At 40.9% G+C, this 496,876-nt stretch overlaps 4 protein-coding genes across 5 annotated transcripts; 2 read left to right on the top strand and 2 right to left on the bottom strand.

Moving 5' to 3' along the window:
* Positions 1 to 11,339: 11,339 nt before the first annotated feature.
* Positions 11,340 to 262,539, top strand: STK3 (serine/threonine kinase 3). Of its 2 annotated transcripts, none has more exons than XM_024572314.4 (11): positions 11,340 to 11,473; positions 31,841 to 31,921; positions 40,351 to 40,479; positions 42,630 to 42,744; positions 72,613 to 72,777; positions 73,953 to 74,120; positions 140,406 to 140,543; positions 149,921 to 150,046; positions 175,269 to 175,461; positions 197,860 to 198,035; positions 261,177 to 262,539. In XM_024572314.4, exons 1-11 carry the CDS (start codon positions 11,448 to 11,450, stop codon positions 261,333 to 261,335), a joined length of 1,476 nt encoding a protein of 491 aa, XP_024428082.2. In that variant the 5' UTR covers positions 11,340 to 11,447; the 3' UTR covers positions 261,336 to 262,539. The 2 variants fall into 2 exon arrangements, with proteins under 2 accessions (XP_024428082.2, XP_045060817.2); XM_045204882.3 differs by lacking the exon at positions 11,340 to 11,473 and adding an exon at positions 11,685 to 11,834.
* A 25,999-nt stretch (positions 262,540 to 288,538) lies between these two features.
* KCNS2 (potassium voltage-gated channel modifier subfamily S member 2) lies at positions 288,539 to 292,327 on the bottom strand. Its single transcript, XM_024572483.2, has 2 exons — positions 292,013 to 292,327; positions 288,539 to 291,374 (listed from the first exon to the last, which is right to left on the bottom strand). The coding sequence occupies exon 2, from the start codon at positions 291,329 to 291,331 to the stop codon at positions 289,898 to 289,900; it is 1,434 nt and encodes a 477-aa protein (XP_024428251.1). The 5' UTR covers positions 291,332 to 291,374; positions 292,013 to 292,327; the 3' UTR covers positions 288,539 to 289,897.
* A 105,451-nt stretch (positions 292,328 to 397,778) lies between these two features.
* On the bottom strand, positions 397,779 to 398,284 carry LOC112315739 (large ribosomal subunit protein eL21-like). The gene has a single exon (XM_045181689.2). It carries the CDS (start codon positions 398,259 to 398,261, stop codon positions 397,779 to 397,781), a length of 483 nt encoding a protein of 160 aa, XP_045037624.2. The 5' UTR covers positions 398,262 to 398,284.
* Positions 398,285 to 406,135: 7,851 nt separating this feature from the next.
* Positions 406,136 to 478,260, top strand: NIPAL2 (NIPA like domain containing 2). Its single transcript, XM_053929442.1, has 11 exons — positions 406,136 to 406,270; positions 427,621 to 427,689; positions 428,755 to 428,926; positions 442,710 to 442,769; positions 453,058 to 453,179; positions 460,590 to 460,686; positions 467,756 to 467,891; positions 469,785 to 469,873; positions 473,826 to 473,889; positions 474,989 to 475,083; positions 476,670 to 478,260. The coding sequence occupies exons 1-11, from the start codon at positions 406,136 to 406,138 to the stop codon at positions 476,780 to 476,782; spliced, it is 1,152 nt and encodes a 383-aa protein (XP_053785417.1). The 3' UTR covers positions 476,783 to 478,260.
* The last annotated feature ends 18,616 nt before the right edge of the window (positions 478,261 to 496,876 follow it).

Consider the following 496,876-nt stretch of genomic DNA (forward strand, 5'->3'; position numbering starts at 1 on the left):
AAACTCTTAAGCAATGGGGATGTCTAGGAGGGCTATGGAGTAGCCACACAATCAAATCAAAAACTAAAGAATCAAGTCTCAGAAAGGACAAGAACCAGGACAAGTCCAGAACCCAGAAGGAACTAATCAACAATCTCAAGTCATTGCCTGGGATGCTCTGTTTTTGTCAGGTAAAAGCGAAGCGCTTCTGATTTACTCTGCTTATTGGAATGTGGGAAGGAGCATTTGCTAGCTTTCCTGGTGCCTGAGGCAGCAGTATTTTGACCCAGGCCTATACTGAACAAAATTACAACCAGAATCATAATGGGATCTTGCTAGCAGCCATGCACTGCCACTCTTCAGAACTGTGTGGGATACTTTCAGCCCCCTAGCTGGCTTCCCCTCACACATACGATGCCACAACAGCATCATATTTCCATTTCTAAACCAATTAATGCAAGAAGAATGGAATTACTTAGATTTGGTCTTAGTCTAAGTAAGATTCACCCTTGGGTGCTGGGGAAGAGTTCAGTCTCCTTGAGACACATGGTTGTCTTACAACTTCAAAATAATTTAAAAAAGGCATGTGGAACAAGTAAAAACAGCTGTTGGGTAGGCCACAAACAGAGGCCTTAATATCTGAAATTCCCCCACAGATATAGCATTGCCTTTGATTTACTATTTTAATAGGGAGAGGGAACTCCAGTGTCTTCCTACTATAATAATTAGAGAAAAAACTGGGAATTTCCTAGTTATTGAGAATATTCTATTCAACACAGGAACTGGAAAAAATGCACAGAAAGAATGGATTCACAGTTTGACTGGGTCAAACTTTATTTTACCTGACTCAGCTATGTCCTCGTTCTGATAGGGAGGTCTCAGTGGATTTCCGTGCCCCCAAAATTACTGTTAGCTCAGAGCAAGTGCTTAAAGGTTTCCAAAAAGCCTTAGTTATTTACCTCATTCCAGGGCACAGTTATCCTATTAAATGCCCTTTAAGAATATCTAGGCATAATAGTAAAAAATAAACATTTACTGTTATAATATGGTACCCAGTCTCCCCTTTAAACAAGATGCTGTGGCTCTGTGGATCCAGCTGTGGAAACCAGATGAGGAGACACGACTCTCTGTTGTCCTGATCCAGGTCAGACTTTTCCTCCTTACATCCAGGGTATTTTAGTCACACAAATCAAGCAGGACTGTTGTGAGAACCCTATGTTCAAATAGGCATAGCCAGAGATCTCTTAGAGTGAGATCATCCAATTGCCAGATTGGTGTTCCTGCCTATTATAATCACGCACAATTTGCCTTAGATGGCCGAGGGAGGCTTTCTCACCCCTGTGATCCCGAATTCTCCTTTCCTAACTGAAACTAGTGAATGCATTTTAATTGCAACATTTCCCACCAACAATTTCCAACATTCAGAAACTAGTAAAGCTTTTTTTTTTTTTTTTTAAAGATACTGGAATTTCCCTCAGCAGTTTGGGTCTCAAGGCCTTGAAGAAGGGATAGTCATTCCAGTCCTTCTTGGGGCAAGTTATGGGTATACAATCAGAACACTCACAATGGATCTCTTCCAGCATTCCTATCTCAAGGAGTCTTTATTTCCTTCCTGTACGTATGCCAAGGGATTTTTGGCATCTCCACTTCCTTTAATGAGGGCCAGTGTTGGGGCCTGATTTGCCTTATCCAACCCAGTTAAACACCCAACTGCTTCAGCCAGCACTTTGGATGTAGCACTTCTGGTAAGTGCATCCACATTGACAAATTCAGTTGGGTCTAAAATTATGTCCACTCTTCTTGGTTGAGTGCTTTCAAAATATAGCTCTACAAAAATGTCACCAATAGTTTCTTTAGTTAAAGTGGCAATTCCTGAAACCCGGGCAATGTAAAACCTTTCTCTTTGAAAAAGGAGAGTCCTGGCCAAGTACCTAAGGCCAATCTTACTGCCTCTTCGTGTCTTTATGTGCTTGCTACAACATGGAGAATTGAAGAACTAATTATACTTAAAATGCCGGGAATGCTGGGGACAAAATATGATAATAACATTCCCCCAAGCCCATTTTCTACTGGTTTTCAAGAGGGCTGAGAGTAGGAAGTATTGAAATCATTTGAGGATCCTTTGCAAAATGTACATAGTTACCCTTACCCTCAGGGACAAGTCAGAAGGTAGTAGAGTTAGGGAGGTCATACATATTTAAAAAACTCTCTAGATTTTTAAAAATACATATCCTCCCACACTCACAACTCATTGCCTCCCACACACCCATCTTGATCATGAATATAAGATAAAGGAAGGGATAAGGTTGCTGTTTATAGTTAATTATAAGGAGAGTGACTTTGTACATTGTAATAAATTGTCTTAATGTTTGCAGTTATTCTCTTCTCTATAAAGAATAGAGGAGGAAGTATAGTTTCCCTCCCCATTTCCTGAGTTGGCTCTGCCACTTGGGTCAATGAAAGATGAGAGGAAGTGGCAATGTGTTAGTTCTAAGCAGAAGCTTCAAGAAGCAGTGTAGATTTTTGCCAACGTGTTTGCTTTTTCCTCTACCAAGAGAATGGCACGTTCCTAATGGCGGCCATTCCTTCAGTCTGGTTCGCAGAATAAGACCCGGAGAACAGAGCTGCAACCATTGACAGATACCATGAACAATAAATAAATGCTTGATTTTGGAAACTGTAGAGATTTTGAGTTTTTACTGCAGCTAATCTGTCAAAGTACATAAAATGATTTTGTTGGAGGGGTAGGCACCTTGGAGGGTTTGGTTAGATAGTTAAAGTGACATCAAACTTGAGTTTAGGAGTTTGAATTAGAGAGAGCCAAATTTCTTTGTATAAGAAAGTGGGCAAACTTGTTCTATCTAGTAGAGGGGGCGTATGGCCGGGGAACTAAAATGCAGAAAGCAGAGGTTATGAAGCAGGAGACTAGAGATCCAAAAACTGTTCAAAGATTTTTAGGCCAGGTATATCTAATTTGAAATTTTATATATGTTTTCCATTTTATCTAAGTATACTACATATATATATATGCCATGTGTGGGTGCATTTTGGTGGAAATCTAAGAAAACAATTGAGTTCCACATTTGAGTTAACTGTCCAGAAGAGAAGGAGTTAAGAAGCAGCATGCGAAGTCCATCCATATGCTGATCCAATTGAGCAAAAGCAGGAACTGGAGGTTTGAGGAGACCATGGGAATGTAAGATATTATAAGGAGGGTTTTATTTCCACAAACCGAGTAGTGGGCATTTGAAACAATCTTCCCTAGATTTGAAGGTCTAGATTTGAAAGTCCTAAATAAATGTTAGTAGATCAATTCTAACTATACAGTAAAATAATAATCATACTTATGCCAGAAATTAAAAATGATTCAATATTAGGAAAGTTATAATGATATCTTAAGGATAATAAAAAACTCACTCAATGACCACTAAGTGATTGCTGAATGACATCTGATAAATACTAATTTCTTCAAGGAAAAAAAATCTCTTTAAAAGTACAGAAGAACACTTCTTTGCTGTGACTCAAAAATTTTTTTTCTTAACTGTCATCATTATACTTTTTGGTGAGAAGTTCTCTAATAACTTTCTTCTGGAAATTTTATTCAACATAAAAAGGGCAGTAAACAGAAATAAGAATTGTAAATGTTAGAAAGTGACATTATTAAGCAATAGAATTATTGCTTACTACTAATTGCCACTACACTTATTAATATTGTAGATAAAATGACTGAATACCTAGGAAATCCAGAAAGATTGTGAGTCACATTAACAAGATAGGCTTTCATAAATAAAATTGAAAATGATGTTCATACCATATTCCTTTTAGGGAACATTAATAATTTTAATTATGATGTCACTTCCCAAATTAATTTATAGGTTTATTTCCAGTTTGTTTTCTTATTTGTTGTCTTTTAAAAAATTGAGATATAATTGACATATAACATTACATTAGTTTCAGAGATGCAAATTAAAACCACAATGAGATATCACCTCACACCTGTCAGAATGGCTATCACCAATAAATCAAACAAGTGTTGGCAAAGATATGGAGAAAGGAGAATGCTCACGCACTGTTGGTGGGAAAGCAGATTGGTGCAGCCACTGTGGAAAGCAGTATGGAGTCATTTCAAAATATTAAAAATGGAACTGCCTTATGACCTAGCAATTCCACTTCTGGGAATTTATCCAAAGAAACCTGAAATACTAATTCGAAAAACATAAGCACCCCCATGTTCATTGCAGTGTTATTTCCAATAGCCAAGATTTGGAAGTAGCCCAAGTGTCCATCAATAGAAGAGTGGATAAAGCAACTATGGGATATTTACACAATGGAATACTACTTGGCTGGAAAAAAGAAGAAAATTTTACCCTTGTAGCAGCATGGGTGGACCCGGAGAACATTATGTTAAGTGAAATAAGCCACTCAGAGAAGGACAATTTCTGTATGATTTTACTCACACGTGCAATCTAACCAACAAACTGAACTAACAAGCAAAATACAGACAACTCACAGTTAGAGAACAGGCTGACAACTCTTGGTTTGGGGAGTGGAGGGACGGAGCAAAAGAGGAAAGAACTCATGAATACAGACAGCAATGTGATAATTGCGGGGGCAGGAGAAGGGGGTAGGTGGAAGTGGAAGAGTGTATTTGGGGGGTAAATGGTGATGCAAAAACATAATACGATAAAATCCAAAAAAAAAAAAATTAAAGTAAAGCTCTCAGCGCACAGCAAGTGTTCAATGTTGACGACGATGACAGTGGCGACAAGGATGGTGGTACTGACCATTCAGAAGAAATTTTCAAGCATAAATGGGACTTTTTGGGGAAAAGTGATTACTCTTCACTGTGACACTTTCAAAATATTTGGAGTGGGCTTGGAATTTCCTTTTCCATAAAGAATAAAAGCTTATGACGGACCCATGGTCCATGATAATACTGGAGATAACTATGATACCTACAATACTAAAACCCATATAAATCTGTTTATATTCTCCATCTATATGATTGTATGTGTTAGTGAATTCCAGTTATAAGACATTAGCATTTTCTTTTAGTAATATTAATATTGCCTCTGGTGGCTTGAAGGGACATCCTTTTCTGTTAATATATTTATATTTGTGGAGTAAATTTAAATTAACCCTATCCATTTTTGATGCTTGCCATGACTATAAGTTAAAACATATGAAGCTATTTATTTCCTCCTAGGCACCATGCCTAGAATTTGGTGCCCCCAGGTAAATGGTTGAACTTGGACAACTTGGACATGGCTGCATGCCCAAAGCTAGGCTTCTTCCAGCTGTGGAAAACTAAGCCTTACAGCCTAAATTTTTCTACAACTATATATTTTTTCTATTAAAATAACCACTCCCTAAACTTGGAATAAATATTAACTAGTTACTAATTACTATCTCTTAATTTTTGAAGACAGGTGAGAAACTTAACACAAGTTTAAGAATATACCCACCCCTGAAGGCCCTTTAGTGTCTCCCTGGGTGCTTTCAAGGGTATGAAAGCAAATCTAATTCTATTTTTGTGCATCACTAAATCTCTTCTTATTCCTAGAGTCTAAAGACATTTGGAATTTATATACCTTTCCCATTCTGATTCCAGCTTTCTCTGCTTACATATTGCCTCATTTTAGAACAAGCCTTTGGGTGCCACCTTCCCAAAGAAGCTTACAAGATATTTTCCTAAACAAAGGTAGAAACTGTTTTCTTTCTACCTCACTAAGTTCTGGGTTAAGCTTTGTGGCACAGTTATGCTTGTCTTTCATAGACTTCTTCATGTCTAAGAAGCTATACGTGTTTTAATCTTACTTTTAAAACTGATAAACATAAGTTGCTCTTTAAAAATTTTTATTTTTAAGTATATTTTATTGATTATGCTATTACAGTTGTCCCAATTTTTTCCTCCCCTTTATCTGCACTCTGCCCCACCCTCCAGCATCGACCCCCCCACCTTAGTTCATGTCCATGGGTTGTACATACACGTTTTTTGGCTTCTCAATTTCCCATACTATTCTCAACCTCCCCCTGTCTATTTTGTACCTACCAATTATGCTTCTTATTCCCTGGACTTTTTCCCCCCATTCTCCCCCTCCCCCTCCCCACTGATAGCCCTCCATGTGATCTCCATTTCTGTGATTCTGTCCCTGTTTTAGTTGTTGCTTAGGTTTTCTTTTTGTTTTTTAGGTTCAATTGTTGATAGTTATGAGTTTGTTGTCATTTTATTATTCATAGTTTTTAATCTTCTTCTATTTCTTAGATAAGTCCCTTTAACATTTCATATAATAAGGGCTTGGTGATGATGAACTCCTTGAACTTTACCTTATCTGGGAAGCATTTTATCTGCCCTTCCATTCTAAATGAAAGCTTTGCTGTATAGAGTAATCTAGGTTGTAGGTCCTTGCTTTTCATGACAACAAATACTTCCTTCCAGCCCCTTCTTGCCTGTAAGGTTTCTTTTGAGAAATCAGCTGATAGCCTAAGGGAACTCCTTTGTGGGTAACTGTCTCCTTTCTTCTTGCTGCTTTTAAGATTCTCTCCTTATCTTTACTCTTGGGTAACTTAATTATGATGTGCCTTGGTGTGTTCCTCCTTGGGTCCAATTTCTTTGGGACTCTCTGAGCTTTCTGGACTTCCTGGAAGTCTATTTCCTTTGCCAGACTGGGGAAGTTTTCCTTCATTATTTGTTCAAATAAGTTTTCAATTTCTTGCTCATCCTGTTCTCCTTCTGGAAGCCTTATGATTCGGATATTGGAACGTTTAAAGTTGTCCCAGAGGTTCCTAAGCCTCTCCTCATTTTTAAAAATTCTTGTTTCTTCATTCTGTTCTGGTTGGATGTTTATTTTTTCCTTTTGTTCTAAATTGTTGATTTGAGTCCTGGTTTCCTTCCCTTCACCGTTGGCTCCCAGTATAGTTTGCTTTATTTCACTTCGTGTAGCCTTCCTTTCTTCATTTTGTGACTGAGCTCAATCAGTTCCGTGAGCATCCTGATTACCAGTGTTTTGAACTCTGCATAAGATAGGTTGTCTATTTCCTCGTTGCTTAGCTCTTTTTCTGGGGTTTTGATCTGTTCTTTCATTTGGGCCATTTTTTTTTGTCTCGGTGCACCTGTTATGTTGTGAGGGGGCAGAGCCTTAGGTATTCACCAGGGTGGGGTAACCCTCTTTGCTGTATTGTGGCACTGTCTGTGGAGGAGGGGTCAGAGAGGGGAAAAAAAATGCCGCTCACTTACTCCGCTCTAGCCCCACTTCCTAACAAACTCTCCTGTGAGACTGGGAGTTTCTCCTGCCTTTGCAACCCCCACAGGACTTTACAGTCAGAGGTCTTGAGGCTTCAGTTTCCTGGTGGGCCAGCCCCTCCTACCCAATGTGGTCCGTCATCTTGGCACCAGTCCTGTCCACCTGCTGCCTGTCTCCGCCCTCCTGCTGGTCTGGATGGATGTTTCTTTAACTCCTTGTTTGTCGGAGTTCCATGCAGTTTGATATTCTGGAAATTCTGGTTGTTTATGGTTTTTAAATTGGTTGTTATCCTTCTTTTGGTTGTGTGAGGAAGTGAAGTGTTTGTACCTACCCCTCCATCTTGGCTGGGACTCTAAATTTTTTTTTTTAATTTTTATTGTTATTCAATTACAGTTGTATGCCTTTTCTCCCCATCCCTCCACCCCACCCCAGTAATTTTTTTTAATTTATTGATTTTAGAGAGAGAAGAAAGGACAGAAACACTGATTTGCTGTTCCACTTATTTGTGCATTCATCGGTTGATTCTTGTATGTGCCCTTCCCCGGGGATTGCACCCGCACTTGGCGTATGGGGAGGATATGCTAACCCATTCATTCACTCATTCAACAAACATTTATTCAGTGACTGTAATATTCTAGGTACTTAGGTTTAGCAGACATGATAGGCTGCTGCATAATAACAATCACTGCATTCTTTCTTAATAATAGGTCTTAACTTTGTCCTTCTCTCATGCTTCTCCTGGTCATAAACTTCAGGGAAGGCTGGTACCAGCCTTAGCTTCAAGCCCAGCTCTGTGGGGGTGAATTACAATTGGTCTAAACAGGGTTTTTTTGTGGTACCATTTCCTTTCTCAGAGGTGGTTCTGTGACATACTTCTGGCCAATGGAACATGAAGGATTGTCTGCAAAATGAATTTCAGAATAGGTTTCTCTGCCATCTTAAACAGTGTTATTTAGAAATAAATAACCTTCTTCTATTGCTGGACATCATCATGTCTCCATGTAATGCCTGGAACATCGATGGTCATTGATTGAGGGGAAGGAGACACCTGAGGAGACTCTGCTGTGCAACAAATCAGAGAATTAAACAAACCTACCAACACCACCTCTAGGCATCTTGTTTTAAAGATAATTTTGAATTGTTACCTGTGGTTAACTGAAACGTGAGACTTTCGAGATGACAAAGATGACAAAGATACTGTTCTTTTTCCCAAGAGGCTTACAGTTTGGTTAGGGAAACAAGTAAGGTAAAAGTTTAAGATTGCTATGATAGAAGAGGATAGTAGTCAAATTCACATGCAACGTAGTAGTTCCAGGCTAACTGGAAAATTAAGTAAGAGAAGAGAAATAGATCAAGAGAAAATGCTGTGTGAGGTCACCTCTTGAAAGGAAACACTTCAGAATTTCCCTGCAAATAAAAGTTGCATAGTGTAATATATTTGACCCATAGCTTTCTCTTTGTTCCAAACTCTTCCTGGTAATAGTAGAAATATTAACAGTTGTTAATTAGTATTATTTTTCAAATATAAAAATGAAAAAAAAATGTAGTGTCAGTAAACAGCAGCAACTAGCAACAACAACAAAAAAACCCAAACATTTTTTTAATCTTAATGTTTTTCTCCCCATAAAACATGGCGCTGTATGTATTCAGTTTAGCAATTGCACTTTTGTTCTTGAAAAGAAAATGGGTCCCAACTGCAGATTTCTCTCACATTTCTCTTAGAGCATGCCATCTTAAACAGTGTTATTTAGAAATAAATAACCTTCTTCTATTGCTGGACATCATCATGTCTCCATGTAATGCCTGGAACATCGATGGTCATTGATTGAGGGGAAGGAAACAGCTCTGGTGAGCTGTTTGCCAGTGAAACAAAAGTGATACTTAACCCCAATTCCAATTGGAACAGTTGGAAGCAGAAACAGATTACCCTACTTCGCAGTTAAGTGAAGCTGAGTGACCTTTATCTGAATCTCAAATTTTCCTACAGTTTGTATTTGTTCACGAATGCTGCTGCCTCTTACTGGAAGGCTGGATGATGATTCCCACACTTTCTCTTTTGGAATCTTCAGATGTTCCCCTAAAACAAATTAGAAGAGAGGCTTGAGACTTTTCTCTTCCCCGTGAATAATTTAAGAGGAAAACAATTCCTTTTATTTGGTAAGACATGGCATGCCAGGCACACTAGCCTTGGGACCTTAGCACTTAAGGTTCCCTTTGCCTCACAGTTCTCTTCCCTCATCACGCTTTCACCAAGGCCTCTGCTGGCGGCCCTGTATAAATTTCAGCCCTTCCCATCCACTTCATATTTCCTTTCCATATTTTATTTGTCTTCCTCACCAGTTTTCAGTTCCTAACATTACTGATTAGTTACTCATTATGCTTCCCCAATCAGAGTGTGAACTTCATGAGGGCACATATTTTTGTATATGTGTCTTACTTTCTTTACTGGTGAATACTCAGCACCCAGAACAGTGCTGGGCATACATAAGTGCTTGGTAAATATTTATTGACTAACTTACTTTGGGATAAGGCTTGGCTTTGGAGTTACAAAGGCTGGGTTAGAGCACAGATGTTTCTGTTTGGCCTAGGGTAACTCTCTTTACCCACTCGAACCTCAGTTGCTTTTAAAATATCTTTTTAATAGTGTTTATTTATTTTAGAGAGAGAAAGGAAGGGAGAGGAAGGGAGGGAGTGAGAGATAGATAGATATTTGTTGTTCCACTTATTTATACATTCATTGGTTGCTTCTCATATGTGCCCTGACCGAGGATCAAACCTACAACCTTGGTGAATTGGGATGATGCTTTAAACTTCAGTTTTCTCTTCTATAAAGATGCAATAATAGCCTAACAAGGCACTTTTAGGGGTTTAATGTAGGCCAAGTGTCTGATCTTATTGGAGTCATACAGCAATTAGCCCTCTTTCAAATTGAGGGGAGACCTTGGAGGTTTTTCTGATGTTTTCCCCCCTCCCGCACACCTTCTTTATGGGTATCTTAGTCAGGATTCAAATAGAAAACCCTTTTGAAGGTAGGGTCATCTGAGGAGGGTTGAGGTCTAGGGGACATAGGGAATGGAGACGGGATCCAGAGAATAGAGCAGCCACCATCCCTAGGCCCAAAGGGATGAGGGGAAGAAAGGAGAGCTGGGCCCTGAGCAACCTCACTGGAAGGAAACCAGGGGAATAAATAGCATGATCTTATACTCCTTTCTCCCCCAGATGGTCTCTTGCTGGGTCTCCCTATCAACAGCCCCAAGCTCATCAGAGGGCTGAGAGCTCAATGATATCAGCCTCCAGGGCAGAAAGCAGATGGAGAGTGAATCTTGGGCAGTAAAAGGAAGCTATTCAACCCAGTGCCCCTACTATGCATAAGGCATTTGCTATGCAACAGATAGAGAGAATAAAGGCATAGTTCAGGTCTCAACAGACTCTCAGTTGGTTTGGAATGTTAGTCAAATTAACAGAACTTACATACAGTGTGGTAAGGGTCATACAAATGCTGGCAATCAAAATCAAACAAGAATTTCCAGAAGTATCCCTGGCACTGTAGCTACAAATGTCAAATGGCTGGGGAAAACATAACCAATAATTATAAACAGAACTAGAGAGGGAAGCGTGGGCAATTAGTAGTACTTCAAACGCCTGCACAAGATGTTTGGGAGACATCCTTGGGAAATCCATTTAAATAAACCAAATCGGATTGGGGCAAAAAATGATAAAGGCAAGTGCGGAGCACCACCTTAAAGGAAAGTACCCCTCGCTAGCATAGGGAGGCTGTGGGTCCTGACTAGGCCTTGCCCCATCCCTCTTCCAGTCCCCATTTCTTTTTACCCTGTTCCCGCTCTATTGCCCACCTCTCCCTCGACCCCCCCCCCCCCCCCGCGACGCCGCCCACCCCACCCAGAGCCTGGCTCTGCCCACTGTGCCCAGACTGCGCCGGCTCCGCCCACCATCCCTGGACCGCAGCCGGCTCCGCCCACCCTACCCAGCGCCTGGCTCCGCCCACCCTTCCCGGACTGCGGCCGGCGGCCGAGGGGCGGGGCGGGCCGGGAGGAGCCTCACCCGGAGCGGGAGGGGGATCCGCCGTGGAGTTACGGGAAAGTTGTTCCGAGTTCCTGGAGTTTCCTTCGGTGGTTCCCCGGGCTTGACCGGCCGGCGCCCCGGATCCTTTCCTCCCTCCGCCCTCCGCCGCCCACCAGGTCCTTCCTTCTGCCCCCGGCCGCCATGGAGCAGCCGCCAGCACCCAAGAGGTAACGAACGCGGGGAGTGGGGTGCAGGAGGAGGCGGTGCCCGCGGCCGCTGGGCGGGGGCCGCTAGGCCTGGCCGGACGGTGACACCCTCTCCGACCGCGGGGCCCGGAGCCGGGCGCACCGGAGTTCGGGAGGCAAGTCCCAGCGCCGGCCCGCGTCCGTCGGTCGTGCTAGGGGGCTCGCAGGGAGGCGGAGCCTCGCCTGACCCCCGCCGGCCAGGCCGGGCACGCGTGCGAAGTCGGTGGGCAGCGCTGGACGCCCGGCGGCGGCACTCCTGGGACTGGCAGAGTTTTCCCTCGTGGCAAGTTCACGAAGCCAGGGAGACATAAAACTAGGAAATTATTGGGCTTCTCACAGTTGTGTAAGCTTTCTTATCAAATGTTTCTCATAATACTGCCTTTTTTTTTTTTGAGAGGGCGCATTGTTTACTTACAGTTAAAGGAATTAAATATTAATAGCTACACTGTCTGTGAAACTTATCGTGGCTATGCTGCACTGACAGGTGTTCCTCCCCAACCCCTCAAGTTCAAAAGTATTTATGGATGCAAGACAGAAGTCTTAAATTAGAACCCCTCTCCCATATAGGTTTTTTTTTAAGCATGTAAAAAACAGTGATGTTTTGGTATTTACTCTTAGTTCATATTTAATCTTCAGTATATTGAAAGTTTAAAAGTACACAGTGGATACATTTGAGCTAATATTTGAAATGATCTTAGGAAACTAAATCAAGGCTATCCATTGATTTAAGTTCATAATGTGCATCCCCCCCCCCAAGAGTGAACCAATCAACTAACTGATGTTGTATAAAATATATAACTTCAGTCTTAGTCTTAGTTTATCAAATAAGGGTACTAATTTCTCTCCCAGATAGTACTCTTATGAAGATTAAAGGGTTTGTGTTTTGATACCTAGAGATCTTTAGATGAAAGGTGGTGTATTCAAGAACATGAAATAATTTAAAAGGTAGAAACTTTGTGACCCATTGTGAATAGGGTGTTTAGACACGTGAGCCTTGAGGCTTGGAAACCATCTGTTCAGGTGTAGAAGGGGGATTGTGGGTGGGTTTCCAAAGGAGACTTCCTATCAAACAGCACTTGATAGATTCTTTTCTGGCGTTTTGTAAACTAACTGAATTCTAGTATTGATTTAGGCACCCAGTTTTAATATTGTAGAAAATTGGAAACATTTTTTTCCCTGTTTCGTTTTGGAAGGACTGTAAGGGGCACCTCTAAATGAGTACCATAAGTCCAAGTTGAACAACTCTGAAGTGGTAGCTCTCCCTACTGATTAGCTGTACTCCAAATTATCAGAGTTTTCTTATAGGTATAAGAGAATCCCTGCCCTTGTAGGGACATTAGAGAACCTGGAGGGGTCAGAGCTAGGTGTGGGTGGCATATATCACCATTTCATGGTGACTTACACTTTTTAAAATAGTGGTTGCCTGTTTAACAGACTTATTTTTAGGTCTCTTCAGAGAGACATGTTAATCCAGAAGGCATTTCTAAGGAACAAAAGATATGTGACAATCCTATATGTTTTAATATCTCTTAAGGTTTTTTTTCACAGCATTTTAATTTTCATAATACCATTTAATCCTTATAGCAACCCTACTGAGTAGGTTAGATTACAGGCATTACTACTGTGGCCGCTAGGAGTTTGTCCCATGGAAGGCTGTGAGAGGGGATAACTGATGGTGAGTTTTTGTTTTGTATCGTCTCTGTTAATCATTACCTTCTACTAATACAGCTACCACTTTTGAGGTCATACTGTTTGCCAGGAACTGTGTATATACCGGTACATTCCTTTATTAATTGTCTTAAGGAATTGGAATCTTGGTTCTGCAATTTACTATGCTAGGTGTAAATTTCACATCTGCATCTGTAAAATGCAGATTTGTGAGGTCATATGTGAAGCACTTAGCACAGTGCTCTATAATGTATACAGTAACGTTAGTTTATTTTTTCCTTATTAACTGGAACTCAGGGAGGTTAAATAACTTGGTCAAGTGGAGGAGGTGCCAGCAACCTGGGTCTGATTGGTTGCAAAGGTTGTGTACCCTCTCACTGTGTACAGTGAGTGATGCCTCTTTTTGAAACTCTTGTTTGCTTTCTTAGCATTCTGTGATGTGGTGGCCATTTCTTTCCAGAGTATTCTGGTTTCTTTTGCTTTTTTTTTTTTTTTCCTTAATTCCTGTAAAAATGCCACTTTGCTTTTGTCCCTTGAGTAGCACTTCCTTAGGGCTCAGACATTTTTACATACATGGTTGCATTTATGTTGCTGATGCTCAAGGCTGCATGACCAGCAGCTGCTGCTCTGTTAGCATTTTACATTTCTTCATGTATTGTAGATCCACTTTTTTATTATCTAGTTTGTCGTTAGAGTCTATCAACTTTTCCATCAAAAAGTCTATAGGTTCATTCCCACCCCGCCCCTTTTGATTCCCAATGCTACTACCCTATTGCAGGGTTTTATGGCCCTCACACAGCGGTGCCTTCCAACTGTGCACTGTCGTTCAGCGGTTTTCTAAAACCTTTACAGCGGAAGGGTTCAGTTGGGAGTAAGGCAAGGCAGCAGAACCTGGTTCCTAGCACCTGACCTCCTTCCGTTCCCCTTTTGCTGTCCTGCACAATCTCATTATGGGCCATGTTTGCTTTAGTTCTTCCTGCACGTGGCTTCTGATTTATTTTGCTAAAACAGCACTTCAGTCATGCTACTCCTTTGCTTTTGGTGGGGGGATGGGTTGGGGCACGCTAGTCAATTTAGTTCCCAGGGCTCCCATCACTTAATCTCAGCCTTAATCCCAGTTTTCTATTACTATTTCCCCAGAAGAATCTGTCCTGAAGTTTCCCTATTGTTCTCTATTTAGGTTGTAGACTGTGGGTACCCCCCAACTTTGCCTTTGGTCATGCTTTTCCTTTAGAAAAATTTGTATTACTTTTTGTTAGTAATCTATGTTTTAGTATTCCTTCATAAGGCCTGCTTCATAAAGTATCTTATTTGAGTACTTTCTAGCCTAAGATATTTGTCTGAATTCTTAATATGATACCACTTGAGTATGTATGCCAAGTATTCTTAATATGATACCACTTGAGTATGGTTATATTGTTTTGTTTTGTTTTTTAATAAAATTTTAGCTATCCCAAAGATAATGGGAACTGTTGGGTTGGCCGTATGTTTTCTATCTGTAAAGTAAAAGACACGTTTTTCATTTTCACCAATACCTTTATTGACTTGGACACTTGAAGTATGTTGGTTATTTCCTATGTGGTATAACATTGATTGTGCTCAATTCATGTCTGCCCAACCTTGAGCATCGTCCAATGCATGAATCTTTTTTTTTTTGCATTTCAGTTGCATTTTTACCTTTCTTGAAATAATAAAGCAAAATATGCCAAAAATGTTGCATATTTTCTTCCATTTTCAATATTAAAATGGCTGCCCCCAAATTCACCAATTTTGATAAGTTTTTTAAGAAAGGCACGCTGATACGACAGCTGTCACAAACAATCTAACAAAATTGTTTTGAATGAAGTTAAAGACAACTAAGTGCTACTGGAGCCATTTTATGGAAAAAAACTTTTGAAAAATTAACTTTTTGACCAACCCAATAATTTAATAAATGCTTGTGCATCACTCCCCAGAATCGGGAATAAAATATTACCAATACAGTTGAAACCCTTTAAGTATATCTGTTCTCAATTGCATTCCCTCACCATTCGCCAAAAGGTACTACTGTCCCAAATTGGTATTTGCTATTCCTATATGTATCTTTATACTTTGAGCATGTTGTTCCTACATATCTGACATAGCGTTAGACCTGGGTGTTGGGCCCAGCTTTGTCCTGACTTTGAAATTTGCTTCTTTGGGTGTTATTTTTCTCTGCTGGGAGCTGGAGGTTCCATTGTGCGTCCAGCCTGGAGAATCGGGGCTGTGTGATCTGTCATGTGAGGCCCTTTTACCCGCAGGTTATTGATTTGGTCTTCCCCATAAGGCTTGTGTTAGACAACAGATGTCACTCAAGTCCAGTACTTTGTGCTAGCGTGGCTTTTGGATTTCTTGGTTTTCTTAACAGAGGTCTTCAGACGTCCTTATTAAAATGAAGTCCCTCTGGGAAAGTAAATCCATGAAATGGCTATTAATTATTAGCATGTTATAGGTTGAGTTTATCACAGTCCTTTACAGGGGAATCTCTAGTTGAGGTAAAAAATGACCACAGAACAGGTAAATTTTGATAGGTAGAAAGGAAAATGGCCAAAACACGGGCTTTTCAGCAAGTAGAACATTCACAGAAAAGGAAGTGGATCTCCGCTAGACAGCTGGGCAGCAGTGAGAACTGGGTGCTGGAGGGTAGGTAGCTACACACAATACCTGTCAAAGAGAGGACAGGTTATCATTGCTGGAGAGATGTACTTTACCACATAGGCCTTGCTCCTCAGAATTCATGATTAGTAGTTGTTTAAAATTCATTGATTAAAGTATATTTAGAGGAAGAGTTGGTGTGGAACAGTGGAAAACACTGGAAGGGTAATAATAAGAGAGTAAGTTACTGAAGCTTCTCTGAAGACAAATGAGGAGAGTTCTTTGATTTAAGCTGCAGTTGGATATTGCGGTAAACTTTATTTTTTTAATAAGTGTGAAAAGGTAGTTGGGAGGAAGTAAAGATGAAGATTGAAATCAAACTGTTAGGATTACAAAGTGCATTCACAAAAATGAAGAGTGAAGGTAGGAAAACAGTCATTCAATGAGGGAAAGTGTTGCTCGGAATGAATGGGTTATCAGCCACAAGATACATTGTTATGGAATGAAAAAGCAGAGGTAAAGGGATGAAGACGTAGAAACGTAAAGTAGAAAGTGTTCATATTTTCCTCAGCACACACAGCCTACATCAGCCTGTAGCAGCAGTAGCCCTAACCTTAGAGAAGAGGGGTGGTCTTCATTTTAATGTCTGTATTCCTAACTCATGTAGCTTTGGAATGTTAGAAAGTGAAATTCTTGTGTGCTCGTTATCAGATTCTCAGAGTGGGGAGTTGTCTTTGAGAAGTGAACTCTAAGAACTCTTAAAAAGACAAAGGCACCAGCCTCAGGAGGAGGCCCTGGGGTAAGCTCCCCACTTTAGAAGCAGACGAGTGGAGGAGGTGTTCTAAGGAATCCAAGGGAAAAGAATTGATCCAGCTGGAAAGAGCACCTCTGTTTGCATTAACTGCTTGGTCCTTAAACCATGTGCTGCTCCCTTTGGCTTTTCTTGGTTAATTTGGGGTTTCACCAACTCCACTGGAGTTGATTTAGGCCCTGTAGATGGGAAGAGTCAGTTGGCTCTGTTAGAGAGAGGGAGTGGGACAGACAGTAAAATCTGGAGCAGTTCCTGGTGAGCAACTTCAGTTACATAATAAGACAGGAGATAAATTCCGTTTTCAGGCAACTCTAGGCAATGATTAGTTTACCCACTGTTCTTTAAGGGGCTCAGATTTGGCACATATTAGTACTGAAGAATTTGTTAGAAATATAAAGAAAAGATAAACATTTATTAAACACAGCTAGGTTGAAATTTGTTTTTCTGATGTAACCTAAACACTCATTCCAGAAATGTATATCAGTATAGCTTTAATAATACAGGGTTTGGATCGAGCACCTCTGTTTCGATTGTAAGGAGGAAAAGTGCTGAGAATTTAAATATTCTTGTTTCAAAAATATCTGTTGAACTAGAGGTACTGTCTCTTCAGGCTATCATATATTAATGACTTTCAAAAATTAAAAAAATGTTGATGATGAGACCCAGTGCAGATAAATATATAAATAAAACTAGAATAGAAGTTTCTTGAAATGTACTATGTGGGATGGTTTTTGGTATTTTACTGTTTTCTGTTCTATTTCATTGAAAAACTGCTGGTCATGATCTACCAAATTATTTCCATGATCTATCAATGGGTTGTGATTGCAATTTGAAAAAACACTGTTGTGTGTAGTAGAAACAGTCAGGAAACCAACTCATTTCCAACTCATCTGCTGCTTAAAATTAAAAGCTTGATGATGGCATTGGCAAAGGAATCCAGAGAGGTGTTACTGTAACAGCCTATACTTACACTAGAGATATTCTTTAAGATTCTAAAAGGGGAAGAGGTGAAGGGGACTGAGAAAACTATCATACAAAAAGCTGCTGTATTTTGAACACTGTATATGTCCCAATGAAAGTGTGGAAAAATGTAAAATGATTTTCTATGATGTGTGACCGAGTTTATGAAGGAAAAGTTTGTTAGGAGGCAAAAGTGCATTTGCCTCCTGGTGTGGAATGACCCCCACCCTGGAAACATCCAACTATAATTATGATGACCTCAATTTCTGACTCCTTACCAGCTCCACCCTCAACAATTACCAAATGTCTTTAGGTTTTTCTTCTAGAGAGGACATTTATACTATAGGATAGAAACTTTCTTTTTTATTTGTCTCAAGGTTCTTTTTTGTTGTAGTTTTATTTGAATTGTCTCATATGTTAGGATTATTCAAATCCTAAAAAGCTTTTATCTCTTAGAACAAAGATTCTATGTTTGAGATTTCTTTCTTTTTTTTTTTTTAAGATTTTATTTCTTTATTTTTACAGAGAGTGGAAGGCAAGGAGACAGAGAGGGAGAGAAACATCAATGTGTGAGAGATTGGTTGCCTCTCTCAGGCCCCCAACTGGGGACCTGGCCTGCAACCCAGGCATGTGCCCTGAATGGGAATCGAACCGGTGACCTTTCGGTTCACAGGTCGGCAGTCAATCCACTGAGCCACACCAGCCAGGACTTGAGATTTCTTATTACAACTTTTTTCTACATAGAGTCTCATGTTGAATAATAAAACTAACAAATATATAAACAGACATTTATGAATATTAAAAATAAGTTCAGTGTTTGCTTCCTAGCTGCAGATTAGCTTGAACTTCTTATAAGTACATCAAAGGATATATTTTGAAAGATGACTCTGTGGCAAAACAAAGTGAGAATTACAGAAAGGTGACAATATGATATCAGATATCTTTGTAAAGAAGTAAATGGAATAAATCTTTTCAGATATTTCAGATATCTTGTAAATCTACAGATATCTTGTAGATATCTTCAGATATCTACATGTAAATACAGTGTCTTGGTACACACACAGAGAATCACATGTATAAAATTGGGGAAATTGTTGAGCATATGGGATTCCAAGGATGAGGTAGTTTCCATATCCAGAATATAGAATGTTATTTATTCTCTGTCTAGATCATCTTTTCACTTGTAGGGTATTTGGTTTTCTGAACTCATGGGACCTAGAGTCCCGTAATTGAAAAGGAATGCAAGTTAAAATTGTTTTTGTAGTTTTGATGAACTTTTTATATATTTGAGGAAAGCGTAAATGAAAGATGGCAGGCGGCTAATCTCCCTGATTCTCCGTGGAACCACGTGATCTCTCTTGTCTGTGCCGGGTTGCCCCTCCCAGTTCTCCTGTTCCTTTCTAAAAACTGACTTCCTTTACTCACCAACTACTGTTCATGGAAGAAATCGACTGTCAGCCTTGAGTTCATTCATTTTGGTTATTTATTCATATATTCAGTAATTAATAATTAACTGCCTCTCAGGTGCCAGTGCTGGGAACACTGTTGAGTGAAACAGATGGGCTCTTTGCACTCATAAGAACGTACGCTCCAGTTGGGGCTTGAGCTATGAAGGATAGAGGTAGGATGTATCGATAGAGAAAAATTGTGAAACCTGCTTAATAGGATAGTTGGCAGGGGCTTCTCTGAAAGGATAATATTTCAGCTGTGACATGAGGTTGAGAAGTTATCTGTATGAGTAGCCAGAAAAGAGTATTCCAGGTAGAGGTAAAAGCTGTGAGAACACGGGGAGGTGGGAAAAAGTTTCATGTGTGGGAGGGATTGAAAGGAGGCCACTGTGGCTGGGTTGTGGAGTGGGAGAAAGTGGTTGGAGATGAGGTAGGAGAGATGGGCGGGGATGCAATGATGCAGGTCATGGAAAGGAGTTTGGATTTAAGTCAGAGTGCAGTGCACTGTTTTCAAAGAGTTTTAAGCAGAATTTTAAGCATTTTATGTTTTTAAAAGATTGTTCTGGTTGCTTTGGGTGGAATAGATGTAGAGGGTTAAGAATAAAAGCAGAGAAATAGGTGGGAGGCTCTGTAATGGTTCATGGTTAGAGATGGTAGAGTCAGTGGGAATGGACAGAGGTGGACATATTTAAGTTATATTTTGAAGTTAGAAATTAAGGACTTACTGATAGACTAGATGTGGGGAAAGAGCAAGAAAGAAAGAATCAATTCTGACTCCTCAGTTTTGGGTTTAGGCATCTTAGAGGATGGGGGAAGACTGGGAGAGGAACACATTCAGGTATCTATACACATTCTTAGAATTCCAGACTCACAGGAAAGTGAATCTGGTCCAAAATGTGATATTAGGTGGTTCTCTTAGAAGAGGGAATAGGTAGGGAGGAAATGATGAGCACTGACTTTTTTTACTTCTTGTTTTCGCTGCATTAGACTGGAGAATGGGAAACATACTAAGCCTTTGTTAGGTGTTGAAATGTTCACGTGTCCTTTTAACTGCTGTTAAAAGAAAATATTTTTATTGCAAAATAAAACATCAGTGAAAAACAGGAGGTATAGCTTGATGAAATACCGTAAGTAGGACACCTTTGTAATCACCAGTCAGGTTAAGAAATAGAACTTTGCCACCCTCCCTGGAGTCCCTAGAAGGCCCTCTGAGTTCTCCGTCCCATCAGTTACCATTATCCCGACTTTATAGTAGTAACCTAAATGTGCATTACTGGGCACTCTAGGTTAGTCTTGCTGATTACCAATAGGTTTTATTTGAGTTGTCACATGTAACGTTTAGGTTAGTGCCCTACCCCTTTTCTTGTTGAAGAGCCCAGGCTGTTTGAATTGTTTCCCACAGCCTGGATTTTCTTACTGCTTACTCAAGATGAAGTTCAGCGTGATCCTTTGTCCTCCGTATTTCTTGCAAACGGGTAGTGGATCCAGAGAATGGATCAAACTCAAGTTTAATCCCTCAGGCATTGTTATAGGTGGTGTTTGGCAGGACTGTGCAAGTCGCTTAGTGTCTAGTTGTCTCTCTTTTTAGTGATGTTAGTAGCTCTTAATGGTTAGTGCTTATTTTTGCCAGTTCATTGTTGCAAAATGGTGAATTCTAAATACAACATTTTATTTTTATTAGTTGGGCTGTTTTTATAAAGAATGACTTCCTTCATCTTGTTTGGTTACCTGGTGGTATAGTTTATAAAGGAGAAGACTGGATAAATGCTTGATTCTTTCCCTTTATTTATCCATTTTCAAGATAATCAGTTTTTCAAGACAATGAATCAGTTCCCCATTTTCCTTCAAAGGGGACCAGTTCTTTTTTTATAATGCCATTATGAGCTGTTGGATTTAAACACATTTGATGGATTTTAACCCATGGCAGATACTGTTGCTGAGACTCAAAGTGTCCAATCTTTGGGCAGTGGGAGTCTCTTGAGGAGACAGCACGGCTCTAGGGGCAGCGTCCTTGCTGTCCCCCGTGGTAAGACGGGCAGGGCTCCTCTGTCCCTTTTCTGTCCCAGGTCTGGAATCACCTAGCTCCCCAAGAAACCCTACTTTCTTTTAGTGAGGAATGGTATTTCAAGACCTTAACCTGGGCACTAATGTGGAGTTATTTTATTTTTCTTTTTAAAAGTATTTTTATTTTATTTTATTTTTTCCATCATCATTTATCCCTCCATACCCTCTTCCACCTCCACCTACCCCCACCTCCTGGTGTTATTTTTAAATGGCATTTTATTCATAGATAGGAGAACTGACTCATTTTTTCAAACTATAGAATATTTTATCAAAAAATGGGGTGGCATGGCAGTTTCTTTCCCTGGATGATATCTTCACATAAATTTGTGGTTCTAAGTTTGAGTCAGAAATTGGGCGTGTTTAAACATTCTGTGGTAGAGACAATTTAGCGTGGACTATCATCTTCATGTTCTTCCTATCTTACTCTGATTACCTTTACTGTTACCCTCATATCCAGCCCCACTTCTTTCTCACTGCTGAATGTTTCAGGTGACCTAGTTTCTTCTTTTCTTAAGTGAAAAGATACAGAAAATAAAAGAATCCAAAACAAATGATACCACTAGTGATAAGATCAGGTTTCAGGCCCTTTTTTTAAAAGGTAGAGCTCTTAGCCTGCCTTGTCTTGCATACATAAAGATACATCTGCGGCTCTGACTGGTGTGGCTCAGTGGGTCGGGCATCGTTTTGCAAACCGAAAGGATTCCCAGTCCGGCCACCTGCCTGGGTTGCGGGCCGGGTCCTTGGTTGGCGGCTCGGGAGAGGCAACCGGTTGATGTTTCTCTTGTACATTGATGTTTCTCTCCTTTTTCTCCCTGCCTTCCCCTCTCTGAAAAAATAAATAAATAAAATTTTTAAAAAATCTGTAGACAAATAAACAATTCAAGGGCAGCTTGAGGCTGCTTTATAAATTTAACCCTGACTACAATAGGATGAGTTGCAAAGTGAAGCACATCTATATTAAATGCCATATGTTAAACCTATTTAGTATTGATACTGGCCCCTCTTGTTAAGTTTTATTGTGCTTTAAATAATAAGTAAAATGAGACATCTGTCTCGGTGACGTAGTTGGTAATTTATATTTGTCAGTGTGTCACATAACTTTTCTTTCTCGAATTAGTTTTGGTGTACTTACTTACTGTATTAAAAGACATTAGGTTGCACCGCTAACTTTAGTTTGTCATTTGCGATGAAATAGCAACCGGTAACCATTTTCCAATGGTCATCTATTCAAACACGTCTAGTGATAAGTGAAATATTGGTCATAGAAAGGTGTTTGATAGAAATGATTGCTCTGAATCAAATTTGTGCTTTATGTAATTCCTAAGAATTATAAGAAACAAGTGTCAAATTGAGCAGTAGAATTCAAAAAAATTCCAGTGGAAATTAATGAACTCTTGAGAAGAAAATATTTTGGTGATTTTTCTTTTCCTGGTTGATCAAGGTTTTCATCTGTGCTCTTGATTCTCATTATGTACTTTCCAGATTTTTTGTCCATTTTTTTTTCTAGTGAAGAGAATTCAAATACCCCGATCTGAATACTTGATTAGTCAGCTTTAATTAACATTCGTAAAAACTCATGATGTGAAAAAGCCTGCCAAACTAGGGGTATGGTGAAGACTTTAAAGATGTTTAGCATCGTTGGGAAGTATGGTATAGCACGTAGTGGATTTTCTAAGTAAGTGAAGTAAACCACTTTAAGTAGTATACTTTTAAAACAGCTAGTTTTGATGGACATCATTCCAAAATGAAGACACTTGACCCGGTGTTCTAAGACTGATCATTTGCTTTCTTGATTTAATATTATTTTTTTATGAATTTTAGTTCATAAAAGCATAGAAACGGTTCAGAGGACTGTTCATAGTTTTAGTTCATAGAAACTGTCATGTGCTCTTTTGATGTGTTTGAAGCTTTGTTGCTGCGGGTAGCTGTTTTTTTCACCTAAATCTGTTCTTGTTTTTTATTCTTATGTGTCATTTCTCACTGTTACATCCTTCTCTAAGCTGCTACTTATCTTGGGAATAATTATCTGACCTGACAGTAGCTTTCCCTTTCCCAAAGTACACGCTCTTTGTGGCAGTTTTTGCTGACCAGAGGCCTTTTTCTCCTCGGGGCTCGTAGTACATTGTGAAATCATCTTTTGACTAAGAAGAACATTGTGCAGTGAGAGAGAATAAAATTCTTCCAAATTTTTTAAATTTCTAAAACTTAATATGAAAATAATAACAAGATTTTACCTTAAAAAGCCTATAGAATTCCTAAGTTAAAAAAAAATCTGTCATTTTGGAGCATTACTTAGATTTTGAGGAGCCATGGTATTACCAAAGCAAGTAGGGTTTCGGAGCGTATTTGTACCTGTACAAGTGCAGTAACGTTACTTCTGTTGTAGTTTGTTTTTATGGTAGTTTTAAAAGAATTTCTGTGTATGAAGTAGTTAGGCTATTTTTCTTGTAATGCTAGGGTTTTTTTTTTTTTATATTAGATACTGCTGGGCTTTTAACATTTTATTTTCATTTCTACAAGACCAAAACCAAACAGGTAAAAACAATCACAATTTAAAAAAGTAAGAATTATTTTCACAAGGCACCAAAATCATGAACTGTTTCTCCACTTTATAAAGAACCACGGAGAAATACTGAGCAATGGCTTCATGTGCGCTATTGCTGTGAAACCAAACTGCGCTGAGAAATCAGGCAAAATACGTCCATCTGTGCGAACAGCTGAACGCAGCCACTGTCTGCATACCCACCTCCCATCTCCGTGCATGAAAGCCTTGCGGGAGTCGAGAGTACAGACCTCACTGAATGATACAGATGTTGATATTGGCAGAGTTTAGACTTTCCTTGAAGTTACACTTTTATTCACTTCTTAAATGTATTCGTGTTTGGGGTTACTGCAATTTTAGTATTCTATGGATGAGAATGAGGAGTTGTGAGTATATAAAGTCAAAATCCTCATATTATCTTCAAAATTTGAAGTGTAGAGAAATAAATAAGGAAATCCAGTTTTTAACTGGACCTTTGTATGTAGTATCTTTGGCACAAGTCAGTAGATTTTTCTACATGGCAGGTGCATGAGTAGACTTTGGCAAGTTTCATATAGAAGTATCTTCTTTCATTTTTAATCAGTTAAAGATTCTTTTCCCTTTCTTAGTTCTCATATCTAGGTCTGGTGGTTGAATGTACATGAACTAGATCAAAAGGTATGAGACTTACAAGCCTTCGTATTTCTTATACAATTATTTTTAATTTTTATTTTAGAACATGAATATGTAGGAGCACTTTCAAATGTGCTGTTTTTACGTTATGTTTTTTGAAAAATTAGTTATTAAGAAAGTGAATGCAGTAACATATCTTCAAGGCAAGGGAGTACATTGCAGCATTTAACTTTGGATTAGGCTTATTTCATAAGAAATTAAAAGGAATCATATCAGTTTCCAGTTGAGGGTAAGTGAAAAGATTTTTAGAAAATAAAAATTAAAGACTACAAGGGTGAAGGAAGGAGAAAAATCTCAGTTTCTTTTCCTTTAAAGCTCTTTGCCAGGAAATTATAATTTTAGAGTACTTTTGGGCAAAGAGCCCAACCTGACAGGAAATGGTATGAAAGAGTAAAAACAAGACTTCCATTTACTTAAAAAAAAAAATCTTCTATCCATTGTAGAGTATTTTTAAGGCAGATTTTAGCTCATTCTAGAGCTAATAATTAGTTAAACCACCCTAAGTTTTGATACAGTTTCATAAAAGTAAATAAACTATGAGATCATCAAATTGTGTCTATTTTATTATTAAAATAGTGATACTTATTAGTGAAACTATTAAGAACCAGGACTTTAGAGTCAGTTGGACCCTGATTCTAACCTTAGCTCTGCCATTTACTGCCTGCAGTGGTGGGCAAGTTACTTAACTTTTCTAAGACCCAGTATACTCATTTGTAAAATGCAGGTGGTATTAGTACCCTCGCTTTGGGTTTCTTGAAGATTAAATGAAATAGTAATTGTAAAGCATTTGTTTCTGAAGACAGTTTCCGAAGTGTTTCAAAGATGTGTTTGGCATTGTCAATGTCATTTGGAGAAGCATGTAACTTTCCAGGGGGATAAAAGGACAACTTTCACTTGGATGAGTATGTTGTAGTGGAGTTTAAAAAAAAAAAAAAAAAGAATCCCTTTGATTGTTTTAGAGCTAAACATCTATTAAATATTTACAAAATGCCTGTCCTTTAAAAAGCAAGAGCAAACGGAAAAAATGATCTTTGAATTTTATTAGTTTGGAATAAAGTATACTTCCTGTTGTTGAAATAGAAAAGATGTTTGATTTTGTGGATTCAAGATCAGTTTCATCATTGTATATTTTAGAAAATGTTCATTACTGAAGGCTAACTTTGAGACTTTTTGTCATTGTTTAATAATAGAATGTTGAAGGACTAAAGGATGAAAACCTTTCATGTGTTTTAAAGATATATGACCTTTCTAACACTATTTAAGGTGAAACTGCTAGGGTGGAAGACCGGAACTTAATTTTAACAAGATATTACATCTAAGGTGAAGCATAGTGCTTAATTAGCACATAGCAATAACAATAGCATGACTTTTATAACAGTTATGCCATTAAATAGCTACTATTAGTAGCAATAAAGCTACTACTAATATGATCCCTAAAATATAGGGCCATTTGCCAGAAGAGAAAAAAGACACTGGAAATTACAGAACTGAAATGAGGTAGAAGGTTCTTTATGAAGAAGGAATCTCTGTTGTCAAAGCTAGTTTTTTCTCCTCTGCTGGCTTTGCACTCTGGCCAGGTCCTCTTGTCCATGATTGGTTTTCTAAGACATCTAGAAGGCATGTGCTAATTATTCTTGACTAGGGAGCTAGATCTAGCAGTGTGGAAAGTCTTCCTTTGTATCTCTCCTGAAAGTCTTTGGCCAAAACAACCAGCCCAAATAAAACATGAGCAAAGGACTGGCATAGACATTTCTCCAAAGAAGACATACAAATGGACAGTAAGCACGTGAAAAGATGCTCAGCATCACTGATCATGAGGGAAAGGCAAATCAGAACCACATGAAATACCATACATACTCTTTAGGACAGCTGTCCTAAAAACAAACAAACAAAAAACCTGTGAAAATAATAGGTGTTGTCTAGGGCATCTAACAATTGGATCCCTTGCACATTGCTGGTGGGAATGTAAACTAGTGCAGTCATTGTGGAAAACAGTGTGGCAATTCCTTAAAAAAATTGAACATACACTTACCACATGATCCAGCAATTCCATTTCTAGGAACATAACAAAAATAATTGAAGTCAGGGACTCCGATATTTGTACACCAGATTGTATTATCAGCATTATTCACAGTAGCTAAATGGTAGAAGCAGCCCAGGTGTTCACTGATGGATGAATGGATAAGCAAATGCGGTGTATGCGTATACATAGTGGTATATCATTCAGTCTTGAAAAGGAATTTAACAAGATCTCCTTTTTCAAGGCGTAATATTGTATGTATATGCCATATTTTGGATATCATTGATGCAACATTTGGGTTGCTTCTACTTGTGGCTCTTTTGAATAATGCTTTGATGGACATGGGTGCACAGATACCTCTGTGAGATGGCGCTTTGACTGCTTTAGTATCTACACTCAGAATTGAGAGTGCTGGATCATGTGATAATTCTATTTTTAATTTTAAAAAAGTTTAATTTCTTTTTTATTTGAGAGAGAGAGAAGAAAGAGAGAAACATTGTTGCTCCACTTATTTATGCATTCACTGGTTGATTCTTGTATGTGCTCTGACTGGGGATTGAACCCACAACCTTGGCATATGGGGACAGTGCTCTAACCAACTGAGCTGCTTATCCAAGGCTCTATTTTTAATTTTTGAGAAACCTCATATTTCCCATAATGGTGTACCATTTTTAACAACAATGCACAAAAGATCCAATTTCTCTACATTGTCATCAACACTTGTTATTTTCTGTGGGTTTTTTTTTTTTTTTTTGATAATGGACATCCTAAGGGGTTTGAGTTATCTCATTGTAGTTTCGATTTGTATTTCCCTAATTACTACTGACATTGAGCATCTTTTCATGTGCTTGTGGCTTATTTGTATTTCTTCTTGTGAGAATTGTCTGTTGAAGTCCTTTGCTCATTTTTAAATTGGGTTTCTTGATATTGAGTTGTAGAAGTTCCTTATTCTGGTTATTATCTTCTTATCATGTATAGAGAGTGGGGCAAAAGTAGGTTTACAGTTGTGAGTGTGCAAAACCCAGTGTTTATTCTTATATTATTATTTATTGATTATTAGTTTCCATACGAACAACTGTAAACCTACTTTTGCCTCACCCTATATGGTTTGCAAATTTTTTCTCTCATTTTGTAGATTGCCTTTTCACTCTGTTGATTGTTTCCTTCAATGCTCAGTTTTTTTTTAAAGATTTTATTTATTTATTTTTAGAGAGAGGGGAAGGAGGGAGGGAGAAAAAGAGAGAAAGAAACATCAGTGTCGAGAGATATATCGATTGGTTACCTCTTGCATGCCCCCAACGGGGGACCTGGCTTGCAACCCAGGCACATGCCCTGACTGGGAATCGAACCAGTGACTTTTCTGTTGCAGGCTGGCGCTCAATCCACTGAGCCACACCAGTCAGGGCAGAAGTTTAATGTAGTTCCATTTGTGTATTTTTGCTTTTGTTCCCTATGCTTTTGGTGTCATTTCCAAGAAATAATTTCCAAATCCAATGTCCTTTAAGCTTTTCCTTCTAGGGGCTCTATAGCTTTAGGTCTTATGTTTAGGTCTTTAATCCATTTGGAGTTAATTTTTTTGGTGTAACTACGGGTTCAGCTTCATTCTTCATGTAAATATCCAATTTTGGCAGCACCATTTGCTGTCTTTTTCCCATTGTGTAGTCTTGGCACCAATGTTGGATATCATTTGGTCATACATGCAAGGGTTTATATCTGGGCGCTTCTGTTCCATTGGTTTATGTATCTGTCTTTATACCAGTACCACAGCGTCTTGATTGCTGTTGATTTGTAGTATGTTTTGAAGTCAGGAATTGTGAGACCTCTAACTTTGTTCCTTTTATCCCAAGATTGTTTTGGCTCTTTGGAGTCCCTTGAGATTTCATATGATTTTGAGGATTTTTTTTCTATTTCTGCAAAAAAAAAAAGCGCTATTGGGAAGTTGATAGAGATTGCATTGAATCTGTACATTGTTTTGGGTAGTATAGGCATTTAAATAATATTAAGTCTTCTAACCAATCCATGAGCATAGACTGTCTTTCCATTGTATCTTCTTTTGTTTCTTTTTAAGCGATGTTTTGTAGTTTTAAGAAGCAAGAAGTCTACAGTCGTCCACGTTTTTGTTTTGATGTAATAGGTTTTTTTCCCATGACTGTTTAGTGTTCTCTCCTTACTGGCGTTCAACAATTTAATTACAATATATCTGTGTGTGTGTGTGTGTGTATTTACCTTTAGATTTGTTGAGTTTCCTGAATATGTAGATTTATTGTTTTCTTAAAATTTGGAAAATGTTTGGCCATTTTCTTTACATTTGTGAGTACATGGGACACATTCATAATTGTTTTTTATAAGACACAGGTGACCCTCAAACAACACGGGTTTGAACTGTGCGGGTCCACTTACATTCACATTTTTTTTTTTTCATTCTGTGTGTAACTGGACCCGCGCAGTTCAAACCCGTGTTGTTGAGGGGTCAGCTGTATCCTTGACAGGAAGTCGGGCATCTGCATGTGTGGAGGTCTGACTTATTTGAGGATTTTCATGAGTCAACTGTATTTTTCTCCATCACTGCCATTTCTATGTGTTTTTTAATTGACTAATTTTTCTCCTCTTTATGAGTGATAGTTCCTGATTTCAAATATGTTTGGTAATGTTTTTATTGAATTCTTGAAATTGGAAGTTTTACATTGTTGAGTGCTGGATACTGTTTTAGTTCAGAAGTTATAGACTACTTCTGGTAGGCAATTAGTTAAATTACCTTGTATATTGGCTCCTTATTTTTGAAGCTTGTGTTAAGCTCCTTTTGGGAGAATTGAAAGTAGCCTTTATGTTTTGGTAACATTGTCTCTTTTCTAAAATAAGGCCATTCTGGGATCACTACTGACTGGTCCTTATAAGAGTTCTTCCAGCTTTTGCTGGTGGGAAAGATCCTCGGCCTTATGTGATCTCTGGGAGTTGTTCTACTACAGCTCCCTGGTCATTGTTCTCCCTCAGGAAGTTGATTTTATTGGGCTTTGTAGAGTGTTTTGTTTTTTTTTTTTAAACATGCACAGATTGGCATTTAGCTAAAGAGTCAAGGGGATTCCCAGACGTCTTTCTCTGCATAGCCTTCTTCTTGTAGGTATTCTGTAATGCAAATTTTATTTTCCTTGGCTCCCCACAACCCCAACTTTGTTTCTTCAACTCAGCAGAACTGCTAGGCTCAGTTTGGGTTCCTCTTTCCCTGTGCTTCAGTTGGCACAAGCCTCTCCATCTAAAGCCTTGGGGATAGTGGTCCCCTTTTCTCAGGGATCTCAGTTCTGAAATGCCTGATATTTAATGTCTGAAAGTAGTTGTTTTCTGTATTTTGTTGAGTTTTCTAGTTGTTTACAGCAGACAGATAATTCTGGATCCTGTTACTTCCTTGTGGTCAGAGGTGGACTATCTGTAATTGACACCTTTAAATCTGTGTTTGGACTTTCAGTAGCTTTTGACATGGTCAAGCACAACCTTCTTGTCCTACGTGACCTTGTTTCTTAAATATCAATGGCTTCCTGGGATCTGTTTTCTTCTTGACCTTTATTTCTTCTTAGACATTTTCTTCATGATTTTGTCCCTTCTCATGTCTTCAGGCTCCATCTCTGTGTTGATGGCACCAAAAAGAGTATTTTCAACTCAGATCTCTTTTGGGATTCATAAATACATTTGCTTATGGGAAATCTACATTTGGGTAGTTGGCTTAAACCCACATATTTCCCTCCAAACTATTTTTTCTGGTGTTTGTTAGCTTGGTAAATGACATTACCATCTACTAATTTGCTTAATCTAAAGGCTTAAGAGACATACTCAACTCCTCTCCATCATCACTCCCTATTTAATGAAAACCACTTCCATATTGATTATGCATTTTTAATATGTTGAATTGCTTATTTTCCATCCGTTCTTACTGTCATTATATTTTATGCGACTATATATTGAATCAGCTCCTAACTAGTTTCCCTGTTCTGCTGTTGCTGAAACTTACACTGTTGCATATTCTTCCTCTGTTACCGGGGAAGTGATCTTTGTAAAATACAGCTCCTTAAGATGGTTCACAAGGCTTTTTAAATCTGACCTTGCTCACCGCTCCATTCTGGTTGTTTTTACTTAATTCATATTGAATTATTTTTGGTCATTCATATGTGAAGCTCCATTCGTACTGTGTTATGTTTGGTCTCTCAAGTAAACCATGCGTATTCTCTCTAATCTCTTTGCTTCTAGATACCTGCACATGCCATACTTGTGGATGATATTTTTTAAAGAAAAGAAAAAAAAGAAAACAAAAAACAAGAAGACATTTCTATATGGCAAATGGTCAAATAGACCATAAAACTAAAAAGTCATAAGTGAAGTTAAAATACAAGTGAAAAATATATCCAAACTAACAGAGACTGTTTTCTCTTGTATACAGATTTTTAAAAAAGAACAAAAACCCAGGAGAAAAATGGCAAAGAACACGAGTAGATGGTTTAGTTATATAATTATATTAGGAGATGCTCAGCCTCACTCATAATAGGAGAAATGCAAATTAAATCCACTCTGAGTTACAAGTTTTCACCTAACATATTGACTAAAATTCAAATATTTGGTTAAATACTCTGTTGGTTAAACTGTAAGAAAAGAGGCTTTCTCATATATTACTGGTAGGAGAATAAATTGGTACAAATCGCCTGGAGGCAATTTGCTACTATCAGTATACATGTATCTTATATAATGTGCAATTATAGTAGATAAAATATAATGTAACCAATAATTTCAATAATACAACAATAGTTATATATTATATTTAATTATACACAATATGTAATAGTTATAATAGTGTATATTGGCCACATATATGACATGTGTGACACACGTGACATTTATGACATATTAGTATATAGCTATAATAGTGTGTATAAGTCGTATATACATTGTTAGGTTTATATTATGACATGATTATACTTATATATACTTTTACATATATTTCTGTATTTGTGTGTTTTCATTTGATCTCACAGTTTTACTTCTGGGAATTTTATACTACAGATATACTAATACATATGTGACTTAATTTCTGTATGAGCTTATTCATCACAGTACTGTTTATAATAGCAAAAGGGAATCTAGATATTCATAAACAAGGAATTAGTAAGAGATGCTACATCTTTGCAATATAGTGGTATGTAGATGTAGGAAAAAATGAGGATGCTTTCTGTGTACTTATGTTATAGAGATCTTCAACATAAAGTTATGTATAGTTAAGTGAAAATAGCAAAGTGTATAACTGTGGATAAAAAAGAGTGTGTGAAAAATGCTGTGTATTAAAAAGGGGGAGAAATAAAAACATACTCATATTTGTATAAAGGTTTCACAAGGAGCTAGATAAAAGGGGATATTAGGTGTTTCTGGACAGAAGAAAAGGAAGGAGATTATTTACTGTGTACTTTTTTACATTTGAGTTTTGAACCACCTAAATATTGTCTCTTTAAAATAAAATAAAAAATTTTATTAGAAGTCTTAAAGAAATATTTTCTTTTTGTCTTTTTGTCACCAGTAAGCTAAAAAAGCTGAGTGAAGACAGTTTGACTAAGCAGCCTGAAGAAGTTTTTGATGTATTAGAGAAACTTGGGGAAGGGTAAGTACAGAAATTATGAAAGTAGCATTTAGATACTGACAGAACAATTATAAAGATACAATACTATATAATATTAATCTTTCACTAGGGTATATTTGCTTGAATTGAATAATAATTGTATAGAGGGAACATACCTCAACATAATAAAGGCCATATATGACAAGCCCACAGTTAATAGTGAAAAGCTGAAAGCTTTTCTTCTAAAATCAGGAATAAGACATGGATGTCCACTATGGCCAAGTTTGTTTAACGTAGTACTGGCAGTCCTAGCCAGAGCAATTCGGTAAGAAAAAGAAATAAAGCATCCAGATCAGAAAGGAAGAAGTAAAACTGTCTCTATTTGCAGATAACAGATTATTATATAGCGATTCCACCAAAAAACTATTAGAATTAATGAACAAATTTAGTAAGTTGAAGAATATAAATGTACAAAAACCAGTTGCATATTTACTTATTTATTTATTTTTTGATTTTAGAGAGAAGGGAAAGAGGGGGAGAAAGAGACAGAGAGAGAGCGGAAGAAATGTCGATGTGAGAGAAAATTCCATTGGTTGCCTTTCATAGGCACTCGACCAGGGACCAAACCTGCAACTCAGGCATGTGCCCTGACAGGGAATTGAACCAGCGACGTTTTTGATTTGTGGGATGACTCTCAACCAATTGTGCCACACTGGCTGGACAGTTGCATCTTTATAATAATAGACTATCAGAAAGAGAAATTAGGAAAACAATCCCATTTACAATTGCATCAAAAAGAATAAAATATCTAGGAATAAATTTAACCAAGATGGCAAAAAATCTGGACACTGACAACTGTAAGACGTTGATGAATAAAATTGAAGAAGACTCAAAAAACGGAAAGATACAGGGGGACCCCCCAAAAAACCCCAGAATTATCTTCTGGAGGGTGGGCCCCTTATTGTACAGGCTTTTCCCACATTGAGTGTTCTAGGAACCCATTTGTATCAGTGTACCAGCTAGCATTGTTGTGAGAGGCTGCATTCAGCATTAGTGAAATTTTTGAAGATTCTTTCAAAGTGTTTGCCCATTTCATGATGGGTGATTTACAAGCGAACCTGACCGCACTGTGCTGAGTGTTCAGCAGTTTTTAACCAAAAACAACATGACCCCCATGCCCCACCTTTCTTGTTCACTGGATCTCTCCCTGAGCAACTCTTTTTTGTTTCCCCAAATAAAAAAGTCCTCAAAGGGAAATATTTTGTTGATATGGAAGAGGTGAAACAAAAAACAGCAAAAGCACTAAAAGGCACCAAAATCGAAGAGTTCAAAATTATTTTGAGCAGTGGATAAAACGTCTTAATAGGTATATTGTATCAAAAGGAGAGTACTTTGAAGGTGACTGATATTTAAACATGTAAGAATAAATATACAATTTTTCATAAATAAATTCTGTGTTTTTATGAGTCCCCTCTTATATTCTGTGCACATGGATTGAGAGAATTAATATGTTAAAATGTCCATACTACTCAAAGCAATCTATAGATTCAGTGCAATCCCTATCAATATCCCAGTGGGATTTTTTTACAGAAATAGAACAAAGAATCCTAAAATTTATATGGAACTATAAAAGACCCCTAAAAGCCAAAGCAATCTTGAGAAAAAAAGAACCAAGTTGGAAGCATCACACTCTTTGGTTTCAAACTCTATTGTAAAGCTAGAGTAATCAAAATAGTGTGCTGTTGGTATTAAAACAGACACATTGAATAGAGAGCCCCAAAATAAACCAATGCTTATGTGGTCAGTTAATTTATGACAGAGGAAACAGGAATATACAACTGGGAAAGGGTAGTCTCTTCAATAAGTAGTGTTCAGAAAACTGCACAGCTACATGGGAAGGACTGATACTGGACCCCCATCTTACACCGTACACAAAAAAACCCCTCAAAATGGATTAAAGTCTTGAATGTAAGACCTGAAACCTGTAAACTCCTAGAGGAAAAGAGAGGTGGTAAGTAAGCTCTTTGACATCTGTCTTGGCAATGGGTTTTTGGATATGACATAAAAAATGAAGACAACAAAAGAAAAAATAAACAAGTGGGACTACATCAAACTAAGCAGCTCTGCAGAGCATAGGAAACCATCACTAAAATGAAAGGTCAGCATGTGGAATGGGATAAATATTTGTAAATCATATATCTGAGAAGGGGTTGTTATCCAAAGTACATAAAGAACTCATACAGCTCAATAGGAAAGACCAAACATTCCAATTAAAAAGTGGGTAGAGGAACTGAATAGACATTTTTCCAAAGATGACATAAAAATGGCCAAAAGGGAAATGCAAATCAAAAGCATAATGAGATATCACCTCATACTTGTTAGAATAGCTGTCATCAAAAAGACAAAAATATAAATAAATGTGATTACATCAACCTAAAAAGTTTTTGCACAGCAAGGGAAACATAAAACAAAACAAACCCAAAAACAACCCCCCCCAAAAAACGAAGAGACAATCTACTGAAGGGGAGAACATACTCACCCATGACGGTTATCTACATGAGCAAACTGGTAGGGTTGCTCCCAGCTGTTGGAGATGACACACTGGGACTGGAATTTTTGGTCTTACATCTATATCACTAAATGCCTTTCTTCCTGGAAAACTTGGAATCCATTGCTGAACATTTTCTTTAAGGTTTTACTGGTAGAAACTGACAAAAATCTTACATCATTTTTGGCGTGAATAGTAGGTGGTCTTCAGTTGGATTTTGTATTCATCCCCCTGGTTCCTGTGGAGATTTGAGTATAATTATAGAAGCAGTGAGTGATGGTTGTGGGGTGATATGAAGGAGAATCTATTGATACATTCCCTTGAAAAGTTACTGTTTCAGCTGAGGACATTATATAGAATCTTTAGGCATTGTAAGGCTAGTCTTCTCAGGCTGGGTGGTAGAGCTGCTTTTGATGTCAAGGGAGGCCTGCTAGGGTTTCGGAGATCAAGGTACTCAGATTAATAATAATCTACCTAAATGTCCTCAGACCAATTCTGTGGATACCTCTCTTTACAATTAAAAATCTGACATTATCATAATAGATCTGGTGATGGTGTGAATTCAGTTTGCAATGTAATTCAGCTCCCAGCAAGCTTAGACTTTGAGTTTTGTTTTCAGAAGTCTCATTACAGTGCCTGTAAGAATTCAGAAATTCTTGGACTTCTGGGCGAGATGACAGCATAGGTAAACATGGCTTGTATCTTTGCACAACCACATCAAAATTACAGCTGTAGAACAACCATCACTCAGAACTGTCAGAAATGGAGTTGAATGGAAATTTGACAACTATGGAATTAAAGAAACCACATCTATCCAGACTAGTAGAAGGGGCACAAATGCAGAACAGGCTGGTCCCACATCCACCTGTGGTGGATAAAAATTCGGGAGGGATATCTTCGGAGCAAGGAGTCCTAGCCCCATACCAGGCCATACAGTTCGGAATTTCAGTGCCAGGAAGGAAAGTCCCCATAACTTCTGGCTACTAAACGAGCAGGGATTGAGTTGGTAGAAGAAACTTCTGGAGTCCCAAACAGCACCTCTTAAAGAACCCACTCATGGACTTACTTAGATTCACTCCCTCTGGGCTCCAGTGCTGGGATAGCAGCTTGAAAGGCAGCAGTGGCATACAGGGAGGAACTTAATGTGTGACATCAAGGTGAGAGTTGGGGGACAGCTTTCTCCCAGCCAGAAAGGTGGGTGGAGGCCATTGTCCCTTTTCTGAATCCTCCCCCCAGCCCCCACATTGCCACAGAGCTGACAGGCAGGTGCCATATCTGAGACTCCATCAACCTGGCTAATACTGTACCCCCCCACCCCCTTGGAGATCCCCTGAGACTCTCTCCCAGTCCGTTTAAGAGACTCTGTCCCAACCCAATTTATGAGACTCCATCCTCCCAAACTTAGAGGCCCACCCATGCTGTTAACAGTGGCCTTTCCAAATGAATAGTTGGTCTTGGCTCATGCCTCACAACTTCCTATATACTCTCAAACAAGTAACAGCCTAGCCTCAGTGAGCCCCAAACCCTATACCTCTTGCTAAGTGTCCCCAGGCCCAGCCCTAGCAGCAGCCAGCCTAGATTGACAGCTTGGCTTCACCTGAGAATCTCCAAGTCCAGCACAAGCAACAGCCATCTCAAATTGCTTTATAGTTCACATAGGGTGGCCCTGGGCAGACAACAGGTGGGGGATGACCTTGGCCCTGCACCACCTGGGAAACCTAAGAGCCTGTGCACACAGTGGACAGCTGTAGACCATGTCAGAGCACCACCCATTCTGTCCCTGCACAGCTGATAATTCACGGAGAGCGGCAGTTGGTGGTCAGTGTTTATAGCCAGTCCTTGCAGCAGACTGGTCCTGGTAAATCCCTGCTATTGACCTTCCAACAGTAATCAAGGCTCAATTACAAGAGGATGGTGTACTCAGTCCATACGAAGGGCTCACCTTGAGTACACCACTTGGGTGATAGGGGAAGCTGTGTCACTGGACCCTACAGGACACCTACTACATTAGGCCACACTACCAAGACAGGTAGTCATAGCAGCTCTATGTAATACATAGAAACAAACACAAGGCAGCTGCCAAAACGAGGAGACAAAGAATCATGGCCCAAATGAACATATCAAACCTCCAGAAAAAGAACGGTGAAATGAAGATAAGCATTCTATCACATGCAGAGTTGAAAACACTGTTTATAAGGATGGTTAAAGAACTTAGTAAGGACCTCAAAAGCATAAAAAGATCCACTTAGAAATGAAGGATACACTAATTAAAATAAAGAACAATTTACAGGGAAACAACAGTAGAGTGGATGAAGCCTGGAATCAAGTCAATGATTTGGAATATAAGGAAAAAACCAATTGGAACAACAAGAAGAAAAAAGGATCCAAAAAAACAAGGATAGTGTAAGCAGCCTCTGGGACAACTTCAAGCATTCCAACATTCACATCATAGGTGTGCCAGAAGGAGAAGAGAAAGAGCAAGCAAGTGGAAATCTATTTGAAAGAATAATGAAAGAAAACCTTCCTAATTTGATGAAGGAAATAGACATGCAACTCCAGGAAGCAGAGTCTTAAACAAGATGGATTTAAAGAGGCCCACTCCAAAACATCATAATTAAAATGCCAAAGGTTAAAGATAGAGAATCTTAAAAGCAGCAAGAGAAGTTAGTTAGCTACAGGAGAATTCCCATAAGATTGTCAGCTGATTTCTCAAAAGAAATTTTGCAGGCTAGAGGGATTGGCAAGAAATATTCAAAGTCATGAAAAGCAGGGACCTACAGCCAAGATTGCTCTACCCAACAAAGCTGCTATTTAGAATCAAAGGACAGATAAAGAGCTTCCCATATAAGCGAAAACTAAAGGAGTTCATCATCACCAAACCATTATTATATGAAATGTTAAAGGGAGTTATTTAAGAAGATCAAAACTATGAACAATAAAATGGCAAAAATGCATATCTATCAACAATTGAATCTAAAAAACAAACTAAGCAAACAAGAACAGAGACAGAGTCATGGAAACGGAGAGCATCTTGATGGTTGCCAGATGGGAGGGAGGTGTGGAGGAATGGGTGTAGAGGTGAGGAGATTAAGAAATACAGATAGATAGTTACGGAAAGCTATGTGGATGTAAAGTACAGCATAGAAAATGGAGTAGCCCAGGAACTTACACACATGACCCATGGACATGAACAAAGGTATGGGTATTGCCTGAGGGAGTGGGGATGCTGGGTGGGAGGGGGCAAAGGGGGAAAAGGGAGAGAGAGAGGGAAATTCTTTTGGGACATTCAGAAGTTTTTTGGTTATCTCAGTCTTGAGCTGGGAATTTAAGCCCTGGGCTTATTATATATTTGTTATATAACTTTCACAGTGTAGGCCGGGTAGTCAACCCATTCTGTTGTCCTTGTACTCTTATTTTACCGTAGCATTCTGTTGATACAGGTAGTTGATCTTCTAAAATCTTGCCTAGACTCCCGGCACCCATGGGTAATAATTTAAGTAGTTGTTTTGCCATTGAATGCCATAGACTGTGCATTTTCTGTTTGTCTGTTGCATTATTAAAGTAATTACTATCTTCAATTCTAAGAAAGAACTTAATGCAAGATTCCCATTTTTAACATTCTTTCCCCTGGGACCACTTCCTGTACCAAAAACTATTGGTAGCTATGCTTGGTCAGGGAAAGAAAGGCTACTTTGTGTACTGTGGGTATAAAGAGTTTATTATAAAATTAGGAGCTCAAATGACTGGTGGTAGGGCCTTAGAAGCAAAGGTCATAGAATCTGCTGCTGAAGGTCAGAGAAGCCAATGCTGAGGATATCAGCCTGAAGTACTGAAGTAGGTGTTGCTCAAAAGCTCACTGGGGATCTTCTAGAATCCTTAAGAATCTTTGAGATGCTCCCACCAACTATCTCAGGACACAGTAGCAGTACGGTGGTTATCAAAAGCTCAGCAGGAATCCAGTGTCTCTCATATCTGCCATTGCACCTGCCACATCTGGAGAGTGATGGTTTCTCCTCAACCTTTTGCCATTTAGATTTCATGCATGTTCTCCGCATGGTCAAATCCTAACTGAGATCCATCTAGGGAAGGGAATTCTAATCAGTGTGGTTCCCAGCTTCACTTTATCAGTGACAAGACCTTAGAAGAGTTGTTTAATTTACAATAGACAATCTAGAATTTAATTCTGTGTTAGCTTTTGAGGATATATATAGTTTGTCTGGAAAAAATAGAGCCATTGTTAATATAGCAGGAACAGTTTGCACAATATCAGTGTAACTTGGCAGCCAAGGAGAGTGGACTGGAATGTGCATGTGTGTGAACAATGACTTCACTGTACTAGTCAGTGGGGGCGGTAGATGCTGTTGAGTGAGCATGTGTACTGTGTGGCTGTTACATTCAAAATGACTGAGTGAGTAGAACAATGAGTCTGCATCGAATTTTGTGTTAAGCTTGAACATTCCTCTGCAGAAACTATTCAGATGATTCAGAAGGCTGCAGCTGTGGGCAACTGGTGGTTGGCAGCTTCATCACAATAACATGGCCACTCACGCATCATATCTGGTGCAGTTTTTGATGAAACATCAAATCACCCAAGTGACTCAGTCCCCCTACAGCCCAGATTTGGCACTCTATGACTTCTGGCTTTTCCCAAAACTAAAATCACCTTTGAAAAGGAAGAGATTTCAGACTGTCAGTGAGCTGATGGTGACTGAGAGAACTGTGTGAGGTCCCAAGGTGCCTAATTTAAGGGGACTGAGGCATCATTGTCCTGTGGACACTGTTTCTTGTATCATCTGCAATAAATGTCTCTTTTTTTCATATTACATGCCTGGATACCTTCTGGACAGACCTCGTATACATACACACCCATGCATATACTTACATATATATGGCTTTTAAGGGGAGATTGTGTGTGTGTGTTTATAAATTAGGACTATAGCTCTGGCTGGTAGCTATGGTTGCATTGTGTAGCTCAGTGAATTGATCTTCGGTTTGCCAACCAAAAGGTCGCTGGTTCCATTCCTGGTCAGGGCACATGACTGAGTTGTGGGCCAGGTCCCCAGTTGAGGGCATGTGAGAGGCAACCATTTGATGTTTCTCTCCCTTTCTTTCTCGCTCCCTTCCCTGCTCTCTAAAAATAAAATAAATAACATCTTTTAAATTAGGACTATACACACACATATGTGACTTTGGGTAGTAAAGTAAAGTGACAGTAGTTTTTACCTTGTCTTCTAATTCATACCAAAGTATAAGTGGCTTCCCTCTCTCATTGTTTTTGTTTTTTAAAAAACACATAAATATTTAATTGGCAAAGTTTCAAGTGTTGTAATAGAGGTGGTTTTTGGGCAAATGGCCATAAGACCTTATTACTCATTTTATTTGCGTGTGAGTATGTGGTCTTCCTCTTGAGGTGATAGTGAAAGGAGCATTTGAGGCTACCTTGGATCTATGACTTAAGAGGGACCATATTCCCTGCTTCTCTAACTTTGGTGTCTTGTGGTCCCAGCTGGGGGTCTCAGTTGCCTTTAAGGAGTCTGAATAGACAAGGCATTTTAATATTTTGGGGATGATTTTGCTTAAGGTGAGATCAGCCCTTGCTCCTAACTTGACGTGTTGGCTGTTTTTATTCTGTATTTTATTCTTTTAATTTCAATTTTTATCTTCTTAATGCTATATTTGTTTGAGTTACCAAACTGTAAGTCTATTTCTTCTATTCATAAGAAAAATAACATCTTTATTAACTTGATTTTAATAGTTTTTAAGTCAATACTTAAAGCATTAAAGCTAAGGTGTATTTCACTTATTGTTTAATTTGATTTGTCACCATTAAATTGTGTTTTAAACTGGAAAAGACTACATGCAAAAACTCGTATACTCTTTAATAGTTATGATGTTTGAAAGAAAAAATAAATGTTTCTTTTAGGTCTTATGGAAGTGTATTTAAAGCCATACATAAGGAATCTGGTCAAGTTGTGGCAATTAAACAGGTACCTGTTGAGTCAGATCTTCAGGAAATAATCAAAGAAATTTCCATAATGCAGCAATGTGACAGGTATGAAGAGATTTTAGTTCTTTATTTGCCTTCATTTTGATGCATTTTGCTAATAATGTATAATAAAATGTTTTGTTTGGTTATCTTTTTAGTTTTCTGACTTCCCATTAGGACATACAACTTTTAAGCCAAAATCATGTTATGAAGCAATGTGTGGTGGTAGAAAATACTCAGTTTTCCCATTTTCAGGGCAAATTTATGGGTGAACATTATTTTTTTGATTTTAAGGGGTGGCCATTTAACAGTATTTTTTGTTTAACTTTTTGCTAATTAAAAGCAATTCTATGTACTGTGCCAGGCTCTAGGAATACCAAGACAACTAAGGTACTGTTTTTCCTTTTCAGGGGCTGGCTGGTAAGGTAGTTGAGAAGACAGATACAGATAAACAGCCGTAATAAGCTCAGTCACTATATGACTGGTGCTGGAGGTGATGTGAGAACAGGGAGGCAGGGCACCTACCTCAGCCGGGAGCCAGGAAGTCAGGAATGCTGAGGAAGAGTTCAGTTGGTAAAGAAATGGAGGGATGAGAGAGAGAGTAAAAGAATTACAGGTAGAGAGGTGGAAAATGGCTCACTGGTGTTCTGACAGGTTTGGAATTACTGGAGTGGCGAGCATGAGGTGGACTTGTGTGCACTGAGTTTGGATAGTAAATGGAGCTCATCAGGAAGGGACTTACTGGGCCCTACTAAGTAGCCCAGTTTTTATAAGGGCTGCAGAGTTTATAAACTAGGACTCTGTTTAGCCTATAGTTACTTAATCAAAGAGGGTCTTACTATTCTCTCTTTAGGAAAGGTCTAGAGATAGGGCTGATGTAGCAGCAACAATATAACAGCTCTCTTAGGGCTTTTTTTCCTTAAACTGTGCTCTTAGCATATGGCCTTTGTTCTCATGTTTATTATCGTGTGTTTATAAGTGGGCTGCTCCAGCTCCAGCCTTATTGTCTATATTCCAGGCAGGCGGGGAGAAGGGAAGAAGCAGGAAAGGGCTTTCCCAGAAGCCCCCCAGTTAATGTTTTATTTATCGGAGTTAACACATGGTGACAGAACTGGTGACGAGGGGAGTCTGGACACACGGTCACCCCTAATCAAATCAGTGCCCTATTAATAAGGGATCGACAGAAAACTCTCCCTTCCAACAGTTATATAAGATTCATATAAGCCCTTTAGCTCATGAAATGACTGAATAATCTTAGAGGAACTTTCTTGCTTGGGTTTGTTTAATTTTGCTTTCCTTTATTTTGTGTTATATGTTTAGATTATGTTACATATTTCCCTTTAAGGCTGTATAACTGGAAATTCAAGTGGTTATGAAAAACAATACATTCAAAATTCCTCAGTCCTCAGATCAAAAAATATAATTATAAAATTTCCCCAGACATTTCTATTAATTTGGTAACTGGGTAAGAATGCGGTTCCCACAATTTGATGTAGAAAAGGAAGATGGAGCATAACATAATGCCAGGCCCATCAGGGGCTTAACACTTGCATAATGCTATTTTTTGGGGGGTGGGTCACCTAAATATACATGTTTAATTCCTAATACCTCAGTTAAAAAAAAAAACTGGTCATTTTTCCCTTTGTCAGTCTTCCTAAAACAACGTGGCTATAAACACAGTTTATTCTGCTCTAAATCTCAGTTTAGAATAGTTTAAATTGTTAATAATTTTAATTGTCTGAATTTAAAGCAAAACATTATTTTTCTCCAGAATCATCAAAGGCCAAAATGAAAGAGAATTAAAAAAAATTTTGGCCCCATTGAAATATAAAGTATTTTAACATTGAGTGTTAATATTTGACTGAATGAAAATCCTTTAAAAGATTTATATTTAGAATGCTTCAGTGAAAGAAAAATATTTTCATTTGTTCCTTATGTTAAGTAGTAGTTCTTTACCAAAACAAAGCCTCAGTTTCTTGGCAATTATTGAAAACATTTGGGCCTCTGGTTTGTAAACCTGTTAAATTTTATCCATGACTTAAGTAGTTATACACGGTTGGTGAGCCCTACATACAGACAATTCGATGTGCAGTAGGAATTAGTCATTAAGTTTATTTATTGGGGCATTATGGAATGCTGAAATACCTTGTATTGGGATCAAGAAATCATTTTCTTTGGGAATAAGTACGTTTGATTGTTGGTGTGTGTGTCTGCAGCCCGTATGTTGTGAAGTACTATGGCAGTTACTTTAAGAACACAGACCTCTGGATTGTTATGGAGTACTGTGGAGCTGGCTCTGTCTCAGACATAATTCGGTTACGAAACAAGACAGTAAGTATTTAAAAATTTTTTTAATTTCATTTCTAAAGATTCATAATTAGAATCTGATTAGGTAGTATTTTGTTACAAGGAAAATACTAGTGTGAAAAAAGGAAACGTTTTAGAGTGTAAAGGGATCTAGTATGAGGTATGAGAATGAGCCACAAATCTTTGTATGGCTAATTTAGGAGTCATATGATTATTTAATTTATATATTGGGATACTTTTTGGTAAGTTATCAAAAAACTACCGTGGTATTCCTCTTTTACATTTTAAATCATTGTGTATGTTCTTTATTAATCGAGTTTAGTAAATTATGACTAGAATTTTATTTAAAATTCATAGTATTCATGACATTTCTGTAGTTTATATTATAATCTGTGGCTGATAAACAGTTGAAGTTTTTTGTTTCTAAATTTTAAAAATAATTGAAAAATAATTTTTTTATTATTTTCCCAAATATTATCAGGATATTTGAAAGTGATAGAGCTAGAATGCAACTTTGTAAAAATTTTTGTGAATTCAGCTCATTGAAAGGTATTATTAATAATAGCTTTTTATGGTTATATTTTAACCTTAAGTAAAAGAGCTATCTATTTACAAAATTGTTTCCTTTCGGCTAGCAGTGTGTCTAGTTTTCTTGGATAATTTTATAAGGACAAGAATGTCCTTTTTATCTGTGAATGACTAAGAATAATAATCAGTGAAATGATTTGTAATTCTGTAAAACAGTAACCCAATTACTATATGACATTATTGTATGTTGTCAGACATGTTTCAGTAAAATGCATTCAGAAAAATACTTAATTTAACTACTTGAGTCAATTTGTGGTTAACCAGAATCATTTTAAAGTTTGATTGGGGATGTAAGTTGTAAGTTTATTCTACTGATTTTTTTTCTGTTAGAGAAAATAAATAGAGTTTCTTTAAAAGGAAGTGAAACATAAGTATATAATCTCTGTTTTGACAGAATGGTTTAAGTGATTTGTGACGTTCTAGTTATATATTTGAGAATTTCCGTGGTGCTCACCTAGCGTTTATGTAAATCAGATGACTCTTGAGTAGCAGAACAGTGCTGTAATTGAACGGAATTATACTTCAGTTAGAGATGTGTTTTTAAAACTATTTTAGAGATAAACTCAGCACAATTGGTGTTTAAAATTACCAGGTAGAAATATGAAGTAAAAGCGTGTGAAATGGAAAATCTGTTGTTTTGATTTTAAATGTTAATGTTACCATTTTGAGTAGCTAGGAAGTATTTGATTCGAGTACTTTATTTCTTGTTGTTAATAATTACAAAGTTCTGTGAGATGAGTATGGATGGGATCCTTACTCTTTGGAATCTCATTCACCAGTCAGGAAAGGAAGATTTCAGTCCACGTGCACTGTTTCATAGAAGACAGGACCTCCTGAACCTGTTGGGGAGTCATGTGTTGGCAGTGGTCTAGTTGCTTTTCTCACAGAACAGTGATCCTTGGGCGTGGAAGGCTCTGATTCCCAGATGTGAAAAAGAACCCACAGCTGCATGAGATGGATCAGGAGCTGCAGGTTATTGTCTCTGGGTGTTGCCTTGATAACAGCTCCTGTGAAATCTCAAGATTATTTGTTGTACTATTTTGCCACCATTATTTATTTTCTAAAAGGAGTACCCTTGTTATGAAGGTTAGCAATATATGGATATGTATCATCCCACTAAAAAAATGCCTTGACATTGTAAATATTTGGTCATTTCATAGGAATCTGCACTGGAGTGGTAACCTTGATTGTCTGAACTTCAGAGTCATGGCTGTTACTGATTAGATGGCTTTCAACAACGTGACCAGTGAAAACAGTTGTCCTTGATCTATGAAAACTCACTCTGGTAGTTACTGTTTTATGGTCACAGAGCAATCGATCATTTCCTATGAGTATGGGAGCCTTTTTTTCTTTTTTAGGGTTTCTGTGCTTTTTTTTGTTATATAATTTATTGTTTCTTTTAATTCTATATACATTTTAAACAGCACAAGGCATTCTTATTGTTTAATATTGTCTGTGTTTATATTTACTTGTATAATCGTACTACGCTTTTTATTGCTCTTTATTCTTTTCTGCATTTCTCAGTTGCCTGAAGAACAATATCCTTTAGTGTTTTCTTATGTGTGGGTATGATCGTGATAAGATCTCAGATTTTTTTTATATGAAAATGTTATTTCACTTCATTTTTGAACAATATATTTGCTGGGTAAAGAACTCTAGGTTGGCAGTTTTCTTAAGGTGTTTGCTTTGTTTTGAGAGGAATGACTTGGAAAACCACTTTTCCAAGATAGGAAAAAACAATTTTGATTACGTTACATAGGGTTTTTGTTTTTTTTTAAAACTTGATAGAGCAATATTTATTTCCAGATTATTTACAGAAAAAGAAATATAAATCAGTATAAATCACCCTTACATAAGACGTTCAACCTGACTCAGAAAAAATAAAGCAAATTAAAAGATCATTTATAGTAAGTTTCACTGTGTTTAAAAAAACACTGAAGTTTGATCTTTTTAGCCTGAAGTACAGTATTGTTTATATCTTATCTTCCTTCTGTCTGTATAGTTTTATAACCTGTCCCTTACATCATGCACTTTAGATTCCAGCTTCACAATCCAAACTGCTTCCCAGAATTAAAAAATTGGGTTCATGTTTCAGTGTTTTTGTTAATGATATTGCCTCATCATCTCCCCCACCTTTGAGTCATTCTCCCCGCATCCCCTCCCAGTCTTTACGTTTAGTGAGTTTTCATCCATGAAGGACCAGCTCAAATTTCACCTCCTCTTCAAAATTCCTATTTTCCCAGGGAGTTTCATATCTATTTGGTAATTGGTTGATTAATTAATTAGGTAAATCTTTATTGTATCTCCATTCTTAAAGAACACGATAAATTTTAGCTGCTGTTATTATAATTTTTACTATTATTATTTTACATATTTTGACATCTAGGTAGACTGGGCATCTTTTCATATGTGAATTGGTTCTTTTATTTCCTTTTTATACCTATCTTTTGCCTTTTATTGTTGTTGGTGATAGTCTTTTTATTATCAGTTTGCAGGACTGCCTGACAGTTTGCTAATAGTTATGTGAACATTTCATATATTTTAAAAGTCATAAAACCAATCATCTGATTATCTGCATATTAAAGAAGGAGCTTTAGAATATATCTTTCAGAGGTTTTATGCCCTGATCTGTACTTTTGCTTTGGGAAATATCTAGGCAAAGACAAAGGCCTAGAGTTAAGTTTGGGCGTTAATTAAGCATATTCCAGTGATTGGGAGTGAGGCTTGGTATCAAAGGGTGGGTATTGGGTCTGTTTGAGTGCTGCCATTTAACATGGGGCAGCTCACAGAGTTGGCATTGGATCTGGGTAATGAGTGGTAATTGTGGTAATTAATGTTGGCAGTACTAGAGATAGAATGAAGGTGAAACTCTCCTGTATTCTGGCGGGTGATAAAAGTTTTGTGGGAGGCAGTTAGATGGGCATGAGCAGAACAAGGACAGTAGGCCAGGTACAGAAGGCCACCAGGCAGAAATCCCCAAGTACCTAGCACAATGGACAAAACTGGGAAAACAAGGACTCTACCCCCAAGGTGACCTTTCCTCCCCTGATGTTTCATATCACTGGTCATGCCTTTCTGATCTCCTGGACCCTTCTTCCCATGGCATGTTGCTAGTCATATGGGCTAGGACCCCCCACCCCCGCACCCCCTTTGGAAGGGGAATGAACTAGGGGGTCAGAGAAAAACCCTTAAGCATTAAGACCCTAGGACAGTGAGGTTCTGACCTGCATCAAATACATCTAGGCCTCAGTTGTGTTTTAGGTCCAGGCCCAGAAAGGCAAGTGACACCATGGCTGACATCAGGACCAGATGCATTGACTAATGCCCCCTGCCCTGGATCCAACCAATCAGTAGAGACCATGACCCTGGAAGGACACACCTGGAAAGCCGTTGACGAATATTCTATTGGGATCCTCCCCTGAGACCACCAGATAAATACCTTCAAGAGGAGGACCCAGTGCGGCTCCTTTTATGGAGCACACCCTCCACTTTCCCCACTCCCTTCCCCCAGGCCAGTTTTCCTTGCTGCTCTCTTTCTCCTAAGCTCCAAGGGCCCCTCTTTTGCCTTTGTAACTTGTTTCCTGGGCCCATTTCTTTCACAGCTCACTTCTACCTCTGTGATTTCCTAAATACTTTTTTTTTATAGTTTGAGTCTTGGCTTTGAATTCTTTCTTAGCGAGAACTCAAGTACTGAGGTTGCTGAACCAAGGTCTGACACCTGGTACTGTTTTGCAACAGGTTCTCTGAGTCCACTAACCGTTACATTGTGAGTAAAAATCACTAGGTAGTTAGTATTCCTTGACTCTCATTTATAAGTGTTAGGGGATCTATACATAAATATATGTGAGTTAAATTCCTCAGACTCACAAACACAGCTGAAGTCCTTGTATCATGTATATTTAGTAACTGACATTTTTTTTGCATTACTTTTTTCTTACCTTTTTATTTTATTGATTTTTAGAGAGAAAGAGAGAGAGTGAAACTTGAATTTGTTGTTCCACTTGCATGCATTCATCGGTTGATTCTTGCACATGCCCTGACCAGGGATTGAATCTACAATCTTGGCGTATTGGGATGACAGTCTACGGGACTACCCAGCCAAGGGCTTTTTTTTTTTTTTTAACATAATTTTAAACCATCTTTTAAGTGGTGGAACCTATGTGTAGGTAACCCTACTGTGGTATCCTGTAGTTGGAAATTACATTTAATTAGTCATCTTCTGGTATTCAGGAGGAGAAAAATTTCGGTTGCCTTCCCCTACTTTAAGCCACACAAGCATAGAAGTTTTTACGTATTCATCTTGGAAACATTCAAAGTGCCTGGAACAGCTACTGGCATCAAGCAAACCCTTGATAACAAGTGTTTGTTGAACTAAACCAGGATCGATTCCTTAACTGCTTATCCTGTGAATGTAAAACAACTCTACCCATTTAGTCAGTGTTATATTTTCGTAGGTAAGTTGTAATTTGCATGGCTACTACTATTTAGTATTAATAATGTAGGTTATTAGCAGATGTGGTTATATACCACAGAAAAGCTATAAAAAGTGTGCTTACTAGCAACATTGGCATGTGTGAAATAACAAAATCTGTTGCATTAGTTCCCTGATTTTTACAGAAGTTGTATACATATGTACATTTAATTTTTTGCTTATTTTTGTAAATGTATGACTCGATAACTTTAACAAAGGCCTCCTTTGACTGATGAAAGCGAAACCTGCCTTTTTGTTATTGTTAATGGGATTTAATATAAGCATTTTCTTTTTTTAGTTTTTTGAGTTTACAAAGAACAAAAGTCCTGATTTGTGGCACTAAATAAATAAAATATTTATAGGAATAATTTCAAAGCTTTTCTTGTGAAGAAATAGTTAAAAAGCCAATATATTTTAAAATAAATGCCATTAACATCTCTAAATATTTACGCATTTCAAGTATTATGTACTGCAAATCAGATATACACAACTCTGTGAAATGGAACCTTTTTAAAGATAGATTTTAATTTCGATTAGAGGTTTTCAAAGGGCTTTCAAAATGATCTTTGCATAATTGTAGTGTTACGCCTTGACATATGGAAGAAATAGAGTCTGTGTCTTAGGCGTTTATTATATACTTGAAAGTGTTCTAAGAAAATGCCTAAGGCATTCTCTTCCATTTTGGCCCATTTATTGATTGGAGTCCTTATTTTAATTCAACCTAGCAGAAGGGATTTTACTTTTGACCCCTCCACAAACTGGATCAAAATTAGTTTTGTGATTTGGGCAAGTCAGTTAACTGACAAGGACATCGGCTTCCTCATCTGTTAAGTAAGAATTAACGTTTGTATAGTGCTTTGCATTTTACTTGGCAGTTTTATTTACATTTTGGTTGAATGAAAGGCTCAAAACACAATTATTCATCTAGGCCCAGTGCTCTGCACTAGCGGTACAAATAACTCTGATAAATGTTGCTGCTGTTGCATTGCTTACTCATGAGCTGAGCTAAGGTAATATGCATGTAAGAAGCTCAATTCCATTCTGTTAATAGGGTTATTTAGGAGTAGAATAGGTGTCGTGTTTAGCCTGGAAGTTCAGAGAGAACTTTGCGAGCAAGAGAGAGAGAGAGAGAGAGGTAGCCCTTTAACAGATTCTCCGAAGAGGAGCTGCCACCTCTCGTTAGAATGGAAGCACTGCCATGGCAGGGATTTGTCTTCGCTGTTCACTGTTTTATCTCTGCCCCTAGGACGGTGCCTGGCAGGTAGGATTCTCAGTGAGTATTAGTTACAGGAAAGAATGAATGAATGAATGAATGAATGAATGAATGAATATGAATGAGTGAGCGAGTGAGTGAGTTAGAGAAGGGAGGGCAAAGGACATCTGGAAAGAGGAAGCAATGCTCTGCTAAATTTCCATCTATAAAAGTTCAACGACACACATTCTCTTAGGTCACCTAAAGGAGAATGTTCCAGCATCTGGTTAAAATGGATTTACTTTTCTCGCACTTAATCTTTTGCTCAAAATTATTGTCACATTTTAGTTTGCTGGGTCTATGTTGGGAGTATGATGTTACATAATTTTTTGTTTTTCCTGGAGTTTTTCTTGAGTTTTTTATGTTGAGTGAAGCAGCATATGAAACCTTTATCATTTTGCTAATGTTTTCTAACTTCTTACTCATTTTGTCTGTTTCCCGATATTTATGTGATTCTTCTTTAAGACATTCTTTGGAGCTTGTTTTCTCGTTCTAATGTGGACTCATTGCTTTTTAGGTCTGCTGTACAGCTAGCTGCATCCTTGGGATTTCTTTTCACTGGACTCCTGGGTTAGTGCCACTATTTTCTTGTGTATTTCCTTGGTTTTCACCCTTGTTTTGTGTTCTTTCTGAACTATCTTCTTCATGATAAGAGGTCAAGAATAAGAGGTCAACAATGAGTCCTTGCATACTGAAAATGTCTTTGTTTTGCTTTCACACTTGGTTAAATAGTTAACTTATGCAGACTTTTACATGGAAAATAAGTTCCTCTCAGAAAGAGCTTTGAGAGTTTTCCTCTGTTATCTTCTCCTATCCAGTGTTGCTCAAATTAGAGCTAATGCCTGTCAGAGTCTCCTCTGTTTATAGCTTTCCTTCCCCACCTCTGGAAGTTCTTAGACTTTTCTCTTTATCTTGATACTTTTGATGTTGCAGAAGGAACAAGATATGCCGAGGTGTATGTCCTTTTTATTAGTTATGCTCAGCACTGAGTAGTCCCTTTCAAATAAACATCTGTGTTTTTCTTCAGCTTTGGAAACATTTCTTTGATAATTTCCCCTCTATTTTCTTCATTGGATGGTGAATCTCCTCAATTTTATTCTATTTTTTATTTCTCCTAGATTTTTTTTTTAAACTTTGTCAGGTATGGTGGAGCTGGTTCCTTCTTTTTTTTTTCTGACTCTTACAACTGAACTTTTAATTTCCACAGTTATATTTTAATTTACCAGAGCTCTTTTGTTTTTGATTATTCCTTTTTCATAACATCTTTATGCTGGGACATGGATGCAAAAGCTTTTCTAATCACTGTGAGAGTAACAAGGTTAGGCAGAGTTGTTCTCTGTTTCCTGCATCATCTCTGTTTCCTCTGGGGTTATTATTTCACTGGTTCGATTTATCCTGGTCTTGCCCATGGCAGGACTGACTGGCTGGAAGGCTGCCTTGCTCTCCCTGGAAGCATTGGGACAATGCTTTTGATTGGCAGGTATAATGTTAGGATGAATGGATTGGGAGCTTAGCTTTTAGGAAGGAAAGGGCCCACAGAGGCAATTTGTTCAGTTTCTTGAGAGAGCGGCCAACTCCCCCCCTCCTGCCTTCTTTTTTTGGCCCGGGGATAAATGCCAGAACGCACATAAACTGCATGTGCAGGGATGGGGTAGGGGCAGAGTAGGAATGAGGAGCCAGTTCCTGTTCTCTTTTCTTCTATTTAGCCTCCTTGGAAAAAGCTAACCTCCTTTTCCATCTCCCTTCTTCTGCCTGCCCTCCCCACCCAACGGTTCTAACTTGGAGTCCCTCTGGAGTTCACTTGGTAATCACTCCTTTTGTGACACATGCCTCTTTGCCTGCTTGGCAGTGACTCCATAAAAATGCATCCACATTTATTATACTCTCTTGTGCTGATTTTTGTTATTAGTTTATTTTGTCAAAAATGTTCTCTGTCAGTTTAATGGAGTTTCAGGAGGAGGAAAGACAAATAACCTAGCAAATTAATTACAAATTCGGGTTGGTTTTTGAACCTGAATTAATGATATTCCCTCCCACCCCTTTCCTTACACATACTGTGTATACTTCCATACTCTTGGAAGAATGTAAATTAGTACAACTACTTTGAGGAGTAATTTGCTAATTTCCTATAGAGTTGAATGTATATGCGCCCTAGAACCCAGTGGTTTTCTTCTGTCTCTACCCAAGAGAAATCCTAGCTGTATTCAAGGACATTGTCACAACAGGAAATTAGAAGCAAATTTGAACGTTGATCAGCACTAGACCCTGTGCTCGGGGATCGCGACTGTTCTCTCGGTCTCCATGGTGTGCAGCTCTGCGCTGAAGGCACTCTCTAAGAGTAGTGTTCTGGTTGGATCCTTTTCGAGTGCTCAGTACCCAAGCTATACAGATGAGGCTGACATTAAAATACCAGATAAATTTTGTGTCTTAAAACTTACGTAAACATTCAGTTTGGTACCGAGGAGAAATTTGTACTATCTGCCTTTATCAGGATGAGACATAGTTCTGTGATATTGGCTGGGGGTGAGGTGAGGAAACAGAAAATAATGGAGAGGAAATTCCAGACTAAAGAGAGAGACTCCTAAGTTATATACAGGGTGGGGCAAAAGTAGGTTTACAGTTGTTCAGGTAGCAAGTTACACAGTAGTTAATGAATGATGATACCAGAATAAACTCTGTTTCACGTACTCATAACTGTAAACCTCCTTTCGTCCCACCCTGTTTATGTATTTTCCTGCAGGCTGGTGTTGGGCTTGTTATTTCATAATGGAAATAATTACGGAAGTCAAGTTATATTTAGTCATCACTCCTTTAGAATTGTGAATGACACATTAAGGCCATTCTGCTTGGTAAATTCTCACCTACAGAGATTCTTAACTCCAGTGACAGACATTTGGTAGATCCTTTAAGAACAGTTACTTACATGGCATTGGTATATGCCAGGTATTGTTCTAAATATGCTACATATATTATTGCATTTAATCCTCATATGAGGATTGAACATCCACATGACGTAAGAACTGGTATTAGCCCATTTTCCAGATAAGAAACTGAATTACAGATGAGTAAAGTAGATTAGAGGGAAAGAAAGGGTTGGCATTATAGCTAATTGCTGAACTTGAACTCAGAGCACAGTCTCTGGAGCCAGACCATCTGGTTTGAATCCCGGCTTTGTGACATATCAACTGTGAAATTGGGCAAGTTTCTTAACCTCTCTTGACTCATTTTCTTCATCTGTTAAATGGGATAAGAAGACTACCCTACTTCATCGAGCTGTTCTGAAGATTACATATATGTAAAGTGCTAGGAATAGTACCTGGCACATAAAAAGTGTATGTGTATTTGCTGTTGATATCGTCATTGTCATCCCACCATCCCACTTATGTGGATGGGAGTGTCTTTGCATCGTGAACATTTGGTGTCAGGTGTGTTCAAGTGGAATAATGCAAAGGACTGAGGGATCAAGGGCAGAATCCTAGCATGCACTGTTGGTACTTTGAGTTACCTTTGTTAATCAAAAGTATACACTGCATAAGTTAGAGCTCACATTTTTAGGTACAGTGAAAGTTTAATAGAATCAAGCAGTGGTTATGCAAAATATACTAGAATGTTTTATCTTAGTGCCTGTAGTATTAATGCCCTGTACATAATAGCCTTTTTAGTAAATGCTTGATTTGTTATATTTTAAAAATATGTGTTCTGCCTTGATCTTAATTATGTACTACTTCAAACAGATTTTTTTTCTTGGTGAGGGCATACTGATTTTTTTTATTGATTTAAGATTTATTTGGAACTTCAAAGTTTGATATTATTTCATTGTTAATAATAGACTTTTTTTTTTCTATATGTGGATTTCTATTCCATAAAGTGCTTTTTGGGGTTTACATTTGTGTCTGTGATATTGGACTAATTCATGTTTGACGTTCCTAATCACTTTGCTGCGTGTTCCCCCTTTGTGTAATGGATACTAGTTCATACAGGATTTACAACTCCGTATATATTGAGTGCTTCTTTGTTGTCTTCTGATCTCTTTTTCAGGAGTCTTTTCATGTGGGAAAGGATTGTAAAATGTCTGCCCACTGACCATTTTCACAGTAGAGTATCAGTTCTCTTTCTCTTCAGATCAAGGGATTATAAGCAGCGTGTATATATGTGTATTTACATATGGTGTAAGTAGTGAAAGCTTTCTTTTTGAATCAGTAGTTGTGGGACTTTGTGATAGATTATTAATCTTTTTTTTTCCTGGCCAGACATCTGCAATCCAGATTTCATGAAAGACAGCCTCTCTCTGCCCTTTTGTATACAATAATGGTTAAAATATTCTAGTTATGTTTCCTAATGTATGTACTTTGTGTTGAGCAGATTTGTGTTTTCCTGGAAGAATCCCGTAAATTTTTTATTGTTTAAAACCTTGGCTATTTTATATTCTCAAGCCTTTTTTGGGGGGTGGGATGAGATGGAGTGGTGAGGGGTGGGAGGGAGTTACTGAGTTGTTCTGCTGTTTTTCCCGGTGATTTTCTCGTGTTGAATCCCTGAGCCTCGTTCACGTCTTTTTCCCAAGTGAGGAGGAGTTAAGGGGGAGAAATTTTGGTCGGAAAGAAGTTGGAATCTGAGGCTTGGTAGATGTTCAGATAAAGTGTTACATGTAAGCTTATGTATTACTTTTGAGATTTAGGTATTTCAGAGATTGCTACATAACTCCTCAAGTTTCTCTAAACCATTGATCTTTAGCAAGGGGTTTTGGTCACCATCGTGTGTGATTATATCATGCATGTCATAAAAACTAATGAAAACTGAGGCATTGTAGGAGTTCTATAAAATGCGAAATCTAGATACAATATGAAGACAATCTGGAGTAAATATTTGTTAGTTGGGGGAGGCAGCAGTAGGAAAATGAAGGCGAGAAGGAGACTTTTAAGAAAAGTCTTTGTGCTTCTTTTAAAAGACCTACCCTACCCCCAATTACTGTACTCCTTTTCTTTGGGGGCAGAAAACAGAGATCAGCTGCAGAGAGCTCATGCTGTTAAATCTCTGGAGTAGCTAATAGCATTTCTAGAGTTGCTCTGTGGTTTGTGCTTTATACTTGTGCTTTATACAAACCTCTCTTCCAGGAAATTTTCCACTTTTTGGTAACAACTTCAAGTTTATTGCATCAGTTTCTACTCTTGGTTATATTGTACAGATAACCCAGCCTAAACTGGCTTAAGCCAAAAAGGAAATTGACTTGCTCGCATAGGAAAAGTCTGTGCAGGGCTAGTTTCATGCATGGTGAAACTAGCCCTCAATCCAGGGTGAAGTGAATTACTTGAATTCATCTCATTGTGCTGATACCTCTGGATTGATTCCCCTCACAGACAGACTCTTGCTTCATAGGTACTAGACGGCTGCCAGGTGGTACCTGGGTTATACCTTTCTAGTTGAAATCCAGCAGTCTTGTACCTCACTGCTTCAGAATGGGCCTTGTGCCGTTCTCTGAGCGAATTGTTGTGGTCGTTGGAACAGGATGTGGTAATTGGCTGAGACCTAGGTCATGTGTCTAGGATGGGTCTGATTTCTAGAGACACATGGTCCAAGGATGGGGAAGTAGTTGTTTCCTAAGGAGAAATCAGAATATGTTAGTGGGAGAAGGGCAAATGGATGTTAAAATGGCAAAAATATCTGATATTTCTATATGTTTACCACACCCCAAATCAAAACAATACATACCAGGAATTAATCACACTTATAAAAATCTCTAAAATAACTCCTGAAATGAATATTAAACATTAGAAGAGGTATGTAGTGACACGGGGAGTCAAAACTGTTGGGTCCTCGATCCTTCTGTTACACTAGCGGACAGGGAATTTGATGTTTCTCAAGGAACGTGTGTGCTGTGTAAGCAGCAATGTTTGCTGTGAGAATTCCCCCGGAAAGTCCACTCATCAGGATTGAAGGCCCGTGGTTCCCTCTAGACCAGGGTGGCCTGACCCTGGCATTAATTAGTTCTGGTGTCCGTGGCCCGTATTCTTAAAAGGATTTTCTAAGCCTGAGCAGGTTCAGTGCTACACTAGAATCTTAGGAGTGTGAGTCCTTTTGCGCAGAAAGTAATTCTTGCTCCTTATTTGGTGTCTCCCGTTGAGTGAGATCAAGTTCTAAGTATATTGCACACATGCCTCTTAAAGTTCCAACCCACAGTATTAACATGACCATGCACCGTAGGATTAGACCCTCAAGACTTTTCATGGCAATCTTATGCCACGTCTTAATCTCTGATTAAGTACATCACACACATCACGCTCCATTACATCTTTTCTAAATCTTTTGATTGGATTATAAACACTTTTCTTTATGATTTTTTTTCACATTACAACACAGTCCCTCCAATACCTTTCTCGTCTACCTTAACTAAGTAAATTAAGCTTACAAAGAGGTATTTCTTTGGCTTCCCTTATTGGTAACCTGCCCAGTCTTCAACTTAGTTGCTATTCTTCTTGGCACTTCTCCCGGTTCTATTTCTCTTTCGTCAGTCAGGCCCACCTTCATGCACTGTATTTTTATATTGTACATTCTTCTCCTGCAGACTGCTTGTCATTGCCAGATTTATGGTGAGCCCTGTGTCCCTGTCATAAACCTTGCCCTTGGCTCACCATGGCAGTGGTTACTTGGAGTGATGTGGTTTAGTGTAAAGACTCCTGAATGTGGAACCAGAAGACCAAGCATCAGTTCCTGGGTTGTTAACTTATTAGCTCTTTGACCTTGGGTACATTGTATAACTCCTCTAAATTTCAGATACATAACCCTCAAATGGACCTAGTATCCTATTACTGGCCTTACCTACCTCAGTGTTTTCTTGTGAGGAACAAAGATGGTGAGTGTCAAAAGCATTTTGTAACCTGTGAAGTTCTACACAAGTGTAAACTACTACTATTTTATTACTGTTAAGGCAGTAACTTTACAAAATGGTATTTAATTTTTTAATTACTAGTTATCTGCAGGAGGTATTTTGTGATATTTGTTGAAGTGGTGGATCTTCTTTAGGATTAGGAAAATATGTTAAAAAATCATTGTGTCCTAGCCAGTAGACGCTGTTTAATCTTAGGAAATCAAGAAATATGTGTAAGTTAATTTTCTAGAAATGGAAACTTAGCTCCTTAGGTGTGGCAAATCTCTACTTTTTAACAATTTTAGATGGAGATCTTTTAAAATTGTTTCACACAATTCTCTACACATTTAACCAGAATGTGTAAACTCCTTCTTCCTCTAATTATATAAATTAAGGAAAAAATTAAAGTAATAAGAGCACATTGTAAAAAATTACAAATGGTACAGAAAAGGAACGTGGTGTGTCCTCACTCATTCCTAAATTTTACTTCCTTGGGGTAATGCCAGGTAACAGTTTTCGGTGTGTTCTTTTCAGCACATGTGTATGCATATCATGTTTTATACCAGGGATTCATACTATATGTGGTCTTCTGCATTGGTCTTCTACATGTTGCCTTTAAAAAAAAAAACTTCTGATGTATCTTTCGCTATTTTCCCCTTACCAGTACATGTAGGTCTATGTGTGTATAACACAGTGTATTTTCTTCAGTACTTTTGGATAAAATGAGTTCCAACTTTTTAGTTTTCGTTTTTATAGTCAATGCAGAAAACCTTTTTGTTAAAAAAAAAAAATCCTTACCTGAGGATATTTTCATTGATTTTAGAGAGAGAGAGAAACATTGATCAGTTGCTTCCCGTACACACCTAACCAGGGACTGAACCTGCAACCTAGGTATGTGCCCTGACTGGGGATCAAACCCTCAGCCTTTTTGTGCAGGGGATGATGCTCCAACCAACTGAGCCACCTGGCCAGGGCAATGCAGAAACGTTTTGTACATACGCATCGGCACACTTGTGTTGTTCGGGCCATTGGATACATTGTGTGTGAGACATGGAATTCCTGGGTCAGAGGGCATGTCCATTTTTAATGACTTTTTTTTTTTTTTTGGTTGACGGGGTGCTACCTAAGCCATGTGTGATTTGTTTCCTCAGTGCTGGGGCAGTTTCAGTTTGAATTATGAAAAAAGTACGGATTTTGCCTTCAGTGCCTTTCTGCTTCACTACATGCTCTGACTCCTCTTCATCTTCCCTAATTTTGTCTAATTTTGCCTAAGATGTTTATTATTAATTCCACCACAGAAATCTTCATTGGGTTTTAGCTGCTACCACAGCTAGCTATTACTACTACTACAAATGATTTCACTATTAGGTCCTCCATACTGGTCTTCCTAATTCCGGTCTCTGTCTGAGTCTGCTGTCAGAGTTTTTTCTCTAAAAGATCAGGTATGATCATACCATCTTTCCCCTTAAGAATAGGTAGGTATATAAAGCAGAGCTCGGCCCTCGTCTACCTTCACATTTTGCGTTATTTTCCCGTACACGTCATATTCAAACACAAAGAACTATTCACTAGTACTAGACTTCACACATTTTTATGCCCATTGCCTTCACACATTCCTGGTATTTTCTTCCTTCGTTGGTCACCTGACAGACTTTGTTCATTCTTCAAGAGTCCACTGAAAAGTCACCTCCTCTGTGAAGGCTTCCTAGAGTGGGAAGAATTGTGTAATGAGATCATCAAGGCTGACGGGAACTACATCATGCAAGGCCTTGAGGGTTACATTAGATGGTTTGAATTTTATTTTAAGAATACTGGTTCTGATGCATAATCGCCTTTAGGAACTGCGTCCTGGAGTGGTCCTCTAGCTGATCCTGTTGTTGCAGGTATCACTGAGTGCCGTAACTTGTTCTGTGTCCCTTCCTTCCCACCTAATTCTGAGCACCATGAAGGAAAGGCAGTGTAACAGGCTTTCAGTGAATTCTTGTTAGTGCCTACCTTCCACAGTTGTGTTTGGGCATCGAGTGAAATGATACCTTTAATGTGGTTGGTGTAGTAGAAACTCAATAAATGTAAGCTGCTGTTGGTGTTACTGTCGTCACTGATAGGTAAATCCTGACTTGGGGCATACACGGGATGATTTCTTGAAAGAGGTAAGATTCAGGCCTTAAAAGACTATAAAGATCACATCAGTAAATTTATGTATTTATTTATTAAAGATTAAAAAATTATTTTTAGAGAGAGGGAAAGGGAGGCAGAAAGAGAGGGAGAGAAACATCAATGTGTGGTTGCCTCTCATTCGTCCCCTACTGGGGACTTGGTCCACAACCCAGGCATATGCCCTGACTGGGAATTGAACCAGTGACCCTTTGGTTCGCAGGCCAGTGGTAAATCCACTGAGCCACACCAGCCAGAGCTCACATCAGTAAATTTAATTAAATGGTTTTCAAAGACTTTATGAAAAGTCACTGTAAAAGTTACAACTTAAAATTTTATACTGAAATATCTATAGTTATCTGTGTATCTGTCTGTGGCAGTTGAAAGGGGGAACTGTGTCTCAAAATTTTTTGTTTCCTTAATATATAACAGGTACTAAATATAGAATCAATGCATTATTTTATATGCAAAAATAATATATCAAAAGCTAAATTTAGCTAAGATTGTCAAAGATTCATTTTTAGAAAGTAAAAAGTTTTTACATTTTATACAAACTTACAAAACCTCACTTTGTTTCTACTGACGCAAAAACATTTCGGCAGTATATGCATTTTAAGACAGCTTGTGCATGTGCCCTTGAGACAAGTTGGAGGGTGCATTTTTTATCCAAGCCATACACACAGTGACATATTGAATGTATCATATCATTAAACTAATCATATAAGTCTAGAAACAAAAGTAACCAGAGGACTAAAGCCTATCAAAACCATCTTTTTGTTTTTGTACAGTGAGATTCTTTTTAAATTTTCCAGTGAATTCATAGCAGTATTGAAACCAGATGTAGACTTCCGTCTTTTAATGTATTGTTAGCTCCATTATAAAAGTCTCATTTTCATCCCTGATTACTGAGTATTTCCTTCAGGGTTCATTATCTTTCTCCCACCCTCCTTCTTATATAGCGACAAAATGAAACCTGTACTGTGTGGAAGATAACCTACTTAAGTCCATAAATGAAGTACTTTGTTGGTAGAACTTTTCATTGGAAAGGATTCTGGACAGATATCATTAGAAGAAGTGTTAGCTGTGGTTTGAGAAAGCAGCTAGGAGGTTTTCATCTCAGAACTGAAATCTCATGTGACCACCTTCTGTGTAAAGTAGACCCTCTCTCCTGTGGGATTTTTTTCCCCCTTCTAGATGTTTTCAGTAAAAACTTGACCATTTTGAAGTGGTTGGATATGGGTCTATCTGAAATGATGAAAAGTCTTAATTATAGAAATAAGAAAGATACTACTTTAAATTTTATATAGTATTGAGAACCAGTAGTGCTCTCTGTTGCCAAGTAGAAATCAGGACACTTTTGGATGTTTGCTTATATGTAAGTGAATTTTTCAAAACATTTATTTTGTAAACAAAATTCCATTTAGGAAAATGACTGTCAGCTAACTAAACAAACTTTCCCTCCCTCCTTCCTTTCTTTAAAACAAAAAAGCCAACGTGTCTCTAATAGATAGGAAATAACATCCAGACCAAGGCTACCGTGTTGTGTCCAACACAAGTTCCTGTCTCCTTCCTTTCTCATCTGCATTAGTGATACAGGTGTTTTGAGAAACGTTGAAATAGGTATTGCTGTTATCCGAAGTTCATTTGATACCATTAGTGTTTCAAAGAGTCACGTAAACATTTACTTCTCCAAAATTTGATAAGGTTTACCTGCGTCTTGGCAGTTACAAGGCTGAAATTTGGCCCATCACTATTTACCATTTTTCATATTAAAATAAGAAAAGTGGGCCGTACTTGATTTGTGAGTACTGTTTCATAACTGTTTTATTAGTCTTTTTCGATTAATTATTTGAATTACCCTAATTCAGAATCTTTCCTTTTTCTGGACAGTGAACTACTTTTCTTATGCAAAACCTAATTAGGATGCCACTTACTCTTTCCTGAATTAATTGCTCTCAGCTGTGGTTCCATTTCATTTTGAAAGTGCTTTTCATAATAGTTTAGTAGAGATTTATTTTTAGATTCAATGTAGAACAGGTGCTCAATAAATGTTTCTTAGTTTTTCAGTGAATGAATGTTATCTAGAGCTTTTTGGAAAATAATTCTGCATTCTTAGATCATTTTTACACGTAGTTGATACTCTTCCTTTCTGCCACACATGTGCTATTAATATTCAGCAACGTTGTTACCCATATGGTATAGTTTTATAATTGATACCTCATTGTTTTAATTTGCTTTTCTTTGCTAATTAGTGTAGTTTAATATTTTCCATCTATGTTACCCAGCTCTATTTTTAGTTTTTTGAATTGTGTATTCATTTTTTGCCTATTTATTTATTGGTGTTTAATTATTTTCTGAGGATTTATGTGAACTCTTTACACTGTAAATAATGCTATACACTAAATACCTTACTATATTTGCTCTGAATATTTTTAAAGTTTTCTTAGTTTATAATTTTTAAGTAGACAGAGTTAATAAATCCTTATAATTCTTTGCATTTTTGATTAGAAACTATTCTTCCTGTCTACTGATTTGATACTTTAATTTTCTTCTATTTATATTTAAATATTTTTAAAAGGTTTATCATTGAAATATGTTTCTTTTAGTGGGATTAAACATCTGTTTTCAATAAAATACTCAGAAAACCACCTATAACATCCTTAGTTAAGGTTACTTCCTGGGCCAGGTGAGTCTGCTTACTTGCAGAGTTCATTAACAGGTACACTTGTTTTGTTTGGCTGGCACATGATTTAAAATAATGTAAATTTGAATGCTGCGATGAGGTAGACACCCTGCCTGACATTGTTCTCCTGCTTGTTGATGGCTGGTATGCACTTTTCCTGTTGTTAATCAGTGGTAGCTGTTCTGATTGACTGGGATGATGGCTGGTGACTGTCTCTATTGGACGTTGCCTTCACTGATGGTGACGTATTTTTGACTGTCACCCTTGGAACAAGCCTTGCAACTCCCTATTTTCTTTATTGAAACGCATTTATACATTTATGTTTGTGACATCTGGCAGATAGAGGTATGCGTTGTAGAGCCAGAGAACATGTAGGCTCTGCTGCGTAACGGTTGTATGACATCTGATACACCATTTAATTTCTCTGAATTTGTTCCCTCGTCCATAAAAAGGGATGATAATATGTCGCCGTTTACTTGAGTTGTTGTGAGAGTCACATAATGTACTCTTTATAATGGTAACTTACTATAAAGATTTGAGACATTATACCTCTGTGTTGTAGAAAATATTTCTTCGCTAGACTACTGTTGTTTAAATGATTTTTTGAGGGATAGGAACCTTTTATTTCATAACTGAAGTTAAAAAGCTTAAAGTGCAGATACCACATTTGAGCCTTACTATTCAAATGTATTGTTAAAATAGTACTCTAGCAAAATAATTTTAAATTAAGACATATCCAGGTATCAGTATGAATGTCTGGATATTGCATCATTTTTTGATTAGGGCAGGATATGAAGTGACGGGACTTTATAAATTTTACCTATTGGCTTCAGATATGCCCTCTCCAGCTTTAATAATTCAGGGCCACATACAGGCTCTGCCCTGGGGCATTCTTGTAAGTTGCATAAGGCCCGGGACTGCCGGTTTCTTCACCACGTGTACTCAGCAGAGTCTGTACGGGAGCGCTGGTGAGATGGAGGTATTTGTTGAAAGAATAGAAAGATGGTGTCCACACTAATGTGAATTCATTTAGCTGTTAAGTAAAGACTATGAGGATTTTTTGTTAATATATTATAGAATCACAGAGTTGGAATGAATCTTTGAAATCATCTAGCAAAGCCAGAGTTTATAAATCAGTATATCATCTCTGACAAATCTTCCTTTGGTCTTGCTGTGGATTTGTCCAGTGGCTCATGCTTTACAGCATTGGAATCGATATATCCGAGACCCTGAAATATAGTGGGTCTGTTTAATTCTGAAATTTCTCTAATGTAGCTTTGAAATACAGTGTAGAGTACTGGAGGTAAATCAAAGAGTTAATACAGGATTAATGACTTCTCGGTTGGAGAGAGTGGAATGTTAAGTCGATAAAATTTGAAGTTTAGGTAACTGAAAAGGTCAGCATTGAAGTGATTAAACACAATTTAATGGACTGGCGATGCCCCAAGTGCTTTAATCTTTACACCAGAAGTTGGGGATGGAGAGAGGAGAGAAAACCCGGGCATATACGACAGTATCACCAGCTTGCACCGTCTGTAGTGGTGCAGTGCCGTGGCCCGAAACCATACTGCTCCCTCTCTTTCCCTCTCCTTGATTGCAAACCGTTAATTTAGAAAGATTGGGAACATCACATGTGGTATCTTCTTTCATAACTACAAGTCAGTATCCTTTCATTCATTATTTATCAAGTGCTGACTGTACGCCAGGCTTAGTCCCAAGCATTGCTGATTGCAAGCATCGGTGAACAAAATGAAGATCCTTGCTCTTGTGATCCTTTCCTTAGTGCAGTGCTGTCCAGGAGAAACATAAAAGGAGTAGAAGCATGAAATAATATATACTATTATAAACATAATATATAATTTTAAATTTCCTACTAACCACCTTTAAAAACAATTAAATTCTTTTTATTTCCTAATAACAGTATTTTATTACTATGAATTACTTAGTTAAACGTGAACACATTTTAAATTATATATAAATATTGGAAAGTGTAATCAATATAATAAAATTATTAATGAGATTCTTACATTCTGCTTTTTGTACTAAGCCTTGAACTTTGTTGTATACCTTACATTTAGAACGTGTCTCAGTTTGGGCTGGTCATGTTTCAGATGCTCGGGGGCTACTCAGAGGGACAGTACCACTTGAGAGCACAGGGCTTGCTTTCTATGCACCATCAAGTCAGACCATCTGATAGAAGGTGGAGAATGAATTTTGAAAGTACCAGAATTTTCAAATAATTTAAACTCCACATCCATGAGCTTTTGTAAAGCCTTATATGTGCTGACCCTTGCCAGTCTCTCATATTGCATCTAGAGCCAGCGTCCTCCCGAGTCACTGAACTTCAGCCTTCTTTCTTGAGTGCGAATGTGGGAGGCTTTTTATTGAATTACAGTGTTTTTATTTTTTGTTTCCTTTGCATGGTATGTTATGTTTCCAGATAGCTGGTCATTTAGACCTCAGCAAAAATATCTCGGGGTTTTTTCAATTTCTAGTCTAAAGAGTCTTTTTCAATCATTCTCTATCAATAGTTCTTTATTTTATTGTACTCATAGCAATTGTCACTGACATTGAAACAAAATTTTTTAATGTTATTTATTTATTTTCCAGTTACAGTTGACATACCTTATATTAGTTTCAAGTATACAGCTCAGTGATTAGACATTTATATACCTTGTGAAGTGATCGCCCCAGTAAGTCTAATAAGTCCATCGGCACCATACACAGTTATTACAATATTACTATGTTGCCTATCTGTCCTTTACATCCCTGTGACTATTTCGTAGCTGCCAATTTGTGCTTCTTAATCCCTTCACCATTTTCACCCAGCACACCAACCCCCAGCTCCTCTGGCAACCATCAGAATGTTTTCTGTATCTATGGGTCTGTTTCTGTTTTGTTAGTTTGTATATTGTGTTCGTTAGATTCTGCATATAAGTGAAGTCATATGGTACTAGTCTTTCTCTGACTTTACTTATCACAATGCCCTCTAGGTCCACCCACGCTGTTGTAAATGGTAAGATTTTGTTCTTTTTTATGGCTGAGTAATATTTCATTGTATATATGTACCACATCTTCTTTATACATTCGCTTGTTGATGGGCACTCAGGCTGTTTTCGTATCTGGCCACTGTAAATTTGCTTCAGTGACCATAGGGATGCATATATCTTTTTGAATTAGTGTTTGAGGTTTCTTCGGAAAAACACCCAGGAGTAGAATTACTGGGTTCTTCTTTGACTGTTGTTACAGCCTTTGTTTTTCAGTCTATTTTGTCTGGTATAAGTATTGTTACCCCAGCCTTTTGTTTTGTTGTTTTCATTTTCATAAAATATCTTTTTCCATCCCTTTCACTCTGGGTGTCTTTTGATGTGAAGTGAGTCTCTTGTAGACAGCATTTATATGGGTCTTGTTTTCTTACCCATTCAGCTAGCATTTAACCCATTTGCATTTACAGTAATTGTTGATAGTTATGCATTTAATGCCATTTTACTCATATTTTTATTTTTTGTTCTTAAAGAAGATCCTTTAACATTTCTTGTAATACTGGTTTGGTAGTGATGAAGTCCTTTAGCTTTTTCTTGTCTGGGAAGCTCTTTATCTGTCCTCTGATTCTAAATGATAGCTTTGCTGGATAGAGTTATTTTGTAGATCCTTGCTTTTCATCACTTTGAATATTTCCTGCCAATCCCTTCTGGCCTGCAGTGTATTTGTGGAAAAATCAGGTGACAGTCTTATGGGAGCTCCTTTGTAGGTAACTAACTGCTTTTCTCTTACTACTTTTAGGATTCCATCTTTGTCTGTAACCTTTGCCATTTTAATTATGGTGTGTTTGGTGTGAGCCTCTTTGAATTCATCTTATTTGGGCCACTCAGTGTTTCCTGGATTTGTGTGTCTGTTTTCTTCACCAAGTTGTGAAAGTTTGCAGTTCTGATTTTTTCAAATAGGTTTTCAATTCCCTGCCCTGTCTCTTCTGCTTTTGGTATGCTGGATGTTGTCTCAGAGGCCCCTTAAACTGTCCTCATTTTTTTGATTCTTTTTTCTTTTTGCTGTTCTAATTGGGTGTTGCTGCTACATTATCTTCCAAATCACTGATTCAGTCCTCTTCTATATCAAGTCTACTGTCGATTTCTTCTAGAGTATTCTTCATTTCAGTTATTGGATTCTTAATTTCTTACTGGTCCTTTTTTGTGTTTTCTATCTCCATTTTTGTTACCTATATCTTTGTTGACATTCTCACTGAGTTGATGGGTTCTTCTACAAAGTTTGTTGAGCATTCTTATAACCATTGTTTTGATCTTTGCATCTGATAGATTGCTTATCTCCATTTTGTTTAGTTCTTTCTCTGGAGTTTTTATCTGTTCTTTCATATGTATTATTTCTTTGTTTCTTCAGCCTCCTTGTGTTTGTTTCTATGTAATAGGTAGAGCTGCTATGACTTCCTGTCTTTGTAGCATGGCCTAATGTAGTAGGTATCCTGTAGGGTTCAGGACAGCTGGCACAGCCTCTCCTCTTACCCAATCTGGGTATGGGTACTCGAGGTGAGCCCTTTGTTTGGGGCGAGTACACCCTGCTCTTGTAGCTGAGTCTTGATTGCTGTTGGCTGGTCAATGGGAAGGATTTACCCAGACCGATCAACTGAAAGGACTGGCTGTGACCATTGACCACCAACCTCCGCCCACCATGGAGAACCAGCTGTGTAGGATCCCACTCCACAGAACAGGACCTACTTCAGCAGGGCTCTGGAGCCCACTGAATCCGCCTCATGAGTGTGTTGCTTGTGGAGGTGGTTGGATGGTGGTGCTCCCATGTGGTCTGTAGCTGATCACTGGGTACACAGGCTTTGGGGTTTCCCAAATGGTGCTGGCCAGTGTCAGCCACTGCCTGTCTGTCTGGGGCCACTTGGCATAAGCTATAAAGCCATCTGAAGATGGCTGCTACTCATGCTGGGCTTGGAGGTGCCCAAGCAATGCCAGACTGTGAACCGTGATAAACTGTTGCTAGTTCCAGGCCTGGGGCCACTTAACAAGAGGTATTAGGAGGCCCTTGGCACCCTGAGGTTGGCTGTTGCTTTTTGAGAGGGTATAGAAAGATCCGAAGCATGAGCCAAGACAAGCCATTCATATGGAAAAGCCACTGTTTACAGCTTGTGGGTTACCCATAAGTTCGGTGGGGCAGAGCCTCAGGGATTACCAGGGTGAAGCAAAGAGCATGAGTCAGGTTCATGGAGGCTCAGATGTGGCACCTGCCTGCTGGCCTTGTGGCTCTGTTAGGGGAGGGTTCAGAAAAGGAACAATGGCCTCTGCCTGCAGTTCTGTTTGGGAGAAAGCTGTCCCCCAGCGCTTGCCCTGATGCCAGACACTTCAGTTCCTTCCTGGATGCTACTGGTGCCTTTCAAGCTATACTTGGTGCCAAAGCTCTGAGGAAGTGAGTCTGAGTAAGTCTGTGTGGGGGCTCTTTAAGAGGAACTGCTTGACACTCAAGAAGTTTCTTCCACTGACTCAATCCCTTCTGGTTTTTACAGCCAGAAGTTATGATGACTTATCTTCCTGGCATTGGAACCCTGGGCTGGGGCACCTGGTGTGATGCTGGGAACCCTCACTCCCGATATATACCTTTCTTTTTTATCTACCACATGTGGGTGTGGGACCAGCCTGTTCTGCATCTCCAGGTCTCTGCCTGTCCTAGCAGTTTGAATAGATGTGGTTTCTTTAATTCTGTAGTTGTTGGACTTCCATTCAATTTGATTTCTGGCTATTCTAAGTGATGGTTGTTTTACAGTTTAGTTGTAATTTTGATATAGTTGTGTGAGGAGGCGAGCCTTGTTTACCTGTGCTTCTATCTTGACTGGAAATCTGAGTTTGGCTCTTGAGTGTGTTGCTGTTGGACGTGGTTGGCTGGTGCTCCGGCATGGTCTAGAGTTGCCTGCTGGTTGTGCTGGCACTGGGGCCTCATGGGAGGTACAGGCCAAGGTCACTTCTGCCTCTGCCCTGCCCAGGGCCACCCAGCATGAGCTATAAAGTAATCTTCAGATGGTTGCCCCTTGTGTGCATCTTGGAGGTGCCTGGGAAAGGCCGTGCTTTGAACTGAGGCCAGCTGCCACTAGTGCCAGGCTTGGGTGAGGGGGTTGTTTAGCCAGAGGTGCATGGCACTCTGAGGCCAGATGCTGCTTGTTTGGGGTTTGTGGACCTTTGAGAAATTTTAAGAATGTTGATGGCGGGATAAGCCAAGACAGGCCATTTGTAAGGAAATGCCACTGGAAGTGTCTTGGATGGTCAAGCACGTTTGGTGGGTTGGGGTCTCTGGGAATCTCCAGGGTAATGCTAACATTGTTAGCCAGTTTGCCGGAGACTTAACTGCTGGCTCAGTATGGGGAGAGTTCAGCAAAGGGACAATTGCCTCTGCTAACACCTCTGTCTGGGATAAAGCTGTCCCACCAGCCCTCATCTTGAAGCCAGACAATTCAGTTCCTTTCATATGTCCCTGCTGCCTTCCCAGATGCTGCCTCAGTGCTGGAGCTCAGAGAGAATGTGTCTGAGAAAGTCCATGTGCCGGCCTTAGAAAGAGGCATGGCTGTGACTTAGCAGTCCTCTCTCTCACTCAGCCATGAAGTCTGCTGGCTTGCACAGCCAGTAGTTATGGGGACATCTCTTCCTGGCACTGGAACCCTGGGCTGGGGGCCTGGTGCGGGTCTGGGACCCCTCACTCTCATGTTGATCTCGGCGGCTGAAATATCCCTCTTGATTTTTAACCACCACATGTGGGTGTGGGACCAGCCTGATTGTGTCTCTGCCCCTCCTACCAGTCTCGATGTGGCTTCCTTTGTATATCCTTAGTTGTAGGACTTGTGTGTTTAGCTAGACTTCAGGCGGTTCTCAATGAAGGTTCTTAGTTTAGTTGTAATTTTGATGTGGTTGTGGGAGGATGTTAGTACCATGTTCTCCTGCCCCGGCATCCTAACCAGAAGCTGACATTTTCTTGTATTTAACTCTTTTCTATCAAATTTTCGTCAAATTATCCCTTCCCCTATTGAATATAAGCTCCATGAGAACAAGGACACTTCTTGTTTTATTCACTACTGTATCCCCTGCAACTGTTGATATTCTTGGAATGTGCTTGGTAAATGTTTGCTGGATGAGTAAATGGCATTCTGGATCAGTTATCTTGCAGTAGAGTGGATTTGTCAAGTAGGGTTCTCAGATTACCACTGGACAGTATATAACTGAGAAATGGTTTAGAATAGTCTTCGGATCATTTAATTTGGAAAGGTTTAGGGAAAGTTGGCACTTCAGAGGTTAACAGAAGGAGTTTCAGGTTGTTTCTTTCTTTCTTTCTTTGCTCCTTCTTTCCTTCCCTTCCTTCCTTCCTTCCTTCCTTCCTTCCCTCCCTCCCTCCCTTCCTTCCTTCCTTCCTTCCTTCCTTCCTTCCTTCTTTTTTGATGAAGAAAGCAAATTTATCCAAACTAACCCATTATTCAAGGTTACTCCATACAAATAGACATGTAAAATACATTTATGACATTATATATTGATGTCACATGCAAATATAAGCCAGCTTACAATTTGCTCAGGAATTTTAACATGGTTAGGGCATTTGAAAAATTGAGGTGAAATTCACATAACATAAAACTAACCATTTAAAAGTGAACAATTCAGTAGTATTAGTGTTTTCACCTTGTTGTGTAGCCATCACCTCTGTTTAGTTCCAAAATATTTTCATCACCCCATACCTTTTAAGCAGCTACTCCTAATTTTTGCACTTCTGGCCATCACCACTCTGCTGTGTTTTCTATGGACTTACCTATTCTGAGTATTTCATGTATTACATGCCTTTTTATATCTGGCTCCTTTCACTTAGCGTAATGTTTTTGAGGTTCATCCACATTGAAGCACATGTCAGTACTTTATTTCTTTTTTATGGCTGAATAGTATTCCACAGTATGTATGTATTATAATTTGTTTATCCATTCATTCGTTGATAGACATTTCAGTTATTTCAACCCTTTGGACATTGTGAATAGTACTGCTATGAACGTTCATGCAAATAGATTTGTTGTTATAGTTTTCAGTTCTTTTGAGTGTATACATAGCAATAGAATTGCTGGGTCATATGGTAATATTTTTTTAACTTTTTAAAAATGTTTTGAGGAACTAAATATTGTTTTCCACAGTGTTGCATGATTTTACATTCCCACCAGCAATGTATGAGAGTTCTAATTTCTTCACATCGTTGCTAACCCAGTTGTTTCTATTTTTTTTTTATCACAGCCATCCTAGTGGGTGTGAAGTGGTACATTGCTGTAGTTTTGACTTGCATTTCTTAATGACAAATGATGCTGATTCCTTTTCATGGGTGGCCATTTGTATATATTCTTTGGAGAAATGTCTATTCAAGTCCTTTGCCTATGTTTAAATTGGATTGTTTGGCTTTTTTTTGTTGAGGTAGAATAGGTCCTTATATACTCTATAGATATTAGACCCTTACCAGATATAATATTTTCAAACATTTTCTTCCATTCTGTAGGTAGTCATTTCACTTTCTTAATAGTATTCTTTAACACACAAAATTTTTTAATTTTGGGAGTTCTAGCCAAGATGGAGATGTAGGTAGAAACACTTTGCTTCCTCGCACAACAAAAAGAAGGATAACAACCAATTTAAAAACAATATACAACCAGAATTGCCAGAAAATCAAACTGCACGGAACTCTGAGAACCAAGGAGTTAAAGAAACATTCACCCAGACCAATAGGAGGGCTGGAGACAGGAAAGTCGGGCAGCCTAGTGGAGAGGACACACAGCAAGGTGGTGGACCTCGCAGGCGAGGCGGGGCTGACTGAATGGGAAACTGAAGGCTCAAAACTCGCTGTAAAATATTGCAGGAGGTTGTGACAGGGGGAGAAACTCCAGTCTCACAGGAGAGTACATTTGAAAGTGGGACTAGAGCAGAGCAAGCGAGCAGCATTGTTCCCTCACCAACCCCTCCCGCACAGCCAGCACCATAATGCAGCAAAGAGGGTTGCCCTGCCCTGGTGAATACCCAAGGCTCCGTCCCCTTACAACATAACAGGTGCACCGAGACAAAAAAATATGGCCTGAATGAAAGAACGGATAAAAACTCCAGAAACAGAGCTAAGCGATAAGGAGATAGACAACCTATCTGATACAGAGTTCAAAACACTGGTGGTAATCAGTATGCTCACAGAAATGATTTGAGTTTGGTTGCAAAATGAAGGAAGAAATGAAGGCTACCCAGAGTGAAATAAAGCAAAATATACAGGGAACCAACAGTGACTGGAAGGAAACCGGGACTCAAATCAATGGTTTGGAACAAAAGGAAGAAATAAACATCCAACTGGAACAGAATGAAGAAACAGGAATTCAAAAAAATGAGGAGAGGCTTAGGAACTTCTGGGACAACTTTAAACATTCCAACATCCGAACCATAGGGACAGAAGGAAAAGAGGAAGAGCAAGAAATTGAAAACTTACTTGAACAAATAATGAAGGAAAACTTCCCCAATCTGGCAAAGGAAAAAGACTTCCAGGAAGTCCAGGAAGCTCCGAGAGTCCCAAAGAAATTGGACCGAAGAAGAAATACACCAAGACACATCATAATTACATTGCCCAAGATTAAAGAAAGATAAGGAGAGAATCTTAAAAGCAGCACGAGAAAAGGAGATAGTTACCTAAAAAGGAGTTCCCATAAGGTTATCAGCTGATTTCTCAAAAGAAACCTTACAGGCAAGAAGGGGCTGGAAAGAAGTATTTGAAGTTGTGAAGGCAAGGACCTACATCCAAGATTGCTCTATCCAACAAAGCTATCATTTAGAATGGAAGGGCAGATAAAGTGCTTCCCAGATAAGGTCAAGTTAAAGGAGTTCATCATTACCAAGCATTATATGAAATGTTAAAGGGACTTATCTAAGAAAAAGAAGATCAAAAACTATGAACAGTAAAATGACAACGAACTCATAACTATCAACAACTGAACCTAAAAAACAAAAACAAAAACTAAGCAGACTAGAACAGGAAAAGAACCAGAGAAATGGAGATCACATGGAGGGTTTTCAGTGGGGAGGGGGAGGGGAAGAATGGGGGTGGTGGTACAGGGAATAAGAAACATAATTGGTAGTCATAAAATAGATGGGGAGAGGTTAAGAATAGTAAAGGAAAAGAGAAGCCAAAGAACTTATATGTACAACCCATGGATATTAATTAAGGGGGTGGGGTGAGATGCTGGAGAGTGGGTGGTGCAGGGCAGAGAGGGGATCAAGGGGAGAAAAAAATTAGGAAAACTGTAATAGTGTATAATCAATAAAATATACTTTAAATTTAAAAAAATTTGATGAAGTCCAATTTGTCAATTTTCACACTTGTTTCTTGTACTTTTGATGTCATAGCTAATGATCCATTGCCAAACTCAAGGTCATGAATATTTACCCTTATGTTTTATTCTAAGAATCTTGTGGTTTTAACTCATTTATGTCGTTGATTCATTTTGAGTACATTTTTATATGTGGTATGAGATAGGGGTCCTACCTCATTTTTTTTTTACATGTCAAATTTCAGTTGTTGCCCAAGTAGATGCATTAAGACATGAACTGCTGTGAAGCTGGGGGGGCAGTGGAACCTTCTTCCAGTATTTGTTTTCACATTCTACCTGGTCTTTATAGTTTTATCTTTTTAATTTCCTCGGTATCTTTTTATTTTTCCATTGTTGGGCATTTAAATTTTTTACTTCCTTTTTTCTCATGTGGAGCAGTGCCTTCTATCTTTATATAAATTGAGATTTTTTTCCCTCTTTCCTTAACTTATTTTTTAGGTTATATTTTGTGGTTGTGTTATAGTGAGAAGTAAGTTTTAATATTCTGAGACTTTGATATCACTTGATGTACTTAAAACCCCAGAAGAGGTTTTCAATAAAAATAGCATTATCAGCCCTGGCTGATGTGGCTCAGTGGATTGAATGCAGGCCTGCAAACCAAAGGATCACCAACCAGTTCTATTCCCAGTCAGGGCACATGCCTGGGTTGGAGGCCAGATCCCCAGTAGGGTGTGAATGAGAGGCAACCACACATTGCTGTCTCTCTCTCTTTCTCCCTCCCTTCCCCTCTCTCTAAAAATAAATAAATAAAATCTAAAAAAAAATAGCTTTAACAGGTTGCACTTGAACAAGATTTGTCAAGAAGGCTGTGTAGCATAGTGGTTAAGCATAGATTATGATCATATAGGAGTCACATCTTGGCTCACACGATTTGTGAAAAGAAGTTACTGAACTTCTTTGCAGTAACTTCCGATGGTTTTTTTCTTTCTTTCATTCTTCTAGTCTTTCTGTGATATTTTCGTTTTTCGGTTCTCATTATTAGGGTCAGAAATTCATGGCGTGGGTGGGTGAGGAGTGACCTGGCTGGGAGCAGGAGGAGTGTTCCTGGTGCTTCATGCAGAAGTCTGTGGGCAGTCCACCCTTTCTCCTTTCCTTTGTTGTATGTAAAACTGTTGATTTTGATTTTTACGGAGAATGGGAGGCACCACAGGGAACTGTCTGAATTTACTTTTTCGGGACAGATAACTGTGATATTGCTACCTCTTTGCTAAAAGATGTGGAAAACACTGATTTCTTAGGGCTCTGTTGTTTCTTGGGATATGTTATGTGCTTTAGGAATGATGTTTATAATTTTAAAGAAAGGAGAAATTTAATGATGAAAATTTTTTCATTAACAAAGTTGAAATGGCAATAAGTATGGGGGAAAAGAGGTTTTCAGTTTTTACCTTTTAGCCTCTTCCTAGAGGTTTGATGTTTGTTAGAAGTGCTTGTTATCATGCTCTCTTGTAAGAATTTATCTAATATGGTATACTTACCAAGTTTTAAAAATATTTATTTTCAGTTAACAGAAGATGAAATTGCAACTATTCTTAAATCTACTTTGAAGGGACTAGAGTATTTACACTTTATGAGAAAAATCCACAGAGATATAAAAGCTGGAAATATTCTTCTCAATACAGAAGGACATGCAAAATTGGCAGATTTTGGTGTGGCTGGTCAGTTAACAGTAAGTGTAATAATTTTGGAAATACTTTTGGCTTATATGTTCAGGTTTGATTATGATTAGTAACTTTTGGGGGTATGGAAAAACTGTATGAGGTCTGTCTGGAAAAACTCCATCCATTCTTAATATAACGAGAACAGTTTACATGACATTGATGTAACCTGGTAGCCAAGGAGAGTGGACAGGAATGCACTCGTGTGAACAAAGAAGACTTCACCGTAGTAGTCATTGGTATATACACCATTGAGAGATCATGTGTACTGCGTGGCTGTGGCATTCTAAATGACTGGGTAGAGCAATGAATCTGCATCAGATTTTGCATTAAGCTTGAACATTCCTCCATGGAAACTATTCAGATGATTCAGAACGCCACAGCTATGGGCCACTGGTGATTGGCAGCTTCGTCACGACAAACACCTGCTCATGTATCACGTCTCATGCAGAGCTTTTTGGCAAAACATCAAATCTCCCAGGTGACTCAGCGCCCTCCAGCTCGGATTTGGCACCCTGCAACTTCTGGCTTTTCACAAAACTAAAATCACCTTTGAAAGGGAAGAGATTTCAGACCATTGATGAGATTCAGGAAAATACACTGGGCCAACTGATGGCAATTGGGAGAACTGTGAGAGTTCCCAAGGTGCCTACTTTGATGGGGACTGAGGCACATAGTCCTATATTCAGTATTTCTTGTATCTTCTTCAATAAATGCCTCTGTTTTTCATATTACATGGCTGGATACCTTCTGGGCAGACCTAGTATAACTTCATTGTTCTTGGGTAGAAGGAGCCATAATTTGAGTATTAAGTATTACTTTTATTTACAATTTAAGGGACATTGAGTGAATATGAAAATGTTTACTGTCATTAAAATGCTTACATGTTTGAAAAGGAAAGCTACATTTGTTCATTTGTGTAGCTTTCACTGTTATAATGCTGTCTTTAATGACTGTCTTTCATGGCGGTGGTGGAAGTAAGTTATTTGTGGACTCTTGGTTGTTTTAGAATTCAGAATTCCTAAATATGTCATGCCTGACTAGTTGAAATTTTAGGAAAATAGTCAGTTTCATTGGTAACCGGTAGTAGTTGAGAGTTTCACATGTATAGTTTTAAGAATATGGTGGCGAACAGATTCCTTACTGTTTCTGTACTATTATTTATGTCAGTGTAATGCTTTTGCAGGACACAATGGCAAAACGCAACACTGTGATAGGAACTCCATTTTGGATGGCTCCTGAGGTAATTCAAGAAATCGGCTACAACTGTGTGGCCGACATCTGGTCCCTGGGCATTACTTCTATAGAGATGGCGGAAGGAAAACCTCCTTATGCTGATATTCATCCAATGAGGGTAAGAAAATGATGTTTTCCTAAAAATGTCAGTGTTGTAAATGTTGCAGCGTTGTAATGTCAGTGTGAGTAAATATAAAGTAAATTAAATAAGTTCATTTGAATTTAGGTTCTGTGCAAAAAATAGTAAAATTATCTTTCAAAGATCAAGTGACTGGTAACACTTTTCCCACCCCGCCCCCATCCTTAATTGTCAGCAGAGAAGTGAAGGCTATATTTCTCTCTACAATCAATGTTTTCCTACCCAAAAGATATACCTGTAAAAACTTCCCTTGCTTTTCAGTAGAAGAAAGGGTTTGTAAGGTCACTACATTCTTCAAGTCATTGTCTTCTCAGTGGGGCAGTAGAGGCGTTGGGAGGAAACAGTTCCTTTCTACTCACCCTGCAAATTCTGCCTTCCTGTGTTTTTGTTTCTTCCCTTTTTCTTCTCTTATCTGAGGTTAATATTTTAAAAATGTTAATTTATTATTTCTAATACTGCTATGAACTTGTAAACAAATTAATCTTCTTTAGTTAGTGCTTACTGAGAAAATGTAATGTCTTTAAAAAAGTTTTTTTTTATTGTTGACACTATTACAGATCCACTGTTTTCTCCCCTTTGACCCCCTCCACCCAGCCCTCACCACCTCTGCCCTCCTTCCCCACCCCAGCTTTCACCACATTATTATCTGTGTCCATAGCCTGTGCATATATGCATATGTATGTTCTCTGGCTACTCTCTTCCTGTCCCCTGCCCCCCCCCCCGCCAGACCTATCAGTCCATTCCATGTATTCATGCCTTTGGTTTTACTTTGGTTGAAAATGTACTGTGTTCTTTTTTCTGAACGTTGTTATATGCTCTGTAAACTCCTTTTCCATGATACTTTTTGAATTTAAAGTACTGTATATCTTGCATATTTAAGTCTAATTGTCTGTGCTGTAGGGTTTGTGATGATACAGTTGTTGTGTTTATTAGCATGTGAATCTCAATTCGTTACAGATATCTATATTTATCTTTGTAAACTTGTTGCCCTCTAGTGGCTGTAGTCACCTCGAGAAGAAGGGATATAGGGAAAAAGGAGAAGAAAAAGAGAGAAAAGTGTGTGTGCACATGTGTGTAAAGAAGAGAAGATGGTATTAGTGTGACTGGAGAAACTTGTGTCCAGTATAGTTGGGAGAAAAAATAATGCAGTATTTTAGAATATCTGAAGAAGACTATGTTGGAATTATTTCTGGTGTTACAATGTTGTTATGGATTGAGTTTCAGTAATAAAGGTAACAGTGCACTCTACCTAACATGTTAAAAAATCTGCTTGCCATTTTAAAGAGAATTCATTGAGTAATACAGTTGTATGTAATCTGTATTATTTTTCTTGTGCGTATGAATTTTTTGCCCAAGTGAAAATAAAAACATGAATTATTTGTTTGAAATAATATGAAAAATATATACAAGGTTGGCATAAAATCAGCAACACAAATTCTCATTTCTTATTAGATGATCTTATCTCATTAGTTATCTTGGGCACTTGTAGTCAGATGGCTTTTGGGTACTCTTCAAGCTAGGTGTATTTGAGTCTGAGCTAGAGACGTAAAGTTCGTTATCCAAGGCAACCTAGCTAAGTGCCAGAGCTGGGATTTAACCCAGTACTTAGATTACTACTGTCTGCTCCCACTTGTGTAAATCTTATTTTTCCATTCAAATACTGTGTTTTTTCAGACTATAAGCCACACTTTTCCCCCCAAATATGGGAGGAAAATGGGGGTGCGTCGTACAGTCCGAATGTAGCTTACCTGGCTTGCTATAGGATTTCTGCTTTAAAGGATGTTATTAAATATTTTACCACATTTTTTGCTTCAAAATTTTTTTTCCTGTTTTCCTCCTCTAAAGCCTCGGTGTGTCTTATGGTCTGAAAAATACGGTAGTCTCTCTAGCAGATAGCAAAGAATTATTTGTGGCCCCTACCTTCCAGGGCCTTAAAATATCACTTGACTACCCTTTGAGTACGCCTATTCTCCAGGCCCACTTGAGACCCATGCTTGCTTAGGAAGAATTAGGGACAAGAAGAGGTGCATCAGGCTTGGATTATTTTCAATGGAATTGCCCCGGCCTAAATAGCCACAAGTTAATACAGTGCTTTGTTACCAAGTAAGCTTTCTGAAAGATGTGTTTTGAGTGTTATAGCCTAAGGGTTGTAAAGAACTTAAGATGGTACTAAATTAGAAAATGAAAGTAATTATAATAAATTGGAACTTGGCAGTTAATTGAGAATGGGTCTTTTGAGAGTGTTACGGGTGAGGTCATTTGTTTTACATGCTTTTAGTTTACCGTCTTATCAGAAATTGGTACTTCAATCATTCCTGAGAGATAATAAGAGGTTTTTTTGAGTATAGATATTCAAGGAGGAATTTCCTAATAAAAAGAGCTGTTAAAAACATTGGATTTGTTTGATGGCAAGGGATGAACTGAATTTGTTAGTTTTGATATAACTCTCTCTTTCTTTAAACGAGAAACTTGCAGTGTATACAAACCAAACCTGTACTGTTGTGGATAGTAAAACTTATCTGTATAGTAAAGGACACCAATGAAATTCACATTAACACATGTAAAGCTTTCCAAACAGACAAATGAAAATGTGCTTATAAATTTAGATCCAGCTGTTAGATTAAAATTCTTGAGTAATGGCAAATGGAAGTAAATCCGCTCAAAACGTTAAGTGAAACAAATTTTATTAAAACTCAAGTTTATTTTAAAAAGTTAAATATGAAGTTACCGAATTAATTTTGTTAAGTTAAATAAATAAAATATTAAAGCAATTTAATTTTGAATTCAGTTAACCACATGCTTCTGTGGAGAGCAGTCTTCTCAGCCCTTTAGGAAATACAATTATAAAAAAATCAGGAAACGAGTGAAGGATCATTTTTCTGGGTATCGATCACTGTTCCCCTCCACCAAACCCAAGCGCCTTTTCTTAGACATCGCTGAGACCCTAATGAGTATTAACACAGCTTTGCTTTTGTTGTGTTTTGTTTCACACGCCTGTGTGTTTGGTTACCAGTTACTCAGCATAGTGACGGGTAAGAAACAAACTGAGTCAGACTGGGGACAGCAGGCAGAGGGACTGCTGAAATCTGACATCAATTAAAGGAAAGAAAAAAATCAAACTGAGAATTTTACTTTTGTACAATATGATACTGAATGGGTATTGCCTTTCAAAAATAAGTTGTACAAATATATATCTTAGGGAGATTTATGTCAAATGTGACTTGAGACCATTGGAGGTATTTTATTTATTTATCTATTTATTTATTTATTTATATTTGTTTGAGAAAAATAAACAACTTTATTACATGAGCTGAGATAGGAGGGAGGAGGATTTATTTACCTTTCTGGGCCTTGATTTTCCTGAGCTGGAACTCCCAGCTCCTTACCCTTCTAGCACATGACCATCAGCTCGGCCACATTGGCCTGGTCTTGAAGCAAGGCATGCAGCAAGCTTGCTCTGCTGAAATTGCTCCTCTAGAAGACGGCTTATTTTCCCTTTCATCATACTGTTTCTGAATTATCTTTGTTTTTGTTTAAGTCTCTTCCTCCTCAGGAGTCAGCTTGGCCCCCATTCATTCTTGCAGCCCGGAGCAATGCCTAGTGGGGCTCCTACTACTGTCTGTAGGCTGTGCTGTCAGTGAGCATGATGCAGTTCTTTACTAGGGTCTTGGTGAGGACCAGCGTGTGGTTGGGTGTGTTGTCGGCAGCATCAGTAATCCTTATTTTGCACGGACAACACTCTTGAGCCACAGGCCAAGCTGCCCACGTCCACCTCTTGCTACCAATCCACACGCACACGTGCAGGTTGTGTGTGTGGTGGGGCCTGGAGGCACTGAAATGGCAATTTTCTGGGAATTCAACTTACGTACAGCATGACAATTTCTGTTCAAGAGTAAATTTGAAGTTATTTTAGACTAAGAAATGTCTGTGTGTGTATGTGCATATATATCTCATACCACTTACGAAGAAAGGAACCCTGTAGATACTTGCAACACAGAAAAGGTATTTTTGATGAATGATGTTTTTGAAAATGTTAATTTTCTTTCTTGAACAATCTTTTCCTTAATCTTGGTATTTTTTTCTAACTAGCCTCTCACAACAGGCCCCCCTCCCCTTTTTGTTTGAGAAACGTAGTGAGGTAAATGCTCCCCTACGTGCAAGGCAGGAGAGACCTTAGACAAAAAAGTCGCTCTTTTTAGTGCATGTTGAAAAATAAAACACAGAATAGCTTTCTGCCATCACAAATCACATGGCATTACTCTTTTCATAACCAAGTATACTCCTAGCCCAACATGATTTCTTAAAAAAAGAAGACATACAAAAGTAGTTATATCCACAACTAAGGAGTTAAAAACTGAGTTACCCATTTTTTAATTAAAAGAAAATCCATGATCTCCTTCTTGTGCAATTATTAGTAAAATTTGATGGAGCAATTCCAGGAGACTGGGCTTGGGTCAGGGTGCGAGTTGAACCACACCCAGCACACCTGCACATCTCCCATCTCCCAATCCCTGCTGTATATGGCCCAGGAGACATCTGGGCCATTTCAGTGTGCGTGCATGGCCCTCGGAAGATTCCTAACAAGCATTCAATATGGGTCAGAATCTTTATTTTACTGGGGAATGAAGGAAGGAATATGGGTGCATTAAGTCACAGACTTCAACTTTGCTGGTGGGAATGTCCTGGATGAAGATCTCTCTCTTAAAGCTGGAGATAGCAAGGCCAGCCTTTTCCTGTGGTCCGACACCCCCTGTGGGGGTGCTGCACCAGATTCCCAAGATCCTGGGCCAGGAGCATGTGAGCAAACCACACTTCTGCCCCACCCAGCAGGGGTGCTTTCAGACTTTGCCTTCAGTACTCATGCTTACAGTATTGTCAGGGACTATAGCTTTTCATAGTTGTTTTTTTTTTTTTTCCTGTTGTTTCTGTTAAATTTTGGCTTGAATGACATGTTTCATGCTTATGAGGTCCACTTTTTGCTTTCTACTTTATACTTTTACTCCTCATGGTAATTTCCTGGGACTACTATAACAAATAGCACAAATTTGGCGGCTTAAAACAACAGAATTATATTCTCACAATTTGGGGGACCAGAAGTCCAACAATCAAGGTGTTTATAGGGCTGCACTCGCTGCAGAGGGTCTAAAGGAGAATCCATTTTTTGTCTCTCTCAACTTTTGGCGGCTGCCGGCATCCGTGGCGTGCTTGGATTGTAGCGGCATCACTTCCCTCTCTGCCTGCATCTTCATACTACCTTCTGTGCTGTGTGTGTGTGTCTTGTCTCCTTTTGTCTGTCTCAGATTTTCTTCTGCTTTTCTCTTAAAAGGGCATTTGGGTAATCCAGCACGATAGTCTTCTTTTAAGATCCTTAACTTAAATATATCTACAAAGATCCCTTTATTCCAAATGAGATCACATTCAGATGTTCTGGGGATTGGGATGTGGACATATTTTGGGGGGGAACATTGTTCAACTCAGTATACCCCCTATGATCTATTTTCTTCGCTTAAGTTACATATATTTTAAAATTAATAATGACCGATTTCAGGACATATCTCCTTGCTTTCTATTGTCATTTTTTATTGTGGTAAAATATACATAACATAAAAACTAGCATTTTAACCATTTTTAAATATATTGGGTTGGCCAAAATGTCCATCATATTTAAAATAAAAGACACATTTTTCATTTTCACCAATGACTTGTTGATTTGGATATTTTGAGTATGTTGGCTATCTCCTGTGTGGTATAATGGTGATTGTTCTCAATTAATATGTCTACTTGACTAAGACAATCTACAGATTCAGTGCAGTTCCTATTAAGATACCAGTGGCATATTTCACAGAACTAGAACAAATATTCTAAAATTTATATAGAACCACAAAAGGCCCTGAATAGCAGTAGCAATCTTGAGAGAGAAGAAAAAAGTAGGAGGAATCATGCTACCCAATATCAAACTATACTACAAGGCATAGTAATCAAAACAGCCTGGAAATGGCATAAAAAAAAACCCAGACATATAGATCAGTGGAACAGAGTAGAGAGCTGGAAAGAAACCCATGCCTTTATAGTCAATTAATATTTGACAAAGGAGGCAAAAACATATAATGGGCTAAGATAGTTTATTTAATATCTAGTGTTGGGAAAATCCGACAGATACATGAAAAAAAAGAAACTAGACCACTTTCTTACACTACACACAAGAATAAACTCAAAATGGATTACAGACTTAAGTGTTAGACTTGAAATCATAAAAATCCTAGAAGAAAACATAGTAAAATCTCAGACATTTCTTGTAGCAACATTTTTTCTGATATATCTTCTCAGGCAAAGAAAAAAAAATAAAAATAAGCAAACAGGACTACATCAAACTAAAAAGTTTTTTTCACAGCAAAGGAAACCATCAACTAAATGAAATGGGAGAACATACTCGCTGATACATCTAATAAGGGGTTAATATCCAAAATTTATAAAGAACTTTTAAAACTCAACAGCCAGCCCAAACAATCCATTTAAAAAATGGGCAAAAGACCTGAATAGACAGTTCACCAAATAGGACATACAGATGGCCAATAGTTACGTGAAAAGATGCTCAACATCACGAATCATCAGAGAAATGCAAATTAAAACCATAATGAGATGTCACCTCACACCTGTCAGAATGTGGTTCCGAAATGGCTATTGATGATAGCTGTTTTCTTCAAATGGCTATCACCAATAAATTAACAAACAGCAAGTGTTAATGAGGATGTGGTAAAAGTGGAGTCCTTGTGCACTGTGGGTGGGAGTGCAGACTGGTGCAGCCACTGTGGAAAGCAGTATGAGTTTCCTCAAAAAGTTAAAAATGAAACTGCCTTATGACCCAGCAATTCCACTTCTGGGAGTTTATCCAAAGAAACCTGAAACACTAACTTGAAAGAACATAAGCACCCCTATGTTGATTGCAGTGTTGTTTACAGTAGCCCAGATTGGGAAGCAGCTCAAGTGTCCTTCAGTAGATGAGTGGATAAAAGTACTATGGTACATTTATACAGTGGAATACTACTCAGCCATAAAAGAGAATATTTTACCATTTGCAACAGCATGGATGGACCTGGAGAACATTATATAAGTGAAATAAGCCAGTCAGAGAAAGACACGTACCATATGATTTCACCCATATGTGGATGTAATGAACAAAGTGAACTGACAAGCAAAATAGACTCCTAGATAGAGAGTGGGATGACAGCTCTGGGGGGAGGGTTAAAGGGGTAGAGGAGCAAAAAAGGAAGAGAGAAAGAACTTCTGAGCACAGAAAACTGTGGTGATTGCGGGAGGGAGGGGTTGGTGAGGTGGAAGAGGGTATGGGGGGATAAATAGTAATGGAAAAATACAATAAAAATTATGTAAAAAAAAAATTTTAATGACATCTTAGTAATGAGACCTAACACTCTTGAAACTTATGTGCCATGTAATTGTATGTATTTCTATGGTGGGACATAACTATGTTTCCATGACTATAAAATTTAATGACTAATATTAAAATATTTTTGAGTTAGTATTAATCTTAAAGTGGAAGAAATGCATATTCTGATGTGGAGGCAGGGAAGTCAAACTCTGGGTCAGTTGGAGAGTGTTTCTGCTGTCCTTCATTGGTTATTTTACGTCAGAGAAACTAATGTTGTTTAACTGTGGATGTTTGATTTTTCAGGGCAGGTACCCTGGGATTCTCTTCTGTATTCTTTTGCGTCTGTTCGTCTTTCCTTTATTTCTTTCTACAAGTATTTAGTGCACACTTGTCATGAGGCAGCTGGACTTTGAGGGCATAGCGGTAAGCACAGCAGATGTGTTTCCTGTTCTCTCGGAGCTTCAGGTCCAGTGGTAATTAGAACTCTAATGTTAGAATTATTTAGCTTTCCTTTTGTGTGGGTTTGTAGGGGGGATATGTGTTCAGTTTTTGGAATATAAGACCATACGCTGTTACAACATTTATTTAATTTTATGTATGTATGTTACAGATTATATAGGATCATATGGCTATAGGTGAGAATTTTATGACTTTTTCATTTCATATATCACTTTTTTTTCCCTTGAACTTCTCATTTTCCTTTTAAAAAATTTTTATTTATTTATTTCTAGAAAGAGGGAAAGGAAGGGAGAAAGAGAGGGAGAGAAACAACAATGTGTGGTTGCCTCTCACATGCCCCCTGGGGACCTGGCCCGCAACCCAGTCGTGTGTGTGTGTGTGTGTGTGTGTGTGTGTGTGGATTGGGAATTGAAGCAGCCACTCTTCAGTCCCCTGAGCCACACCAGCCAGGGCTTTTCTTCTTCTTCTTCCTGTTCCCGCCTTTACTTCTTTTGTTCCCTGTGCCCTGACTGCACGTGTACGTGAGCGCTTACATGCTCCCTTTACCACCTCTGCTTTTCTTTCCTTATGCTTTTGTTTCTTTTCATATTGCCTTTTTTCTTCCCCGTCTATCCCCTACATTTTCCTGCCTCATTATTTTAGGCGATAGTCTGATTCTAGTAATCACATTTTCAGATCACAAACAGCCAAGGATCCAGAGGAGTAGGGCAAATTGGATCATTGGAGAATTTCAGTACTGCTTCCAGAACATATGGTTTTTAACTCTATTTGAAAGTTAAAGAGTTTTTCTGCCCTGTGGTCCTAATACATGAGGGAGTACCAAGCATTCCAACCCCTAAATTGGGGGTTAAGGTTTATTACAGTGACAGTTTCAACATTTTTTGTCCAGTTGGAGTTACTATTTTTGAAGAGATGAACAAGGAAGGAGAACACAATGCGCAGATCTCCACTTCTCCTGGTTGAGCTTGCTGAGCTCACCCCGGAGGGTTTCGCAGGGAAGACACATTCCCACTGTTAATTTATATTCAAACCTGACAGTGGGTGTTGCCAAGTGCTCTGCAAACCTTGTTAGTTTGGTAACTATTGAGGAAACAATCGTCATTTTCCTACTGACGTACAAATTACATGGGTATATCATTAGTATTGGAGACATTTTTTATTAACTATTACAGTAAGAATCATTGAAAAAGAATTATATTGGAATCCATCTTTTTAAGATTTTAATGTGGGATACTGACAGAGGCAATATTTCTCTGTATTGGTGTGGGAGCACTTAAAGGAGAGAATTTAAACTGATTTAGTAATGACTGAAAGATGGCATTTCATTTCAGGCTTTTTTGACTGGGGTCGCAGTGGGAAATATATTTCACGTTGTGACCCACTCTGTGCGTGCGCACGTAGAGCAGAGGCTGTCTTTGCTGTCTGTGATCCATTCCGATTTCTGTCTTACCAGTCAGGTCTCACTCTCTCTCCTTTCATTCTGTTTCATCCTTTCCTTCCAAAATGTAGGTGGTTCAAATCTGTTAAATCGATTTCATGACCAGTATTAGTTTGTAACTTGCATTTGTAAAGGAAAAAAAAAATCACTGAGCCAGGCTTTGGAAGTCAAATTCTTCTAATCCATAATGCTTCCATTGATGCCATATAGTAGTAGTGTGACCTGGTGTTTGAGATTTTGAGTCCTGAAACAATTTTATTATCTATGAGTTAGTTTGAAAGCATTCTGTGTCCATTTCAGAGACTTATGTAAATGAGCAATATTTGTAAAATGCTAAATACCATAAAAATATTAGGTAGCATTATTAAGTTACTTTTCAAGTCTCACATTGAGACAGTATGTTCAAGTTCTTGCAAGAGGGTTCCTATTTATTAATATTTACTATCTTCACTTAAGGAGCTTTTGGCTGTGGAAAGGATCAGGCAGCTGCCTTAACATCGTTTCAGGTTGTCGAGCAGAGTTGAAGACATTGGCACTTGACACAGTACCCAGGGGAGTTTTCTGCCAACCAAGAGAGGTTGCTGAAAGCTTGTAAGCCCTTATGGCTGCTGAGATGACGTCTATAGCCTTTACTGAAAAAATATGGAAATAAGGAGCCCATGAGGACAGAGATACATATGGGCACTCTCTTTTCTAGCCTCAGGCCATCAGTGAATTTAGATGTTTTCTACTTCATTTTCACTATGCGCGAGCCCAGTGATGGAAACCGTGATTCACAGGAGAGTTGAATGAGCTTTCTCTGGGGCAGAGAATTCAGTGAGTGGAATCCCAGAAATTGTATTTAAATTTTGGTGTTTGTGCAGATGTGCATTTTTCTGGTGGTAGAATTCATAATTTTCATCAAATGAAAACAGGGATTCCTTGAAACAAGAGTTTCTTGACCCCAAAAGATTGAGAACTGTGGCTCTCAAAATCGATGACCCTCGAGAGTTTTAAGTCATATTGTATATTTAGAGTATAGTCTTGTTTATTCTTTACTTTATAACAGCATATCACTGTTCTGTGTTTTAAATATGTATATATATGTCATCTATATGATTCTCCCCCCCCATAGTCTTTTACTTCTAGCAAGGGGATAGTTTTAGGTTTGTCTAGTTACTGTCCAAAGTTTCTCATTCCACTGTTTTAAAAAAAGTCTTTCTCTGAATTCTCTTATCACTTCTTAACTTACTGTGTGTTATCATAGTTATTATGTGGTCTTATTTCCCCTAGTAGATCTAAGTTTTAAATGCAAGTGTGTTTAATTTCATCTTTGTGTGTCTAGTTGAACCTAGCAGAGTGACCTACACCTAAGAGCATCAATAAATATTTTTGTTCAGTATGTGCTCAATTACCTTTCCTATCTCAAAGATACTTCTTGAATGTTAATATAGTTTTTAAAAATTTTATTTATTGATATCAGAGAGAGAGAGGAAGGGAGGGCAGAGAGAGAGAGAGAAAGAGAGAGAGGGAGAGATTTGTTGTTCTACTTATTTATACATTCATTCAGTGATGTTTTTGTATGTGTCCTAACCGGGGATTGAACCCACAGCCTTGGCATATGGGGACGATGCTCTAACCAACTGAGCCACCCAGTCAAGGCTGGGGTGTTAATATTGAAATCTGGGAAGCTCACATTCTTCTTTCTTACAATAATAATTTTGTGTTTTTATCAGAGTAACAGTGAAATAAACTAAGAAATGAAAGTGAGTAAATGATAATTAAATACAACTTGAAAGGCCTGTCGTCACTTTTTGCTTGACTTTCAAACTTATACTAAGCACAGTTTGTTTATTTAAAACTTAAATTTAAAATTGATATAATTCATATACCTTTTTATGTACTTTAGATCCTGTTCCCTTGTTGAGGAAGATCAGAAAGACTAGTGTGAGCACCCTTATAGTGTTGGCTTCTGGATAGTAGCTTTGTTTGCTAATGTGGATATAATTGCTAAGCCTTGTTGAAGACTTATATTTTAAGAGCAATTGTATAGACTTAACTATATTGACCTCAGTTAAGTTTTGTTTTGTTTTTACACTAGCTATAGAAACTTTTTAGGCTAGAGACCTGAGCTGACATTTATTTTAGAGACATGTATCTGGGAGTATGTGTGTTAGGAGGTTGAGAGGTATCTGAGAACAGGCATTGACTCTGTAATTTCAAGTGTATAATACTGACAAATTTATACTGTTTTTAGAAGAAATGGTATCTACAGCAAAGGTGACTTTTGAAATTACAGCTGGACAGACATTTAAAAAAATGATGATAGATAAGACATACCTGACTTTAAAAAATTGTGTTTTAGTTAAATTCCTGCAGGGTAGAATTCTTTAGCCGTCTTAGCAAACTATATTAATCACAGATTAATGATTTGATTATGTTAACTTTGTTTTCAGTAAACTCTTACATAAATAGAATCATCTTTATTACATCTGGGATCATTTAAATAGCATAATTACAGTGTAGTTGTGCTGTGTAATGAAAGGTAAGGGATAAACGATCAGAGGTGACTATAAGCATTGCAGTAAGTGACTTATAAACTGAAGGTCACCATTTTAATTGGAAGGTTTGTGAATCTCTTAAACTCTGTAATCAAATGAATGATATCAAAGGAAGAAGTAATTTAACATAACAATTGTGGCTTACACTGAACATATGTTCCTGTTAATAAGTTGCATTATGGTGTTTAAGGAATTGTATGTAGTTAGTACATTTTGGTTCATTTGATACCCACAGTTTTTCTTAATTTTTATTAGTGAGTTGTTACAGTGGTTAACAAGGAATACACAGATTTAAGTTGCAATAGTTTTCCCAGGGTTATATGATCTAACTTCACAAGCTTCTTGGACATATGTAGATGCTTTTCTATTTTGCTGTAGTTATGACATACAATTGATATAGGCAAGCATGAAAGCTTGGGCAAATTTTCCCATTGCTTTTTCTGGATCTTGCTCAGGTTCTGTGGTATTTATGTAAAGCACAATTTTGTTACTTGGGAATGCATGTTGAAATTATCATGTGCACTATTTTGCTGTAGGCCTGTTGGCATTGCCACAAAGGTAATGCACTGCCAGTAGGCCATTTCCTTGTCGGCTGCATTTACAATTTAATAGAAATATTACATGACTTTTTAAACAAGTGTTTTGGCAGGGAGGAAATGGTAGATTCCATACAAACAAGCATAGCTTCCTTTCCTTAACCACACTCCAGCTACTCAAGAAATTGTACTTGATTTCAAGTTTGGAGGTTTTGGGGTAGAATGGGAAGTCAGGTTGAAATAAGAATGACATTGATATTTACTATAAAATAGTTATGTATTTTTAACTGCTGGGTTTTATTACATACAGTTTCAGTGAGTGACAACCAATATATTTCTGAATTAGAGCTGAAGTTATTTATATGTAGTTCACCTGACTGGGAATATCTGGTTTTGATTGGTTGAAAAGGTCAGGACCACCAGATAGGCTCAAAGATGATAGTATTGGTTTTTGTACATTTTTTAAAACTCGTTTGGCTTTGCTGTGTAAATTGGTCCTTCGTGACCTTTGCCTAAGCAGTACTTCTTTTATATCAACTATGATTGTATCCTGAGGACAAATCACTTTGGGAATTAAAGAATATGGAAAGAAAATATGTAGACTTGTTAGCCTTGACAGAAAATGTAATGAATTCCCAGTCTTCCCAAAAGATGGTCAGTGTGTTTTTGTTCTCTATTATATATTTCAAACTTTAAAAGGTCACGTTTGCAATTCTTTTAAACTTGGATGTTAGTCCATTCTATCCCACTCTTCTTACGTGATGTAGTTCTTTGGATCTTAAATCATTTGCAGTTTTGTATAAAATGCCGACTTCTTTAATTCTAAAGTACTTTATAGTTTTGGAAACTGTCAAAAAAAGCACTTTGCTTTTCAGTCTTCATTGCGGCCACATTCTATTGTACTTTCTAGTGTAGATCCCAGCTTTTTTCTGTAGGGAAAGAGAACAGTTTATATTTAGGCCTGTCCCTTTTTCTTATTGCTTCTGACTCCTTTGCCAGCTTACCTGGCAGCTGTAGTAAGTTATGCTGCTGTGGTGTGGTAGAGACTGGCATTGGGTGTGTTCTTATAGCCATCACAGCATTGGCTTTTGTTATTTTCCATGTTTTAGTTTGTTGGTAATGGACATATGGACATCATATGTTCCACAGAGTACTGTATGAAGCCAATTTGAACTGTTTCCATTTGCCTCAAGTCCAATCATGATATTTATTTTTCCATGGCACTTACCCAGATTATCCATACCTCCTGCTTAGCTTGTGTCACTGCCACCATGGACCGCATTTCTTCTGATTGCCTTCATTTTTTCACAGTATCCGATTGCCTAGTCCCTCTTTGCTTTCTTTGCACAGCCTTGATTGATGTTTATAAATTATCCCCAAGATCTCTTAGATAACACATACTCAGGTGCATAGTAGTATGATATTCAGCTTGTTTTTTGTTTATACACAAGGAAAGTTTTATATCCAGCTTCGTAGACTGGAAGTAAATATTTTAGTGGAAAACTTAGAAGAGTGTTGCTTACTTTTTAGTATCAACAATAGTAGCAGTGTGATCGATCTCCTAGAGTCCCTTTGATGTATAAAAGCAGGTCATAAGTTTTATTCCTAAATTTTGGAAGGAAGATCCTAGATGCTTCCTCCTTTTAGGCTTGAAAAAATATGACTGCATTATTGTTTACCACAATGTTTTAGCCCTTTGTTAAAGTCATTTTATGTATTGATTTTTGGAAGAGGAAAAATGAGTTGATTTTACTTCATGACATTCAGTGAGCCAAATACTACTGTGACTGGGCAGCTTTGGCCTTACACAGCAATGGGTATATTCATTCATTCAACAGCTATCACTGAGCGCCTACTGTGTATTAGGGGCTACTTCAGGTGCTGAGGATGCAGCAGTAAAAACAAAATCTTTTATTGAGCTTTTATTATAAAAAGGGAGAGAGCTAAATACCATGTTAGATAGTAGTAGGTCCTACAAAAGAAAGAATAAAAGTAGGAAAGCAAGATAGGAAATCTCAGGGGTGGGATGGAGTGGTTGACACATTGGAAGTGTCTATTCTCACTGAGAAGAATAGACACTTCTATAAAAACTTGAAGGAAATGTGGATACCTGGGTGCAGAATACACGTGATAGAGGCAATTGATAGCAATTTTGGTGGTCTTGAAGTTGGAGTATGCATGGCAACTCCTGGTGCAGATTATGGAGGCTTGGTACATACTTAGGCTTTTATTTTCAATGAGAAGAGAAGTCACTGAGGATTTCTGAGTAGCAAATTTACATGAGAATAGCCTGAAGAATTTTAAGGGTGGAATCAAATAAACCAGTATAGGAGACTTGTATAAACCAAGCAAGAAATGATGGTGACTTGGATGAGGATGTCAGAGTCAGTGAAACTAGTGAAAAGTAGTTGGTTTCTGGTATATTTTGAAAATGGATTAACAAGATTTGTTGATGGGTCAGGTACATGAGAACATTGTCAATGATGAAAAGTTAAATAGCTTTGGAAGATTGTTTTCTCCATTCTATCAAAACATGAGGCAGAAACTTGAATGGAATGTAGAGTTTATTCTCCCAGAAAGCCCAACTACAAATGTAATGTTTATTGTAGAAGGGAAGGAAGGTGTAAAGAAAGCAAAGTATAGAGAAGAAAATAAAAATCACTTGCACTTGTTCTATGTAGAGATTTACAGTTAATGCTTTATATGTGATACTCCTGTTTGCTTTGCATATATATATATATACACATTATATATATCTATCTATATACCTATATCTATCTACATATCTATATATCAATATATATACATATATATATATATAATAACCATGAGGACATACCATTTTTAACCAGAACTGGCATTATGGGATTATATTACTTTCTAATTTTCATTTAGTGCTATATCTTGATAATTTCCCTATATCCTTAAGTTTTGTGCGCCTTAAAATATTTTTTAAATTTCTTAAATTAAGTAATTTCATATGTATTTTGCTTTTATGATTAAGCTTTAAAATGAGTAGCTTTCTTTTGGCAAAAGGGAACAACTGAGGTAAAGAAACCATTGCTAGTCAATAATCCTAAAAAGTTTAAAAATGTCCTTGGTCTTAATTTCATACCAATAAATTACCTTTCATTAATTATCACAAATTATACTTTTAAAGAATAAAGAATATAAGTAATCTGACCTTTTTTAAAGTAATTTTTAAAGATCATTTATTTATAGACAGAAGGGTAGGGAGGTGGAGAGGGAGAGAAGCATCAATGTGTGGTTGCTTCTCATGCACCCCCAGCACCAGGGACCTGGCCCACAATCCAGGCATATGCCCTGACTGAGAATCGAACCTGCGACCCTTTTGTTCCCAGGCCGGCGCTCAATCTACTGAGCCATACTAGTCAGGGCATATTCTGACAACTTTTAAATTAAGATATAATATATAAGTTTTCTGTGGATTTTATATGTGTTTCTTTTCTACAAATGTTATTTTTATACAAAAATTTTAAAACTCTCTTCCAAAGAAAATTGTTTTTTGAGCCTAAAGAAACTGATACTTACACTGCAATTTATACATCCTATCTTTTACTTTGTATCAGTAAGCAGTCTTAACCAGCTGAATGATTGCATCAAGCCTAAATAATTAACCATATCAGAAAGCATGCAATTAATAACGAACAGATTGTTAGATACTTCCTTCAGCAGTACAGCCATTTACAAAAGAAAACATTCTAAATGTTTTTTTCATTTAAAATGTATTTCACCTGCCAAAAAATACAAATGTGGTTTTCTTAACCTTGAACATATATGCGTGTGTAGTAGGGAAGCATTCCGACAATTGCCAACTAATTAGTTTTGGGGGTAAGTGGAATTGTTCTCCAACTACCTGACTTCTTCTAGTATCTTTTGTACTGCTGGTATTATGCATTTATAAAATATTCTGCAAAGTTTCAAGAAGTTTTGAAAAGTTCCTAGGAGAGGGAGGAAAAAGATGAAGGACAGAATTATAGGCACATATATTTGGGATTTGGAGGAGGGAGGAAAAAGAGAGGCTAGAGAGTAAGGGAAAAATTAGGAGAATGTGGTATTTTAGGCAAAAAAAAAAAGATTTTTAGGAAGGAGGTGCTAGATGGCCTTATGTTAATGTTTATCTTCTTTTCTGCCTTTAAATTGGGTAGCATGAAGAGGTTATCAAATTGGAGGTCATGGTTAACTTTTAGGAGTGGAATTCACTTGAGTGGTGAAGCAGGAGGAATCAAGGAATGAATGGAAAGTAGAGAAGTGGAAGCAGCACCAGTAGACTCTGCTTGACAGCCAAGAAAAGGAGAGAAGTTGGGGGGAAAGTTTGAAGGGATCAAGGTTAAGGAAAGGTTTTAATAGGAAGGGAGGACTTAATATAATTTTAGGAAGAGATGAAGGATCTAGGGAGAGGATTTAAAGGTAGAAGGAGTGGAGCCAATAATGATAAGCAATGAAGCACGGCCTTAGTCGAGGTAGAAGGGAGTGTGATTGAGGGTCTAAGAGCAGTCATTAGTTATGGTGAAGATGGATTTAAAGTGCATTCTGTTTAGAACATGCTCACGCCTTGAACGTCACTTACTGCTGCAGAATCAAAGTAAAGCATTTTACATGGTGGCCAGATTTCAGCAGAGCCACTAGGCTGAAGGGCAGAATAACTTTTGCTAAGCAATGCTTGGTGGAGGAATGCCGGTTAGTTGTAGTGGTGGTTCAGTTGCTTAAAAAGTATTCCAAACCTCTGAGCAACTGTATTCTGATCTGCTCTAAAAATAAGTAATTCAGACTGAAACTAATTACTGAAAGATTTTACCAACTTTAAAAAAAACAGTTGGAAAATACGCGTAACATAAAATTCACCATTTTAACCATTTTTAAGTATACAGATCAGTGGCATATTCTTTCACATTGTTTTACAGCCATCACTACAGTCCATTTTTCAGAACTTTAAAGGTTTTTTCCCTTCTTAAAAAATGTAAAATATACATAATGAAATTTACCATTTTAGCTATTTTAAGTGACATTAAATATATTAACAATATTCTGCAGCCATAACCACTATTCACCTCCAGAATTTTTTTTATTTTTTCAAACTAAAACTCTACTTATTAAACAGAACTTTCCATTCATTGCTCCCTTTCATTACTCTCCAGCCCCAAGTAACCACCATTCTGCTTCTATGAATTTGACTGTTCCGTGCACCTCATAGAAGTGGGATCATTGAATAATGTCCTTTTGTGCCTGGCTTATTTCACTTACATAATGTCTTCAAGGATTATCCATATCATAGCATCTGTCAAATTTTTATTCCTTTTTAAGGCTGAATAATACTCCATTGTATATGTATTCCTCATTTTGTTTGTTCATTTATCTGTTGATGGGCTTCTGGGTTATTTCCACCTTTTGGCTATTGTAAATACTGAACATGGTGTACAATATCTGATATCCTGCTTTTATTTATTTATTGTGAAAGTATATTTTATTGATTACGCTATCACAGTTGTCTCAGTTTTTTTCTCCCCTTTCTCCCTGTTCTACCTGCACCATCCCCTGCCTCCCCTGCTTTAGTTCATGTCCATGGATCGTACATATAAGTTCTTTGGCTTCTCCATTTCCTATACTATTCTTAACCTCCGCTTGTCTATTATATGCCTTCCAATAATGCTTCTTATTCCTTGTACTTTTTCCCCCATTCTCCACCTCCCCCACCCTGCTGATAACCCTCCATGTGGTCTCCATTTCTGAGATTCTGTTCCTGTTCTACTTGTTTCTTTAGTTTGTTTTTGTTTTTTTAGGTTCAGTTGTTGATAGTTGTGAGTTTGTTGCCACCTTACTGTTCATAGTTTTTGATCTTCTTCTATTTCTTAGATAAGTCCTTTTAACATTTCACATAATACGGGCTTGGCGATGATGAACTCCTTTAACTTGACCTTATCTGGGAAGCACTTTATCTGCCCTTTCATTTTAAATTATAGTTTTGCTGGCTAGAGTAATCTTAGATGTAGGTCCTTGCTTTCATGACTTCAAATACTTCTTTCCAGCCCCTTCTTGTCTGCAAGGTCTCTTTTGAGAAATCAGCTGATAACCTTATGGGAACTCCTTAGTAGGTAACTGTCTCCTTTTTTCTTACTGCTTTTAGGATTCTCTCCTTATCTTTAATCTTGGGTAATGTAATTATGATGTGTCTTGGTGTGTTTCTTCTTGAGTTCAATTTCTTTGGGACTCTCTGAGCTTCCTGGACTTCCTGGAAATCCATTTCCTTTGCCAGATTGGGGAAGTTTTCCTTCATTATTTGTTCAAATAAGTTTTCAGTTTCTTGCTCTTCCTCTTTTCCTTCTGGTACCCCTATGATTCGGATATTGGAATGTTTAAAGTTGTCCTAGAGGTTCCCAAGCCTCTCCTCATTTTTTTTTTAATTCTTGTTTCTTCATTCTGTTCCAGTTGGATATTTATTTCTTCTTTTTGTTCCAAACCTTTAGTCCAAAAGTTTATTTCAGTAATTTAATTTCATATTAAAGTTATTAATGACAGTTTTATTTGTTGTTTATAAATGTTGATTTGAGTCCCGGTTTCCTTCCAGTCACTGTTGGTTCCCTGTATATTTTGCTTTATTTCACTCTGGGTAGCCTTCATTTCTTCCTTCATTTTGCAACCAAACTCAAACCATTTCTGTGAGCATCCTGATTACCAGTGTTTTGAACTCTGCATCAGATAGGTTGGCTATCTCCTCATCACTTAGTTTTCTTTTGGAGTTTTGATCTGTCCTTTCATTTTGGCCGTATTTCTTTGTCTTGGTGCATCTGTTATGTTGTAAGGGGGGTGGAGCCTTGGGTATTCACCAGGGCAGGGCAACCCTCTTTGCTGCGTTGTGGCACTCTATGTGGGGAGGGGTCAGAGAGGGAACAGTGTCACTTACTCCACTCTCTCCCCACTTTCTGTCACTTCCCTCGCCTCCTACAAGTGGATTGTGCCCTTTTGGTGCTGATTCCCAGGTGGGTGGGTTTGTGTACTTCTAGGACCCAATGGGCCTCTCCAACAGATTCTCTAGTGAGACTGAGAGTTTCTCCCGCCATGGCAACCCCTATAGCACTTCACAGCCAGCGGTTTTGAGTCTTTAGTTTCTTGCACTGAAATCCTGGGTTTCCCTGTCTGTCTCGCTCCCCAGTAGTTGTGCCGGCTTATCATTGTACAGATGCAGGACCACCCGCTCTGCCAGCCCCTGCCTCCCAGGGTCCTCCACCTTGCAGCACTTCCTCTCTGCCTGGCTGCTGGTATCTGCCCGGCTGCCCATCTATGCCTCTGCTACCAGTCTGGATGAATGTTTCTTTAACTCCTTGGTTGTTGAAGTTCCTTGCAGCTTGATTTTCTGGCAGTTCTGTTTTTTTGTTGTTGTTGTTTTGGGAGGTGAAGCGTTTCTACCTATACCTCCATGTTGGCCAGAACTCGTGATTTCCTGCTTTTAAATCTTTTGGATATATACTTAGAAGTGCAATTGCTAGATTATATGATAATTCTGTGGTTAATTTTTTGGGACCCACCATACTGTTTTCCCCCACTCACCCAACTCCATTGATATTCAACATACAGATCAGAGGGGCTATAGAGAATGCATAATATTGAAATTTAGATATTTATGGAGCTCATGAGATGCAAGAAAGTTGTATCTTTGTTTAGGGTGAATCACATTAAAATAGTTCTAGGAAGTTAGCTGACTTCTTAAAGATCTTCAGAGAAAAAGATAACATTTCAAAAATAATCTTTATACTTGTAAAGTTCTTTCTCATAGCACATGAAGTTGTTGATGTGTGATGTAGAATGTTTTATTTCCCACAAACCTTGTTCATTTGATCTATTTTTATATATAAAGCATTCAATGTGTATTTTTCTTTCATTGTTAAACATTTGGCTGTTTTAAAAGCTTGACCTAAACTCTGTACTTTTGAACCACTAAGAGGTTGCATGCATCATGCTCCAATTCTTGACTGATGTCAACATAATAAAATATTTAAAAGTTTATTTCAGTAATTTAATTTCATATTAAAGTTATTAATGACAGTTTTATTTGTTGTTTATAAATGTGTACTTAAAATATGGTTATCATTCCCAATAGGAACCTTTTATAACACATTTAATGGAAATTTATAAGATAAACATTAGACATGAGAAAGAAAACAAAAAGTCTGCTAATGGTAAAACAAGTATGTGAGGCCAAGAAATGGAAAATATTAACTATTCTCTTACTTTTGGAATATTTCATGGTTTTTCTTTTGAGATATTAGTTGAAAGTGCCACATAATTTCTTCTAGTAACTTTTTATTTGAGGTGTGAAGTCTTTTCAGATTTGACCTCTTGGCTGCTATAATGGATAGTTTGGGAGCTGACTGTGATCTCTTTACTTAGTGACATTTTCCCTAAAGTGTAGAATAAGAGTTTGAAATATGGAATAATTTTTTCTACTTATGTCTCTTTAAATCTTAAAACAGGAAATGAAGTAATGATCTCTGATATCTATAAATACAGCCTTATGATTTTATGCCTTTTCTTTCTTTGCTTTCCCTGGGTCTTGATTCCCATTTTGTCTTCTATAATGAAGAATTTTTCTAATTCATCACAAATTGAAACTTTTATTCACTTTGTAAATATATGTCTAATTCTTTTAGTAGTGCTTTACATACTACATTATTTTAATATTTGAGTATAACTATATTTATGATTTATGGGCTTAAATATACAAAATAGTTCTTTAGTTGTTATTTTATGTATATTTATTTAATAATTTAGTTCTTGCTCTGACTGGTGTGGCCCTGTTGGTTGGGCATTGACCTGCAAAGCAAAAGGTTGCTCATTTGACTCCTGGTCAGGGCACATGCCTGGGATGGGGGCCAGGCCCCTGCTTTGGGGCACACGAGAGGCAACCGATCAGTGTTTCTCTTGTGCATCGATGCTTCTCTCCCTCTTTTTCTCCCTACCTCCCCTTCTCTTAAAAATAAATAAATAAAATCTTTAAAAAAATTTAGTTCCTTTTTCCAGATAGTTAAATATATAATGAGTTAATGTATGTCAAAATTACATTTATAACACAGACAACATGGAACAATGAATATACTAAGTAATTTTTTAGTTGCCATTTTACATATGTATATCCTGTATAAGTATCTTTTTGAGGGGAAATGAGTTCCTGGTAGATGAATTACTTATTTTTATGATAAATGTAAATAATACAAATTATTAAAATGTATACTTAAAAGTAAACATGAAACTGTAAACCTTTGTATATCATTTGAATTTTTGGATGAATAAACAATATCCTGTGCATTTACTATTATTTTATAGTATGGATAATAATAATAGAAGAATAGACTTCTGGCCAAGATGGAGGCGTAGGTAGATGCACTTTGCCTCCTCACACAACCAAAAGAAGGACAACAAATTTAAAAACAAAAAATAACCAGAACTGCCAAAAAATCGAACTATATGGAAGTCTGACAACCAAGGAATTAAGGAAGAAACATTCATCCAGACCAGTTGGAGAGGTGGAGACGGGCAGCCGGGGCAGAGAGGACTTGCGGCAAAGCAGGGGCTGGAGGACAGACGGGTGAAGAGGCGCTATATTGATTATATAGCATAGTCAATAAAATATATTTTAAAAATAACAATTATAGCTGATTTTACTGAACCTTTTCTGTATGCTTGCCATTGTTCTAAATATTTTTGAGTGTCAATAAATTATTCTTTTTAATTTAAATTTACTGAGATGAAATTAATACAATTAACCATTCTAAAGTGAACATTTTGGTGGCATTTAATATATTTACAATATCATGTAACTGTTACCTCTGTCTAGTTCTAAAATATTCCCATCATTCCCAAATAAAGCTCAGTACTTGTTCAGCATTTTGTTCTTGTTCCTTCCTTTTGCCAGACTCTGACAGCCACCAGTCTGCATTCTGTCACTGTGTCCTTCCCTGTTCTGCATCTGTTCACTGTGGACTACATTTCCTATGGATGGAATCATGCAATATGTGGTCTTTTGTCACTGGCTTCTTTCACTTGGCCTTATGTTTTCAAAGTTCATCCATGTAGCATGTTTCAGTACTTTTTTTCTTTTTATGGTTGTGTTCTATGTATTTTGTGTGTACTAATTTATTTTAATCCTTACAACAACCCTATGAAGTAGGTGTTACTGCTATTATCTGGAGTTTATAGATAATAAAAGTAATGTATAGAGAGGTGGTATAACTAGTAACTGAAGAATCAGGATTAATTAGAATCTAGGCAGTGGACTCTAGGACCTGTCGTTTTAACCAAGATGTAATATAGTATTGTATTTATCCTTTTGTAAAGTAGTAAAGTAGATCCTAAGTATATGTTGAACTAGATTGGAAAGGGAGTTCTGTAATAAGGGAGAATTGGGAAAAATTTATGTGGTATAGCTTGGTGTCTGGGCAATGAGAAAGTTTAGAGGCCATTCATAAAATATGTAAGACCAAAATATTTATTAATTATAAGCATTATCATTTTGATACTTCGGGATTTTTGGAGCTAAATACCTCCCCAAATTTATAATGTCTTATTTTCTTTGAGAAACACAGCAAAGTGTGGTAGCTGTTTCTTGGAGATATGAAGCATTTCACAACAGTTGTATGGCTTTTCCTTATGTAAAATTTAAGCCTGCATCAAAAGTTCTCCAAGGTCACCCCTCCCTGCAATTAATAGCTTGATGATCGGAACATGCCAGAATTTGGCAGTTTCCTAGCATTCTGATCACTAACCCTGTTACCACCTAATTTCCCACTTCTTTTTTTTTGAGAAAAGTTAAATCATCTCAAATAATCCTTCGCTCTTAAATTATATGGGTGACTCTATTTGGAAATAGATAAAGCATCCTTTTGATTGCTTTGAACCCTTCAGGGAAATAAAGATTTCTGTTACAGACTTTTTCTCTTAACCGAACCTTGAGTACCAGAAGACAAAACAAAACACAAAGCTCTTTCTCTTCTCAATCTCCTAGAGCCAGCAGAGGAGATGGTGATGTTGTCCAAATAATTAGCTTGATGACATGTAGATGAGAGATTTTATGGAAAACAGATTTTTGAGCCATAATTTTATTATAATGCCAGATACATGATATTATAGAAAATGTTTCCCTCAGGGCAGTAAAGAATTTATAACCCCAAATCTCAGCGCTTATCTCAGATAAGTTTATCAATGAGTCCTTAAGCATTTTGTTGTACATAATATAAAAGATTTTATTTGCTATCTTTATACAAATAACCACATTGTTAATTTCCTTTTCATATGGACTGTTCATTGAATTTATGGCATTTTAATCTGTTTGTAATTATAATTAACAGCATCCACACTTTGCTTCTCCTAGAGGGAAGTGGGTTTTTTCCCTCAAATGGATTTAGACAGGTTCTAGGGGCAAAGTCTCTAGGTAAGGAGTTAGCCCTTCTGCTCACACAGGCTGTCCTCTGTTTTCATGCGTATGTTTCCGAACGTCCGTTGACCGAAATAAGAGAAGATTCTCAGCCTGGAGAACTTTATTATGTGTTGTTTGATTTCACTTGCTTGTCAATAATGTATTTCTAGTATTTTACACACGTTCTTTAATATGGACTCTTTCACATTTAAGCACACTGTTGACTGTATGGGATTTAATGAGCTGCTTCTTGAGCCTAAGGATCTGATGTTAAATCTAATGATTTCTCTGCACATCTAGACTGTTACTTTTTCACATGTGTCAGTATTTCTTTTCTATTCCTTTTTTTAATCTTCACTTGAGGATATGTATATTGATCTTTTAGGGGAGGGGGAGAGAGAGGTGAGAGACAGAGACGTAAGTGTGAGAGAAAAACATCAATTGGTTGCCTGCTGTATGCATCCCAACTGGGAACTGAACCCGCAACCTAGATATGTTCTCTGACCAGGGGTCGAACCTGCAACTTTTTGGTTATGGGATGATGCTCCAACCAATTAAGCCACCTGGCCAGGGCATCTATTCATTTTTTATACATTGATGTAAGTGCTAATTTTAAATATTTGTCAAGATGAAACCGTTGAAAAGGGTTGAAAAGTTATCTGTAAGTACAGTTATCAACTAGAGTTATAGATGATAGAATTTATAGTTGAAGGATGCTGGGAGCTAGAGCCTTCTCTGAATATCTCTCAATTTCATCAGTGGATTGTTTCTTCCTTCATGTGAAAGGCATCCAGAATCTCCTCTGCCTTCAGGTACCTTGGAAGGGCTAGGCCATTAGAACAGAACAGGAGAAAGGAAGTAAATGAAGGAAAGGAGGAGCAGGAGATTTGTTTGGCTTATGTGTCATAGGGAATGGTACTGTGTTGCCTTCAGTTGTTTAACATGCTACTTGACTCTTTTGTAGGCTCTGTATTTCCCTACTTATTCACTGATTTTGGGCATAGTTCCTTGACTGTCTATGTGAAGCACCCTAAGAAGACATGATAGAAATGTCTTTTGTTCTAAAATTTCCACTTTTAATTTTTGAAAGATTGCCACTTACTTGTAAAACAAATATTTTAGATGAATCTATTTCCCCTGCCTTTTTATTCTTTGAAAGGCTGTACAAAGAGTATTAGAATGTACAAAGGACAAGACTTCCTGCATTTGAGCCAACCAGATACACACATCTGAAACTTAGTGGGTTCGACATTAGGGGAAGCTTTCCTGGATCACAGGACTTGATTGTGTTGGTAAAACATATTCTGGTTCTAGCATTTCTGTGAAAGCAATTCAAAATTAGAATGCTAGGCCAATAAATCTTTTGTGCTTCTATGAGATAATGGAGAATGTAAGAAAAATAGAATTTCTAAAATTTGAAGAATGATATTTAAGTATTTATTGTTAGGTAACACATTGCTTAAGCCTTAAGAGATAAGTAAGCCATTAATGAGTTGAGGCTAATTTGTTTATAGTTAACTTGTTTGTTAATGAGCTCATTGATTTACAATAAGATATAGAATACTGGATACCTACTAGATAATCAAATGTTCAAGTCTTTTGATTTTAAGTCTGTTTATATGAAGCATAAGAAAAAGATTAATTTGGCACGTGTAATCAAGTAGCAGAAGCAGTTTGAAAGCTGGACACAATTGAAATATAATTGGAATTAAATGGAAAACATTTATTTCATATTGGTAAATGAGGTTTTAATTAAAGTAAAATTGGCTCATCTTTTTTTGACATTTCTTTGAGAAGGAAATTCAAAACACACTTCAGTTGATGGTTGGCTTTCTCTGACTTTGATTAATCACTTTCAAAGTAAGCCATAGACCAGTACAGTAATTTTATAATTATGCACAAGTGAGATTATTTGAAACTTTAACTAATGTAACCGTAAAGGAAGTTTTACATTGGTCAACTTTATGTAATGCTGTGTATTTTTCTTTTGTCATTCAAATACAAGTGCTAATCTGAAAAAAGATACTATTATTTTTGCAAATAAAATTTAATGGGAGAAAATTTTAAACTAGAAATATTAGTTTAAAAGGTATTTATTAATACTAAAAACTTAAACTTTTTTGGAAAACCAGCTGATGAAATCCTCAGTGTAGTTAAGCATTGGAAAGAATCCAACTAATGGAGTTGACTTTAAGTTATGATTCCACACTAATGAATGAACTTGTGTTTCCCCAGAGCACTGCTAAAAATAAAACTTTGAACTGTCTGAAAGATTTGAAACGACAATGGAATTTGATTATTTATGATCAGAATAAAAGAAATTTAATCTGTACAAGATGAAATGCCCCTACAAGATCAAAATTTTTTCAAGTTTAAAAACTGATTAACAGAGAAATTATTTTCTAATTAAATTAATAAAACTGCAGCGTGTGCATCTCATTTTACCTTTATGTCTAGAATCTTCATTGGTAACAAAGTTGTTAACTCTTTCTGAAAGACTGATAGTCTTATGAAGAACGTCAACCTATCTGCAGTATTACCTATCTGAAAACTTCTTTTAAGCTCATTTCTTAGAATAAAACTCTTAACAAAATAAAGTGTTTTATCTCTGATAATATAAAATAAGTAAGACAAGTTTAATAGTGCAATGTATTTCTTAAGAGGCACTTGCTTCATCTCTTTTAGGAATTAAAAAAAGTACTGTTTAATGGTAGAAGCCAAGTACTTATATTCTTTTCAATACTAAATACTAATATCAATAAAATAAAATTTATTGGATTTTTATAGTAGAAACTTCATTCAGTTCTTAAAAATAAAGCTTATACCACAGTTAGGTTTATGAGGAATGGATAAGGTTTTCATAATATTATTAATTACACAACTTTTTCCTTACATGTTGTGAATCTAAATTATTTTGTGCTTGATTTGTAATTTTAAAACTGCATAGATTCAAAACGAATTAAAATCTTTTTGAAAAGACTGTCAAAGTTTATACTTGTTCTGTTTCCTTATTTTGACATGCCTTTTATTATATATTCATTCCATTTTTTAAATGATGCTGAATATTTAATGAAAGAAAGTTTTTTTAAAAGGAAGTGTTGCCAATCAGTCTAAATTTGTTACAGTTAAAATTTGATGGTCTACAGACAATTTATAATCCTTTTCTTGTTATAAAATATTGTCAAATTTATAGTAGTATCAGTTAGAAAGTTTATGGAAACATTGTTTAAGGTGGTTTAAAATAGAACTAAATCTTTAATTTGAATTTGATGGCACCTGTTTTCATTTTGTTCCCCCGGCAACAACACTGGTACCTAAATTGCCCATAGACCACCCTGGTTTTTGAGAAGAATGAAATCATTCTGAGTTTTTTTTTTTTAATTTCATCCTTTTACTGACTAAATGTTTAAACAGAGTTATAAAACATCTGTCAAAGTTTGTGAACTCACTTTGGAGTAAAAGAGTTTAGGACACGGAATTGGAAGTTTTGCATAAAAATCTCCAAGTAATTTTAGTTTGTCTTTCTTAGTTATGCAAAAATTTTTATTAGAATTAGAAATTAGAAAAGTAACTGACAGCAACAAGAAAAAAAGTATGTAGACTTAGAAAGTCATCTCGGAAAACTAGCTTCCTGTCTTTCATTTACTGATAATTGAGGTTTTGCTTTTTTATTTTTAAAGGCAGCCTGATCTTTGTTTTCTGGAAGGGCCAGAGGAGTCAAGGTGTGTGAATAAAGTTACATTCTCAAGACTCCCGTGGGAGAGAGATAAAGCTGACACAAATTTTATCTTTTCTCATAGGGTCTGCGTTTTTTTTCCTGCTTCACCATTGATTCATGTGTTCAGGGCATTATGAAATGTCATTATTCTATCTCTTTTAGTTGTGGGTAATTTAGATGTACATGAAGTAAAATAAGTGGCTAATAATACTTAATTTTCCCTGTCCACAGATCAAACTTGAGTGTCTTGTAATAAGCACACTAAGCCACCCATGTTATATTAACATGGATTCTTTTGGCAATTTTCTTGATCAAGTGAGATTTTATTTGTGTTTTCCAAAGGAAAATGCATTGGGGAAAATGCTGGTTTACTTTGAAAGAATCAGGTGTGTAAGTCAGAGAATCTTTGTTTTACTTATATTTGACAGTCCTTTTTCATATAGGTTCTGTCTCCTGCCATGGAGATATGTATTGGAGGCTGAATCCCTAAACCTAACTTGTTTAGGTAGAGCTTTATATAGAACCAGCAAAGGTGCTAATATATTTGACATCTTTTCAAGGTATATTCTGCCATTCTTTTTTTTACTATAAGATTACTTTTCCTTATATGAATAATTTTTCTGTTTTTCTTAATGAGAAGCATGTGGCTGAGTAATCATCTCTCTCCCTAGTAATATTTTCTGTATTAGTAAGCTATTATAGAAAATGTACCTTGGATGAATCAGAGTTTCTCAGTATACTTTTTTTGACATTTACCAAAACCATTGTCAGGGTTAGGAGATTATTCTGGTGTAATAGAATGTTATTTGAATGAGGGATTCATTTTCATCCTGTGAAAACCAGTTATTAGGAGAAATTCACTTATTTACTCTGTTCATTCATTTTGAAGGGACTGGAAAAACTTGTGTTGACATTCCCTATACATCTTGATGCCTTATATAACCAATTCCTTCAGTGACATATAAATCCTGGTGGCATTTAAAAAATTTGGCTTCTTCATTGGGTAATAATATGATGAATTGGAAAGAACTGCCGTTGAAGTCAGACTTTCCTGTTTAGCTTTCTAATCTCTCTAAACTGTGTTCCATCTCTGTGACATAAGCAAGTAACAACCTCTTGGAGCCTCAATTTTATCATCTGTAAAAAAGCAAATGATAATACCTCTCAAGGGTGTGGTGAGAGTTATATGAGAAACCAGCTTAAAGTGCCTTGCACACTCATCCTTACACTCTCATTCTTTTGATGAATTTACCTACTTAGTAGGGAGTGCCCCAGCAAGAAAATACACATAGTTGCAAGAATGTTGCATTCTGGTAAGATCTTGGATAGGACTTGGGATCCATGTTTTGACTACTGTTTTTAGTTAAACTATTTAGTTTACCTGAACACTTTAAAGACAAATCCCCAAAGCCAGAGATTATTCTCTCTCACCTCTTCATCATTTATCCTTTTGGTGAAGTTTTTAGTCCTTTTCATCTCCATGGAAAGCATTTCTTATGCATAGTAATACAAAGTATTCTTTTTTAAAAAACGATTTTATTTATTTACTTTTAGAGAGAGGGGAAGGGAAGGAGAAAGAGAGGGAGTGAAACATCTGTGTGGTTGCCTCTCATGCTCCCCCTATTGGGGACCTGGCCTAAAACCCAGGCATGTACCCTCACTGGGAATCGAACCAGTGACCCTTTGGTTTGCAGGCCCATGCTCAATCCACTGAGCTACACCAGCTAGGGCAAGAAGGAAGTAACTTCTGAGGTATTCATGTATGCACCCAAACCAAATAAAGTTGGGCCTAGAGAAGTCAAGGCTTTGTTCTGAACAATGGAAGGACAATCTGTGCTTAACATGTGCAATATATATTTTCTGACCTTTTAATAGCAATGCTATTATTAACCTATATTCATGAAGAGTTTTCATAAATAATAAAATTTATGTCTTTCTAGCAGATAGTTCTATATAAATTATTTTCTTTAATCTTCACAATTAACCCTATGAGGTTGAATAGGTATTATGGTCACCATTGGACCAGTGAAGAAAGGGGAGGCAGACTGTTGTAGCATTGAATCAGTTCCACTGGAGTCCAGGATTGTGGTTAAGCACTGATCCTCTTTTTTGGGGGCGGTGGGTGTTATATTTTCATAGTACTTATTAAGAATGAGTCTATGGCAGAATATGAGTAAGGTCTTCAGTTAAATGAGAATCAGTAGAAAGCAGTGGGGATTGGTGTGGTGGTTATATTGCCAAATGTAGATTTGATGTGGACACTGGCCTGCAGTATCCACAGCGTTATGGATGAGACAAGACAAATTCACACGAACTACAGAAATCCTGTGGAGGAAAAGGGATGACACAGCCACTCTCTCAGTGAAAGAGAGGGCCGGCCCCCTTCCCTTTCCTGGACATACTTTTATTGCTTTTCTGGGCACATTACATTGAGGACGGTCCTCATTTACTATGCACAGGTTTGCTTTAGGTGGTTACCTTTTACAGAAAACAAAGGAGAGGATGTTTGCTAATTACATCAAAAAAGAAGGATATTTGCAAATGTAAAGGGAAAAGTGATTGCACTCATCCTTGGGAGGTTTAGCATAGCTATGTTTTAGGAAGTTACTTTAAAGATATATAGTAAAAAACGTTTGCTGCCTTAATTCAGGATGAGGGAGTTTTAGCAAAAGCAAGCCTCAAAGCAGCCTAGGTACAGTGCAGGCCTGATTCCCCATGGGAGAACCTGTCTGTGGGTGTGGGTCCTGTGTGCCAGACCTTGTTCCCCACTGGCCTTTCCAATTGGGGGCTGGGCTACATTCCCCATGCCACACAGAATGGTCTCCTGTAGAGGTTGATCTGAGCAGTGTGCTATCTTTTCCTTTGAAGAATGGTCTACTGGTAACTTTTGGGGACTTGGGCATTTCATAATAATTATAGTAATAATAATACCTAGGCATTTACTGAGTTTGTACTAGGTAGTAGGCACTATTTTCAGTGTGATGCATGAATCCTAGACCTTTCAACAATATTACAAGGGGAGGTACTGCTCTTAACCCTATTTTATATGCCAGGAAAAGTTGAACCTAAAGGAGAAAGTACTAAATACAATGGGATCTTTCCTCTACCTTAGAATACAACTTGAGATATAGCCCATTATACATTTTTAGGTCTGCTGGAAATTTTGTAGCTTCCAAGGCTTTTTAACACATTTGCAGGCTATTGATAATTGTGTTACCTAAGCTTTGCATTTCCACTTTTAAAATTTCAAGTTTTCACTTTTTCATCCATAGCATTAAAGAAATTCCTCTAATGTTTATATTATGAGATAAGCATTTTAGATATCTCTCTCTTTTCCCTTATAAAGTTCTACATATAAATCACAGGTCATATTTAACGTACTAATCGGTTTCCTGGGGATTCTGGATCAGAATTTGACAGAAACTCATTTTTCTAATTGTAAAAATTTGGGGTAGGTCTCCATATTATTGTCCCAGTTTCTTGTAATTGAAGAAATGTTTTGAAGAATGTGTTATAAAATGAAGAACTATTATACAAATACTGAATTATATCTTATACCTGAACTAAATGTTATATGTTTATTATACATCAATAAAAATTTAAAAATAAAACAAATATTGCAGACCAGTATAAATCTTTAAAAACTAAGAAAATAGTGATTATAAGAGATTATAAAGACTACATTATCTTATGTTTACTGCTTATAGAATTGGTAAAGATTAATGTTGGTATTTCAATTTCATTAGATTATTAGTTTGGTTATGGAAGGCAAAAATTGAAAGGCTTCTCCATAGATCTACTGATATACCACCTGTCTCATCCTGTGATGCATTTTTAAAACATTTATTAACCACCAACTCCATGCCAGGCACTATGCGTGTATGTGGTAGGGATGAAACACAGCAATGTAAATGATCCTTATGCTTAAATAGCTTAGTCTGTGGGAAGGATACATTGGCAAGCAAGTGTTTGTATTGTATTTTGATAAGTACGATGGTACTTATGTCTAGATAATGATAGAACTCAGCCTTATTGGGAGTAGGGCTGGGTGTAGGTGTAGATATTGAGTCCTTAAGAAAAAGAAGTCTTTGATGGAGTAGAGATGTGGTTATAGAACAAGATAAAGTTTTTCTAATTAGAGCAAGGAGGTTGTATAAGGGGAGACATAGAACATTCTGGGATCCTGAAGAACTCCTGGGGCAGTAGCATGGAGTGTGGGTGCCAGTGCAGCAGAGAAAAGTGGTGGCCCTGTCGTGAACCCTGGGAATTCTAGTTCATTTCCCCCGAAGACCACGGAGAGCCACTGAAGAAAGTGAAGCAGAATGATGGGATCTGAATTTTGGCTTGTTTTTTGTTTCTGTTTTGTTGTTTTGGTTATGTCACTAACGGCAGCAGTGGAAGAAATGGATTAGGAACAAAAATGAGGAAGACCCATTAGGAAGCTCCCAGTAATCCAGGTGAGAATTAATGGCAACCTCAATTAAAATATTAGCTGAGGTGATAGAAGGAAAGGGATTGAAGAGAGATAGAAGAGGTAACACGAACAAGATGAGGTTAGTGTTTTAAAACCACATTGAGCCAAACTGTCAGGTTAAAACTGTGTGTCTGTGACATGAAGAAGTATGTAGTTCATCCACCACAGGTTTGATTTGCAGCGTTTTCTTATCGAAGATGCCTCTATTATGTTTTCTTTACCTCTTCACTGTCTGCACACCAGATGGGAAATAGAAACCCTGACTTCTCAGACAGGCCCACTATTGACCTGTTGTGTTCTTCCTTTTGTGGGGGTGGGGAGCGGTTGTGATTTAAATTCACGGTAGAAGAGCTGTATAGAGTTACAGACAAAAAATAAATTTGTGCTGTCTTTTAGATTAGCTATATAGTTGCCTTTGCTCTTCTCTTCATTTCATTGTGCGTTTGAGGCATTTGTACTGTCCTTTCATTTCAGCCTGAAAGGCTCCCTTTAGTACGTCTTACAGTGCGGGTCTTCTAGCAGTGAATGCTCTCTGATTTTACTTACCTAAGCATGTCTTAAATTATTCTTCGTTTTTGAGGAGGGAGGGAAAGTCCTGAGCAGCAGTGGCTTTTTAGTGATAATGGGAAGGAAAAAACCTAAGGGTTGTCTTGGCTGACCATTCCTGGATGGCAAGTTGTTTATTGGGGACTCACTATATTGGTGAAGGGCTTTAAAGAAAAGACCCTCGTTTGGGACCCTAGAACTTCAAGGAGAGGAAGGGTAGATGAGTGTGGCTAAGGGACTAGTTCTAGGCTATAAATTTGGTCATACTTGTCAGAACTGATACAGGGAAAGCCACTGCCTCATACACGTTGTTCATCAGATATTAAAACCTTCTGGCCTTCTTAAAGTTGCAACACAACAAATGTGTTTTACCTGCAAGATTTCTTTGCCTGTAAGAAAAATTTTTGCTACAAATCTTTTATTTTTCACTCTCCATTATTTGAACAATTTAAATTATGGTAACTGAAAAACACGTAACACTAAATGTACCCTCTTAACCATTTTTAGTGTTAAGTATATTCACTTCGTTGTGCAGTGGATCTTCAGAACTTTTTTATCTTACGTAACTGGAACACTGCACCCATTAAGCAACTCCCCGCTTCTCCCATGCACCCCTGTTCTCAGTAACCACAATCCTAGTTTCTGTCTCTGTACATTTGAGTACTTTAGTAGCTCATGTAAGTGGCATCATACAGTCTTCTTCTTGTGACTGGCTGATGTCACTTAGCATAATGTCCTCCAGGTTCATCCATATTGTAACATACGGCAGGACTTCCTTTTCCAGGATGAATAATATTCCAGTGTATGTTCATACCACATTTTGTTTTCCCAGGCATCCTCTTCATTTATTTTTTAAGCATAGATTATGTTTCTGTTTCACCTATTAAGTTTTTTTATCTGTAGATTTTAGCTCATTTACAGACATAGACCATTTACCTGACTTGTTCTTTGGAAGTCATATTAATGGTTGTATTTTCTACTTGTTTTGCTGCTAAACAGCTAATTTATATAGCTATGTTAACTATATATGTAGAGATCTTTGAGTATTTTGTTATTTACCTAGACATTTAACATATTGGAAGTTTTAAAAGAACTTGGGACTTTACCAGTTAAATAATTATCAGTAATGAGGCTAATAAATTCTTTTCCAGTTGCAGGCAAACTCTGCACTGCACTGTTTTAAATTACATCACCTAACGCTGCCTCAAGGCTTATGACATCATAACTTTTCAGCTGCGCAATGCTTAATTTGTTATGAAAGTTAAAGAAAAGTTAACTAATTCCATCAAAATTGTGCTGCTGACATCTGTTTCTGATAAAATTTAGTAATGTGATAAGAATTAAAAGCATTGTGCGATCACTGGTTTCTGATTCCCATGATAGTCAACTGCCAATGCCTGTATTTCCTTTGTGAATCATTTATTGCATGTGAGGTGTTATTAAGTCCAAATGGAAAGGAGATGTGGTACTGAGGGACGCAGCAATAACTGAGTTTCTTTTTTCACACTAGCATTCTTAGATTATCTGTTAAATTTTTTAAAAAGGTTACATTTTCCTCCATGAATTTTGCAAAATAATTTAAACAATGAAAGAATTTTTAATATATTTAGTGCATACTTTTTCTAGAGCTACATAATATTTTAATCGACATAGGTTTTCAGTCCATTTTGTACTCTATATGATAAGCTGAGTTGTTTAAAGTTTCTTAAATTACTAGTATTGGAAGAGAGATATGGCCTTTGAGATCAAAATGTATTTGGAAGTAATGAAGGTATATATGAATGCTCAGGAAACCACACTCTGGTGTTGGAAAAGAAGAAAGCAGTTCAAAAGGGGGTGCTTGATTAGGGTAATGGAAAAAAAGAAGAGAGGTAGTAGGGAAGAATCAGAAAGAGTCAAGGAAGAAAGAAGAGTGAGGTAGTCAACAGAGAGTGAAGGTAGTTTTATTGAGAAAAGGAGAAGGGAATGGGAGCTTAGAGGGAATTAGGGTTCTTAAGTTCTTAGTAGTTGAGATGGTTGCCCTTGATCTCTGTGAACCAGGCATAGAGGTGTTTGATCAGGTATTTGAGGATTGCTTTAGATGGCTGTTGTTGCTGAGCAACGTTGTCACTAGTGCATCCCCTAGGGTTATCGCAAAAGTAACCCTCAGGTGCTAATTTGAGCAACACAGTTTTCAGTTAACCCCTAGGCAAGTCTGCTTGACTTGACTCAGATGTACTTGGCTCCAAAGCCCATTTTTTTCCCACTGCACAATGTATCTTCAATGGGGAAGCATTTTTCTGGATTTACCCTATATCCTACAGCTTTGCTGAATTCATTTATTACCAGTAGTAAGTTGATGTTCTTAGATAGAATACATACCATCTGTACAAATTCCTATTTTTATTTCTTTCCCTATATTTCTTACAATGTAACTTTAGGTAATATATTAATCCTCTTAAAGTTCACTTTCCTCATATTTAAAATGGGCATAATAGAGTTAATGGACTGACAGGTTGATTGGAAAAATTAAATGAGAGCTTATGTATAAAGGATTCAGTAAGGGGTTGGTACAGAGGGGTGGTATGCAGACATCCCAGTCTTATTTACATTTTCATCGAAAATGGTCTGTTTCTTCATTTTGTATATAATTCTAGAGTTTAGTTTTAGAAAGAAATCTTCCTTTTAATCAGATTAGCATACTTTCAGTACCTATTTTTTTAGCATTTAAATTCTGAATACATTTCTTGACCAGTAAGATGATATAACATTTTAATTAAAACATTTTTCTACAGATGTGAGGAATGTTGTTTCAGCCATATATTCTAAGGTTGAATCTAAATATGTAATGCAATTTATATTTTAGTACTAACTCCCTTATCTGGTTGTTTAGGACTAGATGCACGTTCAGACGAGGCCGGGGTGGTGTGGCCGTAGACTAGAAGTGCGTTCAGCACTAAGCGCAGCACCTGGCGCTTAGGGAACGCTGTACAAGGGCTGACTGCTGTTACCATTATCATCATAGCATCGTTCTCGAACATCTTGTATGTGTGCTTGTGTACATGTAAAACATAACACTTCTACGCTTCCATTGTTTTCTTTTCCTGCCTTACTGTTTTTCCTCTTTAGTTTTTAATAACTACTTTATGTCTTATTTATTCACTTATGTGCTTATTCATTTCCCTCAACTGGAGTATGCATTCTTTAAAGGCAGGGACTCCATTTTCTTTATGATGGATGTATGCCCAATGCCTAAAACAAGGCATATTATATATTGTAGTTTTTTTTCTAAATTAACGAATGAATAAATGACAACCAATATTCCATTCAACTCTCAGAGTAAAAGATACTTTTTCTATATTCAAAGATTCATAGAATATAACTCTAATTTAGTCCATTTGAGGAAAAATACTTGAACAAATTCTACCTAAACAGAAACCAAGACCTCAAGAGAAGGAACAGTGATAAGCAATGAACCTTTCAATGTATGTTGCCACATTCAAATGACTAATGGTAGAGTGACTGAAAGCATGCTAAGAATTCTTGAAATGGATAGGACGTAGTAATAGCCTTTAACCAAAAATAATTTATTCTGAATGAATTAAAATACCACTGGACATAGAGTTCATCAAACTGAAGTAAGAAAATTAGGTGGTTGTATCAATAGATGCTGAAAAAGCGTTTGATAAAATCCAACAGTTTTTCTAAGTACATGACAATAGTAAATATTTATATAGAAAACAAAGAAAAACAAACATTTAACAGTGAAATGTTAAAGCTATGTTTAATCACAAGTATGTTCTCTATTATCATTATTATTCAGTGTTCTAGCATATTCAGTAAGGTTAAATAATGGGAAACTCAGTATAATATTAGAAGAGAGCAAAACATATTTTGTTTTATTGTTATGATCATATACCCACAGGAGTCAGTAGCCTTTCTTGATGCTGATAATAATCTTAAAAAGAAAAATTGAAAAAACTAACCAACTTAAAGTTGTTTTAAATGTTAAATAATACTTATGAATGAATTCAATAATAGGAGCACAATTCTGTATGAAAAACATTATAAAACCATATTGAATGATGTTATACAGGAACCAAGAGAAAGGAAGAAGCATACTGGCTTTATGAAATACATTCCCAATTCATATGCTGATATGTTGCCATCTAAGAATGTGATTGATCCTTGAAGAACACGAGTTTGAATTGTGCGGGTCTGCTTATATGTGGATTCTTTTTCAGTAACTGCTATAAATGTAATTTCTTTTCCTTGTGATTTTTCTTAATAATATTTTGTTTTATTTAGCTTACTTTATTGTAAGAATACAGTATATAATACATACAATGTACAAAATATGAGTTACACATCTGTTTATATTTTTGGTAAGGTTTCTGGTCAACGGTAGGCTATTAGTAGTTAAGTTTTGGGGGAGTCAGAAGTTACAGGTGGATTTTTGACTGTGCAGGGTGCCGTACTTCATGTTGTTCAAGGGTCAGCTGTATATCATGATTCCTTTTTACATAAAATTAATAAAAAACATTTATTGTACTTCAAACCAAAATTCCATCAGGATTTATGTTGGAACTGGGTAGAATGATGTTAATGTTTGTTGACCAAGAAAATTAGAAAAAAAAAAAGTCTGGCCCCGGCCCAGGTAGCTCAGTTGGTTAGAGTGTTGTCCGCATATGTCGAGGTTGCGGGTTCTATCCTCAGTCAGGGCACATAAAGAAATAACCAATGAGTGCAAAAGTAAGTGGAACAATACATCAGACACACACAGTCTTAAAGTAGCTCACACATTGTGGCATTATGTGGCTACTTGCAAATATCCATTTGAATTTTTCTGCTAGATTTATTTTACCTTTATTATAGTTTAATATATAATTTTATGTTTAGCAAGAAAGTGCTTCTAATGTATTATATATGTCAATTAGCCTATAGCAGCTTTATACTCTTAATTCATTCCATGGCATCTGAAATATGCAGTTGTTTCTCTGACATTACATACTGCTTTAGGCTGAAAGTCCAGGTTTGACATATTTTTGCTAGGCAAAATATTTTTGTTTTGATATATTTTTGTTTATTCTAAAAATGTTTCAAACCTAATACAACCATGCTTTTAGGGTCACCTCAGTTTTGAAAGACTCTATAATGGGCAAGAGAATGGCCACCCTGCTAAGACATTAGTGGTGATTTCTTACTAGAAGTTAATATTTAAATCTTTGCATCTGGTTCTGTTGTTTAAATGAGACTGATTCAACAGAGCAAAACAAAAATTGAAATGTTTGAAATAATCTCAATACCTGTAATTGTCCATAAACAGTCCATTCTAATTTTATGAACTTTCAAATCTTCGGTACACCAAGAGTTGTACTAATAACTATTGTAATTGGTCTTTCTGGCTGTATGTTTAAATTTTTGAAATGGGACTTTAATATGAACATGCAGTAAATCTTAACCACAGAAGCACACACAGGTTTCAGTGTAAGGTAGAGCAGGAAAGAGACACATGTGAACAGACGTATGCCTCATCTTAGTACGTGGAGCCATACTTCCATAGAATTGCATTCAGTGTTTACAGAGAGAGAGCTGGCGATGAAAAACTGCTGTTCCTATGGCTTTCCTGTGTATTTTGATCTCTCAGTTATTTACTTTTTCTAAATGTGTAGGGATGCCATTAAAAGTTGCTGGTATCAGTTAATTATTTTATTGATACAATAAAAAATTATATAATGGCTGGGGAGGAGGCATGTCCTGTGCCTTCATGTACCTTAGGAGAGAAAGGTTATTGTTGAGAAAAAAGGTTTTTAAGTAATAGATTTGGATAGGAGATTCTTTGTTAAGTATAAATGACATGGATAGTTTAAAGCTTAAGTATGATTTAACATTGTAATTTCTATTACATTTAGAACACTTAATTCATGTGAATGTCTTATAATAAAATATTTGGTCGCAGAAGGTTTCTCTATAACACCAGGAATTCCATTTTTCTCAGAAGCTTTTCTAATGAGTTGGTAATATTAAAGAAAGACATTTATATAATGTGTGTTGGTATCTATTTAATATAAAGGATGCCATCAAAAAATCTTAATTTTAGTTCTTAATTTATGAGTGTCTCTCAAAAGATTTTGTTTATTAATAACAGTTTTTGGAAATGAGGGCTAATAGAGGTGTCTGAACAAGTTGAATTTTATTCACACTTTGACTTTTATACTCAAAGTTTTGGATTTCTCTATTTGTTAAACTTCTAAAAAGCAATGAATATAAATATAGAACTATACTTTGAAGAGGCCATAATTAAATTCTCTACCAGTGATAAAGTCTAACTCAGTTCTTCTTTAGGTTGTAATAATAAAGTCATTTAGTCAGTAAATAGTTATTGGGTGCCACGTACTGTTCTGTGGACATGGGATCTAGCGCTGAATAAAGCCAGATTTCCTGCTTTTATGGTATTTACCTTCTAGTTGGATTAGACACATAATAAATGAAACAAGTACAATATATAGTATTAGACAGTGACTAGTGCTTTGAAAAATGCTAATGGGGAATGTGAAGACCTGGCTGCACTTTTAAATATGATGGGGCAACCTTGTAAGATGGAGACATTTACGCAAAGGCCTGAGGGACACAACACATTGAGCCACGTGCATATCTGGGGTGAGGGAACAGAGTACAGTCTGTGAAATGGGGCGCCTGGGTCTTTGAGGTTTAAATAGGAGTCCAGTGTGGCTGGAATGCACTAAGGGACAGTAGTGGGAGATGAGGTAATTAAGGTAATAAAGTTCTTACAAAGACTTTAATATATGCTTATTTCTTCTTTAATTACGCTTTTTGAAATAAAGTCTGTCAAATAGCCATGTGCCTTCCATTGTAGACATACAAGAATATTGTGGAGTAGATTTAAACAATTTTGGGGGGATTCTTAGCCTGTTTTAGCCTGGTGAACTCTGCTGGCCTTATCCTGATGACTTCCTGAGACTCTGCTTCACCACAAAGTTCCTCAGGTCCTTTGAGAATGGAGGCTGGTCTTGTTGTACTCTGAGACTTCTGCTGAGTGGCTGTAGATCCAGCACTGATGCCAGGTTTGAATCTGTATCAACCTGGTGACCACCACTCACCCCCACCTGGTGACTCAAACTGCCTCATGAAACTCATGTACTGTCAGGGCCTTTTTTGTGGCTGAGTCTAATAGGCAGCTGGCAGCAGAGCTGGATCTCAGCGTGACTTAGGCCTTTTGCTGACTGACCCCAGGCTCAGAAGAGGCAACCATCAACTGTGGATTGTTTTGTAACTTCTAACAGGTAGTCTGGGGCCAGTCACAGGCAGTGTCTGACATTGACTTGCAGGAGATTCCCTCCCAAAATGTCCAGAACCAACACACCTAGTGGCTGACTTCAGTCCACATCAGAGCACAACCGAATCACTTTCACAAGTGGCATGCCCAAAGGGAGGTTTTGGAACATACCAGACCCTGCTGGGGTGAATTCCACTTTGTGGGGTCAGCCCGGGATCAGCAGCTCATAAGAGTTGGGAGTCAGACCTCACGGCCAGTCTTAGGCTCAACCCACCCACGGACAGGCCAACAGCAATTAAGACTCAACCATGACAGGAGGGCTCACATTACCCACACAAGGGACATTCCTGGATTACCTAGCTCAGATAAGGGAGATTGCACCACTGAGCCCCATAGGACACCTACTGTATGAGGCCACCTACCAAGACTGGGAGACATAACAGATATATCTGATACACAGAAATACAGAGAGATGGCCAAAAAGAGGAGACAGAGAAACATGTCCCAAATGAAAGAAAAAGAGAAATCCCCAGAAAAAGAACTAGATGTGATGGAGGCAAGCAATCTACCAAATATAAGAGTTCAAAACAATGATTATAAGGATGCTCAAGAAACTTACTGAGAACTTCGTCAGCATAAAAAAGGACATAGAAACCATAACAATGAGCCAGTCAGAAATGAATATAGTATCTAAAATGAAACATACATTAGAAGGAAGCAACAGTAGACTACACAAAGCAGAAATCGAATCAGCAATTTGGAAGACAGGGTTGCAGAAAACACCCAATTAGAGCAGCAAAAAGAAAAAAAAAAGAAAATGAGGATAGTTGAAGGGACCCCTGGGACAATATCTGCATCACAGGGGAACCAGAAGGAGAAGAGAGACAGCAAGGGATTGAGAATGTATCTGAAGAAACAATGACAGGAAACTTTCCTAACTGGATAAAGGAGAAAGACACACAAATCCATGAAGCACAGAGAGGCTTAAATGAGATGAACCCAAAGAGGCCCACACCAAGACACGTCATAGTTAAAATGGCAAAGGTTAAAGACAAAGACTCTTAAAAGCAGCTAGAGAAAGATAGTTGCCTACAAGGGAGCTCCTATAAGACTGTCAGCTGGTTTCTCAGTAGAAACACTTCAGGTTGGAAGGGTTTGGCATGAAATATTAAAAGTGATGAAAAGCAAGGACCTACAGACACCACTGCTCTACCCAGCAAGGCTATTGTTTAAAATTGAAGTAGAAATAAAGAGCTTCCTAGACAAGATAAAGCTAAAGGAGTTTATTACCACCAAACCAGTATTACACGCAATGTTACAGGGACTTAAAAAGAAAAAAAGAGGAACATAATTATAAAGAATAAAATGGTAATAAACACATACCTATCAATAATCACGTTAAATGTACATGACTTAAATGCTTCAATCAAAAGACATAGGGTATCTGAGTGGTTAAGAAAACAAGACTCATATATATGATTATTTATAGGAGACCCACCTCAGAATGAAAGACACAGATTGAAAGTAAAGGTATATAAAAAGATACTCCATGCAAATGGAAATGTACAAAAAGCTGGGGTAGTAATACTTACATCAGACAAAATAGACCTTAAAACAAGGGCTATAGTAAGAGATAAAGAAGGACATCACATAATGATAAAGGGATCGGTCCACTAGAGGATATAACTGTTGTATACTTTTATGCAATGAACATAGGAACACCTAAATTTATAAAGCAAATGTTGCTGCACATAAAGGGAGAGGTGACAGTAACGTAGCATAATAGGGGATTTTAACACCCCATTAACACCAGGGATGGATCTTCCAGACAGAAAATCAATAAGAAAGCAGTGGCCTTAAATGACACACTAGACCAGATGGATTTAACTAATAATTTCAGAGCATTTCATTTTAAAGCACCAGAATATGCATTTTTTTCCAAGTGCACATGGAATATTTCTGGGATAGACTACCTGTTAGGATATAAAACATGACTCAGGAAATTTAATAAGATTTATATCAAGCATCTTCTCTGACCATAGTGGCATGAAACTAGAAATCAATTACAAGGAAAAAAACAGAAAAACACACAAATGGGGGCTAAATAACATGTTACTGAACAATGAATGGGTTGGCAATGAGATCATGGAAGAAATCCGAGACACATGAAAATGAAATCACAATGTCAGAAAATTTATTGAACGTAGTTAAAGCAATCCTAAAAAGAAAATTTACAGCATTTCAAGCTCATCTCAAGAAACAAGAAAAACCTTGCACTGACTGGTGTGGCTCAGTTGATTGGGTGTCATCCCGCAAAGCAGGGGGCTGTCAGTTCGATTCCCAGTCAGGGCACGTGCCTGGGTTGTGGGTTCGGTCCCTGGTGGGGTTGTATGCAAGAGGCAACTGATCTGTGTTTTTCTCCCTGTCTTTCTCCCTTGCCCTCTCTCTAAAACTAAATAAATAAATAAAATCTTTAAAAAAAAACAAGAAAAATCTCAAATAAACAATCTAACCTTATACCTAAAGGAACTAGAAAAAGAACAAGAAACAAAGCCCAAAGTGAGTAGAAGGGAGGAGATAATGAAGATCAGAGTAGAAATAAACAAAATAGAATTTAAAAGAACAATGCAAAAGATCAGTGAAATCAAGAGCAGGTCCTCTGAAAGGATAAGTGAGGTTGAAAAACCTTTAATAGCACTCATCAAGATAAAAAGAAAGAGGACCCAATAATAAACTATCAGAAAGGGAAACTGAGGAAACAATCCTATTTACAGTTTCATAAAAAATAATAATACCTACGAGTAAATTTAAGCAAAGAAGTAAAAGACCTGTACTTGGAAAATTATAAGACACTGAGTAAAGAAAGTGAAGATACAAATGAAGCATATACTGTGTTCATGGATAGGAAGAATTTGTACAGTTAAAATGTCCATACTACCCGAAAAACCCTATAAATTTAATGCAATTCCTATTAAAATACCAGTGGCATTTTTCACAGAACTAAAACAAATAATCCAAAAATGTATATGTTATCACAAAAGACCCTGAATAGCCACATCAGTCTTGAGAAAGAAGATCAAAGTTGGAGGAGGTATGCTGTCTGCTATCAAACTATACTATAAGGCTATAGTAATCAAAATAGTATGGTACTGGCCTAAATACAGACATGTAGATTAATAGAACAGAATAAAGAGCCCAGAAGTAAACTTACATGGTCAATTAATATATGACAAAGGAGTCAAGAACCTACAATGTGGTAAGGACAGTCTATTCAATAAATGGTGTTGGGAAAGCTGGACAGATATGTACAAAAAATGAAACTAAACCATCCTCTTACACAATATATAAGAGTAAATTCAAAATGGATTAAAGACTTAAATGTAAGACATGAAACCATAAAACTCTTAGAAGAAAACATTGGCAGTAAAATCTTTGACATTTCTCTTAGCAATATTTTTTTCTGGTATAACTCCTAGGGCAAGGGAAACCAAAGAAAAAATAAACAGATGGGACTGCATCAAACTAAAAAGTTTTTGAACAGCAAAGGAAACCATCAACAAAATGAAAAGATGACCTACTGAATGGGAGAAGATATTCACCAATGATACATCCAACAAGGGGTTAAAATTTAAGATTTTTAAAGAACTTCTACGACTTAACACCAAACAAACAAACAACCCAATTAAAAAATGGAATACCTGAGTAGACACTTTTCCAAAGAAGACATACAGATGGCCAATGGACATATGAAAAGTTGCTTAAAGTCACTGATCATCAGAGAAATGCAAATTGAAACTACAGTGTGATACCACTTCACGCCTGACACAATGGTTGTCATAATAAGACAACAAACAACAAGTGCTGGTGAGGATGTGGTGAAAGGGGAACCCTCATGCACTGTTGGTGGGAATGCAGATTGATGCAGCTGCTATGGAAAACAGTATGGAGTGTCCTCAAAATATTAAACATGGATCTGCCTTATGACCCAGCAATTCCACTTCTGGGGATATGTCTCAAGAAACCCAGAACACTAATTTGAAAGAATATATGCACCCCTATGTTCATTCTAGTGCTATTTACAATAGCCAAGCTATGGAAGCTACCCAATTGCCCATCAGTCAACAAGTGGGTTAAAATAGTTGTGAGAGATATATATTCTATTTATATATATTTGTATTTATTTTTATTTATATATATTTTCTGTCTGGAAGAAATCAAGAGCCATTGTTAATATACTGGGAACAGTTTGTGTGACACTGGTGTAACCTGGCAGCCAAGGAGAGTGGACTGGAATGTGCATGTGTGAACAATGACGACTTCACTGTACTGGTCAATGAGGGTGGTAGACACAGCTGAGTGAGCATGTGTACTGTGTGACTATTGCGTTCAAAATGACTGAGTGAGTAGAACAATGAATTTGTATCCAGTTTTGCCTTCAGCTTGAACATTCTGCAGAAACTATTTGGATGATTCAGAAGGCCACAGCTATGGGCCACTGGTGATCGACAGCTTCATCACGACAATGCACCCACTCATGCTTCACGTCTCATGCAGAGTTTTTTTGTGAAACATCAAATCACCCAGGTCACTCAGCCCCCCTCCAGCCCAGAGTTGGCACCCTGCGACTTCTGGCTTTTCCCAAAACTAAAATCACCTTTGAAAGGGAAGAGATTTCAGGCCATCAGTGAGATTCAGGAAAATACAACAGGGCAGCTGATGGTGATTGGGAGAACTGTGTGAGGTCCCAAGGTGCCTGCTTTGAAGGGGACTGAGGCATCATTGCCCTATGTACAGTGTTTATTGTATCTCGTATCTTCTTCAATAAACATCTCTATTTTTCATGTTACATGGCTGGATAGCTTCTGGACAGACCTTGTATATAGAAGTATTACTCAGCCATTATCTGAAAAATAGGGGAATAAGAGTATCTACCTTCTGGAGATTTAAGCTTTGGAACTAATGTATGTAAAGGGTCTAGTGGTTTGTGTTTTGCTGGAAGCACATAATAAATTGTACCTAACATCTTCATGTGGATGTGATAAGATGGTATGGATTATAGAGGCCCACAGTTAATGTAAACATTTTACAGAGGCTGTTTCAGTTGTCATTCTGAGACAACCTTTTTCTTGGCAACTAACAACTGGCAAATGGAGGTGCTTGAATTTTCTTACTGTTCTCATTTACTATTGAAGATGCCAATGGGACATAGATTGTGAAGACCAGGTAAAGCAGCATTTTGATGAACTGGGGAAGAGACATCTTCCATAGGGTTGTAAAACTGTATGGTTTCCTGGGGGTTACTGTTCTCAAGGTGGAATTGCCTGTGTTTGGCTGGTGTAGGCGAGAGTATTGAAGTCTTTGTGGTGGGGCGCTCAGTACATCCGCACAGTGGTGTCTTTACGCCCATGGCGCTTCATGTTTGCCTTTGCTACCATTTACATTTTTGTATTTTAGCATTTTATGATAAATTTGTTGGGGGGTTGTTGTTGCTTCCATAATTAGATTGAATATTCTTTAAGGAAGGGACAATGTCCTCCTCTTTGTATTCTTGGTGTAGAGCCCAGGGATATTAAATTGGTACCACTAGTGTTAGCTCCACGGGGCAGGAAGTTTTTATTTCTCTCATTTACTAATGTACGTTAAATACTCTTAACAATGCTTGGCACATAGTACTTACTCAATAAATATTTGTTGAACAAATGAATCTTGTACTCAAGATACAACGTTTAATATTTAAGAATATTCGTCTGGTATTAGATTGGGTCGGATTTGGCAGAGTGGTCTAGAACTGAAGTTAGTAGGTGAGCTCCAACAGAGCTTGCAGTTGGCTGACATTCGGCTTTAGTGTGGCTCCAGGTTGGGAGGACAGGACCTTAGTTTGGATCTTTAGCTTAATAAACAGTGAAATGGTCAGAAGTCAGTAAGCGGGAGAGAAGAATGGACGTAAAGCCATAGATATTTTACAAACCCAGTAACCATCTATGATTAAGCAATATATAAACATTTTGTGTTAGTAGTCACTAGTAAGGGAAATCCTTCTGTGGGAAGTGGAGTGCTGGGAATTATAAACAACAAAGAAGTACGTAAAGAAGTTAGGAAATGTATTTGGAAAGTCATGAGACTAAATTTATAGTATTGTTCTTAAATATTTAAGATTGGCTAAAGTTTAATTTTCCTTTTTGTTTCATGTTTTTTTCAATGAGCTAGAAATATATTTTATGGTTAAACTTTATTAGAGCACATATGTTTTCTTTCTGAGAATAAAAGCTTGATAATTTGAATACTATGTTTATATAGGAATTTGTTAGGTATAGTATGTTTCTAGAGCAGGAAACATTAACAATTGACCCAGAATAATTAACTGAAGGGAATTATATTGGAATATTCCTTTCAAGGAAGTGTTTGGGGGTTTTTAATATGATACTTTAATAATAAATGCAGGTGGTAGATTATAATGTTATTTACTGGCAATAATGAAAATGTGGAAGATAATATTTTCATAGGAAGAATGGTATTATAAAATAGATTGAGAATAAATCTAATTTGTAGAAATGGATACTAGGACTCTTCATTAGTGTATCATTAAATACTACATTTGTTAATATTACGTATTTTTCACTAGATAATGGAACTACAAGGGAATACCTGCCTTGAAACCTTGCCCCACTGGGGATGTGAGTTCCTTTGCCCACTGTGCGAGGGGTGAAGAGGGGAAGCAGACAGACACAGAGACCGACCCAGCACTTTCACATCATTTTCACCGCAGTATACCGTTCTATTTTACTATTAGTTGTTGTTAATCTCTTACTGTGCCTCGTTTTGTAAACTGAACTTTATCCCACGTATGTATGGGAAAAACACAGTATGTATAGGTGACCCTTGGACGACACGGAAGTCAGGGGCGCCAACACCCTGCACAATCTAAAACCCATGTATAACTTTTTACTCCCCGAAAACTTTACTGTGGTTGCTCTTTGTTACGCATGGGAGATTGGTTCTAGGACTCCAGTGGATATAAGAAATCCACAGATGGTTAAGTCTCCTGTGTAAAAGGAGGCATTGTCTATGAATGCATACAGTCGGTCCTCCATATCCTTGGACTCCCAACCGAACTGAAAACAGTACAGCTATTCATTGGAAAAAATATGTACAGGTAGACCCGCGCCCTTCAGACCTGCACTGTTCAAGGGTCTGCTGGAGAGGGATACGAACTGTCTGAGGCCACAGGCATCTACTGGGGGTCTCGGAACTTATCTCCCATGGATAAGGAGGAACTCCTGTGCTACTTTAAACACAATTTCACACAACCAACATTTCATTATATATTATGTCCAACATTTTGGTAATAGAGCTTATTGATTTAATGAGTGAATACTCTCCTACAAATATTTGAAGGAAACTGACATTTTTTCCCTACCCATTCTGTGCTTCATGTTCAGCTATTTTGGCTATTTGATAAAGATTGAAATTTTCAATTGATGGTACAGCCATGTCTTGCCTACTGGTTTTCTAATCCGAAAAAGTCAGGCTGTTTTCACACTCAGAAATGACCACTTTCTCTCTGTCTTTGCTGGTATTGTTTTCCTCCCACTCTCTTGCTTCTTGATTGTCTTAATTTCTTGTTAATATGAATAGCCAAGTAGTAGATGCTACTACTACTGCTGCTAGTGCTGCACAGTAGTAGTGCTGCTGCTGCTGTGTTTGACCTACTACGTTCTTGCCTCAGCGCCAGTATTTAACCAGTGTCTCAAGCTTAGTTCATAATGGGCTGCATTATGAAATCTTTTCCTTACCTGTTGTGAATAGATTCAGGATGCAAACTATTGAGTTTCTAATTGTTCCCTTCAGAGGTCGAACATTTTTTAAATAAATGATTTAAGATAAAGAAAGCATGTTCTCAAACAGATGTAAAGAAGAAAGGAGGGATAGTAAGTATTATTGAAGGGCAGAATCAGGATATAGAAAATCTTGGAGGATGAAGTAATATGTTGAATCCAAGAAGATAAGATTAAACATTTATTAGGTTTGAATATTCTCCCACCCTTCTCCTAATAGAGGAGAATAGGCAGGGAGGTCAGGCCTGGGCAGTGACATGGATTAACATCTGTGATATAAAAAACATTTAGGAGTTTTGGTTCACAGTGAATACTGTGTGCAGAAACATTGATGTGATCTAGGTTAGCTTACAGACATATTGTTATTTTTTGTGGGGGTTATATGTAGGGTTGACTTACTGACACAAAGTGAGTGAATAAACATTGTAGACCTATTTTGTGTTTATGCTCCAGGCACTAAACTCGCATTCCTTTGGAATAGAAAGCACTCGTGTTGAAATTTTTGATAACATACTCTATTGTCAAGAGTTTAAAAAAAAGCTAGGAGCTTTGCAGACATGTTCTAGAATATAAATTCCGTTTTATGTAGTTCGTTACAAGGTATTTCTTTTCTCATGCTTTTCTTAGGATGGACTTCCCGATACTTCTTTATTGTACTCATTGGCTACCGCTTCATTAACCTGAACTCGGGGCCGTGCATGCCTCCTCTACCGACAGAGTGCCCATCATTTGGCTGAGCTCTTTCTTCCCTTGGGTGGGCTTGTCCCTCGCCTGGCATCCATAGGTCTGTGCCAGAGATAGTACTGCTATTTCTTCCTCCTTGACCACCAGCTGACCTCTGCAGAGAATATCAGCTTTGTTAAAGAAGCTTTATTGGGGGTATTATTTTATATATAGATACTAGCTGTTTCTACATTATTCTACATGTTGAATGTAATGTAGATAGTATCTAAAGTTGGACCCGCATCACTGAATACCATAGAAAGTAAAAAACACTCTTTAATCTATAGCTGTTGGCTACTTTTTAATATGAGATGGAGATAGTTCTACTTTTTCATTTTGTCTAAAGAAGTCACCTTACTCACTGAGTGCCTTCTGTCCCCACTCTGTCTCAGTACTGACTTGATTGATTGTGTCACCTGTGCAGTAGTTGGAACTGGATATAAGTACACAATTTCAGGACCTCCCTGCTTCCTCGTAGATCATTTGGCCGTATGTAAGTGATTTAACAGTCACGCAGTCAGGGTTTTCAGAGTAAATAATTTCCATCGCCGTCACTCTGTCTTCGTATTCCTGACCACTTGTAGGAACATAATATTCTTCAGATAACTTTATACAAGTTTAAAAAATCAGCTAAGAATAAATAAAATTTTAAAAATCAAGCTAATTTAAACATTTAGAGGCTTGTATTTTTGTAATAAGAGTGAGTGAATAGCTTTTAACTTAAAATGCCAACTGTTGATAAAGTGCCAGTGTAGCGAGGGATTAGCGTAGTCTCTGTAGGGGTGCGGTCTGATCTAAAATGAAGATTCTATGTTACGCCTTTCTAAAACTTTCTATTTTTGTAATCTTCACCTGAGGACATTTATTGATCTGAGAGACAGAGAGAGAGAGAGAGAGACAGAGAGAGAGAGAAAGAGAGAGAGAGAGACAGAGTGACAGAGAGAGAGAGACAGAGAGACAGAGAGAGAGAGAGAGAGAGACATCGACCAGGGATCGAACCCTCAAAGTAGGCCTGTGCCTCAACCTTTTGGTGTGGGGCACAGTGCTTTAACCGACCTGGCCAGGGCCATGAAGCTTTTTATTTTTTAACTAATATACATACATATTCGTGAGCAGAGTTTAAAAGGAATAGTAAACTGAATTTCTTTACATAATAGATTATAAGAAAACGTGGAGTGCTAACTCCTGATAAGGTATTAAAAATACTTTCTTCAGTTATAAATATTTCTTTCTATTACCCAGTCTCTCATGTGTCTAATTACGTAGTTGTTTAGGTTGATTTAAGATTACAAATATTGATGTTGAAAGTTCATAACCTTGGAGCATCTTTTTTGCATATGCGTGTTACTTATCAAGTTTTATTTACTCATTTATAACTGTGAAAAGTAAAAAACAATCGATTTTAAGAGTCACACATTTTTAGATTAGAGAGCGTGCAGATTCCATGTTAGCGGCTCCATTATAAAACATTTGAGTTGAAGGGGAAGAAGACCAGTGTCGTGCAGGAGCGCTGTCCTCACTTTCACCACAGAATGTACTTAAATCAGAATTTCCCAGCGTAGGAAGTCTTAAAGGAGTGAAGAATGTTAGTCTTTGATGTAGCGTGTGGTTGGTGTTAGCCAACGTGAAGTTCAGGCCCTTTTCTTCCCTTGCCTTCCCTTCCCTTGTCCCTCCCTTTTTCCCTTCCCTTCCCTTTCCTTTCCCTTTCCCTTCCCTTTCCTCCTTAATTGGCCCATGTTTAGTTTACTGAATGTCATCTGGACTCAGTAAAAAGCAAGTGACCTGCATTGAATTAGTGTAATTGTAATACAAACAGAATATCGCATAGTTTTGGTCTTATACAGGAAAGGAGAAAGTTGGAAAGGCTTTTCTGTTTGATAAATAGAAACTGAAGATACGGGGATCCAGACCTGGTTCATACTTGATTTTACCTTTCATGTCTCTTTGTAAGATCAGTATTTGGACTTTTAGGCATTTTCCTCTATAAAAAATAGTGGTTTCTCTTTGAAATTTGCTGTGAAAATTTTTTTTAATGTTACAAATGAAATATATTAAGTCATGGATCTAATTCCTCTTTCATCTTAGAAAGTTAGCGTTGTCCAAAAACTAAGTACGTTCCTGCAGCACTAGGACTGTCAGGAACTTGGCGTGTTGTTTTACCTTTATCGTGACTAATACTGCAAGGCCCTTTCAAATGCCAATTTATTGCCTTTTCCTAGTTTGTATCTGTTACATTGTGTTTCAGAGAGGTAATAGCTACATTTATCAGGGGAGCGAAGAACTAAAGAATTGTAATGTTATTTTAAATAATGTTTAACATTTTAACTATGTGACTTTGATCTTATAACTTAATCACTTAAATTGATTTTGAAAGTGTCATAAAATGGAGCTGTTTGGCATTCTGAAATTCATACCCTATATAACTTACACTGTTCTATCAGGAGACTGAAGGTAAAGAAAAATAGCTATAGACAGGTTAGGTCTTCCTCTTACAGTTCCAGAGACCTTTGTGCATTTTTGTCTTAAATATTTTGAAACGTTTGTGATTTTTTGTTTGTTTGTTAATAGTCTGTCTTCCTTACTAGATTGCCCATGTCAAGGGAGTAGGCACCGGGGCTTCCCTTTTTTATCTCGTATTCTTCAGTGCCCAACACAATGCCTGGCATATATTAGGCAATACTATTAGTTAAATAACGTAAAAATGAATAAGACAATTATTTATATTAGCATTTAATTAAAAAACCTGTTATCTAAACAACACTCAAGTACTGAGCTATCTAGTAAGTGCTGGTACAGTGTAATTGCCTGGCTCCTGGTGGAATCCTGGCTCTGTATTTGCTGGTTTTATCACTGACGGCAAACTTGACCTCTCTGTATCTCATTTTTTTCACATGTCACATGAGAATACTTATAGTTGTCCTCACGAGTTGTTATGAGGATTAAATGAAATAATTAATGTGAAGTCATTGGGAAATATCCCACAGATGTTGATTGATATTTTATCGTTATTGTTTTCCCTCTTACTCTTTTAGAGATACTTTGGAATCATGGAAGGACTGAGTAGCTTTATTAGAGAGTTATACTAGGGAAGGCTGCAAAGAATAGGCAATATTCTAAAAACACATGGCGAGGTGAGTGATTAGACCGTGGCTTTGGGCAGAGGGCTCTATCTGTAAGCCACGCCAAGGAGTTTGCACTTTATTTTGTAAGTTCAGGGGGAAAGTTGGTTTGAAGTAGGGGATGACATGCAGATTTACATTTGAGAAAGGCTGTTTTGCAAGCAGTAATGGAGGAAAGACACCGGAGGCAGATAGAGCTGGCACAGGACATATTTGTGATCTTAAAATATGTCAAAATATGTCAATTTTGTATTGTCTTTGAGTAAAATTGATATAAAAATCTAAGTAATTGTGCAGATAATGGTAATGGTCCTCATCATATTTATTATTAATAAGTGTAGACAGCACTCATTCTTGCCGTGTGCTGTGAGTTTTTAGATTTATCTTACGGAGTCACTGTAAGGCATTAGTCTTCAAGGGTGGTCCCTCGACCAGCAGCATCAGTATCTTCTGAGCACTTGTCAGAAATACAAATTCTTGGGCCTTATTTCATGCCTGTTGAATCCGAACTCTCTGGGTGAGGTTCAGCAATCTGCATTTTAACAAGCCCTCCAAGGAATTCTGATACATGGTGAAAGTTAAGAACCATTGTTATATGTATGTATTTATACAGGTAAGAAGACTGTGCTCCGTGCTGTTAAAGAGTAAGATGTCTTAATGACATACTGTTAATTATCTAGGTTTTCTTATTTAATATATCAAAAGTAGTTTAGCGAGTTTCTGATCAGTAAAGTCTAGTTTTCTCCTACTTCTAAAATCAGAAATATTTTCTGATAGAAAATATATTGTCTTTAGATAAATTTAGTGAACCGAAAGTATTCTATATTTTTCTGCAGAGAAGCAATATAGCTTGATGGTCAAGATTGTCAGCTTTGGAACTACACAATCTAGATTCATTTTCCAACTCTGTTCTTCATTTGCTGAATATTCAAGGGCAAGTTACTTAACCTCACTGTGCCTCTGTTTTCTGATATATAAAATGGAGTAATAATCTCTCACTGTGTTTTTGTGAGGATTAAAAGAAATAATTTTGTAAAGCTACTTAGTACTTGCCAAACAGAGTAGCTATAATACCAACAATTATTACTGTAATAATATGTAAATGCATCAAAAATTATATAACAAAAAATTTTAAGATCATGCTAAGACAGCCTGGGCACAGGATGTTTATCATTTAAAACAGTATTGGTTAAATGTGTGCCTATTATGTGCCTAAACTTTAGGGACTCATGCTCTCTATTTTGGTTTGTTCCTTCCCTTATCTTCCATCCTCTCCCCATTGCTTACTTCCTTTCTGTTACGGATCTTTACAGACTCAGGTTCTCTCAGTTAAAGAACTAAACAAACATTTCCTTTGGGCTCACAGTACTCTCGCAGGCCTGCCTCACAGCTTCCTTGCAGAGCCGTGGATGAAAAGACTAATGGATACTTGCTGCCTCAATTTCCTCACTTTTCTCCCTGAACAGACCTTGGCTGTTTCTGCTTCAGCACTCTACTAAAATTGTTCACAGTTTTATTCTATTTGGCATTGGAAACTATTTTCTTCTCCTCAAATCTCTTTCCTCATTTGATTTCTATATTTCTCCTGGCTTTCCTTTTATCTGTCTTGAGCTCTAGACTCATTTCTAGTTACCTACTTAGATAATTACCTTTTCCCTGCTGTCATTAGATACCTCAAATCCAGTATCTTCAAATCTGGTTTCACTGTTTTTTCATCAGACTTGTTTTACCTTTGTATTTTCTTGGTTAATGGCACCGCTCTCCAACCAGTTGCCACGTTGAAAATCTGGACAGCATCCTCCTTCTGTCCAATCTTTACCGTCAATCAATCATCAAGTCCTACTGATGCTGCCTCCTAAATTTCTTGCAGTTACTTTCCTTCCTGCCCAACTCCTCTGCCACTAAGCTAATTCAGTTTCTCATTCATCAGTTCCCCAACCATGTTACTTCCTTACTGTATCTCTCCAACATATCGTATCCCCTTCCTTCCATTTTACCTTTTTTTAATGTTTATTATTTATTTATTTATTTATTTATTTATCTCCTTATTTGAGACCTCGTAATTTTTTGTGTGGATTTCTACAGTCTCATACCTGTTGTGATAGTGTTCATTTCCATCCCCTTCCTTTTGAAAGTATCCTTCATAACACTGCTAGATTGATCATTTTAAAATGAAACACATAATACTACTTTCTTACTTAAAATCATCCAATTAAAAGCATTTTTGTCATTTGTCTCTAAGTTATGAACCAGATTTTTAAGGGTGTTTTGTAAAGCGTTGGCCTCTGCCCCTCTGTAGTCACGTACCACCCTCTTTCCTTTGGCCAAACGAGCACTTGCAGGAAGTTAGGTTCTTACCGCCGCCCTCTGCTCACTGGTACTTCTCTCTGCCTGCGTGTTCCCCCGTCTTTTCTGCACAGTCGAATCTGGCAACTTTTCCCCTGGGCTCCCTTAGCACCCTGTGCACCCCAAGATTATAAAATTGGTCACACTCTGTTACAGCTCACCTGACTTTTTACCAGATTATGAATTTACTGAGGCCAGCATGTGTGACCTCTGTCTTGTGTCGCCAGTGTCTAATACGATGCTCTGGGACATAGTAGGCGTAAAGTAACTGGTTGATGCATATATGGAAGTATATTGAGTACATAAATTTTACTTGCATTTTTAATAACTAGGAAGGTTGAGGTGGACATGTCTATACTGTGTATCACTAAATTTGGAAAAAGCCTGAAAGGAAGGAAGAGCTTTCGCTCCCTTTCACCAGTTAACGACTTGAGTGCTACCACGTGTTCAGCCTGGGTAAGACGTTGCAGAATGAAATCCAAAGAAATAAGAGGGAAGGGCCAGTGTTATAATTTTCTTTTTCTTTGACAAAATGTTTCTTTAAATAATCCATTTTATACTCATAATTCATCATGTTTTATTTTTAGTCCACTTCAGTTTTCAGGAAACAAAATAGAGATCCTTTAGGTTAACATCTAACATGCTAATGTTGAACCTTACTGAGCATAGCATGGCACCAGTCCAACTCAGTCTGTTAAAAATTTTCTTCTGGGTCAGATCTAAGTTGAGAAGAATGAAGTCACTTTAATGTGAACCCAGATTGTACTTCAGTCCTTCTCTCGAGTGATTTGCCAAATTCACAATTCCATTTGTATCTGGAATTGGGGAAGCTGCGTTTAATATGGATTTTTGCCAATGATAGCAAATCTTGGCAAGATAGTCTTGTTCTCTGTGCTTAATTATATAGTTTTATTATAAAGTTTTTCACATGTTTATTTGGAGGTGCCTTTCATATGTACTTTATTCTGATGGTAGTTAATCATTTTCTGTCAAGTCTTCCTTCTTTCTGAGGAGGCCAGCTTACATTTTTATACCCTACCATTAGCGATTCAGGCCTGCGTCTTTGCTAGGTTTATGAATTTTAAAGCTGTACAGGTATCTTGGGGGTCATTACATATAAATCTCTCCTTTTGGAAATTGAAAATCATAGTGAGGCTGAGAGAAACTGAATTTGTGTGTTATGTGGTAATTCATCCCACATTTATTCAGTGACTGCCCTGATAGCATTTTAGGCACTGGGATATAGCAGCGAATAAAATAAGGTTTTAACATTTTGGGTATTTATATTACAGTGAGGGAGAGAATAAATTGCACACAAAAACCTGAACTAATTGGGTGCTGAAAACTGGTATGCAAGAAAAATAAAGCAGGATATAACCTTTTATTGGAGGTGTTGTTTGCAAGTGTCTTCTCCCATTTGGTTGGTTGCCTTTTTGTTTTGTTGATGAAATACTGCCACATGCGATAACATGGATGGGTCTTGAGACTATCATGCTAAGCAAAATAAGTCAGATGGAAAACGCCAAGAGCCATGTGATTTCATTCATATGTGGCATATAAAACTGAAAACAAGTGAACAAATAAGACAAACGAACAAAAGCTCATAGACCCAAAGTATAGTGATAACTGTAGAGAAAGGGGAGAGGGGGCGGGTAGTAAAAGGCAAAAGGGGTCAACTATATGGTGACAGAAGGATTTGACTTTGGGTAGTAGACATACAATACAGTATACAGATAATGTATTATAGAATCGTACATTTGAAACCTATATAATTTTATTAACCAATGTTATCCCATACATTTATTTATTTATATTTTTTAAATTAAGATCCCTTGGAGAAAGGGTGTTTGTTTTGAATAGGCCACCCCTCTCCCCATGCCAGAGTTTTTGAACTCTTTTCTGCTCCACTCTTCAGGGAGCCTGCCGGTCAAGTATTCTCTCCGGTTTAATTTCCCGGTTCCAGAGATTCCATGTGCTAGATGTGAATATGGGAATACTGCTATAATAAAGATTGCCTGCATGGGGAAAAAATAACAAAATGACATTGTCGTCATCTCTGTTTTTTATAAAGTCTCTTAAGACTTGAGTCTAAGCCACACAGTCGTTTAGCGGTAGAGCTGGGGCATAATCTTTTTCTGTTTTCTTCCCCATCTTTTCTTTCTACATTCTGTATGCTTACATTCTTTTATTCAAAAAACATTTATTGAGAGCCTGCTATGTACTAATCATTGTGCCTAGAACTAAGGATACAAAAGATATTTGGAGCTCAAATCACTTGGACTTGGTGACTGCAATGACTGAGGTTTCCAGTTCCGGAGACTGTGTGGGTGGTAACAAAGGAGAGAGAGGGACTCCGGGAGGAGCAGGGTTGGAGAGAACAAGGAAATCTCTCCTTCTCCACAGGCTCTCATGTGGTCTTTGTGTTTTCCTAGAGGCTAAATTTCTTCAAAGAATAGCTCACACTCATTGCCTCTACTTTATTAATGTACATACACTTTCTTTTGAATTATTTAACTTTTTCTTCATATTTATCAGGGATCATTTATTGCCAAAATCAGTGTCCTTAATATCAGTCCTCATCTTACTCACCAGCCCTGGAAGGCAGGACCTTTTTTCTGTGTAGGGCCAGATAGTAAATATTTTAGTCTTTGCAAGTCACATGGCCTCTGTTGCAGCCACTCAACTGGGCCATTTAATGGAAACATTCAACTCCGCATCCATAGACGACGTATAAAAGAATGAACATAGCCATGTTCCAATAAAACTTTATTCTCCAAAACAGATGGCTGGCCAGATTTGGCACGTGAGCCAAAATTTTGCTGATTTCTGCCCTAAAGCATTTAATTTTTGTTTGGTGTGTATGTCGGGGGGGGAGTTTCTCTTCTTCATTGATACTTTTCCCCTTTTTCTCTTATTTAATGGCACCCCTCCCTATAGTCACTTCTTCATGTCGTTCTGTCCATGACTATTTTCTCTCTTTATATTAAGGCTTCTCTAAGGCTTTGAGGTTGCAGGCTCTCTTTCCCCAGTTCTCACAGGAAATAACTAAGGCTGAAGAATTCTATTGATAGAATACCCTCGACCTAGTAGACAGGTATGAGCTAATGTTTTCAGGGTCGTTTCCTTACATCATCATTCTGTCTTCAGTCTCCCACTTTTGCATGGCATCAGGCCAACACTTCTAAAAAAGTGCCATTCTTAGCTGCTTTGGGTGTGTTTTGCTGTGGTTCATTGTCTGCCTGAGAAAAGTTAGAGGAAGGATAGGCTTCTCCCTAAGGAGACGTACTTAAAAGGAGGTCTTTGTGGGAAAATGACTACAAATGCTTGTGTTTCTCCCTCAGAACCCTAAAAAGCAAATTTCCTTGCCCAAAATTATCCCCTTCCACTCTGCCTGAAATTTTGCAAAACACCTTGGGAGGTTTATGCATAGGTAAGAGAGTTATCATCCATCATTGCCTTAACATGAAATGACTTAATCAGGTTGCCCTTGTATTATTAAACTGAGATACACTCAACAGAAGTTTCGATGGGTGGAAGGGAGAGAAGAAAGATTAGGAAGGAGAGAGAAGCATGGAACTTGGGGCTTTTTCTGGGAGGGTAGCCCCAAACAGAGTTGGGGCTGTAGAGCTTGTGTAGCAAGGGGAACATTTTGGTGGTTGTTGCCAAGAGCTGGCTCTTGAATTAATGTTCATAGTTCCCTCCCTTCCTCTATTTATGAACTCTCAGTCTCTAAAAATAGTATATTTTCACACTAGCCCCAAAGTTATGGGGCTTTGGAAGTAAATACTGTGAGTCCATATCCCTTGCTTCATGTAGTGATTTTTGACCCTGACTATATCTTAGACTCATCTAGAGAATTTTAAAAAAATATGCCTAGGTTCCCTCCAGATCAGATTCTTTGGGCTAGGTCCAGGGGATTAGTAATTTTACAAGGTCCCTATGTGATTATGACCTAATATGTAGCCAGTGTTGAGAACCATTGGCTAAATATTTGGAATTGGTAGTTGCTTGTAAATTTCATTTTCTTAAAGTATATGGAGCCAGAAACTGATAATTTTTGGTAGGCTCTGGTGAGTTATTTATTGATGTATTTGGCTCTCATGTTTGACCCAGGCAGTAGATGAAAGCATTCTTTTCTCTAGGCAAGGCTGAGGGACAGATTTTTTTTTTTTCTGAAACTTACCATTTAATTCCTAAATTGTCAAACTGAATTCCTGAGATGTATTATTTCTTTCTGATCATAGACTTTCTACATGTTCAGTAGTGTCTTTTTTGTTCTTCACATATCCTTTGTTGATAATTAATTTTAGTTTTTTGTAACTGTGATTTGTATTGATTTATTAGGTAATATCTTCTTTGTTGTCGTTAAGTTGGTTTGTTCTGGGCATTGTGCTATTCTCAGCCCAGAGCCTCATACACTGTGCGACACTCTTGTTACCTTGGGACTAGCTTATTGTTTCATCCTGATTGAATCATGTGAGCCCTGTGCTGACCTGTGCCTGTTTAGCTTTAACCTAGTTCTTAGAATCAGTTTGGGTTCCTAGGCCTTTGTGTAAGCGGCTGCCTTAGTTTTGCGATCACCATTAGGTATGGCTGAGGATTGAGTGACATGTTTATAGTTGGTATTACCCTTTTACATTTTCTATGTTTTGATTATTTGATTTACTATCATATAGATTCTGTGATAACCCTGTCTTTGCACTTCGGTGGTAAATTGTGACATTATTTTGTCACTCTAGTCAGGGTGATTTTTATGCCAAATGGTAATTTTAAGGTTTCTTCAAGGAGCACACATTTGATGCCAAATTGCCTTATTTACAAACTAAGAGCTGCGTGCCCGGTGTGCTCATTGCTGTAGACGTCCCCTATCTTTAATGCATCTGCCGCTTCCAGTTTCTTTCCTCTCTCCCTCCCTCCCTCCCTCCCTCCCTCCCTTCTCTGGTGGAAATTGATTGCTTCTCATTGATTTCTCAGCTCTTTTGAGCCAGTTATGACTCATCCCTCTACTTTTCTGTTTCCAAAATTTTATTACTGTCCCATATATGCCACCATCCCTCTCTCTTTGGAGTTTAAGCCTTAAAAAAAATCTCACTGTCCTTTAGTAGGCTTTTTGGAATGGAATTGAGATTAATCAGTATGTTCATGTCACCATATTTAACTGGAAGAATTTATGTCAACGCTGTCAATATAAATTTAGATTTTACTGTTGCACAAGTAACTATGCTTAATGCTATGGGGGATACAAACCTGATAGACACTGTATCTTCAGGGAGTTTCCATGGTACCTGGGGCATTTAGAACGAGTTTATAACTAGTCAGAGTACAAGTTAAAATATGGAAGATGCTGAAGTTGAGATATATGGAGTGGTAATATTTGCCTTATATGATCTAGAACAGTGGTTCCCAACGTCAGCTGCACAATAGAATTACTTGGGAGACATAAAAAGTACTGTGCCTGGCCCCGGCCAGGTGGCTAAGTTGGTTGGAGCATCACCCTGTACACCAAAAAGTCGCAGGTTTGATTCCTGGCCAGGCACATATGCCTAGGTTGTGGGATTGATCCTCAGTCAAGGTACATATTTCTCTCTCCCTCTCTCTTTGAAATCAATAGACATATCCTTGGGTAAGGATTAAAAAAAAAATACTGTGCCTGGTCCTCACCTCAGATCAATTGAATCATAATCTTCTGTGGCTAGTTAAGTTCTGCAGGTTCTAAACTTCTTTTGAGATGACTTGATTAATTTTGAGTGGTTCCGTTCTTTAAGGGCCAGTAGGATGCTCTGGTCTTACCTTGTAATTTCCCTGCCCCATACCTGAAACAAGTCAGTTTCCTTCATAGTACCCATGGCATTTCAGACCTCGTCCCTTTGGCCATGCTACTCTATTTTCTATGCCTCCGTAACTCAATCATTCTTCAGGACTAAGCTCAAGTCTAATTTTTCTTTTGACATCATTTCCAGTTTTGCTGAGCCATAATGCCCATTGTTCATTTCTATTTTAGCACTTACACTATTTTATTGAAATGATCTGGTATGTGTTGTCCTATCCCATTGGGGTCTAAGCTTCTGAAGAAATTCTTTCAAAGGTATGGATACATTTTATGTGCTCAGAAAAGGTAGTTGAACTGCTCACACACAGGAATTCTAAATGGGGGGATCTGAGAGTGGAATGATAAAGTTCCTGAAGTGTTGGCTCATGTTCACTTTTGATTTCTTCCTGTTTCATGAATATTGTTGAATTGTCTTAAAGGGACATTAGATTTCAGTTTTGATAGATGGTTGATTTAACTGGATGCAAACAAAGGTATTGGGGTTTGAATTATGCTTGTGTGAGAGGTGGCTGTAGGGGCAGACTGGAATAGGCAGCAACTTAAATCATGCTTTTAAGTGAATTTTAAATGAAGCCTTTGTTCAATTAAAAATTACAATTTTTAAAAGTTGAATATATACTGGCTTTTATAATAATTTTTTTCCATCCTCACCTGAGGATATGTTTATTCATTTTAGAGAGATTGGAAGGGAGAGGGGCCGCGGGGAGAGAGAGATAGAATGTGAGAGAGAGACAGACACACAGATGTGAGAGAGAAGCATTGACAGATTGCCCCATTCACGCCATGACTGGTGATCTAAACCACAACCTAGGTATGGGCCCTGACTGGGGATTGAACCCACAACCTTTTGGTGGATGGGATGACGCTCCAACCAACTGAGCCACGTGGCCAGGGCCAGGCACAGTATTTTTTATGTCTCCCAAGTTATTCTAATGTGTCATTTTTATGGGAAGTAAATGTTCTATACTGTTATTTTCTAATTTTCACTAAGTATTTTACATGTATAATAAATAACCTATATAAAGTTCAGAACAGCCCTGTGAGGTAGGTACTATTATTATTCCCATTTTTCAAACGTGTAAAGAGGACATAGAATTAAAAATAGGTTAGATCGCTGCTCGTAATGGTGACACTATTATATTGTATCCAGTGTCATCCAGAGCCAGCTCAAACCTTTAGAGCCGGTTCTCTTCACTTAGTTCTGCCAGGGCACCAGCTGTACCCCATCCCTTAATTTGGTTCACAGGCGGGCACATTGGCCTTTATTGGCTTGATTAATGATTACCGAAGGTCCGGCAACTGGAGCTGGAGTGAATTGTGAGGTCATGCTTGCAGTACTTTAACCCTGTGCTTATATGTGGAAACTGCAGTCTAAAAGTAGGGTTCACTCTAGACTTTAGTGTTCTCTTCAAAAGCTCTATTTCAAATTTGCTTTTGAGGGAGTGGTGTTAGCGAAAGGCCAAGAAGCAGTTAGTAGGCCTTTTGACATCCTTCCCTCTCCTCCATGTCCATCTGCTTTCTAATTAACAATGTAATACTTGTCTAGCTAGTACTTAACGCCTAGATTGCTAGGCAGTTATAGGGCCAGAGTCTTTTAGACCCAAAAAGGAGCCTTAAAAATATCAAGTCCAACAACCTCACTTATGTGAAAAAACTGAGGCTGCACAGATCAGTTAGAGCGTGATGTGGAACTTCAGCCTATTATTCTGACCTGCGTCCAGTGTTGATTTATTCCCTTGTAGCGTTTGCTGTTATTTGTAGTAGTCTTTGAACAATATTATTATGATGCATTCTTTCCAGAAATTATGGATTTTTATTTGGCTTAGTAAAGCTTCCTACCTATTATGTTTGCTATCAGGGAACAGCTATATTTACAGTTTTTTAAAGTGCTTTCTCATCTTTTATCTCATTTATTTGTTAGGCAGATAACCTTTTGCTTGTATACCTGAGGGTCTTGAATAGTGGCATAGATTCCTTTGTTATTCCGGCATATTCATTGCTTCTGTACATTCACAAATCCAGTTACCTTAGCTTCAGACATGTGTTGACTCACTCCACCGAGATTATAAAGTTCAGGCATTGTAGTCTCCCAGCTTTCAGCTCTTTCCACATCTTCTGGGTGCTCCTGGAGTCTAAGGCATGAAATTCCAGGCATGAAGATAAAATTCCTTGTTTTGAGGCACTTACATTTCTTGGCTCCTTAAGACTACTTGTGATCAGGGAGGTTCTTTTTAAAACTTAATCAGAGGTTCAATATGTAGTTAAGCAACACATTGAGTAAAAACACACGCAAGGATAATCGCATCCTTTATTGTACTAACATTCTTCAATCAAAATGGAGTTAGAGATAAGATAAATTATATGGCTGTTATGTGTGTTCATGCCATTTGGTTGGTGGCAAGGAAGGGAGTGAATTGTTGGTCCAAGGCTAGCCACTGATTGCCAACACTTTCTACAGCAGAGGCGTGTTACCCAATCAGCTCGTACAGAAACCCGGAGGTTCTTCCCCAGAGGATCTCCTCCGATTTGTGATTAGGTTAAACTAGTTGAACAAAGTCAAACCTGTGACAAAATCTGTCAGTCTGTTACTGGTGATCTAACATAAAGAAATGGAAATAAAAGGTATAGTGGTTTTCCTGGAGACTTTAAAGTCTACGTTTTGTAGCTCATATATTAAGACGTATTTGTTTGAACTGCATGCAGTTTAGTGCTTGTTTGAGAGTAAGATGTGAGCATTTTAGGATCATTTTATGATAGTACTGGGTAAATAAGAGTTAGAGTTAAGCTTTTTATCCTTGGGTTTGTAATAGCTACTGCTGAGGTGAGCCTTATATGTTAAGATTATCTGAAGATAAGGCTGCAGCTCATTGTCTCAAAGTTCAAAGGAGAGTATTAGCTTCAAGGACATAAATCACTGAGTTGTTATCCATCATTTGTAACAGAAGTGCAGACCAACAACATTTATCTAGACAATCTAGTATCATTTACTGCAGTTTGAGGTCAGTCTATATAGCGGCTTATGTAGGTGCTTTGAACTGTTTGGCAAAGATGAGAGTTCAAATTTATTTTTATTCTTTAATTTGACATAGCAGGTGGTTTTGTATGCCTTTTCAAGCAGCCCACATTAACCCCTTTTCCCCCTTCTTAAAGCCAGATTAGGTTCTGCTTCAACTATGGAGCTGTATGAAGTTAATTAGGTTATTTATAGAAGAATTTTATTTTCTAGCACTCCACTGTTTGCTATTTGTGTTAGTCAGCCCCCCCCCCCCTCCGCCCACAAGCTGACCTAAAGTATCTTATTTTAAAGTCTGTAATAGTAGGGCTTACATAGTTAGATACTTAAGGGAGCCATCAGGGAGAACATACACCCTGGGTAAAATCAGTCTAATTCCAGCAGATATATTAGCTTGATGTTACCCAAACAAAATATATCCACAGACACCATTTGGCCTGTGGCCTATGAGTTTGCTGCTACTTTATTAGAACGTAGTTCTGAACACACAGGAAATACTTGATATATACTTGTCATTTGATAGATGCTTATTGTGTCATAAAACTGGCTTCACTGCTTTTGAAGGACTATCTCAGATGTAATAAGGTGTGTAGGAATGTTCTTTTCCATTAAAGGAGTGTCCCTTTTTGAAAGAAGATGCATACAGAATTAAAGAGATTAGCTCTTACCCTAGAATCAAAAGACTTGAATATTGAATCTTCTCTGCTTTGTTAGAATACCCCGAGAGCCTTTTGCACTGAGGGTGTCTTTTTTATTTCTTGGATTCTGAAGTAATCTTTGTTCTTCTTTTTCCACCCCTCTCAAACAAGGTTGGTAGGGTGTACTTTTGGTTCTTCCTTTGTAGTAGCTCACACCCAATTCTTTCCATTTCATTCCTGCAGATACTGTCTTTGTTGAATTCTTTATTATTCATCTCGGGACATCTACACTAGACCCTAACTACCTTCTCTGTTCCATACTTAGAGGATGTCTAAGCTTTTTTTTTTTTTTTTTTTTAAATCTACCTCTTGGGTATAGACAAACTCTGATTAACAGCAAAAAACCAAAAACAAACAGACACGTACACACATACTAGAAAAAAAAATAATAAAACCCTTTCAGTTGTGCACTTTCTTGCTGGCCAAACTGTGTGTCATCTATTCCCCTTAGATGTTAGCATTCCCTAGTCCCTCACAGGGCGACCAGCATGTTCTGTGCTCCTCCCAGCAGCCCTTTTCTATGCGCTCGCTCTTCCTCATGCTATTTCTTAGGGGAAATGACCTCTCTTCTTATGCCTTCTATCATTTCTTCTATTTTAGTACTATTCTTTAATTGTTTTACTGCTGTTCTTTGATTACCGGACTAGGTTAGGTAGCGACTGTATTTCCTGCTGCGTCTTTGAATTCTTAACATAGTGCCTAACACCACTTATTGAAAAGACTATGTTTTCTCTACTGAATAGTCTTTTTCTTACTCATATTTGATTGAATAATCTTCAACTATATTGACTGTCACAGTTGTGAGGGTAGTAAGTTTTAAGACGTTTCTTCTCACTGTTTTAAGGCATAAATCTTGCTTATGCTTTCTTCCCCACTTGGAAGTAAGAGAGAACCTGGGAAAACCTGTAAATTGAAAACAGAATCTTCATTTATGGTTTCTTAATCCTCTTAGTAGCTGTTTGTTTAGATTTAGTAACCTGCTTTGTACTTTACCTTCTTGCTTCTTGAAATATAGTATCAATAGATGCTTTAGAAAGCTTTGCTAATTTTTTAAATGAAGGCTGTCTTGTAGGTCTGAAATACTGGCTTTTTTAAAATGTCAGATTATTTCCTAATCAGTTTTTTATTTAGAGAATACTGAAAGCTTTTATTTATTAAATTTCTTTTTTTTATTGTTGTTCAAGTGTAGTTGTCTCCATTTCCCCCCCAACATTCCTCCCCACCCCCCACAACCCCCACCGAAATACTGTTTTTGAGTCACTTAGCCCCTCTGGGCTTTGATTTCTTTTCTGTTAAATGACAGGGTTGAGCCAAATGATCTGTCCTATGTCTTTACTGTGCAAATTCTCTGACTCTGAGGACTTACGAATTACTTTTGAACAATTAATACAAATCTAATGGAGAATAAAATAATTTTATTATATCAAAAGAATACATAAAAATTGGTATCTCCCAAAATATTATATTTTGTCTAAGTTTTGATGTTTTCTCTATACATGAACAGAAGTTTTAAACATAAGTATGGCTAGTTTCTTTCAATGATAAAAATTTTGTTTCTAAGTATTATTGTAGTTTGTATTACCATTTTAATTTTCTTTATGGATTAAGGAGAAGAGACGGACATAAGTTCATGTACATGAAATTTGCTTACACATGAAGAGAGAAGACCACTAAAAGCCGGGTGGAAAAAATGAGTGTAGAACACAGACACCTCTCTTAGAAAGTCAGAGATTCTCTGGGTTAGAAAGGGAGTTCTTACATGTTTCAGCCCTGAATACGTCTTTGCGAGGCCCATATTTGTAGGCTGCATGTGCACATATTAAAATTGCCAAAAAGCCATTTTTCCTCATCTCACATCTTGTTTCGATTGTGTCATTATATAAACTTACCTATTAAACTACAGTTAGTTTTAATATGGCTGCATTCATTTTACTTTGTAAAATTTTTGTCATTGCTATGTCTGCCTCTTATCTTTTTTGTAATATTATGTGGAAATGAAAATGATAATAGCTAGTATTTATTGAGTGTTTGATACATTTGGTTTAAATTTATTGTTTTCATATCTTTCATAACTTTTCAAAGAAAATGATGTTTTAGTGATGGTATTTTATCAGGGACTATTCTAGATACCCATGAGAAAAGTTAATTCGTTGCATACAGTGATTTGCTAAGAACATTAGGGATTAATTCTCATGGTTGAAAAAAGGGTGACTTGATAGCTAGGAGGACAGGGATGATGGAAACGTTTCAGAGCTTTCGAATTGTGAACTTTCTGGATGTAATATCATTAGTACTAAATTAGTAATACAAAGTTAAATCATTATTAATAAATCTAAATGGTGTATTAGCTTTAAAACGTTTTATTTGGAACCCTGACTCGTATTCAGAAAGAGAAAAAAATGTCTTGGCTCTATCAAATATTATTTCAAATAACAGCAGGAATTTTATTTGTATGTAAATATTCGGGATTGCAGAAGCAAATTGGACTGCTGCTAGCCATTCTGAGCAGCAGTCCTTTTATAAAACTGAAATAGGAACTATGTCTCACATGCAGTAGCAGGATTGGAGGGGGAATATATCTATTTAACTGGAGGGTGTCCTTAGTATGGTAAAAGGGTTAGAAATACAATTGTCTTTGGAGACTGATTAAAAATAATAGATAAAATAAAGAATGATGTGCTCAATGAGCTACAATTCAAATAGAGGAAATTTATGGGAAATGATTACATTAGTAGCAGATGGACTTGCTTCCTGAATGCAGTCTTACTGGAAATCCTAGAACCGCTTAAATTTGTTTTTCAGATTTGGAGTCTGATAGAAAGATAGATAAAGAGATTTGTTTATTTGGTGTGCTGTTGCGATTCTTACTCTGTCTTTTGGATATTTCACTTTTATTAGGCTATTTTTATGATTCCCACAAATCCACCACCAACATTCAGGAAGCCAGAACTCTGGTCTGATGATTTCACCGATTTTGTTAAAAAGTGCCTAGTGAAGAACCCTGAGCAGAGAGCTACTGCAACACAACTTTTACAGGTCAGTGCTTGTGCCTAAGGGAATGGTCTAAGGGAAGAACATTTTCTGTATATGTTTTAGCTTTCTGACATTAACTAGGGTTACTGTGAGTTTCCTTAACTGATTTCTAAAGGTATAAACCTCCCAGGAAGTCGGGTTGATACATAGACATCCATCCTCAGGCTCACACCCACCCCTCCATTCTTCTTCTGTATGTTCTTTGTGTCTCATTTTCTTCCTTTTCCAAGTTCAGCATTCTCTTTTCCCTTTTTTATGTTTTGGTGTTTTGTTATTTTGGTTGTTGTCAACTCTTTTCCCCTAAAGTTGTTTTAAAACAAAACTCCAAAGCATTCTCATTTCAGGAATGAACTCTTCCCTCTATTGTTACTATTTCTCGTATTTTTTTCTGGATGTATTATTCTTTGACTCAGCATTTCTTCTTTGGTTTTCTGCTCTACTTTAAGATGTGTAAATAGATTCCTGAGCTCTTTGAAAAGATTATATATTGTAAATATTGGTTACAAGATTACCTAGATGAAGAGTTTCGGTATCCCTGCTACGAATAGACTTTGTATCTAGAGTGTCAGGAAGTTTTCTAATCTGCTTAAAATTTAGAGCAAATCAAAATAACTTAATACTTCAGTACGTATTTCCAAGTCATCATTTTTCCAACAGAATTGGCTCAGACCTTTGAGCTAATAATAAACGTGTCTCACATCAACAGAACTTGGTATTTGGAAAAGAATTCTTTTTATTAAATGACAAAATGATTCAAAACATGGTGCTTAGAAAAAGTGATCTTTTTCCAAAGTACTATTTAAACAAAAGTGTTTGTTGAGGGGTATAAGAAATAGGCGCTTTAAGTATAATGCTTATTGCTGTGAAAATATAACTTAGTACTCATTCTCCATGGAAAGCAGTTTAGCATCGTCTATCTAAAATAAATTGTCAAATATTCTTTGACCCAGTAATTACACTTGTAGAAACTTACTCTACAGAAAAATTTAACTATGTGTGAAATAAAATAAGTATAAAAATATTCATAGGACATTTTAATGGCAAAAGATTGGAAACACCATAAATAACTGTCAACAAGGTGGAAACAAATTAAGGTCCATCAAGAGGAGTGATTGACAAAACACACACCCCTGTACTTACGTATATGCGTACATGCATATGCCAGTGCTTCCCAGGGAGTAGCTGTGCAAAAATAAGCAAGAGACTGGCCTTCAGAGAAGGTTACGAACTGGCTGAGAAACAGGAGTGGAATCAAAACTTACTTTTTGCTGAATGCTGTTTTTGAGCCTTCTGAGTTTCTTGTTATATGCAAATACTATCTTTCAAGAATTAATTAATTGAAACATTTATTTTGAAATATTGTCACCATGTCAAAGGAATTTTGAACACATAAATCAAAGGCCTATTGGTATTGTTATTGGATTGAATATCCAAATTATTCAACCCAAAAGAAGGCAAGAAAGGAGAGAAGGGATAAAAAAAACCCAAAAAGTGAGACGAATTGCATAAAATATGGTGAAAATAAATCCAAACATATCTGATAACTGATTTTTGGATACTTTAACCAGTGTTTGTTTCTAGTCTTTCTTCCGTAATCTTTTCTAATCTTTGTAAGAAAAGAAACTCTGCTGTTTTTAACTTAGAGTTTTTAGGATTGAGAAGCATCTTAGAAGTATTCTAGTATAACCCCCTAATTTTGTGGGTGAGGATACATAAGCCCACAAAGGTTACACGCCACTGAAGATCACACAGTGATTAAATCATTGTTCAGGTTTATTCCCTTTACCCCTAGTCCCAGTCTTCCTCATTTTTCTGCTCTGCTTTCTGCCCAGAAGCTGACCCGTATAGACATTTAACAAACTCTGTTATTCTGTGGCTTTGAGTTGGGTTTGGCCCAAGCATCCTTCTTTATGATATAAAGGGCAAACAGTGCTTCTGATTTTACATGTTACTCCCATATAGTGCTTATGAGCCAATATTTACTATCTTGCTTTTTAAGAAAAAAAATTGTTCTGTTGTTGATCATTCAAGGCCCTCTGTTACAATTTGGTGTTCTTGTCTGGCTTCATAATTGACCCCTTGCTACCTCCCATTTTTTTCTGTATAAATGCTGAAATACTAGACTTGTAAGTTTCTTATACAGACCATGCTTTTTCAGTCCTCCGTACCTTTCCTCACGCTGTCCCCCCTCTACCATGTTCACCAGGTCGAAGACTCCTCCTCACCAACAGGCTCCTTCTTACTCATTGTCTTTGTTTCTAATTCAGATAAGGTGCGCCTTCAGAAAGCCTCCCCTTCATCCCTGTTCACGCCAGTTGTTCCTGTGTGTTCCCATAAGCACCCTGGGCGTATCATTCACCATATTAGACAAAATATGTGTCATTCTCTGTCATTGTCCTGGATTGTAACTGATTCAAGGTTAGGGGGCTGTGCCTTTTGCAAGGGGACTGACTACTTTTGCATTCCTGGTATTCATTGCTTATAATACTTTGTGAATTGAATTCAAAATTTAGCACAACAAACTTCTGACTTAAAAAGACTTTTTTTAGATAGGATAGTTATCTTTACTCTCATTGGAGTCTCATTAGACTCATTACAGTCTTACTTTGCTGGACTCCTAGAAGCCAGTCTGTCTCTTAAAGGAGTTTTTATGTGTCTCATATGTTATGAGTTAAATTATAGATTAACTCTCACTGGACAATCTTACTACTAAGTTTTAGTGGACATATGTCTGTAGCCCACATGTACAGATTATACCATACTGACTGGTAGACCATGATAAATGCTAAGTTTTTTTAATAGTGGTTTATTTTCTATGACACAAGATAAATAATTGTGTAAGTTCAAAACAGTCGGACTGAAAAGATCCTTTGAGATTGTTCAGTTGAACTCTTAGTAGTTTTTAAAAGATGAGGAAATTGAAACCCCAGAGATATTAAAGGATCAGGTTCAAGTTTAGCCTAGTGGCAGTAGAGTTCCTGATCTGAAGGGGATCCTTATGCTGCTATGGACAGTTTAGAACCTGAAAGTCAGCTCCCGCCCAGGCTGCCCTCCTGTGAGAATGTTGGGTTGACTGAGATCTGCTGTTCTTTGGACTGACGCTGTGTGTGGCTCCAACAGGTGGTATCATGGGTTACTCTGTGAGCTCCCATAGGGTGTGACTTACTCTTCATTTTCCCAGTTCAAATGAGGAATGGAAACTTTATCTAACTTGTCATCCCTCTCATTTATCATATAATTGTCTTAAATACTTTCTTTTCATACACTGATATCCATATCAAATACTGTGATAGTATTTGCTTTAACCTTTAAACATTTGAGAAAACTAAAGAAACTAAGGAAAATCTATTGTATTTACCCTGTTTTGCTCTTTGTCTCGTTCTCCTAATGTTTCTCCTTTTATTACTTCTCTTTTGTTTAGAGGACTTCCTTATATTCTTTTAGGATAGGTCTGTGTAACAAATTCTCTTAATTTTCCTTCATCTGAGAATGTCTTTATTCCTCTTTATTCCTGAAGGATATTTTCACTGGCTATAGAATTCTTAGTTGGTAGTTCGTTTCTTTCAGCATTTAAATGTTGTGGGGCTTCCTCCTCGTATCCATGGTTTCTTAAGAGAAATCTATTGTCATCTGAATTGTTTTACCCCTTGTTCTTTTCAAGATTCTTTTGTCTTAATTTTCAGAAATTTAATTATGATGTGTCTCAGTATGGATTTCTTTAAATTTATTCCCTTTGGGATTTGTTCAGCTCCTTCAATCTGTAGGTTTATATCTCTTGCCAATTTGGGGCAAGTCTTCAGCCACTATTTTTTCAAACACTTTTTTCGCCCTACTCTCTTTCTCTTCTCTTTCTATGACTTTGTTGATGAAAATGTTAGATCTTTTGTTTTAGTTGTCTAAAACAAAACAACTAAAGTTGTCTGTTTAGTTGTCTTTAGTTAGAGAACCTGCAGGTGTCTGAGGTTCTGTTCATTTTTATTCCAGTCTGGTTTCTCTTTTGTGTATGTTGAGGACTTTCTGCTGTTCCGTACTCCAGTTCACTGATTCTTTCCTCTGTCCTCACTCTGCTCCTAAGCCCATTGATCATATTTTTAATTTTGGTGATTTTTTAGTTATAAAATCTTCATTTGTTTATTTTTCTACTTATTTTCTCTTTCTTTGTTCAGATGGTCTGATTTTTATTTGTTTACAAGCATGCTTGTAATTGCGCACTGAAACGTTTTTATGATGGCTGCTTTAAAATCTCTGTCAGATAATTCTGATATCTGTGTTATCTTGATGTTGGTGCCTACTTATTATCTCTCCCAGTTGAGAGTTTACTGCTTCTTGATATGGTGAGTGATTTGCATTTGAACCCTAGATATTTTCAGTATTATATTATGAGACTCTGGATCTAATTTAAATACACTGTTTTAACAGGCATCCTCTGACAATATTTCAGTGGGGAAAAGGGGCACTGCCAGGTAGCAGAAGTCCAGTCCCCAGCTTGTTCCCCTTTGACATGTATGGGAAGGAGGGGTTTCTTATTACGACTGGACAGGGGTGAGAGCTCAGGCGCTCAAGGCACCTTCAGTGGCACTACAGGGCCTTGGTATTGCTGGTGATGATGGACGTTCTGACTCTACTAGGTCTCCTCTCATTCCACTCTAGCTGGGAGGGGGTGGGGTTTCTTTATTACTGTCTGGTAGGGGTATAAGTTCAGGCTCCCACATAGTCTCTGCCTACACTCCCTGCTGGAGGAGGGAGGGGGCCTTTTATACTGCTGGTGGAGATGAATGTGTTAGCTCAACCCTTGGTCTTCTCTGGCACCGTCTCCATAGGATTGAATACCTTCCAGAGGGTGGAGATATAGATTCCCCACTCAGCCACTGCTGGCAGGGTTGGGGCCAGTGTGCTCTCTGTGGTGTTAGGCTGGCATAGGATGGTTCTCATCTAGAAGTTTTGTCTCATGAGCTGTCCCTTTCCTGATCTTTTTGGTCAAGAGACCAGGCTTTTGTAGGGCAGTTTTAGTTTGTGTCCTAGGTGTTTCTGGGTTGCTGGCTTCTCCAGTACCCAGTCTGGGATAAGTGAGATAAAAAGAAAACCCATTCACAGTGATGTCCTTCCTCAAGTCCCCCAGTCCCGAACCAGTTTGCTGCCGCCTTTCTATTTCTCAGAATCGTCCTATGTTTGTTTTATATATAATGTTCAGGGTTTTAGCTGCACTTTAACGGAGAGGTATAGGGAGAAGTATGACAACTCAGTCTGCTGGGAAGCGTTAAGTCTCTTTAGACTATTTCAAATTCTTGTTTTCTCTGAAGTTTTTTTTTAATAAATCATTAATTTGAACTCATCAATTTAGACAGTGATAATTTAGAACATGAACAAAATTTAAGGGGAACTGTTTCAGATTTTCAAAGAATAAATTATCAAGTGATCTTAATTTTTAAAATATATAATCAAAAGTGTGGTAAGTTGATTTGGGATTTTTTTATTTTTTTTTATTCGGGTGATTTCAGAATGCTCACTGTATTTTAGTTTAGATTTTACTGTAGATTCATTTAGAAATAGTGAAAATTCATTGCCTTTAAGAATTTGGTGTGTTAATCTTTTTATTATTGATATTCTTGTAAAAAAAACTCTTCATTTAATCACCTCTGTCTGACATAAATGTTACAAATGTAGATTTTAGTGTATTTGTTTTTTATTGCCATTCATACATGTTTAAGTTGTGTGTATTTATACCATCTTGTTGTTTCTTTTGTTTTTATGGCATTGGGTTAAATATAAACACTCTCCTATTTATTTTTAAACTTTAATTTTTTAATCTATCTGGAATATATTTTGGTATTTCTGTGGTAAATATCTAGTTTAATTTTTCCCCCTGTATTATCTCAACACCAGTTTTTATTTAATTAACTTTTCTTTCAATGATTGGAAATGCTATTTTATACTATGCCAGTTTATTTTGTGTATTATATTCTGTTTCTGGGCGTTATATTGTTTTATTGTTCTTTCTATTCCTATAATGGTGCCACATGCTTTGATAGGCATTAAACAAAAAGATGTAACTTTTGTGTATTGATTTTTCTGTTAATTCAGTTTGATTATATTAAATTTTTATCTTTTACCTATTTTCTCAGTGACTAGAAAAGGAATATTAATATTTTGTATGTTTTATTAGATCAACCTCTTGTGTCTCTATAGTTTCTCTTATATATCATAATGCTATACTAATATACCTAGTTTACAACTATATCTTTGTATTATATCCCTTATTAATATTAAATAACATTCTTCATTTACTTTTCTTTGCCTTCAGTCCTACTTTTTAAATTGTGCTATTCTTGGTATCTTTTTATGTTTGACTCAGATTTCATTGCTTGTCTTTGACTTTTACCCAGGTTCTGTTCAATATGCCTCTTGGGGAAACATGAGTTGGATTTATTTAAGTTTATCTCATGTAGAAAGCATGTAGTTGAATTTATCTTATGAACTAAGTGTCTTTTAGGAACTAAAATACTATTCAATAAGTGGAAATTCAACCCATTTATTTACATTTGTATACGCTAATAACATTTTAATCACAATTAACTTTTTTTTTTTTTGCCAACTTGTTTTCTCTGGTTTTGTTGTTCAATTTTTTATGCTGCTTTGCATTTTTTAATTTTATCACTTGCTATTTTAAAAATGACTTTAAAATACTCTTTAAGAATCTGCCAGTATGTCTGATAGTACTTCTCTCCTGACTATCAAGAATGCTCAAATAATATGGTCTTGCTCTTCAAGTAGCCTTTTAACTTTGTTAGCCAGTTCCTCTTTCTTGGCCAGATAAGATCTGTTTTGTCATGGTTATGTAGAGAAAAAAACACGACCGCAAATGAAATCAGACATTGAGAGTTTGAGACTAAGTACGGGAAGCTGTGTAGATTAATGGTAGCAAACACTGGGTAGTCAGTTCACAATTAATTGCATGAAAGCAAGTTTGCAGTAGAGTGGATGAGCCACATTTGTATTTCGGCATTTCTTACAGGTAAAACTGTGGCTTGGAGGATTGGCTCATAATTTTCCCTGAAAAGATAAAGTATAATACAACTTGAGATTCCTATGTTCTTTAAAAGAGGTATAATTCTATTGGTTCCCAGTATTTGCAATATTGGTCTTCTTCTCCTTTTCTTAATATGTAGTCACTAAATCCTTCTGAAGAGTACTTTCATCGGATTCACTTTTCTCGATTGTGGCAGCTGTTTTTTTTAAATCTAGGTTCTTAATAATTCATACCTTTATTATTACAGTTCCTCCTCACTCTATTTCATTTCTTTCTACATTCTACTGCAAGATTATGCTATCAAAGGCATTCTTTGCCTTATATTAATGTCTTGTTTGTGTAATTGAAGTGGCTCCCAGACAGAATCCAGGCATGTCATCCTAAACACGCATCCTTCTTGCCCCGCTGTTGCTTGCACTCATCTCTAAACTCACAGATCACCGTTTCTCTACATAGTGTTTCTGCCTTGGCATGGCACCTCTTTCTGCTGGGTTCCGACATACACTCCCCATCGTGGTGTGGTGGTTCATACTGTTCCTACTTTAAGTGCCCCCTAAAGTGGTCTATTCTTTGAGGCACCTGAGGTTACCTCGCCCCTTCTACCTTTATATCTTTATCATATAGGCTGGGCTAAACCATCATAAATGTAACTTATATGTCACATTGTAATTTTTTATATGTGTTTGTGTTTTATTCTTTATTCTAGATGAGTTCCTTAAGGGCAAAGAACATGTATGTCTTCGATTGTTTTTTTTTGGGGGGGGTGGCTATGCACCAATGTTTCTCAAAAATTATCAGTGTAGGACTGGAGTTTCTTCCTTGTTTTCCCACCATTCTCTAGGGCACTATCTTTGTCTGTTTTCCAGCTTAGTAGAAAGAGTAGAAGTCATGGAAGAATGCACATGCAGTGTTTTTGTTTTATTTTTAAAATTTCATTTATTTATTTAGAGAGAGGAAAAGGGAAGAATAATGAGAGAAACATTGTTGTGTGAGAGAAACATTGATCTATTGCCTTTCGCACACCCCCAACCGGGGACCTGGCCGAGAATGGAACCGGCAACCCCTTGGTTCACAGGCTAGTGCTCAAACCACGGAGCCACACCAACCAGGTCAACATTTAATGTTTTAAGGCCCAGATCAGGAAGTGGCACACAACACAAGACACTCTCATTTCATTCTATTCTGTTCTTTCCATTTCACCAACAGAACTTAGTCTCCTAGTCACAACCAGCTGAAAAGGAGACTAAGAAAGAATGTAGCTGGGCTGCTATATACATTGAGCCACAATTCTGTTCTGGTGGAACTAGGAGTCTCCACCGCAGCTATGTTAATAGAACGTAATTTATCTGGTGATTAATCTATAACTGTTACAAAAGAATTTATTGGTTCTTCCCTATTGATCCTATCCTTTCTGTAATCTGGTAAAATTCTCACTCATTCTTTTCCCAAATGTCTGGAATTTCTTCTTTGGCACTAAAACTTTTTTGTCTTTAAGAATATTTTTGTGTTCTTTATTAAAGTAACTCACCTTTTACCTGAGTCTGTCTACTGACATTTAATTATGAAAATTGCATCTTGAAGCTGTATTGCTGCCTCAAAATAAGGTTATCTATCCCAAATTATACTTTTAATCTTACCCTCTACTTCTCTCACACCCTTCCCTCAATAAACAAATCATCAGCAACCCAGGTCTGTTCTGGTGGTTTCCATTCTGTTTATCAGATTTGCAACAAACATATATTTCTGTTAGATCACAGTAAAATAAAAAAAGAAGTGAAAAATTATGTGCATCATAGAAATGAAGCAGTATTTATTTTCTGAAAAATTTTTATTGGCCATTTTTTATTTCTCTATTGGAAATGATTACACTTTCAAGACCTAATAAAATAGAAAATATGTAAAAGAAGTAACACAATATTTGCCCTTCTTTTTACCTCTGATTCTGGCTGTCAGCCTGTTAAGATTAATTAAAATCTGTAACTAGTACCAAATAACTATTTTTATATGTAATATAATCACCAATCTGGGTTTTTTTTTTTTAATTGTATCTTTTTCTTACCTAATCTACACTTCTTTGGACACATATCTTTAAGGTAGTTTTCATTAATTTATCTTTATTAACAGGATTGCATTTTTGTGTTTGTTTTTTAATGGTTTTTAAAAACAAGTGAGCCTAAAAGCAAACTCTTTATTGGTAAAGCAGCTGAAATATTCTCTATTCTTAACTTCTAGATAAAATAACAAATCATTAAAGCCTAAGATCCTGGTTTACATTTACATGTTGTCTTAATATGTTTTAGATACAATTTTAAAATATCTTTCAAAATTATACCGTTGAATTTTACTTTTTTAGCATCCTTTTATCAAGAATGCAAAACCTGTATCAATTTTAAGAGACCTGATTGCAGAAGCGATGGAGATCAAAGCGAAAAGACATGAAGAGCAGCAGCGAGAATTGGAAGAGGAGGAAGAAAACTCGGTTCGTAATTACCCTCAAAACATTGATTTTTTTCTGAGTTATTTTTCTATAATTTTAGGTTTTTTCCTTTAAATATGTCAGTAGCACTTACCATTTTATTGTACAAATGAGATATATTTTTTAACTAAATCTCAAAATATATTTTGTTTGCATTAAATGTTTGCTACTTTTTCTGATGTCTTAGTAATTAGTGATTAGTAGAATGTAGGGTTTGTACAGTGTCTGGGAGTACCACAGAGATGACGGGTTACTAGAGAAAGCAAGAGGGACATTTAAGGACCTGGTGTTCCATTTACTTTATACTGTTAAATAGTATACTTTAAAATGCATCAGTGCATTTTAATAGCAAAATAAAATAATTATATCTATCTCATTTTAGGGTGTTTGATGCTTTTGTTCTTCACTAACTTTTCTTCTTGTTTCAAATATTTTTCTGGTTAGAAAGATATAGAGACAAATACATCTTGGTATTCAGAGAGTCATAATATCTGAAAACAGATATTTTATTTTTTACTGATTGAAAACGTCTTTGATAATATCATCAATATTTATCCATAGAAGTGTTTTTTACTTACAGTTTTGTATACAAATAGTATTATTTTGCTAATTCACCATTAGTTTATCCAATTGAGATTTCATTTGAAATTCTTTTACCCTCTTCACCAATTGTTAAACCTTGTTGCTCGTGGCGGCCCATGCCAAAGACAAGTGTGGCTCTTTGCCAAACGGATTTACCGTCGTTTTCTGTGGGTGCTGCGCTACATTGCTTACTCATTTGGCAGTGACTGTGGACTGCCTGGTAGACAGATGCTTTAAGCTTATATTCTAGACATTAAGTTTTTACCAATGTCTACCCTCCACCCCCCCCCCCCCCGCCCCCGCAGTCAGCCCACCCCTCACTCCTTCAGTCAATCGCCTCTCCCTTGTCCATGTCCATGGGCCATTCATACATGTTCTTTGACTCATCCTTTCCCTTCTTTCTACCATTTCTCCCTCTCCTCCTCCCCTCTTACAGATGCCAGTCTGTTCCATGTTTCCATGTCTCTGGTTATATTATGCTCATTAGTTTATTTTGTTTATTAGATCCCAGTTATAAGTGAGATCATATCACGTTTGTATTTCATTGACTGGCTTATTTCACTTAGCATAATGCTCTCCAGTTCCATCCCTGCTGTCATAAAAGGTAGGAATTTCTTCTTTCTGATGCATAGTATTACATTGTGTAAAAGTGCCACAGTTTTTTAATCCACTCATCTCCTAATGGGCTCTCAGGCTGTTTCTGACACTCAACTATTGTAAATTGTGCAGCTCTGAACATTGGGGTGCATAAGTTCTTTTGAATTGGTGTTTCAGGATTCTTAGGATGTATTCCCAGCAGTGGAATCTCTAGGTCATAAGGCAGTTCCATTTTTAATTTTTTGAGGAAATTCCATACTGTTTTCCACAGTGGCTGCACCAGTCTGCATTCCCACCAGCAGTGCACTAGGGTTCCCTTTTCTCCACATCCTCTCCAACACTTGTTGTTTGTTGGCTTATTAATGATAGCCATCTGACAGGTATGAGGTGATATCTCATTTTGGCTTTAATTTGCATCTCTCTGGTGGCTAGTGATGTTGAGCATCTTTTTCATATGTCTCTGGACCCTCTGTATGCCCTCTTTTGTGAAGTGTCTATTCAAGCCCTTTGCCCATTTTTTAATTGGATTGTTTGTTTTCCTGGTATTGAGTCATATGAATTCTTTATATATTTTGGAGATTAAACCCTTGTCTGATATACTATTGGCAAATATGTTCTCCCATACAGTCAGTTCCCTTTTCATTTTGATGATGGTTTCTTTAGCCATGCAGAAACTTTTTAATTTGATGTGGTCCCATTTGTTTATTTTTTCCTTTATTTCCCTTGCCCGAGGAGATATATTGGCAAAAATATTGCTGTGTGGGATATCTGAATTTTACTGCCTATGTTTTCCGCCAGCACTTTTATGGTACCACGGCTTATACTTAAGTCTTTTATCCATGTAGAGTTTATTCTGGTGTGTGGTGTAAGGTGGTGGTCTAGTTTCATTTTTTTGCAGGTACCAGTCCAGTTCTCCCAACACCATTTATTGAAGAGGCTGTTTTTACTCCATTGTAATCTCGTGCTCCCTTTGTCAAATATTAATTGACCATAGAGCCAGGGGTTTATTTCTGGGCTCTCTGTTCTGTTCCATTGAGCTATGTGTCTGTTCTTACGGCAGTACCAGACTGTTTTGGTTACAGTGGCCTTATAGTATAATGTGATATCAGGTATTGTGATTCCCTCCAACTTTGTTCTTTTTTCTTAGGATTGCTGAGGCTACTTGGGGTATTTTTTGGTTTCATATATATTTTTGAAATATTTGTCCTAGATCTGTGTAATATGCCACTGGTATTTGAATAGGAATTGAATTGAATCTATAGATTGCTTTGAGTAAGTAGTTTTTGATTTCTCTCCAATTAGCAAAACTCATGAGGAAGCAAGATTAAAACTAGGATATTTACTTTTAAGTTTTCATGTTCTTTGTTAATATTTTATGCTCACTTTTCAGTCAAATATTTATCAGTACTTTTAAAAACAAATAACATTGGCTTCATCAGAGTTACGTAGTTGCTTACAAGGTTATGTTCTCGGTAAAGTCTGGCCGTTGTCCCTCTGTTGCTGGTGACTCATCTGCCTTTGCTTCACCAATGCTCGCTTATGAACGCTGAGCTAGCGAACTGCCTTTAGTTAGCTGTCAATGGACAGCTGATTACGTTTGGTTTGCTCTTATCTTTCTGTACTTAATTATACACTGGTTTCTGTTTCTCATGGATAGGGAACTACTGACTCTTCAAGAATTTACCAGTTTTTACTAGTTTTTGAGATCTTGCTATCAGTCACTTTGGTTACTTTCTGCTAACTTGGTGATATCTTTTTCACTGTTTGCTCCCCTTCAGTGGGCTCCAGCTGCATTGATCTTATTTCAGATTTTTAATGTTTTTTAACATACAAAAGACCTTTCTTTACTTAGGGCCTTTCTATGTGCTATTCCCTCTGCTTGAAACACTCTTTTTCCCGAGAATTCATTGATTGGGTTCTTCTTTTACTTTGGGCCTCAGCTTTCAATGTCATATATCCCCAAACTTAGCAGCTTAGAATAATCATGCATTTATTATTTCATGGTATCTGTAAATTATTATTTCAAGAGTGGCTCAGGGTCTCTCATGAGGTTGTAGTCTAAATGATGGTTGGGCCTGCGATCAGTCACCCTAAGGCTTGACAGGGACTAGAGTTCCAACACGCTCGCTCACACACACGGCTGTTGGCAGGCTGCCTCAGTTCCTTGCCACGTGGGAATCTCCATAGGGCTACAAAGGAATCTTCACAGCAAGGCCACGGCATCCCTCAGAGTGAGTGGCCAAGAAAGAAAACGAGGAGGACATCTCAGCGCCTTTTGTGACAGTCTTAGCAGTTGTACACTGTTACTTACACATTCTATTTGTTAAGAAAAGTTACTGGTCATGGGAAACGGTGGTATAGAGCTCTAAGAATTGGTGCCTTCATAGAAACACTGGAATCGAATAAAATATTTATAGCAATCAGGGAAGTGCTTAATGAAGAAATTTAGGCTGCTAAATTTTGGTAAGAGAGTGCTGTGGCATTTTTGCTTATGTGCCTGCCATCCCCTATTTTCTGGCTCAGCAGCAACCACTGGAACGGTGGCAGAGGTTGGGAGCAGGGGAGAGGAGTAAGAACCTTATCCCTGCCCTCCGCCCCCCAAAAAGTGCGTTTTGTGTTCTGAAAGATCCGGCAGCTCCCTCAGGGACCAGTGCAGAGGTTTGCCTTTTTTTTTTTTTTTGGTGCCTTTGAGCTGGAGCAGCTTCCTGGATGGAGTCTGTCAAAAACATCTAAATCTTCTAGAGCTGATAAATAAGTTTAACAACCTTGCAGATTATAAGGTCAACACACAAAAATCAGTTATGTTTTATATACCAGTAACGAACGATGCATACAGGAAATGAAGAAAACAATTCCATTTACAGTAGCATCCAAAAGAATGAAATATCTAAGAATAAATTTAGCAAAGGAAATAAAAGACTGGTACAGTAAAAAGAACAAAACATTGCTGAAAGCAATGAAAGAATACCTAAACCACTGGAAGGATATCCCATGTTTGTGGATTGAAGACTTAATATTGTTAAGAAGACAGTACTCCCAAAGCAACTCACAGAGTCATCCAGTCCCTATCAAAATTTCAGTGATCTTTTTTGCAAAATGGGAAGTCAGTCCTCTGTCAGGGGTATCCAACCTTTTGATGTCTCTGGGCCACACTGGAAGAAGAGTTGTCATGGGCCACACATTAAATACACAAACACTAATGAAAATTGATGAGCAAAAAAAAGATTTTAAGTAAATTTATAATTTGTGTCAGGCTGCATTTGTAGCCATCCTGGGCCGAGGGTTGGACACCCCTGCCTAATTCATTTGAAACAAAGGGCCCCAAATAACTAGAACAATATTGGAAAAGAAGAACAGAGTTGCAGGACTCGCTTCCTTGGATTTGATTTTGCGTGGAAGCTTTTTCATAACCGTAGCGTTCTTTGCTGTTGTTAGAGGCTGGGGATTTACAAAGTCATCGAGTCCTGATTCCTTTTGTGTTTAGTTTTACTATCTTAAGCTTTTCTCTCTCCTTTTGCATTTTATTATAAACACAAAGAAACTAGGCAGCCCCTGAAACACTCTGCCTAGAAATCTACTTAGCTAAGACTAACCAGTTCATTAGGTACATTATTTTTTTTACATCCAAATATTTTTGGAAATACACTTTAGTTCTGTGCAATTTTATTTTTGCTATTGCTTAATAATTCTCTCTCTCTCTCTCCCTCTCTCTCTGGAACTCCTTTTACTTGATTGGTGGACCTCTTAGATTTATCTTTCATGATCTTTTTTCTATTTCTTTTCCTTTGTTTTATTGTTCTTTCTTGGAGGTCTTCTCAAGTTTATCTTCTAACCTTTCTATATTTTTCATATAAAGTATTTAATTTCCAAGATCTCCTGCTCTCCCTCATTGTTAACATTATCACTTTCAGTTTTCTCTTGCTCCCTTCCTTCTCAGTTCCCTTTGTTATCATATGCTTTGATCTCTGACTGTTCACTTCCCGGGTCTTTGTCAGATATCTCGTGATTCTGTCTAAGCGAAGCACTAAAGTTGCCTACTGAAAACTCTTTGTTAAAGAGCAGAGCTAGTGGACTTGTGAACCTTTCTGTAAAAAGTGTCAGGAGTCACTGCTTTGGACCCTGAATTTGTTGCTTCTTGTGACTTCTCTCCTTGCAAGCTTACATCCTTTTGGGTTGTCTTCTCCCCTGTGCTTTTTGTCTTTATGAGTTCATTCCTTTTCTGTGCCTTTTTTTGGTAATTTTGAGAGGCTTTTGGGAGGAATAAGCATTTTAATGGAAACTCATGCCATTTCTTGGGTGTTCTAAGTTATAATTTTAAATACTGAGTTTTTAATGTAATGACATTTAATATATCTATAGATAAATTTGTAAAACTTCATAAATTATAAAACTTCATATATTAAAGGATTATGAAATCCTTGAATATCCATAAATTAGCACAATTAATAGAAAAACAATAGTCTGTTCAATTCTGGTTTATTCTGGATAATTTGTAAAACAAAGTGATCCAAGAAGGGAGGGGAAACTTCTAGAAGACAGCATTATAAGAAATCAAGGCAGCCTAAGGCCAGTCAGACCAAATTAGTAGTATAAGAATAGAAGTAAGTGGATATTGCTCTTTTTCTGAACTGCTGTCTTTTACAAAATAACTTCCTTTAGGTGGGGGAACAAAGGTGCAGTTTTGGACCCTCCAGCCTCCACCACAGGAGAACAGCTGTAGAATTGTGAGCCATTATCTGAGTAATTCTGTGCTTGCCGTAACATCCATATCTCTGAAATCAAGGTCGTTGCTTTGTAATCTCTCCTTATTTTCATGCATAATTCATTTGGCCCATGGAACTTGCTTTTTTTTTTTTTTAAGGGTGTTTCATTTGGCCAACACCTGGTACGTATGGTGCTGAAGACCGGCTATCTTTTAGGATATGACAGAAAATTTGGCTGACTATTTTTATATCCTAATTGTTTTCACTGAGATTTTTCCCCATTCTTTTTTTGGATTATTTCAAAGATGAATGTTTTTTTCAGCACGGTGGGAGATCTGCAAGTTTTACTTCCACTTTTATTTTTAGCTCAGCGGATCTGTATTCTCTGACAGGCTTCATAGTCATAGCTGTCTTTAGTCTCAACCCCAGATGGGCCCTTACCCAGTGACCGGGCTCCCTGATTTGTGAGCCTGACTTGTGAAGGCTGTTAGGGTTCACTGCTCTGGAGCCCGAATTTGCTTGCCAGTTACTGAGCCAGTTTGTCACCAGAACATTGAAAAATTTCATGAAGTTAAAATTTGAAATAATGTAAATTAAATTCTTTCCCTGATTTCAAAAATCTAGAGCTGTGAAATTCACCATATTGAGTTGCTGCATTATAAGAGCTGTGTATTTGATATCCAGTATTAATTCTTGAGCTCATTGTAAATGCTGCTTTTTTCATTTTGAGTGAGTGTAATTTTCAGAGAATTTGTGGGTTATACCAATATCAGCTTACAGATTTTCCAAATTTAATTTAATACTACATAGTTTAGCTTATTAAAGTTGGAGAAAAAATTGTGGCCTAAAATTAAATTGACATTTCCATCAACTCTTAATGTGACTTTTGAAAAGGAAACACTATATATGATAACCATTTCAAGATGCATTGTTTTTAAAAACTTTAGTGCTATACACCTGTGTCCTGGATAACTATTATAAACAAACCTCTTTAAATACATTTTTATTCAAGAAAGGTACAGGACGTGATTAGAAATAGTGCCTTATGAATCTAATTTTTATACCTATTGTAGAAAAAGCTTGTCTGATGAGAATGCATCCTGACAAACTAACATGTTTTGATAGGTGCCGAGGTAATTGTCCAGGTTTTAAAAATTAAACACATTAATTGCAAACAGAGATTTCTGCCTCAGGTTAATCCCAATATCAAGGTTTTTGTGTTAGTTTAAGCATTGCTAAACGTGACAAAAAATTTTTTTTGGCATTTCAGAGCATGTGATACAGATTTTGTGCTGAGATGAGTCAACTGTACTACACAGTAAGGAATAATTTGTTTTCTGGATATTACTGGAAGATATTCCCAAATTTTTAGTATGAGTCAATTAAGTAACCTAACTATATTTGTTCATATTTACTGTAAATACTTGAATTGCCTATAGAAAGTTCATTTTTTAAAGATTTTCTTCTAACAGAGTTGCTCTTTCTACTCAATACAACTTTGTTACAATTTTATTGTTAACAAGAAACATTCATAGTAGAGTGTAAAGCAAATTTGTGAATAATTTCTGCAATATACAACTTCTAAATATATAAATAAAGGATGCCTTTTTAAAAATTGGATATGCTTCAGGTCATCCTTTTTTTAAAAGTATGTACATATTGATATTTACTAAATACTTGCTAAATATTTTATTTTGAAAAGAGAGTCCAACAAATTTTCTGGTTAAATAATGGATTGCAGACTTCTGTTCTTTCAGCAACAAATTGTGTACATGAATCACTTAAAGTCTGTATACTTTAGTTACCTCTAGTGGAAAAATTACTCCTTGGGATTTGCGATATTTAATATAATATGTAGAACATTCCACAAATGGCTAGGTCATTTGAGCTCTCTCTTTGTACATTTGAACTACCTGGGTATTTCCAGAGGAAAAAAACAACAGTGTTTGGTTTTTACGGTGAGAAGTTTTTGATGCAGTTGATATAGGTGGAGGCCCAGGCATCAGAATTTTAAAAATCGCCCTTGCTGATTCTCATGTGGATGAAAACCAGTAACTGGGAGGTTCCAGCATCGGGCTTCATGACAAATACTTATTCTGAAATAAAAATTTATTTTTATTATTTTATTATTTGAATGTATTAAAAATTCAAATTAAAAAGTAAAGGATTTTTTTTTCAAATTAACGCATAAGTTTTTGAACAGTTTTAGATCTGCAGAATTGCAAACATCACGCAGAGCGTTCTCATGTACCCCGCGTCCAGTTCCCCCTCGCAGTGACGCCTTACGTTAGTAGGGTGCGTGTGTCACGATGCACGAATCGGCACCGACACAAACTGCAAACTAAAGTCCATTCCCTATCCAGATTTAGTGAGTTTGCCCCTAACGCTCTCCTTCTGTTTCGGGATCCACCCAGGATACCGTATTATGTTTAGTGATCGTGTCTCCTTAGGTTCCTTTTGATGACACCATTTCTCAGATTGTCCTTGTTTCTGACGTTCTTGAGAACTTTGAGGATGGCTGCCTAGGTTTTTGTAGAATGTCCCTCAATTGGGAATTGTTCGATTTGTTTTTCTTGTGAGGACACTGGGGTTATTGGTTTTGGGGAGGTAAAGAAAGGCTAGTCTTACTACATCAGGAGTACTAAAGAGAAACTTGCTTCTTCTACTCATGACACTTCTGACACCAAATGTGGGGGTTTTGGTTCTCCAAGTCTCTGTAGACACCAACTGATGGTCCTTCAACTTAATTCATTCTGAGGTCCTTCAACTTAATTCATTCTGACACTAACTGCTGGGAGTTAGCACAGACCCCACAGGCCCTCAAAATTGCCCCCTGTCTCAGACGCCCATCACAAGTCTGTGCCTCCTGTACTCACGACCAAGTGGCTGTAAATACGAGGTTCCCACACCCCCCTCAGACTCAGTAATCTTGTAGAATAGCTCACAGAACTCAGGAAAACACTGTATTTACTATTACTAGTTTACTATGAAGGTTATAACTCAGGAACAGCCAAGTGGAAGAGATGCATAGGACGAGGTACGGGCAAGGGGCATTTAGCTTCCACTTCCCCTCTGGGCATGCAGCCCTCCTAGTGTTTCGAGGTATGTCACCAACCTCGACGCTCTCTAAACTCCCTTTATAGTTTCTATGGCAGCCCCATTATATAGACATTGACTAAGTCATTAGCCATGGGTGACTACCTCAATCCCTAGCCCATCTCCTGTCCCTCAAAGTCACCAAGGTGAACCTAGAAGTTCCAGCCCCATAACTGCTCGGTTGGATCCTCTGGCAACCAGCCCCCTTCCTCCAGGTGTCACTTCAGGTATGACCGAAAGGGGCTTATTATGCGTAACAATAGATGCCCTTCCCACCCCTATCAGGAAATTATAAGGGTTTTAGAAGCTCTGTGCCAAGACTTGGAGAATAAAGAACAAATATATATATGTATATTTTAAACATGACTTACCACCATTGATGTTACTGTGATGAACTGGCTGAGGTAGTGTTGACAGGCTTGTTCACAATAAAAGTGCCTTTCCTCCTCACCACACTGTACTTTCTAGAAGGAATCACAATACATAGCCCACACGAAAGGAGTCAGGAGGTACACTTCCCCTCCTGTAGGGCCGAGTATCTACATACATTATTTGGTTCTGTACAGATTTATCTATTCTCGCCACTGAATCATTTATTCAGTCATATATATCTGTAATGACACATGGTTATTTAGTTTACACTTTGGGCCATAATCCAATACTACTTGATTTATTTTTGTTGCTCAAAATCTCCCAGCTTTAGCCGTTGAGAGTCTCTTAATTGGCATCTTTGTTCCTTTGACATACCTCTATCGTTGTTGGGTGTGTGTGTGTGTGTGTATCTTCTTATTCTCCGACACGGTAAGATACTCCGTGTTCATCTTGTATGTTTCCTGCCACAGTCCTAGCACCCTAGGAGCCCAGTTCCTTTCCTTAGACGATGGTATTAGAAGCTAAGATCTGTACTACACGCATGGTTGTTGTTGTGGGATGTTGTCACTCACAGACCCTCTCAGCAGACACAGAAATGAGATGTGTGTGTGCCACTTGTGTGTAACACATTTGTAACTATGCATATGTTTGTGCATGTGTCTGTGCCTTCATCTGTATCTATATTAAGCCAAACGTCAGTTCATACTGATGTCTCTGCCTCTGATTCATTACCACAGGGACCATTCTGTCTCCCCTTGCTTGTTTACAACTCCCCACCGCGATGGTGAGAAGCCTGGTTTACTAGATGTTTTGGTTGCTGTATACATGTGCAGTGGTTTCAGAATTGTTAACCCATATTCCCATGGGAAAAAACTTCAGTGTGTAAAGCACAGTGCTTATGCACAGTTCTTTCCGTTTTTAGTCTTTCAGACTCCATTCACTTCCAAGGTTAGCGCATTTTCTCCCCACCTCCTTCAATGAAGCTCTTCCATACGTTGGTAATACAGTTAGATTTGTGTGTGTGTGCCACATTCCACTTTGGAATCTCCTGACCTAAGTGATTGTTTAAAATATGCATACATTAAGGTTCACTCTTTATGCTGTAAAGTTCTGTGGGTTTTGACAAATGCGTGGTGTCACACACCCACCATTGCAGTATCAGACAGAATAGTTTCACCACCCTAAAAAATTACCGTGCTTCGCTTCCTCAACGCTCCCTCTGCCCCTGAACCCTTTTCAGTCACTCGTCTGTGTACCATCTATAGTTTCCCCTTTTCCATAATGTCATGTAATTGGAGTCGTCCATGGGTAGCCTTTTCAGACTGGCTTCTTTCACTCCGTAACGTGCATCTAAGTTTCATCCATATCTTTTTGTGGCTTATTAGCTCATTTTTTCCCACTGTTATTCCACTACATGGATGTACCACAGTTTAATTTATTCATCTACTGAAGGACATCTTGGTTACTTCTAGTTTGGGGCAATTATGAATAAAGTTCTATAAACCCTTGCATACCAGATGTTTTGTGGATATAAAAGTTTTCATATCAGTTGGGTAAATATCTAGGACCATCATTGGATCTTATGATATATTTAACTTTACGAAAAACTGCCAAACTCTCTTCTAGTATTATACCATTCTGCATTCACACCAGCAGTGAATGACAACTTACATTGCTAAGCATCTTCACTAGCAATGTATATTGTCGGGGTTTTTTGTTTGTTTGTTTTTGCATTTTAATTAAGTGTTTAATGGTATTTCATTGTTGGTTTGATTTGCAATTCCAAATGACAGAGATGTTGGACATCTTTTTTATGTGCTTATTTCCCATTTATATATATTTTCACAAGGTGTCTGTTCAGTGCTTTTCCACATTTTTAAATTCTTTTGCTGTTTACTTTTTATTACTGATTTGTAAGAGTTTTCTGTGCATTTGGACATGAGGCCTTTGTAAGGCATGTTTCGGAGGTGTTTTCTTTCAGTCAGTGGCCTGCCTTTCTGTCCCCTTCACGCAGCACCTTCTGCAGAGCAGCGGTTTGCAGTTCCAGTGTCTCCTCCCCACTTCTTTTTCCGTGGATCTGCTTTCAGTGTTTTATCTGTGAACTCACCACCAGCTCAAGGTTACATACACTGTATCCTATGTTTTATTCCAGAAATTTTCTAGGTTTGCCTTTATATTAAAGTCTACACTCTATTTTGAGTTAATTTTTGTAAAGGCTGTGAGATTTGTGTCTAGTCTATTCTGGGTTTTTTGTTTGTTTCTTTGGCATATGAATGTCCAGTTGTTCCAGGACCTTTTATTTAAAAGACTGTCCTTTCTCCACTGAGTTGCCTTTATGCCCTTTTCAAAGACTAGTTGACTGCATTTGCCCGGGTTCGTTTCCAGGTTCTCCGGTGTGTTCCACTGATAAATCACTGATACACGTGTCTGTGCTTTTTGGGCGACCACACTCTTGATTCCACTAGTTCATAGAAGTCTAACCCAGCATGCTGTGACTCTTCAAACCTTATTTTTCTCATTCAGCATTGTGTTTGTTCTAGGTATTTTGCCTTCCCGTATAAACTTTAGAGTCATTTTTTAAACATTTACCAGTTAGCTTGTTGGGGTTTTTACTGGGATCAGGTTGAATCTGTACATTAAGTTAGGAAGAAATGATGCTGAGTCTTCCAATCCATGAACATGGAATGTCTGTGTATGTAGAGCTGTGATGTCCTCCATTAGTGCACAGAGATTCTGTACATATTTTGTTAGACCTGAGTGTTTCTTTTTCTTTTAGTGATACTAAAAATGTCTGTTTTTTAAAATTCCAGATGCTAATTGTTTGTTGCTGGCACGTAGGAAGCAAATGATTTTTTTATATTGCCCTTGTGCCCTATCCCCTCACTCTCCACTCTTATTATTTCCAGGAGGTTTTCTGTAGATTCTTTGAACTTTTCTACAGACAGTCATCTGTGAATAAAGATAGTTTTATTTCTTTCCAATTTTTATAACTTTTATTTTTTTCTTGTTTTACTGCACTAACTGGACCTCAATTTTCTTTTAACTTCAGTGTTTCTGTATCCTCACTAAGTTTTTCTTTCTCCCTGTTTCAGAGGATACATATTTTTTCTAGTTATAAAAATTTGTATACAAGAAAAATAAGGCATGGCACTTACCTACAAAAAGATTGAAGTCTAGTGGGAAGGGTGCAGATTAACTGATACAAGATCAAATGCAGTGTGACAAGTCTGTGATGGAGATACCTAAAGAACAGGAATCATCTTATTGCCCCTGATTTTCCAACTTTTTCCTCCCTTCGAAGGCCCCTTCTCTACTTCCCTTTTCAGTCAGGCACGCTATCCCTTTCTTCTAGAGCCCTTCTCCTCAGCCTAAGACTAGTTATGTTTTGACCATTAAACAAAAAGGAAGAAAGTCAGAAACAATGTATTCCCACCCAGAGTTCAGAACCTTTGTTTCTTCACATCACCACGTTCTCTCTGCACTGATACTGTGGCTGAAACATTTTCCAGCCGTCCTCTTTCCAAGGCAGCTCTCTGAGTAAGATGAGGTCACATCAGAATGTGTTTAACTTGAGGGGCCCATGGGTCATCCACTTCATTTTGTGTAGCCGGCAGTTGGATATGCAAGTTTGGGTCCCAAGGCAGAACTCAGGCAATTAGGGAATCAGCAGGCTTTCTGCAGTTGATAGTGAAACCATACACAATGATGAGATGTGTCAGAAAGCGTTTAAAGAGAAACGTAGGTGGCTGCGTTTTCCTAGACTACTTCTTACTTCGCCCTCATTTGCCTGATTAACTCCTTATCCCTCAGGAGTCCTCTTAGCCACTGATTCCTCTGGGAAGGGAAACCTTCATGATGCTCCTCCAGGCTCCGGTTAGGCCAGTGCTCCTACCTGCTCCCACCACGGGCTCCTGTGTTTAGCTCTGTGAGAGTGTCGATCTCACTGTATTTCTCTGCTCCTAACTCCACCAGCATTTCTCAGGGACAAAGACTATCTTAGCACACTGCCTGGCACACAGTAAGTGTTTATTATATAAATATTTAATTGATATTTATTGAATCAGTGAATATATGTATAAAATTTCTTTACAATAGGTTTTACCTGATTTTACCTCTTATTTAGCAGAATGCGGTAAGAGTATCGTCAACATGGAATGTGTTTGCATTTAAAATAATAAGGCACATTATGGTACGTGGAGTATTTGGTTAGTGATGCTGACGTCAAACACGTGATGAATGTTTGGTCTGGGGGAGGAATTGCTTGTTTCTCACTCCTCTGCCCGGGGTTTCGTTGGTGTCAGGAGTTTCAATAGTGTGAGCTGCATGTTACAATTAATACTGTTATTTTATTGTGCCTCTAGCAGTCTCCTTCTGAACTGCATGTTTTGGAAGCTTACTTCTTAAAGTAATTTTATAATATTATCCTTTCTAGGTTTTTACAAGTAGTATTTCTTTTGCTAAGTACATAATAAAGTTTCTGCCTGCTATTAATAACTATCATGATGGAATAGAAAAGTAGTAAGAAAAAGAAAGGATAAAGAAAAGAAATTCTTTTCAAAAACAAATTAGCCCTTAGTTATATTTGTTCTAGGAACATAAGATTATAATTATAAATCTTTTCATATAAAATCACTTTAGAATGAAATGAAAAAGTAACGTGAATATTTGATACTTCCTCTTGTATGTTCCTGTCAGTTTTGTGGGACCAACAATTGACCTGCTATTCTGTGCGAGTCATTGGGGAGGTAACTGAATATGAACAGCATGCCCCTGGAAACATAAATGTTCCTTATTTAAAAACACGACTTATGACATGGCAGTGGTTATGGTATTTTAAAATATATCATTTTTTTAAGGTCAGTGTCCACTAGTATGTTTCTGCAAGGCATAATGTGTTAGTAAATGACCTGTTTTATGAACCTGTTTTATCTCCGGGAGGCTCAGATTTATTTGTTCTAGTCTTTTGTCTTTGGTGCCCTCCTGTGGATTTTTTATAAACTTCTTGCAGCACACAGTTTTTAAAGGTGTCACTTTTATTTTAAAATATTGGATTTTATATTTGGTTAATCTTTTGACATGCTTTTGGCTGCGAGAGAGAAAAGAAAAGTCATGGGTAAGGTTGCTTTGACTTTTGACTTACTGTATTGTACATCCGGGTGGTGCGCACGGGATGGAAGATAATCTTTTGTTTGGAAGCTTTTAACATAATGCCAAGAGCATGTGCAGTCTTGCCTCGTGGAGCCTCTGAAGTTCTGCCCACACACCTTCTCGCCTTTTTGGCCTGTTGTACTAATGAACGAGCCTTTTATGACTTTCAGAGATCCTGAAAGCTTTGATGTAACTTTCAGACATGCCCGTGAACATGCAAAAACTGAGGGTCTGTGAAGGCAGAAGTTTCTGTTTGTTGGGGACAGGTATGTCAAAGTCAGCAGCTGTGTAAGCTCCCCTGCTGCTTTTGCAGTGAGATAGAAGGACCACCTACTTGAAACGAGAAGAAAGTTCCTTCTTTGTACAGATTTTCAGATCCTGCAAACCTTAGTAATTTTTAATTGGTGGGTAATTTATTACTATTTTCAGCCTGTCAGACATTGAAGCAGTACTTACGAGCAGCTATTTGAAGGAGAATATTTTTGATGTTTTCTCAGCAGTTCTGAGTTCAGTTGGGTTGAATGTGGTACGGGGACCAGAGTTAACTCGTCGATGCTCCTGTGGGCCTTTCACTTGTAACACAGAGACAATGGGTACTGCAGGGTGTGTTGACGAGTGGGCAGTGGGGGAGACACCCTCCTTTACCTTCTGTGGGAGAAGAATAAAACTGGCCACGTCAACAGTTCCTCCGTTCTTTACAAGAGAGTATTTTTAGCTTAATGGCACAGAGGGCTCTTCCATGGTGTGAGGAAAACAAGCAAATGTACAATAGTACCCTTTGCTTTTTGCTTTTTTTATTTCAAGTAATAATTAAGATTTACTTATTGGCATGGGTTAGCATGTTAGCATAATTAGCAACCCTTAATTTGGTGATGCGCAGGGAGAAAAGTAAACAGTTCCCGACACAGTTTTCTCCAGTTTTATGCCCATTTCCTTAAAGTTGCATTGAATACGCTTTGTTGATTTCTTCTTTCACTTTTTCATCACAAATTAATAATTAGATTTCAATGCCTTTATTGTATGCTGAAGAAGCAAATTTCATTGTCATTTTTTGGTTATAAATAATTGGCATTATTTTCTTTTGTCTTCATCACTTCAAATTAGAATCTTTTATCATTTTCTATTTAGAGTCAGTTTGGCCTCTTTAGGGTCATAATATTGGAATTATCTTTGACTCATTACATTTGTCCAGCAAGTTCCTAGAATGTTTTGATTCTTCTTTCATGATTTCTTTCCGATTTGACTTGTCATTTCTGTTTCTGTAGGACCCTTTTTAGTATAGGCTTTAATTACCTCGAATCTGGATTTCCGTAATGCTCTGATGCCAGTCTTTCTGTCTCCAGTCGTCTTCTCTAATTCATCCTTCAGTTTCCACGGTACTTGTCACTCTTCTGCCAAGCAGTTTATGCTGCCTCCCGCTTTTTAAAGCTCTCTGTAAGGCCATCCCTTACTGCAGTCAAACTCACTGCTTCCCATTCTAGCCAGAATATTTCTACCTTGGTGCTTATTTTTTTAAATCTAGAACGCCACTGTCTATTGTTTCCTATTTGTCTCTTAGAAATCTTTATCTTAGAAAGATCCAGCTTTCTAAGGGGACTAACTTAATTCTAAGGAACAATGGAATCTTAATTCTGTTGTTTCTTGTTTCTGTCCTTTCTCAGTAGCTTGGTTGTTCATTGTTTATCTTTTGGATTGTGAGCTTAAGTTTAGCTGGGTTTTTGTCTCCGAGTGATGTGGGTTCTGGGTAACGGTCGAGTCCCTCTAGGGTGGATTTTTATTTGTTTCTACCAGGCACCAGGATGCTTCTATACTGGGACTGCATCAGGTTCATTCCTCAACACGGGGTTCCCCGGACTGTGTGAGTCGTGTTAGAAAGCCCAAACCCATGTCTGTCCATTCTAAAGGGGAGCACCCTTCATCTTCTCCTGTAGCTCAGGTGAGGCAGATACAGACGTTCAAGAGTCCCAACATTTTGTAGGGGTTTCAGTGCTACTTTGGAGAGAACCCCCAAATGTGTCTCTTGTTCCCCTTCATCCAGTAAAATGGATACCCCATTATCACATGCCTCTGAGGCAGCCCTAAGGTCACGTTTAGCTTATTTTCACTCTGTTCCCAGCTCTGCTCAGGGCCCTTACAGATTCCCATCTTATACTGAAAGCTCAGTCATGCATTTGCAGCATGTTTGTTATGTTATTGTTTGCTGCCCCTGCTGTCCCTGACTAGCATCTCTAAGAGGTTTTAAATCATCTAGACCACTGGAATATTGCAAATTTCTGTGTGATTGGTTCACTTATATATCTTACACATTCATTTTTCTCCTGAAAACTTCTGTTATGCTGTAGCAGACTCAGTAGAATTGTCTAGTTGAATCAGAGCCATTAAGATCAATGCTGTATACCAGCAATTTTCAATCTTTTTCAACTCGTGGCACACAGAAGCTAATCACTAGAATTCTGTGGCACACCAAAAAATACACATTTTGCCTGTCTGACCAAAAATTAGGTATAATCTTGATTGATTTACAAAGACAAAAATAATAATAGCAATTACCTATCCCTTTTGCTCCAAAGTGACTTTTTTTTAAAAAAAGTCAAGTGCCTGTGCTCGTGTACGCAATCTTCCGGTACCAAGAATTAAGCACCAGATACAGCGTTACTATACCACGTGACCAGTAAGACGCACCTCCGTTATACAGCCTTCGTATTTATGGTTCAAGGCGTCCACCCTGGACGGCTGTCGTCGTGCTGGCCACTGTCATTTATTTCTGTTTGACAGTCTAAGGGAAAAGAGGTCAGTGCCTCTGACTAAATAGTCAGGTATTGCATGTTTTAAAAATCCTTGTGGCACATTGGTTGAAAACTCACTGCTCTATGCTGATAATGTGTTGTTATCTGATTATATTAGCAATAAAGGTGTATTTAATATTATTTCAAGAAGAGAAATAAAGTAATTAGATTATTTCCAGTTAGAAAGATAATGATTTAAGGAATAGTTGAACAATCTCAAATGACAAACGCTTTCTAAAATGTTTGTGTAACTATCCTTAAAATTACACGAATAGTAGCTGCCAGTATTTTAAGGTAGTAGGAATTGCAAATGTAAAGATACCTAATACGAATCTCTGATTATTTCTAAGACTATCATATGCATAAATCTGTCTTAGCAATGGAGTAGGATTTCCTAATAATGTTTTCAAATATTTGTATTCCATGTGGATTTTATGATTCATAACCTGGATTATCATCAGTACTCTGTTTTGCATTCCTGGCAAATGATGACCACTGATTGAAAATGCTATTGTATTCCTTACTGGAATTGGCCGCTTTGTACAGTGGGAAGCATCTGTTCTGCAGGCCTTTTCTATAAAGTACCAACATGTTTTCCTTCTGCTCTTCCGTGAGGAGTAGCAGAGTACAATGAAGTATAGCTTTAAAAAACATTTTGAATTTCTGTTTTATTATAAAACTGTAAGAAGCATCAAATGAGATTTTAACAATAATGTAAAATATCAAGATTTTCAGAGTTAATGATTTTTAAAAGGTAAAAAGTGTTGCTGAAGAATTTTTAATAACATCACCAAACGAGTTCTCTAATTTCATACAAACTGGGTCTCATTCCACTTATACTTCATTAATTATTGTTTGGGTGCCATCCTCTCATTGGTGAATTGAGTGCTCACCACCTTTTTCATTGCCTTTTTTTTTTACTGTCAATTTGTAAATTAAATTAGCATCCTTTAGCAAAGTGACTACCCAAGTAAAATAATAAAGAGTAAAAATGATCCCTTCCAAACTTGATTCATTGTCTTTACAATTTTGTAGACAACCCAGCCCAATCGTGATCCAGAGGTACAGGCTTCATTATCCCTCTGTAGATTCAACTCTAACGTAGAATATAGAAGACTTAAAGTATTATTTCACACCAACCAGATGTTATGTTTCTTGTTAAGTTTAGTGGTCACAGCACTGAATCTCACAAGGATGAAAGACAATGACTCACACGTATAAAAATAGATTTAGTGCTTTGGGAATAAACTGGTTGTAACCACGATAAAATAAGATATTAAACCAGCAGTAGATTTTTAAAAAGAACAGATAGAAAACCAACTTCCCTCCCCCCTTCCTCCTCAGTGGGATCTGCTGGAAAGAAAGAATCCCATCATTTTTTAAAATTAACTCTTTGACCAAGTAGAAATCAGTTTATTTACATATGTCAGCTTCTTCATCTTTTAACTTAACAAAATGAAACATGCTCTAGCTAATCTGTAATATAAATTAAATTAGACTTGAGAAATGTTGTAAGTAATTTAAAAGCCTCATCCAATTGGAAGTTAGATCTTGGGCTTTAGAATTAGAATGACCAAATTAGAATCCCTGCTCCTCCACTTATTTGTTGTATGACCTTGGACAAAGTATTAAGCCCTTTTGAACTTCAGGTGTATCATTTGTACAGTGGGGATCATAATATCTCACAGGATTAATAAGAGGATAAAATGGGAATGGCCTGCAGTAAATCCTTAGCATTGTGCTTATACTCATGGTGATAACTATTTTTATCATTATTAGATGAAGGTTGAATTGTAATTATAGTTAATAGCATTATTTTCCTCCCAAACTTTCTTCAATTAGCCATTCTAAATTTTAAAATAAGTTGGTTTAAATAAAGTTCTACACTAGAACCTTGCATGACACTGTCCTTAGTTCTGTGCTTAGGCACCACCTCATAATGGGGGCTCTAACATTCATTTAATAGACGATGTCATCAGAACAAGGCTTGGAATGGATACCAGGAGTCTAAGTGCTAACAAGATGTGCTTACTGCCCATATAGGTTTTAGAGACTAACGGGAGATTTGGACAAGTCAGATGTATAGACAGTTACAGTGTTGTGTCATAATTAACGATCAGCATAAGCACAAGGTGCGATAGCAATATAAAAGTGTGACACCTAATTTGGTCTCTTGTTTCTGAACTGAGAAGGGGTGTCTAGTGTAGTTATATAGTACAAAGAACTTTTACTATAGAGCACCCTCCCAAATTTATGTGTATATGTTACATATCTAGTCTACTCATCCTTCAAGACCTAATTTAAGGTTAACCTTGTCTGTGAAGCTTTCTTCACTTTTTAAAGGCAGAGCCAGAGGCTCTACGCCTGCTACTCCATTATACTTGCCAACAATTTTCTTACAGCACTTAACAAAATACCTTATAATTTATTGTTCACATGTCAGTCAGTTTCTCTTAGACCTCAAACTCCTTAAAAAAAGCAAAATGAGCAAAACTGTTTCGAATTTGTCTTTGTATCTCAATGCCTGGTTCATTACTTAACTTATCTCAATGCCTGGTTCATGTAAATGTACAATAAGTGTTCACTAAATGAATTAATAAATGCAAATATAAATTGATTCATTCATTAAAGAAATTTTTGTCAAGTACCTACTATGTACCAGGTGTTCTAAGCATTGTGGATTCATCAGTGAAAAAGAAGTCTTCTGCTTTTATTAAGCTTACATTCTAGCAGTGGAGAAGGCCAGATGCAGGCTATAAAGAATACAGAAGGATAAAAGAATAATGGAGACTTCAGTTTTAGATTGGTGGTCAGGAAAAGCTTCACTAAGGAGGTGACATCTAAGGAGACACTTGATTTAAGAAAAGGATCAAGCTGATTGAAGAGTATTCCAGGCTGAGAGATTAGCCAATTTAAAAGCAAGGAGGAACATGCTTAGAATGCTCAAGAAATTGCAGAGGAGGCCAGCATGGCTGGGACTTGATGAGTGAGAAGGAATGTGATAGGAGATGGGATTGGCAGCTATTACTGGGCCAGATCACATTTGGCCATGATAAAGGCTTTGGATTTTATTCTAAGTGTGACTGGAGGCCAAGTGCAGGAGAGTAACACGATGTGATTTGTCTTTTGAAAGGATCAGTCTGCCTTATGTGTGGGAGACTAAAGGGAGGCAAGAGTTGGAAGCAGTGAAAACTGTTAGGAGGCTGTTTTAATAGGCCAAGTGAGAGAAGATAGTGGCTTTGACTAGCGTGGACCTAATAATTTGTACGGGACTCTGGGAATAGGAGCTGGTGACATAAGCTGTTAAAATTGTAAGCCTGAACCTCTAACTTAAGCATTCAAGTAGATCAAAATTTAAATGTAAGTGAGTGCATATGTTTAGTGAGATAATGGACTCTGAAATAAAGTAACTAGTTTCTCAGTCCCACTTGTACAGTTTTTGTTTGTTTTCCCAGCTCTACTTTTAAGTAGGTGTGTAACCTTGAGAAAGTCTCTTACTTTCTGTGGGCTTCAGTTTTTCTCAGGAAAAAAATGAGAATTTGAATTACTAAAGGTCGCTGATTTTATAATTCTGTAAAAAAGGAAATATATAACGAATGCTTACTGTATAATGGGTTACTGAATGAAACACATTTGTAGATTCAGAAGTGCTGGAAGGCATTCTTATCCATAAGGTAATTACATTTATAAAAGATTTTACAAAACAGTTACAATATAAGATCATAAAATTAAATGCAAAAGTGTGTAATGCAGATTATAAACTCTACAAAAGTTTGAAAAAGAGGACAATTAATAAAAACTGAATTAGCCATGAAGGTAATATATAAGGTCTGTCTGCAAAAAGTCCAACCATTGTTAATACAATGAGAACAGTTTGTGCGACATCAGTGTAACCTGGCAGCCAAGGAGAGTGGACTAGAACGCACATGCTTGAACAATGATCACTTTGCTGTAATTGTCGGTGGGGGCAGTAGATGACATTGAGTGAGCATGTGTACTGTGTGGTCGTTGCATTCAAAATGACTGAGCAAATAGAGCAACAGATCTGCATCAAATTTTATGACTGTTCCTCTATGGAAACTATTTGGATGATTCAGAAGGCCGCAGCTATGGGCAACTGGTGATTGGCAGCTTCATCAAAACAATGTGCCTGCTCATACTTCACATCTTGTACAGAGTTTTTTAGTGAAACATCAAATTACCCAGGTCCTACAGCCCAGATTTGGTGCTCTGCAGCTTTTGGCTTTTCCCAAAACTAAAATAACCTTTGAAAGGGAAGAGATTTGAGACTGTTGATGAGATTCAGGAAAATACGATGGGGCAGCTGATGGCGATTGGGAGAACTGTGTGAGGTCCCAAGGTGCCTACTTTGAAGGGGACTGAGGAGTCACTGTCCTATGTACGATATTTCCTGTATCTTGTATCTTCTTCAATAAATGTCTCTTTTTCATATTACTGGCTGGATACTTTCTGGACAGGCTTTGTATACTTGATCTGGGACTAGGTATGATTTAGTTAAAACAAATTTAGAGGAAAGAGCATTCTGGGTAGAGAAAAAGACATGAGCAAAGAGCAGGACTTAAGGAACATAGCATGATGTGGGTTTTTTGTAGCTAGAGACAAAGATAAAGTCAGCCTGACTACATGGCACGGTATGTGAACAATGGGTAAATAGGGTTTGCTAGATAAAATAACATAGAGGTCAATAAAATCTAGTCAGAAGTGTTAAACTTTTAATCCAGGGAGGTGTGTGCTTGCCTCTCACACACACCCCCAGCTGGGGACCTGGCCTACAACCCAGGCATGTGCCTTCACTGGGAATCGAACCCACGACCATTTGGTTCACAGGCCGGAACTCAATCCAAGGGGCCACACCAGCCAGGGCAAGAACTGGGAGTATTAAAGATTCTTCAGTAGAAGGACATATTATGATACACATAGTTTTCCAGAAAGATTGGTATAATATGTGTACTTTGAAGTAGGCATGAAACCACCATGTTCCTAGTCGTATGCAGGCATTTTGCGTACCTTTTCTCACTTAATTGTGGAAACACCAATGAAAGAAACTAAAGTTCAGAGGGTTTAAATAGATTGCCTGGAAAGTATTATGCATAGTAAGTGATTGGAGCTAGGATTTGAACTAAAACCTGTCTGATTCTTATTCTAGAAGGTCAAGGTGGGAGAGACTCTTCCAGGAAGCTTTAGCAGCAGTAAGCCAGGTATGAGGTAATAAGGAGTTTACTCAGTAGCAATGGGAATGGAAGAGAAGTGATGGAACTGAGAAAGATTTTTTTAAAGATGGATTTGTTGACTACATATAGGAAATAAAAGAGAATAAACCTAAGAAGACATTGAACATTTTCTCTCAGCTAGTGGAGATTACTGTTCTTTGTGGTGGTGGTGGTTAGGGATGGAGACAGACAGGAGGGTTTAAAGGGATGGGAAAAATGATATCTAATTTGGGAATGTTGGGTTTTAAACATCATTAAGTATTTAAATAGTAAACTCAGGAATATTCCAGGATTTGGGAGTCCTCAACATATTAGTCAAAGGCATAAGAATGAAGAAGTCTTCTTTCTAAAAGAGAGAAGCTCGTGAAAGAAGAGCAGAAGGCTTCAAGATGTAATGCTGGATTTATCATGTAAGATTAAGAAGAGCACTATCAAACAACTGAGAGCAACGTGGAAGTTCCTATGATCCGTATTTGTGTTTTGACCTCTGTCACACTAGGAATAGATATAAATGAATTTCAGTTCCCAATCAAACTTCTCAAAATAGTGTACTGTTTGGTCTCAAACATTTGTTAGTTTATCATTTTGTCCCATTCTAGTTTATCTTTTGGTGAACATTCTAAAGACCAGCTTGTGTTCATATTTATATTACTGACTTGATTCTTCTGTGAATTTGCACGGAAAAGCTAAAGGCTAGGATATGACAAGAGAAGTGGGAGCAGAAAAAGAAAAACAGATAAATGGGGTTTCATCAAAATTAAAAACTTTTGTGTATGAAAGGAACTATCAAAGAATGAAAAGAAACCCATAAAGTGGGGAGAAATACTTACAAGATTAATATCCAGACTATCAAATGAACTCCTACAACTCAGCAGTGACGAAAAACAACCTATATCAAAGGTGGGCAAAGGACTTGAATAGATAATTCTCTGTACAAGAAGGTGTAGAACATCACTTGTCATTAGGGGAATGCACATAACCCATGTATCCACCTGGATGGCCATTATTTAAAAAACGGACTATAATAAGTGTTAGCAAGGATGTGAAGAAATAGGGACACTGTGCACTGCTGGTGGAAGTGTCAAGTGGTGTAGCCTTGTGGAAAGCAATTGGGCAATTCCTCAAAAAATTAAAAATAGAATAATCATATGGCACAGAATTGCAAGTCTAGGTATAGACCCCAAAGAATTGAAAGCAGGGACTCAAAATAGATACTTGTACACCAGTGTTCAAAACAGCATTATTTATAATGACAATTTATAATAACAGATTATTTACAATAACTAAAAGGTGTAAACAACCTAATATTCATCAAAAAATGAGTGGACACACAAAACGTGGTATAAATATATACAGTGGACTGTTATTCAGTCTTGAAAAGGGAAAGGTGCTGGTACAGGCTACAACACGGGTGAGCCTTGAAAACATTGTGCTAAGTGAGATAAGCCAGACACAAAAGGCCGTGTGTTCTGTGATTCTTAGAGAATCATGTAGGTACCTAAAATAGGAAATTCACAGTGAGAGACAGTAGAATAGAGTTACCAGGTATTGGGGCAAGGGAGGACTGAGGCGTTATTTTCCAAAGGGTGCAGTTTCTGTTTGGGGTGATGGAATAGTTCTGGGTGCGTCGGAATGGGGGTGGGTGATGGCTGCACAACACTGTGAATGTGCTCAGTGTCACAGAACTATATCCTGAAAAGTTATTAAAATGTTAGATTGTATGTTATGTATATTTATCACATTTTTTAATAAAAGCTAATGGCCTTTGTGTAAGGTTATCTTATGGCTGTTATAATAGTGTCAACACGTGGTAACTTTAATGTGCTTTCTTTTATTTGTTTATTTTCACATATATTCTTTGTTTTGTATTTGTTGATAATTTATCTTAATCCTTATTTTAAAAATAGCTAGCAGCCTTCTATTTCTGTTGCTTTAACTTTAATTATCTAAAGTTTTAGGCTATTTGGGATAACTTTGGCTCTTATGATAACATTTGTATGTGTATCCTTATATTAAAACTAGTGATAATAGTAGTATTTTTTGTTATTAAAGTATAATAAAAATACATAATACGAGGGGGGACCCAGAAAATCTGAAATTATCTTCTGGAGGACAGACCCCCTGTAGTACAAGCTTCCCCCACTAGGTGAGTGTTCTAGGAAACCATCTGTATCAGTGGTGGTGTTGTGAGAGGCTGCGTTCCCCTTCGGTGAATATAGTGTTTGAAGACTCTTTCAACGTGTTTACCCATTGTATGATGGGTGATTTACAAGCACACCTGCCCACACCCTGCTGAGTGTTCAGCAGTTTTTGAGCAAAAACAGCGTGACCCCCATGCCTCACCCTCCCTATTCACCCAATCTCTCCCCAAGCGACTATTTTTTATTTGTTTCCCTGGATGAAAAAAGTGCTCAAAGGAAAACATTTTGCCAATGAGGAAGAGGTGAAACAAAAAATGGCAGCAGCACTAAAAGGCATTAAAATCAACCAGTTCAAAAACTGTTTTAAGCAGTGGAAAAAATGTCTTGATAGGTGCATTGCATGAAATGGAGTACTTGGAAGGTGCCTGAAGTTTAAACATGTAAGAATAAATACACAATTTTTTTAATAAATAAGTTCTGGGGTTTTGGGGGCCCCCCTCATATGTTAAGAGTTAAGAAATCCAGCCGTCTTAGAAAAGTCTCCCTTCATTGCACTGCTTTGCTTGCAGGACGAAGATGAACTGGATTCCCACACCATGGTGAAGACTAGCTCGGAAAGCGTGGGCACGATGCGGGCCACGAGCACGATGAGCGAAGGGGCCCAGACCATGATTGAGCATAATAGCACGATGTTAGAGTCTGACTTGGGGACCATGGTGATAAACAGTGAGGATGAAGAAGAAGAGGATGGAACTATGAAAAGTATGTGGCTTGTTCCCACTGAATATTAACTTTCTATTTTGAAACTATACTTCTATAGAAACCAGGATAGTTCTGCATTACTTTTTATAGCCAGCTGTGGAAATTTTTGTTTCTTTGCTTTGTTTAACAGTAAAAAGAATACAGCACAAATAAATTAAAAAATTTTTTAATATAGCAGAAAGCAGCACATCTCTAACTTAGGGTTATGGAACTTTTTTTGATGAAGGATACTAACCCATAACTTAATTTAATTTGTAGAGTATTTTATAGACAAAAAGATAGTATTTCTAACATTTACTTTTCTAATAAAAAAAAGTGAACCTAAAGTTCTGTTCCAGTAAGTAGAGCAGAATATTATTTCATGTTGTCTAAATTATCAGTTATACCACAGCAGCACAGGGGTGCAAGTGAGAGACAATAAGGGCTGTGGTGGGACAAAAAGAAACATTAGAAATAAGGATCAAGAGACAGGGATACTCATGCATAAAATTCATGTTAGTGCATATTTACTACTGCCTGTCATGTGTGAGGCACAGGGCCAGGGCTGCTGCAGGGGCCAAAATGACAATTAAGACATTGTCTCTGATGTCCGTTGCTTACAGGGGGATGGAGATAGTCTCACAGACTAGTGCATGTATATATAAATATATATATATATATATGTCTTTCTGAGATTGCAGTTAACAATGTCAGACATTGTGATTTCAGTTATAGGCAAAAACAGATGAATTACCTCTTCATGCCTGCTGACCTTTCGCTTCCCTCACCACTCTAGTCATGCGTGGTTAACGTCAAAGTCCAAGCGCTAGGCAGTTTTCTGCTGCACAGGACTGCTTCTCAGTGGCGCAGAAGCATAATGCATGACTTTAGCATTGGAGAGCCTAGAGAGTTACCAGTTTGCTGGTATTGGAAAATGAATATAGGTAGGAATTTCTTCTCTGACATTTCTGGAGTTTTTTGTTTCTTTGTGTTTTGTTTTTTGTTTGTTTTTTGGGTTTTGGGTTTTGTTTTCTTTTTTCTTTTTTTTTTTTGGACTATCTCTTTCTTCTTTCTACTCGTCCTGTTAGACTGCTTGATACATCTTACCTCCGTAGTATTAAGTCATTTGGCTCACTGCTGTCGCGTTCTTCACATTTCCTAGCTTATAGCCCATTATGGTTGTATGTTTTTGAAAGGGAAGGTCGTGAAACACAAAATGCAGACAGATTGCCTAATAGTTAACCCCAGGGAGGTGGGAGGTAATGGATTTTTCTATATCCCACAACTGGTGTGTCTTCTGAGACTTTGCTCTGGAAAACAGACTAACACTTGGATTTCCTGATTTCCAGCTAGGCTCCTGACTAGGATAGGCTTTCTGCCTCCCTAACATACTTACCCACTTGCATTGGATGGTCCTGTGGCCTCCAAAGCCAGCCATATAGATAAGAAGACCCTGTCATAAGACAGATCATTTTTCTACAAGCTGATATAATTCTTTTAGTCAAACTTTATGACTCTTAGCAGACTGTTTAGGTCATTGAGTGCTTGCTCGTATCTCTAGTGAGCTTCTGAGCTCCCTAAGAAACTACATAAACAGCTTTCCCATGTAATCATATAGTTGAGCATCAGTGTGTGAACTGTGGTTTTAAAAATGAGTCTTGCCCTGGCTGGTGTGGCTCAATGGATTGAGTGCCAACCTGCAAACCAAAAGGTCTCTGGTTCGATTCCCAGTCAGGGCACGTGCCTGGGTTGTGGGCCAGGTCCCCCGTAGGGGGCACTTAAGAGGCAACCACATATTGATGTTTCTCTCCTTCTCTCCCTCCCTTCCCCTAAAATTAAAAAAAAAAAAAAGAGTCTTTATGGAATCTAATTCATGTTAGAAGCTTATATTTCAAGGAAGAGATATGTGATGACAATTCATCAGACATTAAACTTATATCACTGATTTGCACATATTTTGTGTAGGTACTTCTAGCTTTCACAGCCACAGAAATCATTCACTATGTGTTATAATTTTCTGTTCTAAGTATGAAATTTTTCAAAATCATACTATTGAAATTTTATTTCAATATGTCAATATGGTTATATGATCATATTATCAAGATTTTATTAAAAGTCCATATTTAAGTTGATCAGATAAGTGGTTTATGTAGTCAGAGTTGTTTTATGTGCTTCTGCGAGGTTCAAATCCCATGAGCCAACTTTGCACATATTTCAAGTTTCTGCAATTTCGACATCAGTCTGTAATATTCCCCCAAATCAGGTCAAATGATGTTAATTAACCCCCAGGGATTTTTATTCTGTAGTATAGCAATAGTAGAAAATGCGAGGAAGTTACTGAGGCTGGACTTACTTTTCCTTAAACCCCATAATTACTTTTTGTTTTTCCTTGTGATCTAAATCTTCTTTAAAACTTCCCAGATTAGGTGGTATGAGCTCTCAGGTTATGTAACATCAGTCTAAGCCTCATGTGTCTTTAGTGATTTTGTTCCCTAAAAACATTATACCAATATATTCTTAATTTTAAAAAATATCTAGAATATTATATTGTGTGCTGAGGGTTCTGATTTCCATCACAGTTTCAAAGGCATTGCCTGATTCAATGTTCTTGTCCGTATAAGTTGTTTTCATAGTCTTTTATACTGTTTTCCATGAAGGTAGAAACTACAAACCTATTTTCCTTCTGAAATGTGTTAATTTGACTCTAGGAAACAAAATTATTTTTAAAAATCTTTTGAAGGAAAATGGAGAAAAGTGACAAATTTTTTAAAAATTTGATCTGCTTAAAAAACAATGGCATGGGCCCTGAGGGCATGTCCCAAGAACTCTCCAGTCTGTTTTCAGCAATGGTAGCGGTACTTTTTCCCTCGGCCTTCCATTCTTTCCATTCACATCTCTCTTGGGCTCCTCATTATCCATCTGTGGCCAGAGTTCATTCAGCGGGCTAGCCAAGATCTTTCACAGTCTGGCAACAGCAAATACTGATACACTTGGATCTCTGCTTTATCCAGATTGGTGTATGTCAGTTGGAATCATGAATGGTTGACAGTGGGTATAAGAAGGTTGGTGGTTATTAAGTAAATCAACATTTAAGAGTTTTTCTCCTGAAAGGAAGTAGATTAGGACCAGGTCAAGGGATCCGGTGTCATCGAATTGATGAGGCAGTAGAAATTGTTTCTTTGTGGTTGTCTCTGGCGGAGCAGTTGTTTCAGCAAAGAGAAGACTGGAGCCTTTTACCTTGTTCAGATCAGATCTGCTCAGCACTGTCTCTATGGTACATTTTTCCAGTCTTGCGGAGCTGCAGCTGGTCTGGTAGCTCTCATTGTTCTGAGAGGGACTGTCTTCTGTTGGTTTCAGATGAGCCAAACTCTCCAGTCAGGTTAGAAGCTGTGTTTCTTGGCTTTAGCTACTCTTTTATATCCTCACCTCCTTTTCCCTATTGGCCTTCTTTTCTCCCTGTCCTGGCAAAATACGACTGTGGATCAATTTGTTTGTCCATCTGCTCTGCATCTTCGCTGTGGCTGCTGAGTGCTGATGAGACAGTCTCTCACATGTGCAGATGAGGACCACCAGTTCGTGTCTGTCAGACCCATTGGGGCCGCCAGAACTTCCTGCAGGCCTGTGCTTCTCTGCTCAGCAACTTCTCATTCTACAAAGTGGCTACTCTAAACCTCTGCTCAATCTCTTCCCGCCACCTCTCCTCTCAGTTTCAGTAGACGGCCTTGCTTCCTGCTTCCAGGAAAAGAATTAAATGTTATGAGAGAATTAGAGAAGCTGTGTAGGTGTTTGAAATATGGAATTTGGAGTAAAACAGCAAAATTAGAATCATTCTTAACTTCTGTCTCTTCCCTCACCCCCAGTGAATTAACATCGTGTCTCATGCTTCCTAATTGATGCCCTGCCTCCAATCTTGGTCTCCTACCCTCCACATGGACCTCATCATCTCTCTCTTTGCTTTCGGCCCTCCAGTGACTCCCCGTTGCTCTTAGTGTGGAGCCCAACATGGAATAAAAGGCAGTATATTCTCTGGTCTCTGCTTACCTTTCTCTTCTCAGGTCTCACTATTCCTTCTTCTAGCTCCTCAGCTCTTGAAGTACTCATCCTTACCTTTGGGCTTTTATACTGCCTAAACCTCTCTGTTTTGCACTGCCCAGCACCTCCCTCTGTTTGGATTCCTGCTTCCTGAGCTAATTTATATTTATCTTCTCAGGTTCAGTTAAGAGGTTTGCTTCCTCTACTGACCCGGGGTTAGGGGTGGGTACCAATTCCAAGGCAACCATCTCACTTCAAGCTTTTGTTCTGAATAGCAGTTGTCACACTCTATTATAATTGCCTATTTCTGTGAGATTATATGTTTATTCCCCACTGTATTCTCAGTGCTTAGTACATCTATTTTCAACTGGTGTGCCACAGAATTTATTTTCATTATAAATGACACATTTTCTGGCTCTGTTCTCTGTCTAAAAAACAACCTCCCTGGCAGGGCTCAGGACATTGCAGCCACTTGGACATGTGGCCAGGGCTCTTTCCCTTTCCCAGGTCTGAGCCCACGGAGGGCCCAGTGGTTGGCTGGGTGGGCCCCCCACCCCTCCACTGGACGGGTTCTATCAAGATTTCATGAACTAAAAGAGGAAGTTCTGACTTTTTTGGCAACTCAGCACTCTGAGTTAGCTGATTTTCTCGGTGATAAGCTTTGGTTCAATAAGGTTGCATTTCTTGCTGATTTCTTCCAATCTTTGAACACACTTAATAAAAGTATTCAAGGAGATCATGAAAATATTCTTACTTGCACCTACAAAATTACCACTTTCAAAGAAAAACTAATGCTTTGGGAAAGAATACTCAAAAGAGAAAATGTAGTAGAAATGTTGGAGCTAACAAAAAGGTGCAAACTGGATGGAAATTTAATTTTACAAACTTTAAGATTACTTGGGAGAAAGATTGAAAAACATTTTCCCTCACCTGACATATCAACCTTGGATTGTATAAGAGATCTGTTTGTCTTACCTGCATACAAATTGGCAAAATTAAAGATTACAGAAGGGGACAAGTTAACAGAGATAAGAAATGACCAGGGACTAAAACTTAAACATTCAGCAACAGATACTACTTCATTTTGGTTATCTCTTAAAAGTGAATTTGCCAGTATCACAACAAAGAGCAATAGAAGCATTGCTTCCTTTCTCCACGTCATATTTGTGTGAATCAAGCATTTCCACAATGAATAATGCTAACAACAAAAACAGATCGTGGCTGGAAACTCTGGAAGAAGAAGATTTAAGACTATGCCTGTCCAAAATTTGACCTCACACAAAAGACATCCTAAAACAATGTCAAGCTCAGATATCTCATTAAATATTAAATGCAAGTAAATTAGAGGAAAATAATAAATAAAAATGGTCTTAAATAATTTTGAGTATTTTTATTATAAAGTACCAGAATAAACTGTTCCAAAAATATTTTTTAAAGTCACTTTGATTTTGTAAGTCAAAATTATACCTACTTTTTTGTCAGATTGGCAAAACATATGTTTTTTGGTGTGCCGCAGATTCTTAGCAATTAGTTTATGTGTGCCATGAGATGAAAAAGGTTGAAAATCGCTGGCTTAACACACAGTACCTAGCACAGTAATAAGAGTTTATTAAATGTTTTCTGAACAAATGATGCGGTGTAATGTAAATGGCATGAGATTAAAAGTCAGGCCACTTTTAACTGTGTTGCTTAATCTTTTCTGAGCTTTAGTGGTGTATATTTGTCTGCAAACCTAAGTGTGGATTAATTTAAGTAAATTCATAAAGCACCTAGCAGAGTGCTTTAAATACAATAGGTAATCAGTAAAGATTACTCTTTCCCTGCATACTCTCTCAGTTTATCCTTCAACAACTTAGAAAGCTGGAGCATCTGGAGAGCCCAGCCCTGCTTCCCACACAGCGAGGGAGGCCTGGTCTTCCTGGGACTGGAGATGCTGAGCCATTGAACAGCTCTGTTCTTTTCCTTCCCAAAGCAAACTCTTGCTCCAACCTTTTCCTTCCTTTTCCAAGACCTGGCTTCATCTCTCTTTATTCAGTAGGATAGCCATAGGGGATTCGGTAGAGAATAACCATCTCCAAAGTGAACAGAGTAGCACAAGCATAAATGTGAGTGATTTGAATGGCAAGGTGAAGAAACAGTAAGGGAGCAGTCAGCTGATCTGATATCTCTTTACTAGGAGTATGATCAATAATGTATATTGTGAGAAGTTGCAGGTGAGAGAACTATTATATGTGAAATTTGATATCTCTGAGAAAATGGGGAAAGTATCATGGAAGCATGAAAGAGTAAATTTTAGAAGATGGCGGCAACATAGGTGGGAGCGGAGTCCACTTCCCCTCAACGCCAGGGAAATACCTAGCTGATCTGAGGAGCAGAGCGAACAGCCAACAGTATTCCAGCATATACGAAGATCAGAGACCAAAGATAGAGGACACTGAAAGATCTGACGGTGAGACAACAAAACCTGGAGTGCTGAAAAGACTAGAGTTAGACCGTGTTAAACACATAAACGTCAGCTCAAGACCAGTGAGCACAGGAGAGTAAGGAGACAGCACCACCGAATCCCATTGGCATTCTACCATAGAAGTTCATATCATAAATCCAGGGAGTCAGAACAAAGCAATTTAAGACGCAGAGGCCAACAAGAAGAGCCTCACAAACAATGGGAAGACAAAGAAACAATTCCCAAATGAAAGGAAAGGAGGAAGTCTCAGAAAGAATACTAACCGAAAAAGAGGCAAGTCAACTATCAGATACTGAGTTCAAAGCAATGGTCATCAGGAAACTCACTGAGCTCTCTGAGCTCAAAGAGAACTACCAGAAACTACAAGGAAACTACAATGAACTCACTGCAAACTATATCAACATGAAAAAGGAAATAGAAAATATCAACAAGAGCCAAGAGGAAATGAAGAATACAATTTCTGAATTGAAGAACACAGTAGAAGGAATTAAAAGCAGACTTGACGAAGCAGAGGATCGGATCAGCGAGCTGGAGGACAAAGTAGAAAAAAACACCCAGAAGGAGCAAGAAAAGGAAAAGAGGCTCAGAAAGAATGAAGAGGCAATAAGGGAAATGCAGGACAACATGAAACGTAACAATATCCGTATAATAGGAATACCAGAAGGAGAAGAAGAAGAGCAAGGGATAGAAAACCTGTTTGAAAAAGTAATGATGGAAAATTTCCCTAATCTGAGAAGAGAAAAAGTCACCCAAATCCAGGAATCACAGAGAGTCCCAAACAAGAGGAACCCAAAGAGACCCACTGCAAGACACATCATAATTAAAATGGCAAATTTCCAAGACAAAGAGAGGATCTTAAAGGCAGCAAGGGAGAAAAAGGAAGTAACATACAAGGGAGCCCCAATAAGGTTAGCAACTGACTTCTCAATGGAAACGCTCCAAGCCAGAAGAGAATGGCAAAAAATATTCCAAGTACTGAGAACCAGAGGCCTGCAACCAAGACTACTTTACCCAGCAAGGCTCTCAATCAAGATAGAAGACCAAATAAAGAGTTTCCCAGACAAAAGAAGTCTAAAAGAATACAGCTCCACCAAACCAGCTCTGCAAGAGATGCTAAAGGGACTGCTTTAAGGAAAGGAAGGAAAAGAGAAAGACAGAGGAACACAGGTAGGAAATAATGGCAATGAATAACTACCTATCGATAATAACCTTAAACGTAAATGGATTAAATGCTCCAATCAAAAGACATAGAACAGCTGAATGGATAAGAAAACATGACCCACACATATGCTGCCTACAAGAAACCCATCTCAGGACAAAAGACTTACACAGACTGAAAGTGAAGGGCTGGAAACAAATCTTCCAAGCAAATGGACAGGAAAAAAAAGCAGGGGTAGCAATACTCATATCTGACAAAATAGACTTCCAAAGAAGGGCCATAAAGAGAGACCCAGAAGGTCACTTCATAATACTCAAAGGAAGAATCCACCAAGAAGACATAAACATTGTAAATATATATGCACCCAACATAGGAGCACCCAAATACATAAAGAAAATCTTGGAGGATTTCAAGAAAGATATTGACAGCAACACAATTATAGTAGGGGATTTTAACACCCCACTATCAAAAATGGACAGGTCTTCCAAACAAAAAATCAACAAAGATATTGTGTCACTTAACAATACCTTAGAGGAAATGGACTTAACTGATATATACAGAGCTTTTCATCCCAAAGAAGCAAAATACACGTTCTTTTCAAGTGTCCATGGAACTTTTTCAAAGATAGACCACATGATAGGACACAAAGCAAGCCTCAACAAATTCAAGAAAATTGAAATCATATCAAGCATCTTCTCTGACCACAAGGGTCTGAAACTAGAAACCAATGCCAAGGGTAAAAACCCAAAACACTCAAAAGCATGGAGACTGAATAGCATGCTATTAAACAATGAATGGGTCAAGAATGAGATTAGGGAAGAAATCAAAAACTTCCTGGAAACAAATGAAAACGAACTGACAACAACCCAAAACCTATGGGACACAGCAAAGGCAGTCCTGAGAGGGAAGTTCATAGCAATACAGGCCTACCTTAAGAAGTTAGAAACAGTTCAAACAAACAACCTAACCCTACGCCTACAAGAACTGGAGGAACAACAACAAAGACAGCCCAGAGCAAGCAGAAGGAAGGAAATAACCAAGATCAGAGCAGAACTAAATGACATAGAGACTAAAAGCACAATTGTAAGGATCAATGAATCCAGGAGCTGGTTCTTTGAAAAGATAAACAAAATCGACAAGCCTTTAAGTAGGCTCATCAAGAAAAAAAGAGAGAGGATCCAAATAAACAGAATTAGAAATGAAAGTGGAGAGATTACAACTGATACCACAGAAATACAAAGGATCGTAAGAAATTACTATGAAGACCTGTATGCTAAGAAATTTGAAAACCTAGATGAAATGGACACATTTCTAGAAAAATATAATCTTCCAAAACTGAATGAAGAAGAAGCAGAAAACCTGAACAGACCAATATCAGCAAAGGAAATTGAAGCAGTCATCAAGAAACTCCCATCACACAAAAGCCCTGGACCAGATGGTTTCACAGGAGATTTCTACAAAGCATTTAAGGAAGAACTAACCCCTATCCTTCACAGACTATTCGAAAAAATCCAAACTGATGGAAGACTCCCAAACTCTTTTTATGAAGCCAGCATCATCCTAATCCCAAAACCAGATAAAGACACAACGAAGAAAGAAAACTTCAGGCCAATATCGCTGATGAACATAGACGCTAAAATTCTCAACAAAATATTAGCAAACCGCATCCAGCAATATATTAAAAAGATCATCCACCATGACCAAGTGGGATTCATCCCAGGGATGCAAGGATGGTACAATATTCGCAAATCAATAAACATAATACATCACATCAACAACAGCAAAGACAAAAATCACATGATCATATCAATAGATGCGGAAAAAGCATTTGATAAGATACAGCACCCATTTCTGATAAAAACACTCAGCAAAGTGGGAATAAAGGGAGCAGTCCTCAACATAATTAAGGCCATATATGAGAGACCTACAGCCAACATCACACTCAATGGACAAAAACTTAGAGCTTTCCCACTAAGATCAGGAACTAGACAAGGATGCCCTCTCTCACCACTCCTATTCAACATAGTATTGGAAGTCCTAGCCACAGCAATCAGACAAGAAAAAGCAATAAAAGGCATCCAAATTGGAAAGGAGGAAATGAAACTGTCACTGTTTGCAGACGACATGATAGTGTACATGGAAAACCCTATAGACTCCACTCAAAAACTACTCGACCTAATAAATGAATTTGGCAAAACAGCTGGATACAGAGTCAATACCCAGAAATCAAAGGCATTCCTGTACACCAACAACGAAACTGCAGAAACAGAAATCAGGAAAAAAATCCCATTCGATATAGCAACAAGAAAAATAAAGTACCTAGGAATAAACCTAACCAAGGAGGTAAAAGACCTGTACTCAGAAAACTACACAACACTGAAGAAAGAAATTAAGGAAGATACAAACAAATGGAAGCATGTACCATGTTCATGGATTGGAAGAATCAACATTATCAAAATGGCCATACTACCCAAAGCAATTTATAGATTCAATGCAATCCCTATTAGAGTACCCATGACATATTTCACAGATATAGAACAAACATTGCAGAAATTCATATGGAACCATAAACGACCTCGAATAGCTGCAGCAATTTTGAGAAAGAAGAACAAAGCAGGAGGGATCACAATACCTGATATCAAACTGTATTACAAGGCCACTGTAATCAAAACAGCCTGGTACTGGCATAAAAACAGGCACATAGACCAATGGAACAGAATAGAGAGCCCAGAAATAAACTCAAGTCTATACGATCAATTAATATTTGACAAAGGAGGCAGGAGCATAAAATGGAGCAAAAACAGCCTCTTCAACAGATGGTGTTGGGAGATCTGGACAGCTACGTGCAAAAAAATGAAACTCGATCACCAACTTACGCCATACACGAAAATAAACTCAAGATGGATAAAAGACTTAAATATAAGCCGTAACACCATAAAAGTCCTTGAGGAAAACATTGGCAGGAAAATCTCAGACATTCCACGCAGCAACATCCTCACAGACACATCCCCTAAAGCAAGGGACATAAAGGAAAGAATAAACAAATGGGACCTCATCAAAATAAAAAGTTTCTGCATGGCTAAAGAAAACAGCACCAAATTACAAAGAGTACCAACAGTATGGGAAAACATATTTGCCAACGATACCTCAGACAAGGGCCTGATCTCCAAAATATATAAAGAACTCACTCGACTCCACTCCAGGAAGACAAACAACCCAATTAAAAAATGGGCAAAGGACTTGAACAGACACTTCTCCAAGGAAGACATACAGAGGGCCCAGAGACATATGAAAAGATGCTCAGCATCACTAGCCATCAGAGAGATGCAAATTAAAACCACAATGAGGTATCATCTCACACCAGTCAGAATGGCCAACATAAACAAATCCACAAACAAATGTTGGAGAGGATGCGGAGAAAAGGGAACCCTTGTGCACTGTTGGTGGGAATGCAGACTGGTGAGGCCACTGTGGAAAACAATATGGAATTTCCTCAGAAAACTAAAAATGGAACTGCCCTTTGACCCAGTAATTCCGCTGCTGGGATTATACCCTAAGAACACTGAAACACCAATCCAAAAGAATCTGTGCACCCAAATGTTCATAGCAGCACAATTTACAATAGCCAAGTACTGGAAGCAACCGAAGTGCCCATCAGCAAACGAGTGGATCCAAAAACTATGGTATATTTACACAATGGAATTCTACGCAGCAGAGAGAAAGAAGGAGCTTATACCCTTTGCAACAGCATGGATGAAACTGGAGAGCATTATGCTAAGTGAAATAAGCCAGGAAGTGAGGGACAAGTACCATATGATCTCACCTTTAACTGGAACATAAGCAATAGAAGAAAAAAGCAAACAAAATATAACCAGAGACATTGAAGTTAAGAACAATCTAACAATAGCCAGGGCGGGGGTGGGGGGTGGGGGCGGGGATAGTGGGAAGAGGGTATTATAGGAACTACTATAAAGGACACATGGACAAAACCAAGGGGGAGGGTGGAGAGGGGGGAGGGAGGTGGGTTCACCTGGGGTGGGGTAGAGGGATGGGGAGAAAAGGCATACAACTGTAATTGCATAACAATAAAAAAAAAAAAAAAAAAAAAAAAAAAAGAAAGAGTAAATTTTATTTTACTTTTTTTTTTTTTTAGACAAGAGAAGAAAGGTGAATTTTTTTATAACTGTCAGTAATTGAGGGTCTAGTATGGGCCAAACGTTGTGCTCAGGGATTCCCATACATTATTTCTTGACTCGTCACAAGGACTCTGCAAAGTAGGATTGTCACTACCATTTTCCGCTAAGGAAACTGAGACTGGGGAATGATAAATGACTTGTTGAAGATTTCACAGCAAGTGGTGGAACCAGAACATCTGTGAGTTCTTTAGGAAAGGAGACCTGGATCATTATAAGTCAGCTTAGGTTAGTGGGAACAAATCATATCAGAATAATGCAATTTCCTTTTCTTGACAGCATCGCTGAACATCTAGAGTAGAGAAAATGCAGGGTTTGAGTTTTGTGTCTTAGGATTTTGGAAAAGCATTTGACAAGGCCTTTGATGGTATCCTTGTGGACACTCTGTAGTATGACCTAGTTGATAGTTCTGAGCGTTGAACGGTTATATCCAAATGGGCTTGTGTCAGTCAGAGATTATTGGAGGAAACAGAAACTACTCTAGGTATTTGCAGTATATAGAGATTTAAGTTAGAAATGCAGATATCAGTAAAATCAATGGAAAGGTTGGAGGAGAGGGCTGTGTAAGCTAGGCCTCCTGAATGACTCCCCTAACACCCCCAAAGTGAGCCTAAGTGCAACTACTTAGGGCTGCAGTCAGGAGGATAGTGACTCCAGGGCCCTGTTGAGCTCAGTGATCCAGACTGATCTCAATCCCTCTTGCTGTGCAGGGATTAGGAAGCTACCACTGCCAGGCACCCACCCCGTAGCACCTGTGAGGCTGGCAACTGGATTCTGGAATGCTGCTGTTAAAAAAAAAAAAAAAAAAAAAAAAAAAAAAAAAAAAAAACAGAAAACTCCATGTCTCTTTAACTGTGCTTGGCAGAAGGAAATGACTGAGGAAGCAGCCTTGTGGCCTCCGCCTCCTTTCTTGCTTTCCTGGTTGTGGAGAAGTGCACTTATCCAGGATGAGGTGCAAGGCGTTCTGGGAAATGCAGGGTTGAGCTTCCCAGCCTCTACGAAAAGAAGGCTCACCAGAGACAGTGGCACAGGGTTAAGAAGTAATAACTTGTCGTCAACAGCAGAGTTCTCATTGTGTACTATAGGGCTTAGGCCTCAGCTCTGGCTAGTTCAACATTTTTTATAGAAACCTGATGAAGCTATAGAATGAAAGTCCATTAGAATTGCAAATGACATGAAGTGGAGCAAAATAAAGATACCCTGTGAGATAGAATTGGGATCTTAAGAGATATCCACAGGCTGGAGCGGTAGACTTGATTTATAAGGAAAACCCCAGTTCTGGGTTCATGGAACTCGCCTCACAAATGTACATCACAGCAACAGCCCCTTGGAGATGATGGTTCTGTGATCAGAGAAGGGCTTTGCATCTCTATTTAAAAAAATAATTCAAAAACAAAACAAAAATCTCTACAAGTACTTCTGAAGTGGAGCTAGGACTGATAACCACTTTTTAGGACAGGGAAATACGCAGCTCTATTCTGTGCCTAGAATGAACCTGGAGTATTTAGAAAGGACAGAGAGACAGTGGAGCATATTTAGCGGAGAGTGAGCTGGCTGGTGAAGTAGGTGGAGACCGTGTGGCATTAAGAAGAGTGTAGGAATAACTGGTCATGTTTAAGTTTCATGATGTTTATTTATGTTTACTTTTCATAACTGTGTTTTCCATTGATTAATATTGGGTTAAATAATTTAAACTGAATACATATTTATAAAGTTTCTTCTTTGCATATGCCTATAACACAGTGATTTAAAAAATATATATCAGTTTGTTGTTTTGTTTTAGACAGTACATATAAGCAGTTTCACTTAATTATAAGAGAAGGCAAATGAAGATCTGCTTTAGATTTTTAGGAGTTTATCCTGGAAGTAGACTCTAGATTGATTTAAAGGGTTTAGGAGAGATAAGCAAGGAGGGAGGACAAACCATTAGATACCCCTGCTCCCTAGTTCATCTGATGTCCCTGGACAAATAAGTATAGGACCATTTGCTCTGAGGAACAAAACCTTTCATGTTCTATTCTGTGATAGTCTCTCCCAGCTCTGCGTCAGATCCTTTTCCTTCTTCTTTCTCCCAAAGTCTGTTTCAGAAAAGGATCGACATACAGATGTAAAATGCTTAATAATGTTTAACGTTCATGAAATATTTACAATTTTTTCAAAAATTATAAAACTTTGAGATAAAGGAGTAAATCAGTAAGGACAGAACTTGAAATGCCAAGAAACAACCAGGATAGCCGAGTATGTAGGGAGAATCACTTTCCTGTTTCTGCAGAGACCTTACCACTGTTTCATGAGACCCTGTTGTGTGTCTTTGATTGGTAATGTTAATCTTGCCCATCACGTAACAGTAAAGGTGAGAACAGTATGTAAAGTACAGGCCCCACTTGCAGCTGGGTGCAAATACCCCCGCAGTATTACTGCGTAATTAGAAACCCTTCATTTTCTCTACAGAGGTGCTAATCGGTGGCTACAGTGGTTTGGAGTCACTTGTGGGTACTGAATCTGGTCTGGCCTTCTGCATTCCCTTGGTCTGTGGAATGTTTAATGATGTGACGCAGCTTGGGTCTGTTAGTGTAGGTTATTTTGGTCTTAGGGTACCTGTTTTACTAGCACAGAGCACAGACGAGTATGTAAGTATTAGTCTTCCTTGTACAAGTGAAATTTGACTTTCTTGTGAAGGCCTCTGAAGAAAGGGTTACCACAGACACACAGTGGCCATTACAGCGCTCATTACTCACACAGGAAATCATTCCTTTTATTTAACTAAAATCCCTGGGCTTCAATTTGTGTTTCCTTTTATTCTGCCCTCAGTGGAGATGGAAAACAGCTGGTCACTATTTTCTGTGCGAGAACCCTTCAGATGTACTTGGATACTTACTAAATTATATCCTTGGACTTTTCCTGGCTGCACAATTTCAATCCCTTTAACCTTTGTATAGGTATTATTTTCTAAGCTTTTAATCTTTTTTATGAGTAGCCTCTGGATCTTCTCCATGTTGTCTCCATCCTCTTTTGTTTTAAAATACAGTGTGTTGAAGTTAAGAAAAAGCTGATGTCAGTAGCTTCTGTATTAACATTCGGTTTTTTTATATATATTCATTACCCTCTTGGCAACAAATTAAAGGACAAATTTCCAAGATCATTAATTAGGTGGATCACCCACATCTTAAAATATTTTTAGAAGAATAAATTAGGTAATATTCATAAATCCCCTTGATGTCTAAATAAATTATGCTAAAATTATTATTGTTATTTCATTCCCTACACTTGACTGTCTTGGTCATAGTCATGCTAAGATATTAAAAATTAAACAAATTATATTTTGTTAAAGTATTTTAAAAATTCCTTTATACGTTTGCATTTCTGTGAAGACTTTTCACCTGTGTAGAAGACCTGCCGAGGAGGAACGGCTACAGCTGTGGGCGGACAGCCGTATTCTCTGAAGGCATATTCACACAAGTTAGTCTTCCTTGTGTATTTGGGGGAATGTGTGAAGGAAGGGGAAAACAATTTTTTTCTTTAAAATTTCATATGCACAAAGAATTGCACGGTGATTATTTTGTACTTTATTGCTTGCTAATGGGCTCTTAGTTCTCCATCAAGTGGTTGAAAGAATTGGGGATAAAATTGACAAATGAGGTAATTTTGAGCATTAAATTTATTATTAAAATAAAAAATATATTTTATAAGCTAGAGTCAGAATTTAGCTGCAGCTGGAGAAATTGATGTCAATATTTTTGTGATTATTCTTTCTCTATTTAAAGAAAAAAAATTTGCTATAGCAACCACAATCACATATGACAGTAGTTGCTGTCATCTTGAGATTTCTGGCTTCACTCTCCTGTTGAAGGGCCTACTATTTCTTTTTTTAAAAAATAAATTGTAAGTCAGAAACATCCTTCTGCATTCTGCCCCCGTGAATGCGCATCTGTCTCCCTGGAGACCTGACTGCAGGCTGTGAGCATGTGTTTATTGATGCTGTGTAGTTAGATGTTATCGGGCATTCACTGCCACCCACTCCCATTACCTTTGAAAACCAATGTAACCTGTATTCCTCCTTAGAAACTTTTACAGAAAGGGTGCTTTTTTAATTCTTTGTGAGTAAGAAAGATATACTCAAAATTTTAATTACTGTTTTAGATTAAACATTGGAAAATATTTGGAGGTACAAGCCACATACATTTGAATAAAAAATTATGTGCCAGCATATCTTGCTCTAAAGTCATCTGAAAAGAAAAATCTAATGACTGCCTTCTTTTATTCAAGTTGATTGTTATACTTTTGTTGTTTTAAATAACCAGATGTTTATTTCTAACCTAGGAATGGGTCATTTTGCAAGTTTTGAGTGTAGAACCCAACAGGCATTTTGCCGTAGATTCCTAGGTCAGCTTATATAAGACCCTTACAACTATAAGCATCTGAAATGTAGTGATAATTAAACCACTATCTAACAGTGCGGTTCAGATTTCAGATTGGGGTGTTCCTGTAGTGAAATCGAAGATAGCTGCTCCTACCTATTCCTACACCTTCCACTTGTGAGTAAAAAAAATGTGTAAGATAGGGACTGAATTTAGCTATATATACCAGAAAATCCAAATAACAGTGATTAAACAAAATAGGATTAATTTCTTTTCTCGTTTAATAAGAAATCCAGCAGCAGAGTGTCCTGCATGGGTAGTGATTTCATGTCATTAGGGAGAGATCCTCTCTTTGACATCATCTTTACAGTATTATTTTTATTTGTCATCCTGCTTGCAGAATAATTCCTAGATCTTTAGCCATTAAATCTGCATTCCAGGCAAGAGGAAAGAGCAAGAAGAAGCAGATGGTATCTATATCAAGGAAATAGAGCTTTTCTAGAAACCCTCATTTTTCGAGTTATTGGCCAGAATTGTGTTACATGGCCACTCCTCCCTATAATGGAAACATCTTGTCACCTCAAGGGAGGGAGAGCAGCTTTTCACAGTGAGACACTGGAACATACTAATGGTGGCTTACGTGCCCTGGGCCACTCATGAGTGTGGTAGGGTTGGGAACAGCACAGGACTATTGAAGATGCAAGAGTCGATTCCTGGAATGAAATTCGCACTAATTTCCTCTTTTTAAAAAGTCAATCCAGGATTGGTTTGCCTCTTCCCTTTCTATTGCCACTGCTTATTTCCAATTAGACTTTTATATCTCTGACTCATTGCAGAAAAGAGTACTTATCTGTTTTTCAGCCTTTCCTTACACTTTTTGTTGTGAGGATTTTTATAAAAGATTAAAGTTTTCCCCACTTTATTCTCTGTAGTAGAAAAGCAACTTTTGAGATTTTGTTTTTCTCCTCCTTTTCTATGTATGTTGCTGCTCTTGAAATGTGGGCTATGTTACAGTTGCTGCTTTATAAATGTTAATTTCCATTTACTCAAACACAGATGTCTGAATTAAGAGTCACTGGTAAATCAAAATACCACTGACTATTTTGTTATAGCACCAGGGTTTTGGTAAAGTTTCAGGGTGAAGAGTTCAACACCCCCTAGTTGAGAAAACAAGGAATATAACTAGTCTCTGTAATGAAGCCAGTGCTGACTGGAGGGAAGAGTAATACAAAATAGAAAAGGGAGAAGTTAGAGAACAGTATAGGAAATGGAGAAGCCAAAGACCTTATATGCATGACCCTGGACATGAACTAAGTGGGGGAATGCTGGGAAGTAGTGGGGTTACTGGGCATAGGGGGATAAAGGGGAGAAAAAAATGGGATAACTGTAATAGCATAATCAATAAAATATACTTAAGAAAAAAAAAAAAGAGTAGTTCAGGCCTGGCCTGGTGAGGGTGCTTAGGGGAAGGAAGATATGGGGAGAGGCAGTGGTCAGGGAGTGCTATTTTCTTCAGTGGATTAGTAGTGCCATAATGTGGGGTTACTTTTTTTAAAGATTTTATTTCTGTATTTTTAGACAGGAGAAGGGAGGGAGAAAGAGAAAGAGGGAGAGAAGCATCAATGTGTGGTTGTCTCTCAAGCGCCCCCTGCTGGGGACCTGGCCTGCAACCCAGGCTTGTGCCCTGATTGGTAAATGAACCAGTGACCCTTTGTTTCACAGGCCAGCACTCAATCCACTGAGCCACACCAGCCAGGGCTGTTTTTACCAAAGTACCTACATAAGCTAAATTCATTTGTTTTTTAATGCCATATAGAAACTTGCTTCAATAAAACCTTTTCTATACATTTGTCAAATGCAGTTGATAATGGTGAAATTCATGGGTTTTATTTGCAGTAGTGATTTCCCAAAGAAACTCTCCTCTCTGATCCTTATTTTACTACATAAAAATTGAGGACCTTTGCTGTACTGAATGTTAAGATTTTTAGATATCTTTTTGAATGTGACCCATCGTAAGACTAGCTGTTTAAAATGAGAATTCACAACACAAATAAGTATACAGTCCTAATTACAGAATTATTCATCTCTTTAAAAAAAAAAAAGAATATTGAACAAAGACTTCCATTATGGGATTATCTGACCCCACCACGTGATTTGATATGCTCAAGTTAAAGAAAATTTGTTGAGTGATCTACACTTGTAACATTTTATTATTTATTTTCATAAAAAGGTCAGAGGTGGAAAGCAATTGAGGTTAAATTCCTGGACTCTGTTATGGAATAAAAGATTGCCATAGGAACTGAATTTCAGTTCTGATGATAAAAATCTCTTGTAACAATGAAGCCCAGGAACAAATCAAGGGTTCTTAAAATCTGTTGAAAATGTTAATGGAATGTATGTGTCCAGTCCAGATGTCAGTAGTGCAGCCCTGTCAAATTAACCAGTTCCTTTTTCTTTTAAACAACTGGAGATTTTAGGGAAGAAAGTTGAAGATTAAAGACCAGAAACACAGAATCTTTATATAACATTTATTGATCATTAAAACATTATACTTTTCTCCTATATATTTTACTCATTTATAATATTATTAGTAAAGTCTGGTCTGATAGGGAATCTAAAGGCAGCTTTGGCTGGTATCTTGTTAAACTCCCTAAGGAGTTTTTTTTTTTCTCGAGCTTTGTATGTGGGCCACGAGAGAGTTCTGAGTGCTGAAGGTTTACTATGAGTACTGCGGTTTTATTCTATCCTAATTTAGATGGAATGTCGAGTATCTTTTCAGTGGGTGTCATTTGGGTCCCAGATGTTTTGTCATGCTTATTTTTAAATCTCCTAAAGCCTGAGCAGCTCTAATTGAAGAACAAGTCTTCAGATAAACAGCTTTTTTTTTTTTTTTTTTGCTGTTTTTCCACTAATACGTGCATATTCTGAATATCAGATTCCTTCTGACTCTACTGGGACAGAACATTTTAAAATTGTAGTAGTCATATGATTTTTTTAAATTTATTATGCCAATACACAGTTGCTAGTAATGAAATACTAGTAGCCTCTGCTAATTCAAAAGTAATGATGTTGAAAAACCACATACCATCTTAAGGGCTCCTCCTCATGGCCATCGATGGTGAACATCTGGGTGTAGTCAGAACCACTCATTGACAGTCATAGTTGCTTGTGAAATGCTTTGAGTAAAGTATTTGGGTTCCTGTGTTAGGGAACTTACAATATAACCAAAAGTAAAGATAAACACATAAAAAACACATGGATTGAAAAGATAAATATATTACTTTTACTAATATTCATGTTTACTTACACTGTACCATAATGATTTACTTTATTATAAATTAGGCTCAACCATCAAAACACCCATAAGAAAATGAAAAAGTCCTCTGTGTTGGTATTAAAAAATAAGATCACTTGCACACTAGGGTTTGCACGTGTATAGAGAAAAACTGAGGATAGTTAACTTAAAAACACGATCAGCAGCATCTTGGAGAGAGATTTGTACGCCTGTATTCATAGCGGCATCATTCACAGTGGCCAAAAGATGGAGGTAATTCTAAGGTCCATTGACAGATGAATGGATAAACAAATGTGATATATACATACAATGGAATATTATTTTGCTTAAGAAGGAAGGGAATTCTGACACATGACACAACATCCTTGAGGACATCAAGCTAAGTGAAATGAGCCAGTCATAAAAAAGACAAATATTGTAATGATTCCACTTGTATGAGATATCTAGGGTAATCTAATTCATAGATACTCTGGGACTGGCGGGGGTGGGGAGAATGGGACGGGTTGTTGGTTAATGGGTATAGAATTTCAGTCTTGCGAGATGGAGGTTGGCTGCACAACAGTCTCCATCTGGTAGTTGCACAATGCGCATACACTTAACACTACTGAACTGTCCCTTTAAAAGTGGCCAGGATGATCAGTTTTATGTTATGTGTATTTTACCATAGTTTTTTTAAAAACGCATAATGAGAAGTCAATAAAAACTTTGTTTTGTTCGGGAAAATTATGTCATGTTAAGGTAATGTACTGAAAATTTTAAATGAATAAATACTGGCATTGCCAATCTCTTACTATCTTTACCTGATCAAACTCATCTGAATTCCCAAACCACCAAATAATGCACACTGAGATCTCAAAGCTGGGGAAAGGAAAGGGGAGTAGGGTACTTACCTAACAACTCCCAACCCCTCCCTTTTAATAAAGAATTCCGTACTTGCTGACTCACTATTTAGAGCAGGGATCAATCAATTCACTTTCACTTCATAGTCCTAAAGGGTAAAAATAGTTTTTCTTAGCATCATATTCATTTGACTGAAATTACTTTATGAGCCAACAATGTTACTTAGGTGTCATAATGGTAACTTGTTTTAAGTTGTGCTAGTACTCTTGCAAATGCATTCTACATAGGCCAGAGCACTCTTAGCAGTATTTACACCTGATACTAGAGGATCATGGAGCAGCTGGAATGTGTCCATAGGCAAGTAAGCAAGGTGATGATGAATCTGAAAAACATGTCCTGTGGAAAGGAACTAGGGATGTTTCACCAGAAAAACAGACAACTGAGACAGGAGCCATTAACTGTGTCTTCAGATATGTGATGTACTGGTATATAAAAGAAGAATTTACTTGGAACATGAGTATAAATTATAGAAGGCCAAATTTCAGGTTCACATTTCAAAATACTTTTTGTACCTTAGAGTTGCCCAACACGCTTCCTTGTGGGGCGGCGTCCTTCCCACCACGGGAACTGGTGAAGAAGAAGGAAGGGTAGCTTACTGTCTGAGAACTGTGTAGGAATGTCTTTGTGGTAGGGACTGGGATGTTCTTTTGGAATTCTAGGGCTTTACAGAATCCAGCTTGAAAACCACTAATCAAGACCATACTGTCTAGGTTTAAAAATCTAGTTATTCCACTTTAATCATTCACTGTAGAAATGAGGAGCCATTGAAAGGCCCTAAGGAGAGGAATGGCATGGTTTGATTTGCATTAGAAAGGTCACTGTGCTATCAGTATGAAACTAAAATCAAAACTGGATGAAGCAGCCAGACCAGCTTGGAGGTTGCGACAGTGGCCTGGACAAGAAATGATTAGAAGTTAAACTCTGAGGGTAGCAATGGTGAATAGAGAAAAAAGGGCTAGGTTTAAACAACTGCATTGCAAAGTAGAATTAAAAAGACCCGATGATCAATGTGGTATGATGGGAAGAGAGGAATCTGGGTTATTTCTCAGCTTTATCACTTTGGGGATAGAGTAAATAATGTTGACTTTATTAGATTAGCAGTGAGCGTGAAGGGAAAGACCTTGAATTTAGCTTTAGAGCTGGAAAGTCTGAGGTAGCTAACTCACCTCAGATCCAGTAGTCTAATAGTAAGCAGTAGGAGGTCAGGTATAGAACTCAGAAGCAAGATCTGGGCTGGAGAAATAGAGCTGGAAGTCACAGGTGCAAATATTGTGACAGGTGAAACCATGGGAGTCCGCGGGGAGAAGAAATGGCGATCACATGGAGGGTTATCAGTGGGGAGCGGGGGGTGGAGAATGGGGGGAAAGGTACAGGTAATTAGAGGCATAATTGGTAGGCACACAATAGACAGGGGGAGGTTAGGAATAGTTTAGGAAATGGAGAAGCCAAAGAACTTACATGTACAACCCATGGACATGAACTAAGATGGTGGTGGGGGAGAATTTTGGAGGGAAGAGGAATGCAGGGTGGAGGAGGATAAAAGGGAGAAAAAAATGAAAAAAAGAAAGACTAAGAGGAAGTGAAGAGATAAAGGAGGAACCTGGATAAGTCCTCATAACCTTTTATGACTGATAGTGGTGCACAATGACAAGAACAACTCAGGCCTATCTGTTCAAAATAAAACAGGCTTTAAAAATGGGCTTTCTCTGGCAGATTTCAAATACATCTTAAATAAAATTGTGATAAAGATCTGCCAGAATCCTAAAATGTTTCTACAACCTAAGAATATTGCAGATCTCTGCCTAAGCATTTGAATTTTTATTTGGCCTGGATATATTTGTTTTTCATTCTTCTCTTATTTTATTTTACTTTGTTCTTCATTAAATTGACTATGCTGGCCTCAAATCTAACCAGTGAAAATTTATTATACAGTTCAATAAAAAATTACACTTCAATAAAAATCGTACTTCTTGAAATGTGAGAACTTAGGCCCTCCTCTTGTTCTTTGTTTACCGAAGGAAATGCAACATCCCCACAAGTTCAAAGACCATCTTTCATGGACTACTTTGATAAACAGGACTTCAAGAACAAGAGTCATGAAAACTGTAACCAGAACGTGCACGAACCCTTCCCTATGTCCAAAAATGTTTTTCCTGATAACTGGAAAGTTCCTCAAGATGGAGACTTCGACTTTGTAAGTACATTTGAATTCTCTCGTTTGTATTTCCTCCTTTATTTTATAGTTAGGTTGAGCAGCACAGTCTCGCGTCTATATAAAACCATAGACTGTATTTTGATGTTCAGTATAGAGTCATAAATGTGAGTAGGGGAGTGGTGCAGCTGTAGTTTTCCTGTAGAAATGAACTTGCAGAGAAATGTAAGTAATTGATTATAGTTAAATAAATCATAGCCCACATTTAGAGAAATACTTAGGACTCTTTCAAATTAAAATGACAACCATTTCAAAAGATGTTTTTAATAATGCAAATATGAGACACTTCTAACAGTAAATTAAATTCTTTGTCCAAACCAATGATACAAAGACATTTATGACATAGACTTGGAGACATTTGCCTCAACTTTAAAAGTTAACTCAATTTGTTTCTACTTCAGTAAGCATTAATTCCAGTTGGTTTGTCGGAAATCATTATCCTATTTTCTATCTAGGAAGCATATAAAACTATACCTTAATACCCCTTTTATTACATTTTCTCTTCATTCCTTCTGTCCTGCTCCTTTATATTTCTTTTAAAGAATGCATATAATACAAATAAACAATTCTAAATCAACTACTTACACACTAGAGAGAATAAATTCTCAAAATGAATTTTGTTGTTGTTGTTATTTGTTTTTTGTTGTTTTTAGCCAGAGGGAAGGGAGGGAGAAAGAGAGGGAGAGAAACATCAGTGTGTGGCTGCCTTTCGTGCACCTCCCACCAGGGACCTGGCCTGCAACCCAGGCATGTGCCCTGACTGGGAATCAAACTGGTGACCCTTTGGTTTGCAGGCCGGTGCTCAATCCCCTGAGCCACACCAGCCAAGGACAAAATGAATTTTTTAATGCAGTAGGAATTTTTATGGAGTAGATTTTTGCTTTAGCATGTTTTAAATAGTATGTTACTTTTGGATATTATTTTGTAGGATTATTTTTTCCACTTGAACTATAATGCTTCATAGCTATATTTATTAATAAATACATTTATTTGTAAACAAATAAAAATTTTAAGCAATTTTAAACTAGTTTGCTCAATCAACATGCCTCTAAATGTTTGGGGATTATAAATATTTTTAACGTTAAATGCTTTCTTCCTAAATATTGTGATTATGTAAGTTTTTTAAATAATCAGATAATATAGTTTCAGAAGTCTGTCCTCAATGAATTTAGTACTAATTGCTAGCAAATATTAGCAATAGCACAGGTTAGCTTGAAAACATTAACTATAATATTTACTTACTGTATTTTCAATTTTCAAGTTACAAATAAGAAAATAAAATCTTTATTTCTATAGTTCTTGTAAAATTTTAAGCTATCTACTTGTTAAAAAATTATAAATTATTTAGAATGCTGACATTCAGGCTTTAAATCATTCATGAACATGATGAATTATGTAGAGTGTTTAGCATCAAAGTAACTGTCTTGTGTGAGTCAGAATAAATCTTAATAACCTCTGGGAAACAGTTTGAAAGAGCCTACAAAGTAATGAATAAATTATCATAGTTAAGAAATATTAAATACAATTATTTAATTGTTTCAGCTGGTTTTTGCTACCACCCCCCAAACTTACTGGCTTAAAATAACAGCTTTTATTTGCTCACACTTTTGTGGGTAAGCAGTGTGACTTGGTTTCGCTGAGCAGTCCTTTTGCTGGTCTCACCTGGTGTGTCGCAAGTGGCTGTGGTCATCTCCCAGCTTACCTGGAGCTGAATGATCTAAAATTGCCTCACTCTGGTGCCTGGCAGTTGTGCCAACAGTTAGCTAGGCCATGTGATCCCATCAGGTAAGCCTGTGGTTTTTAGGTGGCGACAGTAACCTGCTAAAAGGTTGACAGCAGAAGGTGTAAGTCCTGGTGAGACCTCCTTAGGATCTGCATGTGTCCATTTATAATAGCATCAAAAAGAATGAACACTTAGGAAAATCTTAACTAAGGAGGTGAAAGACTTGTACACTGAAAACTATAAAACATTGCTGAAAGAAATTAAAAACACCAAAACATGGAAGGACACCTCATGTTCATGGATTGGAAAACAATATTATTAAAATGTCAGTATTCTCCAAAGCAATCTATAGATTTAATATAATTTCCGTAAAAATCCTGATGACCTTTTTTTTTTTGCAGAAATAGAAAAATCCATCCTAAAGCTCATATGGAATTTCAACAGACTCGAATAGTCAAATAATTTTGAAAAGGAGAAACAAAGTTGGAAGTCTCCTACTTCTTGATTTCAAAACTTACTACAAAGCTACAGTAATCAAAACAAAAAACTACAGTAATCAAAACACACAGTTTTATAGACCAATGGATTAGAATAGAAAACCCAGAAATAAACATACAGAGCCCATGATTTTTGACAGTAGTACCAAGACCATTCAATGGGGAAAGGATTTACTTGTCAACAAATGGTGCTGGGAAAACTGGATATCCGTGTGCAAAAGAATAATGTTTGGCCTTTACCTTCCACCATATCCAAAAAGTAACTGAAAATGAATCATAGAGCTATACCTAAGAACTAAAACTGTAGAACTCCTAGAAAAAAACATAGAGGAAAAGCTTCATGCTATTGGATTTGATGGTGATTTCTTGGGTATGATACCAGAAGCACAGGCCACCAAAGAAGTAATAGATAAATTGAACTACACCAAAATTAAAGCTTTTGTATATCAAGCGACACTATTAACAGAGTGAAAAGGCAACCCTTTTTCACTGCGAGAAGTGGGAGTGAAACATTTGCGAATTGTATATCTGATAAGGAATTAACATCTAGGATGTACAGGATGGGGCAAAAGTAGGTTTACAGTTCTTCATTTGGAAAATAATATGGTAATTTGTAAATAATAATATAAGAATAGACTGTGTTTCGCGTACTCACAACTGTGAATCACTTTTGCTCCACCGTATATAAAACACTTCCACAACTTAACAACAAAAAACCTATTTAAAAAAATGTATAACTATTTCTCCAAAGAAGATACGCAAATGGATATATATTTCTGCAAAGAAAATAAACAAAAAAGATGCTTAATATCACTTACCATTAGGGAAATGCAACTCAAAACCATGAGATACCACTTCACACCCATTAAGATGACCATTATATAAACACACATACACAGAGGGGGGGAAGGGGGAGAGACAATAACAAGTGTTGATGAGGATTTGGAGAAATTGGAAGCCTTCCTTTTAACACTGTAGATGGGAATGTAAAATGGTTTAGCTATTGGGTAAACAGTATGGCATTCCTTCAAAAAATTAAGCTGAATTACAAATATGGCAGCTCGCTGCAGCTCCCAGTTGGACACGTGCCTATGAGGGTAACAGCTGGTACTTTACACTGGACTGTTAATTACTAGTATTAAACAACATTTTAATAATATTGTTTTCCAATCCATGAACATGAGATGTCCTTCCATGTGTTCCAGCAATTCCACTTCTGGGCATATACACAAAACAAGTAAAAGCAGGGACTCAAACAGAAATTTGTACATCCATGTTCATAGCAACACCATTCACAGTAATCCAAAGTGTCCATTGATGAATGGACTAACAAAATGTTGTATATACATACAATGGAATATTATTCAGCCTAAAAAGGAAGGAAATTCTGACACATGCCAATGATATGGATGAACCTAGCAGATATTATGCCAGGTGAAATAGTCACAAAAGGACAAATGCTGTGTGATTCTACTTACATGAAGTACGTAGAGTAGTCAGATTCACAGGGATAGAAAATAGAATGGAAGTTGCCAGGGGCCGGGATAGAGAGGGGATGGGGAGTTACTGTGTAGTGGGTACAGAGTTTCAGTTTCACAAGATGAAAGAAGTTCCAGGAATGGATGGTCGTGATTGTGGCACAGCAGTATGAATGCACTCAATGCCGCTGAACTGTGCACTTAAAAATGGTTACAATGGTGGATTTTAACTTAAGTATATTTTACCACAATAAAAAAATAAGATGGGGGGAAAAAGAATATGCATAGTGTCACTTCGGCCATATTTTCTTGGTCAAAATCCATCACAAGGCCAGTCAAGTTTCGAGAGTTTGGAGTCCTTCTAACTGAAAATTTCAAAACTTGTTAGAAAACATACTAATTAACAAATGCTCTGCTTTTTGCTTTAGACTGTGGTAGGCACTACGGAATATATACACAAACACACTTATAATATCTATCAAGTCAAGAGGGCAAGGTATAAATTAAGTAGTAAGCTGTAATCCAGAACAATAATTCTGATGTCATGTGGTTTCGCATAAGAAGGGGACTCCGTAAGGCTGGAGTGGTTAATGACGTCACACTATTGTGAGGGGGGCTTTGTCTGGGCACTGAAGGATTGATAGCAGAAGGAAGGAGTGCGTGCACTACCAAGAACGGTGCATGGGATTAAGAAGCCTAGACAGGAAACCACAAGTTGTATTGGGTGGCAATGAAATGGAGTTCGTTTAGAACCGTCAAGGAAAAGACGTGGAAAGGGTCAGTGGTGCAGGCCCTCAGGGCAAGATGGTGGCGTGTGAGTTTTATTTCATAGTAGAAAGCCACTGCAGATTTTCAAGTTGGAGAGTGACATGATGAAGTGTGTAAGATATTCATCTCAGTGGCAGCAGGCACGATTTGATTGATAGGGAAAGACTGGAGATAGGAGAAACCTGTTATGTGAAATAGACTTGACTTAATAATGGTTTGACTTTCGATTTTCAGCTTTAGATGATGTGAAAATGATACCGTTCACATTCAGTATAAACCATACTTTGAATTTGGAATTTTGATCTTTTCCTGGGCTAGTGATATGCAGCGGGTCCTCTCTCACAATGCTGGACAGTGGCAGTGAGCTACAGCTCCCAGTTGGACACGTGCTTATGAGGGTAACGGCTGGTACTTTACACTGGACTGTGTTACTGTGTCTTTTGGATATTGTGTTCTGAGCATGTTTAAGATAGGCCAGGCTAAGCGATGCTGTTCAGGTAGGTTAGGTGTGTTAAATGCATATGCATATTGACTTGATATTTTCACTTATGATGGGTTTATTGGGACGTAATTCCATTGCAAGTCAAGGAGCAGCTGTAGTAATAAAATGGAGAGAAGAAACAAAACCGGGGGTAGATGTCGGATGCACTACAAAGGTTAATCAACAGAAATAGCTGCCTTACTAGATTACAGAGTGCTATTTTGGTTAAGGTGAGAAACAAAATAATAGAAAGTGAAAGGAAAAAAAAAAAGAAATACAGTAGGAAAAAGACGTCAAGAGATCCTGTGACTGGACCCATGTTTGCAGGATTATTTCTTTTCTGACTCATACAGGGCATGGAGCCTTCAGAGGGAGAAGAGGGAATGGACTAGAGCCGTTCTTCCTTCCCCAGCATTTTTACTACACCTGTCAACGGGAACTGCCCAACCCTCTCATCACTTTGTGGAAAGTGGAGAATGTTTGCAATAGCTCCTGAGGATACTGTAAATGGGAATAAATGGGAGATAAATAAAGGAAGGAGTGCCAGATGAATAAAGAATTACTAGAAGCAGTAGTGAGTGTGGTAAAATACAAAGAAAAGTGTGTAGGAGGAGCTTAAAAGAGGGTAGCAAAAGGGTGGGGCAAAGTGCGAAGAGGTGGCTGGAATACTTTGCTTACAAAGTAAGGAAATGCAGCAAAAGCAAAGACGGATTTCCACTTAAGACACTAGCCAGTAATAATAAGGGAAGTCTGGTCTCACTCATTCCATCATACATTAGATGTATAGTGTTCAAAAAATTGAATCACCAAAGTAAACAGTGTACTAAGGTTTATGGGTTTATCTTCCTTCTATGTGATGTATTCAGGGCTACCTTCCAAAACAACTGAGATTTATGTGGTTCCTATGTCTAGTAAATAAAAGTTGCTTAAAATAACCCTAAGTTGTTCTGACCATATTCCAAGATGTAGAAATCTTATGCTTCTGCACTGAGGAAAATAGGTCCTAAGAAAGAAAACTGAAAGAGAACACTTCATTGTCTTTTGTCATATTCAGAGCAGGTTCCAAAAGGACCGAACTTACTCAGAGGCACCTGCTCGACAGATGTGCAGAGTAGGAAACATTCTTTATCTTAAAGCCTCTCTGCACCGTAATGTGTGTGTTTTCTTTTAACACGTGTCCTTTGGATTTTCTCTGAACTCTTGCTTCATATTATGTTCCTGCATGAAATTAGGTAATAGGAGAGTTAATTTATGTTTACCAGTTTGGGGGTGTTGTAAAGATAGGAGAAAATGTATTTGGGCTAATCGGATCAATTATTTGAACGCTACTAAGAAAGTTCTGCTTCGGGTGTGCCTGTGGGGATTTATAAAACAAATATAAAAGGCAAATCTGTTTATTATAGCACGAGTCTAATGTTTCAGTTTTTGTCAGAATTATTTCCAAACAGCCTTCGCCTCCAGATTGGTTAGTGTTAAATAGAGAGTGTGTCGATCATGTTCCCCAGTATCTATTCTTAAATAGATATATTTCGGGTAACATAAAGATTTTGGAAAAAGAACAGAAACTTTTAAAAAGCCATCTGTTACCCCACTATATTCGTTCCAAATTAAAAATAAAAGAAATCAGATTGACAATAATTACTAGTATAAGAGGAATTCAGTAAATTAGCCATTGTTTGTTTTTAACTCAAACTAAATTGTAAGTTAATGTTTCTTCATTACTATGATTCTTAAATATTTATTTAATTGGCAGCATTCTTTTGAGCGAGGGGACACAGTTCTCCGGGGCAGCACTGGATAAAAAGTCTCGATCATTGTGTCGGAAGGAAGAAGTCCTCTCCTCCAAGTGTGAATTTGTCTTGGACTTTTCTAATGTTTTTTACAATCTTACCTCTGATTCCTGGATTGGCAAGTCAGTATGGTTATAGGGAAACCAAAACCAAAAACAACAACCACCAAATCCTCACTGTTACAGAAAGCAGTAAATCCAGAAAAAGTACCAGCCCTGCTGCTGGAGCCACGGTGGGCAGTTTAGGAATTGTCCCTAGTTCTGGAGAAATGTTTTCTCAGGACCTTTCCACCCTCCTAGAGCAGCCAGCAGTTGTGCAGGGTAATAAAGGGGAGACAGTGGTGGAGCACAAGGGCCCCCCAAAACACTGCAGCCACGCCAGCCCTTTGGAAAGCCCTCGGCAACTCAGGCTCTGTGGAAAGCCTTCAGAGAAAAACATACGCCTGCAGCCTCGGTGAGTGTTTACCAGTGTAGCTGTGTGCTGTCGACTGCATTATTTACTTAAATACAATTCTGTTTTATGCTTTGCAAAGACATGTCGGTTAGAAGCTTCGGTTAGCGTTCTCCTTAGTCAAAGAACTTCTTGTTCTCTTCAGCCCCCCACTGTGTGAGCTGAAGAAACCACTTCATTGAGTGAAGTATTTAAGCATATTGTCATCAATTAGCTTTGCATTAATTAAATGATTATTGTCAAGTATTTCCAGATGTTTGCGAGAGTGATAACAAAGTATTAAAAGATAACTGGAGATAGTTCAGGTTTATTTCTTCTGGGGTAAAAGAGAAATAAACGCAGCATCCCGAGTGCTTTAGTGGATGGCCCCCGCTGAGAGTCTATGATTGCAGGTGTACATGGGGCACGAACTTGAGTATATGTGGCACATTGTGCTTTCACAACTCACTCTTTCCTTGTAGAGCCAACAGGAAATTAAAATTAATGAGAAGCCTGCACTTTGAAATCCTTGCAGAATTCTCGACTATTTCAGTCCTTTGCCAGCTCACGAAATCTGTCCTGGCAGCCGCATGGAACAGATGGTGTGGCGCTGCACGGTCGCGTCATGTGGTTGTCTCGGTCCGCGCAGTCTCTGGGAGATTCTGACCATCAGTCTAGGGAGGCATTCAAGACAGTCATAACCTTTGTTTCGAAAGGAGGGTGACTTCTTCAACGTACTTATCTACAAGAAGGAAGAAAACATTAAAAGTTAATTAGTCACTGGGCAACTAAACTGGATTTAATTGGTTCTGCAGTAGTTAAACACAAAAACTGTAGTGTCTCTGAACTGCTACACTGTTTTTCCCCCTCGGTGTCATTTAGTCCATTTGGCCACTGAGGTAGAATGAGCGTTTTGCTTTCTTCTTCCTAAATGTACTGTTTGTCTTCCATAATTTCAGAAATTTTTACTTGCATCATCTACTGAAACGTTAAGCTACTTCTGCTTATTTAGGTAATTAATGCCTTAAGTTAAAATGCACTCTATCATCATTTCCTTTCCAAGTTAAAGGAAGGCCTGTACTTACTGCATTAATTAAGAGAAAGCACAGGTGCTGTGTGTGGTGTCTTGTCACCATGTTGGAATTTATCAAGATATTTAAAGCACATGGCGAAAAGAAAAATGGCTTACCTAAAAGAGTTCTAAAAAGCATAAACTTCGCTCATACTAATTTCTTTTAAAAATACCATTAATACAAAGCAACAAAATGCCATTTATTTAGAAGGTTGTTTGGAAAAATTGGTGACTTTAAAACAAAGACACTGCGCCGCAAGCCTATGTTATGACTAATGCTGGTGTCTGAGGGGGTTACTTTGACTGTGTGGACTCTGCGTTCATAACCTCATTTTGAACGTTCAGTCAGTGATCAACGGGGGTTACATCAAAAGCAGTAGTAAGAACCAAGAGTGGACTCCAGGATCAAAGAGTGGCCAATGTAATTTATTACCTTTTGCTGTTAGACTGATGCCCCAAGGCGTTTGCTTTCTTAAATAAACCATTCGATTTCTAGTACGCTGTTAGGATTGATTGAGGTTAGTGGTAATGTATATGCAAGTTATGTTGGTAATAGTTCTTTTTTACTTTAACTGTCACAAATGAATGTTTTTAATCTGAAGTTATTTTTGTACTTTCAAACTTAGTTCAGGTTTTCAGAGTATACACAGTGGAGCAGTGTCAGAACCCTGCCCATAACTAACTTCCATCCCACTTCCTGACCTGTCTTTCAGTATGAAGTACCTAGTTCTCTGGGGCCTGTTAGATTTGTTGGCCTGGTTAAAAACTGCCTCTGACACCTTTCTCTCCCGTCCTGACATTAGAGTGGCAACTTTTTCCGGATACCACTCACTCGTTAAAACAGAAAGCTTTCATTAGGTTGGATTCATCATGTTGGAAGACTTTCCCATAAATAATGTCTTTATTTTAATCCAAAAAAAAAGCACCAAACTAGTTTTGGTTTGTAGTTTTGTCCACCAGTAGCAGAAAATACCTTCTTTCCAGGAGTACAGACCGATATAGTAAGGAGATATGCAAAAGGATATAAACTAATGCTTAGTAATAGGTAAAAGAATTGTGGAGAATAGATAATTTATTTCAAAGATACATTTTCATGGCTCTTAACAAAGGAACTATTTTTCTTTCTTTGTGAATTAAGGAGTGGTGCACCTTTAATTTGATAGTATACTGTTGCACGTAAAGCTATTGTTAATTATTAAGGTGTCTTAGAAAAGGCTCAGCAGCCTGGGTTAGAGTATCAGGTTGCAGTCTGTAGTCCTTCAGTTTAGTTTTTAACTGTCTATCATAATGTGAGAATGAAGGTGAAGCTACATAATAGCTAAGGATGCGAATATCCAAGCATCGAAAAGGCTAATAACCAGCTGTACTCCTTTACTAAGTGGTCAAATGAAAGGAGTGGTCAGTTGTGGATTGTCATTGCTAGGGGAAAATCTAAAACAGATAGTCATTTTAGTGATTATATTCTTTAGTAAAAAGAAACTTACTGTCTTTAACTCATCAGAACTTCATTGATGGTACAAAATGTCTGAAATTGCCTTACTTTTGATTTTAAACATTTCGTCATCTTGCCTTGACTGCGCACTGAAAGGCTTCCCTTGGCAGGCCTGTATAAGGCACAGTAGAGACAAGAAGCAGATACGTTCCCCCTTGATTTGCAGAAATCAGCGAGTTGTAGCTAATGCCCGCAAACAAATCGTTTTCCCATTTTCCTTTTTTATAGAATTATAGGTATAATCTTCTAGAGAATATTCTTTAAATGGCGCAGTCACAGAAATTACTAGTACGCAACCCTCAGCAGTCCAGCAGTCATCATTTAACAGCACCTTTTTAGATACACTGTTGTTGTCATTTTCTTTGGATTTAGTCAACCGGGAGCTCCTTTTTGTGTTTTACATCAGTTGCCCTCACCTATAAGAATTTTTTCTTGCTCTACAGTCACCCATTTTTTTCCCTCTTGACTCTGCATTAGAACGATCAAGCCCCCATTTGTTTTGGTCCTATGCCATGACTCGTGATGGGCAGCTGCATTAAGTTTAAAACTTCAGCATGTTTTTCCAACTAGCCATTTCTTAAAGGTATGTGCATTTTTGTCTGCAGGTATAATTTTACTGCTCAGAATTTTTCTTTCGTTTTACTTCTGGCTAATAAACTAAATATTGGTTAAAAAAAAAAAACAGTAGCTACTTACATTTTGAGAGCTTACTATGTGCTCAGTACATCTCAAAGCACTCTTTTGACAAAGATCCTTTGATGATCATATTATTATCCCACAGCACCCCTCCTTCTTTTTCACTACTGAGGAAACTAAAGTACAGAAAGATTAAGTTTGGTGGTCAAAGTCTCCTAGCTTCTAGGTGGCAGAGCAAAATTTGAACCTAGGAAATGGAACTTCAGAGTTTGCCCTGTAATTTAACAATTTATTATACTGTTACTAAGCCTTTAGTGAAGAGGATAGTTTGAGTCATAAGATAAAGCTGTAAATCAAGAGAAAGAGGAGACAGGTAAATCGTGGCACAGAACCCAAACTGGAACCATTAGAATAAAGTAGGGGGTTCAGACATGGGCCAGGCAGAGATGCAGGGTCAAGGCGAGTTGGCGTAGCCCACACGGAAGGCTTTTCTGCACACTTCCCCAGAGAATAGGTCCTAAGGGAGATAATACCCACTGAACAGAGTAATATTGATTATGAACCAAGAGTGAGCTAGTTTGTGAAGGCCCTAATTGCCAAGCTGAGGCTTCTAGCACATATTTAGCCTTCATCCTGTGGTCAGCGGATAGCTCGCACAGCATTTTTATCAGGAAAGTAGCTTATCAGACTTTTTTTTAGTGTCGAGGGGAAGCATAGACAGGAATTAGAGAGAATGGAGACCTCGGAGGACTGGACTAAAGACTATTGAAATTATCAGAGTTGATAAGGCAAAGATCGTGGAATTAGAGAAGAGAGGCTACATTTAAGAAATCATGTAGATTATATTAGCTATAGTAACCAGTTGTGTACAGGGGATTAGGGTGAAGAAGTTTCCTGATATAGAGGATTCGATTGATAGTGTTGCCATTGGGTAAGATGCAAAATAGAAAAGGAGGGGAGAACAAGTTTTGGAGGTTAGGTGTGGAGGGGGGAAGCTAGTGAGTCTGTTGTGGATGTATTAAGTTTGTAGTGTCTGTGGGACATATAAACCTACTAAGTAATTGAAAACATAGGATGAAGCAATGAAATTGGGAATATTTGGCTTGACAAGGATACATGAGATCACCCAGAGAGAGAGACAGGGAATTCCAAATTTAAGGTGGACAGAGCAGCTGTGGACGGAGGAGACTGGCTTTATCTAGCTGTGGACACCAGTTGAATCAAGCTTCAGCAGGCAAGTAGCAGCTGTCAATTGAGAATTTTCTATGGGTGACATTTTGGTTTTTTAAAAATTGGATGTGTATCGGATATGTAAGTATGTAAGCACTGTTTAAACCATTACAACTCTTTGGGGGTAAACCTCAAAGCTTGCCTCCAAACCCATTTTGAACCATGCAGTCTCTAAACTCCCTTTTCTGTCCCTTAACTATGCCTTTGGATAAATGCCACAACGTTCTGGCCAATTTTGCTTAGTAAAAGTCTGACTAGTTTAAAATCTGAATCTCAACTTTGACTTAAATCTCACCTGATTATCCCCTACCCTACATCTCAGGGCAGGCCACCTATGTGGTGTAAGGTGGTCGGTGAGCTTTCCGCTCTCCTGGGTGTAGCTCTTGGAAAGATGGGGACGGGGAGTGGGCCGGGGTGAGGGGTAGGTTAGAGGAGAAACAGCGGAGACAGAGCTCATCATTTGAATCTGGTCATCGGAAGACAGTGTATCCTACTCTGGCACAATCTGATTCCAACTGCTGCAGAATGTCTTGGCTGATGTGATTCTCATGTAGACAGTATGTGTGGTTTTCTGTGACAGTTAATCTTATCCTGGCTTCCTTTCTCTCTGAACCCCTCTTTAGAAATGGGCAGCTCATCTCCTTTCTCCTCCAACAATTTAAACCCCTCTCTAGATGGGCCACTGGATACACTTGGCCATCACCTTGCCTTCTTCCTTTAATCTGTGTTTCCTTACATGGAGCCATGGGAATCAGTGATGTTCTATTTGTAGGGTCTCAGGGAATGAGTGGGTAGGTGGGGGAATGTGAGAGGTATTTCCCATTCTCTCCTTCCCAGGTGTATTATTTCTATGGCCCATTTATGTCTGCTGGTACAGGCTGCTCCATCAAGCCTCCCATCTACAGAAATAGTTTTCCCCCCTTACACACTTCCAGGGGCATATGTTATGTCTCGTAAGAACATTCTCACCAGGCTATAAATTCTTTTCCCGTGGCAGCACCACACAAGTTTGCAGGTCCCCTGTTTAGTACTCAGTCAGCTGGGAGTGAAGGGCCATTTTCCCCTTCTTGCAGGGACCCACAATGTCCATGATGGAATATCTTGGTGCTTCCCAGCTTGGCTTGAGTGAGGAAACGCTCATAAACGGCGCACCTGGGCTCCTGATTCACCCGTCTCCCGACTGGGAGTCGTGCAGCTCCTTCTGCAATCCCTTAGTAAACTGAGGGGCAGTGGTTTGGCTCCATTTGGCCCATGGCTGTCTGCAATGTAGGGGTGCTTGTGCATCTTTGTCTTTTCTGTCAGCCGTAGTCTTCTGTTCAGGGGCAGCCAGAAACTCCCAGTCAGCATTCTTTTACAGAACAAACATTACTGATTTGATAGTGCATTTTAGAGCATTTCATGTTTCTATCTATAGAAATATTTTAGTTCCTTCGTCATTTATCCAGGGAACACTATTTTATGTCCTTGCTACATGCCATGCTCTTATAATCCCATACATGCCGTGCATCCAGAGAAGCCCCCAGACTGCATATGAACACTTAATTATTTTACTCGTACATAAACTGACCAGACCCACTGATCTGAAAAATCTGACTGTTGTAGAATCAGTGGCTCAAAAATAACAACATGAAACTGGAAATGTGAAATTTTAACTGAGGTTATGTTTGACGACACAGCAACGTCTGGCCAATATTCAGAAGTCATACTATCTCTGATTATAGGATTGCTGGCGGCCTCAGGTACGTGGGGCCATGAATCATGTGGACCAGACTGATTAATTCTCATCGATCATTTACTTGAAGATTTAGTGTTAAGTTTCTTTGAGAGGAATTTAAATAAGGAAACCTCAAGTCATCTTTTACCAACGTTTGCTATGAGGTCTTTAGCTTTATGCAGGTAAAATATTACGTGAGTACCATCCACACATGACGCGTGTGTATTTAGCTCTAGTTCATGCCATCTAGAGTTCTGTGAGACTTCAAAGATCATACTTACCTTTTGTCGCCAAGGTAATATTAACATTTCACAATTTGTCAGTTTATTCCACAAAAGGGAGTCTGAACGTTTAACAGTGAAAACGAACAGAATTCATATGAAGGAGCTTAGAAAAAATTAGGCCAAACAACATCATCTCCATTTATGGTTATTATTCTGAAAGATTAAACAAATCACATCCATTTTAAAAGCTATAGGCTATTTAAAAATAGATACATAGGTTTTTTTAAATTAAAATTTCTCTTTCGTAATGCTTAAACATTTCACGTGTTTCAGTTTTGCTTTAACAGTGTAATTAATGCATATTGTCTAAGTTAAATGCATATTCCTCTAAAGTCACCTTCATTGTATAACTGAGGGAAAACTTGTTTTATATTAATATTTAAAATAAGTATCAACCAAATAAAACCAGCCTTTAATGGCAGGGGAAGTACTTTTAAAACAATCGAACTTTTCTAATCGGGTTCTTTATCTGTGTTTAGATAGATAATATATCCCAGGGGAAAGTGGGTTGTATTTACACACCCATACACCTCCTGAATTCATTGTCATGATAAATTCTAAAAAGAAATGGTAACTGTATAAGATGAGGCATTCAAGAAACATACCAGTTCCTACTTTTACTCAATTTCATATTAATGTACTTAACAATATATATGGCTTTTTGTATTCACAGTAGTGTCAATTAGCTTTTCTTTAAGAGAAAACATTCTAAAATACTTAAGCATGACTCTGTATTTATATTGTGTTTTATTTTTAGAATAGAAAGAAATTTCATTTATGTTTTTTGCATCTCTAATAAACAAATAATCACAGGCATATATAAAATATGTTATAGCTACTTTGTATTTTTAAAATTAAGTGTCTTTCATTGTGAGACAGAAATGTTAAATTATTAGATATTACATTTGAAGTGATTCAAACAACACATGCAAATAAGCAGTTTCCTTAGATTTTATTCATTTATTTAATATTTAATTATTTAATTATTTATTTATTTAAAGATTTTATTTATTTCTAGAGAGAGAGGAAGAGAAGGAGAAAGAGAGGGAGAGAAACACTAATGTGTAGTTGCCTCTCATGCACCTCCCACTGGGGACCTGGCCCGCAACCCAGGCACGTGCCCCAACTGAGAATTGAACCAGTGACCCTTGGGTTCACAGGCTGGCTCTCAATCCACTGAGCCACACCAGCCAGGGCTAATTATTTATTTATTTAGTATAAATTTATTTTTAATATTTCCATTTTAATTATTTTATAGAGTAACATACCAACAATTAAACCTTGTTTCTAGTTTTTCATGTTTCACTTATTCAGCAGAAGCATTTTAAGTACTCTCTGTGTGCCTTTTTACCTCCATTTAGAAACTGAATTTTACTCAAGGGAACCGTTTGTAAAACATCCCTGTATCTGCTCTCCTCACCTCACTCAGGATGAAGGGCATCCTGTTTAATCTATAATGTGGCTGTTAGGCTTTAGGTTCTAACACAGTCACCTGGTTTGCCACCTGTCAGATCAGATGCTTGCAGACTGAAGCAACATTTCCCCACCCCCAACTGCCAGCAACTGTATCAAACTTAACAAAGAATTAATTACTTGGAATTAATTTGATGTATTTACCTTTAGTCTGTTTTCTTGTTTGTTCAACTTTGAATTCTGATTGTAAAAACTGGATTTAAATACTTTGTACTAGTTTATAATTATCATTGAAAGCATCTATGAATAGTCTAAGAATTAGTAAGGATTTATTTACAGTTAAAAAAATCCTTCAATGTTATGGGGGCTAAAAAAAGAAGAAGGAGAGGAAGAAGAAGAAGGAAAGTCTTCAGGGAGCATGGGCTGTTTGGTCTAGTAAAAATTCTGTAATTATTTGCAAAACTAGTAAATTGGAAGGAAGTCATGATGTATTTGCCTTTCTGTGACTGGCTTATTTTGGCTTATTTGATAGAATATGGAAAACTGACTAATTTTAATATGTAGGATTACTTGATATTGACAAACTTTACTACAATTGTGTTAGACTATTTGTTAGTCATAGCATTTCTCATATTATGTTTGTTTTATTCCCCAGTATGTACTTAAATTTATTGTGAATTTAAAGTTTGAAAGTCTTAAATCTATGATAAACTCTAGGCTTAGGTTACGGGATTGTTTATTTTATGCCCTTTTTGCTAAAAGAGCTATTTAATTACTAGGTAAGACTCTTTCAGATAAAATTTTAAAGTATGTCAAAGTAATTTGCCTCAATAAAATAATTCCATTAAGACTTTTTCATTAAATTTACCAACCTATTGCCAATCTGCATGTAGTCATCTAGAACACAAGATTCAGAGTAGCTTAATAAACAGCCTAAATATTTTAAATGCCATGAATTAGATTTTTAAATGAATATACATTTTATATACACACACACCCCTAACCTCAATTTGAAAATATAGTCCCAAATTATATGTGTCATTTAAAAAGGTTTAAAACTAAAATAAAATTTATATTGATGTGCCAACCTTAAGAGTGCTTAGGAAAACCGTAGAAAACAGCCTAAGAAATTGCTATTGAATCCTGTCTAAACATATTTTGTCCAAGTGAAGGGAAGGAAAGGTATTTTGTTCCTATAATTATTTTGCTTTTCTCCAAGTTCCCTTTCATCATAGGCTGAATCTCAGGTTAGATTGTTAAACAAACTTCTAAGATTAAAAAAAGTCTAAGGTAGGTGATTAGGAAAAGACTTGATTGGGCAAATTTGGGATGGGTTTTGGAAAGCTTTTTATTTTTTTAGACCGATTTCCCTGAGCTTTTGTTTACTCATTTTATAAAGCATGTAAGAATACATCATTAGTTTTTTTACTTGAGCTTTACTAATTCTTTTGCATTTTAAAAGAGACCAAGACCATATGGTGAAAATATTTATTGGAAAGCTTTTTAGAATATGTGTACCACTAATTTTTCTTACTTTAATTCCTGTAAAATTGTGATAGTAATTCTTAGCCTTAAGTTGAGGATTTTATTTTAAATTCATTTTCTCATAATATTTTTTCCTAAATGGTCTTGTTCTTAATATCTAAAACTATCAGCCACAACTATTTTTTTAAATTTTATAACAATTTTATTGAGCTGTAATTCACATACTGTAACTATAGTCCACCCTCTGTATATGTGATTTCCAAGTGCCAGGTTGAGGGCTCGATCAATTGAACTGTGGTTAATTGAAAAGATTTTCATGTAAATGGAGCCTCACAGTTAAAAATACAGACGTATGGAATTAGTGTCTATATTTCTAAGCAATGAAAAGCTTCCAAGGATATGGAACTACTTGGCCGTGTTTTGTCTTCGTTTTTTGGTAGGTGGTAGTGCTGATGACCTTTTTACCATTGTTCATTCATTCATAAATATCACAATGACTTTTGTAGAACTTGACGTCTTGATTCTAAATTTTATATGGAATTGCAAGGGATCAAGAATAGCCAAAAATGACTAATATGTGCCTGGTATTGTTCTAGATGCTATTTATAAATCAATAAATACACCAGTCAAAAATCTCTACTCTCACAGAGCTTACATTCTAATGGAGGAAACAGTCAATAACCACGATGAGTTCGTAAATTATAGAGGATGATAGAAGACAGATAAGCCAGATAAGGAGATGAGGCCGGTGTTGGGGGGGTGTGTATGTAATTTTGAACAGAATCGTTGGGGAAGGCTTCATGAGAAAGTGACATTTGAGTAAAGACTTGAAAGAGGTAAAGGACCAAGCAGGGAGTGAGCCACAGGAATATTTGGAAGAAGAACATTTGAAGTAGGGTGACCAGCCATTGCAAAGACTCTGGAATAAAAGCCTCCTATGGTGTGTCAGGGAACAGCAAAGTGACACACTTGTTTGGGGAAGCTGAATGAATGAAGGCCATATCCTAAGAAGATAAAAATCGGAGAACAGGGTGGGGAAGTGGGAGTGGTGGGCCAATGGTAGGGCCTTGAAGGAATTGTGAGGTTTGGGCATTTATTCTAAGAGAAGTATTTGATTGATAACTGGCTGACTTTAAAGAGTTTCCTCTGGCCACATTTGAGAATCAATCTAGTGGAACAGGAGTAGAAGCAGGGAGACTAGTTAGAAGGCTGTTAACAATCATCCACGCAGATAGCACTGGAAGTAGAATAATTGGTCAGATTCTACATGTAAAGTGTAGCCACCCTAGCCCAACATTCCCCAAAGTCTCAACCTGTTACAGCATCAACTCAAAGTTAAGAATCTCATCTAAATATTATCAGCTCATACATCCAAAATCTCATCATCTAGATCTAGTATCTCCATTGTGTAACTATTAAGTGAGAAAACAAGGTATTTACCTGAGGCAGTCACTGGCAAGCAGTGCCCGCAGCATTGTGGCTGAGACGAGACAAATTCACACGGACTGCCAAGTCCTGTGGAGGAAAAGGGATGGCATGGCCACTCTCTCATGGGGAGAGCACGCCAACCCTTGCCTTAACAGGCTTTTATTGGCTTAATTTGCATAGGAATACAGGGCGTATATGGAAAGCTCATCAATCATTGTCAGGCAGTAATAATCAAATGGAGAACATTCAAAAAACTCTGAGGGCTTATTCTGAGTCAGGGTCAGATAGCTAAAGGACCATAAAACTTTGGGGAAACACTCATTTCATGCTTGACCCTTGCCATTTAAATTGAGGGTATTAGCAAAGCAGGTTTCACAGGATTTTATGCCTTCTTTTTCAGGCCTGATTGCCCTGGGGAAACCTGCCCTTTCCAGCACAGGGCCACACCCACCTCCAGCATTGTTTCAGGCTTAAGTCAGGCAGGGGAAGTAAGGCAGCCAAGAGATTAGGAGACTTCTTGCAGACAGAATGAGGACTCAGGCCATGTCAAAACCAAGGGGCGAGGGTCCATCACCCTCTTTCTCCATATCCCAAGACCTTCCCTGAGGGCCCCCTTCGTGACTGTGCCTGTCTTAGATTGTCCCTCCCTTGAGGAATCTTACCCATCATTGGCTAAACGGTCATGCACTGGAGGCCAGGCAGGGTGAAGTAAAGTGGGCAGAGGTGCTGCTCCTGCCAGGGAGATAAGCTTTGTCTCCTTAGTGGCTTAAGGTCTCAAGGTCTCTCACTCAGCCTTAGCCATGGGGGGTTACAGCTTCTGAAACCAGGCAGGGTGGTTCCCAACATCTACCCCCAAAATACAATAGTGGGACAGGTATAGTATAATCGTTAGAGATACAACAAAATGGAGAAAATGGATGAAAGAAAGGAGCCGGTCACTGGTGCCAAGTGATTTTGAAATCTAGTACTGAAAATTCCATTAGTTTCTCTGGTTTGAGGCTCTGCCATCTGGGTTGAATACTCCATCCTTTGAGTCACCCTTTTCTTCTTGAAGGGTAACCCATATTTGTAGCTAAGTAGTAGATTTTGGGAGTCTGCAGCATTCCTTTATTTTATCCTATCCTTGTCCCCTTCAGTCTGAGTAGGCAGTGCTTGTGCTCATATAGCATTCTCGAAAACCCATGGGTCTCCTGCTATGGCACAGGGATCTACACCATTAGACAAGAAGGTTCTCCACAGATCTGTCCCAGACCATCCTTTCTCTCTATTCATGGCCTGTATGTTGAGATAGTTGAGGAGATCCATGTCACACACCTTATCTCTTTAGCAATAGCCAAACGTCCAGCCACATGCCCTTGACTTTCTTGCCAGAATATGCGTCCCTAATGTGCATCTCCTAATTTGAGCATCTTTTGAAATCTGCATAGGCGGAGAATTTCCCAAATCATCAAGTACTGGGTTTTTTGTTTTGTTTTGTTTTCTGCTTAGATTTTTGTTCAGTTCTTCCCACCAGTCTCTTTCTTCTTACAATTTATTATAAGCTGCAAAAGGAATCCAGAGTGTACCTTCAATACTTTGCTTGGAAATTTCCTCAGCTGAATAATATCACTTACAAGGTCTGCTCTCCACATAACTGCAGGACACAATTCAGCTAAATTTTCTGCCACTATATAACAAGAATCATCTTTCCTCCAGCTTCCAATAAAATGTTCCTCGTCTCTTCCCAGTGGTCCAGATGATGATGAAGAAAAATTACAGTAACATGAGATGATGATTTATTTTATGAACCAAATCTCTTGAAGGGCAGGGCCATGTCATGCTTTGTGTGGTACCTACCCCGGTGAGGGTTTCCACCTCTCCCATTTATCACTCACAGTGGAGATACCATGTGACTCTAGAATGGAACATAAGTACTCTTGGGTTGGCCAAAGAGTCTGTTTAGTTTTTTCCATAAAAGACACATTTTTCATTTTCACCAATAGCTTCATTGATTTGGATATTTTGAGTATGTCAGCCATCTGCCATTACTGACTTCTAGTGGGTAGAGGCCAGGGGTGCTGCTAAACATCTTCCAGTGCATAAGACAGCCCCACAGCAAAGAATTATTTGGCCACAATGTCAGTAGTACCAAGAAACTTTGCAAACCACTTCTGACACATTAGTCAGTCACAGCACATTCTCCGTACACTGTACAAATCTTTCTGCATCTCAGGTGCATTTTTACCTTTCTTGAAATAATAAAGCATAGTGTGCCAAGAATGTTGCGTGTTTTCCTCCATCTTGAATATTAAAATGGCTACACAAAAATTCGCCAATTTTGATGTGTTTTTTAATGCATGCTGATATGATAGCTGTCACAATACAACCTAACACAATTGTTTCAAATGAAGTTAAAGTCAACTAAACACTACTAGAGCCATTATATTTTTAAAAAATCAATGAACTTTTTGGCCAACCCAATAGTTTCTGGGATCTCTTCTCATTTGCGGCTAATTTAGAGTTCACCTCTTCTCTCCCTGCCCAAGCCACACTAGAACATGATAACAGGCATTTTCTCTGCCCCAGACTCACACAAGATCTTCACACAGGATTATGAAAGAAAAAGATTTGGGAGATTTTTTTTTCATAGATTTTAGAAAACACCATTCTAAGCTATAGCTCTCCCTAATTGCTTGCCTTCCTACGCTACGCCTTAGCTCTATGACTGACTGTCCCTTCTCGTCTTTTTGCATACTTCTAGGCTTACTCTCCTGGGAGTCCTCTTTTAGTTCTCCAGTTCTCTCTTCCCTGCAATCACACCTAGTTTGTCATTTCACGGAGCTGAAACTACCTCATGACAGTCTTGTGGCCTCTCTTATTCAACAACTACTTTTCTTTGTAGTTGCTGCTACCATTTTCTCTGTGGGCATTTTGAATATTCAGTTGTTGTGATTTGTTTCATAGACTTTCACATCACCTTTTGCTGCTTTCCGAGAAACACATTTTAGTCATTTAATATTCTAAGCATTGTGTGTGTTTAACAGCTTTATTGAGATCTAATTCACAATTCACTCATTTAAAGTGTATAATTCAATGACATTTAGTATATTCACAGAGTTGGACATCCATCACCACAATTTCAGGGCACTTTCATTTACCCTATAAAGAAACCAGCACCCCTAGCCATCCATAGCTGCCCTCCCCACACGTAGGCAATCACTAACTTTACTTTCAATCTTCTAAATCTACAGATTTGCCTGTTCTGGACATCTCGTCTACATGGAAATGTGATAGGAGGATTTTTGCGTCTGGTGTCTTTTAGTTAGCGTGTTTTCAAGGTCCATCCACGTCATAGCGTGTATCAGACCTTCATTCTTGTTTATAGCTGAATAATACTCTGTTTTACAAATCTGCAGCATTTTGTTAATCCATTTATCAATTGATGGGCAGTTAGATAGCTTCTGCCTTTTAGTTATGAATAATACTCCTGTTAAAGATTTTGTACAAGTTTTCGAATAGACACATGGTTTCGTTTCTCTTGGGAATATAACTAGGAATGGAATTGCTGAATCATATGGTAGTGGTAGGTTTAACCGTTTGAAGAACCATCAGACTGTTTGCCAAAGTGGCTGCACCATTTTACATCCCCACCATCGGTGTGTGATGATTCCAGTTTATCCACATCCTCCTTCACACTTGTTCTTATCTATACAGGTGGGGCAAAAGTAGGTTTTAGGGAAAAATTAACTCAAAATAGATCAGAGACCTGAATGTAACAGCCAAAACTGTAAGGCTCTTAGAAGTAAACATAAGTGTAAATCTTCATGACCTTGGATGAGGCAGTAGTTTCTTAGATGTGATACCAAAAGCACAAGCAGAACAACAATAACGAAACAAAACCCAGACCAATGAAAAAACTGGACTTTATCAAAATTAGAAGCTTTTTTACTTCAGAGGACCCCATAACAACAGTGAAAAGACAACCACAGAATGGAAGAAAATACCTGCAAACCATATATCTAATATGCAACTTGATGTAGAATATGTAAATAAATCATATGTATAACTCAATAAAAATACTAAGAACCCAATTAAAAGTTTGGCAGAGGATCTGAGGAGGTAATTTCTCCAAAGAATATATGCAAATGGGAAATAAGCAAGTGAAAAGATAATCATTAGCCATTGGAGAAATACAGACAAAGATCGTACTGAGATACCACTTGACATCCACTAGGGTGACGGTAATAAAAAATACAGGGCGGGGGGTGTGCAAAAGTAGGTTTATAGTTGTGCGTATGAAAAATAATACAGTAGTTGACAAACAGTAGTACAAGAACAAACTCTGTGTTCCCCATGCTCACAACTGTGAGTGTACTCCTGCCGCACCCTGTGTACACCTATTCTCCTGCCAGTGCCACGCTACCGTCCTGATTACTGTAGCTCTGTAGTAAGTTTTAAAATCAGGAAGTGTGGTCTGTCCTTCAACTTTGTTGTTCTTTTCCAAGATTGTTTTGGCTTTTTTTAATTTTGCTAAAAAAATAACATTTGCCGTCCTAACCACTGGTGATGTACGGAGCAGTAGTGTTAAGCACATTTGGTCGCTGTGCAGCCAACCTCTGGAACTCTTTCCTCCTGCAAAACTGAAACTCTACACCCACTGAACAACTTTCATTGCTCACTCCTCCTAGCTCCCAGTCACCACGAGTCTACTTTCCGCTTCTGTGAATTTAACTTCTTTAGATACCTTTTATAAGTGCAGCTACTTTGGAAAACAGCTTGACACTTCCTCAATCATACAGTATTTGTCTGTTTGTGACTGGTTTATTTCACTTAGCATAATGTCCTCAGGGGTCATCGATGTTGTAGCTTGTGACAGGATGTCCTTCCTTTCTAAAGCTGAGTAATTTTCCATTGTATGTTTTGGCTTTTTTGAATTTCTTGAATTTAGGCTTACCTTGTCAGTTTTTGCAAAGAAGTCAGCTGAGATTTAGTAAAGATTGAATCTCTAGATTCTGTAGATCAATTTGGGGAGGTATTTACATGTTACATGTTAACAGTATCTACATGTTAACAATATTAAGTCTTCCAGCCTATGAACATGGGATGTCTTCTTTAATTTCTTTTAGCAATGTTTTGTACTTTTCATAGTATAAGTTTTATACTACTTTTGTTAAATTTGTTCCCAAATATTTTATTCTTTTTGATGTTATTATAAGTGGAATTGTTTTTCTTTATTTCATTTTTGGTTTTCTCATTGCTACCATGTGGAAACAAAATTGATGGTGTATATTGATCTTGTATTCTGCAGACCTTTGAACTCATTCATTAGTTGTAGTAGTTTTTTTGTGGATTCCTTAGGATTTTCTACATACAAGATCATGTCGTTCACAAATAGAGATTGTTTTACGATAATGTGTTTAAATTAATTCAACAAACATGTGTGGAGGACTTGGCTCTGTGTCAGGCACTGTGCCCCATGTCGGGAGTACAGAAATAAAAACCATGGACTCTGCTTTCGTGAAGCTTTGCCGTCTAGTTAGGGGGCAGATCTTTAAGCCAGCAGCACAAGTGAGCATCATAAATTCTGCGATTGGGAGATGTGTAAGGTACTATGTATGGTAGCACAGAGGAGAAGGGCCACTACTCTGGGGGGAGTTGGGAAAAGTTCCACACGTGAGTTTTCACAGAGTTTGGACTACTTTCTAGATAAGTAGCCACAGTTATGTTAACTTGTCGTTTCAAGGCCACAATGATCTTGGATACTTAAAAATCATTGTGTAGTGCTTTAGCTTTAAGTTTTTTAGGTCTATGGAAATTTAAGCAGATTTTGCATTAATAGTGAAACAACAATTCAAGTTTTCAAAGTACTAGTATATACAGATGTTTGATTTTGTAGTAAATCTGTTGCTATAAAAGCGTATGATCACATTTGGAAAATTGCTATTGCATGTCTTGGCAGTTTGTTGAGAACTGAAAACTTTAAAACTAACTGGTGTTTTGATAGATTAAGTTCAAGGCCACCTTTTGTTTAAATGATGTTTTGTTTTCTGTAATTAGACCATGCTAGGTGAATTAAGTATGTAATTAAGAACAGAAGGTTTGGCTAATTCTCAGTAAATGAGTACAAAATACAGGGTCATTATCCATCTCCAGTGAGACTCCAGATGAGCAGAGCACATGGAACTATTTAGAAAACGTTTTGCATGGTCAGAGCTGCTCGAGGTTGCTGTCCATGGCTTTTAAATTAAAGTATTCACAGACTTTCAAAAAAAGGTACCTGTGCTCATCTAAATGGAAAACCAAAAAAGATAAGAATCTAATCTTCTAACCCAAATAAAATGGTAAACTGTACTCCTTCTGCTTCAAAAGTGAACGTTTATTATGTTGCTTGGCATACTGAGTTCACAATTAAAACTGTTGATAACTTTTGAGAGTTCTGAGTCTCCGTTGTTTTCATGTCCGCACACCCTGGAGATGTGCAAGGAAAACATCTCTGGTTCAATCTATTTCCTCATAGCTTAGTCACCGTGGAGCCATGGGATGGGAAGTCTGGGAAGACTTTTAGTTAGAATGGTTTTTCTTTTTGTGATTCAGGAATGTGGTGCTTTTAGAAAACAGGTGTTTCATTTTGTGGTTTGATTTATGGAGAAAACTAGAATCGGTTACTGGAAGCACTGAGCTTAAACTTCTCTTGGAAATCCCTTCACAATGTGGCTCCTGGTGCCTCTCCAGCTCTCCGCTCACAGTTCTCCCGGCTCCAGCATCACCGCCCCGTCAGGACTGCGTGCTCAGCACTGTATCCTAGCAGCATGGGTGGTTGGGCTAATAATAGTTGCTCAAACAATATTTGTTCAGTGAAATAGTTGCTAGGTAAATGCTACAGATCTATAATTTAAATTAGATTGAAATCAAAAGTAATACATGTATTAAAAATCTGATCTCTGCCTAGACACTGTACTAGGCAATGGTAAAACAAAAATAATAAGTAGCCTCTTATTCTTTATTCTGAAATAGTTCAAAATTAATTTAAAAGCCTTTCTGGGCATATGTTGTTAGAAAAATTTTTTTAAGTTAGGAGAATAGTTGATCTGAGATATAAGACCTATTTTTAATTTCCTAATCTAAGCTGGTTAGGTAGTTAAGATGCCCATGCAAACAATTATAATGCGATAAGGTCATTGTATAATGGAAGAATCTTCAAAACTGCAATTGAGAATGTACACAGACCACCAGAGTCTGTCTGATAAAGGGGATGCTGATTAAAAAGTTAACATTTAAACAGATGCCTAGAAATGGGTAAGAATGTACCAAGCAGACAAGTGAGAAGATAATGTTATAGTGTGAATCAGGCGTGGGGTAACATGTTCGGTGTTGCTGGAGACTAACGTTAAGTTGGGAAGTGGTGGGAATAAGGAAGGAGAGGGGCAGGTAGATTTGTGCCATACAGACAAGTTGAGAGTTTAGCTGGGTAACTGAGAGCCACTGAAAAAGTACAATAAACTGATCTGTAGAAACTAGATTGCAAGGGATTGCTATTAGAGGTAGAGCCATCCTTAAGGAGACTCTTGGAGTGTGACATAGTCCAAGTGAGAGATGAATGAAGGTACTGGAATGGATGGAAAGGAACAGTTTGAGAGAATCTCTAGTCCTTCATGATTAGATCTGGGAGGAGAGGGAAGAATCTCAGATGATTTCCAGATGTTTTACTTGAACAACTAGGTGAGTGATGCTTCCATTCGCTGCATTAAGGAATAGTGACTTAAAGGGGAACGTGATGACTTAGCCCTGGACATACAACTAACTATTAAGAAATACCTGGTTTTTTTTAAGACATATCCAGAAAGGGAGCGCCACAGAAACATCTCTCTGGACTAGAGATTTGGAATTTTTTTGGTCATTTTTTAACCGGTGTAATAGAAGTCACGAATATAGAGGGAGAATAATAATAGACGGACTGAGATATGTCCCTGTGGAGACAGAAGAAGGAACGTGACATCTTAGATATTGAGGATGGCAGCTTTTCAAGAAAGAGAAGGTAAATGTGTAAAAAGCTTCTGCAAAATTAAATCCTGAGAGTTAAAAACTGGAGATTGGGGTTGACATTTAGAAGGTCAGTATTGCTTTTAAGTGAAGCAGCCTCAGGGAGACGGTGAGGCCTACAGCCAGATTGCTTCAGGCTGAGGAGTGTGAATCAAGGGAAGGAAGTCGACATCCTTCTAGGAGTGGCTTGTCAGAAGGACAGCTGTGAGGTGATACAGGGGAATAAAAAGTTAAGGAAACTTTTTACTTTGTTTTAGCTCTAGATTTGAAAAACTTGAGGATTTTTACATGCTGAAAAGGAAGCACTAATGGCAGGAGTTTGAACGTTGAGTAAAGATAATCAGTGGAATGAAGTCCCCAAGGAAAGAGGGTCGATGAGTCCCAGAGCATTGGTGGAGAAACCAAGTCTAGATGGGAAGGAAGAGAAGTGTTATTCTGGGTCAGAGCAGTTGGGGAGGAAGGGTGGGTGCTAGCCTGGCGATGGGGAGAGGACGGCACCTAAAGGTTACTGCCCTTCCCATTTATGCATCTTCTTGCCAAAGATGTAGCGATTTCAAACCCAAGACCTACTATTATAGGTCTTCCTGATTTCCCTATCCACAAAATCCATTCCACTTCCACCAAAGAAACAAAACACTATTTTTAGGATCCCTTCCCTTAACCACCACACTGAATGTTGTGTTCCCTTTCTCAAAACTAATTCCTCTGTAAATTATTATTATCTTCTATCTATTTACACTTGGTTTTTAGGCCTTTCTCCAATTTCACACCTCTTTTAGATTAACTTAGTTCACTGTGTTCTTTTTCATTCCAACTTAACAGAATTCAATATAGTTCTAACAAACTCGTGACAGCCAGAAATATATAATTTACCTAAAACTCTTTATGAATCCTGCTTTTATAAAACGATCCTTGTGGAATGAATCAGAAATTGCAGTTTGATTCATTTTTGATGGAGCAAGATATTTTATTTTTGCTTGTTGCTTTTTTACTTTTCTTCTCTGCCACTCCTATACTGTCTTCTAATTTTCAGTATTGGAAAATTTGGAATTATTCATTTGCACTATTTAATAATCATTAGTGTGTTTTATCAAGCTTTTTGGAGAAGAAACTTTATAAAACTTCAGTGATAACAAATGAATACTGTGATTTCACCGAAGTCATGACGTAGTCTTTTAGTATAATCTTTCTGTCTTAGCCAATAATTTGATTTTTTTCCCCTTCTGTTAGCAGTTTCATTTTAGAAATTTTTATTGCAGGGATGCATTTGAGTGCTCCCTTTTATGTTTTGTCAAAACTTAACAAGAGGTCAATTGAGCCTTAACTTTGCATGTGTATTAAAAGTAGCTTTTATCTAAAAGATGAGTAATAATAGCTAAGTATAAGTAACATCTGTAATAGGATTTCTTTCTGTAGTTTTTAATTACTTTATTAACTGTGCAAAAAAGAGAGCTTTATGTGTCATTTTTAGCCTTCCTATATTAATACTATTCTCATGGGTTTTGAGATGGTGTTCTGGTCTGTGAACCCATCCTTTGGTATGGTAGCTTTACTTCTAGTTTGTGAACCTCCTAAACGAGTTTTCCAAAATTGTTCCTATACTTGTTAAAGAATTAAAAATGCAGTAAAAATGGTTTTGTACATATTGCTATTTTTTAATTTTTATTTTTTATTGTTGTTCAAGTACAGTTGTCTCCATTTCTCCACCCACCCTCACCCTCAGTCCTACCCCACCATTGCTTTGTCCGTGGGTCCTTCATACATGTTCCTTGATGACCTTTCCCCTGCCTTCCCCTGTTACCCCCTCCCCACCCTCCCCTCTGGTTACTGTCAGTTTGTTCTTTATTTCAATGTCTCTGGTTATATTTTGGTTGCTCACTTGTTTTGTTCATTAGGTTCCACTTATAGGTGAGATCAATCATATGGTCTTTGTCTTTGTATTGCTATTTTTAAGTCTTTAAAAGATGAGAAAGCAGATCATTGGTTTTCGTTTTTAGTAAGTGTAAGAAATGGTCTTGAGAGCATTTATTATAATTTTTACAATAATATTTTGAATATGCTACCACCAGTGCCACCCCCATAAATTTAATAAATAAATAAGTAAAGGAAAATAAATAAACTACTGAATTACAGAATAATAGATTGGCTATTATTTTGTTTTGGTAAAAAAACAAACAGAGAAGAAACCTACACACACACAGACACACACTCTCTTGTGTTTGTTTTATTACGTGAGCGAGACAAAAGCTGTGAAAAGGGTACAGCAGGCCATCATCGGTGACTGCTTTATGGAAAACATAAAGAAAAAATAAAACTCTTATCCCTTTTCTGAACTACTGTATAGATCAATAATTTCCAAACCCACCTCTATCTGAATCATCCAGTTAGATTTGTTAAAAATCAGATCCCTGGCTCTGAAATCGAATCTCCAGCAGTGATAGGAATGTTATACTAGAGGTTCTCAAACCTGGTGGATCAGAATCACCTCTAAAGCTTTGAAAACGTCTAGATTCCTTTCTGCATGAACAGGGAATTTGGAGTTTGTAAATGGTTCATGGAACTTGCCGTCAGTTTTTTAAAAAGTTCCCATGCGATTCCAGTGATCCACCAGGTTGGAGAACCACCCATTAACTGCTTTATTTTCTCTTTGCAAGACACTGTGCGGGGTGTTACAGTTTTTTGAAAGATTATTAAAACACAGCATTTGCCTTCTAGGAATTTATAATCTAATTAGAGGGTAGTGGGGAATATTAAAAAGGGTGGAAAAACTGACACATAGCAGCAGTTACAGTGAGCAAAAGAGAAAAATGGCCTAAGATAAAAAGTTTAGAAAATAAAAGGTGAGAATGTCAGCCATTACCCCTATTAACTAGGACTTCTAGCTAATGAAGTAAGACAAAAAAAATGAAGTCAAGTATAAGTAATGCAAAAGAAGTGAGAAATACCATTGTTATTTGAAGTTGAAATATTACTGCCTACCTAGAAAACCCAAGATAATCAACTAACATTTATGAAAATGTTAGTTGAACATTTTTAAAGCATACAATTGAACACTATTAAAAGCATACCAGTAACGTGGTCATTTACAAAATAAATTTAAAAATCAGTGTTTCCTCTATATCAGCACCAGCACAGAAATGTGTTTTTAAAGACCCTATTTATAACAACACAAATACAAAATAAGATCCACAGCCATACTTAAGAAATTTGCCTAATGAAGTGAATTATAGAACTTATGCGAACTATAGAACTAACTATACAAAATAAACTATAGAACCTAACTAAAGAACATCAAAACAATTTAATAAATAGAAAAACACTGCATATTTGTGGATGGAAAGAATTAATGGTTTAAAGTCAGACATCCCCCCACTTGCTTTCTGTCATTTAATAAAATTCCAATAAACATTTTATTTGTATTTGTGTCTTTTTGCTATACCTGACAATACATATCTGAAGTTCACTTGGAGGAATAAACCAAACAGACTTCTGAAAAAAAAAAAAAGTAACGTGAATTACTTTTATGAGCAGGTATTAACAATTTCCAAAATGACAATAATCAAAGGGTGATACTAATTTTTAAAAATCAATATAAAATAAAAGTGGAATTTGTAATGGGAAAAGAGATACTTAATGTGTTGAATCTGGTATAGATACAATTAGCTAAATGTGGGGGGAAATACCATATGGATTAGAGATCAACTGAAAGTAAAAAAGCAATAGGAGAAATTAGTGGGATATGTGTACCATCTTGGTGTGGGGGAAGGCATTTCAAATGTATGGCAGTAAAGGCAGGAACCACTTTTTTACAGTTTCATTTGACTACATAAAGATTTGAAGTTTTTGCACAACAACAAAATTAACTAAATTGAAAGGTAAATAAATTGGGAAGAAGTATTTATAATATGTTATCCACACCCTTAATATAAAAAGAGCTTTCTTCCCAGGTAATGCGAAGATAAACTCCTAATATTGGGCTGAGAAGGAGCAGAGCACATGTGAATTTAAACTTTCAGAAGAGCAATTTGGTCATATGTCTCAGAAACGTTAGAATGTTTTTAAGTCCTTTACCTACTTGTAGAAATGTAATCTAAGGAAGTAAATATGTGCAAAAGATAATTTTAAGGGTACTCTTTAGAGCATTGTTTAAATAAAATTGAAAACAATTTATATGTCTAGAGACCCGCTCCTTGAAACTCACCATTCCTAGGGTGCTGCTCTCATTTCATGGCTGAAGGCAGAGGCATCTCCATCCCAGGCAGCAGGATGGAGGAAAGGATGAAAGAGGGTGTGCCCCAGCCATCTTTCGAGGAAGGTGCCCAGAAGCTGCCATATGGAAACTGCCCAGTACGTAGTGTCATGGCTACACCTAGCTGCAAGAGAGACCAGAAAATGTTGTCTGTATTCTGAATGGCCATGTGCCCAGCTGACAGTGTCATTTCTATGGAGGAAAGATAGACGAGGTTTTGGCAGACAGCTACCAGTCCACCACACTGCCTACTTCTCGTCTGCATTTGCATCTTCCATTTCTTAGTGTGGCCCTCATTTGGAGAGCACTGATTCATCCTGTCTCTGCTTCCACAAACTGTGTGTCCAATGTGTAGATCATCTAGGTGAGTTTTAACTCTTTTTCTCATATCCAGGAGCTCTGTGTCTACCTTTAGTCAGTCACTAAATTCCCTGTCAGTATGTCATTCCTTGAGACATGATGCGTTTTTCCTACCCAAATATGGGAAATTAGTTGCAGTGCCTAGCAGATGAGGTTATTGCCACTAAACATTACCAGCTGGTTTGTAACATTTGGAAGTAGGAAAAGAATCAACTCTAATTCTTCTGTTCTTCCTTTCCACTCCCTCCCACCCTACCCGAGTAACTAGGAAACACTGTCAGCTTTGTACTGCATTGTTTAGGAAAACTTCAGAACATAGAAAAGTCATCCTTATACCATTTTCTGTCTTTTAATGCATTTAAGACACAGTACAATTTATGAGCGGTATATGAATTCCACTGTTGACAGTCTTTCTAGTTTTTTTTTAAAGCATGTTTGTGCCTTATAGGATAGGGAAGTGTTTTTTCCGTATTTTATCTCAGAAACACTGCAGTTATCTAGCTTGTCTTTAATATTTCACAGCTGTCACTCTTTGTCTCGTCTGTGCCAGAGAAAGAGAGAATTTGGGGGGGAGGGGAGCACACACTCATCTTTTTCAGTTTTGTAACTTTTCCCTCAAATGATTCAGTGCTAGCTTACTTGTACATAAAGAAACTCTAGTATTTCAATAATTATCCCCAAAGTTGTACCAATTCTTCATCGTAGCTGTTAGCTGTTGCATTCTGTGGAAGGCATGGAGAACAAAACTGTCCCATTCTCCAAACGAGCACACACATTGTATAAATTCAGGGACTTTGGGGGTTCAAACCCAGCTCTACCTATTTCCCTTGCAGGACAATTGGTCCACACCAAAAGGTCCTTGATACTGAAATCCTGCTTTTCTGCAAGATTTAAACCCCAACCCACTGATCTTACCCCATTACCTGCTAGGCCACCAAGGTGAGAATGGTTATTATTGGCAGTACAGCCAGAACACAGTTATTGGACCGGTGAAATATGCTAGTATTTTTATTAATCCTATAAATCAAAAGTATAAATAAACAGTATTGGCTCTTTGAGCCCAGGAATGTTTTCTAAGCATGGCTGTTTTTGACAGGACCTAATATTAAAGACCTTTGGTCTTGGGTCTACTAATCACCTTATTCCAGTGTCTGTCCCCCAACTACAGTGGTGTACTGAAGCCTGAATAATGAATGGAGTGGACATGTGAGGACTGTCTTCGTATATGTGAATGATGGTCATATGGCCACAGGATTTTCTGTGGGCTGTGTAACTCCGGAGGGGCCACTGGTTAGAAATAAAGGCAAATTTAAACTAAATGTTAGAGGAGGCATTTTACAGCAAATGAGACTTTCTTCAGAAATGGACTGGGATGTGTTGTGAATGTTTTTTCCATCACAAAATGTTCAGACTGAGTATTTTGAAGGAGACAGTAAACTAGTAGGAAGTACTGCACTTGCAGCTTGGAGATACCAGCTCTAATTTTAGTTCTGCTTATGTGCTTGAGTTAGCTGTGAGTCGCTGGGCTTTCCTCTCCTAGTGAATTAAATGAAGGAGTTGGGCTGAATCACCTCAGCCTCGTTGCCTTTTAGGTGAGTGGCTTTTATGTTGTATGTCCTCATTAGTGTTTGTCAAATGAATATCATAGCACAGTCCCCTCTGTCCTAATGCCAGTGCCACATCCTTCGTCTTCCCAGTCTTCCCCTGCTTTACGCTGTGTAGAATTTTATCTGTACCTCTCATGGAATGTGTCACTTTCTACTCTGTAGTGAACTTACTGATGAGATTCTCGGTGGCAAGATCTGTACCGTGTTCACTGTTGTATCCCCCACTGTACCTTACACAGAGTGTTCAGTTAATGTTCGTTGAGTAAGTTAGAAAAAACTACCCGATACAGGAAAGAATGGAGGACAAATCTTTGCAGCCATGTTTTTCTCTTTCTCTGGAAAGGTTACCTTGATTCACAGTAGACAAATGCATGCAAACAGTCTAAACAAAAGTGTATGTATCTGTGGCTTGAAGTTAAATTACCCCTTGTTTAGACGGGGCGTTGACAGTAGCCACCTCCACTCAGCTTCACCTGGAAAAAAGCAAACTGCTGATGTGCCACCTGGAACTCGTTAGATTCTTTTATTTGTGTTTTGCTCCCTTGACAGCGTATCACACTGGGAATCTAAGTAGTATCTGGCTTTCTTTCAGATATTGTTTCCTGAAAAGTTACTTTGCCTAAAATTCATTCATATTCCTCCTTTCTTCCTTTCTCTTTCCTCCCTTTGCCCCACCTTTTTTCTGCCACTTTCTCCTGACTTCCACCCTCTAAAATGCAAATAACGCAGTGTCCTAGGAGTTGTGTAATACAATAGACACTGTAAAGTGGAGAACGTGGTAATTCAAGGTGAAAATAAAACAGCGCAAAGTTGTAAGTAGCTGGGTTCAGACATCACTGCTGTGAAATCTTCCTCGAATCCCTTAACCGTTTTTGACACAATCTTTAACCCCTTTACACAGTTTGTTTTCTTTGTATTCCTCTGTTTGATCTTACTTCTAGTACACTATATTATTGTACCTTTAGTTTACATACGTTTCCCCAAACAGATAGGGGCTACATTTTATTCTTCTTTGTATTGTTACATGTTGTTGAATAAATAAGTGTGTGGGTATGATTTATCTACTCAGCTTCCTGTGTTTCCCTTACAGTTTTTTTTACATGGGTAGCTGCATTATTCCTTCTTCATAGTTGAAGGACCTATAGCTTAAAGAAGTTCGCCTTGCCTACTGCCAGAAAACAAATAGGCGAAGGAGCCAGAATCACATCCAGGGCTTTTTGGATCCCAAGTTCTTTACCCTTTTCATTCTACCTCCAACATGTGTCTTCCCATTTCCACTGCTACAGTCCTTAATCAACAATTTATTCCCTCTTTCTTAGAGCTCTTCTGTAGTCCCCCATTCAGTCTACCTGTTCGTGTCTTCCTTTTCATTCCTGCTCATACATCCTTATCTGATCATATCATGTCCTTTGAGAAATCTTTGATGGCTCCTCACTTCCTGCAGGACAAAACCAGAACCGTGTGGTATGTAACTCCTCCGCTTGATAATCGGCCCCCATTACGTCTCCAGCCTATTTCCCACTCGTGCTTTCACGGTGCGCCCTGAACTCTAGCCTCATCCTGCCACTTCACTCTCATCTAGGTGGCCATGGCAGCACCCGGCTTCTGTGGGGCACCCTCCGGTCCTGGTTTGCTAGTTGATATTCCACCTGGCTTAACCCTATCCCTTCCATTAAATGTTGTCTGATTTCCCCTTGGAATTAATCTCTTTCTCTGTGTGCCGCTTTTGTATTGTACTTATCTGTGACTATATAGGTCCCTATGATAACATGGGAACCCTTTGAGAGTAAGGACTGTGTCTTCAGCTCACCATTTTCATGAGCTTTGTACAATAATTTGTTTATAAAAATACTCCATAAGACTGGATGAGTCTGGCTTCTAGGGCAACGGTCATGGTTCTGTGTAAAATTCAAATTGACTAGTTGAATGTGGGTTGTCTCGGGCCTGCCATTAAAGCATTGGACTTGTACATAAAATTCTTCTATGTAAATCAAATGACTAAGCTTGATTTTGCCAAGAATACCAGAAAAGACTAGACTTATTTTGTTCTGCAGTATTCTGTATGCTATGGTATATTGTTTGTGTATGTGAGTTTATACACATATATGTATTTATATATGCAGATATGAAGAAAAGGTCTTAAATTTTTTAATTTCATATTTTCCATTGTGTGAAGTGTTTTTAGATTAGTCCTTGTTAATTACACCAGTGAAAATCTAGTTCCAGTACTGTTTTCTTTATATTTATGTTTTAAAAAAAGCAAACAATATAATATGGTGAAATAGTTCATTCACATGGAAGCACGTATATTGGTATAAAAAGCTCATAATCGTACATCTTTACATTCTGAGCCTGATGTGGGCCGTTCACTCTTTACCCAGCTGTTTCTACCCTGTAAGGCTAATCTGCAGGCTCCCTGCCATCTGTACCAGCAGCACCTGCAGCTGCTTTCGCTTCGCTCTAGCAGTCCCCGTGCCCAGCTTAGCGCCACACCTGAAACGAGCGGACGTCCGGTAAAGGTTTGTGGAATGAATAAGTATGGGTTTGTATGTACAGATACACAAGGCTGTTTATGGAATCCTCTCCCTCGTGAAATAGAAACAGGTTGCAGGACAGAAAAATGCTTCTATTTTTATAAAAACGTGTGTGTGCGTGTGTGTTGGGAGAAGGTATGCGACAAATCGGTGTTCCGTGGCGAGTGGTTTGTCTGGGAATGGAGAGGCAGAAGTGGACTTCCACTAGCACGTTTTTGTATTGGGACTTTTTGAAATGTTTATTAAATGTGCACTATTTTGTAATTTTAAACAAAAAATAACATCAATATTTTAGTGCTTCTGCTCAAAGTGCTAATGATACTTTAGTAACCACCTAAAACTATTTTTAAAGCTGAAGTTTGGCATTTACCCCACACCCTCAATTTTTGTAGAAAAGAAATTCTTTTCTTTGTTTAAACGTTTCCTGGGTTTTTTTGAAAAATTGTAGCATTTGGAATACAGTGGACTATGTTAGATCTGTAAGCCGTGGCGGCACGTGTGTTGGGAAACTGAATCTTTTCATTGGTCTGTTCATGTTCAAGGCCGTATCAGTAGAGGCGGCTTTCCACAGGTAGTAAGAAACTGACAAATTTTCACTGACCAGAATCTTAGTCTTTTGGGAGCTGCCTCACACCCTGTTTTCAAACCCCTGAGTTCTCTTGGATAATTTAATTCCATGCCACCGAGCAGCTGGTCTTGATAATGGCAAACTCTTTCTTCTGAGCCCAGGCCCGAATGAAAGTGCCAGTCAAAGCCACCCAATTAACCACAACCTTAGTTAAGTTGGTTATCCCACCCCTTACTTCCTTAATCCTTTTTATGAACCTGGAAAATGGTCTTACTAAGACAAGGTTTGTTGATGCTTCAGAGTCTTGGTTATTTTAAGGTTCCTAAATTTTTTTCACATGTTCCAGCTGCCAGACAGATTGTACATCAGTTTCCTGCAGCATTTGGCAGGCCTGTGTCTGCACCGCCTGAAAAACAATTTGAATTTATTGATTTTGAAATTTGTGATTGCTTTCTAAAGTTTTCTTTCCTGATCTAAATTTACTTGGGGGGAAAAAAATCTCCCCAACAGAACACATTGGTCTATTTTTGTGCCAAGACTTACAGGGAAATATTTTATATGATTAATATTGTGTGGCTAATCTGGTGTAAAAAATCAATTTTATCCATTTTAACTTCTGAGAGCATGACCGTCCTGTGTGAACTATTTAAAGAGCCTGTGACTTCACTAATCCAAATTTAAGTGTTTGTTATTATATGTATTATATTAATGATGTCAATTAATATTGAGCTACAATTTTTTTAAGAATTGAATTGTATTTCATCAGCAGATTCATAGTTTTTTCATTCCAGAGCAGCATCCTAACCTTGCCTTGGCAAACTGAAATTAGTAGACCCTGGACTTGACTAAGAGAAACACACAGCTCACGGTAGCAGGTCTGGACTCAGTCAGAATGCTTCCTCCTTATCTGTCTATTCCTTTAAACTCATTTGTCCTCGAAGATTGGTGTTCTCTCTTACTAATAGCCAGAAGAGAAATAACATAATATGATAACTTCATTCCATCTAATTCAAACCTTTTAATAAAACATTGGACCCATTTGTTACTTGGTGAGGACATCATCCTGAAAGCTTTAAGGTAAACACTCTGGAGAATCGAGAAACAGCCATTTGCAATGCGGTAGGATACTCCATTATCCTTCGAGTTACAGCACCTCACAAATAGCATAACTTCCCCCCAGGGGGTAATTGACTCACCATGGGGGTCTGGCTCCCTTGTCTCGTTAAATCTTCTAGAATTGCTGAGAGGTGGCTAGCGATTATTCTTCTCTCTGTGTGACATCTGTGCAGTTAGGCACCAGGCAGTCAGAGGTCGTGCACAGAGTCTCTCAGGGGCACTGTGTGAATACTGGTCACCGAGTGAGCAAAGGTTGAGACCTAACTCCTGAGGGCCGTCTCAGAAGGGGATGCAGTGACCGAGGTGCCAGAGAAGTCCTCCCCCATTACAGGCATCGCCAGCCCTGCCCTCATTTAGAAGTTGCTATGTTTTATATATATACTTCATGTTTATCTTTAAATAATTTCTTCACAGGATTCATAAAAACACCTGTCTCTTTATTTGTCATCCTTATTTTAAATCTAATGAAGGCCATTTTAAAAGAGCTGTGTAAAATTGTTTTGAGAACATTTAGTTTTGACCTTAATTGCTTTAAGGATTCAAACTCTCTGAATTGATTTGTATTGAGGGAGCAATAATGTTTTAGAAGTATATAACTGAGCTGTAAGACTGCTGTGTTATTTTATCTGCAAGCTTCACCCGTCAAAAATCCACCTGCAGGGTATTTTCTTTTAGAGCGCCTTGGAAAGGTGAATGCTGTAGATGGAGTGACACTGTGCATGTTTACGTTCAGTTTAAAGTGTCAAGATGGGGCAGGCAGGAAGAACCTTGACTTTGAATTCCTTCGTGACCTTTTAAGTTCATCTTTGATGCCAGTTCAAGGGAAGTGTGAGGAATGTGTGGAACTAACTTCAATTGAATAAATATTACACTTCAGTGACTTCAATTTTTTTTTTTTTTAGTAAGGAAGGACAAGATAACAGCTACAGGAGAAACATGATTATAAAATTTATTTCATTATTTAAAAAAATACAAATGTATTCAGGCCAACAGTTCTTCCAGATGATGATCCCTTACTTACATAAGCCGACAGAGACTGGGTACTTAGACTCAGTAACTGATGACAAGTATTCATTTACTCCCTACCCTTACGTGTTTTCCTGCCCTTGAAAAAGGGAGAGGGGAGTTAAAGGACACTTTTTGTGTATTTTCCCTCATAGTGGGTTATACTTGGCAACAACCAACCAATGGATCTCCTGATTGTTCTCTCCGCTTCCATTCTTACCTCCCTATACTCTGTCCTTCTGTCTGGAGCCAGGCTGACTCACTGTAAATATAGATCAAACTCTGTCACTCTCCTACTCAAAACACACCAGGACCTCTCCAACACAGAATAAAGCCTGAGGTCTTTAGTATGGTCTGTTGGGACCATTCATGCTCTGGCACCCAGCCGTCCCTCTGACCTCATCTCCTACCACTCTTTTTGCTCACTTAGCTTCAGCTCTGCTGTCCTCCTTGTTGATCTTTAGGTCAAGTCAAGTTCACCCCTTTTCTGCAGGCAGCGCTTTTCCTGACACTGTCAGGAATGCTCTCCTCACAGATATCCCCTCCCTCCTTCAGGTCACTTTCCAGTCACTCCATCCTTACCCTACTTTGTTTTGATCAGCACCTACTGCTCCCCAACAAGAGATTATATACTATTGCTTATGGTCTCTCTTTGCCGGAATGGGGGCTAGGACTCTCTTAGTTTATCCGCTACTGCATCTGTCACCTAGGTTTTCAAGAATAGCTGTTGAATGAATGATAAGTCACTATCCTGGATATTTAAGAACTTGATTAGACTCCCACACTTGATGATCTCAAGATAGACATTTTAATATAACTTCTGACTTTTTAAAATCCATGTGGCTTTTCTAGCAGTGGTTGATGTATGTCAAAATCATGTCAGGTTCTTTTTCAGAATATATAGCTGGTGCCCTGACATCTCCCTCCTCTAAAAAGAATATATCAAAATATGGAGGAAAGAGAAGGAAGAGTATTTTGGATAAATCTCTTCCAGCTAATTTTCTTTCAACTTTTATTCATTATGGAAAGTTTTTAGAAGCTGCAAAATAGTGCAATAAACACACATTTACCACCTAGTTTCAACAAATATTAACTTTTTGCCATGTTTGCCCTAACTTTGCATGTGTATATATTTTTTGCAGCCAATTATGATGCAAAAGCATAACCTGAATCTTTCTCCCAGATTGAGAATCTCTGACTTAGCAGGTTGTGCAGGTGGGGAGACGGTCGTGAAGAGCATGCCGAGGTTGGGTTTATTTCTTGGTGGTCTCCGCAGTAACTGCGTATGCTGGTCAGGATTCTTCTAGAGAGACGTTGTCATCTAGAGCAGGGGTATCCAACTCATTTTCACCAGGGGCCACATCAGCCTCACGGTTGCCTTCAAAGGGCCGAATGTAAGTTTAGGTCTGTATAAATGTAACTACTCCTTAACTAGAGGCAAGGAGCTTGGCACTGCTGCCGGGTAGAAACAAGGTGCCAGGCCGGATTCAGCCTGCGGTCCTTGTGTTTGCCACCTGTGATCTAGATTATCAGATACTTATAAATTTATCACCATGGTACATTTGCAGAAGCTTTTTGTTTGTTCTTGGTGAGTGTTCCTGTCTTTTTTCCTAAAAATTATATTGTTTTCTAGACAGGTGGTACGCGCCTCCACCAGTATTAGTGTAGCCACTCCAGCCTTCTGGCGTTTACTGTGTGCATGCTGTATCTTTTTACATCCATTTGTCTTAACCCGTCTGTGCCTTCTTATTTAGAGTGAAGTACGCTTCCCATCCCCCAGCCCTCCAGAACATTTAAAGTGTTCTTCCACTTGTCTTCTGGTCTCCATATTTTCTAAGGAGAAGTCTATGATGATACAAGGTGGGATATATTATGTAATGTCATTTTTCTCTGTCTACTTTTAAGTTTTTTTCTTTATTTTTGGTTTTCAGCAAACCTAGGCATAGGTTTTTGTGACTGATGCTAGTTTAATCCTCCTTAGGTACTTGCTAAGCTTTTTGAAGCTGTAAATTTTTACAAGGTTTGGTAATATATTCGGTTATTATTTCTTCAGATTCCTTCCCCCACCCCATTTTCTCATTGTCCACCTTTTGGGACTCCAAATATAGTATTCCTATAAGACCTTTTAGCATTGTTCCAAAGGTCTCTGGAGCTCTGTTAATTATTTTCAATCTTTTCCCTCTCCTCCTTAGATTGGATAGTTTTTGTTGATCTTTTCCAATAGTGCTTTAGTCATCTCCATTCTGCTTTTAAGCATGGCCAGTGAACTTATTCAGATACTTAACTTTTCAGTTTTAAAATTTCCACCTGATTTTTTTGTTATATTTCCTATATCTCTGCTGAGATTTCCCATTTTTTCATTCATTATGAGCTTATTTCCCCTCCCCTCACTGAGAGTGATTATAGCTGCTTTAAAGTCCTGTCGGTTTCTCTGTGTGGGTCGTGTCAAAGCTGGTCTATGTGGAGTGTGTTTTACTTTGAGCCGGGATCACATTTTCCTGATTCTTGATACGTCAAGTAGTGTTTGGATTACATCCCAGTATTGTACATGTCTATTGTGGAGGGGGAAAATGTGTTTTTGTTTACCCTTCAGAGCCTGCAGTAGTTGGTTTTATATTTTGCCCACAGTTTGAGGCTGTTATCTGTGAGGGAGTTGTCTGTTAGGAGCGTACTCTGACATACCAAAAGCTGAACTCCCGATATCCCTTTTAATCCTTCCACGGCCTCTCAAGTTTCCTGCAAACTGCATGCCTCCACTGCCACCCAGAAAGAAATTCTTTTATGTCTTCACCCAAGTGGGTGCAATCAGAGCTGCCAAGGGTAAAACAGTGAGTGACAAAGATGAAATTTGTCATCCTCCTAACTGGCATCCTTCTTTCTGCGTTCTCCCCGTTGCTACCCTGAGACGTGTGCTCTGTTGTCACCAGAGCTGAAAGGATTTAGCAGCAAGTACTATGGCCACCTCAGGAGGAGCACATGGGGGAGGAAAATCCCAGAACAAGATGACGACAGGAGCTGGGAAGTAGAAGGTGTGAGAGCAGAGGGAGGAAGGCCCTGCTGGTGGCAGTGGGCACAGGTGTGGGCATGCGTGTGAGCTGAGAAGGAAAGGGAGCTAGGAGGGCAAGAGCCAGCGGGGATGACCTTTGCACTTGGCTGTTAGTGTCTGTGGCCTCGTGTAATCCTCAGAACAACCCTGTGAAATGAGTTATGATATTTCGTGTTATTTGAGAGGTCAGAAACTGAAAGAACTCAGATGATTTTCTCTTAAGTCACACAATTTAATAAATGACTAGTCAAGAAATAAAATATTCTTTTGCTTTTCAAAGGTTAGTTTTAGTCATCTGAAGTCTTTGGAAACTTCAGGGAGTGGTTTGAGTCTTTCTGGGTTCTGCCAGCTGGAAAGGTGGGCCATGGCCCTTTCCTGTTTCAGCTCTTTACTCTCTGATCAGAAGGCAAGCTTGGTCGGCCTTCAGCTTAGTTTAGCTATGGGAAGGCCTCCCGCTTCTCAGTGCCCCACCCCTGCCCCCACCCCAATCTCAGTCTGCTTCTTAATAGGCTTTGTAAGCCGGAGCCTTAAGTAAGTTTGAGTGCTCTTCAGAAGACACATGGGGACCACCTTGTCAGTGAGAGGCAGAGGTTGGACTCTTCCTTTTGAATGTCTCTTACTTCTCACCTCCAGTGCCCTTGTCCTTGTGCCCACTCCCAACTTCCTGCGACACTGAGTAATGTTCAGAGAAAGTGGAGGATCATGTTACCAATCGCCACTAGCTTCTTTCACATAAGCTCATTCCACTCTTCCACTCAGCTTCAAATAGGAGGAAGAGAGACAAAACAAAACTTTAAGAATCTTGTAAACAGAAGATTCAATAATACCTCCCCACCTTATGTCAAATTCGAAACAATGTTCATTGTTCCCCTAGTACTTCTGCTTTGTGCTGTCCCCAAGTGCAACCATATAAGTGGTGCTGATTGAATTAACTCACATTAACTCACTCTGCCCCATAGCTCAAGGGTCTGAATTCAGGTCCTTTTCTGTCTTTAATGTTTTCTTCACTCTCTGTGCCTGAGACACTCAGAGTAGACCACTGGCTGTCAGCCAGAGATGGTTTTTCTCTCCAAGGACCACTTTGTGATGTCGGGAGACATTTTTCGTTCTCACAGCTGGGAACAGTGACGGGTATCCAGTGAGCAGAAGCCAGGGCTGCTGTTAAACCTTCTACAATGTACAGGACAGCCACCCATCACGAAGAACTTCCAACCCAAAATGTCATTGTCAAGGTTGAGAAACCCTGGAACAGACTCCTAGAGCCTTTTCTCTGTGTCCTTTCCCTTCCTTGTCCCTTCTTTCATTAGGGCCACTCCCCTGGGTGTAATCATTTTGCTTGGGTAGCCATTGCAACTTGATACCCCCGAATTTCAGTTTTCCCAAGCCTGTCCAGCGAGCTGCAAGTGTAGTTCTTCCTGGTGGAGAGCAGAGATGGGAAATAGCTGAATGAGCTGCTCATGGACTCCTGGGGAGGAACCAATGAGAGGAATTTGTAAAGAGCAGGAGTACGGGAACCCTCCGCCCTCGGTCCTGGGCATTGAGGGTGGGCCTGGGCTGCTAGGGAGCTGGGGCGAAGACATGTCTGTTGAAGGATGTGCATGTATGTGGTGATTGGGGAAGTCATCGACAGTGATAAAATTGAAAGATGTTGAGGGAATTTGGAAAATTTGGGGGTCAATTGAATAAAAATAATCTTGGCTGTGGTTATTTTTGAAATGAAATCAATTTTGAATAATTATCATTTGACTCATAATCTATTATTCATGTCATTAAAAATGCCACATTGATGAGGGTTGAGGGTGAGTTTTGTTTTATTGCAACACTGAAATCTGTTCATGGGATTTTGCACTTGCCAGGAACGTGATTGTCAGTTCCCAACTTGGGAAGAAGGCAGGCAGCACTGCTCTCACCGGGGTCAGTTGTTTTCCCCTTTTCTGTTGGATGAAAATCCTAGTTACAAGGGGGCCACACAACTAGAATATTTGCCCCTAAGACTGCTGATAAATAGGTAGTGTAGCTCAGTTACAATGACCTCTTGTCACTGCCCTCTGCAATTGTGATTAGTCCCGATACTCAACCTTGACCTTTCATCCCCTAACCAATGTAATCCCACATCTGCCCAGTATTGGAGTTAGTGGGGCAGAAAAGCTGCCTGCCCTGGACTACCGTGCTCCCAAGTCCTCAGGGCTGCTAGAAAATCAGGGCAGGGTTCTCCCCTTCCCCCGTATTTCTAGTTTTGACAAGTTATCTGGAAAAAAAACAGAGGGCATTAATTATGTTCAGTACACATGAGAGATACAACTTTTCTCCCTCAATGCTTTTAATAAAAACTTTTGACTTACATTAAGTACATGTTGGAATAATTGTCAAATTTTGATGTTTTCTCTGCCTAATACATCTGCCTTTGCCTTGACGTGTAGCTAATGTACAGACAGTCGTTATAGTCTTGGATGATTCCCTTTAAAGTGAGCTAGAACATCGCGCTCCTCTGTTCACCATATCTAATCATGACCAGACGTCATGGCTAATTCAGTCAGCACCACTATATGGTGCCACCTGGGGACGGCACAAAGCGGAAGAAGTCCTAGGGGAACAACGAACGTTGGTTCGAATTTGACATAAGGTGGGGAGGCATTATTGAATCTGCTGTTTACAAGATTCTTAAAGTTTTGTGTTGTCTCTCTTCTTCCTACTTGATGCTGATTTTTATCATAGTGTTGATGTCTGGTGATGTTTTAAAAGGCTTCCTTAAGAGATTTGTCTTTTTTTTATTTTTCAATATTTCAAGTGCATGGTGTTTCTTCTCAGACCTCATTTTTGTTATGTTACATGGAGTCTGTTCTTTAACAAATGGTATTTAATCTTATTGTGGAATAACGTTTCTGATAATTTGATTTTTTGCTTTCCAAAAAATAGCAGCCTTCAGAACAATCTGGTAAAAGATCTATTGCTGTCAGCTCTAATAACTGCTTTCATTGTGCTTGAGAAGTGAAAGGCTTTTGAGGGAAGCTAAGATAGCCGCCTCTGCCATCAGTCTCTTCCCCCACATTTCTCTCTACAAGTGAGTGTTCTGCATTCTGCCCCCTCTTCTGGCCCGTGTTCATGATGCTTTTGGCCAGCGTGATACTAACACCTAAGCACAGCCTTTCGGGCACATGGGCCAGAGTCAGTCAACGCTCTGGCCTCTGCCTAACAATAAGATGTCACCCATTGGGACTGAGGTCCTTAATACAGCTTGAGAATTGAGTTAATTGATACCTTAATTAGGACATTTTTGCTCATCAAATGTGGATATAACAGATGATCTCTGATTTCAGGAAATTTTATCACAGTAATATCTTTAATGATTAATGTTAAGTTTTTTAAGTACACCATAGTGATGATAAACACCAATAAATTAGTAAACAGAATCTTCCATGGTGGTTTTTGAAATGTAAGATGGCTCTTATTATTAATGTATTATTGATGGTTCACAGACTGGGTGATGATGAGCCATGTTTTGTTAATATCTAATATTAGCAGATATTACTAAAATAGTCATATCTACTCTTTTGTCCTTGATAGACAGCTCTTTAAAAAAAAAATTACACACTGATTTGTAAGAATTCAAGCTTGACAGTGTCTGGCCAAGACAAAATTCCACCTCAAAATTAAACAGAATCAAGATGAACTATAGACCCCGAATAAGCATTAGAGATTTTCAAGGCTAGGCGGGAGTAGCTGTTAGACCGCGGATATACGCTTACGCTGATTTCTGTCTATTCAACAAGCAGTTGTTAGGCACTTGTGAAATGCTGTGATCTGAAGAATAAGAAGGACTAGTGGACAAAGTATAAAGTGCAGCTTGAGGGGTCAAGTAAGACATAAACGAAAAAGAATTTATTGACTTCAATGACCCAACGAGAGCAGTTTGGAGAGCATGGGAGAGGGGGAGCTCCGAAGCAGAATGGAGCGAGTTGAAGTGTGATGACCGGTTTAGAAAGTAGAGACTGTTTTCACCACACCTAACCAACGAGTCTGACTTTCAGGAAGAGAAGAGAATGAAAATGTGACAGCCAGAGGGGTAGGTGGAAGTGAAGGCAGGGTTATTTTCCTTGGTTTGTTTGCTTAAGCTACGAGATACTTAAAAGTATTTCAGTGTTGATGCTAAAGGCTAAATCAGAGGGTTTGAAGGTGTGTAAGAGAAGGTAGATCCCGTGTTCTGTAGTTGGGTTTCTGAGACCACTCAGGGCAATCTGGGGCTAGGTGCGGGGAGGGGGGGGGAGGGGTCCTCCAGAGCAGCGGGTGTGGAAGGTGGGTGCCACAGGAACGTTTCTAAAGGGCAGTGCTTTGTATTCAGAAAGAAATCGAGGCTTTGCCTTGAAATTAAAATTACAAGCTATTTTCTTTTAAACGAAAGTAATGGCTTACTTTCTAAGTACTTTTGCAATGTTCTTGATCTCTCATGTGAAGGTTATTGTGCCTCTCAGTTATCTCTTAGGGGTTATAAAAAGTAACAAATTTTTGAAGGCATTTTACAAAATTAAAGAATAACCTCATACCTGTTATTCTGTTTCTATGGCTCTTCACTTTCTCACTTTTATTTCCTTCTGTGGAAGTTTGCCTGTTCAGCAGCAGTAATTACTATTGAATTATTTGTTGTAGGTAATGCAGAAATAAAGTGAAACCAAATTATCTAGAATAAGTAAAATTTTATTTTGCCTTATGAAAATTCTCATTTTTATTTTCTGTGTAACAGGGTAAAGATTATATTATGTAGTGTACATTCAATCATTTGGGACAGCTTAGATTTTGACGAAATTGTGCTACTTAAGGAAGTTACTTAATCATTCTAAACCTCATTAATCTTATCTGTAAAGTAAGAATAATGCCTATTTACAGAATTATCTGTCTCATTTCACAGAATTATTATGAGTTCCATCTGATACAATGTATATAAACACGCTTTATCAATTATAAAGTATTTTATATTATGACTTAAAAAATATTAGATCTCAGGCTCTTGTGGCCAATTATATACTCCCCGTCTGGCTATAAGGTGTATATGAAGAAATATTCTAAGAAATAAACACTCAGCTGGCATAGGGTTTTAGTTAACTTCTGAGCATCATTAACCTGCAAGTCTCTATGTTGATCTAAGTCCAATTGAAAATATTTAAGAAATCCTTCCTTTTCTGAGAATAAATTATTATGGCTGATAAACTATGTACCTCTACTTACAATGTTTAGAAGTGTCAACTCTGAAATTAGATTGCCTTGGGTTCAAATCCTGGTCACACCTTTTAGTAGCTCAATGTCTTGGGTAAGTTTAAACTCTTAGTACCTCTGAAAATTTAAGCTCTGAAAAATTGTGTTACTAATAGTACTATTTCATAGGACTATTTCCCATTAAATGAGGTGACAGTATAGTGCCAGCCAGTGCTAAGCACTTAAAACATGTCAGTTATTATGTGCATAACATTTGCAACAATGTGAGTACAGTATAAAAGAATAGTGCATGTGAAGTACTTCTTCAAAGAATTAAATTTTAAATAGCTAAGTACTGACTAGATCTTTTCATTTAAGTAGCTTCACCCATGGGATTTTAAACACATGCAGAGGAGCATTTTCTTTCTTTGAATCATTTTATAGCTTACTTTTTGGGGTGTCAAATTTATACCTAGCCGTAGCCCAGCACTCCTAGTAGTGACTCCTCCCTTGACTAAAAAAGGTTTTGAAATAACTGTACTCCTTTTTTTTTTTTTTTAAGGAAAGCAGGTTATGTGCTCTTAAAGGGAAGAAAATATGTGGTACCAAACATGGCCACCAGAGGGTGCTGGATAGCCAATGACCCTGCCTTCACTTTGAGGCAAAGATTTCTTGCGGGTGCGAGAGGAGTTCAGGAGCGCCACTAATCCCATTGGTGGAGCCCAGGGGCCTCCTGTTTTCAGTGCCCAATACCATGGATCTGACAGCGGCCCATCTCCTTACTTCTCAGGGACCAGTTTCCCTCCTTTATAAACCTTTAGACTCCTGAAGCCAACAAAGCATTTCCTTTAACCCCCTGCCCTTTCCAGAAGAGGCCTGCCCATTTAGAAGTCACTTCGGTTACAATTCAGTGCCTTTGGGATTAACTTTATTTCATCCTATTGCTTCCACTTTGGCTGCTGTCCCTCAGGTTTTCTGTAAGTTAATTTCTTAATGAGATTTAAGAGACTTCGTAACACAGTTACCAATTATTCAACATTTGGTCACTCTGAAAGGTTAAAAACCCACCACTTCTTAAGAATCAATAAATGAAAGTTTTGAATAGTACTCAGAGCAGAGAGTTGACAGAAAATGGGGAAACTTCCACTGCTGTCAACCTAGCAAAACCACCCTCTTTAAGATTAGGTGGTATAATTCAGGATGGCTCCCGTTAAAGGCTAGTGAAAAACAAAGTTTCCGTAATTGTCTTCTCTCCCTTCCTTTGTAGCATGGCCTAGCACAGCTGGCTGTTCTGATGGTCAAGTGGCCTGTGAGGGTGAAGGGGGTGTACCTATAGGGCCTCACACTTTGTTGGGGTGAGAGAGGGCGGGAACACATCTGGGAGCAGCTGGGGTGACTAGAAGAGATGTATGGGTTGGCAGCGGCAGAGCTGGGGTGGACCTGGCAGTCATGCCCGTTGGGTACAAGAACGAAGACCGATAGCAGGAAGAAGTGTGTTCAGATGGATGGTCCTGACCGAAAGTAGGCTGGATGTCATGGGAACCCGGAAATGGGCAGTGTTGTGTGGGCCAGCTTGCAGTATATGAGTCAGTGTGGAGGTAATTTCTTTGCATGCAGTAGTTTTCAAAATTACTTTATCCTTTGCGGTATTGCATCTTTACTTTGAATCTAATTAGGCAAAGGAAATTTCTCTCACAATATTCTTGCTTAAGAATGCTTTGGAGAATTCCAGCATCTGTCGGCACCAGGTACTACTAGTCATAGGTCTGTTTGGTCATTTATTCAGGATTGGGAGTTACATGCCATTGTATGTTAGTATAAAATAATCTCAGAGTGGAGGTGGGGGAGGGAGGTGGGTTCAGCTGGGGTGGGGTAGAGGGATGGGGAGAAAAGGCATACAACTATAATTAAATAACAATAAAAATTTTTTTAAAAAAAGAGAAAGAGAAAGCAGAAGAGAAGATATATGCCCCCCATTTTCTCATCCTTCTTGTTGCTGTGGGAGACAATTTACCATAATTATGTCCAGTGAAATATAAAGAGAAATCTGATAGAAAAAATAATAATAATCTCAGAGGAATTATCCAGTGGATGGCTACTCTGAGTAGCAGCATGTGTCGGTTACTTGCTAACACTGTCTTAGGGGAAGCTCCTCGAGAGCACATTGAATTCAACAGCCACATAGCATTTTTGTTACTTTTCCACAGGAGGTAAACCAACAATATGTCTTTCATTTAGTCAGTAATTAAAGATGCATTTTTCTTTTTAATCTTATTAAAATCAGGCTTTTTATAGGCTGAGCTGAAATTTCATCCCCAAAAAATAAAATGTAAAGATTTACCAGCAGAACTATTTCACATTAATGTATATTATTCAAACTAGAGCTCAAATTCTGATCCCTAAGTTTCCACTAGTGACCACAGTCTCCTGCTTCCCAGCAGATGCAAAGTGAGACTGGCTACTCTTTGTCAGTTGTCCCCGCCCCGTTCTCTGCCTCTGCTCCGTGTCCACACTGGCAGTGAAGCCACTCAGAAAGCAGGCGTTTGGCTCAAGGGAGGATCAAGCCAAAAGTCATATTGCCCCTGAGAGAGATGGCAGCTTGGGCAGCTCAGCGCTGAAAAATTCTGGGAATATTTGAGAATGCACTCATTTAACAAGGCAATATTTTAGATACAATTTTGATGCCTTGTTCCCTATTAAATTAATTGACACCAAAAACAGTTTTTAAAAATTCACTTTGGTGTCATTCTTGGACTTTTAAAAAGGTCATTTACTTACCATAGTCATCTAAGTGTGACAATTTCAGTTTGTAATAAATTTTTACTTTTAGGCTCTTTGGTTTGCAAATAACACTAGCACATTTCTCATCTTTGCTTTCAGGGATTTATACAGCATGTAGGTCGTTTGGTCTATGATAATACGACCCACAAACAGTATTGCCTTCTTCTTAACCCAGAAAGCCTGAGCCATTTATATTTGAAAGTTGAGGCCTCCTCCACAAGACATCAGGTTAATAATTAGCCAGATTTTTATTCACTTAGTCTCATTTTCTATTGATTTTACCTTAGATTAATAGCATTTATGAATATATTTTAAAACAATTTCTAATGAAAGGACAAGGGCAGAAGCTGTCAGCTTCAGTTTTACTCAGTTGATGCTTTTGGTTTTGAGTTTCCCCAAGACCGACTGTTATTAAAGGGGAGGGTGCCTCCTGCCCTCCCTTTTTCCCTCCTGCCCTCCCTTTTTCCCTCCTGCCCTCCCTTTTTCTCTCCTGCCCTCCCTTTTTCCCTCCTGCCCTCCCTTTTTCCCTCCTGCCCTCACTTTTTCTCTCCTGCCCTCCCTTTTTCTCTCCTGCCCTCCCTTTTTCCCTCCTAGCCTTTTTAATTCCTGAGCCTCTTCATGGGCTTTTCAATGATTTTGTACATTTGTCTGTTAATATCTAGGAAATTAAAAATGCTGTTGCAGCCACAACTGAGGCCATTCTAAAGTTAATGAGGATGTTAAAATGTTTGCTTTTGGGTAAATTTCATTTTCTAAGACTCACGAGGCAAGTAAGGATGAAGAACTTTGATCAAAATTTATTATTGCTCTTTAAGTTGTTAAAGAACACTTGCTATATTTTGAGTTCATATTATTTTATAAATAGCTCCCATGGTTCTTCTTCTGTGGTGTTTTGAAAGAACTCCAGAATTAGATCCTTCAAACCTAAAGTATTAGGCACCCTATTTATTTGTAGTTGTTGCTTCACAAAAAAAATATGTATTATAATCTGAGTTTCATGACTTTTGGCTTTCAGCTGACTTCTATTTTATTTCAAAACTTTTTATAGATTAGGCAAAGTAAATTTTGCATTTTTTATGAAATCTAAATTGTGACTCGTTTGTGTGATAATCACAATTTAAATTGTCAGAATAAATACTGTGATATTGCCGCAGTAGGCAGTTGTATAAGTGGCTGTACTCGGTGATATTAGGAAGAAATATGCACTCCCAGAGCACTTCATTCTGGGCCTCTTTACCGAAGGAGTGAACTGTGATGTCTATTATCATTTTAAAGAGTGTTTTGACAGAAGCCATTTTTTAAAAAAAGAATGAATAGAGATTAAAATCAGTGTTTTATCAGGAATGCAGAATAAACATGTAGTGGAGCATGGGGCTGTTCTGTAGTGAAACCCATGAAGTATCCTGGATAATACCCTGATTTTCCCAGATACTCTTCTTTGTTTTTCTACTTCAGTTGCAAATGCACTTGCTTGATAACACACACACACACACACACACACACACACACACACACGTGCACATGCGCATCTTTTCTTTAGAGTTCACAGATACACAGCAGGGTGTCGAAAGGGACCTTTCCTGTTGTGCACCCAGGCACTAGCGTCCAGCTGGAAACAGCAGGTGCTGAGTGCCCTGGATTCTAAACAGAGCCACCAACCTTTGAAGCTAGATTCCTCCTTCTAGGGTTTCCTGAGAGCCCCGCTACTTTTCATCCATTCAGTGAATATTTATTAGGTACCTGCTATGTTGCAGGCAGTGTCTGGGAATGGGGGATGCATCAGTTTACAAAAGTTCCTGTCCTGATAGAATTCACTGTGTAATGGTCTAGTGGAAGGGGAATAAAGTAGTTAGCTCCTTGCTTAAATTAAAATCAGAAAGGGGAGGGAGTGGGCTTCCGGAGAGCCATTCACAGAGATTGGTGCCCCGTCCTGGGAGACTGGCCTCTCGGGTCCCAGCCAGCTGCTGGCCCAGCTGGTTGAACCTGCAAACACATTGACGCGCCCCTAGAACAGAGCTCAGTGAGTAAGTTCCTGGAAGTCTGGAGGATATATTAACAGACATAGAAGATTTCTCCTTCTCTTCTAAAGAGCTCTGTAGGTAGAGACTTCTACAGGTAGAAGCAAGGTCTGCAGGATAATAACTAAGGACCATGGCGTAGGACCGGTGTGCTAACGAAGAAGAGGCAGGGACTTCTCCTGTGCCTTGGGTCCTCGTGGACCTGGAGAGTGTGGAGAAGAACCTGTGCGATCTCTGGCTCTGAAACTGGAGATCAGAAGTCATAGGCTGCCGACAGGACTTCCAGGCCAGAGAAGACAATACCCCCAACCTGGGTTGCTGCCCTGCTCCATGAGGAGTGAGCATTAGGATGAAACCCACTACCACTGCGGGAAGTCCACACACATACACACACACCCCCTTCTGCACACAGACCTCTAGTAATCAACCAGGGAAGACCACCAGCAAGACAGGGAAACCTGCCTGCACTAACAAGTAACGATTTACATCAAGAGTCCTGTCTCCTTCCCAGCTCCCAACAGCAGAGGAGCTAGACCTTGAGAAGATTTGGGAGAAGGTTCTGTACACACGTCACCCCTTCCCACCGTGAGTCTCTTGGTCTGTCTGTGCAGGACAAGATCTATGAGGGGGAATGCCCCAAAATGAGAATTTATTTATAAAAAATTGTCTCTTTAATCTGACATCTTTAAACTTCAGTCACCTTCAAAGTACTATTTGATGCAATATACCTATCAAGACATTTTTTCCACTGCTCAGAACAGTTTTTGAACTTGTCAACTTTGAGGCCTTTTAGTGCCTCTACCATTTTTTGTCTCACCTCTTTCACATTGGCAAAATGTTTCCCTTTGAGGACTTTTCTCACCCCGAGAAACAAAAAGAAAGTCACCTGGGGAGAGATCCAGTGAACAGGGAGGGTGGGGCATGGGGGTCATGCTGGTTTTGGTCAAAAAAGTACTGAACACTCACTCAGCATAGTGTGGACATATGCCCGTAAATCATCCATCATGCAATGGGGCAAACACATTAAAGGGTCTTCAAAAGAATTCACTGAAGCCAAATACGGCCTCTCACAACAACACCAGCTAGTGCACTGATACAGATGGGTTCCTAGAGCACTCACCTAGCAGTGGAAGCCAGCACTACAAGGGGCTCACCCACCAGAAGATAATTTCAGCATTTTTTGTGTCCCCCTCATATATTTAGTATGAAATTGAAGTTTGTAATTGATCTGGACTTTTACTAACTAACAGTGATGAGAAATCAGTGAGATCTGCCTAAGATTCCTTAAGGGGTATATCAAGGAAATTGGCATAGCACAGTTGGAAAACTGATTGGAGCAAAAAATGAAACTTCTTAAAGTTTATATAATAATTACACAGAGCTTTGAGTGCCCAATAAGCCAATTACAAATATGTTTGGAGGACTTGTTTTTTTTTAATGTTTATGATCTTCCGTAACTAATCATGTACAAGTCCTCACTTAATTGTATCAATAGGTTCTTAGAAACTGCAACTTTAAGCAAAGCTACAAAACCAATTTTACTATAGGCTAATTGATATAACTGAGAGTTAAGTTTCTACAACAATTCTGGTCACAAAACATCACCAAACTTCTAAATAGAGACCCCAAGTGTTTCTAATATTAAACATCAAAATAAATGTGAGCTCTACATACATTTAAGAAAGATTAATAAAAACCGGAGAATTTTTTCCATCCCACTTACTCCAGTTCAGATTCATGGGTGGCTGGAGTCTCTTCCTGCAGCTCAGGGCACTGGGGGAACCAGCCTAGGGCAGGACCCCCCACCCCCAATCCCAGAGCCAGTCGCAGACACACCCGCCGTCACTCAGACCGCTGCAGTGTGGGCGCTGGCCCACCTCACGTGCGCATGCGCGCGTGCGGGGGGGGGGGGGGGGGGGACCGCACAGAGAGTGGGCCTGGCCAGCTGAAAACCTTACATACACATTTATGATACGTATTTACAAAATAGTGATCATTTCTGATAATTACCTTATACAGTGAAACCTGAATTCCTCACTGCAAATTCCTTATAAAATGTGCTCTTAAAAGCGGCATTAAATCTTAAAAGCTGCCTGGAATCGATTTTTTTCCCCCTGATCAATGTTATAACAAAAGGACATTGATTGAAATGTTTTCCGAGGACCTGCTGTAGTTAATCTTTATTTTAATCTATTTATTTATTTTTGCTGTAGTTAATTTTTAAAGAAACAGTATGTAAACTTCAGCAGTTACCACTGAATTTGTTAATCCCTCATTTATGTTCTTATCAATGTTTTAAGTTACTCAAACAGTGTTCAAATTAGCAGAAATAAAATATCAGTCAAAACTAATATAACTTCTTCATCTGCCTCTTAATAGATCTGGAGAGATTTAGTTACTAGTTGGTTTCAAGTTACTTAGAATTTTAGAGCTGTTTACAATATAGCAGAGCTATGCATGAATTAACTTTTTCCTGATATTTTTAGCAGGCAAAACTGCTTACTAGAAACTGAAAAGCATGAGAGGAACAAGTGTTCGTCTGCCATTGAGGAATACAATAAAATTTCCCCATTTCTTCTTCACGCGGGTGGCTCAGATTTCTGCGGGACGAGATCCTTGCAGTAACGCATCAGCCTGTATGTGGCTCCCCTGCTAGAGCTGAGCACAGCAGCAACGTGGCCAGGGGCGGTCTGAGTGGGCCCAGGCCCAGTCTCACTTGTGTGGTCGAGGGGACATGACTTGTTGCTTTTGTCTCCGCATAGCTCTTTTTATTGATAAGATTATGGCATCTGTTTCAAAGCACTGTGTAGAAATGTGTTGATTTTGCAAGAGAGCTGATTAAATTGAAAAGATATACTTATTTCATAAGGCCAATTATAACTAAAAGGTTAATTAATATCTTATAAGTAATATACTTCATTAGGTACAAACTGGGAGGAAAGGTGGGATTTTTTTAAAGCAATGGTTCTCTTTTTTTAATCTATTAAAAAGAGAATCTGTTAAAAAAAAAAAAAACCTTTCGTGTGATAATTGGGTTTTGAAGTGCTTTTATAGTTCTTGGGAGGCCCAAGAAACAGCCTGCAGTGTTCTGCAGTCCAAGCCTAGGTTCCTGGGTTTGATGTCGCCTCCGAGCACCTCCCGCTCTGTGACCCAGCACAGGCCACGTGGTCTCTCTAAGCGTCCTCACCTGTAAAATGGGGTCGGTGACGTGCGACTGCTAGGATCTAGGATGGTGTGTAACTCGCTGTAAATGATCCATAATTGGCGCTTTTCCCTTCTTCCGTTGGTATCTCTAAGAACTGTTTTTTCCCCTGTGTTTGGGAGTGGAAACAGAATCTAAAGGTCGTAAACGTACTGCAGATGCTCTGAGGCTAAAAAAGCCAAACAGGTGCTCCGTGGCTGTTCCCAGTTACGCTCCCAGGATCGTCACAGCGAGCCCGTCAGAAAGCAGGGCCCCTCGGTGCAGGACAGGTTCACACGTGGACATGGCTCCATGTCGATAGGTCAATAGTGCCTCTTTGGGGAGGAAGGCTGCGCAGGTAGACTTATTGCTAATGCCACTTCTAAGAGCACATTCTATAAGGAATTTGCAGTGAGGAATTCAGCTTTTACTGTATACAGTAACTATCAGAAATGATCACTATTTTGTAAATACGTCTCATGAATGTGTATGAAGGTTTTCACAGTAGTTTCAGCCGACTTGAGAGCTCTTTTGTTGTATCATTCTCAGTGACACTGATGAAATCAGGAAATGCCTTAACATGTTCTATTTATTTTACTTTAGTATGTATGTATGTATTTATTTGCTTTACTGCCTATTGTTCCTGTTGCCCAGTCTTTTCTGCAGACGGCCCCTTACCTACTTCTATACATCTGAACCCATCCGTGGGCCTGACTGGATTTTTGCTAGGACTTGGTTGCATTTCCCACTCTCATCGTTAGTAGAGTGTGGCAACCTCCAAGGACAGTCTTTTGTAAAACCAAACCAGATTCTGTTCAGCACAGTAAAAATATGAGCTAAAATGGAATATTTAGAGGGGGGAAAGGTATGTTGCTCCAGGCCACATACAACTCAAAACAGTCTGAGGCATGCACGGGTACATCTTACAAAACGCTATAGGCAATGCAGCATCAAAATTGCCATAGAAAATTATTGTTGTTAGCCATTCTGTTGAGATTTCATATTGTTCGAATTGCTAGCAGATGGGAAAATAGATGAGTCAGGATACAGTATTAGCAATACATATTTTTTTAATCATAGGCCACTAATAAGGTCTGTAGCATCTGTGAGAGTTATTTAAACAGTTGCTAAGAAGAGTTTGTTTTCCCAGTAAACACGGCAAACCTTGTACGGGATTTTCTTGATTGACTGTTCGACTGTGTTAACATTACCATGTAAGACCATTTGCTTCACTGTGGGGGGGGGGGGGGGTGTCTTGTTTTCCCTGACAGACTGATTATACTAGCAACCTGAGACCCATTAAAAGTCTTGAAATGGTATCAGGTATATGCATAAAAACACTCTTATGTAATTGGGACTATTTTTGACAAAACACAGTATTATAAAAATCAAAGTGTTTTCCCCTAGAGCTCTTAAGATGGAAAATTATTTGAGAGAGTGACTGTTACCACTTGAATGTGATGTTTTAGGTTTTTATAGTAGACAGGATTCACAGACTTGAAGAAACTTCTAATTTTACTGACAACTCTTCCTGATCAGTAACAAGCAGCCTTTCAATACTCAGAAAGTTGAGAAATAATTCTAATTGTTAAAAATTTGAACTGTCAGAATTATTAGTGAGTTGATTTAGTCTTATTTTTATCTTTCCATGTCGTTGAATTGTGCTCCTTTTTTAATGCAAGAACCAGGAGGTTATTAACTTGCATATCTTTTACTTGGGTTTTTAAGAGATGCTGAGAAACGTAATATTTTTAGGTACTGATTTGTAATGTTACTTCCCGGATGAAATGTGATCATCCAGGGCCATCATTAACCAAATGAGCTGATTATTCAGGCTGTCGGTCATGATCCCAACTGTACTAATTTTCAAACAAAGTGTTGACTCCTATTGAAAGTAGTTTTCACTCTTTCACTTAACTTACAAACATCTAGTTATTATGCCATCTAATTGTTATTGTTAAGAGTTCAAGGGTTTTAGTTAAAATCTTTCACTTGTTTTAAACAAACTTTTTATTGGAGCTAGGAGATCCTAATCTACCAGTTGGCCCAAAGTTCAGAGAAGATGGCAGGTCTGCCTTGTGCTGAGCTTCGGCAACTTATTCCTTTTTAGAAGGCTGCTCTAGAAAATGTCACGTGTGAGGTGTTTCATTCCCTGTGGCCTTTACTGCTGAATGCTTACAAACCCGTCAGCTCAGGGTGAAGACCCTGGGACTGTCTCAGCAGCTCACCCGCCATATCAGAGTTGGGCCCTGCCCCGTGTGGCTCAGTGGGATGAGCATCATCCCACAAAGCAAAAGGTCACCTGTTTCCCACTCAGGACACATGCCTGGGTTGCAGGTTTGGTCCCCGGTCGGGGCACACACAAGAGGAAGCCGATCAGTGTTTCTCTCTCACAACTATATTTCTCTCCCTCTCTCTAAAAATAAATTAATTAAATCTTTAAAAAAAAATCAAACATGGTATAATGAAAAGCATCGACCCAGAGGACAGGTCGCGTCCCTGCCATTAGGCAGGAGTGTAACTGAGCAAGCCAGCTCCGTTCCCTCACCTGAAGTAAGGGAGTTGGAGCAGATCATCTCTGAGGGTCTCTTGTCGTGAGATTCTTAAAGTTGAACTAATAAACCAACTTTATATCTTATGCTTCTGTTAACTGATTTGGTAATCCCAGGTAATCTCAAATCATTTTAATACTCCCACATCTGGAAATGTAGCTCTCAGGTTGTGATTCAGTTTACCTGCTGTCAGTTTAAACTCTTTATGGAGTTGATTTTAGTATCTACCTTTACTAATACGTATTTCCCCCTCGTATTTGTCATTTCAAATATCTAAGAAAAGCAAAAGTTGTTGTGAATAGAGAAAAATGCCTCACGAGGTAAAACAATACCATTCTGAAACTCACTTCTTTTTCTTTTACTCTGTCTTTGAAGAAGTTGTGGGTCCTGCTTCTATCTTTTCATTCGAGCTCTTCCTCTTACTGCCTGTCAGCTCGTTCATTCACTTGCTCGAGTTACGTGTCCTTAGTGTTTATAAAGACCATCAAACAACAGCATTTCCTGGTGACTTAAGAACCATTGTTAGTTGTGCAAGTTCTAGTTTCTCATTAAACTCAACACTAAACTAAATTGTGGGACTAAATGGTAATTGGAAAAAATACAATAAAGGTTAAATTTAAAAAATACTAAATTGTATTAAGTAAAATTAGCTTAAAACATAAGATCTTTTTCCAGATGAGTTATTTTTGTACCTTTTTTTTTTTCATTTACAATGAAAACCACAAGGTATGTGTATTCTAAATCTTCTCTTCACTGACTTGACTTGGCGAATTCTAAGCTCTGGCAAAGGTAGATCTAGGACTGGATAGGTCAGCTCTGGCCTGCTGCGCCTTATTCTGGAATTAGTCAACTGCCACGGAGCAGTGTTCACACAGGCACATTGTGTTCCCTGGATTGCGGGGAGGTGGCTCCTAAGCAGCATTTCTGTACTTAAAAAAAACATAAATTCAAGTTAATTTACCTCAAGCTCTGTTGATGCACACACACAACAACTCTGAAGTAATCTCCCTTCCTCCTTATAAAGATGTCTGGGAAGCCTGATCACAGCAAAGGGGACTTTTCTCACAGTAATAATTGATACTTATTCGGGAAGCTCAGCTTTTTCCTTCTGCTATTATCCTTATTGTCCCTCGAAATTACTATAATGTGGATTAGCATTTTAAAGGGCAACAGTGGATTGTATGATCATAGAAGGCCAGTTAATCATTACGAGTCTCCATACAATTTTATCTGGCCTGTGAGTCTTTTTACTACTAAGGCATACTGAGCAGTACTGTTTCCCAAAAGATCAGAAAGGCTGCTTCTGCCACATTTTCCTCCCCAAACCATCTTCATGCCTGTGGGAGGCTTGATAGCTATAGAAACAGGGAGCTAAATATATGTTATTAGGGCTTAATTAGAAGTCAAACCCCAGCGAGAAGTTCATGTATAAATCATACCCACTGTATAAAAGTGAAGAATTCTGCCACTGTATGTCACTTTTTCCTCTTTTTTCTTTTGGCCTAGATAACACCACAACCTAGAATTATTTAGAAACATGTTGATATTTGTTTCACTAACAAAATGAGAATAACCTCTGACCACAAATGCTAAAAGTTTTGGGATTATTTTCTCTTAGAAACCACAGACAGAGCATAAGATCAGGGAGAAAACCTTTTCCTGGACAGTCTTACCATCACCCAGGGCTTCTGTTTTATCCTAAATGCGGATGATTCATTCCCTTAGTCTGTGTCTTTAGCCTCACTCTCTGCCTGAGCTCCAAATCCGCAATTACAACCCATATCTGATGTCTCCACCTTGAGGCCTTGCTTCTGTCTCAAACTAAACAAGACTAAAATCAATGTCATTAGCTGCCCTACCTTCTTAATGCTATCAATCCACCCCATCATCCAAGTTTGAAGCAGGAATCATTTTTAACCCTCCCTTCTTCCCGAACCTTCATAATCAGTCAACAAAAGCCCTCCCGATTCTACTTTTGAGTCCCAAATCCCTCTCTTCTTCTCAGTCTTTCACTTCCATTTGCCTAATTCAAGCCTTGTCTTCTCCCTGCACTGGCGAAGTGGCCTGCTGACAGGTCTTCCTTCTCCATTTGCCCCATGGCAGTCTGTGTTTACACCTGCTATTGGAGACATTTTTCTAAAGCTCATTCATAAATGATCTTGTCACCATTTGTGCTCAGATGTATCTCGCATTTCTTTTTTGTTGACAGAAAGTTTGCAGCAACATGCTGAAGGCCCTTAGCAATGGGACCCCTCCCTTTCTGCCTCCTCCTCTGCCCCCGGACCCTCGCACACTGCAGCAGTCAGCCGACATCTGCAAAGAGGCCGGGCGTTTGTGTGCCTTGCACTTCTCTGCTCATGCCGTTTCCCTTCTCCCTGCCCGCTTTCCCGTCTTCTCAGCCTATTCATCCTTCCGTAAACTAGCAGTTCATGGACCTGTCTTGCCAGCTAGATTGCAAGCTCTCTGTGTGAGGTAGAATGTTTTATTCATCTCCGTATCTACAGTGCTTGGTCCACAGAAAATATCAATGAATATTTTAATACATGAGTCACCTGAAGCTCTCTGACAGCCCAGCTGAAAACATAGCTATAAATGCAGCCTACGTGGAAGTCAGATTTCCGGCAACCCAGCCTTACACAGCCATAAACCTGAAATTGGATTACAAAAACAACAACACTAGCTTTAGTGCTTAAAGCCACACTCTGCCTTTCCTACACAGCCCCAGGTTTTCACTCAAGAGTCTGTTTATTCCTATTCGGTGTAATGCCTTTGAAGACTGTTTAATAGTTTTCCTGGTTCCCAACAGATTAACAAATCTGAAGTAGAGAGAGGATGTATGCCCAGTGATGGCCTTGAAAAGGAGCTGAGAGATCTCCCCCAAATGAAAATAAAAAGCCAAAAGTGAAAGAGAAGATTATTAGATGACTCATACTAGTAATACTGCTAACAGTCACCGTCATCAAGGAAAGGCTGTCTCGGTCCTGTGTCCCCTGCTTCAGAAGGCAGTGTAATCTGTAAGACACCTTTATAAAGAGTTCCTGTTCAAAGTGGTTGAGGAAAGCTTTGTCACTCGAAGAACTAAGATTTAGGTACTTCATGGGTTTACGTATGGGGAAGCACCTAACTCCCCGATACTGCCAGGTGCGGCAGTTCTCCAACACCTCAGGCCTGTGTTTTGCAAGTTTTACATATTGAAAATACAAGTCTTAGGGGTAAGACTCCTTCCCCTGAATTCAGTTTATGAACTATTGGCAGTTTGCCGCAGTAAAGGTAGTGTAAGATATTTACAAGAATATCTTAACACAAAAATGTTTAAGTAACGATAATTGTTTGCTTAGCATGATGTTATGTCTCCTAATCTTCGAGTAACCCATTCCTCTGAGTCATTTATTCTGTATTCCTATATATCTACCCACCTTCATGTCATGATATTTAGCAGTGTAGTTGAGTACTTTCAGTTGTATGTGTACAATCTCTAAAGTTTAAATATTTTTTTGGCCATGGCTGGTGTGGCTCAGTGGACTGACTGAGCCCCGGCCTGTGAACTGAAGGGTCACCGGTTCGATTCCCAGTCAGGGCACATGCCTGGGTTGCAGGCCAGGTCCCCAGCAGGGGGCGTGCGAGAGGCAACCACACATTGATGTTTCTCTCCCTCTCTTTCTCCCTCCCTGCCCCTCTTTAAAAATAAATAAAATCTTGAAAGTAAATATTTTTTGGAAAATCTGGAGTAGAGACATGAAACTCTTGCATAAAAATCAATAATAAAATAATACATGACTCTAGAATCCAGTGGTAACTTTTTGTATAATATAGGTATTGTCTGAAACATGCATGTGATGCAGGGAAATGTGGCCACGTGTGGTCTTTGTTGGCCCTTCAACTCGCCGTCACCTGGTCTCGCCATTCAGATAGTTTCCGGGTTCCCTGTTGGCATATTGTCTGCCCACGGGGATTGGAACAGTGCCGACCATGTGATTAATACCTGACTTAAAAATTAATGAAGACAGTCTGTAACACCATACGTTATATGTAAATATCTAATAGTATGATAGAGTAAGCTCGTCTGTTAGGGGATGTATGACTAAAAAATACGGCACGTTTTACACAGAGCAGAACTTCTCAGACCCCAAAGCGCACGGTGCCGCCCGGAGAGTCGTTGCCCTGGAGCCCCTTTCCCACCGCACCGCCAGTCCTGTATTGTTGGAACTGCTCCTTTGCGTTTCCTTCAGAGTGTAACTCATTCTTGTCGATACCTTCAGTGGTGACGCATGGATTTTATTTTTGGAAACAACAGTTTCTTAGGGCCAGGGATAGTGAATAAAGTGGAGGATCAAGCTGAAAAACGCTGTTTTGGGTTGAAATTGACACATGATTGTAAAGGAACGACAGAGTTTTCTGGCGTGGCTCATAAAATAACCAAAGAGTTATCTTCTTAACACAAAAAATAAGGTGCAAGTTTTACCATTTTAAAACCAGGTCTGGGTTACTCTCACATAATCGTCCTGCTCCGGAGCTGGTGGAGGCTTCCAGAAGTGCTGTCCCTGCTTTGTCTGTGTCCAGGGCCCCGCCTGCCCGAGCCTGCTGATGTCCTTGGCCCCTCTCCTCAATGTGCAGGGCGTCCTTGGGGCCCTGCTCACCCTCCTGTTCAAGGGCCAGCACAGTCCCTGCTCGCTAAAGAGAATCTTCTCTCCACTGAACTTATAGTGAGGCTCCTTTCTCTTTGTTGGCAATCTGTTTAAAAAGTAAAAATGGTTGCTCTCCCCAGGAAAGTGTGTACATGAATGTGCAGAATTCTGCACGTGAGAAGTCTGTTCCTGGACTTGAGTTCAGAACCTCTCGCTGTAATTTGTACCACACACGATAGGGTTTAATTTTATAGGATCTTACATCAACCCCTAAATGTTTATAGTTGCTAATCTCCGCCTTCCTTTCCAACTAATTTATAGGTTCCCTAAGGCAAGGAAGTAGCTTGATACTAACTTGCTTCCCTTACAGTACCTACCAAGATGCTGAGTATGCAATAGCGTTCTGTAAATCATTATGGTTTAACAGGGTTTTTTAAGCCACCTGCCTGTCTCCATTGCTTTGAGTCAGTTTCTGAAAGAAGCAGAGTTTTAGATATTTTTTTAATGTTAGTAGGATAAAAGCACAAGTATTCAGTTATATATCTCAGGACATCCCTTATAAACCCTGAGATAATCTCATATTTTACTGTTTTGACAAATAAATAAATTTCAAGATGCCATAGATCCTGATATAGAACAGATTTTTACCTACCACATAACATGTCACATTTATGTTCTCTCCACTGTTACACAGGAAACCAATGAAACATGTGCTAGTGTTGTCCCCAGAAGCCATTGTAATCAAACTAAATCATTATCACCAAACTATACCGTTTAGCTCAGCGATTTTCAATCATCGCACCGCAAGGGGCGCGCTGTTGTGCCGCAAGAACGTTTAATGCACGTGGTGCCCTGAGAGGACCCTGACCTCTCTTCCCTTAGGTTACCAAGTTAAAAAATGACAACAGCCAATGTAACAATAGCCATCCAGTTGAATGAATCAAAACTATACCTATCTTTTTTTGTCAGATCAGCAAAAAGTGTATTTTGGGGTGTGCCACAGAAGTTAAGTAATTAGTTTATGTGCCATGAGATGAAAATGATTGGAAGTCATTGATTTAGTCAAACTGTAATATTACTGTCAAACTGAAATGTGTACATTGAAAATCTGACAGGCTCTTCATTTTCAAATTGGCTACGCCAGTGTCAGAATTTACATTACACTTAGCAGGTTTGGGATACTTCAAATTATAAATTAAAAGCCCTATTTTCTGAAACTGTTTGGGGTAAAATTATTCTGAGTAATTTAGTTTTCTGATTAACTTTCAGAATGCTTAATATTTAAGTACTTGGGTGATCTCTGCAGGTATTCATGTTTATCTAAATACTTCGTAGCTGGGGAGGAAGTGAGAAATTAGAAAGCGCACATGAAGTCTGTCCAGAAGGTATCCAGCCACGTAATAAGAAAAATAGAGGCATTTATTGAAGAAGATACAAGAAATGTTGTACATAGGACAATGACACCTCAGTCCCCTTCAAAGTAGGCACCTTGGGACCTCACACAGTTCTCCCAATCGCCATCAGCTGCCCCATCATATTTTCCTGAATCTCATTGATGGTCTAAAATCTTTCCCCTTTCAAAGATATTTTTAGTTTTGGGAAGAGCCAGAAGTCACAAGGTGCCAAATCTGGGCTTCAGGAGGGCTGTGTCACCTGGGTGATTTGATGTTTCTCCAAACTCTGCACGAGATGTGATGCATGAACGGACATGTTATTGTGACGAAGCTGCCAATCACCAGTTGCCCATAGCTGCAGCCTTCTGAATCATCCGAATAGTTTCTGCAGAGGAATGTTCAAGCTTAACACAAAATGTGATGCAGATTTGTTGATCTGCTCGCTCAGTCATTTTGAATGTGACATCCACACAGTACACATGCCCGCTCAACGACATCTACCACCCCCGCTGACTAGTACAGTGAGGTCATCATTGTTCACACATGCGAATTCCAGCCCACCCTCCTTGGCTGCCAGGCTACATCGATGTCGTGCAGACCATCCCCATTATATTAACACCAGTTGAACTTTTTCCTGACAGAACTCGCATATGTATCCAGAGCATAACCTGAAAGTCTGTTGGCAAAAGTGGATTTGTCTTTCTGCCTTTTTAAAAAACATATATTTTACCAGCTTATTTTTCTCATTTGCTCTTTTCTAATTTTGTTGCAAATTACTTGATGTTCCTGGAAGATGTGGCTTCTTAGTTCTTCATGGAAGGATTCCTATTTTAATTGTTGAACTATATTTCAAAGATAATGTGACAAGTTTCCTGAAATAGTTATGCTAAAACTTACCAGATTTTAACCTCCTGTAGATAATTTCACTATATTAATATCTTCATTTTTTTCCTATATCCAGTTGAAAAATCTAAGTTTAGAAGAACTACAGATGCGGTTAAAAGCTCTGGACCCCATGATGGAACGAGAAATAGAAGAGCTTCGTCAAAGGTACACTGCAAAGAGGCAGCCTATTCTGGACGCAATGGATGCGAAGAAAAGAAGGCAGCAAAACTTTTGAGTCTAATTTCTTCCCTGTTTGTTTCTGTAACTATTCTGGAGACCAAGAAACCACTACGAATTGAAGAAATAGTATGTTTTTCTGTCTTTAATCCCTAGGATTTGTGCTCTACAGCTAGGCAGTAGTCAAAAAGTGATTAGTACATACCCAGGTAAATTCCCAAAAGGGGCAAGTTACAAGTGTTTCCATTATGTTTTCATGTTTAAATGTTGAAAACAACAGACACGTATTCTTCTCTATAACTGTCAGCTGAGTACCAGCACCGTAACTGTGTGATAAAATGAAGGCTGTGTTCAGAGATCTTCAAAATCCAAAGCTGTTGTTTAGTTGTACAGCACCGAAGGGCTTTATGTTACAATATTCCTTATTCTTCTCTAGTAGCCTATTTATTATATCCCATTTGGTAAACTTATTTATTTATGCCATTTCACTTTGTTTTGTTTTTTTAAGAACAAGATCAGGATAGCTTTGGTGAAGGTAGGGATACATTAATAGATAATAATGTTAAACCAAATTATACTTTAAGCAGAGAGCTGTGGGGTACATTCCTTGATTTCCAGGACAGTTTTTCAATAGAAGCAAAGCAATAATAGTAGTACCACATGGGCCAGGCATTTTTTATACTGAAGCATTAATTCCATTTTTACCTCCTGAAATTTTAACTTTTTAATTCTTGACATTTGGTACAAATAGAACTATATATATTTAGACAGAGCTATACTGTTTAATACCAAAGAAATCAATGGAACCCTTGCACACACACACAAAAAAAGATGTGGTAAATATTTTAAAAGAAATAAATCCTTAAGACAAATGTAATTTCTTAATATTGTTTTATGTTTCATATGTAGGTCTTATAACTAAACTGTGTGAAACTCTAATAAGCTCATCAAATTTATTTCTGTGAAAATGTGCTCAATTGTCACAGAACATTTTTGTTGATTTCTTTTATTTCCTGGGAATTGGTAAACATCATGTGCCTGCTAGTAACAAAATAGCAAAGACATTTGCATTGAACTGTGCAAGCCTTAGGAACTGAAAAAGAAAAGATTAAAATCATCGTAAACTCATCTCCAAGCTGAATCAACATTGGTGTGATTGAACTGGGACCAGTCGTTGTCTGAGCTACATCTGGCCATCCTGACAGTGTTTGTCCTTTTGTGTAAATCATAAAGACAAATAAATTTTACTGTGACACCCAGCACGCTTCCTCTCTATGTTTGTTTGTTTTTTAACTCATCACCTGGATTGTCTTTTCCAGGTAAAGAAGGTATATTATTAATCAGGACAGGCAAGATTATGCAGAGGTAACCACCCTGAATCCTCAGTGGTTTAACAGAACGGTATTTCTCCCTTGTGCTCCATGCCCACCCCAGGCTGGCAAGGTGCCCTGCTCCTGTCACTCACACCCAGGGTCACTGCTGGCAGAACCTCTGCCATCTGCGAAATTGGTGGTCACCACAGCCAGGGAAGGAGCGCTGGCAAATCTCACACTGGCTCCAGCCAGCAGTGACACATCGGGTCATCCACAGCCGGTATTCAGAACTAGTCATGTGGCCACTCGTCATTTCCAGGGAGCAGGGACATGCAGCCTCACCGTGTGCTTGGGGGCAAGACAAGGGAAATGCTGAGGGGCTCACTAATGACAGCCTCAGAAGGTACTTCATCTCTGGAAAGTGTCTGCTTTTTAAAGTGGCATTTGGGTCCCCGGTAATGCCTTGGAGTAACATTTCCCTCTGCTCGGTTGAATCCTTAAAATAATAAATTGTATGTATAATTGGATATAAATGATAAGATTTTGAAAATACTGGTAACTAGTGAAAATGTTATAAACTTTTAAGAATGAAGACTGAATTTACAGATATGCTTCAGCTACATCTGTCTTGGAATCCGTTTGGGACAGTCTGAGGAGTTAGTCAACTCAAACACCCTCCCTTGTTTTCCCTGTCTTAGTAGTTTTTCTTTTCAGTAACCTGTCTAATGCCTTGCTTAATTTGATGGAATCAAATGACCGATTTGCTATCATCTGAGTAAAACCACCTACATGAAATGACAAGAAACCTATGAAGATGATTTCTCTCCGGTTTGCTAAGTTAGAAAGTGTATGCAAATGAAGTCAATGCAGCCTGTGAACTACTCTTACTAAATGAGTCTCAATAGGAGCCCTCCTTTAATATGAAATATCAGATGTTCCCATCGCATTGCCATTTTTATGTAAATAGACCTCATGCCTTATTGTTATATTTTTTAAACACACAATACACATAAGAGAATTAAAAACAATGGGCATTGTTTCATTTTAGAGCCTTTAGGAAGCTTCAGAACATTTTAGAATAAAATCTGTTTTAAAATTTTCCTACCTTCTCACTCTCTGCTAAGAAAAACCACTAAGAAAAAACCAAGAATTTAAGTTATAAAGAACCAAAAGCCATGAAAAACCTTTGAGTCTAGGTGAGACTTGATTAATCATGATGCTTAGGAAAGAGAGTTTTCAAGTTATTTTATTGAGTTTAAGAAGAAGTCTCTTCAAGAAGGGAGAACTCACAGCACCACGGATGCAGCCCTGCAGCCCGGAGCTCACCGTGCGGCTTGGCCTGGAGAGGGGAGAAATCGGGTTGTTGCTGGTACCCCCCATCAGCCAGGAGGAGCAGAGAGATTTAGTGAGCATTCCTATGGGAGTGGGCAGTGCAAGCTGCAGCTGAGCCCAGTGACCGGGAAAGGGACGACGCACAAAGGTACGACCACAGTTGTCTGGCAATCAGCATTCCAGACAGAGAGACAAAGCCGTGGAGCCTGACTGCTTCCCTTAACTTCCCAGAGCCCACCACCACTAACTTCATGGGTTGCAGAGCACAAGCACATTATCTGCAAACCTGAGAACCGGTACTATAGAAACACCTTCTCCCTGAGCAAAGGGCACACTCTGCGATTAATCCCAGGGTCAGGTGGAGGTGCAGAGGGCACACCATGGAGGTCTGCGGGGCGGGCAAAGCAACAAAGGAGGCAGCAGGTTTCCCCAGCTCACCCCACTCCCACACATTAAGGCTGCACTACCGACAGCGTCTGGCTGCAGGGGACAGCACTGGGATTTCACCGATTTGGAGCCCCATTGCCCACTGCATTCCCCTGAAGGGTTGGCCCCTGGGAACAGGGAAACCAAATCGCAGAGGAGGCACCCACCTTCCCAGGGAACACAGGCCATCTTTTACCACCCCACCATGGTCTGAAAAGCCAGAGAAGTATACCACCTAATGGAAAACAATAGAAATACTTCTTATCAATAAACTAGAGAAGTGCCACTCTCTCTATATAGATGCCTGGACAAAGAAGGCATCCATCAAATACCATGAATAACCAAAATAATGAGGCAGCTCAGAAAGAAAATGAAAAATCTCCATAAAGTAAAGACATGGGTATAGGTGATTTAAATGACAGAGAATTCAAGATTGCAATTTGGAAAAAACTCAACAAGATGCAAGAAAACAGACAGGCAGTTCAGTAAGCTCCAAAACCAAATCAACAAACAGAATGAGTACTTTACCAAAGATTTTAAAACTTTAAAAAAGAACCAAATAGAAATTCTGGAGATGAAGGACTCAGTAAAAGAGATCAAGAATGAACTAGCAAGCACAGGAAATAGAGCTGACCAGATGCAGGAAAGAATTAGTTGTATCCAAGATAGAAATCTAGAAATGACACAGAGGGAAGGAGAGACTTGAGCATTAAAAAAAAAAAAGGGAAAGAACTCTATGAGAACCGACTCCATCAGGAAGAACAATAGAATAATAGGCATACCAGAAGAGGAAGATGGGGAAAGGGAATGGAGAGCCTATTCAAACTAATAGTTGACGAGGACTTCCCAAACCTGTGGAAAGAGCTAGATTCTCGACACCAAGAAGCAAACAGAATACTTAATTACCTCAACCCAAAAAGGTCTTCTCCAAGGCACATTGTATTAAAACTCAGAATTAATGACAATTCTCAAGGCAGCCAGGGAAAGGAGAAAGTAACCTACAAAGGAAAGCCCGTTAGGTTATCATCAGACTTCTCAGCAGAAACTCTACAAGCTAGAAGAGAGTGGGAACCAATTTTCAAACTACTGAAAGAGAGAAATTACCAGCCAAAAATAATATACCCAGCAAAGATATCCTTTAGATATGAAGGAGAAATACAGACTTTTTCAGACATACAGAAGAAGCTGAGGGAATTTATCACCAGAAGACCTCCATTGCCGGAAATAAGCAAGCAGGTTATTCTACCGGAAACAAAGAACAAAAGGTCACAAAACTACGAGCAAGATCACCAATACACTTACAGCATAAACGGATAATTTTTGACAAAAAAATGTAAAAGCAGAGGGGGTAATGGTCTGAATATGCAAAGGAGGATGGAGATAAGATGTATTTAGGAGAAAGAGGGCTATTATATATGAAACTTTCTTTTTCATAAACCTAATGGTAACCACACACACACAGGCACACACACAACTCCAAAAGTGAGACACATAACTTTAGAAAAAAGAGGGGGAAAGTATAGAATACCACCAAATAAAAACAGGCAGGAACACAAGGGGAAAGATCCACTGGAGGCACAGAGCTACCAGAAAACAACAGACTAAATGGCTACAGGAAATCCTCATACGTGAGTAATTACCCTAAATGTAAATGGACTGAATTCACCAATAGAGACACCAAGTAGCAGATTGGAGCAAAAAACAAAATCCTGCCATATGCTGCCTTCAGAAGACACAGCTAAGCTGCAAAAACACAGATAGACTGAAAGTGAATGGGTGGGAATGATTCTCCAAGCAAACAGCATCCACAGAAGTAGGTGTAGACATGCTTGTATCTGAAAAAAAAAAAAAGATTTCAACATAACAAAGATAACAAGAGACACAGATGGACATTCTATAGTGAGAAAGGGGACACTACATCAAGAAGACATAACATATGCACTCACTCAAGGAGCAAAAAAATATACGAAACAATTACTACAGAACTAAAGGCAGGAACTGACAAAAAACACAATCATAATAGGGGGCCTAAGAACTCCATCGACAGCTCTAGGCAGATCATCCAAACAGAAAATCGATAAAGAAATAACAGCCTTGAATGACACATGAAACCAGATGGGTGTAATTGACAGTTACAGAGCCTTTCCTCCCAGAACATCAGATTAATTCTTCTCCAGTGCACATGCAACGTTCTCAAGGACAGACCATATGCTGGGTCGCAAAACTAGCCTCAACAGATTCAAGAAGATCGCAGTCATACAAGCATATTCTCTGAATTTGAAACTTGAAATCAACTGCAAAATGGAAGTAAACATAAACCCCACAAATACGTGGAGATTAAGCAACATACTACTAAAAAATGGATCAAAGAAGAGGTAAAAGGTGAGATCAGAAGATACAGAGACACATGAGAGTGACAATAGGACCATCAAAACTTCTGGGGTGCAGTGAAGGCAGTGATAAGAGGGAAGTTTGTATCGTTACAGGCCTATCTTAAGAAACAGAAAAATCTCAAGTAAGCAAGCTAACATTACATCTTAAAGAACAAGAAAAAGAAGAACAAAAACAGCCTAAAGTTGGCAATAAAAAATTAGAATCATATTTTTATTCTATACCAGAAATATTAGTAAGAAAAATAATAAAAATTAGAGCAGAATTTAATTAAATAGAGAACAAAAAGTACAAAAAATAATACAACAAAAAGCTTGTTCTTTAAGGAGATAATAAAATTGACAACCCTGGCCAGACTCACCAAGTAAAAAAGAGAAAAGACTCATATAAACAAAAGCACGAATGAAAGAGAAGTTACCACAGACATCACAGAAATATAAAGGGTCATACTAGAATACTACAAAAGACTATACACCACCAAATTCAATAATTTGGAAGAAATGGATAAGGTTCTAGAAATGGATAACCTACCTAAATCATGAAGACTGAATCATGAAGTATTGGAAAATCAAAATAGACTGATCAACAGTAAGGAAATTAAAACAACCATCAACATCCTCCTCAAAAATGAAAGTCCAGGACCAGATGGCTTCATTAGTGAAGGGTAGATGACTGGATACAATGGAATACTACCCAGACATAAGAAAAGATGAAACACTGCCATGTGCAACAACATGGATGACCTTGAGAATACCATGCTAAGTGAAATCAGTCATAAAAAGCTAAGCCCCATGTGATTTCTCTTATATGTGGGTGTGATTTCACTTATATGTGGGATATAAAACAAACTCATATGCGCTGACAACGGTATGGTGTTACCAGAGAGAAGCGAGGTGGGGGACGTGGTAAAGGGTAAAGGGGACCAAATATATGGTCCAAATATATGGTGACAGAAGGGATTTGACTTTGGGTGGAGGGCGCACAATGCAATATACAGATCATGTGTCATAGAATTGTACACTCAAAACGTGTATAAACTTATAAACCAATGTCACCCCAATAAGTTTAATTTAAAAAAATAAATTCAAGGTAAGTAGAAAAAAAGGAGAAGAAACCTCTTATTATTTTAACCTTGGTTGCTGAGAATGTTCCAAAAATAGGTACATTCTGCACACCCCCGTTCTTTAATAAATACAGTATTGTAACTGCAATGGAAGCTCGTGAGTAAGGGTTTCATCTTGCTGCAAAGCCAGCTTGATTGAATATGTTGTTCTATAAATGAAAAAGTTTTTTTCTTTGATTTAATGAACTCAGATGACTCATTTCTACAGACTTACAATACATTTACCTTATTTTAGCATGAGTAGTTTTATGTTCAAAATAGGAGCTGATTTTGCTAATATAAACCAGAGAAGAAAGTGTATTTGCTTAAATGGATTTCAAAATAATAACACCTATTATTTGGGATACTTACTTTGTGTCTGGCAGTATGCTGAACAACCTTACGTATATTTCTTACATGCTTTTGTATTTCTTTCCTCTGCTTTTCTACTGAATCACATACCCAAGGTTTAAAATCACTCTCTACCCACTGAACGATATGTAGCTTCTTTAGTGGAAGTTATGTATTAATAAGATGTTTTTAACTTAATCACAGAAAATCTTTCCAAATTATTGACACATTGGCATTCAGTAGGAATGCTATTTTCCTTTCCTATCCTGTATGTTAAAGATTAATGATTAAAATAAATCCTGATACAACTAATGATACATTCCAAATAGAACATATTTTTTAATGTAGTTATATTGCATTACTAAACTGTTATTAGGCACAGGCATTTAATTCGGTATTTCTGTTTTGGAGTACTAGATACTCTCTTTTTGGCCCCGAAGTCCAGGAATCTGGGATCTAATGAGAGAACTACTTTCCTGTGCTGTCTGAGCATCACGATCAGATCTGGGCCCACGGGTGTCCTGGTACCCTAGCTGGGTGGTCCAATGCCCCTGATGCTTAACCTCCGGGGAGTCGGTCAGCTTTCCCTATTTCACACCCACAGGAAATACCTTCAACCTCAGCCAACCTCTTCCCTGAGTCACAAAAAGTCCCTACAAGAGAAAGCGAGTGACCAGCTCTCTTCTTCCACCAGTCTTAGAAAACAGCTCCCTCTGTTCTTACACTGGACTGTATCATTATTCAGGCTCCCTCAACCATTTTTTCCCACTCAATTAAGCTCCTTAAATTAAAGTTCTGATTTCGGGTCGCTCTTCTACTCACTGAATTTTACCTACCATGTTAAAAATGAACTCTGCCCCCTGACATTCAAGACCTGCACCTTGCTCCAACTGACATGACCTCATCCCACATTATTGCCTTATTTGAGTCCTGTCTTCCACCACACTGAACCGCTTCCAAACCCTGTTAAAATTATCTATCTTCCGACTGCATTATAAGACTCCTGAAAGCAGAGACTTGGTGTTTAACCATCTCATTTCCCCACAATGCTTACCAGGATATTAAGTGTAATTGGCAGTAAATAAGGTTTCACTGAGTGACATGAGCTCAGACAACAAAGTTGTCATGAATCGTGTAAGCTGATCTCTTTCATTACAGCCAGGGGATCACAGCAATGGAATCAACCAGGTTTTGAGCACCTGAGCCATGAGCTTTGCTGTATTATCTCAAACCTGCACAACAAGATGCATAGTTTTTTACTCAGCAAGGAAGGGATCAGAGATTAAATGAAGTTACAAAGCTAATCAATACCAGCATGAGCTTTAACTCCCGGTTCGTAGGTCTCCAAAATCTTTGTTTTTTCCTCTAGGCCACATTGCCTATTGAACACAGGTCTGGCTGGCTTTAGAATGTTAGCATTGCTAAGCCCGCCTGCCGATCTGTCTTAAAATGAGAAGCTTTTTAATTTAAATGTAGGAGAGGACCATTGTCAGCTGATTTGTACCTTCTCTACATTTCAGTGGAACCTACACTTTCTAAAATGGCATCCTTTCTACACGTAGGGGGAAAAAAGCGGGGTGCAGTTACTTAAGTTTCCAAGATGAGTTGTACAAAAAAATTTTTTCCTTCATTTTTAGGATATATTTGGCATTCTTTCGCTTTGAAAGCTATGTTTTTTGTAAAGTAAAATATGTCCTATTGTCTCCCTTAAAGTCTGTCTTTGATAATGAGTACTTTAGAGAAATGTTAATTAGCACAGTGGGAGCTGCATGGCCTCAGAAGCTATTTTAACTGGGTTCAAATCGTTCACATGTTTTATTTTATTTTTATTTTTGATTTTAGAAAGAGGGGAAGGGAGGGAGAATGAGAGGGAGAGAAACATCAGTGTGAGAGAGAAACATTTATTGGTTGCCTTCTGTATACACGCTGACTAGGGACCAAACCTGCAACCCAAGCATGTGCCCTGACCGGGAATTGAACCAGCGACCTTTCAGTTTGTGGGATGACACCCAACCAACTGAGCCACACCAGCCAGGACCCTTTACACCTTTTTGTTGCCCTGGGCCAGAAAAATCATTCAGCCAACCTTTTTCATTTTTTAAAATCTGTAATCAGTGATTGTGAAGATCATGTAAAATATTTAAGATCATGTAAAATATATCAAGTTCCTGGTATATGGCACAGAAATAGATAAGGACTTAAAAATAAAATGAGCTTTTAACCATTTGCAGTTTAGTGCATTGCTTTTGCAAGAATAAAGAAAAGGGCCCTCTTTTTCATTACAAGTTTATTATCACTTCTAAAGTGCATTAGAGTCTCCTAAAACCCAAATGTGTCTTCCATTAAGTGCCTGGCCTACTCTCAGGTGGTGATGTGCTCTGAGGAAAATTATATTCAATTTTTTAAAGTATTTCCTTTCTACCTAGAGCAAAGAAGTCATTAGTTAAGCTAAACTACCCCACCCTCCACCCCAGTTAAGACTATCCTTTCTATTTTAGGGACATTGTTAAGGTCATTGTTACTAAAAAGTAAGGCCCTTAAAAGTATGTAATGTGATTGAAGCATATAATTGACTGGGTTTCCCAATTTGTTTTGTTCCCAGGAAGCTCAAAATCAAATTTATAGGTAATAAGTAGCTTTATAGGATTCTATGATCTGCATATCTACATTTCCCTGATCCTATATTTATAAAAACTGAAAAAAATGTTTCAAGAGAAAGTAAATATCTGGAGGTGTAAGTGTTTCCACTGTGCAAGTTCTGGTTCCCTCTCGTGTAACTTTTATGTCTCCTCACAGGGTTCTTGTGTGTGTCCGATAAGGTAACTGTGTGAAGGGGGTTGCTGTTCAGGTCCTGAACCCACAGCCCTGCTGAGGCCTTCCCCGTGCTACCGCCAGGAGGAAAGGCGGCCCTAGGGTGTGAGGTTCCTGGAGACTGAGGTAAGCCCCATCAGAACACGGGAATTAGCTAAGACAGGGGCCACAAGAATGCCCTTGGCCTTCCTATCTTCTGCCCTCAGCAACCTGGTCAAATCACATTTACACAAAAAACTGATTCATAGGTCAGCCACCAGGTCAGAATCCCTAAAAGAGCCTGTTGACCTCTTGGTGTTTTTCCACTTTTATTGTCCTATTCAGAAGCCACTGCATATTCTGAATGAAAAGAGAAAGATGAAGAAAATAAATGGAGGGCAGCAAAGGGAAATCGTGGTGGTTTTTTTGGCAGGATAGAAATGACGATGGTAACCACAAATTACAAAACAGTGTCATACCCGACATTTCCTCAATAGAAAAACAAGTCTATTCCATTTTATGAGAAAGCACTAAAAGCTAATGAGTTTTTTTTCCTAGTAGAAAATGCAGTGTCTGCCCAGGTTTAAACCAAGCTTCTGGTTGTTTTTTAAATTTGTAGAGAATTTTCCAAGGTGAACTGTAATTAGTTAGTGGAAGCTAAATAAAACCTGATACTGAAGCTGTCAGCTTTAAAATATTCTCTTTCTAATGTTCCAGTGTGTGCAGGGCGTGCTGATGGGGGCAGCCCCGCAGCTGTGCATTTCTTTCCCCTTATTCCATGACAGCTTTCGTTCCTACTTAGAAAGAAAATATTCTAAGCAAAAATATTCAAATGAGAAGACATAATAGTACTTGCGACCAGAGCCTTTCATGTTAAAAACAAGCAGCGCTGCAGAATCTTAAATACAGAACTATTTCATTACTAATGAATGCATATGCAAATTCACGAGTGCATTCTCTGTGGACCTTTCATAAAGAAAGTGTAAAGAAGTTTATTTTAAAAGTACACCCAGCTGATGACCATAAATCAGTGTACATGCTTAGAATGTGTTCTTTGAAAATTATACCTGTTATTAGAGCTTGCTATTAATGGACTCATAAACCTGGGCCTTAGCGAGTTCCAGCAAGGCTTTTTGATTTCGAGGTTAAATTAATTGCTTAACAAGTTCAGTAGTGATTTGGGATATGATTCAGATTTTGAATCTGGCAGGCAATCGCAGAGGTCCAAACACTGTTTTTCGAGTTCTTAATATGCAAAATTATTTCAGTTTCACACAAGTATGATGGGTTGCTAGTTTCTTATTCTCATTCAATGAACTCTCAAAGTCTTGCCAGATCCCTTGACGTTTATTCAAAGCAATGATGGCAAATACATACAAATACATACAAAAGGTGCCTGTAGTAACTACTGCTTATTTTATTGATTTTTGGAGACAGTGAGAGAGAGAGAAACACTGATTTGTTCCAGTTATTTATGCATTCATTGCTTGATTCTCGTATGTGCCTTGACTGGAGATTGAACCCGCAACCTTGGCGTATCAGGACGATGCTCTTAACCAACTGAGTACCTGGCCAGAGCCTATAGTAACTGTTTCTAAATTGGCTGAAAGGGAGCAAAAGCTTCTTCTGGCAGAAAAAGCCTGTCCTAACTCTGTGCAATTTAAAGCAAATTCATTTCTTTAGATACTGAGGTGGTTAGAGAAGGACATGAAACCTTACTTAATATCTTTTACAGATTGTGGAACTCCTCAGAAATAGGTATCTTTGAAGCTCTGCCACTAATGTGATGTGTGACTTTGGGTGAGTTATTTAGCCTCCACATAAGTCTCACCATCTTTATCAGACAGGAGGTAGCCTCAGAGGGGTGTGAAAAGTGGATGAGACATGCGCATAGAGCCCTTAGCACAGTGCTTGGCCCCCTGTGAGCCCACGGATGGGACGCTCTTTATTCACCCACAAACACTAGTGGAACAGCAACTACATGCCAGCGCCCACGCTAAGTGTGAAAATACAGAAATGAAGGTGACGTGGTTCCCGGCCAAGAGCTGGTGCTGACTGCCGGGTGTGGGGCAGATGCACACAAGTGTGGTACGTGTAATTGGAAAGGTATCTACAGAGCCCGATGGTAGCAGGAATTGAGGGAGGTAGGCTTCCCTGAAGGGATGTGAACTGGGCCTTGAGGCTTGGGAAGGCCGAAGAGGGAAAAGGGTGCTGTGGGAGAGGGGAGAGCCTATAGAAATTCAGAGAGATGAGAAAGAATATTTGGTAAACCTTTCAGTGTCTTAAGAAGGCTCATCACACAATGAAAGCATTTAATGAAAATGGGATGGGGAGCATTTGTGTTGCTTGCTTTCTCTGTCTTGCGGTTTAGGAGGTCACAGAATGAATGTGCTCTGTCTTGTCTTTGTTTTGTTTTCCCACATCACTGACGGTTTTCTAGATAAATTAATTCCTAGCGGTAACTGGCCTGTTTCCTGGTGTCTATGTCTACCAGTCACACTCAGCTATGCTCATCTCTATTACTTGAGAGCATGATAAATGGTGTCTACAGAGGCTTGCTGAGGTTGCGTGTTGGAGTGGAGGGGCCAGAGAAAGGTGGGTAGGAGGTTAGCAGCAGCGTCTGAGGAAAAGGCTTAACCTCACCTCCTCAAATCTGTTCACCGGCTCTTTACCCTGAGTGGAAACATCAATCCTCCTTCGTCAGCGGCTCTCTTCTCCAAGACCTTCCACTGAGGCAATTTACAAAGGACAAGGCATAAAGTGTAACAAAGTAGCATAAATTAAGGCTAAATGAGAAAAGATAAATCAAAGGGAAAACAAAAGTACAGAATCAATCTGGAGCCATGAATCATATTAATGGAAATGTTACTTACCATGGACTTGGTCCAAAGCTTCCTGGAAGCCAAAGAAGAAAAGGAAACCAGAAACAGTTTACATTGTCTGTGCTGCGTGATAGGGCAGCCACTGGCATTGAAATGTGGCTCAGATTGAGATGAGCTGTGAGTACAAAGTGCACATTGTATTTTGAAGACATAGCAGAAATAAAATGTAGACTATCTTAATCATTTAAAATATGACAAAAAATAATATTTTGGATGTTTAAATATCTTATTAGAATTAATTTTACCTATTTCTCTTTACTTTTACTTTTTTTCTGGTAGCTACCAGAAAATTTAAAATTACTTGTGACTCACATTTGTGGTGTGTATTATAAATCCATTGGACAGCGTCGGTCTGTAGGACAAAAATTTTCATTGGCTGATGAATGCACAAATAAAGTGTGGTATATCCATGCCAGGAAACACGGTTCAGCGATAAAAAAGAATGAAATAACAGATACAGAGTTTCCTTTGAGGCGTGATAATAATGTCCTCAACGTGATTGTGGCAATGATTGCATGCCTCCGTGACTATGTTAAAACCCATTGAACTTAAATTTTAAAAAGTGAATACATTATATATAGCTATGTTATAATCATAAAATAAAAGTTACTGAAACTTGGGGGCGGGGGAAACCAAAAGCATACTCTGTGGCTCAGAAGAAACCTAACTATTCTCAGCACCTAGATAAGAAGTACCGTATTTTGCCTTGTATAATGTGCACCCACGTTTTTGGCTCAAGCTTTCAGGAAAAAAATTTTTCGTTTTAATTTTTTAATTCAATTTTTTATTCATTTATATTTGATACTTGTTCTTTGTATTATAAAAGATTTTAGCATTTATTTCTAACGTTATGGTACAAGAAATTTTATGTAACAAATAATTACAAAACACAAGAACAGATACAAGGTATTTTTGGGTACTGCCCATGTATAATGTGCATCCTTATTTTCCCTCAAAAATTTGGGCAAAAAAGTGCGCATTATTCACGCCAAAGTACGGTATCTCTTTAAGAGCATGTATTGGAAAGAATGCCATCAATATTCAATTCAATAGCAAGCTCATTACCAATATTCTCTGGGTACACGCAGGCATGACTTTCGCAGGTCTGTCTTACCGGATAACAGTATCTGTCAATGGCATCACACTCAATTCAGTCAACACCTACATGCTAACGTCTCCCCAACCCCTGCCTTCAGCCCAGACTTCCTAAAGCTCCATACCCAGACGTTCTTAATGTCACCCACGAATCTCACGTTCAGTTCAATGACCGAACGCTCCCTGCCCTGTGTTTTCTGCCCACCTGGTGCTCTCACCTACAATCTAGTGACCACGCCGGAAACCTGGGAATCCTCGCATCGCTGTTGTCTTTCACACCACACCATCCCTCTGCCAATTCAGGCTTCCAAAGCATTCTGGCACCTGTGATCTCGTGTGTATTCTGTCTCCACGCCCCTCAGGCTCTCTCCATCACTTGTCTAGACTGTCACAGCCTGGTCTCTGCTCCAGGCTCGTTGCCTTCAAATCACCCACCCATCTGCTGGCACAATCAATCCAGAATGCCTTGGATTTTCATCGCCTGCAGCATCAAGTTCATTAAAGCAAACGCAGCCCTGTCAGCTCTCAGCTTTCTTTCAGGTGACCTCTGCCCGCTCCTGCCCACACCTCCCGACCTTGAAGTGGCCGATCCTACTCATCCGCCCGACTCAGCTCAAGGATGCCTCCTGCACCTGCCCAGCATCGGTTACTCTCGCCGCACTGGCCCTGCTGCACTATAGCACCTCCTATTCTTTTGTCCCTCCGTGCCAGCCTGGGCCCATGTTTTCCTCCTCTCTGGAGCAGCAGCACAGAAATGTGATTCAAGCTTTGGATTTAGGCAAATGGCCGAGAAATCTCAAAAGCCCACTTTTCAAGTGCTTAATGCCCTGGCTTGTCTCCGTGAGGACACGGATTGCCTGCTTTGCCCATCGCTGTGTTTCCAGTGTCATTCAGTGTTTGCTGGGTGGGGGATGGGAAGATAAACGAGTGAACGAACAAAGAGGGAGGCAGAGGAACGAACTGAAAACAGAACAGGCCTGACGGTCACAGCATTGGAGCAAGTGTGTCGTCCCCTGCACCTGAGTTAGATTGCTCAGGATCCAGGACTTTGGAACCTGGGGAAATGTTTATTTTGCCCCTGAACAAATAAGTATTGCATTGAATTTGAAAATACTGCTGCACTTCCAGCATCCAACTGCGTAATAAGGCCTGATGAATATGCCCCAGTATCTAAAGGAGTCATGAGCTGCTTCATTGTCATTATAGAGTAAAAATGATCATATCCCTGCAGTTTTACATCCTTTGAATCATACAAAACAGACTGATCCGTCATAGGAGCTTCACCAAAATACTAAAAAGGGAATATTCTTTTTTGCTTTAGCTATGAAACTGTTTAATTTTTGTTCCTATCATTCTTTTGCTAAGGGTACAGAAGTCTGTATGAAAGTTACGGGGATCTGGTTTTGAGAATAGGCTTAGGGCTTCCTGCATCCTGAGGGACCAACCACAGTGCTTTGTAAAACAAAGTATTCACTGGATGAGCGATGCTAGGTAGCTTGCTACCAGTTCTATTTTTTATTTCATAAACTCACTGTATGTGTGATTGACATGCAAAATCCAAGGACTGATATCAGCTCTGCAATCATCACCACACAAAGGCAATGAAAATGATATTATTTGTAATGCTTCTTAAAGTGCAAAGTTGAGGAATAAAGTTTCATGCTAAGAATTCTGTCAGCTAACTGACACATTTAGGCATAGAAGCCTGGAGTCCTGCTTTGTCCTCACTCCTACCCTTTCCTGAGAACCGCGATGGGAAAGTGGAGGACCTTAAACAGAGCGCCTTGGTGGTTTAACCCAGTGCCTCTGGAAATGTCGCTGGTGCTAACATACATTCAGCAAACCCTCAGGGAGTCTGAGACACGCTTGTTTGTGCCAGAAACGTTACAATGATTGGAACGTGGTCCGTGCTTCCATCAGAAATACGTGTAATGTCTAAGCTGAGGAGGGCTAATGCAGGAACGAATCAGGGGCTTTGGGAGCTTGGAGAACTGACAGGGGGCGGGGGGTGCTAGTCCAGGGAAAGGGGCTGCAGGCTTCAATTATGGTGGGGGACTGGCAATGGAGAGGAGAGGGCAATCCGAGAACTGTGTAGGAGGCTGAAGCAGTGGGGCTGGGCCACCAAGTGGTCTGGGAGGGTAGAGGGGAGTGAGGGGTCAGAGATGGCACTGAGGAGCCCAGGGTGGGCCAGCCCAAAACAGTGGTGCAGCTCATTAGAATAGGAGTGGATTTGAGGAATAGGATTTGCGTTCAGGTTTAGACATGTTGAATTTTAGAGCTCTGTGACAGAGCCGAGCGTAGGCATCCTGGAGGCAGTTGGAAAGTTGAGTCTAGAGCTGGATGGAAGATGTGGACCTGGAAATGAAGACTTCTGTTGTCAGGAAGGGGAGTAGACAAAAAAAAAAAATCCCACAGAGACTGTGCCACGTGAAGAGAGAAAAGGGGAGGAGCAAGGATAAAACCCTGGGGACAGGCAAAGCAAGAACAATGGCCAACAGGTTTTATAGTAGGTGAGGAGGCATGAGGGGCAGCAGGAAGCCAGGAGAAACAGGGTGAAGGAGCTTCCCCACCACTTGTGTGGCACATGGTAGATCTTAATAATGTGGGTTGAACAAATAAGTGTAGTCAGTAACTACTGAGTTTCCACCAGACGTTAAAGCAGATCTTTATGTTTGTGTTAATTTGTACCAGCGATTTTCAACATTTTCCATCTCACAGCACACATAAACTAATTACTAAAATTCTGTGGCACACCAAATATATATATTTTTTTGCTGAGCTGACAAAAACAGGTATAATTTTGATTGCTTCACACTGGACAGCTACTGTTGTGTTGGCTGTTGTCATATTTTTATCTCACAGTCTGAGGGAAAAGAGATCAGTGCTCTGTGTTGTAAAACCCTTGCGGCACACAGGTTGAAACCACTGATTTATGCTGCAGTGGCTATGGCTTTGGTGCCGGATAGAAGTGGGTTAGAGCCCGGCTCCGCCACTTTCCAGTTGGATGGCCTTGGTCAATGTACCCAGATGCCAAACGAAGAGAATATTACTTGTCTCACTAGTTGATCACCAGAGGGGGTTGGCTAAATAAACTCTGGTACAACCAATCAGAGGAATGCTAGGAGCAGCTAAATAGAATAAGGTTGATTTTTATGAACTGACATGGAAAATAGTCTCTGAGTGATAGTGAGGCATCTCAAGAATGCAGCAATCTACAAAACTGCTCTTCAACTCTCCAGGTATAAAGTTTTGAACATAAATAGGAAGTTCTGGAAAGGTATACACCCATACACAGTTATACTCTGGAGAGGACCGAGGTTAGAGGGTCATGTGGGTTTGGGTTTTGAATTCTCCCTATAAGGTCTAATATTTTTTATGACAAATGTATTCAACTATTACTAGTATAATTATGAATTAATTCACTTAAGAATACATGTGAAAATTATCCTCTAATGTTGTAGTGAAGACTAAAATGAGATAATGTCTATAAAACACATTTCCCAGCACGAGGAAGCTCTCGTTGCATGGACTGTACGCACCATACCGGGTAAGAACTCCTGAAGGAGGCAACAGCCGCCAACATGTCTGTGTACCAGTTCTGTGCTTGTCACCTTCTTTACAATACCTCTCTACAAGGTGAATGCTTTGTGTGGCCTCAGGCTACGTAGTTATTTAACCCCTCTCTGCGTCACTATGCTTACGTACAAATTGACGATAAGAATAGAATCTATTTTACAGGGCCATTGGGAAAATGAAGTGCATGAATAGGTATCAAGCTTTCAGCCCAGTGCTTAGTGGGTGTGAGATACTAACATCGTCCTTGTAGGCTAGCTGCGAAGACAAACGCCCAAAAAGATGATGTTACGTAACCAAGTTCTCACAGCTGGGAAATACCTGACCTAGAATCCTAACTCAGATCTATGTAGGTTTTTTCCCACTCTACCATGGGGGAAGCGCCCCTAAGAAACCACACATACGTGCATGTGTAATGAAACCCAGTGCAAAACTGAATGTGGGCCAGGGGCTGGGGGGAGTACGGGCGGGGAGTCTCTGTTACACGCGCACAGGGTTTTAGTTTTGCAACAGGAAAACTCTTGTAGAGGTAGGTGGTGCAGATGGTCGTGGAACATTGTGGATGCACTTAATGCCATTAAACGGCACACTTAAAATGGTAAATTTTCTGTTACGTATATTTTACCATAATTGTAGTTAATTAATTTTGAAGATCCAAATATTGGATAAATTTGCCTTTAGACTGCCAGTCTAGAAGCTGGAGCTTGTAGCCAAAGGCCCTGCATATATGTCCCGGCTCTCGGAGCCCCGGCCACGGCCTCCCACAGGCCCATCTGGATGCTTCCCCGGCTCCCGAGCACCCATCCATCCCTACGCACCCAGGAGCAGCCTTCCTCCACCCTCTCTGCCCCCTTCATCCTGCCCTGGCCCAGGGGAGTGAGCGGGTTTGGTGCTGGCTGCCACAGTACCTTCTGGGTCCTGCCCTCCAGGAACCTGGACATGGGGTCTTCTCTCTGACATCCCTCCTCACACTGCAAGTCCCAGCTCCGATGTCACCTTTTCTCTGAAGGCCAGAGAGGTGCCATTGCATGCCCAGCATCTCAGCTAGTACAGGCAGACAAGTTCACCCCAGGCAGTTCCTCCTCCCACACCAGCACACACCTCACCTGCTTCACCCCCTCTCGCACTAGCTTCATCGTCGGTCCAGCCAGGGATGTGCAGGGTCCAACCCATCCTTGGTTGGTGTTTTGCTTAGCCAACCACAAAGAAGACACACTTCAATGGCAGGTTCCAATTCGGGGGTCTGGCTTTGGGTTTTTGCTGCCCCTCTAACCAGTACAAAGTGATCGTGCCATCCTAACGGCAGGCACCAGATATGCCCACTGTTGGCTAACCACACAGGTGGTCTCTGCTGAACCCTGCCCCAAGGATCAGTGTGCTGATGTGTTGATTCATTTGACGTTATTCACCTGCGAACTGGGTCGCACAATAGTCATTACCCGAGGGGATATCTCAGCAGCCCCCCTCAGTTCTGGGGCTCATTCAGAAATATGTATTGCAGAGAGGCTGTCCCTTCCAGTCGTGTTGTTGGTGCCACTGCCTGACCAGCACGGCACAGGTCTCCAGCCTGGGAGGCTCGCCAAGGATGTTGCCGTGAAAGCCCTTTTTGGGGGGCTCCCAACCCTTGCTTCAGAAGCACAGCAGGTCAAATCAGCTCCCAAGGCCTGCGATTTCTCTAGCATCATCACCTGCAAGAAGAGGACCCTAACCCCATACTGTGCCTGGGCCCTCTGCCCTTGGTTCATTTATTATTTGTCAGCATTTGCTCTGTGCCCGGCACCGAGTTAGGCACAGGAGATAAATATCCCTGTTCGCATGGATATTGAGACAAACATCACCCAATAAACAAAAACAACAAATCACAATAAGAGTTAAGAAGGAAATGTATTACTTTCTGTGAGATATAAGAGAGAGACAGTCATTGGTGGGAGAAAAAGTAATTTAAATTGGGGTCAGTGCAGGAAAGCCTCTGTGGAGTAATGTCTAGTGGGAGCCCTGGGGAGCAGCTGTTTCTGCCCATTCGTCCTAAGGGTAAGACCACCCTCTTTGAACTCACCACATTCACAGACACAAACAGGCCCACCTTATACACACACGCACACACAGACTCACACAAACAGGCAGACAGAAACAGGCATACAAACACCCAAGCAAACAGACACACAGATGCACACGGATTCACACAGACACACAGAGCCACAGATACTTGTGTAGGTACGCACAGACACATATACCCACATATACACAGACACACGCGTGTACCCCGCTCTGTGACATTTCACACCTGCTCGTGAGGGGCCATTCAAGGCGGCTTTTCAGCCAATGGCTCACACCTGAAGGTACTGGGGGCCAAGGGCACCCAGAGAAGTCGTTCCCATTCCACTCAGCACAGGGCCTGGCTGGCAGGGCTTTGCACCCTGCTGAATACCGCCTCTTGGTTCATTGAAATCTGCCTCTTGCTTCCTCTTCTGGCATTGTTTGCAGAGGCCGCGCCCCCATCTCCCCGAATCTGTGACATCTGCACATCCCAGTGTGCAGGCATCAAGCGCATCCCTGAAGTATCAGCGCAAATGAGGCCCTTAGCATCAGGGCTCCGGGCACCTTGCGGTTTAAAGCGTGATTATGCGTTTACATATCTCCCTGGGGAGGTGGAAGCTCAGGCGAATGCAGAGGTCAGGAGGACATTTTGGTCTGACTGGGATTTTTATTTTTATTTTTTAACATTAGAGGGATTTTTGGAAAGTAGGGAGGCTACTGGACAATCAGTGGTCTCGTGTTTTAAAATTGACAAATTACATAGTCATGTATTTAAACATCTTAAATCGTTGGTTCCCTGGTTCCAGGCCGAGTGAAGGGAAGAGACTTCACCGCTGTGAGATAGAGCCCAGAATTACTTCCGGGGCGCCATCGGTGCCCACCAGCACGTCATTCCAAAAGCAGCCCCCGAATCTCAGATCTGGGACACGCACAGAGAAAGCCAGCTGCCTTCTCTTTAGCAGGCAGCGTGAAAGCCCAGAGACACCCCTGGTTCTGTGCCCTGCGGTCTCCCTCCTTTTCTCCCTCATGATCCACAGAAATGAAAGAAATGCAGGCTGGAACGCCGTGACGGTGGCCTTCATAGTCACTGACCCTGAACACAGCGGGTTACAGTGCAGCTGCTCCTGGTAGAGTCAGCCCTGGCGGACCCGCAAAGTTGGCGCACACACACAAAAAATCAATGCGAAGCTGTCAGATCAAAAGTGAGTCGTGCCAGCTCTCCTCCTGGGAGGTGGTTAGATGGGGCGTCATAGCAGGTCTGAAAATAACTCAGAATTCTTTAAACGTCTGCAGAGGTATGCAACAAAGAGTTTTGAGTGGAAAAGCCTGCCCGAGATCCCCCGAGTCTGTTTCTGCCATATTCTGCCTCACACCACATCCCTGGATGTCCGGAGACCACGTGGTACTGGACAGACCCCGAGTCTCTTTGGGAGACAATTAGTCTAGGACCGAGGATCAGCCATCCCTGGACAGGTGGTGAGCCTGCTCACCCAACACTCAGGCCCTTTGTGTTGTCAGCTTTGTATACCCCTTGTTAGAAGTCTCTTATGCCCCTATGGCCCGTCCCTGGTTACCCCACTGAAAGGCATCCCCTTCCTAAATGAGCCCTTTTCCTTGTCTTTTTAGCCTTAATGGGCCCATACTGACTTTTCACTTCCTCAGCTGTGACCCTCTGTGGCTGCCATTGTGTTCAACATAAGCACCAGCAGTAGCCACAGAAGCCACCGGTAGGTCTGAGGTAACAGAAGGGGAAAGATGAACCTGGCAGGGGGGTTGAAGGAAAGGATGGATCAGAGGAGGGGAACCTGGGCATGGGCCTGTTGGTAATTAACAAAATGTGAGCTGACCAGGACTGAAGTGGTATGAGAGCCTTTAGCCTGGATGCAAAGGGCCCATTGTGTGAGGTCCTGTGAAGGACACATTGATAAAACCTGCTGTCCTACTGAGTGTGGGAATGAACACAGTGAGAGGACTTTAACTTGTATCAAAGTCACCTGGGAGCCTTTTGAGAGTGCAGATTCCTGGGGCCCACCCCCAAGAGTCTGGTTGTGTTAATGGAGGAAAGCCCAGAAATCTACATTTTAAAATCTCCCAGATGATTTCAATACACAATAAAGTGGCTGCAAAATCTATACTGCTTAAGAGCTATGAGCAATACTCTTTAAATTTATTTCCCTTACGTCTAATGTGGTTCTTGGCAATTAGTCAGCTGTCAAGAAATGATTGCTGTCCTGGCTGGCGTGGCTCAGTAGATCGAGCGCTGGTCTGCGAACTAAAAGATCGTCGGCTCAATTCCCAGTCAGGGCACATGCCTGGGGTGCGGGCCAGGTCCCCAGCTGGGGGCGTACAAGAGGCAAATAATCCATGTATCTCTCGCACATTGATGTTTCTTTTCCCGTCTTTCTCCCTTTCTCTAAAAGCAAATACATAAAATCTTAGAAAATTGATTTTAAAAATAAAAATGGAGGGTTCACATTTAAAAACATGATTGCTATGGCGAATAAATGGACAGATAAGTGGAAAGGATTCAAAGATGATGGAAATTTTAACCTGAGTGGCTGAGAGCACTGTGGTTCCATTAACAGAAATGAAGGAGAAGGCTGGAGGAAGAGCACATCTGAAGTGAAGGTAAGTCTGGTTTTAGGCATGGTGACTTCCAAATGGACATGTTGATGCGTATGGGGCTCATGAGTGACGTGGGGTCAGACAAGGAGACCTGTGAGTCATTTGCATACTGGGTGAGGCTGTGGCTTGGGTAAAGAGTGCTGCGGGCTGCTAAGCACAGAAGTTTTGGGGAAATGCATGATGAAGAAGGTCGGGAGGACGAAGACCCAGTGGGGATGTTGAGAGGGAGAAGCAGAGCCCGTGGGAGAATCAGCCCTGTGTAGTGCCCAAAAATCAGAGAGGAGGAAGTACACAGAATTTAGAAGCTGATCTGTTGGGTCAAAGAATTTGAGGAAGGGCCACTGAATGTAGCTTTTAGGAATTAAGAAAGCGCTGGTGAGCTTCAGGAGAGGAGGGTGGAAAGCGCGGCAGGAACAGAAGCAGATCACACAGACAAAGTGGGGAAAGGGGTAAAGAGGAAAGCTGAGGCCGCCAGTAGAGCTCTCCCACTGGGAGTTTCTCAGGGGGAAGCTGAGAAACAGGATAATAGACCAGCAGAGAAACGCCAGGACCCCACTCATCCCTCCAGCTGCCCCTCAGAAGCCAGTCTCCTGCAGGGGCCCCTCTTTCTTTTGTTTCTCTGTCCCCTTCCTGGACCACCTCACTCTTGGTCTTAACTTCATTGCTCAATGGATGATCTGGTCCCAGAATCCCCTCTGCTGGCACCTCCCACGCCTCCGAGCTGCTGCCAGAATCACATTCCAACAGCATTAATGTGGTCAGGATGCCCCCACCCACCCACCCCAGTAATAAAAGAACGAATCTCAGGCCCTTTCCATAGCTTTCCTCTGGATGGGCTGTGCCCTGCTTCTTTTCAGCCACACGGACTAACATGTGCCTCACACATGCTGCCCTGCTTGGGCCTCCGTGTCTCTGCTTGTGCAGGTCCCTGCTCGCGGCCATCTCTTCCCTTTCCCTTCCCTCCTCCCCTCTCTCTGTTCCTGACTCCCAATGCCACCTCTGTCTGGCCAACACCTGGTCCTCCTTCTGTGTCAAACCCTGAAGTCTCCTCTTCAAGAAGAAGCATTTGCCCTTCCCTTCCTTGTGCCCTTACTGCCCTCTTCATCCAAAAGGCTCTTAATAGTTTCCACATGTGTGTTCTCCCAGACTGTGAACACTCTGCTGGGGGAGGGGGTGGGCGCCCCGGGGGAAGAGCGGCCGGGTGGGGGTTGAGTCCAGCAGTAGTTACCTCCCAGGAGGCCTCTGGTGGACTGAGAGCATGCTATGTTGACTGAAAATAAAATGAATTCAACAAAAGGCCTAAAATAACTTCATTAAACATACTGTCTTTTATTCTCCCAAATGTATTGTATTAGCTCCTTTCTGCCTTTTATTTACTCTCTCCTTCTGTACCCTTTTCCCCCCTCTCTCTTCTTGTTCCGGCTTCTTCCTATCCCCTTTAACTTCTGTAGGAACTTACGGCAGCTCCTAGGCACAACCGCCCTCTTCCTCCTTTGCTATATCCCTTTCCCCTTGGCCAGGTCCTTGAGGCCTTGTTTATTTCTATGTTCTGAGAGTGTCAGCTTGTCACCTGCTGACACTGTCACTTACTTTGGAGACTTTATCCAGGAGGATGGTGATATTGACAAATGAGGTCACAGAAGGAGGCAAATGTTGCAGGTTTTCAGAGCTACAGTATCAATTGGATTTAATACCAGATAAGGTCCTTGGATAGAAATGCTAGTTAAAAGTCTTCCTAAGAATAATAGGAAATAATAACCTTGTGAGTGCAGTATTTAAGTTTTTCCGCTGAGAGAAGGTGTTTGTTTTCCTTTTAAGATGCTGGGCATCTTGGCCCCAAAATATCCCTGAACATCCATTTGTACCCTGCTGGGAGAAGACACGCTCCACCCCACTTGGTGACTATGATAACCTCGTGTACCTTCTTGGGCTGCACAGAGGTCCCAGGCTGCCCTCTCTCAGCTGCCATGAGGCTGGGGACAAGGTCAACACAAGTCGCCATGCCCTTCTGCAGATGTCACTACTCCTCAGTGAGAATTAACTTCTGTATGGGAAGAGACCACCTGACCTTATGCACTTAGGAGCTCTGGGTGGAGCCCGATAACCTCATGGGGACAGGGGTGGGGGACCTACCAGTTCTCATTATGGGAACAAACATACATAAATGGGTGAAGAGTTAGTCCTGAAGCCAAATGGGATCAATGTGATTTTCCTCTCTAAATACTTTTAGTAACAGGAACTTGGACGAGGTGTAAATGGCCTAAAGCCCAAAGGAGATACTCACTGATTATTTTAAAGCTCTATTCCACCTGGCACAGGCACCAGCCCAAGCCTTTCTCTGGCATCGTGGCCCCTGAAATTGTTGTCTATTGTGGTTGGCTATTGAAGGAGAAATGAGAGCAAACAGAAGGTTGTTTGTGAGCAGTCAGTCCCTTTGCTCTGCTTAAAGGTACACTTCAGATTCGGGATCTGCTCCCTGCCGTCATGAGGATATAGAGGGGTGTGCAGAAATTCTGCCTTTACGTTGAGATATGAACTGGACAGGACTTTAAGGATGAGCTACTCCAAACTTCTCATTTTGCAGGAGGGAGACAATAGGTTCAGAGAGGCCAAGTGATGTGATGTGCCTAAGCTCATGGAATTGAAGGCAAAACTGGGAGCAGAGCCCAGTTTGCCAGTGCCCGTCCCACAGGTCCACTGTGGCCTTTGGAATGGCTCAGAGTCCAAGTCACCACCAGGTTAAGTGGGGGCTGGGGGCTGCTTCTATGTATCCCCCAGCAATATCCACGCCAAACCAGCCAGGACGCTCAGGTTACCCAGCACCCAAATCACTGTCAGGAAGGTACTACAGCAACAGGGGGAATAGCACCCAGGTGGGGTGGGACTGTTACCGACAAGCCCATCCCTGGTGCTGAGCAAGACAGTGTGGAAGGGAAAATCCTTCATGGCGTGTCTATTTCCATGGGCTCCAAGAGTAAATGACCATTCCTTCTATAAGGCAGGTCGGTAGCTCTAGGTCCTGGTAAAACTGGGGGCCCAGCTCTCTATGCCTGCAAGGAGTAAATAAGAGCTCCTCCTTCTCAACAAATGCTCACAAAGCCCAGCTTTTCTCAGGAAGTCAGTCCCCAGCATTGAGTGCCCTGTGTTTGCCACTCCACGTGTCACTGAAGTGCCTTCCTTATGGAAGCGTAAGTAAGTTTTTTCTACTGACTCTGCATACTCTTAGGGGCGGAGTCCCGAGTGTGTGAGTGTTGCTCCTCGTTCCGAGCTGAGGCACGGAGACTGAAGTGCAGTCATCAGACATAACAGTGCAGTGGGCCGCGCCAATGCTTGCGCGGTAGTGTGTTAATGAGTGTTAAAACTGACATGGCAAATACAGCGTTCTCGATTTTTAAATTACAACTCTGTAACAAGTCATGCTGTTAAAACATACAAGAAACACCAGTTAAGCCTTCCAGTAGATAACACGCAGCTGTACAGATCACAAATCATTTTCTTTGAAATGAGGCAAGAATTAGCAGGTAGTTCAATTATTTGAGGACTAAGATAAGTAGAAATAACAACTCCAAATATTAAACACCAATTACTACCGTAGGAGCTACAAATCAGCCCGGCATTACAACATGCCGCTCCTCAGTAGCAAACCCGGGACGTGTGGGGGTTTGGCAGGAAACACGAACCATCACGAATGTGCATCTATGTAATAAAGACATAGTATCACTTCTGAAGCTGCACTTTCAAAATGCTCATCACATATACTATGAGAAGAGCCTGGCACATATATTCATCCTAATGGCATTGAGAAGAACAACCTCCAAATGTCCCGGAAGTGAAGCTGCTGTCAAGCCATCAGCTGGCACTAAGCGATGTGAAGCTTCGACTGTGGCCCCTGAAGGAGGTTTATGGGTCAGTCTTACAGCTTGGCGGCCAATGACGTCATTTCATACATATATTCTTAACTCCAGAAACAGAGCAGAAAATTACCCTGACCCTCCCTGATGAGCTCTAGGGACCAGAAGAAACTGCTACATAAGATGTTATCTAGCAAGATCCATCAAAGCCCAGTTGTGAGCACTTGTGAAATTCATACCTTGGTGGTACTTTGGGGGAGAGGAAGGGTATTGATTCCTGGGTCATAGTTCAGTCTCCATCTTTCGTGGGAATTAACTCATGTTCAGGCCCACTGGGTTGTTCTCTCTCCCTCTCATCTGAAACCATCGCTTGGAGAACTTGTTGCTATTAGGACATTCTCATCCTCAGAAGTGACTGAAGTTCCAGGATGAGCAAAGTAAAATTTCATACAAGTATATATATGTACACAGATGTTAAAAAGACAGTCTCTAAAGCACTTTGGGATTCCCCTAATGAAAGGCACCAGATAAATGCAAGTCATTACCAAAATGAAAAGTCAAGTATTCCAGCTTTCACATCTGCAAAGAGTAAGCACTAGGGGTATCTCTTTTTTGGTGGTAAAACACGCCTGTTTAGAAAAATACCCATGAGAGTGACTGAGTTATTCTGCCTCCTTCCTTGTCTCCACTTTTCACACGCTCCATGGTCAGGGACCAGAATACCACGCTCCTTGACCTGATACCATCAGTTTTGGCAAACCGAACAGTTCTTACAACTTCGGACCATCACCTGCCTTCAGCGCAACTAGGGCTGATTTTGTAAATTCTCTGGCTTCCAGTGCTGGCAACATCAGCCAAAGCCAAGTGCTCCATGTGCAAATTCTGAAAAATAACCCTGCTCTTCTACTTCAGTGGCCCATTGCCCCTAAGTCATCTCACCTTTTCCTAATGCTTCTGAGAAACAGACGTAGATGGCAGACTATCAGGCACTAGGACATGGTCACCTCCCCACCCCACATGGGGCTACTGCCTGATGAAAGGATTTGAACTTGAGACTCAAGAGCATACGCAACTAGTGCATTCATCCAACAAATCAACTGCTCGGTAGTAGCCATGGCAACTACAAGTACACAAAACCTTCTGACAAGATCATCACCACACTCTCATGAGGTATGTATTACTTTCAACTAAGAATCATAATGGACCTGTTTAAGGAAGGCCCAAGCCATGGATAAAAGCCTGCCTAACTCCATGCTTAGCTCCCTGGATTCTGTAGCCTTTTCCAAAGACGAAACCATAATGGAAGCCAACTGTAAAACCACCTGGTTACCTAGAAGATCATGGAGAACCAACTTACAAAGGGGCCCAGGTTCCCCTTCACAATGTTACGTGCTAGGCAACTGAAGAAGAAGAGGGAAGGCATTTTGGAGAAGGAAAGAGTTATAGCATTAAGCTTTTCAAGAAGTTTCCAATTATTTATGCCCATAACCATGTTTTGTTTCACAGCTCTTTCCCTTTTTTCTGTCCTCTACCCACCCTCCCCCAACAAAAGGCAATTGAAACAGAAACAAGAAATATATATATATAAACGAACTGTAGTATTTCCTTCCTGGGTAAGCAGTGCAGCCCTCATGCATTTCTATATTTCTGAGTACACACTTCCGCACCTCCAGCTTTCCATGTCATACCAGGAACTCTGGGGCAATTGCAGCATTGCATATAACATACTCTATCCTAGAAGCAAAATTATCTGAGTAAATTCTGCTTGGAAATGAAAGAGCTCTCATTTTATAAGCTTGCAGAGCAGGCAACACCATTTCTAAGCTACTGCCCTTTGCTAGCAACCTGACAACGTTCGCCTCAGGAAAACAATGCAACAGTAAACCTCGTTTCAGTAGAGAAAGACGACACGACCTTATTTCTAAACATTTTAAAAAATAAATATTTCAAAAACATGCTAATATCTACGACACAGCAAAGTTTGGTCAAATGACCTAGACCAGGAACCTCAGCCAGAAATAAATGTCTCCACGGTCCCCTTAGGAAAGACAGGCCTGACCTTGAAAAGTCTTTAAGCATCCTACAGTTTGGCCCATGCTTAGCTGAAGCCCCTCTCCCTAAAGCATCTGTCTAGGAGTCTATTTCTATCCTCACTACATGTTTAGCTGAGTAACATTCTCTAAAGAGCAACATTTACAAGATGAACATCAGCACACACGGTTCTAAAGGTGACCAGGGTACCCATGCAAGTCGCAGAGCCCCAGATCGGTTACAAAACAACTCATAGACTTGCACCGGCCATGTGCTTCACCTCACATTCTCTTTGTTTTGGTATTAAAACCAAATGAAAGCAATGAATAGGAAACTGAGATTTTGTTGTCACGTGACATGAGCAAAATCCCATCATATCCTGGCTGACCCCATGGACGTGTTTCCACTGGACAGACATGTAAAGGCTTTTTGTACAGAACTCACATGGCAACCTCAGAAAAAGCAGCACAAAAAACTCACAGACAGTACTGGGCCACAAGCACTAGAGTAGAGTACGCAGTGAACAGAAAAATTAGCATTCTCGGTGGTACTCATCCAGCAGAAGTGTGGACATTTTATGCCCAAGATGCAAACACCAATGAGTGTCATTTCATTGAGAGGCGCAAAGGCATGGTGTCAGAAACACCACCCTCTAAAAAGAATTCTAAATACTGTAACAGCAACCTGGGGTGCATATCCCATGCATCTCCCCCCTTTGAGCCTGGCCATACTCCTTATGCCATAACCCTAAGGTGCCCGGCCTGTGCCAGAGGCACTAGAGGCAGCTCAGCAATGTGTTGGAGGATGACAAGTCCTCCCTGCTACTGTAGGGAATCATTTAAACTTAATTCGCTTGGTGAGCTCCTGCTCATGTTTGTCAGGCTTGCCATGAGGGATTTAACTTTATGGGCATAATAGTCCCTTAAATTGACCGAAGGGACCTCCTTCATTCCATCTCCAAAGTCACAACTGCGCATAGCACTCTCAAGTTGCTTTTGGCGCCGATAGAAGTGGGAGAACTTATTGAAGATCAAGGTGATGGGCAGTACCACCACTAGGATACCTGCCAGGATGCAGGCAGAGGCAGTCAGCTTCCCCGCTGTGGTTCCTGGGACCACATCCCCATACCCCACAGTGGTCATGCTGACCGTGGCCCACCACCAGCAGGCGGGGATGGTGGCCAGGCCCTCGTTCTCCTCCTTTTCGATGGTGTAGGCCACTACCGAGAAGATGGAAATCCCCACGGAGAGGTAGAGCAAAAGCAGCCCTACTTCTTTGTAGCTGTATTTTAGGGTGGCCCCCAGGGAGCGGAGGCCAGTGGAGTGTCTGGCCAGCTTTAAGATGCGGAAAATCCGCATCAGCCTCAGGACCTGGGCCACTCTGCCCAAGTTGGCCAATGTAGGTGTGCTCTCCACAACCAGGTTCACCACCAGAGTGATATAAAAGGGGACGATGGACATGAGGTCAATAAGGTTTAGGGCATTCTTGAAAAACTTGAGGAAGTCCGGGGCCACAGCAAACCTGGCCACCAGCTCGAAAGTGAACCAGGCAATGCCGAAGTGCTCCACAATTTCGAACCTGGGGTCCTCACCAGGGTTGCCCTGGCTGTCAGGGATTTGGAAGTCTGGCAGACTGTTGAGGCACATGGTGATGATGGACCCCAGCACCACCAGGATGGACAGGACGCTGAAGACCCGGCTCAGAACGGAGTAGCCGGGGTTGTCCAGCGCCAGCCACAGCTGCCTGCGGAAGTTGCCCAAGGGCTGCCCATCGAACTTGGAGGCGTCGTTGTAGAAGGCCAGGATTTCGTCAAAGGAGGACGTGGTGCTCTCCTGGTCGCTCTGCTCGTCCCACTTCTCCTGCTCGGGCTCCACTTTGCGGCCGTGGTAGCTGTAGCTGCAGCACGAGTCGATGAAGAACTCGTTGATGCCCCAGTACTCGATCTCCTGGCTGAAGGAGAAGACGCACAGCTCCGCCATGACGTGAAGCTTGCCTGTGTGGTAGAAATGCAGCACGTAGGGGAAGAGCTCGGGGTTGCGGTCAAAGTAAAACTCCCGCTGGACATCGTCGTAGTCGTCACAGAGCTCCAGAATGGCCTCGCGCGAGTGGCACAGCAGCAGGCGGCCCAGGCGAGTCTCAGGGAAGCGCAGCAGAGTGTGAGAGCGCAGCCGCCTCTTGAAGCCTCCCACGTTGATGCGGATATCTCCATCCTCGACGTTGGCCTCGGACACGTCCCACAGGCTCCGGCGGGTCATGCTGGACACGCCCAGCCGCCCGCGCCGCGCGGGGGCGCTACACCTGGAAGCGGAGGGAACCGCACACAGTGAGCGCGGGGTGTTTAGGGTCCCGGCGACCCTCTCTTTCCCCCTACCCATCTCTGGCGGGCCCAGTCCTCTCCAGGCCGGTTTCTGGGTGCTGAAGGGCACTGAGATGAGAGGAATGGTTCTGTGGGGTTTGGCCCCCTCCCAAGGAAAGGCTTGGGCAGGGGACAGGTTTCCACTAGCACGGCCGTGCCTCCACCCCATCCAGGGGGTCTTGTCTGTCGCTTTATGCTTGCGACCCCCCAGCTCTGCGAGAGATGGGGGCTGCGAACTGACCTTGCCCGTGGGCTGGCGGAGGAGACGCCCCCGCCCGCTCGCCGCAGACAGGCGGGACCGGAGCTGGGAGCTGGGATGCGCACGGGCAGTACTGGGCCGAGATGGGGGCGCTTAGCTTCGGGAGGGAGGCGGGGAAATTCACCGTACGAGTCTGTAAACGCGGGCTGGGGTAAGGGGGCCGGGCTGGCATCCCCCGTATCCAGCTCCCACGACTGAAGCCCCCTCGTCCCCCGCCCCGGGCCTTCCTGCTCACCAGGCGCCGTGCCATGGAGCCGCGTGCGCCGCGCCTTCCCCGGCAGAGCTGCTAGGGCTCGCCCTGAGCGTTCTGGAAGCGCTTACCTGAGAGCACTGGGGCCCGTGGCCAGGGCGGGCGGAAAACTTCCCCGACCTGCTGACGAGCATCGCTGCGGCCGCCGCTGCGGGCTGGCTGTACGTGTGCGCGCGGATGCGAGTGTGTGTGCGCCTGTGTATGCGCCCGGCGGGCCGGCGGGCGGGGTCCGCCGAGCGTCTCCTACTGTCTCCGGCGGGAGGTGCCGCCGCCCCCTGCAGGAGGCTCACAGGTGGCTGCTGGCACCGACCCTCGCAGGGCCACCTCTCTCGATCTGCACACCCCTCAGCCCCCAAGAGAGACAAGAGCCCGAACCGCGGGCGCCCGCGGGAGCCGGAGAGGGAGCGGAGCCCGCGCCCCTCACAGTGGTGCTGAACGGACAGCTCCGCGCTCCCATTCCCAGGCGCGGCCGCCGCCCCATACTCCGAAGATGTCGCCGGCCTCAGCTTCTCTGCTTTCCTCCTGCGCGTCACGGCCACCCCTTTGCGCCCCCGGCTCCTTTCAGGGCTGACACCTTCCCTGTGCCCTCACTCATCTTCTGGTGATAGCTGTTATTTCCATCCTCCCTCCTCCCAGGGTGCAGGCAGGGGACTGCCTACTGTGACCTTTCCCCACTTGGTCTCAGGCGGGAGCCCGGCTGGAAAATGAGGGGCGGCTTGCGGAGTGGGGGGAGGGGGGGACGAGGAGGGCAGGATTGGAAGAACTCTGGGTTTCCCCCTTTAGGGACCTGATGAAAAGTTTCCTGAAACTGAGGGGCGGAGGGGCATTAGGGAAAGGCAGCGTGAGGGTAGAAGAGGGGGCAGGGAAGCTTGAGGTCGAGCTCAGCTGAGCTTACCAGGGGCGAGAGCGCAGGCCCCTCCTGCGTGGGAAGGAGTCACGGAGTTCTGTTTGGGAGCTCTGTGTGGGCGCTGTATGTGCACAGGCCGGTGTGGTGTGTGGGCTTTCTAGGAGTGCGGGGAGCTGTGTGTGTGTGTGTGTGTGTGTGTGTGTGGTCTGAGGACAGAAGGACTTTTCAGTGTCTGTGTGTGCAGCGTTGGTAAAAAGTGGACCTCGGAGGAATGGGGAGATGTGTGCAGTGTGCGTACACATTGGGGGACTGTGAGCTGTGTGTACAGTGTGCTGTATACAGAATAGTATTCAGTGGGTGTGCGTGCTGACACGTTATGGGGTGTCCTCGGTACCTGCATCCCCATTCCCCAAGAGACTGTGGTCCCAATCTGGGCTCTTGGCCTCCTAAGCTTGTTCTTTAAGGTTGGCTCAAGCTCAGAAATGGACCCACAGTTTCTGGGGAGCCTCCTCCCCTTGGTTCCTCAGTCCTTTTGCATGGTCCTTATTTGCAAAGACTAGTTTCCTTTCTTTTGTGCCTGGTGCTTTCAGAGAGGGGTGTGTGTGTGAGAGAGTGTGTGTGTGAACAAAAGAGAGGGAGAGAGAGAAAGAGAGAGAGAGAGACTCATTTGTTGTCTTTGTCTCCTATCTCTATTTCTTCCGCAGTCTGTGTTCGGAGTATGCTCATCTAATCTACCTAGGTCTGCTGAATCCATCATTTCAAGTCTGGCTTTCCCCATACCCAGCTGAGCCAAGTGCCTGTACCTGCCTTTTGTTTGTCTTTCCTGGGTCTGGAGGCCTCTGAGTCTCTTTTATCCCCATGGGAGTGCTGCTGAGAGTGTACCAGCCTTTACTGATATGATGATGAATTCATGTGTAGCTACTGTGTTGCTGCCTCTTTCCCTCTTTTGCAGCCCCCCTACCACACCTCAGGGCCGGAGGGTGGGGGAGCTGGCTGTGAGATCTCCCTGCTGCAAGTACCTTCAGCAGTAGCACCTGTGGGGCAGGCATCACGGCCCTGAGGCTCACCCTAGCCCTTCACCCAGCCTCTCACTGCCTGGCTTCTGGCCACCCAAAGCTCACAGCCCCCTTCTGCTCCACCACCATGTGTCTGTGTGGGTTCTGCTGCACGGCCCCCATTCCCAGCCACTCCCATCCCTTGGCCTCGCTCCGGACTCTTCTCCTGCTTCAGCACAGAGCATACATCACCTTTGCCTGCCACGTTTAGAAAGTCCCTACCCCTCAAAATCTTGGTGATTTGGGGATTGTCTTCCTTCCCCTGCTTCGTTTAATCTGCCTGCTTCCTTCTGTTCCTATCTGGTTTTGTTCTTGCTCATTCCTTCTTCCTTTGTGGTTGCAGGAGATTTCACCCCTGGAAAGAGAGCCCTCTCTGCCTTCTGTGTCTCTTTGTTTTTCTCACCCTCACAGCCCACATCCCATCTGCAGACCACCAGGGCCCTGGGCTCTCACCCTTCTAATAGGGGTCACTATGCACCCCTCTCAGCTCTGCCCCCTCCTATTGCCAGTGCCCCTCTACCTCCCTCCTTTCCACTCACCCTCCTTCACCCCTTCCATACTTGACAGCTGTGCCAACATGCCCCCAGCCACTCAGGGCCCAGTGTGCCTACCCGCCGCTCGTTTGCTTTTCCTGGGGTCAAGAACAAGGCCCCATGCCCACCTTTCCTTGAACAGGGTGGTGAACTTGGAGGCCACAAGAAGCCCTAGTTCAGGGCTCATCAGTTATTTCTTGGAAGGGCGAGACAGGAGCTCTGCAGGTCTGACAGATGCCTTTGCAGAGGGTTAAGTGTATGTGACAGGCAGAGGCACTTGTTTGTTTCCCAGTCAGTGTGCTGACGAGAAATGGAGCCGTCTCTCTTTCCTCCCGTGCCGGGGAAACTGGCTGTGTTTGTGGTTTATTTAGAGGTCTGAGCCCTGATCTTAAAATACAGCTGCCAGCTCCAGGCACACATCAAGGCCTGCCCCTGGGCTGGCCTGCCAGGGGGAGAGGCACCCCGGGAAGGGGGACACAGAGACCCCAGGCAGTGGCCCACATTCTGGCCCCTGGAACACTATTATCTCTGCCTTCCCTGCCGACACTGATCTCTCCGTGGAGCCCACACATCTCAGAGATGGCTTTTTTCTCTGCCAGGCAAGGGGGCTGCACTGGCGGCCTGGCTAAGGGAGCCTGACCTACATTCCCCACTGGAAGAGCTGAGCACCCATCCTCTCCCTGGAGTGGGGGCATGGGGGTGCCCACTGTCCTGCTGGACTGGACTGTTCGCCTGTGGCCATCTTCCCGTCACAGCCAGAGTGGCTCTTCAAAACACAAGCCAGCTCGTGTCATTCACCCCGACAACCTTCCGGGGGCTCCTGTGGAACTACGAAGGAAAACCACTCCCCACCAAGGCTCTGGGACCCTCCATATGCGCCCCCGCCCACTTCTGCTCCAGCCTAGTGCCCCTCTGCTCCCTCTCAGGGCCCTTGCCACTGCCGCTCTCTCTGCTTGTCATGGCGGCTTCACACTGTAGGCTTCTCCTTGTTACTCAGGTCTCGATTCAAATGTCACCTCCTCAGGAAGGCCTGGCTGCCCAATAACCTGGTCCCTCCGTTAGTTCCCATCATTTCTCCCACAGCACTTGTATCAGTTACTGAATATGCGATTCGATGATGAGTGAATGAGGCTCCTACTCTTATCCTGCGTTATTCTGTGCCAGCCACAGCCTTGGCCCGCCTCTTCACCCTCCTGGTAGATGAAGGAGGGGGAGGGAAGCTGTGCCCCGGGGCTGTGGCTTGGAGGCCCCAGGCTCTGGGGTGTTCCCTAGAGCAATTGATTAGCCTAATGGATTTCATCCCTGGCTGCACATTTGAGTCACTTGGGAAGCTTTTAAAATACCTAGTGCCCCTGAATGCCTTGGGCCTTGCCCCAAACCAATTAAATCAGAATCCCTCGTGCAGGGCTCCGGGAATCAGTGTCTTCTGAAAACCCCCGAAGTTATGGCAATAGGATGTCGAGGTTAAGAGTCTGAGCAGCCTTGTCTCTGGGGGAGTGGACACAGAGCTGTGTGCCCGAGTGCAGCCCGGTGGTCAGCAGGGCCGGGCTGTGTCTTAGCTCAGGGAACACCCACCCCCTCCAATTCTTGGGCAGTGCCTGCCAGGAGCCAGGGAACCATAAAAGCCGTGCGTTTGTCACTGCCTCTCCCCAGTCCTGAACCCTGCAGCTCTGTGCCTCTCCCTGAGCCTGTGCCTCTCAGAATCACTTACCTTGGAAGCAACGTGTGATTGGGAATAGTTGCAGTTTCTTCCCCTCCTTGGAACAGGACCCATTCCCGGGCCTGCATTATGCTGCTGGCGGGAATGGGGGCCAGGAACAATGCTGCTGGCAGGCCCATCTGGGTGGGTTTACAGTGAAAAGGCAGGGAGACCCTGTGGGAGTTGGGGGCAGGCCAGAGAGGAGAGGGACACAGACAGGGGAGACCCTGAGCTAAGGAAGTGGGGTCTAAGCTTTAGGGAGGAGGCACGGGAGAGGGGAAGAACACACTGGTGGGGGAGATGAGAGTAAAGTTGGGGAGCACTGGGTTTTTGGAAGTTTTGCTGCATTATGAATGCAGTCCCTTATTAAGTGTTATCACAAGAGGCAACAGCAAATATTATGCAGCTTGTGTATTCTCTCTGGACGCCAGACTGGATCTATCACCTGTGAGTCCTTGCTGAAGCCATTTGAACTTATCCCCAGGGCCACCCTCCTCTCCCCCTGTAGCCCTCCACCCCTAGGTGCTCCTGCAAGTTGGTTGGCAAGGGAGAGAAGGTTGTTTCTGAAGGTCTCCTTTCTGAGTCCTTTAATAAAAAGGGGGCCAGATGCCTGATGCATGCTGGCGCACACAGGCTTGCTCCTGAGGGACTGGGGTGTTGAGGTCCTGCCTCTTGCACCTCTTGTTTTGAGTCCCTTTTCCTTGGGAGGCTTTCCCTAAAGCCCCCAGGGTATGGCAGGTCCCCATTGGGACCCTTCGCTGAATTCCCCAGAACATCCCAGGACAGGGCTGGGGTAACTAAGATAAACTTGATTACTTTGGACTTAAGGTCACCCCAAGGGAAATTAACAATAGGACATCTCCGTCTCACTCTCACCTGCTTCTAGGGCCTAGCTATCTTTCCCCTCCATCCCAGGCCTCCTGAAAAGCCACTGATTTCTGCTGTCCTTCCTGTGTGACTGACAACTGGACTGAGGCCCCCAGCCCCTCCGCCTGGCCCTGCTCTACGTGCCCTGGGGTGACACCAGATCACAGCATTTCAGCGTAGGGCCCTCACCTATGTTCGGGGAGTAGAGGTGTCTCCAAAACGATTCCCCACAGCAGGTGGCGTGAAGATGAAGAGAGGGGAAGATGAAGCTTAGAGTGATGACAAGGAAGGTAGGAATAGCAGGCAGCCCTTGGCTGAGTGAGGCGTATGCCCTGGAGCTAGGCTGCCTGGGTTGCTGTCCAGCCCTTCCAACCAGGCATCCTTGGAGACAACATCGATTCTCTTCATGCCTCCTGGCCCTTTTATGTAAAACCCATGACAGTCCCTAACTTGTGAGGTTGTTGTGAGAATTAAATTGCAAGGCCCAGTACACAGCAAGTCCTTCAAACGTTAATCACGGCTGGTCCCAATTACTGAGTGCTGATGATGTGGTCAGCCCAGCGCTAAGCTCTCTGCTTGCCTCCTGCCCACTCTTGGGTGCTGTTATTAACCTCATTTTACTGATGCCCAGTAAGTGGGGTGTTTAAGACTCAAACATGGCTCCCTGGTTCCAAACTCTGCCCCTCTTAATGATCTCAACTAGGTGCAGGATTAATTAGTGTTTGCTAATTGTTGTAAAATCCTCCAATCCCAGTGGCTTAACATAATAAAAGGATCATTTCTCGCCTATGTTCCAGTCTAATGGGCTGTTTGGGAGCGGCCTTCCACGTGGTGATTCCAGAAGCCAGGCTCCTTCCATCTAGAGCTCTGCCAGCTTCGAAGGCCTTGAAATCCATGCTGTCCGTGAGAAGTTTTCACGGCCACGTCTGAAAGTGGCAGGCTTCACTTCTGTCCATGTTCCTTTGGCCAAAACACAACCCTATGGCCCGATATAACTGAGAGCAGTGGGGGAGATGCAGGAGGAAGAGACATTGGGGCAACAGCAATCTTTTTGGCTGTGGGGCGAGCAGAAGCTGGTGGACACCTTGTGTCCATTTCCCCCGAGGTGGAGAGGGAACACAGAGCAGTGCCTCTGCACTGCTTACCACGAGGTGACTGAAGCTTCCCCAGCTGAAGGACATCACTCTAGGACGCAGGCCCAGGGTACCCTGTGTCTCTGGGAGTTCTGAGCTGGCCCCAAGGAATGGTCTCTCAGTCTCAGACAGGACATGCTTCCCTTTTCTTGGAACAAAATTTCCAGTCTTGAACTTATCCATACCTCACATCTAAAGAATGGTGTCAGACTCTGCAGCCAGAAATGAGACTTGGACTCTACAGAAGCTGAAAACGCACTCCCACATCCCCCTCCTTGGAGCTCTCCTTCTTCCAGCCTAGCAGAAATCTCTCAGGGAAAGATCCCCTTTCGGACCTGGCCTGCTTGTTCTTTAACACGCCTGACTGTCTACCCTCAGACACAGCCCTAGTTCTCCAAGCCTCCCCCAGGTCAGAGGTGCTCACAGAAGCTGCCCCCAGGCCCTCACTCTTCTGTGAAAGTGACACCCACCCACCCAATTACCCATCCATCTCCCATCGATCCATCCATCCACCCACTTCCCCATCCCACACCCTGGATGCCTCTCTGGGCTCCTGTTTCCATGGTTACTCCAGGGCCTGAGTCTGCTCTGGGTTTGCTGAGAGATTCTCCACTCTAGGCTGTTCCCACAACAGCCTTACTGCTGGACTCAGATCCTGGATTGCTTGTGGAGTCTCACCCTTCTTGCAGCTCCCATCCCAAAGATCACACATTGCTTGTGCATTGGTCCATCAAGGCGAGGAGCTTCCTGGATTTAAAATAAAGTTAAAAGCACTCCAGTGTTGGAACAGAGAGGTGCTCCTGGAGGTAGAATGTCAGGGAAGCTGCCACAGGGAACAGGTGGGAGTTCCCAGAGGTAGGTGGTGCCCTGGGAATAATAGCAAAGGCCAACATTTACTAGTCATTTACTATCAGCCAGGCACTATTCTAAGGATTTCATGACTATGAACTAGGTTAATCCTCATGATAACCCTGTGGGGTACGTATTACCATTATATGAGAGGAAACAGGCACAGAGAGGTTGAGCAACATGTTCAAGGTTACATAGTTAACTAGGGACAGAGCTGGGATTCAAAGGAAGTCAGGCAGACTCTAGAGATTTGCTTTTACTTGTTGTATTCATGGCCTCTCTACAGCCATTCCTTCCCACCTGGGGATCCTGGAGGTTTCCCTGATCCTTTTTTTTTAAGACCGGGGGTAGGTTTCTGAACACCTCCTCGGCACTCAGCTCCTCTCTGGAGATGACAAGGACCCATATGTGAGAACACTTTCCTACCCTTGGCAGAAGCTTTCAGCTGCTCAGAAGCCCAGGTCGGTCACCACTGTTTTCAGGAGCTCCCTGACCCTCCCCACCATGAGCTGGTCTGCCTGTGGGATCTAGAGGTTTCCTCAGGTCACAGCCAAGCTGCAGCTTGTCCTCAGAGGCCTTTGGGGGTGGAAGGGGGGTGGGGGGAAGAAGCAATCTCATCAGAGAAACCCAGCTGAGGGAAGACACAAGATGTTCCCCACAAGTGAAAGAAAACCAATTCACACTCTTCCTTGCAGCCAAAAAATTAAGCTAATTTTTCATTTCTCTGCTTATGTGTGACTCAACTAAATATAGGCATCTAGGAATGCAAACAATGACTAGATTTTCTTAATTTAGGGCAGTTTTAATTAAATCTTGCTAAAATGATGGAGGCTGTGGATATTTTCATCATGGGAGGAAGCTGTGTGATTTGGGAAGAGGAGAGGCAGGGAACAGGACGCCTCCTCCCCTGGCCACCTCCTGCCACGCACTGGCCTCCCAGGCCTGCCCCATCGAGCGTGTCTCCTGGGAAAAGGTACAGTCCTCTTGGAGTTCTTGTTTCCTCTAACGAACTGGAGTTGGAAGATCCAAATGACTTAGCAAAAAAGTTGAGATTACAGGATTGTTTTTGAGAAAAAGTTGGACTTACTGGAAGATCCTAGTACAAACATTAAGAAACCATCACCCCAGAGGGGTAGCTCAGTTGGTTAGAGCATCATCGCCTACACCAAAAAGGTTGTGGGCTTGATTCCTGGTCAAGGCACACACCCAGGATGCAGGTTTGATCCCCAATCTGGGCATTTACGGGAGGCAACTGACTGATGTTTCTCTCTCACATCTCTCTCCCTCTCCCTCTCTCTCTCCTCCTTCCTCTTTTTCTAAAATCAACAAACATATCCTCAGATGAGAATTAAATATTAAGAAACCATAATCAGAAGTTTCAAAGTAGTCTTCTAGTACATACCCCTTACCCATGTCAGTTCTCCTCTCCTTGGGCACATGGAAGGCTGACACTTCACAACTTTTTCCAGGTTTGGAGGAACCGTGTGACTTGTGTGGGCCCATGAGCTGCGTCAGGAGGTAAAGTGTCCTATGTGGGTCAAGGCACTTAACTGCCAGTGTAAGACTCTGCAGTGTTCTCTGCCGCTGCTGTGGGAACACATACGGAGATGCTGCTGCCACAGGAGCAAAGCAGCCTGGATCCCTGAGCTACCCTGTGGAGCACAGCTGCTTGAGACTCCTGGATGTGAAGCAGATTCCGTGTGGTTGAGAGATACATTTTGGTTGGGTTTTATCACTGAGGTTGGAGGGGAGTTGGTTGTCTCCTACAGCACAGTCTCTCCTATCTTATTTAATACAACAAATAATGCTTTTCTAATGACTGTTGTACAATAAGACCACATTGTTTTAATTATTTCATATTAGATTACTTTGGAATTTCAAAAATCATTTGTCCTGTTTGGTCTGGAATGGGGTGAAGTTTTCTTTTGCCAGGACTAAACAAGATTGTTGGAGAACATATTTAACTTGTTAGGTGAAGTGTATGTGTCATCAGGAAGGCTTTTAAATTTGCCCAAATGCCCCTCAAAATAAAAGTTGTTGGAGTTGGAGGTGGATTCGTGTCTCAGAGAATTGTGGGTGTGAGCAGGTCCTGAGTGGACAACACTGACTCTACAAGGGTGCACTGATGGAGCGGTTGGGAAGAAGAAGGCAAGAAGATGTCTGAAGAAGAATTTTAAGAAGTTTTCCTGTGTGGTGGGCTGCCCCACCAAGATGCCTCAGTTACCGTAATGCCAACAGGTATAATAAATAAATGTATATGATAGAAGCTTACTTCTTATTCACATAAAGTGCAAAATATTTCTTCTAAATTGGTGGGCAGTCCCTCTACAAGTGGTGATTCAGAGACCTGGGCTCCTTCCCATCGTCAGCACATCCTTCCAATGCTGCAGAGCACATCCGTGCCCAGCCAGGAGAACGGGAGAGGGTGGACATGGATGTGGGTGTTTTTATAGCCAATGCCTAGACTGGTGCACATCACATCCACTGGTATTTCATTGGTCAGAACCCCACCATATGACCACTTCTAATTGCAAGGGAGCCTGGGAAATGTTATTTAGCTGTGTAGCCAGGAGAAAAAGGAATCAGGTTTGGTGAAGACCTAGCCAGTCACGAAAGGTCTCCATTCTTTCAAACTTGGACTTGAGCATTCTTTGAGAATGTAACCCCAAGTAGATAAAGCCATAAGTGGACCCAACTTTGTGCAGGTTGTATTTTGAAGGTGTGAGAGGGATTTTGCCTAAGGCACAGTTTTCTGCTTTTTAGATTAAATAATAATCATAGGCCTCAGCCACAGATAGACCTTCTGGGATTGCCGACTGGCTGGAATTATAGTAGAAACGAGTGCAGGTGAAAGCAGGTACAAGTACTGTAGTACAGGGAGGCAGAGGAATAGTGGAACCTATTCTGACGTTAACATTATACTGTTGGAGAGGAACAGGTTGTACCATGGAAATTAAATGAATGCAGGGCCCTGCGAATTGGTTAAATGGAGGATGCCTACAAGGACTCTCCATTGAGATTACAAATTGGACACTAGCGTTTAATCCAGTCCTCACAGACACCCACCTCTGTTTCAAGACATGAGAGACTCCTATGCAAGGAGTGAGGAAGCACACTCGGACTACTTCACAGTTGTTGCCTTGCTCTGGCAGGGACCCGCTCTCCTGGAGCATGGCTCTGCTACTGTGGGGCTTGCAGAGCAGTCGGCTTTGAACTGTTTATGCAAGCTGATTACTTGTGGAAACATATGAAATTCACAGGAAGTTCCATGCAAGGAACCAAGAAAAAGGACTCTGAGTTGTGTGAGTGGTTCTCGGAAGGTTTCAGGGATGGTAAGTGCTGAAGGTAGAAAATGCATTTTTAGATAACTAGTGAATGGCAGAGATTATTTGCAACTCTCAAGCCACCAGGCGTTTGGTTTAGTGGCCAACCACTTCACTGCCCTAATGGGAGCAGAGGGTGGAGTGGAGGGAAGCTTGGATTTTACGTTCTGAGTTCATCATTAGGAACCTACCACCGGCACGAATGTTTCCCTCTGCTGCAGCAGGAGGAGCTGCTATAGCAAGGCGCCCCCGAGGGAGCCGTAGAAGCTGGCTTGGATAATGAGAAGCACTTGGATCAATCCTTGTGGGAGAAAGATCAGCAACTTTCAAGAAAGAGTGGCTGAGCAATTTGAGCTCTGATCTTAAACTTGGAGGGACTTCCTGAATTCCCTCCGTTGGTTTGGATAATTGAGCCTGAGGAATAAACGTGGGTAAGACGGCAGCTATTGGGAGCAGGATGAAATAATGGGGTTCAGAGTGGGGCAGTCAGGGCTGCGTGGGGGCCAGGGCAGCTCAGTCTGAGAAGCAAGATGGATCAGACAGCAGCTTCCTTAATCGCAGGCAGGAGACACTCCAGATTCAACCCAGGACTTTGGCTGAAGGCAGTACCACTGACTTTACTCCCAGAGGGGGGACTGCTGGTTACATAAAAGGCACTTCTCAGACCCCAGCATGAGGGAGACGGTGTCACCCTCGGGCTGCTCTGAATGTTGGAGTAAGTGACATATGTGTTTTATTTGTGGCAAGAAACAACATTTGAGCTTGTTACTGCAAGGAAATGTGGTCGGCGGAGACCGCCCAGGGGCAGAAACTCTGGTGGAGAGGCCGGGTGGGTGGGCTCAGATATCAATAATGCAATAAGTGGGGGGGGGCAGGCTGGAGAGGAGGCATGCCCACCACCTTAAATCCCCAGGTCTCCAAACTGCATAGGAGAAGGAAGGAGAATCTGCATTGAATGAGGGCACGTGGTGTCTACAAGTCAGTATTAGACCGTGACCACACTGTATACTTCTGGAAGGGAGTTATGCAATTTATTTGTTGGTTCTGGAAAAGTTATAATGAGATGAAGGATGTTATTACACTGCATTCAAAGGTTGTGGAATATAGGTTGGTGTCTTCTCGTGGGACAAGCAGTTAGAACAATACAAAATCTTTCTGCCACCTCTACCTGGAAACCCATCCTCAAATCTCCATTATCCTTCAAGGATTTAAGAGTTGAACATGAACTTCCTTTGACTGTGAAAGCGCTGAAAGTGCCATGAGGACACTCAGATTTACGTGAGTCACACTGAAAAGGCACGTAAAAAATGGATATGGCCGTTTGAAAATAAGCCTCACCTAAATACTAAAACCAACCGGCCAAACTTCTGGGGGAGAGTAGTGAATACTTGGTTAGTGTGTAATTCATCATGGCAATGAAATGTCATTGTGGAGACTATGCCGTTGAAACTATGTTCCCAGTCTGAGGACCTTGATACGTAGCAAAGCTTGTACTGATCTGAGTGCAAATTATGAAGCGGAGAAGCACTTAGACTTTGCTCCCCAACTTTCTTCTTCCTCATAGAAGCTGAACCATTTGTGATCAGTTTTGTTTCAGTAGGTGTGAGTTTGTGCATATCTGTGGAGAAGGTAAAGGTGCAAGAGGGGTGGTAGAAAAGAGTACGAGTGGCATCATATGGAGACACATTTTATACTGCTAATTAAATTACAGATCGACGGGAAAGAGAGAGAGAAGTGTAAGCGGCATGGCTCCCATCAACCACGTCTCTCAGTGAGTGAGTGGTTGTGCATATATATATTTATCCACATATCCACCTGTTCATACATGTATACCTAGTTCTCCCCCCAAAAGCATGAGACAGCCAAAATATGTTCTATTCCAGGTCTCTTTTCTTCATTTATTCACGTGTCCAATTAGTATGCATTGAGGCTCATGTGCTTATGAAAATATAACTTTGATGAAGACACAGCTAAAGGGCTCTGGGGCCACATTGTAGGTAAGGTTCACACGTGAGGGATGCCTGGGGATCCCCAATTCAAAAGGTAATTCTCATCTCTCTGTCCCCTTATTTCCAGGCGTGGACGTGAGGGTACAGCACTCACGTGTCTCCAAGTGTGTTTGCCCAAGGGAGGGAGGCTGACCCCTGAGCAGTTTAGCAGTTCCCTGGCCTGTGGACTCCCCCGGCCTTGACGCGCACAGGGTTGAGTCAGCGATCGCCTTCTAAGATCTTCCAAACCCATTTTAGCTGGCTGTTTCTTAATGCAATAACCACCAAGATATTCCATTATCTCCAGATCAATGGTTTTTATTTTTTCCCCTTCTCTACCAGTCCAAATTAGAAATAATGTGGAAAAATTGAGGAAACACAAGTTCAGAGAAAATAAAACTGATTCGACTTCCTTATATCTTAAGTAAAATCTGACTTGGGTCAGTTCTTTCCTCCTGGCCATGTGGCATTCTTAGGGCGAGGAGGGGACCAGCGAGGGTGTTTGAGAGACACAGGCTTTTACTCCATCACCCAGCCTGGCCTAAAAGGCGTTTGGCAGAGACGGCATAGATTGTCCTGAGCTTGGAGACAGCTGTGAATGAGTCAGAAGGGACTTAAGGCCAGTACAAGGCCTCAGAACCATGCTGACCATATTTTTCAAGTCTTAAAATTGAAACACATGGTTTGACACATGAATTACAATAGGACAAAAGAAAAATCTGGAATTAGAAAATTCACATTGCAGGATGTTGTAGCTGAGTCCAAAATGCAATTTGGAGGGATGGTATAAGTCGAACTGATCATCCCTCTGTCAACCCCCATGCACCTGTTTACGTGGAGAGACATGCACAGGGCCTTTGCTGGCTGGGGGTGGGGGGAGTTGCAGCAGAGTTGCCTTGAGAAGGAAGAGAGGTGGAGCCTGCAGGATGGAGGGGATGACAGAGGGTCAGTTTCTGATGAGCTCCCCCTTCGGACAGAAAACGCCAGTGGGGCCATCTACTTGAGGAAGTTGAGGACAGCCTGGGTTCAAGCAGAGGCGGTTTAGGGTTCTCGTCCAACATGTGAGAGATACCGTTCTCCTCACTCAGTATGCATCCCAGCGCTGCTCCTGCATCTCAGGGGTTGGTAACTTTAGATGTCCCAAGAGATAGCCCTTCCTCCTCACCCAGAATAGTCAGTATTCTCCAGCAGGCACCATCAGCTGTGATTCCCACAAAGCTTCGTCTGAGTGGCTGGGAGCATAGGGCTCAGTAGTCAACTTAGGGGTAAGAGGCCCTGAGTGAGAAAATAGGGGCAGGTGGAGGAACTCTAGGTCATGGAACTCTAGGTCTTGCTTAAAGAAGGCAAGCTGCATCACAGAAACAAGAGAAGACCACAGAGCAAAAGGGGACATTTTCTTCTAAATGCAAATTGTGTCATATGGTGGGAGGCACAGTTGGATCATAGGATAAACAATAAGAATTCAGGATTACCCAGAAAAACCGCCAGAGCAGTATTAGATGAACTTGACGGAAGGCTCCATTTGATTAGATCCCTACACTCTGGTTGTGTGTGCTTTCCAACCCAGCCTATTGTCTCAGCCGACTGGGGGCCCACAGTTGACTTGATAAAGCAGCAGGGGCACTGCCCACCCTTCCGCCTGCCCACCCACCCGCCTCTGGCTTTGGCTCGTTTTGTGATCCAGCGTTTTAGGGAGGTTGTGACAGTGAGACCTATTTCGAATACACATGATTGCTTAAACTCTCTTAAAGGCTCTAAGAATATATTTTAATCATTGAGCCTTTCCTAAGCCCAGCAGAGTTATTCATGAATAAATCGTTGTGCCTTTGAGTCAACAGGCATTGGACAGACACTGAATTAATGAGCCTTTCTCTTCCTCTGGTCCTCCTCACGGCTCTGGCCGTGTGCAGTTCCACTAGCTTTGTGAAATGCAGATGGAGTATAATTTTCCCCAAATTGATTTGTTCTACATCACTGAATTTCAGCTATTTGCATTTTTATGCCAGAATCAGATTCAGTTTATTATTGTTGTTGTGGAAAATAATTATAATCCTTTAATTGTCATGGTACTCGACAATTTTTTTAAAAAATCACAAATCGTATTTAATTCCATCCTCCCTCTAACAGGGAGGACTGACAGAGGGGTGCCTCCAAGTACAAACTGCCCTGTTTCCCAGGTGTTAGGATGTGGCTCTGAGAGGTGAGGTGACTTGTCTCTGGCCCTGCGGGTGTAAGCTGGCGAAGCAGGAACAGAAACTAGGGCGGGTGGCTCTTCCAGTCCCGAGTTCCCATCTTCATCAAGCCCTGTCCTCAGTCTCCGTCATGTGGGCTTGATCTTGTCTACCTCGCAGGCTGTGAGAGTGAGACATGCGCAGGGCCAGCACGGCACCCAGCACAGGTGCGTGCTTCATTGTTCCTGCCTCCTCCCACCTCCAGGTGCTTGCGGGTGTGGTTCAGAGGCCCTGAGTCCCGAGGGGGCTGGGGTGTGAGAGCGTAAATCCCAGAGGCTACGGGGCCAGCAGTCATATCACGTGCCCACACACATGTACACGTGACACGCACGCGCGTACGCAGGCACTAGCAGAAGGGCTCCTCTCTGAATTTCAAGTCTACAGCAGGCTCAGGGGAGCACAGCCTCCCTCATCTGCTACTCTTCCAGTCTCTAAAATCAGCTCCATAAATAGCACCCCCCATACACACCACACATACATTCATGGCAACCCACTCTTCAGATCACTGCCCGTCGGGCCTTACACCCGCCTTCTGACCAATGCCTTTGGCCTCCGTCAGCCCAGAAACCTCTGCTGGGTGCGTCCTTACTCCCTTCCTGTCCACTGGTCCTTTTGCCCGAAAGTTTAGGGAAAGATGTAACGATAACCTAAGATAGTCTCTGTTTGGGCCTCACACCTCCTTAGGAGTTTGGGAGCAGCTGGGGCTCAGAGGATGTTACCACTTTGACCTCCTCTTCCATGCTGGACTCCAGGGCTGGAACCAGCCTTAGCTGTCACCTGGTCCAACCCTCTTCTTTCACAGAAGGGGAGTTCCAGGCTTAATTCTGGGCTTAAGCTACCCAGGATAGATGTTTCTATTCACTGGATAACTGGATAAGCCATGTCTTATTTACCCATCAGCAGCCTCCTCAGGGAAGAATCAAAGGCCTCCACCTGGTTCCAGTGAGGAGCTGCATTCTCCATCAAGTAACAGAAGACTCAGCAGGAGCCATTTTAACAAATAGCCTGGAGGCAGCCGTCTGGAGACCCCAGTCTGTGGCTCAAGGACACCAGGTCTGGTTTCTGTGTGATTGTCTCTCAATCTTTTCCTCAGTGGGCTGCTGTGCCTCCAGGAATGTGTCTGTGTATCGGCCAGGAAGAAGGCAAGAGGGAGGGGCATTGCTAGCAAACTTCTCCTTCCTTCTTGGTCTACACTGTGACTGCTGAAGGTCCCCTCTGGCTGCAGAAGCCAGCCCTGCCTGTGCTTGGGGCAGCCAGAGGGACACACGATTATCCCTCCCCCTTCCCCGGGGCAGCCCTTACCCAAACAATGACTGATGCTTTGGCGGATCAATATCCCAGTTCCCTGGCCCCTGGGGCTGGGGGAGGTGGGTGGATAATTCCAGGTCACCTCTACACTGTCTCCCAGAGTTGCCAGTCTTCAATTTTGCCCACTGGCTTGATAGTGCATCCTTGTGGACTTACTGTCCTTCCTGCCCATTTGCCTACTGTTGCCTCTTGGGATCACCTCCCAGTGAAGCTACCTGCAGTAGAACCTCTCTTTCCATGTCTGCTTCTGCAGGGGAAACCAAACCAAGGTGCTGGCCGAGCCCAGGATCAGAGAAGTTAAGCAAACTGCCCAGAGTGGCCCGTTAACAAATGGGCAGCCAGGATTCAAACCTGGGGCTTATAGATTCCGAGCCTGACTTTGAACTCCTCCCCAGACTGTAAGTGTCTGACAGCTCTGGCAGCAAAGGGGGCCTCCAACAAGGCAGGGCCCACCCTCAAGTAGAGGCTTGCGAGTGTGGGAGTGGATCTGGGAGAGGACTCAGCTGCCCTTGGCCTCCCTCAAGTGTCAGCAGCTGCGGGAACAGCTGGAAGACAGACCGATAACTCGGTTTTAAATTCTCTTTCCCAGTTAGCTCAGGAAAGCTGTCAAAGGAAAGGTCAAGCCCTCCCTGGAGGCGGTCCCTCCCTCTTCTGGGGCTAGGATAACTCAGTGTGGGGTCTTCTACCCTGGCCCCCACCCTGGGTCCCTCTGGAAGGGTACTCCTGACAGATCAGATGCTGGTCTCCCGGAGCTCTGCTGGGAAAACGTGCTGGTCAGGGAAGGCTGACAGAGAACACGCTGCTTCTAGGGCTGGGGGAACAGAACAGACTGCCTCCAAGGCATGTCCTCTACACCCCGCTGGCCCTGCACAGATGCAGCCTCCACCACTCAGGATAAACATTCCCCGGTGAGAGGAGGCAAATGACACATGCTGAACTTCCTGCGGCCACCCTCCGACTCTCAGGGCCCTCTAGGTCATGTGGATGTGGAGGCAGAGGGGGGTCCTGTCTGGTCAGGCCCTGCCCCTCCTGCAGGGCCCAGAACTTCCCTCCTCTCAGGGGCTCAGCCCTCCAGGCAGATGAGCCACCCACAGACCCCAGAGAGCCCCGATCCCTTTGGCTCTCTGAAGGAGGAGACAGGAGTTTGTCAGGACATCGGATGTGGCTCAAGACATGCAGGGCCAGAGAATCTCTCCACAGTGGTACCCAGGTTTGGGGAAAGGATTCGTATCGGAGCCTATGGTTCAGTGGAAAGAGCACAGGTCCTGGGCTTAGTGGGACCACGGATCCGACCCCAGCTCTGCCTGTCATAGGTTCTTAGGAAAAAAGGTGCTGGTAATGAGCCTACACCTCAGGGTTGTAGTAGGTTTCGATGGCGTTACATTTATGCAACTGCTAAGTGCATACATACCAGGTACTAAATAAATGGTAATGCCATTGTTAATACTAACGATGCCTTGGGAAAATACAGAACGGCAAGAACGGTGTGTTCCGTTTTCATACAATTGTGGCGGTGTGCCGACAGGATGCTTATCAAAAACGTCACCAGGAGTATTCTCTGGGTAACAGGCTTTGAGGATGACTTTTAATTTCCTTTATTTATCTGTGTGTTCTTCGATGTTTTTCTTAAACTACACATGAGCATAAGGAAAATTGCCCACCTATAACTCAACAGTGTCCAGTAAAGGCTGGATTCTTAATGCTCTTGAGTGTAGAAATTTTAGATTAGGTGCTCAGGGCTTACTGAGTTACTCCTCAGAGCAGGAGAAGGATTTGGTTTCCCAGAGAGCCCTGAGACATGGGCGAGAGTGGGAAGAGGTGGGGAAAGAGGCGGCAACGTGACCGTAAATTTCCCCTGAAGCCCTGTACTCACTCAAATGCTTGATGTGAGTGATTTTTGTCGTGTGAACTAAAACTGGGGTCGGACTTCAGTAACGGTCGGTGTGAGTGAGGCAGGGCAGAAGCAGCATCTCAGGAAACAATGCACGGTGAATCAGCAGAAACATCAACGAGCCTGCTGCACTCCATGGAGCGTAGAGTTGCTCGAGCTTGAGCTGAGTCGTCCTGGTTATTGACTGCTGCACAACAGGCCGTTCCAAACTCAGTGGCATAAAGCAACAATGATCATTTACTATTGTCTCTCCAAGTTCTGGGCATTGACTGGACTCAGCTGCGTGGGTCTCACTGGGGGTCCCTCTGGCAGTGGCATTCAGAGGGCACGGCAGCCAGAGTCTTTGGGAAGGCTTCCCCGTCCGTGTGTCAGTGCCTGGGCTGGAAGAGCTGGGGCTCCTCAAGAATTCCTCTCTATCGCTCTGTGGTCTCTCCCTCTGGTGTCTCTGGCCGGGCATCTGCAGAGGGGCCGGACTTCTTCCTTGGTCGCTCATGGCTCCAAAGGCATGTGTCCTGAGAGATGAGAGAGCCAGGTGGAAGCTGTATTGTCTTGTGACCCAGCTTTGGAAGTCACATCACCTCTACTGCATTATGTTGGTCAAAGCAGCCGAAAGGCCCACCCTGGTACAAACAAAGACAACAGTCTCCATTTCTTGGTGCAGGAGTTGCAAAGTTTAGAATGAGCATGTGGAATGAAAATATTGTGGGGGTGGGAGTTGGGGGCTGGGTGAAAGAATTAAAGAAGAAAAAGGGCGGTGGAGGGAGGTAGAGTAGGGTATAGCGGGATAAATGGTGATGGAAGGAGACTTGACTCAGGGTGGTGAACACACAATACAATATACAGATGATGTATTGTTTAGAATTGTACCCCTGAAACCTGTATAATGTTATTAACTGATGTCATCCCAGTAAATTCCATATAAATAAATAAATTAATTAAATAAATCCCCCCACAAAGAAAATATTATTGTGGCCATTTTGGAAAATACGGTCTGCCACAAGACATTTCACAGATGTTCAGGGGCACACTGGTCCCCAGCAATAACTGAGTTACAATCAGGAAAAAGCAAAACAATGTTTTTTCTTTAGAGGCAAATATTAATAGAAGTAGACTTCAAATTAAACCTATGGTTATTTAGAAGAACATGGATGATGAAGAGGGACTTTTAGTGTAGCAGATTTACTGGAATTGGCTGTGAAAATCATAATGGAAATGAACAAGCCAGAAAGAATAATGTTACTCTCTTGTTCAAAACTCTTTCTGGATGGAGCTAGCAGTGCTGGAAATTGAACGGGGAAAGCCTGGAAGAGGGCCTGCGGGTCACAAGGGTCAGGCCTGGCTGCTGGCAGGCAGTGCGTGGAAGAGCACGGGAGAGATTGCTGAGGCCCAATGTGCAGGACAGAGCCCGGGGTGGGTGCGGGGAGGGAGGAGTTGAGGGAAACCTCAGTGCAGCAGGCACCTGCTGCTTCTGCATGAGGGCTCCCCTGGGGGGGGACATCTGGGAGCAATGCCTTGGGGGCCCAGAGTCTCCTGCTCCATGCTGGGGCTCTAGCAAGTGAGTCAAGGGCTTATGGGGCCCAACCTCTTTATCACTGGAGTCCCTGGACCAGTCACCATCTCTTGCAAGGTGAGGGCTCTTCACCGCAGGGAAATCACTCCCTCTCTTGTGCTCTGCTTCTCGCTGACTCTTTATTCTGAATCTCTGTAGTCAGACCTGGAATCTCTGATCTTGGACCTGGAGGAGCCCCAGGGCCATTCGGATAGGAAAGTAGCTCTCTCTCACCTGCGGATCCGATGGGTGGTGATCGGCTCTCACATTGGGAAGAATCTTGAGTTTGCATTTGGACTCAGAGGGGAAAGAGGCCTAGCTGGCTCAATTGGCAGTGGAAGGTGGAGTGGTGATATACGTTCGGAAACTATTTCCTGACTGTTTTAGGTTTGGCCAGCAGATGCCTCTTAAAGCAGTTGGCCATCTCTCTTTTCCTCCCAGATTTTCAGAGCCCACATTTATAGCCTCCTGTACGCATCCCCGCCTTCAGAAAACCACACCCACACTCCTGCACCCCTATCCTCTACGGATCTCAGTTGATGACATTTTGGTTCTGATTTCTCTTATATTAGTTGTCCCTTCAATCTCTTTTTTGTAGACCAGAAGAACATAAGTCTTGAAAAGACCTTAGAGATCATCTAATTCTGCCACCTTCTTCTACAGATGAGGAAACTGACAACTCAACGGGAGAAAGATTTGCCTGCCAGTCCCCCACCAGCGTCTCAAACAGATTTTGCAAAGGAGCCTGCTCAGGGCACAGTGCAGGGCCGGCCTTTTCCCCCATTGCCAACATCCCATCCGGTCCCCATTCCTGCAGTGGCTGGGCCATGCCGAGGACCCTGCCAAAGAGCGTCAGCCGGGAAGGCGTCTTCTTTTCTTGAAAGACGTGGAGCAGCAGACGGCCCCTCAAGACCCCAGTGATGAGGTTTCCTCAAAGCAACATACAGTAACCCAGAAACATATGTGGTGAGCAATAGCAGTCATAAATTTTATGAGATTATGTGTTCCTAATGTGAGATTTCAGGCCGATCTGTTTGTTGAGCCATGCCAAGCTTCAGCATGATTCAATCAAGTTGTGCTTAATCTTCCCTTATTTACTCCGGGTGAGGGTGAGTCACAGAATGTGTCTCTCATCCAGTCTGCTGGACTAATTTACCCTAAAGATTTTGATGGACTGGCGATTTGTTTTCTCTGAAGGTCCAGAGTTTATTTACTTATATCCTTAGATGGAATCTGGATTGTATACAATGAATATCTGTTCATTAGATACAGTTGTGCTGAGGACCAAGTCCTCTCTGGAAAATCACTAGGGACAGAGAGGACCTTGGTGGTGGTCACAGCTTCTTGTTGGTCTTGGCCATATCATGCCAAAGGTTTTGCCACCTGTCCATTAACTCACTGATTTAACCCTGTGGTCTTTTTATCACAGAGAAGAGCATTTTGGCCAATGCCTTGCGGTGCTGGCCCTGGGCCACGTGGGTCAGGAAGGAAGGGGGAATAGTGCCATCTCACGCAAAGATGTGAAAGCTAGACAATTTGCCCGCGGCCGGCAATGACTGTAGCCGCCAAGCATCTCCATCTCCCGGGTCCAAGTTTTTGCAGCCTCCGGGAAGATGGGAACGTGCAGATGGGAGCTGGGGGCTGTGTCCTCGGTGCCTTTTTCTAATGCTCCATGGGGATGTCACGTCCCCTTGTATGGAGAACAGGGAGTACCAGTCCATAGCCTGGTCCTGACGATGACAGTTTGGGGACCTCCTGGCTTCTGTGGGTCAGGAGAAATGTGGGGTGTAGGCCTTCCAGGTTTGAGTCCATGGGAAAAAGAGAAGCCCTTGGTTTCTACTTTGATCAGGGCGGCAACCATCTGGGTTTGCACGGAACTGAGAAGTTCCCAGGATGTGAGACTTTCCATGCTAAAACCAGGAAAGTTCTGGGCAAACTGGCACAAGTTGGTCACCCTAATTTTGGTTTCCCTTGACTTTGGTAAATAACGCCTTAAGATAGCCAGAGCTTTGGTGGAGATAGAAAGTAAATCTTTACTCTCCAAGTGTCACTGCAGGGCTTCAGGCTCCAGATGGGCCGAGTCCTCACCACCGTTGTGCAGTGGGGGTGTGGCCGCAGCCCTGCCCAGTTTCCCAGGTTTTTCCCCCAGGGATTACCCAGGTCTGCAGGGCCCTGCTCCCTCTGGTGAGGGGCAGCAGCAGGTTCTCCCACCAGCTGTGGGGCATTGCCAGGCTCTCAGCCCACCCTGGGAGATAGAGAAGCCCACAGTCTGCGCAGGGAGACAGGTGAGAAGATGCAGCTGTCATTGGAAAGGCGGTGTGACTCCACGGGGGGGAAGGGTGTCAGGCTGGATGCCAACATTCCTGAACCTCTGATGGTCTGAAGGAGCAGTTACAAGTCAATTTCAAGCTGGTAGCAGGTTCTGGATTTATCTCTTGGGGGAAAACTTGTGGTTTTTCTTTTTTTCTTTTAGGGGTAAAAATCCAAACACTGTGGTGAGCCCTTTGCTTATAAAGGTAGCACCCATATTCTATCACACCCTGATTAAGAGAGGGGACTCTAGAGCCCACTGCTGGGGTTAAGGTTCTGACTGCTATTTAATTTGACCGCAGGTAAATAATATAACCTCTCTGGGCCTCAGTTTCCTGATCTATAAAATGGGCACACTGATAGGATAACCGTGAGAATTAAATTAATTCATGTACCTATTGAATTTCCACTAGAGCCTGGCGCATAGAAATTACTCAAAAAAAAAAATCTATGAAACTGGACTAAAATGGCTGAGTTGAACATGACCAGCCACCCTGTACGGTAGTGATAAGTTGTCTTTTTGTCACCGCAATCGCACCCCAAATGGGAAGCTGTGCCCAGCGGCTCGTCACCTCTGCCAGCTGTCCTCACTGCTTCTCACTGCATCCCTCGTGCTCTCCTGCTGCCTGGCCACTGCTTCCCAGGCTAGCGTGGACACACTGCACTTCCTGCTTTGAGTGTGAATCGGCGTCGAGGCTGTGGAGTTTGACGAAGTTTTACCAAAGGCCAGAGTTGACAGAGGACTGTGCAGAGACGATTCCTGACCACTGGCCAAAGCACCTGAAAATTCCAGGACCTCAGTGGCAAAGGCCCTAAAGCAGAGGCCCCTCCTGGTCCGTCTCCTGCCTACTATGCCTCAAGGAAGGCTTGTCTCCTCCCAGAAGATGGCTTCAGCCACACCCTCTCACCTGCGTCCTGATACAACAGCCTGCTCTGGGCTCCAGCAGGAGGAAACTCACACACTTTCCCCTGACCCAGCACCTATCTGCAGGGGTGCCTGTTATGGCGATATGTTGAATTTCAGCTCTTGTAGTATTTGGGGTATTGCACTAATTTCACTTAAAGCATCTTGCCAAATTAATCTTGAGCAAATAAGTATAACATTTTTGAAAGCTTACCTTTGGCTTGAATTCTATAATCTGTGTCTTTATTAATAGACCAACATTTTCTAAACAAGAAATGCTTAGAGTCTCTGAATTTTTAGTGCCATAGTAGCATAAACTCAAATTTCCAAGCATGCATTTGACAGTGTCTCAAACTGATGTTTGGTAAATGTGTTTTTAATACACAATGTTTCACTGACACTGAAAAGCAATTGGATAGATCCAAGATAGTATAAAACATTCAGTGGTGTCAGAGAGATTTTTATCTCACCATTCACTAGGGGGATTAAAATATCTACAGTCCCGGACTGGAAAATGCCCTAGAATTATTTCTTAGAATCATCTGTTTCAGTCTGTCTCATCTTCTGTGTATATTTGCAGTATTGTGATTTTAGTCTTCATTGTTTTTGTAAATGGTCTACTAACATGTCTGTAGTCCTTATCCAGTTGTCTCATTGCATTTCTCCTGAGAAAAAAAATCCCCAAGCTGGTTTACACATAGAAACATTTGCATTTGAGGAATCTACAAGTCTAACAAAAATTGTTGTCTATTCAAGTATATTCAGCAGGGGTTGTGTCTGGAATACAACAACATTGAGTTTTGTAGCCAAAATAATGAGCAATGTTTAGTTCTTCTTACCTTATTCAGACTGATTTCATTCCTTGCATCTGCTACAATTTTAATTATTTAGCTTTGGATTTTACCCTCTGAAAAGGTGCAACATTATTTGGTGTCAATATTTACCTTATTCATAAACATTCTGCCATAATATTATCAAATTTTGCTCTGACTTCTGCCAAATGGATAAAATTCCCATTATCATGTTCATACTCCTAAAGTTTCTTGGATGCTCCTCTGAACACTAGATCTCGCTTGCCAGAAATTAAACCATACAATAATCTACATTTGACAATAGCACAACAATTTTTTTCTCATTTTTGTAATTTATTTACTGGGAATGCTCCGGGAACAGGCAATGCTTCGGTGGCTTGACACCACTGAAGCTGATTCCACATTCGTGCAGCACCAACTGGAGGTCCGGGTCTCGTCTAGGATAGCTGCCCTCCCTGTTGTGACTCAGTGATCCAGGCAGACAGGGAAGGAACCGTTCTGCAGCTTTGCCACCCGGGACAAGTGACCGCCCCCGTCAGTGTGGCGGGCAAGCAAGATGGAGGGTCTTAGACCAAGAATCAAATGCTTCAGCTCAGAAATGACAGAATGACTGCTTGGCCACCATCCATTGGCCAGATCTAGTACTTGTTGTTGTACACTTTATTTGTGTTTGCAAAGAACACGTGATAAATGCTGCCAGCCTTTTCACCCATTTCTCACGTTTCATTCTTAGCTATCCCCAAAGACAAAAAATACAAACTCTTTTGAGGAAGAATAAAGTAACCATGGTCTAGTGATGTTTTTCACTATTTGAAAGAATTCACATGGAATAAATTTATGAAAACTTCCTATTTCTAATGTCTTTGGGGAAGTTAAAATTTCTTATTTAAGGTAAAAAAACATTTCAGGAAGCATATCCTCATACGGAATATTTGAATTATGTGGTGTCTGGCTGCAGTCACTTCTAATCTGTGAGCCCTCCAACCCTTTTATATTTCTCCTGTATTTCTGGGAGTCCCTGGAGACAGTGTGAAGAGCACTCCTCGGACTGATCCCCTAGGCTCCTATCTATTCTGTTCTGCCCCTGCTCTGTCTCCTCCTGTTACTGCTGAGTGCTGAGACAGCAGCAATATCCCCAAAGACACACCTGGTACAGCTACTAGTCACCATATGTACCCTTTCCTGTCTGTGTGTGTTTGCTGACCAGTGCCACTAAAGCCTAGTGCTCCCAATATCCCAAGAAATGGTAAAGAACTAGCTCTTTTAGTGCTCAGCCTCTGCATTGTTAGCTGGCATCCCAAAATTCAGTGGCTTAAAACAAAAGGCGTTTCTTTTGCTCATGATTCTATAGGTTGACAATTTAGTCTAGAATTAAATGAGCAACTCTCTTCTGGTCTTGCCTGGGCTTCCTTTTGTGTCTGTGGCCAGCTGTGTGTCAACTTGGGCTGTTCCACACGCCTATGACCTCGGCTGAAATTGTTGGGCTGCATAATTCTCATGCACGTGGCCTCTCGTCCTCCAGCGGGCTGGCTCAGGCTTGTGCACATGAGTGAGGCGGAAGTCCCAAGAGAATGAGCAGAAGTGTGTAAAGCCTCTCAAGGCCTGGGCTCAGAACTGGTAAACATTTCTTATACTAGATTTATTGGCCAAAGAAAGTTACAGGATGAACCCAGAATCAAGAAAATAGAAAATAGACTTCACCTCTTGATGGGGAGAGCTAAAAGGTCGTGCTACAAATGGCAGGGACACAGCAGGGAGTAAAGGACTGGTTCCATCTTTGTAATACTGCACAGTCTCCCCTTAGAATCAAGGGGCATCCATGAGGATCAAGCTAGAGGACAAATGCATGAAAGACACAGACTCACTCAGAATGACCTCTGGTCCCAGCACTGCTCTTTTGACCTTGACCCTGTCCAGACATGACAATACCATGGCAGTGGGCACAGCTGAAGTTCACGCTGAGCCCAGCAAATGTGAGAAGGGCCTGGCTCTGACTGCCATAGCTTACCACAAACTGGGGGACTTCTTCCCAGGACTGCCGATGGCCATCGAGTCACTCTTGGGTGGATTCTTTCTCAGAGGAAGATGGCTGCAATCTTTGCTCCTTAGATACGACTAAGGGAGGGCATGAAGGAAGAAGAAAGTTTGTGGGATTCATCTGGCCTTGCTGTGATCAAGGCTCAATCTTCCCCCCCCCCATTTGACTGAAAAGGCAAACCCCAGGATGTAGACAAATAATAAGAAAGAGTTGCAATGATCATCCTTCACATATGCTTGCTGAGGTCAGTTTCTGTGCCTCCCCTCTCACGGCTGACTCAGGAGGAGATACTGGGCTTCAAGGGCAGCAGCTGGAGTGCAGAGCCCACTGAGCAAATAAAACTACCCTGTTCGGTAGATGAGTGCCTATTCTAAGTTAGATCAGAAGTAGTAACAACTTGATTATGCTCCTCAAGTGGCCTAAAGCCTCCAACATCTCTGGGGTCCCTGGAATCAAAGGGGATGGATAAACCAATTACGGGGCACCCTGAGAAAGAGAGCATGGTGAGGAAGTTCTATGCTTGGAATTCCTGGGGCATGGGGTCCCAGAGAATGCCTGGAATTCTGTACTGTGGCGTCCAAACTGCTTTTAGCCTTGGTGCAGCATTCAAAAGAAGACAAAAATGTAAAACAGTTCACCTTTGCTTGAGCCAGAGGGGTGTGGAAAGGAGCCTCAAGCCAGCCTGCCTTGGCTGTGGGCCAGGGTTCTCTTTCTGTAGAGGAAGCTCTTGTTCCCTTTCCTTCTTCACTTCTTTCCTTGTTCACTTCACTTCACTTCTTTCCTTCTTCACTCACTAAAAAACAGGGGGTGTTTTTTAGTGTGAACTCTGGACATAGGTGTGAAAGCTTTGGAAATATAAAGAATTCCACAAATACAATATTTTTTCATTGTTTTATTCATTTATGCCTTGAGTACTTTCAAGCAGAATTTGAGGCATCTCACAAGATTGAGATGGTGCAAGTAAGTCCCCAACCCATTCAATACTATCACAGAACTGCAAGAGAAAGAGAAGTAATAAAAGGCATGGGAACAAGGAAAATTATATCCAAAAACCAGACTGAGAAAAGTTTTTTCTACTAAGCAAAAAAATTAGACCTTAGAAGGTAACAGGACGGACAGGTAGGTACAGAGGTCACTAATGGTTGCTGAGCACTGTCTAGGCGCCAGACGCTGCAGTTGGATTATGTGAGCCAGACCATTTTTTCTAGGAGTTTCAGCCACTGAGATGAAGGAGGGGAATTAACAGTCTAATAGAATCAGTCTGCATACATTCATCACTGTTTTCTGAGCTTGAGGTCTGAGATGAATCTTTATGTAAGGCACAGCCAGGAACATATTGAAGAACAGCTTCTAGAACAGCTTCTTGTGTCCCTGTTCCAGGTTAGATGGAGTGAGCTCACCCCACCCTGTCTCTCCCAGTGAAATGCGGCATAAAAGCTGGACAGAATTCGTGACATGCCATTGGAGGACTCTGAAAATAGCAGTGGGCAGACTGGGAAAGAAGACCAGAAACAGATGTACTGTCGAACTGGCAGTGAGTTTACCACTGTTCCCCTCTGATCTTCTCACAGCTTGGACTTAAAGGTGAGTGCAGTTTCGGGAGGTGCACAGTGGAGTAAGGTAAGCAAAGCCACAGATTTCTGACCAGGGAACTGAAAGGGGAAGCCCAGGTAGCTGAAGAGTGTCAGAAAGATAGCAGAGAAAGTGACCATTTGGGAAAGTGACCACATAAAGTTGTTTGTGGACTGAAGGGCTCCCCCCTCGGCTGCACATGTGTGGATCTGAACTTAAACAGCAGACCGAATGTGAACACATTGACCGCGGCCCAGATCCCGGACTAGCCAACTGATGGCGAGTATATGGACAGACCTAAATATATCGCAGAGGCGTTGAAAACTGAACTGACATTGGAACCATAGCCCGTAGAAGACAGGCTGGAACTTGAGGCCTGAACTTAATCAGTTGTATCATCTGCTATGACAAAAATAGCAACATGCTTCATAGGATTTAAACAAGATCCAAAGTCTCATAACATAGTAATCAAAATGTTCAGGATACATAAAGAACCAGACAAACATCAACTTGCGTGGGGAAGGAAGAATGATAAATGCCTGCGTTAAATGACACAGATGTTGGAACTTGCTGGCGAACACTTTAGAGGAGCCATTATAAAAAATGACCCAAAAGTGAAGGCAAATTTATATTCTCTCTCGTTACAATGACTATATTTTATTAATTTTATTATTTAGTAATACTTTCTAATTAAAAAATTACTGGCATCCACCTCAAAAGGTACATAACTTAATTTAAAAATTAATTACTGAATTTCCATTTCTCAACAAAGTCAATGGCGGACATGTAGTTTATACAAAATTGTTGCTGACGTGGGGGCTGCGGAAGTATCATTTAACTGCACGAAACCAGAAGTCACATCTGCTAAAGAAGCCTCAGCCTTTCTTTCTTACCAATTTATTGCCTCTCAGCTCCCGATTCATCCTTTTTGGCCTGCTCTGTGGTAATGCATATGGCCCTTGCAAATATTTTTCTTTTGTCATCTGGCATGACGCTGAGCTTTTTAAGTAGAGAGGCATGTTCTCTTGACATGAATGGAGTGCTAGAAAGTCTCAGCAAAGAAATAGAAGATGTGACGAAGAACCAAGTGGACATTTTACAAATGAAAAAATTATTATGATTAATAAAAACAGATAAACTCAATAGATGGACTCAGTGTCAGAATGAAAGTGACAGAGGAAAGAGTCAGTGAACTTAAAGATAGGTCAATAAAATGATCTAATCTGAACCACAGAAAAAGTGTTGGAAAAGTGAACAGAAACTTAGGGACCTGTCGAACAAATCCTTCCTCTAATTGACTACGTGAGCTTGTTCATTTATTTTTGCTCAAGCTACATTGAGTTGGGTTCTGTCACTGCAGAAAAAGTTCTGGATAATACAGTTTACTTGAAGCTTCGACAGCGGCAAACACGCTCTTGTATATAAACATCGTACTGGGATCTGTGGTGGGGAGAAGAACGGATAAACGAGACAGAGTCACTAGCTAGTGGGGAAGACAGATACACGCAGAAATGTCATTTCAAAGTGCCAAGTGAGCATTATGGATAATATGGTCTATGCAGAAGAGGGAAAAATCCCCGTGGGCTGAAGTGGTTAGAAAAGGTTTCATAGAGGTGAAAATTGGGGTGGGGGTGGGTGGAAGGAACGGTAAAACATCCATGAGCAGGCAAGAGAGAGGAAAATACTCTGGGTTGAGGGAAATTACATGAACAAAGAGAAAGACTCAGGTTCGGGTGAAGGAGTCATGTAGGTTGGTCATAGAAGATGGCTTATATGGTTTATAAAGTGCTCTCGCATTGTCTCGTAGTTCCACTCTAATCCAGTATATTATGCTGTTCCATCTCACAATGGCTCTGAGCCACTCAATGGCTCCTTCAAGCACACATAGCCTAGTAAATGGCACATCTAGAATGTAAACCAAATCTTTTGGTTCAAGTGGAAGGCATCAAATGACAGGGCACAGAGTAAATTCATAATGGCAAAAGGCATCAGCTAATATTCAAGAACAATTTCCTAATGTTAAATAGTTGGTACATTTTCCTTAATGTTTTTTTAAAATTTTTGATGTGTTTGAACCAAGATTCAATCAATATTCAAACAAAGTTCACAAAATGAATTTAGTCAATTGGTCTCATAGGTCTTTTACCATAAGTAAAAGTTAGCCAACTAAAATGAAATGTAAATGTGAATTTTTCATTCTGATACTAAAGTTAGTCTTGACAAGCAAAGTTTTAAAATCCACCTATTTAAAAAAAAATCGTATAGGTTTCCTTCCTTCTTTTTTCCTTGCAATTTATTTGCAGACTTCTGGATTTTACAGACTTTATGCCAATGGTGTCAATTAACATCCTACTTTGTCCCCTTTGTATCTTGGAAACTGTGGTTAGATTTGGAGGCTTGATTCGATCTCAGTTCATCTTTGGAGAAATAAGTGGTGCTGTGTGCTTCTGAGAGCATCCCAAGAGGAAGCACGCAACGTTTCCTCATCTTTCTTTTTGTCATCTTAATGTTGATTGTTGGGTTCAGGTGCTGCCAACCTGATACATTCATTTTGAAGTTTCTCCGATGGTTTCAGCAGCTGTTGATATTCAGACAGTACACTGGGACAGCACCATTGATGTTGCCTAGACCATTTATAACACTGGGAGCTGCACAGTAGTAATATTCTGATTCTATAATTCCCTCTTTATTTATAGACTGGAATTCTTCTATAAAGACCTTTCCCACATCAACTATTTAGCAATCTGAGAAGATAGAATAAATGTTCAATTCTTTATTCATGTTTTTGAAATTACTAGTTAGTTCCCTAGCATACTACAAAGGTGACCAAAGTTTATTTATTATTATGAACTTACTCTTTTAAATATTTTTGTTTCCATCCATTGCAACTACTATTCATTTTGACATTCAGATTGTCTCGTCTTTGGTCAACGAGAGCCCCTTCGAATTCACTTCTAGGTCCTTTCTGTGTGATCTCAACAAGCCTTAATATCATCCTTGCTTTCCAGGCTCATCTTTTATGTTTCCAGTTTGGGGCATGAAATCAGCTGTTTCACAAAGAGCTCTGATTCCTTCTAGTGGAAAATTGTGTTTAGAGGCACCAGTCTGGACCCTGGGGATCCCATTACTTCTAGGTAGTTTATTGTCTCTAGGCCTTCTCAGGACACAGAAAAGGGAAATGGGTATTTTTTTTCTTTTAAAGAGCAATATACCCTGGACTTACACTGAGATTTCCAATTCAGATATAAAACCCTATGGTTTTTACTTAACTTCTGTAATTTTATGTTTATGTCCTAAAGTGACTTATTTGTTTTATCTTACTATATGTATGTTTCAGAATAACAGAAAACATTAACAACATAATTACTGAAAAATAGTTTAATATTTCTATTCGGATTTTTAAAAATTCTTAGGCTATATCTCAATAGAGTCATATAACTAAATTAGTGTGTTGTAAAGTCATTTGAATAATTTTTCTCTATGTAATTAAGCCACCAAATTGACACACAGGCTTAGCTGCTTTATTTACTTTCAATTTTTAAGGACTGCATTTTTCTATTTGATTTTGTTTTATAATTATGTACATAGTTCCATTGTCCCAAGGTAAAAAATCTATAAAACAAGGTACATTCAGTAAAGTCTTGCTTTTATCCCTGTCTTCATTTTATTTCCACTCTCATCTATAAGTAATCAGCATTGTTTTATGTTATCTTGCATTTAAAAAATATATAAATGATGTGAGTATATATGAATAATCTCCTCTTTATCTGATAAAATTTAACACATTATACATAGTATTTTGTACCTTTTTTCCCATTTATTAATATGGTCTAAGGATCATTCCACAAGAGAGTGTAGAAATATTTTTCATTCCTTTTTAAAGCTGCATGGTAATCCATTGTGTATTTTAATATTAATAAACTCCATGATTTACTGAATCAGTCCCCATTGATAGGCTTTTGAGTTGCTTCCAATTCTTTGCTAATATAAATAGTGCTGCAATTAATCACAGCCTTGTGCACATATCCCTTCATACTTCTGCCAATGTTCCCTCAGTACAGATTCTTATAAGTGGGGCAGGTTCTTCAAAGGGCAAATGCATATGTAAGCTTTCTAGATATTGCCAAATTCCCTTCCATAAGGGGTGTGCCATTTTACATTTCCAATTACAAGTTAGGACTGCTTGCTTCTTCACAGCCTGCCTAACAAGGTATGTTGTCAAACTTTTGGCTTTTTGCTTAAAAAATGGCATCTCAGTGTAATGTTAGTTTATAGCTTATGAAACACCAATCGAGATTTTTAATGCCCTAGCACAGGTCCTGGCTTATGGTAGCCATTCAATAACTACTCTTTGAATCCATGTAAGTATTGAAGTGTAAGTATTCCATGAAATGGAATTTTAGGAAGAATAATCTAGCTGTAGAATACAGAATAGTTTGGAATATGGAGATAAGGAACACATGGATTGCAGAACACACGCTCATCTAAATACAACTTTGTTTTTCTACAATTCTTATTGTACATCTCCCCCGCTCTGTGTGGGGGCATAGATTTAATAATCTCTGTCAATTCAGATTTTGCACACCCCACCCCAAGACTGCGTATGAATTCCTGGGTCTTGGGCATTGCTACGATGGTGCTGGTGATGGGGGGGAGTGCTGGGAATGGAAATCAGGTCCTTGGTCGTCATTTGCCTACCTCAGCACCTGCTGAGGCACCCCTCCTCCTAGGAGACCCCCAGTCATTGAGCCAGGGAGGTGGCAGCTGTGTTTGGCCTTCTTCGTCTTCATCCAAATGGCCCTCTTCGATTGGCCCTGAGGAAATTCAGCCATTCTCCACACCTTCCACACCTCTCCCAACTCCCCGCATGGGGAATATTTATCACAGTGTGAGCAGGAAATTTCTCTGACTGAGCCTCTGGTCCTCAAGCCTGATCACTGGCTTTTAAATTTCAAACTGAACTTGAAGGCTTTGTTAAGTTCTAACAACCCTCTCCTGACACAATGGATGATGCCTCGCCATCTAGTTTGAATGTGGGAAGGCCACAGGGAGAAAAAAAGGAATAGGGGTAGAACCCCAGTTGATATTTCCAAAATAGTATGCTGCTTACATCAGCCAAGAGCATGTAGCAATGGCCAGGTATGACGTGATGAGAGGTGAAATGAGACATTGGCTAAGGGTTTGGGGCTGATTGATGGAGGAGGGAAGGAGTAAAGATTCAGGAATGAGGCTGGGATTTGGAGCTGCCCAAGCTGAAAAATGATAGTACAAGTGATGGAATGAGGCCATTTGGAGGGCGGGCATCTTGATTCTGGGAAAAGATAGTGAACTTGGCTTTAGGCTTGGGTGAGGTGTAGCAGTGACAGTCAACTCCACAGATACTAAGGATTCACTTTAGAGTGCCTGATAAATATACCAGCCTAGTCTGTACGTGCATCTGACTGTCCATCTGTTGTCCCAGCAGGCAGCACCGTGCACCCTTTAAAGTTATGCACCCTTAAGAATATGAAATTGTATCTTGTACCCATTGCATAGAGCTGGTTTACTCTCCATGTAATGTAACAAAGATTAAATGCAGAGCACAGTGGGTTGCAATTGTTTGGAACAAAAGTTGCAAACTGCTAGCCCATGGGCTACATCTGACCCGAGGATTTCTATTGTTTAGCCTGAATATTGTTTGTTTGTTTTGCTTTTATTTTTTAAAGTTACTTTCTTTTGTTTTTATTTTTAAAAATTGATTTCAGAGAGAGAACAAGGGGGTGGGAGAAGAGAGAGAGAGAAACTTGGATGTGAGAGAGTAACATCAATTGGTTGCTTCCCATATGTGCTCCAACTTGGGATCAAACCCACAACCTAGGCATGTGCCCTGACTGGGACTTGAACCCGCAGACTTTTGATGTACTGGACAATGCTCCCACCCACTGAGCCACACTGGCCAGGGTGTGTTTTGCTTTTTATTTTTAAATAGTTGCCAGAATTTAAAAATCAAGATGTTTCACCTAAAAAATGTAGATTTCAAGCTCTTCTTGAAAAATGCATTTGGCCGCAGTGGGCATGCATTTGCACGTGGCACCATCAGGTAAAGGAGTGGAGCACCTCCTCCCTCACACAGACACCCCCTGCCCACGCCATCTTAACCTGCTCCTTGTCTCTCATTTATACTTCCGGTCTGACTCCTGGGTCCTTGGTGTCTGAGACCCCTGGCTTATTGAGTCAACACATGGGCTTTGGTAATAAACAGACACAGTCTTAACTCTTGACAGGGCCACCTGCTGATAACCTTGGGCAAGTTACCTTACCCCTTGAAGCCTCAGTCTCTGCATCTGCACAACCCTGATGATGAAAGTGCCTAGTGCTTACCTCCCAGGGTGAGGAGCAAGTAAGATGATGCACATGTAGCAGTTGCTTAGCAAGATGAATTCCCCTGCTGACCAGATTCTGCCCCTCTAAGGCAATTAAGAGCCTGAACGTGCCCTGAGGGAGGGGATGGCTGTGCAAGGGAGGTTAAGAACAGGCAGAGCCCCTCAGGCTGTGGGATATGAAAGGATCCTGAGTGAACAGGGAGGTTTGGGGCCTGGATTTCTTTGTTCTTCCATGGGAGGCAGGCAGTCCAGCTGGGGCCTGCATGGGCTTTGAAACCCTGCCATGCAGGACGGAGCCCAAGCCCTGGGAAGGCTGGCCCCCACCCTCTCTGCTGTGATTCCAGGAACTGGACCCTATCAGTTGGGCCCAGTTTCAGGAGTGAGTTTCTTGCCATTTCTCCTCAGTCATGTGGCCGCTGGAGTGGACAAAGTGGGAGGGAACGGGATTAGCTGTCAGGCCACCTTCCAGGCAGGGGGAGTGGAAATGGGTCTCAGAGGGGAGAACGGTCAGAAGGTGCACAGAGAATGTGGGTGTCCTGGGTGAACCGGGCAGTCCCCACCTCAGTGAGTAGCCTGGGTGGGTTTCTCAGGTCAGGGAGCTACAGCGGCCCCTCCTCAATCAGATCCTCCCCTGCCCGCATCTTAGAAACACTGATGAGTCCCGAGAAGGCGTGTTCTGAGGTGGAGGAGGCAGCCTGAACTTGGAGGCCTTTTTCTCCCACCACCCTAGGCCTGGGACCAGCTAGTCTGACTTCCCCTACCTGGGCTGAGAAAGAAGTGTGCCTTTTAAACAAAATGGTAGGCTCACTGAGAAAATGCAGTCATTACCAGATGTCAAAATCCTGTGCATTTTTATGCAACATCTTTCTTCTAAAGAATGAGAATATTGAGCACCACATTCATTTTCCAGCCCTGCTTCCGAGGCAGAGAGAAGCAGATCTGCTACTAACAGGCCCAGAGGCGCAGAAAGGCCAAGCATGCCACTCAGAGATACGCAGACCGTCACCATGGGAACTGTGACCAAGCCCAGTTCTCCTGACCCCAGTCTGCACTCAGTTCACCAACCTCACCCCTGCCCAGGACCCCACCTTTATTTCTTGAAAAGGATGGAGGTCATTCCCCTTTAGGGTGCAGTAAGCGAGGCACCTGAAACCGGAAAAGTTGGCATTCGTGCTGCCTGTCACTACCAGAACCAGTAAGTAGAGACAAGGATTGAATCTTTATGGGCGCTTTTTTTTTAATTCAGATGCCAGCAATCTGAGAAGACAGTGGGTTATGTGCCCTCAAAAACCATCTTAACATTTCATCTCAGGAGGACCTTTTCATAAGGAGAAGAAAGTGTAGGTAAGGGGTTTGGAAAGCAGGTTAATTGGATAAGAGCTGCGGTCCAGCTGCAGTTTTCCCAGTATTTCTTTATCTGCAGATCAACAATTCTCTCTCTGCTCTGCCAGTGTTCCCTCCTTGGAGCACAATAGCTCAGATACTGACTCAGTCATGTGCCGACCCCCTGGGGCGCCGAGGTTGTATTGCTTGCCGACCTCCTGGTGCCATATAGACAGTCAGGCAGAGGGAGAAGTCTTTCTTACTCGGTCTTTTATTCTCATCAGGCCTTTAACATATGAGGCCTAACCCACTGAGAAGGACAATCTGTTTCACTCAGTCTGTGGATCCAAATGTTAATCTCATCCAGGGACACGCTCACAGACACACCCAGAAATAAGGTTTAACCAAACATCTGGGCACCCTGTGGCCCAGTCAAGTTGATATACATAAAACTCACCATCACAAATACCTACCTCAAAGTTGTTCAGGAGGAATATCACATTATTTCACTTATATGTGGAACCTAAGAAACAAAATAAATAAACAAAATTGAAACAGGCTCATAGACACAGAGAGCAGACTGGTGTTTGCCAAAGGGGAGGGTTGTGGGGGAACTGGAGGGGAAAGGGGAAGGGATTAAGAAGTACTACTTGGTAGTTACAGAATAGTCACAGGGATGTAAACTACAGCACAGGGGATGTAGGCAATGATATTGTAATGGAAAGATAGGCAGATGACATCGAAGTATTAATGGTAGTTATCTCTGGATGATAAAATTGTGAGTTGTATTTTCTGCTCTTTGCTTTTCTCTATATTTTAAATTTTCTGCAGTGAACACATGTTACTCTTTATAAAAAAAATTTGTTGTAAGAATGAAAACTTGAGGGTCTGATTATCCTGGGGAGTAGGAGAGTGTGCTGTGGGTGACCCTGCACCTGTGACTTTGGGGGCTGTTGCGTCCAGCTCTCCAGTCTCAGGGCACTTGAAGGAGAAAAGAGGGTGGAGGCAGATCTCCAGCTGCAGCACCAGTCATTGCTCCCCAAGGTGGCCAGAGCAGTGTGGGAGGAGCTCACCAGGCCTGGTACGGGTCTCTGCGGCATTAGGCTGACTTGAAGTAATGATCACAAAGAGTAAAGAACAAAGTTTTAGAGTAGAATGATTGTATTATCTAATACTACAGGGCCTGAGAAGAAACCTGCTAATAACGGTTGTGAGCTGATTATTCCCTAGAGATCAAAGAATGCTTATGTGCCTTAATGTCTGCAGTTAGGGAACCTATGCAAACAGATCAGTCCTTTGTTGAGGGAATACCAAATCAACTTTCGAGTTTAGCATATTTCCATGAAGGTTATTTTCCCTTGCAAGATTTTTCAGCAGCTGACTATCCAGACCTTCTAATGATTCTGGAGGCCCCTCAGATGTTAACCCCTGAGTTACTTGGCTCACACAAACCATGCTTTCCCCATGCTCCTACCTCAGCAAGGTGAGATGCAGACCAGGTAAGACCAACACCAGGGCCCAGTGATGCCTCCAGCAGTCAGGGCTTGGAGCATCCTGGGACCATAGTTATACCCGCCCTTCCTCTTCCTGTATACCCTACCCCAAAACACCACAGGATTTTCATACCAATCTCTGAGCTATGAAAAGATTACAAAAGGCCTTTGGGGTCAAGGATTCCAAAACGCACCTGGTGGAGAAATGCCCATCCTGAGGAGAGAGGCTGTTGTGGAGAGCTGTTTTTTGTAGGTAGGATAGATGTTGGCAGGTGATGCTCAGTCAGTGGTATTTACAACCTGGGCCATCCCAGGCCCATAGAAGGAAGTGGCACCTTCAAAATCACAATCATAGCATAATCACGATCATAATTACAGTCACAATCATGATGGGGGGGAAGGGAAGAAAGATGTCAGTGAAGATTAACTACCATTCATTGAGCACATACACTGTCCAGCAGTAGGTTAAGTTCTTTACAGGTAATACGTCATATTACTCTACCAATCTGAATTCTTATATACCACTTCTTATGTCCACCCCGGGGATGAGGAAACCAAGGCTTGGGAAATGTAAACAACTTGCCTGAGTCACAGCTAGTAAGTGGCTGTTAAAAGATGAACCTAGGTCTGTCTTGACTCTGGGACCCAGAATTTAGCCCCCTAGCAATATTGACCCTGAAACATACAGGAGAGGCCAGTAAGGAAGAGGAGACAAGCAGACAGTGCTCTGACACGTTGATTTTTTTTTAAAGATTTTATTTATTTATTTTTAGAGAGAGGGGAAGAGAGAGAGAAAGAGAGGGAAAGAAGCATTGACTGGCTGCCTCTTGCACACCCCTAACTGGGGACCTGGTCCACAACCCAGGCATGTGCCCTGACCAGGAATTGAACAGGAAACCCTTTGGTTTGCAGACAGGTGCTCAATCCACTGAGCTATACCAGCCAGGGTACTTTTTTTTTTTTTAATGACAAAAGTAACTCTTCAGGAAACCAAGTGCTGGAGATCTTTGTTCAGTTCCTGACTGCAGAGAAAGATGGATCCCTTTGCAAGCCAACACACTTCAGGGTGGACGTGATTAGGGGTTGTGGGGTCAGCTGGTCAGTCCTGCTATATCTGCTTGCCCTCTAAATACGACATTTTGTTTCTTTTCCTGAGCTAGTACTGCTCAGTGAAGCGCAGCTCCTCCATTCTTGCATCCGGGTCTTCTCTGAGGCAGTTCTCCATGTCTCACCTCTCCGCCAGTGAAGGACCTGTGTGACTTCACGCAGCCCTGCTGTGGAAGATTCCTCTTGGGAACTAAGCTGGGCACCTGGCAGGTGTGATCACTGGCTTGACCCTTATGGCCCTAAATTAACAACTTTCCCACAAGAGGCAGGAGTTAGGAGAAATTCAACCTTACCAGCTGCTAAAAAATCCCTCCCCCTCCGTCCCCCCTGCCCCCGCTCCCTGCCCCAAGATCTGTAGTGTCTAGGTTCTGCAAGCTTCAGCTGCAGGGAGTGGCTGAGGCTGGGAGTCTCCTGAGGTCCAGACCTAGTCTATGTCCCTCCCGATTACCGGTGCTCCAGAAGCTGGAACTCCCTTCTATGCATGAAGGAAAGGGGAAGCTACCTCAGGGCAGTTGGGTTGGGTGTCACACTTTAAACCTCTTGACCCACAAGAAGGAGGTGCCTCAAATCACCTTCTTTCAGTGCTCACGATGCCTGTTGGTATAACAGCATACATAATTTGTGCATAAAGTGCCTTTTCCTCTTAAAGTGATTACGCTACTTATTAGATTCAAATTTTGCATATAATACACTCATAGAGTACATAAATATAAATATGTTGAGCTCCAGTTTCATGTGAGGAGAAGTATTTCAACCTGTCTCTCCTACTGCCTGCCACTATAAAATCTGAAGCAAAAACATGGAGGATGATTTGAAGACTCTGAAAAGTAAATTTCAGAAGATTGAGGATGAGCATCAGAAGTCAAAATACCACTGAAATTTACTGGTAGTGAGTTCACCACATTTTTTCCCTTCAGTAACTCAAGACCAGTAACCCCAAAGTAAGCCCTGTTGAGCAGAAAGAGCCCCAGCTCTAGCTCTGGCTTCATTAAGGTTATCACAGAGATGTTGAGCAAATATGGGTTTGTGGGAAAAGTTGGGGCCTGTGGGAGAAGTTCTTACACTCTGTTATTGCGAGATCCCTCCAGGAGGAACTCTGTTCTTACAATAAAGCTCTATGGTTGTAACTGCTGGTCCCCTTAACTTCCTTTTCCCTCCTATTTATACTTCATTTTGGCACGCCCTGCAGTGTGTACTTGTGGCTTGCCATGTCTGCATGGACCGATTTACAACATTTTTCCTTTTTCCTGAATAAATCCTTTTTGGTGACAAAATACCTAGGTGAATTTGTTTTTCAGTCAGCAAGCTCAAGGACCAACCAAAGGAATTTCTGATGTTCTAGAGAGTGGGGGAATATTCCATTTAGTTTTCTCTTCTCTCCCCTCCCTTTTGTGTCCCAGCCCCCAGGCAATGTGGTGGCAGCAATGGCAATGGCAACCCATGGGAACCAATAATATTCGACACTCTAAGGGAGGGGCCCTTCCCCTTTGGTAGAGCTACTGTTCCAGGAGAATGAGGCAGACCCCTGTTTTTTATCCTTCTGTCTGTCCTCCCAAGATAGGGGCCAATTGAGGAAGTGTGTGACAAAGCATAACAAAACAGAGTTAACTAGGGTCCTAAGTTCTGGCAAGAGAACCAAATGAAGGAGAGCCCCAGGGAACTGAAAAGTATCTGAGAGATTGTGGAGCAGGAGAAAAATAGACCCAATAAGGGTGTTTTTGAACTCCAGAGCTCACCCTTGATCTACACAGTGCGAATCTGATTCTTGTTAGCATACCAAAGACTTTGAGAACTGAGTTGATAAACCACTGTCTTGGTCCCAGAGTGACCACTGGATGGTACATATCTGGGACAGAGCCATAGAGCAACACAGAGGATTTTGAGAACTGAACTTATATTGAAACCATAGCTATAGAGGATGGATTGTAAATTGCAACCTGAAATTAACCAGATTAATTGTGTATTAAAACAAAAACATCAACATTCTCCATGGAATTTAAATAAGACCCAGAGCCTAAAAACATAGTATTCAAAATGTCCAGAATAGAATGCAAAATTACAGAGCATATGAATAACCAGGAAAATCTTAACTCGGATGGGAAAAGACAACCAACAGACACCAATGTTGAGATTATCCAGTCATTGGAAGTATCTGACAAAGACTTTACAGCAGCTATGATGAGCATGCTCTAATAAGCAATCACCAATACTCTTGTAACAAATGTTAAAACAGGAAGTATCAGCAGAAAAATAGGAGACACAAAGAAGAACCAAATGGAAATAAAAAATGGAATGGCAAGTAAAAATCTCTGCTATCTGAATAGTAGCACAGAAATAACATGAAACAGTCAGTGAACTTGAACACAGATCAATGGAAATGATCAAATCTGAACAAAAAATTTTAAATGAACAGTGCCTTGAAGATCTGTGGAACATTAACAAAGGGTCTAACATTCATGTCATGTGAGTCTCATAAGGAAAAGAGAAGGAGAACAGTGCTGAAAAATATGTGAAAAAAATGGCTGTAAACTTCCTAAATTAAGTAAAAGACATAAATCCAGAAATTCAAGAAACCAAGCAAAATTCTAAAGAAATCCATATCTAAACACTTTGTATTTAAACTGCTAAAAACAAAAAAATCTTAAAAACAGACAAAGACAAATGATGTATTACTCATACAGAAACAATTTGAATGACTGCAGATTTCTCATAAGAAACCATAGAGGCCCAAAGGAATTCCCATAACATTTTTTAAAAATGCTGAAAAAAACATGTGTCAACCCTGAATTCTGTATTCAGCAAAAATATTCTTCAGAAATATGGGCAAAATAAAGGCATTCACAGATGAAGAAAAGTTAAAAATTAATTGTCAGCAAACACATTTTTAAATAATTGTTAAAGAAAGCTCTTTGGGCAGAAGAGAAATGATACCACAAAGGAAAATGGAAATAACAAGAATGAAGGAAAAATAGAAATGGCAAACATCTAAGAAAATATGAAATACTAGTCTTATCCTTTTGTATTCTTTAAAGTGTATTTGACTGCCGAAAGGGAAAATTAGGATATTTTCTGATGGAGCTTTCAATATGTATAGATGTAATACATAATGCAACTCTAGCATAATGGGGGAAGGGCAAAAGGACATATTAGGTGTTAAGGTTCCTACATTCCAAATGAAATGGTAAAATATCAATTCTAAGTAGACTGTACAAAGTTAAGTGTGCTATTTGCAATCCCTACAGTAACTACTAAAACAGTCATACAAAGAGATTTCATCGAAATCAAAGAGATAAATTAAAATGGAATGCTAACAAAGTTTAAAATAACCCAAAAGAAGGTAGAAAGGAGAAACAGACAAACAAAAACAGAAGGACTAGCAAACTAAATTCAGCAGCATATTAAAAGATTATACATTATGACCAAGTAGGATTTATTCCTGGCATATGAAGATGGTTAAGTATATGAGAATCAATCAATGGTCATATACCACATTAATAAAAGGAAGGAAAAAACTGTGATCACCTAAGTTGATGCAGAAAAAACATTTGACAAAATTCAACACCCTTTCATGAAAAACAAACAAACAAACAAACAAACGCTTAAGAAAGTGCGAGTAAAGGACACTACCTCTACATAATGAAAGCCATTTATGAAAAATCCGCAGGGAATGGTAAAAGGCTGAAAGCTTTTCTTCTAAGATAAGGAACAAGGCAGGGAAGACTGATTTTGCCACTTCTATTCAAATAGTACTAGAAGTTATAGCCAGAGCTATTAGGTAAAAAAACAAAAATGAAAGAGAGAGAGAGAGAGAAAGGAAAGCCATCCAAATTGGAAAGGAAAAAGTAAACTAATACCTGTTTGCAAATGACATGATCTTATATATAGAAAACCCTAAAGATTTTACACACAAAAAATTGTGAGAACTAATAAATGAACTTAGCGAAGTAGCAGGATATAAAGTCAACACATAAACACCATTTGCATCTCCATGCACTAGCAATGAATAATATGAAAAGGAAATTAGGAAATCAATTCCACTTACAATAGCATCAAAAAGAATAAAAAACTTAGGAATTAACTTAACCAAGGAGGTGAAAGACTTGTAAATGAAAAGTATAAAACAGTTCTGAAAAAAATTAAAGAGGACGTAGATAAGTGGAAACACACTCCATGTTCATGAATTAAAAGACTCGCTATTGTTAAGATGTCAGTACCACTCAGGGAGATCTGCAGATCAAATGCAAGCCATATCAAAATCCCAAATCCTATTTTGCAGAAATTGCGAAACCCATCCTGATATTCATATGGAACCTAAAGGAATGTTGAGTAGCCAAAACAACTTTAAACAAGAACAAAGCTGGTAGACTCACACTTCCTGATTTCAAAACTTACTACAAAACTACAGGTACTGGCACAAAAACAGACATACAGGCCAATGAAATAGAATAGATGGACAGAAATAAACCCTCACATATATGGTCAAGTGATTTGTGGAAAGGGTGCCAAGAATCTTCAATGGGGAAAAGGACTCTTCAACAAATAATGATGGGAAAATGGATATTCACATGCAAAAGAATGAAGCTGGATCCTTATCTAACACTATATACAAAAATTAACTCAAAATCAAAGACCTAAATGTAAGAACTAACACTATAAAACTCTTAGAAATAAACATAGCACAAAGAGTTCATGACACTGAATTTGGCAATGATTTCTTGGATGTGACTCCAAAGGCACAGGCAACAAGAACAACAGAAAAAGACAAATTAGACTTCACAAAAAAATTTGTTTTAATTGTGCTTCAAAGACACTTAAAAAAGGCAACCCACAGAATGGGAGAAAATATTTGCAGGTCAGATATCTAATAAGGGATTAATATATCCAGAATATATAGAGAACTCCTAAAACTCAGCAACAAAAGAAGAAACAAGTTGATTCAAAATGGGAAAATGATTTTAATAGACATTTCTTTAAAGAAAACATACAGATGACCAACAAGCACATGACAAGATGCTCAACATCATTAATCATTAGAAAAATGCAAATTAAAACTAAAATAAAATATCACCACACACCAATTAGGATAGCTACTATTATAAAATAAAACAGGAAATGGTAAGTGTTGGTGGGGATGTAAAGAAATTGGGAACTTCGTGCTCTGTAGGTGGGAGTATGAAATGTACAGCTGCTATGGAAAACAGTATGGCAGGTCCTCAAAAATTAAAAAGAGAATTACCATATAAACCAGCAATTCCATTTCTGGGTGTATACCCCACAGAAATGGAAACAGGGTTTTGAGGAGATATTTGTACCCATCTTGATAGCAGCACTATTCACAATAACGAAAACATGGCAATAACCCGTGTCCCTCGATGAATATGTGGATAAACAAAATATGGTGTATACATACAATGGAATACTGTTCAGTCTTAGAAATGAAGGAACTTCTGACACATGTTACCATGTGGATGAACCTGGAGAACATTATGCTAAGAGAAATAAGCCAAAGACAAAAATTATATGATTTCACTTACATGGGGTATAATTCATAGAGACAAAAAGTAGAAATATGGTTGCCAGGATCTGGGGGAAAGGGAGGAGTGGGGAGTTATTGTTTAATGGGTATAGAGTTTCAATTTTATAAGATGAAAAGAATTCTGCAGATGAATGCTGGTAATAATAGCACAACCCTATGAATTAATACCGTTGAACTAAATACTTAAAATAGATAAGATGAAAAATGTGTTATGTATATCTTATCACAATTTGGAAAGTTGGAAAAACAAGAGGAAAACCAGGAGGAATAATCAAAATAAGTAAAAATTGGTAGACCTACATCTAAACATATCAATAATTACATTAAATGCAAATTTGTTAAACACACAAAAAGAAAGCTTTATATGTTTTTGAGGAAAGCTGTAGTGGCCATATTAATATCAGACAAAGTAATTTTACAGCAAAGGAAATTACCAAGGATAAACAGGCAACAGCACGGTAACTGTCAGAGGGAAAAGTGGATGAGGGGAGGTGGAAGGGCAGAGTGGGGATAAATGGTGGTGAAAAGAGACTTGACTTTGGGTGATGAGTGAACTATGCAGTATGCAGATGGTGTGTTCTAGAGTTGTACACTTGAAACCTGTATGGTTTTGTTAACCAATGTCACCCCAATAAGTTCGATTAAAAAAAGAAATGCACACACACACATATTAGAGTCTCCTAAAGGTAATAGTTATTTCTGTAATCACATTAAAGAAAAGGATCAAAATTTTCCATTGCATATTTCTCTCAGTGTTGTTAATGCCTCCATAAAAAAGAAGGATATCACCTAATGATAAAGGGTCAATTCATTAAGAAGATATAACAACCTTAAATGTGTATGTACCAAACAATAAAATTGTAATATAAATGCAGCAAACACTGATAGAAATGAAAGGAGAAATGATCTACTATACTTGGGCATTTCTTTTTTTTTTTGATGATTTATTATTTTTATTTTATTTTACTTTTTTATTTTTATTTTTATTTTTATTTTTTTAATTGTTATTCAGTTACAACTGTCTGCATTTTCTCCCCATCCCTCCACCCCACCCCAGCCAATCCCACCTCCATTTCAACATTCTTCTCTCAGTAATCAATAGAACAAGTAGAAAGAAGATCACCAAAGACACAAAACTGAACAATGACATCAACCAAATGAACCTAACAGATGTTATGCAGGGCGGGGCAAAAGTAGGTTTACAGTCATTCACATGGAAAATAGTACAATAATTAAAAATAATAATACAGGGATAAACTGTTCCATGTATTCATAACTGTAAACCTACTTTTGCCCCACCCTGTAGAACATTCCACCCGACAACAGTAAAATATACATTTTTTTCAAGCACACATAGAACAGTCACCAAGATAGACCATATCCTGAGTCATAAAACAAACTTGACCAAATTAAAAATAATTGAAACTAGTAACACTTAACAAGTAAAGAGAAAAGACTCAAATTATAAATATCAGAAATGAAAGCAAGGATATCACTACAGACCATTCATAATAATGAAATAGTACATAATACTTACACACACAAATTCCACGACTTAAATTAAATGGGATAATTCCCCCAAAGCCATAAAGTACAATACTAAAACTCACTGAAAGAGAAATTGACAACATGAAGGGTCCTATAACAATTTTAAAAATTGAATTTATTTAAAAACTTTCCAAAAAATAAATCTCTAGGCACAGAAGATTTCACTATGAAATTCTACCAAACATTTAAAGAAGAAATAACACCAATTCTACACACTCGCTTCCAAAAAATAAGAAGAGAAAAGAACATTCCTCATTCATTTTATGAGACCAACAGAACTCTGGCACCAAAATGAGACAGGGAAGAAAACTACACCCAATATCTTTCATGAACATAGATGCAGATATCCTCAGCAAAATATCAGTAAATCACATCTAGAAATATATAATATAAATAACCCACCACAATCACGAGGCTTTTACCCTTAGAATGGAAGGCATTTTCTCTATATTATCCACCATATTAGCAGTCTAAAGAAGAAAAATCACGTGATCCTATCAACAGATGTGAAGTAAGCGGTTCACAAAACACAACATCAAATCATCCGAAATATGCAAACCAGGAACAGAAGGGAACTCCTCAGTGTGATAAAGGGCCTACAGAAATCTCCGTTTGACATTGTGCTTAATGATGTAAAGTTGATTCTTTCCCCTAACTGTGGAAATGAGGCGAGGGTTTCCACTCTCACCCCTGCTTTTCAACATAGTCCTGGAAATGTTAGCCAGCACAAGATAGGAAAAGAGATAAAAGGCACACCGTCTGGAAAGGAAGAAATAAAGCTCTCACCCTTCAAAGATGGCACAATTATCTACCTAGAAAATTGCAAGGAACCTACAGGTACAAAATCTCCCAGAATGAATATGTGTGTTTAGCAAGGTTACAGGATGCAAAGTCAACACAAAAACAACTAGACATGACATTAATACACTAGCAACATATAATTGGAAAACAGTAACATTTAAAATAGTTCCAATAAATGAAGTCCTTAGGTGTAAATCTAACAAAACCCATACAGGATCATAATGCCAAAAACTACAAAATACTGGTGATAGGAATCACAGAAAACCTAAATAAACGGGAAGACATGATGTCATGGTCATATACTGGAAGACTCAATAGAGCAAAGATATTAATTCTCCCCAAATTGATCTTTTTGTTTAATACAATTCCAACAAAAGTCTCAGCAGAATTTATTTTTTAATTCTCACCTGAGGATATGCTTATTGATTTTGGAGAGAGGAAGGGAGAATGAGAGAGAAACATTGATGTGCAAGAGAAACATCGATCGGTTGCCTCCCATACTCGTGGTGACTGGGGCTCGAACCTGCAGCCTAGGTATGTGCCCTCACTGGGGATCAGACCCACAATCTTTTGGTGTATGGGAGGATGCTCTGACCAACTAAGCCTCCCAGCCAGGACTCAGCCTAATTTTTGTAAATATATTCAAGCTGATACTAAAATTTATATGGAAAGACAAAAAATTTGGAATAATTTAACTAAAATTATAACTAAATAACTAAATTAATAACTAAACACTTTTGAAAAGGAAGCATCAAATTAGAGAAAGTGCACTACCTGATTTTAGGGCTTACAAGACAGTGTGGCATTGGCAACGGGATGCACGTGTAGATATTGATTTGTAACAGAACACCCAAAAATAGACCCACACAGATAAGGCCCACTAATTTTTAATAAAGGTAAAAATAATTCAATGGTGAGAAAGTAGTCCTTTCAAAAAATGATGTTAGAACAATTGCATGTTTATATGCAAAAACTTCCTGAACCTCAGAACTTGAATAAAAATGAACTCAAATGGATCATGAATTTAAATATAACACATAAACCTATAAAACTTTTAGAAGAAAACATAAGAGAAAATCTACATGAGCTTGGGTTTGACAATAAGTCAGACCTTAGGTGGGCATCAAAAACAATCCTTTAAAAAAATGATGAGTTGGATTTCATTAAAATTAAAAATGGTGTCTGAGAAAGACTGATAAGAGTATGAAAAGACAAAGTACAGACTGGGAAAGAATATTTGCAAATCATATGTCAGACAAAGGTCTCGTATCCAGAATATATCTCAAAACTCAACACCAAGGAAATCACCAATTCAGATTTTAAATGGGTAGGAAAATATGTACAGATGTTTTACCAAAGTGGATGTTAAGGATATAAAATAAGCAAGTAGGAAGATGTTGGGCACCATTACTCATTATGAAAATGCAAATTCAAAACCACCACAAGATACCACTGCCCACCTGTTAGAATGTTTTTCAGTATATCTACCAACAGCACCAATTGCTGATGAGGACATGGAGCAATTAAAACTCATTCATTACTGGAAGGAGTGCAAAATGGTACAGCCCCATTAAAAAAAATTCCAGCTTTTTATTTAGTGAAACATACACTTATGACCCAATAATCCCACACCTGCATATCTATCCTAGAGAAAGGAAAATATGTGTCCACACAAAAACCCACACATGAATATTTATAGCAGGTCCATTTATAATTGCCCCAAGCGGGAAACAAACCAAATGTCCTTCAATGGGTGAACGAGGGGCGGAGACTGGGATCTGTGTTGCATCTCTCCATGGACTAGAATGCAGAAATAACAAGAAATGGACTTTTGATCCATGCAACGATTTGGATGAATTCCAAAGTTATTATGCTCGTGGGGTGTGGGGGGAAGCAGCAACAAAAGGTTACATACCACACGATTGCCTTAACACGACATTCTTGAAAAGACAAAATTATTAAGACAGAGAATGGACCAGTCGTTGCCAGGGGTGAAAGGTAGTGGGAAGCAGTGCCATTAAAGGGGATACAGACAGTACCTGGGGATAATGGAGTTGTCTGGTCTTCTGAGTATAGTGGTATTATATTAATCTATACATAAGTTAAAATTGATAAAACTCTATAAAAGTTCTCAAAGGAGTCAATTTCATGTCATAATAATTTTTAAAATAAAAAATTTAGATGTAATGAAGTGTTCCTCCCACCACCACCACCTGCATTTACCCCATTCCTACCCACCCCCTTCCAGAGACAGTCCCTGTTACTAGTTTCTTTATGTATACACAAGCAAATACGAATATTGTTTCTGTTTTCCTCTGCTTTCTCACAATAGTAACACAGTTTACCCCATATTTATTTCACTGAATAATATATCCTGGGGCTCCCCCTGCCATCAGCAGTGCAGGGCTATGCTTTCTCTCCTAAATTCTGGGAGAAGGTTTACTTGCAGCCTGGGGTTTGGTTTAGCTGGCAGTTTTCACAGGCTGTATGCAAAATTCTTGGGAAGGAAAGATTTGTTCTCCAGGACTGACAGCACCCAAGGGGCAGGGAGGGTCTACTTACTGAGATGTTCAGCCAGGTACATGGTACACACAGGCCTGCTGCAATGGCCAAGGGCAAGTTACTGCCAGTAGTAAATGCTCAGATTCATTTTACTGTGGTTGGAAGGGAGCTCAGGCACCACCATCCAATTCCTGGGCCCTGACCGTCCATTCTGTAAAGCCACCAGATACCAGAAGCTGGTGCCGGGACCGCTGGCTTAGACAAATGTATCCTCCCCCTGTCCAGGACACCTTGTCTTCCCACACCCACCCACAATCAGTCATACCAGACAACCCACATCTCCCCAAAACGCTCCTCCCTGGATGCTTTTCAACTCCAGTGTTTGATCTTCACTGATCCTCAGCCTCCTGCTCTAAGACTTGTAATATATTCCCTTCTTCACACTCCACAGGAAGTTCCCTATGTATTTACTTGAAAAATAATACCAACTTTAGGCTAATGGGAACTTGATTAAAACTAGACATGATTGCTACTGTTCTCGGCACACTCCTCCAATGTGGGTGAAGGGTCTTGATTCTAGATTGTAGCCTGATTATTCCATTTTATACCTAGAAAAACAGAAGGCCCCTCAAGTGAGTAATATGTAGAGGCAGAAAGCAGTGTGGTATAGTAAGCAGAGGGAAAGAGCGCAGGTGTTGCCTTAGACAGTCAAGATCCAGGGTCAGCTTCTAGTTTTTCTCTTTACCACCCACGTGACTTTGGTTAGTTAGGCTTTCTGAGTTTCAGTTTCCCCATCCATAAAGTCCATGAGGCAGTTGTAAGGATGAGGGACAGGTTTATACACATGGCATGGTGCATGGCACATTGTTGGTGTTTAAAAAAAAGAAGAAAAAAACAAGTGTTTTTGGTGCCTTTGGACAGAGGAATTTCTACAGACCTCTTCCAGTGGTGCGGTGGCATGGTGAGGTGCACTGGCCAAGCATGCCGGACTGTCTGGGTTAAGTCCTGGGTTCATAATGGTGGAACTTTGGGTGGGCTACTTAATCTCTCTTAGCCACTGTTTCCTTATCTGTGAAAATATGCATGATAATAAATATGCATGATACTCACCTGCCCCGGCTGGTGTGGCTCAGTGGATTGAGCACTGGCCTGTAAACCAAATGGTCACCAGTTCAGTTCCCAGTCAGGGCACACGCCGGGGTTGCAGGCCAGGTCCCTGGTAGGGGCGCGTGAGAGGCAACCACACATTGATGTTCCTCTCCCTCTCTTTCTCCCTTGCTTCCCCTCTCTCTAAAAATAAATAAATAAAATCTTACAGAAACCTTAAAATAATAATAATAATAATAATAATACCCACCTTACAGAGTTGTGGCAATTCAATAAAATAATGGAGAGTAGTGCCTAGCATATACAAAGTATACTATCAGGAATGCAAGAGAATAAGGCGGACCCTCTGTTGATGTTATGTCTGTGGACATCCCATTGACCAAAACAAGTCATGCAGAAAGCCTTCTCAGCCCACAGTGGGAGGAAGTGTCCCTTGCATAGAAAAGGGTATAGATATATAATCCTATTACAGGGGAGTGAAGATTGGCAGCTATAACCCAACTTACCACAGGTACCTGGGACCTGGACCCTGGCTGGGGCAGAGGAGCTGTTAATGGCACTGATCGGCTCAGATACATGACCTCATAAAGAGCAATAATAAAAGGGGCCATTGTAACACCTGCTGTGTGTGGAGCACCAGCTCTGGTGGGAGGGGTCGTGCTCAGAGAATAGAAGTACGAGCTGAGCAGGCAACTCAGTGAATTTCCTCCCCTCATTTCCAACTCTCTCTGGGTCTCCCCCCTCATACAACACTGTAATTCATGGTGTGGACTGTGCCATTTCAGGGCAGTTAACAATAAGATGAAATATAACAACAACAATGATAACATTAATAGTATAATATTTATTGGTTACTTTCTATGTGTCAGGCACTTCATGTGCATTGTCTCATTTAATCCTCATAATAACCCCATGCTGTGGGTATTATTTTTCTCATATTGTGGATGAGGACACCCAGGCTTGAGACCAAGTGGCTTTCTAACATCATACAGCTAGTAGGAGCAGAGCTAGGATTTGAACTGAGTCTGAAATCTGTGTTCCTCTCATTTTCCTACTCCCCCCCTTCCCTGTGCACCACACAAAGTCTCAAGTGCTCCTGTTCTCCAAGCGTAGGGCGGAACAAATGTCCTAGACCCTCCACCTACACTGGGGAAGTATATAAATAGTAGCAAAGATATAGGCATTTGTGTTCACAGAAAGTTGTATTTCTCAAATTCATGAAGCATGTTCTGAGCTAATAGTTGACTAAAAAGCTCATGGGGGGAGACATGTGTCCAGGAGCTGAAGCCTGTCTTGTCTCAGAGGGATGCCTGGAAGGGGCTGGGGCGTGGCTGTGTCTGGGCTGATGGAACGTGTGGGCCATGCAGCTGGTGGCAGAGGCACGGGGCTCCAGAACTTGGAGGCTGCCCAGAAGAGCCCTCTTTACTAGTTTCCCAGGGCCGCCTTAACAAAGGAACACAAACTGGGTTCAAAACATCAGAAATTTATCCCCTCACAGTTCTGGAACAGGCAAGTCTGAAATCGAGGGGGCAGTAAGGTCGTGTCTCTCTGAGACCAGGTCGAATCTGCACCTCATGCTTCCTAGCTTCTGGTAGTAGCTGGCAAGCCTTGGCATTCCTTGGTTTGCAGCTGGACCCCTGGAATCTCTGTGCTGTGTTCACGTGGCCTCTCCCCGTGTTGATCTCTGTGCCTACATCTCCCTTCTCTCATCAGGGCACAAGTCACATTGGATTAAGAGCCTACCTTCACTCAACATGACCTCATCTTAATTACAACAGCAAAGACCCTATTTCCAAATAGGTCTCATTCACAGGTACTGGGGGTTAGGACTCCAATATGTCATTTTGGAAGACACAATTCAAGTCATAGCCCCCTTCATGATCTAGGACTTCGGCGGATTAAATATAGTGCCTCCCAGTAAGTACTGCTTTGGAGCCCTCCATGCAGCTGAGACGAGGGTTCTGCCAGGTGGCCCTTGGACTAATTAAAAAGCAGAATCCAGAGAGGTCACTATAGAGTTCCGTTCTCCTGCAGGTGTGGGACCACCCCTTGCTTTGCGACTGAAAACGTGCCAGGTCCTAGAAACATCTGGGAAGTGTTTTTGTTGAGGAGAGCTGAACGTCTGAGGAAAACACCAGGGCAGCATTCCTGATGCACAGCTCTCACCTGCCTCCTCCCGCCCTTGGTGTGCTCTGCCTGCTCGGAAAGATGGTCAGCTTTGGAGGGAAAGCCCAGCTCCGCCACTCTCTAGCTGTTTAACCTTAGGAGTATTATTTCGCCTCGTGGAGCCTTGCTTTTCCTCATCTGTCAAAATGAGGCCATCAATACTTACTTGGAGTGGTAAGAATGGATTGATGTAAAGTAAAGGGAAGTATACATAGTAAGTGTACATAGTACGTGTTCAATGGTGTGGTCATTTCCTCTCTCTTCCTTCCCTGCCATTAGTAGGTGGAATCAGAGGATGGACATACCAGTTATCACTTTACTAATCCAATTCAATAAATGAGTATTGGACACATACTAGATACTTTTCTTTGTGCTGAACTCTGGGGATACAACAAGTAATAACACCAATCCTTGTCCTGTAGGAACACACGGCCAAGTAAACATATAGTAAGTATTAAGTGCCTACTCTCTTCAGGTCCTTCACATACACCACCCCTCGCTTTCACAACATGCTTTATGGCCTTAGCATCCCCATATTGCGGATGAAGGAACTGAGGCTCACATGGAGAGAAAACAACCAGAGATCATGCATCTGGGATCGGAATGGGCCTGACTGAACCCAAAGACCTTGTCTCCTGACGGACACCACTTACAATTTAAAAACCGTGGCCCTAAGAGAGCAAGGCTACTTTTTACCTGGATCTAAAGCCTTGCCCAAAAAGGAGCTGGTTCCAAGAGCAAGAGAGGCAGTGTTAACATTTCTGGATGGTGTGTGGTCCCTCAAGGCCACCTGGCAGGACAGCACACATTTGAGTTCACATTCTGGCACGTCTTCTTGGTTTCACCCCTATTCCTACCATGAATGATACATGTTTGATGAGTAGCTATGAGATGGTTGACTTTACCTTTATAGCTGCCAGTTCTTATTAGGAGACCCAGTCATTGCATTGTATAAGGTTCTGAAGCTTGGGGTCAGTGTTAAAGCCAGTGTTCTCTAAAGGCACACACACACATATTCACACTCACACTCACACACTGCATGCCAGGAGGTCTGTGGGCTCAGAAACTATTTAAGTAGGCTTCTCTAGTTCTTAAAAGAAGGAAAGGCTCTGGTCCACTAAGCTGAGTGGACTGTAGTCACTTCAGTCCCAGACTGATGCTGAAGACCTGGGAAGGCCCAGGGGTCCTGGGAGCCGGTGGTGTGGGGGAGGGTCTTGATAGGCCATGGAAACAAACAGGATGAATTTCTCCTTCCTGGCCTGTAAAAAAAATTCAAAGTTCCATTTTTGATTTTTGTCTGCCAACAGCTTTCCAACCCCATCCCTCCGTTTCCCCTCTGCCCCACTTCTGGGCAAGCTGGGGAGGATGCCCAAGGGCACCTTCCCTCAGCACCAGACGGAAGTTCGAGGCACACAGGCACTTGGCAGTGGGCAGGAGCCCTCACCCCAGCTCCATCCCCTAACCAACATGAAGTCTCAAGCCATTTTCTGATCTTCCCAGGAGTCTGCCCCGATCCCCCAGAAAGTTTTATTATGTGAGTAAAACTTTTTTTAATACCCTCTTGGTGCATGTGTGGTGACATCAGTCTCGACATCTGAACCAGATTTTGGGTGGGGGTACATCTCATCTTTATGGAGTGACTCAACACAGTCTCCTTTGTTTTTCTCTAAAGGCCCACGCTGCTCTAACTCGTCTGGAATGACTTCTTCCTCCTTCATTGGGCCCCTCCTCCTCCTTCCTAGGAGTTCCCATTACGGCGCTGGCCCTCACCAAAATTGTGTGGTACTTAGAGTTTATTTTCTGGGGTTTCAAGTCTTCCCCCTATTGTTAAGGCCCCTAGCTTCAATCCCTAATCCTTATTTAAAAGGCACTAAAAAAAAAAAAAAAAAAAAAGGAATCTAAATACCTCCTTCCCACCAAATCCTGAATGACTTCTGAATTTTAACACATTAGTTTTGTGGGGAGGAAGCCCTCAATAGTTTTTAGCCAAAGAACTCACTTGCTAATGGTGGAATTTTAGGCATCAGCAGTAGGATAAATCCCTGTGTGGTTAGGGTCCTCACTCCTAAAAGTCTTGCCCTTCAACACTCCAGGTAAAAGTCCACAATTAGAGCTCCACTCCTCTGGTTCGAAGCTTCAATTTTCTATGCAAAGGCAACTCCTCCTTTCCTTTTGTAATTGATACTCAGTGTGCACACAATTATCACGTTCTCTCCTGGGGCAGACTTTTATGGGGAAAGGAAGGAGACCAGGAGATGTCTGATACTCTAGAAGTAAACAGAAACTTCCATGGGAGACAGGTAACAGGGCTGGCAAGAATGGTCAAAGGCCTGGAAATTCTGGCAAGTCCTGATTTCCAGGGACCTCAGACACAGCACAAAGGGAGTTTGACTTAGAGGGTGTTAGTGCCGCCAGGGCCCTCACAGGCCACCAGCCTAACCTCACACTTTCACAGCCAAGAACACCAACAGTCACAGGAGTACCTTACCCAAGGTCACTGAGATAGCCCCAAGACCAGGACTAGAAATCAGCTCTCCTGTCTCCAAGACGGCACCATCATTATTGAGATGTGTCACAAAGAACTTGTTAAAATCAAGAACAATCTTTGTGAGTGAATTCCTTTTCTAATACATTACTGGAGCTCATTCATGTTCTCGTATGCTTTTGTGAATGCAGAAGAAGTGGGTATGCCACTCCCTGGCCTAGCCTGGGACATGTCCACAGGGGTGTGGTGTGCATGTAAACATTGCAATACGTTCAAGGGTATGCATGGGCATGTGTGACAACAGACATGGGGTGGGAACCCATGTGCTATCATGTCAGCATATCAAGGAATGGGAGTCCCTTTGTTCCCTTGTAATGAACAGCTGCTTCTTCAAATCTCTGCAATTCTAAACATAGGCTGAATGTTCCTCCTTCCTCTCAACCACACAGATAGGTTATGGGGCCTACGGGCCCCTCTTGATTTGGGGGGACAGTAGGGACTATTTAAAGGAAAACTCTTGCCCTTTCCAAATCAGTCATGTTCAGAGGAATGTCACAGCAGTAAGTAAGCACTTGCCTTAACACCAACAAAGAAAAATAGGTTGTAGCCCTTTGGGGTTTCTCCCTGAGATTTGATATAGCTTTCACCTCTTTTAGGACCCAAGGTATTGCTTCTTATAAGACTCAGGCAGGATTTCCAAGTTAAACAAGGGAGGGAAGGCACTATTCTTCCCACTGTTGTTTTCCTGCTATTCTGATGCCTGCAGAGTGTCCTGGGGCCATGGCCAGAGCTGTCGCTGACACAATGCAGATGTGAGTGGCAGAGTCAAAGACAACCAGTAACTGAAGTGTCCAACTGACTGCTTCTGAAATTGGATCAGCATGGAAATACATACATGTGTATATATGTGTTTGCTTTTCCTACAAAAACTTCAATTAGCAAGAAAATTGCAAGTGACTATAATCCTCCAGCATTAAAGGGAGCCTGCATGCCTAGCACTAGATTTTTCAAGCCAATCAGCTTCCTTCCTCAATGTGGTTCCCATTAGGCAGAGAGCTGCCTGGAAAGGCTGTCTTGTTTCACCTGCTTCCTCTGAGGGAGGCTTATAGTTGCTTTGTTGCCATGGTAATCACTAAAGGGATGGCTGGCTGAAGTCCAAGCCCAGGCATCCCAGAGAGAGAGGAAGATGCTCCCCTTATGCTCTGGGTGCCTGGAGCTGTGAAACGCGGGTCATGGTGGTCATTCAATTGACGAGCCCGCTGTGGGAGTTCAGAGCTACAAAACAGCTATTGACCCTTAGCCCTGAGGTTCAGCAGCAATAATCAGATTTTGGAGGGTTTCCAGTCCTTGTCAGCTTCACCTTGTTAGTCTTCCTGTTGCTCCTGGGAGCCCCAACCAGAAGAAGCAGAGTGGAAAGGGGAACTCTCCAAAGATGACTTCTACCCCTACTCATTCACGCTCACTCTCTCTTGCCCAACTCCCACCGGGATGCAAAAGCAGGGGTAGGTGCTTATTTTCTTAAGCTTTGGCAACTATTTTGTACTTTTAATTTAAATTTAGCTGATGTTTAGCAAGTACCTATTATGTGCTAGGCACTGCATCAAATGCTTTAACGTTTTATAATCTCACACAATCCTTTTGACAACCCTGCAACAAAGGACTAATATCCCCGTTTTATAGATGGAAGCATTCTGAGGTTGGATGGGAACCAGATCGCGGAGGTTCTGAAGGCTAGAAAGTGGAAATAAAGCACCAAGTCAACACTCTGGTAACAAACAGCCCTGGGTTCTAGCCCCAGTTTTGTCTTTTATTGGCTGTGAGACATGAACAAGTTACTCAAATTCTGAGTCTCAGTGTCCTGCTGGGCAAAACAGGTGTTGCCTGTTAGGGCTGTGAGGAATATATGAATAATGTATGGGTGGTTAGCATACCTCCTAGCACACAGTAAGCACTCCACAAACGAGGTGATGATAATGATGCTTTTAAAGGTAGGTCTAGTAGATGAGCACAGGGCAAAACTGAAGAGGGAGATGTTGGACATGAGGAGTCAAGGTAGGAAGCTAAGGGTTTTATCTAATGTTTTCAACAGAAGTTGGGGAGCGGGGAGGAGCAGGGATAGAAGTAATTATCAATAAAACAGAAGAGAAGGCCCAGAAATAAATACATCATTTAGACTTGGTGTTACAAGTAACATTGTAAGTTAGAGGAGAAAGTTTAAGCCTAATAAATATGTTAGGACAACTGGCTGCCTACTTGGAAAAAAATTACATTAGAGCCTTACCTCGCACCACACCCAAAAATAAACTCCAGAGGGCTTGAAGACCTACATGCTCAAGAGGATGTTTTTATGGCGTGGAGACAGGGGAGGATTTATTGTGTAAGACATGAAAGTCAGGAATCAAAAAGGGAGATATCAGAATTTAAAACTTCTGGAAAAAATAAAGTAAAAGGCAAGTCATAAAGAAGTATTAATATTTGAAATAGATAAAGAAATTCTTTAAGTCAACTTCTAAAAAGCACAGAGAGACCAACAATAAATGAGTAAAGACTGTAAACCAAAAATTCACAGGAGAGCCCTGAATATCCAATTGACACATGAACAAATGTCTGGGTCTTACCGGTAAGCAGGGGTATTCCATTCAAGCCGGGACATTCATTTTATGTTTTTAGCTTGGCAAAAGTGGAAAATTATGACAATATAAAGTATCGGTGAGAATTCAGGGAAACGGGAGTTCAGCAGGTAGGGGAAATTATTCTGAAGGACAATTTTGACAAACTTAATAAGATTGCAAATACACATACCCAGTAAACTACACATTGCACTTCTAGGACATATCCTAGAGAAAGTCTTGTACACGTTACATGAACATTTCTTACAGAAACTAAATAATTTGAAACCCACAAAATGCCCACCAGGGAGAGCACAGATAAAATGAACAAACTGGGGAGCATCCACGTCCAAACAATAGAAAACCATACCGCAATGGGAATGCATGGATCCAATCTGTGCGTGGCCATAGCGCTACATCTAGACAAGACAACGTGAAAAAAATAAGCTGATGGCCATTACGTGTAGGAGGATACTATTCTTCATCCAAGTTTAAAAACATGGAACACTGTCGTGTACTGTTTATCAGTAACGAGTGTGTACTGCAATGTAAAGACAAGGACTAAAAACACATGCAATTCATCAGAGCGGTCACTTCGACAAGAGAGGGAAAGGAACTGGTCTGGTGCAAGGACATGGAGTATTTTAACTTTAATGTTTTTTAAAAAGATCGGAAGTAAATTTTTTTAAATAAGTTTGTTCATTTCATGGGGCAGGCACATGGATTCTTTCAGGGTTTTTATCCTTTTAAAAATAAGCAGATTTGGGATCACTCTGCCCCCCTCTCTCCTTCCAGGGCCTGGATCTCCCGCACTTCTTTTCATCAATGAGTAAGAGCCAGGAGTCCCACCAATCGTGGGAGATACTTCTTGCTATTCTTGCGGGACCTTTTTATCTTGTCTCTGAGAGAGTGCCTTTTCTTCCTGTGGCTCATGGATTTGTCAAGGAATTTAACCTGTCTAGAGTTCTGGTAGGAATGATGTTAAAAGCAAAGCATCCACTCCAGCGACATTTATAGGAAAATTATATAATTTTATAAGTTTGGTGAGTCAGACTCGAATAAAAACTAGAGGGCTACTGCATCGGTGTGGTCACAACTGGATACAGAATGGCCTGGGAGACTGTTACAGGAGTGCGGGCAGGGTTGGGGGAGCACATGGGGTGGTGAAGCACAGAGTGGGGAGTCATTAGCCTCCTAGGCCGAGTGGAGGAGGAGCGGGAGCAGTGTCACTCTGGCCCAGTGAAAACAAACTACATGGGCCTTGCCTAAAGCCAGAGACAACACCAAAGAGGAGAGAGGGTAGAGGATAGTTAAGAACACACTGAGATATCTTTCCTCTCGGCCTCTAACCTCTCCCTGGTGCCTCCCATTGGCTAAACCCTACAAGAAGCCAGTGACACGGGATTCTGGGAGATGCAGTCCACAGGGGTCAGTTCTCCTGGGCTCAGAGTAAGGGAGAGCTGGGTAGGGGGTTCGAGCAAATGGTAACAACCCAGTCTAAGGGCCAAAAGAATCCCAGTCATGGAGTTAGAAGTCATAGTCACACAAGTCTAGTTGGAAGAACAGAAAAAGAGACCTGGGCCACACTGCCTTTGGAGAGGGGTAACTGTTAAGGAAGTAGAAACGAGAGAGGAAGGAGGAATAGGGTTTAGGATTTGGGCTTTTGCTGAGCTCTGGGAAAAGAGGCTGGCAGGCCTCACTAGTCCCAGTGTGGGGGGCAGAAGAAGGGTCAGGAGCTTCAAGGTGGGACCAGAGGGAGCTGGCAGGCAGTGGCTATAAAACCCCATCTGTTTCCTTCAGGTGCGAATTCATAGGTAGCCGTAGTAGCTGAGTATACAGATGTGCAAGGAAGCAGGCAGCTGATGAAAAGTAGGTGAGTGGGAAGGAGAAGGGCCTGTGTGAGACCCAGCAGCTGCAGGTAGGAAGTGCCAAGACCACCCTCCAGCCTGAGGCTGCCTGAAGTCCTATGGGGAACAGTCCTGGTCTCCCTAATCAGCCTCCAGGAACTAGAGAAACCTCCAGGAATCCCCTGCTGGCTGCCTCCCCCAGTGATCCTTCAGTAAAGTGACACCAACCAACAATGCCTTAAAAAGGTATTTCTCAGCTTCTGCCTTCTCAGCTAGAATTTGCTTGGCTTGATGGAGACACAGAGAAGAGCCCTGAGGAACAGCTCAGGCCAGGGCCACTTTGTATTCCTCCCCTGCCCCCACCTGCACTTTTCTGGGGTCTGGTGGGGTGTGTGAATTTAGAAGCTTCCTAGTTTAGCCATGGTCAGTAGTGGAAGGAGAGGGGGAGCCCACAGGCCCTCCTGTGGCTGCGGCATTTCTGTGGAGACATCACTTCCACTCGCCCCAACCTGAAGCTGCCCTAGGCAGGGAGACAAAGAACTTCAGCTTCCAAAATCTGGGAGGGGTGGATCTCAGCCTCCTCGGGGGCCCCAAATCCTAATCATGCAGTGACATCATTATCCGTTCAAAACACTACATGCTCCTTGAGGACCCAAGCTGAATTCTGCCTTTTAAGAAAATTTTCTTTCCCACAGCACATATCTGGCACGCAGTGATTGTGGGGTTTAACCTGGTCTATATTCCCTAGAAGAGCACAGGGCCAGTGCTAGAACCCCGCCCCTGTTCCTTGTCAACTGCCGCTTCTCCTCTGGCTGTGGGACCCATTGTTCTGCTAAGGGACTTCCTGGTGAAGGGCTCAGCATTTGGCCTCGGGTTTCGACTGCTGCTTCCCCACCAAACACAGATGGTCTCTTCCTGGCATGGAGCTGGGTGCCATGGAAAGCTCTGAAATCATTTTTTATAGGAAAATGTGTGCTGCCAAGTCAGGCTCCCCCGGGGACATTTTAAGGGTATGACTCATGGGGTATTCAGAGATCCTGCTCCATTTAAGGGAGATCTATTTACAAGCATGTGTAGGTTTTTAGAACTCTACAGTGGTTTGTGGGGAGGGTGGAGTATATATTCAGAATATATGGACATTTCCTGGACTATAAATAAAATTGTGTGTGTTTTGTGAGAGAGAGAGAGAGACAGAGACAGAGAGAGAGAAGGACAGAGAGAGAGAGAGACATAGAGTGATAATGATTATGTAGGAGCTTCCTAGAAAGAGATAGCTAAGTCTTCAGATCTGAGAAGGATTTTCTGTAAATTAGACCTGCAGAGTCTCCCTTTTGGTTGCCCAGGTGCCCAGCTGAGGGTGCAGACACAGGAAAGAGATGCAGTTAAGAAAGTGAAGGGAGCATCCTCTCCCATGCAGCCCTGGGCTCAACAGTGATTCTGTGATAGTAATTCAGGGGCAATCATCACACTCTCTTTCCTCTTTGCCCCAGTTTCTAAAACTGTGCTGCAGAACGAACACTCTGTGGGAAGCAGAAGGAGCAGATGCTCGTCCCCTGTAAGCATCCTTTGCCCTAGATCTGAGAAAGGATGGATGTTTTCCCAACAACCCACCCGGGCAATCAGCTGGACATACCCAGAGATTTTGCTGGATGGATGCAGACTTGACTCCAAACAAAGGTGCCCCAAAGTGCTCTGCCTATCACCCTGGACTCTCTAAAGGACAGTGAGTCTGTAGTGACCTGTGGGGAAGGGAGCTTTGATGAGTAGGATAATGGAAGAGGGACCAGCAGGATCATCGCAGCCACCATAGTTCAGCCTGGAAGCCACCCATTTACCCCAAAATACCCTTGGAGTCTCTGTCTTTCCCCCAAACCATCCAATCTGTCAACAAGTCCTTTCAGTGCTGGTTCCAATGAAGATCCCAAAACTGTGCTTTTCCTCCCATCTTCCCACTGAGCTACATCCATCCACTTCAATGTTCTCCCAAAAAGTGCCTATTGACTGTTAAAAGGACTCTGAATGAATTCCCTTCAAACCATCCTCCTTTGCTCTTAGTTCTAAGTGCATCTCTTCCTGGGTCAGCCTACCTTCAAACATCCTGTGAAAAAGAACACTTTTGCACAAGCCTCCCCAGAGGGACATTTGCCACTGGAATCCAACCTAACTGGTTCCAAAACAGGTATTGCGCAGCCTGTGCAAAGCCAGCTCCAGTTTACAGAGGACTCAGGCCAGCACCAAGGACTCTGCTGAGGTCACCCAGCCTTGGGGATGGGCTTGAGTCAAAACACTCTATTGTCTGAGCTGAGAAACAACAGAACTTGCCTGTGGCTCCTTTGTGAAAGCCTGTTCCATAGCTCACCACCGCCTGATCAGACCAGTAAAACCACTTCATTTCTAGGTCTCTTCTGAAAACCAGCATGCCAGGCAACAAACATCTAATGTCCCAGTGAAATGTACACCATTTACACAAGATATGTGCCTTTGCTGTTCATCGTTGCCCACGCAGCAGGGCAGCTGGGGGTGGGCATTTTGAACTCTCATGACTTTAAGGAAACCCAAACAGACATTAATGTCTGTCTACTCTTCTTATTAAGATCAAGATTATAGCTCACATTTATTGGGATGCTTACATTTGTTCTAAGCACCTGATTAGCTAATCTAATCCTCTCAATCCTGAGAGCAGTATCATTACTATCCCCATACTACAGATGACGAGATTGGGCACAGAGAGGTCCCCAAAGTCCACAAAGTTAGTAAGTGGAATGTAGCTTAGCACCATAGACTGTATATATTTTATTTATACATATATAAATTATATATATCTGTCCAGAAAAAGCCCGGCCATTGTTAATATAACGAGAATGGTTTGCATGACATCGATGTAACCTGGCAGCCAAGGAGAGTGGACTGGAATGTGCACCTGTGAACAATGATGACTTCACTGTACTAGTCAGTGGGGGTGGTACATGCTGCTGAGTGAGCATGTGTACCGTATGGAGATTGCATTCAAAATGACTGAGCAAATAGAGCAATGAATCTGCATCAAATTTTGCACTAAGCTTCAACATTCCTCCATGGAAACTATGCTGATGACTCAGAAGGCCGCAGCTATGGGCAACTGGTGATTGGCAGCTTCCTCATGACAATGTGCCCAGTCATGCATCACACCTTGTGCAGAGTTTTTTGGTGAAACATCAAATCACCCAGGTGACTCAGTCCCTCTACAGCCCATATTTGACACCCTGCAACTTCTGGCTTTTCCCAAAACTAAAATCACCTTTGAAAGGAAAGAGATTTGAGACCACCGATGAGATTCAGGAAAATATGACACACCAGCTGATGGCGATTGGGAGAACTGTGTGAGGTCCCAAGGTGCCTACCTTGAAGGGGACCGAGGCATCATTGCCCTATGCACAATGTTTCTTATATCTTGTATCTTCTTCAATAAATATCTATTTTTCATAGTGTATGTCTGGATACTTTCTGGACATACTTTGAATATAGCATACCTAGTTTTAAAAAGAAATGCTGCCCATCTCTGAACCACTGCCCCTAGCAGTGTGGGCAGGAGGCAAGGCCTAGGCCCGGGCTCTAGGATGTGTGGGCCTTGAACTCCCAGTAAGCAGCTGCTCATGAGCACTCATTAGAGCCAAACGTGTACTCTCTCTGTCCACCCCTCTGGTCGGGAATGGGATGCTTTAGCGTGATCTAATTCTCTGCTTGCATACTGCTTGCGTCCTGCAGGTTTCTGAGTCTATAGGAGTCTGACGTTAGCAGTTTATCAGGTTGGTGACGTCTAACGTTGTCCTCGTGATTAGGTGGTCTGCAGAGCTCGGGTCCTATAGGGGTGGGAGGTGTAAGAGAGTAAACTGGACATTTATTTTGGTGACTCTCTGACACCCCTGGAAAATGTGTTAGCAGTCCCTGCTCTCTACTTGTTTATATATCATTTTGCATGAAAGTAAAGTTGAGAACATGTAATTATAGCCTCAGCCCAACTGGCCTGTTAAAGCTTCCTCACTGCTGGAATGCCAAGTGAACCACTGGCCTTGACTCCTCTTCTCCAATACTCAGCTACAGATATGATGCCCTTAGAGCCTGAAAAATAACTTCATAATAAGACATTAAAATAGTGGAAGTACCTGCAAAAGAGAGCTCTCGAGTTAGAAGGTATATTCCTTATAGCACAGAGAACCCAGACCCATCTGCAAACGGATGCCCCATTCACAGGCCAAACTATGGCAGCCTTAGTAATAGATCTTACCTGATCAGAAAAAAAAAAAAAAGGACCAAAAAGCCAATGTTGCCTTTGATAGCCTGAGGGAAGGAAATAATATTTTTTGAGCTTCTGCAGTATGGCAGGCTCTGGTCTAAGCATGGGGACACAGTAGGGGAAAAGTCCCACCTCTGTGGAGTTCACAGTCTAGAGGGATCAATGGACAGGTCAGCAGGCAGTGACGAACAGTGTGTAAAGGTGCAGTAGGGATAAGCCCAGGGTGACATGGAAGAGAGACATCAGGGGTGTTTCTCCTAGTCTTGGAAATTAGGAAAGGCTTCCCTAATGAAATCATGTCTAATTCAACCTTTGATGGATAAAACAGAAGTGGGGGGGTGAAAAGGGAGCCCCAGATATATGCAAAAATCCAGGGGTAGAGGGAGACCTATACAGGAGCAGAGCACAGGGAGACAGAAGAAGACCTATGTCCCAGTCTATGGGGGCCTCTCAGCCACGGGAGTATGGGCAACTTCTAGCCAACGGTAAGGAGAAAGGACCCGAGGTACGTTACAATGTCCCGGCACCATTGCTGTGCTACTCAAAACATGGCACATCCAGGGAGCAACAAGATTTTCTGAATGGCTAGAGCAGAAAGGGCACGAGATGAGATCCAGAGATAACATCAGAGAGTAGAGTATGGAGGGCCTCATAACTTGTATCGGAGTTGGGGCTTTATCCTGAGGACAGTGGGAGCCACTGAGGGATTCTAGGCAGATCAAATGTAGGCAGACCCTTTGACAGCACTCTGGAGGGTAAACGGGGAACAAGAACAAGACCAGAGGGAGGAAACCCATTATGGTGGCCTGATTCAGGTTGTCAAGTGTTCAAGACACCGCTCATCTCTAATTTTCATCACCTCCCCTTGGGGTCCTCTGCCTTTTGGAGCTCTCTGCAGTTAAGACATTTGCTTTTATTGTCACTGTTCAGCAGGAATACGGGGACGGTGCCCAGTCTACCTTTGGGAGTTCACATCTCTTCCCAAGAATATCGTGACTTTGTCCACTAGTGTAAGAAGGAAATACCATTTTCCCAGCTCTTTTTTTTTTCCAGAAGAGCCAGCCTTTGTTTACTTCTGTGAGATGCTTGTGTCTGGACAGGGTGTGGGTGCCATGACCGAGTGCGTGTGTGCTCTGCAGTCAGCTAATGCGTGGCTCTGCTCTTCTTGGTTTCTGGATGCAGGCGAACTTCAGATGGTGCGGTTTCCTCTGATGCTTATCTCCACAACCCATTTCTCAGAATGTCTTGCCCATTAGCTTTCAAACAGCACCATTTTTTGGTGCCAAGATGCTTGTTTCAAGGTTTGGAGCTCTACTGGAGCATAAAACAACAGCATTTCTGTCTCTGCCTCCCTCCCATTCCCCTAAACTCTGCCTATCTGAACCCTAGTTCCCAACAAAACAAAGCTGTACACTTCCTCAGAAACACCCCTAAACCTAAACCAACCCTTGGTCACTAAAAAAGAATTTGGTTTAAAGCTCATCACTGTAATGCATTTTAAGAGTTGTCGAAAGTGCAAGGAACACTGTCCCTGAAAATGGGTTCCCCAAAGGTATCAGAGACATTGGGGGGGGGGGGTTGGAGAGAGAGAGAGAGATGGGATGACTCAGTATAACTCCATTATCTGTGAGAATCCTTCAGTGGCTACCCATTGCTCTCAGGGTAAAGCACAAACCCACTGCTTATCTGTGTTCTTCTGGACAGTGGGGTTTGGCATCCACATGTTTTTTTATTGGGTAAAGAATGGTTGATTTGGAGACTTGTGATGTCTGTCTGAACCAGGGGAAGAGCTCCCCCTCCTGGCGGGCAGCTCTTCTGTGTCTTTGCCCATTTGCCTGTGTATCATCTCCCTCTATGCATTGGGTGTGTTCCTGGAGATTTGTGCATAACATCAAATCACATGGTGAGTGTTCTTGGGGTGTGCCTTTCTAAAAGAAAATCCATGGAAAATCTTATTTGTGAGGTGATAAATCCTTTTGTAATGGGTAATAATCATTGCCCTTCCCCAACCTTTCATTTGTTGATGCTGTGAATTTGGGGTTTCATTGAAGGGGTTCTCTGGGTGCTGGTGTTCCTGCTGGAGACCCTGAGCATGGTTCCTGGGGAAAGGCCATAGAGCTGAAGCTGAGCCCAAAACGCTTGCCCATCTGACATTTCCATGGTTGCTGAAGCTTCTTGTAACACCAAGCTTGTCTCTGTGAAGTGGTTGAGCGCTTCCTGAAGCCTGACTGGGGGTGGGGAGGTAGGAAGGGAGGGGGCATTGTCAGCAGCCTCAAGGGGCTCTCCTCTGGCTGCTTCAGCTGGACCAATGCACACATTTGGAAATGGGTCAATTCCTCCTGTGAGCCTTGGCTACAGAATGATCAGGAGGGAGCAGGAAAGAGAGGGCAAAGAGAAACATCCCCTCCATCAGAAAGGTATCAACCCTTACCCAAAGGGCTTGTGCCTGTCACAATTAAGGCTGTTTTTCCTCCCTCCAGATGTTGCGTGTTACAAGATCCTTTGCTGGTCAGCACACACATGGCAGCCTTAGCAGCAGCCAGTGCCAGCCTGAAGGCTTCAACAACAGGGGCTGCAGCTGAGCATAAAGCATGATGTTCCAGGCACCGAGGTATGAATGCCATGTTTCTGAGAACACTATGTAGTGGTGTTCCCAAAAGTATAGACCTGGTTTTGCTTTGTGAACTCTTTGTCACCAGATATAATGAGGCCCCCATCTGAGCCTAGAGACTTGGCCTGAAGGAATCATTAACAGAATTAAGCTTCAAGGCTACATCACTGTTGTGATTTGAATCCTTGCCATAAGAACCCACCTTCAAGACCAGCATTGTAGTTTTACCTGGAGCCCTGGAGCCCTAGGAAGGTGGGCCCTGGGTAGTTCCCAGACTAGACTCCGTGGAAGTCGAAGTCTAGAGAGGCCTGGCTGCTTCTCTATAATTGGTTGATGTGCTGGAAATCACCAAGGAGACTGTCTGATGGGATCCCTGCTAACTCAGCCATCAAAGGGGGCCAGAAACTGCTGGGCTTGAAAATTATGTTCACAGCACCTTTAGCTTAGAGCATGAAGGGAAACCCAGGACAAAAAGCACAAAGACTCTTTCCTTCTTCAATCGAGAGGGCAGACAGGCTACATGCATTTGAAGGCAGTTATAAACACCAGACCCAGCAACTACAATTTAGGAGGTCTTATATGTAATCTGCCCAGTCCCAGATATTCTAATTCCATGTTGCAGGGAAGTAGGTGCCAGCTGGCCGCTGACCGACCACGCTCAGGGTTCAGCTCTAAACAGCCCTGTTTGGGAAAAGCTCAATCTAAAACAGACAGCTCTGCATGTGTTTAGGTTTTGCTTTCTTTCCACTTTTAAATATTAAAAATTGACTCCAGCTGTGGGGTAAAAGTAACGCCTAACCTATAAAAACATTGACAAATAAATCACAATGCAATTTGCTGCGCATTTTTGTGAGGTCTAAACACCAGTTCTTGAAAGGAATTTTCCATTATTGCATCTTGGGAAGATAACTTCTTCATAAAAAATTCATTTGACTTTTATATTTCATAAAATCATCACATAGCATTCCCACATTTGGCATCTGCATGTGTGCTGGAGCGCCTGTGGCTTTCAGCGTGGCTCTCCGGACTCCTGAACCTCTCTTCCATGACTTTTGCAGGGAGGAAGACAGCATCAGAAGCCTGACCTGGTAGCATGAGATTATGCTGCATCCCCTGCTTGGGGTCCTGTCTTTCTGAAGACCAGGCTGAGTTGAGTCTCCACAAAGGGGCAGCTCCTTTTGAGTCTGAAGTGAGTGCCGAAATCTCCTAATCAAACTCTGTCCATGTACGCATACCCTGGGCATCACCCCCTTCCAGGCAAGAAGCCCTCAACTGTATTATTTCTCGGTAGTATCACTTAGCACTAGGAAGTAGGACTTTTCTTTCTGAGGTAAGGAGAAAGGATGGGTAGTAGGAGGCCCAGAACAGAGGAGAGGAGAAAGGTCCGTGTGATAGTCTCAGTGTTGTGAGTTAGCTTCTTCAAATGCCTTTGTCCAGAAACGATGCTGATCCCAGCCCAGTTCACAAGGTAACAGCCACAACAGTTTAGGCATGCTACACTAACAAACAGCCCCAAATCTCAATGACATATTTCTGCTTATATTGCATGCCCACCACACTTCCATTGCATTGTAATATTTATGCCAGGATGCAACTAGTGGAACAACCACCATATGAAACATTGTTAATGCTTGTAGCAGAGGGAAAGGACAATCTTGGGAGGCCTTGCACAAGTAACTAAATACTCACACCTTATTGGCCAGAACTTGTCACATGGTACCATCCAACCTCAGGGAGGGCCATGAAATGAAATCCTATCTGCCCAGAAGACAGAGAGCTGGAATGACATGGTGAGTGGCTTTCATGGGTATTACATCCAACATGTCTACCTAACTGTGGAGGTCCTTCTGCAGTGTCAGTACTAGACAGCAACCCTCCGGGGCCCTGGCCCCAATCAGATCCCAGCCCTGAGAGTATAGCCTTGGGAAGCCAAAATGTATCAGCTGCAGTTGAGCTTGTAGTGGATACCTTCTTGCAGTGTCTAGCCAGGCCCTACACCTCTCTGAGTGCTACACCCCACCTACCTACTCATAGGGGTGTAGGGGTGGCTCCAGGAGTTGCTCTCATGTTGGTATTATATTGCATAACTCTCCCTACATCCACCTGATCAGATCAGAGGAATGCACCTAACCAAAGCTGAGCCAATAGGATTCTCTATCCTAGAAACTCAGAATGGCAGTTCAGAAGTAACTAGTCTTGGTATGGTGTGTGTGATTTTGGAAGTTCTTGCAAAGGCATGTTCTACCATATGCATATGGAAACTTACAAAGTTGAACTGCAGGACAAGAAGAACATGTCAGACATACAGAGAGAAGTAAATACAAGAAACCACAGGGACAGTGAGAAGGAGAGAGAGAGAATGAATCTCAGCCTACGTGCTACACTTGATTCTAGCATAAAATCAGTGCTTGGTTGGCAAGAGAGAATGAATGTTATATGTGTCCACCACAGAAGGTAATCACTTAGGCCAAGGGCACTGAGTGTATGAAAGTTTCCTGTTCAGATACCAAGTCTCATGGAAAAGATAACACCTGACATCATTATGCTATGCGTTTAGCAAGTTAGGTAGCCATTTGGTGACGCCTTTAGGATTACAGAGCTTTATTAACCTCTTAAACCTGTATCTCCTGTCATCCATGCTGAGTCCTGGTTCTCAAGGACACAGAGAATGAAAGAATATCTCACAATTATTTGTTTTATCTCAAATTGCATATACAACAGTCTTGGAACAACAACACCAATCCTACCATCATTATGAGAACCAATAACATTTTTTAAAATTTTGTATATGATCTCGCCATTCCCCCTTTCATTAAAAAATAGTTATACAGCCCTGGCTGGTGTGGCTCAGTGGATTGAGTGCCAGCCTGCTAACCAAAGGGTTGCCGGTTCAATTCCTGGTCTAGGGCACATGCCTGGGTTGCAGGCCAGGTGCCCAGTGGGGGGCACGTGGGAGGCAGACACACATTGATGTTTCTCTCCCTCTTTCTCCCTCCTTTCCCTTCTCTAAAAATAAATAAATAAAATCTTTTAAAATATTAAAAAGTAGTTATACTATATCTACATACTTAGAGCATAGAGCTATTAGGTTCTTCGCTCTACCTATTAGCCTTCATTTAGCCTTAGTGTGACAAGTAAGTATGTATTTAATGCTTCCTATAGTGTCTAGCCATTTTGATTGCTCGAAGTTTATTCTCTAGTAAACTTCTTAGGGAGGGCTTATGGGACCAGTTTCCCTAAATTGTTGCGTGTTGATAACAGTATGCCTGTACCCTTTACATTTGCAGGTCAGTTTTCCTGAACACAAATCTTTGTTTTGCATTTTCTTTCCCTAAGTATCTTAAACTTGTTACTCTACTTTCTTCTGGCATAAAATGTCACTGTCAAAGTCTGATGGTAGTTTTTTTTCTCTTTTATGTCACATGTTCTTTTTTTCTAGATGCCCAAAATATAACTTTTCTTTTTCTTCAAAATCTTGCAATTTTGTTAAAATATATTGTGGAGGCAGTCATTCAGGTCTATATTCCCAAGTACATGGTAAACTTCTTCCTCGTGTTGAATTGATCACTTTATTGTTATAATAAAATAGCTCTTTCATTCCTGGTACTATTATTTGTTTTGAAATCTACTTTGGGTGACATTAATATATCAATTCTAGCTTTCTTTTCCATTATTTTTCATTGCGGTAAATATATACAGTATGAAATTTATCATCTTAACTCTGTTCAAGTGTACAGTTCAATATGCAGATTGTTGAGCAGCCAACCTCCAAAACTCTTTTCATCTTGCAAAACTGAAACTTCATTCCCATTAAACAAACTCTCCATTCTTTCCTTCCCAGGGCACCTGGCAGCTCCCATTCTACTTTCTCTATTAACTTGACTGCTCTAGATACCTCATAGAAGTGGAATCGTACAGTATTTGTCTCCAATGACTAGTTTATTGCACTTATCACTATATCCCCAAGGTTCATCCACATTATACCATGTGCCACAATTTCCTTTCTATTTATATCTGAGTATATACCAAGATTTTGTTTATCTGTTAATCTACCAGTGGACTCTTTTGTTGATTCCATCTTTTGGCTACTATAAATAGTGCTGTTATAAAAATGGACGTACAAATACCTCTTCAAGATCTTCTGGACATGTACCTAGAAGTAGGATTGCTGCATTGCATGGTAATTCTGTATTTAATTTTGGGGAACCACCAGACTGTTTTTCCATAGAGGCCGTACCATTTTATATTCCCACCAGTGATATATAAGGAAGGGTTCCAATTTCTCCACATCTTCACCAACATTTGTTATTTTCCTGTTTTCTTTAAACATAGTAGCTATCCGAATGGATATAAGGTGGTACCTTGCGATTTTGATTTGCATTTCCTAATGGTTAGTAATGGTGAGCGTCTTGTCATGTGTGTGCATATTTGCCATTTGTGTATGTTGTTTGGAGAGATGGCTCTTCAAGTCCTTTGCCCATTTTTTAATCAGATACTTTGTTTTTTAGGTTGTTTTGAGTTGTAAGAGTCTGAATTATACAAGTTCTTTGTGTATTCTCTATATTAACCTTTATGAGAGACATGATTTGCAAATATTTTCTCCTGTCCCGTAGGTGGCCTTTTCTCTCTGTTGACTGTGTCCCTTGATGCACAGAAGTCCAGCTTTCTCAGGATTACTATCAGCACGATGTATTTTTTCCATGCTTTGCTGTTAACCAATTTGCTCTTTTTTATCTATTCTGACAATCTCTGACTTTTAATGGAGGGTATTTAAACCATTGGATTATGTATGTGAGTTTAAATCCATAAGTTGTTTTCTCCTTGTCCCGTCTGTATTTTATTCCATATTCTCTATTTCTGCCTTCTTGTGGATTAGTTGAATATTTTCATGATTCTATTTTATCTGCCTTATTGACTTATTAGCTATAACTCTATTATTTGGTTGTTGCTTTAGGGTTTATATAGCATCTTATGAGTATTATAAGACCCTTGTTTCTATCCTCCCTTTCTGGCCTGTGTGCTGTGGTTGACATATATTTTACTTGTACATATGTTATAAATCCTAAAATATATTGCTATTACTTTGTATAAACAGGCAATTATATTTAAGGAGATGTAAATAATAAAAAATTATGTATATATGCATGTGTACCTAGTATTTTCAGTGTTCAGCATTCCTTTGTGTAGGGCCTTATTTCTCTCTGGTATCACTGTCTTCTGCCTCAGACTTTCTGTAGCATTTCCTACAATGCAGGTCTGCTGGAGATAAATACTTTCAACTTTTGATGTTTGAAAAAATGTTCATTTCACACTTTGTAAGGCATCATTTATGGTGAATATAGAAGTCTAGACTGATGTGACCTCACTTGCATTGCTTCCCAAAAGAAATCTGTTGTCATCCTTATCTCGTTCCTCTGTATGTTAAGTATCTTTTATCTCTGGCTGATTTTATGATTTCCTCTTTATCAATGGTTTTGAGCAATGTGATTTTTGTGTGCATTCACGTAGTTTTCTTTATGTTTCTTATACTTGGGGTTCATTGAACTTCTTGGATCTGTGAGTTTATAAGTTTTCATCAAATTTGGAAAAAAATTGGGCATTGTTTTTCAAATATTTTTTCAGACCTCTTCCTCCTCTTTCCTTCAGGGATTCCAATTCCATGTTTACTGAACTATGGAAGTAGTCCCAGGGCTTGCTGATGCTCGGTTAGCTTTTTCAAATTGTTTTTTCTCTCTGTTTCATTTTGAATAGTTTCTATAGTCTTAGACATTACAGCTTTCATCTCTAGAAATTCAATTGAAATCTCTTATATTTTCCATATTTCTATTGGACATTTTGAATACATAGAACACAGTTATAAAAACTATGTTAATGTCTTTGTTAATTCTGACATTGGAGTTTACTCTGGGTTGTTTCTGCTAATTGATTATTCTGCTCCTGTGGGCTGTGTTTTCCTGCTTCTTTGCATGCCTGTTCAGAACAGGTGTTGTTCCCAGGCCTGTGTGGACGTCACGTACTGTTCCCTCTAATCTTTTCAAGTGGTTCTTCCTCCAGCCTTTGGTAGTACTGATCATTACTCTCCAGAATACCCTGAGAGGACCCTTATCAGATCTCTGGAGTTCTTTCCCTGTGCAGCTGTCTTCTCAGGAATCTGTCGTGCGAACTCTAGATCCTTTCCGTCTTCCTGGACTCATAGCTTTGTCTCCTCAACTTGAAGGATCTGCTAGGAACTTTCCGGGTTTCCCTTTCCTGGACCACAACCTGGAAACTCTCACCAGACAGCAAGTTGGGGCAATCATAAGTGTCACCTTGATTTTTTCCCAGGGCTCAGGGGTCACTCACTGTCTTCCATTGTTTCTTATGTTTTGTCCATTTTTTTTTTTTTTGGTTGTTTCATGTTGGAGAACTAATCCAGCTCCTGTTACTGTATCACGGCCTGAACACAGAGGGATGATGCGCTTTTTCAATATGTGATTTCAGTTTTTTTCAGGAATGTTTTCTTGAATTACGCATGTTAGTATTTTTTCTGTTCTCCTGCTTTAAGTTTTCATCTTCAGGAATTTCTGTTGTCTGTATGTTGAATTTTCTTTGCCTATCTTCAATATTTATTCTTTTTTTTCTTGAGTTCTTTTTATCTCATTCTTCACTCTTTTTTATTTTTAAATTTTTCCTGTTACTTTTGTTTTAAGGCATTATTGTATTTTCACTCATTGTTCCTTATAGTTTAGTCTTTGTTACTGAAATTTTTTTACATGTTTCCTAAGTTCTGTCAGCTTATTTCTGAGTTTTTCTATTTCTGACTTTTGTTATTATTTCAAGTCTTAAGTTATTTCCTTAATGTCTTTCAGTTCATTTTGAAGTAATAAGTTACAATTTTGAACTGTTTTTGTGAACACATCTTTCTGGTGTTTTTTTAAATTTATTTGTAGGGATGGTATTCTCATTGTGTCCTATTTTTAAGTAGTAACTTTGTATGGGCTTTGGCTGCTGCTTATTTTTACGTGACTTCAGTTTTCCAAGGCATGTGGACTGAGGCAGGAAATGAGGTGCAGGAAAGCTTTTCTAACTGCTCAGAGCTCCCTCTTCTGTTGCAGGCTAGTGTTAATCAATACACGCGCTTGTTTTCTGATACTTCTAGCCTCTGTTATTTCCACATTGGACTAGACTTTTTCTTTCATCCTTTTCTTATGGTCTATGTCCGAATGAATTTGACTCCATTCCCATAAGTTTCTCCTAACTGTGTGGCTCTGGCCTAGAAAGGAGGTGTGAATCAGTTTTGAGAGTTCAAAGGGCTAGGTGGATTCAGCCTCTTCAGTCATTCTTAACACAGGCCGATTGTATTCACCTGGTGTTGGGAAAAATCACCCTACCGGTTTCAGCTCTCTTCTCAGATCGGTTCACTATGCTCTCCAGTGTGTGTTGATTGGCTATTTGTTCTTGCGTGTATCAAACCTTGCCCCGTTGCTGCTTTTTTCTTTCTCCTGTACAGATCCTACCACCATGCAGGTCTTGTGGCCGTTGGAAATTTGTCTCCATCTGCTTGTATCTTGATGTTGGTGAGGATACTTTGTCACCTAGTTTTATTTAGATGTTGTTGGTGAGTTTTCAGTTTTCCTGTCTAGTCTAGCCTCACTGTCGATTTTTTGGAGGGGATTCAGACAGATTGAAAACTATGCTGCCATCACCATGATTTTCTGAAAATTCTGCATTTGGCGTCCAATATTTTGAAAAAGTCTCTTCCTTATTAGCAAAGCTTTAGATGGACCAAAACCAGGAAACAAGAGTGAGAGACAGAATTCTTACACGTATGAAAGGAGAAAAGCATTAGATGTTTATTCAGTGCCTTCAGTGTGGGTGCTGAGGGTAAAGAAACAGTGTTGGTATCTGGAGAGCTCCTTTATTTGCTTCTATTCAGTAAGCATGAGCTCATATTTTCCATGAGAAGAGTTTGGGCATGTATCACCAGATCCAGTATACATAGATCTCAAACCACTTCAGGCTTTGTAACTTGCAATATTTTGTTTTAAATGAAAATGGTCTATTTCCACACTGTCACCGATACCTGTGACGTTCAACTCTAATTTTCTGTGCTTCTAAGGATATCAAAATATTTGACCCATGTTTTATTGTGCCTTCTTTTCTGACCTTGGAGATGCAATTTAAAATTTCTGGTACCCTAAATTTTAGTACCCCATATAGCACAGGGTGAAGAAATGGTAAGAATCCCAGACTTCCTACTCATGCTCTCCCGCTTCAGCCATGTTACTTTCCCAGTCGAGTTGGTCTACCCCACTCTTGAAAACAAACCGAGGTCTTTTGCCAAGGGCAAGAGAAAAGACAGTGGGCAGTGAGTGTGCCTAAACAATGCTGAGTGTGTTTCCCCACCTCTTTCCTTTGGGGCTGTTGGGCTTTCCTGGCAGCCTGACTTGGTGGCGATCCTCAAAGTACTTGCCACAGGAAACTGTTTGTGTTTTGTCTGAACCGGGGACAGAGAGAGGCAAGGGAGGAAGTGGACAGACTCCCAGGGGCGGGGCTGCATCATTGAAACACATGGTGGAAGAGGGTGAATTCATCTCCAGATGGAAACGGTGCCTTTCGAATGTGATTCACAAAAAATAATTGTGATTTCTTCAGTGGCTTGGACCAATGTCCATATGGGGATTTTATGCTTCTGGGGTCCCACATGGCCTGGTCCAAAATCACATTCAAAGAAAGTATACTTCAAAAACAATTTTTAAAAGTACACTAGTCTTTACTTGAATCTCTCTGAGATGGGGATCCGATTTCTAGTCCTAGGTAACACAATGTACAATCTAATTTTCACTCATCTCCAATTCTCTCACTCCACAGCTACCCCAGAACAACTATTTCATAGCTCTCACTATCTTCCCCAAAACTTTTGCTGACTTCGGTCCTGTGGGTCTTCATACACGGTTCTCTCCACTCTCACGAATTTCTGCCCTGACATCTCACTGGAAGTTGCCCTAGAGGTTACCACATCTACCAGGCTGCTCTAGGAAAGCTGGGAAACCTTACATGGCCACACTCCCTGGTCTCCTCTTGCTGCCCACAGAGGAAAGTTGGCAGGAACCCTGGGGAATATATTCTTTGCTTGCTCTGAATGCTTTTCTTACAATTAAGTCCAGAGGAGAATAACTATTAAATAAAACCCTCCTCCTTTACATATTTAATCAATAATGGAAAAATGCATTTGAAAAAGCTTCTAAATGAGCCCCTGGGGTCAGTGAAAGTGGTGAGAAGGGGATTAAGAAGCTGGGCAAAATCATTACTTGCCAACCCAGTGGGTGGGCAGAGCTTTCAAAAGGCAGGCCTCTGAGGGAAGACTTGGATAAGACCCCAGTTATTGCAGAAGCAGTGTGTGTGGTCCAGATTCCCTGGCATCCCTTTAGGAAAATTCTGATTCGCTCACAACTCGCTCACAAATGCTTCAGTGTCACCTACGATGGTTTAAATCTAGGGGACAGATGGGAAAAGTTGATGAGGTCTTATGTAGTGATCTAGGATAATCAAAAGCTTACAAATGTGCTTAGAATATAGCAGAATATGGAGGTCAGAGAGAGGCAGTATGGCACAGGTAAGCAGGTGATCAGGAACAGGATGGTTCCTCAGTAGCAACAAGAAAGTGGTAATTATCTATTAATCTAGAAGGTACTAGGGGACCCATCCAGTATCTGGAGCCCATGGGCAGTACTTAAAAGATCAAGGCAAATATTGTTTCCTAGAGAAATGGAGGTCCTGTGTATGATGGGCATTTGATGCAAGGGCATTGAATAACAAGCAATACAGTGACCAGAAATGGGCCTCATTTCTCTACCTGTAGCCTATTGCCTTCTGTACAAAAGAATCCAATCTCTTCCCTTCCCAAGTCATATCAAAAAGGAGCAAGACCTCCATTTTGAAGACAGAATTTGGGGTCCATTCCCAGCTTCAAAGTCTGCTTTTTGTGTCCCATTGCCATCATTTATTCAGTCAACTTTCACTGAACACCCACTATGTGCTCCTCTGAGTTTTCAGGACTGTTAATTATTCTGAGAAGCTCCATCGCCCAAGGACTTTGGGTGTTATGAGCAAGGAATCCTGGATGAAGACCAAATATATATGGTCCTAAAATTATAACACTTATGTGAATTTATACCAGCTTCAATAACACATAAAATTCTGCTTCTATATAGCTGTGACTTTACCCCTTTCAGTTGGTAACGTCACAAACCCACACATTTATGCATTGTGTGTCCAAAAACATAGATAGCAATTGGGTTTTTAAATACATTAGTCTCAAATCAAGTAGAAAACAAAAAGTGGAGCTGCAAACCAGTTACCAGCTTTTATAATCGTGCATGCATTTACTTTACTGGAGACGTTTATTTCTTCACAAGGCGTTGAGTTACTGTCCAGGGTCCTTTCATCCAGCCTGAAGGGCTCTCTTCACGCAGGGCAGGACTAGTGGTAAAGAACTTTATCCTCTTTGGTTTGTCTGGGAATGTCTTCATTTCTCCTTCATTTTTGAAGGACAGTTTTGCCAGTAATAGGATTCTTGGTTGACAGCTTTTCTATTTCAGTACTTTGAATATATCTACCCACAGCCCTCTATGGAAGATAGCTTTCATTATACTTTATCATGTCTCCTGCAACAGAACAAAGTATCGTGATGTCAGTTAAGTCATAGCATCCTTTCGAGACCAATTAGAATTTATGGAAAAGGAACTAAAGGTTTTAATGGAAGAGGCTAAAAGATCTTTAAAAGACAAAAGTTATTACATATTTTCAAATTATAAATAAAAAAGCCACTGAAACATCCTACAGATTTTTTTATTTCTAATAAAGCAAATATCAATCTTTAAAATCCCCCATAAACAAAAAGCTCTTTGAGGTCCTTTTATTTTTTGCAGAGTAAAGGGGTTTTGAAAACAGAAAGTGAGAAAACCACCATGGTTTGTCTGCAGCCCTGAGTGGTCAGCTTCTTGCTCTGACCTCATAGAGCACCATTGTGACAGAATCACAAACATCTCCTGCACTCAACAGGGCTGAGGTTTCTGTTCTTACAGACCAAGAAGCCGCTTCATGGCGACCTGTCAGACTTGGGCCTCTTAGCTTGTTTCTCCCTTTCTTCCACATTATTTTTCCTCCTTTCTTTACTCTTCTGCTCATTTTTCATTTCCTGGTGTTATTTCCTTTCCCCATATTTTTCTTTGCTCTGTATTCCCATTTTTTTCATCTTTTTCTCATTTTTGTTCTTTCCTATTTTTAATTACAATTTTCTCAATATTTTTATTTTCTCATTTTTTCTTATTTTAAAAACTATTTCCTTTTTCTCATTTTTTCTTTAAAATTTTTAGTTAGCATTTTTAGTTAACATCATTAGGATAGTATAGTCAGTATTACTGGCATAGTGTCATTAGTTAGCATAGGTAGAATAAGTATTGTTTATAAGCATAAGTAGTAAGCATAATTAGCATTGCTCATGCTAATATTGGTTAACATAGCATCATTAATAAGCATAGTTAGCACTGTTAGTATTGTTAGCAATGTAGTTAGCAAGTTACCATGTCCCATGAACTTGCAGCCATCTATGTTGACCAGGACTCCATATTGGCCATTACAAGCTCCTGACCACCACTGGCCAGGGCAGCTTCTCCAGGGTGAGATTGGGCTGGCACATGCTGACTGAGACAGAGGTGGCTGTCAGAAGTCACTCATCAGCAGGGCTCCTCCAGCCTCCCGAGACTTCCACTGAGGGAAGTTGAGTACATAAAGGGATTGAATCACCCAGATACTGTCAAGTTATTCAAGGTGATTAACCTTGAATACTAAAGATTATGCCTTGTTATGGAGCACTTTAGTGGAGAGGACATGTCTGACCACCACGTGACCGAGAATAAGGCCCAAGGCATTTTCCTGTGCAGTTCGGGCCCTGCAGGGCATTGTCTACAGGGACCTGAAGCCACAGGACATGCTCTTTAATGCTCGTAGGAACATCAGAATTGTGGATTTTGGACTCAGCACTCAGTCATTATTAGAAAAGTTAGATAATCTCCGTCCAGCTTCTTATCTCTAATGGGGGTTAGTGAGTCCTACCCACAGAACAGTCATAGGATATTACCTCACGTGGCATGATTGTTTTCAAGCACTGGTACTACAGAACAGGATTATGAAACACATTAGCTCTTCTCCTCCTACCAACAGCACAATCATCCTCCTCCTCCTTCATCATCATCCTCATCACCACCATGGCATCTCACCCACACGTGTAGAACAGGACTGGCCCCAGAGCTTGGGCTTCTGATTTTGCACATAAGTGTCGGGAGGTGTAAACCAAAATGCATGCACATATAAAGACAAGATGGCCCCAAACTATTCATGTTTGTAAGGCAGTTTTTCGCCACTTAAAACCACTGTCCATAAAAGCTATACTATGAACAGTGGTTGGGTTGCAGTCTGATCCACCCATGCCTCTGTTCAGAAGAAAACCCAGAGGTCCATGTCTGTCTTTGAGTTGTGCTACATCTCAACTCCTGGCAAGTTGCACCAAGCCTCCCCAAGTAGAAGCCCAGAAGTGCCAGGGTTGAGAGCTGGGAAGAAGGGGAATGACTGGGCCTTCTTTACATTGCCCGTTGTCCTGCTGAAGCAGCTTCAGTGAGTGGGTGCATCTGTTCCTGCCATTTGCCAGCTCTTGTAAGAGAATTAAAAGTCCCCTCTGAGGTTATGATGAACAGTTTAATGATGTGGCTGTTAATTAGGGCATAACCGCAGAATTGCCACTTCATTTCCAGGCTTACATTAGTTAGGCTGACTTTATGTTGCCTGACCCGGAAATGAGCCCTGCAGTGCAGCTCTGTGCAGGGGAAGGCAGGATTCTCCAGTGGGGAGAGGAGGAGGAAGAGCAATGAGGATGCCTTGACCAGACTATTTAGAGGCGACAGAAAGTCTCAGATTAAATGGGAACTCCAGCAGTAACACCCAACTTATTCTGAATTGTTGGAGAAGGAGGAGCTCAAAATTAATGTTTTTTTTTTTAGACAACTGAAAGCAAATGTTTTTTCCCAAAAATGGAAACTTCTGAAGAGCACATTCATCATTCTTCCATGCTGTAATGGAGTTGTGTCCCAAGGAGATTTTAAGGCATGTTGGGGTATTTGCCCTGGCACTAAATGACCCCCAACTAATGTGTTTTTCTATTTGGGGACTCTTTTGTTTGCTGCCAGCTACCACTTCTCTGTGTGTCATCTCCTACCATTCTGCACTCTGCTTGCTCGTCTTTAAACTCTGCAGGAACTAAAGGTTACAGGAAAACAATGAGGAAATCAATCTGCTAGAGCAGTGTCCATATATTCCATTTGATTCTAAGGCAATAGAGTTGGACTAAGGATAGTTCTTCCTCTTTACCCTCTAGTTGCCATTGCTGCTAATCGCCTCCCCAAAACACACACACACACAGAATATGAAGGCCCTGACTCACAGCTTTTCTCTCCATCCCAATCCCTGTCATTACTGCCTTCAGACCTAGCCCACCAGGGTTTCTGCTGTCAGCCCCATCTTTTAGAGGACCCTGCTTTGGCATGCAGCCATGCCAGCCATGGCATGCAGCCATGTTCCTTCTGGTTGGAGGGGTGTAGGTGGAGCTTGGATGTGGAGGCTAAGGTCACACAGGCATAAGAACAAGCCCCACCCCATCTCAGAATGAAACAGGGCTGCAGTTGGGAAGAGAAGGGGGCACCTCCATTTCTACTCTTGCCAAACCTGCATAAATCTTAAGGGTGGATCAAATTCCTCCTTTATTCTATTTTCTTTCTTCCTCTTTCTTTCTCTCTTTCTTTCTTTCTTTCTTCCTTCCTTCCTTCCTTTCTTCCTTCCTTCCTTCCTTCCTTCCTTCCTTCCTTCCTTCCTTCCTTCCTTCCTTCCTTCCTTCCATTGAATTCACTGGGGTGACACTGGTTAATAAAATGACTTATGTTTCAGGTGTACAGTTCTATAATGCATCAACTGTGTACTGTATGTTCATCACCCCAAGTCAAGTCTCCTTCTGTCACCATTTATCTTCCCTTTACCCTTTCCCACCTCTCCCCACCCCCTCTTCCCCTTTGGTAATCACCATGTTGTTGTCTGTCTGAGGTTTTTGTTTGTTTTTTGCTAAATCCTTTCACCTTTTTGGACTCCTCAATTTCAGGTAACCTCACCTGCACTCCAGACCCTGCCATTGTCCTGAACTTCATGAGTACTCCCGGGTTTGCTGGTATTGAGCACATCAAATATAATTTGCTGATTTGGGCCATTCCCCTCCCAGCCTCTGACATTGTAGAACCATCTTGGAAGCACTAAGCTTAGAAAACCTAGGCCTCCTTTTCTTTTAAAATATGGATCCATTTTCCTTCCCATTCCTGTAGCTCCACCATTTGGGGAAAACAGCTGCTCCCTCTTTGACATGCAACTTTATTTCTTTGATGAGCCTAGAGAACTTTAAAAATACAAAGTCTTCGAAAAGTAATATCTGCAAGAGAGCTTATCTTCTCTAGCAAACACACACACACACACACAAATCTGAGAGTAGCACAGGGGTGATCTGAGATACACTTTCCAGATTTCAACAGATCAGATGCATCTCTCAAAGGGCACCCGACCACCCAAGGGTTTCCACTTGTAGTTCAGTCTATTCTGGAACACCTGCTTCCATTTCTTGGTTTTGTGCCTCCCCCTACTTCCATTATCAAGAACATCTCTTCCCTTGAGTGTGACATTAGTCTCTCATCTGGCCTCTGTTCTTTAAATGCATGCTTCATGCTGCAGCACAAATCAGGCTGCCTTACCCTACAGGGCTGTCCACATGCGGAATCCCCCCTCCTTGGTCTCCCATGACGTGGCCTCTCCATCTCCACAGACTCACTTCCCATCATTCCCCATCCCAGCAACATCAGAGTATATGTAATACCCTCCCACATCTTGCCAGTACTTGCTTCTGTAGGTTTGTTCATGCTGTTCCTCTTCCTGGATGACCCTTGCTATTACCTTACCCCTTCATTGCCCACCCCCTTCTCATGACTAACTTCTGGTTATCCCTGACACTGAACTCAGATGTCACATCTTCCAACTCTGCTCCTACCTCCCAGCAAAGCCCAGGGCAGTGCCCCTGTGCCAGACTCCCACAGTACTGGTTAAGCCCCTGTATCTTAGAATGTATCACATCGTATTGAAATGATCCCCCGATGTGCCTTTAAATGACTTTAATTGTCTCGAAAGTAGCGACTGCATCTTTTTTACTTCTGTGTCCCAGCTCCATTGCACCAGGCACTCAACAAATGTCACTGAACAGATCCAAACTGAGAAGAGTAGGTGGATTTTTTGTCCTTTTTCACTAGTGAATCACTCAAATAAAGATGCCTACCTAGAGGTCTGTTTGCTTGTTTCTGGTTTCCCTGTGACTGCGGCTGCTAGAACTTACTGCTAATTGATTGATCTTAATCAATCAAAGAGCTTATTATACATTTATTTGGCATTTACCATGGGCCAATGTTATGGAAAATTATACAATTATACTCATAAAAACAAAACATAATCTTTGACTTCAAGGAGATTACAACCTTGATAATTTTCCTGGAAATCAAAATATTATTTACATTAGAGTATTTTGAATAAAAAGGACACCCAAAAATATTCCTTGCCGTTTTAGTGTGTGAAAATGTTTTGTTATTAGCTGAGGTTCCCAAGCCACGGGGTTCTGGGTTTTGTGTGGCAACCACAGTCTGTGAGGAAGAACTGAGGAAATCAAACACGGTTTTATAGGGGAATATGTATTTCAGACATAAAAAGACTCTAGAAGTCAGAAAGGCAACTGTAAACTGCAGGTGAGAATGGTGAAGACCTTTTTTTTTTTTCTTTTGGGAAAATAAGTCGCTGTGACCCACTTAGACTTGGTGGAATGTTTGTCCCATAGCAGTGATTGCGTGGCCCTAGGTCAGGGATTCTCAAAGGGGGTAGTTTTGCCCCTCAGGGGACATTTGGCGATTCCTGGAGGCATTTTTGTTTGCCACATTTTAGGAGAGGAGTAGTCTACTGGCATCTTATGGGTCTCCAGAGGCCAGTGATGCTGCTAAACATCCCACGATGCAAGGACAAAGCCCTGGATGTCAACAGGGCCGAGGCTGAGAAACCTGCCTATATATTGGGTGGAACTGCATTGACTGCACCCCAATATTCCGAAAATAAAAATGCCGAAACACAAAAATGGTTTTGCTTGTCACAAGCTTGACCCCTGGGTGGCTCTGACTGCCCTGTAAGTACAAAGCTGGGACTTTGACAAGGGTCAGAACAGAGCTCTGGGATGGGCTTTGTGCTGTAATTAGTTTTTAAATACTCTCACCCTCCTTTCCCTTCCCTGCTCCCAGCTGACTTCTCTTAAAAAGGAAATTAAATAAAAGGACAACCTCCAAAATACCTTTTATGTATGTCATTGGCTTTTTTCTTTGCTGAGGAAGTAAAACACAATATATTGGAGAAAATATCATCAAAGACCGCTGCTAAAGCTTAGGGGTAGCTCACAGAAGCAAGCAAAAGCCTTGTTTATGGGAAATACTCAGAGAGTCAAACACCTCAAATGGAGGGAAATTGCGTGGATTTAATATGAGCATCATAATTTGCTCATTGTGCTTTCCCCAGAGTAGATATTTCTGGATTATTTATTTGTTTAGACAGGGTGGCACGTGTTTGAAGTATGAATATGCCAATCCATATTGTTCTATTTTCCCTGCAGTGGTCATATTTCTTCTGTCAATAACACCGGCTTGGTTCCCCTTGAGCCCCAAATTACACTTCCTCATGAGGGACGAAATGCCGTATTTTTCTTGAGATCTTTATTTCACATGACTTTACTAATGACTGGAGTAAAACTGAGAAGTTCAGGAAAAGGAAATCTCTCCCTCCATCAAAGGGAGTAAACAAACCCAAGGGAAAGACGCCAGAAGCTAAAATGTGTGGAGGGTTTAAATATGTTCCATAAACCCGGAGGCTATCCTAGATCTACGGTCGCGCCCCCCTGCCTGTCCATCAAACTATCCCTACAACCCACGACCATGCCACGTGGCCGCCGCTGACAAAACCCTCTCACCATTTTGTCGTGGACTCTTTCTTTCTCTTAGCATTGAAAAGATGTAGTGCTATTAAATCTCTCCACTCTCATCTTGCCTCTTGTCTCCCACCATGGCCCCTGACTCGTCTCTACCCATTAGCACGCTGAATCACATTTCTGAACCCTCATGTGTAAATCCTTCCCTACTTGTCCACCTGGAGAACTTTCCACCTTCAAGACCTCTATGGAGATTTTTCTGACCTAAAATATACTTCTCTTCACATCCATACATATTTCTGTGTTCCTGTAGCAGATGTTGTTGGTACCTCACTCATTCCTCCTGGGACTACCCCAGAAGCCACCTGGAGGTTCCGTTAACAATTCCTGCACACCTCTACGGCTTTATTTCTCCAGTATCCGTGTCTCCGGATTGGAGGGCTTTCTCTGAGCACAGGAGTGGGCAAAAGGGCCAGGGAGTTAATGCCCAGAAGCAACCCTTAACCACTGAGGAGCAGGAATACACCGATAAACACCCCAGCTTCCTTACTTTACCATGGGATAATTCTGAAGCATGCTCTCTACTCAGTTTCAGGGGGTTCCTAGTAGGTCTGAGCCACCACTGCCCACAGCCTTTACCCGCTTATTGATACGATCTTGACTGGCTTTTTTTCCTTCTTCATTTCACTTTCTCACTCCCTCATTGTGCTTGTGGCTCAGCTCGCAAATTAGTGAACAGCACCCACATCCTTATCACGAGGTCTACTTCTTGGGAGAATCCAAATTCAGACAGTCCATTATCATGCGATTGCTCTGTGTTGTATTTATCTGTTTCTGTGGGTCTCAGATAGCTCCTCTGAGGGCAAGCACTATTTATTATTTGTACTTATTTACCCCCCAGTGCCTAGCAACAGGGAAACCCTCTGTAAGTGCTGTTGAAGTGAATTGAAGGGGAAACAGACTGTGAGGCTTGAGAGACCACCTGCAGAAGACCTGGAAGGGTGGATCCGTGGGCACAGGGATGAAGAGAAGGCATTTGCTTAAAGCAACTGAGTTGTGAGGAGAAAACAGATTAATAAATGAATATTAAAAATTCCCAAAGCAGCAATCAGGAAATGCAGCTGTTGAGGGGGAAGTTTTCAAGCAGACAGAAGTGGTGTGATGAATGCGTGGAAGGTGGACCCTAGTGTGGGGCAGAATCCACACTGGCCTTTGGGTGACCCAGAGGGCATGTCCAGCTGTAGGGAAGGTGTAGACTAGACTGAACACAGACTCCAAGTGAATGCGGGGACCTGGCTTTTTCTGAGGAGAAACCTCCTTGGATGGTTGAGCCCCAGACTGATGTGTCACATGACATCAGGTTTTAGCCCTCTGAGCCCTTGCCACCTGTTTGCATGTAATTTCTGCTCAGCAGTGAATGTTACAAGGTGGGAACAAATATGATTTGCTTTCTCAGTGGCCAGGCACGTGTTAAGCATTATGGAGCAGTCGGTGGAAATGAAGTAAAGGGGGAAGATGATGCTTGTGAGACCAGGTGCCCCAGGTGCCCAGCTATGGGGAGCATGAAGCCCCAGGAGCAGAGTGTGGGTGTTTATTTGGCAAGCGGTGTGCATTGTTTCATCATAATGCTACAGCTCTCCGTAATTTGTTTTCTCTTTGTACCCCAACCCCCATTTCCTTTCATCTGTTGATGCAATCCTAATGAAAAGTCTCAGCTGATATGAATGGAGAGGCAACGTGAAATAGAGTATTCAGTTTGGTAAACATTTATTAACAGTCTACTAAGTGCCAGACCCTGTGCCAGGGGCCACGCTTGCCGTAGACAAAACATAATCCCTACTCTCAAGGACCTTACAATTTAGCAGGACCGTATTCATAGTCTTGCCAAATATATCAAATACATAAGTAATACCACATCTCCAGAAAGAAAGGTGTGCTACTTCCACAAAGGGAACAGGGCAGGGACAGCTTTAGAAGGGGACTGAGGCTAGAGCCAGATTTTGAAGAAAGCAGGTATTTCAACAAAAAGTGAGGATGGGGCAGGCATTCCAGATATTCATTTATTTGTTCACTTTCTTTGCTGGACATTTATAGAGTCCCTATTTTGTGGCAGGCCAAGTGAGGGCTGAAGCAGAATATTCTGGGCAAAGGGGCCTTTCTGTGCAAAAGCCTAGGGGTGAAAGGGCCCATTTAGGAGGACAGTGAAAGATGAGGACTGGAGAGGTAAGCTGGGACAAGGTCACTAAGGGCCCTGTGAAGGAATTTGGACTTTATTCCTCTGGCAGTGGGAAATTATTGAGACGTCTTAAGTGTGGGCATGCCATGTTCAGCTTTGCATCTTAGAAAGATTACGCCTGCTGCCAAGTAAGTAAAAAAAAATGAATTGGAGGGGAGAAAGGGAGAGAGGCAGGAAGACCAGCTCGAAGGTGGCTGCAGTAATTCATGTGAGACATAGGTGTCTAGGAATGAGTGGCAGTGGCCGGTAAGCATGGGGAGAAGTGACCCATACAGCACATGCACATGCCGTAGGCGCCATAGAATGCCATGGAGCTGAGAGATGCCACGTTAGGCGGATACAACCTATAGTGAATGGTAGAAATCAATGGGAATCGAGGCCACCCAAATGTTGTGGACCTCCAATGCCATGCTACAGAGTTTGGAATTCACTCTAGAAGCCATGATAAACCACTGATGGACTGAAGGAAAAGAAGATTGTAACTCGGATGTCTTTGATGATGAAACTGCCACCATTTTGGAAATTAATGCAGTAGTCCAAATGCAAAACTTAGGAACTTGAAAATTCCATGCAATAAAAAGAATCTACGCTAGAAAGAAATGACTGACTTTCACAAATTCAACTTCCCTCTGCTTTTTTTTTGTTCTATTCAGACCCTCAATGGATTGGATACTGCCCACCCACATTGGGGAGGGCCATCTGCTTTACTCTGTTCACCAAGGAAATGCTAATTTCTCCGGAAACACTCTTGGAGACACACCCAGAAATAATGTTTAACCAGATATCTGGTCCTCCCCTGGACTAGTCAAATTGACTCAGAAAATTAACCATCACACATAATAATCACTTGATGTTAACTTTATTTGCTTACTTACTGTTGTGAGGATTAAATTAAATAATGTGTATAAAATTCTCAGCACAGTGATGGTCCATACAAAGTGATAAATAGGTAAGAGCTATGACTACTAGTTCTATTATTTTATTATTAATGTTAAAATCATGAACTAGTGCTGTGACAGCGGAGAGCCGTGGCAGGGATTCGTATCAGAAGTTGGGTGGGGTGGGTAGGGCAGGGAGAGAAATAGGGGGGAAATGGGGACAACTGTCATTGAACAACAATAAAAAATAAATAAAACGAGGTTTGATTACAAAAGAAAAATAAATAAATCTCATGCTGAACATAAACTTTGATTCAAACACTTTCCAAAAACAAAAATTGAGAGAGAAAGAGGTTCTTTCTGCATTGTCTCACAACAGTTGGAGGTAAGAAAGTCGGCCAATTTGCTTTGAGATATTATGATATGATTAAGAAAAACAGGCATCTGGTAACTTGATAGGTTTCAAACTCCTCAAACTCCTATTTTGAGTATCCTAATTGTTTTTTCAAAACATAGACTTTATTGTCAGTGCAAGTCCTTGCAAAATCAGTCATTTCTTTCTGGCCTAGACTCTTTTTGTCACATGGAGGTTTCCGAGCTCGCCTTTTTTCAGCCAATGAAACATCAGTTGGTTATTTTTTCCTTTACCTGCACATAGAAGTGTGTTTACACTACAGACAACACAAAGCAGAAGACGGATGGTAATTGAAATCCCTGGCTCTGTTCAGCATGCCTTCCAACAGCAGCTCTGCAGCCAGCCTGGGAAAAGCCACCTTGCTGGGGAAATCTAGGCTTGCGTGAGTAACGCAAAGACTGCGACCTGGGCTTTGGGTCATTCATAACCAAAGGACTTGCAAAGGGATGAGCCAGAGTCAGGCCCCATCTCCTGCAGAGAAAATACAGACACACAAGAATAAGAGATTCTCTTCCATTATGTCAGAACAGCTGGAATTTTTATGAAGAATTGAATATCCCTCAAAGGACCAATTGATGAGTGAGCACTGACCACGACGGTTACCTTAAACTCTGTAAATTTCCCCGGCGGAAAGTAGTAAGTAATACTTGCACAATCCTGTGAAATTATTTTCCTTTCCACTCCCCCTGGTTCACATGTTCTCTACGCACCCAAGAACAAAATGGTGGCCGTTAGGCCATAAGTGTTTACTCAGCAAGGGCTGCTGTCCTTAGCATCCTCTCTGATCCAGTGCTCTGTGATCTTTGGAGGGCTGGCTCCAAACAGGCCCCACAGAGGATCTTAATGCTTTTCCAAAACACCAAGGATCATCATTTAAACACCAGAGTAGAAACTGCCTCAATCATCAGTTGAAAACAAACAAGGCTATCTGGTTAGGAAAGAGGTTCATTTCCCATTGCTCACTCCATGTTGAGATCTGTTTGAAATCTTAGTACCACCTAAGTCTGTGGAGACCCATGGTGAATAAACAAGATTGAATTTTTCAATATATTGCTTTGTTGACCCTGGGCTTGTTGATGCAATATTAACTTCACAGAAATTGATAATAAAAATCATCAGGGTATAGTGCACTCTCATTTCCCTTTCTCTTTTGGAAATGATATTTTAAATTAGCGATGACAAATGGGGGAGAGATGCGCTAGAGAGTGCAAACAGGACGTCCGGAGCACCAAGCCAGCATGAGGGCTCTCCGTCCACGTTCCCTTTTTATGCCCCATTCAAACCAATCCATGAGCACACAGCAGCCTGCTGACAGTAGCCGTGGTGAGTAGCTGTGTTTAAAAGCACATTTCAACTGCACTCCTTGCTGGGAATTTTTTACACTTTATTTCCTTAGAGATATACAGGCTGCCCTTCTCAGGTGGTTTACAGATTTCAAGAGAAAGCAAATGTGTAATTAATTAGGTTAACTGATATTGAGTATGTGGAATAAATCAGGACTGGCAATAAGAGAAAGAAAGTAATGTTAGGACATTGTTGACTAGTGCTAGAAGTTGTACTGTTGGGCTTTACAAAGAAAGAGGATTCTGATCAAACATAATCCCACTCATCGGCAGAGTTTTGTGTCCAGTTCTATTATCCCTTATCATGTAATTATGGATGAGCAACTTAAACAGAAACATCTTGGACTGAATGGAGCATAGTTTTTGGAACCAGACAAATCTGGGTTTCAATCCTGACTGCACTATGTAAATGGATAGTGACCTCGGGCACATTAACGTCTTTGAGCTGGTTTCCTCATCGATCAAAAGGAGAGGTAATCTTTATCTCATATGATTTTGTGAAGAATAAATGAGATGATGGGTATACATTGCCTTCCACTTCCTCTTGTTTTCTTTTCCCAACTTTAAAAGATGAATTACACCTGCTATCTACTTGTCTAATGACCTATTAGGAAAATTAATGAAGATTAGTTAATGCCTAGAAACCAATGTTAGTGAGTAAAATAAATTCGCTTCCAATAAAACTATTATTAAGAATTAAGAAGTGCAAATGCCCAGGGGCCTGAGAGTGGGCGGGATTCACGTGGCTCTTCTGACCCTGAGACTTCAGCAAGTTACCCCTCTGAGCACTAGTGTCCAAATCCAAGTGCAGCTGGGCTGAGTGCTGGTTTCCCATCCCTGTATGGACACCCACATCCTCCCCAGCTGGTGTGATCTTTTATTCAATCAATGACTAACTTTGTTGTGTGTGGAATGCATTTTTATAGAAAACATTCCAAGACGAGTAAGATTTGTTAAAGAGTGACTTTTGTAGTACCTTCTTTCAGTTACTAGGTTAAATTTTCTGATTTCTATGATGGGCTTTATGATGGTATGTGAGTGCAGGTGTTGAAATATGATGACTGTGGTGGTCTGTTTCATGAAATGTTATGTTCCCAAGTTAAAATTTCCTATTTGATCTTGTCCAATAGAGAGTCCTTAACTGTTTGGTTCAGCCACCTCTATGTGCCAAAGACATAATATGAATGAGTGTGCATTTGGGGAAGAGGGGGATCTCTGTTTGTAGTGAATATCATAAACATTTTAAAATCAAATAGGCTTTTAAAAATTCAAAGTTATCCTCTCACAAACACAATTGCTGGTATATCAATATTTTTGTTAGTGAAGTCCAGTAAAATTTGTCAGGTTTTTCTTCGTCCTGTCTTAAAGGACCAAGACTATAACAGTTTTTCTCACACTGAAGTTAATATTTCAAAGGATTTCTCTTCAAGTGTAAAGCCTGCAGCAAGGTCAACTTCTAGGATAAAGAAGAAGGACCCTTCTATTCCTAAAATGAAACGTGCATTCTTCATTACCCAGCAGGAAGCCCAGAGCTGCTGGCCCCAGGGACCACGCCCAGGACCACCCCACAGGGAGACTTTTAATGTGAAGTTCCAGCATGGAACTTGTTTATACAAAACTCATTTTTTTTCCTGAAAACATAGCAGAGTGCAAGAGACTTTGAACGCTTCTAAAACTTACAGTTACCAAAATACATGTATATCTAATAATTAAAGGCATATTGTTAAATAGCATTTAAAATTTTATCCTTACTACTTCTTCAAAGGCCTCTCAGATTTATCCTGTTAAAGAATGGACCTGTTGTTGCTTAATAATAATCTAAAAATGAAATATTTTGCCAGTTTGACTAAGACTCTTAATCTTCTGGCCACAACATCACTCTTGGTAACCAAAATGAGTGTGCTGAAAGGCTTGAACTCGGTTTGCCTCACTTTAATTTTGTCAAGAAGAGATACATGTTCAGCTTACAGGGCATCTGGAACTTTCTTTTTCAATTTCTTATTGTTTCAATACGATAACAGGTGAACGTCCTAGCACATACCTAGGCATTCAGTAAAATTTATCTGCTTTGTGAATAAAAACTCCCCCTTAGAACAATGATAGCTCCTTTAGTTTAAAAAGCAAATGCCAACAAGACATTTCCCCCATGGAAAAGTCAGGGCAATAGGCTAGAAAAGCACAGAGGTAGAGGTCCAGAGCTGGCCCAGCTGAAGCTGTGCTCAAGTTCATGTTCTTCAGCGCGCCGCTAGAACTCTGAGACCAGACATCCCTTTCAGAGCACAACATTCCTGCTTTAAAGAGCCTCGGTGCCTAGATTTATTGGGAAGTTGGGAATTTGCATCTAAACCGGGGGGGGCCCCTACCATAACATACCCAATTCTGAGGAACAGGATTTATAATCCTCTGGAGAGACGTAATTATTTGGCCACTACATCACTTTCATTAGCTGCCATGAAAACTCTGGGTGGTGTGGAGAACTCAGTGGTAATCCTACAGGATATGCTGACATCTGGTGGCATTGATTAAGCAAATACTTACAAATTAATAAGCAGCATTATAATTAAAATTATTGACTGCATCGTTTTTAAATATTTAGAATTCCTTTGGAGCTTTTCTAAACTCTGTTTTAAAAGCCTTTGGTTTTTTTCCTATAACATTTATCATCTGGACTAGTCCATTCATTAAAGTCTTCAGTAAAACCCTTTATTTTAACTCAGGTTAATTAATCCTAGATTCATAACGATAGGTGTGAACTGTTCACTAATTTAGGACTCCAATTTTCATAATAAAATCTAAATGGTAATCAATTTTCATGGGTTTCTTTTTAAGGAATAATTTAACCTGGGATAAATGTGATTTTTCTAGCTTCCTGCTTAGAAGCCAAGAGTAGAGAGCTGCCCACAGTAAAATTGGACTATGATGTGTACAATTTCATGCTACTAAATCATTTGACCTTTCAAATGTATATCTAATCAAGTCTAGGAGAGAAGTACCACTGCCTCCTTATTAGCACGGCTCTCTCCAGAGTTGTCCATCAGCAGAAGCAGAACAATCGTTTCCACCCTGCTTTTTGGAGTAAAAAATGAAAACAGATTTTGACTGGTCCAAAGTCAGTGTCAAGTCCATGAACAGAATCCGGGAGTTGCTAAGTCTTGGTTCTTGCCACCTTTTGATGTGTGTTTCCATTTAAGATGAGTGACATGTAGTCAGTTGTCATGGTTTTTAAAAGATTTCTGTTAGGTCTGACTTTTGCATAAGATTCTGGACTAAAATCATGTTTAAATTTTGTTTCCTCTCATCTTTTCCTGGTTTTGATTATTTTTTAAGAGTAGTTGATGGTCTCATGACACGAGCCTTCTATTTTGCATTTTGTGTCTCGTGTTTTGAATTTTATGTGAAATTGTGGGTTTGATCTTTGACCTCTGTTTACTATAATACTGATTTGCCACTAATTTGATAGCAAGCCATAGGGATCTACTGTAAACAAGCTGCTCACTTTACACAGCTCTGTTTTACTCTTAAGTGAAGAAATATGTGCAGAGAATATAATTGAAAGGCTCTTGCAGAAGCAATAAAAACCACATACGTTTTCGACTTCCCAGGTAGCACTCAGACTAACCACTTTCTGTGACGGAAGGACCAGTAACCCGAGAGGAAGTCATCAGGGTAGATAGGTCTAACCTTGCACTTAGGTTTAGCTTGGTCAGTGTGATCACCCAGAAACGGGAAACATGGCAGAGACCACTCAGCCCTGCCTTGCTGGCTTGGCTCTGAACCCAGAGAATACTGATCACAGGGGTGGTCAGTGCAGGAGGTGGATTAACCCTGAATCATTTAGTGCACTAATCCCGGGGGAGACGGTGTCGGTGCAGCTGGGAAGGACCGCACGGCACACAGACCTGGGGAAGAGGCGCTGTCTGTGTTTGCGTGTGACACAAAGTGGGCATCAGGGTGTAGTGGAGCCAGCACAGTATGAAGCACTGAACCTGTGCGGTAACACTTCCACGCATTTTATTTCCTGCTTATCGGAATTCCCAAATGCTACTGTGTCCAGTTTTAACCTGACAACCACAGATAGTTACAAAATAGTCATGGGGATATAAAGTAGAGCATAGGGAATATAGTCAATAATACTGTAATAACTGTGCATGGTGTCAGATGGGTACTGGAAATACCGCGGGGAACATGGAACACCTTGTAAATGCATACGATTGTCTAATCGCTATGCTGTACACCTGAAGCAAATACAGAACAATATTGAAGGTAAAGTGTAATTGAAAAATACAATTAAATTAAAAAGTGAGAGAGAGAGAGAGAATGAGAAGACCTTGGGGCAGCTCCAAGGAAGGGTTTGCCTCGTCGCAGCCGCAGCCCCAAGCCCAGGCCAGGAAGGCAGAGCACAGCGCTGGCTTCGGGAAGGTAGGGACATGGCAAGGCCAGCATTTGGGGAAGAGAGCACTGCCTTTCCCTTTCTTCCTATGATGCCAACTGCCTGAGAGTTGTTGGCCTAGTATTTTATCGGTGTATATTCCAACTCTTAATTTCTTATGGGTTGGTTTATGTTATGCCCAGTTTGAGATCACTCAGCCCTTAGGACTCTGGGCTTCAGCTAAACATGGAGCATCAGTTGCTGTCCTTGGAATACTGATTCAACAGAAAAGAATTTGCTATTAAAAACACATTTATGACATTCAACCTGGTCTCCCTTTTTCAGTTTCTTCTCATTTCTCTTAATCATATTCAGAGATAGCATGAGAATGAAATCATTGATCCAACAAATACTTATTGGGCCCCCACCTTCTTCATGCACTACGTGAGGCATCATGGAGGAGAACAGGAATATCTCCCACCTAGATTCTCCCTCACAGAGCACGCGGTTCCATCGGAGACATGGGGCATACACATGTGTGAAGTTAAAGGGCAATTTGTGAATCTCCCTTCACAATACCAACACCCAACAAGGCGAGAGGTGCCACAAAGCATGGCAGGATTTTAAGGAAAAGGAATGGTTTCAACAGAAAGTGTGTGAGTTCAGAGGAGGAGAAAGAGAGCACTAAATACCAGAGCTCAGGGAAGGGTTGCTAGCAGAGGAAGAAAGTGAACTAGAACTCAAAAGATAGCATTCCACATGGAGAAGGGAGCCGAACTCCAGGGGGCAAGAGCAAACGAGGTAGATGAGCTTTGGGAGTGTTTGGAGAACAAGTCTAACTTAGGGGAAAAGATTCATGAACATGCCACATGGTGCAGGAGACGAGTTTCATTCCTGACTCAGACCCTTACTGCTGTGTGACCTTTCACCAGTCTGTTAAGTCAGTTCTCCCTGAGCTTATTTATATAATGAAAATACTACCTCTTCCTCTGACCTGTATGAGGGTACTGTACAGATCAAATGAAGTAAGCCCTGGCCAGGTAGCTCAGTTGGTTAGAGCATCATCCCTATACACAAAGGTTGTGGGTTTGATCCCCATTCAGGGCACATCCCAGAATCAACCAATGAATGCATAAATAAATGGAACAACAAATATTTCTCTCTCTCTCTCTCTCTCCACACCCCCCACCGCCTTCCACTCTCTCTAAAATCAATAAATAAAAAGTTTTTTTAAAAAAGTCAAATGAAATAAAAGGTATGAAAATGCTTTGTGATACCAGCATAAGGGGCAGATCAGAGAACACCCAAAATGCCAGCCAGGGTTTGACTTTAATCCTTTAAGTAATAAAAACTCATTGAAGATCTTTGAAGAAGCAAGTGAATGACATGATGTACAAGGTGTAAGGAACCTAATTCCCTTCTCCAACTCCCTCCTGCAGCCCAGCAATCAGTCTCTCTTGTGTGCTGACAATTTTCTGTGATGTCAATTCAACATCTCCTGCAGGCGCTGGGAGGAAACTTCATCTCGGCTCTTGGGAAGAACTGTGCATGCCTTGAAACAATCATACTATGTAAATCAAAGGCCCTGCTGCAGCTCAGGCCTCCCATTCACTTGAGCATATCTATTGTCTTTGGAACTTAATCAAATTTATGCACATTTCAAGATGCTTCATACTGTGTGCAGAACATTCTTGTACTGTATCACCAGAAAGCATCCTTGTTTTATGATGTGCTGTCTTTGGCTGGATGGCTCTGAAGGTCATTAGCCCTCCCTAGTTCACTGCCTTGCTGAATCCAAACACACTTCTAAGCCCCTGTAATCTCTTAAATATTTACCCACCTTTTGAGGTGAGTAGGTTTACTTTTTCTTATGCTCAAATGTTACTTTAATCACTGCTAAAATTCATGATATTACTTAGTATAACTTAGCAATGAGTCATTTTGCAGCAACAAGTTGGAAAATCATTAAATATCCAAAATCGTAATCAAATACAGTTAACTTTTAAAACATATTATCCAACTTAGTTTTCCCTTTCTCTGTTTGAAACAATTGAAAAGTTTGGAAAAAATTAAAAAGCAATGTCTAAAGTCTGTTTTTAACTCCATGAGTGTTTCTGTGATGATTAGTTCCTGTATGTCCATGTGCAAAAATGAATGAATGAGTGAACAGAAATAACTAGGTCTGGAAACATGTATTTACTTTTATACCATTCATCTCATTCAGGAGTTGGCAGTTTTTTCTGTACAGGGCCAGAGAGCAAATATTTTCAGGGTTGTGGGTCATGGGGTCTTTGTCACAACTCCTCAACCCCGCCATGGCAGTGTGACGTGGACTACTACCCAAGAGCATGGCTTCTATGCCCATAAAAGGGTATTTAGAAAAACAGGCAGGTAGGCAGATTTGGCCTTTACACTGGTCTAGTTCACTTGTTCTCAAACTCTGGTGTGCATCAGAGTGACTCGAGCAACTTGTGACAAAGAAGATGCCCAGACCCCAGATTCCAATTGCAGGGGTTGGGCTGGGGCTGGAGCTCCTGTGGTTATCCTGATGTACCAAAGTTTGGGGACCTCTGCTATTTTTCCCTTAAGAAATGCAGCTCCAAAGTCATATATTAACCCCCAAAATGTTGATAAGAGACTCATAAAAAGACAAGAAAATCAAAGTTGGACCAAGGAAGATTAACATACTTTAAATAAGAAAAATAAAACAATTTGTGCTTTTCTAGAAAATTTAAGGACAAAGAACTTCGATCCATTATCCTAGCTGGTATCAGTTTCTATTCATCATCTACAAGGTGTATTCAAATAAACTGTAGAACTAAAGCTACAGCCAAATAATATTTTGGACTTAGTGCTTAAGGTGTAAATTAAATTTAAAGAATCCCAACTGATTTTAAAAGTTTTATCATCTTCCAGCTTCTAAAATCGTTTACTACTATGATTATTAAAATTATTGCAACCAAAAAAATAGCTTAATAATAAGTGCTTTACAGCCCATAAAATATCCCATTGTTTTAGCATAGCATCAGTTGATACTTTATAAATCTGGATCCCGACTTCTTCCAAAAGCTTGTTGAAAGCTACTCAGCAAAGCAATGAAAAGATAGAAAATATTTTTTTCCATATAGAAATTGAGGGGAGCACCCTGTACAAAAGTATTTCTCATACAAAGAAAAGACAGTCAAATCATAAACAGATGGCCATCTCACGGCAATCAATTAAGATGTATCAGGTGAGGTCTGGTTCCAACTTTGAATTCCATTTTTATTGGCTAACCCCAAGAGTTTCCTCCACAGTGGGATGAGCTGCTACGTGGAACTGCAGGCTCCAGCCACTCCCTGTCCTTCCTCCGTGCATGGCAAGGGTAAGACTGTCGCATACGCAGAGAACTTGGCCTCCAAGGAGACTTGCATTACTCTTGAGCCCATCTGCCAGCTGGTGGTGATAGACGGGGGAGTGGATATAGCCCTTCTTGGCTAGTAGATGAATTTCCATTTGGTGCTCCTTTATTATTCCACTCAAAGCTAATAGGTTTTTTTATTTCATTATTTTCCTTTTTTTTTTTAACAGTAGGCCTTCTGCCTGGCATACTGTACAAATGCAGACCAGATTTTTAAAAATAAGAGTTTAATTCTTGAATTTTAAACCTAGAGTGATGAATATATATGCACAAATTGCCTTGTTTCCCTGCACTTCAATTTTTGATAAATGAGAGAATAACATTTTTAATGTATTTAATTACAAAACAATCAATAGGTTAATTTTGGCTGCAAGATAGTTGGACATTAGAACGGAGAAAATTCAATAATCTGATATTTTAAATTGGTTTTGTAAGTGATACAAAGCTGTTTTAAATATGTGGTTAATGATGCAAGACTTTAATGCCTGTATAATTAAGTAATGATTTTTTAATGTTGTTTTAATTGAGTTTATTGGGTTGACATTTGGTTAATAAAATTATACAGGTTTCAGGGGTACAATTCTATAATACATCATCTGTATGTTGTATTGTGTGTTCACCACCTCAAGCTAAATCTCCTTCCATCACCACTTACCCCTCCTTTACCCTCTTCTCCCTCCCCCCCACCCCCTTTCCCTCTGATAAGCACCATACTGCTGTCTGTCTACAGCGGGGTGGGGTTGGGGTGGGATTCTTTGCTTAATCCCTTCACCTTTTTTCACCAGCCCCCAACCCCTCCTCTCTGACAGCTGTCAGTCTGTTTTCTGTATCTATGAAGAATTGATTTTTATGTTTGCATTTGGCAAATGTAAACTAATAAATGCTTAACAGCATAGTAATGATCCCTGCATGTGTCCTGGTGATGATACATTCAGTACTTCCTGGTCTTATTTTGAAAAGCTGCTAATCTTCAGCTTGCCCTCACTGAAGTGAGTACTGGTGGTCTCACCAGTTTCCTTCAAAGCAAGGTGAGCCACACTGAGACCCTTTCTGAGGCTTCTAGTGATGTCTAACAAACAATTTTCAGCGATGACCGAGGGTCCGCCCCATAATTGCTGATCCTGTTCCAGCGCTCAGTCGGTAAAGCCCATAGTATTCTGGAACAGATTCTTAGGGGTCAAACTCGTGACTGTATTTTCCCCAAAGATAGTGGAATAAAATGCCTTTATATTAGCTTGATTTAATTTTTCCCCCAAAAGAACCAACATCATGGCCCAAGAATGTTGGTTTACTACCAAACTGATATTTTATCTTAAAAGTTACAATACTTTTGCACAATTTATTCCTCCGAAGTGTATTCCCGCTGTGTCTCTTTTCAGTTTGCAATCAACCCCTGGAGTTCTCTCATACTGAGATCCAAGATGCACATTCGTATCACCTCTAATACACTTCTCCAGACCTCCACTGCAGGAAGTTCACTTTTGATCTCTAAGTTAGACAATGACCTGCTTATTTGTACCTCCTACTTTTAAATTGGGGTGGGGTGGGGGGCTGGGGGGGCGCGTTGAGTGGTTGCTTAACTTTCTATGTAAAGTGTTACTAACCTCTTTAAGCATAACATAAGGAGCATCTTGTTGAAATCTTTTGGGGTACATTTCAAAAGTGAAAGTGAATAAAGATGAACCCTGTCATTGTAATAGAAGGCTCTTCATATAAATGTATACCTTTCTCTTCTTTTTCTTCGTCCACCAAGCATCACACTATTGTACATCAATGTCTGAAATAAAGAGGGCTTCTCAGTTCCAAAACAAGCAAAAGGGAAACACAAAGATTCCCTTCTGGAGGAACTTATGTCTTCAATCCTCTCTTCTCCAGATGACGAAGCATAATTTTTTAGGTCGTGTATTCTTCCTTCACTGTTGTATCTGACAAAGTCCTATCCATTCTCTGACACTCTACTCAAGTTCAACGTTCTCAATAGTGTCCTCTAACTTCCTCCAACCAGACAGCTGCCCTCTTTTGGATTTTATGTCTTTCTGACAATATTATGCGCACAGATTAGCCTTCAGTTGCTCCCTAAAGGGTTCATTTCTGTGTTTTGCTGCTTGCCCAAATAGTGAACACGTATGAGGAAATGAAAACCCATGGTTGCTGGCTCTAAATTCTAGGATCTTTCTCTCCACATCACACATCTCCTTCAAAATTGCTCTCTGCTACTCTTTTCTCAGAAGAAGGGTGAGGCTGTCCTTTTCCCAAAGGACTGTAACTTAATATTTCACATGCTATCAAACTACGTTGTCTCTATAAGTTAACATTCTTCTAACTGGTTCTCTACTTGGAGTTCTCCTTCTCTGTCTCCTTCAGGGGCTCCTCAGCTTTTTGCTCTTTCCAATTTGCAAGTGTCCTGAAGTTATCTTCAGTCACATTCTTTTTTGGTGTTGTCTACATCGGTGACTTCATTTATACCCATGAGTTCAAAAACTGCTACAGCGTAGATTACTTACCTCAAGTTTCTAGCCTTGCGTTCTCTCAAGTGACACTGTTGTGTTTTCTGGTACCTGTTTAACATCTCCCATGTATTTTTAAAATAATTTCTGCTGTATCAGCCCCCCCTTCTACCTTACCAAGTTCTCCTAAGTGAGAACCTCAAAATCATCTTTTCTTTCTCCTGGATCCCCACTCCAATGTAAAACAAATATTTTGGGTCTATCTCTTCTTTGCCATTCCCAGTGGCATCTCCTAATTCAAGGCCTCTTCACCTCCCTTCTAAAGAACTGCAATAGATATCTAACTTTTTTTCTCACTTCTTGTCTCCCTGCAGCAACCTTTCCTACACATTGTTTGATGCCAGGGAGTAAACAATGCCAAAGCAGAGGAGGAACAGCTAGATGAGTCCTTGACCTTAAGAGGAAAAGCCAACATTTAAGGAACAATGTAAAGTAGATCAATATTTCTAAAATATTGAAAATATAGATAGAGGGTGGAAGAAGAGAGAGACCCTGAAAGCCCAGGAGAAGCAGGGAGGGACCAAATGCTACTGAGAGTATTCTGATGCAATCCACTTTGTTACCATCTATCTTCTTACTGTATCACCAAAAATATATATTATTCAGCGTTAAAGCAACATACCCGAAACTGGTATGTAACAATTAGTTGCACCTGTCAGCGCAATGATTCTCAAAAGACTGGCAGAATAGGAAGTCAGAGCAGTGTGAAATAGAACATAAACCCGGATCCTGAGAATGCCCCACAGAGTTCTTTTTTTGAGAGCAATAATTAATACCATGCCGGATTCAATACAGTCTCCTTTACAGGTTGCATTATGTATATTTGGCCACTCATGCTTAAGAAAAAATGTCAGGGTTTTGGTTTTTTTTTTTTTTAACTTCAGGTAAACATTTAGACTTTGTCAGAGAAAATAAAATCAAAAAGGTGTTTTATGTAATAATGTAGACATTGCATCCTTGAAACAGTGTTTCTCATTTGACCACACATTTAAATCATTTGCAACTGAGCCAAGAAATGACAGAATGAGCAACTATTAAAAAGTCCTGGGCACACACTTAGTCTCCAGCCACAGGAAGGTAGTCAGCCTTTAGGAGGGTGTGTGCATTACAAAATGAAAGAATCTTTATTTAGAGCAGACTTTTACCAACTATGGTTTCCAACTCATTAGTGAGTTGTGAAATCAACGTAGTGGGTCATGACCAACATTTTTAAAAGAAATGAAACAGAAGGAAACAAAGATGTTAGAGGGTAATAACAAATTGTAAGAATATTATTTCATTCAACTTTTAGTAAATATAGTTGTATGTGTATGCACACTACGTCACAATGTAAAAGACACATCTTGTGTGTTACAGTCAAAAAAGCTTGAAAACTGAGTTAGGGAAGGATAATATGCTTCCTGATACTTAAAAAAAAAAACAACAAACAGTAACAGCAGCAAATTCCATCCAGTTTTATTGCTCACGTTGTCCGACCTATTGCCGAAGCAGCTACTTTAAAAGGCACCTTGCCTCCCTCCTGTGCATTCACCTCCAGAGCATTTCTTACTTCAGTGGTTCTCAAAGGGTTGTGCATGGACCGCTGATCCCTGAGGCCCTTTGAGAGAGTCTACACAGTCCAGACTATTTCACTGTAAGACCAGGACTTCCTTGCCTGTCCACTGTGCTGACGTTTGCGTTGGTGGAAAAAGGCCGTGCACTTGCAGATTTGTCTTCAAGTTCCAGTTTCATTTACAATGGCCTTGATAAAGCAGTAGAAAGTATTTGTTTTATTAAACATTGACCCCTGAGCATACATCATTTTAATATTCTGTGTGAAGAAATGGGGAGTTCTCACAACGACCTCAATACACATGGACTTCAATAGTTGTCTCGAGGACAATCACGGGGTTGTGAGCGAGGCTCGCCGCTTTTCGGTGGAATACCAGCTTTATCGAAAACAAATGATGCTTATTCAGACGTGGGTATTTGGCAGACATTGTCTCTAAAAGGAACAAAGTGAGATTATCACTTCAGGGAAAACAACTGAAGGTATTTATTGCCAATAATAAAATTCCAGCTTTATAGTGAGAATAAAAAAAATGTTTTTAACTTGAGAGTATACCAATACTTAAAGAATTTTGTGATGAAATCGGTGGTGATATTAATGAAAGTTATTGTTTGACATTGTATAATGAAATGCGGCAACATTTGGAAGATCTGCATAGCTCAGTGAATCAGTATTTTCCAAATGACCGCTACATAATATGAGAAAGACCAATGGACTTTAAAGCAATGGAGTACAAAAAGTTATTAATGTGTTTTCAGAATCCACCAACTTTTAATAAAGCAACCTTTAAAAAAATGACTACTTGTTGAGTTTGGGTGTCAAATCGAAAAGGAACATCCACAATTATCTGTTAAAATACTCCTCCCTTTTCCAGTTACATATTTGTGTGAAGCCAAACTTTCTTCATCTATTTCAACTAACATGATGTATCACGTCAGATTGGATGCAGAAGCGAATATGGAACTACAGCTGTTTTCTTTTAAGCTAGGCATTAAAACAAATTATAAAAATGTAAGACAATGCCCCTTCTCACCTTTTCTTGTTAAAAGTCTCTTATTTATGTTATTATATAATAGGCTTATTATTTTTAGCGAATGAATAAATTAAAATTTTTTTCTCGGCTTCAATTTCTAATACAACAAACATTGGTAGATATAACACATAAACAAAACCTCTTTGGGGTTCTCAATGATTTGTCAGATTTTTTAAAGGAACCCTGAAACCAAAATGTTTGAAAACCACTGTTCTAGACTGTATTTGATTCCACTGTGAAAAATCACCACATCCAAAATATAAATACAAATTGGAGCTTCTGAGTCAATAATGAGTTGTACTGTTTAAGAAAAGTTTACTAACAGTATGAATTGGGGGTATTTGAAGCCATTTGGGGGGTTTGAAAATGAATTTCCTAGCTGAAGAATATTCAATGTACGTGACATATAGACAAGGATGACATAGGGCACCAAATAAGACCCTTAATGTTTTCTCTCCTGCTGCTGATCTTGATTTTCAAGTGTTCGCTTTTAATTACTATGCTGTCAAGCTGGGTATCACATACCAACATAACCTTTATTCATCAGTAGAGGCCACGAACCTAATCCGACGTTTTAAATGCCTCATCTCACCTGAGACGAGCATCACACACGACGCAAAACGCCTGCCCCGGGGCTTCCAACATCAAGAGCTCTCCTTGACAAAAAGCCAGTCCAAGCTCCCAAGCCCCCAGGATGCTCCAGAACAGACGTTACCCTGCAATGAAAATTCATACAAAATCAACATGACTTAATTACATTCATCACCCTGAAAAGCAAATTCTATGCCAATGTTACATAGCATTTGGAGCTTATTTTACAAACATTAACTAATTAATCTGCAAAACATCCCTGAGAGGCAAGACGTAATGATATATGAGTTGACAACCTAATTATGTCTAATTATTCATAAGACTTCCCCCTTCCAAGTGTTTTCTATTGCAGGTTCAGGGAAGCGGGCCTGCTACATGCTTAAATCAGATGTGGAAATCAACTATCGTTAATTCCAGCCAGAATCCTCTTGCTTCAAAGTGCCCACACTTCTTTTTAGAAAGGATCAACCTGTACCACTTTCCACTGGAACAGCTCATAAAAATTCCAAACCCCCCCAAATGTTAGTCTAGAGCTGGACTCCTGGTCCTAGATCTTAGACAGTATGTACTCCTTTATTACCCCCAAATGATTTGGGGTATTGCCCCAGTTGCTTTGACCAATTTCTTTTCTTCCCACGGGATCTTTAGCCACTCCCTGTAAACTACTCGCAGGCACAAACCCTGTCATCCATGAAGTTTCTTTCCTCCGAATTTTGTAATCAGAAAGCCAGCGCTGCCCTCTCTGTGCTTTCAGGCCTGTAGCCTCCCCGACTTGAATATGTCCTGGGTCTCCTCATTCCAGCATTTCTCGTTCCACTTGAAATTAGGCAACTTTGCTCCATCAGATAATTCCACTTTGGCTTCTCTTCCACAGCAAGATGGGTCTTGAAAGTGAATGCCACACATTTAAAAACATTGCTAGAAGACATATTTGTCAGGTGGGATGTTATTATTCGTGGAAGAGAAGGTATTAAAGCATAAGTTTTAAAATATATAGATTATTTCAGGAATGGGAAATAAATGATAATATTTATAGAGATGTATTAGGGTTCTCCAGAAAACCAGAACCAACAGGATATACAGATCTAAAGATAAAGGCATAGATTAGAGACAGATGTACAGAGATTTATTCTAAGGAATCTGCAGGGTAGGCTGGCAGGCTGGAAATGCCAGCAGGAGTTGCTGTTGCAATCTTGAGTCCAAAGGCAGAATTCCCTTTCTCAGGAGGAACCTCAGTATTTGCTCTAAGGCCTTCAACTGGTTGAATGAGGCCTAATCTCTGTTATGAAAGGTAATCTACTGTACTCAAAGTCTACTAATTTAAATGTTAATCATACCTAAAAAATACCTTCCCAGTCACACCTAGGCTAGTGCTTGACCAACCAACTGCACAGCCTAGCCAAAGTAACACGTAAAATTAACCTCACAAAGGCCTACCTTGTTTGAGCAAGTATTTAAGGGGATTATCTGTATTTTTTTATCTTTGCAACCTGGTTGGCTAACAAAGTATCTCCCATACTAGGTGTTCACTAACTATTCAGTGGTCAGGTAAAGGAATGTGCGTTGGACTTGCATTTGCATCAAAATTGCAAACTTGAAGGACAGTATTCCTCTCGCATTTCCTACAACTATGACAACCGTACAACCCAAGTTTTCCAGGGTAGCGCTGACTCCAAAGGCTCTGTCCCATTGTCATATCATGTGTCCTGATATTCAGTTGTAGAAAACATGGTCACCAGGCCTCTAACAAGTAAGTAATTTCGTGCTGAACACAGTCCTTAAATCTCAATAAATACTTACTGATTGAAATGGAATTTCCAGCCAGTGGACATTTTGTTTAAAATATGACAAAATACAACTGGGAGAAATTATCATTCTTCTTCTCATTTATTCCCTGAGACACAAAATGCAATGTGGTTCTTGTGTTTTAAATTTTCCATGTCCAGTTTTCAGGGTGTGGTTATAATGAACTGCTGAGCCAATATGAAGTAAGATACTTGGTAATCAAGGGCAAGTTTAAACAGTGTTGAGCATTTTTTTAGTATGAGCAAACACGCAGGTAATGTATCCAGGAAATGGCTTGTGTAGAAAGGGAGGGACACCATCTGACAAATAAAAACCCCTGTTTACAAATTTTCCCTGCAGGTAATAAAACCTGATGATTTCAGGAGGAAGGTTGATGAATTCTTTTTTTAAGACATAAGAAAACAGAATCAAAAAATAAACATTAAAGACTTTCTTTTTTCCAAAAATATGACTTGGGGCTTTTCTGGACGGCTGACATTATTTTCCTACTTTATAATCTGATGTGATTTTTAAAACTGCTGGTTTCTTCCAAAATAATATCTCAGAGGAGTACAAGTTATACCACTTGGAGTTTAGATAGCCTTGGTGAAAATTTAAAGCTATTATAGAAAAATGAGTGATGAATTGTCTTCAAAGCAGCCAGGAAATATTTGAATCAAAAGTGTTCCTATACTCAGTCAAAAAATTAGCACGATTTAGTGTCAGCGTGGGTCCTGGGAGTGAAGATGTGGAAGGGGTGAAAGATGTCTTGGATGGGGCAGGAGGCTAGGATTGCGCTGATCTCTTTATGACGGACAGAGAAATTAGGACGGAGAACCAGTTTGGAATATTTAGTGGAGGAGCAAAGGTGATGAGTGGCTGTGAGCATGTTGAATTTAAGTAAAAAATGGAGATGGGCTGTAAACAGCTAGAAATGCAGAATAAGAGGGCAGGTAAGGAATCAGAATCAGAGCTGAAGTTTCCAGGATCTTCAGTATAGAATTTAAATAAAGTCCAAACTATTGGCTGCGGTTAACCCTTGCCTCCCCTATATCTATCCAAGCCACACATGCAGACTTCCTAGAATCCAGCTGCAGGGGTGATTTGCAGGCCACTGCAGGTCTCTGTGTCTTCTGGGACATGTGACTGCTCTCTGCGCAAGGGCCACGCTCTCCTCCTTTTCCCAGCTCTACTTCCTAACAACCTCCAACCCCACCTTCAACTCAAACTTCAGGTGTTACTGCCCCCTTCTCTCTCTCTCTCCCTCTCTGTCTCTCTGTCTCTCTGTCTCTCTGTCTCTCTGTCTCTCTCTCTCTCCCCATCCCTCCTGTGTTAGGTTAGTTGCCTAACTTCCAGAATACTTAGTCATTAGTTACCCCATTGCACAGTGTAATCAATTGTGCTTACTTGTCTGCCCATTCACCTCAAGTTTAAGGTTCCCAAGGGCAGGCACTGTACCCTTCCTGCTCATTTTTGTATTTCTAATTCCATGATACATAGTAGGCACTCAATACGTTGACTGAACAAATGAATTATCAGACAGGGCGGAATAGAGGCAAGATCACAGTGGGTGAGGTTCTTTAAAGACATGTGTGAAAGAGAGGAGGATGGTTAATACTGTCAAATAGTTGATAGTTGATACTGCAAATAACAAGTTTAAAAGTGCCTTGAAAAAGTCTCCGTTGTACATGTGCATATTGTGGAATGGATGTCGAAGACATGGTGTGGTATTCAGATGCGGTTTTTCTGGTGAGACATGCAAGTGTGAAACATACTGTGTCGGTGGTGGGTGTGTCTTCTAAGCAGCCGGAAGTCACTCTCCAGGGCAGCCACCTGAGAAAGAAGCAGGTCCTCAGACAGGAAGTGGAACTGAGGGGTGGACTTGAGGGTGGATACAAGGAGAGGCCTGATCTGACTTTCTCGATCTGGAGCTGTGCTTGCCAAGGGCAGCACTGGCCACGCGTGGCTGTGGAGTGATAGAAAGGTGCTGGGCTGCACGGAGACGGGCTGCAGTGTAAAATATGAACCAGATTCAAACTTAGTAGAAAAAATAGATAATATCTAATCAATAATTGTACAGAGATTACATGTTGCAATGATGATATGTTGGGTTAGTGGGTTAACTAAAATACATTGTTAAAATTAATTGCACCTGTTTCTCTTTTTTAATTTTTACTTATTGACTTTAGAGAGAGAGAGGAAGGGGGAGAGAGAGGAAAAAAACATTGATTTGTTGTTCCACTTGTTTATGCTTTCACTGGTTGATTCTTGTATGTGTCCTGACAGGGGATTGAGCCTGCAACCTTGGTGAATTGGGACGATGCTCTAACCAACTGAGCGACTCAGCCAGAGCTCACCTGTTTCATTTTAATGTGACTACTAAAATGTATAAAATTCCATCTGTGGCTTGTATTACATTTTTATTGGTCAGTGCGAGTCTAGACTGAAGAGGAGGTCTCTGAAGGTTGTCCTGGGTGGAGCTGTTTGTTAACGCCGCAGATGGAATAGGCCTGCTATGTGCTGGCGCTGTGCTAGGTAGGGAGTGACAGGATAAACCAGGTGCAGGTGGCCCTGTCCTCATCAAGGGTGCTATCCAGCAACAGGATTCACCCCCGTCCCAGTCAGGAGCTGTTCCTTCCATTATCGCCGTCCTTGGGGGAAAGAGGATGGCGGAAGAAAACACAACAGTGATTATTTTGTTTGTTGTTATTGATCGAATTTGTTGAACGCTTCATTCTGTGTCCGACATGGGCCTGTTTCCCTGAATCTTCCTTAATAACCCTACAAAGCAGGAACTATTAGTATTCTCATAAAGAGGAAGAAACGGAGGCTTGAGGAAGTAAAATATCTTGCCCGAAGCCACACAGCTGGTTAGGAACAAAGGCCAGGTTGAAACTCAGATCTGCCTGAATCCAGTGCCCCACTGCAAATGGCCATACTCTGCCTTCACTTCCTTGCCAATGCCCAGGAAGTCACACCAATGCCTTCAGTTTGTGAAAATTCCCTGTGTGTAGCCACTATCCTAAGGATCTCACACTCACAGATTTAATCCTCACAATAACCCCATACCTGTCGTTCTTGCTGCTGTTTTGTTATTCCTCTTACAGGCAGACTAGAGACATTGCCACCGAGATACAGCGCATATTGCAGTAAAGCGAGCCTCGTGATTTTTTTAGTCTCCCAGTGCATATAAAAGTTACGTTTATACTACACTGTAGTCTATTAAATGTGCAGTGACATTATGTCTAAAACAAATGCACATACCTTAATTAAAAATGCTTTATTGTTCAAAATGCTAAGGCTAAAATGTTACAAAACACAGGGCTGCCACAGAACTTCAATTGGCAAAAACAACACAAGCTCTGCCAAGTGCGATGAAACAAGGTGCGTCTGTATACAAACGAGGAAACCGAATCCCAGAAAACGGGAGTAACCTGTGCAGGATCACACAGCTAGTACAGTGAGGCATTGTTGTAATCCTGCTTCTCCTGCACTTAAAGTTCTCTCACTGCTCCATCCCTTGAAAATGCCCATAACGTACACATCTTTAAATGTGTCTGCCAGGTAAAAACCAACTTTCTGTGATTAGAGAATATCAGGTACCCCAAGACATTTTAGGGAGAGGGACTGGTGCTTTCTGGAGTCTCTCTCTCTCTCTCCCCTTAAGTGTTAGGGGAGAAAGAAAACTATTGGTTGACAGGGGGCAACGTTTACAATGTGTCATCGCACATACAGGTTCCATGTGTCCACAAAGACTCCTGAAAAGCCCACCTTGCGTGCGCTCTGAGCAGGTCCTGAGAGAGAAGTACCAGGCCGGCCCCTGCTTTCTCCGTAATCGAGGGCACACTCCGGCTGTGCTCCGCAGTGAACAGGACAAACAGGGTACAAACATCACCATAACTCACACACTAAAACAGGTAGGCTGCCTTTCATTCTTTTTTTAATCAGTATAGAAGTCTTTTATTTTTTTCACACTTATCATGCCATGAATTCATAAGGAATGGGTTCCAACAGCTCAGGGTCCTTTCCATTACTTCTCACACAGCGTGCTTCTCTGGATGGAGCAGGCTGACGCTTCAGCTGAACCCAGGCACCTTTCTCTTTGGCTTCCTTCTTTTTTTGATAATTTTCCTTCACATGTTTCAGGAAGCTATCTCGACTCTTCGAGTGCTTAACATGCTCAGTTCGTACATTAATTCTCTTGGCGAGAATCTTGCCCTTAACTTGTTTGTTTATGACAATGCCCACTGCATGCTGGGTAACATTGTAGACTCTTCCAGTTTTTCCATGGGAACATGTGTGGGGCATTCCTTTCTGAACAGTGCCCATTCCCTTGATATCTACGATACCACCTTTCTTGTAGATTCGCATGTATGTAGCCAAAGGAACAACTCCATGTGTTCTAAAAGGCCTAGGGAACATATAACGGGTACCTCTCCTCTTTCCCTTTGTGTTAGTCATTTTGGCAAATTACTGGAAGATGGCGGTTCCAGCCGAAAATCTCATTCTTTTAATCATGCGCAAATCCGGAAGGGTTTTTCAGAGGACACCCGTGTAACTTATCAGAACAGCAGTGACCAGCTAGGCAAGTGTAAGAGGTCCCGTTTGGGAGACAAGGCAGGTAACACTGCACACTGATCCTGGAAATTTTCCCACGCAGTAACATAATTTTTATTAGAACTCTGGGCCTGAGCCCGTTTCTGGATGCCGCTCTCCAGGCATCAAGCAATTCAATGGCACAGGTGCCCACCAAGCCACCACCCGCTGCCTGCACTCGCACTTGCCCCCTACACTCTTGTTTGGGGTACTCTCTACTCCTGACGTAGTCTCTCTTCTCCCCGACACTTCTTCTGGTAGCACTCTTCCCTTGGGCCCTGCCCACAGATAACGACTACTTGAAGCTTTTCTAGATCATATTCAGCCTACTAATCAGCCCTTTTTCTGGAATCTAAGATTAACATCCTTCTGCAGTTAGCACTTCATTATCTTGTCCATACTTTGTTTACACTTCCTCATCTCTCTGTGTACACGTTCTGTCTCCGACGCTTGAAGCACGCCACTCAAAGCAGGGTACGGGCCTCCTTTCCCTTGTGAGTTACAAATTCCTTCCCGCTGTGGAGCCAAGTGTGCCCCAGGCACGCAGCAGCCCTCAGATGCTGGTGATCACGGTGACAGTGGAAATGATCGTGATGATGGGGGAAAAGGAGCAGGAGAGGAGGAGAAAGAAAGAAAACAAATCCTATGCGGGTAAAATGGTCACAGAAACCTACAGGACAAGTTGGGTTACTGTGGGGATCAAACTCTGGGCCAGAGGAAAAGGACAGAAATGATCACATTTGTGTCTCTGAAACTTCTGCCCAGCACATGTGTCACGTCTGGCTTTATAAGCCATTTCGTCAATATTAAATGCAAAATGAGATCGACTCTTATTTTCTTCCTTGATGAGCTCACTGGGATGGTTAATCTTATGTGTCAACTTGACTGGGCCACAGGGTGCCCAGGTATTTAGTCAAGCATGACTCTGGGTGTGTCTGTGAGGGTGCTTCTGGATGAGATTAACATTTGAAGTGTCAGACCCAGTGAAGCAGATTGATCTCCCTAGTGTTGGTGGGCCTCATCCAATCGGTTGCAGGTCTGACTAAAACAAAAGACTGAGTTAGAGTCAACTTCTATTGCCTGACTGCTGAGCTAAACATTGGCCTTTTCCTTTCTTCAAACTTGAACAGAAAAATTTACTCTTCTTGGGTCTCCAGCCAGCTTTTGGACTAGGACTTCTGCCATCAGCTCTCTGGTTCTCAGGTCTTTGGAGAAGGATTGGAATGACACCACCAGCTCTTATGGATCTCCAGCTTGCTGACTGTAGATCACCAGTCTCCAAGAGACAGAGAGAGAGAGAGAGAGAGAGAGAGAGAGAGAGACAGACAGAGAGAGAAATATATACGTGTATGAAATCTGTCTGGAAAAAGTCCAGCCATTGTTAATGTAACAAGAATAGTTCATGTGACATCAATGTAACCTGGCAGCCAAGGACACTGGACTGGATGTGCATGTGTGAACAATGATGACTTCACTGCACTAATCAGTGGGGGCAGTAGACACCGCAGAGTGAGCGAGCATGTGTACTGTGTGGCCATCGCATTTAAAATGACTGAGTGAGTAGAGCAATGAATTTGCATTAAATTTTGTGTTAAGCTTGAACATTCCTCCATGGAAACTATTTGGATGATTCAAAAGGCCACAGCTATGGGCAACCGGTGATTGGCAGCTTCATCACAACAATGAGCCTGCTTATGCATCACGTCTCATGCAGACTTTTTTGGTAAAACATTAAATCACCCAGTTGACTTAGTCCTCCTACAGCCAAGATTTGGCACCCTGAGACTTCTGGCTTTTCCCAAAACTAAAATCACTTTTGAAAGGGAAGAGGTTTCAGACCATTGATGAGATTCAGGTAAATACGACAGGGCAGTTGATGGCAATTGGGAGAACGGTGTGAGGTCCCAAGGTGCCTACTTCAAAGGAGACTGAGGCATCATTGTTATGTACAATGTTTCTCATATCTTAAATCTTCTTCAATAAATGTCTCTATTTTTCGTAGTACATGGCTGGACACCTTCTGGACGGGCCTCATATAGATGTATGTACAGCCTGTTCCTCTGGAGAATGCTGGGTAATATACCCACTCCCACAAACTGTCTTCAACGAGCAGCAGCGGTCCTGACTCCACAAAGCAGCAGCGAATGTTAGATAAATAATGTAGATTCTCCGAGTTGAAACTTTTCCTTTTGCTTTTTAAAAATGCAAATTAAAAAATGCTTTTATGAAACACAAATGCTTTGCCTACTTCACAAAGCTTTTGCAAGGATCAAGTGAAATAACAGATGTGAGAATATCTGTGACTGTGAACTGGAAGGAGAGGAAATACCAGGATGGGGGAAACGGCCTCTTGACCTCAGGTGTGTGGCCGTGTGTCTGACCTTGTATTTCTCACTCTGGGGCATTTTTGTTAGTAATCACATCTAAAATCTGTTGTGTTGACACCTAAAATTAAATATTTTATTCCTGAAAGTAAGATTTTTATTGAACTTCCCTCACTACCTCCTACCGTTCAGGACCAGCCTCATCAGTGACAAACCTATTCCGTGGTAAAATTCGAGGGGCAATTTTGCATGCCCACATCCATCTGCCCAAATTCTCCCTCCTTTGACAAAATAACTCCTGGGGGCACAATGTCATGTTACCAGGAAAGTCTATTTGAAAAGCAAATAATGCAGAAGAATATCTATTATATTAGTGTTTGGGATGGATTCATCCCCAGAGGCCTCTTTGAAAGCAGAGAGCAAAGGAATGAGACGTAAGACAGTATGATCAAAGATGAGGCGGAGGGAGAGATGCTGGAATGCTGTTTGGGGAGGACCAGACTGGGTGGGACACTGCCCTGGAAAGTCCTACACAGCCCAACAACAGTAAAGGCAGGAGGGACTTAATGAGAGGGACAGGGGGAGCGGAAGGGGAAGGAGAGCGGTCTCCAAAGAAGTTGAGAAAAGGTCAGTGTCCTAAAAGGGAAGGACACTATATTAACATGCTGTCCATTGAATGCTTGTGCCTAGAGCTGACTCCGTTCTTATTTCTCCAGGCCTGAGACCAGATAGTCTTATCAGCTCTCTCCTCCCCTGACCTCTCTCCCCTCCCTCGTGATCTCCCACAAAACCCGGCTGTTTTAAATTCTACGTAGCTTGGATCCCGTCTTCCTGTTCAAAGGGTTCCCAAAGAAGCGTTTCCATTGGCTGCAGGCCAAGGGTCCCACCAGGACTGTGCTCCACCTTTAGCTCAGTTCCACCCTCCAGGGATCTCTCCCTCTCCGAGAGTCCTCTCCCTCTCGTGCAGAAGATCCCAACACTCCCCTCCCCAAAGCCTCCTGTGGCTTCAAAGTGATGAGGAAATAGATAAAACTCCTGGCTCTGCCTTAACAGAGACTCCTAACCTGTTCCTTATCTAAGGTCGTTTTTAATAAAAACTAACATTCCTATAGTGAATTTGAACTTCTTGAAATATTACCATTAACTATAACCTGGCAGTCACCCCAACACTCAACTGAAACTGTTCAGGGAAAAAATTACCTGTGACCTTTATTGGTCATTATTGCCAAAGCCAACATACACGTATTGTTTCTTGCCTCAGTGTCCTTTCGGCTGTCAATGGCATTATTCCCCACACCCTCATTTTTGCTCCTCTCTCCTGCCCGTTTCCACAGCACTGCTCCTTGCAGGTTCTCCATAATATTGCCTCTTGCTTTTGTCTACTCAGCTCTTCTTCTCCTCACCTTGGTAACTGCCCCCACCTTCCTGAACAAAGTGGACACGTAACCCAGGAGGGCCATTCATGGTACCAAATCACTGTCCTCAGTGATTGATCTAGGAATGGGTCACATGTCCCAAAGCAGGCCAATCAAAGTCTTTCACCAAGATTTTCAACATGAAGCTGCTTGGGAATACTCTTAATCTATCAGTGTTGCTATGTGATACTCTCAAAATCTCAGTGGCTTATAATAATCAATATTTATTTTCTTGTCTATGGGTGTACCTGTCAGGTACGGCAAGGATTAGCTTGAGGTGTGCTTCACAGGTTTCTCCATTCTCTCTGGACCAGTGGCTGGTTGGGGCATACGCTTTTCAGAATGGAGCACAGGGGCACAGAGGAAGCAGAAACACAGGATGCCTCTTAAGGTCTTGGCCCAGAACTTCCCGTTGTTGCTCTGTCGGCATTTCCAAAGCAAGCTCTGTGGCCAAACCCAGTATCCCTAGGAAGATGCCTCTAGTGGAAGGAACTGCATTGCAGTCGCTCAGCAATGAGGGGATGTACAAAGCAGACATCCCTGCACCAGGATGTCAAGGTCTGGGAACAGTAACCAATCTGCCACATTCCCTTTACCTTTATGAACATAGGCGCTGAGTGTGGACGAAAAAGGGGTGCTGTAGTAAACCTAACTCAGAGTAACCTCACCGGGTGATCTGATCCTAAATTCCTGATGCAGCAGGTCATGGTGGGCAGTCACGCCCCCGGCCCGTAACTCCGTTAGTAAAAGGCTTATCTTTGCCATAAGCGAGTCCTGTCCAAAGTTTTTGTGCAACTAGGTTAACACGCCTTTGAAATGGCATTTTTCAGACTTCTAGGAGTTATTTATTTATTTTCTGGATGTGAATCCTTTGTCAGCCATATGTGTAACAAATAAATGTTCTCAGTTTGTGATTTATCTTTTCATACTTTATGGTCTATTGATGTATAAAAGCCCTAATTTCATTTACTTGCATGTATCAATTTTCCTCTGTGGTTTGTGTTTTTTGGTTGCTTGTTTAAGGAATGCTTCCCTATCCTAAGGTCATCCATGGAAAGGCCAGGACTTACTGAGTACTCTCTCTGTTTCAGCACTCGTGATCTCCCTTTTACAGGTGATGGAAGAAAGGCACAGAGAAAGTAAGCAACTTGATCAAGATCACACAGCAAATAAGCTCTGGAGTCAGAATTTGAACCCAGACAGTCTGCTTTTAGTATCTGCATTTTACCACTGTTCACAATATCCGTTACAGAGATCACATCATGCTATTCCAAAATGTTCAAAGTTTTGCCTTTCTCCTTCAAAGCACATAATCTGAAGTTGGCTTTTGTGTATGAAGTGAGATATCTGAATTAATCTTTACCATAACAACTACCTTTCCCCTTGGACACTCATCATTAAGGAAACGAGTATTGACTGCTTCGTACTAGAGATGAATTTAAACAAACAACTTATTGTGTGCATGCTGCAAGAGGTGATCCCAGGCAAGGTGGGCCAAATGTAGCCCTGCTCTCTACGTGCACCATGAAGCCCAGCTTCAAATGATGTGTGGCACCAGAATAGAATTCTTTGAATTAACAGAGGAAGACAGACCTCCAGCTTTCCAGCACTGAGGGCAGGATGTTGATCAAAAGCGCTGGCATCCTCTACAGTGAACAGGATATCCCCTGAAGAAACCCCAGCAAGAGGCAGAGCCATCACAAAGTCCTGAACAGCCTCCAGCTCTGCCTACACTGCTGGGACCAAAATAGCTCTCACCGCTCTTGCTGCCGCCTCCTTGTGAACTGTGTGGGAAGCAACCCTGGTCACGAAGTCTTTGTTTCAGCCACCCCCCACTTGCCAGGACAGCCACAGAAACTGCCAGGGCTTCCTGGAACCTGGAGAACAAACAGCGCATCACAGGCTACGCACCATACCTATTCTGCACCAGGTGCTGTCTTTCTCTAGCATTAGAGATTTTTTAACAAATCCAAGAACCTGAAAATATTTCTTTAATTAAAAAAATAAAATGGGAATGAGCCATGTGTAGCCAAGTATGGGGGCCGGATCATAAAGGCTCTCAAACATGCCAGGCTTGAAAAGTGCGGACTTCATTGCGTCGATGGGGAGGTTTGGAAGCATTTTTAACAGAAAAGTAACCTGATTCATTTATTATTTCGCTTGACAGAGACTGTAGGACTGACTAGTCACAATTTGGCTGATGGACTATACTAGAGTGGTTGTGCCAGGCTCTGCTCAGGGTGCCCTCCCTTTGCATCCGTGTTCTTCCTTACCAGCAGAGCTCACTTCCCTCTCTGAAGGCTGGAAATGCTGGAGCCACTTTCCCAGCTTCCCTTGCAGGTAAAACATGTACATGTGACCCGGTCCTGGCTAATGGGACCCAAGAGGGAAGGCTGCTGGGAGGATTCTGAAAAAGGTTTTCCTCTCTAATAAAAAGATGCCTAAGAAGAAATGCCCACTTCCTTTCTAAATGTGGTCATGTTTGCCTACAATGCCTGCAGCTGCCACCATGAAAAGGGACCAGGACAATACCTCAGGGATGGCAGAGCAGAAAGATGGAAATGAGGGCATCACAGAGCCACAAATAGCCACATTCCCCACCCCCCAGAGATAACAGACGCTTGTTGTTGAAGCCACTTTAACTTGGATATTCTGCTTCTTGAACCCTAAAGCATCTCAACGGAAAGAAGCATGAATAAAATCACCAACACAAATTCGTGTGATGTATAGAAAATATTCAACATAGACACTTTTCTTTCAGATGTTTATTTGAAATAAACCAGCCTCTTACAATTGGAACTATCTATCACATTAATGGCTCACCAAACATTTTGAGGGCTCAAGCGAGAAATCACCCAACTTCTGAGATGAGTTGTTTTGTTTCTTCTGTGTCTGAAACGACTCTTTCCCATTTTGTTCACTCATTTGCACATTCTTCCTGTTCCCCGCTAGGCAGCCATTCTCCTTTCTCGAAGGCCTCTGTCTCCTGACGTCACGGCAGCCAGAGCACATTATAGAAGAAGAATCTCAGCTCTGTGTACACAAACAAAAAGGAAATGGCAAGTCCCAGCACTGGGGGCAACAATATAGAATCATCAAATTCTAAAGGTGAGAGAACGTTGCAGATCCTTTGGAGTATTGTAACGGCAGAATTGAATGCCGGCAAACCCAGAACATCTGGTTAGAGTTCCTTAAGACCATTAGCAACACTCATCTTTCATCCTAAATTCCTACATCCAGTAGCTGGCAAGCTTTCAGCAAGTCCTTCTGGTTCCTCTGGAAGGAAACCCCATCCAATCCCAGGCACAGGTTGGGGTCCTCCAGCTACCACTGGAGGGTCTTCCCTTCGTTCCAGGAAGGATCTATCAAGGGTTGGCATTGAGTTTAATCTAGCCAATCTTCATTCTCGGCTTGCTTACAATATTTTCTGGAACTCGTGACTTTTCCATATGCAAACATTTTCAAACTACAGGTGAGACACGCTTTGTCTGTATGCGACAGAGAGGTGGAGTTGCCAGGTACAGGCAAGCAGAGGTAGCTTGCTTTGGAGTGGCCTGCGTCCCGTTTCACTCCCAGTCTCCTCAACACCGAGGACTGCGCGCCCACAGGACGGGCTGGCAGGGTCCTTGGCGATGACCACACTGTCGCCCTGACAGGTGCGGACGCCCGCGCAGGCGGGCGCGGTGATGAGCCCGGGACAGCGGGTCCAGCGGGGACTCGCCCGAGGCGCGGCGGCAGGGGACGCCGAGCGGGCAGGGCGGTCCCTCGAGGCCGCAGAGGGCCCGGCTCCCCGCGGGCACCTGGCGCGGGAGGGGCGAGGCGGCGCGGCGCCGGGCGGGGCAGCGCGACAGCGCACCTGCGGCCGCGCGGGGGCGAGCCAGGTGGCCGCGGCGCGGCCCGGGCGCGGCCTCCGCGGGGCGCGCCTCCTCCCCCGAGCCTCGCCGAGCATCCGGGCCGGGCGGCGGCCGCGCGGGAGCCGGAGCGCCTGCAGCGGGACCAGATGGCGGCGCGGGCGCTCGGAGGCCCCGGGGACGCGGCGTCGGCCGCGCTGGACGAGCTGTCCCGGAACTTCACGTACGGGGCGCTGGGCGCGGGCAACGGCTCCTTGTCGCGCGCGTGGTACCGCAGGAACCAGGTAAGGGCAGCCGGCCCGCCGCCCGGCGCCTCCTGCTCCTCGGCGGTCCTCGCGCCGACTCTCGCGCGGACGCCGGGCGGCCCACGTGGGACCAGCTGACCCGGTGTCCGCGCACGTGGACTTCCTGCCCCTCGTTTGGCGGAGCGGGGGTCCCCGGGCTTCCCCTCCCGGGCATCAGTCACCGGGAGAGGGTCGCACGGGTCTGCGGCCCTGACCTTTGCGGGATCACCGCTGGGCCTCTTGGTCCCGAACAGTCCCGCCTGTCCAGCCCGAACCTGCCCTGTTCTCCCAGAAGGATTCTAGGAGCGTGGGGTGACGCTGCTCCATCCACATTTCCCCCCAGGATCATTTTACAGTTAAAAACAGTGACACCCCCTCTCAGAAGCAGGGAGCTCATTAAGGGCAACCAGATGCCACCCCTGCGCAGATGGGTGTGTGTGTGTGTGTTCCCCCTGCCTCCGTGCAGCTCCTGCATTTCCGTGTGAGGAGCGCTGCGAACCTCACCGGCCCTTTGGGAAAACATTGTCAGCCTGAATAACTCCAGTTTACGCTGGAGACATACACTTCACAACGTCAAAGGAGATTGGAGGATCGGAGCTGCCCTCTCAGTTTGGGCTTGACTGAGCGTCAGAAAAAGGCCTCTGACGGCCCTCCCTCTAGCTGCTTTTATTATCTTTCTAGTGGGGGCGAGGGAGCTTGATTCGGGGACTCCAAGCCACCCGACTGTGTTACTTTGCTGTGGTTCTTTACCAAATCCACAGGCCTTTTTATTTTGCAACAATGTAACCATAAAATATTTGTTGTGGGGCTTTTAACCAATGAACAAATGTCTAGAATCCTTTTACGGGTAAAAGGAGTTTTGAATGTCACTTGAAATGTTAAAATTCTGTTTCAAAACTTTAACACAAGATTATTTACATAAAGACAAAGTAATCGTGTCCACCTTAGTTTTCAACAGAGGGGAGACTACTGCCTTAAGTCTGACCACAAAATATACTAAAATAGGAAAAATGTGGGGCCCCAGAGCCTCTTGATCAAGGTTGGGAACCTATTCCCTTTCTCCTTTCTTCCACCCACAGGAGTTACAAATTCCTTTTTATGGGAAGCTCTTTGAGTATGTGTTATGCTAATGCTAGTATATGTTATGAGCTTATATTATAATGTGCTTATACTAGGAACCCTCCTAATAAAAATTAAAGAGTGAATTTTTCTCTTTTGGTGATGAAATTAGAGTGGTAAGTAGGCGCGCCCTCCCCTGGCATCATTCAAAACAGGAGAAACCCACTGTTTCCACGGTGGAAACTTCTGCCATTGTTTTCCTTTAACTGTTTCCTGGAACTCCACACTGTCTTGGCTCTTTGAGAGCTGAATTCAGATTATCATGTGACATAAACGTGAGGACTTTGTGTGCAAAGCTTGACTTGTCTTTCACAATATATTTATACAGATTAGAAAGGGTATATCCAGAATGTGCTAATTGAAATTACTCAGCTGACATGTAAGTTATAGCTGGTTAGAGGTAAGACCATATCAACTTTTCCCATTATTGTGCAAATTCAGGCTGACTTATAAGACTGTCATCTTTTATCCTCTCAGTAATTGCATTTGTTTTTAATCAAAAGTAAAAATTGATTTTTAAAAATTCACTCAGCAAACCTTTTATTGAATGCCTCTAGTGCTGACCAGGCCAGTAAAAATAAAATGGAGTTTAATTTTTCTTTCTCTTTTTCTTTTTTTTCCTTTCTTTTTTTTTTTTTTTTTGGCAGTAACTGAAAATAGGAGGCTGAAAATGGGGGTGGCTGGAGAAAAACAAAATGTGAGATAAAAGTTTAGGATTCCCGTACTCAGAATTATCCTTGGTTGATGGCCAGGTTTTAATCAGTTTTATTGCAACTTAACTACTTGGACAGTGTCTGTTCACTGATAGCCCAGCTCTGTGGGCCTTGCCAACTGATGACCATCAGATCTAATAAATTAACCTGACTCGTAGAAAAAGACCAGCTCCCCTGCAACACTTTTATGTAAGAGATGAATATTCCACAGTGGCCTCATAGAACCAATGTTATCTAAGGCAAAGATGGGAGTATTCTAGAGGAGGAAATCTCAAAACAAGTGGAAAGTAGGTAGTAGGGGGAAAGTAGTAGCAGGGAAAATGGTTTAGGGAGCCAGGGAAGTGAGGCCTTTGCCCCTTCTGCTTCACTCAGGAGTCTGCCTATAAAAGTACAGACGCTAGAGAATTCTACAAAAATACTTTCTGTATGTTCGATTCACCAGTTTTCAGTATTAAAGGATAATGTTTCTGAGACGGTTACCGAGCCCCCTGCTTTGTACAAAGCACTGTGAGGATATTCAACATACGGTAGTGTCCCTTTATCCTCTGGGGATACATTGCAAGACCTCCAGTGGATGCTTCAAACCACAGGTAGTACCAAACCCTATGTATACTATATATTTTCCTATACATACATGCCTATGATAAAGCTTAATGTATAAATTAGGCACAGTAAGAGATTAACAACAACATAACAAAATAGAAAAATTGTATCAATATACTGTATTAAACATTATGTAATTGTGGTCATTTTCTCAGAATATTGTAACTGTCTCTTGAAATAAGTGGCTTGCAGTCACACATTCCAGGGGATCCCTTGAGTCTTTGTAGAGGCTCAGTGCTTTCAGGGGCAACATGTTGTCGTCGACTGGAACACGTTTTCTCTTCATCTCTTCCACCCACAAATTGAATGCCTTTTCTGTCTTAACTATGCACTTAAGTGCCCTGTGGCCGTAACTTTTGCAGTTTGAGGTGTGACAGCAAAATAGCATGAGTTTCTTTTTCTTCCTTCACAATATCATGAATAGAAGATTTATTCTTCCTGTAGAGCTTGGCAACCTCTGCCTACAAGTTTTTTGGCTTTCTTTAAGTCAAGAACTTTCACCTTTTCACTTGAAGGAAGCACTTTATGGCTTCTCTTTGGCTTATCCAAATTGTCAGCATCACTATTCTTACGCTTTGGGGCCATTGTTAGGTAAAATACAGGTGACACGGACACAGCGCTGCGATACTGCAGCAGTCCATCCAGTCACCCAGGCAACTGACCCAGGCACCAGGCGACTACCAGGCAGGGAGCTTATGCAGCATGGATGCGTGGGACAAATGGATGATTCATGTCCCAGATGGGACGGATCGGAAAGGCCTGCAGTATCTTCGGGCTACTCAGACTGCATGAAATTTCAAACTACAAATTATTTCTGGAATATTTTCAGACCTCAGTGAATGCCGGGTAACTGAAACCACAATGTGGATAAAGGGGGGATGACTGTAGTCTTCAGACCCAAGCCCCTCTTTCCAGGAATGTTATTAGGTGCTTGGGGAAATGAGCTATACAGGTAACTCTACAACGAGTATGCGGTAGGTGTCATGTGAGTGACATCAAGTCCTGTGGAAATTGAGAGCAAGGTGACTTTTAACGGGCAACATAAGGGATGTGCTGGGGAGAGGTGGTAGCTGAGCCAGACACTTAAATATAGACAGAATTTCACTGATGGAGTATACAGATGGTTGGCATTCCAAGAAAAGGAAAAATCTGGGGACCAAAGAGTATCCCATATGACCTGGGCATTTTTGTGCCTAGAATAGAAGTCAGTGGCCATTCTAGTTACTGTGGAAGATGGAGACTGATCATAAGGCAGAAATGTAGTTTGAGGTCTTCGATATCGTCATGCATTGCCTTGAAGGGCTGGTTAAGGACTTCGGATTTTATCTTGTAGATAGTGGAGAACCATTGAAGGTTTTTTGAGCAGGGAGTTTGAGAAAGCAAATTAAATAAACGACATTTAAATTAGGCTTAGCAGGATGCAGAGGCCTCAAACTGGCCAGCTGTAGACCAAATCCAGCCCATTAGACCTACAGAGGGGTTTAGGAAATGTTTAATGCGTTGCCAGCCTTTAAAAATGAGTAGATTATATATGAAGTCTCAAGTTTCCACGATCTCTGTAAATATTAGAAGTTCTAGCAACACTTGGCCCTCTTTCCCATGTGACAGAGCTGGAGCGCAGCTGGGCTCCCCACCGAAAGCCTCTCACTTTCCCCTCATCTCTTTTACCTACTGGCCCCTGTGGGCAACTCGCCACCGGTGTTAGAGGCTATTGTCTATTCTTTGCTGTTAACTAGCTGAGTGTACTTGGGCAAGTCACTCTGGGCTTCACTTTCTTTACCTGTAAAATTGGGGTTGGAATAGATTTCCAGGCTCCCTCTTGCTATCTGGTTGAATAAATTCCAAACCAGCGAGGTTTTAAGGGGGAGGAGGAGTTTTGCTGCTGGTTCTTTAAGTTTATGCACAGCACATAGCTAAATATCTAAGTTCACAAGGACATGGTCAAAGGTTTGTTCTGCATAGGGTGAAATGAAAGTTTGGAATTTTTGATGTCCTTTATGTGAACTTTTGATTTTCAATGGCTTGAATTTTTAAAGTCAACATATTTAAAGGAAAATTGATACAGTTTGGCAAGGAAGAGGCAAAGCAAAGAGGCTGACATTTGTTATGCATTTACTGTGTGACACTTTATAGCTATTATCTCACTGGAGCCCCCGACAACGTCGTAAGGTACATATTATCCTCACTGTTCCTGTAAGGAAACTTGTGTTAAGTAACTTGCCCCGAGTTCTTATAGTAAGTAGGTTTAACTGCAAAACTATTTTCATTCCAGGCCTGCAGGCCTTTGCTTAGAAACTAGGGCTTGAAAAGAATGTGGTGGTTAGGATAAACGTGAGGGGGAAATGATGATGGCTTGTCTCACGGTTCCGAAGAAAACTCGTATTGAGTTTCATGTTGCCCTTCGATTGATTTTGCTTTACCTCCATCTATCTCTCTTTTGCTGGTAGCTGCCTCAGACTGTCTCCTAAAGAAAGAAAAGTGCCAAAACTTACACATAACCAAAGGATCAGGTAGAGGTTTGCCAAACCTCTTCATTTCCTTCCCTTTTTTGTTTTGTTTATGCATATTGATTTTTTTTGGCCCTCTTTGTTCTTCCAACGTGGCACATTCCCTCTACCAGGTGTTCTATGAGATACACTCATATGTATAAGAGCAGCAAGAAGAGGGAGGGAGGAAACAGATTGCCTAAAAGCAACTCTATCAGAGTTTTTGTAATAATAATAATCCTGTGGTCCTTACTAAAGGAACGGTCTTAATGCTCTTGTGAGTTTGGCAGACCAGGTGTTTGCATTTAAATCTCTCTGGTATCCTCTTTATGATGCAATCAGCAAAAATCAGGCTATAGGCAACTTTGCCAGTTCATAGGTTTATGTGCCTCAGTTTCTTCATAAATCATTTTAAGAAGAAAACCAAAGGGGGAAAATGAATGGGGGGAGAACCTGTGGATTCAAATAGACCTAGGATGTGAGGGCGACCTGATTGTGACATCTGTCACCCCACTGATTGCCAGGGTTGACTTTTTTTAAAGTGGCAATAAAAATAGTATTTTATTCCACCTCCTCCCTCCTACCCTCTCCCCAGAGCCCCCACTTCACTTTTCCCCTCTCATTCCCACAGCAATATTTCGGGGGGCAGGATTTCGGGTGTACGGGTAAAAACAGTCAAATCACAATAGGAATTTTTCAAAATAGGTTATCCACTCTGTCATCGTCTTGTCCTTCATCTTCAGGTTCTCATTTTCTCTTCTGGCCCCTTTCTTCTTCACCAAGATCCTCTTCATCATCTACTTCCCCGTTGTTATAACCTTCTTCATCCTCCTCTTCCTCTCCATTCTATTCTCCTGGTCAGCTTCTTCTTCCTCATCCTCATCATACTCTTCCACATCAGGGTTGATTTGGCTGATTGGCTGGCTAGGCGGGTGTCCACTTCCCTCTCCTCCCTCACCGGCCCAGGTGCGTGCCTCTGGAAGCTGCGTGCTCAGTGGAAGGGGATGACCTTCTCTTCTAGAGGAGAGGACTATGCTTCAGTCAGGGATGTACAGGTAGCTGCACTCCCCTGTTAGAACCACCAAACAAGCTCTCGAGGTCCATTTGTAGGAGGACTTCGGGTAGTCAAGCTTCCAAGACTCCAGGGTATCCAAATGAGGTGCTGCATGGGGCTGCATCTGCCTTTCCTAAAAAAGAAAGAAAGAAAGAAAACCTAACAGTTCGATCAGGAAAAAAGACAGCTTTTGATTGCAGTGCTTAGGGATGCAGACTTGGGTGATCAAACTGTAAGGAAAAGCAACGAAATGACAGCCACGTAGTAAGGCCAGTGTTTCCCCAGGAGAAAGGAGTGGACCTACAGGGTGGGGCAAAGGGAGGGCTTCAGGTGGGCACCCAATTTCTGTTTTTTGACCTGGACGGTGTTATAAGGATGTTTGCCTTATAATAATTTATTTTATTCATCTATATCTTTCTCCTTTCAGTTGTCTGTGTCTATTCTACCACTTTAAAAAGTTTAAAACTAACATTGGCATTGCTAGACTGTTTCATTTTGCGTGTTTTACCCAGAAAGTGTGGGAAATGGTATCCCATATTTCTTTTTTTGCTTATGAGAATTTTTAAAACTATTTTTAAATAAAGGTAGATGATTGTTCAAACTGGCATTTGAGAGCTTACCATGGAAAGGATGAAATTCCCCTAAAATGTCCTTTTGGTTCTTGTATAGTGCAGTTTTAAAATGTAAAAGCTCAGCCTCTTTACTGGATGTTTTGGCACATTTCTTATTTTTCCCAAAGTGTGGCTTTCTCTGTTGAAATGGCAGTGACAATCACACTACACGCCTGTAGGGTTGGTATAGGAATCAAATGAGAGAATGTATCGTAGGCCCAATAGTTAGCAAAGTCCCAGGCGCATAGAGAGCGCTCCATAAACAGCGGCAACTATTAGCAGTGTTACAGGCAGTCTGCCTTATAGGAAATGCCACTAAGTATATAATACTTCTAATCAGTAACTGGAGTTAGCTCATTACAAATGCGAATAAGAGAAATCGTATCAGTTATTTGATGTCACTTTTCTTTCTTTACAAGCACTGATTTCTCTTTATCTCCTGCCTTCCTCACTCCCTTTGACGTTTGCCTCGCTTTCACTCCCCAGAAGCGCCCACGTTCCAGAACACTGCCTAATCGCGTCAGTTTTCTGGCTGGAACGCTTGTTATCTGGAAGTACGAAGGCCAGGATTCTTCCCGTGTCTCCTGCCACTCTCCTGGCTTCTGGGTCGGGGGCGTGGGAAGAGCCGGCAGAGTTTCTGGTGGCAGTAGTGGATCCCGTCTGCAGACACTGAGGTTTTTCGCCCACCAGCAAGACCAGCACCCCAGCCTGGGAAGGCTCAGTGTTAACATTAAGACTTGGATGCCACTTATTTTAGCTGGTTTTATTTTTCCTAAAAATCCAGTATTTCCTCTATTTAGTTTATACCTTTTATAACCTGCCCCCAGCCCCTGTCTTCCATCTGACAGACTTAATTTTACATACAGTTAAAGCCCTTCTCCCCGTTTATCCTGATTCATGAGAGTATCCTAATTGCCTGGGGACTGGCAGGTAACACGCCACTGTGCCTCCACATAGCTCTCATCATGTGTACACCTGTGAAACATTTGCCTCGCCTTGTCACGTGCCTGGAACCTTGGCCACTCCCAGCATGGCTAAGACATGTTTAGTTATGAGCTCCACACTTCACTGAAGGTTGTATTTGTCCTGGCATGACTTCTCAGAGACCCACCCTGGCCTGGGCAGGTCACACAGAGTTCTGCCTACAATGAATGTTCTGCTTCCTGCCTACAGGCTCGGCACTGGTTTCCTAAGTCACCTTCTTTGCGTGTCTCAAAGTATATTTTCCTTTCAGGAACTTGGACCGCTGGCCCGACTTCTTTAGCTTACAATAGGAGTCCCTCTTTCTTCTGGCCTTTGAACTAGGCTTTTCTACCAACAATGCTAAGTTAAGAGGCTTCATTTGCAAGTCACAGAAAATCTAAAACCTAACACCTACTGGCTCAATTAATAAAAGAAATGGAGTCAGTTTGCATGACTCACAGGCCAGAAGAACTCTGGGTTGGCATAGGCTTTGATCCAGAGGCTCTAACGACATGGCGGTCACTGAGCTTCTCCTTCTTCTCTTCCACTTTTCTTCTTCGGGGTGGTTGATTCCACTTTTATAGGCTCACTCCACTACCCTACATTTTCCCTTTCACGTCCAGGAGGGAAAGCACAGCTTTCTCAACCAAAGAAAATACATGGGCTTTAGTCTGATTGGACGATGTTAGGTCCATGTCCTTTCCCGTACCGGTCACCAAGGCTAGAGTTACTGGGCACAGTGTCCCCAAAGAACACGGGCTCCCTGGGGAAAGGGCTGGATGAAAGAAGGTCCTGTAACCAAAAGAAAGGGGTCCTCTGTGGCCCTAGTGCAGTGCCCAGCAGGTGGGCTTGGTTCCCCCTCCTTTGGGTTACTGTCTCCTTGGGCAGCTCTCAGGCTCTCTTCCAGCTCCCCTCGGACCTTTCCTTTCCGTACCCCATCTCACATGGGCAGCCCCAAAATGCAGCTCCCTATGCAGCCTGCCTTGTCTTTGTGGGTGGGGCCTGAGCCATCCTCGCCTTCCAAACTTAATAGAATCAAGTTCTGAAACATTTCTACTAACATCATCTCTAAGCAGCTACTTATTTTTAAATTCTAGACTTATTCCCACACCTACCTCCCCAAAAGAACTTCTCTTGTCTTTCCCACTGATGGAAAAGTCAAAGGGGATCAGCTGGCAAAGGCAGTGTCCCTGGCTCAGTCCCTACCTTGCCTCTACCTGCTTGGCAATCTCTTTACCATCAACAACCACCTCTTTAGGAGGTAGGACTCTTCTATCAGTGTAGCAGACTTAGGTGAAATAACTATGGTATGTGAGTGCAGTGCTGTATAAGAGTCCTAAAAGCCACTTAGCATTGCCATTATCTCACTCAAGTTCAAGGTGAGTCCTGTGAATTCTGGGAGTTTTTTTTTTTATTCCTCTGGGCTCTGCGCTTGCAGAGCTCTGATTTTTCCGGGCTGTTTGGGAGATAGCTGCCCCGTGTTTCCTCTTGTCACAGCCCACATTAGGCTTGATCAGCTAGTCGACAATACGGGTGTGGATGCAGCCAGCATTCCTCTCGAGAAAAATCATAAGCAGAGAGCCCTTCTCAACAGAGCAGCGATCAAAGTCATCAGAAAACGTGGACTGCGTCCTCAAAATGTAGCTATATGCAGGGTCCTGCACAAATAACGCACCTTTTTATTACAAAATCTTTCATTACAAAATCATAAGCATGTGATTCTGTAACATAACAGTATCACACTCAAGCACACCAAAGACATTTTAGGTGAGATGTTCGAATTAAAACTATAAATGATTACACCCATATTATTACCCTACCAACCACACTCAAGCAGGCCTTCCTTCTGTAGGATTCTGTATATGTGATGTACATAATGACATAACGGGGGGTGGAGAATGCTTTAGAAATACTTGAAAAACAACAAATGAAGGACTGGTGCGAAGCTGCGCTCTCTTACACTAGCCGATGGACTGTTTGTGTTAAGCTTCCAGGACAAATGTGGTACAGTTATGGAATTGTTAATAAGAGAGCCAAAGAAGAAGAGGAACTTTCGGAATAGACCTTGGGATGTGGCAGCCTGAGTCCCCGCCGTGGAGAAGTGTGTGGTCTCTGCGCACGTGGTACAAGCAGACCTCAAGGTGCAGGCAGCTGCCACGGCCGTCAAATAGAGAAAGCTGCATTCCGTGTAGAACATTTCATGATTCTTATGAAATGCACTTGCAGATCCAAATCACAGTCACCACTGAGGAGTCCTGCGGGTGTCCTGTGTGGGCTGACCAGGAGGTGTGTTGGGACTTGGCTGCTGGACCAGTGGAGTGTGAGAATTTTGCCAGGAATGGGCGGCTTGGAAATAGGAGATGTTATTTTGGCCGTGAGGACTGGCCCTTTAAAGGCAATGAAGAGTCCAAGTCCACAATGCCTGAGAGTTGGAGAAAATTTGAACTTGATGTCAGAAAGATCTGGTCTGGTGGGTGGTGCAGGCCGCAGAAGTCTCTGGCAGAGGTCTGTCACTGAGTGGCAATGTCATAACCCTTCCCCCACATATTGAGGCAGCATCTCACCTAGTGGCTGGGGCCTGACATGGACAACGGAGTTCAGTCTCCAGGGGCACAGATCTGGTGAAATATAGCCAGAGTTCAAGGCACGCACTGCTTTCAAAAGGGACATGCACTCCCGAAACCCTGACAGGAGGGGGAGAGACCTGTAACTGAGCCAGGCACAAGTTTCCAGCTTCAGACTAGGAAGCCTCTTCTAAACCCCGCGCTGGCCCTGCAAAAGGCCGCCTGCAGCCCGCTTCTTGGGAAACAAAAGATTACATATTTTTTAAATTATCATTATGAATATGTTCTTACACAGTTTGAAAGTGTGGGAGCTTATATTGATCTGCATGCAATCAATAGTATTCTTTGGGTTCAGCATGTCTGTCTTTGTTTCAAATATCCCCTCTCCAATATTATATAGGGTTAACTTGTTTTGTAATAGAACCAAGTTTAAGACTTCCTTAACTAATTATCTCACCTTTTTGACTATTGTTGCTCTCCTCTTAGCAAAGTGTTAAAAGCCCCCAAAGTATGTGTCATTAAATGTATTACTTTTTCCATTAATTTGTTCTGTTGAAACTTAAATTTCTCAAGAGCAAAAAAACATGGTGGCTTCTTAGTAAGCTTGGAAAGGCTTATCCTCGATGGAGTTCAGTTTTTTAAAAATAGCGAATGTACAATTATGTAAGTAAATGTGTTCCCGAGTAAAAGAAAAAATGTGACAGTTCTTAACTGTATGGGAAAGCAACATGGCAGGCTCTTCTGCCCAGGTGTTCGGGTTGGTTAGAAAACTGGCATGGGACAGCTGCCGAAGGGCATCGATTCACTGTTACGCAGCCCTGGCCTCGTCTGCTGGCTTTAAGTTACCAAGTTCGGGTTCAGTGTCAGGAGACCTTCTCAGGATGGAAAGGCAGTAACGTTTCAGCATACAGTAACCACAACGCCAGATTAAAAATCTGTCCCTGACTGCAACGTTTTCTTTCTTCTTTTTCACAAATGGGTTTATAGTTTTAACACAGCTTGGGTCAATGTTGCAAACAACTCCATCGCAGACAAGGGCAAGATTAGTGGTGAGTGGTAAGTGTCTCTAACACTTGCTGCTGTGAATATTGTTTCTTTATGGCCCTGCCGTCATGATCTCTCCTCACTGCCCCTACCTCTTCTCTGAGCTCCTGAAGTAGTCTCCCCCCGGCCCCCACCCCGTTCTTGCTCCCTGCCAGTCCACCCTCCACGTTGCAGCCGGGAAGAGTCTCCAAGAGTCAACTCCAGACCTGCCCTTCCCTGGTTTAGAGACCCTGTTCTCGTGGCACCACCTGCAGACCTATGCCTACTGCCTGCCTCTCCAGTCCAGCCACTCTGGCGCCTTCTCCTTCAAGGCCCTGCAGGGCACTCTTTTTACTGCTGATGTGATTTAGTTAAAAGTCTGGAGGTGGGCAACTGTCCTGGCCTATCTGGATGGACCCTAAATACCCTCCCGTGTATTTTTACATAAGAAGGAGGCACAGGGAGATTTCACACAGAAGAGGAGAAGGCAGTGTGGCCACCACAGAGACAGAGGCAGAAATGATTGAACCATAAACCGAGGATGTGCCAGCTGCCACCAGAAACTGGAAGAAGCAAGGAGTGGATTCTGCACCAGAGCTCCAGAGGGGGTGCAGCCCTGCCATCCAGATTTCAGCACAGGGAAATTAATTCTCAGCCTTGGCTTCTGGAACTGTGAGGGAATACATTTCTGTTGTTTCAAGCCACCAAGTTTGTGATGATTTGTTACAGAAGTGCTAGGAAACTAACGTGCTCTCCACACCAGGCAGATTTTCACTCCCAGTCCCTTCTGTTCCCGTGGGTTCTATAGAACATGCCTCTATTAGAGATTTAACAGGTGGCAGTCTGCTATCGGCTTTTTCTACTTCTGAGCTTCTAGAGGGTACTTTGCATCCTCAGACTCTGACATCAGACCTAATGTTTAGCAGTTGCTGAATAAACACCAAATGGATTCGTGACTGAATGCACAGCATCCGATGTGAGCTTCCTCGAGTTGTCTGTCTCCCATGTCTACCATTTTCTCTGTGATAATGTTCATTTCAAGTCCTTTTCTGTCACATTGCATGTTTTTCTCAGTATCTACATTTGGCTTTCAGTTGTGCAATGGGTTTATTTTTCCTCCTTATCATCTTTCCTTGGTTCAGCCAACTTATTTCTTACTTTTATTTCTTTTCTTGTTATCACTTCCCCTTTTAACTTGTTTAAAATCAATTCATGTCCTCTAGAATTTCATTGAGTCTGTAAAGCACTTTTTCCAACTTCTCACTTTGAAAATTTTCCAATCCATAGAAAATTAAAAAGATCAGGACAATATGTCCTTCACCTGGAGATTCATCAACTGTTAACTTTGTGAAGCACCTGTTCTCTCTCTCTCATTCTCTCTCTCTTTCTGCTTTTATTTTGTGTGGCTATATCATTTGAAAGTAAGTGGTGTACATTATGAGTCTTCACCCCAAAATACTTAAGGATGAATTTGGATGTCCTGTCCCTTCCTAACTGCTCCGGAGGTGAGGTATGCGTCTACCTGTTTACTATTTGCAAACTGAAAACAGCCCCAGCCCACCCCTAAGAGACCCTGTGAGATGGGGTGAACCGAACACCTGGGTCTCAGGCACATCTTCCCCTGCAGTGTCTGGCTCGTGGGGTCATTTCTGGAGTGATTAGTTGACCTAAATCTCCCAACTTGTACTTATTTCTGGTACTAGAACCCAGATCTCTTTCATTTCCATGCTGAGGCATGTTTTACTTCCTGGAACAGGAGATAGCATTTTTCTAGTTGTGAGCTGAATATGGCTATTACCATGTTCAACACTAGCTCTGAATTTATGGTTCATTTGAGCCGTGTGCTAGTACCGTTCGGGTCTGTTTCTGAATTCATGTTTTGAAAACAGAGCCAGGAATATAGTTGATTTCAAAGCCAGAACTGGGACAGACTGTTACCAGTTCCACACACCCCTGTTATCATATCCCATCTTCATCTGGCCAAACTGCCCCACCCACGAATTATAGGTTTCTAACTGTACGCAAAAGAACATTCTGGCATAAAAAAAATTTTTTAAAGTAGGATAAAAGATTGTTATTCCAAATAAAACAAAAGCATCTTGAAAAGTTCCCAGTGCTGATGTGTTGAACGTCCTTTTAGATAAACTGTCTGCTGCGGGTCCCACCATCTGTTTGCCAAGATATCCCGGCAGAGCCAGAAATTAAGCTGTAGTGGCAACAATAGTGAGCGTTGCAGAAAGGGCATCTCCCTGGGTTTCTGGCCTGTACTTCTAACTGCATTAAGCTGTGGAGCAACCTTCCCTTCTATTATCTTTGTTTTATCTTGCTTGCACTGATAAAAAAGAAACAGATTCCGCTAATTTTTAAATTGTGGTAAATTGACATTGACTAGCCAGATGGTTACCTATTGCAACCCATGAAAAATAGGACTTCAGACGGAAGCTGGGCGCCCTAAGGTCAAAAACTGCCTGCTGTCTAGCTGTGTGATGGCACAGGTCCTTTCCCTTCTCTGTTCTCCTCCCTAAGCAGGCTCCAGACCCACAGACGGGAGGAAGGGGGTGAGGGAAGGCGAGGTGATCTGACCTTCCACTAATTCTGAAATGCTAGAAAACAGATAACACTCTGATAAAGTAATGATGTAAACTAGACAGTTTTAATCTAATTTAAATGCCAAGTTTATAAGGGCCTGCTCCCTGTATGCAAATGATACTTCTGATTGCAGATGAGGATTGTGTCGTCGTTAAAGCACATTTACCAGGGCCTCTAATTGGAAACAGCACTTGGTAGTAGTTTCTTCAAGTTACTGTATGTCCTTGGAGGTAATTGAACCACCTTCTGTTAGAAACACTGCAAATATGAAGCTTCCCTCCCCAAAAGTTAGAGGCATTAGTGAGGATTTACTACATCACTTATTTACAAATAAGTGCTAAATTAATTTAATGAGCATGGAATTAACTTTGAAAAATGAGGTAAACTTTGAGAAAAATAAAGAACATGATATACCAGTTTGTAGCAAATATTATCAGGAAACTGTAATGCCTGCTCTATACGTGTATAGCTCTTGTCCTTTTAGAATAGTATAAATTAACTAGACTTTAAAAGCTGGCAGGCAGCTTTCCACTGCACACCGGTGGACACTCTTAGCTGTTAAAACCTGAATTCCGGGGCCAGCTTGTGCTCTCACAAAAATGCGTGTTTGGGATATTCAAGTGAAGTTGATTAGAAAATACTCCCTTTGAGATCTTCCCAGGGCCAAGGGTCAAAATGTACTATTTCCGCTCAGGTCGTACTCACTGTGGTGGTAGTTCAGGTCAGACAGTATTTAACCAATAATCTCTGTGTGCCAGATCCTGTCCTAGGCATTAGGGTCACAAAGATGCACCGATGAGTCAGTCACAGCACGGCTCTGCCCTCTGGGAGCTTCTAGTCCAGAGGGGAAACAAACTTGTAAAAAATAAGGACAGCACAGTCTAACACAGGTCCTGATGGAGGTACTGAAGGCTCACTCCAGAAGAGGGAGGTCAAAAAGCTGAACCAGAAGATCGATCTGCGGGAGTGGTCCGTAGTTCAGTACAAAGAGATGACGAGTTGGAGACTACGGGGGATGATTTAGGAAACGAGGGTAGGGTGACAAAGTCTCACAGACTTGTAGGAGTAGTTCCATTTGAAGGGAGCAGAGAGAACGTAAGAGAGATGACATTCAAAGAGATAATAGTGAAGAACTTAACAAAATTGGCGAAATGCATGAATCTTTGAATTGAGGAAACCTGAGTCCTAAGCAGCTAATCCACATATAAAAAAATTGTAGTGAGACTGCTGAAAGCAATGACAAAATCGTAAAAGCACCTGAAGAAAAACGGCAGGTTACCTACAGAGGAGCAACAATTAGATTGACAACCTACTTCTCAACAACAACAGTAAAGGCCAAAAGGCAACAATAATACAACCGAAGTTCTGAATGAAGTAACTGTCAGCCTGTACTTCCATGCTCAAGGGGAAAGATGACCTGAAGATGTTTGCAGAACAGCGAAGAATTTCCATCCAAAGAACTTCACTGAAAGAGCTACTGAAGTTTCTTCAGGAAGAACACTGGACCCAGGATGAAAATTAAGATACAGTAACGTAATGTCCAAAAAGTAGGAACAACCCAAATGGCTATCTGCCGATGAATACATACATAAAATGTGGTATACATTTATATAAAATTGTATGTAACCATACAATTTTGGAAAAGAAAGTTAGATGATACAACAAATGAGCCTTAAAACCATTGTGCTAAATGAAAGAAACCAGACACAAAAGGTCACACACTGTATGAGTCCCTTCTACAACATGTCCAGGACAAGCAAATCCGTGGTCAGCAGGCAGACTGCTGGTGGCCAAGGGCTGAGGGGCGGAGTGAGTGGGAAGTGACTACTGATGGGTATGGAGTTTGTTGGGGGGGGGTGACAAAACTGTCCTGAAATCAAACAGTGGCAATGGTTGCACGACTCTGTGAATAAACCTAAAAACTACTGAGTTGCATATTTTAAAAGGGTGAACATTATGGTATGTGAATGATATCGCAATAAAACTGTTATTTGTTTTTTTTAAAGAGCAGTGATGAACAAAAAATACATAAATATGGATAAATAAGGCAAGTATGGACTGTATAAAACAATAATACCAATGACTGATTTAGATATAAGAACAAAGTAGAGCCCTGGCTTGGTTGATTGTAGCATCACCCTGTACACCAGAAGGTTGTGGGTTCGATTCCTGGTCAGGGCACATACCTAGGTTACACATTCAGTCCCCAGTCGGGGTGTGTCCAGGACGCAACTGATCAATGTTTCTCTCTCACATCAATGTCTCTCTCTCTCTCTCTCCCTCTCCCCCTTCCTCTCTCTCTAAGATCAATAAACATATCCTTGGGTGAGAATTAAAATAAAACAAAGTAGAACTAGTACACTCAACATGTAAGACAGGAGAGAAGAGACTGTAGCAAATGGAAGTGTTATAATGTTTAGGAGGATGGGAGTATTCGGCAGCATGAGAACTTACGCTGGGAGTGCGTGAAGTGGAGAGAGTCTGTCACTCATACATTGCCGTTGGGGATGTAAGACGGTACAGCTGCTCTGCACCATAGTTCACCACTTCCTTCCAAAACTGAAACGGACTTAACCACGTGACCCAGCAGTTATCATTTCAGGCATTTATCCCAGAGAAAAACTTATTTTCATACATAACTTGCACACGAATGTTCATAGCAGCTTTATTCAGACAGCCCCAAACTGGCTGTCATTGTTTTGACATTCGCTGGCACCCCCTGACTGTCCTTCAGCGGGTGAATGGCCAAACAATGTGGTACGTCCACCGAACACTGCCCAGCGATGAAAAGGACCATGCTATTGATCCAACAGCTTGGATTAACCTCAAGGCTGACGCCAACTTCAAAAGATACATCCTGTGTGATTCTATTTATGTGGCATTTGTCAAATAACACAGTTACAGGTATGGAGAGGAGAATTAGCAGTTGCTGGAGGTTTGGGATGGGGAGGAAAAGACGATGGGGAGGGTGTGTTGTGGGGATGGTACGGAGGAGTATCTTGATCACACACACACAAGTGCAAGTACAACTGGTGAAATCTAAGTAAGATCTTTACCAGTGCTAATTTCTTGGCTTTGATATTTTATTGTAGTTCTGTACGATGTTGGCACTGAGGAGGGGGCTGGGGAAGAGAGCATAACAGTGCATTTCTTTGCAACCTGCTATAAGTCCGTAATTATTGCAAGGTAAAAAGTTTAAAAATTTTAATAGTTACAAAGAAATATATACCTAAGATGTATAACTTCCCAGCCAGAACAGTAGGGGGAAGAAAAGAAAAAGAAAACTCAATCAATCCAACAATATTCAGGAAAAGAGAAAACAGAAAGGAAATAAAAAGCAAGATACCTACAAACACACACACACAATTGTATTCAAAATAAACAAAATGGACTAAACTTCCCATTTGACAGAAAGTCTTGGGGTGTTTTATTCACCTATTTTCTATGTATAAAAGGCCTGACTAAAATAAGACAGAAATTTTGAAAGTAAAGGGATGTGGAAAGTTGCAAATATCAAAAGAAAGCAGCAACATTATATTAATATCCAATAAAATAGACTTTAAAGCAAAAGCATTATTGAGATTTAAAAGTCAATAAATAATGACAAAATGAACAGTTAACTGGGAATATAAAACAGTCCTAAACTTGTAAACTCACACACCTAGTGTTATTGCTTTAAAATATGTAAAGCAAAACTCGATATATTTAAAAGGAAAATTGGATAAATCCATGTGCGTAGTAGATTTTTAACATTCTCCCCCTCGGCAATTCATGGACAAAGAAGTCCAAAATGTAGGAACAGCAGCAAAGATTTGAGCAACAAATTAATGGAGGTAGGTAAATGAATGGATAGATGGGAGAAAAGAAGGAAAGAAAGAAGGAAGGAAGGAAGGGAGGAAGGAAGGAAGGAAGGGGGAGAGGAAGGGAGGGAGGGAGGGAGAAAGGAAACGTAAAATATGTTAACCCAACAATTAAATACTTTCTTTTCAAGCATACATGGAACACTTATAAAACATGACCATACACTATGAGGTCATAAAACAAATTTCAATTTATACCCCATACTAGGTCAAAAAGCAAATTTATAATTTATATTTTAATATTTTCTCCCTACAACTCAATAAAAGTAGAAATTAGTTACAAAGTGATAATCAATACCCCATTTGTTTAAAAATATTAAAAATCATGCCTCTGAATAATATAAGTCTCAGATAAACATAAGATAAGTAGAAAATATTTAGCACTAAATGCCAATGAAAACTACGCATGCCCAAACTATGCAAGTAGCGAACATGATGTACTTAGAGAGAAATATGTGTGGCCATGCGTGCCTGCATTATTAGAAAGAGGGAAAGCTGATGAGTTGAGTTCAAATAAAGAAGATTAAAAAATCAAATTTGTGTAAACAAAATAAAGATAAATAAGATAAATCTAGTAAGGAAAGATACCAACTTCAGGGAAAAAAATTTCTCTCTGGGAGAGAGAAGAGACTGAAATAGAGCTAGCTACATTTTGTAGTATTTTGTTTCTATGGGCAAAAAACAGAGATGTAAATGCTTTTGTGTTTTTAAAATTATTTTATGTCTTGTAACAACTGTATTAAAGTATAGTTCACATGCCACACAATTCCTCACTCAAGGTGTACGAGTCGTTGGGTGTAGTATGTTCACAGAGCTGTACAGCCAATTTTAGAGCATTTTTGTCACCCCAGGAAGAAACCATGTACCTGTAGCTGTCGTCCCCAAGCCTCCCATTCTTCCCAGCCCTAAGCAGCCAAAAATCTGCCCTCCATCTCTATAGATTTGCCTGTTCTGGACCTTTCGTATAGATGGAATCATAGGGTATGTGGTCTTTTATGACTAGATTTTTTTCACTCAGCATGAACTTCTCAAGGCTTACTGGGTTGTAGCTCACGTCAGTCCTTCACTTTTTTTTTTTTATTGTTGAATAATATTCATGTGTGAATGTACTACATTTTGTTTATTCAATAGTTGGTGGACATATGAGTCATTTGCACTTTGGGCTATTGTGAATCATGCTGCTGTGAATATTTGTGTAGAGGGTTTTGTGTAGGCATAGTGGTTTCATTTCTCTTGGACATGGACCTAGGAGTGGAGTTGCTGAGTCGAATGGCAAGTCTGTGCTTAACTTTTGAGGAACCGCGAGCCTGTTCCCAAAGCTTTCACCACTTTCCGTTTCTCTCAGCAGTGGACGAGGGCTCCGATTTATCTACGTTCCTGCTAATAGTAGTCATTATCTGACCTTTCTTATTTTAGCCATCTTATTCGGTATGAAGAGGTATTCCACTGTGGTTTTGATTTGCATTCCCTGATGACTGGTGATCTTGAAATCTTTTTGTGTGCTTATTAGAAATTTGTCTTCTTTGGAGAAATGTTTATTCAGATCCTTGGCCCATTTTTATTTGGGTTATTTGTCCCTTTAGTATTGAGTTGTAAGAGTTCTTTATCTATTCTAGATACAAGTCCCTTATTAGATATATAATTTATAAAGTTTTCTACCATTTATGGGTTGTCTATTCATTTTCTTAATAGTGGCCTTTAAAATACAAACATTTTTAATATTGATGAGGTCCAATTATTTTTTCTTTTCTTCCTTATGTTTTTGATGTCTTATCTGTAAGACTCCATGGCCAAGTCCAAGGTCATGAAGATTTACTCCTGTGTTTTCTTCTGAGAATTTTATAGTTTTGTCTCTTACACTTAGGTCTTTGATTTCGAGTTAACGTACGTGGTGTAAGGTCAGCGGCTGTACCGCTTTATATCCCCACCTTCAAAGCACAAGGGTTTCAGTTTCCACACATCCTTACCAACACTTGTTACTTTCTGTTTCTGTTTCTAATTGTGGTCATCCTATTAGACGAGAAGTGAGAGCTCATTGTGGTTTTGACCAGCATTTCCCTGATTATTGGTACTGTTGAGTACCTTTTCATGTGCCTATTGATTGGCCATTTGTATATCTTCTCAGGAGAAAAGTTTACTTATAAAGTCCTTTGCCCATTTTTTTAATTGGGTTGTTTATTTTTTGTCGTTGAGTAATAGAAATTCTTTATATATTCTGGACATCAATCTGTGTCAGACATGATGTTCAGATACTTTCTAACATTGCGTGGGTTGCCTTTCCATTCTGTTCATAGTGTCCTTCGATGCACAAAAGATTTTAACCTTGATGACGTCCGACTTACATGTTTTTTTCTTTTGTTTCCAGTGCTTTTAGTGTCATTTCCAAGAGGTCATTGCCAAATGCTGCTACCAATTTCTAAACATTTGGCCTGGTGGCATTTAAACTACTCAGTGAATTATTTAAAGAATTTTGATGTCAGTTATTTCTATTTAACAATTTACTTTTATAATTATGGAAGATTTTCATAATTATTTGTTCAATCCCATACTTCATCTGAATCTTTATTTTCCTGATTGCTGCCAAATGCATTTAATTGTATAAATCAAAAGCATGGAAATGGCACATTGTATTATACAATTGTTCCCCATGAGGAACAGTGATCAAAATTATTGCCAACTGCCTGTATTAGGAAAAGAAAATTCTTAACTGATTAAAGACTAGGGATATTCTATATCAACTATTAAATGGGTTTTCAAATTTTTTGCTTCATTTTTTAAAAATACTGAATTTCACTTCAACATATATAATAAAGTTTTAAAACTTCAAAGACATTTTGCATTCTGCAAAGGGTTCCTTATGGTTGTAATGTTCATTTGAAATTTAAATAACCCCTTGGAATTTAAAGCTAGCTAGAAGTTATGTACTCTGGAAGAAGAGAGGGAAAGATCCCTTAGAACATTGCTAATTTATAATGCTAGAAGATATTACAATTGTTATTTAGATAGGAGCCGCTGGTGCATCTTTTGAAGTCATCAAATAATAGATGCGCTGTCTATAGTAAACATTTTGGGCAATGTGTAAGAACTATTTTCTTAAAGACAAGATATTTTATTTTATTTGTGTATATTTATTGATCGATTCTAGAGAGAGAGGAAAGGGGGCGGGGGGGGTGGATAGAGACAAAGAGAGAGGGAGAGAGAGAGAACAGTGATGTGAGAGACTGGGGACTGAACCTGAAACTCGGCTCGTGTTCTGACTGGGGATCAACCCCATGACCTTTCAGTTTATGGGACAGCACTCCAACCAGCTGAGCCACACCGGCCTGTGCAGAACTAACTTTTTAACCTAAATAGTTCTTGTTTTAAAGCATTATATGCTTTTCCAAGCAAGGATTTTTCAAGTTCCTAGTTTTGTATGGTAGATGATGTCAGAGACCCAGTGGAAGCCTAAGACATGGTTCTCTGAGCTCGGAGAACTGGCCATCTATTTATAGGGCCTAATGGTACACGTGACAATAGAAAAAAAGGGATAAGGGACACTCACTGGCTAGAGTCGAAGGAAGTAAAGATGGGCTAGTAATCCTAGTGAAAATCATTACTCATCTTCCAAACAACCCTCACAAACGGCTGCTAAGTAAATATTTGCTGAATGAACGAATGAATGAATGTATTGACTTAAAATTTTTTATTATTTGGGCTTTTTTCAGTGAGTATCTTACAAGTGCTATTTAGTGTACCATTTAAAGAAAACATTTTCTTTTTCAGATTCACCTTTTTGGAGTTTTCCTGGCCATTTTAGGAAACTTGGTAATCAGCATTTCCCTAAATATTCAGGTGAGAAGCAGCTTACTTTTCTAACTCAGTTTTCTAACACATGACTTCAATGGTCCACAGGCACCTTTGCCTCCTTGGGCTCTTCCTCCATTAAAAATATTAAAATTATATTTTGTGGCCTCACTGATATAAAGATAAATATCTTCCAGCTGTATTACACTCATACTTTTTAATTCTGATTTTAAAAGAAATTAAATGTTTTCATGGGCCTCTTACTAGTATTGTGTACCTTAGGCAAGGAGCCTAGGTAGCTTATGAATTGTACCACACTTAAAAAGACGTTCAGAACCTTGGCATAAGCTAAGATTTTCTTTAATGTTCTGTGGTTTTTTTCTAGTACTTTTATTATTTTCTTTAAAAGATTTTAAAATGAATCTAGAATTGTACATACTTTTTAAAAGGAAGTTCAGTTATCATAAAATCAATAAGGTACTAGAGCTTTAATTAATGTCCAGTTTTTCAGAAATTTATATTTAAAATACAAATAGTCAAACCAGAATAAACAAGACTCCCCACAAGCCAACCCCTGCTACCAAAGCATCCTGGCCTGCTGTGTTTATTGTGGTAGCTACTTTGACCCATAAATTTGAATCTCCTTTCAAAATGCAGACAACTGTAATTGAATAACAATAAGAAAAAAGGAAATTGAAAAACAACAAAAAAGTTTTTCTTTAGTGATTTATTATCTTTATTTAATTGATGTTTATTTTGGCATCTGGACTTTCTGATATTCTAACATAACTGTTTTGGTAGTGAACTAAAAGGTCACTTTACTCCTTCATTTACACCTCATCTTTAGATAGTACTGATACTTATTTTACAGAGTTGTTATTGAATTAAGCAATGTTCATATGTGAGAAGACCCTTTTGACTATAAAACGCTATGTCAGTGTGAATTACTTATGTTAATATGTTCAGGACAAATATAAAACCATAATAATTGCTCTTCAATGATCTGCAAAAAAATTTTTAAAGCGATGATGCAAATAGGTAGGGCCAACAATTTTAAGGCAAGTTTTAATTGAGTAGAAGTATTTTGTTATTTACATTCTGATTTACTTCTAGAAATATTCTCATCTTCGGCTGGCGAAGCAAGAACACCCAAGGCCATTCTTCAAGAGCGCTCTGTGGTGGGGCGGGGCTGCGCTGATGGCTGTGGGAGAGGCGGGAAACTTCGCAGCCTATGGGTTTGCACCTGTTACTCTCATCGCTCCCTTAGGCTGTGTGTCTGTTACAGGTGAGCCATTTTCCTACGTTCTGACAAACGGAAATTTTAGGAGATCAGGAAGTTGGTGAAAAACATCCAACTTAAGCAACAAATGCACAAAGGAAGAAAGTCTGTTTCCTGTTTCCTTAGCACATTAACTTGGAACAATTGTGCTATTTAATGTCAGTTTTCCCCTGTAGTGCTGCCACATTCACTGTGGATAAACTTGCATTTTGTAGTTACCACACTTCATGCATAAAAGCCTAATCCTAGTCTGAGTCCTAATAAATTACCAGTAACGGCAAATATTATACAGTGCTTTTTAATCAGTAATGAACCATCTAAAAGCATTCGTAATGCAATTTATGTTTTATTCATGTCTTAGCCGGACATTACATGCACTTAGATTCCCCGGCGCCTGATCTTGACTCCATAGTTTAGCATCTTTTTTACACTAAGAATTAAATATTTGTTACTCTGTGTTGCCATAAGGATGTGTAATTTTGCAGTAATGTCACAATTATCCTACTTTTAAAATTTATTTGATTTACTAAATACATTTAGAAAAGAGAATGTAAAATGTTGCTAAAAGACTTAAAAAAGAGCAAAAATGACTTCCAGAAAGGAGGACAAATTCTCTAAACCTCATTAAAATCAATAAGATCTTTTTTAGTTTTACTATTTGCTGCTATGGAAACAGCATGTTTCTAAATTTCTGTGAACTTGGAAACTTCATTGAAATAGAAACAAATTAGTGGTTCTTGTCTGGTAACGACTAGATCAAGCATACCGCGTGCTTACACATCCCGGTTTTAATGTTTCTCCTACGGAGTATAAGGTGGTCTGAAAAAACATATAATTCAAACTGAAATAATGTGTATACAAAGAGAATTTCCTTTTGTTTTGCAAGCAATTTCCCATTCTTAATCATTTAAAATATTTGAAATACATTCATGATATATGATAATACAATATTTAGCAAAGAACACTTTGTTTAGCTTTCTAGAAATTGTTCCGTTAAAATTACCGTGCTGTTACCACTCTGAATAGGCTTACAGTTTATGAAATCCTTTACCATTTTTAACGTTTGGATAAAGTAAGCAATTTCGGTTTATCTTCTATTTACTACACACACTTCATATGTGGACATTCTAGATTTTATCTTCTTTTCAAAAATCTAAGAAATAACAGGTAAAAGATATCGTTATATTGTCAACGTGGGACCTCTACAGGCCCCAGTTGTTCTGAAAATGTTATATTATTCTTCATAATGACTGTGTCTTTAATGCTGATCTTTAGTTTTGTTTCTTTTTCTACTTTTTGCTCAGTTTCCAAAGAAAAAAATGTATCGAGGCACAAGAAACAGTTCCTTGGGGGAGGGTTGAGCGCACCACATTGTACTGAAATGCTCCATTTATCTGGAGGCTCCCAGTCCTGGACAATCATTTTGGGGGGGCGGGGGAGAGAGAGCTACTCTAACTAGCTCAAAGAACAGGGGGCACGGCTGGATTTATTGCAAAGATCAGAGATTTGACAGGAATGAAATATAGGCAGGCCTCTTGGGACCTGATGTGAAAATTCAGAAGTTGCCAGAAATTTAGGACCAGCCTTGATACTCCTCGCAGGCCTTCCGTGAAACTGCCCATTTTGGCTTGACTTACTCAAAGCTCTCATCTATCACGGGAAGCTGAAGGTTTCCCACCTTTCCCCCACACAGCTCCCTGTCCCCCTGCAGGTGCCCTGGGGGGCCAGTCCACCCACCTCACACTCTGAGTCCACTGCCTTGACAGGTGGGGTTTTCTTACTTCTCCACATCACTTTCGGTGTGTGTGATCTTAGCCCCAATTAATATTTTCAGCTTTAGAACATTTTTAGCAACCTCCCTCTCTGCCCATTTGAAATAGTCAAAGAAGTGAATTATAGCCTCAAACACAAATCATTCCCTACTTTACAATCTTCGCAAACAGTAATATATGCTCATAAATAATATTTCCGCAGAACTCCTGAGCTGAACTTAGGTTATTGTGAAGTGTCATGGGTGGGTTAGGGACTGCTGGTGATGGAGAATTTTCCCCGGAACAACCCCCTACCATCCTGAGATTCTTTATAAAGATTATAAAAACTCTTGAGAATTTGAAGCAAAGGGGAAAGTATTTTTAAAATGACTTATCTTCAGGCAATATTTACAGTTGAGGCAGAAAAGTGTCCACACTTTTCTATGCTGGAACTTTTTTTTCCCTATTATTTCTTGGGAGCTTCAAGAAAAAAAATCAAACCTCCCTTGAAAAGATAATGTTTGTTGCAATGTTGCATTGAGTTTGCATATTCTTTGCTGGTGTTTGTCTTTTGTTGCTTTACAAACTAAATGAAAAAGAAATGAAAATCTAGAACACTTTGGAAACCTTAGCTCTGAAGTCCAAGCAAAGGGTCCTTCCTTCCCTCTTCCTCCCTCTAGTCTGCTTCATACCAACGCACTGTGCTGCTTTTTCCTTTCCCAGAAGTAAGGAGCTACTGTGTGGGTGATCATGTGTACTCGCTAGTCTCACGGTACACAGACTGCTAGTATGTCAGACCTGCTGTTTGGTCTCACATGACCAAAATTCCTGCTCCCTTCGTGCACTGCAGTTGAACAGGTCAGGTTTTTTTTAATTAGGGCTAATATATAAGAAGCTCTATGGTAAGCCTTACAGATCTTTCAATTTGCTCTCTACCCGTATTCCCACCTCGAACATCTTTTCTGTCCTCCCCGACCTTTCTGTGGGTCCAGCTGTTCCTTGCGGACGTGCTCACCTTGAGGCAGCATTTCTCAAGCCGTGGTCTTGCTGGTGCTTTCATAGGTGTTCTGAGAAACAAAGAATTCCATAATCCAACAGGTTTCTGAAATATTCGATTTTAAAATTTATACAGGGTCACTAGTGTACGGTTCTTGGGACCCTGGGTTAGGTCCAGGCACAGTGTCAGTTGTTCATAGGCAGAGGCCCGGTGTCCCAAACCTACTGACCACAAGATGCTTTTATATGAAGCATCCCTAGAAACAACAGTTCTGCTGAAGAGTCTGTCGGGAATTCTTAAGACCATGCTCACAAGCAGTCGTGGTGCCCTGGAGACTCGGCCAGGATAGGTAGCTCGCCCGGGCCTGGCACAGGGGTTGGATACGGCACCGCATCCTGGGGCGTCAGCAGATCTGAGTGGCCAGGCCTGAGTCCCACTTTTTGAAAGAGTGTCAGAGCCCTCATGTCCTTGTGCCACCTTGTACCTTTACCCTGCTTTTCTTACTAAAGGTCTTTGTCTGTGAATTATAGATCCAAAAGCTTGTTTTGCCTAAAATGCTGGTTGTCCTGGCAGTCTGGTTAATTCTGGATGTCGGCTTGTGTTTGTGTTCCCACAATGAAGAAAGCTTCATGGATGGTTTTTCATTAGCGCCCAGAGCCCAGGCTGGGTACTTCCCCAATGAGCCAGAGCAGGGGAATGGCCGAGAGCGCAAGCCCTAGGGCCCCACTGCGGCGAGTTCACGGTCAGTCCCGCCGCTGGGCAGCTCAGCGGCCTCAGCTAGTTGTTTGCACCGGTTTGCGCCTCAGATCTCTAGTCTGTGAACTGGGGGTAAAAAGAGAGCCTACCTCGGAAGTTGTCACGGGGCAGCACTGGGTAAACAACCGGCACCCGGGAACAGGGCTGCCTGTGCAGCCCAGTGTGTGACACGGGACAGCACCAGCTCTCCCACGGCGGTGTACCGCCCTCGTTACTATTAGGAACAAAGTACGCCGTTCCTTAGGATGGAGTTCTCTCCCACGCCCCCAAAGATGGCTGGTGGTTAAATTTTCTAAAGTGGATGAACCAATTCAAGAAATGCTTTTTGCCGTTCTTATCCATAAAGGGTTAATTTTCAGGGAGCAGAAAAGAAAAGTAGGGTCCTCACAGCTTGTTTGTTCGGCCATTAAGCAGCAATTACCTTCACTCTTCCACATAGTCTCTACCAAAACACGTTGGAAAATACCAGAATTTCCAACTCACCCGCCAAGGCAAAATACATTTAGAGAACAGACCCAGAGTCTTGTCAGGGGAGAAGTGCTAACAGCCCGAGATGTGTGCGCCGCTTGGTTTCCTTGCTCAAGCTTTATATAGCACTTCGTTCGCTTGCAGCTTAACTGCAGAGAGGCTGAGGGGCAGATTTCTTTCTAAATGCAATTCAAGACTATGTTTTCTGAAGAACTATTTATATACTGTACTGGAAATCTAGTGAGAAGAAAGAAGGTGGGTGTGCTGCGGCACTTCTGCTAACGCTGCCTGTCCCAGGTACACCCTCTTCCCTAGGGGGCCTTGCCTGGCTCCTGGACCGAATTAGGAAGGCTCGTCTCTGTCCCGGAACCCCTCTGCGGGCCGCCCCTCATCCAGGCAGTGCCTTTTTGTGACTTAGAAAAAAGCAGCCTTGTATCTGTGAGTCTGTTCTATTTTCTGTGTTGGTTTATTTTGTTCATTAGATTCCACATAGAAGTGAATCATATGGTACTTGTCCTTCTCTGACTTATTTCATTTAGTATAATGTTCCCCAGGTCCATCCGTAGGGTCGCAAAAGGTAAAATTTCCTTCTTTTTTTGTAGCCAAGTAGTATTCCGTTGTGTAGATGTAACACAGCTTTTTTATCCACTTGTCTACTGGTGAGCACTTGGTCTGCTTCCAAACCTTGGCCACTGTAAATAACGCTGCAATGACACAGAGAACAGACCGACAGCTGTCAGAGGGGAAAGGGGTTGGGGTCTGGGTGAAAGGGGTGAAGGGATTAAACAAAGAAAAACACCGACACAGACAACAGTGTGGTGATTGCCAGAGGGAAAGGGGGTCTGGGGGGAGGTGGAGGAGGGTAAAGGAGGGAGAAATGGTGATGGAAGGACACTTGACTTGGGGTGGTGAACACACAATACAATATACAGATGATGTATTATAGAATTGTATACCTGAAACCTATCTAATTTTCTTAACCAATGTCACCCCAGTCAATTCAATTAAAAAATAGATAATAAAAAAAGAAAAAGGCAGCCTTTCTCCTGACACTTTATTTCTGTCTGTCTGCAAATTGTAACATATTGATTTTATTCAAGTAGGACACTCTGGTGCCATCTGTCAGAAAATTGCCCTGAGAAATACACAAATCCACAGGATCTGAGATGTGGGCGGGGCCTCCTCAGATGTAGTGTCTTTCTGCACCGTACAACCTGCTCAGCTGCGCAAGGCAGCCCTAGCTTCACCCTTCCCCTTTGGTAAATGCCCTCGATGACTTGTTTAATGTCCATCCTGGCTGTTCCACTGAGACCCAGGGCACTGGGGTCTGCGTGGGTCTGGTTGCCTGCCATCTGCTCTTTCTAAGAGGGTGGCACAGCGAAGTCACACAGTACAAGCTCACAGAGTTGGCTTGAAATTGAATTTTGATAAAGCAAGAATAGGATGTTCCGTTCTAGGGTGTTGGAACAGAAACAACACTTGTTTAAAAGGTTTCGATTCCTGATGAGGCGCAATGGTTAAACATTTTGTACCAAGGGGCCTGTGAATATTCACCCTTGTAAATACTTAAAGGTTTATAAGCCTGTCCTTTGGGAGTTGATGTAGATTCTTTGTGCATCTGCAAAGTGTGTCATTCAATTACAGTTTTCCTCTTTCCATTCATCCCCATGTCTGTGATCTGTGCTGTGCCTAAGCACTGAGAGGTGGTTTAAAATAATAAAGTTACCAACCATCCAGAGAGTTGAAGCCACAGAAAATGAAGAAGATCTGTGGGAGACCTTACTCAATATAAGATGAATGTGTCCAGGGGTGGCAAGGCAGTAGGACATGAAGGGACATTGCTGCAGTGGCCCCGAGGGCAGAACAAATAGAATATGATGGATGTTTTTCTGTTTTATGCCTCTGAGTATATTTGTTCAAAGTAATTAGAAAAGTGTTCAGAGAATATATCATCTTTTTCCAATTGAACTCAAGCAATACTTTAGAAATAGTTAAAGGTAAGAAACTAAAATTGAGTGCACATCCACTATGCCAGATACTATCTGAGACACATAAACTTATTTTACTTAATTATTTCCCAGATGAATAGCAGTGAGTAATAAGTAGATTAAATCTGAGATGAAGTATAGGAGATCAAACACTTGGAATATTAAAGGGAATGATAAAATTTATAGCAGCTAGGTCTCCTTGGCCCTGGAATAATTTCCTAAGAGAAATAGTCACCCTCTTCCCGGGCTAATTTGGATTAAGACTGGACAGCTAACACACTGCGGAAACGAGAAGAAAAATGAGACTTAGGACTGATAAGTCTTTTCCGTCTCTAATTTTCCCTAACATGCTGGCTTTTGCACAAAATGAAATTCATGATGGGGAATATACGTTGTTTCGTGTATTTCTGCTGTGCTGTTAGGAAGCTCTCAACTGAAACATGTCTGTAATCCATTAGATGATGGTCATAGCACAGCCAGAAAGCCCGGGTGAGGCCTTTTGCAATTCCAAAGAAGTCATCTCAAGCAGAAACTTTGGTCTCCAAGATTTTTATTAGAAACAAACGAAAGGAAACATATACAGACCAAGGAGCGAGTGACCGGTTGCGTTCCTCAGATGCTGTGGAATGGTCCCAGTCCTTTAGAAGCCCTGTGCTTAGTGCCCGGCCTGGATGAAATCACTGGAGCTCTGAGCCTCCTGGGCTACCTGTGGCAGTGCACTTCCCAGGGACGTTTATTCTCATGCTGGAAGTATGCAAAAATCTCTCTTCTCTCAGTGACTTGCTGCTTTAGCACATTGTACCAAAACCAGCCTAAATAAAATGTATGGAATAAAATTCTGAGCTTCTCACCTATGTCTGTTCATGTACTCAGCTAAAAGCTTTCCAAAAACCTAAAAACTTTATTTGCAATGCCTTTTCCACCCATCCTTACTTTTTGAGAATTCTACAAAGTATTTCTAGAGAAATTGCTATTAATGGAGTAATGTGCATTTAAATTTATAATACAGTTAATCTTTTCAATGATAGCATTTTTACCTTTTTGGAGTCTTTCAAGTTTAATCACTAATGTGTGTCAAGAAAAATGTAGAAAAGAAAGGATTATTGTTCTTAGTCCAGGTAAATTTCCTCATTTCAAACTATGCAGATTACCTATGAATGATCTCTGCATTATCTTCAATAAATGACAATAGCAATTTTTATTAAGATGAGTTACTTGACACTATTATTCCTGCCATTATGAATGGTGGGCCAACTTTTCTCTCTGTAAAGAAACATTTTTCAAACTGTCACATCCTCAGATCGTCAAATCCTAACTCCACGGAGCACATTGTAATTGACATACTTTTCCCTGCAATTCTGCAGCTACCCGGGAAGGATAATTAGGGAGCGGTTGGTACCTCAGTATGGTCAGAGTTGACTGGGCCTGTGAGCACGCTCAGTGTGTCCACATGTTTGAAGCTTGATTGTGACTGACGTGAAAGTGCTTTTGTGGTTTGCTTTTTAGCAGCACAATAAAGCTGCCATTCTAAGTGGTCAGAAACCACAAGCCAGATATTTACATGTGAGGGTCTGTTTGTAGCATTATTATATAAATATGTTCTTTTCATGTCATGGGTTATGTTTTTTTTATAAAAGAGTTTTCTTTACTACTTTGTCTTCTTCTTTCCTATATTATAAACACATACTCTGAGTTCTCTTCAGACTGTAGACACCAAACAACAAATCGAATGTCCGGGAAATGAAAATCGATGAAATTTACATTTGTGGACTGGATTAGTGTTGACAAACTGGTGGCCTGTCGACCAGAGCTGGCCTCTGCTGTGTTTTGCTTGGCTCTGAGGATGCTTATAAGAATACAAATTATTTTCCCATGTTTAAAAACTGGGCCATGACACACAAGAACTGGATGTTTGTCCAGAAGAATCCGATCTGGTAGCACGGGACTTGCAGTGTGCTCGGGCTGAGTCACGGCTGCCACTGTCACTGACCGAGTGTAGTCCAAGTCGCCGCAGCCCCCGCCCCTCATTGCTACAGCCTCCTGCTCTCACTGTTACTTCCTCTTTGGAGGGTTACCTAACTGGCCACTGTAAGGCATCTGAGTTTGTGACCTGTGGACCAAAGGTATTTTTTTCTTTCCAGTTGAATCAGATAAGAATATCATATTGTAATTACATTGAAGTAACGTATAATTGATTTTTTTAAGCTTTATCTTTAAGAAGTGGTCACAAAAGGGTAAAAACTGGGGGGAAGTAAATAAATGTGAACAAAATCTGTTTAAAATAGCCATACTATAACACATGTAAATAGTTACTGAACTTTCTTCTGTGCTATTAAACCTTTAATTTAAAACATTATTTGGGGAGGTAGAGAATTTAAGTAAAAAATACACAGATATCTTAATGTTGCAAATTGGAAAAAGGAATGCCCATTTACCTATTGTTATACGGACACAAAAATCTAAAGTGATATGTAAAAATCTACCCTTGAATTTAATTGCTACCATATAGAAATGTTGCCCAGCTAAAGGCATTCACCTCTTATGGTGTTCTTATTCAAGAACAAAACATGGTTGTCATTAGGTAATTTCACTGACTCGCAGCAAATAAGATTGGCATCCAAAGCTCTTTCTTCCCAAAGGGAGGCTTAGCCATTGCATATATGCCCTATTTGGTTAATTACCTGTCAGTTTCTTCTTTGCAGTTGGCTAAACTTATCTAGTTGCCTTTCTGGTCAAGCTCATCTCGTTGCAGCTGCGTCTGCAAAATACTGTGCATTTTAACATTTAGCAAGAATAGCATTAAGAACTGCCGAGACCTTGAGTCCGTTGTCCTGTCTAACAGAAAATTGATGCTTGAGTTACTAATCCTCATCAGTAGCTATTACAAAGGAAAACCCAAATCAAGTTTGTTCAACCTCTCTGAATTCTTATGTACCAGTTTAATCTATAGTTGTTTTCCTCTCACTTGTGGCCTGCTATGGATCACCAACTCTTGACCACACTAAGCTAAGTAACTCTTCCATAATAACAACCAGGTTTTAGACCAAGTCTGGTGATGTCAGAAAGGAGGTGAATGAAGAACAAACTCAGTGTTTATTCCTAAGTGAATCAGGAAGCTCAACACCAGGACACACACCTGCACCTGAGACTGGTCCCTCACATCCAGACTGGTTCATCTGAAGCCACCAGAATCTTTCTTGGCCTTTATCTATTTTCATCTGGAAATTGAATCAGAAAGCCCATGTGTAAGTTTCCTTATGTCAACCTTGAACAGAAAGCATCTTCATTCATGTTGCTAATTTGAGTGATGCTTAATGGCCCGAAAGAGTATGTAGATGAGTCACCAATAGGAGTCAGTCCATTATAACTGTCACTAAGATTGTTTGTGACCAAGGCCAGGGGAACATATTAATAAACTTCCCCATGGGAGCACTATTCGAACCAAAGAAAATACTAGAAGCTTTTTTGTCCTTTCTGCTTATGGGTAATATTCCTGCTATCTTTCCCCCCCCCCAATTTCTATTTGAATTTGGTACATCATCTTTCATATGCTGCCTTTCACCTTTTTCACTGCTCTATGGTCATCCGTAGCCCAGTTCCTACCTCTGGAGTCACTGTGTGAGACTAATGAATTTAACCCCAGTGTCCACGAGCACTCGTGCAGACCAGTGTCTTTGAGCATCGCTGTGCCGACCGGTGCCCAGGAGCACTCTCTGTGCCGACCCATGTCCTACGAAGGCCAGGATGGAAAGGATGCATGAACCTCTGCCCAAATATGCCTATAGTCCAAAATGTACACAGAAGTGTGTGCATGAAGTACATGTTAGTAGTAACTGTAGTTTAGGCATACCTAGTATAAACCTGTGTAATTTGCAAGTGTGCTCTGTTTTAATGGTTTTTAAGCTATTGATCTTGAACTTTTTCCCTGTTGAATATTAAATTTTACTGGAGGAATAAACATGTAATTGACTTTCCCCCTTTCTCAGTGTTCACTAAACAATGGCTGTGGTTATAGCAACAGCGAGGCAGGGCTGAGTTTGACAGATCTCTGATTGCAAATATATATGGGGGCACTTCAGCTTATTTTTTCTCATCTTAAAATGCACTGCCCTCCTTAGAAGTCATGCCATTAGCTGTTGCTCAGATACGGTGCTTCCGCTCAGGGCAGCTCTCATTCTAGCAATGTTTTGCCAGGTAGATGAGTTACAAGTCAATGTGTCTAAATAGAATGTTCTTTTCTTATTACTTTCTTTGCTAGATAAATAACACTTAAAATCTTATTCTCTTATGTAAACATTTTATAGAAAAATCTCATGTTCTCTTGAAACAGAAAAAAGATTACACAAGTACATCGGACATAATTTTTTTCAGAAAGTAACAATAGCATATTTATGTTTCATAAAACTCTGATAACTATTGTACAGCAATTGATATAATTTGATGATTAGTGCGGTTCAAGCTTATTGTTACCAATCATGTCCTTTTTGCTCTTAGCAATGAAATTATCTCCTGCATAATATTTTCCCATATTTCTTCTGAAGGTAAAATTATTTATGAAACTATGGCTTAGCAACAGAAGGAGAAGGAAAATAATTCCTTTCTCACTTCAAGGGAGGCAGTGGAGTGTAGTTGACTAGCAAGAGCTCTGGACAGGAATATGGAGACATGGGTACTGGCTCCAATCTGCTGTAATGTAAGTGTTTGTTAGATGAACAGATCAATGAATAAAGAAAACCTCTTTGGACCTCAGTTTCCCAAGTATAACATTGAGGACCTGGAGTAGATTGCCTCTCTGTCTCCTACTAGCTCTAAAATTTCCTCCTTCCATGTAAGGAGTGTCTCCCATCTCACTGGAATCCTTTGTGCTGTGAAATAGTCCTCTGTTGTTACGATGGAGTGCCTTTGGTGTGTGTTAGTGTAGCGATACTTTGCCTATTTTTTATTGTTAATCTGTCTCCCTCTACTTGGAAACCTTCATTACCTAATTACACAGGAAGTCGGTGATTGGGGGTGGCAGTGAGGTCTTGGTTTTTATACCTTTCCTGATGCTCTAACATGTGAAATTAGTTGCCCTGAATTATTTTGGTCCAGACCCGAAGCAGAAAATTTTTCTACATTTTCACATCTGTCCCAAGCTCAATTTTTAATGTAATGGGCTATGTACCTATAAATAAATTTACCTACAGAAAATAATGCTTTAATGTTTTAAAGCCATACCACACAATTAAATGCATGCCTGGTGGACATTTCCCATGTGGTGTTAAAGGTCATTCCTATAAATAACCGGCCCAGGAAAAGTTTGCAAGGACGTAGTTCAACTTGCATGAGAGAGAGCGAGGTTGAGAAAATGATGGAGAGAACCAATGAGGATCCCAGTTTATTCTGAATGAGGGTGTCTGGTATAGAGTTGTTATTTTGTTTTATTTTTTAATTTATTTTTTTTATTGTTGTTCAAGTACAGTTGTCTCCATTTTCACCCCACCACGCTCCCCCGCCCCACCCATCCCTCTCCCCTACCCTTGAACCTACCCCCACTTTGGCTTTGTCCATGTGTCCTTTATACAGTTCTTTGATGGCCCTTCCCCTGTGATCCCCTATTATCCCTCTCCCCCTCCTCCCTGGTTACTGTCAGTTTGTTTTTTATTTCAATGTCTCTGGTTGTATTTTGCTTGTTTGCTTGTTTTATTGATTAGGTTCCACTTATAGGTGAGATTTCCTCAGAAAACTAAAATGGAACTGACTTTTGACTCAGCAATCCCACTGCTGGGATTATATCCTAAAGATCCTGAAACACCAATCCAAAAGAACCTATGCACCCAATGTTCATAGCAGCACAATTTACAACAGCCAAGTGCTGTAGGCAACCTAAGTGCCCATCAGTAAATGAGTGTATCAAAAAACTGTGGTACATTTACACAATGTTATTTTTCTTTTAAATCAATTGCCAGAATATCAGGTATGGTTATATTCAAATTTAACTGATTCAAAGGATTATTATACAGGCTCATTAAAATTATATCTATGAAGAACTTTTAATGACATGGCGAATTGTTTATAGTATATATAATAACTGAGGAAACTGAGAAAAGAATTTTTGCATTGTAGTTGATCTCAACTAAAGGAAAAAAATAAAAACTAACATATTAACTGCAGTTTTCTCTAAATGATGATACTGTTTTGTAATCACTTTTTCCCTGCATTTTTACTTTAAAAAAACTTAGCTAATAATTTTTGTAAAAATGGAAAACATAAATTTCGTTGTGTTTTTGTTCTTTGTATTATTACCACTTTGCATTTGCCCGTTCCTCATAGAGGGATGGCTCTGTAAGAGGAACAGCTGAGAGAGGTTCACCTCGCCCACACACTAAGCCGTAGCATCGGCGGTTTGCAATTCAGTGGCGTCGGTAATGGGAAAGACGGAACCAGCAGGGGTGTCCAACTTGTGGTCCACAGGTCACATGCAGCCCAGGATGGCTGTGAACACGGCCCAACACAAAATCATAAATTTACTTAAAACATTATGAGATTTTTTGTGGTTACATGTGGCGATGTATTTAATGTGTAGCCCAACACAACTCTTCTTCTTCCAATGTGGCCCAGAGACACCAAAAGGCTGGACACCCCTGGATCACAAGGGTCAGCAAACACAGGACAGAGGTCCCACAAACACTCTTATTTATGTGCCAGGTGCTAATTACATGCTGGAGATCTTCGAAGAATAAAATATACTAGTATATCACAGAGAAATGGACTGATAGTCTTTTGGGAGAGACAGGCAAATCTTCAGTGTGACGAAAAAGCTGTATCACAGGGGGTGCTCACACACAAGGGTGGGGTGGGAGGGGGACCCAACGCTGATGCTTTCATCTAGAGTTGCTGGAGAGGATGGAGGCAGAGTTGGGTAGGGAAGGCACAGATGGAAGCCCTTTGGCATGAAACTAAGTGGTGGTTCTGGGAATTATGACTCTTTTAGTCAGGGCGAGCATAGAATGTGAAAGAGATCAAGGGCAAATGTGGCAAGGGAAGTGTGAGGAACAGACTCTGGATGGCTGTCTTTTGGCTGCCTTGGTCTTGTAAATGAGAAGAAGCTATTAAGAGGTTTTAAAGCTGTGGATTAACATGAAATTTGCATTTTAGAAAGATTACTCTGGCGATGCTAAGGGGAAAGGGGAGTGGAATGGGGGGCCCCAGTGGGAAGCTATCCCAGTGGCCTAAGCCAGAGGTGAAGCTGGCCTGAGCTGGGACACTGACAGTGAAATGAGGAAGGGGGAGGGGAGGTTTACAGCGAAATTCAGATTTAACAGACCAATGGCCTGTTGGATGTGTAGTGTGAAGGAGGGGGACTAGCAGGAGTCCTCGGGTTCTGTGCTCCACAGAGGTGTCAAAGGAATAGAGATTATAGGCGGAGGAGAGGGGACATCATGAGTTTCAGTTTAGGATGTGAAGTTAACACTTCTTTCTTTCTACTCTTTCTTCCTTTCCTTCCTTCCTTTCTCTTTCTGCCTTTCCATCCCTTCCTGCTCTTTCTGCCTTTCTTTCCTCCTTCCTTCCCACTCATTTAATTACTTAGCCCTCACTGTACATGGGACACTATCCCAATCACTAGGACAATTACAATGTCCTAGGGCCATTGTAAACCAGGCCACTTTCCATGTATCCTGAACCACAAGGGGGAAAGAAGTCATCTTTACAGCCTCGGCTGCTGGGCGTCTCTGTCCAGGACACAGCTAGTCAGGCCTAAGACACAAACTGCTTAACTCCCTTCCGGTGGCACCGCATAATGTATGTGTTTATATGGGAAACACCACTAATGGCCCTTTTCTTTCTAGGTAGTGCCTTTATTTCCGCTGTGTTTCTTAAAGAAAATCTGAGAGCCTCTGACTTACTAGGTAAGTAATTCTTTAAATTATGTAATTATATCACTGCTTAGCCAGGAAGTAAATAATACCATCCATAAAAAAATATGTGCTTTAAGAACTGGGAACAAATTACTGAAATGGATATAATCTTGGAGCTGCCACCTGCTCTTCCCTGGGAAGTACTTCTGTTTTCACTGTGCCCACTCCCCTTACTGCTGACCACAGCAAATTATTATTTCAGAGTGTTGTTATTAGGAATCCTATGAAATCTTTATGAGCATAATAAAAATCCAATAAATTTCGCTTCAAAGGATGTGTTTGTTGAACAGTTGCATGGAAGTACTACATAGAAAGGAAAACCACACACAGAAATTAGATGCACCAGTTAACTACCTGATTTGTATTTAGCTCTCTCCGAGACAGTCGTATAGAACACTGTTCTTCTCATTTTTATTTAGAAATATAGCTGTCAGTGGAAAATATCCGTAGCCTTCCTGGCTGTAAGGAAGACTTGTTATATAGCAAAGCCATCACAAATTGATTATATCTTCTATCTCTTGTTGGAAATATTGTTGGAGAGAGGAATTATGTATGGAGACTCATATTTTCTTCCTTGACAAAATGCTGTCTGAATTGCTGCTGACATGTGATAATGAATATGATACTTCAGGCACTTCAAATAAAGCTACGTCAACGCGCTTCCAAGGAGATCACATTTATTTTAAAAATTTAATGGGACACGTGTTGCTCTGTTGAGCCTTTGTTTTCTCGGATTATGTTTCCCTTGAGCCTGGCGTCTTAAACGTGTTTTCCCTTTTTCTCTTCCTCTTACTTTCTGTTCGTAGGGTATCTAGTCAACACTGTCAAATTCTTCATGGTTAAAATGTTTTTCCAGATGAAGTCATATGTGAATTGTATCTTGTCAAATACATTATTTTCTATACTTTTAAAAAACATCATGGTGTGTGCAGTCAGTTGTATGGAATCAGAAATAAGAGTGAGCAATGCCTGAGTTTTTTTAATTAAAAAATAGAGGGCCTACATTATTTTTCTCACTTATCTAAAGTCTTTAGGAAACTTTACATTGTTTTATCTGAAATATGCCATCATTTGTAATTAGTGGTTGGTTAATGTTTAAATTAGTGTTAGGTATTAATGAATAATACCAATGGCTATAAAGGGAGACTTGCTAGCTATTGTGAATAGTAGTGGTAAAAAGATGACTAATTAAAACAGAATCCCTGCCCTCAAATCTTCAAATAATATAGTTGATATTTTACACACACACACACACACACACACATAAATGTTTTGTATACATAAATGTTTTTAAAAGCAGGAAATAATATGTATCATAAGGCCTGAAGCCGTTAGTTTAGATCAGGGTTTCTCAGCCTCAGCTCTGCTGGTATTTTAGGCTGGGTAGTTCTTCACTGTAGGGGCTGTCCTGTGCTGCGTAGGGTGTTCAGCAGCATCCCCCTGGCTGTTACAGATTAGGTGCCCGTAGCACCCTCTGCACCAGTTTTGACAACCGAAGATGACTTCAAACATTGCCTGATGTTCCCTGGGGGGAGTAAAACCACCCCCAGTTGAGAACCACTTGTTTAGAGTAAAGAGGAATTACGCCAGTGGGGAATCTCAGAGAGTTTTTTACAGCAGAGGCAACATTTGAATCTGCTCTGATGGCTGGATAGGACAGGCATGGGCCACGTCCAAGCAGCTGTAGGAGGGCGTACAGAGGGAGTACACAAGGAGCATTAACAAAGGTGCAAAAGGTAAGGCAAGTTTCTGTTTAATACCATACTGCAACGTCTGCCAGTAAGGTTTAGGAGAAGAATAGATGGAAGCCATAACTGTGGAAAGGGAAGAAATAGTAACATCAATATGTGCAGATGATTTGATTACATACTTAGGAAAACCCAGGGTCAACTAAGCATTACTAAAAGCAATTAATTGGCTCAACATCAAAGGATATAAGTTAAACTCACTCTCATGGGTTCCAATCTGAATTCAACCTCTGCTGCCAGCTGTGTGGCCGGTGTAATGTCACTTCCCCTCTCTGAGCTTCAGTGTGTTGGCAAGTGCTGGAGACTGTTTAGTGATCCAACTGGGCAATTCACACAAGCACTTTGAGAAATGTCAAGTCCTGTTAATTGTCACCATTTCTATGACCACCTTTGTTCCCAAAAGGTAATATTAAAAACGGGCCATAAGGAATAGGAAACATACACACGTAGACATATGCACACAAATGTACCAAACAAAATAAAACATCTACTAACACTTTGATTCTTTGCTAATTTCTCTTATTTTAATAACAGCTAACCTTTATTAATATTTTTTCTTTCCAGGTAACGATAAGTGTTCTATCTGAACTATCTCCTTTAAATGTGGGAACAACCCATTCCCAGCACTAATACTTAGGTTAAATAACGTCCCCAAGGTGACACAACCAGGACATGGTGGGCCAGCACTCCCACAGGGGAACCCTGAAACAACTGTAGCACGGGGGCTGAGGCTGCGTCTCCAGTGTCAGAGGCTGTGCGACTCTGCAAAGTCACTGCGTCTCTTCAAGCCTCAATTTGCTCACCTTCAAAATGGAGATATTACCTCCCTCATAAGATTGAGTTAATGTGTGTAAAACTCTCAGTACAGGGCCCACCACGTAATATTATTATTATTATCACTACTACTACCACGACCACTGTCAGCCACCACTCCCCCCTCCTGGTTCATCAGAACAAACCTTGACGAGGGTATTTTTGCAAACTTTCGTGATCCAGGTAACATTTCCCACAGCTCTGGTTGGGGTTCTTTTCTTTGCCTTCCTAACTTGATGCTTCAGTAGGGCTGCATAACTGATAGCACATTTATTTCATACTATAGCTAAAAGTGATCAGTTCTTGACGTTAATAAGGAAGTATTTAGTCGCCGACTCCACGCCCGTGTCTCCAACAGCAATATCATAAGGTTGCCATGATCTGAGGTCTTATAACCCATTTTGTACTTAGGGAAAGATTTCTCCCCAACCCCACTCAGTAACGTGTTAAGTCACATGTACTTTCTTTTGTCCTGTGTTGCTGTTGCCCTGAGAAAATTTGACCCTTTCTGTTAAAATCTAAAAATGCAATTTTTTTTCTTTACCAGAGAGTATAACCAAACAGGGAAAAGAACAGTTAGTGACATTTTTTTTAAAGATTAGCATATAAGCATGCTAAAAATTAAATTGTCAAAATGTGCAAAAGAAAATCGTTTCTTTTTCCCTGCTTGAAGCAAATGAAAGTTTGTTTTGCATGATGGAACAAATGAAGATTTTTGGACCATGTGGGAACAAGCTGAACTAATTTATTGCCAAATGTTGCTCTGTGACTATGAAGCTTTTCACCACTAGCCTCAAAAAAATGACCTCACAAAAGCAATGTCTGAAAAGAATTGCCAACTATTATTAACTCAATGACAAGCTTTGGACTATGTTCTGATTCTTAGTGGATTAATAACTTCAAATTATTTTCGTGATTTTTTTGTCCTTTAAAAAAAAAGCACCAGAGTTCTTCCCCCCGTAATCAGCCAAAAATGATAGTATGTTCCCTTCTCCCCTCCCTTAGTCATCAAAAGCACTGAACCTAATAGCCTGTGAGTCCTAGTTGATTTAAGTCCAGATAGTATTATCATAAAAATGAAAATTGCAGTCAATTCATCAGCACTCTCCAGAGACTAGTAACTTAATTACTTCAAGTCACTCATTTAAGGTTCCCAGATAGAACGTCAAGAGATTAATAGTGAAATGAAGACCACCTCCTCCCATCCTTCTCCCACACCTGAGGTCAGCTTGGTTTGGGGTCAGGATCTAGAACACTAATCTAGCCAAACAAACCATAATTTCTGGCTGAGAGGACAGATGGGCTATTTTGGTTTCAAAGCCGCCTCGAGAATGGCAGACTGTTTGATAGTAGGTTCAGGACTGTTTGTATCCTCGGCCTTCGTGAGACTTCCCAATCCAGGATTTAGTTGCCATAAGCCTGAGAATCTGGAGAGATTGTACTGAGGGGAGAGAACATCCCAAATGGTTTGGTATTAAGGAGTCCAGTTTATTCTGTGACTCCCGGTATCCCATGAAAGTAATAGCTGAACCCCCACTGATCAGGAAACATATTGCAAGGACCAAGAGAATCAGCCATCAATCTCAATTGGAGTCAGGTTAGCTGAATATTAAAAAACTCTTGGGGCTACCAGAAGTAAGGTCAAGTCATGTTCCAGAAGCTTGGCAATAGACAGTGAACACTAGCCAGCGTCCAGCTGGGGAGCAGAGACAAAATTAAGAGAGATTTCAGGTTTTACCTACGGGGGAGGGTGGGCTGGGAAACCCGATGTCCGTTGAGGAAGAACTGTGCAAGCAGATCTTGGAATCCAAGGCTTGCATGGATGAGGAACTCAGCAGGCTCGGGGCGCCAGTGAACAGAAGTGTCCAAAGGAGCCTGATTGCAGGCTGTTTTCCCTTCAACCACTTTATCCTTCATTCTCAGTGCACAGTATCTACAGGAGACTTTTGTAACAGAGCAGCGTAGCTTCCTGAAACAGAGGCTGCTGTCTCACAGCTGGATCCAGTTAAATGTCAGGCTTTTCCCAAAGTATAAAATATTCCTCAAAGCACTGCTTCGGGATGATATAAATGGTCAAATATGTTTAGAAAATATTACAACCGTATCCTCCTCTAGGAGATTCACAATGAACACCAACACACTGAGGATCTCAGAGGGTCCCTCTGTAAAAGAACTATTTAAGTCTGTTTAATTCAACTCCTCCCAAATAAATTTGACTTGAGGCCTTCCTTGGTGGAGGTGCCATCTTACGTAAGATGGAGCTGCCATCCTACGAAACGGGTTCCAGTTGGGAGATGCTCTTCTAAAGGAACCACAGGGCTGATCAAGGACCACGGGAGAGGGCAAGTCCTTCTGTCCCCAGTGGGGCGCCACATCTGGCCTCAGGTTACGCTCTGTACAGCTCCTGGGGTGCCACTGGCTGAGACCACAGTGTGAGTGACAGCCCTGAGCTGTCCCTTCACCAGCCCTGGTCCTCTGTCATACAAGAGGCGGGAGACTAGTCATTACACAAGGAGGCCACCTGGGTTCCAATCCAAGCTCTGCACTTAGCTAGCAGACTCCAGACCAGGTAGTTACTCCCTCTGTGACTCAATGTTCTCATGGGTCCAATGTGGGCAGTAATAGTTCAATAGTGTACAATAGTATGTACTATGTGTGTATGTGTATATACATACATGTTATAATATAATAACGTAGTAGCATCATTGCCTGTCAGAGGTTTGTTGTAAGGATTAAGGTAGTTACACATAAAATATTTAGAATTGTGCGTGTAAGTTTTAGCTGTTACCATTACAGCTCTGATTATCACATTTCAGTGTGAAGATGATCACAATGCAACTCTCATGTCAGCCATGTTGTCTGTGAAACCAATAGTTTTAAGAACATCCCTCTAAAAAATGATTGCCCTCCCTTGGCGTATGCCCCCCCCCGTGGTTACCTCATTTACAAAAAGCAGGGATGAGCTTGTTCACCTCTTTTGCACGGATGGCAAGTTCATAGGAAGAGACTTTATTAGTATTTCTATTTTGCATCAAGCTAAATCTGAAGCTCCCACCAGTGACTGTAGACTTTCAAGTGACTTGAGTTGTACTTGATGTGAAAATGTGTTTACTGCAGGTCTGGGCATGAGGGTGGCAGGTGGGGCCACATTCCTACATCATGGTCACGTCCAGTCGTTGACTCGCACCTGCAGCTAACCCGCAGCTGCTCCAGCTTTGGTCCCCACCGATGTCCAGGTGCCGTGTGCACCAGTTCCTCGAAGACAGCAGTGGACAGCAAATATCGGGCTGCTAGTGTGTCTTCTTCTCTGTGATCTGTTAGTTATGACATTCCCTTTCTCCTGTCTTAAGAGTAATGGAGATAATCTTCACTAGACAACAGCCAATTCCTTCCCACTCGACCCTCCAGTCTCGAATTGAATTGCTATCCCCTGAGAGAGAGCCCCAGAGACGCCTGATGGTCCCTGGACTATAGTGTGAGATACAATTTTGAATGAATTTTTAAGCTGAACTCAGGTGGCCTTTGACTCTTGGCATTCAGCATCCTGAGGTCATTCTGTCCCAAGGTCCTCTGTCACACCAGACCTCCAGGTGAGATTTTCAAACATAGTGTCCTAAACTATGCTCCCCATACTGGCCTCCTGCAGAGCCACATTCCTGGAGTCTAGCAGGCATGACATGTTAATTTGTGCCTAGAGATGAGAAGACTTCCAGCTAGCAAGTAGCAGTGAAACTTGAATTCTTTGGGAGCAGTTTCAGCTCAGATGCTGAGGTCCAATTCCAAGGTCCAATTCTTGACCTGAAATGTAATGGTTTCCATGGGCAAAGAGCATGTCAAGTGCTGCTTCCCTTCCTTTAGTGTCTCACTCTTCCAGATACTCCTTTGGGCAAATGGACCAGCAGAAGGTAAACTAGCCAGTTTCTAAGTCAGAAATCTGTGTCTTTCAAAACAGGAGATATGTGTGGCTTTACTGAAATACAAATAGTGGGAACTGACATCTCATGCCACGTTTAGAAAAAAAGTGGGATATAAATAAATCTTAAGGAAATTTATTTAAGGAACTGCTAATGACTATCTTCAACACTTTTAAACACAAAAAAAATGTGCACATGATTTATAAAGGAGACAATCACACAGAAAAAAATAATGACACCAAGTAAACAAGCACATAACAGTTGGCAGCTATCCAGACTGCCTTTGTAATTGTCAAAGGTAGCTGCAGTTAAAATTATTAAGAAGAAAGAACGTATCACCTACTGAGCTACCACAGAGTTACTTACTAGACACATTGTGATGTGATGCCCACACAAAACGATGCATATAAAAAGTACTTTGATGCCAAGGTTGTGGGTTCAATCCCCTGTCAGGGCACATACAAGAATCAACCAGTGAATGCATAAATAAGTGGAGCAACAAACTGATGTTTCTCTCTCTCTCTCTCTCTCTCTCTCTAAAATCAATAAATTTTTTGAAAAGTACTTTGAAAGTGTCATTGCAAAGTCATCAGATATTGTATTTGTATGTAAGGAGTTTTGAAATGCAGTGAAGATCTACGTATAAAGGAGGACAGTATACAAACGTGGGGGCAGATGTGAAATGGGAGAGCAGGGATGTGGCAGGATGTGGCACAGGGACCATCCTGGACAGTCAAATTAAATAAGTAGCACTCCCTCCCTATAATAGAATACTGTGCAGACTTACAGAGAATGAGGTCACCAAACTTATACTGAAATGTTCCCCAAGATGTTCTGGTAATTAGAAATAAAACACGATTCAGGGGACTTCCGGCCAAGACGGAGGCGTAGGTAGATACACTTTGCCTCCCCACACAACCAAAAGAAGGACAACAACAAATTTAAAAACAAAAACCAACCAGAACTGCCAGAAAATAGAACTGTATGGAAGTCAGACAACCAAGGAGTTAAAGAAGAAATACTCATTCAGACTGGTAGGAGGGGAAGTCCAGGAAGCTCAGGGAGTCCCAAAGAAGTTGGACCCAAGAAAGCACACACCAAGGCACATCATAATTACATTACTCAAGATTAAAGAGGAGAGAATCTTAAAAGCAGCAAGAGAAAAGGAGACAGCTACCTACAAAGGAGTACCCAAAGGACTACCAGCTAATTTCTCAAAAGAAACCTAGCAGGCAAGAAGGGGCTGGAAAGAAGTATTTGAAGTCATGAAAGGCAAGGATCTACATCCAAGATTACTCTATCCAGCAAAGCTATCATTTAAAATGGGAGGGCAGATAAAGTGCTTCCCAGATAAGGTCAAGTTAAAGGAGTTCATCATTACCAAGCCCTTATTCTATGAAATGTTAAAGGGACTTATCTAAGAAAAAGAAGATCAAAAATATGTACAGTAAAATGACAACAAACTCAGTTATTAAAACCGAACATAAAAAAAACAAAAACAAATATGAACTAAGCAAACAACTAGAACAGGAACAGAATCATAGAAACAGAGATCACATGGAGGGTTGTCAGCAGGGAAGAGGAGGGGAGAACGGTGGAAAAGGTACAGGGAATAAGAAGCATAAATGGTAGGTACAAAATAGACAGGGGGAGGTTAAGAATAGCATAGGAAATGGAGAAGCCAAAGAACTTATATGTACGACCCATGGACATGAACTAAGGGGGTGAGAGGCTGCTGGTGGGAGGCGGGGTACAGAGAAGAGGGGAATAAAGGGGAGAAAAAATCGGACAACTGTTATAGCATAATCAATAAAATATATTTTAAAAATAAAGAAAAGCACGATACAGAAAGTGTGTATGATATTGTTTGTGTGAAAAACCCAGAACTCCTGCACACTAACACGCACATGCATACGATGTCTCTGGAAAGAAAACCTCAGGAACTAGAGGCTGTAGTTAACTTTGAGCAGAGGAGGTAGGAGGCTGTCAGGGTATACGACTCTTCACTGAGCACACTGGTGTGGCATTTGCCTTTGTTACCATATACATGTGTTACCCATTCAAAAGTAGATTTTAAAAAAAGAAATATAGACACTAGATACAGTTAGATGAGACAAAGAAATAGCTGGCAGAGGAACTCTTTATAAATAAGAAATTCGGATTTCACAAAAGAAAGTTTGAAGTCTCTGAGACGTATAAATTGTAATTATTTGCTTTTATACTAATTAAATATACCAAGTTTACAAAACTGGCTTTTTCTTAATTCCTTCTTTCTAGGAACCTAATTTGGACAAGTATAAAAGATTTTTTTTCCCAAGGAAGGAAAAGGCTGACCAGTAATTTTGCCCAAGTTCTTATATATGGTTTTCATTATTTTCCTTTTATTAGACTGCTTAATAATGTATATTGTTTTTCATTTTGAAAAAGTCAATTAGAAACAGCTTTGAAAATTGTGTGTATAATTTCTGTCTTCACAGAGCATTACAGAATAAATTGTTACTAAGATGAAACTTATTTTATGGCTTCTACAATACCCTGAATAGCTATTGTTTCGCTTGTGTGAAAAATCAAATGCTCTTTGTTTTCAGAAACTAGATTTCAAAATCCTAAATCGTTCGGTTAAGAAGTATAGGAAATTGGTGTCTTCAAATTATGAGATTTTTATAGACAAACCAAATTTTGTCAGGTTAGAGTGGTAAATTATATACACAGCAGTACTTACCTCAGCGATGAAACACATTGAATTATGTTTTCAAGGGTGCTACCTGAAAAATGCTACATCTATCCCCTTTTCTAGGGCTACTGTGTTAATAAATAAGTAGTTTGCAGTGTTACTCGGAAGCATCCTTCCCTTCTCCCCCTTCCATGGCCACTCTCCCACACATTCCCTTCCTCCACTATTTTAACATGAAGACTGGAACACATTCCTTACATAGGTTCATTATGTGATATTATACTCAGCTCTGCCTGGAATTCTAGATTCTAAATTGGATTAAATAAACCTTACAGCAAAGTCAGTGTTCACCTTCGTTATTTCTGCTAAAGCACAGGTGGCAAACGCAAGGCCCGCGGGCCGAATCCAGCCCTCCACCTTGTTTTATCCGGCCCGGCACCTTGTGTCTACCCGCAGCAGTGCCGAGCTCTCGCTTAACTGTTAAGGAGTAGTTACATTTATACAGTCCTCAAATGGCATTCAGCCATTTGAAAGCAACTGTCAGGCTGATGTAGCCCCCGGTGAAAATGAGTTTGACACCCCTGTAAAGGGACCCCAGTAAATGGCAATGATTCCGGTGCTCCTTTAGCAGAGTTTCAGAGTGTAAAGTCACCCGAAGTGTTTGTAAAGCTCCAAAGATGAGTAAGCGCGGAGTGGACGGTCTGGTGAAGGACTGCCCCGCCCTCTGGCCATCCATCGAGATCTGGATCTAGGTCTGCCCTGGGCTTGCTGGCCCACGTGGAAACAGCCAGCTCAGCGGTGATTTCATATCTCCGTGTGCAGTTGTCCCAGTCTTCCCCGTCGTAGGGCAAAGCTCCTCTGGAGAGACCAGGATTCATCTGGCACAGCAGAGACAAAGCAGCAGCTGTGGCCTGCCCCTTCCACTCCCTGGCCCTCATTGCTCTTTGAAGGCAATGCCCCCAGGCAAATGAGTGGTCTGATCTAGGGGTGGTTTGATGAGCCCTGTTTTAATAGGGAGGGACCATGGGCACCTTTGCAAGTGGTGCTCAGTCTATAGGTAATGTTTACATCCACAAAAAGGCTGGGATGTCCCTTTTCAACTTGTTTTGTCTTTTCAATTTTATCTAAAGGTACGACATTGGCATTCGCAGGATCATATTTATTGGTGAACTTTGCTCCAAATATAACTCAGGCGATCTCTGCAAGAACGATACAGTGTTACATCGTTGGGTGGCAGTTCCTGATCTACGTGGTAAGATTCCTCCCATTACTGCGGCAGCAGCCGTGTTAGCTGGACCGCTGGTCCTTGCAGATATTAGAGAACTAATGTGAACTAATGTAATCTTTTCTTTTCAGCATTAATATCTCATTAAATTATAGACATATTTGACCAACAGCAAAGTGTTTGAAACACTAACTCGGCAATGGAAATCCCTCAGTTTCCCAGGTATCCTGACCTTGGGGGTGGCCCAGGACTGGAACAATTTCTGCAACATTTAATCTGACAAATTTCAGAGCAACATATTTTAGAACAACTCAAAGTAGAAACAAACACCACCCCCCAAAAAAGTACCTCTCTTCCAAGGTCAAAGGAAAGGACCCACAGACACATTTTGCTGCATTGAGTTTTGTTCAAGGTAGATATTCTCTTCAAAAAAGTTCTCGTTGAGACCAATGCCACAGGTTGTCTATGGAATCATGTATTTTTCAGATTAGATGCGACTTCAAAAAGCTATTTTCTCTAGTCCTCTGCCATTAAAACAGGTAACATAGTGTGATCCTACTGTACACACCTGTTATTTAAAAGTTATTGGTTAAGTTTGTTCCGAGTGTGACCAAGGATATCACAGCAGGAACGACATGGTGTCACATTCTTATGTGCGGTTCCTCCTCTACGTGACAAGAGTTCTGGATCTTACCATCTTTGAGATGTAATCCTGAACACTGGAATGTAAATGTTTACAGGTCTTTTCTCTTTGTAATCTCGCACTCTGCTCCTTTCTCTTACTCAACAATGATGCTTAGATTTCTCTGTTAAAAAGAAACCTTCTTACGCTGTACACCTTTTCATAAACTACCTTACTTCCCTTCCATCCACCACCAAAATTCATTCCCCTCCATTTTCTCAGCTCCTATTCACTCGTCATTCATTATAATCTCTTCGTGGATCCCTCCCCACAAACTGCCAAATGGAAACTTCTTTTTGTTCTTGCTTCTTCTCGAACCTTGTGCAGCGTTTACTCGAGGCCCATCATCTTCTCTTTGAACTGCCTCCTCCCTGTGTCCTCAGTGCCTTTCCCCTCTTCCTCCTCTTCCGCTCTGACTATCCCATCCCAGGCTGTCGATAGTTACCTCCTTCTGTCCTGCCAACCACTCTTACCTGTTCATGCTAAATATTCCTCCAGGGTTTTCTGGGGTGATCTCATTGCCCACCCCACCGTTATCCTTTAGAGGGACTTGCAAATCCAGACCTACGTTTTCTTCCCAGGCGTCTTCCCAGCTGCAGAGCCATGTTCTCATCTGTCCACAGATTACTCATCCCTGCCCGGGTATTCCATAGGCTCCTCAAATGTAACATCTCAAAAACTGAACTCCATACATCTTCTCCCCTTAACTCCCTCCTCTCTTATATTGGGAGGCACCCCTGACCCCTGCCCACCGTCGCCCTTTAGGACTGGGCTTCCCAATGCAGGTTAGCCTTCCTCAGGACTGTCCTACTTTGTGTCTGCCGCCTCCCCCATTGTATCTTCCCCCGTGTTCCACACGCCCAGTCCCTTAACTAGCACGGCCATTGTCCATCAAGCCTAAGAACTCGAAGGACTTGTTGTGTATTCTATGACGGTCTAAACATGAAGTCCTACCAACACGTTGTATTCTTTGCCTATAGGCAAAACAGATTCTTCATCCAGTAAGAAAAGGGTCACATAGTTTACGACCAGAAAATGAATAGCCTAAGTTGAGTCCTTTGGAGATTTAAGATGCATGAAGACTTATTTTGGGGGGAATAAACAGCATTGTTTGATGATGATGTATATTATTTTGTTTTAACACCAGAGAAAACATTTTAAAAGAATAAAACTACTTTTTATTAAAACTTATATTGATATTTCCACAAAAAAAAACCCTCTGAAATTAATTGCATTTTGCCATTTCCCAGAGTCAACTCTTAACATTCATTCATTTATTTATTCACTAATTCATTTAATTTATTAGTCACCCTGAATATAGAGAGGAATACCTGTAGCAGGAATTTCAATCCTGGGACAGACCCACAGTCCTGTAAAATAATGAAAGTATATTTGAAAGTAAATGTCACCCCCCAAAAAGGTAATTCCAAATATTTATTAGATGGCATAAAATAACCCTTTAATAAAGTCACATTTGAATAACACTATTGGCATTAGACCCTAAGGGAAATAGATCTATATTACATAATCTGTTATATGTTGCATCTCTAAAGACCAGGATTTAGCAATTATATACAGAGATCTTGAGCTAAAGTTTGGTTTAAATCTGTTAAACGTCTAAGTAATCAATGTTTAATCCTTGGATGTGGCAGATTCTGTGCTTTTTCTGCAAACTATGACTGTGACGATCATAATTACAGTAAGACTGTTCTTTGAAGTATCATTCATCTAACTGTTTTTATGTTACACTAAATATAAGAGCAGAATCTGAATTGCCTTTCAGGACTGGTTAAAAACTAACAAATTGGCCCTGGCTGGTATGGCTCAGTGGATTGAGCACCAGCCTGCAAACCAAAGAGTCACCCATTCGATTCCCAGTCAGGGCACATGCCTGGGTTGCGGGCCAGGTCCCCAGTTGTGGGTGCGCAAGAGGCAACCACACATTGATGTTTCTTTCCCTCTCTTTTCTCCCTTCCTTTCCTTCTCTCTAAAAATAAATAAATAAAATCTTTTTTTAAAAAAACTAACAAATTGACTAAAAATATTTCAAAGTCTGAATAAGTTTTGCATCTCTCAATAGAGGGTTATAAAATTGTGTTACAGACTGGCTAATAGCATCCCCCTGGCTCATGTGTTTACCTGTGCCAAGTGGATGTCCTTTTTACCTGTAAGCCTCAAAGGAACTGGAAGCCTTAGATACGGGCCCAGGAGCCTATCCTCTGAGCTGGGACAGGAAGAGGATTTGAGAGGCCTGGTGTCCACTGGCCAGTAAAGAATGAGGTGCCCTTTGCTCACCCACGAAAACAGCCTTTCTTAGCCTGTATTCATAGAGGGGTGGTCCTGCCTGGTGCTTGCCAAAACCACAGAACAAACTGAGTGGGTTTTCAAGGTCAAGCTAGCTTGGAGAGATGCTGGGTAACACGGCCCCCTCTGACAAATACATCATCCCTCTTAGTATGTTGAAAACTGAAAGTACTTTAGGAAAGAGACAGGCTTGATTTTGTTAGTCCCACCTGCTCCAGGCTAATGTGGCCATGGGGCCCTTTTCTGGACAGACCTTTTGTTGATTAACACCTATTAACTCGGGCTGCAGAGCCCGCAAGCGGAAATGCAGCTCTAAGCCTCAATCACTGAATGTCCTTTGGCAGGCTTGAATGTGGCGTTTGGCCCACCCGTAATTTCCCACCGACTATTCAAATTGAAACCTCTGTTGTGAACATAGAATCGTACAGGAAATATTCTGCATGGAGCTCATTTTCCCTCCACCAGACAAAAAATTAAATCAGCAGAACCCTAAAGCTGATTAGCAAGTCAGCCTTCCTAGCAAAGCCTCTTGGAGAAAACTGTTTGCAAGACCTCAGCACCTATTGAATGAGGTTCATTTGCTTTGCTGTCTGAAGGCAGGTAGCTCTTGCAGGTCTGCCCTTGGGCGTACTTCTGCCGGAGCGGTAGCCACCCCTCACTGAGCAGGCCGACCCTGTTCCTAGCTCAACTGCATTCTGTCCTTTACCTGCACAACAGCCCTGTATGTTAGCAGATGAGGAACCTCAGGTAGGGAGGTTCAGTAGCCTGCCCAAGATCACATGAATACCGAAGGGCAGAGTCAGAGTTCAAAACAGGGCTGTCCGCCTCCTGGTGCACACTCCGCGGACCTCACTGTGCAAATTCGTAAAAGCCGGCTGCTGCCGAGGATCAAATCTCTGTCCAGACTTGTCTTAGAGAGAATCTCCGCAGAGCTCATTTCTTTAGGACAAAGAAGCCCTGTTAAGGGGCCTTACTTTCGAGAAAGAACGTGGTGAGAGAACACGAGGTGGGCGAGGCTCGGACTTTGGTGCTGGAAGTGGGGCATCCGTGGTGAAATTCTGTGTGCCTCTTTTGTCCCATCATCCCATGGCCTGGCAGTGCTCTTTTTACCCCTGGAAACAGGGAGAGAGTGAGTGCCTTTAAATCTAATTAGGTCAGAGAGCCAGTCCAGAAAACCCAGACCATCCAGAAAACTCGTCCTGAACACTGTGGTCCTCTGGAAAGGCTTCGGGTACCAAACCTGTTAGTTTCTTACTGCTTCCCTAACAAATTGCCGCAGACTTAGTGGCTTGAAACAGTACAAGTTCATTACAGTTTTGAGGGTCAAAAGTCCAACCCAGGCCTCAAGTGGACAAACTCAAGCTGTTGGCAGGGCCATATCCCTCGCTAGTGCCTCTAGGGGGGAATCTGTCTCTTTGCCTTTTCCAGCTTCTGGAGGCCACCAGCTGGGAAGGCTCTTGGCTTTTAAAGGCTCTGTAATTACATTGAGCCCACCTGGATAAACCAGGATAATCCCCATCTCTGGGTCTGTAGCCTTAATCGTGTCTACAAGGCCCCTTTGCCTTGTAAATAACACATGCAAAAGCTCCAGAGATTAGGTAGGACATGGACATCTTTGGAGAGCCATTATTCTGCCTGCCCGAACTACATAACCCCTCTGACCTTGGTTTCCCCACCTGTAAAATGAGGATAATAAGAGTGCCTACCTCCAAAGGTGGTTGTGAGGACTCGGTGAATTAGTCCAGGTGAAGCCAGCGGTGAGCCACGCAGTAAGTGCTGCTGTTACTTCTCACCTCTGAGATAGCAGCGAAGCGGCCTCTTCGTGGGTTGCAGCAACCTGGAGAAATCACAGCTTCTTTAATATTGATATTTTCCAAGAGTGGGGAACAGTGTTGCTAGAGAAAAATTAACATTAATTCATGCCACTTGAATGTTTTATTCCTGGAAACTCCATGAGGTCTTGCCACCAGACAGAACCCAGGGCAACTGCAGTCCTTCCGTGAGCAACAGGATCTCATGTTTTATTTATCGAAAGCCTCAGAGGTGGAATTTACAAAAAGTTACAATGCATTTTTAGAACTGGTAACTGCCCTCATCGCTCCCCCCCAAATTGGAAATCGGCACACAAATAGATTTAGTGACATGCTCTGCGTGTGAGAGCCAGAAGAGCTTTCTTCTGTCCATCAGCGCACACTGTGGTCCCTGCGTCGCGTGACAAAGGGAAGGTGGTAGCTGAACAGAGACCCAGCCCAGACGGGTATCTCTGTAAACAACTGGTGAGTCGCACCGAGGCTGGGACACCCAGTGTTTGACGGCAGGCTTCTGGGAGGTACAGAGATAGGAGTTTAACAGCTCTTGTAGCACTGCTTGATTGAGTCAAAGGCCTGGCAAATAAGTTTTATAAGGAGAAGTTAAAGTAATTGGTTTAATTTACCAGGAAAAGAAAACTACGGGATGACTTAATTTTCCATATTAGATGAAAAGGTTTTTAAATGAGGAAGGTTTGGTCCTGCTGCTTTCCGTGCCCACAGAGGATTAAAGGGAAAACACAAACCAACAAACAGAACCTGGAGTGGAGACAGTAGAGATTTGTGCTGACTTAGACAGGCCCCCATAGGTAAAATGCAGTCCTGGAAGCAGCGAAGTCCCCAGCTTGAGTAATTGTTAAGAGAAAAACAAACAAACTGGTGTTGGTATTTTTACTTGGCTGATGTCAGAAAAGTAAACATTCATATTTATGATTTCAGTCCATGGGTACTGTCTCTTTGAAAAAAAAAACAAAAAACTAAGTTGCTTCAGCTTGTCTTAAAGACCTCCAAAAAGAAAAAGAAAAAAGGTTAAAACAAAAATAAAATTGAGAACTCAAACTTACACTAGAGTTTTCTTAAGGGTAGGAAAATTTTAGACATTCGGTCAATTAACACTCATTGAACCATCAGTTTATTAGACATTAGGTCTGTTTTTTGCCATGTTCCTAAAAGATTTGAGATGGAATTTACTCGTAATTCCCTAAATACTTCCTGAGTGACTGACTCAGTACCAGGCACAGGAGACGGAGTGGCAACCACAGCAGACAAGGTCGCTGTTCTCACAGGCCCGAAGTGCTAACTGGGGAGACCAACGGGAAACACATAGATACATGAACAAGAAATAGGCCCGATGGTGATAAAACGTAGCCACCTCCGGTCAGTTGTGATAGGAAGACTGGGCAGCTCTGTTAGATCAGAGTAGTCAGGGAAGACCTTGCAGGGGGTGATGTTTAAGCGGAGAGCTGAGGGACTGGAGGGAGCCACTGGGGAGAGCAGGGAAGTGCTCAGTGAGTGCAGAGGCCCATGGGCAGGAGCGCTCTGAGGACTGCCAGGAACTAGGGAGGGAAGAAGGCCGCGTGTGGCTGGCTCTGGGGGACCATCCGGGAGCAAGTTGCACGAGATGAGATCAGAGAAGTCGGCTGGGGCTTTGTGACCCAGACGGGAGTTTGGATTCTGTTCGTAATGTGATAGGAAACCATAGGAGACGTAAGCAAAAGAACGGCTGGATCTAATTTATATTTCTACTACATGTATCATCCTGGATGAATCTCATAAACAATGCACAGTGAAAAAAAGCAAGCAAGTGAAAGCAATATGATCCCACTTGTATAAAGTCCAAATATATGCGAAAATAAACAGGGCGTCATTTGGGGATACATAGAAATGTGATGTATAAAGAAAATGAATGGTAAACACAAAATTCAGTACAGTGGGTCCTGGGGAGGTCGCAGGAGAGGGGAGTGCAAGAGGGGAGGGGCATGCAACAGACTTCAAGAGTATCGGTTCTCTTTCTGAGGTTAGGGGCACAGGAGTACGCGCCACAACACTGCAAATACCTTCTATGTATATCATGTGTACGCTCTATGAATAAAATAGTTCATTATCCAGACTGTGTTTTTAAATGATTCCTCTGGCTGTGGAATGAATGGCTGGATTGTAGAGAGGCGGGAGTAAAATCAGAGATGAAAGAGGAGCCACAGCAGTGGTCAGAGAGGGGTGGGGATCACGGGAAAGGAGCGTGTGGTGATGGCGCCCGCTGCGGGGTGGAGACCCAGGGGAGAACAGGTAGGGAAGGCAGGCAGTCACAGGTTAGGTGTTACCCATCCCCATGCGACAGAGTATTAAACAGGCACGTGGGGATGCCTAGTAGAGAGTTGGGTGCAGGAGACTGGAGTTGCAGGGAGGACAGGACTGGAGACGAGGATTTGGGCACCACAGGCATGTCAGTGATGCTGGAGCTCGGGGTCTGGACAGCCGGGGTTTCTGACATCGTTCTAACACATTTATAATTGTCCACAGGAACTCCAGTCCCCTCACCTTCAACTGTCACATGATAACTTGCAAAGTCAAAGAAGTGTGACATTCCCAAGACTTTATATAGAATAATTTATACTTTACCCCTTTTATCTTTTTTATTTCTAGATTTCAGAAATACTAATTTTCTGCATTCTCCTATACTTCCATAAAAGAAAAGGAATGAAGCACATTGTAATTCTGCTAACCCTGGTGGCACTTCTAGGTAAGAATATATTTTGATTCTTAATTTTCTAATCTAGTCATGCTAAGTCAAAAAAAATATGAAGGAAAATACTTGAGCGTTCTATTCCTTTCTCATTGTTCACACTTTTCAACTCAGATTTATAAAAAGAAACTGAGTCTCAATTATACACACTATACTTTGCATGTCTCTTGCTTCAATTACTGTACATTGCTTTTAAAAATATATTTAGTGATTCTTACTTTTGGGTTATTTTATCCACTCTCTGACAACTTGAGGATTTTTCTCTTAGTAAATAATTGAAAAATATAAAAACAAATGATCAAGATCTATCCTATTTACATTCTTTTAAACTTTAAATATTGGCTACTCTGAAACATAAACGTGAGCGGTGTGATTTTCTCATATGTAACGTTTCTTTCATTCATTGTTTACCCACTCATTTCCTTTTTTTCCCCAGAGGAACCTTATAAGATTCAAAAACTGATGATTAGAAAGCCCACTTTGTATTTCTCCCTCCCTACTACCTACCTACCTACCTACCTACCTACCTACCTACCTCTCTCTCTCTCTCTCTGTCACACACACTCACTCACATAGACACACACACACACACTTTCACATGTATCAGCCCTAGAAGATCTTATTAATCATTTGGGAAATTCCCTTTTTAAAAATGTATTTGTAGTTCTTCTTTTGCCTCTTCGCCTATGAGAGGACCCATAGTTGCGTGGTGTTTGCTGACTTCAAACACTGTACTTACACCAGTGGGGCAGGCGCCGCCACCAGGTTACCGAGGTGTTGGGGCTTTCATTTGTTCATTTCATCAACTAGTTCTCTCCTTTGAACTGAAGGATTTGCATTCATGATAGTCACATACAGAAAGAAGTTCACTCCATACCATATTTAGGAATACTATCAATCAGAAGAACAGAAAAGGAACTTTATGTTTGTCTCCTTCCAAATTACCAGATAGGGAAGAACCAAAGCAAACAACTAAGAGGAAAAAAATGTACAGTATGTACAAAGATATTGAAAATAGAGGAGAACCAAGATGGCGGCGTAGGTAGACATACTGCGCCTCCTCGCACAACCAGAACTGACAGAGAATCGAACAGCAAGGGGGACCAACACAAAGAAAATAGAAAATAACCATTCATCCAGACTGGTAGGAGGGGCGGAGACGGGCACCGGGGAGGAGAGGACTCGCGTGGCTGTGGCGGGACTGAGACTGGCGGAGTGTGGGACAAATGGCGCAGGCAGTCCGAGCACTAGCAGACCCTGCGGCCCCACATCTGCACAGATAAACCGAGAGGGCCGGACTCAGAGTGGCGGAGAGTGGGGCAGGCAGAGCAGCGGGTAGCACCCCGCGGCACCAAATTCGCCCACAGATAAACCGGACGAACGGCGGGCAACGAAGGAGACCGTGCAACCCAGGGCTCCAGCTCAGGGAAATAAAGCCTCAAACCTCTGATTGAAAGTGCCCCGGGGGGTTGGGGCAGCAGCAGGAGAGACTCCCAGCCTCACAGGAGAGGTCGTTGGAGAGACCCATGGGGGCCTAGAGTGTGCACAGGCCCGCCCACTCGGGAGCCAGCACCAGAGGGGCCCAGTTTGATTGTGGGTAGCTGAGTGAAGGATTGAAATCCGGAGGAGAGTGAGGCAGGCGCCATTGCTCCCACTCGGCCCCTCCCCCTCGTACAGCGTCACAGCTCAGCGACCAGCGTTACCCCGCCCTGGTGAACACCTAAGGCTCCGCCCCTTAAAGTAACAGAAGCACCAAGACAAAAAAAAAAAAAATGGCCCAAATGACAGAACACTTCAAAGCTCCAGAAAAAATACAACTAAGCGACGAAGAGATAGCCAACCTATCGGATGCACAGTTCAAAGCACTGGTTATCAATATGCTCACAGACTTGGTTGAATCTATTCGAAAAACAGATGAAAAAATGAAGCCTATGCTAAGAGAAACAAAGGAAAATGTACAGGGAACCAATAGTGAGGAGAAGGAAACTGGGACTCAAATCAATGGTGTGGACCAGAAGGAAGAAACAAACATCCAAACAGAAAAGAATGAAGAAACAAGAACTTGGAAAAATGAGGAGAGGCTTAGGAACCTCCCGGACGCCTTGAAACGTTCCCACATCCGAATTATAGGGGTGCCAGAAGGAGAAGAGGAAGAACAAAAAATTGAAAACTTATTTGAACAAATAATGAAGGAGAACTTCCCTAATCTGGCAAAGGAAATAGACTTCCGGGAAGTCCAGGAAGCTCAGAGAGTCCCAAAGAAGCTGGACCCAAGGAGGAACACACCAAGGCACATCATAATTACATTACCCAAGATGAAACGCAAGGACCTACATCCAAGATTACTGTATCCAGCAAAGCTATCATTTAGAATGGAAGGGAAGATAAAGTGCTTCTCAGATAAGGTCAAGTTAAAGAAGCTCATCATCACTAAGCCCTTATTATATGAAATGTTAAAGGGAGTTACCTAAGAAAAAGAAGATCAAAAATAGGAACAGTAAAAATGACAGCAAACTCACAGTTATTAACGGCCACACATAAAACAAAAACGAGAGCAAACTAGGCAAACAACTAGAACATGAGGGTTGTCATTAAGGGAGTGGGAGGGGGAGAAGGGGGAAAGGTACAGAGAATAAGTAGCATAGATGATAGGTGGAAAATAGACAGGGGGAGGGTAAAAATAGTGTAGGAAATGTAGAAGCCAAAGAACTTATAAGTATGACCTATGGACATGAACTATAGGGGGGGAATGTGGGAGGGAGGGGGGTGGGCAGGATGGAGTGGAGTGGGGAGGGAAATGGGACAACTGTAATAGCATAATCAATAAATATATTAAAAAAAAAAAAAAAAAAAAAAAAAAAAAAGAAAATAGAGAAAATTTTAAGTAGGAAAGTAGGGTAACAGAATTAAGATAATGCATATCAATTATGAGCATAAATGTAAATGGGGTTAGTTTACCCAGTAAAAAAATAAAGATTCCCAAATGGACTTCATAAAAATTCCCAAATGGATTTTGAAAATGATTCGTCCAGTCTTCTGTGGTTCAGCTCTATAAGAGTTTGCAAAATAGTACCTTTTCTGACTGGCTCTTGTTGGCTGTGAAATATTTTGACTTCATAAATTTCATCTAAAACAAGATCATTCAGACTGAAACCAAAAGAAAGCAGGTCATGACACTACTTTCCAGGCTGAAATCGAGACAGAAGCATCAAATGCAGCAAAGGGTGCTGGAGGTTCCCCATTTGTATTTTGTTGCTAATCATGGCGGGTTGGCAGTGGGGAGGAGGAGGCGCCAGAGAAAGAAATGTAAGAGTAGGAGACTTCTCTCAGCTCCTGGGAGATAAGTAGACAGAAAAATAGCTAAAGGTACAGAAACTGGGCGCTTCAGTTTGATTTGGCAGCTCTAGTATTGAACTCTAAATCCTGAAACGGGGACTACAAAATATGGTTGTATAACTGGCCAAAAAGAAATCCTTAATAAATTCCAGGAAGCTGAAATAGTATAGACCACGATATCAGATCACAGTGAGGTGAAAACAGAAAATAATAACAAAAATAGAAAGCAGTAAAATCATACCACCTAGAAATGTTAACACTACTCTTAAACTGCAGCTGGGCCAAAGTAGAAACCCAGATTTCATTGTGGTGTATATTTTTTAAGTTATTAGAAAAACATTTAATATTAACCCTATCATTTATAATTCTGTATTCAGAAGGAAATTTATTGTTTTGAGTGTAAGTCAATTAAGCACTCAACTTAAGAAGTAAGGGGGGGAAAACATTGAAATCCTTAAACAAAAAGTCAGCCAAATATTTTTCCAGCAAAATGGTTTTATTTGGGAACAACCAAGAACTGTAGTCTGGAACACACAGCCATGGCGAGCCATATGCAAGCCCCATAAAAAAGGAGAGGAGCCCTGGCTGGTGTGGCTCAGTGGGCTGAGTGCCAGCCTGAGAATCAAAGGGTCGCTGGTTCGATTCCCAGTCAGGGCAGTCTGGGTTGAAGGCCAGGTCCTCAGTAGGCAACCACACACTGAGGGCACTGAGGGGCACTGAGAGAGGCAACCACACACCGATGTTTCTCGCCCCCTTTCTCCCTCCCTTCCCCTCTCTCTAAAAACAAATAAAAAAATCTTTTTTAAAAAAAGGCAGAAAGGAGGGGAGAGGAAGTCAGGAGGACTGACCAGATTACAAAGACCAGGAGAGCTCCCGCTTGGGCTTCCCTCCTTCTCTTTGAATGAGGTTTCTATCTACTAATTTTTTTTTTATGGCAACAAAGCTGAGGCAAGCAGAAGAGGAGCAATTAATAAAAATAAAAGGAAAGATTAATGAAAAGCAATGGATTGATAAACCCAAGAATCAGTTCTTAGACAATAAAATAGATTCTCCATAAGAAAAAAGGGGAAATCTCAAATCCCTTAGATTAGAAATAATACATATACATAAAATGAAGATAATATGCAAACTTGAATAAATTGCTTATTTCATGGAGGAAATGGAGGAGTTGTAAAAAAGGTACATCCTAAAAAATAACCAGTCCTAGACTTTCTTCTGCCTTCAATCTAGAAAGTAATGCCTTTATATCTTTAGGGAACGTATTATTCGGAGGTTGTTTAAACTGTTTGGGACATGAGAAGAAAGCTTTCACTTTCATTTTTACCATAATCAGTATAAATAAAGATCCCAAATAGCACAAATAAAGAATACTAGAAACTAATTTCACTACTGAAAATCCATGTAAAAATCTCAAATTACAAAAATCGCAAGTAGGATCCAGAACAAATAATAAATACTTCATGACCAGTGGTGGTAATGAAGCCAGTTCTTTCCTTTGTAACACTTGTAATAGTTTTTGCTTATACATCCTACTTGATGGCATAGAAAATACTTAGTAACAATAGGAAAGGATTCCTAAGGAGTATGTACTGTATGGTTCATATGTTACAACATATATTCATAGTCAGAGACAGAAAAATAACTACCAAAAAAATCCCAAATGTTAAAAATGATTTGGAAATGAGTGCTGAGATTACAAGTGATTTTTACTTTTCTTTCCAGGCTTTTCTGCATTTTCCAAATTTTCTTAAATGAACATATGTACTTTTATAGTTTAAAAAGATGAATTTAAAGATTATTCATAATCCCAACGCCTAGAGAGAACCACTGATAATACATCTACGTAGTTTCCCCCAGCCTTTTCTCTGTGTTACACATAAGTACTTTCTACTTTTATAGATGCAGCATTAGGATAACACTGCATTGCAATTTTGCATTTCCACCTGTCCTCATCCACCACCCTAGCCTCCCCACCCCCAAAAAAATCTTGGAAGAACCAGTCTAGAAATCATCTCAGAGTTATAATAAATAGTGATTAATCAGTTGGTGATTATACATGCTTTGAAAATATGATTAACTATAGCAACTAATAGTTGGTTTAGCTGTTTAAGTTTTTTAAAAACCAGTCTTATTTTTATTTCGTGTTTAAGTATAATTCAACATCAGCTGGTGATAAAACTGGATGAATTTTTTAAAATTAGATGACTTGAAGGGCCTTTACAATCCCGAGGTTCTGAGGCTCACGGAACAGTGCGCTCAATGGCTTCCCCGTGAATGACGCCTTTGGGAAGCCAAGCTGTGCAGACGACCAGACGGTAACCTGGCTCTAAGGACAAGCAAAGTGCTGAGGGGGAAATCAGGGTCCCTCAAGAGCTAGCCTCACAAACTTAACTCATCAAGTGACACACATCTCGGTAGATACTTAACATTGCTAGATTCGCTGAGATATGACTGTTGTAATAATCTGTAGCAAATGTGTAAAAGGATCAGGTCAAAGACATTTCAAGTGAAGAGGTATCTGGGGGTACGGGCCTCTTTGTTCAGATTGGGGGTTTGCTTTTAAACTTCACACCAGTCCCTTCAGTGAACTATGACTTCTGAAAGAAAGAAAATGCCTGATTTGGAAGTGTGCCCTTGTACCCCTCAAGTTAAAGTATATTTTCAGTTTTTGGAAAAGGAGATTGTCGAACACTTTTCCTGGTTGCAACGCTTCACCTGCTATTTTAAACATACCCTTTATATGCATGCATACGATACCTTTTCAAAAGCTAAAAGGAATGAAGTTCACATATTATGACCAGATATCAACAGCAGCACAAATAGTATTTCTTTCACATTGCCTTTGACTTCTTTTGATTTCATGTAAAATTATTGCTTAATTTTTCTGTGGGTTTCAGCTAATTTATGGAATTATAGGTAACAGTAATTGTAAGGGACCTAGGACAAAATGAAAACACTGTCTTCTTCCTACAGAAACATGGTGTTTCCAGAAAATACTTCATTGCTTTCATATTGCTATAACCTTTTCAAGTCACGTTTTCTTCACTGCTATTTGGAACCGAAGAAAAATTCTCCCGTAAGGGTTAGGTTCCCCTTGAGCGTAGAAAATGGGTAGACATGCCTATGTAAATCTGAGATTTATGGCTGACTCTGAGGACTGAATATTCAGCTCTGGTCCTGCTTCCTATTAGTGTCTTCTTCAAAAACTATTTTAATAAAACTTCTAGGCATTTATTGACAAAGGGTTCATACACACACTAACCATAACTCTTAGTAAACTCCCAGAGTAAGTTGCTTTTCACTCTCCAGTCTTCTCATCTATTTGGCTTTTAAGATTTTTCAGCATAGTTAATAGTTATTTTCCCATTAATGTCACATGGACAATCTGATGTTTCTTATCTCCTCCCTTCATTGTTTTCTCCTTTCCTATCACCTAGTAATTATAACCTCTGTAGCATCCTTTCAACAGTTAGGGCTGGAAAATAAGCACCTTGCTGTAGAGATCAAAAGCACAGAGTCACACAGCAGATCGTTAGCTGATATAAGCAAATCTGAAGTCCAGCCCAGCTGGAGCAGCAGGGCCACGTCCTACCGGGCACCTTCCACGACACAGTCTTCACGCTTAGCACATGATTGGGGTATTCACTACTCTACCGTGTCAACTTAAGATATTTATGTGTAATTCTACCTAAGATATGTATTTTATTGTGTTCTCTGTTTTGTTTTCCAGCCTCATTGACTGTTATCTCAGTAAAAGCTGTCTCAGGCATGATCACTTTTTCTGTGACGGATAAAATGCAACTCACTTATCCCATCTTCTATATAATGTTTATCCTCATGATAGCATCTTGTGTTTTCCAAGTCAAGTAAGTTAGCTTCTATATCCGCACCAATCTTTCAACATTCCTGTGCTTCCCTGAACATTAATCTTTATTGGCTTCAGATGATAATCAAGGTTAGATGCAACTGATTCGGGAGGGTGAAGGGTCTACGGCTTATCCTCAGCTAACATGCCTTGCAATACCCTTCACATCCAATAAGAAGTTTTTACCAAACATTGCCTTCACATCTTGGGAGTTCTAAAGTGCAACCATCGTCTAGCTAAGTGCACTTTGATACTTTCCTGATGCTCTTCTGCTTGTAATTAATATCCATCGTACATAGGCTGTCATTAGCAATAAATCAAAGGGGCAGGTCCACATCCAGGGTTTCATTCTAAGTATAGGAAATACGTGAACCCTTAACCTTCACTTCTTAGCTCATGCTCATTAATTGCCCAGGGATGGACAAAACCAGACGTTTGGCCGGGAGGGAAATCCTTTCCCCAGAACTTCACATCTTTGGCCAGAATTTGCTTCGTACCCAAGAGATTGTGGAATGATTGTTTTATGTTTCCCCTGGGGCCTAATCGTGGTGACATGGAACATTTTTAATGTCTGCCCTTTTCTCCCCCCATCTCCATCTGCCCCAATTGCTTCCCCTCCATTTCACTTCGTAAATATGCCTTTGCCTTCTAGGCGCTCTTGAGTCGACCAGAAAGTTTTCTGTTTACCCCCAAATGCTCTGCAAAACCACCATCCCAGTGCCAGCTAGGAAGTCAGAGCCCAGACTCAGGAAGAGAGTGGTTTCTTCCTTAGGTCCTAGGAGTAACGTCTAATTGTCGTGGGCCGGCTCTAGGCCCTGAGACGGGGAGTGTGGAGAATTACTGGAGAAACCCAGTGTTTTGTCACTGTTTCCTTTGTCATTTCCTTGTAGGACTGAGTGTGTTTCTAGTCCTTGAATCTTGCCGTTTGTCTCATCTCTTTCTTCCTCTGAATTAATCGGCACTGCTATACTACCTTTTAGAACTTGGTGATTAGTGTCACCATGTTTAAACTGCGCTTTGTGAATTTAAAAGGCAAATGCAATTGAAGGCAAACTGCATCCTTCTCACCCTGGTCTCAGTCCCTGCATTTTTCACACTAGAGCTCTGTGAACACACTACCACTGTAGAACTGTGGGTTTCGGTCCATTAAAGTCACCCGAGGAGGTTTGTTTACACACATGTATGTACGTATGTGTATACACACATGCACACATGTGTGCACACACACGGGAACACCTGGCTGTGCCCACAAGAAGTTTTTTCAATTGCTCAAGAATAAGACCTGAGCCTTAGTGCTCTTTGAAGGTGCCCAGGTGATGCCAGGGCAGTGCACTCCCTTATAAAAGTTCTAGTCCCTGACCGGGCAGCACAGCACAGCACAGTTGTGGGGACCTGAATGATGTTGGTGGCCGAAGTGAGAGGCTGAGTTCCCACATGTGCTCCACAGCTGGAGTCCTAGGCGTTGTTCTTGAAACATTAAACATTCCCTTACTTCTCCATCTTCTTTCTTGGCGCGTGGCATGTCAATGCATAGCTATGCTATTCCCCAGATATGATATTTAACAGATTCTGGGGTCTATCGTAATGAATCAGCCCCAGTGTGATACCGGTCCAGCAGCTTGAATTGCTTCCAACTCAAACTTCTGTGGCCTCGGAATATGATTAATTGCTTTTCATTGTTACTGTTGTTGGTTTAAACAGACCATAAAACCTGACATCTGATCTCATACATCAGATGCATATAAGCTACGACTGCTGATTGGAAATGCCCTTTTACTGCACTTCCTTTCCCTTTGTAGCTGTAGCTAAAGAACATGCATTTCTTGATGTTATTGTTAACTTATTGCTGAGCATCTCTTAAAGCCAGAGTTTCAGTACGTGCCTTCTACTCTAGGTTCTTAAATCAAGCCACGAGACTCCACAGCACCGCGACTGTGGTGCCCGTTAACCACGTCTTCTTCACAACCAGTGCCATTACTGCAGGTGAGTCTCGGCTCTCTGTACATAGGGGTTCTGCCCCCACAACAAGCGTATTGAGAAAAACCAAGGAACCCTTCGACTCTGGGGATCTGTGTAGCCCATATCCTCCAGCCTCCACCCAGTGTCTGAATCTCCTCCATAACAGCCTCCAGGACAGGTTATTCTGCCTTGTGCGAAGGCTCCCCAGTGCCCCCTGCCTCCTGAGACAGCTCGGTCCCGTTTTCGATTCCTCTAGTTACTTGGAGGGCTCTAATTATTAGAAAGTGTTTCCTTATATTGGACTGAAATTAGCCTCGCTGTGAATTCAAGACACTGATCTTCATTCTGCTCTTCTCCGTGCCAGCCCTTGTGATCATCACAGTAGCTGAAGCGTCCTCTTGTGTCTTATCTTTGGTCGAGACATCCCCGGTTCCATAACTCTTCCCTCCCCGGCCCTCACCACCTTGATCAGAGAGTGGGATCCCCAGCTGAAGCCAGGGATCCAGGGAAGGCCAGACAGATGAGGACAGAAGCTACTGCTTCTGCTGTTCTGGCCTCTGTTTTTCTGCTATTGCATTCTTTTATTGTTATGGACAATTCTTTTTAATGCATCAGACACAATAGTGTTTGAAACAAAAGCATGAAATTGAAACTTGGTCCAAACCAAACTACAGTAGATTTAGGTGTATCCCTCCTAAGTTTCGTACTGGTCTGCCCTGGTTCTTTGGCATATTGGATAAATTCACCACCTTCCCATATTGAGACTTCATTTCCTATTGCAAAATTTATGTATTTTGGAGATAACTAGGGATTATCTGTTTCCTAATTGGCTCATCTTCATTATTTCATTGCAAACAATGTGACTGACTGCCACTGGAAATTTTTAAAAGTAATTAATACCTTTTCTGTTTCCCAAAATTGAACCATTCTTTTAAAGAGAAAGATTATATCCCAGGACATCTGATTTTTTAGCATTTTATGCTTGTTGGCAATAGAAAGAAAAATTTGCACACTTGTGTGCCATAGAATTATTATAAAAAAAAACAAGGTCAAGAAGAGTTATAGTCATGACATACAGCTACTAATTAATACAGATGTGCTAAAGGTACACACAAAATGTAGTTTCCCTCAAAAGTTTCATAGGAGGACCCACAGGGATGAATCTCAATATTCACTGTACAGCTTCATTGATGAGTCGGGGAGGCTGGAACCTTCTGGGGTGATAACAGTTCATATGATGTTTCTGAAGTGTTGAATGGAGGTGAAGCTTCTTAACCAACTTCTCTTTGTCTCCTTCAAAAAGTATAGCTTAAAATTAAAAGCAAAACAAGATACAGTATTTTGCCTACTAAATTGGTAAAATTTTTGGTTTTTTTCTTTTTATCGCAATAACCAAGCTGACAAGGCTGCAGTATCACCGTCGTTCTTGTAGAGCTTTGGGCGGCATGGAACTACCTCACTAGAACCGAGTTTCATAGCTTTTAAAATGTTTCATACCTTAAAAACGTTTCTACTCTTTGATCCTACAACTCTACAACAACAACAAACAAGTAACCCAATTAAAATATGGGCAAAGGACTTGAACAGACATTTCTCCAAAGATGTACAAATGGCCAATAGGCCCATGTGACGATACTCTACATCACTCCTCAGTAGGAAATGCAAATCAAACCCACGAGGAGATACCACCTTATATCCGTCAGGATGGCCACTAGAAAAGAAGAAACACGGAAAATAACAAGTGTTGGTGAGGGTGTAGAAAAATTGCAACCCTTGTGTGCTGTTGGTGGCAATGTAAAATGCAGTAGCCACCCAACAATTTGGGTGTATGTTCAAAAGAAGTGAAGGCAGGGATTCAACAGATATTTGTACACCCAGGTTCATAGCAGCATCAGTCACAGTAGCCACAAGGCAGGAGCACCCTAGGTGTCCATCGGTGGATGAACGGATACAGAAAATGTGGTCTATACACAGAAAAATGAAGGAAGTTCTAACATATGCTACAACACAGATAAACCTTGAGGACATTGTGCTGAGTGAAATCAGACAGTCAGAAAAAGATAAGTACCACATGATTCCACCTATAGGAGGAATCTGGAGTAGTCAGACTTACAAAAACGGGAAGTAAAACGTGACTGTCAGAGGCTGGGGGAGGAGGAACTGAGGAGCTGTTGTCCAATACATGGAGAGTTTCAGTTTTGCAAGATGAGAAGGTCCTGGAGATTGGTTACACAGCAATGCAAATATGTTTAACACGACTGAACGGCACACTTAAAAATGGTTAAAATGGTAAATGTTATGGTATGTGTATTGTACTATAATTCTAAAAAAAAGAAAATGTTGTCTTTAGGAATTCCACTTTAAGCTACAACAACAAAAACCCTAAAATACTGGGGGAAAAATATGTGCAAAGTAGTTTATTGCTACTTTACTAAAGCAAAAACCAAAAACAACTTAAAATACCCATAGGGAAATAAATATTATGGTACATCAGCTTATTAGATAACATGGAATCATAAAAATGATTACAAGAAAGTGTGTAATAACATTTCAGAAATGCTCAGTCATTCAACAAATATGCCTCAGAACAGGACGTGGCTTCTTCCTATAAGAAGTTTATTCGCTAGGTGAGGAGACAGGCTTCAGACTGAGAAAGTTCCCGAGTCTAGGACTCTGTCGTGTGATTCGTGGTACCTGTGGCACCAAGAACAGTGGCTGGCACCCAAGACTCTGAGAAAATATTTGCCAGCCAGCTAGCAGGGCTGCCATCCCACACACAAAGATTTAATTGCAGGTAATAGATAATTTAGAGGTACCTTATTTAATAAAAACTCTAGGAAGGCTTTGGGGTCTTAGACCGAGAAGAAAGCACTGAGACCAACAAGGAAGGAAGAGAAGCTCACACGCATGTGTACCTGTACCCGAAGGGGAAGAGCAGAGAAAGGAGAGGGGGGAGGGGCTGGCAGGGAGTACTGGAGCGCAGGTAGCACGTCAGACGCTCTGCTGTTCTCCAGTGCCTGAGTGAGCATGTGGCCAGCCTGGCAGACCGCAGGGCATCGCCAGAAGTGACAGCACCCAAGCACAAGTGCTGTGTCAGAGGCCCTGGGTCCACCCAGACTCCCAGGTTAGGCTTGCTGTCCCCTGGCCACAAACTGTAGGTGGGAAATGTCACTAGGGTTTGTTTCTTTGCATGTGCCAGTTGGACATATCCTTGCCTGGGTAAGAAATTTCTACTTGAAAAAGTTACATTAAAGTGTACTGATTTTATAATAATGATATTTAACATTATGTATAAAGTCTACAAATCTATGTTCTCTTTGAAATCATTGGACATGTGACTATGGCATGCAAGTATTTTTAAACTAAGCTATGAGTGTGCACTTTAAGGGTAACTATACTTAAAAAAAAACACATACTGTAGTTTCCCTTTATCCACTGGGTTTATGTTCCGAGACCCCCATTGGATGCCAAAACCGTGGATAGTAGCAAAACCTATAGATATCATTTTCTCCTGTGCATACGTATCTTTTCGCTTGGAAAGGAGCACTTTACGGCATCTTGTTGGCATATATGAATTGCCAGCACCACTACCCTCGAGCTTTGGGGCCACCGTTAAGTACAATAAAGGAACACAAGCCCTGAGACACCACAACAGTAAATCTAACAGCCGAGATGGCTGCTAAGTAAGGCGCAGGGTGTGTAAGAGCACACACATGCTTCGAAGAGGGATTATTCACGTCCCGGGCCACGGGGTTGCATCCCGCAACTCAGAACAGTGCAATGTAAAACTTATGAATTGTTTCTTTCTGGAATTTTTCATTTCATGCTTTTGGACCAAAGTTGACCGCGGGTAACTGAGACTACAGAAGGCGAAACCCAGGATAAAGAGGGTCTCCTGTATTAACATAATTTTAAAAATAATGTGTAGCTGTCATACACAAGCTAAAATTCATTTTGTCTTTAATTCTTGTTCAAGGTATCATATTTTACAAAGAATTCCTTGGTGCAGCTTTTCTCACTATATTTATATATTTTTTGGGGTGAGTAAATGTCCCAGAGGTAAGTAAGGTATATGAAATCCTATTACTTTTATGTCGGATTTTTGGCATTGTACCTGAGGCATAAAAAATTGGAAAATAATATAAGAAACAACTGTTTCCTGAGCTCCTAAAGAAAACATATTTCAATTTAACACCCTATGCAAGGTTCAGTGTCTTTCACTTTGTGATTTAGGTGTCTGTCTGAAGGTTCGGAAACACTGGAGATTTTTCCGTTCCAGCCAAGATAAATGCACGGGCTCTGTAGCTACTCGGGGTCTTCTCACACTATATCAGACCTGTCTTGCCCTCAGGAACCCCTAGATTAGATCTCGGTCAGGGAACCATGGATACCTCTAGGATCCCCTAGAATAAAAGGCCAAAACAGTCAGGCCTAGCTTTGGACCTAATAACATGAGATTGTAGCACCCCTTTCCTGGGTGTGGCTGCCCAGCTTTAAAGCTTCGTTGCTGGACGTCATTGCTGACATCCTTGCAGAGAATAGAACTTTGAGGGCGCGTTGCCACTGTAAGGGATCTTCCGAGGGTTCCAAAGGGCACTCCGCCAATGCTTGCTGCTTCTCCACCGGGTATTCTGTGTGACCGTTGTTATGCAAACTTGAGCCCAGACCACTTTCAGCACAGAAAACCATCTATCTTGAACATTCAATTTCATAAGATATTTGGACAAGGCAAACCTTCTGGGATCTGGAAACTGTGACTATTCTTATGGCCAAGGACAACTGAATTTCTTAGAAAATTAAAGAATAAATTATTTTTTTGCGTGTGTTGCATGCCAGTACTGGGTCTGGGCATGCACGGATAGAAAATGAGACCGAATGTCTACCCAAAGGGTGTAGAGCCCGAATTAGCCTCCAGATGGTGAAAACCTGGAGCAGAGACTTACTGGAAGCTCTCCAGGTCTTGGTTCTGAGGACAAATAGTATTGGCTGCAGCAATTAAGACAAGTTTTAGGCAGCTTACCATGAGAAACAGGAAGAACAAAACCAAAGGAATTCATGTCATCGTGCAGACTAATACCATGCCCAGTTATCGAATGCCATGAGTTGTTTCAATGTCCTTTATTAATACTATTCTCGCAGGTGTCTGCTGTCATTCCTCGGTGTGTTTTTGGTCACGAGAAATCGAGAAAAGGAACATCTGCCACAGTCTTACATTGATTTTGGAAATATTCCTGGTAAAACTATATATTCCTAAATTCACAATAGAAAATCTTATCCTCATAAATTCATAATTGCTGGTATTATTTTGGGTGTATAAATTAATATAAAACGTAATTCTTTTCTTCAAAAAGTGTACCTTTCATGATACTACCAGAGGTGACGTTGTAACTGTAAATATCAATAATCGTTTCTTCAAATGTCAGGTTTACACAGAGCACTGAGGACATAAAAGGCCTGACCCTGTCTTCTGGATTTGGGTGATGTTGGAGATTTCCCCTTTGAGTTTCCTTAAATTGGAAAAGAGTAGGAAAGGAGTAGGGAACGGCTACCCACAGCAGCCCCGATGCTCAGAGAACCTTGGAGGGGATATCTCACGACTGAGGCCAGGCTGCTAAGGAACGAGGTTCCTGGGAAGACCGCAGTGGCCTGTGCTCTGTGGGGCCAGGTGTGGCGTGCTTCCCAGACACCTGAACATAAGCAGCTCCCTCCCCTCCCTTTACCCCATTCACCCTTATCTGTTTAATATGCACCATCTTTCCAGTTCGTTGTCTACTGTCACCGAGAGCCCATCGCTTTAGCCACGTAGACAACAGAAGTGACATCCAGAACAAAGGAAACACTCCGCTGTGTCCTCCCCGCCTCCCCTGTCTGCCACCCTCAACCATCTCCAGCTTTGCTAGGGACTTGGGGTGACGCATAGGTTTCCAGACGGGGGTAGTGATGTTCGCACAGGTTCCTCCAGCATTCTGTTAGGACCAAGCCTTTGAAGAAGAAAACATGAAAGCCTCGTCCCGACATCTGACAAAACGTGGCCTCTGTACTCTGTGTTCTCTTTCCCACTGGAGCTATCTTGATCAGCTAAGAGCGTTCAGTGCAAACATCGGTGTTTGCGGCAGGGGAATGCATTATAGATGACTTCTGTGGGTGGACGTTCTGTGGTAGGAAATACAGTTTACTTATTTTTCACTTTCTCTTTCATTTCACAAAGCCCTGTCCACAGGATCAGGGACAGCTCTAGAAGCCACTATGAAAGACCATTTTTCTATGTTGTTAGGTGCATTAGAAGCAACAGGACACTGGGGGAAAGGTTTAGAGATGAGGGAATGCTTCCCGTTAACCTCCCAACTGATTTCCTGTGGCTGGGGGCACCACTCGTGCTCTCTTTGTCTGTCTCTCTCTGTCTGTCTGTCTGTCTCTCTCTCTCCGTCTCTCTCTCTCTCCGTCTCTCTCTCTGTCTCTCTCTCTGTCTGTCTCTCTCTCCCTCCCTCTCTCTCTCTCTCTCCCTCTCTCCCCCCCTCTTGCTCTTGCTCTCTCTGTCTCTGTCTGTCTGTCTCTCTCTCTCTCTCTCTCCCCCCCTCCCTCTCTCTCTCGCTCTCGCTCTCTCTGTCTCTCTCGGGCAGTGCGCAATCGCATATCAAGGGACGTGGAATTCCAAGGGCCTTTTCTTCCTTGACGTTTTTCTCTTCTGTTTAGAGAGTGACCACGTGGCATCAAAAAGGGGGATAAAATGCAGCCTAGATCGAGGAGACATTATTAAAACATATTCTTCTCTAAGAGCTCAAAACATTTTTGTGTGTGTGTGTGATTATTATCTCCACAGGGAAACGAACGTTGGATAAAATACAACCGGACTCAAACGGCTTACGCTGTGGAACGCTGCCTGATGGAAGTGACTCAACAACGAGCCGAAGCGGAGAGAAGAAAGAGGTCTAACGTGCCGAGAGGGGTGGCTGTGGGCCTGCTACTTGATGCCACCTTTTTAGAAAATTGCACGTGTTCCACTTGTGTCGGCAGCTATTTATCACTGGCGTGAGCTAGCGTCGGCCCCAGTCCTGTACCCTACCACCACGTCCATGGACACTCAGGCCTTCCCAAGCCTGACAGTCTAATGTTCTCATGGGATGCAGCTCGAAGTGCTCCCCGCACCACGGGCCTCTCCCTAGTGATCCTGTGATGGCTACATCTTAATTAGATCCTGGCTTCCCGAGCAGGAACGCCACACAAGAATGCTCACCCACGACTTGGCTGTAGAACACATAGGCTGCTTTTCCCCACGGGCTGTAGTGGCGGTTACTTTGCTTCAGAGAGACACTTTGGCCCACAGCCTGACTCCTGAACAAAGGTTTGGGAGCATTCCCTTTTGAAGCCTTTAACTGTAGCCTATCATCTCACCGTCCTGTTCCTAAACAAGAGTGGTGAGTCATCTTTCCTGAAAACTAGCCCTACCTATAGCTCTCCTTTAAAAATTAAAGGTGTCTTTAAAATTAGAATTTGTAAGCGGCATTCTGTGACGGGGCGTACCTAAAGTAAAGACCTTGGCCGGTGGGCTTTTTAAGCAAAGGGGGAATTTAAGAGCCAGGACCAGTGTTTTTAAATAAAAATATAAAATGATGGCATTTTTTCAGCTGTGAGACCCTATTCATACCCTAACTGAAACTGAAGGAGAAACTTAATATTCTATGCCTTCATCGGTTTAGCTGTTAAAATTCGTCAAGTGGGTTTGTATGTTGTAACTCTTAACATGTCTAAAAAATCATATTTAAACTCTTGCTGATATTTTCACTAACACACTGTTGCTCCCCTAAGTCATTATTTCAAGCCTTATAAATTCGTCCAGGCAAAAGGGATGATTGGAGAACTGGATTCCAGCCTTTTAAATCTTTGACGAAGCTACAGCCAGGTGGCCCATCCGAGCCCAGAGAGGAAGCCCTGTGCTCCTGTGCCTTGAATGGCTTTTCTGTTGCCAGGAGTCACAATCTACTAAGATAACATTTGCAGACTCATCCATTCCTTATGATCTACCTAATATTTAAATGAGAAGAAAAGAGTTAACCTTCACTGGAGCCATAAGCAATAAGCCCTGTGCTTACGGACCTTTGGAAACCTTCAGGTCACTTCTGACGAGTCACTGCAGCAAGGTTCCAGCCAATCGTCTTTGCATTTGTACAGGTTGTTTAACTCAGACCCATAGGGACTATAATCTGAATTGCTGCAGGTCTTTTAACTTTGTTCTTTGTCATACCCTGACTCCTGGTCAGACCCACCAAACCTGGCCATAGCGGCAGGATTCGAATCCATCTCCAATGTATGCATAACAACCTAGAGCCCGTGTCTGGCTTTTGAACTCCTGGTAAGAATTCCTACCATTGTGGAATGTGTTCCATTAATTCAAATAAAACAGTCATAATTTATGGCATGTTTTTCTGAATTGGTCCAGCATGTTGGCCCGGGAAGGCCCAGCTAAGAAATGTGTCTGGTGTCTCAAACTACAGATTTCTGGTGACTCTTAAGACTGGTTCAAAGATTGGGAAAATAATTAGACCGAGGAGTTTGACTTGAAGCAGGACTGTATTTATAGCTACAGCACATGGTTTTGAGCACTGGAGAATTTTGCACAGACAAGCACAATACTGAGACTTCAGTGATCACCCACATTTGCATCTTTTTAAGAGTTTTGAAAAATAACATTGACTTATGCACATTCAAGCCATCTAGCATTGCCTTAGAAGTTCAGGTAACATATAAACTGTACTCAGGCCGAATGTTACTTTCCAAACTGTTGCTCCTAAATAAGGTGAGTAGGAATTTTAGTGGTGCTGGACTGTAAAGATTTTTTAAATTACACAGTGCACGACAACCACCAAAGCCAACCCAGCCCTTCTTTTGGCACCGTGAATTGGGGACCTTCGGCCAACACTTGACTCATCTGACTATGTGTCTAGACCAAGGGTCTGCAAAACTTTCCCTTTAAAGACCCAGAGAGAAAATGTTTTGGGTTTGTTGGCCGTACAGTGTCGCAACTACCCCACTCTGCAGTTGTCGCATGGAAGCAGCCACAGGCGATGTGCGACGGGTGAGCGTGGCTGTGCCAGTGAAACCTTATTTACACAAACAGGTGGCCGGTCTGCGGGCTGTAGTTAGCCAACCCCTGGTCTAGACTCCTCCACCCTTGCTATGCAGCTTCCTTCTTGTTCATTGGGCACTTGAGAGCTTAAAAGGCACCAGTTCATGTTCGTGACAAACCAAACACCATGGGAGTGTGGAACCATGTCTTGATATTTACACCAGGATCCTTGTGCTTATAGAGGACACAAATGGTGGCCATGACTTCACTGTTGGTGCCAAAGTTTCTCTCTGAAAGGCAGTGGTTCTTTTGTGAGTACTACTGCCTACTGGGAAGAGTCTCTCCACACTCCCATTCAATAATAGCTTCAGAAATGACTAGTAGTTACCTCTCGTGTAATAGATGAAGCAGAAGTCTTTGCCACCTGGCTGTTTTCAGTTTAAATGTCTTCTTGCCTTATAATACTTTAGCTACCTTGAATCACCTGGAAAAAAATACAATAAAAAACTTCTCAAGCAGTGACTCAGAAGGTATTTTTGAACACCCCTCCCACCTCCACAAGCTCCTGGAGATTCTATTTCATGGCAGAGAAAGAAGGGGAAGAAAACAGATTTTGTAGGTTAGTGCAGTTTAGTGCTATGGAAGAGTCATAGCGCAATGCGCCAAGTTTGGCTCCAAAAGAAGCAGGTGCAGCAGTGGCCATGGCTCAGTGGGTAGAAGAGACACTGAGCCAGATTCCTGAAGCCAAGAGCCCTCTTCATGCTTCTTGCTTCTAAGCACACAGCTCATCCAGGAATGGTGACTATACACGCTCGGCCACACCGAAGGCTGCTTCATGCTTGCCAATTTAATAGTGATATTATGGACATAAATTTAGCAGTTACTAAAATCAACTTTCCCAGTACCCTTCCAGACCACTTTTCTTAAATTCTGTGGCTGGATAGAGAGGCAGTCCTTGAACAGGGCAACCAACTGCAAACCTAATGCATGTGTCTGGCACCAGTGAAAAGGAGCGCTTCAGTGGGGTTGCTAGAAAAACATACATTTTGAGCTTTCGAAACCAAAATCTCAGGATTGAATCTAACATGATGGTATGAGGAATTTAGGAGCAGTTTCAAATCATTACACTCATCAGTAGTCTGGCTCTTATGGTCATCTTGAAGTAAAGAAAATAAAATTCCACACGTACACAGTTTCCATGCAACTATAGACCTGCCTTGGACTACTATACATAGTGTTTTAGCAATTGTGGTAGATGCAGGGAAAAGCCTACCCATCCAGGAATTCTTGAGTCTCTCCCCTTTCTCACCAGCCCCAGGGTACCACATACATGCTGTCCTGTGCCAGGAGAGCAAATCAGTTCCAGGATCTGTGGCCTGTCCAAGGAAACATTTTTGCTAGAAAGGGAGGAAACTCCTCCGTCAACATTGGTTCTTATTGAGAATTAATGAGTCCCAACCACAACGTAAAAGAGGAATATCAATCCCAACATCAAAGAAATGTGTTTCAGGGTACACCCACCTGAGCCAGATGCTGCCAACACTTTCATAGAGTTCCAGGCAAGAGGCAAGATAGCGTTCGAGTTCTAGGAAAGAATCTCCTTCCCAGGGAGCTGGCAAGTGCGTAACCGAGAAGGAGCCCAGCTGTTCCTGATGGGACCAGCATGCGTGGACCGAAGCCACTTTGCACATTTGAGCTGCTGCTCTCCAGACGCGAGCTAATCCTCCCAGCGTGCATGCATCCCGCTTTTGGAGCCTTTCCCTTCATGGTTCTAATTTGAAAACCAACCTCAGCAATTTACTGAGGCTTGGGCTCTACTCCTTCCATCCAAAGCACCTCACCTAAAGCCTCTAAATACTGAACATGAACAAGGAAATGAATCAGCTCAAGAACTCTCGATCCAGGGACGCGAAGCTTGAGTGGTTTTGCCCGATTACAGACCACTAACCCAATTACCACATGCCTCAAACTTAGCGCATGTTCATTAACTCACTCAGACATAATTGATCACATACTATTTTCAATGTAATGTGCTTAAAGTTATTAGGGTTATAAAAACGAATTAGACATGAAGACCAGCTCTTCAGGAACTTGGTGTCTGATCAGAGAAATGGCAGCTCTCATTTATTGGCCCCTTACTATGTGCCAAGCATGGGGCAGAGTCTTTTCGTTGTACTGCTCACTTAATTCTGGCAATTTCTCTAACAGCGAGGTCATTATCCCTACTTTACAGATTTAAAAACCAGGGCAAAAGGCAGGGTGGGAACTAGGGTCAGGCAACAGGGGCACCTAGGGCACAAAATCTAAGGAGGCTCGTGGAAATCTCACTGCCAGTGAGAAGGCTGATCCTGCAGTTTCAGGGCCTGAGAGTGAGTGCCTCCTTAAATTTTATGGTGCCTCATTGCATCCTGGCCCTGGCAGGTGACTTGGCCAGTGCCATTCAGCTGGCAAGTGACAGAGCTGGGATTTGAACCCAGGACTTATCACTTTGCAAACCACACTCTCACTACCGGTACCAACATATCTACACTGCACAATAGAACAACAAAGGTGCCTTAAGAGACTTGAATAAAGGGCATGGGAACCCACAAAGGAGAAAGGTCACTTTTGGCTAGGGGACATCTTTAAGGGAATTAGGGATTATAGTGAAATAAATGTTGCCCATCCTCTGCAAAAGATATGTCCACCACCTAACCCCCAGAACCTGTAAATGTGACTTTGTTTGGGAAAAGCATCTCTGCAGATGTAATTGAGTTAAGGATCTTGAGACAGATAGCATCCTCGATTACCTGGGTGGCCCCTAAATTCAATGACAAATGTCCTCATAAGAGAAGAGGAAACAATACAAACACATAGAGGAGAAAGCTACGGGAGACTGGAGTTGTGAAGGTAGAGCCAAGGAATGCCTGCAGTCATCAGACCTGGAAGAGGCAGATCCTCCTCGCCGAGAGCCTTTGGAGGGAGCGCAACCCAGCAGACACCTACTTTCAGGCTTCTGTTGTCTAGAACTGAAAGAGAATGCATTTCTGTTGCTTTAAGCCTCTGAGTTGGTAGCACTTCGCTGCAGCGGCCCTGGGACCGGAATACAGGTTGAACTGGAAGCACATGTAGAATCTGGACAGGGAAGGAAGCCCAGGAGCAAAAGGGGAATTTAACATCTCAGAGGAAGTTAGGAAACATCTGTATCATGAGTCGTATGAGAAGAAAGACAACTTCTAGGACGAGAAAGGCAGCTGAGAAGGCCTTGAGTGGCCAGCCCTGACCTAGACCCTGATTTGGGAGGTAAATGATGACATTAACTTTATTTCAGGGTGGTGGTTGGGGCTAAGGGCACCATCAGTGTCTTTTCAAAAACTCGCCCTATCAGAATTGAATGACGTCTGCCTTGTATCTTTCTTAGTCATTCGCTATCAATATCAGATGGCACAATAAAAGTTCAACCAGTAATGGCAGAGTTTGAGTTCTGCCTTTGAGGCACATCACATCCTACCAGAAATTTCCAAATGTAGCAGGGCCCTGGGCTGGGCAGTGACTGCCGAGATGGCCTTGGGCAGAAGAGCTTTGCGCAGAGAAGGAAGAGGGTGCTGGGCCGCCCACAGCCATGCTGTCTGGAACCTCAACCGGAAGACGGGAGGGATTCAGGACCAGGGAGTAAAGGCTGAAGTTGGACGGCTCAGAGAGGTGTGTCGGGAGAAGGGGACAGCCCAGGGCCTGAGAAGGCCACATTAGTAGTGAATTGAAGTTACAAGGAACAAGGAATCCTGAGTGTAAAAGAGCTAAGAGCCCTGGGCAGAGGAAGGGAGAGTGAGCCGATACTACAGAGGAGCAGAGACTTGGAGACGGCCTGACTGGAGATCTGTGAGCGGAGATGCTGTGACCCAGAGTCCATGTGTGGGACGTCACCTCCCTTAGCTCACAGCCATGCTGATGGTAACAGCCAGCCTCTTTCTTCTCCAGGTGGAGAGACTGCTCCTGGCCACCAAAAGGGCCTCATCTTCACAGTGCTCATTGGGTTTACAAAAGATGTTAGATGGGGCTGCTAGCACATGAAGGGAAAGAATGAGCCCGTCCAAGAAATGCTTCATGAAAACTGGGCGACGTTCTTCCGAGAATTCAAATTATAGTGCTGAACTGTTCAACGAGAGTCCCAATCGACAGGGGAGGGACGGTCTTTAGAAAAGAGACGGAAAGTGGTGGACCCAGGAAAACGACCAGAGGTCCCCGGTTGGTCCTAAGCTTCATCTTAATGAACATCCAACCTTGTTCTTTTTCAAAAGTGCAGTAATCCTGATACTGGTCATCTGAGGATGACCAAGGCATCTGCTGAGTGAGAGAGGAGGTGAAGAGAGGGGGGTTGAATGGGACAGAAAACATAATGTGAAACCTTCTCCATGTAGAGAGAATGATCTGTCACTCCAGCCACACAGGAGAGAACCAGAGAGCTCAACAGCAAAAGAAAGAAAGAGAGAGAGAGAGAGAGACAGGGAGGGAGGGAGGGAGGGAGGGAGGAAGAAGGGAGGGAGGGAGGAAGAAGGGAAGGAGGGAGGAAGGGAGGGAGAGAGAGAGAGAAAGAGAAAGAAAGGAAGGAAGGAAAGAGGGGGGGGGGGGAAGAAACAAAAAAGGAAGGAAAGAAAAGAAAGAAAGAGAGAGAGAGAGAGAGAAAGAAAAGAAAGAGAGAAAGAGAGAAAGGAAGAAAGAATGAAAAGGAAAAAAAGAAGAAAAGCCCTTTAAACACCCCAGCCCTCCACACTGCATGCACCAGGACGTGCAGGCCTGAGCAGGTGGGCTTAAGGAAACACCGGAGGAATGACCTGGAGAGGGTGGAGGTAGGCGCCCCCTAGCAATACCTCCTCTCCCCAGTCTCTCGCCACAACCCCAGGCCGAACCGGGAATCCTAGGGCAAGTTCGCTCTGCAGTAGGGAAGGTCTGGGCATCCTCGCAGCCCCTGTGCACCGTGGTCACGTTCTCCCTTTGGCGTGGAGCTCTCCAGGACAAAAGCAGAGACCCCCGCCACCCCAGCCACGTTCTCAGCTGCAGCCCAGAAAGCCTGTGTCTGCGGAGGAGGACAGAAATCTGTCACCCGCGCGGCGCTCCGCCCACTGGCTCTTCCTCGGGCCTTTCTCTAAAGCAAACCACCTGCTTCCTGCCCCGCCAGGCCCCAGCCTTCCAAGGCCTCTGCAGAGGAGAGCGGGGTCCAAGCCGCGGCAGAGGCACGACAGCCTTGGCACTGCCTCCGCTCCTCTTTGTTGTTCACTAAGGAGCTTTGTGGAATCCGGGGCCATTTTCCACGGAGCCCAGGCGAAGTCAGGCTAGCACCAAATAAAAATAGATTGCTGGCATGTCCTGTTTCCTCAGCACCACCGCTCTCGCCCGGGCGCGGGCTTCCCTGGACATCTGGACAGAGGCCGCCTCCAAAGGACGCTGGGAAGGGATGATTTTTTTCTTCCATGTTTTGATTTCCTTTGCTTTTGTTCACTGGAGGTTTATGAGGGGGTGGGGGCGGGGTGGAGAGTCTGCTGAGTTAATTTCCAAATCTCCTTTTGCTCGCCCTGTTTGGAGGTGGACCAATGGCCAGGTGCTTGTTTTCCCATTGATAAGGGAGAGCTCGTATTTCTGGCCTGCGGCCCTCGGAGGAAGATGGGAAAGAAAGAGCAGGCGGCACGAACGTGAAATGACTGTGGAAAGAGGGGCCCTGAGTCGCCTTCTCCTTCCTGTTCTCCTTCGGAAGGAGCAGCCTGCACGGAGCACAGTCACCAGCAGAGGCGACAGGAGAGAAAAGCTCATCCAAAGCACGCGGAACAGATGTGCCCCAGACGCCAGGCCTAACAACGCGCGTGAGACCCAACCTTTCTTTAAAACCCCGAGGACGTCGAGTCTCTTTGGAGAAAAGGCCTGACCAGCGAACCAGCCCTTCCTGGGTGGGCTGGGGTGACGGGTCTGTGCTACAAATTGGTCTTTGGCCCCTTTGCACAGCCCACGTGCTGACCGTGTTTTCTCCGTCCAAAAGCAACGAGAACAGCCGCACTTTCCTTACTGATGTTTGCAGCACGATAATAAAGTTAATAATGAAAAATCATTGATCCCACGGCCAGGGACGCGGTGCAGGCAGGACGAGGGACCCGCCATCCATCAACAGAAACTGCTGAGAGAAACTGAAACTTGTTAACTGATTTATATGAAGGACGGAAACAGCAAAGCAGATTTATTTAATTTCCATAATTTAAAAATTGACGATTTCATAAATATCTTTTTTTTAAAAAACCATCAGGACGAAAGCCATTCTGTTCTTGAAAGGAAGAGAAAGAAGCTAAGTTTTAAAAACCCAAACCAGCATGCTACTGCAGGGGATGGTTAGGGAATGAACTATGCCCCCTCCCCAAAAACATGCTGGAGCCCTAACCCCCACTCTCTCAGAAGGGGACCTTGTTTGGAAATAGGGTCTTTAGAGAGGTAATCAAGCTAAAAATTAGGTCACTAGGGTGAGCCCTGACCCAATATGACAGGTGTCCTAAGAAAATGGGAAATTTGGACACACGGAGACATGCACAAAGGGGAGCCGATGTGGGGACAGGGGGAGTAGACAGCCATTGGCAAGCCAAGGAATGCCCGCGGCTCCCAGAAGCCCAGAGAGAGGCACGGAGCACAGTCTCCCTTCCAGCGCTGCGAGGCTGCCAACTCCACCCACACCTCAACCTCAGACTTCTAGACGCCAGAACTGTGAGACAATGCATTTCTGCCTGCATGCCCCCTGGCTTGTGGCACTTCATGACAGCACCCCAGCAAACTAACACAGGGACTCATGCCTCTTGAGGCTCCCAGCAGGTGGCCGGCCCCCTGCTAGGTGGGGGGACCTTGCTGGAAAGCAGAACCCCTTCCCACACTTTTGCTCTGAAAGGTAAAAAGGCAAGATTCCCTGCCCCCACCCTCTGAAAATGGGCTCTCCCTCCCAGAACATGGTCCCAGGGCAGTTTTGAGTTTATTCTTTTGCCACCCACAGTGGTGGCATCCAACATCCAGTTCTAATGGCTCCAGTGACAAACACTGCCGAGCACCTGCCAGAAGGCTGACCTTGGCCATAGGGTCAGCCATCTGGTTTCACTTGGTTCCTGCCCCCTTTCCAAGCCTAATCCTACAGTTTTCCCAGTAGCTTTGTGAGTGCCCCCCACCCCCGCCCCCGCCAACAAACAAGTGGCTGCACATCAGCAGAGCTGAGCGGGGTCCCTGCACCTTGACCAGCGTTGCCAGCCCATTTGACCGCTGCTCCCCCCGCCAACCAGACATCGTCCTTTCAGTGAGTCCCAGAGCAGCTTCTTTCCCCTTTCCTCTTTTCTCTACCCTGCCACCAAACTACTTCTGTTAGCGGCACCTCTGCGCTCCCTCTGCCCAGGCTGGGCCTCGGGTCCACCTCCAACTCCCCGTGGCTGACAGCCAGTCCTTCGACAGTCTCGTTTGGCCCGTCTCCCCACAATCCCACCCACACTTTCCCTTCTGCCCAGACCCAGAGCCCCTGCCCTTGTTTTGGTCCTTACCTCTCACCTGGAAAGCTGCCCCGGCCTCCCTACTACTTTGCCCCGTTGTCTCAAACCCTTTAGGTTCCCGTGTGCACCATGGGTGAGACTGGGAAGTCAGGGTGGACAGAGGAAGGCCTGACTCTGTCCCTACCTTTCCCATCTTCAGGCTTCGCCCAGGCCTCAGCTCCTGCCCTAACCACCCACCTAACCCTGTTCTCGGGTAGAATCTCTCAAAGCCTGTCCCTCAAAGCCTGTCCCTAACACTTGAAGATTAAATGATTTTTATCAGCCAGACATCCTCCTTCTTCCTTAGAATCCCTTCTACTGCTTCTTCAGTGCAACTCTCAGGCTGGAGTTTCACCTGGAGTTTCGGTCACCTACCTGCCTGCTTGCTTGTCTGATTCCTGGCGTTCACCTGCGACTCTTTGCTGAACAGAATTTGCCCTGGATTTGTCTTCATCTCCACTGCCACTGGCGTCACCTCTCACTAGATTATCTCAATAGCCTTCTAACTGTTCATCCCGTAGAGACGCCCCGTCAGGGTGGCTGACGTGATCTGACCTCCACAACCTCTCCTCCCGGCAGGCCCCTCCTTCTGCCTTCTCTCACTGCCCTCCAGCCTCACTGCCTCCTCCCTGTTCTTTGAACACACCAGGCTCACTCCTGCCTCAGGGCCTCTGCATGTACTTTTCTCTCTGCCAGGCCAATTCCTAAAACTTCTCTACGTCTGCTCAAGTGTCAGCTTCTCAAGAGAACCTACTCTGACCACCTTATTTTATGTCGTAACCCACCCCATTCTCCAGCCAGCACTCTGAGCCCCCATTACCTCTTTCTCACCTTCCTCCTTCTCTCCATACCATGGCTTACCTCCTGAAATACTGTCTAATTTATGTATTTATTATGTTTATTGTTCCTTGTCCGCCTCGTCACCCCCACCTGCCACAATCTGAGCTCCTCAAGAACAGGGATTGGTCTGTTATGCTCACCAACGTATTCCACGTGCCTGGCACATGGCTGATGATCAGTAAATATTTGTCACGTAAATGAATCTCTGTATTCTGCATACACAGAGCTATGACAATCATGAGTTTCCCAAATCATGCTACTATTTATCTTTAACATAACTGTCTGGTTGCTCAGCTGCTCTTCCCTGTGCTGCCATGGAAACCAACAACCCAGGGACAGGTCGCTTCTCAGCCAGTCAGGCAAGGAGTACCGCACACACAGAGCACAGGGAGAGGGCCCATGCTGTGCAGAACCCAGGGGCTGACACAGCGCAGTCAGCTGGAAGGGTCCAGGTTACCCGCGGCCCTGGGACTACCACCCCTCCCCACTCAGGCAGCCTTGGAACTTCCCCAGGGGCCCCCTGCAGTGAGCGGGAGCCCCCCAGGAGGATCTGCCCCTGGCTGCCGTGGTCCCACGCAGTCCACTTGTGTTCTCAGGAGATTGTCGTTTCCAAATGTTCCTGTTGCCTCCCTAGGCATCGTTTTGCTTTTTTCTCTAGCGCCAGTAATAGCAGGCATTTACGGAGCACTCACTACGGACAGGGCACTTTACACATATTATCTCCGAGCCTCACAACATGCAAAGCAACCCGATTTTTCCCTGTGTCGCAGCGGAGGGGCTCATGGAACAAGTCAAAGGCCAGCGGATCGGAATCCAGGCACCAAAGCGTGGGGCCTTCTCACACACGGCCCTGCCCCCGCCTTGTCCTCAGGCCTCAGCTGTGACTGCCTCAGACCAGGAGAAGAGGAGTGGGGGCAGGGGCAGGGGCAGGGGCAGAAATCATCACGGAAGCCCTGGGACCACATGTCTCACACGCCCTGCTCCACGCAGCCTGGGGACACTGCATCACCAGGGCAGATTTCTGGAGGAGGCTGAGCACTCTCTGGAGGTCTTTAAAAAATAACAACAAATAAAAGATTATTCCTTCTCTCTGGAATGACGTAGGTGTGGTCCTGCCTAAAAGCAGAGATTAGCTGACCCCTGAGGGTCCCAGTTAGCTTTATGACCTGATGAACCTTGACTGGCCAGGTGGGCTCACGGCTTGGAGCATTACTAAATCTGTTTTCAACTAAACCCTGACCCATCGCCGCAGTAAAGTTTCCACACTGCTGGAGAGGTTGCGGAGGGCTGAGGGGGGAAGAAGGGACAGCCTGGCCAGCTGAGGGCAGGAGGGTGGAGGGCTTGAAGATTTGAGTCAGATGAGGTCCCGGGAATCAAGAAGAAAACAATGACAAAGAGATTATGTCAGAGACCCAAGGATCACAGCCGAGCTTGCAGACGGTTGTCATCTGCAAACACACAGCATGATATGGGCAAACCACGAGTGCACAAAGAGAACACCTGAGATTAGTAGACAAAATTGTCTCAGGCTACCTCTGGACCTGTGCGGGCCCCCGTTACGTGATTCAGATGTTAAATCGAAGGTCCACCACGGGTTGAAACTCCAGTAGGAAGTCTCCAGTAGGAAAACCCAAGACAGGCCTACAGGGGACAATGGGACCCAGGAGCTAGGTACCTTCCAGGAGCTGCAAACCAGTCATGCGGACATGAATTTGACAAGAGGAGGGAAGAGGCTCTCAGGTGGCAGTAATGCCAGGAGCCCAGTGCAAGCATCCCCAGGGCACCTGCCGGCTGGCCCAGGCCTCAAACACTGACACCTCCATCACCTCCCACCTGCGCCCCCGCCAGTTCACACTGGGCCAGGGTGAAAGGACAGGGGTGAGCAGGGGAGGGTCTGAGTGAGCACTCAGACAGGTGAGAGCCGAGCCCTGGGTTGCTGCTTGGTAGAAAGACTAGGTTACCTGGGTCCCACCACACTGTGGCTTGTGCAGAGTTGGTCTCTTTCTGCACCTCCCTAGAACCAGTACTTGCCCAGCTCCCAGGAACACAGACTTGGGAGACACACTGCGCTCCCACGTGGGGCTCCAGCAGCAAAGCAATGAGGAGGGCTCTCCAGGTGGCTCCTCAGAGGTACATGCCCAGGACCGCAAGACCGCACCTGCCTGCCCTCATGCAGCCCTCGCCAAACGCACCACCTACAGCCCCCTGGGGAGGGAAGGGCAGAAGACCCTGCACAAGCAGATGGGGACTAGAACTTTAGATTCCTGCCCCCACCTACTAGGGGACACTAGGGAAGAGGAGACACAGGCAGGGTGTACTCCACAAGGAAAAACTAAGGACCTACAGTGGCTCCTCCACTCATTCAGAGTGAAAGCCAAAGTTCTTCCTGTTGCCCTCTCCCCTGGGACCTCAGTCCCTCTGCGCTGTGCTGCTCACCCCGCTCCAGACACACGGGCTCTCGGCTGTCTCCGGAAACTCCAGGTGCTCCCACCTCAGGGCCTAGAACTCTCTCCCCCCAGGACTCACAAGACTAGGCGCCCTCCCTCAGGCCTTCACCCCAACGCCACGGGCTCGGCGAGGCCTTCCTGACTCGCTCACCAGAACTGCAGCCACGTGCTGACCCTTGGTCTCCCCTATCCTCTTTCTTTTCCCTCACAGCACAGCTTGCTGTCAAATATTCAACTGAGTGTGTTTTCCTGACTTGGGTTACTGTCTACCTGCCCAGCGAGACAGTAAGCTCTCCGAGAGCAGGGATTGTCTGCTTTGTGCCTGCTCACCACCCTGCCTGGAAGCTCATACTTACCCAGGCATTGTTGAGTGGATGAATGAATGAATGAATGAATGAACGAATGAATGAACCAACAACAGAAAGGGAGAAAAGTCATGCAGACCCTGTTTCCAAGGCCCTTGTCATCAGGTTGAGTAGGACGTTTTGCTTAGAACAACTTAGGGGTAACACAAGCTCCTTTCTCTCGCAGGATGTTTTAAAATGTTTCAGCATTTACAGCCTTGCCCTCCAATCCCAAGGAGGAAATCCCATCAATCTCCATCCTTTATTCTCAAACAGCCATGGCCCACGACTGAGACTCTACAGAGACCCAGGAGGAAAATCATAGTTGCCTTGTGGTCCTCATCCAACCAGCAGGCCCGGGGGCGGAGGCAGGGCACTGAGAGCCAGCAGAGCTGAGTGACAGGCAGGCACCCAGGGATGCCAGGGCACCAGGGGTGGGATGTGCAGCGACACCAAGGCTGACAAAAGGCAGGGGCTGGCAGCGGGAAACGATGTAGAGCCCCTGTGGCAGCAGGATGATTTTAAAATGCACCCAGGCCAGGCCCCGGCTGGGTGGCTCAGCTGCTTGGAGCGTTGTCCCAATCCGCCACAGTCGTGGGTTGGTCAGGACACATACAATCTATAGGTGCATAAATAAGCGGAACAACAAATGGATGCTTCTTCCTTTCTCCCTTCCTCTCTCTGTCTCTTTCAAATCAATAAGTAAAAATTTTAAAAAATAAAATAAAGTAAGATGCTCCCAGGCCACACAGCACCAGCCTCACCCCAGATGTGGGCAGCTCAGTTCAAGGAAGGATCTCGCTGTCTGAAATCCCACCATTTGAGTCCTGTCTGTGCTCATTGGCTAATTCACGCTGAAGAACAAACCACTCTGAAACGTAGAGACTTATACACAAATCATCAATTATCTCTCATCATCTCTGAGGGTCAGGAACTCAGCAGTGGTCAGTCTGGGCAGTCTTGGCACAGAGTCCCACAGGAAGTAACAGTTGGGTACCAACAGGTATGGCTGTATCACCTGATGGCTTCCCTGGGGCTGGAGCATCCACTTCCAAAGTAGCTCATACACTAGATGGAAAATTGGTGTGGCGGTGGCCCGGGGCCCGCACTCCTGCCCATGGGGGCCCCTGCACGGTGCTGCTTGAGTCTGTTCCTGGCGTGGCAGCTGGTTTCCCCCGGAGCAAGTGACCCAAGGACCAAAGCAGAGACTGCAATGCCCTTGTTACCCACCCGTGGACGTCACCCACCATCACATCTGCCATAGTCTGTTCATCCAGGCCAGCTCTGAATCAGTGTGGACAGGGGCACCCAGGTGTGAATGCCAGAGGCGAAGTTCACTGGGAGCTCTCTGGGAAGCCAACCACCACCCTGTCTTCTGGGCATGAAGTCATCTGTCACTGTCGGGCTGCAGAGGCCTCCAGTTCCAGGCCTGGGTTAGAAATGAGGCTGCCGTTGCTGTGTCATCCAGACCGCACGACTTAACTGGCTGTGCCTCGGTTTTTCATCTAGAAAAGTGGGTCTGGGAATTCAAGTATCGAGTTAGGTAACGGTCTAGTCTGCATGAGTTGCCATCAGGAAATACCATCGACTGGGCAGCTCACACAACAGAGACTTACTTCTCGCCGTTCTGGACGCCAGGAAGTCCAAAACAAGGCGCCAGGTAACGCAGGCTTTATTCTGAGGCCTCTTCTCTTAGCTCGTAGGCGGTGCTCACCGGACCTCCTCTCCTTGTGCGTGTGGGCACAGCGGCAGCAAGCTGGTGCCTCTTCTCACAAGGACACGGACCCCGCCGCAGGGCCCCACCCTTATGACCTCATCTAACCCTAATCCACTCCTGGAGGCCCCATCTCCAAACACTATGATGTTGGGGTTGGGGCTTCAACATAGAAATTTGGGGTTGAGAGACACAGACATTCGGTTTACGACAGTAACTTCCACTGAGGCATCCCTGTGGGCCAGGCGCTCATTTCTTCACCCTGCTTACCTCACTCTACCTCACCCAGCCCAGCAGGGTGGCACGTGCAGGTAGCGTCCTGGCCACAGAGCAGGCTCAGAAACCGACCGCCGGGCATATGCTGAGTGCTCTTCTGGTCAGAGGGCCGAGTCCTGCCCAGGCTCCAAAGGCCTGGTCTGAGGGCTCCTAACCACTCTCCACACACCTCCCCTACACACACAACGCACACAACACACACATGTACACATGCGTGAACACACAACATACCCCTGCAGGACCTGCCTCTCTGTCTTGCAGTTTTTAAAGCATGTGTATTCCCTCTCCTGCCAAACTGCATGTTCCCTGAGGGCAGAAATCAAGGGAACACTGTGTTCTGAGCCCAGAAGAGCTGTGAGGCCCCCACCACTCTCTCCAGGGACATCTGCCAAACCGGACTGACTAGATGGTGTGAAATCCAAAGCTCCCGGGGAACTTCACTCCCGCCTGAGGGGGGCCTGAGGTGCCCGCCTTTGTGTCCTGAGCACTCCTTCCCGGCCTCCCCCCGCCAGAGGGAAGGGGACATCAGTCAACACAGAGGGCTTAAAATCTTTGCTTCTCTTTTTTCTTTTCCTTTTAAGGCATGTTTATTGTTGTAATTGGCCCAAATATTTTAATTGCCCCAAAGATGTGTCACCTCCAGTCTCTGGAATGTCAAAATGGCATCGGGTAACCTCCCTGAGGTCGCTTTTAACCTCCACGTCAGCCATCAACACCCACTTGGCCGGTGCAGCACAAAACTGGTGAGGCAGGAGGGGCAGTGCCTGCCTGTCCTGTTTCTATATATAAGCAAACTAGTTCTAAGAAATAAAACCACCATCTCGGTGCTCAAACCAAATCTGGCAAACCTTCTTTCTCGCTGCTCCCTCTGTAAACCGCCTGAGCACAGCGTGTCTCCAGAACTCTATTATCCTCAGAAACAGGGAGAACATTACCATTTCTCCTGTCACCTTTGCTGCTCTTCAAATTTTCTCCCAAAACATCATTTTTTTTCAGCCCTAAGCATAATATTTTTAAATAATGGCGGTGGGGGTGGGGAATCTTCGTTAAGAAATGCGGCCTTTTTCATTTCTCGGCACACACGTTGTTCTGCGTGTCCTTTTCTTTCGGACACACGCTGTTCTGCAGGTTGTGTGACTGTGGGTCACTCCAGTCTTCGGCATGTGCACCTGTGTCTGTGTGTAAGGTACGTGAGTGTGTGTGCATCCGCGTTGACGAGGATGTAAGCACACGCCTGGGGTCCTGTGGCAGATCTGACAGTGCTCCCAGGTATGCATGCAGGTCCGCTCCCCTTGCCTTTAGATGGGATGGCATGGCTAGTGTTGGCCAACGGAGCGTGAACAGAAGCGAGTGCTGGGCCAGGACAGCCTATGTGCCGGTAGTGTCCGTGGTTAGTGCACTATATGTGTTGCCCTCAGATGCACACGTTGAAGCCCTAACCCCCGATGTGATTGCATTTGGAGATGGGGCCTTTGGCAGGTAAAGGGTTGGATGAGGTCACAAGAGTGGAGCCCCCATGATGGAATCAGTGTCTGTATAAGAAAAGAGAGACAAGAGTCCTCTCTCTCTCTCTCTCTCTCTCTCTCTCTCTGTCTTGCAGAGCAAGAAGGTGGCCATCTGCAAGCCAGGAAGAGAGTCCTCACCAGAAACCAAATCTGCTGTCACCTTGGTCTTGGACTTCCCACCTTCCAGATCTGTGAGAAATAAATGTCTAGTGTTGAAGCCACCCAGTCTGTGGTCCTTCGTCACAGCAGCCCAACCTGACCGAAACAGCAGTCTTCAGGAGACATATTCCACCGCGCATCAGACCATGAGGTGAGGTGTAACTTCTGGTGTGTTAAGCCGTTGAGAGTTCAGGGTTTCTCTCCTGCAGCAACACATCCCTGTATCTATAAAATGATGCTGTTAATCCCAAGTGCACAGGGTGTTGTTAGGGTTAAATTAGGTGATAATTTAAAAGTCCTGTGTGCATTCTTTCTTGAGTAACCCATTTAAATTAAACAAGTGCCACCCTGGCTGGTGTGGCTCAGTGGACTGAGCGCCGTCCTGCAAGGAGAAAAGTTGCCAGTTCGACTCCCAGTCAGGGCACATGCCTGGATTGCGAACCAGGTCCCCTTTGGGGGCATGTGAGAGCCAACTGATCGATGTTTTTCTCACAGATTCATGTTTCTCTCCCTCCCTTCCCCTCTCTCTAAAATTAAATAAGTAAAATCTTGAAAAAGTAAAATAAACAAGTGCCTAAAGAGCGAGCACATTCCATCGGCCTGGCATTGTGCTGTTTCTGCCCTCAGGGACCCTCAGAGACCTCTTGCCTAGCCGGGCAGACCTATAAACAGATCACTACCTACTGTGGTGTGGTTAGGGTCCGACTATTGGAGACTACGCCATAGGGAGGAGGGACTGGTTAATTCTGGAGGATTCAGGAAAGGTGGTGGTGGACGTGCTTAGTGAGAAGGGCCCTTCACTGTCTTTAGGACATTCACCTGAGCCCTAGGATTCTCAGGCTCCGCTTTCTATTGGGCATGGGTTCCCCCAGTGAGCAGCCAGGGATGGGTGAGGTTCTGAGGAAGCACGAAGTTCTGATTTGCTCTTGGTAAAGAAAATACAAGTTTTAATTTTTTAAGGCCAAGAAAAGCTGGCCTGCTTTCTTCGTATTCATTTTAAAGGGTGCAACAGTGTTCCTACCCCACCCCCCACACACGTGGACTGTGGGCTCCTCGGGGACCCAGAGAAACCTGGTCATATATGCCCCTGGCTTCCCCATGTCTAGGGCCTGGTGTGTGGCTAGAGCTCCACAAACACCTGTGGACATCAGCTTCATCCGGTTCCCGGCTGCAGCACTGAAGGACAGAACCCAAAGTCCCCTCTCTGAGGTCGCTTTCCTGAGTTTCCCAAAACTCGTACATCCACCCCTGTCCTGACCCAACTGAGACCCCTTCGCCTGGGACCTCTGGGAGCGCCTGCGTCGGTCCAGGGCGCCACCGCGTGGCCGTGTCTGGGAACTGCACCGTCGCGGGCCAGGCGGGGAGGCCCATCTCCCCTGCCATCTAACCCTGTCTTTCCCACAGTTTTAGGGAAAACACACCCCGGGCTGGTTGTCCTCAGCCCCACCCCCTTCCCCTACGAAGTCTCTGGAGAGGACAGGCAATGCTTTGACCACAGCTACTTTGGCCTCTGTTCTCCAAGAGCCTCTTAAAGGGAGGTCCCTGTGAGCCCCCAGAAGTTTGGTTAAGGACGCTGACAGGCGTGGGTTCGATCACTGTGGGAGGTACCCTCACCCCAATGAGCCTCAGTTTCTTTCTCTTTAAAATTCAGATTATAAAGCTCATAAAATTGCTGTGAGGATTAAAAGACATAATCCATATAAAATAAGCTAAGGCCGTGGGTGGCACAGAACACAGAACGCTTGCTTCGGCGCCCTGCCAGAGTCTTGCTTCAGGAGACTGAAGTGCACGTCCATATTATCTCCATTTCACAGACGAGCATCCTGTGGGTCAGGCCGGGCCAGCGGCCGGCCCACGTCAGCTCAGCTGGGGAAGGATAGGACTCGAAGTCAAGCCTCCAGGAGACCTGCGTTCTGGTAACAGCTCCGTTACACAGCGGTTGTGTCACTGGCTGGCCGTGGCCGTGGGCGCGTGCGCCCCCTCTCCTGGGGCTCGGTTTCCTCCTCAGCAGAAGGAGGGAGGGGGTCCAGGCCTCTCAGCTCCCGACTTGTCACTCAACAGGTGTGCCTTTCAGAGGCTCCGCGGGAAGCCACACAAGTCCATGGACGATGGTTGTCACCATTTGCCCCCAGAGGCCTCTGGGTAGGGAGAAGAGGGGCAGAGCCCTGTTTGTGTGACGGTGGCCCAGGGACCACAAAACGCGACCCTCACTGGCCCCTGCTGAACGCCAGCCTCCCCTTGGCTGCCACTCCCTTCCCTGTGGGGGTCCTTTGCCCCCACTGCATTCACCTGAATGAGTGACAAGATTTGGGGGTGAAAAGCTCAGCGCTTGGTAAGAAAGCTTTCCTACCTTCTCTCCTCTGTTCCAAAGGGACAGTTCTGCAGGCCGCCAGCAGTCCGCAAACAAGTAGCGGCTCCCAAAGACATTTTCCAGGACGAGATATTTAGCTTTGCCTGAGAGCTCAAGCTCCAGGAGGACCTTCTACAGAAGTCTTTTTTGGTGTGGCACCTTCTGCCACCTTGTCACCTCTCAGCCTGGCGGGGTGCCCGGAGGTCTCGGGTGCTCAGCCCTCGCCCCCTCATGAGGACAGAGGGACACCCCAGCCAAGGCTCCAGAGCAAAGGACTGGAGCGGCTCTCCGGCGGCCACTGGGGCTTGTGTGGGCATGGTGTAGAGGGACAGGACTGACCCAGGGACACCCAGAGTGCAAACAGACACTCTGACTTCTCCCTGCAGACCTACTGGGCTTCACCTCCCAAGGAGTCAGAACCTGGCCCCTCAGACACACCCACCGAAGGCTCAGTGGCTGAGGGGCAGAGGTAAAACGCCATCCCAGGCGCCACCAGAGTGTCCCCAAAGCGGGAGGCCATGGGTGCATGCAGGGCCTGGCGAAGTGCCCATATGTTACTTAAAGGAACATCTATGAGATGTTGGAAGAAAAACCAGAATATTCAGCAACCAGAAAGTAGTCTTGTTTTTGTCCCACAGCAAAGAGTGGCATTCAAATTTGTGAGAAGCCAGTGGCAAAAATATCAGAATTTTAGTAGAGAAAAAAAAACCCAAAGATACCTAACCTGGTGATTCTCAGCCGTGACACTATAAATGGCCTGGGCTGGAATCACGAAGGGAGCGTAACAAAAATGACAGGTTTCGGGGCCGCA

Source organism: Desmodus rotundus, chromosome 8 (genome assembly GCF_022682495.2).
Source record: "Desmodus rotundus isolate HL8 chromosome 8, HLdesRot8A.1, whole genome shotgun sequence".
Taxonomy (NCBI): domain Eukaryota; kingdom Metazoa; phylum Chordata; class Mammalia; order Chiroptera; family Phyllostomidae; genus Desmodus; species Desmodus rotundus.

What these genes read in the sequence shown, in the direction of transcription:
- LOC112315739 (XM_045181689.2), bottom strand. Translation starts at nt 398,261, where the DNA reads ATGACTAACACAAAGGGAAAGAGGAGAGGTACCCGTTATATGTTCCCT.
- NIPAL2 (XM_053929442.1), top strand. Translation starts at nt 406,136, where the DNA reads ATGGCGGCGCGGGCGCTCGGAGGCCCCGGGGACGCGGCGTCGGCCGCG. An exon ending in CGTGGTACCGCAGGAACCAG is followed by an intron (nt 406,271 to 427,620) that starts GTAAGGGCAGCC and finishes TTTCTTTTTCAG; the next exon opens with ATTCACCTTTTTGGAGTTTT. An exon ending in TGATTTTGGAAATATTCCTG is followed by an intron (nt 475,084 to 476,669) that starts GTAAAACTATAT and finishes TTATCTCCACAG; the next exon opens with GGAAACGAACGTTGGATAAA.
- STK3 (XM_024572314.4), top strand. Translation starts at nt 11,448, where the DNA reads ATGGAGCAGCCGCCAGCACCCAAGAG. An exon ending in ATAATGCAGCAATGTGACAG is followed by an intron (nt 40,480 to 42,629) that starts GTATGAAGAGAT and finishes GTGTGTCTGCAG; the next exon opens with CCCGTATGTTGTGAAGTACT. An exon ending in TTCGGTTACGAAACAAGACA is followed by an intron (nt 42,745 to 72,612) that starts GTAAGTATTTAA and finishes ATTTATTTTCAG; the next exon opens with TTAACAGAAGATGAAATTGC.
- KCNS2 (XM_024572483.2), bottom strand. Translation starts at nt 291,331, where the DNA reads ATGACCCGCCGGAGCCTGTGGGACGTGTCCGAGGCCAACGTCGAGGAT.